General features: G+C 45.2%; 2 protein-coding genes across 4 annotated transcripts; one reads left to right on the top strand and one right to left on the bottom strand.

The window, feature by feature from the left end:
• Positions 1–33,103: 33,103 nt before the first annotated feature.
• ANKRD35 (ankyrin repeat domain 35) lies at positions 33,104–469,864 on the bottom strand. Of its 3 annotated transcripts, none has more exons than XM_069217933.1 (13): positions 469,722–469,864; positions 137,740–137,870; positions 125,577–125,665; positions 123,559–123,623; positions 115,462–115,519; positions 86,547–86,620; positions 85,224–85,330; positions 80,976–81,157; positions 73,161–73,192; positions 60,044–63,286; positions 54,697–54,786; positions 43,700–43,765; positions 33,104–38,663 (listed from the first exon to the last, which is right to left on the bottom strand). In XM_069217933.1, exons 1-13 carry the CDS (start codon positions 469,800–469,802, stop codon positions 38,592–38,594), a joined length of 4,290 nt encoding a protein of 1,429 aa, XP_069074034.1. In that variant the 5' UTR covers positions 469,803–469,864; the 3' UTR covers positions 33,104–38,591. The 3 variants fall into 3 exon arrangements, with proteins under 3 accessions (XP_069074034.1, XP_069074036.1, XP_069074035.1); XM_069217935.1 differs by lacking the exon at positions 469,722–469,864 and adding an exon at positions 235,667–235,850; XM_069217934.1 differs by lacking the exon at positions 469,722–469,864 and adding an exon at positions 168,014–169,135.
• RXFP4 (relaxin family peptide/INSL5 receptor 4) lies at positions 340,537–343,543 on the top strand. The gene has a single exon (XM_069217932.1). The coding sequence runs from the start codon at positions 340,971–340,973 to the stop codon at positions 342,213–342,215; it is 1,245 nt and encodes a 414-aa protein (XP_069074033.1). The 5' UTR covers positions 340,537–340,970; the 3' UTR covers positions 342,216–343,543.
• Positions 469,865–496,000: the final 26,136 nt, after the last annotated feature.

Here is a 496,000-nt window from a genome sequence, read left to right as displayed (position 1 = left end):
ATGATCTGCTGATGAACGATAGGTGAGGGATGGCCTGGTGTTAGTCCTGGCACCCTTAGGGTGGTCTTACCCCAGACCTTTTGACTTTACCTCCTGTTTTCTTGGCATTAGGACTCTGAGCACTTTGCCACTGCTAATCAGTGCTAAAGTGCATATGCTTCTCCGTTAAAACACAGTAAAATTGGTGTAGCCACAAGTGGCATATTTAGTTTACATGTAAGTCCCTTGTAGAATGGTAAACCACATGCTTAAGGCGTGTAAATTAAATGCTACTAGTGGGCCTGCAGCACTGATTGTGCCACCCACTTAAGTAGTTTTATAAACAAGTTTCAGGCCTGCCACTGCAGAACCTCTGTGTGCAGTCTCACTGCCATGGCTGGGCATCTAAAACCTCTTTCCCAGTATCCCCCTTTTCTTACATATGTCACCCCTAAGGTAGCCCCTAGGTAGCCCATAGGTCCAGGTGCCATGTAAGTAAAAGACAGGACATATCCCTTTTCGTTTTCATGTCCTAATAATGAAAAACTCCTAAAGTAATTTGTTATCACTGTTAGGCCTGCCCCTCTCATAGGCCAGCATTGGTAATTACTTATAAAATCTTTAAGCTGTAATTCCTGTTGTGAGAGGAGTAGCTGCATCAGGTTTAATACCATTGGAATGGTGATAATAAATCCTCTTTACTGCTAAAGTCGGTTTTATTATTACTATTTCAGAAATTCCACTTTTAGAAAGTGGACATTTCTCGGAACTCTCTGCCCTGTGTGCCTACAGTCCATCTCCAAAACACGTCTGGTTTGGGCTAGGTGACAGCTACACTTGTGCATTCCCTTCAGACACCCACAACACAGGATACTCAGCTACATCTGCAATTATCGGCATACTGATAGGTCTTTCTGCAGAGGAGGTTGGGAAGGGCTCACACTTACATTTCAAAGGGTAGTGACTAAAGTCCACACAAAGTGGCTGATTACCTCCCACTGGCAGTCTGGAGCCATGTCTGACCTGAAAGGGAGACATGTGCACTTCACAAGAACTCTGTTCTTACTGTGCTGCGGATGGTTTGACAGAAGGTTTGGCACAGCAGTCTTTTAGCTTGTACGTAAAGCTCCTTGCCCCGATAGAGACAACCAGCCATCCAGCTTTAATGCCGAGCGAAGGCACCTAGCTGCTACTGCATTGAGATCCCGCGGTGCGGCCTCTTCTGCCAAGCAAGCTGGATCCAGCAACAGCCGTCCGTCAAAAATCCCCCAGTGTGGCCCCATTCAACACCCCAAGAGAGATTATTTTTGTTGACGCTTCGCTTTCTGGTGACCGCCTTACCCAGAGACACATAGTCCACTAAACTTAGGGGGCTGAGAGAAGGTGCTGCCTGCTAACATCCCTAGCTGGAGCTGCACCCAGTGGATACCGTAGCGTGACCTCTCCTGCTGAGCCGGCAGGACTAAGCAATTGCCACCCCTCAGGAATCCCCCCAACAAAGCCCATTTCAGTGATATGGGTCCCACGGCTACCATGGGAGTCAGCGTTGTGCCTTAGAGCCTCGGAATCAAACATTGGCATTAGGACATTGAAGATATTGAGTGTGGTGAGGGTCTTCGGGGTGATCACGGTCGGTCTTCCGTTATATCCCGGCTTGCACTGAATTGCTTCTGCAACCTTCATGGACTATGGGTGTAACACGTCTCTTTTCATTTTCAAACCTTCCTGAAGTGACTGTGTTCTTTGAACCCAAATGGAATCCGTAATGATTGTAGCACTGCGTTTTCCTGGCAGCATTTGAGAATAGCCTCTAGTGATTTACTAAGTGGATCTGTCAATTTGACCATAATCGGTTTTGCTATTATGAAAAAGTGCCTATGTTTCTATATAATGCTGTATGGAGCTTTATTTCTTTCATAGTGTCTCACTGTAATTATTGCCTGCATGTTGCACAAATACTTTACACCTGGCCGGGGACCGCGGGAGCACCGGCAACAGGCTGGCGGTGCTCCCAAGGGCATTCTGACTGCGGCGGTACCACCGCGGTCAGAAACGGAAAACCTGCGGTGTACCGGCGGTTTTCCGCTGCCCTGGGGAATCCTCCATGGCGGCGCAGCTTGCTGCGCCGCCATGGGGATTCCGACCCCCATACCGCCATCCTGTTCCTGGCGGCTTTGGCCGCCAGGAACAGGATGGCGGTATGGGGTGTCGTGGGGCCCCTGGGGGCCCCTGCAGTGCCCATGCCAATGGCATGGGCACTGCAGGGGCCCCCATAAGAGGGCCCCACCATGATTTTCAGTGTCTGCCATGCAGATACTGAAAATCGCGACGGGTGCAACTGCACCCGTCGCACCCCTTCCACTCTGCCGGCTCCATTCGGAGCCGGCATCCTTGTGGAAGGGTGTTTCCCGCTGGGCTGGAGGGCGGCCTTCTGGCGGTCGCCCGCCAGCCCAACGGGAAACCCAGAATACCCGCGGCGGTCTTGTGACCACGCAGCGTTATTCTGGCGGCTCCCGCCGGCCCTGCGGAAACCGCGGCCGGCGGGAGTCAGAATGACCCCCTTGGTGTTGTCGATCTGCCATCCAATGTGCATTTTTATACTGAAAAAGAAAGTGATGGGAATGCATTTGTCTGTGGAGAGTGGGACAGGAGGGTCAATCAGGGGGTTGATGCAATGCTTGATTCCTTTGCAGAGTGCAATGGTTCTGTTAACTTCATTTATGGTATAGGTATAGTACTTGTCATTGGCTGATATATTGAGTTGTTTTAGTAGCATAATCGTGACTTCATCAGTGGAAGATCATCGCAGAGGGGGAGTTTTTCTTCCGTTTTTCTTTCCTACCTGTGCATGGAGCATTTGTTGTCGACAAAGTCTTTGGATGATCAGGATGCTTTATGTTTCAGCTTGCATGTGCATGTTTTGGTTGGAGCGTGGGTGTTCAAATGGTTCTTCAGAAAAATGCTCAAGCCATTTAGAAGGGTGTTGAGCTCAGATGTAGAGTTGGCATGGCTGAGAGATGAGTTTGAGCTGTAGGTTGTCAATGAAGGTTTGAGTTATCTGAAGGTTCATTGTTGTTTTTTGCATTGACCTGGAGTTTTGTTTGGACATGGAGGACTGAGGTGGGAATAGTGCATCAATCATGTGATGAGTGACAAGGTCAGCAATGTCTTCTGCATGAAGTACACCTTAAAGTGAATTAATGACAGTGAGTTGGACGGTGTGTTTGATAGTTTGAGGGTATGTGGTGGCTAGTGGCATATTTATGAAGCTGCATCAATGTATTGTGAGGCTGTGGTGTTTGAGATCTTGGTATAGGTCTGGGTGTCATTGTAGGAATGGGTACATTAGGGTGCATGGTTAGGCACATGATGAGATCTTATCTTGTGGGTGCGTATTGTGGTGGTGGAACAGTGGTTCTGGCCCAGACCCTTTCTGGCTTTAATATGTCTAAACAAGTGAAACCATTGACTGTGTCTGGCCTTAGCTGGAACACCCAGGCGGTTGACACACTGTGAAGGCAAATGTGGGGAGGAGGCAAAATGTTTTAGATTGTAAGTTCAATTATATCGTTTCCTGATGAGGTGGATGCTGAGAAATGCAGTAATGACTTTTCCTATAGAGGTGGATGCTGTGAAATAATGATGTCCACTTCTCTGGCTTCGTCTTTAAAATTTGGTTTTGTTGGGAAAATATTGATGTCACTTCCTGAGGAGGTAGATACTGGGATGTGCATTGGTGGTGCTTCGTGCAGTGGTAGATGATTGGAAATATAGTGAAGGCACTTCCTGCATAGGTGGATGCCAGGAAATGACGGTACTTCACCAACTTCTTCTTTTAAAGATGCTGGCTGGGAAATATAGTAACGGCACATCCTGCAGTGGTGGATGTCGGGAAATGAGGTCTTCTTCTCTTGCTGCTTCTTTTAAAAATGATCTTGGCACTATAACAGCGATGTCATTTAGTGGTGTTAGAAAAAGTTGGGCGGCCGCCACATTATATGTAGAGAGTTAAGAATGAGTTGAACAATAGTAAGGCCTTTTGAAAGGCTTGTTTCTTGAAATATTAGCTGTGCTTTTAAATATGGCCAAAGGTCAGTTGTAACTAAGCAATGGCAGAATAGGTGCTGACAAATCACTGATCATTTCTTTTAAAACATTTACGGTTTGGTCTATAAAATAGGATAATTTTATAACTTTCATTTGAGTGACATTTTTGAAGGGGTACTGGAGAAAGAAAAGGGGATGCATTTGAAAGGTGCCCCAAACAGACTAAAGTAAAGAAAAACATTCTAACAGCGAGAGTCTCACATTGAGGTGTCTAGAATCTCACTTTTTCAGCTAAACCTGGGGCACTTAAATACTCACCAATGTGTGTATTTTGGGATAGGATTTGATTGGGTCTGGACATTGTAAGAAACAGAGGCCCGTATTTATACTTTTTTTAGCGCCGCATTTTGACGCAAAACGGCGCAAACCTATAAAATACAATGGTATTTTGCAAGTTTGCGCCGTTTTTGCGTCACAAAACGATGCAAATGCGGCACAAAAAAAGTATAAATACGGGCCAGAGTTCTGAGTAACTGTGTAATATCAGGTGCAGAGCTCAGATGGTGTCTGGGTACTTTTAGAATCAGGGCTTCGAGAATGTAGCTGCATCACCAGGAGTAGAGTTATTAATGGCTGCTTAGTATCAAGTATTTTTAAGTACCTGTTCATGACCAGAGCTTTGAGTAATTTGTGCATTGCCAGGGCAGCTCTCTGGATGATTCTGGATATTATGGTGGGTACAGTTCTGAGTTGATTCCAAGACATCGCTGCTTCTATCATCAGAACAGAAATAGTCTACATACCATCAAGAGTAGTGCGCTGACTGGATCTTTGCAGTACCCTGTGAAGCTGTCTGAAGGAGTCTGAGTGTGTATGATCAAGTTTCATAAAAAGTGGAGATCTCTGAACATATATGGGTATCTTCAAGATCAGTTGGTTTAATAATTGAGCCGAGTTCAGAGTCACATTTGTATAAAGAGAATATCTCCTAGGACTCAAGGTATTATGTACTGTGTCCTGAGTAAGTTTGTTCATCTAAAGCAGAACTCTTAGAGAGTCTCAATCAAGATCAGAGATCATTGGTCACTACTCTGGGCGCTGTCACAAGCAGAGCTCTGTGTGAGTTTGGATAATATTTGGAGCAGAGCTGAGTGGCTGTCAGTATTATAAAGCAGAGATTTATGAGGGGCTCTACATTCTGGATATTATTGCAAAAGTATCTGAATTCGTCGTTTTTATCAAGAGCAGAGCTCAGATCTTTTGGTGTTAACAGTAATTCATCTGTTAGATTGAGCTTTGAGTGACCCTGGGTATTATCAAGGCCAATACTCTAGTAATGCGGGTTATATAATCAATACAACTCTAGGAGAATACAGTTATTTTTAAAAGCAGATACTCGAGGGATTTAGGTAATTGTCAGACCAAAACTTGGACTGAGCCAAAAGCAGAGCTATGAGCGCCTCTGGGTAATATCAAGAATAAATCAATTTTCAGGAATTAGAGTAAAAAAGAACAATCGGACTGAAGTCCATGTTGCTTGAGTTTGCTTGTATACATAGAACAGGCAGAACCTCCAAAACAGTTCTTCCTTGTACTGCCTCATAGCGTATGCCTAACTTTAGAATTACCATACCTACTTACGAGTCACAAGTATGGTCTGCTGAGATTTATGTTGCAGCTACTGACATAAAGCTTTATTTTGCAAAAAAAACATGATAAGGGTTTTATTCAACTTCACAAGATTCTGTGCCTTAGTAATCTCTGCCCAGTATTCAGAAGCCCATTATTCCCATGTATATTATCCTTTGTGCTTTATTCATTTGGACAGTGTCAACATATACATTGTTTCTACTGGACATGCAGTGCTTTTGGTGTCTGTATTCATAGCACTGTACTCATCACGGGATTTGTAAGTCATTTGTGTATCATACGCCAATTTTAACATTTGCTTTTATTGTCCCTAGCATCATATTTAAGACTTTGACGCAGAGGCACCGTCATGGTTTCTGATGTTGTATTATCAGCAACCTGGTGGCATCTATATGGAGACTGTGCTCACCTTAATGACCATAAAATGACATACCGCAATATAATAACATATTTAGGAATAGTAGCTATAAACACATCTACGGACACAGCTTTTAGATAAAAAGTATTTGGGGAAGCACCCCAATCACCCCCTTTCCAGAGAATCATTAGAACATACACATATAGTAAAACCGTAGGCTTTCCTCCATCTGTTATTTCAGAGTCCAGGCACCACTGTTTATCAGCCCCACTCTAAAAATTCACTTTCAGACGAGGTGGATGCTGAGAAGTGTAATGAAGCCACTTTCAGTGGAGAAATTAATTCCCATTCTCAGGCTTCTGTTCTTTAAAGATGGATTTGATAGGAAACTAGTAGCGTCAATTTCTGAAAATGTGGATACTAGAAGTGCAATGAGTACGCTTACTGAAAACACGGATGCTCAGAAATGTAGTGAATGCGCCTCCTGAGGGCAGATACGGGGAAATAATTTCCACTTCTCTGGCTTCTAGTTTTATAGCCCAATTACTTATAGGTAATCTTCCATACTCTGAGTCCTGAGTCCTACTGTCCTCGTCCCCATCATTACTTGTGAGATGAATCCCACGTCTTGAGGCGGGAAAGGAAAAAGAATGCTGAAATGCATGCTCAGCCAGGCATAATCATTGGGCTGACATTCCTATCATATTCTTTACTTGTCAAGCGCAGTCAAAGCTCAAAAGAGAGGGAGGAGAGGAAGGCCATATTGAGAAACAAAGGTGAGTAGGACTAAGAGTAATGAGAATTTGCAGTAAGTAATTTGGATGCTACCTCTGCATCCTCCCTCTCAGACATTACTTGTGAGGTACACCAAAGTCTACAGACCCTTGAAAAGAAAACATATTAAAATAATGTTCACATGCATGCGAATAATGTAAACTGTTTAATACATTATGGCAAAATTAGCTTATCAAATTATCGACATCACAGATTCAAACAAATATGGGACTAAAAGCTTGAAGAATTTTTATAACCTGTAGCAAAATTCTCATCCATATTGAACAAAATTCTGTAAAGCTAATGTTTCACAAAAGTATGTTCTGCGGTTCATGTCCTAGCTCTACATATATCCCATAAAGATTTAGAATGAAATTCAGTAAAAGATGCAGAAATACCTCTTGTCAATCTTCCTTGAATCTCTCCCAGGATAGAGAGCTTTTGTCTCTCAAATGCCATTGCAATGGTCTATTTAATCCATCTATTGAGTGGCTTTTAGATGCCTTCATACCTCAACCTGACAGATCAAAGGCCATAAATAAATGATCTGAATTTATGGATGTACTGGAACTGCTAAAAAATGTACAACTTTTTTTAACACCAACAATGTAATAATAGTTCTGTATCAGAAGAAGAAGTAGAAAAGAACGACATAAAAGAATCTCCTTAGAAGAATGAAAGGAACAATTAATCTTTGCGATAAAAAAGGGTCAGGTGTCATTATCACTCAATTCTACATCAATCTTAGAAACTGAGAAAAACACAATAGGGTCAGTGTTCACCCATCCTGTGAGCTGAGGTGATAGCTACACGGAAAGCCACTTTGTAAGAAATAAATAACAAGTTGGCTGATATCGAAGGTTGAAATGGATGGGACAGAAGAGATTTAAGAGCTAATGGAAGGTCCCAAGAAATTCCAAATAATGATAAACTGATCTGGATAGAGAGAACCTCTTAAACAACCTACTAACCAAAACAACAGCTCTTTCCACTCATTTTACCAAATTCATAGAATGCCTCAATCACAAGTCATTAATTTTCAGGGTAGTCCGGTAGAGAATAAAATGGAATCCATCCCAAAGAAACTGAAGAACGGAATGGAAAGTACATGAAACTGGATACACTGAAGATAAAGAACACCATTTATGGAAAGAACTTCCGTGCCTTGAATAGAACTACAAAGTTGAAGGTATCCTAGAACCTTGAGTTGCCTCCAGAACAGAACCTGAAATACCTTTCTTTTTAAAGCTTAGTCTTTCGACTTCTAGACTCAGAGAGGAGATCAAGGATGGCTAGAGACCAAAGCAGAGGGAACCATGGTCTGCATTGCCAAAAATGATCTATCACAACCACTTTCGCTCCCTTCCCCTTAGTTTTGCAGTGGAGGCCTGGAATGAGAAGAAATGAATGGAAAGCATGCATTAACTGCTCAGGCCACTTTCCAATAGAGCATCCACTACCCATTCCCCCTGCTCTGCATAAGGGGAGCAGAAAATGGACAGACGAGTTTGGTCCCTCAAGGCAAAGAGGTCCAGGAAAGAGGTTCCAAACACTCTGAACATATTTGAAAATCCAGGGATAATTAAAGGTTCTGAGAAGAGAAACATTTTCTCAGTTGTTCATCTTGCACATTGTCCTGTCCCCTAAATGTGTACTCTTGAGATTGAATGGAAGTGAGTCTCTGCCCATGATCCTTGTGGTGCTACCACATAATTCAATATCTTGGAATGGAGTGCTTCCTCGATGATTGGACTATGCTACTGTCAGTGTCGTCCAATCTGACAAGAACATTGTGATGAAGCACATGACGCTGAAAGGGATGAATGACACATAACACTGTTATCTATAGCCTCCAGTTTGAAAATATGCAACTTCCGTCTGAGCCCTCTGGGCTTTAAATGGGTGGGTATCCAATGTACTCTTCATCTGAGCATACTGGCATCCCTTCGTGAGTACCTTTGGAGGTTCGGAATGAATTACCTTCACTTTGGTTCCTTTTATTAGCTCCAACCACCACTGAAGTTGCAACCTGATCTTTGAAGCTATCGAATCAATGTTTCCCCGGACTGGAAAGCTCAAGACGAGAATGTCTGTACATGCTAAAGTAGGGGAGTGAATATGAAGACCTGCCTAGTGTACCTTGAAAACAAAGGCTGACGTGGCCCTGAACCACCATCAAGTTTTTTTTGATCAAAGCTTCATAAAGAGACGGCAAGGTCGAGAGGAGGAGAAGAAGACCGATTATTCCTTCTTGAGAAAGGAACATCTTGCCAAAATCATGGTCATGTCTTTAAATGGTTTGACAAGGCGCTCAAAATATTCAGGAGAAGACCATATTAATACAGGGATGACTTTATTACTTTCAGAAAGCCTTGTCTTCCGATGGAGCATGATTCAGCCAGTCATCTAGATATATATAAATGGACACTCCCTGGAGGTGAAGTTAAGCTATAATCAGAGCCACCACTTTCCTAAAGACACTTGTTGCTGATTAGAGTCTTAAAGGGGGAACCCTGAACGTCCAGTGCTGGCTTTGAATGAAGAACCTCGGTGACATACAGTTGTCACTTGCAATAGGTTTGTGGAACTAGGTATTCTTCAAATTTATGGTAACCAAAAAATGAAACAGAGCCACTTTCCATAAAAACACAATGAAGTGCTCAGGGAGATGCTGTGTAACGCATATGCAGTAAGCGAAAACAATATAAATAAATGAGTTGCATTACGTAAGTGCTTCACAGAGCGCAGGCTGGGATCAGGTGTGACCTCCATTTTTGCCTTATGCTTCCTTGTTTGATTTCTGGTTCCACCCAAGACAAAGGATCAGCATGGGAGGAATCCAGAAATGAATGTTCGAGGTCTAAGCCTGGCTATATTTAATGAGGTCTTCATCTCAACCAAGTGAGGAGACAAACAGTAGGATGCTTAGAATTCAGTTCTGTTATGTTGCCGAGCTGTGTTCGGGCAGGGCTTGTATTTTAGCACTCCTGTATGTTTCACGATTCAGGAGGTGGGATTCATTCACGATTCAGGAGGTGGGATTCACATCGCATGTAATGACTGGAACAAAGGCGATGATGGTTTAGATGGGAAACCAGTGCTAGCGCTCCCTGAAGAAGTAATGCCTGGAAGTGCAGTGATGGAACTTCCTGAAGTGGTGGATGCTTTGAAGTGTAGTAACAGCACTTCTTGTAGAGGTGGATGCTGAAAAAGAAATGCTTCTCTGGGTTCTTCTCTTAAAGGTGGTTGTGGCAAGAAACAATATCACTTCCGGCAGAGGTAGATTCTGGGAAGTGCAGTGATGTCACTCACTTCCTGAAGAAGTGGGTGCTGGAAAGTGAGGTTCCATTTTCTGTCTTCTATTTTTAAAGATGTTTTCAGCTGGGAAGCAGTGATGTCTCTACTTGAAGAGATGGATGCTAGGAAGTGCAGTGATGGCACATCTTGAAGCGGTGGGTGCTGAGAAATGCAGTGGTAACTCTATTAGCACCTAATTGTTTGCAGTAAGGACATACATTTACTCAGGAGTAAACCCTCTCTGTGGGGTCAGGTGTAGACTGGTCAATACATGGTTAGTCTGGAGCATTTGTGACCACCCACAAACCCATGAGGTGTTGAGCAGTCATAAACGTCTGTCAGAGCCTTGCCCATCCTGGAAATGGGCAGATATTTTCTCCATCAAACGACTGAAGTTGATTCCATTTCAGGGTCGATGGGAAACAGACCATCCCAAATACGAAGCGGAAGAGGGGTTTTACCGTGAAAAAAAGGTTTTCACAATGGAGAAAAAAGTGTTCACGTATACAGGGGAGAGACCTATCTTTAATGCGGTATTGTCCTCTTGAGGAAACAGCAACGAGAAAAAAGGTCACATAACATTCCTAGTATTATGGTTGAAAACCTACAACTAATTCTGCTTTTCAGGCACTCCACTGGCCATGCCAATGAACTGTAAAATAGTAAATCTGCACCAGTTCTTGAAATACGTATAGATCAGTCAACAAGGTGCACAATCTAGCTGTGGTGCTCAATATTTCTTTTTTTATTTAACTGGACTTTTAATTACTCACGTGCCTTCTATAGCTCTTCTTTTTTTTTTTTTTTTTAACAGAAGTAGGAACATTTAAAGCATTGATCCTCTCAATGCTGGGTTACTCTTTACATTCATACATTGGCATCTTTACAGGTAGACAATGGTGTCTACCTGTGAACTATAATGTGATTTTTTTTTTTCCTGGGCCTCTTTTACATTTGTTGTGAATTAACTCGGTTAGCTCTAAACTATCAACTTGTGGGAGCGTTCTGTCATCTACCATAAATACCCTGCCCCTTTACTGTGCCCAAAAGAGGACTTGTCTAAAACCAGTATCACGGGCTCCTTCAAACCAGGTCAGGTCCATTGCCTTTTCAAGCATGTCTTAAGCACTGTCTGAGTCTGCCTTACCCTAACAATTCATTGGAGCAGTGGGTCCAAATGCACCTTTTCGCCCAGTGCTTCCTCTGGCAAGCAACTACCAATAGGAAACCTTTCTCTGTGGGTTGTTTTACTGATCCGCATTTAAGTAACCTGACACTGACCATTATGTCCCTTCATGGGTTGTTTGGGTGATTGCTGGGTGCCTCTGGGCAGTCACTGGGCTGGGCGCTGGGAGTCCCTGCCAACTAATAGGAGAGGCTCAGCCTTCATGCACCCATCCCTAATTCCTGTCGTGCACCAGTCATCAAACGAGGAACTATTTTAGACATTGGATCCTCATAAATCACTGGAAGAAGCCAACGCTTTTCTGGTTTATCTCTCTCCAATAGCAATTCACTGCCAACCGGAGAGACTAACTGTTCAAGTCTAAAGCAGGAACCAGTGACTTATCACACAAGCATTACAAAGGGTCGCAGGTATTGTACTGCAATGATGCATTTGTATAGCAACTCATATCTCTGATGAGGCTGTAAACAACTATCTTTTTATGGTTTCTTGGGTGCCCATTTCGAGATGTGTTCTTGGAAGAATGTTGTAAGACCTACGTGGGAGATGTTGGTTGGGGTGCAGGAGCTCTGAAGACACGATCAGACTATTGTGCATAGCAGCATGTATTCTTGAGGTGTTACAGAACGTAGGTGCAACCGCACATACATACTTATACATTTGTAAAGATCATAATTGTCAGCATTTTGAGTTTACAATAATGCAAAGAGGAACACCTTCCCGAACTGGAGGTAGTGTCAGGCTTCCTTTCAACAGGTGTTGAATTGTTCCTGTACCCTTTCAACTCCATTAGCAGGAATATCCCCAGAAATGCGGCCTGCAGTTGAACTTTGTAGTGTTATACTGTTTATCTGCAGTTGGTAGAATGAGAAATGAAACCACTACTTACTGGTAAACTTTATTTCACTAAATCATAGACCTCCCCATCCAAGTCCTCACCGAATGACGAGTCTTCAGCCCCATACAAGTCTTCACACTTGCTAAAAGCAAATGAATAATACAGGCCTCACTCTCTAGTTCTGGCTTGGAAGCCATAATAGCTTGCTCCTCTCCTCCCACCTCCTGTAGGTATTCAAACTAATGCACACAGTGGGGAGGTGCAACCCTTGGAAGGAAGTGGATTGGGACAGCTCGGACCATGATTTAGGGTAATGAAGATTACTAATAAGTAATGGTTTCATTACCCATCATCCGTCTTCCTGTCCCAGTCCTTACTAAATGAGATCACAAACTCTAATTGCACCAGTGCCAAAAGTATCTGTACAAACCAAAAACTTTGTTTTACACCAACCACTATTACTTCTTTGTTGTATCAAAGACAACTGATCAACAATTCTTGTCTGCTGACTGAACTAGATCCAACCTGTAATGATTCACAAACGTCTGAAGTGTAAACCATGTTACAGCTCTTCAAATCCCCACCAAGGAAGCACCTCCTTCTCCACCCCTGAAGCTGTGATTCCCCTGATGGATCAGCCCTGCACTTTTTGAGAGGGATCTCTGTTTGTTGACCTATAAGCCTGCACGATAATCTCATTTACCCACCGAGCCTGGGTAGCGGAGGACACCTTTTTCCTCTCTATCAGCTGCGCCAAAGGACACAAACGATGAATTTGAAACTAGTCTAAAGGGTTTAGCACGGTCGAGGTAAATAGCCAAATCTCTGCTGACATCGAACGTGGAAGGTGTGACAGATACTGGGACTGATGCTAAGATCGGGAAAATAATCTATTGAGAACAATAGGATTGTGAGGTGACCTTAGATACAAACTTGGGGTCCTGACATAGCACACCCGATCTGGAAAAAAAACTAACATATGGGTGAGAAACCACCAAAGCTGTTAACTCCCCCAATCTCCTCATAAAGGTTATAGCCAACAAAAAAGCCACCTTTGAGGACAACTAATGCAATTTAGCAATTTACAGACACTCGAATGGAATTTCTTGAATACCTCTCAAGACTAAAGACACATCCTAGGTTGGAACAATATTATGAAGAGAATGTCTCTTGAGATGAAAACTCTTAAGAAGCAAATGTACAAAAGGCACAATACTGGGGAGATCATCAGGCTGCTCTTGGAAAACCCTGACAGCGGCCCTCTGAGCAGAAACATTTGTGGGAGACAACCCTTGAATGAACCCATCACTCAAAAAAGTCATGAATCCAAAAAGGATCAAGTGACTCTAAAGCCTCTCCTTTCCCTGTACACCAAGTGTGAAAATAATTCCAATGCCTCTTGTATGACTTCAGGGTAGACCGCTTCCATGAATTCCTTATATCCATAGCCACTTGCCTGCCACACCCCAATCTCTCTAGACCTACCCTTTTAATTTCCATGCCATCAGCTTCAATGGCTGAAAGAGTTTCCTCAAGAGAGAGGGGAAATTAGATAGGCAGAGGATCAAGGGGGAGAAAATATGAATTCTTCACTACCATCTGTAGAATCAATGAATACCATTGTATCCTCGGCCAAAACGGGGCAATCAACAGTACTTAAAGTTTCTCCACTTAAACCTTTTGAAATACTCTTGGAAGAAGCAGAATTGGTGGAAATGCATAGAGAAGGTGGTGGGTCATGAGATCAAAAGGACATTTATGGCATATGCTTATGGACAGTATACCCCTGCACAATACATCGGAAGCATTGCATCTGTTGGCAATGCAAATTCATCCAGGATGAGAAGGTTGCATCGAAGGGAAATCTGCTGCAAGTGCAGGTAAGATAGATGAAACATCACTGAGAAAGGGCGATTGCGACCCAGAGTATCTGTTTGGTAAATGGATATTTTCTGAATGTACCCTGTCCTCAGTGCCAACAGATGATGTTCTGCCAGACTCATAACTTGTCCATCTCCCATTAGTGGAATACTACTCTTCACCACTAAAGAATTGTATCCGTGGTCAGTATCTCTAGGAAAGAAATGTGACATGGAGTTCCTTTCACCAACGTGGACTCTGAGAGCCACCACTGAAGATCTGACATAATCTGAGGAGTTATTGGAACAACTGCCGCGGCGTCCTGAGACATATGAACCCATTGACACAGGAGATGGTTGATCAAAGGGTTGAGGCGAAACCATGCCATTGTTGTTGCAGCCATGAAACCCTGCACCCGTAGCTGAAGCTTGCTGCTGGTCCAAGAGTCGACTCCGGTTCAATTGCAGAGTCTGAATCCTTGAGTGTGGAAGATGGGACCTTGATTGCCCCAATAAATGTCACTCGCTTTGTTGGAAGCTGATGAGATTCCTTGAGGTTGATTATCAGACCCAGACTTCGGAGAGAGTTGCAGACTGACTTCACATCCTTCTCCACCTTAAAAAGGTAGGTAGAGCCAAGATGGGGAAAAATAGTGCTTCTCAACAATAAAGCTGCCACCACTAGTGCCAGCACCTATGTGAACACTCATGGAGATGTGCAAAGGCCAAATGTAAGCACCTTCAATAGTTCTCCAGAGCTGCGAATTTCAGAAACCTCCGACTGTCCCGATGCATGGGGATGTGAAAGTACACATCTTCTAGATCTAATGTAGCCAGAAAATATGCTCTCAACAGTAGCGGAATCAAAGCTTGGAGAGTAACCAGCCTGAAAGACTCCAACATTAGTTAAGCCTCGAGTCCCTTGAGATCGATGACCAGGTGAAATGTTCCATCCAGTTTTGGAACGACAGCAGGCAGAAACCTTGAAAGAGCTGACCACATCACAGTTTTACCACTGCTTCTTTGATTAGTAAATCCTGAATGCTCTTCAGAATTGATTGCTTTTCTAAGAGGTCTCCTGGTAATGGTGTACATTTGAGCCAAACCACTGGTGGATCCTCTTTGAATTGGATATTATAACCGCCTCTTACAACTGACATTACCCATCTGTCTTGAATGATCTTCAACAACTGAGGGTAGAAGTATCTCAAACTTCCGATCACCGCCATATAGTAATTTGTGTTGGAGATCTTGGGTTTGGGAACCCTGCAGCCGGGATTTGGTAACAACATAGTGTCCTAGCCTCGAGCTCGGGCCACAAAAAGAACACTTGTCCTTCTGATTCTGCCATAAACAGAGAGAGGGTGGCATTCATATTTGGCTTCTAGCAAGTGTGAAGGCCTATGTGGGAGCGAGGGACTACCCATTTGGTATGGACTGGGACGTGAAGGATGGATGATGCATAATGCGAGGGACAGAATCACCATGACAGAGAGAGGATGTTGGAGGCAGTGGTTGGAGGCTGGTCCTAAGTTGTTTGTGGGCAAATGATTTCTTTGGAAAAAACTTAAATGCTTTTAAAATTTTCTTCTCAGCTGCTGACTTCTGCACCAGTTCATTTAGCTCACACCAGACAATATTGGGCCTGAGAATGGTAACCTCTGGACAGTGGCGCTTTGAGCCACATCCAATTTGCATTGTCTCATCCACGAGTCTTCTTCCCTGCACCTGCTGCTCTTGCTGAAGACGTGGCTGACCAAAGATTTCAAAGGACATATCTGAAAGAGATTTTGCCATAAGTTCCATATAAGCCAAAATCCATACATGGTCCATACCCTAGTGTTGAACTGCACTGCTACTGAAGCGCTCTGCAGCCAATCCAGACGGTCCATTCCACACCCAATCAATTCCCTCTGACCCAGTCTCGTTCATGCACAGGGGAGAAGCAAAAGAACGGCGCTTCACGTGCGCAGCCTGCCCAACAGTTTACGAGTTAGAGAGATAAGGTAATTACAACAAAAACTTCAGAGCACACTTACTTTGTTTAAAGAGAATGGAGACCTGCCAACTTGTGACATTTGTTTACCGTCTGGGGAAGGGGCGGGGCCCTGAATGGGGTAGGGCTTAGAGCAGAGCACAGCCCGAGACACCCTGCCAAAACTAAAAACAGAGCGTTTGAGGTGTTGTAGGGCTTCACATCTCGTAATGAACATCAGCTGAGCAGAACCTCCAAGCAACCAGCTGGAAACCTGTTCTCTGCAGGGGTTGCAAGATAACTGTGTGCACATCATATGATATCGGCTCCTCACCGCGTGAACGCGTGATGGGAGCCAATATTGTGTGACACACTGTCTCCGAGGCCGTGTGAGTTGAAACGGAGAATGTCCCTAAGCTTTTCGACCTGCGAGAAAAAGGTAAACAAACGGGAGTTGGGAGGGGAGGAGCAGGCTTTGATGGCTTCTAGCCAGAAACAGAGGGAAGACGGCGTTTATATTTTGCTTTTAGCAAGTGTGAAGACCTGTGTGGGAATGGGGGACTACTCATTTGGTAATAACTGAGACGGGGAGGACGGGTGATGCATAATGCGAGGGACAGAATCGCAATGACAGAGAGAGGAAGTTGGAGGCAGTAGTTGTGGGCTGGTCTTAAGTTGTTTGTGGCTACAGATTGTCTTGTAAACCAATCTTTTTATTTCACATGTTGGTGAGTGCTTTTTAATGGCGACAGATTGGAGGCCATCTATTTGAGACAGACCTGTGATGAAGACAGTGCCTCACCATTTTCTCCTGCAGCCAGTCCCTGTCCCTCCCGGAAATCCCTCGTACATGCATTAAGACCTTGTACATGGAGGAATCCCAGGTACGTGCCATCTGAACTGGCAGCACAAAAGGAAGAACACCTGAATAGTAAACACCTGAACATAGGGTGCCAGCCTTGTAATAGCTCTTCAAACTCCTCAGATGTGCTTGATTGGTCTCTGATTTCCTCGAGTCTCAGCAGTCAGCAGAGTGACATGCACACCATTTGAGGAAAGACCATTACGAGTACAACATTACCCAGAAAAGCCAATGCAGACTAAGTAGCTCAAACTAAAGCATCGCTACTCCCAATCACGCATCTGTGTTTTACACAACGGTGATATACACACCAAGAAAAGCAAAGAAAATAGCAACCACAAAATATACTTTTATTCTTTTTCTCTTAATTTGTTTTCTCATGAAAATAAAGCTACAAAGCAGTGATTACATAATTTTTATTTTAGAATAAAATATGCAACATGGATGGGATGAATGCTCGCCTGGACAATCTACACTAAAGTGGAAAAAATGAAACAAAAGATTCCAAGCCTACCTACAAGTGATAAGGGGAGGTATTTTCACCGGGAAGATAAAGTTGGCCCTTCTCCAACACTGTTTAAGTGCAGGAGGGGGGCAGATATTGAAACTCCTTCAGACATCTATTGACAAAGAAGTCATAGATAATTAAGAAAAGGGCATAAAGAAGTTAGACATTAAAGGGGTAATTTTTACCCCAGCGGTCGGTGTTATACTGGCGGTACATACCGCCATATTATGACATTGGCGGTTTGGCAAAAGCCAAACAACCAATGTACCACACCGACCGCCATGCCGGTAACGACCGCTGGGCTGGAGACTACACTCTCCAGCCTGGCGGCCGTCACTAGGCCGCCCATGGTAATATGACCCCGCCCACTGCCATGTTTTCAGTGGCTTTTTTACCGGCACGGAAACCATGGCAGTAGGTACTATCAGTGCCAGGGAATTCCTTCCCTGGCACTGATAGGGGTCTCCCCAGCCCTCCTCCCCCACCCTCCAGAACCCCCAACATACACCAACCTACATGCACAGACATACACACGCATACCTACATTCACCCACACATGCATACATCCATGCACACACATATCCACACACACTGACATACATACAAGCACACATGCATTCACACATCACAACATACACACACACTCACATCCATTCATTCACACAAGCATTCCAAATGTCCCACACCCACATGCACGCACACAGAAGCACACCCCCACCCCCACCCCCCACACACACACACCACACCTCCCCATCTCCCTCGGAGCACTCGACTTACCTGCTGCATGGGGTCCTCTGAAAAGAGACGGTACGTGGCGTTGCTGCCAGCAGCAGCGTTCGCCAGCAGAACACCTTATCATGGATCATGATACGGTCAGCGGCGGTCTACTGGCATGGCACTGCTGCTGGCAGCAGTGCCACCTTACCGCCATCCGCCATGACCGTAGCCAGAATTCCGCCATCCTTATGGCAGAATTCTGGCTATGGTCATAATATGGCGGTCGCCTGGTAGCCACGGCAACGGTCTTTTGGCGGCCGTCGCCGTGGCAGTAGGCGGCATTTACCGCCTATGTCTTAATGAGGGCCTAAGTATGGAAAAAAGATTAGGTTTGCATTACTGATATGTGGACAATTACCAGGAGAGACACTGGATGATTTTGTAGCAGCTTTGAGCAGTTAGGCGACAATCTCCCGGTACAAAGCGTTCCATAACTAAATGCTTTATGAACAGCACCAATAAGAGAACGCAAGAAACATTGTTGATGATAAAGGATATAACATTGGACAAGGCTGTGGAGAAAGCGTAGACATTTGAATACATATCACAGCTCAAAATGCAACTTTAATCAAACTTACAGAATGTTAAAAACTTACAGGCAGTAAGAGGCAGAGAAAACAAGAAACCTAGACTAAAGACACCACCTGAATACAAGGGCAAAGGTGATGGGGACCCAAGTGGACAGCTTAATGCAAGTATCCGATAAGGCAACAAGAGACATTTAGCTAATGACAAGACATGCAAGCGGATGGCCAAATGTGTCAGTAACAGAAGCAAAGAGGATACTATGCACGGAAGGCCGAGGAGTTAATAAAAAAACAAAGTTCAGTCGAAACATGTAAATGGAGTAGAGACTAAAGTGAGTATGTCAGGCTTCAACAGCAAATCTGCAGAAAGTGAAAAATATATGGTGCAATTCTGTGATGTGGGTAGGGACAGTAAGAATGATGACAGATTTAGGAGCAAGATATACCTTTGTTAGAGAAGACATGACACATCCCTATAGTGACAACGTGTTAATGCCACTGTATGTCCAATTGATGGCATATGGGATCAAAAGAATTGAAGTAATTGGATATTACAGTCCCACCCTTCACTTAAAGGGCCAAACCAGATGCACCAAAGTATATGTGGCCAAGGAAGGCAGATGTTTGCTTGCGTAGCCACAGAAAAGAAAATTAATGGTTAGCTGAGATCCCAAGCATACCTAGCAAGTATTGTTTGTGGAAACTATTGCTGAGGAAAATAAACTCATGCTTTGAAAGAAAAGATATCTTCAGTTGTTTAATGTTGAAGTTGCATTGTAGAAGGGTTCGAACTCAAACTAAGATTGTGCAAAGGTGACAGAGTACCCGTGCATAATGTGCAACCAGTATCACAGGCACTAAGAAAGAAATTGAAAATGGAATTAACTACACTATGTGATTAGGGAATTATAGACCCCATTGAGGAATCGGAGTCATTGGCCCCAGTAGTCCTAGTTCTTAGGACCGGTGGGGGAATAAGGGTTTGTGTTGATCTGAGAGACTTGAATCAGAATATATGGATTGAAGGCCATCCTCAGCCCAACATATATAAAATGCTGAACACACTAAAAGGGTCTGTAGAGTTTTTCATTAAACCTGCCCTCAGCCTTTCATCAGATTGCCATTGATGAGAAATCCAAGATCTTAATTTAGTTTGTAATACCAGAAGACTCATACAGATTTTGTCACATGCCCTTTGGACTTGCTTCAGCTTCTACTGTGTTCTACACAGTGATGCATAAGTTACTGCGAAATGTAGAAGATGCCACATATTTTCAAGATAATATGTTAGCTTATGGCAAAACTGAAAGGAACAAGAACTTATACTGAGGATAGCCTTGGGCATCCCAGAGAAAAGTGGGTTGACCATAAAAGCACACAAGTTTCACATTGGGCCAAATGGGGATGATTACATTGTATTGGTGAAAATTCCAAGAAGAACCCGGTAAGAGCAATTCAACCCAAAAAGTGGAACAACTTACTAGAGAGGGGAACTTGCAGTAAGTGGTCTGAAAGAGGGGCAATCTACTTGAAGTCACATCTAAATGGAGCAAAATGAGATGTAAGGATCATACCTTGCGATTCTGGTGACTAAGGCATCCACTCCAGGAATCTGTGTTTGACCTCATGGTCACAGGCTCGAACCCTGGTGGGTCCTTTCCGCCTATAACCATGCAGTGTTCAATAAAACAAGCCCTACTGAGTTGGGGAACAATAAACATCTGTTGTACAGCACCAAGATATCCCAAAGGGTGAACATGCACTTTTCAAATACATGTTATATGATGTATAAAGGCAATGGTGACACTTTCTTTGGAGTTTATTCAGGAACGAAGAAGAGTAGCCTTCATATAGGGACTGCTGTAAAGGCACCATGGAAAACTCTTTAGAGTTCATCCAGGAGTAAAAGAGGAGCAATCCATGAAAGGCACTTCTTAGGACAGAAAGTAATATGTTTGATCCCCACACCTATAGTGAAAGAGGAGGTCAGAGACAGGCACACATTTTCTTACTTTGCAAAACGAGTGCAACCAAGAAAATCATAAGTGCTTCCGTACCAACCTACATAATAAGCATCTGGCACCTACTACTATTTTTTGTAGGCAACGAGATAATGCTGTGGAGGGAAAAAGTTATTTTGGGCTACACAAGAAGTACAAATGGCCAAGGAAAGGACAGGGTTTGAGAAGAATAAGGGGCCATGAGTTTAGGCCCTAGGCCATAATAGCCAAACTCTGGAAGTCACTCTTAATGTCTTTGCCCTTTATCTGAATGCTAGGGTTGGCCATTATAGGAGAATAGGATAAAAGTGGTGAAGCAGAGGAGAAAAGAGAGGTAGGACCATCAGAAGACGGTGCAGTGGGTGAAAGAAGACTAAGGGGTAGGTGAAAGAGAGGAAGACCAGGATGGTGATGAAGAGTTATAGGGGAAATGTATACGGACAGTACTCAGAAACCTAATGAAACAATTGTCTAAAGAATACAAAAGCGGCTCATGCTATGGGCTGGTACTCTTCTGCTCTGGTTACTATTATGTCAACAGATTTCTAAAGTGTGCCAGGATAGCAGTAGGTGTGCCTGGGGTAGGATGATGCATCACACCAAATATGATCAAGAAATGCTTAGAGACTGAACTGCGTGACACACAAGAACACCATGACTGACAACATAGGCCTGCAGTAAGGCAGTAGTTTCATGTTGATTAGCAGTGTCGCAGGCCTTCACAATAAATAATTGTGGGTGTATGCACAAGCCTTGCTAATGACTGGCTACCCCTCGGGTTATAAGGTGCAGTACCCTGTTAGAGGGGCACAGTTTGTGGGCAAATCTCTAAAGTGTATGATGGTAAATAACAGAGTAAGAAGAGGGTACTAAAGTTTCATGCTGCGTCACGGGCAAGTGGTTTCCGGGTGGAGTGCAGAGGGAGGCAGCGTCTGTACTGGTAGTTTATAAAATGCTGTGTTTCTTTTCCCTGGTGGAACTAGCTGTGTGTAGTTTCTGTGCTTTACTTTGGAACAGACTTCAATTGCAAGCAAGTCAGTGTGCCTTTTCTGATGACAGTTCAGGAATGTTCCAATTGTACCAGTTCACATATAACTCATTGTGGGAATGATTTAACACCCCTTAGAGCAGTCACTGTCAAGGGCTAGAAGCTGTTTCCTCCCCAGACTCCTTGATTTGGAGGTTCCAAGCTAAGTGAAGCAATCTCCAGTAGCCTCCTTGATTCACAACTGCTGTAATGTGTAAAAAAAAAAAAAACTTGATAGCAGTGAGAGTCCCAAACGTCAGATGGAAATTCCAAGGCCGAAATCCTCACTTATAGCTGAAGACCACTGGCTTGAGAAACCTGCACATCAGTGAAAATAACACTGAGTACCCAAAGAGTATACTCTGCACTAGCAAAAAACTGTAGCTGTGTTACGATAAAAGTAGCTTCACCTTGGGTCATCCTTTCATACCCGGAAAAGAGCAAATGGCACACAGGAACAGGAGGTAAAGAATCACCATCATGGATTGGGAAGGCTTGAATAGAAGAGTCCTATATTCCACCATTCTGGGTCGGGCAGAGTTGCATTGAAAATCTGGCATGGAAACAGCAAACTGCCAGAATCTTCTAGCAAGGTATACATATCTTCTTAAATCCTCTTAGAGATTTAGAAATTCTAGAAAGGCACTGGAACTCAGAAGTGCAGACATGCCTGTGTCTGGGCTTTTCCTAATAGGAACGCCTGACGTGACCTCCAGGAGTGCCCCACCTACTTGCCAGCCAGGAAACCTCAGTCAGCATCAGAACTACTCCACACAATCCTGCAGCCTTGTGTAGAAGTTTCTGCCTTGGTAGCGTCCCTGTGCCGCTGCCAGGTGTGCATGTAAATTGGAGTCACGTTGGAGTGCCTGACACGCTTGCAACAGTCTGGACTTTGGACTAAGGTTGCATCAGTCTGTGAATTATCTTCAAAGATATCTTTCAACGATAAGATAAACTCTGATTTGAAGAGGATCGCTTACCAAATATCTATGATGAGAAAAATCAGACGTCTCCTACTGTACTCCCACAGTCAGACCCTTTTACCATTGGTGTTGTCGGGCTTAACATTACTGTTAGACCCCCAAACTAAGCGCATGTACACCTCTTTAGCACACGACCCTCAGGGTAACAAGGTCGAGCAGTCTATTGCTTACTCAGGGAGGTTAGAAAATCAGAACTTAACCATCCGATAGGAATAAAAAATGCTGTCCAGTCTGTACTGTAGTTTATGAAACTAAAATACTTTATTACGTTCATACACAACACATAATCAACAGACGTAGTTAATCCGGGATAATGGAAACAGTACAGACTAATCTGGTAAGCGACTCAGTACTCAAAAGGTGCACACTTTTATCCCTTGTGGTGCATTGTCACTGTACCTTTCTGTCGTGGATGAAGATTTCATGCAGTCTGATCTGCAGTTGTGTTGTTTGTTCAGCAGCCCTGCTGCTCTCTGTGGCGTGAACCACTCATAACCTATCGAGGTAGACATGGCTGCTGTGCTTCTTTGCCTACCCTGCTTCATTTGAGGTCTGTGGTCATTACATGCAATCTGTTAGATGGACATCAGCCTGCAGCAGTAGAAGCAACTGTGCAGGAGTTGCACTAGTCAAGGGAATGTTCCGGTGATTCTTTCTTAGGCCCAACACTGGATGTCACCCAAAACAGCAAGGAACCCAACTCAGTAAAAATCTTGAGTCAATGAACCTCCTCGGAATTGGCCAGTTACGATGTAACGATTGAATGCAGTCATCATTGTCATGCGCATTACACCTCTAGGTGCTCAACTTCCATAGGGTCACCAACTATTTCTTCCAAACAGCAGCATAACAGTTTGCTTTCTCTGGCCAGCACACTGGTCTGATGCTGTCGTTTCACCCTGCTGTCCGTTTTGTCTCTTTTGCACCTCAGAGCCACCCTCATATCAAATATTTGTTTAGAAGGATAATTAAGGCCTAAGACCTCACATATATATTTTATATACTGTATAACTGCTGTGTGCTATCTAGTTTATGTGCATTTAAAGAATAACAATGTTTTAATGCTCTTTGATGGTGTATTTGCAAGCCATATGTTATATATTCATGAAGCATGACTTTAGGAGAAAAGCATGATGGTCTTGGATAAATATGTAAGGGAATTCACACACTTCAGTTCTGACCTCATATCAAACGGTTTCATTTTTCGAAAACTAAGGTTGAAAAATATTATATAAAGTGTGTTCGCAAACCTCTTGGGAGAGGAGAGCTTCAAACGTTCCAGAGAAGAGACTCTAGGACAAACAGTCTGCATGAAGGCTGCGCTTTCTCGCTAAAATGTTGTTCTTTTTGGAACAGCGACAAAGACAAGAATCAGCCCGCACAAGAGTAGGTGCAGACTGGAAAGATTCAAACAATGGAAAGAATAAAACAATGGAAAAAAATAAAACAATTAAAAGAACAAAACGATGAAAAGAACGAAACAATGAAAAGAACAAAACAATGAAAAGAACAAAACAATGAAAAGAACAAAACAATGAAAAGAACGAAACAATGAAAAGAACGAAACAATGAAAAGAACAAAACAATGGAAAGAACAAAACAATGGAAAGATTCAAACAATGGAAAGATTCAAACAATGGAAAGATTCAAACAATGGAAAGAATCAAACAATGGAAAGAATCAAACAATGCAAAGATTCAAATAATGGAAAGATTCAAAGACCAGCTATGTTTGTGCCATCTGGGAAGTTAATATTTATGGAAAGACTTTGGTGCTAAAATAGACATTAGCTGGGACAAGGAAAGAAGGAATTGCATCAAAGATTGTCAGATAATATGCAATTTCTATTTCCTATTATTCACATCTTTGCTTGATATCATTTTTGTATTTGAAATTCAGATTTAAATGTATTCTTCACTAAAACTAAGCTTTATTATTCTAATAAAGCCTTAAAAAATAACAGTGGGGACATTTTGCTAATGTGCATCATTTGGGGAAAAGATCACCTGCAACCCACTAGAAATATAACTTCATTCCCAACAGTTTCTGGCAGGATCCACTTATTTCCATGACACTCAATATCTCTAGATAAATTGTGGGAGATGTGTGGATGACATTCTATCAGTTCTTTCTGTACAAGAAAGTCATTTGGTACATATATGTGCTTGCCTGAGGGCGAAGCAGGATCTATTGTCCGTAATTACAAGGAAACATAAAAATGTATCAATCTTGACCTCACTTGCCGTTGGGAGCAAAGTAGGTTGACCCTGAGTTTCAGCAGCCACCACAGTTCTTCACCTGCTAAGCTCCCTTCCATGTCCTCCTGAAAGTGCACAGCCAATGCAATTGGTTCTCTGCAGTCAGTTAACTCTAGAACAGCTTCCCCTGACAGATAGTCAAACTCTCCCAGTTTCTAGGCCTGACCCACCAACGGGGATTGACTGTAGACTGTCCAGCCCTGGAATCCAGAGTTTATAACTTCTATTTGTCCAAAGACCCTGGAATCCTGATAGAGAAATTGTGGTACTGTGTCTGACCCATCTGTATACTCCAATTGCATACAGTCCGTGTGCCTTTCAGGAGTTCAGTTCTATGTCTGGTTCTGGGCTTTTTGGCTCTTTCAATTTGTCCACACTGATTGGGCTTGTTTTTTCACAGTGCCAGTAGGAAGATGGGCAGGGGTGTTGGAAGGCTGGAAATTCTCCAGTCGCTAGCAACTCAAAAGAAGAACATGAAGGGAATGTAGGCTGTCATCCTCTGGGGACTAGCTCCTCAAAAGTACAGTGGAGCAGTAAAGGGCACGGGAAACCTACAAAGCTTCAAGGGGCTGTGTCTACCATTTAACACTCCTCTCTAAAGCTCCATTTCAGGTATCACTGAGCTAGATCACACAAAATGGAACGCAGTGTGGCTATTCCACATGTAATATGTGCTTCACATGCATCCTTTACACATACAAATAATGCATATGCATACACCATCTCCGCCCACATGGTTGGGTGAAGGACCTGTTACAGAGGACTGGCTCAATAAAATAAAACTAAAAAAAAAAAAAGAAAGCATTGTAGGGCGCTGTCCCTCACAAGTGCAAGGTACTGCTGCCACCAATGTCAGTCCACTGCTGCCCAATGAGTAGACAGAAGGAGGGCACAGATGGTGTGCCACTCCATCCACAGAAGTATGCAATGGGTCCTAACCCATGTTGAAGGAAGGTAGCTCTAGCGAACATTCAGGATAGACGTGTGCTGAGGTAGGAATCAAAAAGCTACAGCTTGCCATAAGAATAATGGGAATGTGTTAATGTAATGTTAAAATATTGCTATCTATGATTTCAGATATGCTAATATTTGACCCATTATTCTTTGACCCTGTTGTGGTGATGGGACGGGATGCAAACCTAATGGTATGGTGACTTTTTGCTGGAGGAATGCAACTATAAAATTGAGGAGTTTGAAAGAGTTTCAATGTTGTACATTTCAAATCATTAATACATTTTAGCAAAAGCTACAGCTTTCCATGGCAAATCCAAAGGATGGCGAGTGCACTCCAGAGCCATGCCGGGCACCTTTCTGTTTCCAAATCTCTAAGTACTGGAAGCACTGTGTTGGTGTTTGGTGATTAGCGAGTTAGTGGGTAGCTGGAGAGAACAGTATTTTTTCTCTGTGTCTTCCTTGTTACTGTGTAACAGGTGACGAAAGTTGTTGAATTGTTTCTGCTCAGTGCTTATTCAGTGCCAGTGATTACAGTAAGTGGGCACCAGCACTCATTTTTGCACATGGAGACTATATTTTCAGGCAAAGCAAGAGAGAAAAGAGTGGTGGGGTTAGTAAGAAGGGGGGTGCTTCAAGTAAGGCTTCAAGACTGAATATGGTCTTACATAGTGGGGGAACAAGGGCAAAGGGTGTGCTGGAGCCATAACCATCTAGGAATGCTCAAAAGAGCCAGAATTTCGGAGACTTGAGACTAACATGGAATGTTTTCTAGGTAGAGTTTAAGGGCCTTATTTAGATGCTGGCGGTAACAGTCCTGCCGTCGACTTCTGGACTGTAAATCTGTCCACCCCCGCTACGGTCCATCTGCCGTAGATGTTGGCAGTCCCACAGATGAAAGACTGCATTTGATCCACCATCTCTGCCAAAAAACATTGGCCACGACGACAGCAGGAAAGGGAAAAGGGGATACCGGTGAGGCCGCAATCAGCTTTCCTGCACTGCAGACGTAGATGTGCCTTAATGCCAAGGAAAAAGTGGCAGTCTAAATGCCACTCCTTAGTTGGTGCTGTCACCGACCCATGGAGAAAACACTACCCCTTGTTGACGGACTACACTGTAGGGATGCTGCATTGCCAGGGTATGTTGAGTGGGCACTGAGCGGGAGGTGAGGACCACTGGAAACATACATGTCGTAGTAATTTTTGTAATCACTGTGACATGGCTATGTAGGGGACATAAATGGATTAGGCTGGGATACACACAGGTACACAAATATTGCACACATACACAAGTGTTATTATGGTGCCAGTATTCATTGTCAAATGAATGCTGGCACCACGGTGACGGTACATTCACACCTGCCAACTGTGTCCGTGTGTGCACATTGCCAGCGGACGTGTTTCTGTCATGTTGTGCTGCGAGTTGTGAGTGTATGAGTCAGTATGTATGTATGCGATGCGATTAGCAGGGTGAGGTGTGTGTGTAGCTGAGTGTGTCATTTTGTTTGTTGTGGTGTGTGGGTGCAGTACCAATGGTGTGTATGTTGTGTCATGGATATGTGTCAATGTGTGTTTTTGGCATGTAAGGATTGTGTTGTGTCTAACTGGCAATGGGTAAATGTGCGCATATGTTGTGTACTGTGTAGTGCGGGGTGGACCTATAACTAAGCGACAGTATGTGTGTGTAACTTACCTCCCTTCCATAGCTGCTGCCATTGTATGAAGTCCATTGAGTCCCGCCGCCATCTCCTGCTGTCAGCGAACCCCCACCACTACACCGCCTGCAGGACTGTAACAACTAAATATGGCGGGTGGAACACCGTCTCCCGAATGGTCTTCTCGGACCCAACGAGGCTTAGCAGTAAGATCTACATCAGGCCCCAAGTATCCCTACAGAACCCCACCCATATAAATGGCCATTCCCTGTGGAATTCATATGTAGCTGTAGTATTTCACAATACCTTCTATGGAAGGTCATTCCCAGTTAATCTAGGCCTCTGCATGGGAAGTGGTTTGCTCAAGACTGTAGACAGCAGTAGCTACTCCCATCAGGTCTTTACATTAGGTGCATTAGCAGAAGAGGAAATAGAACTTTTGCCAGCAGACTCCTCATATCTTCCTCTAGCCCTGGCAAGTTTCTCAGGTCCATGCATGTTGTACTGCTCCAGCCCATGATTTGCCTTTGAATTCTGGGACTTGTAGCCTTGTTCATCCCATTATAGCACAGGACTGCTAGTCCCAGAATGCAAAGAAAACAACTGGAACAACCAGTCCCTGACAAAGGCACGATGTTCAATTCTATCTAAGTGCAAGGACCATTGCCGAGATCCATCTCCCTTTATGAAAGATTTTAGTGAAATAAGCCCCTCACTAGATAATGCTGGCATGTTCATAAAGTGAGGTAGGGCAGCCACCAGCAGGGGAGCTAACCGCACTACATCTGTAGCTAAAAGCTGGGGAGGATTTATGTGTTCCTCTTCCGTAGATAATCTTTAAACAGACCTGACAGCAGACACCAGGGTTTTTGGAGCCTCCTCTGTTCTTAAGTATTCTGCGAGGCCAATTATTAGCACCGTTAAGGAATAAGCTGTGGAGGAGGGTATATGGTAGCCGCCATGAAGTTATATTTGCCCACATGAGATCTTGAGAGTTTTTAAGTTGTCGGGAGATTTCCTTCTAGAGCTTCACACCAATACACGCAGCCCTGCAGTGTCCCCGCTAGGCTCCCCTGCCTTGCACCTTTCCCTCACGGCGCCTTCAATAGTAGTCCAGCATCTCTGGGTAAGCAGTGATTGTGGATGATGGATACACAATTCTCAAAGATGGTAGAGCTCTGACTTTAAGCTTCTGCAAAGAAAGCTGTGGGATCCAAGGGTGTTTGCTGAAGGTACCAGACCATCCAATGAAGGCCACGTGATCCTTTGCCTTTGAATAAATGTGCAGATGCAAGGATTAAACGAGGATTAGTAATGGAAGAAGACATTTAATGAGATTGCCACATGCTGTTGCAAGAGCTTTCGAAAGAGAAATATTAGATGCTCATTAGCTCACCAATGGGAAGCCAGGACAGAAATAATTTGAAAACCGTCCCCACCTACCTACACTGTACAGTTTAACCGGTTTTCCGTGTCCCCTACCCACTCTGAGCCCTGTGTACATTTACTGTAATCTTTCAAGAGTTCCCCTTTCTTTCCCTGTACTGCGAATACGTATCACAGAGGCAGCAATAATATCTCTATACTTGGCATTAGGTCAGAATCCATTGAAAAAAACATTTTTTGTTTTCTTAGTAACTTGTGTGCATCTGAAAGAAACTTTTCCAAAAGAATGCTTATCTGATTTGGGTCTGGCTAGCAGGTTCCATGTGGATTTGTCACCCAGGGGAGAAGGACAGAGGGCGGATAAAAGTTTATTTTCCAAATTTAACTTCTACAGGATTTACTTTTTTCCACAACAGGAGAAAACACTGTTGAACAGATGTACAAAATTGGCACAATATATAACTTTAACCAAGGATGAGTCTTTGCTTGGTTTAGATGTTAATTTATTCAGCAGTTTTTCAGAAACTGGTGTTTAGAAAATGTTTAATAATAGGCTAAAAAAGGTTAAAAAGTTGGACATATCAGTTAGTCTGCAGATGGTGCAAGAACCTGGGTTTGTGGACTAAATTAAGAAACTGATCAAATTTGATTGGACAAGGGAGTTTTTCATTGTGTCAATTTCAGGTCCGTGTATCCAAACCAGAGTTTGGGACCTGGAAGCTCTGATTAGCTGGGGCAAGAGAGAAAAGTTAGTTTTTGATGCCATTACCAGAACCCGCGTGCACTGAAAGAGGAAGGAGAAAAGATGTAAGAAGCCGCAAGTGGGCTGGAGTAACATCCACTGACCTCTCTAGCAAAGATCTGTGGGATCTGAAAGGGACCGCTTCCTGCACTTCAAAACAAGCATTGGCAAAGTAAAAGTATCTGTAGAGGTGTTGCTCAGCAGCACGGTTAGAACACAAATGAACCAAAACTTTCACTTTTTTTTTGTTGCACAAAATGCATCCTACCATCCAAAATGGACACAAACACCATGCAGGACTGTCTTTTATTTAATAACGTATACTCTCTGTGGCATTTAGCGAAATGTCCGTGATAATACCTTGTCTTTTTAAGTCATTGCCTCTACTGGGCCAAGTGCCAGAAACTTTTATATTGACATTTTCCATCTGCTTTTAGCAAGTACTAACTGGCACCGGGTAGAGCTACTAGGCGTCCATGAAAGTATGGAGTAAGGCAAGGAAAGACAAGAGGAGGGCGGTGTTGGGAGAAACAATATCTCCTTCACCTGTAGTGTGGAGGGGGTGGAAGAGCAGTCTTTCCCCCACAGACTATATGAGGGTTTCCCAGGTGCAGCTCTGCATTTGGTGACTCTGAACCACTGTTTCCCTGACCTATATGGAGATCTGGTAATCCTGGGTCTGGACTTCATTGGCCACTTGAAGTTGCGTAGAGGTGTACGGCTCATGATACCACTCCCTGTAAATGAATGAGGCCCTTTTAAGGCTGCCACTTCCACTTGCTGCTCTACCACCTAGCACCACTGTTTTTTTCCTCCAGAGTTCTCCTAGTAGGCTTTCAAGCTATATCTGTATCCTTCTGAAAGTTGTTGGTCACTCCTCACTACTGTGAGCAAACATGTTATGACCATTACTTTTTCCACCAGTGATTGGCAATGTCATTATTCAGTCTCTTTTGGGTCTACAATCCCTTGTTGTCATCTTTTGACCCCAGTGACCCTGTGAGGGGAAAAGGTAAGCCAGGGTAAGATTTCTTATCCCATAAGAGTAGTGAGTCACAGATATCTGCTCTAAGAGTGAGCAATGTAAAGCTCTCAGTAGTATCTTGCCATACGACCACCTATTTAGAAGCATGCACATGTGAGCAAGGCAGTTTATAGCCGTCAAGGACTCAAGTACTCTCAGAAAGTAGGTGCACATATCAATAATGGTAGAATAAGTATTTATTACTTGTGTTCCAAATTTAATTTAAACACTATTTGGAACATGATTTGATGACTAAAAATGTCAATACTCAAAGTAAAGGCTGTAGCCAGCACTTCCCATACAGCAAATACTGAGCGCGAGGAAAATATTTATAGTTCCATCCAACTGTAAAACAGAAAGCAGAAGGCATGCAGAAGAGACACTGGTTTTTATGATGATGGCAGACTTGGAAGGCCAGGAAGTTGATGTGAGTTGCACATGAAAAGCATCCCTTGCTCATCACCGCAGTGTTTCATCGCTGAAGATAGATGTGCAGAGTCAGGATGACAGGTAATATATGTGTGCCTTTTATCCAATGACTCATGACGCTGTCCAGCAGTCTAAAACACAAATGCATAATGGGATATCCATGCATTCCTGTTAGCCCACACCCCAGCGTCCTGTACCTCATCCAGAGAAGCAATTCGGCACTCCTGTGACATTCAAGCCCTCTTGTGATCCTATGCTTCGTCGTGTCTACTCTCATCATGAGTAACTGCATTTAGAGCCAAGCGTGCAACATGTACGTATGTACATCCGTTATCAAGTGCCTTGGCATGCCTTCCGTCATCTTAACTAATTACTCTTTGTTGCCTGTGACTTGCATGGATATCACGTGCAGCCTGGTAATTCTAAACACTGCGAGGCCGCCCGAGAGCTCCCAGCTCATTTCTGCAAAGATGCTACAGGTGCATCTGGGACATGCTACCAGGAGTTACACTGGGCTTTGGGTCAGCCCACTGCTTACCATTGGGTTGGCTTCTGGTCAATCTCTTAGCTTGATTCTTATTTATTGGCTTTTGTTGCTCTACTAGTATTTTTCTCACGTCTAAGGCACAGCTTCATTACCATCCTTTTGGTTGGATGATTTGTATATTTCAACTGCTCCACATCAAGGAAATACTCCTTTCTTTTCTTTGCAGTACTTCATGCAAGTGCATATGTTTCCCTGATTCTACCTTGTGTGCTGTTTCCCAACTGAAATCCTTGCTTCCACGCTCCCCGTATTTCCTTTTCCTGCCACTACTTCTCCCTCACCACCGCGCACTCCCCGATTACTGCCCCAACTCTGACTCGAGCTTTGTTCCACTTTTTATTTTCTTTTAATTTACCATTACAAGACGGGCAGCCATCTTGTAATGCTAAATTAAAACAAAATGTTGCTATTATGTATGAGTGGTGACACAGGACTTCTGTAGTGTCATGGCACACATGCATCATCATACTTTTTTTGTTGTTTTTTATTTTTACATTTTTGGCAGTGCTGTTCAGCACCGGCACTACAGCATTAATACGTTTTTCTTGTTTTTGCCACTGCTGCCAAAGATAAGCAAAAAAAAAAAAAACAAGCCCAATAGGTCTGCATTGACAATGTCAAAAGGCGAGACCTATAAGCTTTGCCAGTACTGGTTACTACTTGCTAGCAGACAGGCAAAGCACACCACGAGAGGTGTACTATTCAAAGTTAACAGTTTCTGGCACATGAAACAATGATGTTAGTGTATCCAAGATTTCTAAATACAACTATGACAATCCTCTGTCTCATAATGTATTACAAATTTAATATGTCATACTAAGGTCTCCTGACTGAATATTCATTTATAAAGAAGGCTTCATCATTTACTTCTGTTATTTCTCTTTCCATTTAAGCAGATTCTATACTTTAGTGCAGTTGTTCGGAGGGGGTGGGGTTTAGTGAATAGAAGTCCAAAAGGGTCTCAATAAAACAATATTAACATAACCAAAACAAAAACCCTAAATTCACTCAGGTCTCTATGACAACCAAGTAGGGGCTATATAATATCATAGAGAACATAGACTCCTAAAGGCGTTGAGAACCTGAACATTTATTATTACTTCCTTTGAAAAGGGATGGATCCATGGAGATTTTCATGTGAACTACTGAGTTCCCATTGAGATTCACTTTATGTAGGTGGATTTTATGTGAATTGTGGTTGTTTTCAATAAAAGTGCACAACAACAAGTCATTGAAACAACATTTGTAGATGTGGTGAAGCCTCACATCTACCATTATCTTAGGGATGAACCAAACACATCCGTACAGATGCGTTAAGCAAAACTCTTGTTGTACTGAAAAACAACATATGCAGACAAAAGTACAAATACAAGCACTGGTGTAGCAAAATATCTGAAAAACGTCTGGCACATGATAATAAGAATGATAAGACAAAAAGGCATTTCAATAACCACCAAACATATGAAAGTAACCAAGCAAGCACTGTTTGTGCTTTATTTTAAATACAGTAACATAGAAACAAAGTTAAATAAAACTGTAGAAACATAATGGCAATAGAAATAAGATATCAGCAGCATCCCCAGCACAGTACTAATGACATCAGTAAGACTTTTATAAAATTTTAGGTTTTACAATAAAATATTTGATTTAAAAAACATTTAAACCATCCCAGCTGAATGCGGATCGGACTTGTGCATGGCCAAGTTATCAGTCACGTCGAGTTCTCGGTGAAGGATCCCATGATGTGATGAAACAAGAGTGTAGAACGCAGGCAACTGTACCTACCATTTACTAGAAACCCTCCGTAGTGGAACCCTCTCTCCAAATTCCAGCCTTCAAGATGGTGGGCCACTAAACTCCTGTACTTGCTTCATGATAGCGATAGAATAAAGCAAATGGCACCTTTAACAAGCAATAGAATATGGTGAAAAGTTGAGTTGCTAAAGGTAAAGAGGGCACTGATACAGCTTAAGTACAAGATGTTATATAGCTAAAAATTGTTAGATCATTCTGTTAGATGGTGAAACTAAATAAAAATGTTTTTGAAGAGGCTACTGAATACAACTCATCTTCAAATAAATCGGAAATATTCATTTCTCAAGAGGACAAGGAAAGTCATATCTCAAAGAATAATTAGGATGAGGAAATACCCACTCTGTGGAGTGAAAATAAGGCAACTAAAGTCTTTGGCGATTAAAAAAAAGAATGAACTAACATTGGTGTAAAATATATCAGGAGGAGGTGCAGAAGATAAAGTTACTCGTCTACATAGGTGGAGATGGTTAGGTAACCTATTCTGGGGATAGAAAATGGTTTCATTTGCTTTTTCGGATTGGTGCTAAAGAAACGTGCATTTTGTGGTATGAAAAGAAAATGTGGCAAGTTGCATGTCCAGATGATGAAGAAAAATGAATACATCCTCAGAACAGAGGGAAGATGATATGTTGCCTCTATTCATTGCAAAGATGATACTGCTCAGATATTCAGGAGAGAAGATAATGTAACTCCCATTTTAATTTGCAAGGACACTCAGTCCATATCATTTGGATTAAAGACAAAGGCAGTAGATTTCATTGGTTTGGGAGGGGGGTGGTGATTATTTTTTCGTAGGTGATATTGAGGAAACTCTACTCTGGTTTTGAAGAAGAGGCGGTCATGTATACATCTTATGGCATAAAACAGACTTGCTAGCTCTTTTTCAGTATGATGGTGAGAAAGCTTAAAGGGCCAAGAAGCTGATGTAAGCATACTTTTACAGGCAAAAGTCACACGTATAGACATTAATCAGTAAATTATTTATACATCAACAGCGATACAAATTGAAATAAAGTAACTTATACTGATAGCATGGACTCAACAAGGTTTACAGACATCTCCAGAAAAGGAAGTTCAGAATGAAGCATCTCTATAGGTGATCAAGAAGAGAGGACACATTTAGAAGGTTGGCCAAAATAACAGGACACATTTGCAGAATGTAGATGGGTTCTACTCCCAGAAGCAGAGAATATTAAGTAAAAAAAATATATATCAAAAGAAACAAGAGCATGTATGGGAAAACAACAACAGAATAGGAGCAGTCGGAGGAAAACTGTCCTCTGAAAGGTGAATACCAGGGTAAACATTATTTAATGCTGAAGAATTTATTGTAAAATACATTCAGGAAGTGGAAACTACCTAGTATAAGATCATTACAACTGGATATTATGAAAAGACATACCATTGGAATGTGCAGAAAGTGAGGTGAAATGTATTCATGTTGTGGAGAAAATTAAGTGGAATACTTTCAGGAGATAAACTACCATAACGTGAGGAAGACAAAGTAAAATATTACTAGGTGCACTAATTGACATCTTCACAGAGGAGTGAAGGAAAGTATGACAACTTGTGAAATAAAAAGTGAAATGTAAAACATCTTGAACAGTGAATGAGGTCTTTCTAGGCAATCTGAGAATCCATGGGAACATATTCAATGGTGAGGATTATGATGTGAAACACTCTGTAAGAAATAAGCGGTGAAGACCTACTTAGGGATGAAAGTTGAAGTAGAAATCTGCATAAGTGACAGATCCAACACTATCCAATAGGAACACATACTCTGGTTAATGGTTTGTAGGTAAACATGTAATGGTGAAGAATAGATTGTGAAAAAAAACGTAAAGTACGCATCATATCTTAATATGCATCTGGGAAAGGTAAGTGGGCATTTTAGTGGGCAGATGAACCAGTTCAAATGGGAAATCTGCCTATTGTGAACTTTTTTAAGCTGCATACCCCTCTCTTACATGCATTGCAATGATATTTTTTTGGCCAAATGGATGAGAAGCTACCTTCTCCGTAACAGCTCCATTGGTAGACATTTGAGAGGCCACAATGCTGAAATTAGCAGTTCTGGGTGGGGTGGGCCACCAGCTGAAGGACCATTAGCACAAGTTTGGTTAATTGGTCCACATATCACAATAAAATCTGCACTGTGTTGTAGTCTTCAGATGACCAGCACCAGAAAAAGAATTGCTTCAATGAGGCACGAGAAGACACGTTCCAGGGGTAGAATCGGAGTAGGCAGTGAGCTGCCTTGAAATAAGGGTACAAGTTGAGGATAAGACAACTATACCTTATGGCGTGAAACACCTTAAAGGTAATCCAGGCAAGATGGTGAAAACTTAGGACTGAATAGATGGAGTAAAGATCTTTAAGGAGGTAAAAAGGGAAGGTAAAAAATCCCCAATGGTTGCAACCCGGAGGTAGAAATTTGACAGCCCAGGAGAGTAATTAATGTACACTTCTAGATGTACAGCAATGATGTGGAACACAATCGGTAATGTAGGAAATGTGTAGGAACCTTATGGTGTGGGAATAAAAGTGGTAGACCTATTTTCGTGCTTAAACAGTTAGGCAGAGAGAAGCACTTGTTTAAGGTTTAAAGTGACTGGGACTTAATGTAGCTGCAAAACAAGGGGAGATGATTGTCAGAAGTAAAACGAGCGATGAAACATGCCCTTATTTTATTAGGTAGAGTTGCAGATCGTCAACAGTGAGCAAATAAATGAATCTAAAATCTATGTTTAGGACATGAAGGGATTTAAGAAGGCCAAGAAGAGTATGTGCACATTTAAGGAAAGGAAACATTTATCTTCGAGCAGCCGGAGGGATACATGAAACCCATAAAGAGAACTATAAAGAACACATTTTTATATGGCTTAGTAAAGGTCAAGATGGGTAGAGTGACGGGGCCATGTAATACTCCTCTCCAGGCCTGAAAGAAAGTAGATAGGAATATACTTTAATACGTTTAAGAGCAATACAATTAACCTTAAGACGATGAAAAAAAAGTAATAGTGGAACCTTTACTCTTCATCTCCTGCTGGAGTTGTTGTAATTCATCCGTAGAAAGTAAATATGAGCAGTTGAAGTTCACGCTTGTGGAGAAAGAAGAATACCTTAATGTATTTTGAGGGTGGAGAGCAGTGGAATTCCTCTTTAAAAGCCACCAAGACTAAAAAAGCAGGGACGTGAGAATGACAGACACTGATGAAGGTGGTTGAATATATCGCTCCATATTTAGAAAAAAAATATATAACATTCTTGAGAAACATACTAAATTTATAGAAAGTCAATGAAAAATGTAAGGGGACGTTTTTATGCAATCTCAAATGAGATCCTTTTTATTGCCACTAGGAGTTCCACAACCTATGCTGTTCATTACTTTGTCTTAACTTCCTGCCAATCAAACCTTATTAACCTTGTTTAATTTTAGTTACAGAGTGTGATTGCAGCCTCATTAGCACCAACCATGGGACTAACTGACGGCAGAGCTAACTAGATCTATTACAGCAGCAATGATGCTAAGTAAAATATTGGATTTTCTTGTACTTGCCACCAAGAAAACACAATACTTTGCAACTCTGCTTCTATGAACTGAAAGGCAGAACCTGTGCTTTTCTTAGCTCATTTCCTATCTCAAGGTTGAAGACTCTTCAAAAAAATAGGGGAAATGCTAATTAAAAACATTTTATTTGGCAGAAAGAGTGGCTCCTTATAAATTGGGACAAAGTGAGTCAGTGTCAACATTTTAGATGCACCAGTATACTTAAACAGGTCAAGATATTGCTATAGGCAAGTCATTATAGGCTACAGCTAGTCTTACAGACTCGTCCTTTCACTTTTTGGTGTCCGGTTGACTTGGGATCTGGTCTTTGCATCTGTACTGCAAGCAATGCAGTTTGACTTGGTTTAGCATCCTCTGATGGCAGCTCTGTTTAACATTATTGAGACTCATACCCACTTGACCTTGCCCTTTCATTTGAATATGCTCCTGAGCAGGTAGGGCTCCCTTTGAGAACACAAATTATTCTGGTATCATGAATGAGTTTTACCAAACTAGGAAAAGAAAATGAATTCCTATATAAGCAGTCCTAGGAAGGATGACCTGCTGGTAGGGACACCATCATTTTTAGAGAAAGTATAAGAGGCTACTTATCTGTAGTGACTCGAAATCTGTTTTAACGGGTAAGGTTCCACTAGAATCGGAAGGTTAATACGGTTATCTGTAGCAAGTGAGGCTTCTTCAACAGACACCCTTCCTCCTCAACAGGTTGACCACTGCTACAGTGATTCATTTGCTCTGCAGCAGATAAGTAGATCTCTTCTACAGCCATGAACAAAGTCTGCGGTGCAAAAGGGAATAGGAATTTCTGGCAATGTGCAATAGGCAATTCTCTCTTTCATTCTCTTAAATGCGAATCCATCAATTCCAGCGGGCTTCGATCGCAGGCAGACTGAGCACCAGCCTAGACATGATGCTCTTGATGTCTTTTTGGCATTTGGAATCTACGTTAGTCTGAAGAGTGCTTTGCTGAATGGCTTGGTTTAGTGCCCTCCGAAGACTGGCTTATTTAGCACTATGGTGTGCACAGGGAATCCCACATTCCAGTGACCACCACTAAATATCCGGATACTATTGCATACTGCGAAACTATTGCAAAGTTACATTAAAACGTAAATCTTAAAACCCCACCCCCAAAATAATAAATATTAACTTTACAGTTGCAAAAATGTCTTTGTTGCTTCTTCTCTGCATTCATTCATGAAAGTAAACATAAGCACATCCAAAAGGCATCTCTAATTTAAAACCTAAGCTTCGTCACTGTCATCTCAGGCCAGTGCAACCTTAAAGTCAAACGCCAGAATAGACCCATCATTTAACTTTAGAGAGAACAGGTGACCCAAGGGCAAAACAGGCAGCAGAGGAAGAGGGGAAGGAGCTGCCCTGAAGAGTCCATCTTGTGCAGAGATCATTATGTGGCTTGTCCATGTCTTTTTCAGATTCTGCTTGTACAAGGAAAATGCTCCTGATGATATCAACAATCCTCAGAACTATCATAGGCCTGAAGAGCCCATCTTCCCTGATCATGTGGTACTTAGAAGGAACATGCTGCTGACCATTACTCCAGTCAGCAGATCATGGAGTCCTGTATCTTCCGAATTCGCAGCAATGACCGATGCACTTCTTCATCCATGAAGCCCTGAAAGAAAAAGTTAACAGAGGCTGAGATCATAAAGCTCTTCTGCCTGTAAATATTGTCACTCAATAGGAAGTGATAGAACAACATATTCATACTCATTTTCTTGGATTGGATGGATATAAATCTCATGTTACACATCGGAAAAAAACCTCTTTAGGCCTTCTCCCTTCTCAATAATTCCACCCTTTCATCTAGTTTGGGAACTTTAAGGACCCTAGACAATGTTTTTAATAGACATATATTGCACCTATAAAATACTACTGACCACCTAATAGATATGTTTTAATCTGATGGAGTCCAATAGTCACATTTTAAAGCAGTTTCTAAATTCATTGGCCAAAATGTCCTGGACTTTCTAAAAAGCTTTTTAGGAGACCTTTTGCAATATTCAAATACTTCAGAGTCTCTACCATTATCCACCTGGAATATTGCTTTACAGCAGCAAATCTGGTATGCCTTGATGTGAAAATTGTATGACTGATACAAAACACATGGTGCACAGAAGACCAATATATATATTGTGCCACAGTTGGAGCAGTATTATATCATCTTCTAGTAGAGACAGCACGATTTCTAAATACTGTTGGAACTAACACCCATTACTGTTGCATCGCTGTTGCTGTCCCATTTAAGTGCCATTCAATTATTTATTTACTGCTATTTTTTTGGCCTGAGCAGATTTTGAATGTTTAATACTCGTTTCATGCATGTAACCAATATACGCATCTGTCTACGTGAACAGTTGATTTGTGTTCATAACCATTGGACTGAGAAACAAAAATAAACAATTGTCAGCAATATTTTCATTCCATCCTTCATAACACCTGTTTACATGTCTCCTGTTACACTGATACACTACCATGTTGGTTGTAATTCTGTCACAAAAACAGTTCTGGGCGAACATTGACACTTTTCAGCTGCATTGTATCAACACATATTTGTGCAAAACACCTCTTTGTAATAAGCTGTTGCAAAAGGGAGGTGAACTGTGAATCCATTTGTAATATTAATTACAAATGAACTGTAGGAACACATCGGGTAGGTTTAGCTCTACCATTCATAGAAACTGCTCAAACAGGACATGGTGACAGCAATCACCATACAGGCGTCTACTTAAAACATTTCACACCGCTGCTACTATGGCGTTCAGTAGGTAATGCTACCAAGGGGGAAGCTGAAATATGCCATTCTGTTAAAAATTCAATTGGTGATGCTCAAGTGGACCCAGCTTGCTGATTGTGCGGGTGCCTGGCACTGTGACAGTCAGTCTGACAACCTGAGCAGAGTTGCTGCAGCTACGGATTACCCTGAATTATTGATCTTATGTACTCAAACATCGGCAAGCAGAGATATAGCACAGATTAGATACTCTCATGATGGTAGTTTTTACATTGGCAGTTTAGTAAACTACAAAAAAACACACTGCTGGGCCAGTTTCTTAAATGCCCTGTATTTGGGGCCTGAATTCCCATGATCATTTCTTAGAATGTAAAGCACTTGTTGTACCTTCCACATTTCCTTGTACGTAAAGCTGTACAAGTCATTCAGTTTTACACTTTACCTTGTTAACCAGTACTGCCACTTGCAATAGGTGCAATGTGGAAATGTGCGCACCACTTGCACTTCCATATTACCATCCACGTTAATCACACCGTCTGCACATTTCCTCCTGACTTACCCAAGCTCAATGGTAGGGACCATAGGCCAATGCCAGTCGCACGGCCTCCCGCTGACAGTCGCTGACAATGGACAGCTGGGTGTAGCAGAGTAAGACTGCTTCAACTCATGTACGACTCGGCCAAGCTCTGGATTCTGAAGACTCCAGAGCCCCCTCTATAGCTGCCAAAGGAAAGAGAGACTCTTCCCAGTAGCCACGGTGCCAAAATACTCAAAAGAGTTTACTTGAAAAGGGCACAGTGTCTACTTAAGCTAGGAAGAAACCATGTCAGGGAAATCCCTTGGAAATCTAGTTTTACTTGATTGGAGCCTGAAGATGCATACTGGAGTGATTGGCAAGGCACCAAACACCCTCTGACTTCAGGGAAGTGAAAATAACCAGGCATTATATTCAAAAGTAGAATCCATAGACGTTCCAGCTGCTAGAACTAAAAAGAGGAACGCATAGTAGCAAAGGGGCAAAGAACATCATGAAGAATCAGGTGGCAATTGTGTTGGCATGTATCTTCCTCTCGTGATTGCCTCCATTATTCATGTTTCAAACAGGTCCTGACATAACAGTAAAAGGACTCTACATCACCTTTGATTGGGAACCTTGGATAACATGCTAAGGACAGACCACCATCTTGGAAAGGGCTGTTTAGAATGTTGATCTACAGTCCTCCACTGAAATTCATGGCATCCGTTTGACATTCCTAGGACAACTTTGACTTCTACAGTCCTGCTCCACTCTTTATGTCTGACACTTCAAGAAGTTCACGAAACACCCATCTGGCTGACCACGAGCACAAATACGTCAAAACAATCCGGGGTAAAGGTGCTTAGCCGTGTACTGAGCGCAGCGTGTGGAGGGCTCCTCCTCTGAAGTCTCTGGTAATCTCTTGCCACAGCGCTCAGCACAGATATAACAGGCACAAACCAATGTCTACTGCCACCAGAACCTCATTCACACTGGATGCTCATTCACAGTTAAATGTAGGAGCCAGCACACGAAAGCCATATATTCAATTACAAGCTGCTTTTCAAACAAGGTAGAAGAGATGTGTGTGTTTAGAAAGTACATCCCCAATACACTATGCAGCCCACAGCTTGTGATACGGTTTCATGTAATTGAGCATCGGAGAATGTACTGCTGATGAAATCCAGCCTCTGGATGGCCCGGAGCGAGGAAGGTAACATGGGTGGGCCTGGGCCAAGCCCAACATGAACTCCATTGCTGCAAATATTTTACAGCTTCCATGGCTGCCAATCCAGTTATGTTTACAAAGATCTGAACCGAATTGCATACATTGTCCATTTCACATTTGCCCCTTGCATATTTTCTATGTGCTCAGGATCCTCACACTGTCTCTTCACACGCTCACGTGACTGAAGCTTTCTACAAGATCGGTAAAGGTTAAGCTCAATATACTGCCTGTTTATGAGTTGCAACAGGTTACAAATAAATGAGAAAGCTAACATCTCTGTTTTGCAGGAAAACTTAACATTGGCTACAAGGATGCTCAAAAGACATGACAAATCATCCCACAATTTGTCTCTGAGTATCGTCATAGTTTACAAAATATTTTATTTCATGTAATCCTTGTGCTTTCCCTGGGTACCAAGATTCTCACACTATTTATCCACATGTACTGGATAATTCACATTTACTGATAACATGGTCTAAGCCAGTGGTTCCCAACATGTGGTCCAGGGGCCCCTGGGGGCCCGTGAAGCATCCTCAGGGGGGTCCGCGACTGCTTAGAAAATTAAATAATATTAGCCAAATAATAAAGTGTATATAAATAAAGTGGCTAAATGTACAATTGACATTTTTTAAACTTACTGTAAATGTCAAGGAATTCGAAATGGGAGGCAAAAATTAAATTAGTGTCCCCAGATTGAGTTCTGGGAGCAGTGCAGGTGCATTAAACAGAATACAGTATGGGCGATGTGTGGCTTCAATTACATTTAATAAAGCTGCAACCTTCCTTTTAAAATTAATTTCTTTATGTTTTTATTTATATTTGTTTGCAAATTAAAATGTGGTATCACTTGTGTATGTGTTTGATTTATGCTTGTTTCTGTATTTGTGTGTGTATTGTTTTGCATTTCAAATCATCAGCAGTGTTTAGGCTGGGGTCTCTGGCTTCCAGTAACGACTTAGTTGGGGTTCCCCAGATTCCAATAATGATTCATTGGGTGTCCTTGGGTTCCAGTAATGATAAAGTGGGGGTCCACAGAAGTCAAAAGGTTGGACACAACTGCTCTAGGCTTCTTATGTGGGCTGTCCAGAGACCAGAAGTTCCTATCTCAACCATGTTATCATTCACATCACACTGTCAGTCCATGTGCCCCAAACACTTCTTACTGTCAATCCCTGTACTCAATACTCTTCACTGTTTCACTCAAGTCATCCCAATCCCTGCTCACGTGATTCAGCATTACACCACCTCTCTGTGTCGCCAAACCCCTATCAAACGCAACCTCTGTACCTAAATCTCTCATTCTAAGATCCATGTGCACAAGGGTAGTCACACCACCTGTCCATGTGTCCCCATCCTTTGGGAATCAGAGGTAATGGAAGTCTGGCAAGTAGAGAACAGTGGAAAACAGTGGAAAATATCCAAATATTCCAGCTGCATATTGGCAACAGAAGATACGTGCTTTAAATCAATAAAATCACTAAATTCCTTACCTTGGAGGTCCTTATCCAAGCTGTTATCACCCTCGTTCTCTCGAGGATGACTATGCCAACCCTTTATATGCTGGCCTATCAAAAAGCCTTAGTCAAAGGCTGCAGATCATCCAGAAACAAACAGCCCGTCTAATCTATAAATAACCAAAGCGATGACATATCACCCCCTCATAAAACATCTCCACTGGCTGCCTGTAGAACAAAGGATGATCATCAAAGTTGGATGGATCATTTTCAAATCACTCCACAACCAAAGCCCCTCTTATCACTTCCCAACTACATAAGTATACTCCCAAGATCTGCCCGTTTGAACGATATGTCCAATCTCCAAGCTTAAGAGGAAGAGGCTGAGCGGTACTAGATTTCGGTTATTGCTCCCAACCAATGGAATTCTTTCCCCATTGAAATACGATCAGCACCTTGTTATTTAGAATTCAGGAAACCATTAAAAACCTGGCTATTCAGACAAGTCTACACCTAATTCCCTATCCTTCTGCATTTTCCTTTTTGTTCTCCCTCAGTGCCATGAAACCGACTGGTGAATGTGTGCTTTATAAGGCCCATTAACGTAAGACAACACAACATAACACTTATAGTTGTAATTGACTCGGAGGACAAAAGTGACACGAGAGCGGATATTTATTGTTCTCCATTCTCCGAAAAGCTTTATCCTGAATCTCACCTGGGCTGCATGAAGAAGATGGGTTCTGTAGGTGGAAACAACCTTTTCGTGCTGTTTCTCGAAATCCTGAAAGAAAACAAATGTTTGATTATATTTAGGTTAAGTCATTATGTTTAGATCATACAACTGTCCCCACACATTTTGCACTTAAAAATCTTTTTACAACATCTAGGATGAGAAGACATAGCAAGCCCAAATGTCTTTGTGTACACATAGATAATACACACACAAGTAAAAGCAATTCTTAAGTTTTGACCTAATATTTCAACATGGAACATGGCTTCCCCTTTCTACACGAGAAAATACAGAGAGTAAATGTAGAGGCTGCACAGAGAAGGATTTTAAAGTTTTGAAAAGAAAAGGTAAAAACAACTCAGCAAACGTTGTTGGGGGGAAACCAGTCATCAGAATGAAATGCACAGGCTGTTACCCATGAACTACTTAGTCTGAAATCAATTTTGTTTTACAGATAACTTCTCCAGAGCAGGAATTTCCTGCAAAATAGATTAAAATGATCAACAAACTACTAACAACTTGCCCACATCTCACCAACTTGAAGAATACCCGTTAGCATCTTCCCAGAGCAGGTATCACTCATCCACAGAAATACCTGAGTATGCAAAGGATAGGGTGTCATTGACTTGAACCAACTTCACATGTTCTGTGGTTTCAGAAAGACCAATGGTGATCCACCTTCAAAGTCTGACCCTCATAAAGCCAAATGTAAAGTTTACCATTCTATTAGTTTTTCTATGTTCATCATCATCTTTGCTTCTGCCTTGAACATCCTTCATCCTTGCTCTGCTGGTCCTCAAATTAAGCCTGCCAATCCAAACTTCCACACTACCCTTGACTACATATGCCTTTTTCCTCCTTTATAAAACAACAGAGGAGAAGAAAATATACTGCAAAAGTTCACAACATGCTCTGCACCAGTTACTAAAACTTCTCCCTGCAGATACAACGAGGCACACTGCTTAAATATCTTATAGAATAGTCTTATGGGGTCCATCTTTGTGCCTTTCGGACATAGGGGTCCGAGCAGACAACCACCACTGTCTGGTGTGGTGCATCATTGTTAATCCAGCACTTCCTGCCTAGACTCACTCTGATTACTTCTCTTCCTTCATCTCCGTACAGCACTCTGCTGTCCTTCGGCTGCTTTGTGCAACAGAAATACCATGTATACACGGACACAGCTGCAGGTACAGTCAAGTGTGACTCTGGTAGTGTGTAAGCACTCACAGGCTCAATGTGCACAAACCTTAGAATCATACTTGAAAATATTGGGCACCCCTGTTTGACTCTTTTGTGTAAGTTGTTGATTGTGGTAGCAGCACAACGTGTTTCCCTTAGTAGACACGTTTGTACAGTTATTGTATGCTAAGTGTACTGCTAATCCCATGCGCCAAGCAATTAAACCATGCGCCAAGCAATTAAACCATGCGCCAAGCAATTAATCCTGGAAGAATTTATTCTGCATACTCCCGATATTTTCCGTACTATTCGTACCATTTATTTAGTCTACACCGTGTTAATGCGTAATGCTATTTCTTATTGACATACTACATTGATTACTTCATAGTCACTGCCACCAACTATATATCAGCAGTCTAGTTCTAAATACTGTTTTTAGGTCGAGTGAGCAAGCGCTCTGGCCTGTTGTAATCCATCTGTGGGGTTTTAAACATGCCCACCGCATGGGCTTGCCTTTCACCCCACAGTTCATGGGCTTGCCTTTCAAAAATCCTTCATTATTATTGGCAAATGCTTTACATTTGTCTCTCCTTGGGGCAGTTTTTTTTACCACCTTGGCTATCATACCTGTTACATGGATAATTGCACGACTGCCAATCTGGTTGACTGCAAGCAAACGTATTTTTTCTTTTGTATCTCCGCTCAACGCAAATGCTCATGGCAGCCATAGTACTTTGAATTGGCTTGCTCATGTCAACAGTTTTACTTTTCATTTTTAATTTATGTGGCGAGAAAAGTCCAGTTAGGAATTTACAACAGTAATAGCTCCAACTCAAGTAAACACAAGACCTATTGCATTGCAAATGCTTGTTTATATATCCTACTGTAACAGACTGTGACAGAGATACCTGCACAAGGTGAATCCTGTGTATGACGTCATGCTATGTCAAGAGATGAAGTGACTATGCAGTGTCCTAGCTGGTATTTGTATAAATCAGACAGATTATATTCAAGGATTTTCAGTACTGCAGGAGAGCGTGCAATACACCCAAACGCAGACATTTTCCCAGAACCTTTACAATTTGTCTGTGTCTTTAACTAGTGGCAGCCTTTGGCTTCCACCCTAACATGTTTTATGGAAGTGATGGCCCCTACCATACATGTGAAATGGGCTGTGCCTTGCGAGATAATGATGTCTGAGACTATTTGCGTCAGAATCTCATCATGCCTCAGCCCAATGGGTGGACCTAGTGTCAGTACCCTTGATCTGATTCTTACATCCTCCAGTACTTGTGCAGAGGAAGTAGAGATATTACTTTACTCTGTGGATCTTGGGAGGAAGAGAGTAAAGTAGAGTGATGTGCATTAATGAAAATTAATTCACGTGATGAACTCTGTGCTCCCCTTGTAGATGGGAATGGGAGGACTAGTACCAGGATTGGGCTGGGATCCCAAAGCAGCCCTGGCAAATTTTGTCAGACAAACCCCATAGGGTACACAGCGAGCGAGACTGACCACTACAGTGGGGCTTGGGGTGGGGGGTCTCTTCCCCAAGAAAATGTAAAGAACATTTGGAAACAATTTAAAAAATGGTACATTCTTCAACACATGACTCAATTGGATTACTTTTAAAAGCATAGCAAATGATGACCTTCCAGGGCACCACGATAGGGCAATCTTTATTGGGGCTCTTCAATGATTCCCTTACCATCACCCTCCAACAGTACCTTTCATCTTTCCATAGCACCATTCTCATGTTTATTTCATTTGATTTAAAGCGCCTCTCTTACCAGCGTAAGGTGTTGGAGCACTTTACATCACACACACAAGCAGAGACAATTAATTATAGTGTAAATCAGTGCAAAGAAAATGTTATATCAGACAAAGGGGACTACGAGGTGTAGGATTCACATGACATCCATACTGGTAGACATTTTTTATGAATGCTTGGTCTGGGGAAGCATAAACTCAGGATTCAGAAAGTTCCCTTTACTAATAATTTAGTTCTACCCAAATAAACCCTTTTAAAAAAAAATCAAAATTAGGATAATTAAAGACTGGGGAAAAACATAACTTTATGAACTGTACCATGCAGTGTGCATGTAGCTCTTTGATGGCAGTTCATAGCTCACTGTGCCAGATTATGATTGTGACTAATGAACTGCGCAGTAACAAAAGGAACTCTGTGACAAAAGCAGTACCCACTGTGTCATGCACATAAAATAGTGTTCTGTGATCTGCATAGAACACAACCTTTGCAACAGGCATATTAACCCTCTGTGCTACCTTAGATGAGTCAAAACTGCCAATAGACTAATCTCTGATCTCTCTTTAAGGATCTTGCACTCTAGCACCTGCGGGTGAGCGCCTAGTGTAAGAATGAATGTTGGTGTGAGTGCTCTTTATGGGTCCCACACTCAAGCACCTGTGGATGAGTGCCTAGTGTAAAAATGAGTGTTGTGAAGAGAACTCCTTATGGATCTTGCACTCTAGCGCCTGTTGATGAGTGTCTAGTGCAAGAATGAGTGTTGCGGTGAGAACCATTTACGGATATTGCACTCTAGCAGCTGTGAGTGACTGTATAGTGTATGAATGACTGTTGCAGTGAGTGCTCTTTAAGGGTCTTGCACTCTAGAAGCTGTGGGTGAGTGTGTAGTGTAAGAATGCATGTCATGGTGAGCGTCATTTAAGGATCTTGCACTCTAGCACCTGTAGATGAGTATCTAGTGCAAGCATGAATCTTGTGGTGAGCGCCTTTTAAGAATGAGTGTCACAGTGAGCGCCTTTCAAGGATGAGTGTCACAGTGAGCACCCTTTAACAATCTTGCACTTTAGCACCTGTAGATGAGTGTCAGGTGCAAGAATGAGTGTTGCGGTGAGTGCCCTTTATGGACTTTGCATTCTAGCACCTGTGGATGAGAGTATAGTGCAATAATGAGTGTCGCAGTGAGTGTCCTTTAAGGACCTTACACTCTAGACCTGTGGATGAGTGTCTAGTGCAAGAATGAGTTTTGCGGTGGCACACAGCTTCAACACTGGCCAGCATTGGCAGATTCCAGATCCTCCACCTGCTGGGTCAATTGCCCTTCCTGTGGTGGGATTTCAATGCCCCTGCCTTCTGCATGGGTCCCACTCACATCTAACATTTGATTTCCTCCGCTAGCAACCAAATCCGAGGTGTTTACTATTTTTTATGAGTGATGAAAATCATTTGAACACTAAGCAATAACCTTCTACTTTGTTCTGAGATCTGAATATATTTTTCTCCAAGTTCCCTAGCCACGTCTTTAGCACTTTACTGACTACCATTCCTTTATGACCACCTGGTTATGGTCAGGGAGGACAAGTCCATGACAATCTTATGGTCACGGCTGCTATGATACAAGTGTCTTGGGCTAATGCAGGGTCGAACTGGCTTATAGGACAATCAGACACTGCACTAAGGGCTGGTGTCAAAGACCAGTGAGTAAGTCTGTTTGCTGATACGTGGCCTTTTTATGGTCTGCTGGGCTGTTTTTTTACTGTTGAATTCCCTGATATTAAAAGAAACATAGGCTGTAGCAATGTCAAATGAAGGCAGCGTTTCATATCTTGCAAAACAGTTGTACAGTGGGTCTTTCAGCGTTCAAAGTGGCCCTAATTTGCAAACACAAGCCACTTTTTATAGCTATGTAATTCACTAATGTGGGACAGTTTTATTTTGGTGCCAGGGACCATTTTTGTACCATTCCAACCCTGGGTTGATGGAGTGCATCCGGGCGAAGATGGTGAGATGGGGCTTGTCTTGCTCTCTGTCTTCATGGACAGTGATTGAAGTATTGGGAGTTTTAAATCTCAAATCATGGTACCATGGTTCTCAGTGCTTTATAAGCTCACTCCTCAGAAAATGAATTTACAGACCCTAAAGGAGGACCACTCTGTATAACCAAATCCTCCAAGGGGGGTTAAAGGCATGGTCACACAAGCATCATATACTCCAGTATGTGATCTAATCTATAACATTTACAAACACCGGTGAAAAAAGGGAAAATCTTAATTTTTAAAGAGGGTTGCAGGTAGAATCGAATTGGCCAATAGGGCATTCCGGCAATGCCTGTAGGGATGATTTGAAAGGCCAGTGTGTGGGCCTTATTTTGCCTTTTTTTGAGACTGCTGTATGGGCTGGTGGGCCGTTCTTTTACTGTACATTTCCCTGATATTAAAACAAACACTGGCTGCAGCAAGCTCAAATTCATGCATGCGTCCCTATCCTACAAAACATTTATACTGAATGTCGTTACAAGTTCAAAACTGCCTGATTTGAAACGAGCTACTTTTTTTAGCTACCTGATGCAATAACGAGGTCCACTTTCATTTTGGTGCATGGGCCGATATTCTGTCCCAATCCTACCCTGGTTGTAGGATTTCACCAATGGGCAACTCTCGCATGATAGCCATTATGGAGGCTTGAATCTTGCTTTCGCTCTTGGTTTAAGACAGGCTCTGCTTACTGATATGTCATTGACCAGCTTTAAGACTCATTTCAAAGCCAACCAAGATTTATTTACATCAATAGTTGAGTTTCCACATTAGCAGGCTGAACTTTCGAATTCACACCACTAGATGGCGACAATTCATCACGCTGAATGAAAAATGCAGCTAACCTGGACAAGGTGATGTTTGAGGTTTCCGTACTCAATTCACAGGCAGTGGTAAGAAAACCCTCTGGGTGTGTGTGTGTGTGCAGTGGCGTAGCGTGGGTTGTCAGCACCCGGGGCAAGGCAAGTAATTTGCGCCCCCTAACCCGGGGCAAGGCAAGTAATTTGCGCCCCCTAACCCGTGGATTTTAGCACTCGAGTCTCTTCAAAGATGTTGCGGCCGGCCCCCCCTGCACCCCCCACGCTACACACAGTGTGGGTGTGAGTGTGCGTGTGCGTGTGGTAAAAACAGAATCCTGCACGGAGGCTCAAGAAACAGAAAACCCATCTTACAAGAATAACGTTAGGCAAACTGTAACGCAGGCTATGCTTGGGCTGCAATTATTATTAGAGATCTCCATTTTATTACGTATAGATTTTTACATTTTCTTCAGTATTTATCCATATTTCTATTTTGCTAATTTAATCTGTGTTTATTCATATTTAGTTTAGGGGTTCTTGGAAAAATGAAGCTGAAACTAAAATATTTCTCTATTTACTTAACAGATAAATGTACACACACTAAATGCCTGAAATATTTTAATGCCACTAATACCCATAGATTATAAATCAGTATACTCATACAAAAACATGCACATTTCAGTAAAAACCTCGTGCATACATCAACATGCTTTTAAGACCCATTAGGAATCTTTCTCTCTGTTTTTTTTTGTAATTCATTACCTGTTGCTCTGCACATCTATTGGCCTGATAGTTATAACATACAGCATTTAGACTCTCTCAAATCAACCTAATTTCAGTTATTATCCAGACCAAAAAAACACAAAGGAAAATAGGTGTTTTTTACGGTTTGTATTTAGTTCTAAAAAGGAGTAATTATTATTAAGATGGACGCTATAATTGAACTCAAATTCGTGAGCCAAACAAGCCAGAAGCCCAGTGCACACATGTAATATGAAGGAACAGTAATCACCGTCCTGACAGAGTGATGTGAGTACAGGTGCGAGCATGACCTCTGGTAAGAGAATGAACATGGCCCATCACGGGCAAACCCACGGAGAACCAGCCCGTGCACACTTTAGCCTGAGAAAGGCAGTACGTGAGATAAATTAGTCGTCGTAATACCCCCACCATGCATGGAACTCAGACAGGCCTGCATGGGCTTATCTGCAACACGTAAACTTTCAAGCAGATAAGCCCGGGAAAACTGAGGGTGAAGCTTAGCAGGTTCCCAACAGCAGCAGTTCTCAGATCTTCGTGATGCAAAAGGCAGCCAAGTGCCAGTAAATATATCAGGATAAGGTAAAACTGTGAGCTGATGATGCTTTGTGGCTGAGACATCGCTCACCTTCAACAGCTGCAAACATTCCTCCTCTTGGTTGTTGATAACAAATCTGCACATTCGGTAAAAAAGCATAACAGATGGAGATAATAGCCATGAAGACAGCAGCCCAAAAGAAAAAAAGAAAAAAAAAAGGCCCCGGACAAAGGAACACCTGCAGGCACTAAAGGTAGGGCTAAACCCCTCCCATGCACTCAGTATGTTGATGGACCTGCTTTAGGCAACATTTGCTGGATAACCAGACGGTTCACATGGTGTGCCCACTGTTGGACATCAGTATATCACTTAAACATTACATGTGTTCCCAGCATGAGAACGCAGAGAGCTATCTGACGCGCATGCAATAGGAAGGATGCAGTTCGTCATCTCATGTGAAGATGGAGGAAGGTTTATATTCACCCATCACCTACCCCAGTAGTAAACCTTGCAGTGCAACACTTATTCAAAATCACTACTTATCCCAACTTTGAAACGTTATGTACTGACAATTCGGTATGGCAACATCTGCTAGAGTAACTGACTCATATTCGGAATCTACCACATCTTTAGAAAACACATCAGCCTTTCAACTTAAGAACCTTAGCCTCCATCAATCCAAACCTTCTCAATGACCAATTTAGAAGCCTCAAACTACCAACTGAAGACCAACACTGGGAATAGATTCACATCATTCATATAATATAAATGTAAAACTTCCATTTATCACCAATCAACAACCTTCACATATCAAAGACGTGACAACTAGACAGAATCAATTCTTTCAAATTTCTCACATTTAAATATAACATCAAAGGTAGGTACCTCACCACGTATGGGAGCAGTTAGGTCATTTTGTTAGAGTCAATGTCAACCTTCCTAGTACATTCCTTCCAGAATCTACATCCTCAGATCTTAACAAAAATAACTTGTCTGCAATTTCAGAGAAATTGAAGGAATTTTTGAGTAGGTGTGCTATAGAAGACAGAAGGGACCTGGTTTTGTGTTATATAAATTCGTGATCTGATTACATGGATTATGATCTTTTCTAGTTATGCTCATCTAGACTGTTTTTTGTGTTGTGGGGTTTTTCATGTATTGTGTGTGAGAACTTCGGACAAGAACTAAAAAGTGAGGAATAGGAACAGTTAATCCTCCTTCAGGTGAATTATGCACGTTTTTTTCTCATCGCTGGAGGTAACAGTGATCGGTCCTAACTTTTGTCCTACTTCCTTTGTTTCAAAGATTAAACCGTGGACTACAAGGAAGGAAAGCCAGGGAAGAAAGGGAAACCATGAGAAGGAGGTGATCCAGAGGGAGTGAAAAAGGGCTAGAGGAAGATGAAGAGAGAAAAAGAAGGTGCTGAGAGAGAGGTGATCAAAGAGAGGGACAGTGACGAAGACATGGAAAGTGAACGAATCCGAGCGGGTAATTCCCCTGTTCCTTAATATTCCCATCGACAATACTGTTTCAAGTTTTTCTCAACTGGTGGGATGTATTTGTGGTGCTAAATAGCCAGCAAATGGCATCCGTACTGAAAGCATCAAACTCATTTTTTAACTATTTACATGAAACAATCCCTAGTGGTGCGCGAAGTGCACACAGCATTCGCGATAAACCGCAACAATCCGATAGACAATACTAAGCGGGTTTCAGCACATAGGAAAGTGATGGATAGGTTTCCTCATCCCGAAAAAACACTTGTATGTGAGAAACGAGTTGGCCAGAGGGACAATGATAAGTATTCAAGTTAAGATAAAGACCCAGCATCGACTCTCAAAGGTGCTGTACCCTAAAAGCGGCAAAGCAACAGGCAAACAATTCACAAGGCAATATCAGTACCTTTTCTTTTCATCATTATAGGCATAGGAGGGTACATCTGTTTGCAGCACAGAGAGTTTGAGCTTCTAAACAATTTCATTTATCCGGACATTGGCCTTTGCTTCCTTATGAAACATCTTTAAACCTGTCTTTGCCTCTGTTTGGTTCACAAATCGTCATCAAACAGGCAGACCCTCAGGCTTACATTAGACAGCTGAGGGAGAAAATCCCTGGTGGCAAAGTTGTGGAAAACTCTTCTGAGACAAACCTGAAAACCATGTCTTTATTAAGACAGAATCATTTGTCACTGGCATCCTGGCTGTCTCAGAAATATGATGAACGGTACTTTTAGGTCAAAGAAAAAAATTCTATATATATATACACCGCCATGTGCCTGTTACTAAGAAACTTATCCCATTCAGCAATGACAGAGTCTCACAGCTCAAACACTGAGTTCTTTGACTGGAGGTGCAATCCAGTAGCTCTCAACTGAAGGAATTACACCAAAGCACTGGATGGGGAAGTGTTTTTAGTGCACCTTCATTATAATGAAGGCCAGTGATAGAAAATAGGCAGCTGGATGTGCTGTGATCTCTTGTGTTGTGTAGGTGCACAGAGACCCAACCCGGAGAGAAGTCCAGCTTTGCCCTGACCGAACGCCCTCAGAAAGAGCATTCTGTGACGCATCACTGTGTGTACCAGGTCTACGTCAAGTCTCGACTACTTGTATGTGGTGCAAGCTTATATGGACAAAACATGGAAACTGTCTATTCCAAAGACAAAGAGCGTTCGAAGATTCTCAAAATCTTTGCTAATCAGAGGCGGCCACAAGTTGGGTGACTAAATTGCTTGAAGTACAGCAGCCCCACTTTTTTTTCCACTTGATTGCTTCCCTGCTTTTTCATTATCATCCATTATTTGTGTGTTTGTGTAAGGATTCTTGCAGTTTTTTTCTTATGAACAGTCAAACAATTTAATGCATTCTAGTTACCCCAGCTTTGAGTACCTTTGAGATTCATACCAGGGCTCACAAAGGATGTTTTTCTTCACTACTGCTCAACCTCTTCAGGTCTTTGCTTTCTACGTGACAGGAATTGGTGTCTAAGGGACTGTCGTGGCATAGAAAACACTACAGATCTCACGACTGGTCCTTTTTCTTATGCTGTACTATGAATTGCCCAGTCAATGCCAGCTGTTGTCAGATCCCAGTCTGAATTAGAGCAATAACCTGTCTATTCAAGAACCTTCTAAATCAAGAACATTCCAGGTGCACTGATGGTCTTTTCCATTCATCTCATGTCCATGAGGGTACTTTTCTTATGTTGCACTGTCTGCCTTCTTGTTCCTTCTGGAAGGCTATAAGGGCTCGTTCCCAAGACGGTCTCCAATGAAAATAACGTGAGCATGCACCAGCATGCTCACCCTACACATATTCAAAAAGCAATGTTTCACAAAGACTTTGTTCATGGCCAATTTCAGGGTTTCTGCTGCTACCAAGGTGAATCTTATTTAAAGAATGTTGGCTCACTACAGGAACATCTCAGGCTTGCTTCACTGCAGACTCACGTTATGCCTCCTTAATAGTACAGTTAACCCTTCAGTACCGTTCCTGAGCCGAGTTACATCCCTTGAATTCTGGGAAAATAACTAATTTTTCATTATTCCTAGCTATGCCTACCTAATCATAGGTGCTAGCTCTGCGTCAAAGCACTACTCTAAGTGTGCCCAAATGCCTGGCAGGACACTGGCCATGCAACCAGCTAACACTATTCTCTACAAGTACTCTCAGAGTATGCTGCACCATTCAATACTGTACCGTTCATTCACTGGATCTCCTATACTGCTTTAAATACTGTGTCTTCCATTTCCTTCACATTAACATTGCTTAAGAACAACTCTTCGATCATGCTTTGCAAGCCAACAGCCACCAGACAATTTCATAATGATATATGCACAGATACGTCATCCCTCGTTTATGTACCAAAGAAGCATCTTCACTAACACGTCTTTAAATGGCTTCCTACCTTTAGTTGTAGTTTCAGTTGATCATGCTTGCTTTGTAGATCTGACATCGCTTTCGATAGCCTCTCCAAGTCGGATTGCAGCTCAGCAATCTAGAAGCAACACAAAAAGACCGTGGTAGCATGTATCCCATATTAATTAACTGCAATACACAACTGTTTGTAAGTACAGCAAGTGATGATCTCAATCTATATGGATCACACAATTTGAAGATCCTTTCTTGCCAGCTTCTACAAGAAGCTCTCAGTTTGTGTTAGTATGGGATAGAAATTGTTCACAAGACATTAAAAATGGAAACTGTGGTGTTCAAGGCCACCTTGGAATACAAAGACACACCAGGAGCCTTATTACGAAAGTGCCATGGGGGCGCAATGGGCGTTTGTGGCACTTTGGTATTTCTGTAATATCGATAGCTGGCGCACAAAGTGCCAGCGCTATCATCAGAGGGCCTTCCCTCATTTGCATGGGGGCGTGACCCGATGCAGATGAGGGCATCCCTTAGCCTCTGCACCCACGCCGTAGCATACATTCGGGCGAGGAGGCACAGAAGCGGTCAGAAGGTGCACTGACCGTGCACCATCTAAAAGGTGGTGCAACGTCAGTGTACACCTTGATGGCAGCCCTCTGGATGGGCAAAAGGGGTTCCCATGGACCCCCCCAGACATCTCTTGCGGGGCTGTGCAGTCACTCACTGCACCTGCCTGCAACAGGATCTCTAATCCCCCTTTAAAGTGCGGGGCGGGTTCCCACCTGCACTGCGAAACATGGGGCGGCTTCAAAGCAGCCACTCGGTTTTTTACATGAATGCACCGACCCAGGGCAGTGTGAGTTCCCGGCTGACCTGAAAGCAGCGCATTCATCCCAAGACAGCACATTTTCCTCATTTGCGCCGGGTGCAACTTTTTAAAAGGCGCGTCCGCACAAAGCAAGAAAATGCGCTGTATCAGTGATACGGCCCCAGGACTATCTCCACTACACACAGCAAATACCACAAGACCAACCACAGCTTGCCACTTTGAAAAAAAGAAGCAACGAAGATAGCACCATGACATGAGCGTGCAATATGTAGCAGGCTGTTTTATTGTTGGGACTCTGATTCCTAAACTAGGGTGACCAATTTACAAAATAAATAAATCTGGACAGGCACTAAAGACAGAAGGTAGCAGTCTGGCAGTGCTCAAGGACACATTTGTACAACTACAAGAGCAGAATCCGGGAGGCCCTGAGACAGGAATGCTTTCAGTAGCACTGGAAAAACGAAATTCAAATTTGGTTGGTCTGGTCCAAGAGGCAGATCAAATGGACATCAAAAACACTGTCTAATTAAGTTGCTTTACGTGGGGAGGGCTGTTGAAAAGGCTGCCTAAGGCCAAGTCCGTAAGCTACTGCACAGATTGGGTTATTCAGGACCGTTGTGGGCCTGCACACGTGTAGCTGCTTTGTTTTTAAAGACAATCAAGACAAAAGTGTTGCTTCCTTCAGCAACCTGTACATCGCAATCTTTACATTGAGGTAGCGCAACCAGCAGGGGGGGCTCCTCCCTGGGGGCGGAGGAGCGTCACCACCCACCAGCAGCAGCTGCAAACCATTTTCGAGAAAAAACAATAATAAACAGTGTTTACTATCGTTTTCTTGAAAAGGGGCGGGCCACAGGCTGTTACGAACACTTGAGGGGAGTGCACAGAGCACTTCCCCTCAGAGCGCATGTGTGTTTGACAGATGCTGGGCTGGAGAGAGCCTGCAAAGGGTCCCAGTCTGCCTGGGAGTGCCCTGGCTGGGTGCTCCCAGCCAATCCTGATGCTTTGAGCAGCTCCGCATTGGCGCAGGGCAGGCTGGGAGCCTGTGCCTCCAGAGGAGCAGATGGGGTTGCGAGGCAACTGTTCTTTTTTTTTTTTTTCGTTTTATCCCCAAATCCACCCCACCTGCCCCCCCCCCGACACACCTCCCCATCCCTTTTGTTCATCGTGAGCCGCGACTGGCAACCACAGTAGATTTACATTGCAGTCCAGTATGCTAGGAGTGCCTTTACTTTGCAGGTAGGCTTGTAAGTATTTCTTGATCTATATATCCTTTAACTAAAATATATATTTCTCTATATAAATATATTATTACATTTAAAGAATCATACAATATTATATTACCAGGGGCGGCTCCTCCGCTATGGTGGAGGAGCGTCAACCCCCCGCCAGCAGCAGCATCTGCAAACCTTTAATAGTACAACGATAATAAACAATGTTTATTATCATTTTATTTTTAAAGGGGCGGGCCATGGGGGGTAATGAGAATTGAGGGGAGTGCACAGAGCACTCCCCTCAGAGCGCATGTGTGTTTTGCCAGCCATCTAGGGCCGGCCAAACATACATGCACACAAGGGCTCTCTCCAACCCGGCACTGTGTTGCTCGGTTGGGGAGAGCAAGCCCAGGCTCGAAGTCTGCCTTGGAGCACCCAGCCAAGGCACTCAAACCAATCATAACGCTGCTCTGAACAGCGCCAAGATTGGCTGCAGGGCAGGCTGGGAGCCTGTGCCTGCGGTGTGAAGGCGCACTTAAGGTAAGTTTTTATTTTTTTATTTTTATCTGTGTCCCCCCCACCTCGCCACTTTGCCCAGTTGCCAGCCTCGATTGCTATTTAAAGCAATTAATATATACATATATCTTTAACATATTGTGATTTAAAATGATCTATACCAGAACCCTAAAGCCCCCTTTCTAGTTTGTAACACTAACTTATCATGAACCTTAAGAACTTCTTACTACCGCTAAAAAACTTCCCATCCCTGAATCCTAAAAGCTCCTTAGTACCCTTCCATGTACTCTGTAAACTCTTTACTAACCCTAAATATTACCCATCACTGAAGACTAAAATGAAACCCCTTAACACTATCCTTCCCTAAACCCTAAAAACATCTTACTACCCCCAACACCGCCCTTACCTAAGCCCTAACAACTCGTCACTACTGTTAAACACCTCCCTTGCCGTAACCCTTAAAAAACCTCATTATTCTCTCAAACACTACCTTTCCCTGAACTCTAAAACCCCATTATTACCTATTAGTACTACCCTGCTCTGAACCCTAAAAACCATTGGCTCTTATCACAAAATTAAAAATACAGACCTATATATATTCATTTAAAGTGTTTAAATATTAAAATGCATGTTTAGAAATAATTGATAATCACATTTTTATTTACAGATGACCATAAACTTAATTACCTAAATTTAAAGTGTTTAATTAAATTAAAAAACCTATTACGAATTGAAGACATCTTTAAAAATGTGCATATGTATTTTCACATATACATGTTTAACTATGTATGTATGAATATATATGTATGTATGAATATATATATATATATATATATATATATATATATATATATATATATATATATATACATATACACACACACACACACACACTCAAGTACATAGACACATATATTTTCATACATTTAATGTTAGGTCACAAAATAATTTACCTGTGAAGTAAAAGACTGACTATTTATTACTTGTGACGTAAAGACTCCAGTCATTACATCGAGGTAAGTACACCAGAAGTGTCTACATATATTACATATCTATATTTATACCCATTTTAAGGGTATTTTCCCTGAAATATAGGGAAGGTCTAAGTGTCAGATCTAATGAATGCTTTCGCTTACTTGGGGAAAATTACTTAATGTAATCCGCTGACTACTGCTTATATTGTAAAGAATCTCATGTCATTCCTGATGTAACTGATGTCTTTCCTAAAAGCACTTATTAGGTGGAAATCTTGCATCTACTATTTCTATCAAATAATCAAGACTGTTCACAAAATCTGCTAACTTCAAGTCCGTCTAATGCAGTAAAGGGCTTTTTGCATTGATAAGCCTTTAACAGAGGCGAGTCTGCTAAAGCAGAGCACTGTCGCAAGCAGTGACGTGACAAAGGCCCCCACAGTGGAGGGGGGTCCCAAGCTCTAGGGGACTCAATCAGGACAGCACTCTGGCCTGAGAGCTCCTGAGTGAATCTGGTGGGTGGGGAAGGGGGGGCATGCTCTTTGCAGAGGTGGCCCTCCAGTTTTGTTACTCCAGTGGTCACAAGAGGCTTCTCCCAACAGCTCTCAGAGTCCATAAGAGCATCATGCACAAGTATTTGTACTGGCACAGTCATATAAGAGCAAGTCCTGGTAGCCTCTATATAAATCCCACATTTTTACTTCCAAGACGGAAGTCCTGCGTTTTCATCACATAACACCCATTTTTTCCCATGACAGTGAAGTGGCAGCTGTCAGCCCTATGCTACTTACCCAGTGAGTGTAAGGTCCACATTACATGCACATAACAATGCATTTACTGCTAGACCACATCTCTATTTAAAAATGCTGGCATTTAAATCCTGTTTGTGACACCCCGATTTAAGTCCAAAGTTTTCAGTTGTAGGTTCATAATTAAATGCAAGGGACATTTTTTAAGTCTCCAATTTACCCAGTTCTCTCTATTGGGTTTCCGGATTTGCAAATCCAGAACCTATGCTCAATTTACCTAAACCCATCACCCTGAAAATGCAACCACCAAGTAATCTGTTACCCACTTTACTTTCAATTAAGGTCTCAAACTTAAAACTTTGATAACTATTTTATTATACAGGCTTGCCTACATTCCTTTCTTCTGGAACCTCTGCTTCTTAGTGATTGACAAGTGCTTATAAAATGGGTGCTGTAGTTTCCCATTTAAAGAATAAGCTGCCTATATATTTTCATGCGCCCCATCCATCAAGGATGTCTGAAAGCCACTAAGCTATTGGCACGTATCCATGAAGCTGAGTTCTATGAAGGGTACCCTCAATCTATGAAGGGTGAGCTCAAAACACCATTCTAACTCAAATGAAATGTCCTCTGTGCCCTGCCGGGTAATATAATGGCCAACTTAGTCAAAGATCTGAGTGCAGAGTATAGGACCACAGTCTTAATTAAAGGTGGACTTCCAGCAGTGGACATGTGGCTGTCCGTTCTAAAAGTGCTCTGCTACAGAGTGCAGATCTGTAAAAGATTACCCTGAAACACATTATGCATGGATGAAACAGGCAGGGTGAATATGGGCAAGCTTACTCATCATGCCCTTGAAAGCGGGATGTCTGACAAAATTAACATGGATGTACATAGCACAACGTTCTGAGTCTTTTCCGAAAAATAAAATGTCTCCTAGATGCGACCCAAAATAAGGCACCTGGAGGAGTATCTAGAGGTCTCCAGCAAAAAGAGAAAATTGAGCATTGCATTCACCTTAAAATACTTCTTCGATGTACAAACGTTTTCAGTCTCTTAATGCACTTTTTGTCATAGTTAATGAACACAGATGTCCTACCTTTTTCTCTTTGTCTTCACACAGACAGGAGAGCTCTGAAACCTTTTCCTGGAGAGGACGTACGTTATCTTGTGCTGGCTCAGATTTCAGCAAATGTTCTGTAGCTTGTCCTCCCAGTCCGATCACTTTACTCCAGTGATTTGCATTTGTGTCGACTTGGGCAATGGCCTTATTTTCCCAAGAAGAAGCTTGCGCACAGGCCTTGTTCAACTTGTCCAACATGACCTTTAATTCTTCCTTCAGAGACTGGATCTGAAATTCCAAAGAGCTCTTGACTTCCTCATGGTTCTGTAGATAGCTTTCTTCCCGGAATTTCAATTCTTGTGCTTCAATACTTGCTTGATCAAGCTTTTGCTTTAAAATTGTGACTTCTTGATACATGTCAGCCAACATTACTTTATCAGACTCCAGCTCCCCCTTTGCACTTGTAAGACGTTTTTCATAAGCGGAAACAATTTGTATATGCTCATCTTTGCTGACTGAGTTAGTGTTCTTGGATAGCAGTTCTTTATGCAGATATTCTACTTCTTTGTTAGCCATGGACAATCTATGCCTAAGTGCCTCATTCTCTGTGGCTTGTGCATCTACCTTGTTAGCCATAGAGGCCAACTCCTCAGCAGTCCTGAGTGCATTGGAAAGTTTAAACTCAAGCTCCAAAATCTGTGTAGTTTGAGTCTCTATTTTGACATTCATTGAATTAAAGTCTTGAATGGCCTTTGTTGCATTTAACAGTTTATTTTTAAGGTCCTGGATTTCTAGGGTCTGCTCATCCATTCTCTGAGTCTTTGAGGTGAGGTCTTCAGCAGCTTTTGTTGCACTAAAGAGTTTCTCTTTGAGCTCTTGAATTTCTGTGGTCTGGCTCTCATTTTGGTGCATTAATGAACTGAGGTCTTCAACTGCCTTGGATGCACTGGCCAGTTTAATTTTAAACTCCTGGATCTCTATTGCTTGGCTTTCAATTTTTTGGTTTGTTGAGGTAAGCTCTTCAACAGCTTTAGCAGCACTAGAAATCTTCTTCTCAAGCTCCCTGATCAATGTAGCTTGTGTTTCCACCTTTTGGGTCATTGCACTAAAGCCTTCAACAGTCTTATTTGCTCTTGATAATTTATATTTCAGTTCCTGGATCTCCAAGACTTGCTGATCCATTTTGTTTTGCATTAAAGCAACATCTTCAACAGTCTTTGTTGCACTTGAGAGTTTCTTTTCAAGCTCCTCAATCTCAGCTGCTTGAGAATTGATTCTGTCAGTCATTGAGGTGAGATCTTCAATTATTCCAATTGCATCAGAGAGCTTCTGCTGCAGCCCTTCGATCTCAGCAGCCTGTTCTGCAATCTTGTGGGTTATTGCAGAGAGGTCTTCAGCAGCCTTTACTGCACTGGACAGTTTCTTCTGAAACTCTGCAATTTCAGCAGCTTGTTGATCTATCTTGAGGGTCAACGAGGTTAGCTTCTCATTGTGTTCAGCAATAGAAATGAATTGAGTTTGATCATGTTGTAGATTAGAGTTTTCCTGCTCCAGTTTTAACACTTTCTGCTGAGCCTCACTGTGTTTCCTAACAAGAGTCCCCACATTCCAGAACAACTCCTCCAAGACATCTGTGCTGAAGATCTTGACATCTTTGTTTTTTTCTTCTTTAATAATTTCTGGAGGAAAGCTGTCCTTGAGCTGCTGCATCTCACTTATTTGGGAATCGAGTTGCATCTTCAGCTTCTTGGTTCTCTCTTGTTCAGTGGACAATTCATCCATTAACAGCAAAAAATTCTGCTCAAGTTCTCCCACCTTTCCTTGCACGTCTTTCAAGGGAACATATTCAGTCAGTAGACTTTTCCGCACAGCTTTGAGCTCTTCCTCCAGCTTTACTTTTTCTTCTCCAGCATCATTCAATTCCTTCAGCAGCCCTGCATTCTCCAGTGTGAGAACAGAAACTTCTTTTTCTAGTTCTACAACCCTACTAAATGCCTCCTGAGCTTCTAGACAGTTTTTGCCTACAAGGAAGTCTAGATGCCTGTTGGTAGAATCCAAAACTTGGTAGCCATCTGCACTGGCCTTCTCTTGTTGCGGTGTCTTACCTTGAGACAATAGAACCTCCCCCTGGTGTGTGGAAGTTGAGCCATTTAAAAATACCTTTTCCTCATATTTTCCTAGGTATCCTTCATTGTTTAAAGGTGCAGTTGCTTTCTGGAGCTGCGTGGGACTGTCCAGCAGACCGCGGTTGTTTTTCTCCAGGTTAGTAAGCATGTTTTCAAGGCTTCTCACTGTCTTCTTCCAAGATTGTTCACATCTGTCCAAGGCCTGAGAAGGTTCTAAACCTTGATGTACATTGTTCTGTAGCAAGTCTCCCAACTCCATCCTTCGATATTTGCTTTCAACTGAAATGGCTTGTTTTCCTTTTTGGATGTTGGCGCCTTCCATCGTAGTTTGAAACAGAAGCTGCCTCACTTCCCTGATGGTGCTGTTTAAGACATTCTGAGCATTCTTGCATTTATTAGCTAAAGCTCGCTCCTGGATTGCCATCTTCTCCTCCGCCTCAAGGCGCTCCTCTAATGTCTTCACCAGTCCCTTCAGCCTCTCATTCTCGCTGGTTATTTCAAAGACATGTTCATTAAGGTCTTCCATCATGCTGCTCTGGACCCGTTTTCTGCTCTCAAACTGGGAAAGGACAGACCTCATATTGTCCAAGTGGCCTTCGATTTCAACCACCCTTCTCAGAGCATTCGCTTTCTCCTCTGAGGAAGCATTGACTTGGTCCTGGAGTCGCTCAATTTCCGCTTGATGCCTTTTCTCAAGTTCCTGCAGATTTGTTTCCAATGTCTCCCTTCTGACCATACTCAGGGATTCCTCTTGAAGCAACTGCTTCTCTGTCTCTGTCTGCTCATGTTTCTCTTTTATGGCCTGCACCTGTCCCGCCAGCAAGTCCAGAAAGTGGAGCTGATCAAATCCCTGGCTTAGAGGCCGTGATTCTTCTTTTCTCTTTGCTGCAAGGTCACTAGTCTTCCCCTGCAGCACAGCACTAATCTCAAGAACCCGTGCCTTGAACCGGTCTTTCTCTGTCCTACATCCCTCTGCAAAGACTTCATGTTCATGAGATTTTTTGAGCAACTCGCCCTGGAGCTGCGTGACTTTCTTTTGCTCTTCTTCAAACCGCCTCCTCCATTCATCTTGCTGTTGAGCCAAATGGTCATATCTTGTATTATTCTGAAGTACAAAGGGGTCACGCGTCTCTGCTTGGACATCAATGGACTCCTGAAATTACAGCAAACAGAACAGTGGGAATCATGGAAATGTATATAGTCCACATTAAAATATGATCTACTGGAGCATATTGATAATACCACAATTTGGCCTGGCACACTTAGTGCAAACAGCATACCCAGCTCACTGTGCCAAATAACTCAATATGCACCCTATTCATTATGCCCAACATCACTGAAAATTATTAGATTTCTGTGATCCTCTTGAGATGGCACATTCCCTAGCAATTTGGGCTTGACTGCACCTATTTGAGCTGGATCAGGGCTGATATGCATGTGTTTGGCCCCCATCTGTAGTGGCACAGTGAGGAAAAGAAGTGATGCAATTGAAAGTGGATTAGAAGTATTACCAGTCAGAAAGATTAACTGTTAGGTGCGTGTAATGGCCAAGGGCCAGTACACGCCCACCCTCTCTGGTGAGTAAGACAGCCATTGGGTTTACTCAAGGAGGGCTTAAAAGAATTCCCCAGTGAAAAGCACCAGAGAGCCCCACCCCCCGCACACACACACACAGGGGAGACACAGAATCACTTCTGCCCCCAGGGAAACCATACATATATAAAAGTGTGGCGTATATATAGACAGAGACACTCTCTACATAAAGAGAGCTATCACTATAAGAGATTATCTCTATATATATAGCTTTGAAGCAGCAATAAAAATGGCAAGATAACACTTATGACTATGTTCCTGCTAGAGAGAAAAAGATCAGACTAGTGTCTAGTGGCGGTTTTGACACCATCAAGTAACGCAGAGTAGCACCTGTTGCAAAGAACAGATCTATATTTTATGTGGATAGCTGAAAGTATTAGTAAAGCCAGCTGTTACCAGAGCAAGAGGGACTATGTAGAGATGAGAGGCACTTTTGCTGGGTGGTAGTGAGGGAATCCAAGGAGGTGGTCATGGGATGCAGAGCGCCAAAAAAGACTGTAGCGCTGGGTGCCACCGAAGCTAAAGGCTGTGATGATGGGTATATGGCAATGTGAAGCAATAATGTGTCTTTTTTTTTTTTTTTCAGTCTTTTGAGACACTGCTGATTGAGTGAAGAAGACAAGGTAAGGTGACCGAAGATATTTACTGTTGCACACATCGCTCACACACAACCACCAACATTTTGCGAACAACAAACCTGCCTCCTATATAGGATAGTGTTTTAGAAGGACGGTTTAGCCAGTAGAATAGATGGTATCTCCTTGGATGACTGCTGCTCACGCTCTAACTCGGCTTATGGAGGACATCTCTGAGGCAGGATTAGAGACTGAGACAGCATCTGAGGGCGAGGACAATAGAACAGAATCTGGAAGTGATTTTTCAGTCTGCGGAGTCCCTTCCAATGACTCCTCTTCCAGCGATTCGGAGGAAGATGATGACAGTCGTGCTGTCCCTTAACAGTCTGTGCAGGAAGGACAACAGTAGTAGGTTGGAATTACCCAGCGAGCAGGCATGTGTGGCATAAAGCACTGACAGAGTGCTCTCTTGGCAGCCCCAAATTCCACCTTTCACTGGCAAAGTTGGATGTAAGGTCTACAGTCAAATTTTTGCCAACTGACTACCTCCATCTCTTTTTGGAGGTTAACATCCTTGCAAAAACTGTGCAGCAAACAAATCTACATGCCAAACAATTTCTGAGGGCGCATGGAGACACTTTAGGGCCCATTCTAGGGCATACCAGTGGACACCCATTTCACGGGAAGAGTTGAAGATATTTTTGGACCTTATGCTCAAAAGGGGATAAGTGCAGAAACCAACCTTGCAGTCCTACTGGTCTATTCACACATTTTGGGTAACCCCCATCATCGCACCCTACAAGATCAGAGTTTATTTTGTACTATTGCAGCTCATGTTGCATTTCAATGACAATTCTGCTGCATTGCCCCGGGACCATCCAGACCATGACAGTTTGTTCAAAATTCAGACTGTCTTGGAACATTTGTCTGCAAGGTTTACAGCGATTTATACTCCTGGAAAGAATACAGTGTCAGTGAGTCCTTAATCCAGTACCAAGGATGGTGGCTGTTTAGGCAGTAAGTACACTGCAAGCAAAAGAGCTTGCTATGGCATCAAGCGGTACATGCTGTGTGAGAGGTCTACCACCTATGTGTCCACTTGAGAGTGTACACAGCGAAGGACTCCACTCTAAATCTGTAGTTTGCCCTCCCATGCTAGGAGTCAAGGGGAAGATTGTATGGAAGCTTGTCAGCAACTCCTTCACAAAGGTTATAACCTTTATATGGACAATTTCTATACGGTAGTAGAGCTGTTCAGTGAGTTCTACGAAGCTGGCCCTGTGGTCTGCAGAAAAGTTTGTACAGCAAAGGTTTCCCACAGGAGCTTGTTTACAAAAAGCTCCAGAAATCCCAGAGCACTGTGTTGCATTCCAACAAACTGCTTGCAGTCAAGTCTTTGGATGGGGTGACGTGTAAGTGTTTACTACAATTCATGATAAGAGCACTTCCCCTGTCAAGGGTTGGGGTCAGATGGCTGAAGTCCACAATCCCACCTGTATACTTGATTACAACAAATACATGGGCGGAGTGGACAAGAACGACCTGGTTCTTCAGCCATACAATGCGAGCCATAAGACTTGCACTTGGTACTAGCAACTGTTTACTTTCCTGATCCAAATGAAAACATACAATGCATATTTTGTTTATCATCAGACAACCCCAGAAGAATCATGTCTTTCCTTGACTTTCAATTGTCTGTGATCGAAATTCTCACTGATGCTGCAGAAGCAGCAGCTTCCACTTCTTATGTTCTGGAGACCGTGCAAGGCTGCAGGAGCGACACTTTGCTGATCATGTTCCTAAAACACCCAAAAAGTATCAACCATGTCATTGTTGTAAAGTGTGCTCGAAGCAAGGATGTTTACTGTCCCCAGTGCCCATCTCAACCAGGCCTGTTTTTTCCTACATGCTTTTTTTTTTTTTAAGAATGTTTTTATTGCTTTTTCTCACAAGAAAACAAACATATATTCACAATTTGCAACATTCAGTACAGTAATGGCATAGGGAAACACATTTCATACGAATGCAATTCACAATGAAACTTAAGTGCCAAGTTATGGAAGGGAAATAAGCCAAAATCAGAAATCAGTCAAGTTGTCGGACAGACCAGTTTCTGCACAAGTCAATAATAGGGGCCAAGAGGGTGGCAATAAATTGGCATAAACTTTGCTTGTAGTATCGCAAAAAATAAGGTAATTCAACCAGTCGTCGGGGTGGGTTTTCCACTGTTGTCCCACAGTATTGCAGTGTATCGTTTAGTAAGTAGAAGTGCCATAGCTGCAAATCATTTATGATGTGGGGTAAGAGGCTTAACATTCCCCAGGAGGGCCGTGACTGGGTCATGATCAACATGTTCCAGCATAACGGATATATGCGTGAATATATCCAACCAATACTCCTGCATGATGGTGCAGGTCCAAGGAAGGCGAGCAAAGTCAGCTATGCACTTTGGGCATTAGTGAGAGCGCAATGGGTCTAGTTTGGCAAGGGTTTGTGGGGTGGTGTAGGCACGGTGCAAGAACTTGTAATGAAAGATTTTATGGAGACTACCTATAGACACCAGTTTGGTCTGCAGGCAACAAAACTGCCACATCTTACCAGAGATGGGGAGCTCAGATCCCGCTCCCAAATGATTCACGATGCAATTCGAGGAAGGGGGCACAACTCAAGACTGGGGCAGTACAGGCTGGGTACAAGCCTAGTGCTGTCTACTGACGATATAACTATAGTAAGGGGGGGTAGTTGGGTGGCTCCTCGAAAAAGGTAGGAAATTTTCCCTTCAATCCACTGTGTAGGCAGAGACGGATGAAATGGTCCATTGCATAGGTCATTTCCTCAGCCTCAAAGATGGGCCGGAGGTCAAGTTTGCCATTGGTGAAAAGGTCCCCAAGAGTGTGGATTTGGTGTGTGGACAATACTCGTTGTACCAGTGTTTCCTGTGTCATTGGTTGCAACGAATTATCTTTAAGGGAAATGTCAGGCGAGTGAAGGACATCATTTCCTACGTATCTCCAAAGTCTAGACCATGCCTAGCAAGTCGTGGACAGAGTGTGGAGGTAATTGGTTACTGAGGTAAGCCATTCGGGACAACAGAGGGCAGGAGACGCAGGTCCACCTGATGCCTCTCAGGCTTCAGGTAGGGACGTCTGGTATCGGGATGATACCAGTGGTAGGAGAAGTGGCATTCAGCCACCACACAGTAAAGATGAAAATCTGGCACCCCTAGCCCGCCTGTAGAGTAGGGAAGAGTAAGAGCATCCCATTTAATTCTGGGGTGGTGACTATCTCATATTAAACATGTTAGAAGGGTACGTATTGCGCAGGAGAAGGAGACATTCAGTGGTATTGGTATGTTAAGAAACAGATAAATAACACAGGGTAGTACAACCATTTTTATCAGTGCAATGCGTCTGATATAGAGTGTGAGACGATCCATCTGTCAACTTGGAAGGAAAGGGTGTCCATGGCTGGGCCATAGTTACAGAGAACCACCTTGTCTTTTTGCCGGTGGAGGAAGATGCCAAAATATTTAGGGGAATCCATACACGATTTAAGTGGGGACTCGAGGGGGAAGGGGATAGTAGCATCAGTAAGCAGGAAAAGTTCTGACTTGTGCCAGTTAAATAAACTGCCAGAGAGGGAGCCATAATGGATAATCTCCCGAATGAGTGGGGGAAGATGCTGGCCAGTGTTTCTCACAAAAAGCAAGATGATATCAGCGTAAACAGAAGCCAGGACGTGGCCCTTTCCTACTGGCTTTATGTTGTATCATACTAACGCGAACTTCTGGGAAATTGACTGAGGTGGAGCTGCTGTTAGGTAAACCTTTCAATGGCTGTGCATAGATACCTACCGTCCATGGGCCACTACTTTGCTAGGCAAGCAGTCACAGAATTTTAGTTCCTCTACTTCAGGAAATCATGGACTTCTTTATGGCCTGCTCAATACCTCTATCCACCCTCAGAATGTGGTAGGAGCTCTGTTCGCTGATTGACAAGTGCATTACAGTCCCCACACTGCACATACTGATGGACAGAAAATATGCCACATAGTACCCTGCATGGCAAAATGTTAAAGGAGTGACTGGATTTTGAAGTGCTTGTTAGGGAACTTATGAATACTACAAAACGACCACCCTGATTGCTCATGAGAAGCAGAATAAGTGTAATAAGTCAAACAAATGTTCCATGGGACTGGCTTTGAAAGTGTGCAAACTCAATTAGAAAACCAGTGTTTTGAAAAGGGGTACAGGACACAACGTCTTGTATGTGGATCGTTTCCCATCTTTAGTATATGATGTGAAAACAATCCTCATACAAGATGCTGTGTCCTGTACCCTTTTTCAATATCATTGGGTATGATACACGTTAGTAACTGAGTTTTCACACTGTGAAAGCAAAAGTCGAAGTGTCGCTGAATGAGTCCCACAGAATGTTTATTTGACTTATTTCTTTAAAGAACTTAGGCAGTATTCCACAGCATGTTTGCGGTAGATATGCTTGCTCAGTTCAAGGAATAGGCCTCGGAAGGCATAGTTGGACACCTCCAAATTGCATCCACAAACTGGACGGAGTTGGATTTAGCACAGTACGTGTGCTAATGGGGCATGAAAGACACATCTTCTTGAGCTTCAAGTAGCTAAGGACGGAAGACATTAGTATAGGTTCACTTGGCAATTATACAGGTTTAATCATGACTCTGAGGAGGACAGAAACATGAACGGGTAAGAAAAGGTTACAGTAGGTGTGCTTTCTCAGGGATACTGCATAGGTAGAAAGCAGATAGTAAAGGGAGTACAGATACACATGCCATGATCTCATCTTCACCATGGAGTCAAACCCATTGGTGCCGCACTCGCCCCAAGCCTGAATTACTATGGCACGAACAGGTCAATGCTTGACCTACTTGCCATGTTCATCCTCCATCAGAACTTAGTAGATGTTCAGTTTGCTGATATGATAAGTGCATCACAGCACTGCACATAACAGTGGATGGGACATATGCTATGTTCTCACAGGCCTCAAAAGTTACAGCTTTACATAGGCCATGATGTTCTCTTTAGGGAACTTTGGAAACATTTCCAGCATGCTTGCTTTAGTTTCAAAGGTACAGGGAGTGCAGAATTATTAGGCAAGTTGTATTTTTGAGGCTTAATTTTATTATTGAACAACAACCATGTTCTCAATGAACCCAAAAAACTCATTAATATCAAAGCTGAATATTTTTGGAAGTAGTTTTTAGTTTGTTTTTAGTTTTAGCTATGTTAGGGGGATATCTGTGTGTGCAGGTGACTATTACTGTGCATAATTATTAGGCAACTTAACAAAAAAAAATATATACCCATTTCAATTATTTATTATTACCAGTGAAACCAATATAACATCTCAACATTCACAAATATACATTTCTGACATTCAAAAACAAAACAAAAACAAATCAGTGACCAATATAGCCACCTTTCTTTGCAAGGACACTCAAAAGCCTGCCATCCATGGATTCTGTCAGTGTTTTGATCTGTTCACCATCAACATTGCGTGCAGCAGCAACCACAGCCTCCCAGACACTGTTCAGAGAGGTGTACTGTTTTCCCTCCTTGTAAATCTCACATTTGATGATGGACCACAGGTTCTCAATGGGGTTCAGATCAGGTGAACAAGGAGGCCATGTCATTAGATTTCCTTATTTTATACCCTTTCTTGCCAGCCACGCTGTGGAGTACTTGGACGCGTGTGATGGAGCATTGTCCTGCATGAAAATCATGTTTTTCTTGAAGGATGCAGACTTCTTCCTGTACCACTGCTTGAAGAAGGTGTCTTCCAGGAACTGGCAGTAGGACTGGGAGTTGAGCTTGACTCCATCCTCAACCCGAAAAGGCCCCACAAGCTCATCTTTGATGATACCAGCCCAAACCAGTACTCCACCTCCACCGTGCTGGCGTCTGAGTCGGACTGGAGCTCTCTGCCCTTTACCAATCCAGCCACGGGCCCATCCATCTGGCCCATCAAGACTCACTCTCATTTCATCAGTCCATAAAACCTTAGAAAAATCAGTCTTGAGATATTTCTTGGCCCAGTCTTGACGTTTCAGCTTGTGTGTCTTGTTCAGTGGTGGTCGTCTTTCAGCCTTTCTTACCTTGGCCATGTCTCTGAGTATTGCACACCTTGTGCTTTTGGGCACTCCAGTGATGTTGCAGCTCTGAAATATGGCCAAACTGGTGGCAAGTGGCATCGTGGCAGCTGCACGCTTGACTTTTCTCAGTTCATGGGCAGTTATTTTGCGCCTTGGTTTTTCCACACGCTTCTTGCGACCCTGTTGACTATTTTGAATGAAACGCTTGATTGTTCGATGATCACGCTTCAGAAGCTTTGCAATTTTAAGAGTGCTGCATCCCTCTGCAAGATATCTCACTATTTTTGACTTTTCTGAGCCTGTCAAGTCCTTCTTTTGACCCATTTTGCCAAAGGAAAGGAAGTTGCCTAATAATTATGCACACCTGATATAGGGTGTTGATGTCATTAGACCACACCCCTTCTCATTACAGAGATGCACATCACCTAATATTCTTAATTGGTAGTAGGCTTTCGAGCCTATACAGCTTGGAGTAAGACAACATGCATAAAGAGGATGATGTGGTCAAAATACTCATTTGCCTAATAATTCTGCACTCCCTGTAGATATGCTTGCTGAGTTCGAGGAATAGGCTTGGCATGGCATCCTTGGACATCAACAACTTGCATCCACAGTCTGGAAGGTTATGGATTTAGCAAGAAATACATGTCTTTCTGAGCCTCCTGTGGATGTCATGGGAGCCATTTGTAAAGGTTCACTACGCATGGGTTCGGTAATATTCAGGAAAAAGGAGGCAGTTACTTGACAGGTGGTAAAATTTACATTTATTATGTCCTCTGGTGTACGAATGTGATGGGCCCTTGCATGGTGGCAGTAAGTTGATGTGAGTGCACTGATTGGTTGGATTGAGCCCGTGGCCGCCGGTATCAATGTCTTGTGTGCGGTGTGTGAATAGACCATAAAGCAGTTGGTGCCGTGAAGGGGCTTTATGGCTCACCTTCAGGAACAGATCACATCACGGTCAAAAGTAGTCCTCATGCAAGGACTACCGTTGCCCCTTGTGTGATCAATTCCTGTTGCCGGCACTAGGCCCAGGCACACCAATGAGGTAGCGTTTTTATCGGAAAAAGTTGAGGAACGCTGGGTGGTAGGAAGATTGCATCTCCCTGCATATTCCTGCAGTTTAGGTCACAGAAATGCAAGGAAAATTGTGTTTTATTCTATGTTTCACCTTTGCAGGATATTCTGGGTAAGAAAACTTTGGGGGATCCACACAAGTGATACCTCCCTGGACTCCCCTTGATGTTTACTTTTCAGAAATGACTGGGTTTGAAAGATTTCATTACTTGGTTGCGGTCCAAGGACTAATTAGTACACCCACCATAGTTATTATTGCAGGCACTTGCCCCACCCACACAAGTGAGGCACCCTTTTTTACAGGAGACTTTGGAGGTTGGGGGGCTGCTGGGTGGTAGACAATTTGTGACTGCCTGCAGATTCCACAACTTTCCATCCCAGACACATGAGGAAAATGTGTTTTTTAATGAAAGTTTGAGGTTTGCAAGGCATTCTGGGTAAAACAACATGGTGAGAGCCACGCAAGTCAGCCCACCCTTGATACCCCTAGAAGTTTAGTTTAAAGAAAATGCACAGGTTGGCCAGGTTTCCCTAGGTGCCAGCTGAGCTAGGGTCCAAAGTCTCGAGCTACCCACACTGGGGAAAAAAGGTCAGTTTTTGGTGTAAAATGTGCTGTATCCATGTTGCATTTTGGGCAGTTTCCTGTCGCAGGCAGATGGCCTACCCACATAAGTGAGGTACAGTTTTTATCGGTAGACCTGAGGGAATGCCAGGGGAAAGGAAGCTTCCTGTGGATTCCAGAACTTTCCATAACTGAAATGTGAGGAAAATGTGCTTTTAGTGAAAGCTTGAGGTTTGCAATGGATCCTGGGTAAAAAAAACATGGTGACAGCCACGCAAGTCAGCCCACCCTGGAGGCCCGTAGGTGTCTAGTTTTGAAAAAAGTACAGGTTGGATAGGTTTCCCTAGGTGCCAGCTGAGCTTGGGTCCAAAATCTCGAGCTACCCACATTGGAAAAAAAAGGGTCAGTTTTCAGTGGAAATTTGCGCTGCATCCGTGTTGCGTTTGGGGCTGTATCCTGTTGTGGACACCAGGCCTACCAACACAAGTGAGGTACTATTTTTATTGGGACAGGGGGAATGCAAGCTGGAAGGAAGTTTGTGGCTCCCCACAGATTTCATAACTTTCCATCACAGGAATGTGAGGAAAATGATTTTGTTTTTTGTCTTTGTTTTTTTTAGTGAAAGTGTGATGTTTGCAAGGGATTCTGGGTTAAAAAAAAAAAAAAAAACATGCTGAGAGCCATGGTGAAAGTCATAGCTTCCGGCACTCCTCTACTGGCTCTCAAAGACTAAATGTTGGATGGTATCACCACGCTCAGGAGCTGTTTGGACGTAAATGCCTTAATAGGCAATTCAGCAAATCTATGGATATTGAAAGCTTCTTTGAAGAACTCATTTTAAAGCATTTTGGTACTTTTGTGAGCTTTGCAAGACACAGTGAAATCGTCAAATTTTTGCCAGTACAAAACCTATTAAAAGACGGCAAATGAGCAAAATAGCTCTGATAATCTGGTACTCTCCCAGGACGCTCAAAGGTGCAACTTTATTCTTTTGGGCTCAAGAAAGAGGAAAGTACCCGATGGCCAAGCCGCAATAAAAACTCGGTTGGGTTTTGACAGTAACAGTCGTTGTACAGGAGAATGAATCCTACCTGTGACAGGGAGAGATCATCAGATTCATTTCCTGTAAAGGTAAGAAAACACAAGTGTTAGTCTGTTTAAAAAAAAGTTGCATTAGACAAAAAAAAAGACTGCCCCATGCTGCACATCGCTTACATTACATTAAAAATCTTGTTCAGGGCCTAGTTCAAGGAACATTTCACAATTGTAATGCCCTTCTCTTCTTTATTTTCTAAGTTCTTACTTGCCCAACAAAAAACGAAAGCCCTCAAAAAGCATTTTTTTATATGTATTTTTGTATTTGATCTAGAAACTGGGACAAAGAAGCATTTTTTTTAAAGTTTGTGACAGTGATATTGAGAGACTGTGTGGTGCTTTATAGGTTTAACGCTAGTCCGAAGATGATGCCTCCAATTCCACATGGCACCCTGCAATGCTTTCCTCTCATCCATCCCAGGTGTGTTTACTGTAAACCAAGCGTATGCGTCTGGTTGGGAAATAAGATCAGTGAAGCAGTAAGGTTTGTGACAGCTGATCAAAGGTCTGTGGCCAAGTGCCCGAGGACAGAGATTCCCTGCCCGTGTATACCTGCATCCTGTCCAGAGTCTGACAGAGAAACAGGTGCCCAGCATTAGCCCCTAATTAGCTGAAAAGCGCCTAGACCACATGCATTGAACATTATGGGATGCCTACCATCCCCAATGAATGTAACATTATCGAGCTGCTTTTATTAGCTCTTTTCTATGGAACTGTACACCTACAGAAAAGGTGCGTTTTTAAGTTACTGATGCGCCTTGATGTTTTGGGGGACAATCTTCAACTTGACGAGACAGGTTGCCAGGGCCAACTGCATCTGTTTTGGGATAGAAGCTGGCCCAATGGGCTAGGAGCTAACTTAACCTTTCTGATGCAAGGAAATCTGTACTACAGGGCCAAACACTGTGCCAGCGCCATAATGGGTGTCTTTTCCCTGAGGGAGTGCAACCACATTTCAGCAATGGATGCTCAAGGAGCAGACTTGCTCTTGCAGACACATGAAGAGAAGTAAAATGCCTGGCATACTGAAAACCTGTGTTATTCAGACCGAACTAAAGGCCCAGCTGCCAACCATCCTGCTGTGGTGGCTTCAAGCTCCAATTACAAGCCAAGCCCACAGCATCGTTATCCCTGTCTTGCCAGACCCCGTGATCGTGAATTGTGGGGACAGAGCTCTTGCTGATTTCCATATAGGTCCTGTGAGAATTCACAAACAGACGACCCAACCGGTTTGCTGGGGAGTGAGTTATGTGTACACAAACCTCCCGGAAGGATCACTGCTGTGATGCAGCCTGCCCGATAAGTTCACCTCAATGCTGGCACCACATCATTTAGTAGCTTCGGCAAATGTGTACTTCATAGCTTCCAGTGCTATCCCCATCACCATGATCACGCTGGGTTGCCCACGTGGAGCCATGAATTGGGACCCTGGCTCCAATAAGCATGCCCCCCCTCCGTTCCTGCATTTCACCCCCATCGCCCCACGCGGAACAGGGGCAATTGTAAGCACTGGTGCCTACAGTGGCATAACAAGGGACGTCCTCTCAGATAAACTGTAACCCTGGAGCAGTGACACTCTCACTGTTCAATTTCATGTGACCAAAATATTGCCCTAAATTTAGAACACATACTCCGTATCATTTTTAATTAAAAAAAATAATCATCATTAAGATTTTGGGCATGAATTTAAAATCTGTTTCAACATTCATGCAAAACTCTTAGTCCAATAAACAGCAGCAATTTCTGTTTAGAGAGGACAAAAGGCCTTGACAATGACTGACACTAATTCAAGGCATGGTTTGCCCTCTTTCCTGAGATGATGCGTCCCAGATATTAAACTTCTGAAATATACCCAGTTGTGTATGCCTCCTCTCAAATCCTCAAAATGTGGACTCTGTCAGTGCCTGAAAGATCTAAAGAGAAACAAACGAGCGCCACTTCCTGCTTGAAAACTATGTCCATTCACTTGAGCATTGCGAGGTCTTGGTTTCAGTGGGGCAGCTGGGCAGGGTATTTGATGTGGGGTGTTCTCTTATTTAATATCATCTATGGGTTAACAAATTGTAGACGAGAAAGTAATGTTCTAGTTAAAGAATGAAGCCCTAGTGAAAGCAGTGCTTAATGTGAACTGGTGGTTGCAGAAGGGGTCCACAGGTGCTCATTTCTTATTTTTAATTGCCATGCTTCGACCCAGAACAAGGGAGAAAAAGGCAGATAAGGGAGAAAAATGGTGAAGTGACTGACAAAAAAAACACAGAGACAAGGGTAGTGGTTAATGCACTTGCTGGAGAGATCTATGTTTTCTCTAGTCCCAGTTTTCAATCAAAGTAGCATAGAGGGTTAATGTGTCTCCTGCAAAGCACATCACGTAACATGCAGATGACAGATTTTTTATTTTATGTAGATTGGGGTGGGGTGGATTGGAGTACGTTACTGCTTTTGCCACAGAGATAATTTTGTTACTTGCAGTCCATAAATTGTAATCCTCCTAATAAGCACAGTGAGCTATCAAGGACATGCAACTCCTACAACTTGTAACCCTCACTATCTTGTGTAACATATATACATTTACACATTAGGATGATTTATTGTAAATGTATAATGTGTACGCGTGGTGTAAAGCGCTCCGACACCCCGAACTGGGATGAGCAGCGCAATAGTGCTATAAAAGAAATAAAACAAAATAGTGCTATTTAAATTGTTATTTTTGTAAATACTGAGACAGAGGCGTACCTCTGCCATTCTTAAAGTGCATGCATATCTATTATATACAGGGACTGAACAAAGTCAAAATCATGTCTCTCTTAAGTAAGCGGTGTGTCTTTGTTTCCCCTCAATTATATTTAGTTGTGAGGCTCCGCTCAGCTCTCATCCAGGATACTCGAACAAACCCTTAATGTCGGCATTTGTTATGGGCAAAGCTGGAATCTGCTAACACCGTCCCCCACGCAACACCTGCCCCCCCCGCAGCATGCTGCTTGAAAGGAAAGAGTCAACGTGCAGACACTGCAGCCGCGTTCAGCATATTTCTTTGGGGCTCATCCTCATGGCAGGGTAGATGTGTCTAACGAGTGAAAATAGTGGGTACAGGTTGTCTACCCACGTGTACCCTCCACTTGTGCACTGGGTGGAGTGAACTGATAGATGCACCAACTTACTGTTAACAGCTTGTTCATGTGATCACAGAAAGTACATTAACAAGCATTTTCAGTGCAACAGGTCTCGCATTTGTTTGAGTTAGAGCTATTAGCGCTGTAAAGCAAAAAAAACACGCAGCGCGATTGCGCTATTTAAAATGCAGCGCGATCGCGCTGTGTGGAAAATAAACAGATAAAGTAGTACGGATCCCAGGCTGAAAACATCGAGCCTCGTATGTTTTTAGTACTTTACCGGTGCTGTGTAGGAGGGCTAAACACTGGAAAAGGCATGACGTATGCATGCCTTTCACAAATGAAAGCAAGCGGATTTTAAAAGGCAAGCCCACGAACCAATGTAAGTGACTGACGTGGCATGGGCGTGGTTTCAAGCCCAAAGAGAGATAACAGAATGGACAGAGCGCTTTGCGCTCGCCCATAAAAATGTAGTAACAACTGTGTCCACTATATTTTTGTAAGATACAATTAAAAAGATGTGCCAAAAAAGATTGTCTACACACAAACCCTTCTCTCGTCACGTCGTCTACTGCCCCATTGTCGGTCATCTTCCGAATTTAAGTAGGTATTTCACACAGTTGTGCAGTCTCAACACGTGGACATTTTCCGTACTGGGTACTTAATTTCATTTATGCCAGAAGATGTTCCTAAATTGCTGTTGGCAGTGGGGTGAACACCCGTCTGTAAATTTTACGGACGGTCCGTTATTTAGGTAGTTACGTCCGTTGTCCGTAATGGCCCTCTTTATGGACGCCCTTTGTCCGTAATTCCGGGGATTGCAGCCAGTTAAGCAGTTTCCCTGCAACAAGCTGCAGCACTCACTAAAGGGGCCACAGCACACTCGTCTGACGTCGAGGGGCTACAGCAGCCCCTCCGCGCCCTGGCACAGCCTGCGATGGACCCGCTGTCATCGTGGCTGCTGGCTGACTGTCACATACAGAATGTCATTGAGTGACCAGACATCACCAGTCTTTCACCTGTGCTGACAAATAGAGCGCTGGGTGCGGCTGGGATTCCAAGTACTTTCCTAACAGCATATTGTTGACAACAAACAATACTATTTCCAAGCCTACGTTTTCAAAGCTACACAGGAAATGTCAGCATTTAATTTTATATGCAGGGAAAAGCGTGTTGGCTGAGTGGAGGGAATGGAACGGTCTTTGTATTTCTAGTGATGTTGTTAATGCAGGCAATGGATTTCACTTTTAATGTTGAAAAAGGCATGTGTAGAGCAATAACATTTAAATTGCTCATAACATTTACATTTCTCATGGCTGTCACATGATAACAGATTCAGGGGGTTATTCTAACTTTGGAGGAGGTGTTAATCCGTCCCAAAAGTGACGGATTTACCACCAGCCGTATTACGAGTCCATTATATCCTATGGAACTCGTAATACGGCTGGTGGTATATCCGTCACTTTACCGTCACTTTTGGGACGGATTAACACTCCTCCAAAGTTAGAATAACCCCCTCAATCTTTTCTTGCTCCTAATATATACAGTTTAAATAAAGTGAGGGCAAGTCTGTCCGGCTGTTTCTGTAAACTGGATTTAGGAAATCTCAGCCAGATTTCACGCTTAAAAAAAAGGCACACCTCCTCCTGCCCTGCGTACAGCACAGCATTCCCCTTTTGTCCTGAGGCTGCACCACCCGAGCTTTGAGCCACCCGAGCCTGTGTTTTGAAATCAACTAAAGGGTTAAAGGCACAAATAGAGCTCCTTGTGTGCCACCAATTTGTAGGCAATAATAAAAATGTCAGTTGAACTATGGTGTGTAATGTATCTATTGGACAGATCCGAGTTTAGCTTAGGGGGATAATGTGACTCTTGCAAAGCACAAGTGTACTGTGCCGATCAAAGAAGTGTTTTTGTTATGTAGCTAAATGAGAGGGTTACTGCTGTTGCCAAAGAGTTCCTTGCAGTTCATAAACTATAATCCTAATATAGCACAGTAACCTATGAACTGCCATCAAACAGGTGCATGCAAACTGCAAAGCATGGGTTTAGAACATTGTGTTTTCCCAGCCTTTCTTTAGTCTAAGGTTGCCAAGTAGGGTTCCTCTGGATAATAATATGTAGTAGTAAATGCACCCCAACCACTATGTTATATTTAAAATCCAGAGTTTGTATTTCTCCAAACTAGGCATTCTTCACATATAATGCCCCCCATAGAGATAACATGCGACTCCTACACCTTGTAGCCCTCATTATCTTAAGTAACATTTCCCATACATTCGCTTACACATTTATGAGTCACTGTCTCTGAATAATGTGTGTGTGATGTAACACATTCTAACCCTTACTGTGCATCTCTGGGATGGGTAGCACTATAAAAAATTAAATGCGCATGAGAGAGGGTCTGTGTAGAGATGAGGGGCACCACTGCAGGGTGGCAGTGAGGGAATCCGTGGTGAACGAGGTTATTGTCAGGGGAGCGGGTGGGGGCACCAACAAAGATTGTCGCCGCGGCTGTCATCAGCACTGAAACCTGCCCTGTCAGGGGTGTGGCTAGAGGAGAGAGCGCCGCTGAAAGCTCGAGTCTGACTCGCACCTGAGGCCTGGCTCTGGCTCAACTCGAAGTCCTGTGTGAACTTCAAACCCATAACAAGAGGAGCTTTCATGTGGCTTCTGCCTGCCACCGTCACTCTACCTTCATGCACCAAGAGGTAACAATATTTGGTTGCTGGTTTGTGAAACACAAAACCTGGATTGATCAGTCTCCCCATTAGCCAAATTAGTTCATCTTAGGCAAATATTTTGTTTTGCCAACCCTAATTTTTCTTCACTGACATATGACGGCACCTTCAAATTTGCGAGTTCAGAATGCCAGCTGAATAAAAACTATTGTGTTTGACTTAATAGACTATAATATTACTCTTTCTATAATAACCTGGACCACATACAGGGTTTACATGACAAATGTATTGCCTCTTAGTTCACTAATGCCACGGTCACCAGATTGGGGTGGGAGCAGGAATGGTTCTAAGTTTATTTTTTTTAAAGACCCCTTTTTATAAATACTTCTCAGGGCAGTGCTATAACATGACGTATTGATGTCAATGCTTCCATTTGTTGAAGAAATATACTTTCTGAATTTTAAAGAGACTGTATCATATTTTATGTGATGTTTGTTGTGATTTACTTACAAATATTTTAAGGGCTTGACTTGTGCATGAGCTTTAAGAGCCAAGCCAGACCCATGGCTGAGCTCTGGCTTGACCCATCTTGTTAACTTAGTGGCTGAATGGCCTCTAAGCTCTTTCCAGCAGCTTGTGCAGTCCAGGGCCTGAGGAAAAAGCACCTACAGAGCTGATTGTGGGACAGACTGGTAGGAAGGCACACCTGTGGAAAGGGAGGGGGGTCATTTCACTATTTCCAGTTAAAGGAGAACACAGAGCACGTTTAAAAATGCTTAACATCACATGACTGATGTGCACTAATCCTAAAATCTTCTAGTGTCCCATTGTAACCTACCAGACAAACGCTACATACTGGATCCTTGGATGAATTCCTCCCTCAATCCTTAAAAAACTGCCTTTTCTTAACAAATGGTGCTTTCCAGTCTGTCTGTGTGTATATGTATATATATGTATATTTCAGTAATGCGGCCCTAGCCAAAAGCCCACAGGGCACTGTGAAAGGTCAAAGACAAAACATATGTCAGTACACCTTTGCCAAACCATTGAGGGGCAGATTTACTAACATTTCACGCAACATGTCACAGTAAATGAAGTTCTTGCGCTCCACTGCATGAAGGTGCAGAAGAACAACATATTTCCAAAGAAATGGTGCATTGGTATTGGGGCTGAAAGACGTGCAACTTACACAATGAACCCTCACATAATCTCTGTTCACTCCCTATTAATCTTTCTCTCTCAGTTCCCTTTTCTCTATCTGTTCCCTCATCTCTCCCACTGTTCCAGTCACCTCTGCCTCTCTTAGTCCCCCACATGCTTTCTCTCGGTTCCCTCTACCTTGCTTTTTATATGCCCCCCTTTACCTTTTTCCCTTTTCAACCTTCCCTCTACCACCCTCAGCATCTTTCTGTATCTGTTTGTTGCTCTTTTCTCTGCCCCATCTTCTTCTGTGATCCTCTTTTCACCGCTTGTTCTTTCTCTCTATCAGCAGGCAGACCCTTGCTTGCTTTCCTCTTCTCTCACTGTTCCACATTTCTGTCTCTTCATCTCTGTACATAGCCCTCTCTCCTCCTTTCACACCATCATTTCTCTCTCTGTTTCACTTGCTAGTACTACTACTGCCTGTGAATTCTAGGTCTACGTACAACAACAGAGGTTTGCTTCTGGCACTATCATTCAAGGTACCGTGAAGAATTGCGAAAACTGACCCTTATGTCGGCTGTCAAATTCTGCAGAGTGTGTATATGTTAACTATTTTTTTCTTCATTAAGTATGTCTAACTACATGTGAATGTTTGCTCAATACTCCAGTGTATAATGTAAAATAAACAACATAAATCTATTTTGGCTTTTACTTTTGCCAGCTGTTTATTTTATAATCGTGCAGCGACCACAGGTACGTCTGTAAAAATGACCTTTTGTCCTGAATTTTTAATGTCACTGCCCAGATTTTGCTTGCTTGCAGGTGGTCACCCTAGTTAGTGGTTTTGCACATATAATTACAAGAACACAAGGCCCACCTCTTTTCCTTTTGTCCAGGGAAGCCTGTAGCAGTTTCTTCAAGGCCTCGTCCCGGGATATGTTGGCATAGTGCAGGGCATTGAGGCCTAAATTATCAGCGGCGGTGACATCAGCGCCGTGCGCGAGGATGGTCTCCGCAGCTTGGATGTTCCCTTTCTCGGAGGCCAAGATTAATGCTGTTCTGGAAAAAACAGAAGGAAAGGGTACAGTTACATCAACATGACCTGCACCCACAAAAGAGGGCTGGAAATTACCATCAATGCATGGCTTTAAGTGGGATGAAAACACGGGGGACAGGGTATCTCTAAGGGGTGTGGCAGATATAGTTAAGGGCGTGGCTTAAAAACTTGTAAGCTAAAAAACTGTGCTTATCATAGTGAGCCGACTGACTGGTATTTCGCTGCTTCTTTCTGTGACTGCATCCAGATATATACTATAGCAAGTATCAGAAGACCTACAACAAGCTAGGACTATTGGCTTTGCCAAGTGTTGTTAGTTGCATAAGATAAATAATCAACAATGGCTTTGTTGTATAAAATATTGCAAATGCTTCAGTTCTGAAAAAAATAAACTGTGAAAGAACTATTATGAGTCTCTCTAAAGTTACATTGAAGGCAGTGCAGGGTGGTACTGCGGAGTTAAGGTTTTTTTTTCACCCCGAGGGCAAAAATAGAGCGTCCAATAGGGACACGTCTCAGCACCTGCTTTTTAGAACTGCCAGTGCTGAGCACCGGTAGGACCCGGCCCACTTAAAGCCCTGCCTTAATGTAAGGTCGTTTTCAAGACACTCTGAATGTCCCTGGGAAGAGGAGGACTAGGGGCATGTGATGATCGGTTAGGAAAATAAAACAGATGGATGAGAGGTCTCCCCCTCACAAACGCAAGCGCATGCTCCCATTGTCATGACATTAGCACACAATGCCCTCCTATGTGCGGCCCATCTCACAGACACCAGAGGATAAACATCCCACAAACATTGGGCCTATCCATATCACAGGCGCTCTGGCCAATCATCATCACAGACATTAAGGATTCTCTTTCAAACAGCCACTAGATATTCTCCCCCTCAAAGGCACTAGGGGAAATATTCCTCAAAAACACTAGGGACTAGCCCTTCAGAGAAACCTGGGAATACCGACTAGTGTCTGTGAGGAGCGGAGAGGGGAGGATTGGAGTGAGGTGGATGGATTGGATTGGAGTGTTAGGACTGGGGTGGGGTGAACTGGATTGGGGTGGACTGGACTACAATAGGGTAGTATGAAGTGGGGTGAATTAGTGTGGGGAGGGGTGGACTGGACTGGATTAGAGTGTGGTGGAATGGACTGGACTGAAGGGAGGTGGATTGAAATTGAGTTGAGTGGAGTGGATTTGAGTGGGGTGGAATGGAGTGGGGTGGAATGGAGTGTGGTGGACTGGACTGGGGTGGGCTGGAATGGGTTGGACTGGAGTGGGGTGGGGTGGACTGGACTGGGGTGGGGTGGATTGGAGTGTGGTAGATTATATGGGGTGGATTAGACTGGAGTGAGGTGGATTTAAATGGATTGGAGTGGGGTGGATGGAGTGGATTGGATTTTGGTGGGGTGGGCTGGATTGGGGTGGGGTGGGGTGGATTGAATCAAGGTGTGTGGACTGGCGTGGGGGTCAAACAAATTCAGTGTGTGGGGTGGGGTGGGGTGGAATGGAGTGGCGTGTGGAGGGGTGGGGTGGATTGGAGTGGAGTAGATTGGATTACAGTGAGCTGAACTGGATTTGAGTGAGGTGGACTGGGCTGAGTGGGGTGGATTGGGTTGAGTGGGGTGGAATGGATTGAGTTAGGGTGGGGTGGATTGGAGCAGGGTGGGTGGATTGAGTGGGTGAACTGGGTTTGCTGGATTGGGGTGATTTGGATTGGTGTAGGGTTGATTGTATTGGAGTGGGGTGAACTGGTGTGGGGTGTATTGGATTGAGGTGGACTGGGGTGGGGTAGATTGGGTTTGGCTGGATTGGGGTGGAGTTGATTGGAGTGATGTGGATTGGATTGGAGTGGGGTGGCTTCTTTTGGATTGGAGCGGGGCAGATTGTGTTGGATTGGAGTGAGGCAGTATGTTTTTGATTGGTGTGGAGCAGATTATTTCGGATTGGAGTAGGGCAGACTGGTGTGGGACAGACTGGAGTGAGGTAGAATGTTTTGGATTAGAGAGGGGCAGTTTGGGGTGGTGCAGATCAGGGTCGGGTAGACTGGAGTGGGGCAGATGGTTTTGGAATGGAGTGGGGCAGATTGTTTGAATTGGAGTGGGCAGATTGTTTTGGATTGGAGTACGGAAGATCCTTTTGGATAGGTGTGGGGCAGACTGTTTCGGATTGGAGTTGAGCAGACTGGATTAGGGCGGATTGGAGTGGGCAGATTGTTTTGGATTGGAGTGGGGCAGTTTGGGGTGGGGCAGAATATTTTGGATTGGAGTGGGGCAGAAGATTGTTTTGGAATGAAGTGTGGCAAATTGTGTGAGATTGGAGTGGGGCGAATTGTTTTGGATTGGAGTGGGGCGAATTGTTTTGGATTGGAGTGGGGCAGATTGTTTTGGATTGGAGTGGGGCAGATTGTTTTGGATTGGAGTGGGGCAGATTGTTTTGGATTGGAGTGGGGCAGATTGCTTTGAATTGGAGTGGGGCAGATTGCTTTGAATTGGAGTTGGGCAGATTAGAGTGTGGAAGACTTGACCGGGGCAGATTATTTTGGATTGGAGCGAGGCAGATTCTTTTGGTTGGAGTGAGGCGAATCGGAGTGGGGCAGGTTGGAGTAGGGTGCGTTGGGAGAACTGGAGTGTGGTGGACTGTATTGGGGTTATTGGTTTGGATTGGATCTGGTGAATTTGTTTGATCTGGGATGGATTGAACTGAGTGGGTTGGATTGGTATGGGGTGGTGTGGGATGGAATGGCGTGGATTGGAGTGGGGCAGATTAGGGTGGGGAGGATTGTGGTGTACTGAACGACTGTGTTAAAGCATCATTTCAGAAATGACACATGAGAAAGAAACAAGATAATCCTCATCTTTTGAGAACAATGCCAACAGGCAAAAACAAAAGAAAAATGCAAATTGAGAACAGGGGACTTGGCAAAATAAAAGTAAACTATAGAAAATAAATCTTTGCAATTTTGTTTGTCCGGCTGGGCACGTTTTTTTGCCAGTCACACGCCTTGTGGTTACACGGCACAAAGTTAAAAAGAACAAAATAGTACCGCACTCACGTAGGGAGCAGCTGATTAAGTTTGATCAATCAGTGCTTGGCCAATGCCCTAAACATGCTAGGCCTGCAGTGATAAATTACGAGGCTGTAAAGAAGAGTGCCAGGCAAGCCAACAAATGGTAAATAAGAGATGGGCTCCAAGCACTTTTCGTTAACAACAGTGTCTCACAAGCGAGATATATGCACTAGTACATATTGTCACAGGTTCGACCCTATAAAGACACACATTTCAAATGTATGCAAAATGAAGAAACTCCCTTTACCTGCATCAAAAGAATTCTGCCCGTGCCAGGCCTAAGGTAAGAGGGACAGGTTCAACATGCTATCTTTAAACTTTCTTTACTCATCGACCTGCTGAAGTGCATCCATGGGTGCAGAGGCCAACAACCTTCTTTTTAGCCAACCAGTGATAAGCATAAATGGATGACCGGAAATCTAATGAGCATGCAGAAGCAACAACATCGAAATGGAGTTTTCCTTGAAAGTAAAAGGCGTTGTCAAACATTCCTCACTGGATACCACAGTGCAAAACGGAGTCCCTCTGGTGACCTTAAAGCTCACCTTGATATTATGCTTTTGGGGCTATTACATTTTTCTTTCTCTAGAGGTCTCAAAAACAACTGTCATTGTATGATCCAAGAAGGGGCAAAAATAGCACTTAGGCAGAAGCTTTCTAGGTTTCAGCAAATTAGTCCCAGCTTTTACTTAGCGCATGTCCATATATACAGGTTCTTTATCACAAGGTTGGACACTCGTGCAAGCTTGCAGCTTTGAAGTGCTGAAAATAATGAGGGAATGTTAACCTAATCTATTGACCCTCAGTTTATCATCTCCTAAGGATGAAAAAGTGAGCAGACCTTCTTGAAGACCTCTTTACAGAATGGGCACACATTCAATCAATGAACATAGGCAAAGGTAACCCATCCGCTAACCCTACAAACCCCTTGAAGGACATCTGTCCGTGCATCACAAGAGGCAAAAAAGGGCTGAGGAGCAGGAGAGGACAAAGGGTGATCACTTACTTCTTCTCCTTGTCAATGATGTTCACCAGAGCTCCTCGTTCTAGCAGGAGGGAGCAGATGGTTGGGTGGTTTCTCTGGGCGGCAATCATCAGAGGTGTTCGTCCATCCTAAAAGGAAGCAATAGAGGTAAAGAAAGCTGGCACGCAGGTCACTGACCTACCTTGCAGGGATGGTTTTTACCTACAAACATCTAGACTTCTAGGACATGAAATCTCTCTCTTGTGTAATCATTAAACATTTTGAATGTGGGCCCAAGACTAAAGGTGGCCTTTTTGGTTTGGTGACACTGGGATGCCTCATATTTCCATTTAATACATCCGGGGAGGCAGAATAGTCTGGCTTAGAGCTTCAGCTGAAATGTGAACAAACGAGTATGGCAGTTTCTGGAAATTTGAGCGGGTCCTATCAAAAATATACTTGCTGATTTCCTTTATCAGAAGGAGCAAAGATAACGTCACAGAAGCAAAATAGTTTATTTCGGGAACAGGTTCACAAATGGGAGCAAAGGGAGTAACAGTTGCATCAACCAAACCATCGCCACAATACATCACCCATCACTTTATTTACCTCAAAAAGGAATAGAAATGCTCTTTGGCTGAACATGTCCCCGAGTTGTCCTCTAAATTTAATCTGTTTGGCTTTAACTTGTGGCTCTATATCCATCAATATGCTTACACTGTTTCTGGTTAAGTGTTTCCCTCATTTATTCCTGGCTGTGGCCCTCATATCACCTCAAGATTCCTTCAGTCTATTTCCACCAGGCCCTTTATTTGTTTTCACTTGTAGACTCAACCGCTCAGCCATATGTCCAACTTGTCTTCATACCTAGGCCAGTCCCTCACTTGTGCTTCCCAGGTGTCCATACGCGTTCTAACAACAGCGGCCTAAATTATTCATAAAGGCAATCCCTCGAATTTAGATTTTTTTTTTTATAGCATTGTCTTTGTTTTTCTTGTTCATGGTAGTTTCGGCACATAAAAAGGATGGAAGTGGGTATGGCCAATCTGTTTCCCAGAGCAGTCAACAGTAGTTATGTGTTTTCGAACTCTGATGAAGGACACACACGTCTCTTACAGATTTTAACAAATTGCCACAGCCCTGATTTTTTGGAAGCGGCTGCCAATAAGCTGGGAAATCAGAAAATGTTAAAGCACAGTCTACCTAAAAATTATATATGTCTATCCACAGTGGCTCATGGGGTGGAAATTTATAGAAAATTTGCAATGCCATTTTACCTCAAATTATTTGGGAAGGAAGCATTTTCTCTAGCATGTTTTGATAAAAGCGGTCTAAGAACCATTCTCCTTTGGGTAATTTACTCACATCTTCGACAGCATCAAGCGAGATCTCATCTTGATCGCAGAGAAGCAACACACTGGAGACGCAACCGGAGGAGGCTGTGCAGGCAAATAAGTCAATAGATCAATATTTAGGATGTAACAAATATGCAGTTACGGATGCAGATTGCAACATTCCTTCATGTCAAATACTTTTAAAGATAAAAGAATAAGATGCCTCGGAGAATTCACTGAGAGCAGTATGCAAGTGCCATGCTCCAGGAATGGCGCTTTAACTCTGCACTGCTCTAAAACTGCATCTGCTGTTTTTGTTGGTGGAGATGGACTGGTGTTGACCTCCAATTCTTTCCCACCACAGAGAAGCTAAACAGTATGCGAATTTGGGCCACACAGCAATTCATCCAACCATTCATCCACTTGATCAGACAACTATCTGCCGATGTAGTTTATTTGCGCAAGCAGACTGCAAAATCACGTTATCATATAACCCCAGAGAAAAAGCAGATTATGCAAACGGGAAAGCTTCTGAAAGCAGACAGGTGCTCGGTTTTGGTCTGTGTGCAAAGGTGACCAGATATTATTCACGCCTCCATTTGACATTGGCTTTGTCTGAGGTAGTAGGTGAAACAATTTACACTACGGTAAAGCTAGAATTTCTTAATACATCATGTTTTTGCAGATAAGGTAACAGAGGATGATCACGTTGGGGAACCGGTATCACGTCCTAGTGCACACAGTTAATCAAAGAAGATGTAAGAAACAAGATGAATTTCTAGATCTTGGCTCATCCTATGTAGCATCCCTCATAAATCCCCAGTTTCCGGTTTAAATGTTGGACAAGCTAAAAACGTTTAGAAAACTTTTGTAACGAGGACAGGGCTGTCAAAGCTGCACGAAGAATTAGGACAATACATTCAAAGGAAGCTATTGGTGAAGGTCTATAAACAGAAGGCACAAGACCTATTTTTTTTTTTTTAAGTAGCCTAAATCATCTTTCATTTCTGTCAGCAATGTAGCAGTGGAACTGCACAAATGTGTGGTCATAGATTGACTACACATTTTCCCCATTTCCGCAGATTTTACCCTGTGATGGAATGACCACGGAAAACGACTATCAAATTTTCATGAATATCAATAGGAAGGTGCGTTGTGGACCTCTAGGGTTATAAAAATGCAAAATAAACCAGTAATAATCTAGTTAGTGACTGTTATTTACTATGTTTTCTGCTGAGAGCAAAATACAGCCTTGTGACTGGGATAGCGCCGCCTGGAACTGTATTACACAGTGAGCTGCACAAAGGTCTGTGGTCATTTCAGTAACAGCATGCACCTGAGAGCCCTTAAACGGGGGCAGGCACCACTCTCAGGGCCCTTTGGTAATGTGACCCAAGACATCGCAAATAAAGTTTTCACTGATTTCTTCATTAGCATAAGGTAGTCACTTAACACCCTGTAAGCCCAGCCCAAGTTATGCAGTTTATTTGGCACTGCCAGGCCTGGATGGGAATGAGGAGGAGGGTCATCTACCACAGGGGTGCACATGTAGAATATCAGCCTTAAAGAGACATCAGAACAGGAAGAGGGTTGGAATTAAAAGGTCGATGGAAGGGTGACTTTTGCTTTAAATCGAAGACTCATCTTTATTTCAGAGAACTACCAAAACAACCACTAAAACATTACTTGCAGCAAACTCACCTGGCTCCGTGTTGCAAAAAGTGCAACTGCTTCCTGTGTCCGCAGGGCATTCTGGTATTACAGAGAGGACTGTAGATGATGTGTGGCACAGTGTATAATATGGCTTGTGATGGTGTACATCTTGTGACAAATGATCATGAGGGTGCGTTCACTCATTTGCATCAATAGTGACCCCACGCAAATGAGACAACACTTTGCATTTAGCGCCCCCTCCTCCCCCCAAGCCTGCCACATTATAACAGATGTGGGTGCAAAGGAGTTGACAAGAAGCACACGTACAGTGCACCATGTGGCTGTGGTGCACAATCATTCCCAGTTACCCCCCCTCCCCCCCAAAATCATCCCCTTGCAGGTGGTGCAGGTACTGACTGCTTCCTCCTGCAAGTGGGTCCATGGCCCCGTTTAAAATGGCGGCGGGTTTGCCACCTGCGTTGAAGGCTGGATTAGTTGCTTCCAGCAGCTCGTCCGTCTTTCACTAATGCACTGTTGAGAGTGCAGGGGTGACTTTACGCCTTCACTGTAAGCAGCTCACTCACAATAATAAAGTGCACTGTCCTGGTCTGTGACTAGTGCACCCAGTTAAGGGTGCACAGAGGCCCACACTGGACCAATGTGCAGTATATGTAATATTAAGTCTGGCTTGTAATTGGGGAGTCTGCATAAAAGAGCAGGGGCAAATGAATGTATGCATGTATGTACATGATATTTCTATAGCAAAAACTAGCCAAAAGGCAGTGGTGTGCTCTATATGGTCAAAGGTGAACATAAAGTCAAGGAGTAATAAGGGGAGAAGCTGGGTTGTGGATAGTTAATGCGTTGTGCTGTTGTGTTTATGGTTAATGCGTTGTGCTGTTGTGTTTATGGTTAATGCGTTGTGCTGTAGTGTGCTTTTGAAAGAGGTGCGTCTTCAAGGCTTTCCATAAATTGGAACAGCCTTGGTGTGGTCCTGATGGATACAGGAAGGTCATTCGAGACCCTGGGTGCATAGAAGTGAAAGGCCTGCTGTCTTGTGTTTTCTTTATTACACCTCTTAGCCTATAGCAGGGCTCTTTAAACTGGCCCCCGGGGGCTCTAGTTATCTCAAGTGGGGTTATCCAACCTCAGGCAAAAAGAAGCATTATGATAAAAGGGCTTTGTTTTAAGTTGAAAAAATGAGCAGTGGTAAACTGCTCTGTAAAGGGCCATCACTAACATCTTTTGTTATTTATAGCCAAGTTGGGAGTGTGTGTCAAAAGGGAAGTGATTCCAAATAATCTTCAAAATCCCACCCACACTTCTAATATTCTCTCTGTTGATACTTTAACAGGTTAGTAAGGCCTGCCTGACCAGAATGGCATGTTTGGCATTGTGTATTTGACTACATTTTAAAACAGTAACATAACTTAACTGTAATGTTTAAATAAGTGCAGACTTTTAAAATTTGACAATTTAATACAATATTTGTGAACAATTTTGAGGGAGGGACCCGTTTACGTTTTTTCTCGGGGGTGGGTTAAAAGTTTGATTATCACTGGTCTACAGTGTAATGGTGCCATGGCTGCGTGGGCGCCGAGAATAATCAGAGATGGGAGTGCTTAGCTTTGAAAAAAGGCTTCTCTATCCTCCCCCTTATGGGCACCACTGGCACACTGTTTCTTTCTAACCTGGGTCTTACTGACAACCTGCAGTCATTCACTCACTCTCGCCTTGTAGTATTAGGGAATACATCTAAACTAAAAGACTTTGCACTGCAAAAAAAGCAAGTTAAAACATACCCTAAGCGCACAGCATGTAGGAAACATTCTAAAGCTTTTAATTTGCAATTCCTTCTCCTCTGTCTGGAAGGTGTGAAAGAGGTATCCTACCCTCCCGACTCGCAAGGTAATGTGTCAATATAGTTTGGAACCGCAAGTGTGGTTGATAACCACTTTTGTGCTAATTTACAAAGGGAGTGCCACATATTTTCAGAGCCGATGCAGTGCCCATGGCCAGGATTCCAACAGGTGAATGTGGTTGCAAGCCACTGAGGGGCACACCTAGGGGTCAAGGGTTCTGGCTTGAGCACCCCAAACCCACCCACAGTACAGCAACTGAGCTGCTGAGTTCTGTGATCCATCCAGGTAGCCGTCATCATATTTCTCCCACCTGGCGTTCATGTCTCTCAATGAAGCAGGTTGGGTTGGTTTCCACTGCTCTGCTCATGAAGATTTTTACGTTTTTACGTGTTGCGAGATATTTCATAGCATACTCTCCATGAAAAACGTTATGCCTGCTGCCTGCCTTCTACAGCACATGTGCACAATACGGGTCAACGGCTCACCATGGCAGAGTGGTGACAGCCTATTAAACGCACGCAGTGACAGCGCAAATCGGCTTGCCCACCTTTACACACAACCGAGATCAATTAGTATTGCCAATGTTCTTTTATAATAGGAAGTCTCAAGATCTATGTTTTAGTCACTTTTCTGCTGCATGTTTTCTAGCAGCCACTAGGTGGCACTGAAACGCAGTAAACTGGCGTTTAGACGTGGCTGTGTTTTCTTAGATGCACTGCTGCGCTCTATTCACAGAGAAATCAAAACGTTCCGGTGTATGGTTCAAACACAGTAAGGAAGGAAAGCAACAAATAAGATTAAGGAAACTATGACTGACATGAAAACCACCCAATCTTCAACAAGATTCGCTGTATGCAGTAAGTACACAGTGCCTCCTCCATGAGACAGCTGAGGCAAACTGCAGTGAGAGAGCAAAACACACTCTATATCCTGGACCATTTAACATTTCAAGCAGGGGGCAGATCAGCCTGTTTATACCAGCACAACACTAGCGGCTGATGTATGGATGCATGTGGTATTTCTATAATGCGAACCCAGGACAAGGTCAAAGACGAGCATACAGTCAACACGTGATAGGAGAGGTAGTTACTTTGTAGGTGGTCAATGCACTGTGATGTAGTGCCCTTTAAACGTGCGCCTTCAACTCTTTCCGAAACTGGAGCAGTGTTGGGATGCATGGCCCTGATGGTTTCAGATTCTGTGTGCATCTATGGGAAAGGCCCGCTGCTGCCTTCTTTCTTCTACATTTCGGTCTGCAGTGTGATGAAGCGCTCTTTGCGGGCATGCGGAGATGGTGAACTAGTCTGCAAGATAAGCCAGGGTGCTAACGGTGATGGCTTTGTAAATGACGCAGCTGGTGTGACCGGCTAGGGGAGCCAATGGAATTCCATCAGGATGGGGGGGGGGGGTTATGTGATCATATTTGTTGTGGCCCCCAATGTGACCCGCTGCAGGATGCCCTTAAGGGTGCCAGTGTGGAGTCGGCAGGGCATTAAGCATTTCTATTTGCACTGTCATGAAGGAAAGCCTAGTGTCCAGCGTGAATCCAAGTGGCTTGGTTGAAGTCTGTCAACTTTAACATGGACAAGCCAGTGGTGGGTTCTTCTTTGAAGCAGACGCTCTAACAATTCACTTGGAGCCTCGCCTGTCCTCTTCTGCAAGGCAGCAGTGTGGCATAGATACACAGCACTGGGAAAATCATCGTTTGCCTCAGTAGGAAGAGACAGTTTGGCACTGTCATTTGGACTTTCCATTTGTGACAATAGAATCCTGCCATTAGTTATAAAGGTAACTATAAAATCGATATGAAGGATGAGTTGGAAGACTGCTGATGCTTTCTGTGCCCTTTTGCCGACATACATCATACATGCCAACATTTTGGAAGACAGGTTTTAATTTGGAGGAAGCCAAAGTAACACCATTTCGGTTTAACAATCTGGAGAGTCCTGCGTTAAATGGAAGCTGGGACATGCGTGAATGGGAGGAGATTCGGCCTAAAGGCAAGCGATGGACTTCCAGGCCACAGCTCAATATCCCGTGATTCAAGATAAAGCTCTTAACCTTCCTGTGTCTACAAAAAGAAAATAAACTAAAAGAAAGAGGGAACGTCTGAGTCTCAGGCTAGTTCTCAACTAAAACGCTCCAATTTCCTTTGTCAAGACTGTGCTATAAAATACTACAAAAATAAAATACATAACTCATTTCTTGGTGCTGCAAACAGGTGTTGCCGCGCAACTCAACAGTGTTCATGGTTTCTACTACAAAAGGATGAAAGTAGAACTCAACCTTAAACCCGCTGACCCACCATCAGGATGTTGTAAAATAAAATCTGATGCTGCATCAGGAACGTAGCTATCTTTAGTGCAGCAGACGCAGTGGCACCGGGACCCAGCGATGTGAGCGGCCCACGAAATCTCACTCATGACCGGCATTTACTACACAGCTCAGAGAACATTGGGCATCTTTGCTGCTTGTATTAGAGCCTATGGCTCACTTGCAAGGCTACAGTTTCTCAGTTGTAGCAATTAGACAAGTTATCGCTTCAAAGTCTTAAAGCAGAATTTCAAGGGTCATTCTGGTGCCCCGAACACAGCCCAAACCAAACTCTATCTTTATTTGGGTCAAACCATGGGGAGCCAGAGATGCAAATGCCTTACTGAAGCAGCTGGCTGGGTAACCTATGGTATGGGTCTTGAGCACTGATAGCCCACTCCTGGCTCCATCATGTGACATGTGTGTGACGTCTTCAGCACCTTGTAGGCGGGGATCCTCTTCAAAATGAGCAGTCCCGGCGCTGCCCCCTACGTCTCCCCCATCTGCACCAGGCTAACACATGAATGATCTGTTTGGAAGAGGCTAGCCAGACCCAATGAAGAGGGGTGACCCATCTCATCCCACCTCGGGGTTCTCTCTGGCTATTACATTTTCTAAACATTACATTAAATGTTAGGCTGTGATTCTGGCAGCTGGACCCATTAGACGCCCTCCGACTACTACTTCCTCCTTTGCTCTCCTCTTCCATTTTATCCTTTAATGTTCCCGACTCCCCGTTAAATTTCATGGCTCCTACATCCTGCCCTACCATTCCGAAGCATCAACTGGGAGACACTAGTGTTTTGGCAGACGCGTCCATCCTCAAGGCTCTTTCCCTATTCTTGCTGTCATCATCTTTTTTTTTTATTCATTTCTGGCCTCTCTTCATCGAGGCGAAGCTGTTCGGAAGCCACAAACTGTACTGTAACTTGTTGCCTTCCTGACCGGCAGATCTTGGGCTCGTCTCCATCCTTCCCTGCTGTCAAGCTTTTATTCGCTGGATGGGAAGCCTCATTTTAACCCATGGATTTGTGAGGACTCTGGCTGTTGCAGCATTCCGTTGAATCGTGCCCCTCTGGAAGGGATCTATGCACTTAAGGCGCAGATGTACATCCTGTAAAGGGCATGTGCGTTGAAAGACAACGCCTTGGTGGGGGGATTCATTGTGCAGCTATCAATAGTGAACTAGGTGAAGTGGCACCCGGGGCCTGCGACCTAAGTGGACCACGATAACCCAATTGTAGCTCCTTTTAGGAGGCAATAGGGGCCCTAGTGCCTTTCTGGCTCGAGGACCCAGGGGACCCTTGTAACGTCAAGCTCTGGCTCCCTCTCCCTTCTGTTCGGGAATGTGGCGGCGAGGGGTCTAACTATAACCACGATGAGCGAAAAGGGATATGCAGTCAAGGTAAGTGTCATTCCCATTTACCCTGGGCGTGAATTTTATACAATGAGATTATTGTGGCCTCTTGGGACTTTAAAAACCCAATACCCACAGCCATTACAATAATAAATAGAGCAATGGGAGTCTCCTTTATTGTAGAGTCCTACCCCAGTGAACAGATAAGTAAGAAACTCTCCTTATACCTGCAGCACACAAAGCTTTATCTACGCCTGCTGTAAGGTGAGCAATGGAAGGGACATCAAGACTATGAGGAATCCGATGTGGCCAGAAGATAGTGGATCCCAGCAGATCCACGTGCACCAGAGTGGGGTGACCACCTGTCCGTAAATTACACCGATGGGCTGTCTATATATTCAGTCTGATGTCCCTTGTACATCAGTGATCTGGGCAACGGACGGTATTTGTCCTTATTTCAGCACTGTTTTACAGCTTTCTGACATGTTATGGAGCTGCGTGATGGAATTGTAACCTGCTCCAGGACTCACACAAGAACTGACTTCCAGCGCAGTAACAATGGTTATTGAGCACTAAATTGAACAGAGTTATTATTTTTTTTAAACAGAACAGAGTATCATCATAGGGCAACTGAAAAGCTCTAGCATGTTGCGTGTCCTGCTCTTTTCCAGTTTTCATGATTACGGTTTTCCAATTTATTTTCTTTCTTTACTAGTTTCCTATCATATTATTTGTCATTAACTTTCACTTACATAGCAGGTTTTCATTTAAAACAAGCAAGTTTATGCTTCTAGCATTACTGTTTGAGGTGGATGGGTGTACGGATTGATGGACAGATGAATGAACAGAAGGACAGATGAGAAGATGGATGGAAAGTGTGGTTAATGGATACATATGGGTGCTTGGATAGATGGGAGACTGGGTAAATGGAGGAATGAGTCTGTAAATGCATGGATCTTCGTGGGTGGATGGATGTATAAATGATTGGCGAGATGGATCCTGGTTGGTGTGTGGATGGATATATACGAAAGGAAGGTTGGGTAGTTGCTTGGATGGATGAGTCTTGGTGGATGCATGGATGGACAGACGAAGTGATGGGTGCTTGGATGTACGGATCTACGTATAGTTATGGATTTTAATGGGTGGTGAATAAATGGTTTGGCAGATAGGAGGGTGGATGATCTTGGTGGGTGCAAGGATGATATACAGAAGGATGGAAAGATGGGTGGGCGCATGGCTGGATGAATAGATGGATGAATGGACGGGTGTGAAACAAGCATTTGCAATGCAATGGGTCTTGCATTTGCTTGAATTAGAGCTATTAGCGTTGCAACTTTCTAACAGGAGTTTTCTTGCCACATAAATTGAAATTAAAAGTAAAACAGTTGACATAAGCAAGCTGATTCAAAGTGCCATGAGCACAAGTGCAAAGGAGAGACACAAAAGGAAAAAAAGAGTTCACTCACAGTCAAACGTATCGGCAATTGTGCAATTATCCATGTAAGGGGGCAGTCTGCAAGGCGTTAACACAATTGCCATAAGGAGGGACAAACATAAGCATTTACCAATGATAGCAAAGGATTTTTGAAAGGCAAGCCTACCAACGAGTGAAAGTGATGGGCGCACAGTGGGCGTGGTTAAAAGCCCACAATACTTACAACAGGCCAAGGTGTTTGCACGCTCAACCTAAAAACTCGACGCATACTGTCCAAGTGTTGCACATTGTATTTATTAACCTTTCTGTGAACCTTGGTACCATAAGGGCTGCTGCTTGCTGTACTTGCCAGGGGTTGAGGGCTTCTGACTTTGATATAAAGAAGCTGGTGCTACCTCTACAGTTACTGGGAAGGTCAATGAAGAACACCAGCGGTAGTCTCAAAGCTGTGGAAGCCTTCAATTCGGGTAGACAAACATGCTCTCTGTGGTTTCAAATGAGCACAAGTGACATAGGATACAGCAAGATGCAAACATTAGTTTTGCAAGGTAAGGGTTTCTCAAAATCAGGACTTAAAAAAAGTAGTTAGTGCCAACCTAGCTCGTTGTATAACTGCAGATTTAAAAAGATAAAAAATACAACTATTCCCCGGCAGTGAAAAGGAGAAAAAAACAATTTGAAATTACTGTTGATTTAGGCCTACTTGTAAACATGGTAAAAAAACATTTCAAAATGAACAACCGAAAAAACCAAGCAGTGGCAAAGTCTAAGGTCTCGACTTTGGAACCTATCGGCTTGGACAATGACTTTTGCCTATGCTGTGCAGCATCAGCAGAAAGCATTTTTGCAAATGCTATACAGCATCATGTAGATTTAAAAAAAAGCACAACGGGTGCCTCATTTGTGGGTGTATTATGATGTCATACATGTGCAATCAACACTAGCGTCACCACGTGTGTGTGTGTGTGCCAAAAACATGACCCTGGAGCCATATTAATTGCTGATCCGAGATGGACTGCTTAATTAAAAAAAAAAAAATGAGTAAGAGAAGCTGGAAGCAATTTTCTCCTGAGCCTCTATAAAAAAAATAAAAAAAATGTTTAAGAAAAATTATTAAAGGGGTAGAGGAAGGGAAGAAATGGAGCAGGTGCAGCGGGGGAAATAGAACACAAAGGAGAGAGCGACACGTGGGGTGAGTTGAGAAGCATATGAGGGAAAAACAAAGCGCTGACCATAAGTGGGGAGAGAGGCACATGAAAGAGTGAGCAGCACACAGAGGAAAAAGCAACAGAGCACAAGGGAAAATGAAACGAGGGAGAGAGCAGGAAAACAGATGTACTCTCATCGAGTGCTTAACCAAAAATAAGAAAGTAGTCCCATAACGGTGAGCAGTGGAACGATTCAAGTACGCCAATTGGAAACAATGATAAGACTGATATACTCCAAAAGAGGAACAAACACAAGCAAAGAAAGTTAAGCCAGTAAATAAGCAAGAAAATGAGAGAGAGGTGTGCAGTGGAGTATGCAACCCCTTTGCATTTTCTATATGGGGGACGGCTGCCACCGGAGGCTCTGCCAGCGGCCAGGACTGCCATCAGTACCTGGAAAGATTCACCGAATGCTCTAGCGTAGCTGTGCAAATGGACACAGACTCTGCTGTGGGCGCAGGCGGCTGTGCCACAAGAAGCAGCACTGGAGGGATTCACTGGGGGACACAGTAGCAATCATGTCCCTGAGGATGTTGTCTCAGGCAGTATCATCAAGTCATTCACTGCCATTCTAGAGGAACTGGGGTTCACTGAAACCCAATTCTCTAGGTTTCTACAACTGTCTTCCCACTTTGATAAGAAAATCTCACACACATGTAACACTACTGATCAATACACCGACCAATTCTCAGAGCTCAGATTAAAACGGGAGTCCGATGTGGGCAAAACAGAGGATTGTGAGTGGCAGGCAATCTGAGCAGCTGGCAGAGGAATAGCAATCTTATACGCTGTAAGCGTATTCAATTCGACTGTGTATTTCGTATCTACTACACGAGAGAAAAGTGGTGGCTGACAGAGAATACACACCTGTGTCCACATGATGCCAGGGCGATGGGTGAGAATTTATGCTTTGAGCATGGGGACAACCAACCTTACAGGAACAGTGGTGGTGGATGTTTAGAACTGTGACGGGGTCCTTTATCCCGAGTCGAGGGGATATTGGAAGAAGGGGACAGACGCGGCACTTAAGGGTGTAGTACGTTTATTTATTTCTTCGTTGAGATTGTAGTACTGGCTTTTCCGCCAAAGTGTTATATTCCAAGTCCAAACTAATATATAAATCCCTTTTCTTTTCAGGGTTCCTTGATGTTCCCGGGACAGCCTGGTCCGGTCCGGAGGGAGTGGTCTTGTTCACCCGGCTCTCATGGCCCCAGGATTTCCCAAAACAAAGAAGGAGAAAAGAACAAGTAAGTGGGGAAATTTATCTATATAGGGTTAATTGGGGTTAGTAAGGAGTGAGAGGGGGGGGGGGTTTGTGTGGAGGTGAAGGAATGTGGGGGGGGTACGTTTCTCTTGTATCTTCCTTTTGTTGTGCCCTGTTTGTGACCCCCTTACAGTTCTATCCACTGGTCTGGGTACGGTCCTTGTGGGGTTACCCTTCAGTTAACTGTGGTGCTACTTAAATGGGATCCCCTTCCCTACATGACCTCAGCCCTCTCCACTTAGCCCCTTTAAACCCAGCCAACCACCCGGAACCCCAGTCCCAGTCCCGGTACGCTCGTACCTGACTTGGCCACGCCCCTCCAGGGACGTGGCCGGCTTGTAGGCGATCTCCCGACTTCGTCTCAACAGGGGCGGGAGGCGCCCAAGGGTTTCCGCTCTCTGTCCGCTGTTCCTTCTCTACGGCGGGGTTTTCCTTCTCTTTTGGTGGTCCACGGCGTTCGTCTCTCCGGCTCTCCCTGACGTCGGCGTCTCTCTCTGGGTTGCGCGACTCTCTTTCTCCGTCGGTCGTCCCTCCTCCTTCTATCGGACGGATGACGTGGGACGTCATCACGTCAGGAATCCCTCGGGTGCCCCCGGGGTATCCTCCGGCGGCCGTTTGCTCCGACCCGGAACCGGCGTCTGGAGGCGCCCGGTTACACATCCCCTCACATGAATGGGGCTGATCGAGCCCCACCAGATCCGGAAACCGGGACAAATAGTCAGCCTGACCCATAAGGTCACCAGGGAGGTGGCAAACCTGGAAGGAGAAGGGTTGGAGTTCCATGAACCATCTCAATATACGATTGTTGGTATTCTTATATCTTGAGAGCCACGTAAGGGGTGCATGGTCCGTATACAGTAGGAAAGGTCTGCCCAAAAGATAGTATTGGAGACTTTCGATAGCCCACTTAATGGCAAGACATTCCCGCTCTATAATGGGGTATCTTTGCTCCCTGGGAAACAGCTTACGGCTAATAAAGACGACGGGATGGCTCACTCCGTCTTCATCCTTTTGAAAAAGAACGGCCCCTACCCCCACGTCGGAGGCATCCGTTTGGAGATGAAAGGGTTTGTCAAACTCAGGACATTTCAATATCGGTTGGGTGGTGAGACACCTTTGCAAGGTATGATAACTATGAAGTTGAGTCGGGTCTAGTCGTGTGATGTTGTTGGGTTGTCCTTTTCTTAAGAGATTGGTTAGGGGGGCAGCCAAACTGGAATAGTGGGGAATGAACCTTCGATAGTACCCCGCTAGACCTAAAAAGGAACGAACTCCCTTCTTCGTGGTGGGAGCATTGGTGTGTAGGATGGCTTCGATTTTATTCTTTTGTGGTCGAAGTATACCGTTGCCAATGTGATAACCCAGGTAGGAGATCTCATTAAAAGCCAGTCGGCTCTTGGCGGGGTTGGCTGTCAGTCCAGCCTTCCTTAAAGCCGAGAAGATGTGGTCTATGTGGACCAGATGGTCTTCCCAGGTCTCACTGAAAATAACGATGTCATCCAGATAGGCCGCCGCGTATCGGGTATGAGGTCGTAATATGGTGTCAATGAGACGTTGGAAGGTGGCGGGGGCGCCATGTAACCCAAAAGGGAGAACCTTAAAGTGATACAATCCTGAGGGGGTAGCGAAAGCCGTCTTTTCCTTGTCTTCGGGACCCAACGGGATCTGCCAATATCCCTTGGTCAAGTCAAGGGTAGACATGTATTTCGCTTTCCCCAACCTTTCTAAGAGCTCGTCTATCCTAGGAAGAGGATAGGTGTCAAATTGTGATATGGAATTGACCCGTCTAAAGTCAATACAGAAACGTATAGAGCCATCAGGTTTGGGTACCAAGACCACGGGCGAACACCAGGGGCTTTGGGAAGGTTCTATGATGTCTAGATCTAACATCTTCTCGATTTCGTTTTCTACGAGGGTTTTCCTAGCTTCAGGGATACGATAAGGTTTTAGTCGTACGGTCTTCCCAGGTGGTGTGAGGATTTGATGATGTACCAATCGTGTTCTACCGGGTACCGAGGAGAACACCCGACCGTGTTTATCAAAGAGATTCTTCAATTGTCTATTTTGTTGAATCGAGATCTCTGTATTAATGATAGGAACCTCTCTCTCGCCAGGGGGATCAGTGGGGCACCACCCTATCTCTAATTCCTTAACGGTATTAACTAGGCAGCCGTGCCTTGGGTCGTTCGGAGGTTCTTCCCATCTTTTTAATAAGTTAACATGGAAGATCTGTGACCTAGGGGGAGTGTCGTTAAGCGGAATTTTATAAGTTACGGGGGTTACTAGTCCTGTTACGGTGTAGGGTCCTTGCCACTTGGCCAACAATTTGTTGTCTGAACTGGGGAGAAGAACTAGCACTTTATCTCCTAGGGAAAAGGACCTTAATTGGGTATTTCGATCATAATACCTTTTCTGTTTGTCTTGGGCCCTCTCCATGTGTTCCCTTACGCTTTCCCATACTGTATGTAGGTGGGTTTTTAACTCACGGGCGTACTTTAGAATGGTTTTTTCCCCGTCTTCTTCTTCCCACATCTCAGCGGCCATATCTAGTAGGGTCCGTGGTTGTCGCCCAAACAACAGCTCAAACGGGCTATGGCCCGTAGAGGCTTGTTCGTGTGTCCTGATTGCGTATAATACTAAAGGGAGTTTCCTATCCCAGTCCTTACCAGTCTCCGAGATAGTTTTCTTTAGTAGTGTTTTGAGGGTACGGTTATATCTCTCCACCAAACCATCGGTTTGTGGATGATAAACCGACGTCCGTAACTGTTTAATCCCCAATAGTTGACATATTTGTGTCATCAGGTTGGACATAAATTGGGTACCTTGGTCCGTTAGGATTTCTCGAGGAAACCCAATTCGGGAAAAGAACCCTATCATGGCGTGAGCAACACTTTTGGTGTTAATACTAGAGAGGGGAATAGCCTCAGGGTATCTCGTGGCGTAATCTACTAATACCAATATATAACGATAGCCTCTCAACGAGGGCAGAAGAGGGCCAACGAGGTCCATCCCTATTCTGGAGAAGGGGACATCAATGATGGGGAGGGGTTGTAAAGGGGCCTTTCTCCGTGAGCCGGGGTCAATCAATTGGCATTTTGGACATTGTTGACAGAATTTCCTAATCTGGGAAAATACCCCCGGCCAGTAAAACTTCCTCAACAAATACTCCTCTGTTTTCTCCCTCCCATAGTGTCCACCCCCGGGCTGGCTGTGTGCTAAGTGTAGAACTTGTTGTCTATAAGGTTCTGGAACTATCAACTGTTTCTTTTCGTCTTGGTCTTTGTAAGTGACTCGGTATAATAGGTCCTTAACTATGGTGAACGAGGGACCCTTATCCTGGGGGTTCCGTGGGCGTGCACTTTTCCATGCATGAATTAAACTGGGGTCTTCTCTTTGCGAAGTCCGGAAGCTGGGAAGAGCAGTGAGGGCGAGGACCTTTGTAATTACCCTGGTCCTGCTGGAGGGGTCTTGGTTATAGGTTTTCTTAATTATTCTTTTCTCCTTCCGGGTGAGTTTAGGTCGTACCCTCGGAGGTGATAGAGGCATATTGGAGAAAGGAGCGTCCTTCCACCAGTTGTTGGTTTCTTCGAGCTGTCTAAGGCTGTCTAGGAGTTGCGGGAACTCCGAAAAGTCAGTTCCTATAATTGCTTCTTCAACCAGTTGCTCTACTAAACCCACTCTTATGGGTATTTCTTTTCCTCCCCAGGTGAGGGTTGTCCAGATTAGGGGATATTCTCTGGTTTCCCCATGGATGCAACAGATTGATACCGTGAATTCCGAATAGTAATGTGCGTTGAACAACCCGGCCCTGACCACAGATTGGCTGCACCCTGAATCGATGAGGGCCACTGTGCTTTTCCCATTGATACTCAGTCTCTTTTTATAAGGGTTGTCTCTTCTCCCTGTATAAAAGACTCTTCCCCTTGTGACCCCTATTTCCATGGGTTCTGGTTTTTCTGTCTTCAGGGGGCAACCTCGAGCTATGTGGCCCCATTCCCCGCAACTAAAACACTGAGGTTGTTGTATATAGGGCCTATCTAGTCCCCGGGATTTCGCTATGTCCTCATTGATTCTTCGCCCCGCTGTCGCGGATGTTCCCGAACCCAGACGCAGGGGACTAGGTGTTGATCGGGGGGGGTTACTTTGAATTCAAGGGAGCGATGAAAGGCACAGGCCAACTCGATGGTAGTATTGGTATCCGGGTTTGGATGTTGTTTGATCCAATTGCGGGTAGACGGAGGCAGAGCATCCAAGTATTGCTCTAAGAGCACGATCTCAATAATGTCTTCCCGATTTGTCCCTATGGGACCCAACCATTTGAGACCCAGATCTTTGATCCTAAAATATAGGGCCCGGGGATTTTCATTGTTTCCCCACTTCGCTTTTCTAAACCGGATGCGATAATGTTCAGAATCAAAACCCACCCGTTCTAAGATGCTCTTTTTAATATCCTTATAGGGGGTTATTCCACCGGGTTTACCGCTTGATAGGCGGCTTGAAGAGTCCCCGTCAATAAGGGGGCGATATATTGGCCCCATCGCTCCTGAGGCCAAGTAGCGGAAGTAGCAACTCGTTCAAAATTGGTGAAAAAGGCATCGGGGTCTTCACCTTCTTGATATCGTTGTAAGACCGAACTGGGCACATTCGGGTGTACGCGAGTAGCAGCGATGGTATCTGTGAGATTCTTAATGGCGGTTTCATGAACCAACTGGTTGTTGGCCATTATGGTGGCCTGACTCTTAAGGGCATTTTGTAGTGCCTCTCTTTCCAATTTGGCCTCTTTTTGTTGCTCTTCCCACACTAATTGTAGGTGTCTTTGTCCGGAGGCCAACTGTTGCATCATATCGGATATGGTACACTTCTCCTCCATGGTTGGGAAGTCTCTGTCACCTATTCCAATATCCCACTTCTGACACCACTGTGACGGGGTCCTTTATCCCGAGTCGAGGGGATATTGGAAGAAGGGGACAGACGCGGCACTTAAGGGTGTAGTACGTTTATTTATTTCTTCGTTGAGATTGTAGTACTGGCTTTTCCGCCAAAGTGTTATATTCCAAGTCCAAACTAATATATAAATCCCTTTTCTTTTCAGGGTTCCTTGATGTTCCCAGGACAGCCTGGTCCGGTCCGGAGGGAGTGGTCTTGTTCACCCGGCTCTCATGGCCCCAGGATTTCCCAAAACAAAGAAGGAGAAAGGAACAGGTAAGTGGGGAAATTTATCTATATAGGGTTAATTGGGGTTAGTAAGGAGTGAGGGGGGGGGGGGTTTTGTGTGGAGGTGAAGGAATGTGGGGGGGGTACGTTTCTCTTGTGTCTTCCTTTTGTTGTGCCCTGTTTGTGACCCCCTTACAGTTCTATCCACTGGTCTGGGTACGGTCCTTGTGGGGTTACCCTTCAGTTAACTGTGGTGCTACTTAAATGGGATCCCCTTCCCTACATGACCTCAGCCCTCTCCACTTAGCCCCTTTAAACCCAGCCAACCACCCAGAACCCCAGTCCCAGTCCCGGTACGCTCGTACCTGACTTGGCCACGCCCCTCCAGGGACGTGGCCGGCTTGTAGGCGATCTCCCGACTTCGTCTCAACAGGGGCGGGAGGCGCCCAAGGGTTTCCGCTCTCTGTCCGCTGTTCCTTCTCTACGGCGGGGTTTTCCTTCTCTTTTGGTGGTCCACGGCGTTCGTCTCTCCGGCTCTCCCTGACGTCGGCGTCTCTCTCTGGGTTGCGCGACTCTCTTTCTCCGTCGGTCGTCCCTCCTCCTTCTATCTGACGGATGACGTGGGACGTCATCACGTCAGGAATCCCTCGGGTGCCCCCGGGGTATCCTCCGGCGGCCGTTTGCTCCGGCCCGGAACCGGCGTCTGGAGGCGCCCGGTTACAAGAACCCTATCAGAAATAACTCACTCTCGCGTTGAACCTCTGCCCCCCCATGAGACTGTTGAACATCCTAGAAGTTATAGATGTTGCTAGAGACACAACGTTTTTGTGGGACTGGGGATGTTAATCGCACAGAGAGATATTGCCCAAACTTGGACAGAGACAGCTAGCCCCACCTTTTCTAAGTGTTTGGCTGGAGTAGACTGTGGTTGGTAAATTGAAAAACAAGTTTACAAGACATGTGGATGTTCAAAGAATATGATTAAATCCGCAGCAAGGGGACTGCTTTGTTTATTTGGAAAACAAATAAAACGGTCTAAAAGAAATCGAACAAATGAGGGAGTCAGTAAAGGCAACCTATGAGCAAGCTGTAAATGCTTGGTAAGCTGGCCCCCCAATAGGTCTTGCGCAGTCTGGTAGGTGAAACCCAAGTGGGACTGAGGTGGCATTGCGTGGACTCTATAATGTCTCCCTCAAAAACAGATTAAATAGCCAGTTCCAATTTTTAAGGTTTGTATGAGTTACGAAGGTCACTAATAAACATTACTGCAAACACGTAGCAGACTTTCTTTCTAACAGATGTTTCCCATCATTTTCACTCCTTTTTTTTTAGAAGCAAACTATGTAAAAGTCCTTGTAAAAGAGTGCTTTGTTTAGTCTGTTTCTGTCTGGTGAGTAATATGGGCCGAGGATGAGTCATTTCCAGGTAGAACGTGCAAGGGGCTGGGAACAGAATGTCAAAGGCATGGAAGTCACTCTGAACGTCACACAAGGTGTCAGATACCCGTAATTTAGGGTTTATGTGTTGGAGAAATAGCAACAGTGAACGATTTTTTCCAGTGAAATGCGATCTTTCACTAAGGATAAAAGTAGCTGGAAAAAGTTACACACGATTAGATGGCTTGAGAAACAATGATTGACAGCAGTGTAGAAAGTTGTGTTAAGAGGATAAAGTGACAGGAGAATGGACGTTACTTTAAACCGCTCATGTCTCTACAATTCGACCTGGAAAAGGCCGTTCTTGTTTATGTTTGAGATCGACAATGTCCGAATGGATTGCACAGCATCGGTTGGTGGTAGAAAAAACAATACTGTATACGGTTTAATTTTATATTCAAGCAATATTGTCTATCTAGAAGAAGTCAAACGTGTGTTTTTGTAGATGTGTGAGCAAGGCAAAACAAAGCAGTTTCCGCCATGCTATGTTTGATTTGTTCCTCTTAGCTTGCTTTTGCATATCCTCGTTGTTCCCAAAATATGGCACCACTTACGCACTGATTACAGTGCCCCACAACAGAGCCTTAGTCGGCGCTGGGACTAGAGAAGCACCAAACCCCACGCAATGGGTTCTCCGTGGGGACCCCTGTGACCTCCATACAGTGCCTCTATTGTCAGAATTAAGCTTTCTAAAAGTGTGGCTTCAGTGAAAAGGGATCTGTCGAATCTGGCAAGCCACAGCACCACCAGCAACCTACAGAGCATTCTGGTGGCAGAGCCGCACCACCTCTGCCTACCCACAGAATACCACATTTCACAGGCTCCGGCCTGTGAGTATGACTCAGGAGGACACATTTACTAGGCTGGAGAAAGCCAAAGGATGTATACCCTGCCTAGTCCGAATAACCAGTGCCGATCTCGAAGCCCTTCATCTAACTCACTTCCCAGTAGGTTGCTGGCCAGACTACGACAAACTGCGGATATATGCTGGGGCTCCATTCTTCTATGTTGAAGAGTCGGACTTGGTCGTAGCCTGCAAGAAATTGGAAGTCCGCACTTCTAACCTGGGAAGGCCCAGCAGTTTGCGGAGGGCTAGTTCAAGTTGGAAGTTCTTTACGTGGCCCAGCAGCAGAGTAGGTGCATCTTGATTGGCTAGTGTCTTTTTTAGGTGACTTCCAGTGTAGAGAGATCAGAGAATTGTCCAGACCCGCAAAAGCAATACAGAAAAGGTGGATTGAGACTATAGCAAAATAAGTTTCCTACTTCATATGGTCACCTGCATCACTCAGTGAATCTGTTACTGTGGGAACCATCCATATATCCCAGGCACTAGCAGTGAAGGTCTGCCACAGGATGAACACAGCCATTATTTGACCAGCCATGGGCCTGAACACTGGAACCCACAAGCCACAGAAGGGTTTGGCTGACCCTGCCAGATTTGTGGCTCCTGCACCCCACAGCTTTAGCTCACTGATGCAGATCACGAGGTCCAGTAAGTGTGACTTTTGTCTATTCCTGATGCTATTATAAGCGATCTGTTCGAGGTAGGAGCAAGTTTTAACATTTTCTGTCATGAAGATGGATTCTTCTTGAACCCAACACCACTGACGCTGATATTGCATCTGCAGACAAGAGTTATGCCATTTCAAAGCCTCCAAAGTGAGACAATACTAGAAAGCCTGCATTAGGACTCCTTTGGCAATTTTTGCAAACATTAACAGCTGTTCCAATGATGTAACAGCTTCAATTTAGGGTTTCATCGAACTATATTGGAAGAGCAGCCTGTTATACCAGTTTTCCAGATTAAGAGGAATTGTATTAACCATGAACAGTAGATCGCCAGAAGTATGTACTGGTAGCATACGGTGACTTAACACCAACCACGAGATGTTAGAAGGCACAGTACATAGGGGAAACTGTAGAAGGTTAACCTTACCCCGAGATCCATCATCTTTTATTTCGTCTTCATTTAGATTTTGGATTATTACACAAATACCAAAATAAGGATTAAATACTTTTTGAAGAGGTTCATAAATGAGCCAACCCGTTTTGGTCGATATTGTATTCTTTATTCACAGTGACCATAGGCAACTACATAACCTTCAGTAATAAATTATTTCAAACCTACGGACAAGTCCAGAGCTATGAAAGATGGTGAAGTCGTGTAGTAAAACAGTGACAATTTACTTCCGACAGGAGGCATTTTGCAGAACTAAACCATGTACAAGTCACCTTAACTGGCTGGCAAACTGCATTAAATGGCTGTTCATAAAATTAGACCTTGCAATATCTGTTGAATGGATAGGACTGATGATTAAGACTACAGCTTGTGTTTTTCATTTTTACTGTACTAGAATGTTAAGGTGCTTATCAAAGTGCTGGACCCAGATGGGTATTTATATTTGTTATGTGGGTAACAATTGATTTATTCTGTATAGGACTCAGCTTTGACACACTTTTCTGCAAGCTAGGTGGCCACTGCTCAACAATGATACTGAACAGGATAAAGGAGGCCTTACAGGTCCAACTCTCCACTTTACATCAATCAATACAGCGGTAAGGAAAGAAAATGGGCAGTCGCACCTTCGACACTGTTATGAGGGCTCTTTGACTTTATCTAGGACACATCCTTACAGAGGATGCGTTAGTCCACTGAACCACCAGACCTGGCTAGTATGTGCGCACACAAAGACAAGATACGTTAGGAGCAAAAAAATACAGAAAGCACTAAGCTTATGTCTAGCATATCACTTCACTTTACAGAAATAAAACCAAACTTTCTAAAGCTCGAACATTCTCATTTTTTGTATATTTGTTTGCTTTTGAACTAAAGAAAATATTGAATAATTTGTGCACTTATTTAATGTATACGTTTCTAAAGTGGATTTTCAAATTGTACAAATTGATTAGGCCGGGGTACCCGGCTTCCAAAAATGATTCACTGGATGTCCACAGAAGTCAAAGATCCACTGGCTTCCTGGATTTAACTGATGCACCTTTAAAGCACAATTTGGCCTCCAGGTTCTCAAGTGAAAGAGTAGCTGTATCATTTTGCACCGTAATAATTGCTTTAATGTACAAAGCAATGTGTAGTGTGTAACACGTTTTTGATTTGCAATAATTTACAGTAACTGATCAAACAAAGGCGGTGTTTAATTTATGAAAATGTAAGTGCTAGGTCCCAAGGTGTTTCATAACAGCTGGTACCACCCACTGGTCCAGTCACTGAAATCAAATACCAGTATTAACTCCTAGCCATCACACTTAAATGAGTGTGACATCTTGGAATATTCTGGGCTACCCCAAGATGGTGGGATGGCTAGGGAGTGCTTGTTTTACCATTTTTTTCATTTTCATTACAATGAATTGCTAAACACTCTACTGCAGTGGTTCCCAACCTGTAGTCCGGGGACCCCTGGGGGTCCGTGAAGCCTCCTCAGGGGGTCCACGACTGCTTAGAAAATTAAATAATATTAACAGATTAGGTCCCCAGCTTTCAGTAATGACTCAGTGGGGGGGTCCCCACGTCCCAATAATGATTTAGTGGGGGGTCCCCGGCTCCAATATTGATAAAGTGGGGGTCCACAGAAGTAAAAAGGTTATGAACCACTGCTCTACTGAAGTGCTTTAAAAAAAAAAAAAGGTTGAATGTGCCACCATGTGGCATACACTCAAAAACAAGTGCTGGTGTTTAAAAGTAAGTGCCAGCACCGAGCACCAGCAAACACTGACATACATTAAGCAGCTGGAGTATCACTGCATGTATGGAAGATGGTTCCTTACCTGTAACAATTAGTTTGCAGATTTGGGGACTGACATGCTGTGCTCTCTCCCTGAATAAACTGCAGGGTTCGGAATTTTACAACTTTACTCTATCTTCAAAGTCCTTGTTACAGTTTGTGGGTGTGCATACAAATTTAGTTTGAGCCAGGAAACATTTACACAATGTTGTACACATCTGCTGCATGAATTATACATTTGATGATGCTTCAGACATGACACTGCGTAATGTATCTTTCGTTGTTTTAAGTATAAACACGTTCTTTATAAACTTTAATTATCTACTCTAATGCTAACCAAAGAGTGTATTCTTTTGTGGCTGGAGAGTATCCTGCCAAGCAAACGAAGAACTGTCTATGTCCACGAAACCTAATACAGGGAGGGATATACTGCATCTGATGGCTTGTTTGGACTAATATCTTTGCACTTACGTCTCAGACAGGACTTATGCTCCCAAGTCTTATACATTTTTATCAGTTTGCTTTAACAGACATTGAGGGAACGTAATCTACAAGTGGTTGGAAACCAGAACTGTGTGGCAAAGACAAATCAGGGGCAGGACTATGGCTAATGCAATAGGACCAGTGAGGCCTGCCCACTAGTTCGAGGGAGACCACTAGACCCCAATTACTAGTGTTAAGACCAAACCGAGAGGTAGGGTGCACATTTTCTTTGCTTGCATTAGGGCGCGAGGCACCCTTGCTACCCTACACTATCTTTGGTAACCCAGCCAAGCATGCATATTCATAGTGAATCTGCAATGTAATTGCCTCAAGACATTCATCAATGGTATTGCAATGTAAAATTTAAGTTCTGCATTTCATTATTGTTCAATCTTTTGAGAAGGGTTTGCTCACTTATCAGAATTATACCTTGAATCAGAGTGAAATATGGTCCCCTCTGAAATTCCATTTCCTTGTAATACAAGGATTGCCACCCTAAAACTTCTAATAATTGATTTATTTTCAATTGGCAAATCAAAGGTGAAATATTGTGAAAGATGATCCCTATTTGGAATTGGTACCTTTACTAGTTCAGAGAAAGCGCAGACACATTTTTCAGAGAGGTGAAATGCCCAGTGAGTGAAATATTTTAGAAATTAGGGCCAGATTAGTTCTATAAAAATATGAAGTGCATCACTAAGATCTGCCAAGCTCCGTTAAATAACGTGTGCGCAAGACTGAAATGTAGGCAGCCGCTGGATGACAATGACTGTAGATGGCTAATACGGGTGTAAAACCAGAACAAATGGCAGAAAATATCTGTGTAAGTGATGCAATGTCCAAGGCTGCATGAATCCTCTCCTGATTCCACTGCCAACTCACAGACCAGGAGGGTCAATGAAATAGGGTATCATTTTTATAAAATCACACCAGGAAAACAAGTTTTCAACATGGCTCTTGGGAGTGCAGTGAAAACATCTGTGTGGCATCAACACCAATAGTACTTAGTACAAGACAGTACTTTGAAACTGAGATGACGCTGTGAAATGAATCTATGAACAATATGCTTTCGACAGCTTGGAAAGGGCAAAAACACCACTATGTATTCACCAAGGCTTGCACTAGTAGGGACACAACTAAGAAAGGCAGGTTTTTATAATTTTAAAAGGTATTCTTCAAGGAAGATTTTGAATGTGCATGTGTGAGTAGCTTAAACGTGGGGCAAATGTACGTAGGTAGTAGTTTACAATTGCCAAATAGCAAAATTTTGTGATTCGCTGTTTGGTAATTGCAAACACCTATGTACTAATGTGTGCATTACACATTTTATGATTCCCTGTGGGTTGCAAACAGACCTACCTCATGAACATTAACAAGGTAGGTCTCGGTTTGCGGCCCGTGGGGAATCGCTAAAATCACAGGGATCGTGGCCTGCTGTGGTCAGCAGACCACCATGTTTTAAATAAAGCATTTTTTTTTTTTTTTAATGCAGCCCTTTTTCCGAAAAGGAAAATGGGACGCATTTTAGAAGAAAAAAAAAAAAAGTGAAAAGTTTTGTTTTTATTATTTAAGATTAGGCAGTGGTCCGTGAGACCGCTGCCTGCGCTTTTAAAATGTTTTATGGACATTCACTAAAGGTAAAGTGGTCCCTTGGGGGACCCTTTACCATTTGGAAATGGTTTACCACCTACTTGAAGTAGATGGTAAAATGCAAATGTTTTTCTACTGTACTTCGGTCGCAAAACATTCACAAATTTCACAACAATTTGGTATTAGAAAGGGATGCAATAAACCCACCCCTTCCTAATACCAAATCTGTGATTCAGTAATAGGTTACAGAATCGAACATTTAAAAAAGCATTTTTGTGTTCGCAAATGGCCTGATTCAGAGAATCTCACCATTTGCAAACACAAAAAAGCTTTGTACATCTGTCCCTAGTGCTATAAGAGAGGCCAGCAAAGCACTGCAGGAAACCGTGGAAAAATACTGAAGATAGATGAAGAAAAGTCTTAGTGCTCCACAACAGTGGTTAATGGCAAGCCGACCAAAAGCACTCTCAGAAATTAGGAAAATGCATGATTTTAGCCAAAGAATGAGGTTCGCAGGGCACTGTAGGTAAGTAAATATCAGTGAACTCACGTAAGTCACAGCACTCTGGACTCCCGCAGGTGAGTGGTTTTCAGAAATGTTGGGCTTAGTGGGATTCCTCGTTTACTGGCTGACTCCAAACCGGAAGAGAGCAACCACTCAGCATGGAAAATGGCAAGGGAGATTAACCCCCACTCTGCCAGTCTATATGTCAAAACTACGCCCAAAACAATCCAAATTTGCTCTTGCTTGCCATTGGGGTGGGCTGCTGTAAGCCCTGGACAGGCAACAATACTGCTAGGGCTTTAGAAGTGGGGGGTCAGGTCTGATGAGTGGACGGCCCACCCCATATTTTCTTCCTAAAAAAATGTGCACATCTGATGTGTAGTGGGCATTTTGACCCCTGAGGGGAGGTTTGTGATAAACTTCACCAATATGCCCCCAGGTGGAGGGGTGGCAGGAAGATTGTTCGTGCCCATTCTTGGAAGGGGTACGGCCTGATTCCTTGGTAGGCCACCCCACTATGTTGTCTGTACCTTAAAACCTTGGTGTCTAGTGTGCTTTTTATGCTCCGGGAGAGGCAGATTGGAGGCAAACCTCCAATGAGACCCCAAATGGGGCAGAGATACTGTATTATCCAGTGAGGAGAGCAGAGGGCCACTGGCCTTTGCCCAGTGGCCGGCACCACACAAAAAAAAAAAAAATCCTTGTGTCAAGGGAGCTTAGTACCCTTCTCCAGTGGGGCAGATTGGAAGCAATCTCTCTTATCTGCCCCTAGAAGGGGTGAATTTTTGTATTGTCCCGGGAGAGCTGGAAACAGAGGTCCATGCGAAAGAAGCTATCTCTGAAATCTTTGGAGTCAAGTGGCCTTCTACTCCACTGAGGGGGAAGATTGGAGACAAATCCTGTATCAGCCGGAGGACTGTCTGCTGCTCCAGGGGTGCAGGCACGGCCCGATGTCAGGGTGGACTGTCCCACTCTATTTATTTTCTGAAATGGGGAGATCCTTGGTGTATAATTATCTTTTAACCACCCCGTGTAGGAAGGGGGGATTAGACTGGGGAAATCCCCACTATCATCTCCGCAGTTGAGGCAGAAAGACTCAGTGGCCCTTATCGGGTGGAAGCATGACCCAGTGCCAGGTTTGGTCGCCACACCCATTTTATTTTTTGCAATGTGGAAGTCATTGGTCCCGCTGAGTGGAGGCAAAAAGACTGAATTGCTCATATTGGCCTAGTTGGGAAAGAACGCTGGCTCTAGCCCAGGTGGGTGCTTCACCCCACAAAGAACTACTTTCTAGATTCTAGTAGGGTGAAACCCTCCGTGGGGACTGCCCACGACAGAGAGGCATTACCAGCGCTGGCTTACCTCCAAAGATCAGTGCACCTAGGGCAGAGTTAGGCCAATCACACCCCCCACCGCCCTCTCCCACAGCAATGATCAAAAGTTAAAGTAGAGCACACCATTCCCATCACCAGAAGCATCTCCTCCTCTTGTGTGGCTGTCTGCGCGTTCCTTACTGCCGCACTGAAGGCGGAGCGATCATTGAGGACTGACTGACAAACGAAGCCAGTGGTTAAATCACTGCAATGGGACATTGGGACGGTTTTTGTCATGCGTGCCCTGTAAGTGTCAATCCTGGGAGGGCTCCTTGTTGTAACCCACAAATTCTCGCCCCACAACGCCCCCTCCCCCCCCAATTTCTGATCAGGAATCACACTGTAGATACCTTTATACTTTTAGGGAGACCTGGCTGCCAATAGCATTTTGGCAATCATGTATTAGACTGCATTTTTACAAAGAATAACTGAACATAACTGCAATATATGAATTCTTAAATACGTTCAGATCTTCAGATTTTATAGAATGATGTGGAAAAATATATTATTCCGGGAAGACCTGATGAAATTGACATTTTTTTTTTAGATGGGCGAGGATGAGGCACAGGAGTGAAAATGTTGAAGTCCGTTGATTTACAGGATCTCAACTGTCCGTGTGAATGAACCATCTATGTTTATTAGAGCTTACATGATCAGGGACCTATATATATATATATATATATATATATATATATATATATATATATATTTTTTTACATGTGTATTCTTTTTATATATCGACGGGCTCTCGAACCTGTCACCAAGCACAGAACCCTTTGGCAGCCTTCCCTGTTATATATTAGTTCGAGGCTCTTGGTTGTTCATAGGAACCCTGCGGCCGGCGCTGCTGAATGCCAGGCTCACCAAATACCAAAGGTGCGTAGTGTGGATTCCACCTTATGATTTTTAGGGTCGAGCCTGCGTTGCATGCGCTCGCGCATGCGTATCGCAGCGAGACGCTTTAGCTATTAGAAAAGGGCTCGGAGCCCTGTCGACGTCATGTCAGTGTGTTTGATTGGTTCGTGGGCTTGCCTAGTAAAATCTGCTTGCTTTCATTAGTGGAAGGCATGCACACGTCATGCCTTTTCCAGTGGTTAGCCCTCCTCGAGTGCAGCGACCAAGTACAGAAAACATGCGAGGCTCGCTGTTTTCTGTCGGATCATGGACTACTTTTTCTCTATTTTCCTAGCGCGATTTTGCTTGGCAGAAGTCGAGCGCTTTACACATTTAATTTCACTTTTTCGGGTTACGTACATAAAAGCACTTTTGCCGATAGATGAAAAGTCGGGGTAGGAGTTCACAAAGCAATCAGCTCTAACATGAGCAAACGCGAGACCCGTTGCATTGGAAATGCTTGTTTCTTCTGCCACCATGCTCTGGCTGTCTATTATCTTACTCTTGCAGGATCCCTGCTTTCGCCCTTTGTTAGGTTTTGTTACGTTTGTTTCTCCACCTTTCTCTGCCTTTTTCCCTCTTGTTCTGGGTAAAAATCTGATGATAAAAATAAGTGACGTTCCTTACAAACAATGGCAAACATAAAGCACGGCCAATAATAAAATCTGGAATGACGCAAGTGATACAAGTTTTTTGGTGATTTAAAGACACAGTGCTATTAATTCCATCTCAACTCCTCACATCTGCTCTTCACTGTGTGGCCTCGGCCAACCTCGCCAGGTGCACTGATGATCGAGGCATAGAACAAGAGATGTATGCAAAGAACAAACCGAGGCCTATTCTGGTGCTGATGCATCACAATAGCGAGTACCAGTCACTGCTGGATTCAAAGGAGAGCCGAGGATAAAATAAAGAAAGGGGAAATTCCGCCCTGTTAGGACAGGCCTTTGTTCCTGACCTGAACCGTGCTGGCTCTGGATGTACACAGACAGTCACAGGAAAGTTTGGCTGAAGCTAACTGGGCTCCACAAACAGCTGAACACAGGGCTTTGTGATGTGCTTGTGTGGGTGGGCTATGTTCGTGTAATACGTGGTGTGAATGGCTTGAAGAGCAGATTAGTGAAATGGTTTGGGTGTGCTTGGAATTCTTGGCATCCTATATTTAATTATTGTGTTCTGAGCATGATGGTGGTAGTGCAGGTCTCCATGTATTCTGGAGGAGAGGGGCGGAAGATAAATGTGTTTTTTCATTTTCTTCGTCCTACATAGTGATTTAGGAGGAGGAATGATTTACTGTAGCGCTGGAGTCAGACTTTTCCCAGCATCATTATCACTGGGGAGAACATGCGGTCTCATCTTTGGTGGGAGAGAAATAGCATGCAGCCTTGCCGATCGGTCTACACGCCTACTCAGGGAAGGATCCTCAACCCTGAAAGAGGTCACCCGCGGTGAGAGATCATGAAGGCGCCTTAGCTTCATAGTGACCCAAGAGTCCAATGACATGGGAGAAAGAGAAGGAGACTGCAGTCTCTAATCAAGCACGAGGGAGGAGACCCCACTGTAGAATTAGTAAGCAAGCTACCTGACCTGGAAGTCCCAACTCCCCAATCTCCATGCTCACCAATTGAGGATTGAGGGCAAGGTAATGTCTTATATGGGATTATGAGGAAGAGGTACACAGAAGGTGGGGGACGACGGGGGGGTGAGGGGGCTGGGGGGAGGGTGTGAGGGCCTGATCAGACGAGGGGCAGCAGAGGGAGATAGAAAGTCCTGCCTCGGCTACCACCACAGGGGTTGCGGAAGTGAGAGAGAGGACGCACCGTTCAACCATCCTAGGCGCACGTGAAGCAGAAGAGACCTAGGATATGGTCCAGTGTTTCATTCCTAAAACCACACCCTACCCTGCCAAAGGCATTTTGTATCAACTAATGTTGCCATACAGGAACAGGGATCGCATAAAACACAAGTGCTTAGGTGTATGTACATTACAGGAAACTGAGTTTGGGAGGCAATTCTCACATTTCCCTGTAAGAAAACTGAAGCACAAGAAAGCATGCGCCTTAGGTAAGAGAAGACTATTCGTTAGAAAAGGATACAGAAAATAGCCTCAATTGTTAAACAAAAGCAAATATTACCGCATTACTGAAATGTCGCATTTCACGAGACGGTTTTGGTTATAATTTTTTGCATTTCCAGTCTCAATCAGGAAAGGTGAAACAAAAATGTGTTACTGCAGACACAGCAATTATGTATGTTAGGGATGGGAGATAAGAACTGGAATCAATTCCGTGGGTGGCACATTTCAACCAATAGGCCTGAGATAAATGGAAGTAAATCATGCCAGCATTAAAACTGCAAAGATTAGAAGGAAGAACATATTTTCTGCTCCATCACGGCTGCCACGTTGCAGTGACCTGTTGGTTGACTGCCCAATCTCTAACATAAAATTAAAAAGTTCCTTTGCAGGATGGATTCAACTGCGAATCCTGTGACTAATGAAATGAGTACCAGCGAGGAATGCAATATCAAAGGTGCTAAATATGTGCTACAAAAATGACCAATATCATGAAATTTGAGATACGTGTTTCAAAATGATACAACAAATTGATATCTAACATTTGGCCACCGTCAGCAAGTCACAGTAGAACGACTGTTGCTCTCGCTTGCTATATGGCTCACCTGCACAGTGCAGCGCTGTCCGGCTGTGGAAGTCAATGGATTCCTCATTGGCGCCGTGCTGAAATTAAAAGCAGAGGGTTACATCGCATGATCTAATCTAAGATTCTGCTTGTGCGTTTGAGACTTATCTCTGATTTGACCTCTCCCCAGATGTGATTACAGAAACTACAGAGATGGGGCAAATTCTAATTCCAAATTAGTTCTGGGTTCCAACCAGGTGGGGTAGAACCATGACTCCCCTGCAATCAACGAACCATCCAAATACACAACCACAGCATATATGTCTGAACAATGCTCTTTATACATGAAACATGGTGGGAAAATTTGTTGCTTGAGGATTGCATTATGCTGGCCCATGCCACCAGTGGATGCAACCATCTGACCTGCAAGAATCTTCAAAGATCATGTGATGGGACTCCTAGGCTACCGGAGACAAGTTACAATGCTGCCTCCTTGTTTAAGGAACAAACAGACTAGTATCCGTAACGCATTGACAAAGGAGTCTGTAATTAAGGAACCTTCTACAATCAATTTTAAAAAAAAGGACAGTGTTGGGTTATTGTAGGAGGCTGGCCTGGCTTGTAGTGGGTACCAGAGGTACTTACACCTTGTGCCAGGTCCAGTTATCCCTTATTAGTGTAGAAGAGGTGTTTCTAGCAGCTTAGGCTGATAGAAGGTAGCTATGGCAAAGCAGCTTAGGCTGAACTAGGAGACGTGTAAAGCTCCTACTATACCACTGGTGTCATATGCACAATATCATAAGAAAACACAATACACAGAAGTACTAAAAAATAAAGGTACTTTATTTTTATGACAATATGCCAAAAGTATCTCAGTGAGTACCCTCAGTATGAGGATAAGATATATACACAAGATATATGTACACAAACCAAGATTATGCAGGTAATAGCAAGAAAAGTAATGCAAGCAGTGCAAAATTACAGTAGACTGCAATAGGAGCACATAGGTATAGGGGCAACACAAACCATATACTCCAAAAGTGGAATGCGAACCACGAATGGACCCCAAACCTATGTGAGCTTGTAGAGGGTTGCTGGGACTGTAAGAAAACAGTGAGGGTTAGAAAAATAGCCCACCCCAAGACCCTGAAAGGTAGGTGTACAGTGCACCTACTACCCCCAGAGAGCACAGAAGTCGTGATTGGGGGATTCTGCAGGAAGAACAAACACCAGCAATGCAACAACAGTGGATTTCCGGACCTGAGTACCTGTAAGACAAGGGGACCAAGTCCAATAGTCGTGACAGTGTCGAGAGTGGGCAGGAGCCAAGGAAATGCCAGCTGATGGTGCAAGGAAGCTGCCACCTGTTGGAAGAAGCTTGGAGTTCTGCAGGAAAGAAGAGGACTAGGAACTTCTCCTTTGGAGGATGGATGTCCCACGTCACGATAAAGCTTGCAGAGGTGTTCCCACACAGAAAGACCACAAACAAGCCTTGCTAGCTGCAAGGGTCACGGTAGAGGTTTTTGGGTGCTGCTGTGGCCCAGGAGGGACCAGGATGTCGCCACTTGGAGGAGGAGACAGAGGGAGCGCCCAGCAAGTCAGGGAGCCCTCACAGAAGCAGGCAGCACCCGCAGAAGTACCTGAAGAAGAGTGAACCGGAGTCCACACGAAGTCACAAAAGGGAGTCCCACGACGCCGGAGGACAACTCAGAAGGTTGTGCACTGCAGGTTAGAGTGTCGGGGACCCAGGCTTGGCTGTGCACAAAGGAAATCCTGGAAGAGTGCACAGGAGCCGGAGCAGCTGCAAATCACGCGGTACCCAGCAATGCAGTCTAGCGTGGGGAGGCAAGGACTTACCTCCACCAAACTTGGACTGAAGAGTCACTGGACTGTGGGAGTCACTTGGACAGAGTTGCTGAGTTCCAGGGACCACGCTCGTCGTGCTGAGAGAGGACCCAGAGGACCAGTGATGCAGTCTTTTGGTGCCTGCAGTTGCAGGGGGAAGATTCCGCCGACCCACGGGAGATTTCTTCAGAGCTCCTGGTGCAGAGAGGAGGCAGGCTACCCCCAGAGCATGCACCACCTGGAAAAAGTAGAGAAAGCCGGCAGGATGAAGCGATACAAGGTTGCTAGTAGTCGTCTTGCTACTTTGTTGCGGTTTTGCAGGCGTCCTGAGCAGTCAGCGGTCGATCCTTTGGCAGAAGGTGAAGAGGGAGATGCAGAGGAACTCTGGTGAGCTCTTGCATTCGTTATCTGGTGAGATCCCCAAAGCAGAGACCCTAAATAGCCAGAAAAGGAGGTTTGGCTACCTAGGAAGGAGGATAGGCTACCAAGAGAGGTAAGAGGCTATCAGAAGGAGCCTCTGACGTCACCTGCTGGCACTAGCCACTCAGAGCAGTTCAGTGTGCCACAAACACCTTTGTTTCCAAGATGGCAGAGGTCTGGGACACACTGGAGGAGCTCTGGGCACCTCCCCTGGGAGGTGCAGGTCAGGGGAGTGGTCACTCCCCTTTCCTTTGTCCAGTTTCGCGCTAGAGCAGGGCTGGGGGATCCCTGAACCGGTGTAGACTGGCTTATGCAGAGATGGGCACCATCTGTGCCCATCAAAGCATTTCCAGAGGCTGGGGGAGGCTACTCCTCCCCAGCCCTCACACCTATTTCCAAAGGGAGAGGGTGTTACACCCTCTCATAGAGGAAGTCCTTTGTTCTGCCTTCCTGGGCCAGGGCTGCCTGGACCCCAGGAGGGCAGAAACCTGTCTGAGGGGTTGGCAGCAGCAGCAGGTGCAGTGGAGAACCCGGAAAGGTAGTTTGGCAGTACCCGGGTTCTGTGCTAGAGACCCAGGGGATCATGGAATTGTCCCCCCAATGCCAGAATGGCATTGGGGGGGACAATTCCATGATCTTAGACATGTTACATGGCCATGTTCGGAGTTACCATTGTGACGCTGTACATAGGTAGTGACCTATGTACAGTGCACGCATGTAATGGTGTCCCCGCACTCACAAAGTCCGGGGAATTTGCCCTGAACGATGTGGGGGCACCTTGGCTAGTGCCAGGGTGCCCACACACTAAGTAACTTTGCACCTAACCTTCACCAGGTGAAGGTTAGACATATAGGTGACTTATAAGTTACTTAAGTGCAGTGGTAAATGGCTGTGAAATAACGTGGACGGTATTTCACTCAGGCTGCACTGGCAGGCCTGTGTAAGAATTGTCAGAGCTTCCTATGGGTGGCACAAGAAATGCTGCAGCCCATAGGGATCTCCTGGAACCCCAATACCCTGGGTACCTCAGTACCATATACTAGGGAATTATATGGGTGTACCAGTATGCCAATGTGAATTTGTAAATTTTGTCACTAGCCTGTTCGTGACAAATTTAGAAAGCAGAGAGAGCATAACCACTGAGGTTCTGGTTAGCAGAGCCTCAGTGAGACAGTTAGGCATCACACAGGGAACACATACAGGGCACATACTTGGCAGTGTCCCAGTGACACATAGACTAAAACAACATATATACAGTGAAATAGGGGGTAACATGCCAGGCAAGATGGTACTTTCCTACAGTTAGAGAGATAAAAGGACTTTGACCCACAGAGTGAAGCGGATGCTCTGATTGATGGAAGCAATATGTAGAACCACATATAATGCACAATGATGCAGAATACCAGCAATTGATGAGGAACCAGAATACGTTTGTGCTGGAATGGAGGAAAGAGGTCCAGAAACAGGAAAGGATGTTTTAGAAAATTTCAGTTCTGGAGATGTGACAAGTCACCCTTATCTGGGGATATACAGGAGAAGCAACAGAAAGCCCTGGCGGATTAGGTCAGTTTACAACAATTTCGTTACAAAGCATGCCTGGATTGGCACGCCTCTAGCCTGAAGGTCTGGGCCCTGATCTTCTATGCAAACAGTGGGGAAACAGAGAGACTTGATAGCACCTAGCTGGCAAGTCAGTTACTGGTAAAGTGTGTCTGCAGCTGCTAAGATACTTGAGAAGGGCGAGTGTCAAGGTGTTTTGATGGTGCAGGGGCCGGGAGGAAGTAAGGATGCTTTACATCCAAGGAGCTGCCCCAAATACACACTTTTCGGAAGACCCAATGCAACAACCTGATATATGTTAACTACCTCAGAAGCCGCATAATATTTTTTATCTGGATGCATAAAATTAAACCAGTGAGTTGGGGAACATAAAGGGGGTGATACTTTTACTTAGAAATGATCCCTCTGTACTACAGGACCTTTCCCCAAACTGTTCCTCTCTGTACTGTCCCCTCAGACATTGCCCACGCACTCATTAGATCGCTGAGTCACTCATTCATTTGATCATTCATTGATTCTGTCGTGCTATCAGAACCTTGATTAGTCAGTCGCTCTACCTTAGAGCCCCATGTTCCTGTAGACCCAGTAAAATGTAATATTAAGAACCAGCCCCTTATTTAAATGACTCGAAGTCCCTTTGGCCCCCTAACCGCTTTTAGCCAAGGAGGGTCACTGCAGCATCCTGGAGAATCAGCTTGCATGACTAGTTTCTGTCGATAACTCCAGTGCACCTCCACCTCCTCAAGGAGCAAGCACTCTTGCACCAACCTAAAAAACCAGAGCCCTTAGACTATCCCAGGAAAACAGGCTACTAAATAATGACACAGGGATTTGGCCCTGAGATCCTAAAGCTACACCCATAGGGCTCTGGGCCCTGCATCCTTCCATGTGCCCAGGACGAGAGACCAAGCCCCGATTGCTAATCTGACCAAGAGCATGCAAACATCACAAATACTCCAGGGGGTTATTACTACTATTTTGGGCGATGTAAAAAAAAAAAAAAAAAAATGCATTTCACGAAAGGGTTAGGTCCAGGCCACTGCAGTGGAGGCGAGTGCCAAGGAATTGCACTTCTAGCATCTCCCTACCCTTCTTTCACCGTCTTCCTGCATTGCCATTTCTGTCCACTTTACTGCACAGCAAGGCAGGTGCCTCATCTTGGCTACCCATCAGGTGCGGCTTCTCCGTATGGGCAGAAGAGCATCGCCCCACCTTCCCCGCCAGCTGCAAATCCTTTTACACGGAAAGGATAATAAACTCTGTATAAAAGGGTCGGGGCATTGGGGGTGACGAGTACCGAGGGGAGTGCTCTGTGCACTCCCCTCAGAGCACATGTATGTTTGGTCTGCTGTCTCAGGCTGCCAAACACACCTGCGCTGTAGGCTCTCTCCAGCCTAGCAACACGGTAGGTGCTCCCAGCCAATCCTGACTCTGCTTTGAGCAGTGTCTGGATTGGCGCAGGGCAGGCTGCAGCGATGGGAGAGGATCGGCGCGAGAGCAGGGGTAAGTTAAAAAAAAAAATATATATATTATTATTAAATTATTTTTTAGCTTGTGCCCCCCCTGCACCGCCCAGCTCCAGCCACGCGAGCCGCTCCTGCTACCCATAATGCACCACGCCCTGCCTGGGGAGGTGAGGACATTTTGGTGACAATGCCAATTCCTCCTCTCAGCTCTAGTTTTTCCTCTCTTCTGGGCTTTCTTTTCAAATTCTCTCATCACTCCCCCATCAGAACTTAGTGCTTTGAGGCAGTCTTTAAGCTGCGTAAAGCACTGCACAAGCCGTCAACAAAACAATTCTTGTAAGGTGCAACTGAGAGCTCAGCTTTGTTCTGAGTGTGCAACAGTCAGTATTAAAATATTATTTTGTTGTTTTCAAATTGCCTTTCTCCATCATCACAGCCCGCACACCGGTCCCTGGAACATCTAGGGAAGCAGCACTTCAGTATTCTAAAGTTCCAGTCCGCGAGCACCTTTGATGGATAGGAGTTGTTTAGCCAAAGATGCTGCTCCTGCCTTTGCTTGTAGACACTGCTCGGTATTGGGAGTATTAGTGAGTTAAAATGACACAATCAACCACTCCATGTCACCCTCTGCTTTTGTATCCCACCCAATTCTTACTTCTAGTCGCTTTTCTATAACTATAGCTATTCTCCTAGTGATGAGGCGATATTAATCCTGCTAAAGTGGATGGTGCACATCTTAAAACAAACACTGGCAAAGCAAATTGATGTGTGGGCTGCCAGTCTTTTGATTTTGTAAATGCTTGTTTTTCCGTTTTTTTAAAATTAAAGATCGTGGGCGCTGGTGGGCCCTCAATGGGTCTCAAAAATCACACATTGCCATCATAGTTCCTGGCAATGAAAGTAATTGCAAATATGTAGATGGTCTCCTTTGTGAAATAGCAGAACACCCTCACCCGGAGTGAAGTTAGCCAATAGCTGTAGTGTGCTGACCCACTGGGCAATGCTGTCTGCTGGAGCAGACGGAAGAAACGTATGAACAACACAACAACAGACCAATCGATGATGAGGACTGGCTGAAAGTCCCCTATCAGTAAGTATGTTGCATGGATAGTTTTACTAAAATCAAAAGGTTTTTAACACCAGACCTAAAAAAAACAAAAACAGAGTACGCTATTTAAATATGTGGTAGGTGCACATACGGCAATGACTAGAAAGAATGTCATTTTCTTTGTTCTCTTGTATACTTGAAGAAAATGCTTTATACCAAACGAGTTGCATGGCTTCCTTTGTGTTACAGCTAATATAAATATTTAAACATAAAATAGAGACAGTTTGCGGCAACGTATATTTATTTTTTATCGATATGATTGACTTTGTCGACAGTCTGGCCGCTAAAATGGGATTTTGTAATAAGCAGCCTCAGGCTGTCACTTGATATCCATCAAAGGACAAAACGGAGTTACAGCCCCCAAGGCTTCAACTTATTTATTGATTTTTTAACTGCAGGTTTGGGACAAGTAAGACACTTCGTAGAGCTGGATCATTCAAAAGTTTAAATATAACTTTCTCCAGGATTTCTGCTAACTCACGAGTTGTTTACCCTGGGGTGGGAGGGGAGGTAAGCTCCCATTGCCTTTCGAGACCTGTAATAGTATTAGCGATCAATCCGCAAACGAGTGGGCTAGCACCACACAAGGGACCTGAGTGACAGCAGTTTTCAGTATCATCAAAACAAAGACTATTCAAGTGTCAACAGGTCATAAAAATGTGTACAGTTAAGAAAGCAGTCAGGCTGGTTTGTCGCGTGTACATTTTGTGAGGTGGTGTCTTTCTTCAGGTTTCAAAGGGCCAGACCCAGGGCGGGTTGTCAAGTAGTCAGAGCAGCAGATCATAATTAGAGGTTGTGTGATGTGTGTCACCTGGTGACTGCTTTATACCTCCAGAAAAGGTGGTTAGCAGCATCGCCTCTCCATGGAACCTCACCGCAGTCAGCTGAAATCTTGTAATGAGCCGTTAGGCGAGAGTGGCGCTTCAAGCGATGTGGTGACCGCAAGGCTTGGAGCCCTAGACACGAAGGGGCAGGCAGTCCAGCAAGGGAAGGGAATTCAGGTTCATGCTTGTCCACCGAGTGAGCTCCTGGTATATCCTGCAGGTGATCACGCAGTCGTACACCATGGTAGGCGCCACTCCCGCCATTGTGTTAGCTCTCGTGTGGGAGGAATGGGTAAGGAGCAGGGAAGAGAACATAACAAATTGACGAAGCCACTCACAGCGGACAGCAAGCTATAGGAACAGTAACATGGCCAACTAGGTTATGTTTGAGATCTTGTAATGCACATACTATGGCCTGATTAGTATATAAGCGCTGTGCGAAATCCAACTACCTGGACATCGCCTTGCATTTAAAAAAAAAAAAATATATATATATATATATATATATATATTTTTTTTGTTTTGTTCTTTAGAGAGAGGAAAGCCCTGTGCACATTCTTCAAACCTGTTGTTTTTCGATGCTATAACATTGTTCCACTGTAACAGAATGTAATAACTTGAGTCGTACATTGGTGGTCTATACTTTATGAGAAATGGAGGTATTCTTATTAGGTCAGTGCCTCTGATAAGCTGAAGGTGGGTAAGGGACCTTCACTGGGTACAGGCTTCCTTGATATGAAATGGAGAAGAGTCAGCCATATAAGAGCAGAGGGACACGTAACCGACTATCCCAGACAGTCCTTGATGCCTCACTTTCCCTGATCAAGAGCCCAACGTTTGGATTCTTTGCCACATAGGTCAGTCAGAGCCGCAAGGCAGTGTCCTCTTAACATGAGCAGAAAGGGCTTGCTTACCTGCAGGAGGAGCTTTACACAGTCAGGGTGGCAGCCACTGGCAGCCAAATGCAAGGCCGTGCATCCTAGAAAAGGACAGGTAAACAATCAATACATGAAAAACACCAGCCTAGCAATATTCAACCATCTTAATGTCCTTCATAACCTGGAGACTAAAATTTGAAGTATAGGTTTTAACAGTGCATTGTTTACCATCTTTAGAAAGTCATCCATATACAGTATCTCAGATATTACAAGAGGCTGAAGAAATATCACAACATCTGTCCCACCCACATGGAACTTCACAAGCTCCCCTTGTCAGCCCATGCCATCTTCAAAATTAGATTTATCGCCTAAGAAGGCACTAGGAGCAACACCACTGCCTATCTGGTTGAAAAGCCCATCACTCCAGTGGTTCTGGTCACATCTGCAGCCAAGGACACCCGCAGGTTGGAAACGAAGAACGGCAAATAGGAAACCATAAGGCACAGGTCTTCTTTATCTATGTTCCCATAGTCTTGAAAAACATCCTTGCGCCCATCGACAAACCCAAACCGTTCTGATTTAGGAAACGCATGAATGCATGTCTCTTTAGAGAACACTACTTTACAACGAAATAGAAGCCCACTTCTACTCTCACAACCCACCAGTCATTTGTTGAATGCATTCTTGCCTTTGACCCTGTGCAGTGTCCTGTTGCCATCCCACAGGGTTCACGCTACACAAATATCACATACATACAATTTACTAATGGGGAAAGCAATGTGACTCATCAGTACATTGTGTATTGTTAAGCCTGGAATAGTCATTGGTGTATGGTCATTGACCGTTCTGCAGTTCTAATCTTCAAGCAGAACGCAATTCAGTATCAGAACACAAAGTTACTGATCGTTAGATACATTCTTTAACATGCATTGCTATTTTTTATGTGCAGTGTGGGACAGTCAGCAGTGCAAAATAACTTCTGAACGTGCTCGTACAAGGTACAAATTGTGCCTATTAAACTCCTATCCTCACCTCCTTCCAGATGCCATTGTGACGTCTCAAGTGACAGAGCTGCGGAGAAACCTACACTGGACAATGTAATCTTGCGTTCAACAGCTTTCTCTAAGTGTCGTGCTTCTTGTTTCTCTGGCTTTCGCACTACCTAGCAAACTGGCGAAAAGGACAATCAGGGAATTGGAGTCCCTAATCAGGTAGAGTATGGCATGTGACCAACTCCTCCCCCAGCCCCAAGACCCGTCCAAAGCACTGGCCTGACATTTCGATTGATTTCCCTGCTAGGTTAGTCCACCTGGGGCAGCTGCAGAGATATAGGCAGTAGCAGGATCCTACAAAGCATCTCAACAGAAATAAGTTCTCTCAAGGCACATATTATTGCGTTAATCTTGATGGGAAACCTACCACAGTGCGAGACTTGCTCTGTTTTTAAACCTTTAATGGCGGCTTACACGCAGTTGACCACGGGCATAGCATGCTTCAGCATGCTGGAAACCTGCTTTGTGGTGTGATTTAATGTACCTGGCGATCACTGCAATTGGCAAGACTCAATAATACCATGCTCCAATAAATCTAGATTAGTTAGGTGAGTCCTCCTAGACCCTCATCTCCCTGGCTGCAGAGTCTTGCATGTTATGGCCCCAGACTCACAGCCTCTTGACTTAAGCACATCTTGCCAAGTAAATGTTTCCAAGGTAATACAACTTTTGAAAAAAACATAAGGTCTGTCTCACTGACGAGAGATGTCTGGTGCTTCTCTGCACCAACAGTACCATGATACAAGTATACAGGCTGCAGCAAATCAGATCCACTTGTTTGAGAAGAGCATTGTGACACTAGTAACTTTGTTCTGGCACCACGCAGGACCACGTCCTCACAACCACGCCATCAACGTCCTTGCCTACACCTTTAGTCTTTCAAAAATAAGCTAATCATGGTGTGTAATTGGGCGTTTTAGGATGGCGCCAAAAAAAAGAAAAACAGAGTCCATTCAAAAACAGCACTTGTAAGCTGAAATCCACACACAGCCTAAAGATTACCTTGGTCGTTTTTGGCATTGATCTCCACTCCTTGAGACAGCAAGGCGTTCAAGCATTCTGTGAAACCTTTCGCAGCAGCAAGATGAAATCTGGCAAAGACAAGGAGAATGTTTACTAAAGGTCTAGAAATCAGGAGCCCTCCAGACTATCTTTGAACATCATTGACCCTGTAAGGATTGGACTTGCTCTGTAAAAAATGTGAACACATCCTAACTTTTGAGAATACCAACTTGCTCAGCCGCACTACAGCCAGAATAGAAAATCTTGGACAACCTAGTCAAACCCACCTCACCAACCATTCATTATAATTTCTCTTCTACATAAAATCTCTCACTAAAAATGCTCTCAATATGTCGGACTAGGTTATCTCTGCACTTGCTTTGATGCAAGCAGCGCCCATTTTAAGGGAAAACTCGGACCATGGCTTCTATTAACCACACAATGGTTAGTGTCTTTTATGTGTGAATGAATCTTCTAAATTCCTCCAAGTCTTGGAAATACACATCTCAGGGTCTTTGGGCATTAGTTCACACACATAATGAGACGTTATCAGAACTTCACACACAGTCAAAATTATATACGTTCACTGAAAAACTAAAGGTTAAAGTTATGTTATAGTTTGTGAACATGTCAGTTTAAACGTAATATTTTAAACTAAAAAACACTGATTCACCAGTTATAGTTGACTCAAGAAACTATAACTCATACCTCTGTCAGGCACGTGTTGTAATCAATGACGTCATTCTAATTCTCATCATTGATGTTAGCAACGACATCATGGACCATGTCTTGAGTGTTGTAATATGTGTGGTCGTTAGCAGTTATGATGAGTGTGCATATTAGTTTCTTGAGTTACCTATAACTGCTGAACATTACTGGTTTTTGTAGCTTAAAATGTTACGTTTAAAATGCCATTTTTATCTAACTACAACATAATTGTAATCTTTTTTTTTTTTTTTTTTTTAGTGAAGTTCTACTTTTTTTTGCAATATAAAGTGCAATTTCATACCATGCATAACTATGCCAACCGACCACTGTGTGGAGTGTGAGGTTGACTGGAGGGCCTGGTTTTAGGGCAGATCCTGCGTCCAACCACCTGGAATGCGGCTGGCCAAACCCTGGCCATTTGCACTGGGGGCTGAATGCAGGGCTGGGCGTGTTGACAGCCAATCCACCAAACCAGAATGGACACCAACTCCCCTCTCCTTTTTTATTTTAATGTGTTCCCAATCCTGTGGGTGGAATGGGGTTGCACAGATTCCTGTAGCAGGCCGAACGCCTGGGCTGGCTCTCCTGGGACTCCCATGGAATTGTGGCACCCTAAAAGATTTTTGCTTTTTAAGTAGACCCTTTGGGACCCCGTCCAAGGTCTAGAATGTCAGGATACCCCTATCCTGCCTTCCTTAGACCTTATTTTCTTTTGACTTTCAGGATACGGGGACACAGCCCCAGAGCTCTATAATGGGTGCTGCAACATGAAGAGCATTTTTTTTGTGTTTCGGCCAGCCAGTCAAAGTTTGTGCTCCTGTGGGAGCAGAAGGAGAAAAAGCCCACTCTGCCAATCAGATTGTTCCATTATTTGAAGTTGCGTGCCTTGGGACTCCTGAAAGAGTCCCACAAACCAATCATCCAAATATACATACATTTTGAACCCTAAGTTCTCAAAAACTACTGAACCGCTTTAAACCAAAACAAAAAAAGCAGGCTTTCTGGGTAAAGATCTAGCTTTCTGCCAAATTTGTTTTAATTCCATTCGTCTGTTTGGGTTGTAGCATGATTCAAAAACCCCCAATAGAAATGTAATGGGGAAATTGTGTTTTGGGGCCCCCTTTTTTCTCAACCCCCTCTTGTCAGATCACCCCAAAACTTACAAGGAAGGAGCAGAGGTAGACAAACTCTTTTGGGAAGATTCGGCATATGGCATCAAAGTTACTTTCAAACCAAAAAATCGATTTCCTCATATAACTAGAACCTAACTATAACTACAGACAGTGGCGTTTGCTAAACACTTGCGGGAGTCCTGCCGGCACACAACTTTATATAATAGAGCAAGCTCACTGGCAGAGGGGATATTTTTCGCCCCAGTGGCAGCGAGAGGTTCCCGCAATCTCCTCAGGAGGTATGCGCTCTGATTGGCTGGCTGCAACATGAAGAGAAATGTTACAGCCATAATTTCAGGACACAGGGAGTCACTCCCAGTGTCCTGGGAAAAAAAAAGGTACAGTGGGGCAGGTTAGTGGTACCCTGACCCCTTTGGACATTGTGGGAGGGAACAACAGGGACCAATTAAAAAAAAAAAACATGTTGAGGTTGCACCGTTCGCACAGGACTCTCACAGGAGTCAAAAGGACTTTATTACTCCTGCCAAAGACCTGGAAAACCATTTTAAAAAATCATAACAAGGGGACGTGGGAGTCTGTGGATGGTTGGCTGAATATGAGTGGTTGACTGTACGGCTAATCCACACTGCACACGGCCATATCTTGTGCCCAGCAGTGTTATGTCTTCCCATGGGGTGCTGAGCACAGGACGTGGCCACAGGTCAGGTCCTGTGGCCAAACCCCCAGTGTTTCAGGCGAAGGCCATGCCTGGCAAGGGGCTGGCTGTCCCAGGGGTTTTAGATATAGGTCCTGTGGCCAATCCTACACTGGGCACGGACGAAGGCTGTGAGCGGTGGGGAGTTTGCTGCCTGTGGGAAGTGTGGGCACAAGGCCTTGCAGTGGGTGTTGCCTGCCCTTGGGGGGGATGGATGTAGGGGCTGGTAGCAGGACTGGCCCTGTGGCCAACACCACGCTGCATATGGCTGAGGGTCGTGCGGGGGGGGTGTTGGTATATGTACATATTGTAATAAAATATTACTTGATGTTAATAAAAATCTTAGAAATTCACTGAAGAAAATCAACAGGCTAAAGTGACGTTATAATTAGGTTAAAATGTCAGTTTAATGTCAGTTTAAACCTAACATTTTAATCTAAAAATACCACTGAAATTCACCAGTAATAGTTAACTGAAGTAGGTATAAGTCACAGCCTCTCCAAGGCTTGACAGTGCAGCTGTTGCCTGACCAATGTTATCAACAAAAAAGAGCTTCCAGATTATGACCAAGAGAGGGGCTTAGGTTCCACCTACATGTTGGGTTCCCCTTAGTACAGGTTTTGATTGGGCCTATTTTGTATGCTTCCACTAAAAAGACCGCTTGTATTGCATGTTTCGGCTTTTGGCAAAGCTTATACTCGATACAGCTGGACTGAGTTGGGTATGGTGGCAAGCCAGAGATCATGGCTATAGGCCTGAAATGTTTATTATGAAATGCTATGATAAAGGCTCTGGGTCTGACATTTATTGTGAAAAGCATATGTTAACGCCGATAGGTGTTTAAGTGAGGGTTGTTATTTCTCTGTATTAAAGCCTACTGATCTGTATGTTGTTACATGGAATCTCACAGATTACCATAGCGGTCAAGGGTTTTGGTGTTGGACAAATTGTGTTCATGTACACAGAAGGTTGGCTCTGTGAGAATCCTTGTTAGGTCATTTTACGAGATACAGTATTTTGTGTTGCCAACTGTAATTCTGTATACCTTTCAAACTTTATGACTTGGTGTCTAATGGTCACCTTATGAAAAAGGTTACGCTCCGTATTTTAGGCCTGAGTTGATCATGGTGACCAGCTATGGGTCTGATTGGTGCACTGGGAATGGTTATGTTGGATGCCATAGGTCTGGTCTGCTAAATATGAAACATTATGAAGGCAGTAAGTCTAGCTTATTGTTGTAAAAAGCATTTGTGAAAGCTAGTAAACAGGTCATCACATTGTGTTACAGGCAACAGTTATTTTGTTACATGTAATCTCACAGTTTACTGTAGTAGGCAAAGGTTTTTGCACTGACCAAGCACTCTGACAAACCCATGGGATTTCCACTGTGATGATTCGTGTTTGGCTCTGTGGAGGGGGGTTGAATCTTGTATTGCAAGCTGTATTTTGTCTACATACTTGTAATTCAGTAATTGTATGCATGATGATTTACTGTTTATGTGCTCTTGAATAGTCAAGTGCCAATTATGGTGTAAATCTAAAGGCAAAGGGTATGGGCATCATAGGTTAATTGGGAAAAATCAAGCCACATTTCATAGGCTTGATTTGTTCTTTTGGAATGTTACAACAAAACCAGTAGGTCTGACCTACATATTGTGAAAAGCATTTGTTAAATAGAATGGGTTTTTAAGGAGAGATTGTCATGACACTACGTTAAAATCTGTAGGCAGGCATTTGGTTTCATGGACATCACAGATTACCGTGGTAGGCAAGGGTTTTGATGTTCTGGATCCACCCAAACAAATTGTGGGGGCAGAAGATATGCACTACACTGATCCCTGTCAGACTCTTAGGAGAGACAGTATTTTGATTTGCCAACTGTAATTTTGAATACATTTACAATTTTATGACTGTATGGTTAATGGTTGTCTTACGGGAAAGGTTATGCTCAAGGTAGTAGGCCTGAGATGGCTATGGTGCCAAGCCAATGTTAACAGCTGTAGGCTTGGTTGGTGTGCGGGGAATGTTTTACTAGATGCTATAGGTCTGGTCTGATTATTAAAAAACGTATTACCAAGGCAGGTTGCCTAGGCTTATTTATTGTGAAAAGCATACAGTAAAGCCAACAGGCTCTAATAGTTTTCTCTGTATTAAATCTTTTAGATAGGTATTTTTTTACCTGCGATCTCACAGTTATAGCAGGCTAAGGTGCTGTCTGGAGCACTCAAATTCAAACCAATCAAAGCAGTATTTCAAAATAATTTCAATTTATTATACGGTATAGCATAGATATAAAAAGGGGGTCTCAAAACATGCATAAACAGCTCAATGGATTTGAATTAAATTTGACAGGAATACAGATTATGGTGAGTAGATGATACTTTTGTGTAGTACAGATAGTTTTAACTTTGTAAGTCATTTTAACTTAGTGATACCTGTTACGGTAGTTTTGCAAACTCTTACTGTATTTTGCAGAAGTACTGTGGTACATAGCAATGACAAGGCATTATGTGGTTGGCTAATGATGGCCTTTACAAAAGTTAAAGGCAACCATGTTGTTTTAAGTACACTTTGACTGTGTTCTGGGTTACGGCTTTAGATGTAGGTGAGTATTAGGTTTTTTATTTCCTAACTTTTACCACTTTATTAAAGTTATAATAGTTAGGGGAAATAATTTTTTTAGTTTTGATATATTTAAAAAAAACATGTATAGAGCACCAGAGTACTTCCTAGGGAGAGCCGCAGTACTTAAATTTTTTTAAAAGATATGTTAAAAAAATCAAAAACCTCACTACACTATATTTTACAAATGTAGTGTAGTACAGTGTATTTTAATTTTTTTACATATTTAATTCTTTATAAAAGGTCTGTGGTGTACCACAGTAATGCCTACAAATTACTGCACTACTTACAAAAAATTGTACAAGAAACCTGGTTCTCCCTAATCTGCTGTACATATTACAACTTTAGTAAAGTGGTAATAGGTAGGGAACAACAATTTAAACTAATACTTAGCTATATGTAAGGCCCTAAACCAGAATGCAGAGAAAGTGTGCGGAAAACTACATGGCTGCCTTTTATGTTTTGTAAAGACAACCATTAGTCAATCAGATCTTGCCTGGTCATCGTCATGTACCATGGTATAATATACAAATGACTATTTTAGCACTTATATCTTTAAGACTACTTATAATTTACACTACTTAATATATATTTCTGCCACATCACAGCCTTTCACCCATATTCACGCTACATCTGTTTCAAGTACCACACTCCACTCCATGCTATTACACTTTACGTCACACCACTATATTCCACTCCTCTATGCTAATCCACATTGTATGCTCTCCACACCATGCTCTTAGACTGTACACCACTCCATTCTACGAGACTCCAGTTTACACTACTTCACTGTAGAACCCTCCAATCTACCCTCGAATCTACCCTATTCTTCTGTACGCAACGCCATTCTACACCACTCCATTCCACACAACTACACTCTACACCACTCTGTTTGCTATTCCACTCTACCCTTCTCCGCTCAACGCCTCCCCCAGTGTCTGCTACTTCACTGTACACCACTCCACTGTATGCCACGCCACTCCAGGCCAATGTACTATACGCTATTCCACTGTAGCAACTACACACTACACCACTCCACTTTACACCAGTCCACTGTATGTCATTCCATGCTACTGCACTTTATGCCACTCCACTCTATGCTATTCAACTCTATGCCACTCTACTGTATGCTATTCTACTGTGCGCTATTTCAGTGTATGGCACTCCAGTGTACGCTTCTCCACTCTATGCCCATACATTCTACATTATTCCACTCCAAGTTATTTCAGTGTATGGCACTCAACTGATTTACTCTACTACACTCTATGCTACTCCACTATAAGCCATTCCAGTGTACACAACTACGAGACTCCACGCTACTCCACTATTCGCTATTCCATTGTATGCCACTCCACTCTATGCCACATCACTCTACACCACTCCACTCAATGCTAATCCACTGTACGACACTCCACAGTAATAGAATCCACTCTATGGCATCCCACTACGCCACTCCAATCTATGCTATCCCACTGTATGCCACTCCACTCTATTCTGCTCTACACCACTCCAAGGTATGTCACGCCACCCTATGCAACTCAAGTTTCTACCACTTGACCCAACGCACCTTCACTGTAAGCCACTCCACACTATCCTATTCCACTCTACGACACTGCACTGTATGCCACTATGCTCTATGCTATTCCACTCTACACCACTAGACAGAACTTTACTCAACCCTATGCCACTCTACGCCACTCCAGTGTACCACACTTTATGCCACTCCACTCAACACCACTCCACTGTATTCTATTCCACTGTTAGTCACTCCAGTGTACCACATTTCAATCTACGCCACTCCACACCACTCCACTGTATGCCACTCCACTGCACCACACTACACTCTACAACAGTAGTTACCAACATTTTGACTTCTGTGGAGCCCCACTTTATCATTATTGGATCCCGGGGACCCCCACTGAATTGTTCTGGAATTTTGGGAATTACAGTCATTACTGAAAGCTGGGGACCTAAGCTGTCAATATTATTTAATTTTCTGAGCAGTTGCGGACCTCCTGAGGAAGCTTCGTGGACCCCCCAGGGGTCCCCGGCCCACAGGTTGGGAACCACTGCTCTACAACACTACTCTGTGCGAAACTCATCCACCTTACTCAACAACACTCAACTTAATGACAATCCACTCAACAAAACTCCAAGATTTGAAATACATTATTACTAAAAAAAAAAAACTAATTAAAATTCAATGAAAAAAAACAAAGGATAAACCTTTATTATAGTTAGGAGAATGTTTATTCTTTTTAAAAAAGCTTAAATTACACAAATGTTGAAAATTCTAAACTTACAGTTATATGTTAAATTTATAATTTACGCACACCCTTTAAATTACTATAACTTTATTTACTCTTTAGATACATAACAAACTAAACAAAAATAAGAAATTCTAAAGTTATAATTATACACGTAATTTATAATTCATTCAACATGTTCAAATTATTATAACTCACGCACCTCCACACAGTGTATTCAACTTGTAGCTCATTAGTTTTCAATCTACTCCTTTAACTGTTCCCCTTTCAATTTTTTTCTTCTCCTTTTTATTAATAGTAATGTTTCTTAAGAAGATACTACAGCTGTCCACTGGGTACTAACAGGTTGTGTGCTTCCTGATCATTCCAACTGTAGTACACCACATCCCATGTGGCCACTTCCTCTAAACCTGTTTACTATTCAAAAATGGACAACATGTTGGTTACAAATACAGAGGCCATGCTGGAACTTTAAATCAATGAAAGACTATTTAAAATACCTCTACAACACTGGCACACGCTGCTATGTTCATTTTGTTCTTGTAAGAATATGCTCAACGTGTTTCGGCAGCAGCAACTTTTCTTTTTCTACTTGTATTCTTTTAATTCATTTTGCATATGTTGCTGAGTTTGTCTATATTTTATTGTTATTATGTCAGCGGGTTAATTCAGATACCAGTCAGTGGATGGATGAATGGATGTATGAGTGCAAAGACGAGTCACAGAGTGCATGTACGGTGATTTACTGAGTGACTAAAACCATCAATGAGGGAAAAGCCGCTTTCATTATTAAACCAGACAAATTGGCATTCCCAGTGCTTGTTCTTTGACTTGTTTTAATTTACTCTCACTTCCATGCTATTGTAGTGACAGGCCCTTTCAATTATTCTTTTTCTATCCATCCTGGTTCAGAAATTGAGACAAGCTTCCTGCTGCTTTAAATGTCTAGTATCTATGAATTTATAATCAATTTCTATATTTTTTAGATTTGTTTTGGGATTTTTCTAATCATTTTTCATTTGTTTAACACCATTTTCAATTCAAGCAAACGTTTTATGACAAACACAGCATTTTGTTTGCGTACACGTTAGCGGAAGAATACCCATTATTCAATTGCACGACAGATCCTTTGTCTCAGTGCCTGTATCTGTGTCAGATTTAGTGAATTTGGGTAGAGTAATTTAAAAATAAATTAGTTTGTGTTGAAATGCATGTCCTGTTGCAACAACAACATGAAACCTACTCTTAGGGGCAAAAGCACATCTGGGTAGATGTATCTAATCTGCTTGTGCTTAAGGAAGGTTTTTTTCTGGCCACCCTAGTAGCATTCATTGCCCGTGTTCCTTCATCAGACCCGCACTTATGAGGAATCATGCTTGCCAAACAAGAGGTTTCACATGAATAAGAGTGGGAGAACTTGCTTAGTTACATATGCTTTGGTAAGCAAATAACTGGTCTATTTTGAGGATTACTTGGCTGACCTCCTCAGGGTTTCATAACTCAGTACTCAATGTAATTCTCTCCAGTAACAGCTGTGACAGAAAAACAAAACAAAAAAACTAACCGAGTGAATAACCAAAATTTCTGAATGCAATAATTTTTTCATCCATAATACCCTAAAATGTTCAATTCAATTTTTACTTGGTAATTATTTTGATCACTGATTTAGCTTTATGAACTTGTATTCAGTGGCGAGCTCTGAAAAAGGCCAACTGATAACCCCACACGCTCTGCTGAAACATACACGGTCAAAAGTCTGCTCATGAAAGTAAAGCTAAGAGACCTATTTCTTGCTCAGGTCTGTAAAGTCTACCCCAAATTTCAAAATCCGGTGCCAGGGGCTCAGATCCTTTGTTCTACTTAGCTGGCTATACACAATATTATACTTTGCAACACTAAAAAGCAATATACACTGTTGTCCACCAAAAATGTGTATTTTCCATTACATGTACAACTAAGTTTACATACACATTCGGAAAAATGTTCAATTTGCAGTTTCTAAATATGTTAGTCTAACACCACCTGCATATTTCCTCCACATTAAACCCTACGAAACAACCGTAAAGACCGCTATGAAAAGTAAAATAATAATGTCCCACTAGGCGCTTTTTAAGTTCCAGATTTTTAACCAGTGTTTTACTAGGTTTTCTCGGTCAGTTTTGTTTCATTAATTTTGGTTGTGGAACTATATTTAAAAACTCTTTTCACATGTAGCACAAAACTAAAATATCATCATACTACAAAGTTTACAAGATACAAAATATGAACACTTATAAATGCTGTTGGTGAAACACTGCAAAAACAAGCAGTTGAGAAAAATGGATTCTTAGAACCAAAATCTGCCAAGGTGAGGCAGGGAACTAGTCACTTGCATAGATGTGCAATTTAATCCAGGAAATTCCTAGCACAAGACTCAGTGCTCCTACAGTGACTGCCACTGAGAAGTCTGTTATGAGGCTACACAAAGTGGATTATACAGGAACAATTTATCCTCATCCTTTATTTATCCATAAAGCTATTTGTGTAAACCTTAAGGCATGTTGCAGCCTTCCCTTCAGAGCCCAAGTGAAGACAGCTCTCTCCTTAGGACCAAGAATATTTTCCTTTCCAATCAAAGAGCAACGGCTCGTCAACAACTCCTAACAGTGAGCCCATTAAAGCCGGAGTCACTGACCAAGTCATGAACATTGTATCAAACTTCTTCCAAAAGGAATTCTTGGTAGTGCATCCCAGGCGCATAATGTACCCTCCACTTCAGCAGTCTAATCAGGGTGTATGTGCTGCTAGGTAGTTCAGTGTAACATAAATGTATAATTTCTGTGGCGTCTTCGACTTTCATTGGAGCCGTATCTACAAACAGAAGCTCAAATGCTGCTGCAAAACAATAGCATGATGGGCCAATGGAGTGTGGGAAAAAATGGAAAAAGAGCATGAAAAGAAGGGAGGCAGGAAGGGATGTGGAATAAGAGGACAGGTGCATGATGTGAAAGACGGATGGATGCAGAATAGAATGGACAAATGGAAAGAATGGTTGGAGGGAAGAGTGAGTCGAAGGGTGGATGGAAGGATATGGATGAAAGAAGGATGACAAATGAAGCAATGAAAAGTATATCGGATACATGTAAAAAGTGAAGGATGAATGAAAGGAGAAAAGGAAGAGTTGAAATAATAAATGTGGATGATGGCGAAAAGGAAGGATGAATTCAAAGGAGGGAGAGATAAGAGAAAGATGAAAGGAGTACAAAACAGGCTCAAGAATGGATGGATGGAAAAAAGGAAAGAAGGTTAAAGACAGAAGGAAGGACTGAGAAAGGATTAAGACTGGTTCTATGGATGGAGAACACAGAAAGATGGAGGACGGCTAGACGGATTGGTGGGACGCCACATGTCGAGGCCTGGACAATGCAAAGGTCTATAAAGGTTTTTCTGGATTTCCTCAGGATAGGATGACTCCTCCCTGTGGCCAGGGTGCCATTTCGCACTTAACAGCACATGTGAAAATGTTTCAGGTGCCTCCCAGCTAGGAGGAAAAAGCCACAAACGGTAAAAAAAAAAAAAAAAAAAAAAAAAATACCCTCCTTCATAATCAAATAGTTCTTGATTGAAAATGAAGATTATGCATAAGAAAATTTGCAGGTCAACAAAGTCTCCCTGACATCAAAGAAGAGGAAAGAGCCAAGCAACGAGATCCAGCAGACGATCCAATGGGAATCCAGAGGCAAGGAGGGAAATAGGATACAAAAAAAGTGCAGGCTCGATGAACCACTTGAAAAATAAGGAAACAAATCAAAACATGTTTTAGTTATTAGTGCATCCTTTAAAAAAGGCCCAAGTTGGAACTGCCCCTACAGGAAGAGACCCCGCTTCATTTTGGATTGCTCAAGCTCCTACAGACATCTGTGGACCAACCACCTCTCCGGAAAGAGCTATTCATAGCACTTGGCGTGACGCTCTTTTAGCACATCTTTCACCTATTGCAGACCTCCGCCCTACTGCTGCAGCTGTTCCCACCGGGCTCTCTACAGGTTGAGGAGCAAACCTCCAGGGGCTGCAAGAACTGAAAGACCAGAGAGATTTCTGCTGCAGGGCCTCCCACCGCATGCTGAGCATGGCATCCTGCAACACACACCTGACTACACTATGCGTGCACTGAATTCCACCGAAGGCTTGTCGCCTTTGGTAAGCTCTCTGTGCAGACATAACACCACATTAGGCCACCCTTGAAGAATCCGATTATTTCATGTGCGCCCAAAGAGAATTACCTGGAAAGCCTCCATCTTTCGGCTGAATTCTTTGATAACAGCTGTGTACGATGCACCATTAGGCCACATTGTTCTCAGAATTCCCTCAGATGAAGCAATGTCGAACAAGTTCCAAGCTGTAACCAAGCTCACATGCTCACTCGGTGCCATTTAGGCCATAGTTCACAGATTGGGCTATTTTAGATTTCTGGCAACTTCCCTGACATACCCACCAAACGTATCACGTAGCTACCAGCAGCTGAGCCAAAACGCAACCAGCAGAACACGGGATAAATGACAAGGCTCTCATTCTTTACAAAATGGAAGCCAGTCTGAAATCGGCTTCCATTTTAAAAATTGTACATACATGCCTGATATTGCAGCAACATTAAAAAAACAGTGGCTATGTGTATGTATCTTTCTTGGGCATTAAATAAGGAAATTGCCCACCTCCCCGATCCCAGAGAGAAATGTGGAATTATCGATAAACTTACGTACGCTGATTGCCCCTTGGGGTTGGGTTTGGAGGCTCTCACTGGCTTCTTGGAGAGAAGGGCTTCGATTTTCCCCAGATCTCGCTTCTCTACCGCCTCAAAGAGCTTCTGGTCATGCTTGTTCCATTTTTCAATCTGATCACAAAAAATGAAAAAGTAAATAAAGTCTTAGTCAGAAAATAAACTTTGATTGGATAGTGAATGGCGGAGACACGGTGGAAACAGCCTGTATCTTGCACATCGTGATTGATCACTGCTGCTTTGGATCATATCGAGATCAAAGGTCAAGTTTAAGCAGGTGCAGCCCACTATTGGCACGCTTGGTATGCCTGGAGAGTTATGTGCGAGTTATTTTCGGCCAGCGACACATGTACTCACCTGCCTCGGCTCTAGGAAACCAGACCAAACACAGTAGCGCAACGAAACTTGAGGGGGCAACTGCAACGTGAACGGAGCACCCCCCCCCCCCCCTCCAACTCACTCAGGAGCTCTCGGGCCAGGGTACTGTGCAAAAGGGGGAACCCTGGAGCTCAGCCTCCACACACCCGCGCTGCGGAGGCCTTTGTTACGCCACTTATCAAACAGCTTATTAGGAATTTTCCAATAGGCCAGTTTATTTTCTGCTATAAACTGGGGGGGAATGAGAGAACGCAAAACTATGGTACTACAAAGCTCAAACGGTAAAGTTTACAAGTATCAACAAAATCATTAGTGCCGTGGTAGAGTCTAGCCTTTGTGCACGCACTGTACGGGAGGGGGGGGGGGGGTGGGGGGGCGAGGGGGGGTAAAAGCATAGCGGCACAGAGCGGAAGTGGTGCCAAAGAGTGCAAGGTCCTGCCCGCGAGGCTATGAGCCCGGTGCCCACAGATGGGGTTAGAAGCATTCATGCTTAACAATCCTACGACAGGACCAGAAGCCTGTGTGACCTATAAGCTATTCCCGAACAGAAGCAGAAACATGGCTTCTGGTGCTGTAGTCTTATCTTCGGGGTCAAAAGAAGCGTCGACCTCCTAGAGGGCCAACGGAATCACAGCTACCCTAACCTTGGAAAACGCAGCACTGTTCATGGAACCCCTAGTGCTCCGACCACTTTACAGAATCTGGTGGGGTTCCACGATGACCAAAGGCAGCCATTTTCTCACCTGGCAGAGCTTTCAGCTTTCCCAGGGTTCAACTAGGAATGTTAAGGAAAATAATGAAACTGCATCTGTACGTAGGCGTAGTTCTATTGGTGCTAATTTACTAATTTAGACATCACTAGGGATGTAAGTACCCCCCCAAGTGTATATTATAGTAAAAAAACAAATTGTGTTAAATGAGAATAAATTGCAAAGAAATACACTTCTCACCTGTGTGCTGATAACCAAAAGTATGCAACCTTTATAATACATGCCAACATGTTAAAAGAGGCAAGTGGGAGAACTTTCAAAAATAATCGAGAAGTTGCATTTCCCCCATTCTTTCTATTGAAGCAGAAGCAATTTCAAGCGGGAGACAGCAAAAACAAAGCCATTTTTGGCTTAAAAATGTGGGAGTCTTCCACCAGAGTCGGGTCTATTGGCATATAAGCTTCATAATGCCACAAAGTTTTCCATTGGATTTGAAAAGGTTGCAAAAAAACAAAAAAAGGTTCCGCTTTGCATAAGTCTGAACTGCATACACGAAGAAGTCCCTACCTTAGAACAGATCACAGAGAATCCGTTGTGATACAAATAGGTCTCTGAAAAATTCCTATTGTGCTAGCAAAACTAGCAAGGGGGCCGGCCCTATATCAGATTGCCCGGAACAGCACGCTGGGTGGAAAGAAAATGTGGTGTTTGTTGTGGGGGCGGGGATCGCTGCGGTGTGAGGACAGGTGGTGTGAGGAAGATGGGAGGATTGGGTGCCACCAAATATGCAGAGGTACATCATGGGCTGAGCACAAAGTCTTTAATGGGACACGATTGAGAGCAAGTGGGATGGACAAGCTTCTGTTTGCGTGACAGTACGTCAGGCAGCTCCCTGCTGCACCCCTCAGAATACCGGCACCCCAGGCCTGGGCCCAACACATGCATGCCCAAGGCCAGACCTGACTAGCAAACGTTGCAAATCTTTGCAAATTTCTTAGTTACAACATTCTGAAGTTTTTGGTCAAAGGAGTCCGGTTCCAGCAGAAAATGCCTCGTGCTTTATTATTCTTGCCTCTCTCTCAGATGACTTTTCATCGCAAAGGATGCCCTCACATTTGATTTTATTGTTATTAGGGAAGTAGAGCAACCTTAAATTTACAATTACAATTATACATTAGTATTATAATATAATAATATATAATAATATAATTAGGGACATTATTACAATAAGATATAATACAATAAAATTTAATATAATTAGGTACAACTCATGAGGCACAAAATTAAATGAGCACAACCAAATTATAAACCAGTACCAATGGAACCCAAAGCAGACAACAAAAAAACCCAAAAAACACACAATCTTCAAAGTTCATTATTTAATATTTAAAATTTCAACTAATGGCTACAAAGTATCCCCTAGTCGTTTTGCTCCCTTTTTTTTTTTTCCTTTAGCTTTCAAAATAGCAAATTCAATTTCAATATAGTAGAAAAATGCCCACCAATTTCTCATCGTTTGGGGTGGGGAATTCCATTCTCGAGCACCACAGTGCCTAGTTGTAATAGCTCGCAATAAAAACAATTTGTATATAGAGGGGACACTCAGTCCCATCATAAAGATAAGGTTATTAACATTAAACACGACAGAGAACCATGTGTAGGTCAGCATTCTCCCTCTGGAGGAGGGTGCATTTCGAAGACCCTGTACCCTTCTATTTAGATATCTTATCCAGTGTGTAATATAGCACACTGGCCGCCGGGAAATGCTGGAGTTTGAGTCTGGCAGATAACAAAATTCAACTGGGCCTTGTCAATGCATTTTGTATTTCCTGTAAATCAACTGTTTTCCCAATCTTAGAGGACCATCTTGCCGCTTAACCGTTCAAGTCATCCTCTCTAAGAGATAACACCTATAAAAACATCTAATGTCGATTTCAACATTCGAAAAAAACTCACACTTGATTTTCACACGTGATACTGCATAGAAATCTTTGCTGCATTTTTTTTTGTTTACAATTTTGTTCACCTCTAGAGATATCCGCAAATGGGGACATCTTGGATACATTTCAAAGGTCTCAAAACTGCTTATAGAACACCTTCCAAGTCCAAGAGAATCCTTTGACCCAGATTATGGCGCTTGCAGCTTCAAGTGCATATGTGACAACAGACAGGGTGTGTGTCGGGCTGTAATTACAGGCCCATCTACAGGCGTGCAGTTGTTACGCCTTGTATCTGGGAGGTCACAGGGTGTGATAGGGAGTGCACGGATGCTCGAGCAGTAGAAACTGTTGATTAGGAAGGACACGAAATGCTATTTTTCACACCTTTCCTTCCAGATCGACACAACATGATGGTTGAGATGAAGCAAATGTTCGTCCCACGTGAAATCATCACCACAATCAGTCAACAAATGTAAACTTCAGTGGGGTCAACCACCTGCAACCTCCATTAAATTGGTTCAGGTCCATTGATGTCAGCAGGATCACCCTGCATAAAGATCCATTCTGACTTCACCCTCATTGGAGAATGAACAGGTTCAGAGGAATGATAGCAAAAGAGAGAATCCATTCACAAAATAAGCGATTATATCATAGGCCTGGGTTTGCCTTGTACACTTTAGCACTATGTGGTTAGTGCAGCCAGACGTGAAGATGGGCCCCGAATACTGCTCTGCTCGTTTCCGGTGTTCAGTGTAGGCCGACACACAAACTGCAAACACTTCATTGTTTTTAGGGTGCCCTTAGCGCAGGCAAAGGCATACAAGCGTGTAACTACCGCACTGATTATATTTTGTGCTTAGCGGTGACATGTTAAAAACACAGAAAATAGCAACTATTTTGATTAGGTGCATAGAGTAGCCTTTAAACAATGCAGTCTGTCTCAACATGTGAACCAAACATATTACGCACAATGCAAAGAGTACACTGCGTGCAACATGTGTACCGACCTGTTTTGTTACATACCTTTGGTGTGCATTTACAACCAGGGTCGGACTGGGACAGAAAACAGGCCCAGGCACCAACATAAAAGTGGCGCCCATTAGTGAATCGGATAGCAAATAAGTGGTCCATGTTTCCAAGCTGGGACAATTTTCAACTTAAGAAACACTGGATATGTTTTATGTAAGGTACAGAAGACTGCCTGGATCTGAACTTGCTGCTGGCAATGTTTCTCTTAATATCAGAGAAATCAATCCTAGATCAAAAGAAGCATTGACAAAGCCGAAGGGAAGGTCGGTAGAGAACATGGATGCCGGCTGACGTGGGCCGCGGTGGAGCTCTGAGCTGGCCTGGAGGCGTACACATTGATTGCACTCCACCCCCGTGCAGGTCCTCGTGGGCAGCAGCTGTTCCTGAAGCAAGGACGGATAAGGAACCGGTGTTTTCTCGGCCCGCGATTTGGACGCGGGCCGTTCAGAATCTTCAACGCGGAAGACACATTGTGGCAAGAGTTCCTCTTCGGGGGAACAACGGAAGAGTCAGCACATACTGCATTCCGTTTTCCAGATCCACAAGGACGCAGATTAGGCAGGATAAAGGAACAAAGAAGACTTTGACCCCTCATTGGACCTTAACAAGTGAAAGAGGTACTGTTTTTTTTTTTTTGGGAGGCAGCCTCATTGTTTGATACCTCACATCTATTTTCCTCACAGTATGGAGCAGTTCCCCTGGTTGATTTTAGGATGCAGAGTACAAAAGTCAGCCTAGGCAGAAGGAAAGGTGGAGGAGGTGGGAAGAGAGGTGACCTGGGCTATTTCTTGAGAAGTAGCAAAAAAAACTCCAAGCCTAAAAAGAACTTCTGTACCTCAGGGTGTATCTCCTCCCCCTGTAAGGAGCTGTAGTGCTAGTAAGTTGGCTGGGGTCGAGGTCCAGGCAACAGGGAAGAGAGGTAGTTCGGCTCCTTTAGGAGGAGCCCGGCCGAATTCCAGTCACTTACTTTTGGATCTTAAAAAGACAAGAATTACCCCGTCGCTTAGGACATATTTTAAGGTTCTCCCTGGCACAAAGGAAAAAGAGAAGGGGATGGAGGTAGCAGGTCTGGGGACCCCCTAGGATAATCCAGAAGGGGGTGTAGAGAGCAGCCCGAACTCACAGATTGAACTCTCTCCTAACAGGTTTCAGCCGCTAGAGTCTCATAATCTATGTCAGAGTAGTGTTAGCAGCAGGGTTGTAAGCCAAGAGGGGGGTCTCAGACTCTCTGTCGAGGGCCCTACTATGCTCCAGGACGAGAAGCTAGCAGAGAAGCAAGTTGAGGAGGTGGTCCAGCAACATGAGGAGGTAGTACCCACTCAGTGCCAAGCCTTAAGGGATGAACCTCTTGTCATATCTATTGCGGGGATGATTTGAGACTTAGCGGGGGAGGTGAGAGGAGGTTTTGATATACTAATCAAAAAGAGATCAGAGGTTTATGTGAAACTCTTGGGCAAAAATTGGACGATTTAGCCGAGCGGACGGCTGCTCTGGAATTTGAGGTTTCTTATCTGAGGAGAGTTACAGAAGAAAATAGGGAGGCGATTCGTCAGGTGAAATTGGGGGAGGAGAGTCTGCAAGCGAAGCTTGAAATAATGGAGAATAGAATGAGGAGGAACAACTTGAGATTCTTGAGAGTCCCGGAGGAACTGGAAAAAGAGGATTTGATAAGCCCAGTAGTCCGTCTGATTAAGAAAGGTACCTGGATCAAAGAGGAGGAGGAAGTCTTATTAAAGGTGTACAGCGAGTACATAGAGACCCTTTTAAGAAATTTGCTAACAGGGATAAACCAAGGAAGATACTGGTATGCTTCCATACATATGCCATCAAAGAACGGATCCTAGCCATGGCATTGACGAATAAGATTTTAACAGCAGAGGGTATCAGTTTTGAGATTAGATCAGATTTATCTACCCCGACTCTGAATAGACAGTGGGAGTTAGGGAAGAGAATTGAAGTTTTGAAACAATTAGGGGCTACGGCCCAGCTGAAATTCCCGGCCTCCTTGAAGGTGATGGCAAACAATAAAATGTATTTATTTAGAGATTCTCGAGATGTAGACGGTCTGATCAAGACATTGGATAAGGACTATCAGCCAGTGGGCTAAGAAGCGCTTTCATTTTGTGTTTTTTTTTTTTCTTTAAAGTCACTCCAGGCCGGCAGGAGCTTCCTACGGCAAGGAGTCGTGTGAGGAGAAAGGGTGGGTTCTCTCAGGGTACGGGTGGTGGGTTTGGGGGTGGGGGCGTGGGAGGAGGTTAGAGGAGGGCACAGGAGCATGTGGGGAGAACAAAAACAAAACAAAAAAAAACTTTGTCCTGATTCATTTAGGAAACAGTCATTCTTTTTTTTACAGCTGGGTTAAGAGTTTGCAGCAAAAGAGGAAACAGGGATGAAGGATAAAGAACTAAGGTTTCTTTCCTGGAACGTAAATGGTTTAAGAGTAAGGGCCAGACAACAGAGGTTATTGCAATACTGCAGGGATTCTCAAGCTATGGTGATAATATTACAAGAAACGCATCTTTCCGGTGACGAGTGTAGAAAGTTGTTTGAGTTGCATAATTGGATTCAGCATGTCTTATGTTCCAGGTAGCAAGGGGGTGGTTTTATTAGTTAAGAACCATCCCAAAATATCTTTTCAGGGAGGTATAGTAGACAGAGATGGGAGATGGGTAATAGGGAGGTTGCTGGCTTTTAATCAGCCCCTCACTTTAGTGGGATATTATGGCCCAAATAGGGATGATCTCCGGCCTCTGAGGGAGTTATATCAGCACCTGCTCCAGTACACAGACCCAATAATTTGGGTGGGTGATTTTAATGTTGTGCTAGACTATGATCTGGATCGGTATAAGTCAAGCAGGGCAAAAATGAATGAGAAGAGATCTCTGGTGATTAATATGATCTCTCATTTTGGGTTAAACAACATTTGGAGAGAGAGGACGGGAACAAAGCGAGGGTGCACTTTTTACAATAAGAAGTATAAACATCAATCTAGGATTGATTATCTGTTAGTTGATGGGAGAGTGAGAGAGTGTGTAGAAGAGGTTTTCCACGTTGGAGTCCATTTGTCGGACCATTCAGCAGTGAGTCTTTATTTAATTTCGGTAGGAGTGTTAGGCAGTTTAGGTGGACATTACACAGGACTCTTCTTCTGGATGAGGCTATTGTGGCAGATTTGAAAAAGGATACAGAAGAGTATTTTAGGCTAAATGAGGGTTCAGCGGCACCAGAGGTGATTTGGGACGCATATATGGCCTTTTTGCGAGGTAGATTGATGAGGGAAGCCTCTTTTAAAAGGAAAGTGTATAAAATCAAGATTATGGGTTTGGGAGAGCTGATACAGATAGCAGAGGAACAGTTATTAGGCAAGGGTGGTCATTCAGAAGAAAAGGAACAATTAGTTAAAGTACTCCAAAAATACCGCAATGAACTTGTAGCGGAACTAGATAGAAGAGTCAAGGAGAGATGTGAGGCTAATAAGAAGAGCTGTTTTGAATATGGTGAAAACTGCGGAAAAATACTAGCATGGCAAACAAAATTGAGGTTGACGAGGAACAGAATGGTGGAGATTCAGGGGGAGAATGGAGGGGCTCCTTGTACAGGGAATGAGGAAATAGAAGAAATGTCCTGGGAGTGCTTTCGGGATCTTTATGGAGAAAGGTTAAACATACCCCCAGGGCGGGTCCATGCCTGGTTGCGGGGTGTAGAGCTCTTCCCTCTGGGTAACGAGGATATGGAGAGAGGGAACCTGAATGAAGGAATTAGGCGTGATGAGGTGGAAGGAGTGATTGCTTCGGGGAAATCGGGGAAGGCGTCTGGTCCAGGAAACAGCATAATTGAGGTGTTGGTAGGGTTGTGTAACTGTATTTTTAAGGAGGAAGCAGGGTTTCCTCCTTCTTGGAGGGAGGCAATGATTACTTTAATAACTAAGCCAGGGAAAGACCCTACACGGTGTGATTCATATAGGCCCATCTCACTGCTGAAAAACGATTATAAAATCTTTGCAAAGGTCATGGCAAATAGATTGGGTAAGCTTGTTGGGAAATTGATTCATGCAGATCAAAGGGGGTTTATAAAGGGTAGATATTTGCATGAGTTGACACATGGTTTGATAGGGACAATAGATTTAGCGAGCACGTGGAAGCTTCCCCTCGCGGTAGTAATGATTGATGCTACAGCATTTGACATGGTTAATTGGCCCTTCCTGGTCACGCTTTGCGAACACTTTAACTTGGGGGATAGGTTTATAAAGACACTACGGATGATATATCAGGATCCAGTGGCATGAGTTTTAGTTAACGGTTCCCTAACCAGCCCTTTCAGGATTGAGAGAGGGACTAGACAGTGATGTTCGCTATCTCCCCTGTTATTTAATCTGTACATTCAACCTCTGGCTAGTATAATTAGGCACAACTCTGTGATACTCCCTTTCCAGCGTGGAAGCTGGCATAGGAAAGTAGCGTTATATGCAGATGATCTGTTGGTTTACACGAGCAATTTAAATCAATCCCTACCTGTTTTGGAAGAATTGATAATGGAATTTGGGGGGGATGGCGGGGTATACAGTTAATAAAGATAAAACGGAGGCCATGGTTTGGAACATGCCTGAGGTCACCGCTCGGGGGAATGTTAAGATAAGTGGAGAGGTGAGGTATTTGGGTATTATGATAACCAAAGACCTGGGGGTAACCGCGGAAAGAAATTTTGGGAGAGTAACGATTGAGGCAAGTAAACAGATGAAGAAATGGGTTAATCTGTCACTTACGATTTTAGGTAGGGTCAACTTGGTTAAGATGATGCTTTTGCCGAGGGTGCTGTTTATTTTCAATGCACTACCTTTAAGATTTGATAAAGATTGGATACATAAATTTCAAGGCAAGATTGGCAGCTTTATTTGGGGCAACAAAAGCGCTCGCATTGCGTGGAAGAAGCTGAGGCGGAGGAAATAGAAAGGGGGTCTAGCACTATCAGATCTGCAATTGTATGCTAGGGCAACGTTTATAAAGAATATGAGGAAGGCTTGTAGTGGTGCTGTCCCCTCTGATTTTGGTTCACTCCTAAAGGAAATTATGAAAGAGGCAAAGGTTGCAGAGGAGGGCTTTCTGTACAAATTTGGAGACTCTAAATTTTTCAAGAAGGTGAGACTTAGAGTACTAGCTGATTCAGCTAAAATCTGGTATGAAATTAGGAGAGGTACAAACTTCCCTTATTACAGTAAATGGGCACCCATACGGAGCTCTCCAGGGTCTCCTGAATGGACAAAGGATATTTTCGCTGTTTCATTGCGGGAGTCTGGGTTGTTGCAATGGGGGCAGCTATGTACGGAAGAAGGTTTGATCCCCTACAGTGAACTTTTAAGGGCCACAGCTGGAAATCTATCCAAACTTAAATATTGGCAAATAAGGAGTTGGGTGATGCAAGTCAAAGGAGGAGTGGGCAGCACAAACCCAGTGGAGGAGCTATTACTGGAGGAGGAAATTGGCAAAAAAGAACTATCAAGATGGTATTGGATCCTCCTGGATACGCTGGATGGTGATTTTGTGTTGCCGGAAGATACTTGGAAAGATCACCTCCCAGGAGAGCAGATTACAGAGTTGTGGCAAGTATCAGTAGCTTTGTTGTATTCTACAGTCAAACCGGCTTGTTTAAGAAGGAATCATCTGTTTACAATTCACAGGGTTTTCTGGACCCCGGAAAAACTGTCAAGGCTGGAGTCGGGCAGTAAGATATGTTGTCGTAAGTGTGGGGCTGAGTCGGTAGGGGACCTGCATATGTTTGCAAACTGCCCCGGCCTCCAACGCTTCTGGTCCGAGGTGGGTGAAGCTATTAACCAGATCTTGCTTATGGAGTGTGAGATAAGCCCTTCCTTGATCATCTTTGGTTGTTTTCGTAGAAATAACAGAATAAAAAATGATTGCGCCAAATTGCTGTTTTATATGATCTTGTTGGCCAGAAGAGAGCTATGTAGAAAGTCGATCTGCCTGCTCCCCCAACCTTTATAGAATAACAAACCCTTCCAATCTTCAATCTAGTAGGCGGCACTAGAGAAGGGGGAGTTAGTAATCGTTCCGGATTTTGGGAGCCGTTATTTAACTGGTTTGCAAGGTAGTAAATTCTAGTCGGTCCTATGATTATACTCTTAGAAGTCCAAGAAATGGTACACCTACTGTTTCGGAGGGTTACCTAGCCCAAGCATGGACTTTTCCCAGGTCTGGGCGTCTTTGCAATAAACTAGTTAGGCATTTGGAAGCAGCCCAGACCAGGGAATTAAGGGAATGAGGGAAAAAAAAAAAAAAAAAAAAACACTGACAAAGCCAATAAGTCTCGTCTTTGCAAGAGTTATTGACTTGGCAATGTGTTTTTGACATGCTGTACACCAGTGTGGCTGCTGTTCAGCATGGCTAAAAGTTAGTGGCGTGCAGTGGGGGAGTAGAGTGTCAGAGTGGATTTGTTGGAATGTCACAGATTGAAGCATGAGGGGTAGTGCGTCAGAGAGTTGAGTAGAGGGTAATAGAGTTTAGTGGTTCAATGGCAGAGAATGTTGTAGAGTGGAGTGGAATAGAGTGTAGTGGGTTGGAATAGATTGAGGTACTGAGGGGGATTGGACAGGAGTAGAGTGGGGTAGATTGGTGTGGGGTGCATTGAAGTGGGGTGGATTGAAAAGAAGTGAGGTGGATTGGATTGGACTGGATTGCATTGGGGTGGATTGGATTGGACTGGAGTGATAGAGGTGAGATAAAGTGGAGTAGGGTGTGCTGGATGGATTGGAGTGGAGGGGGGTGGACAGAACTGGGATGAGGTGAGCTGAATTGGATTTGGGCAGAATTTGTGGAGTGGAGTAGAGTGGTGGAGTGGAGTAGAGTGTGGTGGATTGAGGGAGTGGGGTGAAATGGAGATGAGAGGGGTGGATTGGAGATGAGTGGGGTAGACACATTTGGTGGAGTGGATTGGATTGGGGTGTGGTGGACTGCAGTGGAATGGATTGAATTGGAGTGGGGTGTGTTGGATTGGATTAGGGTATACTGGATTGGGGTGGATTGGATGGACTGGAGTAGGGTGGACTGGGGTGGATTGGATTGGGGTGGGGTGGATTGGTGTGAGGTAGGCTGGAAGAATTGGATTGAGTGGGGTGGACTGAACTGGGATGGGTGGGGTGGACTGGAGTGGAGTATGGTGGCTTGGAGTGTGGTGGAGTGGATTGAAATGGGGTGGATTGGATTCGGTAGATTAGGGTGGGTTGGATTGGAGTGGGGTGGGGTGGATTAGACTGGGGTAGCTTGCATTGAGGTGAGGCTGTTTGGATTGGCACAGGGTGAATTGGACTGAGTGAGGTGGACTGGAGTGGGGTGGACTGAATGGGGTGGATCGGAATGGGGTGAATCGGCTCCAGGTGAAGTAGAGTGAGGTGAATTTGATTGAGTGTGGTGGATTAGGGTGGACTGGATTGAGTGTAGTGTATTGGATGGGGTGGGCTGGATTGGAGTGGCGTGTGGTGGATTGGATTGGAGAAGGAAGGGTGGATTGGACTGGTGTTGGGTGGATTGATTGGAGAGTGGTGCACTGGATTGAAATGGGGTACATTAAGGTGGTTTGTAGTGGGATGGATTCGACTGGAGAAGGGTGGATTAGTGTGGACTGGATTGGACTGGTATTGGGTGGATTGATTGGAGAGTGGTGCACTGGATTGAAATGGGGTACATTAAGGTGGTTTGTAGTGGGATGGATTCGACTGGAGAAGGGTGGATTAGTGTGGACTGGATTGGACTGGAGGGGGGTGGATTAAAGTGGATTCTATCGGAGTGGGGTGGATTGGATTGCAGTGAGGTGGATTGGGTAGCGTGGACTTGAGTGGGATGGGTTGGATTGGAGTGGGGTTGGTTGGATTGGATTGGAGTGGTGTGGGTGGGATGGATTGGAGTGGGGTGGTTTGGACTGGAGTGGGGTAGTTTGGACAGGAGTGGATTGGGGTGGGGTGGATTTGGGGTGGGGCGGTTTGGATTGGAATGGTTTGGAGTGGATTGGTATGGGGTGGGTTGGATTGGTGTGGGATCAACTGGATTAGGGTAAAATGGATTGGATAGGAGAGGGACAGATTGTTTTGGACTGGAGCGGCGCAAGTTGGAGTGGGGTAGGTTGTTTTGAATTAAAGTGGGGCTGATTGCAGTGGGGCAGATTGAAATGGATTGGAGTGGGGCAAGTTGTTTTGGAATGAAGTGCGGCAGTTTGTTTTGGATTGGAGTGGGGGAGATTGTTTTGGAATGGGGCAGATTGGAGTCAGGCAGATTATATTAGGGTGGATTTGAGTGGAGTGGATACGTTGTGAGTTTGGGGATTGGAGTGGGGTGAATTGGGATGGAGTTGGTGGATTGGATTGGAGTAGGGCATATTGTTTGGGACTGTAGTGGGTCGGATGGGAGTGGGGCAGATTGGAGTAGGACAGATTGTTTTAGATTGGAGTGGGGCAGATCGGAGTGAGGTGGATTCAAGTGAGGCAGATTGTTTTGGATTGAAGTGGGGCAGATGGGAGTTGGGCGGATTGAATTGGGGTGGATTGTTATGGATTAAAGTGCAGCAGGTTGGTGTGAGGTGGACTTGAGTGGGACAGATTGTTTTGGATTGGAGTGGGGCAGATTGTTTTAGGGTGAATTGGAGTGGGGTGGAATGGGTTGGTGTGGGGTGGATTGCATGGAAGTGTGGTGGATTGGAGTGGAGCGAATTGGGATGGAGTGGGGTGGATTTGATTGGGGTGAGGTGGATTGGATTAGAGTACAGTATATTGTTTTAGATTGGAGTGGGGCAGACTGGAGTGTGGCAGATTATTTTGGATTAAAGTGTGGTGTGCCAGACTGTTTTGGATTGGAGTGTGGCAGATTGTTTTGGATTGGAATGCAGCAGATTGCAGTGGGGCAGACTGTTTTGGATTAGGGCAGATTGGAGTAGATTGTTTTGGAGTGGAGCGGGCAGATTGTATTGGATTGGAGGGGGGAAGATTTCTTTGGATTGGAGTGGGGCAGATAAGAGTGGGGCAGTTGGGAGTGGGGCATATTGTTTTAGACTGGAGTGGAGCATATTGTTTTGGTTTGGAGTGGGGCAGACTGTTTTGGAGTGCTGCAGATTGTTTTTGATTGGAGTGGGGCAGATTAGATTGGGGTGGGTTGGTAGGATTGGAGTAGGATTGATTGGAGTGGGTTGGATTGAGCTGAGTGAATTGGAAAGGAGTTGGGTGGGGTGGATTGGTGTGGATTATAGTGGGGCAGATTTTGGGTTTACTGCACAATTATGTGTTAAAGCATCATTTCAGAAATTACACATAATAAAGAAACAATATCGCTTTACAATATTTCAAACAAGTTAAAAATCATCCTTTGATAAGAGCGCCCACAAACAAAAACTAAAGAAAACATGAGTGGAAATTGAGAAAAGACGACTTGGCAAAATAAAAGAAAGTTAACTTAAAAAAATAAACCTTTGCAATTGTCCTGCTGGGCACGTTTGTGCCAGTCACAGGCCTGCTGTCTGCAGGACACCAGAAGGTAAAAAGGAAAAAAAATAGTACCTCCACCATGTTGGGAGCCCCGGATGGACATTAATTAAGTTGAATGAGTCAGTGCCTCGTCCGTGCTCCAGACAGAGGAACGGAAATAATGCCAGGCCTGCCTTGACGAATTACGAGGCTGTAATGCAGAGTGCCACGCAAGCTATGGTAAGTGACAGGGTGTCTTCAAGCCCTTTACTGTACACAAGTGAGACACATGCACTAGTGCATGCACTCTCAGGCTTGACCCAAAAAACTGGCCTACACTGATATGGTAGACTAGCCCTTCTTGCACTGCCCGATTGCCCTGTAGGTGAGTCCGATCTTCATTGACAGAGGCCGTACAACAGACCTGTCAAGCACGTGTGGAGGGGCAGAGCCTTGAAGTGGGAGGATCTTGGCTATGGGAAGGACTTTGCGCTCATTACTGCATAACCAAATATGGAGAAGGTGGAAGGCCAAGAAGAGCAGACTCTCCCAGTCACCAACAAAATAAATTGCAATGACTTGTGAGGCTGACACTGCAGTCCGGGGAAGTTTTAAACCCCATCATGGGTGACGCCATGTGAGCTGGCAGGTTTGGTATAGATTGCACAATATGCATCATGTGCTTACATACGCAGACTAGCCGTGGGTGCTGCACTTCTGGAATCCTGGTCTTAGTACAGCCAGACATATGGAAACTGCACTTTTAAATGGCCAGCCTCGTGTTGGGCGGTAGGTTAAAAATGCTTAATTATTTTAATTAATGTCTTTCATATGTATGGTAGCAATTCTGAAAGGAATACAGTCATATGAAACAATTATGTTTAATTCCTACATTTATTTTAATCCTCTAACTAAAAGCATTCACCAGACTGAGACACTGCCCAGAGCAGGCCCTGCCACCTCACCCACCCTTCCAGTCCAGTGCACACTTACACATGTACCACAGCCTTTGGCAAACACACTCACATTGTGTAGTTTCCAACGGGACCTCCCACCACACCAAGCTTGCCTTCCAATAAACGCAATGGAGACCCTGCTATATCCCGCAAAAGAACAGCGTGTAGACCTCAACAAGCTTTTTCATGGCTCCATCTGGCGCTCACATAGTCGTTAAAGGTCCCCACGTGGTTCCCAACAGTGCTATCCATAGCCTTTAACAGAACCTCCTTGAACACCCAACAGACCTGCACATAACCCCCACAAGAACTTTAGATTGACTTCTCAAGCACCACTCTACCTTTGCCATCTCTCTATTCATCACATGATAAATGCATGACTCATCAACTTAAAGTCAGTGTCAGGGATTACGTATTTCATACGTCTAAGCAGTCTGTACTAATACAAGCATTTTCCCAATGTTTTTGCATAATGCCGAAGGGTGTTCCCTCATCCAACAAAAAAAGAGGCAGTTTAGCCATCAACAGCTGCAGTGGCACTGTCAAATGGAATGATTAGTCAGCCAGGATTTGACCAGACTTCAAAGAGCAGATAAAGGGCCTTATTTAGTGGCTGGCAGATAGGATATTCCGCCAAAATATGACAGATTTCCAGTCCCCAGTCTTACAAGTCCCATAGGCTATAATGCACCTGCAATGCAGTGGACAAGATATCTGCTATGTTTGTGATGGAATTTCGAGTCTGCCAAACTCTCAGTGAGGCTCAAAGAGTCTAAATTTAACCTACTTGATAATGATTGATCATGTCATTCAACATGTGGTAATAACCTTTCTTGAGTAAAACATCAATCACTTGTGATGCACTGTTATGTTTCACTTTGGCATCAAGGTCTGGCTGCCTCAGTTATCCTGCTTCCAAGCGTGAATGAGAAGGTACTTTACATTTAGTCAATGAATAGAGAAGTGGTAAACTGAGAACTTGAAGGTAATTTATGAGTAACTCTTCACACCTTTCCTTGAGACAACTTTTTTGTATTGTTTCTAATCTCACTAAAGTTTTCAAACTGATGGGTGGGGACAGTTCATTCAGGTCTCTCCTGCAAACATAGTTACTTGCTTACCGGGAACATGTTGAATTACATCTCACTTTGCCAATCCACGACTGAGGAACAGTCACTCAAAATCCCTTAAACGCATGGGGACCAAGACCAACATACCGTAATCATGGAGTCGGAATATCCCTACATTGGCTTTTACACTTCACCATATCGGCTCCCATGAACAGGTGAATAATATAAAGCATTTTGCTGAGATGGGATCTCACTCATTATATTTTCTAAGGCTATGAGATGACTGGTGTCAAGAAGGTTTGAGGGACCTAAAGTTGCACTTTCTTGGAGCAAACAGATCAAACTTCTACGGAAACACCCTTTTCTCTCACGGACTCAGAGCCCAACCTACTTGACTTTCAGCAAACAGAAGAAACTGAGAAGTTTCTTTGCTTTCCTGGAGAAGCGATTCAAACAAGGACCTCTTTTAATTTTAGTGCACAAAAACATTTGACTACGAGGTACAGCTTGGTCACAGACTAAACTTCCAAGACTTATGCTTACACTCCTTCACATTTTAGCCAGTTTTCATCTTCAACATGGGTAAGTGAATAAATCTAGTAGTGTAAAGAGTTTTCCTAAATACTGCTCTACTTTTCTCTAATTTAGAATGCTTGGAAATGGAGAACTAGTACATTATTCATAACAATATTTGGCATAGCATGATCCATAACCAACAAATAAGTGTTAGAGTGCGTTAGAGCATGTTAAGAATAGTGTAGGTACAGTCGAAAGAAAGCATGGTGTCGAACCAAACAGGAAGGTACCTGTGTGTGGATAGGCACTCCTGGTAATACATTGATGATGCATACAAACCAGGCCTAAATAGGTGGAGCGTGAACGGCAGCAACTCTTTAGAATGTGTATGGCTTTGGATCTAGAAAACTAGCGTGTGCAAGATCACCATATTATTATAGCTGCAGGTTTACATTAGTCATGCTAACAAAAATTAAATGAAACGCTGCCAAAAGGAATCTTCACTACATGTAGTTCTCTGGACTTCAGAATGGATTATGGATTATCACTGCAAGGATATTATATCTATAGATATATATATATATATATATATATACACACATACATACATATACACACACACACACACACACATATATATATACATTTATTACTGACTGGCAGTCACCAGTAGATAGTTATAGTTAGGACCAAGTTTCCATATTCTTCTCAAAATTCCCCCCCCCCCCAAAAAAAAAAAAAGTGGCCCGGTGATTCTTGTTGTGCATTGGAAGTTTCGGGGTGATCGGTCAAGTGGGGGACAAGAAAAAGGGGGCTAAAAAAATGTTGCGTTTCCTACGTTAATCCCATATGACCTGTCAACACGTCTACAGCAGGTACCACTGGATGGAATTACACGAAATTGGGCAGAAAGCTAGCTGCCAGTATGCAGATTGCGCTTTTTGTTCTTTGGTGTAAATCTGTTCAGTAATTTAGTAGATATTTCAGGGCAAATAAATTTGTATATCTCTGGCCGTAATTTATAATCAAATTTGTGAATTTCCATGCATACGTGTGCAAAAATAAGCGCTGCAATTGGCTGACTGCAACTTGACTAGAAAGTTGCGACTGCCATTTTATTTCACTGGACACGGTCCCGGGGTGGTGAAAACTGAAATTGAAAGTGGCATAACGGGCCAGGGTGAAGGTACCATGCCCCGAGGGGTGTGATATAGGTGTGTTTTAAGGGCATATTATAGGTTTAGTATAATTTTGAGTCTTGGTGGTTATTTGCAAAATTTCATGAATTTCCGCAATTTATTTGTAAAATATTCACAATAATAGAAACATTTAAAAGAAAAAACACAGACCCGTTCATACAGTAATTCATTCACTCATACATACACTAAGACACTCATGCACCCACTCAGACTCACACACCCACTTTAAGACCCACTCAGACACTCACTCACACATCCATTGACAGAGAGAGCCCAGTGGCCAACCTGCGCTGCTCATGGCCAAAGGGGTTGGGTGGTTATAAGGGCTTAGCTGCAAGGCCAGGCCTTGTGACCAACCCCACCGCGCATGGCCAAAGGCCGTACGGGGCAGGGTTGGAATAACCTATAGTAATTAAAACTTGCTTATGTTAAAAAAAAACATAGACATTCACTGAAAAAAAAACTAAGGTTACAGTGACATTATAGTTAGGTTCTGAATTTACTCGTACATAACCATAGAAATTCTGCAGTTATAGTTGGAGGTCTTTCAAGCAACTATAGCTTGCGCCCCAAGGTAACTATAACTTGCGCCTTCGCCATGCACAGCTAATTACTCCACATAATATGTCATTAATGAGATCTTGTATGGCATCTTTGATATCACTGCAACATTTGCAATAACATTATTGATAAGAAAACTGTGCATAGGAAGGGCGCGAGTTATAGTTACTTGAAAGAACTAACTATAACTGCTGAATTGCTGTGGTTTGTACAAGTAAATTCAGAACCTAACTATAAAGTTCCTATAACCTTTGTTTTTTTTTTCAGTAATATATATATATCTGTTTGCTAGCGATGCCAGTCAGCACCAAAACATCAGTGGTGCCGGTTGGACGGCACACCACAGCGTCTAAAATCCAACAACTCCTCCTCACACCATAAGAGAAGACAGGCACTCTGTGGGGAGCATAAAGAAATTATATATATATATATATATATATATATATATATATATATATATATATATATATATATATATATATTTATTCACTGAAAATAAAGATTAAAGTAGCAGTATACATGAGGAATGTAGTAAAGTTTTAACTTGCATTTAAAAAAAAAAAAAAAAAAGCACATTTGATAAAAAAAAAACACAAAAAAAACCTACATTTTGCTAGTTATATTTAACTCACATAAGTATAACTTGCACCACTATAGATTTGAGATGTAATCAGTGATGCAATAATTAAGGTAATGAGCAGTGCATCACAGCTTTGGGCTGTGTGTGGATGGGGGCTTGGCTGTTCCTCGCCTTCCACCAGGCCCTGCATCCAATACCCAGCTCTTAGCCAACACCCCTACAAGTGGCCTGTAAGTCTCAAACACAGCCCACATTTTCTTTAATGATTTATTTTAGCTCCTGAGGGTGCCCCATGAGCTCACACGGAGAGAACAATATATCAAGCAAGAGCACTGAAGGACCTTGAAGAGACCAAAAAAAATGTATCATCCTTTTCGGCCTCTAGGGCAGTGGTTCCCAACCTTTTGACTTCTGTGGACCCCCACTTTATCATTACTGGAGCTCGGGACCCCCCACTGACTCTTTATTGGAATCCGGGGACCCCCCACTGAGCCATTACTGAAAGCTGGGGACCTAATCTATTAATATTATTTAATGTTTTAAGCAGCCACGGACCCGATGAGGAGGCTTCGCGGACCCCCAGGGGTCCACAGACCACAGGTTGGGAACCACTGCTCTAGGGTGTCTCTCTGGGATTCTCCAACAAAGGCTAGGGGTTCAGGGTATCCGTACCCTGCCCCCTTGTATATGTTTTATAAACATGTTTTCTTAACTCTGGGACTCAGGCGCTCACTCTTGTAATGGCCGGTGCAATATTTTCTTCACACGGCGGCTGCCAATCACATTACTCAGTTATGAGTGACTCTAGCGAGCCCAGCCAATCAGATTTCATTCTTTGGCTTTTTTCCCCAGCCGGAGTCTAGCAACATCAGATATCTATGAATATTTAAACTTATTTTCTCTAAAATGCCTGAAAAAAATTACACCGAAATAACTAACTTTCTGCCAAATTTGGTGTAATTTTATTTAGTCATTTCCTCTGGATCTTTGTCTATTTTTTCCTATGGAAACTGCATGGTGAAAAAAATGTTTTGGGGCCCCTGCTTTTTCTCAACTGCTGCACTTTACCAGGACCTTTTTTTTTTTTAAGTTTTGTGAAGATTCTTCAAATGACGCCAAAGTTATTAGTAAAACAAAAAAAACATCTTGTAATCAAAGAAGATCCCTTGGGGGCACCCACAATTCACTTGTTATCTCTACCAACCCACACACATCCAATAACGCACTTGATATTTATAAAGGAAATTCAATTAAAAAAGCAATTTAATAATAAATATTTCCATAAAGGTTCAAATACAAAAAAATATTTTTTTCCCCTTTGTATTCCCAAATAAAAGCAATAAAACCACCCGACAGTAGATCACCATGGGCAATTCCCTAGTCTATTGCCTATCGCTGTCCACAAAATGGTTTATCCTGTCCCATAGATATATTGTCTAAATCTTTATGGGGCGGTTCCAAAAGAGGGTCCAGCAGTATGACGAGCGTCAACGTGTTTCAGTGGTTCTCACAAATTCTTTTGACCACCTTCTTCAGGACAATATGATATTCTCCCATCATAGTAAATTTGGTTATTCAAACCAATCAGGCTTCCCAATAGTTATTTTCGTTCCTGAGGTGTTCCCTATTGTAACTTATTCCTCGACGTTGATCAGTTCCATACTGTTTCTAGTTTTTCCTTGTTTATCCGAGTTCGAGAAGCCGGGTATCCGCGCTTCTATCTTACTTTTTGACCTACTATTCCCCCCTCACGTATAACTACACAGAGGCTCACACCAATGTGAAATTTTATATTTTATACACACACCCTGTGGATAATAGATTCTTCAGCAGTGTTGTCCGACTCGTAACACTGAATATGAATAAGCCTAACTCGTCATACAAAAGAGTGACAGACACCTGTCTTTTCTCCACATGTCACCCCCTTAGGATTGAAGTAGATCTAAGTTGGCCTGTCTCCAACCCCCTCCCCCACACTGGGTGGTCTTCTCAACAGTACAAATCAAATGGAAAGTTAGGTAGTGCTTGTATAGTGTGCAACTGCCACTTGTGTGGGATTCTAGAGGTGATTACACTAAGACCGGTTTGTTGGGTTTTAGAGCTGTATGGTTGTAGTATGATCTATGAAGGAAAGTCAAGTCAGGTGTCTGAGATCCTGACATGCAGTCTGGTCTTAAAGAGAGGAAATAACACTGTTAGCATGTGTGCAACGTTTGTAGGCGTATTTGAGAGGAATACAATCTCACTCTATGTTTACTTTACATACCTTATTGAAGAACAGAAGTGTGATGGGTCTACTATGCACTCCATGTTAGGGTGGTGGTGAGACCCGAGGGGGGTAAATTAACAGTAAAGAATAAAGGTCAACAGGGTCTAGACAGAAGCAGCGGCATAGGTTAAATAACTAACTGGCCGCGGATCCATAACAGAGTGCTCTTTAAAATGATTCTGTTCACCTACAGAGATTACAGAGGGACTGGCCCTAATTTTTTTACCACAATGTTTAACATTACCGTACTAATAGATCGTTGAGATCACCTCAGGCCAACTTATTGAAACCATTCCATTTTAAATTAAAAACGAAAGGTGGTAAATCTTTCACGGCTCTTGGAGCAAAGACCTGGAACTCTCTATCCAGTTATTTGAGGTTCGTTGACAATAAATCTCCTTTTAGAAAACATCTTAAGACCGGGATCTATGGGATTTCAGACTCCCTTTGCTACTCCTACATTGTGTAACATGCTTCTGTTTTTGCTGCTACGGGTTCCTCAGCTATCCCACCCTGTTGCTGTCCTACGCTAGCGTCAAGATGCTCCTTTGGGAGTGACAACCGCGCATTACAAATAACAAATCAAATCAAACTATTGATTAGGGTTTAAGTGAACTTAGAGCATACTTTAACACTATCGATACACACACACAGCCACACACATACAGACACAGTAGACATAATGTGAGGGCATGAGATTTACAAGAGCAATGAAAGATTGTTTATGTAGTAAATTAGGCTTGAGGAAGGAAGCTAAATGCGTATTGTGACACTTTCCAAGTTTCAGGGAAAGAGGGTTAGACATTTACATGTATGAACTGAGGGTAGGAAGCCACTGAGCCTTCACCAGCCCTGCCCTAGAGTGTTTGCATACGTGCTTCCACTGTTTGTATGGGGAAAGAAAAGTTTGCGCCGGCAGAGGTCTGGCAGTTAGGCCTGCTACACAATGCATTTCACCGTCTTCCGGGGTTCCCTCGCTTTCCATACTAGCTGGGCGAGCCTTGGTTATTTAGTCTAGGCAGTGATTAAACTCAATGCTCTTGCAGATTCGTCAAGGAGGTCGGGGGTTGAAAAAACGTAAATTCTCCCATTTTAACTCTCAAAGAACTCTTTGTTATGTGCCTCACTAAAAATGGATCACTATAGTTACACAAAACTTGGCCTGAACATCGAACTTTACTCAAGGAAGAGGCTTTGCTTGATTTGGTGTAAATCTGTTCCATAATCTGAGATTTAGTGTTACAAAAATATTTTGCATGGGTTTTAAAGTGTGAAATGTTGGAGGTATTTGGATTGTAAAACCACAAACTGGGCCTTGGCCCCAAATTAACAAAATAAAGCTATCTGACTCAACGTGGATTTTTTTTCTTCCATTCCTTGTTTCTGGTCCGTGAAGCCAAAGCCAGGTTTGTGGTGATGAATGGACTGGCTGGCTAGCCTCAACAAAGAAAATCTGTTACCGCTACCATGACTGAAGACAGGGGTGTACCCGCATCTCGAGAAATAATGTGAAGGAGTCAGGAGCCATAAGGGGCAGGGAGAGCAGCCCCTGCGAGGTTAATATAAACAAAAATGGAAGTTCTGCCACAGGGTTTTTCACTTCTGGTCACTTTTCACCTGTGTATGTTCTGTTCATATATTTCTCCTTTTGTCATATTTATCTTGTCCTTCTCTTTCTTAAATTTTTATCTTTATGATCTGGGTCAAAGTATGATGATGAAAATGAGCACCAGTGCCCACCAACTGGACAATGTGAGCACTGCAAGGGGAAAGGTTACAATATTACTTGCTCAACTAAGGGCCCAGGGCATCCTTGCAGTGCACTGTTCTCATCAAATAACTGGATTTATGTTCAGGGCAAAAAACACTTTGCTAACACTCAGGGCCTCATTACAAGTCTGGTGGGCACTAGACTCGTGGATGGCGGTCAGACTGCCGCCAATGCAGCGGTCCGAGTGTCTTATCACAACCCTGGCAGTCGGACTGCCAGGAAACTGCCAGCTCCGCTAGGATCTCGGATCCTGGCGGTCTGGAGATGGTGGCGGTCCTAATCCGTTAGAGCAGCGCTGCCCTGGGGGTTATGACCCCCTTCCCCGCCAGAGGTTTCCTGACGGTACCACCGCCATGAAAATGCTGGCGAAAGGGTGCAGGGGTGCCCCTGCACTGTCCATGCACTTGGCATGGGGAGTGCAGGGGCCCCTGGCCAGTACCCTCGCAATGCTCGCTGTCTGCTTTGCAGACAGTGAACATTGCGAGGGTGCTGGTGCACCCTGCGGTATACAGCATTGCTGCCGGCTCCATTACGAGCCCGAGACAATGCTGTAGGCTGTTTTCTACCAGGCCAGGAAGTGGAAACTCAGGTTTCTGCCCACTGACCTAGCAGGAAACTCTTAATGGGGCTGGCGGGGAGGTAGCCTGAATGGCGGCAACCTCCCCATCGAAAGTTCGCCAAATGGTGTAAATCGTCTGCTGAACTCATAAGGAGCTCCTCAGTGTAGGTTTCAAACATGGAGCTGATTCTGAATAAAGTGAAACCAGCAGGTAATATTTCCGGTGTCTTTGTACAATACCTGAACGATGGAGGTGAAGCTGGTGATTCTGTTCCTCTCAGCCTCAATGTCTTAAAGCATACATGCTGAAGCTCCTCTACCTTCTGCTGTTTCCGACTACCCCAATTGCCCCATGATTGTAAATACAACAGGAATGCTGACAACAGAACTTCTTACCCAACTCAAGAGAACTCTTTATTGACTTCAGAAGAATAAGAGACCAGTGGACAACGGCGACTTAAGTTGCACACACATTTCCTCCTCGGATGCATTCACCTTACCCTTCAACTACCTAACCGTTCTGTCTTGGATTCTCCCCTGTGACCCGATATGCTGCAGTGATACAGGTCTCATGACTGTGTTCCCAGTTTCTTTCATTAGTCTAGCCTTCATTGTTGACACAATGCATATAATTGTGCCCTCAATGAGATACTGTATCAGCTCTTCTACACACCTACGTAAAATAAATCCTAAACCATTTCAGTGCTGCATTTGACATCATCAGTTGTGAATGGCTGCACACTCATACAAAGCTTTTCTCAATGTAGAGCAGTCTCATGTCCTTAAAGGACTACGGTGCATGCTCTGTAATCGTGTTTTTAAGGGTTCTGGTAACCTAATATGGGATGGCACAGTCAGTGCTTTATTTGTAAAATAATAAGTTCCGGTGCCCAAATCGCTGCTCATACGGACGTGGCTGGCACTATAAAATGTTTAGAGCAGAGAGAATCCACCTCAGGCTTCTTCACTCCCTGCCCCATTATCTCACTCTTACAGACGTCTGCTTTATCCCTTGGTGACTGATTTTCTATATTTTTCTACCACTGTCTTTTCGTTGTGTTTCTGTTGGTCTCGGGAAACGTTTGAGGTGGAGAAATAATTCCCGGTCCCAAAAAATAAGTGCTGGTGCCCACCACCGGCAACCACCAACTCAAATCAAGCACTGGCCACAGTCCACATACGGCAATACTGGAATATTTATTTTTGGAATGTCGATGGTCATACAATGCTTTACCATTACTTGTTGTGTAATTCAACAAGCACTGGCAAAGCCAAACGACCGGGTAGTGGCCGCCATCATTGGGGTCACATCCGGTAAGGGGTCACAGACAGCAGTGGAAGGGAAGGATGAACATGGGAGTGGTTACCACAGGGTAATATCTAAAATATCACCATATCACAGAACCAAATGCAAAACATTTGCAAAGCCATACAGTTTTCCTTGCGAGGCCATAACATTATGGAAAACTCACCCAATTAATAATCAGTGGCCAGTGGATGGCAAGGGCTAACTCTAACCCCACTCTTATTATTATGTGCCTATATTGCATGTACGGAGTAGCGTTTTGGAAACATAAGGTCACGGACAGACAGCTCTTAGTTGACGAGGCTTAAAAAAAAGAAACCAAAAAACCGAGATAGAGGGATAAAAACACTTATATGAGCAAGTGAGGCGCTGACAACTAAGGTTCAAACAATTAGAAAACAAGAGAACAATAAGAAAAAGCGTGGATGACATTTCAGCCAATCGAAAGGCAGGTCTCTCTTTTCTACTTCGTAAGTAACCACTAGGGCACAATTCATCCACCACATAAGTAAAGGTCAAGTCGTGTGTCGGACCACCTGCACGCCAATTATGGCTGGCTTCTTCTACCCAACCATAGGGCCGAGGGCCACTTCCCTTCATGGCACGAGGCCGTTTGCTACGTCACTGCACCATACGCTTGCCAACCCATGATCTCAGCTCCACGAAGGACATTTCAGTGTCATTGTAGAACCTAAACATTTCGGGTTTAACTGCCTTTAAAGAGGGCCGCTGCAAAGTTTCAACTCGGAGCTTTTATGAGTCAGGGAAGACATTTTACAGAGGTCGAAGAAATTAGGTAATTATGGGCCGCCTCCTCTGAAACAAATCCAGTTTCTCGAGTCCTTTTGGACGCCAACATTCACACTACTTCTGCGGACTAGCGAATACTCCCTCTCAGATGACGCAATAAAACGCCGCTCGCCTCAACAAGCTCACCCCACTATTCTCGACCACAAAGCACTGCATTATTACGGATGGGAGGTCTCGGAGACAAGCATGAGGGAACTCCAAGTCTATGCTCGTGCGAGAGGTTAAAGCACACCCCTGAGGTCAAGGGCGCTCCCACGGCCTCTGCCTGAAGCATCCAATGGAAAGCACGTGCACTACCTCCCCCCTCCCCCGTCTGAGGTGCAACAACGCACAGCAAGGCTCATTTATTTAAAACCATTTTTACTGTAAGGGAATCGATAATACAGAAGCAGAGTCGACAACACATTAGAACATTCAGTTTGGTAAACAATATGTGAATATTAGGCGTTTGGCAATGCAGGCATATCATACACTGCGGTCTCTTCCCTAATAAAAATTACATATGTAGGCGTTCCTGTGGGAGTTCAGTCTCTTCTCACTCCCCGTGTACGGCCGCTAACATCTCGCGCTAGACTCGGAGCTTGTCCTGCTCTCTCTTCTTGTCTGTTCTCATCCCGGATGCAATGAATGGCGGGCTTAAGCTACCAGCATATCACCTGCATCTCATTTCTATAGCCTGAAAGAGGGGCCACGAGGCTGTTGCCAATGAATCATTAGGCTTTTTTAACCAACAAACGGTCGCGCAATAACCGTTATTCTCAACTCAAGATGTAATCTCCTATGTAAAGGTTTCACTGTTTAGTGGCAACTCAGCTGGACTGCATGTGAAATCAGCGAATCAGCGCACAGAGTTTTTTTTTTTTTTTAACTGTGCTAGGCTTGGATGCAGAACTTATGGTCCACATATGAAGCGTTTATTGAGGAACACAACAAAAGCAAACATTTGAGCATTGGGGCCCAACAGTCTCCACAACCTGACATCACCACTTGACACACACGATCTTAAATCATCTCCCAGCACCTCGATGTAGGGCACACAACTGTTCCCAAGCTAAATTTGTACCAAATAAACACTAACAGTATGGCTGAGAAGAACTGATGTGTAATTTTGCACCCTCACCCGAGAACACACATTTGTTTGGGACCAACAAAAAAAAAAAAACACAGGTTCTCCATTCCATTTTAGGAAAACTTACAATGCACACCAGGTGTGGAAATCAGTGAAAGCTGCATAGATGCCGCTTGTTGCTGTTGAGTATTCCGCTGCCAGCTAGCCCACCAAGTCGATCACAAGTCACCACCTGAAAGAAGTCAACTTTCATCCACAAGAAGACAACTCAGAATTATCCGAAACATCACTAAAGTCTGGCCCACAGTGAGCGGAGGTACTTGCTTGTGTGAATGCTGTGCTTTACAAAAAGCCATACTCATGAATATTCGGTTTACTTCTGGAGGCTTCACCCAGGGTATTAAATATATTTCTGGTGTACAGTCTCCGCCTCTGAAGGTGTCATTGGCAACAGCACAAGAAGAATTTAGCTGTTAGTACATTACAAGAAACAACAGATCTTGCCATATCATGAAGACTGTCTAGTCAGCTGCTCTCAGTGTACCGTGTCTAGTTCTGGAAGACCTGTCCAAACATTTATGTCTCTAGTGGCTATATCTGGAGCCTTCTGTCCGATTCTGGATAGTAATCCTTCACATTATCTACAAGATGCCCCAGCTCAAGCAGGATTAAAACAAAGGGGAAATAATCAGTGATTAAAAATGAAAATGATGCTTGGCCTAATTTATAAGTCACCCATCTTCCATAGCAGTGATGGAGGAGGGGGTATGATATCTGCATTAAAATGTCTAACAAAGACGAGGAAGAAGGCAGTGATACTAAAAGCATGCATCGATAACCAGACCACCTGTGAAGTTTTGTCAGGACCTGGACAGACCAGATGGACCTTCTGACCTGATTGGCCATCAACTTCCTTTCTTATAAAGGCCCTCTAGTCTGTGCTGATGATAACAGACTCATCACATCTCTCGCCTATGTTCACCTGTATTAGACCGTGCCCTACTGTCTCTTTTTTCCGGATGCCATTTCGTCTTACCTACTGCCACATTCCCATATTAATATTTTCCACCATTAACCGGCTTCCCCACTCTCACTTACATATTTCCTTCTCTTTTTGAACTTTCTCATCCTTTATCTACTTTCCTAATCTGTTCGCAACATTTTCTGTCTTTTGAGTACTTGTTCATTCTACTAACACCCTCTGCCATTTAGCAACCTCCCCACACCCCTTATTAATGTACGTGTGTTTAAATATTCACCTGTCTAATCTTAATATTCACTGACCTTACTTCCCCATACTTCTCGGTCTGAAGTCCTCCAATGGTGGCTCATCTTACCTTCAAGGGCACTGGTCACCCTTACGAACACTTGCTTGCAGGTCCTTTATAATCCTGCATTGCGAGATCTAGTGCCTCTGGCACCTTCCGGCCTTCAATCTGACCTTCACAGAACTGAGAGATCCCAAGAACTCTTAAGAAACAGCTTGAAATCCTAAAGCAATGGAGCCATATCCTAAAGTATTGGATCCATATGTACGGACTACTTTCACAAAATTCTGTTGAAAAAGGCCCAGGGCTCATGGAAGGTGGCAAGTGCGCTGCACAGGACATGCGTTTCAAGGGCAGATCTGGGAGGGCCAGATCTGTGATGGGCTTTCAAGATATTAAAATTATTGCCATTTATGCACTGCGTGCTCATTTATCCTATGTTGAAATTCTGAAATTGTGCCTTTATCTGCCGCTCCTAGACCTGGGATGGCTACTACCAGGGCCACTGGAATTATGTGGCAGAAGAGGGCCAAATTATGTGGCAGGGTTGAATAAATTATGCAGCAAAAACACGGAAATTATGCAGCCTAATGTGGCACATTTTGTAAAAGTATTAATTATTTGGTCATTTATAAACCTGGTAACACTGGCTGGACATTGGTAGCACCTCATTAGTACTACTTTAATACCCAAATATAGCAATAAGCAACAAAAAGGTGACAAGTTCTGCTTTGCAAAGGGCCTTTCACTGTGCAGCAACACGTGCTGCTGCATTTTTAGTAACTTTTGAACCGTTTGAGCACATTTTTTTTTTGTTAAAATCTGCAGATTATGCAGGAGATGATGGATTATGTGGCAAATGTGGAAAATATATAATTATTTTACAAAAATCACCGCAGCCGCATATTCGCATAATTCCAGTTTCCCTGGCTATTAAAGCCTTAGAAGCAGCGGTTCTAGCTGAGGAATAGGAAATATACCACCCTCCTCCACAAGTCCCATTGCCCCCCACATCCCCCTTTACCCACAAATGTCAACAGTCAGCAGTTGTAGAATCTATTCATCATTGATAAGGTGCAAGGATAGAGGGATCACAGCATTGAAGCCTAGTGTCTTGGAGGCCTGAGACCCTGAAATCCTGCTCTGCCACCTGACTGCACAAAAACAATGTCACTATGAAGAAACCCTCAACAACATACTAATCCATACAGAAAATAAGTTACCCCAAAACTTATTTTTAGGTCGGGGTGACAAAAAAAAAATGTGTATATATTCTTTAAAAAAAATAATTAAATCTGAGGTCTATAGGTTCTGAATAAGGCCAGGGAGAGTGTTGGCGTATAAAATAAGGTTCAAGTTACAGGTTAGGATAAGGGTCACTGCTGTGGAATAGATTACGTTCTGTGTTAGGGTTTGGGTTACCGGTTAGGGTCAAGGTTTGCGTATAGAGTAAGGTCGGTGTTAACAGTAGTGACAAAGTTCAGTTATGAGTTGAAATAGGGTTCGTTTTTTGAGATTCTAAGGATCAACTAATATCTTAAACTGCCAAACAAGGGCAGTAGATAAAATCCACATGCTCGATTCTCAGAGGGCTCGAGTCAAGTGTTTATCGGTACACGTTGATCAAACAAGTGCCTTTGGATTGGGTAATAAAAAATAAAAATAAAAAAACATTTAAATATGAAGGAGCATTTAAATATGCTTTATGGGAAAGAGCTTTTTCAGTATTGTACAGTGACAAAGATGATGTCTAACTAAAACAGTCTTACATGCCTTAAAAAGCCAACTGCACTCCAAACGTCCATTTACGCTTACAATAAAATTAAAAGGTAAGGCGTGCAGAAGGTAGTAATAACACTTGTGAAACCTGAGAGGCTGAGCCTGCAATAATAATAATTAGTGCCACTGTGAACTCAGTTGCACTTTAAATAATTATTAGGCTTGCTACATTCATGGTGCCCGCCAACTGTCTTTTAGGATCTGATCACACCATATCTAAAACCTTGGTAAATTTACCTTCAGGGTCACTATTCATTCCCTGCTGGGCAAGACAGGGCGTGCAGGAGTCATGCCGCTTGCCAAAAATGTGCGATACTTAGGTTGGCAAAGGAATAGTTTCCTAGAGCCAGAGGAACCTGTTGGCATTGGTGAAGCGCCTTAACGCCCATAATTAAGTCACTATATTAGGAACGGTTTGGGGATATCTGTAAGGAGATCCCAGCAATCCAATCTGCTGTTCTACAATCAACCTAAGACCCACCTGGTACCAAACAGCTAAGTAGAATGCATCATCCCCTACTCACAGCGCTTGTAATTGTGTCAATCAAACTAGGATAGGTGTTGGGAAATATCTGTAATGAGCCCTCAACAATCCAATCTTCTGTTCTTCAGAAAACCACTTGATACCACATATCCAAGTAGAACGTGGTAACCCCTCGTGCACAATACTTGAATTATATTAATAAATTTAGGAGAGGCATCTGGAAAAAGTAATGAGACCATAACAATACAATGAGCTATTCTTCAGAAAACAATTCATGTCTCATCTGATACCAAACATTAAGGTACAATGTCGCAGCCCACCCCCTGCCCAGCACACTTCAAGATGATTTTAGAATTATACAAGTACACATAATGTCCAATAAACGAGGGAAACATTCATCCACACCTCAAAATTTGGGTTAAAGCAGCTCTAAAAAATTTCAACAAGAATTATGGAGAGATGGAGTCAAGCTTGTACTATGGCGACCACAAGAGAATCCAGATGTCAGAACAAAATGCAAATTAAATAAACAATGCTACCTACAGCCACTTGGGACGAGGAGCAGGAGAAAATCCGCTTCATGCTTCCACAGGCTCCTCAGGTGTCTCCAGGAGTGAAGTCTTCTTGTTTCACCACGACGAGCTTGGTCACTGCGCGGAAAGGCTGTGGCTCCACCGGCTGCGGTCCATGGCCAGGAGACACCGGTGGAGCTCCAGGTGCTCCTGGGTGGTGGAGGCGGGAGGGTGGTGGCAGGGACCGCCTCTGCAAACAGCTGGAACCCAAACGTGCGTGTGACAGTCACACAGGTGTGGAGGAGACCAGCTCCTCCCAGTACAAGGAGGAAGGACTGTCCCAACCGAGTGGAAGACTATGGGAGCCCCAGTTCGGCTCTACCCCAGTCCCCTCCAACAAGAGGCCACTGAGAGTCAATGACGACAGTTTCCTCTCCACATCCGGCCCCTGCAACCAGTCCTGGATCTTTCGCTCTCTGGCTCCAAGACAGTTGTCTTTCCCTCTGCCTTCTCGTCGGTACTAGCAAGATCGACGGCACTCGTCACTCTACTCCCTGAGCCTCAGCACGACATTTCCCAGCAAGAAATGGCTTTCCTCAGTCCGGTGGGATTAGGCGCGATCCCGTTCTTCCAGCGGGTAGAGGCAGACCAGAGGGGTTCGGCGCGCTTTCACCTCAGGCAAGCCCTTGGAGGCCAGGCTCGGCAAGCGGAGGCCAGTAGCAGGGGGACCCCAGCCCTCTGCCTCGGATGGGACTGGAGAGGGGTGACAGGGCTCCCCACCACCGCTCGGCAGCCGGTGACACAGGGCTCCTCTCCGCCTCCTCACCTCCCTCGGCAGGCACTGGGAGGCCCTAGTAGGCAGGCATCCTCTCTCCACCTCCTCTCACACCTGCTTTCACCTCAGCCTCGGCCCCAGCTTGCCTCAGATCACATCTAGGATAATTAGAAAAAAAAAAAAAACACACATCGAAAAAGCTAACAACCTGAGCTGTTTTGGGCACCATCCTGAGGCGATAGGGGACGCGTGTCGAAGCTTGTCCTGCGAACCAACCGCCTACACCAGAATGTCAACACCAGTAATAAGATCCCTTCTTCTCTCTTTAGTACTCATTTCTGGGATTCCTTTCCCCCTCTTCGCCCCGCTGGTACAGCTGGAGCGGCGTGAAGCCCTCAGGGGCAGACTTCTAGCCAAAGCAGGAGAGGTAATGCCCCTGACTGGATCCCAGCCCTTCGGGCCTCTCCCAGGTCCCCCTGCTGGGAACCTCCCTTGGTCCACTCGGGCCAGGTGTGTCCAAAGTAGGTCCGAGAGGGCCAGATCTATGGCATATTTTCAGAAAACACACTGGTAACGTACTTGCCCTTCATTTGGCTTCATTAGAAGGAAGTGTAAGGCTCGGATGCTGTGTCTGCAGACCCCCACGGCAAGCACAGAGTCAAGGCCACTGTATAGCGCCATGAGGCCCATACCACACACACCGTCCTCGGCTAGATCTGGGTTTTAAGTTACATTTTTAAAGTCAGGGCTAATCAAGTAGTTGTGCATTGCTTACTACAGGGTTAGGTCTCAGCATGCCCAGGTCTGTTAGCAAAAAAAACATGTTTTGTGTGAAGGGCAGGCACGTGACCTGGGGCCACAGTGACAACAGTCGCCTGACAACGCCCCACATTCTCCTTCACAGTTATGCTAATGTGTCGGAGGGCGCAGTCTATTTACCAACCTCAACCCGCATTCAATTATAACATCAGCCAGAGCCTCCATGTCACTGGGACTTACGGTTTCGTTTCCAACCCACTGCCATGCAGTACCACAGGCCAAGCGGTTGAATTAAATGAAAGCGCGGGACTCAATCAGCGCGCGACTGGCGAGGAGACTTTTGTTTTTTTTCTCTCTCTCATATAGTGAACAACACAAGCGTAATTGACTCTTGGCGCATCAGTACCGGGTCTTCCATCTCGGTAGCTCGGTGGTCCACATTTTATTATTTCTAAAAAGTCGAAAGGATGAGTCGGCCTAGGCAGAGCTGAATTCTCATGTTTAGGATTTGCATGTTGCGTCCTGCAGACCGGCCTTCGGAACAGGAAATGCAAAACCTACAAGCACCAGAATGTGTACGTGCCAACACGAACCCGGTCCCCACACCAATGAGCCACCTTACTGGCTTTTAAACTTAACACTACAGTTTAGAGTTTTAAACACTGAGGCCTGCGAATTTTAATGGCCCGTTTGTGGCCGTTTCACAGATTCTTGATGGACCACTGACGATAACTGAGGCGGGAATCTAAGAGTTGTCTATTGACCAAGATGGAAGTCACTGGGTCTGCAGTCCATAGGCTGAGCAGAAGGCTCCACCTCCCAGAACACCACTCTTCCATTCTGGGACTTTGCTTTTACAAATCATTGTTATCAGGTGTGCTGGTCCAACTGGCACAATCAAAATGAAACAAGACTACAGCTCCGACAGAGCCCTCATTTGTAACAGAAAAGTGGTGACAGGGAGCCATCTGGTCACCTTAACAATGCAAAACCTGTCCCAAAGCATCCTTGGCTCTTGTGGGTAGATTGGTTGACCAGTCAAAGAGTAGCTCAAGGAAAATAAAGTGAGGGTTCAATCATTCCAATAACTCACATGTCCATTACATGTCATTTCTTGACATTATAGAACTCTACAAAACACCTTAAAATTGTAGAGCGGTAAGCACTAAAGCGACTAGTCTAGGCTGCTGATTCTAGCATTAACCCTTTCAAAGTTATGTCAGTAAATTAGTCTGGGCACAAAAGGCGGTAGATGCATCAGGTTTGTATCTTGTCTAGGGCTCCTGCCCAGGAACCTCTCATTGGAAACAACTATCCTATGGTGTTCTATGGAGTTTCAGCACCATGGATAGCGGAACAAGTTTAATACGGAGCTCTAAACATGTGAAACTGCGGTATTTTGGAGAGGACACTCAGTTGTGGGTAGGGCTGGACTAGCAACCAAAGCAGCCCCCACAAAAATGTTCAACCCAGCCCTGCTTAGTTCCTGTTTTTTTCTTTCTAATTGCTCTCTGTCTTTCTTTCTTTTTGCAAGTTGCAATAAACCCCAGGGGGCTGCTGACAGAGTCAGTGGCCATTGACTTTCAAAAACCCGGCCTCCACGGACTCCAGCCAAAATAGAAAAAAACGGCCAATCCGGCCCAGGTTGATGACTTTGGAAAGCATTTCCATAGGACTCATTAAAAATCCTCCTTCTCTTATCATCATGAGGATATTTCTATTATCATCTAAGAGAACTACAGGCGAGATCTGGTCGTACTGCAAACCCAGATTGTCTTTGGCAGGCAGGATGGCCCTGGAGAAAATTATAGTTTTACCTAAGGAAGCCTACCCATTCCAAAACATTCCAGTTTCCTTAAATAAGGCCTTCTTTGCTTGGCTGGACTCCCTCATGATTAGGCTGGCATGGACGTTCAAGCAACCAAGGACTGGGTGGCATACACTGCAACTCCAATATCACAGGGCTAGTATTGCAGCCCCTCATTTTGAAGTGTATTACCTGATGGCACAAGTACAGTTTATCCATCACTATAGCAGGAAAGCCACCCATGTTGTCCTTGAGCAGGGCCCACTTTCCTCTCTCCCACTCTCTGCTGCCCCATATACGCAGTTTCCAAGACCATCCCATGAAATTCACACTGTCAGATGTGCTGTTTGGGCGTGGAACAGACCGACTTCTTTATTCTGGTGCCATATACACCACATTACCACTGGTTGCAGCGAGATTGCTCCTCTGAGCTCTTGGTAAGAGCCACATCAACACACTGAGAGAAATGTCTATGGCACATAGGTTCAAAACATACCGAGAATACCTGGGTGTTTCCCCCGCTACCCTGAAGGATATTACTTACAGTAAGCTTTCACACGAGGCCATCTCCTCTTTATGTTTCTGGAGGAATGGCCAGTATTAGAATTCCCTGTGGTGGATTCTTCTTCCAAGGAGTCTGTTATGGGAGGGAGACGCAGGACTCGCCATTTCTGATGAACAGGGGCAATTTTGTTGCCAACAGACCAAAGAGATTTCCCCAAATATCAGATACCCTTGAATTCATTACAACTATTTGCACCGGGTGTACCTGACAACGGTGACCCTCGCGCGCTATTATCACTCTGATGACGCTAAATATGATCACTGTGGTACTGGGGGAGCGGATTTTCTCGATGTAGCGTGGTCCTGCCTGGCAGATGCTACATTTTGGAATTTAGTTAGGACAGCACTGCTTGACATGACAGATCGTGCTATCCAACTCACTCCTGATATGATACTTCTAGGTTACGTCAAGGCCGTGCGGAAAACTATTGCAAGTTTACTGCCACAGGTCTGCTTTTGTGCAAACTTAGAGTTACCATGATGTGGGGGAGCAGGAATGCACCGAGTTTCAGTACTGGCTTAAAGATATTTCCTTCTGGGATGTCTGGTCGGGGACAAACACCTTAACTGTACCACTGGCTGCTCAGCAGAGGGACTTTTGGTACCTCTTACGCTCTTATTTGTTAGTGCTGGAACTTGATTAATGGCTGTACTGCCTCAGAGCTGATCCTGTTTGTGTCTGATATCCCACGCTGTTATGTGATGATCTCTTCGCTTGGGACATCGGAGCTCATATATCACTGAGATATTATTGCATTAGTGAGATCTATTCAGTGCCTGGTTTATGTTTACTGTTGCCTTTTCCTGGTTTTGAAATCAACTGTTTGCTATGTAACTACACATACTGTATTATCATACTATGTATTAATCTGCCTTTGCGTTATATGCATTGTTAGTGACATATACAATTAAACAAAAAAAAAAAAAATTCTCCTGCTCAAGTTTTTGACTACTTGGGAAGGAAGCCAAAGTATAAAAAAAATGTAGTATGAAAGTCAGACAAGACTCGAATTACAAAAAAAAAAAAAAAAAAAAAACTAAAAGTTCGAATATTCGCAGGTTACATCAATGTCCAGATCTCTTGGCGCTATCAGTTATGGCCCAATAATGTTATCCAGTGTACCGCGTTCTGTATTCCACAAAACAAAACTAAACGGCTATGCCTTGGGAACAGGCAATCACAGCTGAAAAATACAGTGCTGGCATGTTGAAACATTGATATCTCAGGCCTCAGCATCACAGTGAAGCAGGGTATGCCATACTCGAACACACAGAAGGTGATGGCAAGATTGTTGCATTAAGTGTAACCACCGGCTATCACTCTAGGTAGCATCCAACCCAGTGTTCTTTTGCCCACCAGGCCACCAAAGATTAGATCCAGCATTATGCAAATCTGTCTTGGTCCTGATCCAAGCTTCAGTATTAGTCTCAGCTTGGGGATGCCGACAGGTCGCAGAGCTCTAGGTGTACAGGAGGGCAAAGTTCTTGTTTGTGTGGGATCTCAGTACCAGACTTTTGTGCAGAAGACCAATGGTGATCAGATTTAATGCGCTAGTCAGAGTTCTTGGCACCAGTCAATCAGGACGAGGTCTGGGTTTCAGGCTCTGTCATGCTCTGGAAAATTAATTTGGAATCCAGATCTGCCACATAACCTAACTGGAGGAGAAGGGAGCGGTTGCTGGGTAGATAAGGCTCAACTGGCTCCCATCATGCACTTTGGTCACTAAGGCAAACATTGATGCAGGGAAGCTACTCTGGTGAGTAACTGTGTTTCCAGTTGAAAAATGTATCTGGGGAAGACGTAATGACGAATAGTGGGCCCTGCTTTTGCTGACATTAGCTAGCCCCCCTTTAAGCACACAGGCTTAATGCAGGGGGCGCCACACCCACAAAAGAAAGGGGCTCCTTGTGCTTGGGTTTATTGGATGTTTGCCTACAAGTGTGGTAGACATCTCTCTGGGGGTGGAGTAATACAACAGCCCACCCAAAACAAGAACAAGTTTTACAGCCACCAGGCCCCAGCCAACAGTAAGAAGGTCAAAAGGGGGTACTGTACAAGAATACATTGTGAGGGGTTACTTTTGGTGCACTGCACATCCACTGAGGCACAAAAAAATTGTAAACATTTGGGTTGCTCCTAAGATGATGCAAAAGGGAACATACAGGTGAATTTAACTGGAGAAAGTGTAAAATGAACGCAAAGGGCAGCATGTTCAAACTGACGTGGTCTGTTGTTCTTCCGCCATTCTCAGTTTTTGTTGTTGTTATTTACAAGGAGTACTCTATTGCTTCTTTTAAAATAACCTACACTAAAAATGCCCTATTCAATCCTGGTTCGTGTTTTGCGTTTTGGTTATGTTATTTTGATTTGTATAGCACAATAATCACCAGAGAGGATGTACAGGCACATAGGCAGGTGAATAGTTTTGTGGTTCCCCAAGAAGCTCATTTGAAGAGCAAGGCCTACAACTTCTTGAAGAACTCAAAAAGTGAGGAGGAGGCTCTGATGTGTTGCGGGAGGTCTTTCCATGTAATTGGTTGATGTGGGAGAATGGGGGACCTCCAGTTTTGCTTTTGTGGATGTGGGAAGTGTGAGTGAGAGAGAGGCACTGGTGTTTGATGTCCTGGATTTGTTACATGAGTAAATACAGCTGCTACGTTAGGACTTCATGCATATGTTGTGCCAGTGAAACATTTGGCATCTACGTAGCCTGGCTTCACTCTAGCGCATGCCACGGAGTTTGCATTGCTTTACGTCCAAACGTTCCCAGAACAAAGGGGACCAGACCATCCTGATGCCCACTGACCTTCCCACAGCCTTTGACTCCCTTAGCCATAGTAGCGTGCCTCAGTGGCTGAGGGGTGTGGGGGGGTGCCAGAGGCCGCTGGGTGAGTGATCCCACTTGCTTTTAGGAAACTAGGCTGCCAGGACTGTAGTGAGTAACCCGTATCCTTCTCCAATGGAGGTCCAGTCAAAGGACTGCAGGGTTCCTGCCCTTCAACGTTACTGATCAATATTAATGTAAACCTCCTGCATGATCTACTTTGTTATCAGAACGTAAAATTCTAAAACTACGCTTACGATAGACAGGTGAGGTCCAATCTGCCCAACAAAGAGTGAGGCATCACAAGAGACCATCACAAAATACACCTTTTATAACCTTGTGGATAGAATTCTAGAATCAAAGAAACAAACAAAGAAACATACAAATAAAAAAAAGTACGAAGAAGAAAGGAGGAAGAGGAACAAAGAAAGGGGGAGGATCTTGCAAGTGACGCCTCTAGATCGGTTTTCCGCTTCGAATGTGGTAAACCTCATAATCGGCTAACTGTTGCAATGATGCCAAGTGTGAGTGGGTATGTGATAAGCGTAAAGCCCTGTTAGAACATCCTTAATCCTTTCTGGGCCATTAAACAGGGAATCATTTTGGGACTCAGTCATAACACGTACTGCACATATTTTGTGGTCGGATTATGTCAGGTTTCTCAACCCAGACAGATTTTCACTTGAGGTTTGTAGGAATTGTGGCCAACATGAGCTCACCAGCTGTATACAAGAGCTGTATATAGCACTGCTTCTTTTTAATTATCCACCATAGCTATTTTAAGAGGCCAGGTACGGGAGGACTTTAAGGTCTGGTTCGAATTAACCTCACCTGTGCAAGTAACCTAGCGCTAAGCTAATTTTCCTTGTGAAAGCACTTTGTAACAAGAGAGAAACTCTTGGAAGACAACAAGTCATGTGACAGGAAGTCATCTAATGCTGGAAAACCTTCCTAAATTCATATGTTCTGGCCTACAGACACAGGGTTTAAATAATGAAAGGCTCATAATTTATTTCGTTTGCGTACACTAAGCGCAATACAAATAGCACAGCGATATTAAACTTTGACTGCAGTAATCAAATGATACACAATATTGGCCCATTTGTTATGTATAAAAGACTGTACTTTATGTTGTTTTTATTGTTTATTAGTACTCGCGGGTCACAAAATCTGCCATTAGCATGGCATCAAAGCAAACAGAAACCAGACTGCAAAAGAACCAAAAAGTGCCTGTTTGCAAGTAGCAAACACATGTATCTGTACTCCATAGTACAAGTAGTGCTTAATTTGCACCAGTGGTTTCTGGTGCCCAGCACTAGCACCTAATTGTCAGCACCGGCATTTATGACAATCTGCCACATGATGGCACTGTGTGTGTAATCTAGAGGTGAGCAGAACAACAGTTGTTTGTTAACACAATATACATTAAAACAACTAATACCTGCACCCAAGCTAGTCTTATAGCTTTGCAGGCCTGAAATAGTCTGAACTGTCACACTTGTAGGAGTGTGATGGTTAGTAGTTGTGTAGGTACTGTCTGCAGCTCTGGCATTGGCAGTGGGTGATGCAGGCTGCAGTGTCCTCCTGATAAGAGCCCTGGCACTTTATATAATTATTATTATCATTTTTTTTTTTTTTTAAATTAACCACTGCAAGGCCTTATTGGAGGATGCTACAGACATGTCACTAGAAAATAGATTTCATACCATTCACAACAAAATAGTGAAAAATATAAAATCGGCCCCAAAAAAAAAAACGAAAAAAACTCTGCATCCTGGGATGGGACAGCGTTACAATTCAAGAGCCTGGCAATCTCACTGTCATGGATCCAAGGAACACGGCTGTTTCAATATAAGATGACAAGCAAAACCAATACACACACAGCACAATGTGAATTACTCCATGACCATCTCCACCTGAGGTCACAAATAGGCTCAGCAGAATTTTTGTGTGTGAGAACCCTTGTGGAATTTGCATATATTTTAGATTATGCAAATTTCACAAATCTTTCATTTAGTTGTTGCGCTTTTTTTGACATCTTTGCCCGTTGGAGGCTGGTTTGAGCAGGCAATCTCTCACTGGAACTTAAAACTGGTGTTTGTTGTGGCCAAAAGATGTTATGCTCAAATCAATCTCCTAATCATATCTCCCATGAGTTTTCTATGCAAGTTATGCCTTCACATCCAATTGTGAAACAAGAAACCGGCTAAGTACTTTTTTGTGTGTAATTAATGCTAATAAATGCATATTTTGAAAAAAAATAATAATAATAATTTTTATATGTATATATATATATATATATATATATATATATATATATATATATATATATATATTACTTTGCAATTTTGCTCACCCGTTATCACAACACGCTTACATTACTAGTATGAGATGGAGAACCACAGAACCAGCTATGTACCAGATATGATTTGACGATTACTAGGGAACTTTTAATGCTTTTATGATTCATTATGGATGCAGACATGAAATTAATGTGTTGGGAGAATATACAATCGTCCAGAGGAAGGTGGTGAATGGACTGTGAAAGACCATCGAAACGCTTTGACGCAAACTAGATTGCTGGACCCATTGGAATTGCCCAAAAACAGATGAAAAATTGGTGGCATGAATCAATTGGCCACTGTATACCAAAATTGGGACGGCATGAGATAATACTTGGGGGGCGGCGGGGCGAGCGTCTTCTGTTTTGTATCCCAATTTATCTGTTTTAGACTAGAGACTGCATAGCGGTACCCCAAGGGGCCTGCCAGATTTGTTTTTAAATGGTTTTATATTTTCATTGTATTTGGGATTATTTATTAAATATAAATTTTAGATATTCCTTTATTAAGATTGATCATTGGAGTGAATGAGTATATGAGAAGTGAGTTGAGTGGTGGATAGTATTTTTTTTTCTTAATCTTTGTTGATTCTTAGGCATTGTGAGTGAGCAGGGAAGCCATTTCAAGTACATGTGCTGGATACTGGTCAATACGAGTTTCCAAGTTACATGATGGCTTCACTGAATATAGGGATGTTTGGTATCAAACATTTTGTATTAATATTACATGATGGCTTCACTGAATATAGGGATGTTTGGTATCAAACATTTTGTATTAATAACCCCTCACTGATGGATTTATTAATACATGCATCCAGGGAGCACCTCACAGGTGCCCCTTGAAAACCTACTACATATCCTCCTATGCAGACTGACCAGTTTTTATCCAGCCTGCACCACCAGACACAAATCTGATCACCACAAGGGTTAGAGCCTTTGCTCTTGGGGTGGTCATAAACCAAGCCTGCTCAGGGAGAGCTATTTACATACCCCATCCAACAGAATGGCCTGCGAACCTGCATTCCAAGGCAGGGGCTTCAAAGAAGCCCACTGTCCATGGAATACAGATCTGTCTTCACTCATAGAGATGCTGACTCTCTGACCCAGGGCCCATCTGGCACCTGGACAGGCAGTAAATTTAGTATTCAGGGTGGTGTGTCCACCCCTCAGGTCAGTTCCACCCCTAAGATGGTCTGCCTGATGTAGACACACAGGAAGTGGTTAAATAGGGGGTGTTGTGACCCCCAGGGGTAATTAGCCCTTTGGCTACTACCTTACACTCCTCGAAACGCCCCTAAATGCAGTATTTAGGAGAGCCTCTGGCACTAAGAAAGCAGACTCCTGCTTACCTATGAAGAACAAGGAACCTCAAGAGCCGCAAAAGCAAAGCCCAAGGTAGAAGCACCTGACTTGGCCCCAGCTCTACTGGCCTGCCTGCTGTTCCCGCTGATTTGCACCAAAGTCGACTCATCCTGCAAGCTGCTGCGCCTCCAAAAGCCTGGGGGAGCGGGCCTGACTGCCTTCAACAAAGACCCATGAACTCCCTTCGAGCAGCGGAGCTACTTCCCTGCATCTTGTAGGCACCCCAAGACAAACTGAGAGGATTCTGGACCCACTAAACCAGACTCCTGAAAGCACCACGCACCGTGCTGTACCGCCCGAGTTGAAGTGGACCAACAGTACTGTTAGAAGTGGGGTCTTTGGTTGGCAGTCAGGTTACCCCCTGTCCAAGCAAGGACCCTCACTCTAGTCAGGGTGAAAGAGAATCACACTCAGTTAACCCCCCCTCACCCCCTGGGTAGCTTGGCAGGAGCAGGTAGGCTTAACTTCAGAGACAAGGTGTAAAGTGTTTGTACCAACACACACAGTAATTCAGTAAAAACACCACAAAATGACTCAACACAGGTTTTGAAAAATAGGCAATATTTATCTGAACAAAATGAAACCCAAACGACAAAAATCTGACATACACAAGTCAAGTTATGAATTTTTAAAGATTAAACTAAAAAAAAAGCGCTTAGAAACACAACATGCTTCAATGAGATGAGAACACTGTATCGTGACAGAATCGTTCCCCACCATCAGACGCCAATGGCGCCGGGTACAGAGTCACGCAGACCCCAGGTACAGTACCCTAGTAAAATGTGAGAACAACCGGTGGGCGAAGTCGGGAATCATAGTGTCGCTGGATCCGAGGTGGCGTCAGTTCCGGTGCTGCGGGGCGAAGGAGGTATCACGAAGAGGCATTGGGTCCTTGCTGCGGAGCGGTGGAGGTGAGGCGGCGTCAGTGCGAAGCGTTGAATCCACGCACTTCGGGTCGATATCCGGTGGTCACTATGTGGTGCGGCGACTTCCATGGAGTTGTGGACTTCGGTGGGGCTGCAGAGATGTCGGGCCTGCAAGGGTTGTCGCACTCCAGCGAGGACCACGGAGTTGGTTGCAGGCGACGTCACGGGGTTCCGCAGTGGCGTCGGTCCTGAGTTGTCCGAAGTTGGTTTTCTTAGATTTTCACCAGCTTCTCCTTTCAAAGGCCCAGGGACTGGATAGGTCACCACTTGTCAGGGCAGGAGTCTCAGCAGAGAGTCAAGGTGCTGGTAGGGGAAGTCTTTGATGGCCCTGAGACTTCAGAACAGGGGGCAAGCTCAGTCCAAGCCCTTGGAGATTCTTCTTAAGCAGGAATATACCACAAAGTCCAGTCTTTGTCCCCTTTCACAGGCAGAAGCAGCAACTGCAGGATAGCCCAAAAAAGCACAGTTACAGGCAGGGACAGCACTTCTCCTCAGCTCTTCTCCTTGGCAGAGGTTCCTCTTGATTTCAGAAGTGATCTAATCTTCAGGGGTTTTGGGTGGTCTTCTTATACCCCTTTCTGCCTGTGAAGTAGGCCTTGTTTGTAAGATCCTGCCTTGCCCAGGCCAGGCCCCAGACACACACTAGGGGGTTGGAGACTGCATTGCGTGAGGGCAGGCATAGCCCTTTCAGGTGTAAGTGACCACTCCTCCCCTCCCTCCTAGCACAGATGGCTCATCAGGATATGCAGGCTACACCCCTTTGTGTCACTGTCTAGAGAGAGGTGCAAATAGCCCAACTGTCAAACTGACCAAGACAGGGAATCCACAAACAGGCAGAGTCACAGAATGGACAGAATGGTTTAAGCAAGAAAATGCCTACTTTCTAAAAGTGGCATTTTCAAACACACCATCTTAAAACCAACTTCACTAAAAGATGTATTTTTAAATTGTGAGCTCAGAGACCCTAGACACCATATTTCTATCTGCTCCCTAAGGGAATCTTCACTTTAATAATATTTAAATGCAGCCCCGATGTTAACCAATGAGAAAGCGAGGCCTTGCAACAGTGAAAACCGAATTTGGCAGTATTTCACTGTTAGGACATGTAAAACACATAAGTACATGTCCCACCTTTTACATACACTGCACCCTGCCCATGGGGCTACCTAGGGACTACCTTAGGGGTGCCTTACATGTATAAAACGGGAAGGTTGAGGCCTGGCAAGTGGGTACACTTGCCAATTCGATGTGGCAGTTTAAAACTGCACTCACAGACACTATAGTGGCAGGTCCGAGCCGTGTTTACAGGGCTACTAATGTGGGTGGCAGAACCAGTGCTGCGGGCCCAATAGTAGCATTTGATTTACAGGCCCTGGGCACCTCTAGTGCACTGTACTAGGGACTTACTAGTAAATCAAATATGCCTATAATGGAAAGCCAATTACACATACATTTTACACAGGAGCACTTGCACTTTAGCACTGGATTGCAGTGCTAAAGTGCCCAGAGTAAAAAAGATAATTAGCAAACAGAGTCCAGCACACATCAAAAACCTGGGAAAAAAAGTTAGGGGAGACCACGCCAAGGATGCCAAGTCTAACAAGTACCAACATGGTTCCCCAGCGCACCAGAGGCAAAGTCAACCTTGGACTTGCCCACTGTGGACTCATCACTGGTGCCTGCAGCCTCTGCAAGGAGGCCCCATCAACTGTGAGTACTCCGGTGGAGAAAACCTGATGCCTCAAAGCACCTCTGCACTCGTCGCGCCTGGCTTGCGGAGAAGAAAATCCAGAGGTATCTCTACGTCCCTGGACATCTCATGATTGGAACCAATTCTTTGAACCCAATGGCATAACCATGAACTGGTAATGTCCATCAGGGGTCAAGAACGCTGATATTTCTTTTTGCTCCAGGGGGTCACGCCAATCTGCCAGTACCCTAATGACAGATCATAAGTACTGAAAAATGTGGCTGCCTCCAACCTGTCAACCTGTCAACCAATTCACCTGCCCTTGAAATAGGGAGTGACTCTGTCTTAGGGACAACATTGAGACCTCTATAGTACATACAAAACCTCAGCTCTGGTTTACCTCCCTTGGAATGAGGTTTGGGGATAAGACCACTGGACTGACCCAGGGATTGTCAAAGGGTTCAATCACCCCTAAATACAGCATCTTGCTGACTTCAGCTCTGATGCTAGCTTTCACTTGGCCAGACTGTCTATAGATTTTACTCTTGACACGCATGAGATCACCATTGTCCACTTCATGGAGAGATCGGTTTGTCTGACCAGGAGTGAGGGTAAAGAGCTCAGCATATTGCGGGAAGATTTGTCTGCAGTCAGCTTGCTGCTGGGCAGTGAGGGTGCCTGAAAAGACCACTCCATCAACTGCCCCATCTCTGGGGCTGTTTGAGAGCAGGTCAGGGAGAGGCTCACACTCTTCTTCCTAATTCTCATCAGTGAACATCAGCATGGCCACTGTCGTCGAAGAGCTTTAGGTGGTTCACATGAATGACCCTTTGAGGGTTCCTGGGATTGCTTAAGTCAATCAGATAGATGACCTCACACTTCTTTTCAAGGATGGCGAAAGGACCACTCCATTTGTCCTGGAGTGCCCTGGGAGCCACAAGCTTCTGCAATGGTTGGAACTCCACCATGGCAGCATTTTGGTCATACAAGAGCTTCTGGGGCTCTTGGAACAAGCATCCAAAAACCTTGAGGCCAGCCATGTGCTCATCCATCTTTGAATGTAGGCCAAGCACATAGTTCACAATGTCTTGCTTGAACTCTTTTAGAGTTTTCTCTCAGCCTTCCCTCACTAGACACATTAGCCCCTTACAGGATGACCAAACAGAAGTTCAAAGGGGGAAACACCTACTCCCTTCTGTGGTACTTCTCTGTAAGTTTATTAGTTTTTCAGGGAGACATCTGATCATGCCTTTCATGGTTTTTGTTGAACCTCTCAACTAAACCATTTCCTTGTGGGTGATATGGGACAGTGAACTTATAAATCATTCCATATTCATCCCTCATGACCTTGAGGTATGCAGACATGAAGTAACTGCCTTTTGGTCTGGCCAAGATGCCCAGCTAGGGGGAGGTCATGGGCCAAAGTGAGTAGGAACGCTCTATACCTCTGAGGACCTACCACTGCCTAGTGCTACCAGGTTTGGGGTCTCTGGCCTCCGTATACAGGAGTCCCTCCTCCCAATAGGATCTGTGGGATCCACCAACAACTCTCTTTTCATGGTCAGCAGCTTGTTTTTTTCAGGTGCTCAAAAGAAGGTCAGGCCCACTGTCCCAGGCACAGCTCTTCCATAGAGGGCCCCTCTTGGCCCAGGTGCGCTGCCCTGCAAGGCCCAAGTTCCTGGGGCTCTGTTCCCTCAAGGGCTGACAGGTCTTCTCCCTGAGGAGAGGGTACCTGAGCTTAACACAGCGCATAAGCGGCTTACTAGACTTCCTGCCTTTTATCTTGGAGGCCTGGGCCATTGTTCCAGGCTCCAGCACCTCTTTTTTCACCCTGGGCTTTGCACTGTGCTCTGGTTTTCACACACACCCATTCAGCTCCATGGGTCTTTCTTTCTACCTCAGCGCATGCTGAGGATTCCAGATCATCTCTTCAGCATCTGTTCAACTGGACTGATCCCCATTGACTAACCTTTGGCACCCAACGCCGTACTACACCTGGCTCTTACCAATACTCAACACAAAAGGATGATCGACGGAGTGCTGAAACTTTTCAAACACTCACCCCCAGTCACAGATCTGGGATTAATCCATCATTTGTTTGCTCAATATGCCACCACAGTTGGGACCCAGCATATGCAAATCAACCTTGACCCTGCTACCCAGTCACAGATCGGAGTTTAATCCATAGTTCTTTTGCTCACCACTGGGGTGGCATTGTGATACACTGAAACTGTTCCCAGGATGCTTGTTTCCAGTCGCAGATGTGACAAGGGGTGGGTGTTTGAAAAGTTTCAGCACTCCACCCATCATCCTTTTGTGTTGCTTAAGTTGCCCTAAGTGGCCAGAGTATGCCCAGATGTGGGACCCTTGCTCACCCTGCCACTGGATTCAAGCTACCCTGGCTAATGAGGGGTGATACCCCGAAACCAGTCCCAGGATACTTGGTTCCTGTCCAGGGAGAATCTGGCCTGGCAGTTCGGGCTGGACTGTTCCCATGGGGGGGAGGCTCAAGACTGATGTGCAGAATGGCGCTGTGTGTGAGTGCAGCAGACATCATCCCTGTGCCTTGGAATAATGCAGCTCTACACTCAAGCTCCGGGACCCAGACCCGATTTAGGCTGCCCCCCACCACAAAGTCACTCCTTTCATTTTTCAGCTGTGCCAGCAAAAGGTCCCTAAGATAGGAATCTTGCACCTAGTTCGGTTGGTAGATGTTAAGGAGACTGAGTGGCTGTGTGTCCCTTTGGATGCAAAATTTCAGGTAAAGGTCATTCTTGTCCCGAACAGTTTTTAGGATAGTGGAGTAAAAACCTGCCTTGCATATGATGCCCACTCCCGCTGTCTTAGTAGGGGCATAAGCACAATAGCAAAATGGGTATTTCGTTTGTGACATACAATGGCAATCCTCCCCCAGAGGGTGTACCTCTTGGAGAAAGATAACTTTGGGGTCCTGTAGGGGGAAATATCACCAGACCTGTTTGCACTTATTAGACAAGCTCATGCCCTGGGTGTTGAGAAAGTAGTTTGATGTGGTGTGTACTGGTGATAATGTCGGGGAGCGGGGCAGTCGCTATGTCATTTTGTGAATGCTTAGGCAGGTGTGTTTCAGGTGCTGCATCCAAGAGATGACCCCCACCTCCTTTGATGGCCGGGGGTTGCGGCCTCAACAAAGTGTGGCTGTCAAGGTGTACAAATTGTGAGGCCCCAGTGTCTTCATCACATCCACCTGTGTATGGTACTGTGCAGTATGAGCCAGAAGATAATGGGCCCACGTCCCCCGCAGAGGCATCCGACCAAGTGGGGTTGGGAGAAAGGGAAAAAAACAAAACACAATGTCAACAGGACCTACCAGCTTTATTCAAGTTCTGGCAGGGCTAAATTGTAGGCGTGTCAGTCCTGTCAGGGGAATCACCCTCCCGAAGAATGAGTCAAATTGGGGGGGGGCATCAGGAGTGTTCGCCATGCCAATCAGAGAAGATGAACCACCCAGCAGGGCGGATGGGCAGTCATAATGGCAGTGCCAGCAAGGCCCCATGGCCCACGTAACTGGAATGGGCTAGGTTCGAGGCCCAGGAATGACGGAAGATGAGTCAGGCGGACAACCGAGTCCCTACTGGCAAAGGGAGTTACATTTAATCTATCACAAGAGCCTGGTTGGGTATGCATATGAGGAGGTTTCCTTTGCCATATTTTGTGGGCAGGCAGCAATAGCCAGTGCACCCCCCAGATATGCCCTCTGTGCTGCCCAGTGTGCATCAGTCATCAAGGCCATGTGGTCTTCATCCTCTACCCCCTAAGTGAAGGTGATGTTACAGAAGAGACTCTGCGCTGCAAGAAATCAGCAGTTGATAGGGCTATAGAGGAGCTCTTTCCCATATTTCAAAGATGCTAAATAATGTCCTGTTTGGCCTTCTGGGATGCAGAGTCCTTGCGGCATTTGCCTGAGCGGTGAGGCAACACTGTGGTGCAGGTGGGGCAAAGGACCTCACTGTTCGGTGAGTGGGGCCCGCGACAGATCTCCGTCTTGACAATCAGCTGGTAGTCTTAGAAGGTGCTTCGTCTCTGCCAGGGACCAGATGGTGAGTCGTCTTCCCTCCCAATAGAATACAATGGCAAATGGATGGTCCCATTGGTACTGAATGTTTAGCTCTCTCAATTTATCAGTGATAGGTTTGGGGTCCCACCTGTGGCACAGGGGACAGATCTTGAAAGAGCTGGATGGTGTTGCCATGGTAGAAAAGGTCAGCCTTGCTCCTGAAGTCCCACATGATGGCTTCTTTGTCTGTAAAGAAGTGGACAATTGTCAGGATATCAGGGGCAGGCTAAGTATGCCCCAGTGCAGCGGCCACCTGATGGGCTTATCCAGTGCCGGAAAGGGGGCATCTCCATTGCCACAAATTGCCTGCAAGAGCTCCGCAGTGAATGCCATGATGTTGGTGCCCTCCTCCCCCTTCGCACACCCCCTAATACAAATGCTGTTCTGGAGACTTCTTTTTTCTAAGTCTTTCTGTTTCTTTTGCAGCTCAGTTTACTGTTCATCCAGCTTTGCCACCCTGTGCCAAAGCATCTCCTGGTCCTCTGAATGTGTGTCAATTAACACTTCACAGTTTTATGTAGCCTGAACAAGGCCAGTCAGTCTTCTAAAATGGTAACTGTCTGTAAATAGATGTGTGTGAAACTGTATAATTTATTGTAGAAAAATTCTGAACATTTCAAAATATTACGCAAGATTATTTGTAAAATTCTGCAAAATACAATTCAAGGTATCTCAAATCAAAACCATCAAAATATATACCTCGTATTTAAAAGTCACAAGTAACCAGCGGGATGTCTGGCTTGAGGAAAAAATGTTTCCTGCATGACATTTTCCACTCCGCTGAGTCACCTGTCAAACTTGTTTTGCTCACATCAGTCCCCTGTGGCAAAAAAGCGTGTGAAAGATCGCAGTAGTGTAATTTATACAATTTCACACAATTCACCTGATGCAAACTTTTGCAAATTACATGAGCCTAACAAAAATGTAGGTTGGGCCTGGTCTGCCAAACATATGTATGTGAAACGTACACTGCAGTCTGTGTATACTGAAACCCATGGTACAAAATACACAGTCCAGAGTTTACAGTTTAACTGCTTGTACTAAGCAGAGGAAACAAATAGAGCAGTGTGTTGGGCTGTGCGGAAACATAGGCCCTCATTACGACCTTGGCGGGTGGCTTCAGCCGCCCGCCAAGGTCTGACCGCCGGGCGGCCGCCAATGCAGCCGCACTCCTGTCGCGGCCATCAGGAGATCCCCGCTGGGCCAGGTTTCCACCCGTCGGCCCAGCGGGGATCTCGGCCGCAACACAGGAGCCTGCTCCAAATGGAGCCGGCGGTGTTGCGGCCGTGCGACGGGTGCAGTTGCACCTGTCACGCTTTTCACTGTCTGCATAGCAGACAGTGAAAAGGTGCATGGGGCCGTGGCAGGGGGCCCCTGCACTGCCCAAGCCAGTGGCAGGGGCAGTGCAGGGGCCCCGCGACTCCCCTTCCTGCCAGACTCCCACCGGGACTAAAGTGGCGGGAAACCGCTGGTCGTGTTGTAATGACCCCCTAAGTGTACAGAGTACATTGTTTATAGTCTGTGTGTCTGCTTACACCCACGTATGTGATACAAGTAGCGCAGTCTTCAGTCTTTCTATACAAGCCATGAGATAGGTAGTATACTGTTAACATTCTGTCTGTGTCTTTGTTATCACATGATAAAGATAGTATGGGGATTCCATTATTTACCAGTGATACAGATTTTATTCCCCGTCTTCCAGCCTAACAGCTAAAATAACAAAGTGTGCATACCAGTGTTTACATACTGACTGTCCAGACCAAGCAACACAGAAGAACTCATAACAAGCATTTGCAATGCAATAGGTCTCGCATTTGCTTGAGTTAGAGCTACTGGTGTTGTAAATGCATAACTGGACTTTTCTTCCCACATAAATTGATCAACCCTGCCACATAATTTGGTCCTCTCCGTCATATAATTCCAGTGGCCCAGCATATAACTAAAGCACTTCCATTTACCTTCTTCCTCTATCAGCAGCAAAAAATGAAAACATTGCCATTATTTATTATATTTTTGTATATTATTATTACTTTGGGATTCCCCAACCTAGTTTGGGGACTCAGTTACGACTTAGACAGAAAGAGCAGGTCATGCAGTGAGTCATGGGTAGAAATGTTTTGTAAAAGGAATGCCCCGCAGACAGATTGCAGTAATATTGTAGTATCTTAAATGCAATGCTCAGAATAGCCCCTAGATTGCACCACTATAAAAATAATGTTTGTAAGAAACATGGTCACGTAACCATACAGTCAGCCCCTAGAGAGCATACAGACATGAAAAAAGAATGGCAGTGAATGGTAGTGTAACCTCATATGTAGCCTCTAGAGAACCTAGTGCCTTACACATTTTCATGCCTAGCAGTCCTACTACAATACTATTACAAACACGGCCCTTAAAACCCAAACTATTCCCAGCTGTAAAACGAAAGTTCCAGCCAAGAGAGAGCTCAAAAAGACATTGAATGGTGGGAAAGCTTACAATTTCCTAAACCTAGTGTGGGGGCCTAGAGATGCCCTAGAAAGAACAAGTGTGTTGTGCTGAACATTTTGATGGTGGTCCTATTGTTCTAGGACCATCACATGGTGAATTATGGGCAAAGATGTTTTGTAAAAGGAATGCCACGCAAACCATTATGGGGCAATTTTCCAAGTGCAGCGAATATTGCACTACCTTGATTGTAATGCTAGAACAGCCCCTAGAGGACACCATAATAAAGATAGCATTTGTAGGAAACATGGTCATGTAACCATATAATCAGCCCCTACATGGCATAACAACATGAAAACAGAGTGGCAGAATGTAATGCGGCGTTACCATATATTTAGCCCCTAGAGAGCATAGTGCTTATACATTTTCAGGCCTACTGCAATACTATTACAAACAAGGACCTAAAAAAACAAACTATTCCCACCTGTAAAAACAAAAGTTTCAGCCATGAGAAAGATTAAAAAGACACTATGGGAGAGGTTACTATTTTGGGGTCCCACCCAACCTAAGGTGTGGACCAAGAGATGACCTAGACAGAGATCATTGTGCTGAACATTTTGATGGTGGTCCAATTGTCCTAGGACCACCACACAGTGAGTTATGGGCAAAAATGATTTGTAAAAGGAATATCCTCAAGCATTATGGGGCGATTTTCCGAGTGCAGCGAATATTGTAGCATCTTGATTGTAATGCTCAGTTCTGCCCCTAGAGGACACGATAATAAAAATAGCAGTTGTAAGAAACAGTCATGTAACCATATAGTCAACCTTTAGAGGGCATAACAACATGAAAACAGAATGGCAGAAAGTAATGTTATGTAACCATATATGTAGCCCCTAGAGAGCATAGTGCCTTACACATTATTAGGCCTAATGCAATACTATTACAAACAAGGCTCTTAAAACACAAACCACTCTCAGCTGTAAAACAAACGTTCCAATCATCAGAGCTTAAAATACACCATATGGTGGGGGAGGTTACTATTTTGGGGCCCTAGGGTGGGGACCCAGTGATGACCTGGATAGAAAACGTGAGTCACACTGAACAGTTTGTTGGTGGTCCCATTGTTGTAGGACCATGACAGGCTGAGTTATGGGCAAAAATGTTTTGGAAAATAAATACCGCAAAACATTATGGTGCGAGTTTGCTGAGTGCAGTGAATATTGTAGTATCGGCTCTCTCGCTGTGCTGAGAGAAACACTTAGAGGATTTCTATGTTTATTTCTTTTGTAATTGCTTCAGTTTGTATAATTTTCAACTGCTAACTTGTAAAGAGGTCCTCATGTGAAGCGCTCCTCTGATCGAGGTTGCGCTATATGAAACTTCACGTAGTCATGTAAAGCACTCCACCAATTGAGTTCGAGCTCTATGAAACTTCATCACGCCTCCGAACGAGTTTTCGCTATATGAAACTTTTAAAAAAATTCAATAAATTAAAAAGAACCCCCTCTAGCTTGCAGCCTTTCTATGCAGACATAGACAAAGAAACAGCAGCATGCCCAAAACAAGGAAGAGGAAGAAACAACATACTGCCATGCAGCGCAAAGCAGCGAGGCAAAAGAAGAAAATAGTGTACCACACAAAACTATTTGGCCGATCATGCAATAATCCAAGTAACCAGGTCAGTCTGCAAGGCAGTAACAAAGCAGCATCAAGGCGGGACAAACGTAAAGCATTTATCTACGAAATCAAGGGAATTTTGAAAGGCACGCCCAGGAACGAATGAAAGTGATAGGTGTGGTTTAAAGCCCACAGAGTAGATTACAGCATGTTGAGAGACAACGCTTACGAGCTGCTAAGCTCAACCTAAAAAATGTAAGAGGCATTATTAGACCTATTGACTTTGTCAAAACGTCTTTCCTTATTGGGACCCTTATCAACAAGGTTTGCATGTGTTTCAACTTTATACAAAGCAATAAGGGAAAATTATGGACTATTGCCAAAAGGGCGGCATTACTTTAAGACACATTACTCAGACGCCACTTGCTTAAAAAGTTTTTTAATTATCTTTATTACCCCGTGCATGATGATTTCCGTTTTAGGGTTTTTGTGTAACAACACTCGTACCATTCACAGAAAAATATTGTACTCTAAACATTCTTTAATGGCTTTTACTTGGCCACCATTAACTACTGGCTTCTTTGGCTTAGGAATCTTAGGTCATTGGCTGGAGATGTTGTTAACCACAGCTTGAAACCGCCCACAGGATTCTTTTAGTCCCATCTTCTTTCTATTAGCTGTTTGGGTGTAATCTTGTACCCCCACTGGAATGAATAAGGGACAATTTTACATCTGAAAAGTATTCTCAGTCATCATACATTGAATTATTTCAGTCCTCCCTGAATTATATACACATCACGCAATCATTTTAGCATCTGGCTTCACATCACTGCTGTGTGCAAGACGTATGGTTATCAAGCCTGTAAAATATACATAGCATGGACTTTGGTCCACAAAAAGGAATATTATATTTTCCCCTCATGCCTTTTGCTATTCGGTGTATCACTCTGCCTTCCAAGGAGGGCTTCTATTGGACTGCATTTGCCACTATTTGACATCTGAAAAAAATACTAAATCGTGATGCTGTTTGTCGCATTTATTTGTTAATCTCCTACATGAAATCTATACAGAGAGGATTCCAATTTTTCACTTTTTCCCCAATAATGGCAAATCCAAAATGACAGGCTTTAAACTGATAAAACAGCATTAGAGCTTGTAACACTTGAAAACAGCTTTTATAAATGCCAATGTTTGAATGAATTGACACATAAAAAACAGGAGTATTGGCTTTGCCAATGGTCGATCTAATTGTGTGCTCTAAAAGTCAGGCACATTAAAGTTTGGGTTTTTTTCAGCAGAGCTCTTGTGTGAGACTGTGCCAGGGCGTGCTCCCCCATAGGACAATCACCGCTAGCTTGATATTTGCAGGTAAAAAGACAAACCTGCTGAAGGTGCGAGGCTTGAGTGAGATCAGTGAAGTTACCTCTTCTAAAAGGCAGACTGGTCTGGGGCAGTCAGTGTTTGCCAGGCTCAGCACCCGCCACTTCGAGATAACTGTGGCAGAGGGAAACACGACCGTGTTTGATTTCTGGGGTGATCTGGTAACATGTCTCTGTGGTGGTGGTGGTGGTGTGTGGTGGTGGTGGTGGTGGTGTGTGTGGGGGGGGGGTGTGGTTCGGTGTCGGCCTGCATGTTCCATTTCTTACTTTTTCTTTTACAAACTATTGCGGTTTAGTAATTCAGTCCAGTCTAGTCTAGTCAGTTCAAGTAAACAGAGGCTATAACTCCCTTTATTCATTGTTTTCAACCACAAGTACCATGGCTGGTAAACCGAGGCCTGGTATTCCTAGGTTTGAGAACCTTACCATAGAAAAGGACTGTCTCTAATACCATGCAGTGTGCCAGAGGCACATCCACGAGTTGCACCAAGGTCTTCAAACCTGCTGCCCCTCATTCCTGAATGACAACAGGCCAGGCAACTGAAACAGACGGCCCACAAATCATTTGAGGAACTATCCACTGCACGTGTCATATTCCGCAGGATAAATCTGGATGAAGACGAGAATCCACGCAAGAAATAGCAACAGCCCTACAGTTCAAGGGCACAGACCTCGGACAGATATTTACAGCAAACAATGCTGCACTGTGATGCATTCTTCACACAATTGACTTGTGGAACCATTTTATTTTCGGAGGACTGAGAGTTTCATGGCTTTTAGTCAAGGGGTGCAAAAAATAAAATGTGGGTACCAAAACAAGCATTTTCCAAAAACGTTTGTATTTTGTGTCGCGCAAAATGCATCAGCTACATTTTTCAGAGATTTTGCAGTATTTCATAGTAGCGGGTGCCGATGAATCTGTGGGGTGGCGTGGGAAGTAAAGTAAGTCATTGATAAGTTATAAGGTTTTTAAAAATAAAAAAATAAAAATTCTGTGGCTGCTGTAGTACCACATTACTACCTTGGTACATGACGATGACAAGGGATTATCTGATTGGCTGTGTTATTTCCCAAAACATGAAGGCAGCCATGTTGTTTTAAACAGCATTCTGTGTATTACAATACACCTTAACAATGTCTTCAAAAAGTAGTTTTGTCTTCTACTTTAAATTATTATTACATAAGGGTGATATATAGGCAATAAGAATTGGAAATGGCTATATGTTTTTTTTTAATACGTAGTACTGTGTTACTTTAGCAAAGGTTACTATAACGTACAGCGATACCACAGAAGTATTTTTAAAAAAAATAACCCATATATTTAAACATTTAATGATCCTCCTGTTAGGTTGGCTCTTAAAAAGCCTTTGATTAGAAGTGTGTCCTTAGAATTTATATATGGTTTAGCAGGAATTGGCAGGTGTTATTAATGAACACATCATTGCCTACGGAAGTAAAATGTACAACATGAGCACGATATAGGTAAGTTTTTGAAAAGAGAATTTTAAAGAAATGTTTGGAAGACATGGTGCGATCTCTTGGGAATGCAGACAGTTTTATATATATGTCCATGAGTTTTTTGTTATTGTTTTAATACTTTCCTGCATTTGCTAGTGAGTACTTCCATTTTATCTGTTGGCAAATATTTGAAAACGCAAAACGGTTGTAAGGAAACAGAGTCATTAAAGATGTAAACGTCCCTTTTATCTCTATCTCAGTTTTAACACCACTGAGGTAACCATATAGTTGCCTCCACAATGAATAATTATAAAATGGGGATGGTCACAAGCAAAAGGAGAGGAAATGAGAGGTAGGGTGTTAATTAACCTTGAACCTCTTTCAGCCACGTTTGACAAACCTAAGTTATGCTCAATGAGACGCTTCTTGGCATACTCTTGAGCCCAAAAGATACAACTATGTCCAATGATCCATACACAAGACATCAAGAGTACCAAAAACCTTCAAGACAACCTGACAGAAGCTAGGAAAGTGAAACATGGATGTACTGTCCTAGAACACTGCCCAATTAGATATTATTTAACACATTATATGTACGAAAGGAAGTGTGTGATTGATTTTATGTTAACATTGGGCAAGTAACATAGTCCTAACAGTACTAAAGAAGCACACTATATAACAAAAAGACTAGAATGTACACTTTAACAATATTATAGTGTACCTTTAAAAATGTCAATGACCTTTAAGTTCAAATGACCATATAAACCAATAAAGTACAGGATTAGAAGGGGAAGCGAACATGTATATGTAATATACTGTGTGATTTGTGGAAAACTGATGTGAAATACAGACTACCTTCCATTAAAAGATAAAATTAAGTAATACTATGCACAACTGAGCTGTAACATGCATTGCTGTAGGAACGTTCTTTACATTAGGCTTAAAACATACACCAATAGCACTAGACTGATGCAAACAGTTCTTATATTAGCTCAATAAATGCTGAGTATATTTACAACATGCTTTGGATGTAGAAAATTGACTTCTTCATAAAACAATAGGAGATATACTATAGTTTGTAAAATATAAAACGTATTATGACATTTAATTAGCTATTGCAAAAATGGACAACAATTAGGAACCAGAACACATTGCAAGACCAATGTCTGGATTTTAGGTAAAAATGTCATTACTTATTACAAAATACCTTTGGACTTTAAGTAGAACTCACACTTAAAAAAGCACATTGTTAATACACGATTTTTCTCAACCCATTTAATTTCCATTTTTCTGCAGCGTGAGATGAAGAACAAAAATGAAGTTTACATGCCCCAGCTGGTTCATAAATAAAGAGCAGAGGGAAGCGGGTCCATCTGATGTGGCATGGTGAGCAAACGAATGATGAGTTGGAATGCTACCCTGACCTACTGCCAGTGGTTACACTTATTGTAAGCACAGTATCACCTTTTGTGTCTTACATGTACCACCCTAAGTGGATTTCTAGGCAAAGACGTGGCTCATGTGCTCACTGTGTACAGTAACCAAGCTTTACCTGACTGATGAGACCAAAAGTAGAGCAAACCCGGTGCTGGGTTGCTTGTGTTCCGGGTCAGGGAAGACGGGCATTGGTAGTTCGGGCTAGAATGCTTCCATAAAGAGCAGAGTGAAGACTCATTTTAAAATGGCTGGGTCCAAACTGAGGTGGTATGCGGAGCAAAACAACAATGTGTTCAAGTGCTACCCCGACCTACTGCCAGTAGGTAGACATATTGCAAGCAGCCTGACATCACTTTTTGTGTCTTTGATATACCATCCTAAGTGGCATGGGTACGAGCAGACGTCGGCCCTGTGCTGACTGTCACTGGAACCAAGCTGTACCCAGCTGGTGAGCCCATACGTAGGGCAAAGGAAGTCTTGGGTTGCTTTTCTTCTGGTTTAGGGAGGACATGGCTCGGCAGTTCAGCCTGGACTGCTCCCATGAGGAGCAAGGTCAACACTGATTTGCGTATGGCTTGGGTTAAGCTGAGGTGGCATTGTGAGCAAAAAATAGATGGATTGGACTAGTATCCCGAGCTATTGCCAGCACGTAGGCTTATTGCAAACAGACTCCCACCACCTTTAGTGTGTTTTGAGTGATACATTTTAGCACCGTTTAGTGACTTAATTATTATGACCACATAAACAAGACTAAATTAAAAAAACATTATTTGTTAAGTGTGTAGGTGAGCTAATATAGGTAAAATCTATCATAATGTTGTTTTAAAGAATAACACAATTGAATATGAAACATACAATACTATTCCTTTACTAAATGTCCCCACAAAATGTACCTTCCCATTCACTTACCTTATTCTTTTTTTTTTGTTGCATATATTACTATCTCCTTCTGTAAGTGAAAAGGTTACGAAAATAACTAGCTCTTTACTAGAATCAAATGAAAATTTTTTGTAAAAAGAACTTTTTTCCATTCTTTTCTTTTGTGCATGTTTTTTTTAAAACTACAGGTCAACTGGACCAGCTATAAAGCGAGTTGGTCCAGTTAGGGGGGCAATGGTGAGCTACTACAAGCTCCCAGTGGATGCTCAGGTCACTCTCCCCTGCAACTATGACTGTTTGGCAAGCTAAACAGTAGGTCACTGCCCCGCATAAGGCTCAACTATATTGTGCTGCTGCCTAAGGATATTGACTAACTGTCAAGCCAGGTGGCGGAATTGTGGCTGATTCAAAAGTAGTAGGCGTTGGGACTGCTCGCATGGCCACGGCTGAAGTGGACAGTCCAGCAGTTGGAATGTCCCCAGCTCTGGAAGATGTTTCTCCTTGAGTTGTGCCAACTCCAGCTCTCTACTCCTTTCTGGCTGAGACAAACAGGTAGAATGCATGGCATGAGGGTGTTTTTGCGTTCCTATCATCCCCTAGGAGTACTGCGGTCTGCCTCCATGAGATATCACTTTGTGACAAAATATGCATGTCATGTGCCAGGCGTTCACTTTTTCTCACTCGCAAGAAGATTGAAGAACTGCCACATCACCGACTCTCAGTTCTTTTTTGTGCTACAGTTGTTGCTCGTCAAGGCAGTTGCCTCCTCTTCCATTGCAGCATAAGTATAAGTACTAGATTCTCCTTTTTGAGCCATGATAAAAACTGGACACAAAAGCAGCAGCAGGCCTGTTACACTTCTGAGCAGGTCAAAAGCACAACAAGACTGAGGAGAAGTAAAAAGCAGATTTCTATTTCTATTGGTTTAAAAAAGAAATGTTTCCAGCCTATCAGAAGCTTACTATTATGAAGTACAGCGGTACTCCTGAGATAGTACAACGGTATTGTCGGGAAAAAAAATTCAAATAAAATGCAATTTGATACTACAAATCCCCTCCCCTTCCTTCCACACAGATTGTTTTTCCAATGACAAACATAACTGTACTTACACATAGTTTTCAACAAATATATAGACATAATATATTGGGCTACACAAGGGTAGCCCAATTGTACCAAAACGTGAAAAATTAATGCAATGAATTACAAAAGGAACACATTTAAAACACTTACACTATTTCTAAAAAAAAACTAAACAAAAAAAAACATGATATTCACAAAGAAACCCAAAGGTTGGAAGTAAATTAAGGTTAGGGATTATTCTTATACTACCCTACTACCCAGCACATTTAAACTACACAAATATTAGAAATACCATAGTTCTAGTTTTAAGTCTTTAATTAAAACATTATTGGCCTAACTTCCACTACGGCCCACATTGTAATATGAAATCTCAGCATCACTCGTACACCCAGCAACTATAAATCTCCAGATTTAATTTAAAGGTAAAACATAATATTTTCAACACTATGGGCCTCATTCTCACCCTGGTGGTAATTACCGCCAGGGCGGAGGTTGGCGGTAGCACCGCCAACAGGCTGGCGGTGCTCCGCCGGGCATTCTGACCGCGGCGGTACAGCCGCGGCCAGAAGCGGAAAGCCGGCGGGGTACCGCCGACTTTCCGCTGCCCGTCTGAATCCTCCATGGCGGCGGAGCGCGCTCCGCCGCCATGGGGATTCAGACACCCCCTACCGCCATCCTGTTCATGGCGGCTCTCCCGCCATGAACAGGATGGCGGTAGGGGGTGCCGCGGGGCCCCTGGGGGCCCCTGCAGTGCCCATGCCAATGGCATGGGCACTGCAGGGGCCCCCGTAAGAGGGCCCCGCAAAGTATTTCAGTGTCTGCTTTGCAGACACTGAAATACGCGACGGGTGAAACTGCACCCGTCGCACCTTCCCACTCCGCCGGCTCAATTCTGAGCCGGCATCCTAGTGGGAAGGTTGATTTGCCCTGGGCTGGCGGGCGGCCTTTTGGCGGCCGCCCGCCAGCCCAGGGCAAATGTCAGAATCACCGCCGCGGTCTTTCGACCGCGGTGCGGTGTTCTGACGGCGGTACCTTGGCGGACGGCCTCCGCCGTCCGCCAAGGTCAGAATGACTGCCTATATCCTAATAGATGCAAAAATAAACGTATAAATGCATTTTCAACATGCATATGAAATTGATGAGTTCTAGTTTTTCTAAGTGGTGGATTATGTGGCAACTGGGGTAACTCCATGATTATGAGGAAAATGAACTGGACGCAAAACTGTATAATTCCAGTTGTCCTAAACATAATAAATGGTTTCGCTCTGTCTTTCTATATGATATGTATTCTTACCACCATTTAAAAAATTTGAAATATTTTAAATCCCGGGATTCTTTGGAGAACAGCCAAACCCCTGGATTATTGTCTATAATTGGCACCAAGTTTAGTAAGCATTTTAAACAGTAATGAATCCTGGGCTCCTGCTATCACAGGAGCAGAAGCATGATATGGGCCTTTAAAGACTCCTTGAATCACCAAGATAATTTGGTTAATCAGTAAACTTCGGCAAAGCCAACAGGTTCAGCCTGCTTTTTCAGTGCTGAGTAAACCATTAAAGAAAACTATGCTGCAGCAAATAAACAAAACAAAAAATTACTTTGTGTAAACAATGACGTAAAGAATTTAATGTATGATGGTTAAGTATACTTTTGAGATGTAAAAGAGTCCTGTATGCTAATAAAATGCATGCAGATCCACGGGAAGCAGAATAATACATCAAACAGCTAACAGCACGAGTTGCGATAGACAAGTTACTTAACTTCAGTAATGCTGTTTCTGGCTGATACTTTATCTAATGGCAGATTTCTCACCTAGATTAATCCCAGGCACCAGGATGGATCTGGAAGCAAAAGAAATTGATCTAGCGTGTCCGAAGATGGTCCTGTTGGACTCCATGACAACTTTGTAACACCCTGGAAGTGACGACGTAGAGGTGGATAGGTGCCACCCATGTATAGGGATGTTAGTTTTTGTCTTGCAATCTTTTGCCCCCTACGATGCAGCTCAGTCTTGACAAATTGCAGGTGACAGCGTGCTGAACTGGGGGACCTTTTTTAAAGACATACTGGAGTCCACTCCATGAAAAAGGGATGAAGGGAGAGCTGAATATGAGGTTAGGCAGCGTATTTATCAGAAAGAACATCACCAAAGGTAAGTAACTTCCCTTTAGAACGGTTACCCAAGCACTATCTCCTAAAAAGGCGGAGAGTCTGAGGACAGTACTTATACCAGAACATCCTGCAGAAACTACTGGCAAAATGGCAACTCTGCTGACTTGATTGACAAGGCTTTAATACTTAGTAAAATATGCCTGGACATCCATGTAGCAGCCCAACAGATATCTAGGACAGGAACACCCTTACCAATGCCATCAAGGCAGCTTTGGATTGGATAGAATAACCTGGTCTCCCCTCTGGGTGTTCCTTATTGGCCATGGCATAGCACATCTTTATAGACAACAGTGGCATAATGAAACTTGAGGGCCCCTCCCTGTAAAGTACATGGAGGGAGGAGGACCCCCTCAGTGGGCAAGGACCTACCACTTTTGCTGAAGGTGCCATCCTGGAGATTGGAGGAGATCGGAGGCTTCTCGCACCGCAGGGGCTGACGTTACACCACTGATACACAGGACAATCAACCTGGCCAGGATCTGTTTCTTCACTGCAAAAAGCTGGTAGTCTACATGGTATTCCTTCAGGAGCTCAGTATAAAAACTGAGGGATCTCCCTGGATGAAGCTGGTGGCCAATCCTGTTTCAAGGGAACGTGGTCAAAGAGAAAAAGCAGGAAAGGTGATGGGCTCACTCGTGTGGAAGGGAGATACATACATTGGCAGAAAGGAAACCCTGGTCCTCAGAACCAATTAACAAAGAAAGTGATGAATGGAGGTTGTACCGACAGTGCCTGCAGCTCTCTGAAATGGAGCACAGAAGTGATTGCAATAAGAGAAACAGATGTGATAGCAAAGAGTACAAAGGAACAACAGTGTTTGGGCTTGAACAGCTCTCACATCAAACATCTAAAATGTGAGGACCAAGTTAATGTCCCATTGAGGCATTATGATAGGCTTCTGCAGAAACATGCATGTTGAACTTCATTACAAAAGGAGACTTTAATAAACAGGTTTGATCAGGCAAACAAAAAGGTGGAGAGGGCTGACATATACCCTTTAACTGAGCCCACTGAAAAGCCATCTTGGCCAAATATAACACTAACATCTGATAACTTTTCCTGGGTTCTAGAGTTCTGATTTCCAGGTCCCTTTGGTGACTTCCTCAACCTAAAGATGACACTACTGTGATAGCTAGATGAGGTAGGGAGAACAGCTTGCCATAAATAGCTACTGCCTACTTGCCACCATCAAAGGTCCTGGCCGGTTTCCTTAGAGTTGCAGATGGTGATCAACTGACAGCAGCAGTGTTGTGCCCACTAGAATCAGAGATTCCACTGAAGGGCCCACAAGGGACAGCATGCATGAGGGACAAGGAGGATTCATCAGGTCAGCAGATCAAAAAGCCTCAGAGGAGAGACACAGTATTGAGCCGGAAACATTGGATCATATCTAGAACGACCAGGGCTCCTGTTTGGGGCAAGAAGGATTAAATGCCACCAGTGTCCAGGATGGCTCCTATGAAGGAAATCCTCTTTGACTGCATCAGATGGGACTTTGGTTTGCTACAGGAAAACCCCACGGATGAAAATTGGGTGCCAGCTGTTTAGAGATTCCCTGCGTCTGTCTATAGCAAGTCTGCTTTGAGAAGCCATGTGTCTTAGTACATGTCTCCTCAGCATGCAAAAGAAGGCCATGTCCCGCTGTCATCACCAACCGAATGGTGGAGTGGACGCGGGGGTGACCTCCGAATTGGTAATACTACAACCACACCAAGACCTGAAGGTACAGTCTGTGGAACTACAGGACAGACACAAAGTATGCTTCCTGTAAGTCCATGGCAATACCATCCAGTGTTCCAAGCCCAGGAAAAAACTGCCAATCGTGAGCATTTCGAATTTAACCATTTTTTTTAAAGGCATTTGTGGGGGACTGTTTAAAATTGGTCTGTGCCCACCATCATCCTTTTTGGGCACCAGAAAATAGCAGAAGTAACACCCCTTGCCATTTTCAGAATCTAGACTATCAATTACCAATTAACTTTCACTTGGCCAAAAGGAATTTGAAGTCCTCTTAATAGATGGCAGTACACTCTGCTGACACTTCTGTAGAAACAGGTGGGAAACAAGGGAGGTGGTGAAGGAAGGGTGGGGCATGACCCCTTGGAACAATTTGCAGTACCGACAGATCTGAAGTGCTGAATTTCCAGACGGGTAAGAAAAAGCAAATACTGCCCCCTCCTGCTGTACACGGTCTTCCAAGGGGAAGTCAAAGTGGCAAGGAAGCTGCTATAGTGGGAGAGTTGGACAACGATTGCCCTTGGTGGAGTCAGCAACCTTGGGCACCACCAGGTCCATTGGAAATGTGAAACGTTTGGGCCAGCTGCTGAACCAACTGCAAGGTCTGTGGCTGTTGCTGGGCCAGAACCCAAGAGTAACCGCTGAGTCGGTCCTGCTTGTTTAAAAAAAAAAAAAAAAAAAGGTCTGGATCAATTTAAAGACATTTCCAATAAAAAAAGACCGGACATCCCTGGAAATCCCAGCACCTTGGATCCAGGCAAAGTGGCAGATCACAACATTAGTGTCCATAGCATGACTCACACAATCCGTTGTGCCAAGACCGGCCCTTAACGCATATGTGCCAGTGTCTTGTGCATCCTGAATTCTTAGGGTAAAGGCTGTTCTAAATTTGCCAGGGACATCTGGCAAGGTTTTGTTAGCAATGCCACAGAAACTGTACGTGCACCTGCCTAGAAGACAGATTACATTAAGGAACTGCAATGCGAAACAGGCAGAGAATACACTCTTGCCAAATACGTCAATGTATTTGGACTTCCTACCTGGTGGCACAGAATGGAAGGTGTTAGGGTTGCCCTTGCTTGTGAACACCTGGGCAATAAACATTACTGTGCTGGATGAGCAAAGCTGGATCACCCAGGGCTGGTCTACATTGTCTAGCTACTGGGTGACTGACTGTTGGAGCCAAGCGGTAGTTTGTCCAAGAAGCCATTGAAGTGTTGGAGCCTCACTGAAAAGCATCAAAGGTTCAAAGGTGCCAGGTTCAGGCTGGTAGATTTTCCTAAATCAGTTTATCTGCCCTGCAGGCAATCACCACAAAAGTAGGCACTTTGTTGTGTGAGTTGACCGAGTGGAAATTCTAATACATTCTCAAAAGAAGTGACTAACCAACTAGTATTTTCTAAGTCCATGTTCAATCCACTATCAGTATAATGAGCGGGAGGAAGTTGTCCGCCTCCTCATCGTGAGGTAAGTACTGAAGCTTCTGAAAAGCACCTGATTCTGAGCCGAGCAGGGCATCTAGCCTCCTATAGTACAGTTATTCAAGGAGATGCTGTGGATCACCCAATCTTGTTATCTGCACTTTAGTGACTTGAAAGCATCACATAGGTCTAGTGGGGGTGGATGTTGGCTCTGGGTCGGAGATCGAAGCTGGGATCAGATCTGGAATGGGCACCGACACAGTCTCTGTTGGTGGAGGGTGTGGTCAGGACCAGCATGACCTCTGGGGGTCAGAGTGGAATCATAAACTTATGTCAGCAAATAATCTGAAAGGGACCCCAAGGATTCAGTTGGAGCCTGTGAAGGACCCACTAGCGGAAGTGCGACTGGTGCCCCCCAAGGCACTACATCGACTTGAAGATCTGCAGCATGCCTTGTTTTTAAGGCCTCTGCTGCGTGGCTGATGAGGTCACGAAGAACTTTGAGCCTAGGCTGGGGCTGGTCCCAGCAGGCTCAGAGTCAAAAGCGCTTGTGGAGTTGAGACCTTGGTGTGCCAGCTGTGTGGCTTCTCATTTATTCTGGAGTAGCGAGAGGGTGATTAATTCCTCTTGGCCTTCTTGGACTTTGGGCACAATTTGGAATTAGACTTACCGGAAGACCTGGATCCCTATCAGTAATTGGTAGAGGAATGGTCCTGCAACTTGCAGCAAGAATACAGCATCAAGCAGACCTCTTCTTATGATCTGCAATACAGAGTTTTGCTTCCCGCTCCCTGATTGCCATTGGGTGCTTGGGGGTCATTTGCTGCACATCTTCGAATCGTGATCAGGACCAAGGCACTATAAACGAAGGGCATGCAGATCCATGACCGACATCTGCTTTCTGCAGCCATGGCATGGCTAAAAACCCGTTTCCCTTGGTATACGGCCTATCCATGAAATCTGCCATCAGTACAACTGATATAGTTCGGAGTGACGCTTTGGATCCGCATCAAATAGCATGAAAAGAACAGACATGCGAGCGCAAAAGTGGCGCATATGTGGCTCTACATTACCTCCTCTAGGGCAACGGAAGGACGTTACTGAGTACAACAGCACCGCCTACTGGAGCGCAGAAGCAATTGCGGTTGAAAATCTGGTTCAGGCCTGGTGCCTAGGAATATTTTGAAGTGAATCTGTGCATAGAAATATCCATCATGAATAAATGAAATAGTGTAGACTTCTGGGTGGAGCCAAAGCCGGCCCTTTGAATATGAAAAAGCATTAGTAACAATACCATGATGTCGAACGTCGCTTGTTAGTCCAAGAGTAGGAGACAAAAGTCTCTGTTTAGACTGTTAGGGGGATCGTCAATATCTGAAACCAGTTTTCAATCCTGGTCCAAGGCAGGAATAACGTTTTATAGGATGGTACTAATTGGCATGTCTAAACAGGTGGCTACATTACTCCCGATGCTAAGGAAGAACCTGTAATGGGGTGGCACGCCTGCCACGGCCTTTTGAAAAACTCTCCAAAGTTTTGCCAGCGATTGAGAGGCACCCGACTTCCCGAAAACAGCTTCAAACTTGGCTCTTTCCCCAGACAACACAGTCGAACATCTCATTTCAGCACCAAGAATCCACACCTGGTAAAGGAGGGCTGAATAAAACACAGAACATATTTCCCACTATAAATGCATTGTTAAAAGTACAAGAATCCAGAGTGAGATTAACCAAAAATAGATCATTTGTTGAACATTCCACGCCTAAAATGGGAACGTTTTAAGTTCACTGGCTGGCTCAAGGACGGCATGAATCACGCTCCTGTACATCCCACTTTGGATGACTTCCAGGAAACACATTTTCGGGCTGGACTGCGAGCGAAAATAGGTTCATCCAGGGTACACAAGATGGCATCACCAGCTGTTGGACCTGGCCCTTTTTACAGGGTCATTCCCCAAACATTTTGCCTTCTTCTGATTTTCTGACCTTTTTTGGCTGACATTATCACTCTGGGCACTTTACCACTGCTAATCAGTGCTAAAGTGCATGTGCTGTCCTTTGTAAACTTGGTATGATTGGCTTATACCTAATTGGCACATTTAATTTACCTGTAAGTCCCTTGCACAGTGGTATCCCTATACCCAGGGCCTGTAAATTAAATGCTACTAATGGGCTTGCAGCGCTGTTTGCGCCACCCACTGAAGTACCCCTTCAAACCTGTCTCAGGCCTGCTAGTGCAGGGCCTGCGTGAGCAGTTTTCTGCCACAGAGACCTTGCCAGGCTCAGAACTCCCCTTTTACTACATGTAAGTCACCCATAAGGAAGGCCCTAGCTAGCCCAATGGGCAGGGTGATATGTATGTAGAAGGCCAGACATGTGCCTAGTAGCGTCGCCTGTCCTGGTAGTGACAAGCAGCCTAATTGGTGTCTCCCTGCTGTGAGCGCTGCCTTCTCATAGGATTGCATTAGAAATGCCCTGCCTTATGTGTAATGGGTATTGTCTGATTTATGAGGGGAAGTATAGGCATGTTTGGTATGCTTGTAATGGTAGTAAGAAATGCTGCTTACTGGTGTGAGTGTTTTTTTTAATTACTATTACAGAAATGCCACTTCTAGAAAATGAGCATTTTTCTGTGCTTATGACTGGTGTTTTGCAGCCTGACTCCAATCCATGTCTGGACAGCCAGTACACAGGGAGGGTGGAGGTGTCACAGAGGTGCATCTACATTTTGAATAGTCTCCCTGGGCTGAGAGAAGGGAGAGGCGGCGCACATGCATTTGTGAAGGCTATGCCCTGACCTCACACAAATGTTTGGAGCCTGTGCTGGAGGAGAGAGGAGGCACTCCCGGAACCAGTTGTAACTAGTTGGAACCTCCTCTACCCTTTTTTGTTAACACACTGTAAAACTGAGTATAAGTACAGGAGAGCTTTCCCCACAATTTGGTGACATTTTGGAACTGGACACAGAATGCTGCTGGACGGACTCACCAGGAGAGCCATGGACTGCTGCTGCAGTGCTGCCCTGTGACCTACTTGGTCATGTAGAGGAACTGCCAGCATCCACCTTGCGATGGCCTGCTGCTGGGCCCTGCTGCCCTGTGCTCCCTTTTTTGCAGATGTCCCCAGGGGCAACCTGTGGGCCTGACCCCTGAAACAGTCTGCTTCAAGTGCTTTCTTTTTAACCGTATAGTGCCTGGAGCATCCCTTTCTCATCATGAATCTAGCGCCTGGAGGAGTGCTTATCTAGTGATTTGCAACGCGCTCTAAAAGCGCATTCTGGTGGCCAAGAAACTGCACCTAGCGCTTGAAAGTGCTTTCTGCCGCCAAGAATCACCGCTGCAGCCCAGGTGGGCTATTTTCTCAAAAGCAAGTGATTCGAGCTGTCCCCAGGACACTATGAGTTTAAGGAAAGGACAAAGGGGGCAAAGTGTGCTCCGAGGAGCGCCCCCAGGGCACAAGCAGGCACCTGCTTTTGTGCTGCTTCACCACCGCAGGCCTGGGCGGACTCTGCTGTTGTTCTAGGAGACAGGCGGAGAAGAAAGCCTCATTGGAAGCTCCTGCCCCACCGGAGCCCCTAGCTGTTTGGTGAACAGGCAGGGGTGAAAGGAAGCCTCATCTGAGGCTCCCCCTGCCCCAACAGAGGCCCCATTCACCTTTTGAGACCACGGGCGGGACGGAAGCCTCGCCGGAGACCCCCGCACCGCCAGATCTCCCCACTCAGGTCCCCGCAAGAGTCTGGGGAGGCCCGTCCCTATTTGGGACCCCAGTCGTTGTTGCTGGCCCTAGCCCCCCACTGGAGGGCCAGTTGTGGCCCGGGGAGGGCCCCAGAGATCACAGGTCCCAGGAGGGGCCTACTACAAAAACAGGAGGGGGTGCCGGTCACCCCCCCAAATCACCACAAGGCCCCCATAGTGCACAGAGAAGCGCCAGGGACCCCCTTTTAGGTTACTTCATGGCACTAGAGGTGCCTTCTCTTCATGCAAACAGGTACATTTTAAAGAACATATAATTTCAAATGTTCCTGGTATGGACATGGTAGATTATTATGTTAACCCGTTTCTTTTAGTGAAGTGACATATATATTTGTTAAATGTTTCTTTTATGGGCATTCCCTGCTGATATGTTTTCATGACTTGCCATATGTTTTATAAGGTTCCTGATACGAGCATTTATGATATTTCTACGACACGTGCATTCATTTAGTAATGTGATTCCTGACTACTGCTTATGTTGCAGAATAATAAGTAACCTATGTGTTGTATGTGACTACTGCTGGTTCTGCAGAGTAACTATTGCGTACTGTTCTGACAACTGCTGAGGTAGCAGGGTATTACTGACATGTGGGGTTTGGTCTAATTATGTTTTGTGCAATACAATTTATTTTTACATAACTTGGTGTTGTGTTCCTCTATGGTGTATTTATTGCGTCACATGTGTTGCGCAAATGCTTCACACATTGCCTCTGGGTTAGGCCGGACTGCTCCTGCTCGTGCTAAGCTACCAAGGGGGTGAGCAGGGGTTATCTTGGACATGTAACTCCCTCGCCCTTACTAGAGAGAGTGGGTTCTGCCTGGTGCATACCCTAGCCGACCAGAAACCCCATTTCTAACACCAGCTATGATGTGCGAGCCGGGTTCAGGTGTACACATTGTGCAGGATACTCCTCCAGGATGCGGCGTCTCGTGGCTGTCGCACTAGACGCACAAACAATGATTAGCCAAACACAGGGTAAAGATCTTGAAAGAGCTTTCAACTGAGCTTCTTTCTCCACCTAGTGGCACAAAAGAGTATTCGGTCACTTGGACGGCACGCACTATCAAATACACTGTAGATGATTTTAGCAATGTTTATTAATACAGATGACTGTGTACAGTTTATAGTGCTGCACGTATCAAATAGCAGAGGGATCCAACTCAATGGCTTTCATTTTTATTAATTTCGGAAACAAGGCAGGCGGGTTGGTCCGGTTGGGATTTGAAATTACAACCTGCAAGTTCATCAGAGATGTATGTAGTAGGTTATTTAACTGACTGAGCAATTCTACAAGCCTCCCGTGCTCACCAAGCTATCCATGGATCGGGATGAGCTGCCATCTGTTATTCTATTTACGGAGATGAAAAGCTTCTCAGGGGGTAAAGGCAGGTGGCGGGGGTCAAAAAGCAAATGACGTCCGAAGGCACCCATCGATCACTAGGCATGCGTTTGCATGACTTCAGAAATTACCAGCACATTCTCGAGTGATGAGTGAAGGGGAGTGGGACGTGCTGACTAGGCATGGTAAAGAAAGGGGCATATTATTATTAATTATTATTATTGCATATATTTATTGTTTGGGTAAAATTATCATAACCAGGAAATAAAATGAGCGATTCGCCAGCTGGGCCTTCATTTTACAAAAAGTAAAATGTTGTTAATCACAGCTGAAACTCTTAAAAAATAATTTTATATATATCAAAACCTCCATTAATGGCTAAAAACATATTTCAGTGAAGAAAGGAAATGGCACAAACTCGCTGAAACATCAAGGAAACACATGTTAATAAAAAGGCCTATTGTAGCATTGAAAGAGGGCAATATTTAATAATCAGATGATACAACTATGAATTAAAATATAAAGAAAATTATGTTTCATACTTATCATAGAAAATCAAATATTCACATTTGCATCAATCTATCGAAAAATGGGATAAACATCGAAGAGGATTAATAGCCAATTAAAATGTAAACATTTCGGATTCATGTGTGAAAACTGAGTATTAAACAAAAACTGTAACACGTCAGGAACACCCTTGAATGTGGACTTTTAAACCACTGCAATATCAATGGGGTGATTTTCTTAGTGTTACTGAGAAGGAAAGAGATCAAAACCTCATAGCACCTAGGTGTTTAAGTAAAGTTATGGATAAAAAAATGAACCCTTGATTCTCAGTTGCCGAAACATTTGCAAAAGGCTGGAACTCCTCCCAGCAAAGAGAGGAAGGAGCCAATTCACGAAGTTAAGCGTGAGGCTGGATCTCTCCAAGCAACTATATTCACGGATACGGCTTGGCGTAAATCTCTGCCTAAGCATAGTTCATTAACTCCAGGCAGATTTACAACTGCAAAATGTAGTTCTAAATAACTTAGGTGGAGATCCCATTCTAATTTATTCACAAACATATTCAGAACTACAAATTCAAAGAACAGGCATCACTTGAGGAAAATACGCATGTCAAACATTACTACTTTAAGCTCATGAATATGCCCCACAACCTCAGCTCTGTCCGTTTCACCTTGTACCGAAAGACGTTATATGACCAGACACCAGTTACTGATGTGTGCCAATGTGTGTGCGTTTTTTTTTATTTGGTTTTGTACCTGAAATGTGTCATGATGTGTCCATGATTGTGCGGGTGTGGTTTATTGTTAGGTGTGAGCTGAATCAAGTTTTTTTTTTTTTTTTTTAAAGAATTCAGTAACAGTTTATGCTTTTTTTAAAACGTTTATATGTACGTTCATCTGTTAACTGTACATTTTTATAATGGATATTTGCATAGGTGTCTGAAATGTGTGACGTTGATTAGACTACTTTTTACATTTTTAAATACTTACGAATGTATTCATGTATGTAGTATATCTAAAGCACAAACATTTCAAAAAGACAGACGAGCACTGTACATCGTCAAAGTCCAGCATAAAATCAACAGGAGAATAAATTGGATCACTTAAGTGTAAGTCACTACTAGGAGGAGCTACGCTTATTTTAAGGCAAAACATTATTTTTGCTTTCATTCGGTGTGTTTTTTAAACTGATGAGTGCCAAATGGTTCCCCAACATTAAAAAATTGCAAAAACCATATAAAAACAAAACACCCATCGAATAATCCAAAAGCCCGGTGGTCAACACCCGAACTATTGAATGGATAAACTTTATTTGTTTGATTACTTAAAATCATTACAAATCCAACAAACGAACAAAACGAAGAAGCAGAAATACTACAATCAAATTGAATAAATTGATCTAAAAAGGTTAGAATACAGAGTGGCAAAGAATTGTGATACCAGTGTCCTATGCCACTGATCCTGAGATTACAAAATTCCCACTTCACAACAGGTTCAGTGGGAGCACCCAGACTGGTGGTATACCTTAAATAAGACTGTCATGAAATAACAGGCAGATAGAATATAATGTGCATCGTGCTGCGGAATTTTGCCTATCAGCTTTTGCCAGCATATGACTAGTTTCGCATAATATCAATAAAAAGCGAATAACAACATTCTCAACTATCCATACGATTGTTCATTCATCTGATATAAGAAAAAGAAAGGGATAAAATAGCGAACAATACTTGAAAAATCAAACTTCACTGGATATAAAACAGAAACAGTAAGTAATGTTGCTTCCTTGCAGGTCTTCAAGTTCTTAGAGAGCATAATCTATTTAATATAAAATTATGTTCCCTTCTCACAGCTGGGCAACAACATAAAATAATATATGATTCCTGTTTATAGGTGCACAGCCTGCAACCTAAAACGGGGTACCAAACTCAGAATCACAACAATCTGGGCTCATTAATCCCAAAAAGCAAAAATCTCATTCAAAAAATTATTAACCTCACAAAGCTATTAATATGTGCTTGCAGATAGTATTGCAGGAGCAGAGAATTGTAGGAATCCAAGAGTAAAGGAACAAATGTATACTTAGAGAGCTCTGACATGACCCTGGCCTGGCTCAAAAGTACCTTGGCATTCAATGTTGACTTGAGGGACAATCTTGTTGGATTGTTGTACCATGTATCAGGAATTTCTAGGGGTAGGACTGCTTCATTTAGATAGCTCGCCCAAGAATTAGCAGGAGCGATTTCCCCCCGACCAGGAATGAACCAATAATGGACTTCAGCCTCCCTTTTGGCCCGAGCACCAAAATACAAGGTTTTAAAAAGTCAGCTTTGAAAGCAAGATCCTGCTTCAATAGGCCAAACTTGAAGTGCCCTTGGCCTTCGAGCAATAGTGACTTGCGGGGTGCTGAAGGGGCGGGTGGGGCAGCACGGCACGGCGCAGCAGGGGAATAGGGGAGGGGGAATAAACATAATTTTTTCTTTTTTTTTTTTTTAAACACCTTCCCTCGCCGCATGCGCCGCTCCTCTCCTCCGTCACTGCAGGCAGGTACAGGCTCCCAGCCAGCCCTGCAGCCAATCCTGATGCTGCCCATAGCAGCATCAGGATTGGCTGGGAGTCTGTGCAGGCTCTCTCCAGCCCAGCAACTGTATTGCTGGGCTGGAGAGACCCTACTGCGCATATGTGTTTGGCTGGCCCGAGATAGCCGGTCAAACATACATGCAGAGTGAGGGAGGAGTGCTGAGCACTCCCCCTCGCTGTTAGTCACCCCCGTGGCTCTGCCATTTTACCAGAAAATTATAATAAACTCAGTTTATTATAATTTTCTGGTAAAGGTTTAGCGGCTGCTGGGGGGGGTGGAGGGGATGGGCAACGCTCCTCCGGCCTAACGGAGGAGCCGCCCCTGCCTTAGAGGCACTGCTTGGGAGCAGGAATAGTTTCTTGTAAACTTTGCATTGAAACAGATCGAAGGTTGAGGCTAACCTGCCTAGGAAGGCAAGCTGGCAGATGTTTGTCTTGTAGTTCAGTTAAAATTGGGAAAGCTGATGAACTATGAAGCACAGCTTGAAGTCTGAGCAAGATGTAAGCAAGACTAGCCCTCTTGTTCCTTAATTTTGCCAGGTACAATGTGGGAGGCCTTGCATCATTGTGACGTGGCTGAGAAGCACTTCTGGAGATGTGCACATGTCAACTGTGTATTATCAATGAGGCCTTCCACATCCTAGGTGCAGCGCTGAGAGCAGTGTACCATTAATGTGCCCTACATCAAAAGTACCCTTTTTCCCTGGGGGTCCCCTTGACATCACTATCCACGGGTGTCGCACAAAATGATAGACATGAGGGTATAGAGGGGAATGCTCAGAGCTACCCAAAAGCGCTTCCAGGAACCCTCAAAGCGCTTCCACTACTAGATGGAATGCCGACTGGTAGCTGTAGGAGGCTATTAAGGTGTATTTTGCTAAGGTAGCCATTGGAGCGCGCCAATGGAAAGACAAGAGTAGAGAATAAACACAACTCAATAGTATTAACAGTGATGACGAAGCCTTGGTGATCAGCATAAAAGGCACTGCTTGATTCACCATGAGATTGACAGCTGTAATTGTAAATCATGGCAGCAGCACCACCACAACTCAATGCATGCAACTGTCAATCCAGCATCTACCGGCAGGGATGTAACTTCAGGGGGTGTTCGGGATGTTTCACCCCCTCTAATAAATGTGTTTTCTGGTACATAGTTGGGTGTTTTCAGTCTGGTATGGTGAGGTGTCTCACAGACACCACCAGGAATTTTTACATACACACAGACAAAACGCATCCACACACAAACACACTTTAAAGTACTCAAAAATGTTGGTTATGTTACAAAATAGTGTTTTTCTCAAAGTATTTCACAAACGACTCTAAAACTGGTCATTTTCTACCTTCACGATCTACCCGATTTATCCCTAGTCTTGCAGCACCCACGTGTTAATCATTTACCAACCCAGCGGTACTATTTTCGGGATTCCAACCTGTGACACAGATACTCTCAGAACGTGCGTGCCTTCACCAAATGACCTTACATCCAGGGCCCGGAAGGCCTGGGTCTTGTTATCTGGCCCGTCAGAACACAACCGTTGCCATGGCATCAAGTACAGAGTCTCCCGTTGCCATGGGGATGCACGCTGGCCACAAGATGGCGTTGTACGGTAATTTCAACTGCTGGCAGCGAGCCCGCCACAAACATGACACAGCAAACACAACGTGGGAAGGGCAGGTGCGCTGTGACGTCTGCGCCTGGGAACAGGAAGGTGTGGCGGCCAAGGTCCGGGACCTGACATACCTGGCCTCCTAGGGTCACAGCGCGGGATGGGCGACAGAAATACAGTAATGAAAAAAAGTGCTACTGTAGTGATGGGTTTGTGATCGCAGCTAATTCATGTGATCTGGAAGTAGGGGTGCGTGTGACAAGAGCCGCAGCACCCACAAGAGAACATTACAGGAGCTCAGATGGGAATAAGCAATAAAGATGCCTCTAAATTGTGTTTGATGTCAGTTCCAAGACCGAAGCCACGTGTCAAGGACGCTGCATCATCTGATAAACTGCTGCTTATTTGGCATGGAGAATGAAGTTTACTTTTCCTTTCATTGATCGCAGAGTGGGGGAATTTTGTAATGTGAACAAAGCGAGTCTTTCTCCCCTTCAGCAAGTAAGAAAGGAGAGGTTGCAGGACGTCAAATGTTTTCTAACCACAGCAAAATGTAAATACTTTTATATGAACTTTACAAATATTTTAAAATATAACAGCAGCAGGAAAAGTTGTTTGTAATTGCGACGTGTAGAGGAAATAAATATTTTAATAGGATCAAAACAAATGAGAATCTCGAGTGACCAGGTTTTAAAATCCAAAAACTGGGACATTTCCCAAAAATAGAAGTACTTCAATTTTACATTATCCAAGCGTCACCAAATGACAGATCTCATCAACATTGAAATACTGAAAAGGCACTAAGGCAATACATAAAACGCAATTTTTAAAAACAGTATCGTACCTGCTAATTGCTTTCTTATTACATTTGCTACATAGCGCAGCCTTTGGACACACAAAAAAGTGCCACCCACTCTTTTCAGTTGACCCTCTTAAAATAACGGGACTCGAACCAAATTTGCTGAAAATCAAACGGGACAGATGGTGAAAAACCAGGACTGTATTGGCAAATCGAGGAACCTGATCACCCTGCAAGAGATTTGAGTGCTGCACAAATGTTAAGTATCTGCACAAAGACAATTTCCGCACTTTGTTTGAGCATTACATAGGTTTGGCAGTGGAACCACATTTTTCATTCAAATTTAGCTATTTTAAGAGCCAATTCTATCGTAAATGTGCACTCTATAAAAGGCAGTATATTAGCACACCATGCTATAAGTCATGTGGACTCGCAAACATTTTGCCAAGGGCAAAATGGGTTGGTCTCTGGTGTGACATCCTGATCCGAACATGTGTGATCCTTGTCCACCCGGGCTCTGTTGTGTGGGAAAAGTGCAGTTTTCCAGGAAAGACGATTGCATGCCTTTTATTCCATTACAAGATTTGTCTTATGTGCAGGACCAATGCAGTTATCCTGCAGCTGCGCTTTGCATATAGCTATTTTAGCTCTGATGGACTTATCATCTCAAGATTAAATGGAGTGATTTTTCTCATGAATCCTGGTCCGACTGATAATTTGAGGATATTTGCTCTAAACGATAAGCTTGGACTATAAACATATATGAAAGATTGATCTTTGATTCATGAGTGCCCTGACATATGTTTTTCACTATTTGGTTTCCTTTGGAAACAATAGAGGAGAGAGAAAGATCCTCTTGCCAGGAGCACTGTGCTAGAATTTTGTGTTCACTCTTGATGTGTTGACTAACTGTGAGCGCTGTTTCCTATAATTGTCTTCCCAATTGCTTTTGCTTTGTCTTTCTTTTGGCATATAGTGATGGGTTTATCACACTGACCACATAACCTATCATGTTCTGCATATTTTGCACATTTCAACAAAAAATCCTTTTAGTTGAAAAGGATCAAAAGTTCCAAAAAGAGCCACAAGGCTTGCTGTGCAATAGAAAGCTCTTTGCAGAACTTAAATGGTCACCTTTCGGTTGCTGGTTTATACATGTGGGTATTAAACTGATACTTAGGAGGCGAAATATTTGCACAGACAGAATGAATTTGTTGTTACAATGACAACCAGGGAAATAATACTACCACAGGATGTGCTGCACAATCTATCGTGTTTTGCTGTATAGTTTAGTCAACCTGTCACACTCCAGTAGCCCTGAGTATGATGATGGTACATTGTTAAGTCAAGCCCATCCAGTTGACCCTTTCCTGCCTTCTCTTTACTCTGCCAAAGTATCCAGAGTTACCCTTGCATACTCCCTACCAGAGCTCCTGGATCACTATCTCAGGTACTTTGGTACTCAATTATTGCTTCAATTTCTGCATTTAAGTATGATTCTAGACCATCTTCAAATGTGTAATCCCTCCACATATGGATTTTTCACATGTGACAATCTACAATTTAATGACGAATCAGCAGTGTTCAACCCCCAAAAAATATTACAAATATGACTGTGTGTGCTACACGGGGAAATGAGGTGCAGCTTCGAAAAATGAACAGGATATCTTTTACTTGTTGATTGTCAGGGTTTAAATAAGTAAGACTTTTACTTCTGTGGAGGACAGAATGATTCATTTTGAGAGAGTGGAATATATACATGTAGATAGATATAGTTTCTTTAAACTGTTAACTGCAATTCAGATATTGATTGGATTTAGGAGAAATATTAATTATGCTGGTGAAAAATCACTTAAATGCTGAATTTCACCTTATGCAAAATTACCTGAAATTTTCCTTAAAGCCGTTTTTTTGTAATATCTGCATGCACAAACTTGTTTGTGCAGAAAATATCTCCCCAAGAGTCATTTGTTTTTTGAACCAATCTACTGGTATCTCATGAGGTTTTTTTTTTTCTCCTTTCACCTGAAGTATGCTTTCGGGTGTCCGAAGAAAGTCATGGGAGACACTAATAAACCACATTTCACTCTAGAAGTATAATTTTGCAAAATGTTATGTAATTTCCCCACATTTCACTGGAAAAAATACACGATTTCTCTCACTCTTGATTGGCGGGTGCTGATATATCGATTATTTAAGTGCCTCCTAGAAAAATACATAAGCAATAAGTGTATAATGAACGCTTCTGTCCACAGGCTGTTTCCTCAAGAAAAACCTTCCAGAAGCTTCGCGGTCTTACCAGAAAACAACACCTGCAACTCAGAAACCGTTTTCTTGTGCCATAATACAGTTAATCTGTCCTCCCAATTTGACACTCAAGTGCAGCATAATTCCAGTGGTCCTGATGACAAGTAAGTGACCCTGACGGTTCACACACAATACCGCAGATTGCTCAAAAGCAGGGCCACTGGAATTATGCGGCAAGGGAGGACCAAATTATGCAATAGGGTGAACTAAATTATGTGGCAAGAAAAAGCACATCTAACACATTGTGGCACATTTTGTGACAGTATTGCATCATTTTATCTTCATAACACTGTCATGGCAAATATTTTAACTCAGTACCTGTTCTACACCCATAGAGAGCAATAAGCAACTGAAAGATGACTGACTAGTCAACGTTTGCGAAAGGCTTTACTCTGCGCAGGAAACACAAGTTGACACATTTTTAGTAACTTTTGATCTGTTTGAACTGCACATAGTTTCCGTTAGAAACTGTAGAATCTGCAGATTAGGCAGTATTTGATGGACTATGTGTTAATCCATAATTACGAAAATAATGCTGCGGTGGCAGAATCTCAATTCCAGTGGCCTTGCTGTCAATCAATCCCTATTGCTTAGCTCCTTGATCGCAAAACCACTTCAGAGCCCACGGATTTCCAAGCGCTCACTCACCCACTAGAGCCGGGCAAAGGCCCAGGGATGGCAGAGTGAGTGATATGGACCTGGTGGGCTTGGCTTTGCGGGGTGGGGGGGGGGGGGGGGAGGGGGGGGGGGGTAGCAGGTCTTCGGACACTTGACCCTGCTGAGATCATTGCAGCTGTGGCCCAGATCTAGAAGGGGAGGGCCAGAACCTCCTCCCTCCCTTGACCTAATGGGGGTCCCTGGCCCACCCAAAGCTAGCTCACAAGATGAATGTCATTTGTTTTCTGTTTAAATATTTCATCTTTCCCAGTGAGGCCCACAGTCTCTCTCTAATAGTCTCACTTGCACGATAACAAGCAGCAACGTGGGCAACCTTAATTGGATGTGTACACAGGTGTGAAGTCACCAGGGAGTGACGCAATGCTCTCAAACTCGACCCACCCACAAGGTCATTCCAAATCTGTAGGGTGTGCAAAAAAAGAAATTAAACACCAAGGAGCAAAATAAATATTGCACCCAGAACGCTGGGTCAAATAGAAAACAGTCTATTGATCAAGCCACTAATTCAAATGATGTGAATGTGTTTGCTGGGGGGTATGTGTGCCTTGTGCAGGGATTAGCTTAGCTTGCAGGACACTGGCTTGAAGCGCAGCACATCTCACCATTTATCCTTCTGAGATCGATAACGTAGGTATTACTGAGTTCACTAATAGGAGCACTTGTTATTTACATTGCTACAAAATGGCAAAATATGAAGCAGCACCACGTAAAATAAGTTATTATGTAACTATTTAAAAAAAAAAAAAAAAAAAGCAGTTACTCGGGTGTTTTAACAGACCTTGTTCAAATACAGCAGAATCAAATACACTTCTTTATGCTCTGCATAAGTGACATTAGGACTGTCAAGGGACTAAATTTAGCCCGGGACACACTAACACACACATTACAGTTCACATGAAGTACTCAAACACATATTAACGTTTTTTTTTTTTTTAATAAACAAAACTATTCTAACTATTCTGGAGAAATGCCAAGACTTGGGTCGTGGAACACTCGTCCTCATTCAGTATTAAGCGAGCATAAAGGGTAGTACCATCGTGTATTTATTGGACAAGAAACTCAATTGGTGTTTTTCAGTACCTTTGAGATGTATTTTTAATTGTTGTGTTCTGGAACAAGATAGCAAGAGGGCAACATTTACCCTTTGAACACCCCACACTTATATTATAGAAACTGGTTTGATTGCCACATTTTGTGACACTATAACCAAGAATGCAGCAAAGGCTTTGTAAATGTCACAAGAACTCTAGGCCAGATTAGCCGTGATGTACCTTTTATACTACAAGTGTATTCAAAATAAAAAAACAGGAAAACAAATATTTAAATTGCACAACCACTTCGCAGTAGTTTGCTACGCGTGCCTCCCTTCTCATTTGTTGTGCTAAATAATATGATTTCTGTGAATGATGCAAAATAAATAACTCGTAGTTATGAACTCATTCGTGTTAAATTATAGCTATCGAAATCTGTGCTGAAAAGTTGTTACATCTAGAATGGAAAACCCTACAATCATGTATTTTCTCCATCAATGCTTGGCTGCCTCTGAGACATTCACGGATTACGGTCTCCAAACATGCGCCCTTTACATACAACATCTATGCTTGTGGTACTGGGCATAGGTATGCCTGTCTGAGAGTGAGTACAGCCAGTACCTGTTGGACACAGCCCTCTTCTGCGCTACACTGGCACATGACTTGATCTGCACTGACGCCTCGTGCCCTGTATGCCCTCTAGCAGCACAATGTGGGCACAGTGCATGGCCTGTGTTATATCCGTAACTACTGAAGGCACGCAAGCTTTGCTTCTCAGACAAGTCAACATTGGACAGATGCCAGAGTCTAAAACAATCTCTCACATGCTTTGTTGATTGTTGCCTGCTCACCCAGGCATCGTCTTGGCCCTCCCACATCCAGGTCCGGGCCTGGGCAGACGGATGGCCTCTGTCTCCGGTTCGCCCCACCTGCCACCTTGCAAGCTAATAATGCCTCAAATCCTTAAAAACTTTGGGAAAAAAACAACACCAAAGTGGGCCATGCTGTAGCAAAACAGGTAAAGTTTCAAACCGCAGTAACCCTATCCTGGAGCATAGCCACCTTCGGGATATAAAACGGGCGGGGGAGAGGGGAGGGGGCACAGATGCACCTGTGCAAGAGCTGTGGGTGTAATACACCGTCCTCTTCCTCGGCCAGGAGACGTTTCCACGGCTCCTAGAAGGGACACCTGGAATGAGCCGAACAAGCCAATCTGGGCCCTTCTGTGAGCATGTGTGAATGTAAAAGACATTCAGACCTTCTCTGAAAGGAGACCTGGGATTAGGCCTTCTCGGCAAAAGAATGAACAAACCTTCCCTGAGGACAAGGCTTTCTTCTGCGAACATAAAAGAACCCTTTGCTTGCATTGTTCCGAAAGAACGGCGCGAAAGCTGAGCTGAGAACATTCTGGAATGAATAGGTTGGGCAAGGGCGAGAGTCCTGTGTTTACTCTCCGCTTTCACTTGGAGAGCCAATCTCCGCCCTTGATCGCGCGCCACCATTAGCTACTGCAGACCCTTGTTCCGTGTCTGGCACCATCTGCCCCGTTTTAAGTTTTGTAGGACCGTAAACTTGTAGAATTACATACGGAGAACTGTGTATAACGGATGTGTTTTGCCGCGGGGCAGTGCTTGATTTGTAAGGGAATGTCTGCCGGGCGCAAAGTTTCGCCCAGAAGCCTGCAGCCGGACCTATCATGTTGGTGCGCCGAGCACAACAAAGGCGCATCGAGTTGAGTCTACCTCAGGCCTCTTCAATTCACTACCAGCCACTCCCTTCCCTATTCTCACTTCTGCACGTCCCTGCTCTGTCACTTTTTCCATCTTCCGTTTCCTCTTTTTTTGTCCCGTGTGTGTTTTTCCCTCTTGCTCCGGGTCAGAGTTTAACGAGAAAAAACATATAAGCGCTGGTCCCCATCAGTGAGGGCTGGTAGGCCCCGCCTGCAACCACCGACTCGCACTATGCACCGCCGAGGAACAAACCCTTTAATCAGTTATTCATCTACATGTCTTTGGTGTGCATAGTTTAAAGGCAGTCCATTACTGTGATTTTTTTTTTGAATTTGCGCTATTTTGAGCCAAGGAATAAACACACTGAAGGAGGCAGCTCCAGGCTGGATTGAGCAGGGAGTGTCACATCACACAGTGGAAAACAAGTTTTGTTATGTATGGCTCCGGTAATGAGCCTCTAGCGTTTATTTTGGTTTCTAAATGTCATAACTCGCGGCTGTGACGCAGCAACAGTTGATAACAACACCCGCTGTTGCTACCTCAGAAAGGCCATCCAGGCCAGGCTGACAGCGCTCTGGGAGTGTCCTAGGTGCACTGTGGCTTGCCTGCTTTCACTGAATGCAGAAAGCACAGCTGCTTGAGGATGGCACGTAAGGTAATCGTTTTTTTTTTGTTTTGTTTTTTACATCTGGGACATGGAGGTGAGACCATGTTATGTATGACTCTCCATTACTCTTCTGCCTCTGTGTGGCAGTTGAAAGCCGGGGCAGATTATATTTTCTTGGAGGAGGGCATACATAACAAAATTATAGACTGGTAAAAAGTGAATTACTGGGATGATTTTCACCTTGGGCCTGAGTGACAGAGCTTTGCTTTAGTTGTCTATCTGATGTCCTGTGAAAAACATCCTCGTACTTCACTGTTGCCCGTCTAGAAGTCCAAATATTTTCTACTTTTGTGACATAATTATAGTGATTAACCGCATTGTGTAAAAGCCTATAAGGATTGCAGATAGTTGTGAGACTAACAGATGCGAACTCAATGCTGTATTCAATGATGTTATTTATCATGTTATGAGTGATGTAATATGTGAGGTTATAAGCAGTGCATACCAGGGACGCAAGTTATAGTTAGTTCAATAAATTATAACCAGTGGATATCGGTGTTTCTTTGTTTTTTAAACATTAGTTTTTTTTTTATTATTACAACACCTAGCTCTAAGGTTTGTTTAACCTTGTTTTTCAATTGAATTTCAAGTGCATTTTTCCTTTAAACATAAGCTAAAATTGTATTACCGTACCTTACTATAACATCACTTTAATCTTTGAGTTTTTTCAGCAAAGTTCTGTGTTTTTTTTTCATCCTATTCATCCAACTCCCTCACTGAGAATAGGTTTAGGCCGGGGCACCATGGGGTTGGCAATAACGCTCAGCCTGTGGCCCGGCCCTGCACCCAACTCCCCAAGGTTGACCAGTCCTCTGTGGCACACACCCTTCGACCATGGCTGTTATCAGGTTGGTAACAGGGTGTGGCCTTCGGCCAGGCCCTGCACCCAACCCCATACAGCTGACCAGCCCCATGCAGGCAGTCAACCCTTTAAGAACCCCAACCCACATTTTTCTTGTTTATACATTTTTTTAATTTTTCTTTTTGCAGTAATGTTATTCCCACATTAAAACAGCTTAACCATCACCTGCACTTATTAAAGCTTAAGCAGTCTTGCAGTGCCATTGCTCCCGTGGGAGTCCAGAGGGTCTTTATGGGGGGCTGCGCTGCACCCACAGGAGTACCACAGCTACTCACAGCACAAATAAAATGTGTTTTTTTACTTTTTTAATCCATGGATGGGCGTTCCTCTGGTTCCCCTCCCAGAAGTGCAAGGTGGTTCGGGTATGCCTACCCAGCCCCCATATATATGCTTTTAATTTTAACTTTAGGCCACAGGACAGAATCCTCCAATGACGGGCACAGCATCTTGCTTCATGTTGCAGCCAGCCTATCAGATCGTGGGTAACAATACCATTGGACTTTTTAAATTTGCGCTCCCACAGGAGTACCACAGAAGAGCCACAGGAAGAACCATCCAGATCAACAAGTTACTTACCTTCAGTAATGCTCTTTCTGGGAGACACTGTCTGGCCAAGAACCATTTTCAAATAGATACCAAAGCAATGCATATTCGGAAGTGAGTCAATGGATTCAAACCAGAAAAGCCTGCAGGACTGAGTGAGCAAAATGTCCCTTCCAGTGAACCTGATCGTCCAGGCATTAATGCTTTATCATCATAGGGAGAGATGCTCCCATAGCCAACTGGCAAATGTGTAGTGTGAGGCAAGAGGTGTATGATATGGTGTGGTTGTAATACCTCACCGTGTAATACACTCCAAATACTCACTTGGGTCCAGTCAGGCTTGTTTGCTAAACCTTAGCTCAACCCTGGGTAGCTGTTGCTTTGAGCAGTCAGGCTTAAACAAATGAACAAAGAGTAAAGAATTTAAAAGTACCAATACAATGAAATAAGAAAGTCACGCATGAGAAATATGACACCAATTTATAAAAGATGATCTTAATTTTATGAATTTTTAGACATGAAAATAACCTAGAGGGTTCTGGAGGTATAGCTTTTTGAGTAAATTGTAAAACACTTCAAAATTCCAACAAGCATTGTTGACCATAAAGTTTAAAAGTTTTAGAAAGTTTTCAAAGAGTAGTGTTTGTCTACTCTGGCCCACTTTGGGTCACTACCTCTGACTGGTGGAAGGGCGGAAGGCCAAGGGGGCCAGAAAGTAATTTTAGGACAGTTACCTCTCCAACAAAGCAGCCTCAAGTCCAGTTCTAGGGTCCATGGGCGAACCGCCATAGACTTAAATGAAGTGTTCCTGATGCAAAGGATACAGAATTCTGAAGGTGCTGTAAGATGCTGCGTAGTTCATGGAAAGGGGGGGGAGCTCTTTCTGGGACTACTCCTCGGTCATGATCCAGTACGGTGGCTTCAGCTGCAGGGGTCGAAGTACCTTGAAGTCCTCTTTGGATCAGCAAAAGTCCACTTGCCCACACACTACCGGTCTCCGGTCACAGAGAAACCAGCGGTGCCCCATGGTGAAGGCTAGTGTCCTTCTTTAGTGACCAAACTGCACTCAAATAACTCCCCAGGTGCGCTGGACTCAGGTACAACTTTTAAGGACTGGGACTTGGTCGTCAGGGCTGCACATCAGAAGAAAGTGGTCATCAGGTGATGGTAGCTACTGACTGGCCAGAATAGGCTTGTTCAGCTTTTGTGGCCGTGGTGCTATAATAGGAAGTCAGCCAACTGACTCTTGGAGGCCACCTCTACTGTCTGGGACTTTGCCTGTGGTGGCTGGGTCACGGAACATTCCTCTCTTTGGTAGCCCAAAGATCAGCATGTGTAGTCCAGTGGTTGGTGCATCCTCTCTTGCCAGGTTCAGGGAACAGCAGGGCAGTCATTCTTTGGTCCTCTCTTTGCAATGCAGAGGTTATCGAAGGTCTGGGTGCCAGGGGTGCCATATTCTTTCCCAGAACGTGCCCTTGGAGATGAACAGCTACTGGACACTGGGCTACTAGGTCCCTCACCGCCTGATGACTTCCATCAAAGCATGGCATCTAGCTATCCCAGAGTGCAATAGTCTGCCCATTCCCAAGGTGGCAGAACCTCTCTCGTGATGTGTGGAGCTTGTTAGCCCACATTAGAGGTGTGGCTACCAGAGAAACCACAGAAAAAATTGGTTTGGCAACTTGTCTCCCCTCTCTGTCCTTGACACCAACCTGTTCACCTCAACAAAAGAGCAGCCCCTCTCATGCGTACCCACCATGGACTTTTCAAAAACGCTTCCGAATTGAAGCTGGAGTTTGGGGTTACCCCATGTGGCTTCCTGCCAGGGAGAGGTGACACCTGTTCCAATGGCAGGCCTCTATCATTCTCATTCCTGAGAGTTGTTCACACTGCTCCCTAGAAGGGCATAAAGCTGTATTGTGGCCAGCACCTGTGAGTAGCCACTGGAAACCTTGGGCAATAGAGTGGCAGCTTTCTAAAAGTTGCATCCCTTTAAAAAAGGACCATTAACTTTGACTTGGACATGAATTTGAGTTTAATATAACAATTATTGACACCTTGAAGGATCAACTTTAGTAGTCCTGTTAAGAAGTTAGCATAGCTGGGTTGTCACTGTACAACCCTGTACTCGCCAATGGGGCTATTTACTCTTCCACAGTAAAAAAAGACAATTTGGGGGATTTACTGTTAGAACATATAAAAACATGTCCTACTTTTTAATATACAGCATCCTGCCTTAGGGCTAGATAGGCCTGCTGTAGTTGTGACAAGTATATTAAAAAGAGAGGTTTGGGATTTTTCATTCGTTTGAGTGGCAAAGTCGAGTTAACAGTTTAAAAGTGCTATGCCAGTCTGACGTGGCAGGCAGTGAGACATTTTTATTCTGGCACGTCCATGGTGGCACAATATGTGCTCCAGCCTGGGTGGGACACTAACTTAAAGGCCCTGGGTACCCCGGGTACCATATACTATGGACTTATAAGTAAGAAACGTTATACCAATTGGGTATAAGTCAATCAAACCTATACTTTGTAGGGTCAGTACACTGGCAGTGAGGTCTGGTTAGCTGGCCTCCGTGCACTCTCAGAGTCGAAACACCAGCAGGATCAGTCCAGAATTTTGGGGGTGATCTGCAAAAAGCAGCATTTCCTTAAATCTATGTCAGGTACTCCACGTGCCACGTGATAGTAACTTTGGCCTGGTAGAAAGAGCATCCAGTCCTTCGGGAAGCTGCTTATTTGCCAGTGCATAACAAATCTTAATGCAGAGCACGATCCAGTAGGAGATGGTTCCCTTCTGCACTGGCTTGCCTCTTTCACTCCAGAAAACACCCCCAACTAGCCTGGTGGTCTGTGGTAGAAATTATGTAAAAGTGCAGCACTCTCTTGGGGTCCAAGCGAAGAAGTCTCTCCTCCTCAGGTGAGTGACAGAGCATAGAACGCGCAGGGTAATGGTTGACCAACATGGAACAGCGTCACAAATTCCTTCAGGAAGGATGCCTGTGTTCACTGAATCAGTTTTTCTGGGAAGAAGGTAATGTAAGGTGGATTTACACAAAGAACCTGAAGCTCACCCACATGCTGTGCTGAGGTGATGGCAATGATAACACAATCTTGATAGTTAGGAGCCCCAAATGACAGATGTGAAGCAGCTCAGAATACACATCAGATGAGCCAGAACTAGATTAGGATTCCACTGCTGCATAAAAAATGGACAAGGGGTAAGGATGTTGCAGCCCTTTCAAAGATCACATCACAACTGGTGGCACACAGGGATGATCTGGCAACCACAAAAAGACCTTTGTTTCTCCTCTCTTCTCTGCAAATGACCAAAGAATAGCCTCCACACATGTACTGGGCTGGTGTGGCTGACATTTCAAAATGTAGAAGTAGCTCGAACTAGACCAGTGTCCAGAAGTAAGTTAAATACTTGAACCTTCAAGACTGAGTTCTAGCTTTTGTGGACTTCAAGTCAAATCACTGTTGCACTAGCAGAGAGAGGCCTTTGCCAGAAACAGATCTAGCTTTTGCTGAGCAAACTAGAGGCACTGGAAGACGCCCTGTTCTGCCCTGGCCTGGATAAAGGATGCTGCAATGCCCAGTTCGTAGAGAGCAGGCTCATGATCAGGATGAATGGACCGAAGCTAGTCTGAGATCATCACGAAGAGATGAGGCACTTGGGCTCCACAAGGGTTCAGCCCGGAAATGGTCAATGTAGAACCTCTGTAACTTCAAAATGGTGGACAATCTGTAGAAAGCATCCTAGGACTGTGACTGAAATGGGTTTGCCTTATCCCGGACACACCCCTTGACACCTCAGATGTGCAATATCCCGTATCTTCCAATTTCCTGACCAGGAGACGTTCAGAGCTGTTTCCTGTTAGTCGTAGATCTTCAGAGCAGTGTCCCATAGGTTAGGGTCAGTTGTGATTCCAGAACCTTGAAACCCACCTTTGTAACCCTTATATGGTGCAGAGATGTTGTGGTTTGAAATCACAATTGGATTGTCATTCTAGTTCCACAGTTTCGACTAGTGAGCCAGTAGATACCACAAGAAATGACAATCCAGTCTGCAACAGATCGCTTGTGATTCACGTCTGTGAAGTTTAACCACCCCATGGAATGTACAATGGGTGCGAGCCCGAAACAAACGTGTTGTTTTTCTTTCAAGATACTGACACCAGAAACAAGGTTGAAGAGCATATGGCCTTCTTGAACCGAGCTCTGACACGAGGAACCACTGTGACCCCCCTCCCCGTCACCCAACATTGAGCCCTTTTGGAAACCAGTTCATTGGGAACATAAATGCATTCCTTTCACCTGGGTGGGATTCTCCTGTTCATTTTGGGTGGTGTTTTGGGTGGGTGACTCAGGATAGTTGATTTTTCGGAAATTGTGGCAAATTCACAGCCTACTAGACTGCAACCCCCTGAGGTATCCTCCATTGTACCCATAAGCTACAGCAACGCACTGCTTATTCCAGACGACTTGATACACGTCAGCGTTCTGTCTCGCACCTTTCCCTCATTGAGTAGAACTTGCAAACTCTGCCTAGTCATAGAGTTCAATGAGTGTGAACAGATAAATGCTGAAGTTCCAAACACTATCTGGATCGCTCACATTGACCGCAACTGGAGTGCTGTGCACAAAGGGAGGCACTTGGCTGCCCACTTGGGACGCCCTAGTATCAATGGCTACTGGGTGCCACGCGTAAACGACAGTTACCATTAAAGATTCTACTCACTGTCCCAAAACTGGCACAATAGCGTTTGTGCCTCAAAACTGTAGTTTTAGTTTTGCTTTTATTTATTACCTTAAAACATATTTTTCATAGTTGTCTACTGTGCATGTGGAAGATCGCAAAATATACTCAAGTAGTATTTTTTTTGTTAACGTTTTTTTTTTCAGCTGATAGTACTTTATAGAGCATATCTATATTTCATTTTTGCTCAGTCATATAAAAAAAGGAATAAAATATGATCCCATCATGTAAGTGATATTTTACTCAAAGGTGAGGGTCAGATTATAAGTGTCACACATGGCAAATGCCAATTTGACAGGTATGAAATAAAAGTATTTTTTCATACCGAGTCATTTCACAGAACTGAGCACCAAAAATTGAAGGTTTGTGGGATCACGGAAAGAGGCTGGGAGAATAAAGAAAAGGTTCCAAAGCCTAGGCTGGCCTGCTGCTTCCGTTGGGCCTTTCTTAAGGCACAAGTGCCTACAAGTTTAAAGGTCCGCCAAGACACCTCAAATAAAGATGTGTCCACGTCCAGTCCAGGTTTAGTCTTTGTAGTCAGTGAACCGTGATCCTAAATTTAAACGGGGGATCAACGAGACAACAAATACCAGAATGCAAAGGAAAAATCCGGAGTGGACGAGCTACTCGTCTATGGAACTGGGAATCTGGAGAGCTCTGCATTTCTGCACTTAGTTCCACAATCAAAACCACGTCTCTTTCTCTTAGTTTCGCTTTACTTTGGTGCTTACCTAGAAACTGCAGGTGGCGTGCTATAGGATTCATTTAGCAAGCTTCTTGGCACTGAACAGCCTGGCGGGTGGCCTGCCTCAGACACACCCAAGATGTGCTCTGTGCATTATCAACACTTTGAAGCGAGAATTTATTAACTGCACCCTTTAATTGAGACCTGCAGCAGCGTCTAGCCACAGGGGACATCCTGGAAAATGTTTGTTTTTAAAGAATAACTTTCTAAATTACTTGTTAACAGACTTTTGAAACAGGTTACAGACAATCTGTGAAGAAGCTTTTCACCCAGGACCTGCCACATTGCGTGTGGATTATGGGCAGATTTAGCAGGAGATTTTTACATCAGCCCTCGGTTCTGCATTTTCATTCATTGTCAATTTAAAGAATACATGAATGAATGAATAAATGCATGAGAATTTTGCAAAGCGCACTTTTAACCTTTCTGGCGCTCACTCATTATAACAGAGGCAGAAAGATACAGCCGCTGTATGAAATCAACAGAAATGCTTTGAGGTGTTGTATAAACGCTAGTTATGAAACCATAGTGCAAAGGGGATACGTTGTGCCAGACTGAGATAGTGAAAAAGCTGAACCACTGACCCCCCATGACTTGTATTCTTCACAAGGGGAACCCATAAGAGGTGGGCAGAAGCGGACCTTGGCATTTGACAAGGAGAATAGTCAGGAAGCAGATCTTTAAGGTGACTAGCACCATGGTCAGTGAGGATACAGAAACAGAAACATAGAACTTTGAAGATGCATCTCTTGGTCACGGGGAGCCAGTGAAGATCACGTAACTGCTGCAAGACCAGGTCGTGCAGCTGCGCTTTGTATAATGTGAAGCCTATGAAGGTGCTCCTTTGGAAGGTCAAGGTGCCATGAGATGCAAGAGTCTTTTGGACATCATGAGTACCGGTATGATGATGCACCTGTGTTCCCTAGGAGCAAACGGTAAAGCTTTTCCAAGAATCTTCAGAAGGACATGGTTTTAGAAATCTTGTTGTGGAACAATAAATTGGAATAAAAAATGATGCTGAGGTCTTTAACACAGAAAGCAGGAGATGGAGTGGGCTAAGCTTGGATGGCCACCAGCTTGAGTTCCAGATGGCTTAACGAAAAGTAGAATGCCAGTTTTAGACAAATTTACTACAAGTGAATTCAGAGACATCTACTTCCGCTATCTGTGACATACACTGTCTAAATGTCAGTTGTACACCTGTGATCTAATAAGTTGAGTAATACGCAAAATAAATGAAGCCAAAACACTCAATACTTGTCAGTGTGGTGAAGTACAGAGTAAACAACGTAGGACTAAGAACTGAACAAAGGGGCACTCTGATAGGATGATTTTTAGAACTGGATTGGTATGGCGGCAGAATTAGTCTGCGTTAGAAATGGGGTCTTTGGTTGGCAGTCAGGTTACGCCCTGTCCAAGCAAGGACCCTCACTCTGAATAAATGCAGGTCAAAACGATTAAAGATGAAATAAGCAAAGTAGGGATATCACTGAAAGTGATAAAGTGTCTTTAGAGTTAAAAGATTACTATAAACGCGATATAAAGTGTCTTGAGTTCTCCTAGAAACAACAAGTGTCTCTTGCAGGGCAAAATACCTGGTTTGCATTGAAAAATCCTTGCACGGAACCACAGAGGAGGAGATGCATGGAAAACGGTGAGTGTGCGTCGGTTTCACCCCTTCGCACACAGACTTGAGTCGTTATTTTCCACACGGGGAAGACGTTGTGTCGATTTCCAGCATGCAGACTTGGATCCTCTTCGGGTTGTGGGGTTTTCAGAAGCCTCAGGGACGATGCATGGAATCCTGGGCTTGGAGAGAGAGGTCACAGTGGCTGCGTCAATTTGGGTAGGCGATGCGTGGAATTTTCTTCTGCACTGCAGGTGCTGCATCGACTCCTCTCAGGAAGTCAGGCGGCGTCGTTCTGAGTCAGCTTGCGTCGATCCAGCAGGGCTATGCCTTGAAGTTCCGGTCGCTACGCTGGCCCTGCGTTGATCTTCTGTTGCAAAAACGGCCTGCGTCGTTCCGGACTCGGCGTGCAGTGAATTTTTCACCGTGAGCAGGCTGTGGGTCGTTCTTGGCAGGTGGTGCGTCGAATTTTCGCTGCACAGGGATTTCAGCTGCAGGAGAGAAGTCTTTTTGGTCCTGAGACTTCAGGGAACAGGAGGCAAGCTCTATCCAAGCCCTTGGAGAGCACTTCTGCAGCAAGACAGCAGGGCAACAGCAAGGCAGCAGTCCTCTTCAGAAAGCAGTCAGGTGAGTCCTTTAGGCAGCCAGGCAGTTCATATTGTCAGGGTGCAGGTTCTGGTTCAGGTTTTTTCTCCAGGAAGTGTCTGAGGTGGTAGGGCAGAGGCCCTGTTTTTATACCCAAATGTGCCTTTGAAGTGGGGGAGACTTCAAAGAGTGGCTTAGAAGTGCACCAGGTCCCCTTTCAGTTCAATCCTATCTGCCAGGGTCCCAGTAGGGTGTGTGGCAGTCTTTTGTGTGAGAGCAGGCCCTCCACCCTCCCAGCCCAGGAAGACCCATTCAAAATGCAGATGTATGCAGGTGAGGCTGAGTATCCTGTGTTTGGGGTGTGTCTGAGTGAATGCACAAGGAGCTGTCAACTAAACTCAGCCAGATGTGGATTGTAAGGCACAGAAAGATTTAAGTGCAGAGAAATGCTCACTTTCTAAAAGTGGCATTTCTAAAATAGTAATATTAAATCCAACTTCACCAGTCAGAAGGTTTTGTATTACCATTCTGGCCATACTAAATATGACCTTCCTACTCCTTTCAAATCAGCAGCTACCACTCTCAACAATGTATGAGGGTAGCCCGAAGGGAGCAGGCCTCCAAGTAGTGTAAAAACGAATTTAGGTGTTTTACACTACCAGGACATGTAAACTGCACAGGTACATGGCCTGCCTTTTACCTACAGAGCACCCTGCTCTAGGGGTTACCTAAGGAACACCTTAGGGGTGACATATGTAGAAAAAGGGGAATTTTAGGCTTGGCGAGTACTTTTAAATGCCAAGTCAAATTGGCAGTGAAACTGCACACCCAGGCCTTGCAATGGCAGGCCTGAGACAAGGTTATCGGGCTACTGAAGTGGGTGGCATAATCAGTGCTGCAGGCCCACTAGTAGTTTTTAATCTACAGGCCCTGGCACATATAGTACACTCTACTAGGGACTTATAAGTAAATTAAATAGCCCAATTGGGTGTGATCCAATGTTACCATGTTTAAAGGGAGAGATCATATGCACTTTAGCACTGGTTAGCAGTGGTAAAGTACACAGAGCCTAAAAACCAGCAAAAACAGTATCTCAAAAGTGGAGGGAGGCAGGCAAAAAGTTAGGGGTGACCACCCTAAGGCTGTCAGGTCTAACAGTCTGGGAACAATTGTAGAGAAAGGACCAAACCAGTCAGGGCTCTGCCTGCCACCACATTTTCCCGATAGCCTAGAAATAAGGATGGGGTGGGAGATCATGTTGAAGGCTGCTGACAGATCCAGCAGGACAAGAGTTACCTAAATCTAGGATAAGTCAAAGTTCATTTAAATATAGACATTAGGACTAATCCCATACTGAAAAATGGCCAGAAACCAGAATGATGTGCGCCAAAGAATTTAGAGGCTGCCAGATAAGAAGAGAGGGCAGATTTACATAGGATCTTATAATTTTTGGTGGAGCTGGAAGCAGCAAAACTGACCTGGAATTTGCTAGGACCTTCTCATCTGCAAACTATTTTTAAGCTGTAGAAAGACAAAAAACAAACTTCCAGGAGTAAGGTACCATGCCATCAACAAGGGACTGATTGAACAGTAATGTAAGACCGGAGCGATGAAAGAAGACTGAAGTTTCCAGTATTTAGTGGAGCAGGGATCCAAGGGAGATCCTGACTTAATGCAGGAGAGAATGTCTAGAACAAATTTTTCTTCTGCAGAAGAGAAGGCCAAGAGAGACGCATTGGCTTCAGAGGTAACATTCATGGTGCAGGAGGAGGCATGAGAGCCACAAACATCTCTCAAAGATGTTTAACAATCACAGACATCAACTTTTAGATAACAGAACAGAGTTAGGAGTTTGCCTCTTGGTGCCATTGTGCCTGCAATCCTCTAGGTTTCTAACAAATATTCTATCCCAAATTCTACAGTAGTCTGATATGTCAAACAAATGGGTTAAGTTCCCTTTCTCATATTTGCATCTCCAGCAGTTGTCATTATTCAGCAATTTCAGCACATGAATGGTAACTGTTGACAAGTATTTTGTCATACAAATTTTCTGTTGCATCAGGCTATGTGCTATGTTCGTATTAACCTTAGGAATTTCTGCTAATACGGTAACTCAGAGGGAAAGGGCGTGCTAAACGTAGCTCCCTTCCCAGTCTAGTCTACATTTTTTTCATATAGAAAAATATTGTCTGCTGCCGTTCCTTAGATAAGGCGGAGGTGTTCACCCATTTTTGCAATCATTGAAAATGTTACTAATGAAAGACTGTTATCCTAACTATTTCTATGGTCCTATCAAAAGAACTCTCCATTCCTCTCATCATTGTGAAGTACCTCCACATTTCTGTTCTGGGGGACCAAATTTCCTGCAAGGGTGCTAAACTTGATAACTTTGTCCCTTTGAAGTGTGTGTTCTCGGCCAGGGGTACTCTCAAACATTTTCCCAGGGGCCAAAGGGGTTTTATCTGTGATGTGACCAAGGGCCACATTGATGCCAGCAGGGTGGCGATCGGGATTGGGAGTGTAGTCGGGCGGTGCCGGTAAGATGGGGGAAAGGAAAGCGAGGCATTTACATCCAGTGGCTGATTTTGACTATGTGAAATCAGCAAACATGGGAATAATCTCAGCTTCCCCTCTTTACTGAATTGTGTGATCCTGGGTAATTGTTTAATTTCACTTTTCCTCCTTTTTCTTTATCATCACATATAAAAGTATGTTGCAATACATGGCTTCTGGATGTGCATTGTACAAAACCTTCTCCTGTGTTTTATTTTATGAACTATAATGTTTTTCTTGTAGAATAGGTAACCAGCGAAAAGAGTGCATTTAACAACTGGCTTGCATCTTAGTTCACTATAGACATTATTATCAGGGAGGGGAAAAGTCTGAATGTTTGTAAAATCATGTTTGAAAATGATTGTTAAAAAAAAAAATACTTCTGAATGCACTGATATAATGTGATGTACTAAGATGAAACGGCTCTGTATGTTAATGAAATAGACTGACTTTTAAAGAGATCTTATATTATTACACTTTTGCTGCAAGATGTCTTTAAAAATAAAGGTTTTTTAAAATTAGGGGTGCAGGATAACCAAGTTACTTCCTTTCTTTAACTTCAATTAATCTTTAAAGGCTTTCCTGTGTAACTTCTTTCCGAGTGTTAGTGCTGAGTGGAGAAAACAACAGCCCAGTGCTGCTGTTGTCAGGGGGCTGCATGTAAAGGTCGGGAGGGCCTTGTGCAGCCCCCATGCCTTGTTTAAGTGTCATTGTTCTAGGCTAACGCCCCACAATTTAGCCATTTGCTTATTTCTTTTTATTTTCTGGTAGGTCTACCAAGAAGAGTTATTGTCCTGCTATGTTGAAGACATGATTACACCAGAAAATAAGTTCTTGATTAAAATCCATTTTTTCCTGGGCTAAAGAATAATTAAGAACAAGCATGGAAAACCTGACAGATTTTGCCTATGGGAGATTCATTTGCTTTGTCAATGCTTTTCACATGTTGCACAGCATCACGAGCTGCTGTGCAACATTGCTGAAAATAAAAAAAGCCCTATAACACAGCCAGCATTGACCATGTCATAGCGCTCTCCCCACCCCCCCTTTAAACTATGTTGCACAGCAACAAAACATGAGAAAGCTGTTATGTGGGCAACAAACCACAAGGGGGTAGGGGGCCGGGAAACAAACCACAGACAGCAGGAGGAGGGTGGTGGGAAAGTGGAGAACACACCACGGGCAGCTGGAGGGTTTGAGGGGGAGAAACAACAACCATGGGAAGAGAGCGGGGAAAATAACACAAGGGGAGAGCAGTAGCAGCAGGAGGAGGGTGGGGGTGAGGGAGAGGGACTGCAGACTCCTGTACTCTAGAACAGCGGTTCCCAAACTGTGGTCCGCGGCTCCCCAAAGATCCATGACACATTCTCTGAGGGGTCCGCAGGCCTGGACCAGCAGGAAGGCAATTCTCCAGCTAAGGTCTCTCCACAGAAATACATGTGTGTGTGTTTATATTTATTACTTCCTTTGTGCAGCAGTTTTAAAAGCACTGCAAAGTTCATTGTACATAGAGTAGATTTCGGCAAAGATAAAAGCGTCAAGATAACTCTGGAGATTAATTTACCTGCTGGAGAGAGAGAGAGACAGGAGTTTTGTCTAGTGGCAATTTTGACTCATCTAAGGTAGTTCAGACGGTTACTATGCCTGCTGCAAAAAATGTGTATCAGGCAAAGAACAGTATTTTATGTGCATAGCAATGTGAGGCTATGTAGAGATGAGAGGCCATTATGGCTTTACTTCCTTTCCCCAACACATATTCATATGAAAATGTTTTCTCTGATCTTATGTACCTAAAAAGTAAAAACAGAAGTCACTTAGGAAATGTAGAATCTGACCTGATGAGTCTGCGCTCCTAAATGAACCCACATATTGAGAAGTTAGTTGTCAAGATGCAGCGTCAAACCTCTTAGATTTTTGCATATTTTTATCAATATAAAATAATTATAGTTTTAGTAACTTGAGTATTTGTTTAGTGTATAGTTGTTTGTGTACTTTTTGTGAATTACTGTTTTAAGGTTTGAAATTTAAATTGTAAAAGTTGTTTGGGGGTCCACTGTTTCCAGTAGTGGTTCAGTGGGAGTCCTCAGAAGTTAAAAGGTTGGGAACCACTGCTCTATAAGAATGTATGTAGAAAAGTAAGAGTGCCAGCAGGAGCCTGCGGCCAATGAAAGTACACTGGCTGCCGACAGGAAGCTGTACTTGGTCCATGCACCATGGCAGGGATGCACACAAAGCCTCAAGAGGAAGCTGATGTGAAGGGGATGCTCTGATCAATAAGAAGCAAGAAAACAAGAGAGATGTTGTAGCCAACAAATGGTAAGTAGCTGGTGGTATCTGATTCCATTTTAAGCTTTTTTTGGTATAAAAGAGATTTTGCAAGCGCTGTGCAGGCAAAACCTGAAAATGGAAGTTGGGAAGCAGACTCAAAGAAGAAAAAAGGACTTAGGAAATTTTACACCTAGCTAGCAGGGAGAATATTCGGCTTAAGGTAAAAGGTGTAACAGGCTTCTTGAAAAATATTCAATCAACTTTTCTGAAACAGAAAGATAATTTTGTTTATCTAATCTTTTTCTCTTTATCAGTTCTATGTATATGATGCAGATTATATATTTGTAGTAAAGAGACGAATTGCTTCTAATGTATCATGCTTTAATGGGTTGATATGGGGCATACTGGTACTGTAAAGGTTTTATTACTGTGTTGGTAGAGTGCTGATGCTCATTAAGAAAGCTCAGTAGAGATATAAAGTATGAGATGGTGTCGAATTATACTTGTGGCTAAGAATTGAATGTGCTCAAGAGGTATGATATCTTATTTTACATGTTACTGAAGAGTTTCGGTAAATTATTATAAGCTAAAGAATGACAGGTATTCTCGCCCCTCCTCTCGCTCCGTTTCTCTGAAAAGGTACCAACCTCATCAGCGGTGCTTAATTTGAGGCAGTGGTTTCCGGTGTGGGGCACCAGCACTTATTTTTGTGGGCTAGCACTTAGTTTTCTGCATCAGGCATTTACTACGAGCAAAAGACACACATGGGAAAGGTAGAGGAAGAGATAAACGAAAAAGCGTCACAAAGGGAGAAAACAGAAATCTGCACGGGTGAGCTGAAGGGGTAGGGAGTGGCTGTAAATGAATTGAAGAGGCTCGAGATGGCCATTTATATGCAGCAGCCGCATGTTTCAAAGGAGGGCTTTGGGCACCGGCACGTTTTTATTTACAAATGAAGCACTGCTCCTCACACTGACAAGTCCTCTATAGCTCTATCTTGGACTGTTTAGTTCACAATCTGTTGATCGTGTTTTAGGAGGGGTGTCATGCTTTAAGGCGCCCTGAAGACTGACCAGAGACGCATCTAGTCTGTAAACATCACCAGAAAGCTCAGTTTCCAGATGTGGTTCACGGCATAGTCGGATAGCCTCATCTGCAGAAACATTTTCCAGTTATCAGCAGAGAGGCCTCATAGGTGAATGGGCTCCCAGCATCCGACCATACGACTCAGTGGGGAGGCCTTACTCACACGGGGAGGCCTTTATTCATGGCCAAGCTGCGCGGGAGGCAGGTTTATGGCATGAAGGCAACGACCCTCCCTTTCTCTTACATAGGGAAGAGAGTTTATTTGCCCCAAATGCCACCTCGACATAAAACACAGTGAATGGAAATGCCCCGCGTCCCTCAAGGGGTGAGAATGGTTTTGTTTACTGTCACTGCAGATGTTCATGGCACGGGCACCATCACAGCGGTGGAGATTAACACCTGTCACTTTACCCATCTGAATTTTAACTCCTCCCCCCCCCCCCCCCAGCCCGCCCCCCACCCACCAACATGCTCTGCCCTGGACCCCCGCTAGATCCCCCAGAAGGATTCTAAAGAGGGGGGTATTTTCCAAGCCCCCATTTTCTAGGCAGAGAAAACCGACTGCGTTGATAAACTTAGCTGTGCTACGTTGTTTTACCTCCTCCCTGGTGCAGGCGCCCCTCTAGGAGCTAGAGACCCCACACACTCACGGCTTGCTAGGGGCGTGCGGCGAGTGTAACGTGGACTCATCTTTACTACGGGAACAAGACGCCCACGTCCAAAATATCACTGCTACTAAGAAGAATAAGGTGTTTTACATAGTGCCACACACCCCATGCCAGCTGTTTTAGGCGCTGTAAACCAGTTATTACCATAGACAAGGGTAGTAGCACAAAGTGGGTCAAAACTACTCCACGGAACACAAAACCATCAGACTCATTTCCCGAAAGTTAAACTTGTATGCAACTGAGGATGCAACTAGACAAGGTGAGATGTCGGCAAGGAGTGGAGGGGCGGGTCAAAGGGCGCGGGGGTGTCGGGCGACAGCTCCTCTCGCTGTGAAATGCAATCGTAGGTTTTCTTGACTGAGATTTGAATGGGAGGCGATGGGTGGGGGGTGCCACTCCACGCCTTTATGGTCGGTTCGTTCGTTCCCCTTTCTGTCTCTCTTGTCTGTATCATGTTGCCTCCCCCCCCCAACCCCCCCCCCCTCCATCTCCCGGATTCCTCTCTCTCACTGCCGATTTCTCCTTCCTCGCTTCTCTCCTCGGTCCGACCGCCCCCCTGCCCCCCTTAACCCTTACTTTCTCCTCTCCCGCCTTGTCCTGACCTCCTCGGGTTTCCGCTCATTCACGCTCAGAGCGGTCAGCGTGTAGCAGGTACAGTGACACCCAGGCCAAGGGCGCGAGAGCCCAGTTCCCCCAATTGTTTCACCTTACTATGTAGCCGTGGAGGAGGTGACGCGCTCCCCGCTTGTATTGGGGCCCCCGGCTCCCTTCCTAAAGCAACGTGTCAGCGGCCCTGGAGCGGGCAGGCAAAATGCACCCCTCTCCGCGGCCTTAATCCCCCGGCCTAGGTACTGAAATGCAACCATAATTAGGGTGCAGAGGGCCCCTCAGACCGCTGCACTGATAGCTGCCCCGCCCCCTGAACTAGGAGCAGCCCCTTTACTCTGTTTCGCTGACTTTCTTGTGGTATTTTCTCCCGCTCTGTCTTTTTCGTTTTCCCAGCACGTTGTGGGTTTTAATTTCCACAAAACTCCCCCCCCCCCCCCACACATCTTTCTCTTCTCCGCCACCCTTTATCTACTCCCTCATTCACTCCGTCTTTCCCGTGGGTCTCACTCTCGCCGTTCCCGAGCTGGCATCTTGTCCGCCACCGTGTCTCGTTCCCGACTCCCTCCAGCCTCAAGGCCCCTTCTCCGCCGCACATTTTGTCCTGCCTCTTTTCCCACCTTTGCCTGTAGCTCACCCTGTCCCCTCTCACTCTTTATCGCTTACTCCCTCTCCCTTCACCCCCTAGTTCCGACCAGTCCCACTCCTGGAAAGGACGGACAGACGGTCAGTCACATCACCCGAAAGAAGGGCGGCTGAGGCCCCAAAGTACCCCAAGAACGGCGAGGACGGGTCTGAGCCCCAGCCTGTCCGGAAAAGGGCACCCGCCTCCCTGCGCCTGCAGTCTCTCTCAGCCTCGGTCTCAGGCGCCCTGCCTCAGTCTCTGCGGGTGAATGTCGTGGGGAGGGACAGATCTCCGCGAAGGTGCCAGTTTGTAGTGTGTGCCCATGACTGCCTCTACCGAAGTGTGTTTTTTTGGCGACGAGACAATGTGAGTGTCTCAGAACGGTCGCGAGTGTCTCTCTCTCAGGAATTAGGAGTGCCGTGAAGTGGGAGTGTTGTGTGCCTCAGGGGCTGCGCGGGTCCGCGCCAGAGTGTGGGGTGTGCCTCAGGGTGAGAGTGTTCCTCCGGGATGTGGGTGGATGTGCAGCTCAGGGGGTGCGAGTGGGGACCCCGGGATGTGCGCGGATCCGCTTCAGGGTGTTGGGGGGAGGGGTGGGGGGGCTCAGGTAGCGTGAGTGTGTCTCAGGGGTTGGGAGAATGCGCCTCAGAGGGTGCGAGTGGGTACCTCCAGGGTGCGAGTGGGTGTCTCCGGGGTGTGAGATTGTGCGCCTCTGGGGGTGTGAGAGGGTGCCTGGGGGGGGGCGTCTCAGAGTCTACGAGAGCGTGCCTCAGGGGGTGCACGTGTGCCTAATAGAGCATGCTCAATGGAGTACCCGTGCCTGCTTCACTTAGCGCTGGTGAGTACCAGGAGTACCTAATGTGCCGTCTCACCAAGTTGCGCGCGTCCCGGTGAGTACATCTATCTTGCTCTGTGAGGTTGCGAGAGTTCAGATCTCTTATGCTGCGCATGTCTCTCGGACTCACTTTGCGAGTCTGTCCCTGTCACCCACTCAGTCTCTCACTCACCTGGGACAGCCTGAGGCTGGACCGCGAACCTGTCTTCTGGAAGAGAGACTGCCACTTCTTCATGGTGGGATGGCGACCCCCGGAGATGGGGACACCCCACCGCAGAAACCCTGGGACGAGCGGTCTCCTCGAGACTCCCCCGGCGACTGGATCCGTCCACCGTGCGACAAAAGTGAAAGGAGGAGCCCTGCACGGGGTTAACCCTTCCGTGCCCGCGGGGCGCGAAGAATGTGACAGCAGGCGTGTGACCCCGGTGCGGGCGCAGCACAGAAAGGGCAGCCCCTCCTCCCCGGCCCAAGCCTGCCCTGAGCCCCCCAGTCACACGCGCCCTCTGGCGCCCAGGCCCGCCCTGGTGCTGCTGGCGGGGTGTGCAGACAAGGGCCATGGTGTGTGATGGTTATAATGCCTGCGCTGCCAACAGCGATGCCGGGGTTGGTGCTGCTTGTAGACAGGGTGGTCTGTGGTGGTGTGCTGGTAGAGTGGTTGCTGTGGCAGCAGGGCGTAGGGGGTGGTTCGGGGGGGGGGGGGGGGATTTTGTGGGTTATATGGAGGATGGTGCTTGATGATGGTGGGGGTTCAAGCTAGAATGGAGGGATGAGCAGGTAGGCGGTTGGCCTTGGTTTTCCCTCGGTGTGTAGCAGAGGGCTGGGTAGGTTGTCTGTGAGACCAGGACATCTGCTGTTCCATTCCCAGGGTGTTTACTTGGAAAAACGCACTTAACGTTCTGGGGAGAAAAAAAAACACTTGATCTCCCTCTGTATCAACTCCGCTATATACAGAAAGCAGGCGGTTAGAACCAAGTCTCTGATAGAAAGCTGTGGGATGACGCTAACAACACTGAATCTTTCACAACTATGGCCTTCCCGGAGCTCTGCATGGCTCTATTTAACCCGGGATGCTATTCGGCTGATTGGAACCCTTTTTTTTATTTTTTATCACACTTTGTCCTGATGGTTACAATGTACACAAACAAGCTTATAACCCGCCCCTTTATGTTATTCATATTTCTGACGCAGGTGCTCTAAGCGAGCCAAATAAAAATATTCCTTGCCATTTAACGACCGATTTCTAAATGAATAGATGGATGGGCGAATAAAGTACTACAATAGTTTACTACAACACTGCCGAATTAACATCTTCTAGGATGGGCGTCACCTTTTCCACACATCGGTTACACCTTCTCAGCCTCCAACTGGGTCATATCCTATTAAAATAATGCCACAGAGTAATAGCTAACCCCGGCCATCGAGGGCTGGAGCCATTTACCGAGGAAGTACATAATTCCATGTGACTCCTATGCAGGTCAATGTAGCACGTTTATAAATTAACAATCTAGGGTAGCTGGCACACACTCCGCAAAGGAATTCGTGCGCATGCGTGCTTGCCCGGAGGATGTAGCAGAGGCAACCTCCGATTAGGCTTTCAATATTGGTAAATTGGTGCAGTGGCTTTAATACAGGCCTGCTAGCTCTGTAATAAAATATCTGTCACAGCCTCGAAATAGCCAGGGCGACTTGACCTCAAGTTGCCAAAAAAAAAAAAATAACCATCACCATCACCGAGAAGTTAAATTATTTTTTTATACGAGATTAACTGCGCTGCTGCTGTATAAGTGTGAAACGAAACAACTGTGAGGATAGTGCGACCTCTAGTGGTGGGTCTATATTTAGTTCTCATAAGGCAGAAGAGAGGGAGACTAGAGAGGGAGCGAGCGACCGACCAGTGTGGGCGTCGCCGTATTCTGAAATTCTTCCGGGTAAAGTAAACGTGTGCTTTATTTTCGTGATGAGTTAGAACTATCGTCTACAATCCTGTATTGCAACTGTAGAGTGGAACTTTATGGTGTGGGGATTCCGAAAGTTCAAACACACGGAAAATGACGAGAGAAAAGCGCGCAAAAAGTCTAAGCACTGGCAATCTGCATTCCAAGCTAATGTTTTTTTTTTAGACAGCCATATGCAAATCAGTCTTAATCCTGCTCCAATAGGAACAGTACAGCCTAAACTGCGATGCCAATTCTGAACTGGAAGACAAGCAACCCAATACGTTTTTGGTTTAGCTAGGCCTCCTCAGTTTAGTGCAGCTTGGTTCCAGTGGTACAGGGAGCATGGGACCCACATTTGGGGGGATGCTGAAGGAGTCAGCTGTTGCTGACCAGGGTGAGGCTGTTTGGTGCTTGTATGTATTTTAGAAATAAAGGTCAACTTCTCACAACCTAAAAGCTACAGAAGACATATTACACGCACAACATTTCTTAAATGCAAACATTGGGTTTTAATATTGTATGTTTGTGTATGTGATCAGATTCTGTTGCCTAGCATCCATGCTTTCATATTCAAAGAATGGGTTAAACATGAGAAACCTGGACCGCCAGCTTGCGGCACGAAATGGAGGCATATGCATAGTAAAGGCTGTGTCTCATGGAAGGGCAGTTCTTCTCGAAAGAGTCTTCCTGCTCAAGCTTCTTTTCCTTGTCCAGAAGGTGTGTGGTGAGAAGATGGAAGAGTTGGAGAAGCTAGATGCAGAAGTCATGGCACCGTGTTGGTCTAAGCTGTAGGGGATGGAACGCACCCCCGTGTTCTAAATATGCCCCACAATTCACTCACTAGGGTCATTACCTTCCAGGCATCGACCTAAGAGGTAGTTGAGCCTCTCACTCAGAGAAGTAATTTCTATAGCAACCGAAGACAGAGACAATGTTTTTGTAACACTACGTCACCTAACTCACTCCCAGTTGCTCTTTTCAATAGAGAGGCACCTTTAGGCTGTATGGAACGATTGTCACAGGTGCATGGATGTTGGGAAGGTTTAGTGTTGGACTTTTTCCAACATTCTTCTAGACTTGAAGGTACATGATGCGTATGCCTACAGGTGCCTAAAGAGACGTGGACAGCTCCATGGCTCAAGGACTCCATAGAGAAGATGGACACTGTTATTGTTCCACAGAAAAATGTTGTTCGGTGGTGTACTCTAAATTATGGTTGGTTACTCAACCCAGGGGGTAGTTATCATCCAATTGTCATTTTTTTCACCCAGCACATCTCGTTTCATATTGCGCTATGGCAAGAGATCGTTTTAGTTACGGCTCCTGGAGACTTCCTGGCTTCAATAGACCTAGACGATGCATACTTGTCTCAGTGTATCCTTGCCATCAGCTTTTCCTACGCTTTGCAATACTTTTGTTGGAGGGCAATTTCACTACCACAAAAACAGCAGTGCACTTGCCTATTAGCATGTTTGGATAGGCTTCAAAAAGTCCATAATGCAACTATTAGGTTGACAGCTAAGCTGAAAAATATGAGTCAGTATCAAAACATTCACCAACTGCAAAAACTACTGTGCCTCACCCTCAACTGCCTCTCATGCACTGGAAAGTGGGGGAAACTCAGGGGATCCCAATTCTGGCAGCTATTTTTCTAGGCCTAGTCTGGGAAATGCCAGATGCTGGGAAATATACTGAATGTGTCCTGGTGTAATTTTCCCACAAAAGGACACAATTCAGCAGCATCCACATTTTTCCTGAATTCCATTTGTTCAGAGCAGCAACCTACAGGTGGAAAGGGCTTTCTTATTTCAAGTTCCACCTGGGCCAAAAACAAAGGCTTTCAAAAGGCCATCAGCCCTTCTGTTGTTGACGTGTCATCTTGGCTGGGAGCCAACTCGAGCCAAACACCTAGATGCAAATGCATGGAAGGAAACAGAGGTGCACAACTTCCTATTCACAAGCACTTCAAAAAACGTATTAGAGGCATGTTTTGAACTTTGTTCATTCCCCTATTTAAGAGTTGTGCATGCACTGTAAGAATGTCAGGTATCTGTGTGTATTTACACAAGTAATGATTTATATGGCACCTATGTTTATGCAGGCAGGTAGGTCGCTCCCCGGTCCGCCACCCAGCGCCATCCTCACCGTTCTCCTCTTTGTCTTTTCCCCTGCAGCTGCGTCCCCTGCGTCCCCTCCCGCCTCCCCCCTCCTTTTCTCACTGTTCTCCTCTTTGTCTTTTCAATGTTCTCCTCTTTGTCTTTTCCCCTGCCGCTGCATCCCCTGCGGCCACTCCCGCCTCCCCCCTCCTTTTCTCACCGTTCTCCTCACCATTCTCCTCTTTGTCTTTTCCCCTGCCGCTGCGGCCCCTCCCACCTCCCCCTCCTTTTCTCACTGTTCTCCTCTTTGTCTTTTCACCGTTCTCCTCTTGGTCTTTTCACCGTTCTCCTCTTTGTCTTTTCCCCTGCCGCTGCGTCCCCTGTGTCCCCGCCCACTTCCCCCTCCTTTTCTCACCGCTCTCCTCTGTCTTTTCACCGTTCTCCTCTTTGTCTTTTCCCCTGCCGCTGCGTCCCCTGTGGCCCCTCCCGCCTCCCCCCTCCTTTTCTCACTGTTCTCCTCTTTGTCTTTTCCCCTGCCGCTGCGTCCCCTGCGGCCCCACCCCCCAGCCCTCTCATTGGACAAGCCCCCCCGCCTCCCAGCTGCCACTCCCACCCTCCCCTCCTCTTATAGCGGCCGCGCCGCTGGTGCGCCGAAGGTGCACCAAAGGCAAGCCCGTCTGCGCCTGGACCGCGCCCAGCACCAGAACCCCTGGCCCTCCCAGACACACCTACTCCCCCCTCACCCTCCACTCTCTCAACCCAGGCCCCCGTCCCACATGCACCACACATCTAGCCCCACACACACTCATGGCCCCTTCACCACCCACTTCTCCTGCTCACCATCCCTCACACCACACACCAACCATAGCGACCCCACCTTCAACAAACACAACATCCCCAACACAAGACTCACCCACCCTGCCCCCCCTACCAACCAACCCCGCAGCACACCAGCCCACAACCAGAACACACCCCGCAACAACACCCCCACGCACCACACCAACACCACCCACCACAACCACCTGAACTGCCTGCTCCTCAACATCCGCTCCCTTCAAAAACATGCCATAGAACTCTGGGACCTCATCACTTCACACTCACCTGACATCGCCTTCCTCACGGAAACCTGGACCAACCCCTCCTCAGAACTCGACATAGCCATAGCCACCCCCAAGGGATACAAACTCCAACGAAAAGACCACCTCAACAGGCCAGGCGGGGGCATCGCCATCCTACACAGAGACACCATCAAAGTCACCACCAGCTCCCAAGACACTATCAGCAACACTGAACACTTGCACTTCCTCATCCACATCAACAAAAACTCCACCCTCAGAGGTACACTAATCTACAGACCACCCAGACCACGCCCCGCCTTCTGCGACACCATCACTGACATCATCAGCCCGTACTCCCTCACCTCCACAGACTACATCACCCTCGGTGATTTCAACTTTCACTTAGAAAACCCACACGACCACAACACTACCTCCCTTATAGACAACCTCAACAACCTCGGACTCAAACAACTGGTCACCGCACCCATCCACTCAGCAGGACACACACTGGACGCAATCTTCACCTCAAGCCAACACATAGCCTACACCCACACCACCGAACTCATCTGGACTGACCACCACTGCGTCCACTTCTCCTTCACCAAACCCCCCACACACTACCATCAACACACCACACCCTACCACATGTGGGACAAGATCCCCACAGAACGACTAAACTCCCAACTGGCCCACAACCCCCCCCCCACACCAACGACCCCAACGCAGGAGCACACAACCTCTCCAAATGGATCCCTACCTGCGAAGACACACTAGCACCCCTCAGAAAACACATCATCACCTGCAACATCAAGAACGCCCCATGGTTCACCCTGGAACTCCAAGACTCCAAGCGCAAATGCCGCCAAGCTGAGAAAATATGGAGACTAGAACCCTCCTCAACCAACTTCTCCACCCTCAAAACCACCATTCGCACCCCTCACTAACTCATACGCACCGCCAAAAGAGATCATTACAAGACACGCCTTGACAACAACTCCCAAAACAGCAAAGAACTCTTCACCATCATCAATGAACTTGCCAAACCCAAAGCCAACAACATAGACCCCCCACACACACAGCCCCTATGTGACGCCCTTTCCAACCACTTCCTCCACAAAATCCTGGACATCCACAACAGCTTCACATCACACACACACCCACCACACATACCCCTCACTCACCCAACTCAACCCCCACCTAAGTCCCCCCCACCACACTATCCACATGGACCCCTACCACACACGAAGAAACCAAAAAAAACATGAACTCCATCCACTCCGGTTCCCCCTCCGACCCCTGTCCACACCGCATCTACAACAAAGCTAGCCCTACCATCGCCCCCATACTCTACAACATAATCAACTCCTCTTTTGACTCCGCCACCTACCCAGACCCCTGGAAGCACACGGAAATCACTGCTCTCCTAAAAATAAAAAAAACAAGCCGACCCGGAGATCCTCTCCATCTACCGCCCCATCTCCCTCCTCCCTTTCCCCGCCAAGGTTGCAGAGAAATTAGTCAACATCCGCCCACCCCACTTCCTCGAAGCAACCAACACCCTTGACCCCTCACAATCTGGGTTCCGCAAGAACCACAGCACAGAAACCGCCCTCATCGCATGCACAGTCGACATCAGGACCAAAGTCAACAAAGGCGAGACCGTCGCACTCATCCTCCTAGATCTCTCCGCAGCTTTTGACACCGTCTGCCACCACACACTCCGCACACGCCTCCACAACATAGGAATCTGCCACAAAGCCTTAGACTGGCTCACCTCATTCCTCACCCACCGAACCCAGAGAGTCCACCTTCCACCCTTCCACTCCACCACTACCAAGATCACCTGCGGAGTCCCCCAAGGGTCCTCCCTCAGCCCCACACTCTTCAACATCTACATGATCCCCCTAGCCAACATTCTCCGAGCACACGGAATTACTATCCTCTCCTATGCAGATGACACCCAACTCATCCTCTCCCTCACCTGCAACCCCACCAACGCCAAAACCAACCTACATGCCGCTCTCCTAGACACCGCCAACTGGATGACCACTAACCACCTCAAGCTCAACTCAAACAAAACCGAAATCATCGTCTTCAGCCCCAACAAAACCACATGAGACGACTCCTGGGGGCCCACCGCCCTAGGTCCCGCACCCACCCATGCAACCTACGCACGCAACCTCGGCATCATCCTCGACTCCTCCCTCTCCATGACACAGCAAATCAATGCTCTAACCTCCTCCTGCTTCTACACACTCCGCACTCTAAAAGAAATCCTTCAAATGGATCCCCCCAGAAACCAGAAAGACAGTCACCCACGCACTCATCAGCAGCAGACTGGACTACGGCAACACCCTCTACGCCGGCACCACACTCAAACGCAAACTCTTCAGAATCCAGAACACAGCTGGGTGCCTCGTCCTTGGCCTCCCCGCCACAAACGAATCTCACCACACCTCAAATCCCTTCACTGGCTCCCCATAGACAAGAGAATCACATTCAAGATCCTCATCCACGCACACAAATCCCTGCACAACACCGGCCCAACCTACCTCAATGAAAGGGTAAACTTCCACACTCCCACACGCAACCTCCGATCAGCCGACCTCGCCCTAGCCACAGTCCCCTGCATCCAGCACACCACCACAGGAGGCAGTTCCTTCTCCTACCTCGCCCCCAAAACCTGGAACTCCCTCCCAACCGACCTTCGCAAAACCAAAGACCTCCTGCTCTTCAGAAAGAACCTCAAGACTTGGCTGTTCGACCAGTGACCCTCCCTGGCCGCCCCCAGCGCCTTGAGATCCTCACGGGTGACTAGCGCGCTCTACAAATTTCTTTGATTGATTGATATGTTTTATATCATTCTTTTACTGCACTTCTCATCCCAGAGTAGTGTGTCAGAGTGCTTTAAATCACACACAGAGACAAATAATACAAGTGTGTAAATCACATGTGTAAATCAATGTACAGGAAATGTTACATAAGAAAATGAGAGTTATAAGTCATAGGGATCACGTCATCCATACTTGTAGACATTATATGCTAAAAGTGAATGGTTAGAGAAAGAAAGTTTGGATAAAAACGCAATGCAGTGATTGATTGGGGTTTGTCGCTACTAACAAGAGTGAATTACTGTCTAAAGAAACCTTTCTTTGCAATCTTCGAATAACAGCACATTGAGAGAAAAACACAATAAGACTATAAACCCATGACTCGTTTTGCATGCAGCCCTTTGATGCCTGTAAATAGATTACTGTGCTATATCAGAAGGACTGCAACTTAGGAACTGGAAGTAACAAAATTATCCCAGTGTCAAAAGCAGCAGCCCACTTACCTATCCTCATTAGATACAAATCTGTGATCAGCATTTTACACAGTTTGCTTTGCATCAGGCACATTAACCCTTTATGCTACTTTATGAGTCAAAACTGTGACTGGACAAAACGTAGAACTCTAGCAGAACTACATAAACCGCCAGAGTTTTCTTACTGCTATCCTTTCAAAATTGCTGGGCACACAATGAACTTTGCAGCAGGTATCTTAACCCTGTAAAATAGTTTAGAATGCAGTATTTTTGTGACCAATTAAGTAAGCTACAGCAGATTTACTATAAAAAATAATTAAAAATAAAATAAAAACAACAACAACAAAAAAAAACCTTACCTGCTGCTCTGGTCCCGGCTGCCTCAGTGCGCCTCATCCTCCCAGCAGTCACTGGGGCACAAAAGCACAGGCTCCCAATTCAGACTCTGCTCTTATGCTATACAAATCATGAGAGCAGCACCGGGATTGACCTGAGCAAGCTGGTCCGATGCTTCCTTAGGCACAGGAAGCCTGGGCCTTTCTCCAATCTGGCAGTGTAACGCAGCTGGTGTGGAGAAGTGTGCATGCCAGTTTAAACCGTCCTAAGAAAGGCCAACCAAATAAGCATGCACACTTTACGGTGCTCATCACTCCTCCTCCCTGCCATGGTCCTGCCCCATCATGGCTGTCAGAGAGACGGTGACAAATAAAATGATAAAATAATGTTATCATTTTATTTGTCACTGCCTAACTCAGCAGGGGGTGACTCTCCTCCGCTATTACAGAGGAGCCACCCGTAACAACACTAACCACTGTTCTACCAGGCCACTTCAGCTCATCTCCATCCCCTTACATACTGGGGCGTAGTGGAGACCCCTACAAACCCCCCTAATCCCACCAGGACTATCACGCCTGCCGCACAGTCAGAGCCCTCCATACCTCTTCATCCGTCAGGTCAGCAATGTCTTCCCTTCCTTGTTCTAATGCCGGGACTCTCAAACCTGAAAAACATTTTACAGGCCACTTATCTCCTATTCTAGAACTCTCTTCCATCGATCATAGAGATCTGGAGCACCAGGACAGTACCCCAGCCCAGTCCCTTCCTCTTCTAGTTTGTACTATAGTGAGGTCATACCATAGCAGTGTAAGACAATGACTAGCTGAAACCAGTGCTTAATTTGTGCTTACTGTTTCCGGTGCGGAGCAGCGGCACTTAATTTGGAGGTCCAGCACTTAGTTTTCTGCCTCAAGCATTTACTGCGAGCAAAAAACACATAAGGGAAAGACGGAGGAAGAGAAAAAGGAAGAAGTGTCACAAAGGGAGAAAGCAGAAAGCTGTAAGTGAGCTGAAGGGGCAGGGAGTGGCTATAAATGGATTAAGAGGCCCGAGATGGCTTCCGGATTATGCTGTCTCAGTGTTCTGTGCTCGCACATTTAACGGCAGCAGCCGCGTGTTTAGGAGAAGGGCTTTGGGCACCCGCAAGTTTTTATTTACAAATTAAGCACTGGCTGAAGCAGAGTCCGAAAATACAGCAACACACATACGCAATCTCGGCTCTGTTTTTTACTTGAATTTTAGCCATGCTGCTTAGCATCGGGGATGCTGTATTGCAAAGCTAAAATTATTGCCAAATCCAACAGGAACCAAAAGCGAGACTTACACGCGTTGCCAATGCTTTTCAAAGTGGTGGATTCACGACAGCGGGCCCCACATTTGTTCCACCGGCCCTGAGCCAGTTTGGTGGGTTTGCAGTGCATGTTGGTCAATGTCTGTGAACTGCACATCTCTATTAATGAAATGTTATGCAGTCTCAAGAGACATTGAAATGTTATCCATAGCATTGGCAGTGAGTGGGGCGTGAATAGTAAAAAAGGGAAAAAAAAATAGTCCAGCACACTGGAAACGTTTTCGAATGTGTTGGCTGAGGATCGTAATAATTTCAGAATAAGATGCGGCCACGCATTTCGTGTGGCCTGCAGGGATAGATGCCTCGACACGTATACTACGGAAAAACTGGTTTCATAGCTAGAACATGGAAAAAAGTTTCATGTGTTCGCTAGAGGGAGCCAAGTGATTGTTTCATTAGCTCAAAATCGTCAACGGCAGCTTTTTACAGTCTGCTTTCCCATTAGTTTCATGCAGTCATTATTCAAATTTTGCTAATATTATTTTCAGATCTCAGATTTGTTTTTAGTATTTGCACTTATTTCAAAACTAAAGTCATGGACGGTATCTCCGTTAGAGCGGAAGAGCGTCGCCGCACTCTTTAAAAAATGCCCCCAGACACTGATCAGAGATGAAAAATAAAATGGTGATAAGGTTAATTTATCACCATTTTATTTTTCATCCTCTACCCTGAAGGGAATGTCAGGACGGGCCAGGGCTACCTAAGTGCCAGCAGCAGGGAGAAGTGCTGTGCTGTCTGTGCACTTGTTTAAAGTGCGCATGTCCCTTTGGCCGTCCATCTTGCAACGGCCAGCCGTGCACAAACATGCACACTTTAAACTGCTCTAACCCAGCTATTTTAGGCAGCTGGGTTGAGAGCAATCACAGGCATCCAGAGGCTGCACCCTCCAATCCTAGCGCTTCTCTCATGCTGGTTACCAGCATGAGAGCAGCTCCAAGATCAGTTAAGGGAGATGGAGCCTGGACAGAGACGGAAACAGGAGCACAGAGGACATCACCTTGCAAGCAAGGTAAGTTATGTTTATTTTATTGTGTTTTATTTACCCCCTCCTTGCACCCACTCCGCACTTATTTTGCCGCCCCCACCAGACTCAGTAGTTGTCAGCCATTTAGTCAACAAACACCGCACATCCCAATCATAAGGGTACGTAGGCCTCAGCAGTGCTAAATGTGCAGAAGTGTAATGGCCGAGGATACATAAAGGGCAGTGGAGGAGACAGACCTTCCAATCTGCACACGTTGCTTCATTATTTAAATATTTAGAGTGGTTGAAAACCGGAATCCGAGCTCTCAGTTTATGATAATGTGTAGGAGTGAGCAATGATTATGATATGGTATGGATATGCATGAGCGCACAAATGCCACAAGGCGTCAAGGTGTTTGAAGATAGTCCTGCTGTACCGGTCAGCTGTAGGCTAGTTCCTGATTGCACAAATGAAATTAACCTCCCTTAAGGGTGAAAAATAACAAGTCTTTAAGGCCTTCCCAAAAGGAGTATGCATCTTCATACAAGTAAGATAACAGTTCCAGAACAACCCAATTATGATGTGCCGAGAGTAGAGTTCTCTTTGGGATATACCATTGAAACATGGCTTTGACTCCATAGGGATTCACACTACACAGAGCTTTATGAACAACACTAAGGGGCTCATTATGAAACCGGCAGTTAGGACCGCCATGCCGGCGGCGGCGGAAAAGACTGCCACCGGCATGGTGGTCTGAACCACCATATAATTAACACAGGGAGGGCCGCCTGTGCCGGCCCTCCGCTACCGCCGACAGGCAGCCTGACTATGGTGGATTACATTATCCGACAGGGCAGCGCTGCCCTCCAGATAATGTACCCTGTTTCCCCCAGCCTTCCCCTGGGGGCTCCCCTGCCAGGGAATGGCTGGCGGAAGGGGTGCTCCGGGGCCCCTCTGTGGGCCCCTGCGCTGAGAATGGGCATTGCAGGGGCTCTCGTGCAGTGCCCCGTCACGCAGGTCACTGCCCGATTTACAGGCAGTGATCTGCGTGACACTGAGGCATTGACGACAGCTCCATGTGGAGCCATCGCAATGTCCCGGCCCTGTATTCTGCTGGGCCGGCGGGCGGAAACACTGTTTCCGCCCGCCGGCCCAGCAGAATGTTCATAATGCGGCCGGCAGGGTCTCAAGGGGGCTGGCAGTCTATGGAAAGACCACCAGCATCAACACGGTGGTGTTTACCGCTGTGTTCATAATGACCCCCAAAGTGCCTTAAGTATAATGCGCCTTCAAAAATTAGCTTATTTGATGACGTCACAGGACGTGATGTCACAAACTTTGGAATGAATGATATTAGAAGTGAGGTTAAGTAATAATAAAAAAAATGAACAAATCAACAGCAATCCTTTAAGTAAGCTCATAGCTCACCTCCTTAAAAAAAAGTGGAACAGCTCTCTGATCGTAATCGAAGCTTTTCCCATCAACTGAAGGGGACTGTAGGAGAGCTTCAAGTGTGATGGGGTCACCTTCTAATATATTTACAGAATATGGCATCTATTTAGCGCACAGCAAATGTTTGGAAAAAGCTGCATTTAGAGCTCAAGTTCTAGGCCTCCTAGGGTGGCATTTAGCATGATGTGAGTGGAAGCACAACCTGATCTCCAAAAGTCTATCCCACTCCCATCGAGCGAGTCTTGAGATTGCTCTGGGCCCAGGTCGATTCGTATTTAGGACTGGTGTTCATCAGTAGAAAGAAGAGAAGCTTGGAAGGCACCTTTTTTTTTTTTAAAAACAAAAACGAGGATGTAGCATTTATTTGGCAGGCGACAGCCTTCCAAAGATGGTGACAGGAAAGGTGAAAATATAAAAAACAAGAGGCATTACAGGACTCTAGAGAGCCCCTGCTTAACATTTTGTTTTCCTGGCGTCCAAGAGTTGCTTTCTCAGCTTTCAAAGTACCCTCTTAATACACCTGACTGCACTTTACTCTATCAGGGACCACAACAGTACTGAACAATAACCAAACCCCTACAGAACTACTTAGAGCAGTGATACTCAAAGTACGGCCCGGGGGCCACACAAGGCCCTTCTGACTTTTAGATGCCCCCCCCCAGTCAACACAGCACTGGGCTGCTGTTTACTCGAATCAGACCTAACATAAAAAAATATGTTACATAAACAGGCAAGCATTTGTTTTCAAGTTATTAGAAGTTAAAGAAAGGCAGTAACCAATGTTTCCTGCACACCTTAACTTAGAAACACTGATTTTTTAAGACAATGTATGAAAATATAATAAAGTCAATTCAAAAGTGTATTTCATTAATATGCAGAACCGTTTCACCTTAGTAAATCGGATGATATCATTGCACTGAAGTGTTTTTGTTTTTATTTTGATATTTTTTTAACATGAATTCAAGAAACATAATGCTTCCTTCCACCCACACAGATAACAATCGCAATAGTGAACTAAGAGGCAAGCCACTTGTTAGGTGCACTCTCTGGGTGGCTTGAGTTGCTATGATACATGGACAAGATTATAGTTGATTAAATCATACATAGCTGAAGGTTTCCCACAGCGCACATCTTGGAATCATGTATTTCAAAGTCCTCCTACATGTGATCATGAAGAAAAAGGAGGGATCGTGAAATACAAAAATTCATAGGATCCCACAGTTTGGTCAAGTGCGGAAGCTGGGATTGATCCCAGGTTTTCTGGTTTTACATTGTGCAATTCAGCCACTTGATGTACACCACTTCTCCTAGATCCCCCGCCACTCTGCTGGCATCATTGCGGCCCTCAGTCACACCACAGACCAAACCATTTGGCCCTTGCCAAATGTTTGCGAGTACCTGTGACTTAGAAATATATCCAAAGGAATAGCGCAACCCAGGCACGCATTATGGACTACAACGGGGTTTGTTACCACTTGCACTTTTAGAAAATCATTTGCCTGATGGATAATTTTGAAAACTCCTTCACCGCTGACACTATATATACCCCTTGAAGTCTAGAACCAGACCCAAATATCCAATAAAGCTTGGAACCTCTGGAACACACACCTAAAATACCATACCCCAGATTCTCAAAAAAGATAAAAAACAACTGAAATAAAATACTTAAACCAATCATCATGAGGCACCCATCACTGGTAAGTACCACAGCCAAAGCTTTGGTACATTGAAGACTAACCTATCTTTGGATAATGACGTGGTTGCTTTTGAAACTATTCTCAAATCAAATCATAAACATTTATAAAGCGCGCTACTCACCCGTGAGGGTCTCAAGGCGCTAGGGGGATGGGGTTACTGCTGCTCGAAGAGCCAGGTCTTGAGCTGCCTCCGGAATACAAGGTGGTCCTGAGGTTGGTGGGGAGGGAATTCCATGTCTTGGCTGCCAGGTAGTAGAAGGATTTCCCACCTGCCGTGGTGCGGCGGATGCGAGGGACGGCGGCGAGAGCGAGTTTGGCAGAGCGAAGTTGACGGGTGGGTGTGTAGAAACTGAGGCGACGGTTGAGGTATTCGGGTCCCTTGTTGTGGAGGGCTTTGTGTGCGTGGGTGAGGAGTCGGAAGGTGATCCTTTTGTTGACGGGAAGCCAGTGCAGTTGTCTCAGGTGGGCGGAGATGTGGCTGTTGCGGGGTATGTTGAGGACGAGGCGGGCGAAGGCGTTTTGAATTTGCTGCAGACGTTTCTGGAGTTTAGCGGTGGTTCCTGCGTTTAAGGTGTTGGCGTAGTCCAGGCGGCTCGTGACGAGGGCGTGGGTCACGGTCTTTCTGGTGTCGGCGGGGATCCAACGGAAGATCTTTCGGAGCATGTGGAGGGTGAGGAAGCAGGAGGATGATACAGCATTGACTTGTTTGGTCATGGTGAGAAGTGGGTCCAGGATGAATCCGAGGTTGCGTGCGTGGTCTGAGGGGGTTGGTGCGCTGCCAAGGGCCGTGGGCCACCAGGAGTCGTCCCAGGCGGACAGGGTGTTTCCGAGGATGAGGACTTCCGTTTTGTCTGAGTTCAGTTTCAGACGGCTGAGTTTCATCCATTCTGCGACGTCTTTCATTCCATCTTGCAGGTTGGTCTTGGCGCTGGTGGGGTCCTTGGTGAGGGAAAGTATCAGCTGAGTGTCGTCGGCGTAGGAGGTGATATGGATGTGTTTGCGTACGATGTCGGCGAGGGGGCTCATGTAGACATTGAAGAGAGTTGGGCTAGCGAGGAGCCTTGTGGGACGCCGCAGATGATCTCAGTGGGGTCTGAGCAGAAAGGTGGGAGGTAGACTCTTTGGGAGTGGTTGGAGAGGAAGGAGGTTATCCAGTCCAGGGCCTGTCCTTGGATCCCGGTGGAGCGGAGGCGGGATATTAGAGTTCGGTGGCAGACGGTGTCGAAGGCAGCCGAAAGGTCGAGGAGGATGAGGTTGACTGTTGACTGTTTCTCCATTGTCCATCAGAGTTCTGATGTCGTCTGTGACTGAGAGGAGGGTGGTTTCTGTGCTGTGATTGGCTCGGAATCCGGACTGAGAGGGGTTGAGTAGGTTGTTGTCTTCAAGGAAGTTTGTAAGTTGCTTGTTGACGGTCTTCTCCATGACTTTGGCAGGGAAGGGGAGGAGCGAGATGGGGCGGAAGTTCTTCAGGTTGCTGGGGTCCGCCGTAGGTTTCTTCAGTAGGGCGTTGACTTCTGAGTGTTTCCAGCTCTCGGGGAAGGTGGCAGAAGCAAACGAGCTGTTGATGATGGTCTGGAGATGCGGGGCGATGATGTCGTCAGCCTTGTTGAAGATGAAGTGTGGGCAGGGGTCCGAGGGGGCACCGGAGTGGATGGAGTTCATGGTGGCTTTGGTCTCTTCCGTGCTGATGTGAGTCCAGGCGTTGAGGGTGATGTCTGAGGTTGTAGGTTCTGTGGTGGTTGGCTGGGTCTGGTGTCCGAAGCTGTCGTGTAGTTTGGTTATCTTACGATGGAAGAAGGTGGCGAGGGAGTTGCAGAGGTCTTGTGAGGGCGTGATGGCGTTGGCATTGGCGTTAGGGTTGGAGAGCTCTTTGACAATGTTGAAGAGTTCTTTGCTGTTGTGAGTGTTCTTGTCCAGTCTGTCTGTGAAGGAAGTTCTTTTGGTGGCGCGGATCAGTTGGTGGTGTTCGTGGGTAGCGTTCTTGAGGGCAGACATGTTATCTGCGGTGTGGTCCTTGCGCCAGGCTTTCTCGAGGGTGCGGCAGGATTTTTTAGATTCCTTGAGGGTGTCTATGAACCAGAGAGGTTTTTTGGTGTTGGTCTGACTTGGGAGGCGTATGAGGGGAGAGAGGTTGTCTGCGCAGTTGGTGATCCAATGCGGGAGGCTGAGGGCTGCGTCGTTAGGGTCGGTGGAGAAGGTGGGTTGGTTGTCACTGAGAGTGGAGAGAAGCTGTTCCGTGGGGATTTTGTTCCAATGTCGGCGTGGGATGGATTGTGTGCGGAGGTGGCGAGTCTCGCGTCGGAAGGTGAAGTGGACACATCTGTGGTCGGTCCAGTGTATTACGGAGGAGTGGCTGAAGGATACGTGGTTGCTGGTGGAGAAGATGGGGTCGAGCGTGTGTCCGGCGATGTGGGTGGGGTTGTTCACCAGTTGCTTGAGACCGATGTTGGCGAGATTGTCGAGCAGGGCGGTGGTGTTGGGGTCGTTGTTCTGTTCCAGGTGGAAGTTCAGGTCACCGAGGAGGATGTAGTTCGGCGAGGCAAGGGCGTGCGGGGAGATGAAGTCAGTGATAGAGTCGCTGAAGAGGGCACGTGGTCCAGGGGGTCTGTAGATGAGAGTTCCTCTGAGGGTGGTCCTGGGGTCGGTGTGTGGATCTGGAAGTGCAGGTGTTCGGCGGCGAGGGGGGTGTCTTCGGTGGAGGTGGTGACGTTGATGGAGTCCTTGAAGACGATGGCGATTCCTCCCCCTACTTGGTTGGTGCGGTCTCTCCTGGAGATCTTGTAGCCGTCGGGGATGGCTATGGCGATGTCGGGGGCCGAAGAGGCGTTCATTCAGGTCTCAGTGATGAAGGCGACGCCCGGTGCGGTGGAGTCCAGGAGGTCCCATAGTTCAACAGCGTGCTTGTGGACGGAGCGTGCGTTGATCAGGATGCACTTGAGGTGGTTGTTGGCGCGATGGCTGGCGGACGGGGTGTTTTCACGGTGGAAGGTGAGCTTGCAGGTGAGGCATGCAAAGGGTCCATGGGTGCGTTTAGGGTTGGCTTGGAAGCAGGTACTGGAGCGCCCCGGGTTGAGGGCGTGGAGGGTGTTGGGGTCGTAGAGGTGCTGAGGGGTTTGGGAGTGCTGGGGGCCAGGGGTCGTGGCGCTGGGTGCGGTCCAGGTGCGGACGGGCGCAGGCGGGCTTGCCTTTGGCGCGGCCGCCATAAGAGGGAGAAGGGGGGGAGGAGGGGTCAGCTGGGGGCAGTGGATGGGAGGGGGGCGACGAATGGGAGCGGGGGGCAGGGCCGAGCAGGAGGTGGCGGCGGGAAAGCGGAGGGTGGGGGGGTCAGGTAGAGGGGAGGGGAGAAAAGATAGGGGAGAGGGGGTTACAGAGGTGGAGGGGAGTAAGGAAAAACAGAAGAAGAGAAGAGTAAAGAAGAAGAGAAGAGTCAAGAACCGAAGAGGGAAGAGTCAAGAGAGAAGAGAGAAGAGTGAAGAAGAAGAGGAGAAGGGTCCGGAGAGAAGAGAGAAGAGTCAAGAAGAAGAAGAGTCAGGAAGAAGAGGAGAGACCTGAGAAGCAGAGGGGAAGCGTCCAGAAGATGCGGAGAGGCCACAGAGGAAGAGAAGGAACACGCAGAGAAAAGTACAGAGGAGGAGAAAGAACATGCTGGTCGGGGTGCAGAGGAGAAAGAAGAAACACAGATGAAGATAGAAGAAAGGACACGCAGGTCGGGGTGCAGAGGAGAAAGAAGAAACACAGATGAAGATAGAAGAAAGGACACGCAGGTCGCTGTGCAGAGGAGAAAGAAGAAACTCAGATGAAGAACACAGATGAAGATGGAAGAAAGAACACGCAGGTCGGGGTGCAGAGGAGAAAGAAGAAACAGATGAAGAACACAGATGAAGAACACAGATGAAGATGGAAGAAAGAACACGCAGGTCGGGGTGCAGAGGAGAAAGAAGAAACAGATGAAGGCCACAGATGAAGAACACAGATGAAGGACACAGATGAAGGACACAGATGAAGGACACAGAAGAAGGACACAGAAGAAGGACACAGAAGACGACCACAGATGAAGAAAGAAGCAGGAGGAGAACGCGGTGAGGAAGAGGAGCGGGCTGAGGAAGAGCAGAACACGCAGCAAGAGGCCTGCAGAAGAGGGCAGGGAGTGAAGGGAAGAAGGACAGCGGAGGTGCGGAGAGAGGTTGGAGGAGAGAGCGGAAGGCAGAAGACAGAGGTACAGGAGCGGAAGGCAGAAGACAGAGGTACAGGAGAAGAGAGGTGAGTAGCGTGGGGCTGGGTGAGGGGCTGGGCGGGGGGAGTACTTACTGTTTTTAGCAGGTCTTGCTGTGGGGTGTCAGGAGCCTGGGCTGGTGGAGCTGCAGCGGCAGGGGGAGCGACCTACCCTCGGGTCAAGGGTCATCTATACCCTAATAATTTGAGGCGGCAGCCAAAATATAGTTAGTTACCTACTTTTGCCACCCACAGATATACTCAACTAAACTGTGCTCTAATAAACAACAGGTCTACAATCAGCAATAGTGTTGTGTTCTCATATTACTTCAGTACAGATTTCTTGGTGTTCTTTCTCTCACTGACCCCAAGGTCAACTCAATATCTTAACCTATGATAGACACTCTATTGCCTGATATAATACTTTAACTATGTTAAGAGACATTTAGAAGGTTTGGAGGGGGTTAGTATTTATCTCTAAGCCCTACTCAAGCAACAGCCACAATCCTTGCCAGGGTGAACCACAAAGGTCACTAAACTAATCTGTGCTTAAACCTCTGGTAGCTTAGCAAAAAAGCAGTCAGGTTTAACTTAAGGCAATGTGTAAATTAATTATGGAGCCCTTAGTAAAACAGTGAAGACACAACATAAGAAAAAACAAACACAAGAAAAATCCCTCACTAATTTAGAAAAATAGAGCACATTTTAATAAATTATTTGACACCAAAAGGATACAGTTCCACTTCAGAAGAACCGGAGTTATGAATTTTAAAGTTGAAAGTGAAAAGTAATGCCTAAAAGATCAAAGCACCAATTGCAGATATCTTGTCATGTGAGACTGGGGCAAAGTCTAAAGTTATAGCTGACCGAGATGGAGCGCTGTTTAAATACACAAAATAGATTGGGCTGGTCTCGACTTCCCTACCAACTTAGAAGAATTTTTTTAAGAAAATTGTCTGAAAAGGTAAAGTTTAGCCAGGCAAGGCAGTTGGTGGTGTCCGAGGAGGCGGCGTTGTCCTCAGGGAACCACTGAATGAAGTTGCAGTGAAGATTTCTATGTTCAGACTTAGCCTCTTTTTCGGAAGTTGTAAATCTCCAGCAGAAGAAGTTGCAGGCTGAGCAGACGGGGGCTCCACAAAGCCAGACACCCCTTCTTTGAGGAGCCATTTAACAGGATTTGCGGCTGCAGAGAAAAATGTACTGGGAGCTACTGTGAACTCCAACTGACAGCCAATGAATTTTGGGAAGAACGGAAAGCAGGTAGGTCTTGGTCTCCTCTTGGTTCTCAGAGCACTTCTTGACTGAAAATTTCTCAATCCCAAAAGTATCATGTTTTTGATTTGGGTTATCCGGCCAACTTTAGCATCACTTCCAAAAGTCCCAGACTTTGGTGGGTTAGGCCTCACTCAACCAGAGTAGAGGTGTGGGGTCAAGACGATAGGAGCGTTTCTGTCTCTGAGGCTTTCATCAGGAGGCCAGCCACCTAGCCCTTGGAGTGACTTTGGAAATCCTGGGTTCATTCACAAATGTAGGTCCCAAGCAGTAGAGCAGTCATTTGAGAACACACGGCAGGCTTCAGGTCCTCAGAGTTCTTCCGCCGGTCCAGAAGTGAACTGAAGATTGGGTCAGAGGTACCTATTTTTATACCTGATGTTGGCTTTGAAGTGATAGGAACTTCTGGAGTGCCCTCTCCCCACACAATTATCTGGAAGTTGCTGTCTCCCTGTCCTGGTTTCAGTCTGTCAGCAGTCACAATAGGCTAGTGTGAAGTTCTTTGTGTGTGAGCTGAGGCAGTGTCTTTGAAGTGCAATTATGGCTATACACAACTCTGCCTCCCACCATGCCAACACCAGGTCCCTCAATTGTGTAGCTGCCTGAGAGGAAAACACAATGGCCAATTGCCAACTTCATCTAGTCATGTGACCAGGAAACAGGCTACAGGCACCAAAGAAATGAAAATGCCAACTTTCTGAAAGTGGCATTTTTAGAACTGTGACATCAAATCCAACTTTAACAGTAAATATGATTTTAAATGACAATTCCCTAGACACCAACCATGATATTTCTGCTCCCAAACAAACGTTATCACTTATTAAATGTAATAAGGTAACCCAATGTTATCCTATGGGACAGGTAGGACTCCCAGTACTGAAAAGCAAATTTAAGAGTATTTCACTCCCAGGACACGTAAAACTCAAAAGTACATGTCCAACTTTTCAAATACAATGTATCTTGTCCTCTGGGCTGTTTAGGGCTTACCGTAGTGGTGGCTTACATGTAATAAAAACAGAATTTAGGCCTGGAATCGGGCCTGGAAAGGGATTTATTTTGCCAACACAAATTGACATCATAGGCTGCAAATGGCACACCTGAGACTTGTTTAAGAGGTTACTCCAGTGGAATGCACAATAAGTGCAGCAGGCCCACTAATAGTTTTAATTTACCAGCCCTGGGCATATGGTATACTACTTTGCTAAGGACATATAAGTAAATTAAATATGTAAGCAAGGGTAAACTAACTTTACCATGTTTAGGGAGTGAGCATACACACTGTGCACCTTACAACTGATAATCAGTGTTAAAGAGTCCCAAGGCCAACAAAAACGAATTCAGAAAACAGGTGGGGGAAAGGCAAGAGGTTTGGGGGTGATGCTGCAGAGAGGGTCAAGTCCAACACCGATCTTATCAAAGTCACTCGTCCATCCGCTGCCCCATCACTGGTGAATTTAAAGTCCAAATGAACATAGAGAACAGGACCACTGCTAAACTAATGCTTTCTAATTGATAACAGTCTTAACTAGCACTCTGTCGCAGGTCGAACAGTATAAAGACCACTGAAGCGGTGTGTAGTTAAGGGTAAGTGGTTTATTATTTTGTTTAGTTAGGCGGAAAGTAGGTTATGTGTAACCCAACCACAAGTGGTATAGTCTTTCTTAGTCGCTTTGTTCTTCTTCCGTAAATTTTCCCAGGTTCGTGATTCTATGTTCTTGCTTCTTGTTTTACAGGGGTCCGTTCTGCCTCGATCGCCCGTCGGAGTCCGGTTGGATGCCGAAAATAGAAGGGAAAATGCTAAGGTAAGTATGGATGTTATTTGGGAGTCTTCCCTTTTCTCTTATCTGTGGACTGGGAGGTGGTACACACGAAAGGAGGGGGTGGTGCTGGTGAGGAGTGATGTAGGGGAAAAGTGTAACCACAACTATGTCTCTAATGTGAGAATAAGTGACACTCGTGAGCCATTCATAGTGCCCTTCCCCTACCTCCCTTTCCAACCCTCCTCTATGACCCCTCCCCAGTCCCTTTCCCTCCAATTTCCCTTCGTTTAGTCCAAATGGACCGTACCTTGTTTAGCCACGACCCTCCAGGGTCGTGGCTGGATTGGTAGCGTTCCTCCTGCTGGTCTCCAGGTTCCAGGCTCTGGGGCTCTTCTCTCCCTCTCTCCTCCAGCTTCTGGACAGCGTTTTTCCTGGTCTTCGGTTCCTCCTTGTTTTGTTCGTGGCTCGTTGTCTCCGTGGTCCTTTCCGCTCCTCTCCCTCCTCGGCTCCCCAGCGCGTCCCTCATATGCGGCGGCCCAGCCCGGGAAACTGACGTCGTTTCCCGGGCAACGCCGTCCCGCCAGCCGCTCTCGGACCGCGTCTCCCCGGCAACGGGAGGACGCGGAAATGACGTATCGGCCTCGGCCGATACGTCATTCGGCTCGCTTGTAGCCGGGATCGCCCGGCTACATACCTCTCCCCATGAAAGGTCCTGTTCGAGGACCGTAGCAGTGTTCGGATAACGAGATAAATAGTCAGCTGGGGCCTGTTGGTGACCCGGGATGTGACGGACCTGAAATGAAAATGGTTGCAGTTCAAGGAACCATCTTAAAATCCTGGAATTGGTGTCCTTATTGGCAGATAACCACGTGAGGGGAGCATGATCGGTAAAAAGTATAAAGGGACGTCCTAGAAGATAATATTGTAAGGTATCCACGGCCCATTTTATGGCCAGACATTCTTTTTCAATGGTTGCATAGTGTTGCTCCCGGGGAAACAATTTCCTACTGACATATACTACCGGATGATCCCTACCGTCCCCATCGGGTTGGGCCAATACTCCCCCCTAAACCCACATCTGAGGCATCAGTATAGAGATGGAAAGGTTTTGAAAAATCCGGCCATCGGAGGATGGGTTCTTTGCTTAGGAAGGATTTTAGTTGTTCAAAACTGGTGTTCTGTTGATCCGAAAAGGGCGCTAGCCTATTAGGATGTGACTTAGACAGAAGGTCCGTGAGAGGGGCGGCTAGTGTAGAATAATCCGGTATGAATCTTCTATAGTAGCCAACTAACCCCAGGAAGGATCGCAACTCTTTCTTTGTTATTGGTTTAGGTGCATTAAGTATGGCCTCTACTTTTTTTGGTTGAGGTTTTAGATTCCCTTGACTAATTTGGTAGCCCAAGTACGATATGTCGGGTGTTCCTATGATGCACTTTTTAGGATTGGCAGTTAATCCAGCAGTGATAAGGGTGTGGAAAATCTGGTATAAATGTTGTAGATGATCATTCCAGGTTTCACTAAAAATCACTACATCGTCTAGATAGGCTGCTGAAAAAGACTGGAAGGGATTTAAGAGTTTATCCATTAACCTCTGGAATGTCGCTGGTGCTCCATGGAGACCAAAGGGAAGCACTGTGAACTGATAAAGACCAGACTGGGTGGCAAACGCTGTTTTCTCTTTATCTTCAATGGCTAAAGGAATCTGCCAATACCCTTTTGTCAAATCTAAGGTAGTCATATATTTGGCTTTTCCTAATTTCTCTAAAACGTCATCAACTCTGGGTATAGGATATGTGTCAAACATGGAGTTTTCGTTAAGCTTCCTGAAATCAATACAGAATCTAACAGTGCCATCGGGTTTTGGTACCAAAACAACTGGGGAGCACCAGGGACTAGTAGACGGTTCAATCACCCCTTGTTTTAACATTTTCTGTATTTCAGCCTCCATAATCTGCTTTCTGGCCTCAGGTATACGATACGGTCGTAACCGCACAATTTTCCCTGGTATGGTTCTTATTTTATGGGTTATCAGGGTGGTTTTGCCGGGTAATGCTGAAAAAAACCTCGGAAGTGTTCTAGTAAGGTGTATACCTGTTCTTTTTCGGCTTTTGTTAGGGTTTCATTTATTGTGGGTAGGTCTTCCCCGTTACTGTGTTCGGTGGGATAGAATTCAATACTTGACTTATTATTGGGACATAGGAGTCCTGCCAATACGCTGGCAGTGTTGGAAGGGTCTGGTTCTTCCCATTTTTTAAAGAGATTTATGTGATAAATCTGTGACTTTTGTGGAGTGTGCGATAATTCAACCAGGTAGGTAACCGGAGATACCGCTCTTATTATCTTATAGGGGCCCTGCCATTTAGCTATTAGTTTTTGCTCTGAGGTTGGACGCATTATCAAAACCTGATCTCCTGGTTGTAACACCCGTAACTTGCTCCCTCGGTCATAATATTGTTTTTGAACTGCTTGTGCTTGTTCCATATTTACTTTGACTGAATCCCAAAGACCTTGTAACTGTGATCTCAAATTGTGTGCATATTCTAGAAGGGGCCTTCCCCCTTCTTCTGCCTCTTCCTCCCAAGTTTCGATAGCCATGTCAAGAAGAGATCTCGGCTGTCTTCCGAACACTAGCTCAAAGGGGCTATGGCCTGTAGAGGACTGTTCATGTGTTCGGATGGCGTATAATACTAAGGGTAACTTTTGATCCCAGTCTCGCCCTGACTCTTCCATCAATTTTTTTAGTACGGTTTTTATTGTCCTGTTATATCGTTCCACTAGTCCATCCGTCTGTGGATGATATACCGAGGTACGGATTTGAGAAATACCCAAGGTCTTACATACTTGCTTCATAAGAGTGGACATAAAAGGAGTCCCCTGGTCGGTAAGTATTTCATGCGGGAACCCAACCCGGGAAAAAAGAGTTATCATTGCCTGTGCCACTGTCTTAGTTGTCATACTTTTTAAAGGAACGGCCTCGGGGTATCGAGTGGCATAGTCAACCATGACTAGGATATAGGTGTGTCCCTTTGCGGATGGTACTACAGGTCCAATCAGGTCCATTCCTATCCTACTGAAGGGGACGTCTATTATGGGTAGGGGCATCAACGGTGCTTTCTTAGGTCTGCCGGGTTCCGTAAGTTTGCATCTGGGACACTGGGAACAATATTTACGTATGTGAGCAAACACTCCCGGCCAATAGAACCGTCTCAGAAGATATTCTTCAGTTTTTTCCCTCCCATAATGACCTCCCTCGGGTTGACAATGGGCCATCGTTAGGACCTGATTTCTATAATGATCGGGTACCACTAATTGTTGTTTACGTTCTCCGGTACCAGTGGTGGTTATGCGATATAAGAGTTTTTTTTTAATGAGGAAATAGGGACCCACCTCCTCGGTTTCTTCTTCTCTGGCCGACTTCCAGGCATGGGCGAGAGAAGGATCTATTCTTTGCTGCTGGGGAAAGCTAACAGGGACTTCATGGGTTTCTGCAATAATGCCAGTGTTAGACCTTGATCTCTCTTTTCCCAAGTAATTCAATTTTTCTATTGTTTTCTCTCTACGGGATAATTTCCTCCTGATTGAGGGACTTTCTATGCTGCTATCAGAAAAAGGAGCGTCTTTCCACCAATCCTGTGTCAGTTTAGGTTGTCGAACAAAATCTAGTATTTCTTGGAAATGTTCATAGTCAGTTCCAATGATACACTCTTCAATCAAATTGGACATTAGACCCATCGGTAAGACATCCCGGTGTTTTCCCCATTCTACTGTGACGTTACATAACGGGTATTGTTCCTTATCTCCGTGTATACAACATATATTCACCCATTGTTCGGTTCCTTTATCAACGATGGGAATTAGGTCTTTTCTCACCACTGACTGGCTACACCCTGAGTCAATAAGGGCCCATATTGTTTTTCCGTTGACTTCCAGAAGCTGTTTAAACTTCTGGTTACCTTTTCCGGTACACAGTACCCGTCGCCTAGTAACTCCGATTTCCATTGGCTCACTACTATCCTGTTTTCTGGGGCACATTCGGGCAATGTGGCCCCATTCCCCACAGTTGTAACATTGGGGTCCTGCTACCGGAGGAGGGTTAGGAAATCTGTGGGGTACTGGTTCCTCTGAGAAAGTCCGTGGCGTAATTTTAGGAGTGGAAGTTCCTGGCTTTAGGCTGGGTCGGGGAGACATATTTCTCACATCAGTGGAGCGATGATAAGCACACGCTAAATCAATTGCCATCTCAGTAGTCACTTTTGGATGCTGACGGATCCAGTGTTTAGTGGTGATAGGCAAGGACTCCAGATATTGTTCAAGGACAATTGTTTGGATCACTTCCTCCCTACTATTTCCGGACGAACCCAGCCATTTTAAGGCCAAATCCTTAACCCGATAATAAAAGGTTCGGGGATCTTCATTCGGTCCCCATTTGATTTTTCAAAATTTTACCCTGTAGTATTCCGTGTCATGTCCCACCCGTTCTAAGATACTAGTCTTTATCTCTTGGTATGGTGTGGTTCCCCCCGGGTTTGCTGCTTGATACGCTGCTTGTAATAGCCCTGTGAGTAAGGGGGCGACGTACTGACCCCATCTATCCTCGGACCATTGAGCGGAGGATGCCACTCTCTCAAAATTAGTAAAAAAGGCTTCGGGGTCTTCTCCATCTTGATATTTCTGTAGCACGGAACTTGGAACATTGGGGTGTACTTTACTACTAGCAATAGTCTCAGTCAATTTTTTCATAGCCGTCTCATGGACCAGCTGATTATTTGCAAGGATGGTCGCCTGACTTTTCAAAGCGGACTGTAACGCTTCCCTGTCTTCTTTGGTTTCTCGCTGGTGGGCCTCCCACACCAACTGGAGATGTCGTTGGCCCTTGGCCAATTGCTTTATCATATCCTCTAACGAGGGTTGGTCACTCATTGTTATACTGTTCGATTGCTGCGGGGAGGGAACGCAGGTCTAAAATCCCACTTCTGACACCACTGTCGCAGGTCGAACAGTATAAAGACCACTGAATCGGTGTGTAGTTAAGGGTAAGTGGTTTATTATTTTGTTTAGTTAGGCGGAAAGTAGGTTATGTGTAACCCAACCACAAGTGGTATAGTCTTTCTTAGTCGCTTTGTTCTTCTTCTGTAAATTTTCCCAGGTTCGTGATTCTATGTTCTTGCTTCTTGTTTTACAGGGGTCCGTTCTGCCTCGCTCGCCCGTCGGAGTCCGGTTGGATGCCGAAAATAGAAGGGAAAATGCTAAGGTAAGTATGGATGTTATTTGGGACTCTTCCCTTTTCTCTTATCTCTGGACTGGGAGGTGGTACACACGAAAGGAGGGGGTGGTGCTGGTGAGGAGTGATGTAGGGGAAAAGTGTAACCACAACTATGTCTCTAATGTGAGAATAAGCGACACTCGTGAGCCATTCATAGTGCCCTTCCCCTACCTCCCTTTCCAACCCTCCTCTATGACCCCTCCCCAGTCCCTTTCCCTCCAATTTCCCTTCGTTTAGTCCAAATGGACCGTACCTTGTTTAGCCACGACCCTCCAGGGTCGTGGCTGGATTGGTACCGTTCCTCCTGCTGGTCTCCAGGTTCCAGGCTCTGGGGCTCTTCTTCTCTCCCTCTCTCCTCCAGCTTCTGGACAGCGTTTCTCCTGATCTTCGGTTCCTCCTTGTTTTGTTCGTGGCTCGTTGTCTCCATGGTCCTTTCCGCTCCTCTCCCTCCTCGGCTCCCCAGCGCGTCCCTCATATGCGGCGGCCCAGCCCGGGAAACTGATGTTTCCCGGGCAACGCCGTCCCGCCAGCCGCTCTCGGACCGCGTCTCCCCGGCAACGGGAGGACGCGGAAATGACGTATCGGCCTCGGCCGATACGTCATTCGGCTCGCTTGTAGCCGGGATCGCCCGGCTACACACTCATAGTACGCCACTTGTTAAAGGGAACATTGCTGACTCCATTATACCCTTACAGAGGATGGTGCAAACTCTACACCTTATCGCAGTAGACTAATTGGATCTCCTGTTCCTCTTTCCCTGCAGAACTAATGCACAAAGCTTCACTCCTACATATGATCCGAAAATCACCAGAGAACTTTAAAATATTAGCTAAAAAAATTGCAAGTGCCAATCTGCTACAAGGTCTCCAAGCACATATCCCACTGTACTCCCCTGATAATAACACAGCAATTTAACTCGCTTACTGATCACCATTGCACCCATAGCTCACCAAACTGATAAGAGAGAAAACAGAAATATCATTCCTTAACCCTATCATAAATAAGAGGTTCTAGTTGGTAACTTCGGAAAAGTTAATATGCGAAGATAAACCCTTGAGCGCAGTTGAATGAAAATGGAAGCAACATATATAGGAAGACACTCTCAAAGACCACCAGAAACAAATATATATAGGAAGACACTCTCAAAGACCTCCAGAAACAAATATATATAGGAAGACACTCTCAAAGACCTCCAGAAACAAATATATATAGGAAGTCACTCTCAAAGACCTCCAGAAACAAATATATGAAGATAAAGCTTAATCTCGAGTAAACATAATTCCCTTTTTCTTTCTTAAAAATAAAACTGTGACATTCCAACTAAATGGAATTAACACCGGAACACAAGGAGGTTCGAACCTAAAATATTCTCTTATGTAACATTTTCTGGGTGCCATTTTTTTTATTCGAAGCTCAATTTTGACACATGCGTAAGGGAAGTAACAAGGAGGGCTAACTACCACATCAAAAGTATTTGTAACACCAGGAGCATCAGGTCTGAATATGTTACCCGACACTATTGGACCATATTCCATATCACTTGCCCAGGAGTTGGGTAAATGCTTTCTTTTAGTTGTTCACATCTTTTTGTTCCCTGATATTTGGTTCATTACTTTAATAATACTTGTTGAAGGAAAGTATGTGAACGTGTCCGGAATGTATCTATCTTACCTACCCTCCTTCACACACTGGTTTGTCCCGATAAAGTATCTGTTTAATTAAAACCTTGGAACATGAGTTGAAACAGTAGACTAAAAGAGCAGAACATGTAATGCTCTTCCCATCATGCCCTTTCTCAATGCACAGCGTGATTAGTAAAACATTGCTTTAGAATTGCATTTGACCTGTTGTTTTCTCAAGTTTATGAGTTTTCGATTTAGACATCTGAGGTTCTACATCACCTACTGAACAAGACCCAATACATACTACTAATTTTCATGTTCCCGCTGTTTCCTGGTATATATTGGTCACAGTTTGAAGCCCATTATACGTACTTTAAATTTCACAGTATTACAAGGAAGGTGAACCCATATTTACCATCAAATGCAATACCCAACAATACATTTATTAAGGTCCAAAGAGAAAAACCTATTTCTAGCAAGATGTGAGAGCCCATAGAACTAGAGAATGACATAGGTAAATAGATTTTAAACAAATCTTTATGGCGCTTATTAAAGCAAAGACCTTCTAGAATTTTATTACTTTACTCACACACAAGAGTTTCCAAAACTGACATTTTAAAGTTGAAACAGAGCAATATTTCAGCCTAACAATATCACTGCTGCAGAACACCTTTCGATTTTTCGTCAGGGTAATCTCTGCTAAAGAAGGTCTACAAAACCTCACTTCCTCACTTAAATAAGCCTGGAAAATGTAAAAAAAAGAAACAGAATTTGTACTGAAGTTGCAGAAGCTTCTATAGGATTTATCTAGATTTTGTACTGGGAAAAAAAATTAAAACCACTAAGGGATGGAATGTTACGAAATAATATACGACTACTTCCCAAGGAACCTCTTCTTTAGAGTACAGATCATAATTCTCTACAAGAACATGGAATGTGCTTCTAAAGATATATGCTATTAATGGCAAGGATGAAGTATCTTGTGACCATGTAGAATGTGATAAGGATAATATTCATCCACTTATATTTCACAAAACCGTATTCTGCACAGAAAAAAAAAAGAACAGGCGCGGTACTCTCTGCTGCCACTAGGGATTACGCTCTTTTATACAAACAAGCAGCACAAACTTCCTAGTAAATATTGTTAATTGAAGCACCATACGCAATCGCAGCTGTATAAAGTGATGAGGATATTGTTTGCACGCTTTACTTAGATTTTACTCCACCCACACATTAATTACATTATGCTCTGTACAGAAACTACCTCAGAAGAAGAGCAAATGGTGCAGTATATCCGCCGGTTACTAGGCGGCATGATCCTTCATTACTCTCTGCCTGGTGCAGGATAAAACGTTCAAGGTTGCAATGGAGCAAAGAAATCTCAGTAAATTACAAAACAGAACACAGCTTAGCCACAGCAGAGGAACCTAGTTTACCTTCTTCATTGTTTCTCTGCTCAGCGTTCCTTGGTACGTCTCAACAGGCTGCGCTGTCAAGGTTGCCACCAGAGCGAGGTACAATGGCGCAAAGCTAGGCCGGGGCTGTGCAACCAGACTTGAAGCGGTAGGGGATAGGTTGGGTTTCCTATTAAAAGCTCCCACAGTGCCACAAGGCCAGGGTTCTGAGAAGAACAAAGTGTGCCACACTCACCTCTTTCCAGGCAGACCTCGAGCTATAGAGCGCAGCTGACTCTAGCAAAACTCTATCTATGCTGGCTGGAGCCCGCTTCCAGGGAGACTGATACAGGTCCTGTCTAGAAAAGCTGGGGGTCAGCGCAGATATAATTGTGGGTGTGGGGACAAAGGGGAGTTGGGAGAGGCCTGACAAAGCAGACTGGACTGGAAGAAAACTTGTGGAGGTACAGAAGTTGTACACAATCATACATTGGACCCTTGAGGGAAAAGCAGTTATGGGAATACTGCACTAGGGTAGGATGTATAGGATATGGACACCAATACTATTTAATGAAAGACGTCCTGTTCCGCCAGTGGGGGGAAAAACACGCATTCTCTCATCTTTTCTATGTTGGGAATTATAAGGAAGAAATTCTTTAGGGAAGTATCACGCTACCTTGCTATCCCATGCCCTTAAGTGCAGGAAACCCCATAGGGAGTGAAAGATTCTATGCAGGGCATTTTTTTGCTATTCCCGGCCCACAGTTCAACACTAATTTAATGTCCCAGAGTAAGGGATTGTCGCTCCTTACACAGCATTAAATATTAGAAGATGCTCCTGGCATTTTCTCAGATTCACATTGAACCAAACTAATTATTGACGTTGTCTTCAGATTATGCTGCGGAAGGATTTTTTCCAAACTTTGGAGTATCTTTTGATTATGCAATAGACGTTCTTCCCAGAGGTCATCCAAACTCTCTGCGCTGTAACAATTAATGCAAGGACCAAAACCTATTCCAATGTGAAGAAATATTGTTATCCTCAAAATAGGTACCAAGGTCACTGTGGGCCACCGTAGGACCAAACCAGAGACCTACTGCAAGCTGTTGATCTCAGTCTCTTTCCCACGTTACAACTCTCCTTCCTTTTAAAAGTCTCACTTTGGCTATTAACCCATGTACCTAGAAATAGTTAAATATACCGCTTTTGGCATAAACAGCTCCTTTTAAAAATTGCTTGTTGGCAGACTGTAAATCACATGTCCTACAAGCCCGGGGCTGATAACGCTATTTTTGGACTTATCCCTGGCGACTTTATGTGACTCGTGCACTTGAAGCCACATTGCTCAGACAGAGGGACAGCTGGGCACAGTGAGGTGTAATATTGAAGCACAATAAGATCCCTGCCCCTATTGTAGAATGTTCCTAAGGGCGGCTGATGCGAAGCGCCTGCCATGTATCTACAATGAGATTTTAATTAAGATACGGATGCGGAAATTTGTATTATGAAGACTTCCACAAACATTGAGACTTGCGATGTCCAAGCACAAACCATCGTGAGGGCTACAAGGAAACACAGCAGTGGAAGGGCGGACAAGCCGATGACTGCATAGATGGCAATGGAGCAGACCTGAGAGGAGGCCGTGCTAATCTCATGTCAATATTAATACAGGCAGGTCTTCCTTTATTGTGTTTATGGAAAGAGAGATGAAGAGACAATTTAACTTGCCGTAAAAGGATAATTAAAGTCAATTTAACGGGCTCATTAGAAAGGACGGTCTTCGCCACACATGGTACCAGTTGAAACAGGATTAAGCCTACAATTATGGTGGAGGAAGGGCTACAGATGGAAGCCGGGAGGGAACCAGATACCCACCATGCGGAGTCTGTGCCCGGGTGCCCTGACGCGGCTGGATCTTCCACTGCACAGAATGAGGCTTGAGATTCCTCTGTAGGGAGGTCCCAAAAAAACACTAACACCGAAATGTATCACACAAAGAACAGGAGCATAAAAGCACTTTCTTATCGTTTGTGTTGAAATTTCAGATTAGCATTTGGTTTCGCCAAACCATCACACATTGAAAAGGTGTGACTGGACAGTGAGGGTTGCACTGATTGGTAGCTGGGAGGACCCTGATGCCAAGAGGTATCGGACTCTATTGATAAAGAAGCATTGGCGAAGCCAATAGATCTTGCCTGCATGGGAACTATTGGCTTTGTGAATGTCTTTTACCCATGCTGTAAAACAGTGTGACTGCACTGTAGCATGGCTAAAAGTCAGGGACAAAAGCGGTATGAAGCGGCTATCACTGGCCACTTCATAGTGCTATTTTTTTTCTTAGGGAGGGTAGGAGATGGAGAAAGCACGGATAAGGGAGGGTGAGCTGGGCAACACAACAACAGGAAAGAGGCTGGGAGAGGAAACAGGGACAACAGGACAGAAAAAAGCGCTATGACCAGGCCAGCACTTGCCACTTCATGGTGCTTTCTCCTATGACGAATATATAACTCTGACAAAGAGAGGGTTGGGGTTGGTGGGGAAGTAGCAACATGGACAATAAGAAGCACCACAATGGGAAGAAGAAGGGAAAAAAGAAAAATAGCACCTCAAATAGAGCACAACAAGCGGAAGAACACTAATCAAGATGAAGCAATCAGTACTTCATCCATGCTCCACACGAAAGAAGAGGAAGGAAAGCCAATTAGAAGGCCACACGTAAGAGTGACAATGAAGCCAACAAATAGTCATCAGTGAGCACGTTCCATGGTCCTTGTAGAAGAAAATCTCTCACAAGTGAGAGTGCATGCGCTGGCGAGACCAAATCAGGGGCTGAAAGTGGCTACAAGGGGCACAGAAATGGGGAAGGCCACCAACGATGGAAGGAAGATCCCAGCATACTGCCTAGAGTATGGTGTCTGAAAAAATGATTGATAAGCATAGAGAGTGCCCTGGAAAGACTTAAGATGCAGGAGTATGAGTAGAACGCAAGGTTTTGCCGATGAATAAATAAAATGTGGATAGACACATATTTCGCTGCTTTTGTGTATTATTCCCATTAAACACAATAAGATTTTTTTTAAACTGCAAAAGAGGCCTACAGGGTGAATAGGAGATTTCCCAGACCTGTTGTTTCACCTCTAAGGCCAGTTGGGCTGGAAAAGGTCAGTCACTCATCAGACCAGGCAGATGTTGGACTAAGTCTGAGAACTTCATGTTTTCCAGAACCAAGAGCCCATAACAGCTTTCCAGATGAGCAATTCTTCCTCCCAAAGCTAATGATTTGTAGGATCATCAGTCCTGCGAATATCTGAGGCATACAATACGTCACAGCAATACACAGAGCGATACAAGATCTACATAACGTAAGTACACAGAGCCCCCACCTTTCTTTGGAAGGCCCCAAAGATATGTGCTCTCACCCTTACTTTTCAAAAGCTTGTTCCCCATCTGGTGGCGTAGCGATAGCTGACTCTCAATCGATTAGTCACAGATGGCACTAAATTGTTGCTTTAGACCAAGAGGCCGGATGAATTGCAACACCATGCAACAGTGAACTTGTGCAAACCGGAAGTACCTTAATGCTACACGGTGTCATCAAAGGGCCCAAAATTAAATAATCTAGGACATCCTTGTTGTTTTACAACAATTCCCAAAGTAATTCAAACCACACAGGTTATCCCATTGGCAACGTCCATAGAGGTCCTTTTCAACATCCCAACTCCATTCTCTACGCCAATGCTCTTCAAACGTTTTAATGCTGCACCATTCCTGTATAACCACAAATCATCATCAGACCTAGAATTATATTTTCTAACAACTATTCTATCTGAAATTGGCAGCTCTGAAGTCAAACACTGTGTCCTGTCCAGTTATCGTTTTAAAATAATACAATCAAATACACTATTTCCATTTCCCTGTTGGAAGCCAGGTCTTTCTAAAAGTTGACCAACAGTGCGAACCTTTACCAGAAATAGTGGGAGAGACTTTGAGAGCTATTACCCCACCACACACTTTGGCACCTACTCCCTGCCATGGCATCTGTGCCAAAGGTTGCTACTCGTGGCTCATTACAGGTTAGCTTAATGCCAATTAGTTTTGCCACTGTTTTCGAGGTGTTTGTCTCTGGTCACCAGCAGCAGAATAAATTCTCCCATTGGCCACAGACCGGTGCCGTCTCCTCCTCTCCCATGAGATCAGTTACGGCCCGCCTCAGTTTGAAGGCCTCTGCCCTGTGCAGACAAAGAAACAACTGCCTGTGCACCAGGATGCCGACTTTCACACAACCACACACAGACTCCTACTTCTAAACGCTACATACATTAAATATATTCTGATTAGTTTCCAAGAAATCTCACAACAAATATCACTTAAAAATATTATTGATCAGATGAGGCGAGTCAGCTGAATGTTTACATTTTGACTGCGTCCCACTGTGTTCTAGTATTGGCCTGTGCTTCCCATTTTGCTCAGAAAGATTGGAGCTGAATGTCACTAACCCCATCCCTCGGTGCCTCCAAGATCAGTTTTTCAAGAATTAGGGCTTCTTTATGAGTTTGGCGGAGTGGATTACAAGGATTTAATGGAACTTGAATAACGGCGACAGGATATCCGTCACATTTGTGATGGAGTAATCTCCTCCACCAAATTCGTAATGAGGCTGTTAATCATCTCATTGGCTCAACAAAGTTCTAAGAGGTCATGATGCGTGTGGCCACGCCCTCAAACGTATTCCGCTTTCATTTGACTGCCCTGTTCCGACAGAAAAGCTGTGGCTTAATCAAATAAATGTGTGAGTTGTGTAATTATGTAGCACCTCATGCGTCCCCAAAATGCTTCAGTGCACGTGCCTACCAAGAAAGAAAACAGACCATAAAAGAAAACAGGACAGGACAGTTGAAGTAATAACAAGAGAATTCATAATACTATAGATGCATTAGACCTGATAGTTATCCCGGCTTCCCCACTTGACCCAACCGAGTAATCCTGGTCAACCACTTTATCTCCCTCTATTCACTTGGGCCATCTACCTAAACTGCATTAATTCTATTGTCAAGCACTAGTGTACAAGAAATATTTTTGCAATATTTCCTTTTTTCCCAAAGATATATTTTTGTTATTTTTCCTGAAATGGAGAAACATACTAAGGAAGGGAAGGTCCATATTGAGGATGACGGAAGTGGGGGGAATATGCATGGCAACATCACAAGGAAAAATTGCTGCTGTCGCTGGCTTCGCAGACATTCCAAACTTCAGGAGACAACGCTCAGGTCTAAATAAGAGTAGTTGCCTAGATCAGGGGTTCCCAACCTGTGGTCCGGGGACCCCTGGGGGTCCACGAAGCCTCCTTAGGGGGTCCGCGACTGCTCAGAAAATAAACAAAAATTTACAGATTAGGTCCCCAGCTTTCAGTAATGGCTTAGTAGGGGGTCCCCGGATTCCAATAATGATTCAGTGGGGGTCCCCGGGTTCCACTAATGATTCAGTGGGGGTCCACAGGTGTGAAAAGGTTGGGAACCACTGGCCTAGATCCTCTGTAAGAAAGTGGTTCTCGGCCTCAGACTATCTGCTGCCACCATGAGCACCACACCCAGCCCAACAGTCACCATCTCATCTTCATCACTCTCTTCAATGTACTCCCAAACACATCCCCTTCGATAGACTGCTACCTGACTGAGGAACTCCTTCACCCATCGAAGTAGCTCCTTAGTACGCCATCTGGATAAACATCCTAGCAAAAACTATTCACTCTAAAGTGGAGGGCTGTGGAATGAGGAGACCTCAAATCAGATCTTTAAGAAGCAGACAGCTAGGGCTGCCCACCGGCTTCCACTGGCCTCAGTAAGGCCTTAGGCAGTGGAAGCCTGGTCCCGGGCTCTTCAAGCAGGCCCATTGTCTCACCTTGTTAGGGGATCCCGTGCCTTGATCTGTATTGCATTAGTGTTTTAGGCGGCTGAGCACTTACACAAATAAGAATAAAAAAATGGTAGCCGAAACTCAGTCTCCTTTTCTGCTGTGGTCCCGACAAGTAAACATACCGACTAGGCTGCTTGAGACATTGTGGGGCGGCCCGATAAGAGGTAAAAAGGGGCGAGACCATCCCTTGCCTGCTCTACTTTCTCTCTAGAGGCGCTCTGACTTTTATCCTCTTTGATCGCTATCATTCTTAAAGCGATTTCTATCTCTTATCCCATCCTTCCTTCCCCTTCTTGCCTCTTCTAATCTCTCCTTTTCTATCCAGGGTGGACTTTCCCTCAATACATTTTCAGTCCGGTAAGTGATATTAGCCATTCAGGAAAGACCACTCCACTCACAAGGCTACCTTCCAACTCTTTCCATCCTGTCCTCTTTTTATCTCTGTCCAAGTTCTCCTATTTTATCAACACAAAGCACCACTGACCAACGGCTGCCTCCACCTGTTGCCTTCTCTTATAAACCGCAGGTGACAGACAAACGAGTCACGTATTTGTCGGACACTCATTTGGTTTCATTTTCCTGGGACGCTCAGCTTTGTTTCAGCTTAAATGCAATAATGGGCAGATACAATTAAAGTAGACAAACCAATTAAATACATAATTACAATTCTGATAAAAGAATGCAACAAGTGGGATAGCCTTTGCCTCTGCGTTATTAAAGGAATCAAAAATTTCTAGCAAGATAGTTGGGAGATACTGCATGCCACACCAGGACTCGAGCAAGTATTTGCTTATTCAAAGATTAATCACTGCAAAAGAACATTTTTTCACCAAAGGTGTAAAATAACATGTCTTTAAGGTAGACTCTCATGACCAGTCAGCAGAAGTCTCGTTTTCAAACCTGCTTCCTGTCAAAAGGCATACATTCTTTAAAAGAAAGGCAGCCAATTTGAGTGGAAGCAATCCCTGCTTCCTAAAGAACTCACCGGACCTATCTCCACCAGAGCAGCAAACAAGAGGAGACTGTGGTTTTCCAAAATAAAGCAAGAACTGGTCAGCCCACATGGTATAAGGTCTCTTCACAAGCCTTAAGGCCAACTCCACACAAAGCTTGGGGTGAACAGGGAATGGAAGATAGGACACTGTCCCCATTTTTGTTTGTTCCTCCAAGAAAAAACTGAAGTCAACTCATCTAGAGCGATCTTCCCAGCATGTAAATCCAACGCTCCATTTTCACAAGATGGAAGAGAAAGTAGCAGTATCAGCATTGAAAGTAATTATTTTCTAAAAAAAGAATCATCAATAGGTGCCTACATCAAAACGGGCTTAAGACGTCATTTACATCCCATAATTGAGAATATCTAAAAATGAGAGATGTTGACAATTTTAGATCTCTGACCCATTTTGGCAGTTTAGGGCTCTCCTCCCACTGGAACCTCAGCTATTGGGATGACCTGAAGAGATCACAGAGAAAACAAAAACACACTAGGAAAGCCAATAGGTATCACCTATGCAAGAGCTATTAGCTTTCAGAATGTTTTTGGCCATGATGTTAACCAGTGTGGTTGCTGGTCAGCATGGCTAAATGTTAGTTGGGTGGAATAGGGTCATTAGGGGTGGAGTGGGGTAGATTGGGGTAGATTGGGGGCATAGCCGAGAAGATTGTTGTGGAGTGGTGTGTGGTAGATTGGAGTGGGGCAATTTGGGGGAGATTGGAGTTGCATGAGGTAGACTGGAGCTGAGTGAGGTAGATTGGAGTGGGTTTGGGTGGGGTGGAGTGGTTTCCAGTATAGTGGGGTCAGGTAGAGTGGAGTGAGGTAGATTGGATTTGGGTAGATTGAGGCAGGTTTGGGTGGAGAGGGGTGGGGTAGACTGGAGTGGAGTGCAGTGGATTGGGTTAGACTGGAGTGAAGTGGGGTAGATTTGGATAGAGTTAGGTACATCTGAGAGGAAAGAGTTAGACTGGGGTTGAGTGGGGTAGATTTGAGTGGGGTAGACTGGGGTGGAGTGGGGTGGGGTAGATTGGAGTGGATTTTGGGAAGATTGGGGGTGGAGTGTGGTAGATTGGAGCAGAGTGGGGTAGACTGGAGTGGAATAGGGCAGATTGGGTGGAGTGGGTTAGACTGGGGTGGGGTACACTGGAGTGGAGTAGATTGGAGTGTGGGAGACTGCAGTGGAGTGGGAGTAGACTGTAGTGGAGCGGATCAGGGTAGATTCCAGTGGGTAGTTTGGATGAGAGTGGGGTAAAGTGGGGTAGATTGGGGTAGATTGGAGTAGATTGGAGTGAGGTGGGATTTACTGTGGTAATGTCAAGTGCAGTAGATTGGGGTGGAGTGGAGTGTGATAGATTGGGGTGGGGTGGAGTGTGATAGACTGGGGCAGGGCGGAGTAAATTTTGTGGATTGTAGTGGGATAGACTGAAGTGTTGTAGATTAAAGTGGAGTGTGGTAGATTGGAGTGGAGTCTGGTAGGCTGGCAGGGGGTGGAGTGAGGTAGATTGAGTAGAGTGGGGCAGGTTGTGTTTGGGTGGGGATAGACTGGAGTGGGGTGGATTGGGGTAGAGAGGAGTGGGGTAAATTTGAGAGGAGCAAGGTAGACTGGAGGCGAGTTTGGTAGACTGGAGTGAAGTGGAGATGGGTAGTTTGGAGTTGAGTAGATTGGAATAAATAGGGGTAAATTGGTTGTGCATTTTTTTTGCTGTTATTGGCTTCTATTTCTTGGAAAGAGGGTACCAGTGGAGTCATGCTGGGGTAGAGGCTGCTCATTATCATGGCCTTGAAGATTTTTTAAAAATCTTTAAAAAATATGAGCAATAGTCAGATTGACTCCGTTAATATCTGTGGGATCAATGATCGGGAAAAAAGGCAAAGGATTGCCTTTGAGCTCTAGGAGTTTAAAGCAGATATTCTACGCCTCCACCTGTTGCCTTCTCTTATAAACTGCACGAGACAGACACATCGAAGGTGCTTGTCGAGACATCCTTGAATCTTTTGGTTTCAAATTAGTTAGGGGATCTTTGCAAGGTGTTAAGATTTGAGGAGTTGCAATTCTTGTCAGACATCAGGCCTCGAATTTCACATGCACACGGGTGGACAATCAAGGGCGGTGGGCGATCTCAGAATGCCATTTGTTATATGGGGTATTTACACTTTGCTCTGTGTATGGCACAGTGGTGGATGATCCCAAGCTGTTGTCTGGCCTAACAATGAATTGGCTTTATGGCCCTCCCCAGTAATAGTCTTTGTAACTTTAATATAAATATCACTGGTGATTGGGTTGGTGAGTCTCTTAGAAGGTATTCTGGTCAGAAACCAAGAGTGTTTTGAGCAGCGTGTAACATGGTCCAGGATCATGGATTATTGGATGTGTGGTTGGGGGGGAAAAAGGACAGCAGATCCTGGGGTTGCGTATTTTTCTGCTCCACACCAGACACACAGCCGTTTGAGATATAAAGAAAATAATCCATTCTTTCTTTCAACACCCTAGACTTGAGAGATTTTCCAGGGTGATGCCAGATCATAGTCCATTAGTGATAGAGGTAGAAGTCGAAGGATGGGTTAATCAAACTCCAAAGTGGAGCTTTCAACGTACCTTTTTATGGGATCAAGATTATGTAAAACATATTAAAAATTGGATACCGATTTTTATGAAGGATAATATTGGGAGTGCTCCCCCCGGGGTAGTCTTGGCTTCTTTTAAGGCCGGTATCGGGGGTGAGACCCTCTGATTTAGCGTGAATCAGCAAAGGAAGGAAAAAAACTCAAACTACTTGAATTATATGAGGCCCTTTCTACTGCTGAGACCAATTGGGTATTGGCTAGTGTATCAGGGAATAATGGTCAAGAAGTCTTACATAGGGTGGAAATTACCATGGCAGAAATTACAGCAATATTGTGAAAAAGGCAGCTGATAAATTTATGGCTTGGAAAGAGAAGTCTTATGAGTTCGGAGAGAGCTACTTGCTTGCTATCCGTACCAGACAAAAACAGGTTCAAGGTGAAATTAGGGAGATTAGTGATCCTGTTTTTGGGCTACTTTCTGATACTGAGGGTATTCGGGGGACCTTTCAGAGGTTCTACTAGGATCTCTATATTGAAGACTCTACCTGGGAAAATGAAGATGTGGCAGAGTTCTGAAACCAGGTCCCAGTTGATTTCCTTGGGGTGGGGGATCGTGATGCTCTGGATGGTGCCCTCTCCTGGGAGGAAATCCTCTGTGCTATCTCTAGCATGCCTTCAGGCAAAGCAGTTCACAGGGACTGTATTCTCTCTGAATTCTATAGTGTTTTCCTCTACCTTAAAGGATTATCTCTTGGCTTTATTCACGTAGGCTTATAGTGGTACTGCCCCTCCACAATCCTGGTCTACTGCCAATATTGTTGTTTTTCCCCCCAAAAAATAAGCCTCTGCAAGATGTTGGCTCATACCACCCAATCTCTTTGATCGAAGCAGACATTAAAAATCTATTCTAAGATCCTGGCTTTCCATCTTTTAAGGGTTATTACTAAAGTTGTGTCCCCCAACCAGCATGGGTTTATTCCTGGGAGAGGGACAACTGATTCCGTATGACAGGTTATCTCCCTCTTTGACGCCTCTGCAGTCGCCAGGGACCTAATGGCGTTAATCTTGTTGGAGGCTGAGAAAGCATTCAATAGGTTCTGCTGGTGATATCTATGGGACGCTATGCAGAGGCGGCATAGGGTCGGGATTCATTAAGGCAGTCCGTGCTCTGTATCACAATCCGGTGGCTAGGGTAAGTTTGATGGGTGCTCAGTCGGGCCCCGTGCCGATTCAAAGGAGTACATATCACGGTTGCTGTGCTTCCCTCTTTCTGCGATACATACGGACCCATATATTCTGAGAATGGACAGTAACCACTTAATCTCGCTAACCTTTTCTCAGTGTTGGGAGACTAAGATCCTAGCTTAAGCTGATGTCGTGGCTTTGGTTACATCGGATCCCGCAACAGCCCTTAAAGAGATTGAAATAGAGGCCACTAAGTTTGGAAAATTGTCTGTGTATTGTCTGCACAATGATAAGACAAGTTATCAATAGTAATCCTCTGCAGACGGATACCCGGTTGGTAGAGAGTGCAGTTTACTCGGGAGTCAACATATGCGTGGATGTGGATAAAATTGTTGGCTATAACCTTGTTTCTCTGATGGTCAAAGCAAGAAAGTATTTTTTCAGGATTAATTTGCATCTCTCCTTCGTGGGTAGATGCAATATTTTGAAAATGCTGTTTCTCTAGAGGATGTTATATTTTTTCCAGGCTATCCCTCTGGAAATAGAGAATCAGTGGATCAAGAAGCTTGACAATGTCATCACAGGTTTCTTATGGGCTTATACCAAGGCTAAGAGAGCTATGTGGTTTCTCATACTTCTACGAGAGAGGGGCAGCTTGGCAGTCCCAAACTTTAAATTATATTATTGGGCTACGGTACTTCAACAGAGCCGAATACTATGGCAAGACAAGGCTAAGATGACGGAGAAGTAGTAGATATTTCCCTCCCCCTATGAGTTATTGCTGGTGAAACAGGCATGGTGGTGTCTATGGAGACAAATGGAATTGGGCTATTTCAAGAGAGCCCGATTCAAGATTTTGCAGGGTGTGTTTAGGGTCTGGTCTGTACTGCGTTGGAAACTGGGCATCTGTAGATTGAACTGTTATAACCCATTCTGTTGCAACCCTTTATTACAGGATACCGTATTTATCGGCGTATAACACGCACTTTTTCTCCCTGAAAATAGGGGGCAAATGATGATGTGTGCGTGTTATACGCCGATATAAATTTAATGTTTTTTTTCCAGAAATTTCCTCTTAAAATGAGGTGCGTGTTATACGCCGGTGTGTGTTATACGCCGGTAAATACGGTATTTTTCAAGATCACTGTATGCTAAGATGGAAGGTGCTTGGTCTTAGTCGGCTGGGGCATTTCTATGATTACTCAGGTATTGTTTATTTTGAGGAACTAAGAAATAAGATTAAGATCGGGCATCAGGGTTTTTTTAAAATTTCTTCAGATCTGAGATTTTCTTAGATGGTAGGGTGGTGGCCCTCTCGGATTCTCCGGAGTAGATTTGGTGGAGGCTTAAAGAAGCCAAAGGCAGTGCCCCACTGGAGAGATATATGGCTTTCTGAACTCACATATGGGAGATGATCTAGATTAGCATGCTTTAAAGTGGCAGGAGAGATTTGCGACGCAGATGTCCGCTCTCCCACAGTCTCTTCACCTGGCCCAACTGGTTTTTCTCTCCGCAAATCTGCAAGTATAGCACTATAAAACTGGTTTCGACCTTTACTATACCCCAAGGAACATAATTAAGTGGGGAGGGAACCAAAGGGATTCAGTGTCCCTGATATCAACTCCTCTGGGCTGATGTAGTCCACATATTTGCTGAGTGCCCTGCTTTAGCTTGGATGCTAGACGAAATTATCCAGTTTTGTAATAATAAGTTTAAGCTGGGAATTCCTATCTCCCACCCCAGCTGATCCTACTCGGTGTTCAGGAAGAGGGGGTCTCTAAAAGAGCTTGCTTGTTTTTGTTAGTGGCCATAGTGGTAGTTCGGCTGTGTATCGCTTCAGCCTGACTTGACCCTATACCTCCTACCCTTAGACAATGTTTGGCTCGGTTGTTGGCCACATATAATCTGGAATGATTTATTCACAGAAAGGTCACAGGGCGATGAAAAGGGGAGGAAAGATTTGGTCACCCCTGGCCGACTCGATTAAGGAACAAAAAGCAGGGTAGTGGTGCTGCTTGGCTGAGTTTTGTAGGTTTCATGGTCTGGGTGGGTTGAATCCTGGGAAGGGGAAGCACGACCATGTCCCAGTACTGGCTATCTCTCGGATATGATCATATAGCGGTCATTGTATTTGCTTACGAATGTATGAATTCTTTGAAACACAATTCAGTGTACGATTTTATAATGATGGTGTGAAGCTAGATATATGGGTTGTATTTATGATTTTCCCCATGGGTGTGGGTGGGACTGGGTAAAAGTAAGAAAGTTTGAAAAAGAAAATACATATTAAAAAAAAGGAATAGATTGGAGAGGATTGGTGTGGCGATTTGAGTGAAGTGGAGAGGGGTAGACTGTGGTGGAGTGAATGGATTGGGGTGGACTGGAATAGGCAGGGGTAGATTGGAGGAGTGGTGTATATTTGACTGGAGTGGAGTCGGGTAGATTGGGATAGAGTGGAGTTGACTGCCAGCAGGACTAACACGTGCAATGTCTGCATACACTGGGAAGATCCTCTGGAGGAGTTTGCTGTGCCTTGTTGGAAGCCTACATAACGATAGGGAAAAGGCACTGTTGATCTCTCTAGTGGCGTCTTGTGCTCCATTTGAATTGCTGGGTCACATGTTTAAAAACATCCAGACAAGCAACCGCTAAAAAACAAACACACACACAAATGAATGAGCAATTAACTCTTTGCAGCCCACAAGATGTGTGGGCCACAATATAAATTCAGTAAACCCAATATAGTCACACAAAAGAGAGTCCCGTATATTAAACTACAGAGCAGCAGAGAAGGACAACTTGGCGTCTGGGGGGCCCTAAAGGGGGCTACAGGGCCCAGATTGGCCACGGATGTCAAGTTATTTGAAGTTCTTTTCCTCATGTTCTTTGCAATTTCGTTTCATGAGATGTTGTGTCCTATTCTGAGGGGGTGCCCCTTGTCAGTATTCAGCACAATCATCACTTCCAATTCCACAACAGAGCTCAAGGAATAATCCCCACAAATATTCTTCAATGTAAAGAAAACCTGTAGTAATTTGTTAATATTTCGGAGCGCTGCAATGACAAAATAAGGGCGTTTAAACGTTCAATGTCTGCTTTTGAAACATCAAATGATCTTACGCTGCTAGCGCTGTAATTGATACACGCATATCCCTGTAACCTTGAGCTGGAGCCTTAGTCCTGGACTGTGACAAGCGGGGACTGTGATGCTATTGTCTCAGGCTCTTGGGATGAACTCAGACTCCATGTTTTTACACTCTTGATTAGACTGTACGTGCCCACGCCAAACTGAAGGACGGTGCACTCTACGCGTCTATCCAAGACAAATGAAAGTTTTATAACAAATTGTTACTTTGTACTGTGATGTTGTCTGTGAGAAGATTCACCTGCTAACCACTACATTGTATATAAATTGGCCATTCACGGTCCAGATTCCCTCCACCCTAAACCGCTCCCTTCCCTCTTTCGGACGATCAGCTTGCTTCATTGTAGTGTTCTGCCATTAATGCTTCCAGCCTATGGATAGGGAGACTGTGGTCACATGACTTCTTTGTTCCTCCCACTGGGCTTTCCCCTCTTAATCTCTACTCGCAGGACACGCATGCTAAAGGATGATAGGTGCATTCCTGTAGGGTCCTGTTGGCCGGTATTATGGCCAGAATCCCTGACTTTTCTTCCCCCCTCTTATCCCTTCCTTGATGCTGACCCTGCCCACCCTCACTCCCTTCCTCTGTATTCTAACTTTTTCCTATACAGGACTGTATATGGTGCACATACACTACGAGGTCCTTAAATGTACCACATTACTGAGCTGTACCACCATTGTTTCTTGGAGAAACCCAGAGACCTTTCATCTAGAAGTGTTTGGTTTTCCTTGGATTGTGCTCCTTCCACTTCTGGATGGACCACAACTGTGGTGTCTGAGAAGCAATGGAGTGCGGAACCCGAGGACTACAACAGTGAATACCATAAACTCATAGGTTGGTAGTTATAGTTGATTTACTTCGTTTTAAATTTTCACCACTTCTGGGTGGCCCTAGACCTGCCTGGACGCCATCAGTCCCAGATCCATGTGGGGATTTGATTTCCTTAACTTCACTAATAGCAACTTGTGAAAAGCCTTAGTGTTGCCACCATAGAAGACTATGTAATCCCTAGAAATGGGAAAGTTGGTAACCTAATTTTGGCAAGTATACGCAATAATGCTTGAATCACTATCACAAATCTACACTATATACCATGCTCAAGTACAGCTATAATCTCACACAAACATGAGTGGAGCACATTTCCAAACCTCACCCATAAGTTTTTAAAAAAGAAAGAAAAAAGGGGCCAGGTTAGAGTCACCCTGACCCCTTTGCTCTGGTGCTGGGGCCCGAGTTGGACCCTTCCTAGAGTAAAAAAGATTTTTGGTGTCGCCACAAATTTGTGGTACAAACTGAAAAAAAAAGAAAAAAACAAGCTTGGTCTCCTATGCTTTTTTTTTTTAAAGCCCCCGGGTGGGCCAGGGGCATATAAAAAAAAATGAGGGTGGGCCGCACACACCGCTCCCCTACAGGGCTCATGACTGCCCGGGGGACTGCCACTTCTCCTGGGCATTTCTGTCATTGTATGCGGTGGGGGGTATACGGCCCCCCTCGTAGCTCCTGGGACCACCACCTCCCCAGGGCAAACATGTAATTGTATGAGGGGAGGCTGCCTCCCCCCCACCCCATCACTGGCTCTGTTGACTGCCACCTCGCTGGGGCAAACATGTAATTGTATGCATGGGGAGCATGCGGCCCCCATGCAGCCCCAGGGACCACCACCTCCCGGGGCAAACATCAAAAAAAGAAAAGGGGGTCTGTTTTGGACCCCAGAGACCACCACCTCCTTGGGGCTATTTATGTTGGGGGGGTGTGTGCCTCACCCCCTCCCTCCTCCCCCCCCCCCCCCACTGAGGAGCCACTGATGGCCCTGGGGACTGCCACCACCCAGGGCTAGCTCCTGCTATGACCAGGGGTGCCGACCCCCTGGATATAGCTGTTTGCTGTGGCTTGGCACCAGCTCACAGCAAACACTCTAATCGCAGCGAAGGAGAACTGTCAATCAGCTCTCCCTCGCTGTGAGCAGAGGTTTCCACTGTCTCCCTGCCTGTCGAGATGCAGGCAGGGAGACAGAGTAAACAATGCTCTCACAGAGAGGGAGGTTCTCTAGCAGCTCCCGCTCTGTGACGGCAGTGCTTGCTCCTGCAGCAGCGAAAAGCCAGCTGGGACCGTGGGGGCTTTCATGCTCCACCCACAGTCCATAACATTGTGACTGGGTGCCCTGGGGGCACATGGCTGGGTTCCGGGGGATGGTGTCCGCAGGGCAGAGGCCAGATCAGCATGGAGGCGGGTGGGGGGGCACGCGACCCCCCACCCCCTAAAATATGTAATGTTTAGGCCAGGACTTGGGGGATGAGACCCTGGTGCAGAGGGGGAGGCAATGTGGCCCCCTCCACAAACAAAATATATATTTAGGCTGGGCCCCGGGGGATGGGGTCCCCGTTGTCAGGGGGTCCGTGCGTGGTCTGGGATGTTAGAGGGGTTGGCTGAAGGCCAGGCTCTACGGCCAACCACCACTGTACACTGGTGGTTGGATTAATGAATAGTAATGAAAATTCTATACCGTCCTTACAAGTATAAATTCAACATTAGCAATCAACTTTTTGAAGAAAAAGCTGTGCATGCTAATTTAATGCTGTGTACCAGCACTTCTCAGGAGTAAACATGTACTCCAAATAGTGATTATCTACACTCCTATTTTTCCACTTAAAGCACTGACCCAAAGCCGGTATTTTAAGCCTTTGTATGTATTTCAAACAATAAATCTAAATAGAAAGCACTTTCAAAAGTGCTCTGGAGCTGCGTTAATGACCCATTACTAATAATTCTACTTAACACGCGCTAATTTTCTGGTCACGAGTAAACGAACTGCTTCCTGGCTGTGCAGGGATATTCTGGTTTTGAAGAAGGCGGGTAGAACTCGTTTTACTTCTGCTTTAATACAAAACATTTCAAAGGAATGTGCCAAAGGAGGAGATTTATTTACAGTATCTATATGACAGAACATGGTCGGACATTTATATATAGCCAAGAATGCGGAAGATGCTTTACAGCACTTGGTTTTTACAGCCCTCCACATTACTGACACGCTGGGCGGAAAGGGCCCTAGATTAAAAATCTGTTTTAGGTTAAAAAATAAATGATTAACTTTTGCAGAAAACTGTCAAATGTTTAAGATGTCTGGTCGACTTAGACCCGCCTCACGATCAGTGCAAACCAGGCACACAGAAATATTCCTTGATGGTTTAATAGTCCTGACTGCATGAAACGATAATCGTCAATAAATCACCCCGGGCTACTGGTATTTCAAGGTCCAGGGAAAACCTTGTTTCAGAATTCAAAAGACGAGGGCATTCCAGAAAAAAATGAACCGCGGATGTCCTTGAATGTGTGCCAATGTGTAATCTGTATAACGCAACTGCAGACTAAACCGGTTTGGAGGGCTTCTGACGATGTTCGTGCCGGTGAAAGTTTACAAATGGTTAGGGTGACCAGATTTTGAAATGAAAACACTGGGACAGGTTAGACATGAAAGTAGAACTAGAGCCTTTAGTCTCACTTTTATATCTGGCCTGTCGTCCTTTTAAAAAAAAAAAAAAAAAAAAAGAGTGTGTGTGTGTACACACACACACACACACACACACACAGGCAGCAAAAGTATTTAAGACTCTAGAGGTGCAAGTGACAAGACAGCACACCTTTCACTTCTGATGCGCAAGTTGACCTGACTTTTGTCCTAAAAACCAGGACATTTATTTCAATTAACACAAACATTCCCAGGTTGACCTGAAGCAAAAACAACAAGTGATGGACGGAATGCTGAACATTGTCAAACATTCACCCCAAGTACAGTGATCTGGGCCTAAATCCATCATTTTTTTGCTGCCCATGCCATTCCAGTTTGGACCCAGCCATATGCAAATCAGTCTTGACCCTGTTCCCCATGGGAACAGTCCAGCCCGAACTGCTAGGCCAGGTCTTCCCTGGACTGGAAACAAGCATCCTGGGACCTGTTTCAGAGTTTCACCCCTCATCAGCCAGGCTAGCTTGAATCCAGTGGCATGGGAAGCAAGGGACCCACGTCTGGGCATACCCTTCCCACTTAGGGCGACAAAGCAGAAACAACAAGTGATAGACGGAATGCTGAACATTGTCAAACATTCACCCCCAGTACAGTGATCTGGGCCTAAATCCATCGTTTTTTTGCTACCCATGCCATTCCACTTTGGACCCAGCCATATGCAAATCTGTCTTGACCCTGTTCCCCATGGGAACAGTCCAGCCCAAACTGCTAGGCCAGGTCTTCCCTGGACTGGAAACAAGCATCCTGGGACCGGTTTCAGGGTTTCACCCCTCATCAGCCAGGCTAGCTTGAAAAACAACAAGTGATGGACGGAATGCTGAACATTGTCAAACATTCACCCCCAGTACAGTGATCTGGGCTTAAATCCATCGTTTTTTTGCTGCCCATGCCATTCCAGTTTGGACCCAGCCATATGCAAATCAGTCTTGACCCTGTTCCCCATGGGAACAGTCCAGCCCGAACTGCTAGGCCCAGCCCTCACTTCTGGGGACTGGAATTTAAGAGGCTAGTGAGAAAGATAGGAAAATTATAAGAAAGGAAGAAAGCGTGGATGGTAAAGAACCTGCAAGAGTGAGATATACAGAAAGAGGCTCAAGAATTTGGCATGGTCAGTGCAGGCTGCCAAGGAAAAAACAAAAAGAAAAAAATGTGGACACACACACACCTTTTATCACTTTCATCTTGCTACATATATACATTAAGTGTACAAAGACATTTTTATCAATTATGGGGAATCAGACTCCAAAAATCATACAAAACACCACAACATATTTAATCCAATATATTGGTCATGCAATGGATATTCCCATATTTGCCAGTTTAAAAATCCATCATGAGCTGGGCAGCCACAGCGAACATGTTTTGCAGTAGTAAACTGCTTCTTCAGGATTAGTGCTAGGTACACGTACCTCCTTCCAAGGGATTAAAAAGGTTACTCTTAAATTGTTTCACTTCAGCAGTAACTTCTGGATGCCTTCACCTTAAATCCTTCTAGGATTCGGGAGACCTCATTAGCTTTAGGATTCACCTTATGATTCGTAAATGATCATCCAATGTCCATAACAAATAACTAAACATTCTCACAAATCCTATGTAGATAATAATCACTTCTTTCCAAATCCTTATGTCTTACTTCAATACAGATGTTATATACCAGGAAAACACCACAGGAGTGATGCCGACATGAATATATATATATAAACATATAAATATATACAATATATGCAGATGCACAGTGTAATGTGTAATGATCCTCTCTTTCCTCAACAATAGCAATAAATACTGCATTACACATTTGGTTTATGACGTGGAATTTCCCCATGCATGTTTGTTGTACCAAGGATACAAGTGATTACATTTGTGCAACTAGATACAATCATATCGAAGACATCCCGGCCCATTAGAGTAATTTCCCTGTGCAAAGTAATTTTTATGTAGAACTTTTGAGGCAGTAAAATGTGTTTTTCTCTTGTTAATTTTGTTGCATTGCCAAAAATAAAGATATATATGCATTAGCGGTGAAATAAATGTTGCCCAGTAACACTTTATTTAGCACGAAAAAAACCACTCCACATCTTTATTATTACAGCGCAAAGGTTACATTCAAGTTTATTACCACAGTCTAGCAAAACTGATACAAGAAAAACACTTTAATACCTCACAATTTGCATATAACAATTACTTCACACAGAGACACAAATATCCTAATGGTCACAGGTCTCTACAGTGTGATATTACTATACTGCACAAATATAACCCATTGCTTCCTGGTCTTGGTTAAATACCTTTTGTAAAACAAGAATACTAAAAAAAAAAAAAAAAAAAAAAAACCTATGGAATAAACCATATATGTAGATGTGCATAGAACAACATGCTATTTATTACCATTGTTGAGGGGATGAAGGGCGCGTCATGCAGTGGCGGCTTGTGGGAGTGGAAAAGGGGTTGGGCGGCGCATGGGGAGGGAGGTGAGAAATAAAAACTAATAAAAACATAATTTTGTTTAAAACTTACCTGAATTCCGCGCTGCGTTGCTCCACTCCTCCGCCCTCGAGTCGACTGCAGGCACAGGGTCCCAGCCTGCCCTGCGGCCAATCCTGACACTGCTTAGAGCAGCATTAGGAATGGCTGGGAGCACCCAGCAAGGGCGCTTCCAGGCAGACTGGGAGCCTGTGCATGCTCTCTCCAGCCTGGCATCACAGTGCCAGGCTGGAGAGTGCACACTGCGCATGTGTGTTTGGTCCAAGACGGCCGGCCAAACATACATGCGCTGAGGGGAATGCACAGTGCACTCCCCTCAGTGCTCATCACAGTCCATGGCCCAGTGATTAATTTGTGCTTGTTGTGCCCGGTGCAGAGCACTGGCACTTATTTTTGAGGGCCGGCGCTTATTTTTGTGCCTCAAGTATTTACTGCGAGCAAAAGACATATGGGAAAGACAGAGAAAGAGAAAAACAAAAAGGCGTCATCACAGTGGGAGAAAGCAGAAAGCTGCAGGAGTGAGCTGAAGGGGCAGGGAGTGGCTTTAAATGGATTGAAGAGGACCGAGATGGCTTCAGGATTACGCTGCCTCAGTATTCCGTGTTCCCACATTTAATTGCAGCAGTCGGGTGTTTAAGAGGAGAGCTTGAGGCACCGGCATGTTTTTATTAACAAATTAAGGACTGCCATGGCCCTGCCGCTTTTAATACAAAACAGTATTAAACATAGTTTATTATCGTTTTGTATTAAAGGGTTTGCAGCTGCTGCTGGTGGGGTGGGGGGGGTGCGAGTGATCCTGTGAATCAAGGCTTTGCTTCTCGTTAGCCATGGCAAGTTTCCACACTCAACAATGATAATGAATAGCATATTACAGCGTGCGTGTGTGTGTGTGTGTGTGTGTGTGTGTATGCACCAAACGGCACCTACCAGTCTCCATGCCCATTCAACCATTGGAATCTCTGCTGAGGGTAGTATTCTCTCAGAGATTTCCCAACCGACCCACCATAAGTGCTCACCACCCACTAATGATCATCCATTGTCCCTGCACCTCTTGAACGTCCCCCCAGCCCATCACCTTCCCCCATCCATGCAATCCAATAGTACACTTGCACTCACTGATCCACAACACCAGTTCCTAACACACAAACCCACTCCATTCTATAACCACCAGCCCATTTTCAGAAACAGCAGAATCCTCACTGATCCATTCTATTCTAGGAGCAATCTAATATATACTATTCCCACCACCCACTCTTTTCTTTCCCAGCTCATAGCTTTCAGTTCAAACTACCAAACTAAGTGCAGTGAAGAGGAAACGGCAACTGGGTAACTTCGATGCACACGCACGTAACAAAAATTAACCACACATTAGATATTATCAAATAATTCACTAAGTGCTCAAAAGAAGAAAAGTCACCACATTTTCTTCAGAAGGACAATGTCCATGAACATAAACAACAATCTTAAGCACCCCAACAAAAGTCAGAATCTACTCCTCTGTGAGTTGTCAACCCGTATTTTACTCACAAATCAAGGTCAGCATCAGCAAATCTTCCTAGTTTCGTCTCTGGATATATGTATCCCAATTGACTTCATCAGGGCTAGAAGTACAGTACATTGTATTACACTCTAATAATAAAATGCAACATTCCTCCACCATATTCCCAGTGACAAATAGTAAGGCATAAGGTGTAGAAATTGAACAGAATAAATATAAAATAAAAGAGCAAGTAAAGGACAGAGTTTTTCTTTTAAGTAATACATATAGGATTTGCAATCCATAGTAATCACCAAATGATTAAATTACTGATTTAGGTGAAAATATAGTAATAACGTAAATTAAAAGTATTATGTAATGTGTGACGCACCATCCAGGAGTACGATTTCCTGGCCTACTCTGTCAGTTATTGTGAATCCATGAAAGCTGCAAATCTGCACTAAGGCTAGGGCATATACAGTGGGTGTACTTTTGTGACTTTATTTAAGAATTGGACCCCTAACTAGGTCTTGAGTTAACCACGGCCTTTTGTTTTTATAAAAATTCTCTCTCTCGCTCTGTATCTATAGACTGGCTTCACTGTGAGTGACAGCATTCTGCTCTTTCACAAGGAGCATATTGGCACACAATGTAGTTTTGTTCAGTGCCATGGACTACTGTGGCAATGAGACTAAAAAAAATATCATTGCTTTTTGCCAATGTTTGTTATCATATGAGGGCCCAGAGCTCCTGCAATAATGACGTTTTACAAAAAAAATGTCAAAACAAAACATGCTTTGACAAAATCAAAAGGGTGACCACCAATGTCAGACCTATTGGCTTTGCCAAGGATTGTTTATTTTCGTGTTTCCCATAATCTTGTTGAAACAAGTTCCAATGATGTTCCATTCTGAATATAATTTGTGAATACTACCAGACATCAGCACATTTTACTAGATGATGCTTCAAAGAAATGGTACCTAAAATTACACAGTCGTCTAACAATGTTTTTTTTCTTAGATGCCTTTTTTTTGTGAACATTTAATTTGAGCAAGCAAAGGCTCTTCAATCTTACTTTCAAGCTTCTGCAAATAGTTGCATCTAATCAGACAGCTTTCTGGGAGCACAGTCCGTGGCCTCAATGTTAAACTTTACCCATGTGTGTACACATTTTTATACTGAGACCCACTGTCATTCCGATTTAGCATACTTCCTTAGAATGCTCACCCTTCTAAAGCTTTGGATTAATGAACCACCAGTTAGAACTGCATTAAAATATTGTTCGACCTGGCCCTTATTGCAGAGTTATCCCCAAACATTTTGCCTTCTTCTTCCTATTTTTTCTGCCCGGTTTTTGTTGGCTTTAGGACTCTGGGCACTTTACCACTGCTAACCAGTGCTAAAGTGCATACGCTATCCGTCTAAAATGTATTGGTGATTAGTTTCTCCATGATTGGCATATCCGATTTACTAATATGTCCCTAGTACAGTGCATGGTGTGTGCCCCAGGCCTGTAAATCAAATGCTACAAGTGGGCCTGCAGCACTGATTGTGCCATCCACATGAGTAACCCTGCCATTGCAGTGCCTGTGTGTTCAGCTCTATACTGTCATGTTGACCTAGCAAGTGCACCCACTTGCCAGGCCCACACCTTCCCTTTTACTATATGTAAGTCACCCCTACAGTAGGCCCAAGGCAGCCCCATGGGCAGGGTGCAGTGAATTAAAAAAGTAGCACATGTACTTGTGTTTTTATATGTCCTTGTAGTGAAATACTGCTAAATTCGGTTTTTACTATTGCAAGACCTATCTCTCCTATAGGGTAGGATTGCCTTGGAATATCTGTTAAGTGTAATTTCTCATTGCGAGCAGATAGAGATAGAGAGTATGGGGTATCTGAACTCACAATTTAAAAATACATCTTTTAGTGAAGTTGGTCTTTGAATTGTAAGTTTGAAAATGCCACTTTTATAAAGTGAACATTTTCTTGCTTGACCATTCTGTACCTGTGTCTGTCTGCTGAATATACATCTAGGTCACGATGACAGTGAGGCTGTTTGTGTGTTCAGTCCAGACAATCACATAAAGGGAGCTGAGGTATGCTGTGCATATCCTGAGGGTCCATCACCAGGCTGCTGGGTCTTCCTGAGCTAAAGTGGTGGCAGGAGCTGACACTTGCACCTGAATAGGCCTGTGCCTGTCCTCACACAAAGCAGTCTCCAACTTCCCCCTAGGGCCACAGCAGGGAAAAGCACTACAAAGACCTCACTTTGAAGTTTGCCTACTTCAAAGACAGAAATGAGTATAAGTACAGGACCTCTGACACCACATAGTTAGAATGCTTCTGGACTGAGGAAATTCTGCCAGGAAGAAGAGCTGGATGCTGTAGGAGTGAAAGGACTGGACTTGGCTTTTTACATCCTGCTTCTAAAGGTTCTCCAAGGGCTTGGACTGAGCTTGCCTCCTGTTAAGAAGTCTCTGGGACATCAAAGACTTCACCTGCTAGTTTCTCGTCTCTTCTGCTGAGAGTCCTAACTTGTGAAGTGGTGCCAACTCCAGTCTCTGGGCCCTTGGAAGTGCAAGCTGGTGATCTAAAGGAGAAAATCCATGTATCAATGCGCCATGCTGGAAGAATCAAAGCAATGCCTGCCTTGCGGCGGAAAAACCACGCAGTGCCTGTCTTGCAGTTGCAGAATCCATGCAGCGCCTGTTTCACTGCAATCCCATCAACACTGCACGTCTGGATTTTGCACGCATCACCGGTGGGTGCCAATGTTTCATTGACCACACACCAAAGTAAGGAACTGAGGCTGCATGTCCGCAAATCGACGCATCGCCTTTCCTGTAAGGAAAGAATCAAAGCATACCCCCCACCCCCGCCATTAAGGAAACAACCCACTGTCTCACCAGCGAGGAAACAACCGACACATCACCTCTCCTATGCTGTAAGGAACCGATGAATCGCATTGCTTTTCCAACTAATCACTTACCCTGTGGCCCCCATCCTCTTTGTTTTTGATGCATCCCAGGTACTTTGTGCTAAAGCGATACTTCCATTGACTCCTATGGATTAAGACTTGCTTAAACTTTAAAAAGAGATATTTTGACTTGTGTATGCTGGATTTTTGTCTTGTTTTACTCATATAAATATTGGTTGTTTTACACAACTTTACACATTGCCTCTGAGATAAACCTAACCACTTGAGCTAAGCTACCAAGGTGGTGAGCAGCGGTTATCTTAGCTGTGTGACTGACTTCCTTACTCTGACTATAGCGAGTCCCTACTTGCAAACCTAGGGTGCAAACCACTGCCAACTAGAGACCCCATTCCTAACACATATGGACACAAATGTTACCTGCAAACATGCTGTCCCCAGATCCATAATTTGGTACTGTAGACTGGCAGCCAAAGGGTTTGTCCTGCAGGGGGTTAGACCTACTTGTCCCAAGGACAAACTAAGTATGAAAAGGTGTTGTCTGTAACCCTGAAACCTTTTTAGCGCCGCATTTGCGCCACTTTTTGACGCAAAAACGGCACAAACTTGCAAAATACAATTGTATTTTGCACGTTTGCGCCGCTTTTGCATAACAAAAAATGACGCAAATGCGGTGCTAAAAAAGTATAAATATGGGCTCAAGTATCTATTTATTCCTACGAGTCGAGTCAGTAATAGCAGGTAGGTCTGTATCATAAAATAATATTCCTAAAAGTAGAGTCATTAAAAGTAACGCGTCACCAAATGTCTATATACATCTCAGTACTAGTTCTACATACAGTATATAGCTAGCTCACCATCAGAAACAAAAAAACACTCCAACAGTAAGATTGAGCTGCAAACAATAGCTATCAGTATGGGAGAGTACTCCCGCAGTCCATAGTGGTGTTCTGAGCCAACACCATATTGATACTGTTTTATACACTCCATTAGCGAAAGAGGACTTTTTCCACTCTTGGTGTCAATTCAAAACCTCGACTAAGTAAAGTTAGTGGAATTTCTACCTTCGACACATTTCTAAATCATGAAAATCACATAATGAATTCACCTGATGTGCACTACAATGAAAAGAGGATATTCCGCTTGTTACAGTGACGTGACCCATAGTCTCATTCGTCAGTGCTATTGTGATATTATTCTACTTAGCAGTTATAAGTACGGTCATCTATAGTAAAAAAAAAAAATTTTAATTCTATAAATAATGTTGAGGGATTATTTCATCTTGCCACAAAAGAGTTTTATTTTTAATAGAACAACTTAAACTGAGTTAACACAAGACACGCTAACGGCTGCCATCTTATAATTACCAACTTTCCATATCTTCCATACATATTACAGAATTCCTGTAAAAGAAAAACTGCAGTATTCTAATACATGTACACTTTCCAACAGCTCACCACGTATGGAAAGTATTTTGCTTAAACTATATAACCTGAAATGACATTACTGGTCAACAACGGTGTTATTTAAGTGTATAAATAAAACAATTGTACAGTGCCCATCTCATAATTACTTTCTTCCCTATCTAACAAATTTCAACGAGATTCTTAATTGTTTATGTATTTGAAAGGACTTGTGTAATCATGGAATAATTGTTATTCAGTAGTTTCTTCTTTTATGGGTCATGTTATTGAAATATTTCTGCATATGTGAATACTATGTAATAGATAATTTATAATGATCTTTTATCATTGGTGTCAAAATATGGTGCGATCACTCAAAAATAAGACTATAATTTCAATGGGTGAAGCAAAGTACAAGGAATTAAAGCAGGTTCACTGTCTCCTCGTGAAAAGCTTCAATTATATTTGCAATTACTTAATACTGGAATATATTGATTTCAAGTTGAAATTACACTAAGGATCACCTAAAAACGAATGTAATTCATTATCTATATTAAGTCCTTCCTCTACTACTTTAAGGTTCACGATCCACAGTGCTTCTTTTGCTCTCAGTTTCAACTTTCTATTACTTCCTCTTACATCAATCAGTACTACTTCCAACCCATGAAATTGAAACTTATGGTGAGCGTCCTGCGATTTACATAAGAGAATGCAATGCAATGGTTATTTTGAATCAGCCTGTTCAACTGCTCTGAAATGTCCTTAAATTCTTACATGCAGTTGTCTGATAGTACTGCCAAAGTGTATTTATATCACAAATTTGGTTCCACAATTGATACTATTTCTGATTTTAAAAGATGAATTAATATTTTAACAGAAAGATGTCACCTTGTCCTTTGCTAGTCTGCAAACCGGACAGTGACCACACATATAGAAACCAATTGTCACCATGTCCGCCAGAAGGTCCAGCTGGGGTTAATCACATTCCTTAGTGTGCATCCTTTACAGAATGTAATACTCGGTGAAGAGAAATATAATTACTGATGACATTACCTTCCCACAAGAGGTGCCAGTGTCTACTGGAAATCTTACTAAGTATACTTACTTCATTCTGTAGGGTGTGATAAGTCTTATTCTATCCTTAGTATTCACATTTTTTTTTATTTGTTTCCCTCAAAGTATTTGTCCTCTTCAGTTTCAAGGCTTTAGTGGTAGCAGACATTAGTGTTTGTTTGTCATAGCCTCTAGCTAAAAACCTGTCCATAATATAATGGGCATTTTCTACACACTCACAATCAAGGATACCATTTCTTCTGGCTCATACCATTTCTCCAAAGGGGGTGGCTATAAGTTTTTTGGGGGTGTGCACTAGATGCATGTAACACTGAACTGCAAGAAGTTTCTTTTCTGAAAATACAGTTCTGAAGTGCCTTGTTGCTAACAAAGCTCAACATCTAAAGATTGAATTCACAGCACTGTAATTTAACGTAAAAGCGCATATTGTAGGAATTCAGTAATGCAACAAAATCAAGTAAATCATGTATAGATCCAGTCCAAATCATCAAGATATCATCTATACCGCTCCCACAATAACAGATATATTTAACCCATTTCACTCCACCTGGTCCCCAGCCTGCCCCTCCTCAAGCCAATCCAGAAACAGGTTAAATTAAAAAGGGACACATCTGGAACCCATTGCTGTCCCTCACATTTGGCGATACCATTGCCCATTATGTGTAAACACATTACTCTCCAAAATCTGGAGTATCATATGCAATATCACATGTGGTGTATGACAGTAGTTCAGGTGGTCACTTGTTCAGAAAATGTTCCACAACCCATATAAAATAATCATGCAACACATTATATAATGAGAAACAACTTATAGAGTAACCAGTAACAGCCCTTCACCCCATGTAACATCTCATTAGAGATTAAGCTCATGTTTTGTGTCTCTAATGAAAGATGGTAAATTAAGTACATATGGTTGTAAAAATAAGTCAACAAACTGCGAAACCCTTTCTGTTGGCCCCCCTATGCCCGAAATGATTGGTCTTCCTGAAGGAAAGGGACCTCCTCTTAATTTATGTTATTGCTATTTTTGAACCTAAAAACGTTAATTTAATAATTTGGTGATTACTATGGATTGTGATTCCTATATGTATTATTTAAAGGAACAATTCTATCCTTTACTTGCTCTCTTTTATTTTATATTTACTTTGTTTAATTGCTACACCTTATGCTTCACATTTTGTCACTGGGAATATCGTGGAGGAATGTTGCACATTATTATTATTAATAGGGTGTGATAAATGTACTATACTTCTAGCCCTGATGAAGTTAATAGGGATACATATATCCAGAGATGAAACTTGTTGTCTAGGAAGATTTGCTGATGCTGACCTTGATTTGGGAATAAAAGATACATGAAGACAACTCAAATAGGAGTGAATTCTTACTATTGTTGGAGTGCTCGAGATTGTTGTTCATACCTTGGCTAAGTGATCACGTTCTGCACCACTCCAATTAAATGCTTTGTTCCACTACTGTTCGGTCACACTTTGGCCTCTGCCCCATACCTCTTCACCGCCTCTTCATCAACTGCCCCAACCCCCCCACAATTACGCTGCCAACTTCACCCCCTTATCATCCATCAAACCATCCTATCCCCACACATCAACCAAAACATCCAACTACTACTCACTACCCCTATAGCAGAACACACAAACACTCCACCCCAACTCTTGGCAAGTCCGCCACTGACCCCAAATAAAGTGGCACTTCCCTAATTAATTCTCTCACCTGCTGCTGAAGTGTCCTGCACTAGTGGTAGGCGATCCACTGAAGACTCTAGCCAGATACCACACTCTGGCTGAGCGTCCTCTTGGATGCTCAAGCCCAAAACAAGTCAACCTTTTGTGCGGACTGTGCCTGCGACCCACACATTAACCTCATGAGCAAAGAATTAAAACTTTAACCCTTGATGTAAAACAGGAGTAAGAAAATAATACAATCTCATTGCTGAAATGCACAACTGCACCATGTGAAACCAGAAAACTTGGGATCAGTCCCGGTTTCCTTGTTTGACTAAATTAGGTAATACTAGGGAAAAAAGCCATTTTAACTGAGGTTACTTTCTCTTCATTATCAGATACATGAGCTACTTCAAATACAGGATGTACTCTGCACAAAAGCCTCTCTTTGGTGTTTATTTAATATATTATAAGGTCTCTCTATATATGATAAGAATCTAGACCACAGAGAGGGTGCACATGCCTTAGTTCACTTTTGGCATTGTCTGAACGGTTAGGGGGGAAGGCATGAATATTTCTGATCTCATGTTTAAAAATGATCACTTTTATTAAATACTTCTCAATGCAGTGGATATATTCGGATTTAATAGGGTGAATAGCTGCATATGTTAAAGAAATCCACGTTTTTGCATTTCGAAGACTATCATATTTTACATGTTGCATGATTTACATGGAAAACGTTTCCAGGGCTATATTGCACAGTTACCGGATGTCATCCGAGCGCTGGATATTGTCACGCGCCACAAAGAACCAGCCCTCAAAACCGCAAGTGATTAACAAACAAATCAGTCAATGCAGACAATAACTATTTCCAAAGCCTTTCAGCACCAAAAAAACCTGTCGCACAGCAACATCAAAAAGACCAACCATTGGGCAGTCATTTTTCAAATATTTGTTTATTTCGCAGTAGTGGTGTATTTTCCTGCAGTTGTAAGATTCCCACACCTGAAATTACTCTCCACAGGCTCAAAGGCAATTGTACGAAATCCGTAGTTATGAAACAAAAAGGGACGCAGAGAGATTATTATGTGTTACCATTAATTATTTTACAGTTATTTCACTCTCGCCTGGAGAAATGTCTCTTTATTTTCCAACATTCACTTAAGTAACCACTAAGTGGAAATATTAACAACATGGGTTTACCCCTTTGTCAACAAGTGCGTACTCCGCTCTCGGGCACACGATTCAAATCTCTTGTCAATACTGTCGCATGTAATTGGCACGAATTGTAAAATCTATAAATTAAACCCCATGTTCTTCGCAAAGATCATATGTGGCATAAAGCAGGCCACTGCATTGTAGTGTGCCCTGCAAACCTTCAAGGGGCCGAGAGCTTTTTGGGTTCCCCCATTCATCCCAAGGCCAATGAATATCTGGTGAGATGAGACTCAGGGGCCCCTCATCAGATTCTGCAAGTGGTCCCCCTTCATTTTGCATGACACCACTGAATTACCGCCGGCGTGGTGTCCTCTCCTTACTTTAATCTCAGTCCATCCTTTATACAGGTAATACATTTTCTTTAAAGCAGGGGAGTAACAATCAACTTTTTCAACAGTATAGATTCCTTACTATCTAGTTTTCTGTGGGAGGGGAAAAGAGGCAGAATCTCCCGAATACATTTTCACAAATACCAACTTGCCTTTCTAATTAAACAAGCTTCTTCGAGGCCCTGCTGTCTCGCCGACAACAAACCTCTATGGCTACACATGGCAGAAGAAAAGAGCTTCGACGCCTCGTCAGGGGTAGTAAGCGCTATAGAAATAACATCACAATACAATACAAAACCCTTCTCCCTATTATCAACACTAACTATGAAACCGCTCAATATACAATACTCCGCCATCACAGCTCTCAAAACACTTGATAAAAATTCTCCAACAATATTCAACAAATGGACTTTGCATCCTTCTGGAACAACACTAAAATTAGAATCGAAGGTAAACCCCCATATGAATGTATTGGGCAACAAGAAACATGCTTTATCTCAACGATCTAGGCTCCGCGGTTAAACCCAAATAATTTTCAGATTTGCAGGCCATCCACAACTTAGATAACATTGACTTCTACATTTTCCTCAAGGTCGCCATAAAGAAGTGTAATAAAGCTCACAAATCTGACCACATTAACCTTACAAAACTGTCTAAACTCCCACAAACAGCAGCTATAACTTACAAAATCCTCAATTCCTGCAATGCCAACAATAAACTGACTGCTGAGATCCAAAACAGATGGGTTAATCCACGCTCATCAACCGATCAAACAACCATAACTGAGCATACATGGAAGTAAAATTTGGGCCTTCTCCCCCAAGAATAAAATATCCCCCATCCTCTCACAATGCAAATGCTGGACTTTACATAAAGGCCACTGGACACCCAAAAAACTCCTTAAAATGGGTCTCCTAGAGTCAGACCAAAGATGGAACTGTCACGAATCACCAGGAACCCTCAGGCACAGGCTATTTAACAGTAAGATGCTAAAACTATTCTGGAGGGAGAACCAAAACATAATATGTGAAATCTTTGGCACTGAAATTCCTCTTAGCTTTCATACAGTGACACTGGGACCATGGTCCCATATCCCTATCTGAAGCTAAACACCCAGGACATGAGTCTCTAAGACCTCCTACTAACAATAGGAGTAAAAATATTCTATGTGAGTGGTAATCGTTCAAAAATCTAACCTACCATAACTGGTGGGCATAGGTATGCCTACAAGAAGTGCGGACAACTCATTACTTAACAACTTCCCATCCCAGTACCCGCACATATTATGGAATAAATTAGACCTATGCATGCAAAAAGTAAGCCACCAAAAAGACATCTCTTTAACCGATTTCCAAGCATACAAAATGAGCACTGATGTATACGAACCACTTATGTGCAACAACAAAGCAAGCACTAAACCATACAGACTTCACTATTACCACCCTCCACCTATACACCACTCAGCCATACCAAACTCGCATATCCGCTACCACCCCTTGCCTCATTCTATTTCCTGTGGGCTTTATTTCTCCCCCTGCCCTCTCCCCTCCCTTTTCTTTCATTTTTCACTACATCATTTCATACTGAGGTTATAACGAACAATGCTTTGCTCGAAATATTATTTTCTCTGTCACATCATGTGTTTTATAATGTATCATCCCGTGATTTATATATGTTCTAAGCATTGTACACAGCATGAATGTTATTTCTTTTTTTACCCCTTCAAAACCAATAAAATATTTTTAGGCCGCAGAATGACCCAGAAAAAAAGAAACAATCTGTGGCAGGTCTTGCTTGACTTGCCTACCAAGCTGTACATACACAATGACCAAAACTTGATTCATAAACATACGAGATCTGTATTGTCCCCGCCTGGTATCTCTGTGATGAGATCTGTTCCAATAAGAGTACCAACAGCTTACCAAAGACTTCAGGCATCCAGAAGAGGAGGAAATGCTCGATATGATCCCCCACATGCTTCTTGGAGCATCAGACATGAAGCTGTGCAGTATTCAGAATGGCGGAAACCTTGGCATCTTTTTAATTTGTCATACAACCACCACGCATTGCAGGAGAGGGGAGCAGATAAACCTTGTAATGAGCCCTTTCTTTGATATGACGGTGGCCTGTCCATAGGCTACCTGAGGTTCCCAATCCGAGATGGAGTACAGCCTTTTCTGTGATGTTATTTCATATTTGAACCATACATAGATGAGACAATCATGACATGTAAATGCACCAGAAAGCATTTGCTCCCTGATTTTCCGTTGCATTCTTCACCCATTTGCTACTGATTTTGTCCCAATTTTTTTCCTTTTATCAGTTGGAACTTCCACTGGTTTTCCTTCTGGATATCCTGTCTGGCTCTTTTCTCTTCCCTTTTGTCAGGAGGAGTTTGGCACATTGTTAGTCACTTCAGTATTAATCTTTGTATACTGGTAATTGATGGGTAAAGATTATTAATACTCTAACACATTTTTTTAACCTTTGTGATCTGTAACCTCCTAACTTGGACCCAGCTTAGAGATTCCTAACACCCTTCATATACACCATTCTGTGCCTGGTGGCACTGTGGCTATTGGGAGTAGCCACACTTTCCTCCGGCACTTAGAAAGGGAACTCAACAGAACTTTTCAGTGACCAATCCATGACACTATATAACAGAACGTGGCGATGTATGGATTACATTCCTAACACTGCTGTCTATGGTTTTTCTTTTCACATGGTTTGCTTACCAAAAACAATACATTTTGTATAAAAATGACTGCACTCAGACTGACCTTTCTGGCAAAATAAACAAAACAATACATAATGGCAATGCCAATTGTTTTGTCTTTTAAAGAGGAAAAAGGTCTCATCAAGTTTTACTAGCTTAAAAAAATGTTATATTGTGGACAACAGACATCAACGTACTTTACATACAACTACTAAGGTGATGTTCCCTACTGGATTTATACTCCAGCCAATACTACTCCCCTTCATGTTTACTACCCATTACCTACTAGCGCACCCCACCTGATGAAAGAAGTCTCCACCCCCTGAATTTAAATGTCCTTACCTCGATGATTCCACCTCAATCTACCGCACTCCTCCTCTTCACACAGCTCGCGTCTACTTCCTGATTTCGCTTTCACACTAGCCTCCTTACTAGCCAGTCACTGCTCCTACCCAACAGACTCCATCACCTTCTTCATGACCAGGCCTGCAAACATTTCTGCCTAACCACCCTTGCCTCCCAAGGCAATATCTCTATTTGCCCCGCCACTAGAAATGTATCTTACTCGTGGTCTCCTTTGAGCAAGGATCCTCTTTACACTAGCCCTGCAATCATCAACGCCACCTCTGAGCCTAATCTTGCAATAACCCGTTGTGTCATCTGAAAAAAAATCCACCCTTTCATTCCTGACCAACTTCTGTCACTCCTCCCTCCTCCGTACCATATACCCACTCTGACACCTCCCTTCCCTATGGACAACTTGTTCAAAGTCACTAATCTCCTGTGACATGCTCATCCAACAACTACCATGCCCCTCACCCTCAGCAAGTCACTTGCACAACCTAGCATAGGATTCCGGTGCCCTAATGGCCGCTTTGCAAAAGATCAACCGGTGAACATGACATCTGCCACGAAAACAGCGAAATCCATCATCGACTTCCCTTTAATACATTTTTCAAACTATTCACTCTGCAAAGATTTTGAAATAGTTCCAATAATGACCTTCAACGCTCTTTTTTTACGTTGTGCTTATGGCGGAATGATGAGGCATTATATATTAATAATAAAAGGTTGATTTGGTCACTCTGCGCACTCCGATACTCCACTTATCTGACCACCCTGACATGCGCACAGCTGTAAAAAGAGCTAGAACAGTAAAGCATGTATTTAACTTGGCTATACACATGGGCAAATACAGCAAAAGCACATGATATCCATAAAACGCTTTAAAGCAGCTGACAGGACAAGTAAGCAAATGAAATGTGAAGGGCAAGACAAAGGTGGAGAAAGCTCGAATGTTATCAAAACAAAATATATAACAATGCTGGACTCTGAGCAGCACAGACATCAGCCTACAGATAAGCAACTGGTTTCTTCATCCCTTTCAGAACCTGGGACCCACATCTCACTCTCTTTGAGCCCATTGGCCTCTCCAGGTCCACCTTCAATACTTAGCAAGAAACGTCTTACCGTCTCTGGGGAAGAAATTACAATCGTATTTAATCAACGTTGAAATTCCCCTTCTCCAGGGCCCCCAATCGCGGTAATCAAACAGACCCCATCTCTGTGGACCCGTTTATGGAAACCTTTGTCCAATCGTGCCATCTCCTCTCATCCGACAGGTTGCAGAAGAGAAACTTTTTGCTAAACACTTGATGAATATTTGGACCTCTGGGATAACGAACAATAACCTATCATCAACCTTCTAAGATAGTTTCGGTTCGGGATGTGCTACCGTCGGCAATATTACTGCCCCAACGCGACTCGCCACAAAGGCCCAATAAAATAATCAAGGCTTTACACATTTGTTTTGCCGACTACTTGACCGCTCTTAACAAAGCGAACTGAAACCACCTATAGCTAAAGCTTTTTTCCTTACAAATAGATAAATGTCCATTACATCTTTAACTAGCACCACACACTGATACCTGACTGAAGATGAAACTGACATCGCCGGAATATCACCCACTGATCCTGCATCGAGGGGCCTCAAACAAGGGTGCGTGCTCGTCCTCTTCTCTCTCTGTATTTCAAATCTGCATACTGACATCCACAGCCTGATCTTTTCTCCACCAAAACCTGGCACCTGTTCCATAAGTCAGCAGACCCCCACCGATAACCTCGCCACTTGCTCTCACACTCCAGAAACTGCTAGGGGCCTTAAATGATTTCAATATTCAGAACAGCCTGACACCAGCACAAATACACTGTCATTTGGTACACTACACCAACAAAACAATTCGACTGGACTATATATAGGTACCAAGTTGAATCTGTAGACGCATAGGACTATCTAGCTTACACACAACTCAAAATCAACAGCATCACCGCATTTGCCAAAGTTAATAAACAAAGTCGCTCTTATAAACAAATCAATAAAGATGCACACGCACATATATAGAGGTATAAAAATCAATACACCAATTCGGGCCTTGGAAGCAAATCTTCTTCTGGCCCTAATATGCCTCAGCCTCTCTTAGTTAAAACAAACAAAAAAAACTAGATGAACTAGAAAGTACATATAACCAAAATGGAAGAATACTATTCAATCTACACACTTCTAATCCATCAGCAATGATTTACCTGTACCTCAACTTATCCTAAATCAAACCTTGAATTTAATGCAAACAAATCAATTATCTCTGTGACTGTGCCAATTCAAAAAAGAACACAACATGTACCTTAATCTTTACGGACATTACAGTTGATCCACACAGTTCTCTACTGTTCGCTTTTTCAAACATCATTGCCGCAATCAAGGGCATAATGTACCTCCATTTGAAGATGTACTTGGCATGGCCAGACCCACTTGCAAAAGAACCATAAAAAAATTACAGCTGGAGGCTTTTAGACTGTGGGATTTAAAACACATTGGCTTCTTTCATGCATCCTGCTTTCAACCCAGACAACAATTTTACATAGACTCTAAACTGGAAGTCAATGTTTGGCACACATATTTGAGATTCTTTCTCCTATACGTGTCACTCAAGCAATTTAAAGAAACCTGGAATTATCACACTGGACTCAAACTGCTGTTGATTCTGTAGCTATCGGGAGTAGACCCTAGACCAAAGTCTATGTTTTTGCCCAAATATGAAGGATATATGCAGCAAGTACCTTACGGCAACATTCAGACAATCAACCCTTTGTACAGTGAGAGAAATAACTCAGAGTTCCTCAACCTAAAAGTGAACAGCTGCATTGGGAAACTGACGAAGTTCTTAGATCTTGCATATGTTAGGTGAAAAACAAGACATTGTAGATGGAAACGGCTGCCCCACATCATAACAGCAGCCATATTTTCACATGTCAAGGTGCACAGGGCACACCTGTTGCAAACACTTCTATAACCTGACTTTGCACTGACTGCACTTTACGCCAAGTCTTTTCTGTTATGTGGGACACAAATGTCGGCTTTTGTTGTTAAGACTTACGCTCTGTGGTTATTCTAAGTGAAATGAACTTTGTTATTGCTCTATGACGAATTTTATCAGTGAAGAGTTTTTATCGTAATTGTTTTTTTTTTTTACACAACAAAGACTAGTGAAACAAGGTCGTAAGAACACATGGAAATTAATGAGGCACAGAAAAAGGCATGCGACTGATATGGATGGAAAGACAGAGACAGAAACATACACAGAACAGCAGCAGCAAATAGGGATTCACTAGGCAGATAAAGGTAGGGCTACCAGAATTACACGACTCTGCAGCTGTGGAGAGTTCTGCATGATTACGGTTGTAACACACTTGCTCCATAATCCACCATCTGCTACATATTTAAAGAATTTTAACTAAAAACATATTTAAAACTCACCAGAAGGTAATTAAAAATAAAAATGCACATGGTGCCACATAGTAGCAGACACTTTGCAGATGTTAACTGGCCACTTTTTAGTTGCGGGCTGCTCTATTCAAGTGTTGAACTGGTACTAATGAGGTGAAACATTTGCCCTGGCAGTATTAATGTGTGTTAAAATGATAAAAGAGGAACATGGTACTGCCACAGGACGCACCCCATTACGCTTCATAATACAATATTAAAGTGACCATAATACAATATTAAAGTGACCCTTTCTATTGCTAATAAAAGAGGGTCTTTTAAAATGCATAAAATAAAAAAGTTGAAATTGCTTTTCTCATTATGACACAGCTACCTTTGTTACAGTTTCAGGCTATTCGATTTAGTTGTTTGAAGTAATAAGCTCTCACTCTTAAAATTATGCAAAACAACAAGTTACTTACATTCGATAACAAATTATCTGGTAGAGACATATTCTAGTTGCAGATTCCTTATCATAGAATTACTCCAGGCCCCAGCCTGGACCTGGAGATTTTTCCTCGAGTAGTACCCATGCGAGTCATTAGGTGGTATCAGTCAACTCAGCATCCATCGCTGGCGTCGTGTTCGCTGGATAGGACGTCGGGGGTTGTGTATAGGTGCCACCCCAGTGCGCTGACAGTTTCTTTTCACGACATTTCATTCCAGAAGCGTGGTGCCATGAAGACCACTGACCCTCATGCGTCAGAAATAGGGCCTTGTGAAAGGGAAGTCCTGGTCCCTAAAAATCAGTTTTCAGAACGAGGAGGATGGGTGAGTCTGAAAGGAATCTGCAACTAAGATATGTCTCTACCAGATCATTTGTTATCGAAGGTAAGAAACTTGTTCATCTGATTCTTCTAGTTGTAGATGCCTTACCTTAGAATAGATATCCAAGCAATAACATCCCTGGATGTGGGTCTGTGAACTAAGATCATACTAAGAAGTCCTGCAGGACTGAATGGGCAAAGTACACGTCCCTTCAGACCTGAATCTCCAGGCAGTAGTGTTTGGTGAACGTGTGCAAAGACACCCATGTTGCTGCCCGGCAGATGTCCAGGACTGGAACTCCGCGTGCTAACGCAGTGGTTGCAGCTGTTGCTCTGGTGGAGTGAGCAAGCAAACCCTTCAGGGGTTGCTTCTTAGCCAATGCGTAGCACATTTTAATGCAGAGAACAAGCCATCTAGAGATAGTTTTCTTCTGTACTGCCTGACTTTTTTCACACCCACATAACCCACAAAAAGTTGATCATCCACCCAGAACTCTTTGGTATGGTCAAGATAGAATGCCAATTCTCTTTATGGGTCCAAGCGGTGGAGTCTCTCCTCTTCCTTAGAAGGATGTGGGAGCACATAAAAAAAGTAGGCAAGGTGATGAATTGGCCTACATAAAAGGGCATGACCACTCTAGGTAAGAAAGAGCCTTGGTACGAAGCACCACCTTGTCAGAATGGATGGAAATGAAAGGTGGCTTTGAGGAAAGGGCCAGAAGCTCACTCACTCTGTGAGCAGGAGGGATGGTGACCAGGAAGGCTGTCTTCAGAGTAAGAAGACTAAGTGGACAGGTATGAAGTGGCTCGAAAGGAGCAAACATCAAAAAAGTAAGAACCAAGTTCAAATCCCATTGGGGCATTATGAATGGAGAAGGAGGAAACGTGGGTAAGAGACCCTTCAGTAATCTACCAACAATATTAGATATAAAAAAGAGGGTTGGTCAGGTAATCTCAAAAGCGGAGATGACAGACAAATAACGCTTGATGGTGCCCAGAGCAGAGCCCTGCTAGGCTAGAGAAAGAACAAACAGACATCAGAAACAGGAAGGGGGGGGGGGGTCAACAGACTTGTCAACACCATGTCACCAATTTGTTACATTGGCAGGTGTACACCGTTTTGGTGGAGGGACACCTGGCTGCTAAGATAACGTTACAGACTTTGGGCGGAAGGTCAAAAGCTGTCAACTGCCACCGCTCAATCTCCACACTGAAGGTGGAGACTGACAGGTTCGGGTGGAGAACCGTCCCCTGCTACTGTGACAAAATATCCTGCCGAAGGGGCAGTCTGGAGGATCAATGGCCTTACTCAAGAGCTTGGGATACCAGACTCTTCGTGCCCAGTCTGGAGCCACAAGAATTACTTGGGCCCGTTTGTTCTTTATCTTTTTGAGAACTATGGACAGAAGTGGTACTGGAATAAAGCCGTAAAGGAGGCCCGAGTTCCACTTGAGACAAAAGGCATCACCAAGCGAGTGCTGCCTTGGAAACTCCAATGTGAAAAACAGCTGACATTGCATGTTCTCTGCAGAGACTAATAGATCTAACTAAGGATCTCCCCACTGCTGAAAGAGACCTGGCGCCTCTTCTGGATGGAGATGCCATTCATGATAGACTAGGTATTGACAGCTGAGTTTGTCCGCACTGGAGTTTAGAGAGCCTGACAGATGTTTAACCACCAGGGATATGCCCTGATGTTCCAGCCATGTCCAGACGTGCAGAGCCTCCTATCAAAAGGTCCACGTCCCTACCCCACCCTGCTTGGTGCAGTATCCACATGGCAATAGTGTTGTCTGTGAACAACTGCACCACTTTTCCTTTGAGAGAGTGAAGGAATGCTTTTAATGTTAGCCTGATCACCCTGAGCTCCAAAAGATTGATATGGAGCCTGAACTCCGTCAGAGACCAGACACCTCTGAATTCCGCCTCTCCCATGTGGCTGCCCCATCTCAGGAGTGACGCATCTGTCACTACTGTCAGATCTGGTTGGGGAAGGGAGAGGGATCTGCCTCTGACCCAATTGCGGTTCAAAAGCCACCACTGCAGATCTTGCGCAGTTCCCTCCAAGATCTGAACCATGTCAGGGAGTTTCCCCTGATGCTACATTCACTGGAACTTCAGGTCCCACTGCAGAGCCCACTTATGCCTTCCGGCATGTGTCACCAAGCAGGATGCAGGAGGCCATGAGGCCCAGCAGCCTTAGAGTCATTCTCACAGAACCCCAGGACAGAGGCTGAAACATCGGAATCATAGCCTGAATATCCTGGACTCACTGCTCGGGCTGATACGCCTGAAACTGCACTGTGTCCAGAACTGCTCTGATGAAAGGGAGCACCTGAGAGGGAGTCAGGTGTGACTTTGGCATGTTTACAGTGAACTCCAGTCAATGCATGAGGTTGGCCGTAATCTCGAGGTGGGAGACGACAGCCTGGGGGCAAGCTCGCCTTCAAAAGCCAGTCATCGAGGGAGGGGACGACTGAAACCCCTGATCTATGCAGATGAGCTGCGACCACCGCCATCACTTTGGTGAACACCTTAGGGGTGCTGGTAAAGAGAAAGGGGAGCACAGTAAACTGAAAATGCTCATGCCCTACCGTGGACCTCAAGTAACATCTTTGGGGTGGTAGTACGGGAATATGGAAATATGCGTCCTGCAAGTCCAACACTACCATCCAGTCTCCTGGGTTCAGGGCAGATAGGACCTGAGCCAGAGTGAGCATTTTGAACTTCTCCTTTTTAAGGATGAGATTGAGGGACCGGAGATCTAGGATAGGTCGAAGGCCCTTGTCTTTTTTGGGCACTAGAAAGTAGCGAGAATAACAACCACAACCGGCTTCTAGCACAGGGACCCTCTCTATGGCTCCCTTGGCCTAAGAAAGCTGTAATCTCCTCGCGTAGAAGTGTAGGGTGATCCTCCATCATCTGATCATAGGATGGTGGCATGGATGGAGGGGTAGTCTCGAAGGGGGGTGGAGTAGCCCCTTTGGACTATTTGCAAAACCCACCTGTCTGATGTGATGGATCCCAGCAGGTAGGTGATGGTGAGTCCTGCCTCTGACCGGACCCTGATGGGGAAGTGCCAGACTTGGACAGTTTGGAGGCTGCAGCCAGAGGGATGGTTGACTTGGACACCGCTGGCCCCCTGATCCACGAGAACACTGGAACAGTCATCCCTGACCACGCAGAGGCTGGGCAGCATGCTTGCCAGTGGCTGGAGGGAAAGGATGTGTTTGGGAGCCCCTTACAAAGCCACAAAAGGGGTGAAAAGCAGACTGAGGGGCGCGAGGAATGGCTGCGAGGCCAAAGGACCTTGCCGTAGCCCGGCACTCCTGAAAGTGCTTGAGAGCTGTGTCTGCTTGGTCTCCAAAGAGACAGGTGCCATTCAAGGCCATGTCCATAAGTGCACCTTGGACATCCCCCAGAAAGCCAGATGTCCTCAACCATGCATGGCACCTCAAGGCCACCATTGATGCAACCGATCTACCCAGTGAGTCGGTGGTATGCAGTCCACAGCGTATTGTGAACTTAGATGTGTCTCTTCCCATCAGGAACAGCTTGAGAGAGAATGGTTCAGTCCTCCTTCGGGACCTGTGGCAGGCACCTGCGCACCCGTGTCCGATAAAGTATAGGTGTAACAGCCCAAAAGGCATGCAATGTTCACGGACCGCAATGCTAGACTGGAGGAAGAGAACATTTTCTTCCCAAGCTGGACCAGTCTTTAAGATTCCCTATCCAGACGTGCAGAAGGAAATGAAGAAGGGAATGCAGTTGGGGATGTAGAGGCCTGGATAACCAAGCTCTCAGGGGTGGGGTGTTGGGTCAGGAATACTGGGTCATTAGGCACAGGCCTATGGCGATGGGCGATTGTCCTGTTAACAGGAGCCCCTATGCTGGGTTTGGACCAAATCCTCAGCAGGACATCAGTGAGGGCCTCATTGAAGGGCAGAAGGGGTTCTGAAGAGGAAGCCCCGGGCTGAAGCACCTCAATCGGGGGGTTGGTCCTGATGGCCATAGAAGGAAGCTCGAGGCCCAGTGCATTGGCCGTTCTACTCACCACCATTGAATATGACGCTCCGTCCTGTGTAGCCACGGTAGGGAGAGAAAGCATGCCAGCATCAGTGGGAAGTTTCTAGACCACTGGCTTCACTCAGGTCCTTAGCTCAGTCCATAGGGTCATCAAGCAAGCAAGCTAAAGGGTACCCATAAGAATAAGAGTCAGGATCCGACCTAGGAAGCAAAGTCCCCATCAAAGTATGAATCGGCGTTGAGTGATGCCGGTCCGGCTCCATGTCAGAGTCTGCAATAAGTATGGGATAGATGCAAACCGCAAGCCTGGGCAGCATTATGAGCATCGACGTCTGCACTATCGTCATGTAAGGTCACGGTGGCATGCCCAATGCAGATCCGAAAACAGATCCTTGGCTGAGGCTGAAGCCGCCAATGCGAAACCCAAGGGGCTCCTTTTGACCCCGCAAGGCCAAAAGGCACTCCTGCAGGGCCTGACTGCTCAAAACTGAGGCGGGAGGCCTCATATAACTCAGTTGTGCAGGGTTGGCTGCGGCTCCCAAAAACTCGGGGAGGCACAGAGCCAACCCAGAAGTAGGTTCTGAGGATGGAGGCCTAGAGCGACAACGCTCCTTCTCCCGAATAGTGTCATCTGACCGATAGGGATGAAGTGGAAGAATGTTTATTCTTCTTAGACTTCTTATACTTACCCCAATGTCCTTAAGATTTTGAATGGGACGACGAAGAGTGTGGGCTCCGCTAGCGGTCTCGGGACCTTCCTCTTGACCAAGAGCAATGCTGAGCCCGGGCCGCAAGAAGCTTTAGGGACTGCTCCCTCAAAGCCCTTGGGGTTCATGGCCCGGCACTGTGAGCAGGACTTCGGGTCCTGGTTGTGCTCCAAACACCAGAAACATACGAGGTGAAGATCCGTCACAGACATCATCTGATGACAGGAGTTGCAGGGCTTGAACCCAGTCTTCTGTGACAACATTGACGCACCAGTAAGTCAAAAGATCTTTGACAAAGTCAAAAAGGCCAGTCAAAAAGTGATTGCAGGGTAGTTCTTCTTTGGATCCGTGCATAGATTGGCGCAGAAAGGAAAAAATGGATGTCTGCCTGCTAGGGTGACGCCTATATACAACTCGCAACATCATATCCAGTGACCACAATGCCGACAGATGCAAAGTCGACCAATGCCACCTAACGGCGCCCAGGGTACTGCTCGAGGAAAAACCTCCGGACCCAGACTGGCACATGGGGGAATTCTCAGGTAAGGAATCTGCAACTAGAAGTCTTTATCAGATTACACCATATAATACCAGATATTTTAATTCACTGATTTGTAGTGCATTGTTTGGAATATTCTGATTGTACGTTAATCTTTACTTTTTGGCAGGTTAACAGCCATACCTTTTACCACAAAGGCTTAATGCATAGCATTGAAAGTGCTCTTTTCCACGGGCAGGCCATGTGAAATACTCTGTTACATCTTGAAGTAAGCCCCACTCTTCTGGTGGAAGCATTGTAATAGATTTAGTACTGCCACTAAAACGCCAAAGTGCCTATACTATTTACCCTTGCCTCTATAAAGGCAGTAAAAAGGCTGTTACTGAGCAAAACCACCATGGTATAAGTTTGAAACCAGCGGTTTCTCCATCTCAGCCCCGGTTGACAGTGGACCATATCTCACAGCTATTGGGTCACAAAGGAGGACGAGGTCAGATGTTTATGGAGGACAGGTCCACTGAAATCACAGCACGAGACCAACTGTATGGAGTGTGAGGAAGCTCTATGGGGAGCATTTCTAGGCTCGGAGGGTAAGGAGCAGTCCAAGGAGGGCAATGCCTTCAAAATGGCAGTGGACTCAAAGGTACGTCTTCTCTTCAAAGTATGAGCATGATAGCGCAGTTCCCAAAGACACAACTGTGCGAAGTCCGCCTTTTTCGTCTGTAGAAATCACCCAGGATGCTTTGTTTTATGCTGGAGCCTATATGTTTGCTTGCTTTAGCACGCTATACACTTTAATCCTTCTAGCCAGGTTGCACCTCCTCCCCAAACCAGGTTCATCCTCCTGCCTAACCGCACTTCCTTCTTTCCTTGTGCCCAGCTGAGCTTCCTTCACTCCTTCTCCCAAATCCAGTTCACATCCTTAAAGGAACTTTTTCAAGAGTTTCACAGGCATCAGGAGTTACTGGGGTCAGTTTGTCCCTATTAAAGCTTTTTATCACTGGTATCCTGGGGCATAACCCTACTACTCAGCTCAAACCAGCACCAATAACAATAACAACCCTTGTAGCACTTTACGCTCAAGGTAGAAAATGCTGGTAGCCCAAAGCTTACTCAGAGAGGTGATGTGAGGTTAACGATGCAAAATTCACAAAACCACCCAATAGCATTCAATAAACAAGTGTCCAGTGAGTGTTATTGGTCATAGAAAGAGAGTAGTAAGTTTACTCTCATTCATAACATTACACATAAAATTCAGTTAGCACATTACATTCTATTTTGTTACCATACACATGGGTCATGATGCAGTTTGGAGAACAGCCGCGGCAGTCTACGGGCAACAGAGTTCAGTTTGTACATGTATATAACAGATTGTGAGCCCTTGTGAAGGAATTCCAGAGAGAACTTTCCTGGCCCTCCTCCCTTTATCTGGTTGTGCCAGAGATGGACGGGGTTCCAGTTTGATAAGTAAGAATTCCCTGCATCTGGAGCTCCAGATTGAAGAACACCTTGTCTGTCTTTTGGCGTGTAATTCGGCATGTGTCTGCCATTGGTGGGGGCATCACCACTGGATGTGGTGTGCTCTGAGCACAGCCCCCTCAGTCAAGATTGCCAGCTCTCTACACCAGCCTGACCGACATTCTTGCTGTCTGTATTATGTGTGAATGCGCATGTTTATCAAATGAGTGTTCTCAGTGCCAGGACCAGCGACACAGCAGCTATTACTTCAGTCGCTCTTTAATGGTCCAATGGGTCTTAGTTTGATGGATCTTCCTTGGGCCCATACTGAAGCCCCGCACCCAAACAAACTAGGAGCCATAATGATGATACTCTGCATCAAGCGATGTCTTCCCTAGTGACAGGAATCACCTTTTTCCTAAGCACAGGTCAGTGAAGTACAACCACTGGATGCAGCAGGTTTCAATTAGTGCCCAACACTTCTTGGTACTATGTTCACTTACCATGATAACATGTGAAGTACTTTGTCGATCTTCAAGATGATCCCTTAATGAAGCCACTTTCATGAGACAGCCCACACTGCAGGTACAGACAGGTGACCCAGATCTCACCCATCATTTTGATCGCGCAGGTGCTACCCAGGAGCAGGGAGTGTCATAACCTCCTTCATCCCCCTCTTCAGCAAGGGTATTCCTCATGTAAGGGCACCTCCAATGCGCCTACTAAACAGTTGGTCAGCTCCTTCATTGAAGGCAGGTCCCAAGGCATCTTCTCCCGGAAAGCTGCCCAACTTCTCCGGGTTCTAGTACCAAAATCTTGCAAATGGAGCTGGTGGTGGATATTCCAAGCCTGGAGCACAAAATAGTTTCTTGGCCACCACTTTTGTGGGACCCTTAATTGTGGTACAGAAATATTGGCACTAAAGGTGGAAGATTCTGTTCCAGCTAGGGTGCTGATGGTGTTTGTGTATTCCAAGCGTTCAGCTCTGAGATCAAATTTGGCAGTTCCTGCCTTTTTCTTATTCCTCCCAGACTGGTCCAGCAAAGGTCTTTGTCAATAGGATGTTGTAGTGCAGTTAAGAGTCGCCCATCAGAGAAGACCCAAAACAAGGGCACAAATGGAGGGGAGGCTATCCCACCTGTTAACTTTGGAGGATAGCCTTTCCAGTGAACAATGGGGCAGGAAAGGTCACATGAATTTCCCTGAGCTTCAGCCTAAAATCTGCCCACCATAAAAGATCTCTGGAATGTCCTGAAGGTGCCCAGAAATGTATATTGCCGACTAAAGCTCACTTCATCTTAGGTAACCCTAAAATCAGGAAAACAAATTCTTGTGTGGTAATGTCCATGAGAATCTTATAATCCACACACAAATTCTAGAAACAGAAGTCCTACATAAACGTGAATCTGTTTTCTTCATGAATGGACTACAAAAGCCCATCCTAGTGGACTGGCAGACCAATTTAAAAATGCAAAACTCTCTGACCCCCCCCCCCCTTCAGCTGATAACCGGTAAAGAGCGGGGGGACAGGGAGGGGGTTAAAGAGTCAAAAACCTGTAGAACTTGCTATGGGAAACTCAAGACAACTCCAAAACCATCTCGGGGTACCTTTATACCCAATCAAAAATCCAATTGGCCTCACTTGTGTCCTACAGCTTAAGAAAAAGCGCATCCTTAGCCCCAACCAAAAGTTCTTATTAAGCAACTAAATCAAACTCTTCTACCAAACTATAAAGGTTCATCTTGACTGCACAAGAAGATACAAGTTAGACATCAATAAGTAAGGAAATAACAAGTGGCAGGAACCAACTATTACAGCCACTGTCTCCACACTTAGCGAGGCCTATTATGAATGAATCCCCAAGCAATAGGAAATAACTGTGCGCACACCTTTAGTTCAGGTAGCATTTGGCACAGAATATCCAGGTCTGGTGGAATTCATAATCTCATTTACCACCTGATCTGTGCAGGTGCTAAATATGAACATGGTTTCGGAATTGGGGGGGGAAAAATGGGAGGGTGTGGCTTGGTGGATAGGGGAGCATGTAACGAGCCCCAAGCTTCAGAAGGGAGTAGGGGGAGGATGGGGCCCAGGTCTGGCCTGCACTAGCAGCCCAAGCTAAATGCTAAACTATCTGGGAACATTAGAAAGAAATCTGCTCTGTTGCAGCTATACCGGACATTGTAATTGCAATGGGAAACATAGACAAAGGAAGGTTAGATTGCAGTAGGCGCTGAAACCTTTACTCTTGCTCTGGGATGAAGACTGGTCACTTGGCAGTATCAGTGATTTCCCGTGCTAGATGGTCTACTCCGCGCGTCACCCCGCCCCAAATCCACACAAGCAAGTTAAGAGACTATAATTTACTGACATAAGCCAAACAATGAACCATAGGATGACACAGTATAACTACAAAAGCCCTCAGAACGCTCCTGGGCAAATTTGAGCCTTTGGTAAAATATATGTCGGCTGATGAATGCCTATGCCCATAGGTTGGGAGTCCGAGGATAGATTTGGACAACATTAGCAATAATAAAGTAAACTATTCTAAAAGCAAGCGGATTTGGAAATGTATTCCTTGACTACAGAGAATAATGTGTTTAGAACATATTCTGAAAGTCATGGTTATATCGAATTGAGGAGAATGGTCAGGGCAGGAGAGGCTGGGGCAGCACACTGACAACAGAACAAGGGCGGGAGGGGCTGGGTAGCATACTGACAACAGAGCATGGGCGGGAGGGACTGGGGTAGCACAGTGACAAGGAGGGTTAACTGGGGGGCTATGGGAGTAAGCGGACCAGGGGCTACTTGGGAAGCAAGAATGGCAAGTGAGGCTGGACATGGAGGAAATATGAATGGCAACGGAAGGCGAGCAAGAAAGTAGAACATGGAGGAGAGAGCAGTAAACGAAGGAGACAGCTGAAACACACACACATTTGTAGAGTGTGTAAACAAAAAAATAAAAAAGAGCACCACAAAAATAAGCAGTGCAAGGGCACAAGTAATGTGTCTATTTTCTAGACAAGAAGTGGAAGAAAAACCTTTGAAGCTAACAAATAAAAAAAAAACAAATAAGAGTGACAATTAAGACAGCCAATGGTAACTAATGGGCGGTCTCTAAGCTCACTATAAGCTACCAAAATGTGTCACAAGAGGCAGGAATGCACTATCGCTGGCCAGACCTAAAACAGTTTGCAGTAATCTACTAATACAACATAAAGAGAAAGAGGAAACTACGGAGGAAATTAAAAAAATAGGTGTTCGACTTTTCATCCTTGGCGTGGTCTCCCTTAACTTTTTGCCTCTGTTCCCCAGGTTATTGATGTGTGCTAGACTCTGATTTTGCTGTTTTTATTACTCTGGGCACTTTACCACTGCTAACCAGTGCTAAAGTACAAGTGCTCCTGTTTAAAATGTGTATGTAATTGGTTCTCCATGATTGGCATATTTGTTTTACTGTGAAGTCCCTAGTAAAGTGCACTAGAGGTGCCCAGGGCCTGTAAATCAAATGTTACTAGTGGGCCTGCAGCACTGGTTGTGCCACCCACACAAGTAACCCTGTAATCATGTCTCAGACCTGCCACTGCAGTGTCTGTGTGTGTATTTTTACACTATAAATTCGACTTGGCAAGTGTACCCACTTGCCAGGCCTAAACCTTCCCTTTTCTTACATGTAAGGCACCCCTAAGGTAGGACCTAGGTAGCCCCAAGGGCAGGGTGCAGTGTATGGATAAGGTAGGACATATAGTAATGTGGTTTATATGTCCCGACAGTGAAATACTGCCAATTTAGTTTTTCACTGTTGCAAGACCTGTCTCTCTCATAGGATAATATGGGGGCTACCTTTAAATATGATTAAAGTGTAGATTCCCCTAGAGAGTAGATGGGCATGTGGAGTTTGGGGTCCCTGAACTCACAATTTAAAAATACATCTTTTAGTAAAGTTGATTTTGAGATTGTGCGTTTGAAAATGACACTTTTAGAAAGTGAGCATTTTCTTGCTTAAACCATTCTGTGACTCTGCCTTGTTTGTGGATTCCCTGTCTGGGTCAGTTTGACAGTTGGGTTGTTTTTCACCTCACACTAGACAGTGACACAAAGGGAGCTGGGGTGTAGCCTGCATTTCCTAATTAGCCATCTCTGCTAGGAGGGAGGGGTGGAGTGGTCACTCTCATCTGAAAGGACTGTGCCTGCCTCTGACAATGCAGACTCCAACCGCCTGGTGTGTGTCTGAGGCCTTGCCTGGGCAGGGCAGGATTTCACAAGTAGGTGCGAGTCCCCTTTGAAGAAAGGTGACTTCAAAAACTAAAATGGGTATAAGAAGGGCACCCAAATCTACAGACTTTAGAAACACTTCTGGAACCAAGAGGAACCTCTGCCTGGAGAAGGGCTGAATAGCTGAGGAAGAAGAGCTGCCCTGCCTGTGACTGTGCTTTGTGGAGCTATCCTGCAGTTGCTGCTTCTGCCAGAGTAAGAGGGCAAAGACTGGACTTTGTGTGCCTTCCATCTTGAGAAGAAATCTCCAAGGGCTTGATCTAGAGCTTGCCTCCTGTTGCTTGAAGTCTCAGGGACAGCAAAGACTTCTCTCTGCCAGCACCTCGAGTCTCTGGAGAGACTCCTACTCTGCCCTGTGGTGCCCATCCAGTTCCCGGGACCCTGAAAGGAGAAGCTGGCAGCCTAAAGACAAGAACATCCACGCACAGAGAGCTGTGCGGGGAAAGGATTGATGCAAATCTGATCTGCGGCTGAAAAAACAACAAGCCGCTGTCTCCGCAGCTGAGCAACGACGCTCGCAGGAAACGCGACCGAAAAATCGACGCACGGAGCAGAAGAAACGACGCGCAGCATCTCTGACGGAGGCTGGGAGATCACAACCTGTGCTGCGGGATTTTCGGATCATCGTGCAGCTGGATTTTTGACTCCAGTACCGCCGTGCGGAGTTATTTTTGACTCACACCTGCCCGTGCGGGGTTATTTTTGACGCACACCAGGTACATTTTCACTCTAGCAGCGCTAGTGTGTTTTTAAAACTACTTAAAGACTCTTTTTGATTTTTAATTGATAACTTGATTTGTGTATGGTGGATTTTTGTTGTTTTGGTCTTGTTTTGTTTAGATAAATATTTCTTATTTTTCTAAACCTGTGTTGTGTCATTTTGTGGTGTTTTCATTAAGTTACTGTGTGTGTTGGTACAAATACTTTACACCTAGCACTCTGAAGTTAAGCCTACTGCTCTGCCAAGCTACCAAGGGGGTAAGCAGGGGTTAGCTGAGGGTGATTCTCTTTTACCCTGACTAGAGTGAGGGTCCTTGCTTGAACAGGGGGTAACATGACTGTCAACCAAAGACCCCATTTCTAACATTGGTGATCAGCGGTTGGGATTTGGACTTGTATTTGTACTTGACATACAGTAATTAAGTGTACACTACGGTTTGAGTTCAGACCACTACGTGACCACATACTACTAGTCTTGTGATTTTTGTTTTTATTCTATTTGGACTGTTTTTGCTCTGCATTCAGTTTATTTTTTTGCTGATCCTGTGATTGACTTTTCTGGAACTTCATTTCAGAACTTGCTTTTCTGTTTTTGGAACTTTGCATTTTTTTTTTTAACCTCTCATGTCTCAGTCTGGAGATGCCCTAGCTGGAGCTGCTTTTGATTTGGAGAAATTGGAGAGCTACACAGTGGCTCAGTTGAAGCAGTTTTGTAGTAATGTTGGCTGTCCCATTAAGAGCTCATAAAGGAAGGATGAGCTGCAAAAGGCGCTGAGGGCCTGGGTGACAGCCAAAGCAGCTGAGGGGCACACAGATGAGGAGCCAGAGGGGGAGGAGGAGTTGCAAGTCACTCACACTGATGTAGTGGGTGGGCCTGTTATGTCTCAGGAGAGAGTCTCCAGGGCAGGTAGCAGTGTGTCCTCCAAGGGTCTGACACCTGAAGAGTTACAGGACAGACAGGCAGAGAGGGAGTACCAATTGGAGCTGAAAAAGCTCAGTCTAGAGATGGAACAGAGAAGGCTGGCCATTGAGGAAAGGAAGTTAGCAATGGCTCATGAGCTCAGTTTAAAAGAGATAGATCAGAGGAGTCAGTCCAGTAGGGATGGTGGCAGCAATCCTGCAGTGCAGCCTGAGAGAAGGGTACACGTCCCAAAAGACCTTGTGAGGGATTAAAAGAGGGAGGATGATATCTACTTGTGGTTCAAGGGTTATGAGTCAGCTCTCCACATGAACCTGGTCCCTGAAGCTCATTGGGGGGCAGCCCTGTGGAAGCATTTTGAGGCAGAGGGGAGGGACACACTGACAGTCTAAGGGTATGCTCAGGGTCTCACCTACCCTGTCATGAAGGAGGCCTTACTCACCAGGTATGGTCTCACCCCTGAGCAGTACAAGGAGAAGTTTAGATCCTACAAGAGAAAGGAATCCCAAACATGGTTGGAATGTGTTGATTCTTTTTGCAGGTCACTGGATGGTTGGGTGAAGGGCAGTAAGGTAAACCCGTATGAGTGGCTTTACAATTTAATTGCTTGGGAGCACTTGTACAGTTTATGTTTTCCAGAGCTGCACCAGCACCTCATTGACAGCAAGCTGACTGACCCCAGGAAGTGGACCGCTGTGAGAGCACAAGGGTCCAAAAGAGGTATGGGGGAGACCACGCCAAGGGTGGGCAGAGTCCCTCTCAGAAGAAAGGGGGGGGGGTAAGGGCAAACAGGGGGAGTTCTCTAAAGGGCCCCAAACTGATTCCCAGGGGAAGGATTCCCAACCCCCCAGTGAAAAGAAGCCATGGTTGTCCAAAGGGAAGCCAGTGGCAGGTGGTCCCCCACGTAAGTGTTATGCATGTGACCAGGTGGGTCATGTGAGGGGGGACCCCAAATGCCCCAAAAGTACACCGGCACCCACTGGTGCACCGTCCCAGGGTTTGGGCAGTGTAGCGCTTGGGGAGGAGTTGGTTTCAGGTGGGTGGGAACCAGCAGAAATGACCCTTGTCTCACTAGGGGACAGTGAGATGGTCCAGAGAAACCTAGTGCCTGATAACACTAAGAAGTACAGGCAATGGGTGACCATCAATGGACAGAGGATGGAGGCTCTGAGAGACACAGGAGCCAGTGTGACTACAGTGAGGAGTCACCTGGTGTCTGAAGAGCAGATTGTTTCCCGGGTACTTCACCAAGTAGTTGCGGTAGACAACTCTGAGTGCCTCTGCAGAGTGGCGAAGGTTCCCTTTGAATGGGGGGGGGGGGGGGGGTCTCAGGTTCCTGGAAAGTAGCTGTGAGTCCAACCATGCCTGTTGATTGTTTGCTAGGCAACGACCTGGAGGATTCCCCTTGGAAGGAGGTGGAACACAGGTCTCACTTGGAGATGTTGGGTCTGCCTGGGTGGGTATGCGTATCCACCCGGTCTATGGCAGCCAATCAGGGTAGTCAAGAGCCCCTGGAGCCTGAAACAGTGGCCCAGAGGACCGCGAGGAAGGGCAGGGGCACGGGAAAACGGTCCCAGAGGTTCCCACGGTCCAGGAGGAGGCAGAGCCTGAGGGTGATGCCCCGGAACCTACAGGGGAGCAGGTGGCTGAACTGGGGGAGGTCCCTGAGCTGTCACAGTGGCAGCAGGAAGGGGGACCCACCAGGGAAGTATTCTGCACAGTGCAGCAGGAGTGCCCTACTCTTGAGGGGCTGCGGCAGCAGGCTGCAGCCCAGGCGGCTGGCGAGGCGCCAGGTACTCATCTGATATATTGGGAGGATGGCCTCCTGTATAGTGAGCCTAAGGTTCCTGAGCCTGGGTCAGCTGGTATGCTGGTGGTACCCCAGTGCTTCAGGGCCTTCCTACTGGGTTTGGCTCCTGATGTGCCTTTGGCAGGACATCTGGGGCAGGACAAGACCTATAAGAGGCTTGTCTCCCACTTTTACTGGCCCTTGATGCACAAGCAGTCAGCTGCTTATTGTAGGTCTTGTCAGACTTGTCAGGCAAGTGACAAGAGTGGGGGGAAATGCAAAGCTCCCCTCCAAGCTTTACCTATAGTCAGTACCCCCTTTGAACGGGTAGGAATTGACATTGTGGGGCCTCTGGACCCCAAGACAGCCATGGGCAACAGGTTCATCCTGTCTTGGTGGACCATGCCACACGGTACCCAGAAGCCATTCCTCTAAGGATGGTCACTGCCCCGTGGTGGGACGTACCTTGATGGGAGTTTTTACCCGCATGGGGTTCCCCAAGGAAGTGGTATCTGATAGAGGTACAAACTACATATCCACTTATATGAAGTCTCTGTGGAAGGTGTGTGGGGTAACCTACAAGTTCACCACACCTTACCTCCCCCAAAGTAATGGTCTGGTTGATAGATTCAACCGCACCTTGAAAGGCATGATTCAGGGCCTGTCAGAGCCCTAGAGGCGTAAGTGGGACGTCCTCTTGCCATGCCTTCTGTTCGCTTACAGGGAGGTGCTTCAAAAGGGACTTGGCTTTAGCCCCTTTGAGCTCATCTATGGCCACCCTGTGAGGGGACCGCTCAGTCTGGTGAAGGAGGCTTTGGAGAAAGCTCCTAGTAAACCACCCCAGGATGTATTTAGCTACATGCTGGCACTAAGAAACCAGACTGCCCGCTTCAAGAGTCTCGCTCAGGAGAACACGGAAGCAAGTCAGGAGGATATGAAACGGTGGTACGACCAGAATGCCACTCTGGTTGAGTTTCAGCCTGGACAAAAAGTGTGGGTCATGGCACCAGTGGAGCCTAGGGCTCTCCAAGATAAGTGGACTGGGCCTTTTGAGGTGGCGGAAAGAAAGAGCGAGGTCACCTATCTGGTAGACTTGCAATCCCCCAGGAACCCTTTGAGGGTCCTACATGCCAACCGCCTCAAACCACACTTTGAGCGAACTGAGCTATCCATGCTCCTAGCGACAGATGACGGGGTGGAGGAAGAGAGTGAGCCTCTTCCTGACCTCCTGTCTGCAGGAGAGAAAGATGGGTCTGTGGAGGGAGTGATCCTCTCCCCCTCCCTGACTGAGGAACAGCAGAGGGACTGTCACCACATATTGGGACAGTTCGCTTCGCTGTTTTCCCAGATCCCAGGGGTCACACACCTGTGCACCCATGATGTGGACACTGGGGACATTACACCTGTTAAACATAAGGTTTACAGGGTGACTGACAGGGTCAGGGCTTGAATTAAGGAGAAAGTCTCCAAAATGTTAACCCTAGGGGTTATTGAGCACTCAAGCAGGCCTTGCGCCAGCCCAGTGGTATTGGTCCCAAAGGCTGCTGCTCCTGGTGCCACTCCGGAACTTAGGTTCTGTGTGGAATACCGGGGTTTCAATGCGGTCAGCAAGACTGACGCACACCCCACCCCCGAGCTGATGAGCTCATTGATCGGTTAGGAGCTACCAAGTACCTCAGTATGTTTCATTTAACATCTGGGTACTGGCAGATTGCCTTAACTGAGGGGGCAAAGGAGAGGTCAGCATTCTCTACCCCAGATGGGCACTTCCACTTCAACGTGATGCCCTTTGGGATGAAGAATGCCCCTGCCACCTTTCAGAGGTTGGTCAACCAGGTGTTGGCAGGACTGGATGAGTTCAGTGCCGCCTAACTGGATGACATTGCTGTGTATAGTTCCACATGGGAGGAACAGCTGCAACACCTCTGGAGAGTGTTAGAGGCTCTGCAGAAGGCAGGCCTCACTATTAAGGCGAACAAGTGCCAAATAGGGCAGGGTTCTGTGGTGTACTTAGGACACCAGGTGGGGAGTGGCCAAGTGGCACCCCTACAGCCTAAGATTGACACGATTCTGGCTTGGGAGGATATTACAGGAGGTTTGTTAAGGGATATGGTACCATTGTTTCCCCCTTAACTGAGTTGACTTCTAAGAAGCAACCCAAGAAAGTGATCTGGACAGAGGCTTGCCAGAACGCTTTTGATGCCCTGAAGGCTGCCATGTGCACAGCACCTGTGCTGAAGGCACCTGACTACTCCAAGGAGTTTGTTGTGCAAACAGCCGCCTCAGAGCATGGTATTGGAGCAGTACTCTCATAGCTTAATGAAGAGGGCCTAGATCAACCCGTAGCCTTCATTAGCAGGAGGTTACTACCCAGGGAACGTAGGTGGAGTGCCATAGAAGACGAAGCGTTTGCTGTGGTCTGGGCACTGAAGAAGCTAAGTCCCTACTTGTTTGGGACTCACTTCCGAGTTCAGACCGACCACAGGCCCCTCAGAGGGTTAATGCAGATGAGGGGTGAGAATCCAAAACTGTTAAGGTGGTCCATTTCCCTACAGGGGATGGACTTTACGGTGCAACACCGCCCTGGTACAGAGCACGCCAATGCTGATGGTCTGTCCAGGTTCTTCCGCCTTAGTGATGAGAACTCCCATGAGGTTGGGTAGTAGCTCCCCACTTTTAGTTGGGGGGGGACACGTGTTAGACTTTTCATCCTTGGCGTGGTCTCCCTTAACTTTTTGCCAGGTTATTGATGTGTGCTGGACTCTGATTTTTCTGTTTTTATTACTCTGGGCAATTTACCACTGCTAACCAGTGCTAAAGTGCAAGTGCTCCTGTTTAAAATGTGTATGTAATTGGTTCTCCATGATTGGCATATTTGTTTTACTGTTAAGTCCCTAGTAAAGTGCACTAGAGGTGCCCAGGGCCTGTAAATCAAATGTTACTAGTGGGCCTGCAGCACTGGTTGTGCCACCCACACAAGTAACCCTGTAGTCATGTCTCAGACCTGCCACTGCAGTGTCTCTGTGTGTATTTGTACACTGTAAATTCGACTTGGCAAGTGTACCCACTTGCCAGGCCTAAACCTTCCCTTTTCTTACATGTAAGGCACCCCTAAGGTAGGCCCTAGGTAGCCCCAAGGGCAGGGTGCAGTGTATGGATAAGGTTGGACATATAGTAATGTGGTTTATATGTCCTGACAGTGAAATACTGCCAATTTCGTTTTGCACTGTTGCAAGGCCTGTCTCTCTCATAGGATAATATGGGGCTACCTTTAAATATGATTAAAGTGTAGATTTCCCTAGAGAGTAGATGGACATGTAGAGTTTGGGGTCCCTGAACTCACAATTTAAAAATACATCTTTTAGTAAAGTTGGTTTGAGATTGTGCGTTTGAAAATGACACTTTTCGAAAGTGAGCATTTTCTTGCTTAAACCATTCTGTGACTCTGCCTTGTTTGTGGATTCCATGTCTGGGTCAGTTTGACAGTTGGGTTGTAATTCACCTAACATTAGACAGTGACACAAAGGGAGCTGGGGTGTAGCCTGCATTTCCTAATTAGCCATCTCTGCTAGGAGGGAGGGGTGGAGTGGTCACTCATCTGAACGGACTGTGCCTGCCTCTGACAATGCAGACTCCAACCCCCTGGTGTGTGTCTGAGGCCTTGCCTGGGCAAGGCAGGATTTCACAAGTAGGTGTGAGTCCCCTTTGAAGAAAGGTGACTTCAAAGACTAAAATGGGTATAAGAAGGGCACCCTAATCTACAGACTTTAGAAACACTTCTGGAACCAAGAGGAACCTCTGCCTGGAGAAGGGCTGAATAGCTGAGGAGGAAGAGCTGCCCTGCATGTGACTGTGCTTTGTGGAGCTATCCTGCAGTTGCTGCTTCTGCAAGAGTAAGAGGGCAAAGACTGGACTTTGTGTGCCTTCCATCTTGAGAAGAAATCTCCAAGGGCTTGATCTAGAACTTGCCTCCTGTTTGAAGTCTCAGGGACAGCAAAGACTTCTCTCTGCCAGCATCTGGAGTCTCTGGAGAGACTCCTACTCTGCCCTGTGGTGCCCATCCAGTTCCCGGGACCCTGAAAGGAGAAGCTGTCAGCCTAAAGACAAGAAAATCCACGCACAGAGCGCCATGCGCGAAAAGATTGACGCAAATCCGTTCTGCGGCTGAAAAAACGACGCGCCGCCGGCTCCGCAGGTGAGAAACGACGCTCGCAGGAAACGCGACCAAAAAAATCGACGCACGGAGCAGGAGAAACGACGCGCAGCATCGCTGACGGAGGCTGGGAGATCAACCTGCGCTGCGGGGTTTTCGGATCATCGTGCGGCTGGATTTTTGAATCAAGTACCACCGTGCAGAGTTATTTTTGACGCACACCTGCCCATGCGGGGTTATTTTTGACGCACACCAGGTACATTTTCACTCTAGCAGCGCTAGTGTGTTTTTAAAACTACTTAAAGACTGTTTTTTATTTTTAATTGATAACTTGACTTGTGTATGGTGGATTTTTGTCATTTTGGTCGTTTTGTTTAGATAAATATTTCTTATTTTTCTAAACCTGTGTTGTGTCACTTTGTAGTGTTTTCATTAAGTTACTGTGTGTGTTGGTACAAATACTTTACACCTAGCACTCTGAAGTTAAGCCTACTGCTCTGCCAAGCTTCCAAGGGGGTAAGCAGGGGTTAGCTGAGGGTGATTCTCTTTTACCCTGACTAGAGTGAGGGTCCTTCCTTGAACAGGAGGTAACCTGACTGTCAACCAAAGACCCCATTTCTAACAATAGGTGACAGAAGAAACCACACAGGAATACATTTATGGAAGTGCAGAGACAGGCATGACAGGGAAGGCGGCAAAAAGAAGTACTTGTGGAGGGAGGGAAAAGTTAGAAAAAAGGCAAAAAGCTAAATGCAAAATACAGCAATGCAAATCTGGTGTGGTTTAAAGCATGAGGGATCGCTAGATGGAGGGATTTAAAAGGAGACAGTTGGAATGTACCGAACAAAATTAGGGAGAGCTAAAAGTGGGAAGAGAATACATTAAAAAACAAAAAAACCAAAAAAAAAAACATAGGCGGGGCAAAGCCAACGGGTGTCGCCTTCTGGCTGCCAATTGAGGTCGATTTGCTTTGTTGCATCCCCAAAATGTGAAAAAAAAAAAGAAATTGCTACAGCACCTACAAAAAACTAAAAATATGCGCAAACCACAAATATGAGAAGATATGGCATTGTGACAGTCACCATTTTTTTTTTAATGTGTACTCCAAGATAGCAGCTGTCCATCTTAGGGGGTAAATAAAAACACATGTTAAATGCGCACAAAAGCGAATTTTAGAAATGGAGTAGCTGAGAAGCAAATTGTACATGCCGGACCCTCCAATAAAGGGAATAAATTTGAAGGAAAACACAGCAGACAGGGTGGGGGGGGGGGGGGTAATGGAAGAGACCAGTACAAAATAATGGGGATCAGGTCTGGGGAACCTAAAAAGGAGAAGGGTGGCGGCTTAAATTATGAAAAAAGAAAAAAAGTAAAAAATAAAAATAAAAAAAAAGGTGGAAGGGAGGTGACGAACCAGCGTCAACATTAGAGTGCACAGTGGGTGTAAGGGGGGAAACCAGTACACTGGGAGATGGCAAGAAAACACATCTATTGCCTGAGGAGTGCCAACGAATAAAGAAAAACATCTTGGAATATGAGCAGTGAAAGGATTCAATTTACCAGTTGAAGGATGATCAAGAAGTTATACTCCAGGCCGAAGGGTATACTCAACAAGGGGAGAAAAGCTATTGAGTAAAAAGCAAGCAAATAAGTGACAAGAAAGGCAAGCAATGGTAAGCAATGGGCTGACCCAATACCCTCTTAGTATTGATACTGTTTGCAATAGATTTCGTACAACAACCAGCTAAGAGCTGTTTGTAGGATAGACCTAAAATGACACGATACAAGAGCGGCTAGAAGGCATTCCTTTTCCTCCAAGATGTAACTAAAGAATGTATACGACTCTGAACAAATAGGGCACGCATGCCTTCCAAATAACAGACATTGACAGTGTTGGTTTGTGAAACTTGGGAATGTAATTTGTTATGAGAAAATGGTGGAATGGGTTCATGAAAAATTTGGTTAACTAAAAGGTTAATTTGTTTTAGTCTGAATGACATATAGCCCGTGAACCAGTCATACAGTTTAAAGTTCAGAGAGAATTCATTTTAGGTGGAAACTATATTTGAATGTCATGTTATAAAGGTTTAGATTAATACTGTTACGGTTGTTCTTTGATATCTGAGTGAGGCCAACCTCAAACATTTATTCTTCTCCATTTGATCCCACTTCAAGGTGAGGTGTTGGCGCAAAATAAGTGACATTTCTATGCATCTCTACTGGCCCAAGATTTATCCACCACGTAAATGTATACTTTTTAATACTCTGTAATGTGGGATGGAAAATCTTTCATTACTATATAGATTCCAAGGGGAATTGGGGTGCAGATATTTCCCCAAGATCACGTGTGGGGAAGCCCGGGTTAGAGCACTGGTATTATGAGTCAACATTTACAGTTCAAATATCAGGTCACATCTCACCCTTGGGATCCAAGCACTGCCTGCAAGGTTCAAGTAATGCTAAATTAATAAGCAAAAACAAATTAGTGTCAAAGAAGAGAATTCGAGGGCAGGTCCCCCTTCTTCCGAACCTACCAAATTCTACTACAACTCTTTACTTCCACTGTGCTTTGCAGTCACTCTATTCAGACACAGAATTGAAGTGTCTGTAATTCAGTCTGCATAAAAAAAATTCTGAGAAGGGGTTTAGTCAATGAGGTGGTTTACGTGTGGTCTGGCTTTGTCCAAAGATCATAACCATCTTAATGACATATCACAAGGGTTAAGAAGTAGGGACCTAGCTACCGCACAACCCAATAGAGGTCAACCTTTTGTGTGTCCAAAGAGTGGTTTTGTCAAGTGATCCCACTGAAGTCAACTGAAATGACAGTTATTCAATGGAGTTGGAAGGTGTCAGGGCATGCACTGCTCAAGCTTGTGGGAAGATTTTCTCTTTGCTTGGAGAATGAAGATGAGAGCATGGAGGGTGACATCCTCCAAATAAGGTTGAGTTGATAAGTAAGCAATCCTCCATCTTAAAAGTAGCATAGTTCAACACTATTACATGGACAGCAATAATCTAGGTCACAACATGTATATGAGAACAATGCTCATTTGCCTCATGTGGCTCAGTGTCCTTTGTGAGTGAAGATATATCCCAGAGGTTCAGAATGAATAGCCCGCGCGTGTCTAGCGACTTTAGAAAGTGAACCTATTGTACTGGTACAAGTCAAGCGCAAACGGGACTCAGGAGGGATAGAGTGCTGTACACACAAAAGGGGTAGGCAAGCTAACATATATTATGTGGGGAAAGGATCAGGGACAAAACTTGACTGCGTGCACTAGGTTTCACCTTTGTGGTTGAAGGTTACTGGCGGGAAATTATCTTTTCCTGATGAGGTTCTTTTCATAGAGACGGACACTTTAGATTATTTGTGACCTGCAGCAGTGATGTGGTAAGCCTATTATACAAGTGAATACTCTTCCAGATCACAGCAGCATGAATTGAGGAATGTCTCTTGTAATTTCCCTTCTTACGTGTCTTGATTTCGAATCTGTTGAGGTTATGGTACCCTTGATTTGAGAGGCTCTTCCCGGTCAACTTTGGCCAGGAACACAATTTATTAATTCATGATGCTCTAAAGGAGATTGAGTAGGCCTTGAAGGTGATGGTGGGAATGGTAGGCCAGATGATGCAATTCCATCATTATGGGAAAGATGTGACCATATTTCTTTGACAAAAAGAACAGATGATGGACTGAATGCTGAATAATGCAAACATTCACCCCCAGTCACTAATCTGGGTATCATCCATCATTTGTTTTTTTTGTACACCACGCCACCCCAGTTTAGACCCAACCATATGCAAATCAGTCTTAGCCCTGCTCCCTGTGGGAACAGTCCAGCCCGAACTAACAGGCCAGGTCCTCCCTGGACTGGAATCAAGCATCCTGGGAACGGTTTCGGGGTATCGCCCCTCATCAGCCAGGCTAGCTTGAATGTAGTGTCATAGTGAGTATGGGACCATTGTCTGGGCATAACTTTCTGAATTAGGGCAACCAAAGCAAAAAGACCAGATAATGGACGGAACGCTGAACAATGCAAACATTCACCCCCCCACTCACAGGTCTCGGTTTAATTCATCTTTTTTTGCCGGCACGCCAACCCATTTTGGAATCAGCCAAATGCAAATCAGTCTTGGCCTTGCTCCCCATGGAAACAGTCCAGCCTGAATTGGCAGGCCGGGTCTTCTCTGGAGCGGAAACCAACATCCATGGATCTAATCTGGGTTTAATCCATCTTTTTTTGTCCACCACGCCCCCACCATCATTTTATTTTGTGGTGTTGCTATATTTCTTCGACGTCTGGATCACGCAAACCCTATGTCAGATTTCAGTGTGACTAACATGGAATCAGTGACAGCATGGTTGGGGGACTGACACGCCAGGTAGGGGAGGACTGGAACTCGCACAGCAGTTCTGACATCTGTTTTAGAGACTGAATGTTTTTTATGTTTAATTTTGCCTAGAAGTGAGAGTAGGTGCCAGTTTCCTAGCAATGTATCTTTTGCAGTTGATGGTGAAGAAGTGATTTAAAGTCTACATAGAAGGGCTGTGAATCAATCTATCTTCAGGTCAGACACTCCAGGATTGGTACTCGTCTAGTGCTGATGAAGAGAATTAAACTGGTTTCAGGGAAGCTCACCTTCACCTTAATACTTGGATTAGGATGGCTTTCAGTCAGAGATGTGTGCCTTCAGAGTTCTGGTAGATCTTGATTTATGGTTTGTGGGAGAATTTCTAGGGGCTACATATAGAGGCTGAAGGAGATAGTGTAGAGGGAGAATGATAATTATTACTATTGTTGAATCACGCTTATGCTTCAATTGTAGAGCTAAATACATTCAATGCAACAACATCCTGAATCAGGCCTACCTCATGCCCAGTCCATTAAATGAAATTCTCCAGGATATGTCTTCATGGTGCCTTCATAGTACCCTCCTCAATTCTGATAATTTCCATATGCTATGGTCTTCTCCGTTGCTCGCTGTGTATTGCCAGAAAATTCTCAAACTGCTGTCGACCACAGCGGGTTGCATGGTACTGGCTCATCCGAAGCAATATTGCTAGGCTTACACCCACATCATGCCTCAGACACAGCTGTCAGCAGAACCCTTGATTTGGCTCTTCCATTAGCAAAGCGTGCCGCCCACAATCCATTGCAAAAACCGAGCACCCTTGGTCTTTGACAATTGGACTACAGTTGCGCTCCTTGGTTTCGTTCAGAAAACACACTATTACCTAGGGAGGAACTAGCCGATCACAGGAAATATTTAATGGACATCATTTAGGGGTTGCAGCTGCGACCCCCAGCTTGCCCCTTGTGACTCCTGTCACTGCCTCTGTGACCCCTGGCCTCAGGTGCAAAATTAGTGCCAGGAACACAGAGGCAGCTTGTCCTCATGGGCGTTGCTAGTAACACCATTTCCTCGTTTTCAATCAGTTTTGTATTACACTAATAGTGAATAACATGTCATTCACTATTAGTGTAATAAAAAATGAAGTACAGTTAGCTGGAATATGACCATCCTTGGTAGCTGAGGTAAGTAAATAACACTTAAGTGTATGTTGTGTGCCTGCTTGCGGGTGAGTGTGTGCTTACGTAAAAGAGTGTGTGCATGAGTGAATGTGCCTATGTCTAAGCATATGTGTGTGAGTAAAACTAAAGATGAAATGGCGTGAGATGTTACTTCCGTTACCCCTGGCATTTTGGAGAATTGATGTATATGAAATATTTCATAGCCCAAAAATGAGACTCACTGGTCGAAACCTTTACCAACAATACTAAAGATGATGAACGCCCGCCATGAACCACAGGGACATCTTAAGGATGTTCGGGCCTTGTGTCAAATGTATTTTGGGGGGCCCTGTTCGGAATAACTTTGAATTTATGATCCAGTTTATGCTCTTTCATGCCCTCTTTGGCCAGGTCACTGACAATGCACAAACGCTCTCGCCTAAAATCTGGATGTGTCTATATCTAATATAATATTCAGGGACAGTGATGTGAGTTATTAATATTGTGACACAGGAGCAGCTCACTATCATTGCTGCAAATAATCTCTGTGACACCCTCCCATTTCTGATATGTATGGTCCTGTTTTGATCTAAAAAACTTTTTTCAAGGATGTTGCAGGAAACAAACAATTCTCTGAAAAATGACTTTAGTAGACTCACACATTACCCACATTACAAATAAATGAAAGGAAAATATTATTTAAAACTATTTGCTTAAAAAATATCCAAGGTGTTCAGGGCAAGACTCTCTGCAGAACAAAAGTGGCTCTATCAGGTGCCCGACATATCTTTAACACTTATATTCATATCTATTCTGAGATTGATATGTTACCCTCATATCACCTATCATATGCTCAAGCAGGCATCATACCTTTCTGCGGGGGGGGCGGCTTGCAGGTCATTCACATGAGGAAGGTGTGTCACGGATAGAAGGTTTGTCTTTGGAGTGGTCTATGCAATGCTTGTCCTTTTTCACAGACATGAAGAATTGCATGCTGTGTTTTCTTTTGCTGAATGACACAATATGGGAAGGACTACTGAAATAATATGGCAACAGGGAACTAAACTGTGGCAGCTGGCCAAAACTATATGGTAAGAAATGAAAAATGAAAAATGTGGCATAATGCAGCACATGCTGTGACAGTATTATTTTTGCTGTTTAGTTGTTTTCACATATATTAATACTGTCAAATTCTGAATGGTCTGCCAGTGGGTAACAAGTGTGGTTCTTTTTATAGTAACTTCTGATCTGTTAGAAACAGATTTTTTGTTGACCTCTTCATATGTTGCAACAGATGATGGATGAGGTGGTTGGTGTGGTGAAAGCTTAATTATGTGGAAACACTCAAAGAATCACAAATAGTGGTTCTAGCTTTGAGTTAGTAAGGACAAGCTTTGATATACTGCTTCATAGCTCTGAAAAGGGCTCTGCAATTATTGGAGGGATCTGTGTTTGATTTGTACATTTGTCTGTTGTGTTAACACTTCTTCAGCAGTAAGCAATGCTTTCAGTTCAATTACAGGCCTCAAAAAATCTACTCACCCACTGGCTATGGCAAGTCAGATTTTATCAGGTGGAGCTAAATTTAGAACCTACTTGCCCATTATGGCCAGTTGACAAGAATAGGTGTTCTACTCACTCTGAATGCAAAGGAGCAATAAAATGCCTTTAAATCTTCTTTTTAGCTTGTCACATTTGCTCTGCCAGAGAAAGAGGTCAGAAGTCAGTGGACTTCTCTAACTGCAAAGTTCAAGGATTTTGTAAAGTGAACTGTCTGACCTGTTGTACAAAGAGTGTGAAATGAGAGGCTGCGGGGCGTCAGATATTTCCTAATACAACAGTTAAATAACTAAATCAACTGTACAAGCATTTCAAAACATATGTCAGTAGTTGTGAAAGCCATTTTCTCTACTTCTGTGGGATGATAAAAATATTTTAATAGGATAAAAACAAATCAGAACACTTTACTTGGTGATGTGGAAGTGATAAATGCTTTCTGAATATTTTCACAGATTATTTTTAATACACTATATAATTTTATCAGTAAAGGTGCAAGTTCGTGGGAAAGTTTTTGGCCATTTCAATGGGAAATGTACTGTCTGTAAATGACAGTGTGCTACCACATCATGCTTTAGTAACTCATTTATTAAAAGTGTATGTGTAAACAATAACTGAGAAACACTACTGCCCTCTTTAGTAACTCATTTATTAAAAGTGTATGTTTAAACAATAATTGAGAAACACTACGGCCCCTGCCCTGAGGGCAATGCCAGTAAACTAAGAAGCAAGGGATCATGTGCACCCTATATATGTGCTAGATTCTTATTATACATGGAGGAAATTTTTAGTGTATTTAATAAAAAAATTATTTTTTTTGTACAGCAGAAATGCTGAACTCGCATATTTGAAGGTGCACTCATATGTGAGAATGAAGAACAAGGAGGCTCTGCAAAATAAAATATTTGCCTACGATTAAACAATTAGAGACCAGTTTACGGGTCAAGTACATTTCAGTTAGGGTGAGTAGATTATTCAAGTTACTCGACCTGCAGGTCTACTGACATTTTTATGTTTTCCGAAGCCTGAATAAGGTTATCTTGTTATTTGGTTTCACCCCATATATTCCGTTTGAGAATAATTTTATTGCTTTAAATGATTTCATGGCTACATCAGAGTGAGGACTGATTTGTGGACTGAAGCTTCACGAGTGCATGTGCATGTATGTGGCTTCAAGGCTGAAATTGAAATCAGTATAGGTGTGTTGACACTGCTTATAGTTTGACTCATGATAACAAGTGTGTTAGAGTGTTGCCTGAACGTACTGTTTGGAAAGTATTTGATGACAGTAATTGCTGCTTTGCAGGTTGTGGAGCACTGTGAGGTCGTGTGCAGAGGGAAGCAACGTGAAGTAGAGTGATGGCGTAGAAGAGAAGAAAAACAAGGTGGTTGGTTGCCTTTGGAGGTTTACAGAAATGTTAATGTGTGTTTAATGGGTAGAGTAAGATAGTGTTTTTTTCATTGTATTGGTGGATGAGCCTCCAGGGAGGTTGAAGTCCCAGTCAAAAAGAATGATGGAATAATAGTAAATGCATGTGGTGGTAGGGCAGGTTGTGGATTTCACTCAAAGTTTTTAATAACCCCCAGTGGTCTCAAGGTCACCTGGAAAGTGTCTGTCTGGGGTGGAGGTGAATTGTGAGGTGACAAGTGGAAAGCAGTATAGAGCTGAGGTTGTGGTTTGATGTAAGATACAACCTCTGGAATTTTTTGAGGTTCTGGGTGGTCTCACCACGGGGACCTCTCTAAGATACTGTTAAGAGCCATGTCTTTTCTGGATCTGAAACAACATTAACATATCCAACAGGACAGCACCAAAGTTGCTTCAATTTAGGAAAGAGGTGAATACTCACCTCTTTAAAGAACACTACATCACAAAGCATTAACCATTCACAACTTCCTCTCCTATTACTCCCCGACTTTAAGCTTGCCTCAGACCATGTACAGCGCCCCACTGCCTTTTGGCCTGGTTTGAGCTATAGAAACACAACATACATAAATATGTCTCAATGTATTATTGATATACCTTCCTGCTGTGAAATTTGCAATTGTCTAGGTTGTACAATAATGTTGCCTATTCGTTGTAACTGATTTATGCCAGTATATGTGGAGGTGAAATTTAAAATGGCCACAGTTTTACAATCCTTTCCAGTAACATGGTGTGTTCCTGGTTGAAGGCATATACCTGCAAGTGCAGATTACAGAGCACAACTCTCGGCTTAAGGCAGAGTAGCATATTCACAGTATATGTAGAGCATAGAAAGTTGTTCTTAAAACCTATTGCACACAACACACATAGCTGATACTCCCTATTAGTCACAGGGCCTACCTCACGGTCCCCCTTTAGGCCATAAAACAGTTCGCAGTCACCCAGGACCAATAGCATTGCTAATATAGTCACTTATAGAGCAGAGGATGTAATTTACATCCTTTATAGGTAGTAAACAAGCTCAATGAGCGCCGAGGGACACAGAAGCCACAAATTAAAACCCTAGGATGCAAGCAGTGACACTAAACATGTGTTTGACCGTAACATTACAATTATTTTTCATTACTTTCTTCCTTTCACCTCGTACTTCATGTTCAGTAGCATATCGCCCATAAGGCTGAATTATTAACTCCCATTCTCTTGTTCGCAGACAGCTAAGGATGATTTGTGAAGTGAAAAAATAAATATGAATGCAAAAAATGAGGAGGAAACAGAGAAAAATTTGTTTTTAGGGTCAAGCCTGCAACAGCAAGCGCTAGCACATGCATATCGCTTGCAAGATGCTATTGTAGTTAGAAAAGGGGATGGAGCCCGCCCGTTGCTCATCATTGGTTAGGTTGCGTGGCACTCTTCTTTACAGCCTCGTAATTGGTCATGGCTGGCATATCATAATTTCTGTCCCTGTCCTTGGAGAAGGGACCAAGTACTGATTGATGCAACTTAATGAGTGCCCGTCCGCTGCTCCTGATGTGAATGAGATACAATTTGTTTTGTTTTTTTTTAACTTATTGTGCCCTGCACACAGAAGACGCATGACTGCCAAAAACATGTCTGCAGAACAAACAAAATTGCTAAGTTTTATTTTCTACTGTTAACTTTTTATCTTCTTTTGTGAAGTCTTCTTTTCTCACTTTGCACTCATGTTTTGTTTTTGCTCATGGCGCCGTTCTCAAAAGAGGACTATCATCTTGTTCTAAATATTGTAAAGCAACATTATTTCTTTCTTGTGTGTAATTTTCTAAATTCTTCTTTAACACATTGTTGGAGACAGCATGTTCTGGTTGGCAGAGCTGGGTCCTAGCTAGGCAGAACTCGCCACTCCCATCAGGGATGGGATGATAACACTCACTTTAAAACCTGCGCTCACCCTTGGGTAGCTTGGCTCAGAGTAGGCAGGCTTATCACAGGGACAATGTGTAAAGCAATGGCACAGCTGTCACTGCGCTTGCAGCCCCTTCCCCAAACCCTTCCTCCACCTGCCAACTGGTCCTACTACTCTGCCACTATCTGAAGATGTGAACAACCTTTCTCAGGGTGCTAAGCCACACACGGCCAGAGTCACACTTGTTCAGGCACTCAGGGACAATATGGAGAAAGAAAGCAATACCAGTTGAGTAGATAATAGTGAGTAAATGGAGGTTTGGCCACCACTTGCAAAGTTCACTGAGAGGTCTCCGAGCCTTCAGGAACAGGCCCAGGTCTGCAAGCATGGGAAGAGGAACACGCTGGTCACAGTGGCGCTCAGCCGAGCCAGGGACTCTAATACACAATGACTTGTAAAGCCCCAGATGGTCCCGGTTGCACACAAGGTGATACCAATTCCTACTTCCCTGGATGGAGGTGCTATGTCGGGTGCCCAATGACTTAAGACGCACTGGACGATTCAGATTACACACACACTAAGTGCTCAATGCCATACCTCCCTGAAATAAGGCACAACGTGTAGAGCACAATGGCTTGAGTTACCTCAGACAGGTTCTGATTGCCCACATAAAGTGCTCAATGTTGAACCTCCCTGAAACGAAGCACACGTCTGGTGCGTGATGACTTGAGCAGCACCAGACAATTCTGATCACAAACACAACATGTTCAATGTCGTGTCTCACTGGAGTGAGGTACAACGCCGGGTGCGCAATGACATGGGTCGCACCAGACAATCCTTGAGCATGCACATGAAGGATTCCAATTCCGTGCCTCCTTGGAATGAGGGAAAAGACATCCCACACCAGACAATCCGGCTACACACATAAAAGACAACTTTAGCAGGGCCTCACGAGGTAGGATACAGCACTGCTCCTGGGACGCCCACACCTCCGAGGGTCGTCACCTATGACGCAGACACCACACACAATAAGCATGCAGTCGGGAGTCACATGAGAGAAATGCGACACACTCGACAAAGGTGGGCCACGCAGGGTCCCACACTGTTGAACCCGCTCACAACTAACTAGCCGCCTATGCATGTCGTGGCCACACAATGAAGGGCCACACTTCTTGAAATGCAGGCAATACTTTGAAGGCAACGAACCAGGTAAAAACTGGACTTCAGACAGTATACTTGCTTCAGCGCTCACACAGCTGCTGCCCGATGAAGTCCAGATGACAATGTAAGTACTTAGAAGGGCACAGTTCTTCAGATGACACCAGTAGAAGTTGTAGGTCCCTCACAGGAGGTCTTTGTTGTCTCAGAGACATCCCTGAGAAAACGGGGGGCACGCCGTTATACCCTGGGAGAGGACACTTCAGAGTGCCACACTGCATTGACCAGTTTGCCCAGGCCAACCACAATGTGGTCATTTCCTGGGGCAGTGTTCACCACGTGGTCCAGCGTCTCAGTCCGACGTGCCTGCAAGTGGCGCTCTAAGTTGCTGAAGTGTGCTTCTAGCAGATATCCTGAAGTGTGCCTTTAAAGTTGGAGTGGTTCAAAGGGTTCCCCTTTGAACAACAGATATCTTCCCTAAATTTCACTACTCTACTGTCTGCCATGGGGCCATGGAACGTAGATCGTTACCTTTAGTGAGGCCATGATCTGGTTTCGAGAGGCCAAGTGTCAAAATCTCTCCCTCCAATCTATCCAGCCAGGCCCTCAACTGGCAGAGGCCTGTCCTTCTGGGTGTCCAAGTTTTATGGCTGTTGCTGAGGAATACACAAATGTGCTTCCCCCAGCCTCCAGTGAAATGGAGTTTGAATTAAAAGGCACCAAAAGAGAAGTTTAGAACATAGAAGTGCCCATTTATTAGAAGTGGCATTTCTAGAGCATAACTGCCAAAACCATATTTACTATGGGAAGGGGTTTGTCCCTGTGAATCCAATGATAGCAAACACCATGAGACTGCTCCACTGCATTCTACTTTTGCAGTTCAGGTTCAACTGTAACCCATCCCCATGTTAACCTATGGTCAGAGCACCTGTAATGTGTAGTAAACAAAAACAAATGGGTATTCTTTCACTGCATGGGCACATGTGACCGTGTACACAAGTTAAAGGACACCACACAGGTGCAAGTGCATCCATTCAGGCCTACTGTGACAGGCACGTACATAGTGGCACACCAGTGTGCATATGTGCACATACTGGTCAGTGCCACTTTCCTGGCATAGGTAGAAAGGCGTGCGCGCTTTCACACTGTATTCACAGTGGCAAAGTGCCTAGAGCTCCAATGGTACTTTAACCCTCATTGTGTAAGCGCACTTACACTGGACTGCTGTGTCAGGCTCGCTGTACTTTGAAACACCATTGTGCAAGTGCGCACATACTGGTAAGCAATGGCAGACGTGGTCCTTTATATGACACCATGGGGCAAGTGCGCACATACTGACCTGGCAGGCTAGGTTCAGCACGTCAGAATACCATTGCAAGTGAGCCACTCTGACCTGCCATGGCAGGTCCAGCACACACTGCTTAGCACCAACTTCTCACCATGGTTAGGAAGGGTGCTGGCACTTTTACACTGTACACAAACTGGGACCGTGCCCTGGGTCCTATGGCCACTCACAGGGAATCAGCTAAACCTATGGGAGGGGCCGTCCCCCTAGATAGGGAGAACCCAGGTTGGGGTTCTTCCCTGCCATTGCCTTATGCCTACCACCAATGCTGCCTTTCAGAGGGCGCCCTAAGGGTAGCAAAAGGCATGCTCAGGGTTGGTCAAGGTATGAGAGATGCCACCCTGGGCACAGAAGCATCTGTGCCTCTACAGGCCTGCAATGTCAAGTGTGGGTCAGGATACTTTGGTGGATGGCACACTTAGTGCAGTTCCCCACCAGTAACCAGGGATGTACCTGCCACAGGTATGTGGTGTATTATTATTATTATTTTTTAACAGGGCACTCTTGGATGCAGCACCTAAACCACCAATGTACACACCCTATACTGGCCTATGTAGTATGCAGTACTGTGGGAAAGTGCCCAGAGTCCTAAGGCCACACCAAGAGAGTCCGCAAAAATCCAGGAGGAAAAAGCTAAAAGTTTCAGGGAAATCCTTTTAACAAGGTCATGTCCAACACACATAATGGTCCAGTACACAGCAGTCCACCCCACTCCAATCCAGTCCACTGAAATCCAAACCACTCACCCCAATCCACTCCAATCTTCCCAACCCACCTCATTTGAGTCCGTCCTACTTCGATCCAAACCAATCTGCCCCACTCCAGTACAGTGATCCAAAAATATCTACTCCCACCCCAATCCAAAACAATCTGCCCCACCCCAATCTAAAACCATCTGCCCCACTCCAGTTTAGCTTCCATAAACATCTGCCCCACTCTGATTCAAAACAATCTGCCCCACTTTGATTCAAAACAGAGTAGGGCAGATTGCTTTGAATCAATATGCCCTACTCCAATCCAATCCAAAACAGTCTGCCCCACTCCAATCCAAAATTGTCTGCCCCACTCCAATCCAAAATTGTCTGCCCCACTCCAATCCAAAATTGTCTGCCCCACTCCAATCCAAAATTGTCTGCCCCACTCCAATCCAAAATTGTCTGCCCCACTCCAATCCAAAATTGTCTGCCCCACTCCAATCCAAAATTGTCTGCCCCACTCCAATCCAAAATTGTCTGCCCCACTCCAATCCAAAATTGTCTGCCCCACTCCAATCCAAAATTGTCTGCCCCACTCCAATCCAAAATTGTCTGCCCCACTCCAATCCAAAACGGTCTGCCCCACTCCAATCCAAAACGGTCTGCCCCACTCCAATCCAAAACGGTCTGCCCCACTCCAATCCAAAACGGTCTGCCCCACTCCAATCCAAAACGGTCTGCCCCACTCCAATCCAAAACGGTCTGCCCCACTCCAATCCAAAACGGTCTGCCCCACTCCAATCCAAAACGGTCTGCCCCACTCCAATCCAAAACGGTCTGCCCCACTCCAATCCAAAACGGTCTGCCCCACTCCAATCCAAAACGGTCTGCCCCACTCCAATCCAAAACGGTCTGCCCCACTCCAATCCAAAACGGTCTGCCCCACTCCAATCCAAAACGGTCTGCCCCACTCCAATCCAAAACGGTCTGCCCCACTCCAATCCAAAACGGTCTGCCCCACTCCAATCCAAAACGGTCTGCCCCACTCCAATCCAAAACGGTCTGCCCCACCCCAATCCAAAACGGTCTGCCCCACCCCAATCCAAAACGGTCTGCCCCACTCCAATCCAAAACGGTCTGCCCCACTCCAATCCAAAACGGTCTGCCCCACTCCAATCCAAAACGGTCTGCCCCACTCCAATCCAAAACGGTCTGCCCCACTCCAATCCAAAACGGTCTGCCCCACTCCAATCCAAAACGGTCTGCCCCACTCCAATCCAAAACGGTCTGCCCCACTCCAATCCAAAACGGTCTGCCCCACTCCAATCCAAAACGGTCTGCCCCACTCCAATCCAAAACGGTCTGCCCCACTCCAATCCAAAACGGTCTGCCCCACTCCAATCCAAAACGGTCTGCCCCACTCCAATCCAAAACGGTCTGCCCCACTCCAATCCAAAACGGTCTGCCCCACTCCAATCCAAAACGGTCTGCCCCACTCCAATCCAAAACGGTCTGCCCCACTCCAATCCAAAACGGTCTGCCCCACTCCAATCCAAAACGGTCTGCCCCACTCCAATCCAAAACGGTCTGCCCCACTCCAATCCAAAACGGTCTGCCCCACTCCAATCCAAAACGGTCTGCCCCACTCCAATCCAAAACGGTCTGCCCCACTCCAATCCAAAACGGTCTGCCCCACTCCAATCCAAAACGGTCTGCCCCACTCCAATCCAAAACTGTCTGCCCCACTCCAATCCAAAACTGTCTGCCCACTCCAATCCAAAACTGTCTGCCCCACTTCAATCCATAGCAATATACCGCACTTCAATCCAAATTAATCTGCCCCACTCCACTACAGTAATCCAAAACAATCTGCCCCACTTCAATCCAAAACAATCTGCCCACTTCAATCTGCCCCACTCCAACCTAAAACAAAACAATATGCTCCACTCCAATCCAAAACAATCTGTTCCATTACAATCCACCCCACTCCAATCCTACCTGACCCACTCCAATCCTATGTGACCCACTCCAGTCCACCCCACTCTAATTCAGAGCACCACCCAACTCTACCCCACCTCAATTCACACCACTCCAATCTGCCCCACTCCAATCCAAAACTGTTTGTCCCACTCCAATCCAAAATAATCTGCTCCACTCCAGTCAAAAACGGTCTGCCCCACTCCAGTCAAAAATGGTCTTCCCCACTCCAGTCAAAAACAAACTGTGCCATTGCAATCCACCCCACTCCAATCCTACCTGCCCCACTCCAAACCGCCCCACTCTAATCTAGCCCCCAACACCCATCCACCCCACTGTGCCCCACATCAACCTGCCCCACTCCAGTGCAAAACATTCTGCCCCACTCCAGTCCAAAACATTCTGCCCCACTCCAGTCCAAAACATTCTGCCCCACTCCAGTCCAAAGCAATCAGCCCCACTCCAGTCCAAAGCAATCAGCCCCACTCCAGTCCAAAGCAATCAGCCCCACTCCAGTCCAAAGCAATCAGCCCCACTCCAGTCCAAAGCAATCAGCCCCACTCCAATCCAAAGCAATCAGCCCGACTCCAACCCAAAGCAATCAGCCCGACTCCAACCCAAAGCAATCAGCCCGACTCCAACCCAAAGCAATCAGCCCGACTCCAACCCAAAGCAATCAGCCCGACTCCAACCCAAAGCAATCAGCCCGACTCCAACCCAAAGCAATCAGCCCGACTCCAACCCAAAGCAATCAGCCCGACTCCAACCCAAAGCAATCAGCCCGACTCCAACCCAAAGCAATCAGCCCGACTCCAACCCAAAGCAATCAGCCCGACTCCAACCCAAAGCAATCAGCCCGACTCCAACCCAAAGCAATCAGCCCGACTCCAACCCAAAGCAATCAGCCCGACTTCAAGCCTAAACAATCTGCCCCACTCCAAGCCTAAACAATTCGTCCCACTCCAATCCAAAACAATCTGCCCCACTCTAATCTGCCCGACTCCAAAATAAAAACAATCTACCTCACTCCAATCCAGAACAATCTGCTTCTCTTCAGTCCACCTCACCCCAATCCAATCCATCACAATTCACCCCAATACAATCCACCCCAATCCAATCTACCTCACTCTAATTCAGCACAATCCAACCCATTCCAGTTGAGCCCACGCCACTACAGCCCAACCCACCCCACTACAATCCAACACACCCCACGCCAATACACCACATTCCAGTACAACCCACTGCACTTCAATCCAACCCATTCCAGTCCAACTCACCCCATTCCAATACAACCCACCTCAATACAATCAAACCCAATCCACCCAACTTTCTTCAGTCCACCCCACTCCAATTCAATCCACTTGAATCCTCCTGAGGCCAACCCACTTCACCTTAATCCACCCCACTTCAATCCAATCCACACCAATCTAATCCACCCCACTCCAACACATTTCATCGCACACCAGTCCAATCAACCTCACTCCAATCCAGTCAAGTCCAGCCCACCTAGCCCAACTCCACCCCACCTCAATCTACCCCGCTCACTCCAATCCACCTCACTTCATTCCTGTCCACCCCACCAGACTCCAATCCAATTCATCCTACTCACTCACCCCACTCCAATCCACCCCACCTCAATGCATTCCACCCCACCCCACTCCGATCCAATCCAATCCACCACATCCAGTCCGCCTCACCCCATTCCAATCCAGCCCACCCGATCCACTCCACCCCAATCTACCCCACTCTACTCTAATTCACTGCACTCCATCCCAACCCACCCTACTCCAATCCACCTCACTCCACTGTACCCCAAAGCACAGCACTCTACTCCAATCCAATCCACACCAACCCACTTCAATCCATCCCACTCCAATCCACCTTAATCCACCCCATTCCTGTCCAACCCATCCCAGGCTACCCCACCCCAAACCAACTTAATCCAACTCACTCCAACCAACACCAATGCAGTCCACCCGACACCAATCCAATCCACCCCTCTAACCAATCAAACCCATAATCCAACTGACCCCATTCACTGCAATCCACTCCACTCCATTCCATTCCAATCCTCCCCTCTCCAATCCACTCCAGGGCAGTCCACCCCACTCCAATCCAATCCACCCTACTCACTGTCAGTCCACTCCAATCCACCCCACTCCACCCACAACAAAAAATTAATTCCACACCAATCCACCTCAATCCAATCCACCCCACCCCTATCCAATCCACCCCATTCAATTTCATTCACCCCACCCACTCAATTCCTTCCCAATCCACTACAGTTCACTGTACCCAACTCCAGTCCAATTCACCTCACTCCAGTCCAAGTCACTCCACCCCATACACCCCATTCCAATCCACCCTAACCTACCCAATTGCAATTCAATCCAGTCACCCCCACTCCAATCCACCTCACCCCAATTCATCCACTCCACTCTAGTGCAATCTGTCCCACTCTATCCCAATCAAATCATCCCACGAGTTAAATCCAACCCACCCCATCCTCTCCAGTCCAATACACACCACTCTACTTCAAGTCACACCACTCCAATCCACCCCACTCCAGTCTAATCCTCCCCACTCCAATTCACCCCACTCAAACCCACCCAAATCCAATTGACCCCTTGCTTGTATACTATAACTTCAGTCCAATCCACCCACCCCAATCCAGTCGAATCACCCAACTCCAACCACCTCACCCCATTTCAATCCACCCCACTCTATTCCAATCCACTGCACTACTTCAATCCACTCCAACCCACTCCACCCTATTCCAACCCATAGCACTCTCTGCCACTGAACTCTAGAACACTCTACTCTGCCCTAATCCGCTCAACATTTAATCCCCCCCCACTCCACGATACTCCATGCCACTAACTTTTAGCCATGCTAAACAGCAGCCACACTGATGTACAACATGGCAAAACACATTGCCAAAGCCATAGTTTTTGTATAGGCGAGACCTGTTGGCTTTGCCAATGCTGGTTTAACATGGCGCTTTTTATTATTAATCACGCCTGTATATTATGATCAATAGAGAAAAATGGATAGCAAAATAAAGTACTAGTGCTTATATTGAAATGTATTTGTTTTCAGTGCATAGTGAAAAAAAATATCAATTTCAGACTATGCTGTGCATCCACCTGAACCTCGGAAGAACAGCAGATGCTGTTCGCCCAGTCAGCATTGAAATCGCTGCACTGCCGGTTATCTGTGGAGCAGGCGCTCACCCCGCTCCACTACCTTATTTGAGATATCAAAATTTTGTTGCTGTCACCCAAGCCGCATACTAGGCTTTAAATAGTTTAGGGAGGACGTTCCATTGGAAATCTGATGAGGCTTGAAACAGAAATCTAAAAGCGGAGGTATACACTATACGGGAGGATCCGTTGGCTACTGAGAAGGGATTGTACTCTCAGCGTTGAACCCTGCCGAGAAGCGCTGTGCCCTCTCTCAAACGTAACCAGTGCAATGAACTAGAACGTAACCACCGAAATCAGGACCCTTGCAGAGGTATACCTCTCACTTGTGCAGTAGGTGCAGAGACACCAGGGCCCAGATGCCTGAGGGGATAACTGAACACTAGTTATTGCTGTATTTTATAATCCAAACACCAGCATGTGACCCAGCTCTCTTTTTGCACTACAGCACATGACACTCTAGTCACGCCCTGGGTAACACCTGGATCTCCACAACTGGTGCACTAACCCACAGAGTACCTTAAACCCCACAGTCGGTGCCTCCATTTAGCTATGCGCCCAGTGACATCCTAATCTGCAACCGAGGCTCGTTTTCGCGATCTGCGCGATGAAGCCCCGGGACTTCTCGCCCTCAGGCTTGTCATCGAGGTCCAGCCCCTGCTGCAGGGGCTGGGCGGCGCCTGAGGCAGCCCGTCAATACCTGCGCGCGTCTCCTGAGGAGCGGAGCAGTCGGTCAGCGCGAGCTGAGGGGAGGCTGAGCGCGCGCTTGGACCGGACTACGCAGCCCGGGGTACACGTCGAGACCCACCGGCACTCCCGACAGAGGGACAAGCTGACAACTTTAGCCGCAGCCCCTCGAAAGCAACGGAGAACCTCCGAAACTGAGTTTCTCTCTCATAGTTTGCTTGACAGACTGAAGGATGTTAGCGCCACACTCCCGGCGTAGTGCAGACAAAAGTTGTTGACTTCCGCGCCCCAAACATGCTTCATTACAGGATGGTGTTTGTTCACTTTGAGCTGCTCTTTGTAGGTGGACGATGGTTCGATGCTGACACTCTCTTCCAGAGGGGTGTCGTAGTACTCCAATTTGGACCAATCTAGGAAGAAGAAAACAGGGAGCGGTGCTCCTGCGAGGACTAACCACGAGCACCCGAGTAACAGCTGCGGGTGCGTAGGGCAGCGCTTTTGGAAGACACTACTTTTGCAGCACAGTCTTGAGTGTGAGATGGAAGCCAACGACTCTATACCCTCCTCTGGTCCCACAACCTCCAATGCTTCAGTCTTCTTCTCCAAAGACACCAGCTTTGATGACGCCGCCACATTCCCCGGCGACAACCTTTTGTCCATGCGGATCGTTGTGTCTGTGGTCTACAGCCTAGTGTGTGCGGTGGCCCTGACGGGCAACGTCCTAGTGATGCAGATGATCCGTGCCAGGGCGGGTCGCCAAATGTCCACCATCAATGTCTTTGTGTTCACCCTGGCACTGACTGACTTCCAATTTGCCCTGACGTTGCCCTTCTGGGCTGTGGAGGTCGCCCTGGACTTCAGCTGGCCCTTCGGTAGTGCTATGTGCAAAGTTGTCCTAACCTTCACCGTTCTCAATGTTTACACCACTGTCTTCCTGCTCACAGCCATGAGCATCACTAGGTACTGGTCAGTGGCCTCTGCGGTCAGCCACAAACCGAGGCTCTCTGCACGAGCTGCAAAGTGGATCTCCTTGGGTCTTTGGCTGCTGGCAGCTGCAGCCACTGCCCCCACAGCCATCTTTGCCACCGTCTCCGATGTGTTTGGGGAGAAGCTGTGTCTTCTAAAATTCCCGAAAACTGAGTGGCTGGCGGTCTACCACATTCAGAAGATCCTTGTGGGCTTCATCATACCCCTCACCATCATTACAGTGTCCTATCTACTACTCCTAAGTTTCCTTCGGCAGCACTACGTCAACACGAGCAACCCCCGGCGCCAAATCAAGACGGCCAACTCCATCAAAATTCTTGTATTGGCGTTCTTTGTGTGTTGGTTCCTCAATCATCTGGCTGCGTTTTGGGGAGTGCTGGTGAAGCTGGAGGTGGTAGAATGGGAAAACACCTTCTACTTCTTCCAGACCTACATCTTCCCCCTCGCCACCTGCCTGGCCCACAGCAACAGCTGCCTAAACCCCATCATCTACTGCCTAATGAGGAAGGAGTTCAGAAGGTCCCTGAAGGCCACCTTCTGGCGCATCTCCAATTCACTTGCAAACTACCTGCCCTCTGCCAGCCAGAAGGCCAGAGAAGGGGACATGCAATTATGTGCGCCACTGGACCCGCGGATGTGTCAGGACAGCCTGCAGCACATCTCACAAACTGGCAGCAACAGGACATACTGCGTGGCATCAACCACAGTCACCGCATTGCCAGATGCAAAGGCCAAGGACTCACCTCAGCACAACGATTCCCAAGAAGCAAATTCCTGCCAAAGTTATTTACTTTAAGCATGAATGGCAATCCAATCAGGCCTCTGATAACTAATGCTCACAGAGTGCCTCACTACCTAGTTATCAAAGCACTGAAACACAAGAGGATTCCCATCACTCACTACTACTGGTTTTATCGGCCACAGAAGCGTGGAGAACTGTTTGACCTCGGCAGTGTGGGCATGACCGGATGAGCTATGTAACCAAAGCTTTGTTTTTCGCCTTCCACCAAGCCCACCTTTTGTGGAAATGAAGTTTCCAGTTATACTGTAAAAAGGTGAATATCACAGCAATCCAGGAGAGACACAAGGAAATTATATACTCGGGAACTTTACTCTTGGATACGAGAAAGGGAAGAGCAAGGAAAAACGACGAACACTAACATGATAAAGAAGGAAGCATGTCTCCATCCTTATTCACGCATACAAGAATCTTTTAACCTTTTAAAAACAGACAACAAAAATTGCACATTCTCGACAATGAATGAGGAGAACTCTGAAATGCTGGAAACAGAGGACCCAGAAACAACCTAAAAGCGTTTTAACTGTTTTTTTATAAAGGTTTCATTGTGGCAGCCCTCGGCTTTCAGGAACCACAAGACATTACTGGGTCTTAATGAAGCTCCGACCTCTACATGGGTGAGTTGAGGGATACTTATGTAATGCAAATCAAAGATGAACGCCTGGAGGTGGGTAATTGCACCCACCAGCCCACTCCTTAAATCCTACTCCAGTTCTGCCAGACGTGATCTGCTTATGGAAAGACGAGAATTTGGCTCAAAAGGGCCAGAAAAGCAAGTGGGACTGAAGCCAAGTTGGGCACTTGCAAGACACTGCATGACTCCTCTTCGCCCACTCAAGGACCCTAATGTCTGAAATCTTCCCATTCCCTATAGCAGGGCTACTGGAATTATGTGATTCTGCGGCTGCACTATTTTCTGCATGTTTACAGATTTGGCGCACTTGCCATATAATCCATCCTATTCTGCATAAATTGGAGACTGACATGTTTCTGACATGAACAGGTGAAAAGTTACTGCAGAGTAACGTGTTGCAGTGCTTTGAGTGCGTGTCAGGCCATTTGCTTCATAGTGGCATGTCAACTTTCTGTTGCTGCTAGCCAAGTTTAGGCATCACACTAATGCTAATGAGGTGAAGGCTTTGCCCAGACGTTAGTAACGTGTAAAAATGCAATTTAGTGATATAATACGGCCATAAAATGTGTTGCATTATGCTGCGTAAATTGCCTTTTCTTGCAGCATAACTTAGTCCTCCCCAACCACATAATTCCAGTGGTCCTACCTATAGGCCAGTCCACGTACAGTACCATGGGACTGGGGGGGGGGGGGGGGGGAGCAGGACAGATGTCTGTTGTACACACCAAGAATGGGCAAGTAAAACACACGGTTTTAGACCACTAACAGCAGTCGCAGCATGCATACCCAAAATACTTTTCAGAGAGAGAGGCATTAGAAATGAAGGGAGATCCCCAAGATCAGAGCCAGTGCTTAAATTGTAAAACAGTGAGTGCCAGGCCCCTGTCTGGAGGCCACTGCATCTCGCAACATCCATTACCACCAATGGCCACACTTACACAACTACCAACCATCACACTGCTACAAATGTGAAAATCCAGGCTGTTCTCGGCCCATAAAGCCATAAGAATGGCCTAGGCAGCAGGCATTAGTTTTTGATGTACAGAGAATAATAAGTACGTTCTGCTCATCTCTAAATTATACTAACCGCACCACGAACTGGCAGCTGTCGTAAGTGCCGGTGCTGACAGGTGCTGCTGTCGAGCACCTGAAACCACCAGCTCAAATTAAGCACTGCACAGAGTCATCATGGAACGGAAACCTTCAAACTTCAATCAGCTAAAATAGTTCAGCCTTATAACTTAATGTAAATTTCAGACAGGTGCCATGGTCATTTTGGCTGTATTTCTGCACCACAATTGGACAGAGACAGGCTGTTTGGTGCCAGATAATGCTACTATTAATATTAATGTTCTTTCATTGTGTACACACAAAGAGCTTTACAACGTGCAAAATGAAATGTCACACCCAGTTATACCCCCCACCCCCAATCTCTTCTATCATACAAAAGGTGTTTCCCAGTTTCAATCCGGCATACTTGCCCTCCCTTCTGCACTATCCATTTCTCAAAAGTATGGAAGCTCCGAGTTGTTTGACCGTAGGAAAAAAGAAAACATTGTGTACTAAAAAGTTCACCCCACCAATAACCAACAGCAATCATTCATTCAGTGGATGAACTACAAAAATTGAACTTTCTTTCCAGGCATGACATACATATTGAGTAATGTAGGCAAACCTTTCTTGATAGGGTAGAACCTGCTTCAGTCCAACCAGACTAGCAGATTTTAAAATATCCAGCGTCCGGAGGGAGATTTTCACGTGGTCAAGCCTTCTAAACAAAATTCCTGAATTGTGGTACTTTGTAGTTTTCTCCCACCATCCACCAGTATCTAATTTCTTTTAAAAAGTAGGTGCAGTGAACCAATCTTTTTTTTTTTTATTTTTTTTTTTAATATAAGTTCACTGCTGGCTCTGCTGAATGTTGCGGTTGCTGAACATCAAGACTGCATAGATTTTGATTCCACCTCATGCCTCTTTTTTTCCACCAGCGTCAACTTCCTGTCACTTTATCTCACACTTGCAGGTTCTTCTTCATCCAAGCTTCCTTCATTTCCTTCTTTACCCGCGTCTGCCTTTCTCCATGTCAAAGTCAAGTGATGAAAAATAAATCCTGTGTTTCATAAATGAGTGCTGATGCCACCAACCAGCAAACGCTGGCACAAATTAAGCACAGATTGCATACCTTAGATCAATGGGGCTCCAAATGTTAAAACACAGAAAAAAGAAAAAAAAAACAGACGAGAGAACATGAACGTTCAATAGACTGATGACATTGAACATTGTTTACACCGCACTGACGGATTTTGCATTGTGCAGATAATGAAAAAAATCATGCCATTTTTTAACTATTAAGCAAAGGATCTACCCAAGTGAACATATTTACCGCTGTACTCCACCTGCCCTTTACTCAGCAAAATTTTCTTTGTAAAATTTTAAAACAATATTTTGAGGTCCGATTTGTTATACTAAGTTTCTGGAATTAGCACTGGTTGTCCTCTTGGTTATACAAACAATAGCAAGTCACTTTACCAAACCAAAAAACTCGAAGGGGGTTGGTTATAGTTTTCAAGTTCGATTAGGATATTTAGAAAAATAGAAAATTAATTTATCTACATTTGTCTATTATATATATATATATATATATATATATATATATATATATATATATATATATATATATACACACACATATACATACATACACACACACACACACACACACCATGTTTTGGGGCTTTTTAACTACACAAAAACAGATGTATAAAACCAATATCTCACAAGGAACAGTGAGATAAGGAAACGTTGCACATTTGCCTATGAAATACTGATTTCTTCATCATGAATACTCTCTCCCCTCCCAAAAAAACCTCCCACCATGCAGAAAGTAAGCATGGTGAGGGCTATTAGAATTATGTGGCATGGAGACCTAAATTATTCAGAATTGTTCTCTAAATTATGCACTAAAAATGCAAATGAAATCAAACATTCTCAGACAGGATTATGTTTATCCAAATAAGCTAGAAATGCCATTTGTGGAGAAATCTTCAAATTATGTGGCAAAATTAGTAAAACCATATCTATTTGTCACCTGCTCCTGCCACGGAATTACATAAATCAACTTACCTAGGCGCAGCCCATAGATTTATCAACATTTATCTACAGGGAGTGCAGAATTATTAGGCAAGTTGTATTTTTGAGGATTAATTTTATTATTGAACAACAACCATGTTCTCAATGAACCCAAAAAACTCATTAATATCAAAGCTGAATATTTTTGGAAGTAGTTTTTAGTTTGTTTTTAGTTTTAGCTATGTTAGGGGGATATCTGTGTGTGCAGGTGACTATTACTGTGCATAATTATTAGGCAACTTAACAAAAAACAAATATATACCCATTTCAATTATTTATTATTACCAGTGAAACCAATATAACATCTCAACATTCACAAATATACATTTCTGACATTCAAAAACAAAACAAAAACAAATCAGTGACCAATATAGCCACCTTTCTTTGCAAGGACACTCAAAAGCCTGCCATCCATGGATTCTGTCAGTGTTTTGATCTGTTCACCATCAACATTGCGTGCAGCAGCAACCACAGCCTCCCAGACACTGTTCAGAGAGGTGTACTGTTTTCCCTCCTTGTAAATCTCACATTTGATGATGGACCACAGGTTCTCAATGGGGTTCAGATCAGGTGAACAAGGAGGCCATGTCATTAGATTTCCTTCTTTTATACCCTTTCTTGCCAGCCACGCTGTGGAGTACTTGGACGCGTGTGATGGAGCATTGTCCTGCATGAAAATCATGTTTTTCTTGAAGGATGCAGACTTCTTCCTGTACCACTGCTTGAAGAAGGTGTCTACCAGGAACTGGCAGTAGGACTGGGAGTTGAGCTTGACGCCATCCTCAACCCGAAAAGGCCCCACAAGCTCATCTTTGATGATACCAGCCCAAACCAGTACTCCACCTCCACCTTGCTGGCGTCTGAGTCGGACTGGAGCTCTCTGCCCTTTACCAATCCAGCCACGGGCCCATCCATCTGGCCCATCAAGACTCACTCTCATTTCATCAGTCCATAAAACCTTAGAAAATCAGTCTTGAGATATTTCTTGGCCCAGTCTTGACGTTTCAGCTTGTGTGTCTTGTTCAGTGGTGGTCGTCTTTCAGCCTTTCTTACCTTGGCCATGTCTCTGAGTATTGCACACCTTGTGCTTTTGGGCACTCCAGTGATGTTGCAGCTCTGAAATATGGCCAAACTGGTGGCAAGTGGCATCGTGGCAGCTGCACGCTTGACTTTTCTCAGTTCATGGGCAGTTATTTTGCGCCTTGGTTTTTCCACACGCTTCTTGCGACCCTGTTGACTATTTTGAATGAAACGCTTGATTGTTCGATGATCACGCTTCAGAAGCTTTGCAATGTTAAGAGTGCTGCATCCCTCTGCAAGATATCTCACTATTTTTGACTTTTCTGAGCCTGTCAAGTCCTTCTTTTGACCCATTTTGTCAAAGGAAAGGAAGTTGCCTAATAATTATGCACACCTGATATAGGGTGTTGATGTCATTAGACCACACCCCTTCTCATTACAGAGATGCACATCACCTAATATGCTTAATTGGTAGTAGGCTTTCGAGCCTATACAGCTTGGAGTAAGACAACATGCATAAAGAGGATGATGTGGTCAAAATACTCATTTGCCTAATAATTCTGCACTCCCTGTATAAAACATTATCAAAAGCTCAACATTCTAATTCTGACCAGTGTCCATTGTTAGCTGCACTTTGAAAAAAAACAGTCTTTCCAAACCAACTACCCTAAAATAAACAATTCAAAATTACATAATGCGTACCATGTGTAATATGGCCCAATATAGCCATTGAAAGGTTCTGTTGACATTTACGAGGACTGAGTCTTAGGCTTCAATAATTATGTTGTCGCTATATCCCTTTGATGGGGTTATACATACTAAAAGTGGGTTATGCAGGGAAATTCTGCCAAAGATAGATTTTTATCCTGAAAACAACAACAAAAAAATACAGCTTCGCAGATTTATCCATACTTTTTGCAAAATAATGCTAACTTTGTGACATCATAAAACAAACTAAACCAAGATCAAACACTGTAGGATGGTTGTCATGGGGTTTTACTAAACCAACCAGTAATGGTGTGCTTGTGGGAAAATTCATTTACCTCCTTTGGACTCGAGCTGTAAGTATGGGTAATGTAAATATGAGAATAAGAACTGTGCATTGTGCTATTTAATGAATTATTCATTTAAAAGTGGATTCTCTCTAAATCCTACATAAACTGTACTCCATATGCCATACATCTGTATTCATTTACATTGGTTTGAAATTCTACCGCTACTATAAAAACGCTGTTTGTAAAGATTGAAGCTGTTACTACAAGATCAAAACCATCAACCAACTGTTTACACTGTTTCGTTTCTGTACTCAATGTTTGCCTTCGAAGCTCCCCCTTAACTAATTTTATGATGCTTTCGAAAAGTGTTTCAAATTTTGTTCACTTCACTGTTTGGTGGCCCCACATTTTATTTGCTCGCCTTCATATGCCGATGAAACGTTGAGCTTCTCAACCTTATGTTAAACACTTTCTCAAATAGATTACTGTACTGCTTGCTTTTTTAATATATTTATGTGTTCTTTTTTGTGTTCTATGTGTTCAAATTTTGATGCTATTCTTGGTGTGTTTTGCACTCTATAAATATATTTTATACAAATAAATTGAATTATTCAGACTAAGTAAAAATGGGCTTTCTATAATAAGTAACCCACATTTTTTCTGATCTCATATTGGTAGCACTTTGCCATGGAAAATACTTAAAGAAAATCTGCACATAACGTTTGAGCTAATTTTGGCTTATCAAGTTTTGTTCAAAATCAATTGAGAAGGAGGTAGTGAATGGGAGGGGTCGGAGTTGTTGGGGATGGGGGTCGAACAAGAGTTATGCTTTCCATTATAACCCACATTGGAAAGTTTGGTCATACTTTAAATAGAATCCTGAACATAACTGCTCTAAACCTAAAAATAAACTAAAATTTTACTTACCAGTTATTAAGGCATGTGCCACAAATCTGTTCAGGAGTTTCTAAGATAATTATGCTACAAAAAGGACTCAGGCAGGCTTCTAAGTGTTAGTCAGTCACAAACGTTTGCATATGTGGTCTTTAAGATCCAAGCTGTGTGTGAGCAACGAAGAGGCAATGGCTTAGGGTAGGGTTCTGCAAAGTCGGTCCTGGAGAGCCAGGTCCATGCCAGGTTTTTAGCATATCCACATTTAGAAAAAAGATGTTTCAGAAATCTAAATTTTTCTAAATGTGGATATGCTAAAAATCTGGCATGGACCCGGCTCTCCAGGACCGACTTTGCAGAACCCTGGTAGGGTGAGGAGACTGAGCTCTTGGAACCATGGTGCGGGTGCGGGCAATAAAAAAGAGGCCGACAGATCTCTGGGTGGGGTTTTCTAAACTCGGATCCTTCAGTCACCCTGCATTCCACAACCAGCTCCATTCAGTCACCTTCTGGTTTGTTGGAATCCATGGACTCTCCCATTCAAAAGTGGTGCATTGTATACGTCCTGCCTCCTCCCACTCCTAAATGTGCCAACCCCCATGCTGGGGTTGGCGTTCCTACCTCAATAGTGTATTTGAGTGGTTTGTTGTAAACCTGTTCAGTGGTCTTTCAGCTACTTTTGTAATTGAAAAGGTGCTCTGAAGGGCAAATCAGTCAGGCGCAATTCCTTTAATTGAATCCACGTCATCAAATCCTCCAAGTGTAATACATTTGAAAATTGTCAAATCCAATTGTAAGAGAGATTTCCTCTTCATTTAATGCATGATCCACAGATCCTCTGAACAATCATAGAACACAGAAATCAATTAGCTGCCAGAAATGAAACCTTTATTGCAGAGGTCATTACAGGTACCCATGCTTATAACATAAAAAAATGATAGAGAAAGTAAGAAGCGATTGGGAGCTGCCTGTCACCCTAGAGGTATTACCTCCAAAACTGAAGTAACAGACATTATTTTTAGCACAGAAGTTAATGGTCCAACTCAAGATTGTCAAATTCGAGGGTAGATCTGCAAAATCTTTGAAGAAATAGATTCTACTCTAAATACTGAAAAAAGTTAAAACACTTTAAAGTACAGTGAAAACTGGGGACCACGGTGGTGGTGCATTGTACCCAAGGGCCACGGTACATGGCCAGAAACTGTTTTCAGCTGATTCAGTGCACCGAGGCCAGCACTGTATTTGTTTGTGCATGCAGTCTGGTGCCAGCGCACACAGCCGAAGGATTTTCAACCGACTCAGTTGCAGTGAATGTATACAGAGACCACTACAAACGGCAAACAGCAGTGGTAGTAAAAGCATGGGAAGTTGGGCACAGGGCCTGGGCAGTGGGGAGGCCCTGGAGGTCTGAATACCTAGGAGGTAGGACTGAGGGCTTTGCTACAGACCTGCCCCTACAGACAAACCCTACTGCACACAGGCTGTGCTCAGCAGGGCTTAGGCATGTGAAAGGTTGGGCCAGGTGGTGCCCTTTGGCTAATCCCTGTTGCACATGGCCTGAGGCCTTACACAGTAAGGGTTCCAATTGCAGGACGATGTTGCAGGGTCAGGCAATGGCCAAGCCCTGCAGCAAACCCTCCACTGCACCAGGCCAAATGCTTACAATTTGGAGCATCAACCTAGCTGGAAATAGGACACAACACAGGATAGGAGCAAACAATCCTGCACACTCAACACACTCATACTGTACATGGTTGCAGTGCACAGTAAGAGTGGACTGGAAGTACGTTGCAGGACCTAGTCAAAGGCCAGGCCCCGTCGTCAAGCCTCACTGCACACAAAGGAATGGGGATGTATACATCATCAAAAAGCCACAAATATTCACTGAAAGAACTTCACGGGTAACTTATGGGTTCTTCTGCTCATAGCACTAACATATGTTAAGAAAACCTCAGAAATTCGCCCTCAAAAATAGACTGTTCATAACCTCATAATATTTATACAAATAAAAAAGAAGAGTTAACAACACATCTTTTAACGGCACCCCATATCCAAGCAAAGAAATTATACTATATCGATAGTAATGTCATTGATAATGTCAATGGTAAAGTAAAATGTTATGTCACCAACAATGTCATTAATGTGATATACATTGGTGTGTGATGCAAACAGTGCCAGCACATTTACTCTGCTTTTATTTGCAACTATAACTTCACTTTTAAAAGGATGAGTAAAATATCTGTGTGTGTGTGTATTACCTTGTGGCAGTTGACACTAGGTAGTTATAGGTAGGACCACATTTCTGTTAAAAAGTGTTTTTTTACTTGCCCGCATGACGAATCTTCACAACAAACTTTCCCAAAAAATTTGCCAGTACCGTCAGCTGCTGCCTGGAAAGTTTTAGGGTGATCCGTCCAAGCATTTGTTGACAAATAAGGGGGTCCCAAAACACATTTCCCATTCATTTTTCTATAGGGATTTTGAACAGCAATAGCGCAAAAACTACTTGATGGAATTACACCAAATTTGGTAGGAAGGTAGGCCCTGGTCCAGAAAGTTAAGTTTTTAAATGGAATACCGTTCAGTAGTTTTTGAGAAATTAAGGGGAAAACAAATTTGCACATCTAGGGACGCAAAGGATGTGCAGCCCCTAACGATCTTGTGCTGAGATCTGATTGGCTGATAACACTTCAACAGCAGAAGCTGTTGAAGTGCTGTCAGCCATCTTGGGACTCAGCTTCACGCGAGTCCCAAAATAAAAAAAAAGAAGGTGCTAGAGTGCCTGGCCCCTTTAGCTATGGTGATGGGGTCTCAAAGTGACTCCCCAGGGCTAAAAATATATATATATTGTTTTAATTTTACGTGCGGAGACGCTGTAGATCCGCGAAGCTGCTCGTAAAATAAAAATAAAAAACCAAACACAACAAAGCGCAATCTTCCACGCTTCATTTGTTTAATGCCCTCCCGGGTGGGCCAAGTCCTGGGGACTTTAAACAAAAAACGGGGAGTTAGGCTTTCTGGCACCTTCCCGGTGCCCAGGGACTGCCACCTCCCTAGGGCTTTAATGAGATGTGGGAGGGGCACCATCTGGCCCCCCTGCTTCCCTGAGGACCACCCCACCCGGGGCAACACTGTAGTTGGAGCGGGGGCCGTGTGGTCCCTGCAACCCAGAGACCACGACCTCCCTGGGGCGATTTCTTAATTAATGCGTGGGGGCCCTGTGGCACCCCGCTGCCCCAGGGACCATCACCCCCAAGGGCAACACGTTATTTGGAGTTGGGGGGCACCCCCCCCACACAGTCCTGGGGACCACCACCCTCCAAGGAAAATGTTTATAAAAGGAAAATGGGTCCCTTTGGGACCCCCGCAGCCCAGGGACTACCACCTTCCTAGGGCTATGTAAACATTGGAGGAGGGCCACGTGCCTCCCCCACCCCCAAGGAGCCTCTGATGGCCCTGGGGACCACCACCCCCCAGGGCTGGCTCCTGCTATGTCCTGGGGTGCCCACCCCAGGACATAGCTGTTTGCTGTGGCTTGGCTGCAGCGTTGCATGCAGTGCTGCAGCCAAGCCACAGCAAATACTTTGGGTTTTAATAGCAGGACCTTTAAAGCAGGTCCTGCTGTCAAAATCCAAAGTTTCATCTTGGTCCTCTGCACGCGGGCAGGGGAGAGGGATGAAATGCTTCAGTAAGCACTGAGCTGCTGTCAAAGCAGCTCTGTGTTTGCTGCAGCTTTGGCACTAAGAAGGAAGCCTTAAGGCTTTTCCCACAGTGCCAGGTAGCCCATAAGGGTTTTTATTTTTGGAAAAACAGATTTTCTTTTTTTTTTTAAAGCAGGGACCACAGGGGGCGCCCTTGAGGGTTCTCTCGTGGTCCCACATAGCCGGTAAAAAGCTTCATAGTAACAATATACATAAAAAAAATAAAGAAAGAATTAGGGACCGTGGGAGAGCCCCTGAGGGCTCCCCCAACAGTCCCTACTTTTTAAAATGTACTTATTTTTAATACAAAGCACACAAAGGGCTACCAAAAAAAAACATAGCTCAGTGTGACGGTCACAGACCTTCACACTGATCTATCGGGGGTTCAGCTGGACTAGTTTCTTTTTTTAATAAAAAAAAAAATACTTTAATATATTAAATAAATTTTTTTTGTTAAATCCAACAACAAAAATCTCATTTTAAGTGTATGAGATATTAAAGCCTAAAAAACTCTCTCTTACTTTCTTTCTTTCAATCAATTTCTCCCACTCACAATCCCACTTACAGACCCACTCAGACACTCACGGACCCACTGACACCCTCATGCAGTCACTCACAGACCAGTGCAGACTGATACACCCACTAAAACATTGATGTACGCACTCTCACACCCAGAGACAATCTGACAGGCACTCTCACCCCCAGATACACCCTCTCACACCTATTCTCACACCCAGAGAAGCTGCGGCTAATTCCCGCCGCGCATGGGGAAAGGACTTTGCATAGCGTGGGCTTTGGTTGTTGGGGGGTGTTGCCGGCAGGGTCTGGCTGCAGGCCAGGTCTTGCAGGCACCCTCCCCTGCACATGGGTGAAGGACGTGCACGGTTGGGTGCTTATTGGGGGTTGGCCTCAGGGCCAACGACAGTGCGTGGCAGTGGTTGGATTAACGTACAGTAATTAAAATTACTATATGTTAAAACAAAACATTGAAATTCACTGAAAAAAAACAAGGGTTAAATGGACGTTATAGCTAGGTTCGAAATTTACTTGTACAAAACTGTAGAATTTCAGCAGCACCTGTAGCACCGTGGTGTGATCGAGACCCCGCAAAGTCGACGCCTCGCATCTTGACCTGCTGAAATCATCAACCCTGCTTTGTCGTAAGGAACAGACTCCTCAGCACCGAATCACCTCCCCTGCAACCATAAGAAACCAATGCCTCACCTCCCCTGCCCGGCAGTGAGGAACCAATGCCTCACCTCCCCGGTAGAAGTGAGGAACCAACGCCGCGCCAACTCATGCGACGCCTCACCTCCCCAACTCCGTGCAACGTCTTTGTTTCCTCATCATTCCCCAAGGTACTGAGTCCCTGTGACTTCGTAACAGGTCCACACTCCCTTGCGAGTGGCACCGGACTGTTGGAAGCAACTCCAACAAAACACAGTGATAGCCCCATTTGGAGCTATTGTGTTTTTAAATGCTATGCTAAGATTTAATCTTTGAAAATTCTTATCTTTACTTGTGTATGTTGGATTTTTGTCGGTTTGGTCTTGTTATACTCAGCTACTTTCTAAACTGGTGGGGGGACTACTTTTGTGATGTTTTCATTGTGCTACTGTGTGTGTGTGTGTGTGTGTTCAAATACTTTACGCATTGCCTCTGAGATAAGCCCGACTGCTTGAGCCAAGCTACCAAGGGGTAAGTAGGTGTTATCTTAGCTGTGTGGTTTCCTTAACCCTGATTAGAGTGAGGATCCCTACTTGGACAGGGTGCAAACCAATGCCAAATAGAGACCCCATTTCTAACAGTTAGGCTCAAATTTTAAACGTACAAAACCATAGAAATTCACCTGTTATAGTTATTTATTTCAAGTAAATATAGCTCGAGCCCTGATTCAACTAACTCGCGCAATAGCCATGCACAGTTTTGTAATGAATAATTTTATAGCAAATGTTACAGTGATATCATCACTGATGTTATAAAAGATGTCATGAGTGCTGTAATATCTGGGGTAAATAACAGTGCATGGCGAGTGTGCGGGTTATACTTCCTTGAAATAACTAGTTATAACAGCTGAATATCTATGCTTTTGTACATTTAAAATGTGAGCCTAACAACAACATCCCTGTAACATTTTTTTTTCTTCAGTGAATTTCTATTTTTTTTTTTTTAAACAAAGTCATTTTATGTACTATACTTTAATCCAACCCCTGCCGCGCTGTGGCCAGGGCCTCCAACCAGCACTCTATAACCACCCAATTTGTGCCCTGCACAGCGGGGGTTGGCCGCAGAGTCTGGCCTGTGGCTCAACCCCACTATAACCACCCTACCCCATGCATGGCCTATGGCCGTGTGTGACAGGGTTGGTCCAGGTCCTGGCCTGCTTTCAGGCCCTACGATCACCCCCTTCTAAGCTCCAAATCCCCCACCACACACGGTCAAAACGGCTTGGAGCTTAAAGGCAGCAACATTAAATATAAATATATTTATGGGGGGGATCACCACTTTCCCGGGCCTACATAATAAAAAAGAAATTGGGGGTACTGCGCAGACCACCCCGGGCCCCAGGGACCACCACATCCCCAGGGCTACATAAAAAAAAAATCTTAGGGGGGGTGGGGGGCATGTAGACTACCCAAGGGTCCGGGGGACCATCACCTTCATGGGACAACATAAAAAAATATATATATATGGGGGGCCGCACCTACTCCCACGTGCCCTCGGGATCACCACTTCCCCCAAACAACTATGTGGTGGGCCACCCAGACCACTGCCCAGGTCCCAGAGACCACCATCTCCCCTGGACAATATAAAAAAATAAATATATGGGGGGTCCACGGACAACACCCAATGCGCCCCAGGGACCTTCCCGGGGCTATTCTAATACTATTTTAAAGGGGGGGCCACAATGACCCCACCGGGCCCAGGGGACCACCACGTCCCCTAGGCCAAATGCTTATTTTATTAAAGGAAGGGAGGGCCATGTGGCCCCCCTCCGTAGGCCGATTTCAGCCCAGGGGACCTCATCCCCTGGGGACCGGCCAAGCATACAAAGGGCACCCCTGAAAACCTATAGGGACCACGGGGAGCTTCAAGGCCTGCGCAGTCCCACCGGCTCCAGTCTACTGCGGGAGCCAACATTGCTCCTGCACGCAGAGAGCTGCTACAGCTAGCATCTCCATGCTTGCGAGAGAAATGTTTTCATCTCTTTTGCTGCCCGTATGTTTATGGTCAGGGAAAGAGGAAAACCCTGCTTTCAGCAAGCAGGAGCAGTCAGCTCCTGACAAGCAAAAGCAAACAGCTACCTCCCAAGGGTGTGCACCTCGGGAGACAGCAGGAGCCATCGCTGGGGGGGGGGGGGGTGGGGGCAGTCCCCGGGGTCATAAATGGCTCAAGAAGGGGGGCCTTGCAGCCCCCCTCCATCTTTTGATTTTGCCCTGGGGAGTTAGTGGTCCCCGGGGCCAGGGGTCTGCGATACACCCCCTGCTTTCATTTTATTTACGGCCTGGGAGGTGGCATCCGCAAGACCCCCCATTATTTTAATAGTTTTTTACCTCTGGGAGGTATTGGTCCCCAGGGCACAAGGGGCCACCCAGCCCACCCACATAATACGAGAAGTTAGCTTGAAAACTACTGAACGGATTTACACCAAATAAAGAGTCTATGGGAATTAACATGGGAAACTCACTTTTCTTGACACCTCATGTTTATCAGGCCCCGCTTGATGGATCATCCAGAAATTTTCTGTGCACAACAATATCTTTGGGCACACTTAAAAAAAAATATATTATATATAATAGATTAGTCAAATGGCCCTAAAATATAGGCAAGTCAAAAAATGCCTTTTCAATGGAAACTAGGTTCTAACTAGAACTACCTACTGGCGACTGCCAGTAGGTAATATATATATCTCTACACACACACACACACACACACATACATACATGTATTTATATTTACACATCCTTTTAAAAAGTGAAGTTATAAATATATTTACACACACACACACACACCACGATGAATATATACATACATACATATACACATACATACATATACACACACACACACACCACATGCAACAAATAAGTTATATAATATCTATCTCGTCATCAAAGGTCACTATTCCACCTCTGAACAGTTTGCAGAGTGGGTGCACCCACTTGTGCTAGTGACTGCATGGCATAAAACCACACCCAAATGTCCACAAGGAACGCTCACGGTTTTGCAATGATTTGATTTATTTCCAGGCAGAAATAAATCAAATCAGTGAAAACCTGTGAGTGCTCCTTTGGTCCTTGTGAACGTTTGGAAGTTGGGAGATATATATATATATATATACACACACACACACACACACTTATACATACACCCCCCCCCCCCCAAATGAATTTGATGGAACGAACCTGCTTCATTATTCTACAGTTTTTGTGAAACCATTTTGTCTTTTTGGTGGGGCTCGGTGCATAACTGGAGTTCATTCTTCCTTTCCCCTGGATGTGCTCCTACATTTTATTTAATTGACTGCATTTAGGAGCCCCCTGGTCCCAAGAACTCCTCTCCTACCTCCCGACATTTAAACTTGGAAAGTGGCATTTCTTGCTGGCCTACTCAATATTCCATGACGGGAGTCTCAAGGAATGGCAAACTAAACAAAAACATCCGTCACTCAACTACCAGGTGCAGAGTGTAAAATATAATTAATAAATATGACTGCGTAATGTAACCATTCAAACAGAATTGCCTCTCAGACCTGGTGGTAGGGCATTAGTATCTTTCAGAAAGACGAGGCAGTTGGTTTTGGGGCAGATTTTCACAGGGTGACCTCGGTCTCCGTTCCTTTTTTCGGTACTTAATTTGTGCATGTGTTTGAAGCATGTGGACCACTTTTTGGGCCCAGGAGTTCAAGTCACCCTAATTAGTGGCAGTTTTTTTAAATTTATAAAACGAACAGTTTGGGGCCCTAATTTTCTTCTTTGCATCTCGTGGCACACTTGGTACACCTGATTCCGAGGCAGGTGGAGAAAAATTATCCCATTCATTCTAATGCAGAGCGGCTCAGTGTTTCCACACACGATTTTTCTGGATGTTGGAGAACCATCCCTCAATTTTTCGGACCAGGAAAAAAAATCCTTCAGCAGGGTTTGGCTGCAGTAGCAGCCAACAAGCTCCATTTACACTACTTGAGAAGCCTTCCCATTCCCTACCCTGCACCTCATCCCGTCCCCGATCAAACCACCAAACAAGTTTATTTACAAATGTACCACCTGCTCAGAGCAGGCCCTAAAACCTAATTGGACTGGAAATTCAGTGTGGTTTTATGACCAAAGCAATAGTCCCACACAGTAATTCCCTATTCTATGGGGTTCTACCTGTAAAAGCAGGGTGATGGTGTGGATTCACTCCACTGGGATGGTTAGTGATTCTACTGCTACCTCAGTACCGCACAACTTGCAATCAGACCGTGGGTGGTGACGATCCCTGAAATGGGTGCAGACAAGGTTCGTATCAAAGGCATCATTTAGTCATATTTTTAACCCTGGCACCAGCTTCTAACGCTTGTTACGGTCAGTAATTTCCTTCATTTAATTAAAAAATTATATGACGCACATGGTTTGACCAGACCATGCGCCTTCCATCGTTTGAACTGCACACAACTACCACAATTACTGTTGTTAATCTTGATTGCCTTGGTTGTGGCAGGGCCACCATACAGATCACTTTCGAATTCTGTGGGTAGATGGAAAATTAAGTTCAGGTTTTCAGGGCACATAACAATCAATTCAAACGCAGCACTGATGTTACAGCTTTCCTCACACAAAATCAATGTCAGGGAATACAATTACTAAGAAACCATTTCACCTAAACTGTTCAATAGAAACTTATCGAGGAAACAGCATTTACCATTTCATAGCAACCAACTCATAGAATGTTATTTCAAAATTGGCTTATGCATACTTATTTCTGAAGGTATAAATATTGTAGCTCTTACTTTTAGAAACATTTTTGTCTGAGGTATTTATTTCAATGCTGTACTTCAGGGGACAATACTTTGGTTTTATGTATTTCATAATGTCAAATCATTTGGAAGCTTTTAATTCACTGCCCCTCACCTCCTGTAAACATCATCCACTCCTAACACCCCTAAACTTATTCCATTTCCCCTTTAGAGCCCCTCGCCATGCCAAAACTACACCTATCTCTGAAACCGTACATGTATTATCACCCTAAATACCATCTACCCATTCAAACCCTGAAACTCGTTCTGCCCTTAATTGCTGCCCATCACCGCCCCCCTAAAATCCCTCACCCTCCAAAACTATGCTTATAACTGAATCCTATAAAACCCTCACCACTGCCAATCTCTGTCCCTCACACAACCTGAAAAAACGCACACAAGTCCTAAACTCCTCCCATCCCTGAACCCCAAAAACCCCACAACACTCCTAAAATCCACCGTACCCTGAAACCTAAAAAAAAACTACCACCCTCTAAGTCAATGCATTCCTGGGCGCTACAAATTCCCCACCACCTCTAAACTCCATCCATGCCCAAATCCTTAAAATCCTTTCTACACCTGAACTTCACCCATCTCTCATCACCAAAACCCCTCACTCATCCCGGAACCCAAAAACCGTTCACTATCACTAAATACAAAGTTAGTCATTTAGAATTTTCCCTCAATATCATCGTCCCTTTAAAATGTTTCCTTTAATTTTCGTTTTTTTTGTATTTCCTTAAAATTGTCTTACATTTCCTCAAATCCTTCCAGACTCTACAGGAAGAATACTAACTCCATTGCAGCCAGTTTCACCGTTACCTTCAGCTCCATCATGCCCTAACCCCATACCTCATAGCCTTGTCTGACCTTCCTGAATTTAACTCTTTAGTGGGCAAACTTCTCAAGGGAGACCTGGGTGGTCACAAGATCACAAACATTTATCTCACACTGATCTCGAACCGCTCCAACATGTTCCCTGCACTCCAGAGAGTATGGGCTGCCGATATAGGGGATCTTGAATGCAAGGGCTGGACTGAGGCCCTGGGGGTGCTATCATGAAAAGACTTAGGCTGATCCAGCTTAAATATCTCCACAGGCTTTATTTTACCCGACGTCAGCTTTGGTGGATGGGGGTGATCGCTTCCCCGACCTGCCTTCGTTGTGGCATGGGGGATGGTACATTTTTGTAAACGGTGTGGGGATGCCCTGCCTCGGATCAGTTCTGGCATTTGGTGACATACTGTTTGGGTGGGGTCTTGAATTGGACAGTCCCAATGGACCCAACGCTTGCTTTTCTCCACCTCACAGATACACTGGGAGGTAATAGATATAAGTGTTCCCTACTATTCCTTGGTCTGACCCTGGTGACACATAGGAAAAGAGTGGAAGGTCACAATTCCCATGCCTGGTGGGGTGGAAAACTGGGATGGATCATTGTATAGGCAGGGGGAGTGGCGGTGTAGAAGGCTGAGGGCTGTCGACAGAAACACCCAAAGATATGGCATGCATGGGTAGATTACCGGTGTAAGGTGTTGCGACAAATGATGAATGTTGGAATTCATCTGTTTATAGGATGAGATGAGGTCTGTGACGATGGTCCCGGGGGCTTTGGTTTCTGGACTTGCTTTATATCCCTTCAGATTAAGGGAGGGGGGGGAGGGGTACGGTGACGTGCAGGTATTTGCTTTTATTTTTGTATTTCTTTCTTATGCTTCTCTTTTGCCTTATATGTTGGCCTATTGGACCCTGTATGCATTGTAAAAACAATAAAATCTGTATTTTAAAAAGTCTTACCTTAAAATTGGTTTTCCATGATTTGGTTTCCTCCAATATTGTTTATCAGCATTTGCTTTTCCATTAATTCACATGCATCATAATTGACTTTTCTTTATACATAAAGTTTCTTACCACAATTCGTTTATTCCAAAATGCTTAAATAATAGATGTTATCATAACTCCATTTAATGGCACCCAATTTACAGACCTTAGCAGGATGGAACGTTGGGTTGGCCCCGCTGCTATTCAATCACATCACAGGTCTGCTGCAACCACTTAGTTCCGTAAGCCATCTCAATGGCAATCGTTTCTAGCCATTAGCCTAGATCTTCTGATTTTACTGAAATTATATGTAATGTACTTTCTTATAGCAGCTTTAAGTCAGGCCTCTTCAGTCACTGGTCTATTGTGTCATTCATATTCTTCTTCCACCCACTGCAGCATACAGCATGGAGCCAGTGGTTAGGCAATTAGGCCATTGGTTAACTTCACTGTTGTGATGACGTTCTCCCTTTTCACAAAACCTTTGACAAAGGTAAACAAGCAGTGACAAAGCCAAAAGGCTTGCAGTAAATGTCAGACAAACTCTGCAGATGCTTGATGAAATTTGTTGCTGTTTTGGACCCCATCTCCCTATATACACAATTCCCAGTCTACCACTAACTACCCCCCCCACACACACACAAACATGATCACTTCTTCAAGTGATTTACCCACATGTCTTGATCTCTACTTTACTCTGTATTGTGCATATTTAACAACTTGTATTCCGTGGTATAGCGCATAAAAATGCCCTCCACACCGACTGCAAAGTATAGTGAGGGACAATTGCCATTTACTGATTTGTGAGCCCAACTGCCTCACATAGATCTTGGGCTGAGTTAGGTCAGTTGGGAAAGGTTCCATCCTGCCCACAGCGGCTGGGCCGACATTTGCTAGGACCTTCTCGATTCTCTCACGTAAAATACCAGGGGCAATCATGCACCTTTTTGGTCACCCGTCTCTGAAAGATGAACATTTATCATTCTACGGATAGGACTTCAAATCTGAACAGTCTATTTTCTTTATTGATTTTGTATCTACATCATGTGAAGATTTGTAGGACCGATAATTACTTGGCTTCTTCAAGTCTATTCATCAGTGCAACAAGACAAAACTATTACAACCCAAAAACCACAGGACTAACACCATAAAGCTTTACATTTTTCAGACACCAAGAGGGGGCATCTTGTTCCCTATGTTGGAGATAAGACTGGGGTTCCAACTCACAAGACAAATATCTTTGTAGTGGGCGTGGTGAAATTGCTGTGAGCTCACTACTTGTGGTTGGAAGAGCGTTGTGGTTGGAAGAGCGATTAACCCTTTCGCTGCCAGTCCTTTTCCCCCTCAGGTGCCAGGCCTTTTTTTGGCTTTTTGGGGTAGTTCGTGCTTAGGCCTTCATAACTTTTTGTGCACATAAACTACCCACGCCAAATATGCATTCTTTTTTCCAACTTCCTAGGGATTCTAGAGGTACCCAGAAGTTTGTGGGTTCCCCTGGAGAAGACCAAGAAATTAGCCAAAATACAGCTAAAATTTAGTTATTTTCTCTCCAAAAAATTGGAAAAAGGGCTGCAGAAGAAGGCTTGTGGTTTTGCCCCTGAAAATGGCATCAGCAAAGGGTTTGCAGTGCTAAAATCACCATCTTCCCAGCTTTCAGGAACAGCCAGACCTGAATCAGAAAACTACATTTGTCAACACAATTGTGGCATTTTACTGGGACATAACCCATTTTTACTATTTTTTGTGCTTTCAACCTCCTTCCAGTTAGTGCCAGAAATGGGTGTGAAACCAATGGATCCCGGACAGCTAAACATTTCTGTAAAGTAGACAAAATTCTGAATTCAGCAAGGGGTCATTTGTGTAGATCCTACAAAGTTTTCCTACAGAAAGTAACAGCTAAATAAAAAGTTAAACAAATATTGCGATTGAGGTGAAAAAGAGAGGCATTTCTGTCCATGTTTTCTTCTATAACTTTTCCCAGCTATGGAATATTTTTTAAAGCAATATATCTTTACGTCTGCTGGACCCTTCTGGTTGTTGGGATATATAGGGTGTGTAGGTTCATCAAGAACCCTAAGTACCCAGCGCCAATAAATGAGCTGCAACTTGCATTGGATTTTCATTGTATACCGGGAACACAGCAGTTCATTTGGTGAAATATAAAGAGTGAAAAATAGGTATCAAGGAAATCTTTGTATTTCCTAAATGGGCACAAAGCACAAGATAAGGTGTCGAGAAGCAGTGGTTATCTGCACATCTCTGAAATCCAGGGTCCCCATACTAGCATGTGAATTACAGGGCATTTCTCAAATAGATGTCTTTTTTACACAGTCTTACATTTGGAAGGAAAAAAATATAGAGAAAGACAAGGGGCCAAAACACTTGTTCTTCTATTCTGTGTTCCCTCAAGTCTCCTGATAAAAATGGTACCTCACTTGTGTGGCTAGGCCAAGGGCCCACTACAGGAAAAGCTCCAAAACACTACGTGGACACATCAAAATGATCAAATACAAAACTACCTGTTTTTGGGAGGGGGCTGCATTTTGGTCCTGGGCTCAGCAGCCATCAAGGGAAACCTACCAAACCCAGACATTTCTGAAAATTAGACACCCGAAGGAGTCCAGGGAGGTGTGACTTGAGTGGATCCCCAAGTGTTTTCTTACCCAGAATCCTCAGCAAACCTTAAAGTTAGCTAACAAAAAAAAAAAAACACACACATCTCATTTTTCCAACATTTCTGTGTGGGGTCACCGCACCAGCACAAATTTCCTACCACCCAATGTTCGGTATAGATGCGGCAATGCTGGGTGGTAGGAATTTTGTGGATACGTGCAGACTCCGGAAGGTTCCATCACAATAAATGTTGGAAAAATGTGTGATTTCAAGCAAAGTTGGAGGTTTGCAGGGCCTTGTGGGTAACAAAATGGTGCTGTGCATATGAAGCACACCACCCTGTACTGCCAGATGTTTAATTTTCAGATGTGTCTAGTTCTCGTAGATTATTCTAAATGGCATTGTCCCAAAGTCCAAAAAGTGCAGCCCTCACCATTGTGGGACCAAAGTGGAACGATTTTGAGAGTTAGACAAGCTCTCATTGCCCAAATGTATAACCAAAACCCAAAATAATCAAATGTCCTCTTGCTTGCAGTTGGGATAAGATCTTTTAGTGTGCGGGGGTGAGCTGAAAGACTGTTACTCCCTTCATTTGGGGGTGGGGGCTTAACCTTGGCCATACGGGTTGGTAGCCACCACCCCACAATTTTAACTGTTTTTTTAAATTTATTTTTATTCCCTTGCATCTAGTAGGCTTTCTGCCCCGTGGGCTGATAGCAGGACGTAATGGTTACATTTGTGGCACCTCAGCGCTGCGCCACTGGACGTAACCATTATGTCCTTGGCACCTAAGGGGTTAAGGTATTAATGACACTATATGGCACATTTATTTATAAATGCATTAAAGGGGCTTCTCCTCTTTCTTCCAGGTTCTGCAGCTATTCTGAGCGGTGATAAGCTTTATCATACAGTTTGAGAACTTCCAGGTGGCACTACTGCATGATGTGGATGCGGTGGTGTGCTTCCCACTCCCCATGGACTATGGTAGGGGGATAAAGAGTGGAACCTCACCACTGGATTGCAGGGGGCGGTTGAGTCCCCCTCACCGCTCTTCACATCGGGCCTGGGGATGCGGTCCCAGGTTCCATTTAATACTTGGCCGGTCCTTAGACTGTTCTTCTTGGTACCAGGGATGGAATCTTTGAGCCCTACAGTAAAGCATCTTCCTGCTGGCACACCCTCTGCCAACTTCACAAAATCTTCAAATGGATCCCGGTCAACTGCTGCAAAATAATCACCCACGCCCTAGTCACAAGCAAGCCGTACTACGGCAATGCACTCTATACCGCCACCACAACAAAGAACATCAGGAAAGTACAACTAATCCAAAACGCCACCGCCAGGGTCATCCTGAAACTTCCCCACCAAGAACACATCTCCCAAAACCTGAGGACCCTCCATTGGGTCCCAGTAAAGAAGCTAATCAACTTCAAAATACTCGCCCACACATACAAGGCCCTTCGCAACACTAGACTGGCCTACCTGAACAAGTGCATCGCTTTCCATAACCCCGCCAGATCCCTCCACTCTGCCCAGCAGGCGCTAGCTACCATCCCACGCACCTGGAAAACCACCGCCGGAGGAAGATCTTTCCCATACCTCACAGCTAAGAGCTGGAACAACCTGCTAACGCACCTCAGACAGAGCCCATCTCTCACCATCTTCAGGAAGAACCTCAATACATCGCTCTTCGAATGACGCCCAGACCCACCACCAGTGCCTTGAGACCCTCAAGGGTAAGTAGTTGCAACTTATAAAAACTGATTGATTGATTGAGCCCAGAAAAGCTGCTTCTTACACCACCCATGGAAAGACAGAGGCCCCTAGGCACAGATGCCACCCCCCCTCCAAAAATGGATAAATATCTGTGCCCCAGATGCCGGGCACTGGCCCACCGTGAGAGTATTTATGTGCTATCTGCAGCCCACCGCACACTCAGAATATCAAAAAGCAGCTTAAATGGTCAAGTATTTGGCAAGATCATAACTCGGGTTACATTGGGATGATTTCCTTGACCTCTGGCTCATTTTGATCTGGGTGGCGAGCTCTTTCAATGTGCCTCCTGGCCTCCAGAGGGCACCCTTTGAGCTGCTGATTTTATTACCTCCTTGAACCAGTATCCTCCTGTGCCAGCTCTCCCCGGGTCCTATGGCCTCCTGGCAGACTTGCAGGGCACCCGGGACAGCAGTGGAGTACAAGTCTTCCCACAACTGGTCCTCAGGGGGCATAAGGGGGCCTTGCCACTGGCCCGGGAAAGACCCATTTACTCCTGAGGTCAGCTGCAGGTAAAGTACTTAGTCCATCTGAGACATCAGGTGGCTTCTCCTTCCAGCTGTCCATATTGTGGTTACTGGCCAGGTCCAGGTTTTTACTCTCTGTTTCTCCATTGTACAAGGATTTTTAAGTGTGGGTGGAAAGGTCTAAAAGACAACCTTCTGGGACAAGAACCCTTCTTCCTCCTCACAGAACTCCTGTGTCCACAGAGAGGTGTGGCTATAACGGGCAAAATGTTATTTTAGTCACTGCAAACAGATTCTAGGGCAGCTCCACCGCTTATTGGTTTTGGAGCTAAATTGGCTAGAGCGACAAAGGAAGGGGGAAGGCCTGATTATCATGTCCATCTAATTGTTACAGGTAGGCCTGTAACTAATCCTTGAGCACAGCCCCTAAGACCGTTGTTCTCTGTCTGGGATCAGTCCACAGCTCCCCTCAGGGGACAGGTGACAGCTGAATGCTTACCAGGGTTAGGTAGAAAAATTGTCACTTTTTAGAAGTCTTTTGCTAAATATGCAGATACAATTCAACTTCTCCATTAAATTAGATTTTAAATAGCTATAAAAATGAGTCCTTGAATGGGTTCTCTAGCTGTTACCAATACACATAGAGCATTTAAAGACTGTAATAATGTAGCTTAGTGTTTCCCCTAAGGAAAGAGCCTGCCTTGTAACTATTTAAATACCCTTTGGGGATATTTAACTGTAAGGACATGTTCTATATTAACTTATTTATGTCCTACTTTTCAAATCCATGCACCCTGCCTTTATGGGCAATAAGGCCTCCCTAGAGGTGACATTAATATTTAATAGCCCTGTCAAAATGGGTTATTTTGACGAGTCGGACTTGCAGTTTTAAACTGACACAGGCAGGTCATCTGTGTGCAGCTACCAGGCTGCGCATGGCAGTCTCTCATAAGCAGCTCGCACAAGCAGCTCGCACACAAGTATGTATACAAGCTTACGTGTAAGCAGCTCAATGCCCTTTACCTAGCTGCACTAGAGCTGCCCTGTCAGACACTGGCAGCAAACACGCTCAGTCCAGTTACCATGAAATTGCCGTGAGTGAGACTCAGGTACTGAGACTCACCCACATTGAAATGCTAGATCAATTTTAACTTCTGATGATTGCTGTGGGCTGCATTCACCTCCATAAGGATTTTTGCTCATCTTTATTATTACTTAAGTACATCACCCATGTGCAGCCAAGTCTTAGCCATACTGCAAGAAGGTGCAATCCTCCTCGTGGTGCTCGGCTACATCCCACTCTTGAGGGAAACATGTGAAGTTAACTGAAGGATTTACTTTGTTGACCACGAAAACTTGCTTTGCATCCAAATCCCTTTAAGCAGCACTTTCCTGCTGAAAAGTATTCTCTTTAATACTGTCTGTACCAATACCCACTGTCCCCCCTTCATAACAGTGCACAAATACTTAGATTTTTAGACCGCTCCCAGTTGGGCTTGATGTTCTGCCATTTCAGGCTCCACAATTCGGCACTGTCTCTAATGAAAACTCCTGTACATGGTAGATGTGGGTTCCAAAACTGGACACAGTAATCCAGATGTGTAAACTAGCCTCCCACCTCACAGACAGGGAACATTTTCAAAGACCCTTCTCTTGAACTACCTTGAAAAATGCCAGTTTGTGTTTATACACTCAGAATATCAGCAACATGTGAATTAATCACCATCTGCAAGGCACAGTCAGGCAGAAGAACAAGGCAGATTTATGCACAAGAATGTAGACCATCCTTTGATGCATTTACGATGTCGTACAGCCTCAGTTTACCTCCTGGTTATATAATTTCTAGCACATTTCAAAGTCCTTGCTCATGTTATTGTGACACCTTCTCCCAGATTCATGGTAACTTGATATGATCACACCAATATCCCTCACTCACTGGAAGGTAGTCGCGGTTACTTCTATACAATGAAGCAGAAACCGGATTCGGAGATGCGGTTCTCCCAAAGCAACCCCTACCCATCTATCGTGCATCTTTGCCTGGGCTGGCCGCTTTCAGGACACACCCATAGTACTTGTGCTGCCTGGGCAGCGGCTGGCACCTTATTTCTGCCTCCCAGCATCCCCACTCTGCCTGTTCTTCACATTTGTAAACTACTTTTGCCACAGTGGGATAATGCATTTTGTGGAAAGTAATGTTTGGCATATCAAGAGGCTGAAAGTTTGTTGTACGATCAGCAAATCATGTATTTCTTCCACCCTCCATCCCTGATTGATGCCATAGTAGCAACAGTTTAAGATAGATCTGAAACACCACCCGCCAACCATGGATAACACTCTGAACGCAGGATGCATTACCAGACACGCTGCAGACAACTCACCCCTCATCCTCACCGCGGCCCACCCTTCACTTTCAATCATACCCAGCCTTCACAGCAATCACACTGCACTCACGCCATTCACCCTACACTTACACCGATCGCCCTCAACTTACCTTGCACTTATATACAAGCACACCACTCACCCTGAACTCACATGGCACTTCACCCACATGCCACTCTCACTGCTCACCCTCCAGACTCACCACTCGCCCTGTGCTCACTCTCAAACGAGCACACAAATCCCACTCTGCACTCTCAACCACACCCAAACCGAAATGGCCACATCACTCACCTTGCACTCAGTCCTCTCAACTGGCCACATCGCTCGCCTTTCACTCACATACTAACTCCTGTCACTCACACAGCTCACTCTTCAATCAGATGGGCACACCACTTACACTGCGCTCCTTCTTGTCCCCCTACACTCACACCGGCAACCACACAGCCTGCACTCACACAGCAGCCATCATTCCCGCAGCTCACTCTGCCTGCACACCGGCACAGAACTCTAAGGGACACAGTACTCACCCTGCACTCACTCTTCTCACCATGTGCTCATCAGTCACTCCTGCAGCCCACACTTCACTCCCACGGTCACAATGCGCTCACTCAGGCACACTGGTCACCCAGTGCTCACACTGGCACACCACTCGCCCTACATTCACTCCACTCACTCTATACTCATTCCTCTCACTCTGCATGTACTTCACGTACCCAGCACTCAGGTGGGCTCTCCTCTCACCTTTCACTCAGGTTGCTCGCCCTGAACTCACATTGGCACCCCTTTCACCCTATACTTGCACCACTCACCTGCACTCACTCACACTGTTCGCTATCACCCAGCACTTACATAAGACATCTCTTTTGCTGCACACATAAACAATTGGTTCTACTCCTAAGAAGGATTAGGCGTCCTTGGCACAATCGGGAAGGTACTGCCATGTTTCCAGAGTGGTCTTCCAGTATCTATGGCATGTTTGCAAATTTTGAAACCAAAAGTTTCAAAAAAATTCTCAGTGGCCAAGCCCACCTGCAAGAAGTCTGTTTACTTGTTTTACTTGCTGGAATTCTCGGAGCATCACAACCCACCACTTAGAAAGAGCTTAAGACAGAACTGATTAGCAGAACCAGCGGGGAGGATGGGGAGTACAGTGAGCACTGTGTGCGCAGAACGGGCAGTGGCAGAGATTTAGCAGTGAAATAACAGCAAAGTCTGATCCTAAAATTGACATAATTGCTTAGATTTAAGAAACGGAGACGCTTGACGCTCTTCTCCCACATAGTCAAAATTGGGCCATGTGATCCGGGCTCCGAATCGGTCTCCCATGGCTGACAGGAGCTGGCTCTGTGCAGGCTGTTGCAGTTGGGAAGGGTGAACTGAACCAGAGGGTTGATGCAGAAAATCGGATCGTTATCAGGTTATTGGGCCTGCAGCAACTGGCTCGTCTGTCAGAGAGCTGGGATTGGAGGGCAGAACAAACTCCTTATTCTGCATAGCACAAAAACAGGGAAGGAAAAAAACATGCACAGATCCCTTCGCAGCATTATGGTGGACTCTACAGGCATTTTGAATGAGACAGCATCCTTATTGAGAAGCTCTATTCACCTATATGATTGGCCTATCAATAAAAACAGTGAGAATGGTATGACACTGCATCAATGTCATTAGCCAATGTTATTACAGAATGGTAGAGGAGTCTTCCCATTGCATGCTGCCACATCATTACGTTTTTCACGTAACTAAACTCTCTTCAGGGGCCAACAGAAGGATGACAAGCACTGTTTCTCGATAGCAGTACACAACTTCTGCTGAATTAAATACTGTACTAAGGGTAACCGACATGTGAGCGGAGACAAAGCCCCTCTCTAGGGTGTGCTTCTTAAAGCTCCTTTTTTGTTGCTCACATAAGGTCAGGTGAAAGCTGCCACGTGAAGCCATAACTAAAAAGTAAATCCCTGAACCTCAGAAGTTCTGAAACACATCCCTTAACTATGGTGCTTAAAAAAAAAAAACAACACAGCACTATGAATATATCTTAACTTGACCAGACTAGAGCATGGACTTGTATCACGGGTTGCAGTGTATTGGTCATTATCCAGAAGCGCTGCAGTGGTTTTATATAATCAATTTTATTCAAAATCAGATTGTTCTAATTTTGTTCCTTTCATGCATTAATGGCAATAATCTTGAACAGATCCTACGTGCACCCATTATACCATTGACTTCCACTGAAATGACAGTGACTACCTGAAACTAGGTAATGCACAGTTGTCCTGTTGGACTATGTATCCTTTCTAGTAGACCGAATATTTATGCAACATTATATTGCTCCTAAATTATTATGGGCTCTCTTATCGTTTGTTCACTTCGTTTATGTTTAGTGGAGTCCATTAAATGGGTCATTGAATGGATGTTAAACTGATGTATTTGGATCTCCGTATGTAATCATTAAAGTAAATACATACTCTTTTTATTAATCACCCATATCTATATAGCACATACCAACAAGATTAGTCCCAGTTCAACCTTCAAATGGTAAAAAACATGGATGTTTCATTTTCTTGACTTCTCAGGAAGAACCTAACAGTAGCTAGCAGGGAAAGCTGGCTGGAGCTAGGAAAACCATGAGACCGGATGACAGCCTTGCTTCAGAGATACCTGCTCAATGTCCTGGTGAGCTGACCTGGGGCCTGAAGTGAAGACAGTGGTTAAGAGACCTGAACATGAGACAGGAGATCTGAATAGGGAGAACTGATGGGTCTCAAGATTCTAAACACAGACCCGCAGGAAGAGTTGATAGAACAAAGTGTCCTCCAACTACAGTACCTAAAATTGCAGGACCTTAGGAGATTGTGATGCCTGGCAGCACAGTCAAAGACATCACCACTTGCCCTTGCCCTGTGCCTGGCACCTCTGCATTATTTTCAACACCCCAAAACAATTTTGGACCCCCTGCTTCCTTCCCCATTGCTAAATCAGCACACACTCAAAATTCTAGCTATGTTGCACAGTTCTCTAGAAAACAAATCATGAAAACAAACATAGTTACTCATCTTTAACCTCCTGACCACACAAGACTTCATCCAGGCTACAAAAGCTTGTAGGCCAGCATGATCATATGCAACAATATCCATAGTAACAGCTCTGAAGTCAGTCCAGCCAGAACTATCAACAAATCCTTGGATAAAGGTCTCTCCTTAAAAGAGCTCTCCAAACAAAGAGGCTTTCAAACAAGGTCTCCTAGCTTCTGGCCGGTAACCAACTGTTTCTACGCATAAAGATTGAAAGATTGGCTTCAAGACAATTATTTACATTCATCAATGAAAGTAACCTTCTCTCAGATTACCAAAACAGATTTTGGTACGGCTGTGGCACAAAAGTAGCACTGACTCCTACATGCGATTACTTAAACACCAAAAACAATTAGAAGGGAGGTCAGCTATGTGGGAAAGGCAGACAGTGTTTTCCCTGATAAACAGAAAGCAAAATTCTCTAGGTTCTTATTAAAGAATTGGGTTAGGGTTCCCTGGATATATTTTTAACGTTTTCTATTCTAAGGGCCCGTTAAGAACATAGAGAATCTAGAAGTGCTGCCTCCCGCTGCGAGGTTGAGCCCACCAGGTGGTGAGTATCTCACCAGGTGGGGACCAAATGATGACGCATGCCACATGATTAGCAGGTGGGTAAGTTTCTATAGGAACAGATGACTGACTGGTGAACACTAGGGAGCAGGGCATAGTTACTGCTTCTTTTTGGTGACACACCCTCCACTTTTGGTTTATGTATGATTTAAACGCAACAAAGACTTCTAATGGAGCACTAGAATGCCTAGTACTTGACCTCTCTTTTGCCTTTGACTCTTCATCTCTACAGGGAATTGGAACAATCTGCCCAAAAAATAACTTTGTATCTCTAGTCTAGCTAGATCTCGACCAACTAGTCTGGCACCTCTGTGAACAAGGCAAATTTTTTGCCAGCTTGTCAATAACCATCCAGTACATTCCTGCGTGGATGTGGCGTACTGTGCTAAACATATGGGAAGTGATCAATGTGGCATGCTTCTATACCTATTAGATTTTTTTATTTTATTTAGTGTAGCACAGATATGTGGCATTTACAGGCAGCAATATTACCAACTCATTGGCACATGTTTAATTCCAGAAGGAAAGGAATGGCATTTTAAGAATTGAACCTGTACTTACCAGTCACATACACAAACGTAACATGTGGTAACCCACAAAGCAGTCCTTAATTTGCAAAATAATAAATGCAGGATCCCAAAGTTCAGCTCAGGAGCCTGTGCCTGGTGATTTCAAATGTCGAGAAAACCGAATACCAAGACTGCGTAGGCGTCATTTTACTGTTTCACACTTTCATTTACAACCAGGCATTTCTGCCCCTTTATCTCACTCTTACAGGTTTCTTTTTCATTATTGATTTCTCCATTTGTCACAAAATTTTCTATCTTTTCCTTCCTCCCTCCACCCATTCTATGTTTTTCTCTATCGTTCTGGGACAAAGTCTGATGAGGAAAAATAAGTACAGAACCTCAAAAATGAGTTCAAGTGGGGTTCACCTGCAATCAACGGCTCCAATTAAGCGCTGCTGCTAAACGTAATTTTTTAGATCTGTGCATACAGGCAGCCTCACCTACGAATACTTTGCAACATCTCACTGGGTAAACTTGAAATGTACCTTCAGTCAACAATGGTTCGGGGCATTTTCTGGACTTGCAATGATAAATATTTCACAAGTAAATTGTCCTGCCGCAGAAGGAATCAGTGAATTGGCAAAAAGGGTGTTGTCTTGAAATAACTTTATGAAACATTGTGTTATGTGCTTTGGGTAAAAATCTGTAAAAGCTGATTTTAGTTGTCCATACACTCAACCTGCTTGTCAAATATCCCTGTGAGCAGACTAAGAACAGTGCCTAATCTATAAAAAAAAAATTGTTATGAACGCAGATTTGTCCAAAATGTTTAAGTTGCACAGCTTGGCAACTCTTTTTCTCATATTGGCTAGGAGTATCAGTCTGCCCCCATTTATTTCTGGGAATGCTTGTCCTGCCTCATTGCCGGAAGTGTTAGCCAACATGGACATTCGGGGCTAGTTGCATCCCTGGCCTGTATCATCCATGCATAGATCAGCACTAAAATGTCACTGCAAGGCAAGATGGCAGTTGACTCGGGCGACAAGCACAGGAGAGGCCACCAGCTTGGGTCAGAACCTTTCCAAATCTGAGAAGCAGCCCCGAGAGAGTAGATAACGAGCTGCAATGCATCCTTAAGAAGTTTAAAATCTTTGCACCATGCCAGTCTTTGGTGTTTTGTGGTTTACTGTCTGAAATAAGAAGGCAAACTTAGGTTTTCTAGGATTGCACAGCTCTTTTCTGCATGCAGGAGATCTGAGATTCCCACTTATAAGTGTAGACATCTACTCTATGCGCAACCAATGAAATATATTCTCTCTCTCTCCATACATATATATATATATATATATATATATATATACATACATATATATACACACACATACACACACATACGCACACACACATTAATAAATAGCTTCCCATCTGTTGTACAACGCAAAACGAAGGTGTAACGCCCCTACTTCCCATTTAGCCAAGCCAAACTCCGCCATAGGACTGCACGACTGCCCAAAGGGCAAGTCGCGAGCTCCAACGTCTGTGTTAGTGGTGACTGTTGGCAGGCGGGCAATGCACGTGTTCACGTCATCATAATGCTGGGAACAAGAACTGAACATACTTCAATAATACTGAATGTTATTTAAGACTGTAAACTGAGAAATGAGACTGTAAAATGTGAAATGAGCCTGTAAACAATGTTCTTATCACTGCATTCCCGAAGATTATGACTTTGTTAGGGCCTGCCCAACTCCAAACACCCACGGGATGATGTTCGCTAAATGCTCAGAGAAGGATTTTCTTTACTGGAGAGGGTTAACCATCCATGAAGTGAAATTCTCGTTGTGTCAATATTTCACAGAATTGTGTAATGAAACAAGTGGACCTGAAGACATCCTGCAAGACATAGTTGGATGATAATGGAAAATCCCCCAATGTTTTGGAGGTAGTCCTTAAACCGAAGATGAAGTCAATAGTTAATCTGCATAGTGGAGAAAATGCAGCTGGTGATTTCGTCCCTGAATTAAGCACTTCCATCACAAAATATACCTCACTCAAATTCAGGTTTACAAACTCTTCAAAGAAAATAGATTGCAGAACATGGCTCCTCTGCCAGCCGAGGAGGGCGGTGATATTATGAAGAGACCCATCATTAACCTTTCTGTGCCCAAAACCAAACCAAAGGACAGAGCAGCCGTCTGCACAAGAGGGAGCAGAAACTGGCAGAGGCATTAAAAGGCACTTTGCATCAGGAGCCACCATCATAACTCATGGTTGCCGAATACCCAGGCTGCCTAGTGTTGATTCAACGCCAAGTGTCTTTCTTCCAGCACCCTACACTTCCTGTCTCATTACTTCTTATTTTTCTTTAATCCCTGCCTTTTCTATTTGTCACAGTTTTCCTGTATTTCTCGTCCTCCTTTCTCAGTTTTGTGTCTTTTGCTTACTTGCTCTAGGATTGGTCTGATAAAAATAAACAGTCCAAGCCTCTAAAAGTGAGAGCCGGTGCCCACCACCTGCACAAAGTAAGCACATGGCTTGTCAGTAGTAAAAGCTGTGAACGCCAAATTTCTCAATCAAATACTAGAGTTTATCTCCAATCTTACCGTGGTTATGAGAAATCAGTTTACCCTTCTTGTAAAATTTTGTGTGGTATTATGTGCAAGTTTCAGGACAAAGAAATTGATAAAAGGTTAGTATTAAACTAATACATTTTCTGTTTACAGACACCCTACATTCCTCTCTTCCATGGAACTCCAAGGACAAGGATGGTGGGTCCAGGTGTTAACTTATTAAAGTTAGGATCGGAGTCCTAGATAATGTCCAATCTCTTTCAATAGCGAATTTGCTCATCAAAAAAACATCCTCCTTCGACATACTAAACGATTTCCACAAATGCCTCAGCGTTAACAACAATAACAAAATCCCTAGAGTCAGACTTGGTCCTTTCTGCAGTCATCCCCAAACTTGTTGCCTTCAGCCTTCGGTTTTCTGATCCTGTTTTTATTGGCTTTTAGGACTATGCACACATTACCAATGCTAACCAGAGCTAAAGTGTTTGTGTTCTCTTCTTTAAATATGGTCAAGTTGACTTACACCCAATTGGCACATTTCATTTACTTGCAAGTTCCTAGTAAAGTGTTACTACATATATCCAGGGTTCTAAATTAAATACAACTAGTGGGCCTGCAGCACTGATTGCGCCATCCACCTAAGTAGCCTTTTAAAAGTTTCAGGCCTGCCATTGCAGACTGTGCATGCAGCGTTATGACTACCATTTTAACCCGGTAAAACAAGCCTTTTACCAGGCCTACACCTTCTTTTTCTTTTTTTATACATATAATTTACTCCTAGGGTAGGCCTTAAACAGTGCATTCGGCAGGGTGCATTGTAGTTAAAAAGTTTTTACATGCACTGTAAGCTTCACATGTCCTGGTAGGGAGAAACTCCTACATTTGTTTTTCACTACTGTGAAGTCTACCTCTCCCGTAGGCTAACATTGGGTTAACTTATTACATTTAATAAGTAGTAAGGTGCAATTGGTAACAGATAGAAATGTGGAGTTTGAGGTCTAAAAAATTATAATTTAAAACCCTCTTTATGGTAAAGTTGTTTTTTAGGTCACAGTTCTGGAAATGCCTCTTTTAGAAAGTTTGCATTGTCTGCCTTAACCATTTGGTGCCTGCAGCCTGTACCCTGGGTCACAAACCTAGGTGTAGCTGGCAGATGGTCTTTGTGTGTTGCTCCCAGACAGTGAGTCAAAAGGGGGAATAGGTGTTGGCAGGATGGGCCATATCTGACTTTTTGAATTAATCATTTTTATACAGATAATAAAATCCAATACAATTAAAACAGAAAAAAAAATTAAGAATACAAATACAATCAAAAGCTGAGTTCATGCTAAAATCACACCATGATTTAAACACACATGCCATAATAAAAGAGAGACATTCCTGAGTAATAGTATAATACCATCAATGATTATAAAAATAGAACCAAACCCCCAAAGCCCAAAACCCCACATGATACATAATAAACAAAGGGGGTTATGATACACGGGTCGTAAAGTGGTTTAGTGCATTGAATAACCATTAAGTTAAATATCAGTGATGGTTAGAGACCTACATACGACGTTATGGCTGCACAACCTAACCAATAACGGGCAGAAGGGCAAGAGCGGGACAGAATTCCAATTATGCTTATCCATTGTTTGCAGTGCCACTAAATTTAGTTTGGGCAATTTTGATAAATTTTGTCAATAAAACATTCAGCATTGAATTCTCTGGGTCGAGAGACTGTATTATAGCCTGTCAGCAGGAACGAATGCCCAGTTCGTTCCATTTGCTCCGAAGCAGAAATCTACGTTCCTTAATTAAAGCTGGACACAGACAGACCACATGTTCAATAGTTTCATCCGCATTGCTACAACCTCTGCACATCACGTCCTCCCCACGAGTTAACTGCCATAGGGGGGGCTGAAGTTTCTCTGACTTGATGAGGGGGAAGAGCTGCCACCTACCACACTTGCACATCACAAAGCCTCTACCTGAGCACACTCACAAATGGTGTGACACTAATCTTTTGTGACCCCCCAGACAAGATGGAGCAAGAGCAGGGAGGCAGGAAATTCCAAACACCTCAAGGGTGGGAACCTCCAGGACTTTCTCTTACTTCAAAGTGGCACCTGGTATAGATAATGGACCCTTAGATCCAACTCTTCAGTACCACTCTGGACCTGTGGAAGACTCAGACGGTCTTCTGTGCTGCTCTGCAAGAATACTACTACTCTGTTGCCTGAGTGAGAAGGACTGGACCTGCATCTTGAACGCAGGACCACCACAGTGACTCCAAGGGCTAACTGGCTGGCCTCCTGAGCAGAGCCTCAGGGATAGAAAAGGATCCATCTACCTTGAACCGGGCACTTGGACTCTGTTTGCTGTGAGCTTTTTCCCCCAAGTGGGGCCAACCGAGTCCAGGACCCTTGCAAGTGGGCCTGAAAGTGCTGTGCCAGCCCAGCTGGGATCCTGTGAGCATAACCGATGCAGCGCGATGCATCTCCTTCCAGTAGCAATGGAACGGTCACATCCTTGATGCAGGACCTTGCATCACAGCCCTACAGCTCCTTGGAACCACCACTGCATGGTTCCTTGATGCAGGTTCTCGAAATCCTCTGCAAATCCTCTGCAAAACTAGGATTTAAGGTACTTAAATCTTGATCAGTCTGAACTTGTGACTTTTTTGCGGTCCGGAGGGACCAGATAACCACAGTTGGTGCTTTGTACTTCTAGGCACTGTTTTCACTTAATTCTTTAAAATTGCATATCCCCGGTTCTACCCATTGGATTGCTGTCGTTTTTCTCTCAAATAATTTAGAAAATTTTACTCTATGTTTCAAAATTGATGTGGGCTTTTTCTTGTGTTGTGTTTTCACTTTATTGCCGTTTGCAGTGCTGCATAAATACTTCATACACTCCCTCTAAATAAAGCCTGACTGCTTTATGCCAAGCTACCAGGGGGTTAAGCACAGCTTAAATTGGGATTTGCTTGTGTTTTTCTCTGCCACAGATTTTGGCTGTTGCTTGAGTAGGTTTCAAACCTCTCATCCAGTAACCCAATTTCCAAAGTAGTATATTTAAAAATACACAATAAGGTAATAAAAAGGTATAAGCTAAAATTTCTGATCCACAGATCATAAGACTATAGTATTTGGAATTATTTACAAAATGTAAGGTTTCCTGTAGTTCCAAAATGTTCGTATAAGAGAGAACAAAACGGTCTAGCACCAGCGAGGCACAGAAGAGAAGGGAAGTGTCTTCCTGGCAGCCATTACTGGTAGATGTAGGCGAGGTGAAGGCTGATGAGGTAGGCAATGTCGTAAGAAAAAAAATGTATTTCGGGTTCCTGTCTGAGACAGTATAGGGAGTGAAAGGAAGAATAAAGGAGGAGACTGAACTTGCACAAGTGATCAAGGATTGTTTTTGAATTCATGTTTTCACTTGGTGTTCTTATGTAAGCCTCAAGGTCTGCACTCCCTTTGTAACTAACCCACTGTGGCTCGCTTTAAGGGCTTTGTTTAAAATCGAAACTCAAATACGATAAGGCCCTGCCCGCCCAAGGCCCCTCATGCGTCAGCTGCCGCAATCAAAACACCACATTTCAAATTCAAGTGCGTAGGAGCTATGCTAAATAATCACAGCTATTGTGCGGCCTCCTACCCTCTGATTAGCGACGGGTTAGTAGGTGCACAGAGGACGGTGATGAGTGATTACTGTGCTGAGAGACAGCTCTGTGCAAACAAATCAAACACTGACAAAGCCAATCGTTGAGACTTTTTTTTTTTATAGTGGAACGTTTCACTAACACACAGCACTAGTACAGCATGGGCGGCAGCAGATCAAGCTTTTCTAAGAGAAAGAACTAGGCACTGCGTGGGCAGCAGAAGCTGTGATCACTTCCATAGATATACTGCACATATAGGACATGTGCATCAGCAGGGGCGGCTTCTCTCACTTACAGAGAGCAAGTAGTTCACAAGCAGCACCAATACCAGACTCCAGTCTGTAATATTCCAGGAGTTCTCACTTGGAAAGACTTTAAACTCAGTTAAGGACACAAGGCCACGGGGACAGCAGAAAGACCACTGGAATTATGTGATTGTGCGGCTGCAGCGTTTTTCGAACAAATATGGATGCCGGGTTTTGGCACGTGATCAGTCTTCTGCAGATTTTAACAACAAAACAAAAAATGTTTCTAGCTCAAACAGTTCAAAAATTAGTAAAATAGCAGCAACACTTGTTGCCACGCAGTGGAAGGCCCTTTGCAAAGGTTGACTTCTCACCATTCTGTTGCTTATTGCTATGTTTGGGTGTCAAACTGAGGTGCAGCCTATGTCCAGACTGTTAGCATGTGTAAAAAATGACAAAATAATTTAATAATACGTTTAGAAAATCTGCTGCATTAAGATGCATTATTTGCCTTTTCTAATTGCATTATTTAGACAACCCCGCCGCATAATCTGTCCCTCGTCTACCGCACAATTTCAGTGGCCCTGGTTGAGGTGCATTGGAAGACATCATAAAATAACCAGAAAGGGTATGTTGTGCTACAATTGTAAAGCGTACACTTGACTGGCCAGGCCTCATCTGCACTACTGTGTCGATACACAAAAGGCTCATCTTCAATGTAGCGTCCAGTCCTCAATGCCTCACCTGCAGCACAGCCAGTGCCATTAGAGGTCATGTTCTGGAGTACCGCGGCCATTTCAATGATGGTCTCAGATCCTCAGTTCATCACCAGCAATGGATACATACGGTTTGCCCACTTGCCGTTTGTTGTCTCAGTGCAGCATTTCATCATTTACCATTTCATACTCATCCGGTAGGGAAGTCATTTTTTCATGCTTTCCCAATCACCATCTTCTCATGAATTTACTTTGTGCCTTTCACCTTACCCCATTTCAATTACTATTTAACCTTTTAAAACCCTTAATCTCCTTACCCACCACTCGTTACTCAGAACCCCTTATACTCTTACCAACTTGCCATTTAAGATCTTACCCATACACCTTTACCCATAAACCATACACTTATCTCCTTAGCTTTACATCCTTAAAGCTCCTTACACCCTGGCCACTGTAACATTAATTACTCACCCCTAACCCTTAACCCCCTATTCCTAACTTTACCCAACCCTTAGTCCCTTACTGTTACAGGAATTACACCCTTTCCAGTAAACCCTTACATTTACTCCTTACCATTACTCCCTTACCTTTCCGCCTTATCCCTGTAACTCCACCCAAAATTCCCTTACTTGCTTACACCCAATCATTACCCTCTTACCCTTACCTGAGATCCAATTATTCCTTTACCAACTTACTCTTAACCACATAGTCTGACCCCTTCACCTTAATCCAGTACCTTAACCTCTTAAACCAGGGGTTCTTATCCTGTGACCCGGGACCCCTGGGGTCCACAAGGCCTCTTCAAGGGGTCCGCCGAAGTTTTACAAAATCAGATATTAAAATTAATACATTAAAATTAATAAAGTATGTACAAATGAAGAAGCAAAACTGAAAATGTGAAGACTTTTTTTTATCTGATTGTGAATTAAACGAAATATTTAACTATTGGACCATTTGTTTGGTTTATGCTTGCCTTTGTGTTGTTGTGCATAGTCTTGATGTTCAAATCATGGAAATTGCTTAGGCTGGGGGTCGCTGGCTTCTAGCACCCACTCAGTGGGGGTCCCTGGATTCAGGTAATGATTTAGTGGGGGGTCGGCAGCAGTCAAAAAGTTAAGAACCTCTTTCTTACACTGTTGCCTTTACCCCTACCTTTATCATTAAGTGCCTACCCTTATCAACTCGTCTTTACCTGTACACCATGAACACTTTACACTTTCCATCATCATCCACACCCAGGCTCGATGCCTGTTTTTCCCCCCCACCAGGCATTTCCCCGGGGGGGTGGGGGCAGAGCTGCTGGGGAACTTTCTGTAAAGATGGCAGGGGTCGCTGCTGGCACCTCCGACACTTTCTCCAGCTTCCCCAGGTAATTACAGCAGGCACGAGGGACTTCAGGAAGGCGGAAGTAGAGAAAAGAGATGAGGGCGCGAGCAGGAAGGGAGCAGGGCAGGTTTGAACATTTTCACCAGGGATGCTTTTGGTTCCCAGTCCAAACCTACACTTAGCCCAATCTTTAAGTTTTAACTCTTACTCGATTGTCCCTATTTCTATTTTAAACCATTCCCTTTAACTCTACCGGATACTAAACTTATGTATTTTTCATTACCTTATTTATAATGAAATGGCAAAGAAGGAGAAGGTCCATGATGAAAATGTAGCCCATGAGGAAATGGGATGAAAATGAAATGGATGCAAACAAACAGTATGTTCCCCAGGAATATTGATTAGATCAGTACCATAACAAGTGCTCCAGGTGCCCTAAAGTAAGCAAGGATAATTGAACCATCACCCCCTGGTTTGGAAGTAAAATACAGCTGGAGTGCTGTGTGCCACCTACATCCCGGGCCTAGGTGCACTGCACCTGCTGCACTACTGATGGGACGGCTACAACCTGGCTCTAATGTGCTTCAGAACGAGAGCAGCACTCAGAAATCTGACCACCTCCTTCGGAGCACATTACACCGACTTCTGGACAAAGCGCACAGAGGCGCCATGCCGTATAGCTGGGTGTCAATGTGCTCAATATAGCACTGCCCACCGAGACATACTACACACCATCTTACAAAAGCACACATTAAGAAAGATCTAGGAACAGAAGCCCAACAGAACCAAAGTATGCAATTAAATGGTTGTTGACTAGTCCACAGCACTTACCATCAGCTACTCAACACATACAGATTGAGGGCAACGAGAACCCAACAATGCCATCAAAAATGCCCCTGACCTCTTCCAAAAAAAGTACAGCTCATCAAAAGGAACTTTCAGTCCTTGTAACTGTACACCTCTACAAGCTATGGTCTAGTGCAAATATTTAGCGAGACCACCGTACACTTTAGAAAGGCACTGTATGTGTTGAGTAGCAGACTGTGCACTCTACACGTGCTAAAGAAGGTTATTGTTCCTGACTTTAGAAGCCACCTCGGGCATATCGTGCCCCAATCTTGAGGCCATTTCCTACGTTTTGTTCTTTTTTGAAGGCCATATCTGGAGAGATGCGTCCAGTTCTGGATACGACCTCTAATACACTCAGTAACCTTCTTGGACATATCTCCATCATACTGGATCCCTTGCAGGCGACAACCTCAGTCACGGAGCATACCTCAAACTCTGTGTCCAGTTCACAAGTCCAGAGTGGAAGGTGTGTGTCCAACTGTTGACATCTCGTAGAGCGCTCTAAGCAGAAACCAAGGGCAGCACTGATAATTGAGGAGGGGGAAGAGTGGAAATGGGGCTTGAAACGCATACAAGCAGGGACAGTAGTCCTGTGATGTAAGCTTACAGTGAATGATTAGATGTTAAGTATTCTATATAACACTGTGTGGCCTAGCACATGAGAACCAGCAGAGGCAAAGCCAATAGATCTGGCTACTGAGCAAATGGCTGGCTTTGCATAAGCTTGTTGCATTTCAACAGTTTTAAATTATAAGAAAATATTTCTTTGAAGGCATACTCTGCGCAGTCTACTTTGCCATTACCATTAATGTCAAAGTGCACTAGTCCCTTAACTATATATATATATATATATACACACACACACACACACACACACACACACACAGGCACACACACAAGTCTGCTCTAAGGCAGGCCTATGAAGCCCTAAGTCAAGGAGCTCTATATTGTTAAGCTAGACATATTTTTTATATGTCTATACAGCAAAGCCCTAAAGTGTTGGCATTTGCTAAGGGCAGTTAGGCTCTCTTACAAGGTAATTACAGGGTTAACGGTTGGCACTCCAATGTACTGAACTAACAGAGGCTACCTAACTATGGGCCATATGTACGAACACATTTTCCCATTGACACAAAATGGGGAAAACCCGTTGCTCCATCTGGCCCTATGTCATGTAAGGTAACAAATTTAAGAAGACATTAAATTCAACTCAGTAGTGCAGTTGGCATTTATGTCCAATTAAATGCTGGAAGCTTTTGCACAAGTTGCCATTCTTTGACCCAGCTGGTCCAGTGACTTTACAGAGGCACTGGAACTGTGACAGGTTCCTGCGCACCTTGGGAGACATTTGAATGACTCCCAGGCCAGGTACAATGGCTGTTCTCACAATGTAGGTGCGACCCCCTCCCACATTATGGGCTGCAAAGGGTATTAGCTCGAAAGATAGGCATCACAGGTGATGCCACCTTTAAAGTGCTGCTGCAACAACAGTCCCACTCAAGAAGCCTTTTGTTTCCCCTGGACAATGTAGAGCCATGGCCAAGGAAGGGAAAACTAATTTTCTGTGGGTGTGAAGCCTTGGATAGCCACGCCCCTGGAAGTGGGCTACCAAGGTCCTTACACTTAAGGAAGACTTCAGCTATGTTGGTTGTGCCCTGCAAGATGCACTATGGGATAGCCAGATGCTACACATAACCAGAACTGTCTCACCAGATTGGAGGGGGCCTACTAGCTCATTGGCTAGTGACCGCTTTGTCCCCTTGAGGCACTTTACTGGGATATAATGGACACCCCTCAAACCGAGACTTCAGTACTCGCTAGATTTGGACCAAGGATGAGACAACCACAAATTCGCACCTGTTGGAAGCACACAAGCAGAGGCTGCAACAGAGCGACTACACCTGCAGCACTTTGGGTTAGCAAAGTATGGACACTGTTCTTCATGCCTGGCTCAGAGAAAAGTTGATTCCCAGCTCCAATCCTAAGCAGAGACTCCATGGGTCAGTTGTCTTCTACCCCCCCCTCCCCCCACTCCCCTGCAAAAATGGCTCAGGGGACATTAAATCCGGAAGAGCCCAAGCCCATCTCTGGTAGCCACTAAAGCTGTTCAGCCACTACCAGATGTCAGGCACTTCAACTGAAAATTTATGAATAGCCAGAAATTGCACCCAAATCTGCCTGACCCGTGGGTGTTGGTTGCGACCGGATTCGTCAACCCCAAGGGACACTTGCCCCATAAAATGTTTGCAACATGACAGCTGTGTTGCAAGAACGAAAGGTCTGTATCTGCAGCCCTTTTACCCCTGCATAGAAGGCTTCTTGGCACTTCAGGATCATTGGCTGGAGTCATCCCACTCACCTGTGGACCTAGGACTCAACCAGACCCCCGACCCCATCGATCGCACAGCATCTGGAGCATCTGTAAGCCTGCATCCCTCAACATCAGGACCACTCAATAGAAGTCAATGGCAGTTGTCCAGTAAAGTTTGAAACTCGCTCTATATACACTCTGGTTGCAAGGTAACGGTCTTAAGAATTCTTTTACGTCTCATAGACCAATATCCTGACTGATTTGGTCGCCCAACCCGGGTAGGAGCCGCCAAACTCAGTGTTACAAGCCTTTCAGACACTTTCCACTTGCTAATGCTCGTTTGCGGTTGATGTCAAAGTTTACGAATCCTATAAAAATGTATACCACTGGAACCTTCTGGTGGATTTTAGTCATCAAAGACTCTAAAATTCATTAAAAAAATGCTATATGTTAATAAATTGTTATCATGTCTTTCTTGTTTGGTGACTTCCTTATTCCATTGTTTGGTGCTAGGCCCTGCTGCTCTGTGCCATAGTTACCAAAGGGTTGAGCTGAAAGTTAAGTAAATAACTCTGACTGGACCAAAGGAGACAAATGCAAGTGTTCTGCATAAAAGGGCCCCAATCCCATCAAATAGTACACCCATTTTCTTACAACTGCCTTTTCTGGAACATATATAAAATGGTGCACCTTAAGTGTGTGGACATGTAATACGCTGTTTCACCTCACACTCCAAGTCATGCAGATGTAGCATGCAGGCTTGGCCAACAAGCATTACTGGATCGCACTACCAACACCAAAGTCTCACTTCATTTGCCCTTTTTCTCAGGTGAAAGGCCGGGTACAAAATTAACTTATTTTATACATAGATTTTTCAAAAGATTCACTGCTACTACACAACAGGGCCCGCACTCGTAGAGAGATAAACTCATTGCCAGGCTAGGCATTCAATTAAAATGATTACATTTGCTACAATAGGCAATTTATGGTCGTCCACTACAGTACGTAAAGACTGTCATCATCATCATCATCATCCCCTACTTGCTTAGCAGGAGTCTACATTTTAACGGGAAACGATGGCTGGGAAAATCATAGTCCACCAGAGGTCGGTGAGCAAGCTTCTCTCATTCAAGTTAGAAGCCTATAAAAAAACTGGCAACAGCAGCGCCAGGTAACAGAGAAGCTGATTCCATGTAGGAGGGCCCTAAGTCACAGTTTTTAAAGCTTTAGGATCTCTTTATTAAGTGCTTGGTTGACTAAGGGCCTACAGCATTATATACACACACTGATAAGGAGAATGATACAACTAACACAAGCAAAGATACACCCGTAGTAGCTACTGCAATGTTATTGAAATATTCCCAAGACTAAAGAAATTCCTTGCAGTATGCCACCTAAACATGCTAGACTGGTCTTCACTCTTGCAAGCAACATGAATATGCAACATAGTACACCTAGGTTGCATTGCTGGCTACCATGGAATTCTCAGCAGCACCCAACTCCAACAATACACCTCAATCAGTACTTCCAAAATGAACATTTAACTCCCTCTATTCCTCGAACAGATTCTAAACAGATGTTTCTGCATTCTCATGAGTACAATAAGGCACCAAAGTCATACAGTAGAAATAATTCCAATAAGTTTCAGCATGGATGACAGGCACTACACCACAGGAGAAAGATAATCTCTGCAATGGAAGTCAATCAGACAAAAAGCAGGCTTCACTCACAATAGTCCGCCAGCAGCAAACCATTCACAGAGTCTTCCTACACTAACAACACAGCAGGCTGCTTATGTCAGCATGTACAAACCGATGTGTCTTGATACAACAAAGTCAAACCAGTACAAGAGAATACGGTCAACCTAAGCCTCATCCTCAAGAAACGCCTTCCATCTCTCCTCACTAGAAACCACACCACACGAAAATAAGATGAACTCTTATAAACCTGAGCTTTTCTCTATACCTATGGACTTCAAGGACCTCTGGTGAATGACAAAATTATTGATTCCAAAACATCCTAATCTGAATGTCGTATTAAAAATATTGTCACTACAAAATTACCATGGACCACAATATTCAAGGTAAGTAAATCTTTAATAATGTAATTTATATTATATAAAACAATACATTTTAAAAACGATATACACAGTGCAGTAAATCTACTTTTTGAATAATGTAATATATTAGTACCTATATTACATTTATTTGTTAATATTATTATGAAGTTTTAATGTTTATGAGGTATAGTTTGTAACTTTTAAGGTGTAATCTAACATTTTAAATATTCAATTACTAACAATGTAGTAGTGGTTGGTTGTCTGTAAAGGAATACAGTTAGAATTTAAAGTATGTTATATTTTTAATTTTAAGTTTTTAATGCATTTATTTGGTTAATAATCATGTACATTAGTTAACGGATTGTTATTTAGATTAAGTGTTTTTAATGTTTTTGTGTTGTGGTATGCCCAATTAGCAATTTACATATTAGTAGCAGATTGGTGAGTCTTTAGGGGAATAGAGTCAGAATGTATCTAAATTTCGTATATATATATATTTTTAAATGTTGAATTAAGTATTTATTGGTTAATTAGGTGAATGCTTTAATTGAGTATTTGTTAGGTGATTTATTCAATACATTTTAATTATGTTATGTAATTAAGTTTGTAAAATGTATTAAAAATGTTTTTATTGGTTTTCTGTATATATGTTTATTTCCTAATTCATGTGATATTTGTTTTATTTAGAAGTGTTTTTATTTTTGTTTGGGATTTGTGTACATGTCTGGGTACCAGAAAGGAAGTGTGTTTATTTTAAAGGTTATAATTTTGTTTTTTAATGTTTATCATTTTATTTAATTTTCATTAATATAAGTGTATTTTATTTTGAAGATATATTTGATTAACGTTCTATTGTTAGCTATTTAAATATTTTATTTAAAAAAAGAATTAGGAGTTAAATGTAACCCTCCCTATGTCAAACACTTTCAATATTTTTACTTAGATCAGTGAGGGAATAGAAAATATAACTCCTCCAAAGTACAACACTTTCCCTACTGTTGCTTAGAAGGAGAGGTCATGGTTACCATTCCTACTCCAAAATGTGACACTTTTGTTTACATTGGAGCTACATTAAGAAATTTTGCAACTGGTTTTTTTATTTTTTATTTCTATTGTTTTATGTCTGTTTTTTTAAACAAACTCATTTTATTGATTTAACAGTAAACCAACATGCCTTACAGTGCAATGGAGTCAGATTCACAGTAGACAACATCTGAGGGTAGTAGAAGTGGAAGTCCACTCAATCAGAAAACAATTTAGCAATCAGGCTACACATCCTTGAAGGAAGTTTCATTACACGCGATATACCATAATATAGAGAACACACATGATAACAGAATCGCAATACCTCAGAACTCAGGTTAGACCGAGTTGGTTGTCCCAGTAGTCATGAAGCTACTACCCAAACCAACAAGCCAGTGCTCATCCTCAATACTAGTCTCGGACTTTAAATCATTATCATCAATGAATTTATCCCGAAGTTCCTCCCAGGCCATTAATGCTTCTACAGCTCCCTCATCCATGTGCACTATACACATGTTGTTCCTCAGCCACTACCCCCTGCAACAAGTCTCGAAGCCTGTGGTCTATCTACAGCGTTCTGGACCTCAGTCACCCTACGGCCACTCTCCATTTGGCTAATACAAGAGCAAGCTGTGCAAGCATGTACGGGATCTTCCATTGCCTGGGTTGGAACCACCAAGTCATCTTGGTAGGCTCCTCTATTCTTGGAACCAGTGCTTCCCAAAAGCGCTGGAGGTTAGTACACTGCCAGGCTAAATGTAAAAAAAGTAGCATCCCACTCACCACAGAGCAAACAATGGGCTCCCTGGAATGATCTATTCTGTTAAGTATGTATGGGGTCATATAGATGTGGTGTACAAAATTGAAATGTAGGAGCTTAAACCAATTATTGTAAGAGGCAGTACACACTAGATCCAGGACATGGATCCACTCAGTATCAGATATCAGTCATTCCAAATCCTGCTTCCAGGCGCGTTGCGCCATACAAGGGGTTGCCTTATAAAATAGAGTGATCAAATGCTGCCCCTCTCCACAAGGTAGCAGCCCGCTCAATACCCCGAAGACCGATGTGCAGTCGGGAGTTCACTCTAGACCTCCAGTGCCATACTCTAAAATTTGGAAATGACCCAGGCCGACTCTAAAGGTGTCCTGCGCCTCCGAAAACGAGATGAAGTGATCCCCAGGGTACAAATCCCCAGCCACTTGACAACCCCTCCGCCCTCCATGACTCTATAGACATTTTGGCATCAACAGTCTAGAATGGGGCAAGATCCCAGATGGGTAATTCCCTATTGAATGGGGCTCTGTGCAACACTTTCTTCACCACTTGTTCCCAGTCCCAGTCCTGAACAGTTATGCGACTGTATGCCTTAACCGTCCTCCCCTCAAAAAGAGTTTGCCTAATGTATCCTCTATGAGCATGCCTGAGTAGAGAGGTTTTCCCCCAATTGTCTGCTTCAGTGAGCCACCTAGCAGAATGCTGCAAGTGTGCAGCGAAATAGTTGAACTGTAGGTCCGGAACTGACAATCATACATTCTCCAAATCCCTCTGGAGTGTAGTTAAGGCCACTCTACTGTGATACCCAAATCAGGGAGATCAATAGGCTATCTAATCTACGGACGAGCCAAGAATCCAGAGGAAACAATCAGTTCTGGACCAGCTATAGGCAGCGCTATAGCACTATTTTTGCAACGGCTGCTCTGCCCTTCACCCAAAGATGGAGTCCATTCCAAAACGCAACTGAGTGCTCCAGAATCAATATCACTCTGTCCACATTGAAGTGCTTATGGACAGCTTCAGTATGAGAAACCCAGATACCAAGGTAACAAGGTAACAAGGTAACAAGGTCCCACACTTAGCTCTTATTAATAAAACGGTATACACAATATTTTAAATTAAGTTATATAGACACACCTGTGTATGGGTGTGTGTGTATATATATGTTAATTTTTACTTTTAAGTTATTGTCAATATTTTAAATGTAATGTAGTTGAAATTAGAATGCAATTGTGGTTTTATATTTTTAATATATATAACTCATTTTAATATTACTTATAAACTATTTAAAATTATGTTTACTACTCTAATATTTTAAACAAGTTGCTAATAATGCGATCTATATCAAAAAACGATTTTCTTAATTTTTTTTAACAATAATCTGTTCTATGATATTTTTGTAGTTTACACAGAAAGCATTTAAACCTTCATATTTTTGTAGACAACATTTTTTAATATCCTTGTCAGTCTATATTGTTGTTCTTGATATTCTGTCATAAAACCAGACCTCTGATTCAGGACTTCAAATCTGGAGGATGCAAAACAATCAGTGCAAGTCATTACGCCCACCTTCTGTTCTGCCGCAATACTCTGTCCAATAAGGCCCAAGAGGGCTGAGTAGCATCCACGTCCATCATGTTAACAGAAGGTCGTGAGCTTCAACGGCTGAAGCTCTCTTCCAGCGGACCTACAGAGTGAAGCTGCACAGCCTGCAGGGCATTGGTTCCCGATGCATTATCTTGTCATTTTAAAGTAATGTTTGTCTTACTGATCAGAGCGTGATTTACAGGAGGCGAAAACGTTAATAAGTTTCCAGCTTAAGTAAACAGAATGACAGCAAATAGCCCTGTATGAGCCGGCTATCGGATGATCCCGCCTGGCCGGCATTAGCGGAGTAAGAGATTTATTGAACTGCATCAGACACAGAAGAGAACTCGCAGCAGATACCGGCGGCCAGATACAAACACCTCTAGTGTAGACAAAGGCATCCGATCACGTCAATAGTGATGGCTACATGCTAAACTCCCGGTTACCAGGCAATGCCTTCCATTTCTATTAGATCTGGCAGAGATGCGGCTCTCCTGACCTATCTTGGACGCCAGTGGAGGAGAAATTGTTGTTCAATAATACAATCTCTGAAAGGGCAGTAACCGTGGACAGAGCAAGGCTGGTGTGAAAAGCAAAGTGGAGATTCTAGAGAAGCCCATGTCGGACCAGGACAAGCAAACACGGTGGGAACAGAGTTTTTTTTCTTTATTTATAGATCATGTGTTTTGCAACACGAAGCTGCTGTTTTTTCCATCTCCACACACCTTTTACAGGAACTGGCCTGTCTGGAAGTCTCCCCAGGCCATCCATTCACTCACACTCAGTGATCCTAGACACTGGACGTAGTGGCTGCTGTTTGAACCTGGAGATGCTCACTAAATTCCACATACTTATTGGTAAACATTTAGGCTAAATCTAAAGATAGTTCTGGCTTCAAACCTGATTGGCATCAAAATGCTATAAAAAGGTTAACGCAAGCCACTCGGGGTTCAGTTTTGCAGGACACTATGAGTTATGGGCAAGACCTTTTGGGCAAGGCAGGAGGACAAGCTGGCCGCTTGCTGCCAACAGTTGTGCTCACAAAAGGATACTAACCATATCATTCTGCACCTTTTGGGGCACTCCTCCCAAAGTGCCCAAACGTCACAGCTCGAAGAACCACACATTTCTCAGAAAATGAAGGTAGTACTGGTTAATTCAAATTCTTTTAGTTATTCCTAGATGCATAGTCTGCATTTGGGGTACAATCCTTTCAGAGAGATGGTAGCGGAAATTAAAACAAGAAAAAGGCTTATTGAGATGGACACAAGAGCACAGTCACTCAGCAACCAAAGGCATCTTTACCAATTCACTTTTTAGATATAGCCTAATGACATAGACCCTAACTGTTTGAAAAAGTATCAATAAGGGACTAGCATTTGTTGTGTCTGATAGCAGGCTTTGCCAGTGGATTAGCAGGAGGGGTACAGAAGTGACATACTTTACAGATGAGATTCAGCTACAGCACCACAGTGTTGTTTCCACTGGCGGTAGTGACACCAAACTAATGAAATCTCTCTTCTGGGCGATCCACCCACCAAGGGAGACACAAAAACTGTAGTTTTTAGAATGGTGCCTACCAACAAGTCGCTTTCTATCCATCTAAAATCAGTCGAAGGGCGTCCCTCTCTTCTTTGACCATATTATTTCAATTTCTGAGAAGTTTTCTCTAGTCATCTTACCCTGGTGTACTTTGTTCCTGATCCCTTTTTGTACATCACATCTCTACTGCTTTTGTGAAGCAATGTGGTAGCTCTACACTGTTTAAACTCAACATTCATTAACTGGCATATACAACCAGAGTTCTGGCGTTTCAAATGAAAAATAAATCACAACATTACAAGCTGTCAACTGTTACCATTCCGGTCAATGGGGAAAATCACTAGGGACATTCGGCCACTTGCAGGGTGAGTTCAGAGGAACATATCTAAAGTTGAGGTGATGTGGGTCCCAGGACCAAGTTTCAACAGTCAGACCAATTTTGCCTGGCTTGTGGGATCCGGGTGCAGAGCTGTCCTGGCTGTTCTTGGTGCTGAACGTGGGAGCCGCAGATGCTGAAAAATGACACTTGTGACAGTCACTTGCAGGTCGAGTTTGAGGTAGCCCAATGGGGTTAAGCTTGTGTGGGCCCCTGGACCAGGAATCACCAGGCAGAACTATACCTAGCTCCTGCCTTCCGGGTGCAGTGGTGTGCTTGGCTATCCTTGGTGCTGCTCATGCTGGTTTTACCACTGGGATAGTGTATGAGAAGAAACGGATGCAAACACTTGACAACAGAGCCACTGTGGTGTGTCCTTGATCTGAGGTCTTGTTTGACAAACTCCCAGACCATATACTCTTATGGCTACCCTGCACTTACAATGTCTAAGATTTTGCTTAGACACTGTAGGGGCATAGTGCTCATGCACATATGCCCTCACCTGTGGTATAGTGCACCCTGCCTTAGGGCTGTAAGGCCTGCTAGAGGGGTGACTTACCTATGCCACAGGCAGTGTGAGGTTGGCATGGCACTCTGAGGGGAGTGCCATGTCAACTTAATATTTTCTCCCCACCAGCACACACAAGCTGTGAGGCAGTGTGCATGTGCTGAGTGAGGGGTCCCCAGGGTGGCATAAGACATGCTGCAGCCCTTAGAGACCTTCCCTGGCATCAGGGCCCTTGGTACCAGAGGTACCAGTTACAAGGAACTTACCTGAGTGCCAGGGTTGTGCCAATTGTGGAGACAAAGGTACAGTTTAGGGAAAGAGCACTGGTGCAGGGGCCTGGTTAGCAGGGTCCCAACACACTTTCAAATCATAACTTAGCATCAGCAAAGGCAAAATGTCAGGGGGTAACCATTCCAAGGAGACATTTCCTTACACCCGGCATCTACGCTCCACTGACCTCGCAACCGTCCCACGCGTCCGCAGAACTACAACCGGCGGTAGATCATTTCCACATCTCGCCGCCAGACCAAAGACATCCTTACTTTCATGAAAATTCTCAAGACCTGGCTGTTTGAGCAGTAGCAGCACCTCCCTCACTCCTTCTACCCCCCCCCCCCCCACATCTAGCCTCATATGTTTCCACTAGTTGGTCGGTGAGTTCGAGGAGGGCTAAACACCGGAAAAGGCATGACATTTCCATGCCTTACACGAATGAAAGCAAGCCTATTTAAAAAGGCAAGCCCACGGACCAATGTAAGGGACATGGGCGTGGTTAGAAGTCCAAAGAGAGATTACATCCGGGGATGGAGCGCTTTGCGCTCACCCCTAAAAATGGGACTGCGTCGGCAAATCCAGGACATCTGGTCACCCTAGGTATGGATGCAGGTATGTGGTAATTTTATAGCACAAACCTAGCTAAAAGACAAGGGAGCGCTACACAGAGTCAAAGGCAAGCAAACAGCAAAGGAGTGACGGGAGAGGTAGCTGGTTTGAGGACTGTTAATCCATTGTGGGGGCAGGGGGGTTTAGGTGGAGTCCTGATGGATATGGGGATGCTGTTCCAGAACCTGGGTGCACAGACAGAAAGGCCTGCTGCCTTGTTTTGGTCTTTTTTTTATTTTTTTTACTTTGTCTGCAGTCTGATGGTGTCCTGGCTGCAGCTGTGCGAGGACAGTAGAGTAGCAAGGGTCATCGTACAAGCAAGGAGAATGCCCCCTTTGACTACTGTTGGAGTAGTACCATACACGAGCTGTCGGGGTCAGTGGGCACCCCAGGGCTCAGCGCCTCGGTGGCACTGCTCCTGCTGCACCAACAGCTACGTCCCTGGACAAGTTCCACCAGAGTTTGTGACTGTGCAAGACTCTCTACAAAAGAACAAAGTGACTTCGTAATACTAGTGGTTGCTACAGGTCTAAACTGCACTGCAAATTACAAATATTTTCACGTTATACCCGGATCGCAAGTAGAGCTACCCCCTCCTGGCCGCATTAAAACGATGCTGAGCAGGGGGACCGGAAGCACCGATTTTCTGGAGCAGAAGAGAAGATAAGTAATTGGCAGGGAACAGAGCATAAAACTGCTATGATTGGTCCTTGAGTGCAGTGCAATTCATCCTTACCATCTCCTATCTGGCATCGAGCCACTTTCACAGGTGGCCCTGGCCACAGACACAGGGCACAAGGCTGCTTCCTGCTAAAGAGTGGGAGGCCTGGGGTAGAGTCAGTGACATGTAAGGCTCATGGGAATACCTAGGCAAGTCTAGATCGATAGCCGAGGCTAAGCAGCAGTTAGGGCTGGGCAGTGTCAGTCGCGTTGGCGCCAGTCCTACGGGCCTGCCAATGGATTACTCTGCTGACCAGTCCATCTATGCCTTTAGAACAGCATGGTTCGATCGTGAAGAGTGGCTGCAGAAGACAGGGTGGTACTGCGCTTTTGGGAACGTGACATTGGAGGATGGGCAAGACAACACATTAACAAGAAGAGGTGAGCCAGATGTCTGGCGAGTCTTCAGTGGCCTCAGTGAATCCCCACCGATACGCCTTACCTGTCTGCAGCTCTGCAGGCAAGATAAAGTAAACAAGCATTTGCAATGCAACGGGTCTCACATTTCTTCAAGTTAGAGCTATTAGCAGTTGTAAACTCCCAACCGGACTTTTCTTGCCTCATTAAATGGAAAAAAACAGCACACGATTGTGCTGCGAAAAAAAGAGAAAAAGTAGTCCACAAACCGGACGGAAAACAGCGAGCCTCGTATGTTTTCAGTACTTGGTCGCTGCGCTAGAGGAGTGCTGACCACCAAAAAAGGCATGACGTATGCGTGCCTTCCACTAATGAAAGCAAGCAGATTTTAAAAGGCAAGCCCACAAACCAATGAAAGACACTGACATGAAAAGGGTGGGGCTCTGAGCCCTTTTCTAACTACTACAGCATCTTGCATGGTAGCGCAGGCTCGACCCTAAAAAACAGGTGCAAGTGAAACGATAACGAGGTCAGGTATGCAAAGTTACTCACAGCAAAGAAAGGAATAGAAAAACAGAGGGGAAGAAAGGGGGCTGGAACAGTGAAAGGAAGGACATAAATATAAGGGTGAACCTGCCAAAGAAGGGTCAAAACGATGAAAGGATGGCTGCAACAGAGAGGACTGATGGAAGGATAAAATATCATTTGCATGGTTGGCTGAAAGTGGCTGGAATGATGAAAGGCTTAATGGTTGATGGATGGATGTAAGGGTGGAACGGTAAAAGGAGGCTGAATTACTAGACGGATAACAACCAACAGATGGATGGATTGATGGGTTAAAGGACGTATGAATGGTTGGAAATGTAGGTTGAAGGAAGACTAACGACGAAAGGGAGATTGGATGGAATGGTGAAAGGACGGGTGGAAGCATAAAAAGATGGACAGGTGGGTGGATGCTTGAAGGATGAAGAGATGGATGAAGAGATGGATGGAAGGCGGGATGAAGAATCCTCATCCGGAGTGGGTAGGGCTTAATCACTTTGCTCACCCAATGGCGTTCGAGTTATGGATAAATATGAGGGATATTTTAATTTTCTGGCTTCTTCCTTCCTTGGCTCTAAATGCCCAGGCAGGAGCAGAATGGTGAAAATCTTTGGCGTGTAAATCGTTTACTAATCATGTAACAATATGATGGAAAGCCCTTCAAATTAAAAAACTGCAGGTTTTTAATCTGTGGAAATGTTCACCTTCGTAAATCACATCACGGCTTTCCCGGGCATTTATAAAAATTGATAGTTAATAAACATGAATGTTAGCAACATTCGTACTCCCTTAACCACATTGATGACAATTCCATTGGTGAACTGAGAAGCAAATCAGTTGAAATATGTAGACAATACATTGGCCTTGATTCTTGGAACAACATTAATGTCTATTAAATCAAACACAAGATGATTCTGTACAGTGGACATCTTGAACTCACTGACTCTTTCAAGGCTCCCTCACATGCAAGAAAGAAGAAAAAAGGAGGTGCAGAGAAATAAATATTTATCAAACATTTTACAATCATCTCTTGGGGAGATGCAAACAGAAATCTCCAAAACAAAATTATATATTTAGATTTTTTATAACTATTTTATACACAATAAAATGTCATACTAACACATGTGTGTGCTCTATATTATACAAATACAATTTAAAAACATATCTTAATTCACAATGTAGTGCTATTAGTCCATCAAATACTGTTCAACGTACAAGGTTGGTTTCTGCCACCATGTGTGATTATATTTTTTCACAGATGAAAACCAAACTCTTCATTGTCGTTTGTAATACAAACAATGTATATATATATATATATATATTCTTCACATATGTATGTGCCCTTTACTGGGCACATACAGATTTTTTTCTTACCGTAGCCTTCTGAAAACAGACAGCAATCGTTTCCCATATACAACATATCAGATCTTCATATCGAATACAGAGATACAAAAGATGTTCGTTTGATAGACTAATTTCCAATGTAACATCTTGATGTTTATTTCCTTGCTCTTTTAGTAAATACCAAAGATGTTTCCTCATATGCAACATCTCCTAACAGATCCAGTTCATATTTGTTCAGCCCCATGCAGTCTATAATATTCTTCATGATATGCTCCCAACCCCCCCAAAAAAAATACAACTTACGTTGACTCAAGTTCTGGGAGAATAAGGCAATTACATAAAAGAAGGCGTCATGAAAATATAACTGAATAAATGAGAACTGGACCTGCAAATATTGTTGCATTTGGGGAAAACCGTTTTTTTTGTATTTTCAGTATAATAAAATGTGTGTTCAATTTATGAACAAGCTGGGTTGTAGGCTTTCTAGAGTAAGTGCTTTGCTGCTACAGAGTTAAAGTAGTTGCTCATAATTTTCAGGTAGGGTCTTAACCAACCATTTGTACAAAGTCAATAACAGGTGGGTTTTTTTAGGTCGAGCACACAAGCGCTTTTCGACCTTTTGTAAGTATTCAGTGGACTTTTAACCACGCCCACCTCACGCCCATCACTTCCACTTGTTCGTGGGCTTGCCTTTCAAAAATATTTTTATGTCATTGGTAAATGTTTTATGTTTGTCCTGCCTTGCGGCAGTATCGTTACCACCTTGCAGACTGACCCTGTTACATGGATTATTGTACAATTGCCAATATACTTCAGGGTGGGCAAACAATTTTTTCGTTTGTCTCTCCCCTTCGTGCTCCATGGCGCTCACAGCGGAGAACACCACCCATCGGTGGCACTGAAACGCTGGTCACATTGTTACCTAATCAGAGTCATTTCTTTTGGCTCTCCCCAACACGCTCTATAGCTTTCACAAAAACACTTGTAATTGATAAATGCTTTACGTGAAAACCACAGAAATCCTCAAAGCGGCTCTCCTGACACAGCGGGAGAGCTGATACTACAGTATTCACTGCACTCGGGAAACTCACCCCACAATGCTTTTCAGGCCATTACTTTTAGAAAACATTTTCACTCATAACTCCGCCTGTGGTTGTCCTAGGACAATGGGAACACCTCCAAAACGTTCACCACAGTGTGCTCTTTCGGTCTACATCATCCCTGGGCCCCCACACTAGGCTAGTGGGGACCCCAAAATAATAACCCTCCCACCAGTCAATGACTTTTTAAGCACTCTCATAGTTGTAACTTTTGTTTTACATCTGGGAGTAGTTTATGTTTTAATGGCCTTGTTTGTAATTTCATTGCCATATGCCTGCAAGCCCAAAAAGTGTGCAATGTGCTATGCCCTCAAGGGGCTAAATATATGGTTACAGTGCATTACTTTCTGACATTTTATTTTCATGTGGTTATACCCTCTAGGGGCTAACTATATGGTTAGGTGACCAGGTTTTCATTGTGGTGTCCTTTAGGAGCTATTCTGAGCATTACAGTCTAATGCCAAAAGTTTATTTCTGATAAAAGTTTTTTATTGGGTTTACATGATAACTGTAAATTGATTATTGATCTCTCCTTATTGCAATTATGACTAACTAAATATCCTTATCACACTATGACTGTTTGAACACTCTTGAAATGTTTGGGTGACCCTTATAGTTTATTTCTCTTGTTACTCTTCTGTGGCTGTCTTGTGACTTTTATGGGGGGAATTGTGTTAGCCAGACAGAAACCGATGGTGGGGTGGTGAAAGTGGTATTCTATTGGAATTAAGATGGCAGATTTAAATTAGGATACTAAATGGCAACATTTTCATTTTAGGCTGCAGACAGAGGAAGAAGGTAAATGGAAGTGCTTTGGCTATTTGCAGGGCCACAGGAATTAGGTGGCAGGAAAAGACAAACTTGTGAGGCAGGGTTGACTAATTTATGTGGCAAGAAAAGTCCAGTTATGAATTTACAACATCAACAGTTCTAACTCAAGCAAATGAGCAAGCAAGTGTCTACAATCTGAACCAGCAGACGACAAGACGGAGATCATCATCTTCGGAAATGCCACCTCAGCTTGGGACGACTCATGGTGGCACACATACCTCAGTGACCCCCCCCCCCCCCCCCCACTTGCGTCGACCGAGGACGCCCGCAACTTAGGAATCATCCTCGACTCCTCCATATCCATGACCCGCCAGGTAAACTCTGTGACCTCCTTCTGCTGGCACACACTCCGCAAACTCCGGAAGATCTTCAGATGGATCCCAGCAGACTGTCGCAGGACAGTCACCCACGCCTTAGTCACGGGCAAGCTTGACTTCGGCAACGACCTCTACGCCGGCACCTCAACTAGGAATATCAAAAAACTTCAACTTATCCAGAATGCCACCACCAGACACATTCTGGACCTCCTTCGCCGAGAACACATCTCCCAATACCCAAGGACCCTCCACTGGCTACCGGTCGAGAAGCATATCACCTTCAAGCTTCCCACCTACACGTACAAGGCCATACATGTAGGAGGCTGGCCTTGCTTGTAGTGGGTACCAGAGGTACTTACACCTTGTGCCAGGTCCAGTTATCCCTTATAAGTGTAGAAGAGGTGTTTCTAGCAGCTTAGGCTGATAGAAGGTAGCTATGGCAAAGCAGTTTAGGCTGAACTAGGAGACATGTAAAGCTCCTACTATACCACTGGTGTCATATGCACAATATCATAAGAAAACACAATACACAGAGTTAATAAAAATAAAAGGTACTTTATTTTTATGACAATATGCCAAAAGTATCTCAGGGAGTACCCTCAGTAGGAGGATAAGATATATACACAAACCAAAATTAGGTAAGTAATAGCAAGAAAAGTAATGCAAACAGTGTAGAATTACAATAGATTGCAATAGGAGTACATAGGTATAGGGGCAACACAAACCATATACTCCAAGATTGGAATGCGAACCACGAATGGACTCCAAACCTATGTGAGCTTGTAGAGGGTCGCTGAGACTGTAAGAAAACAGTGAGGGTTAGAAAAATAGTCCACCCTAAGACCCTGAAAGGTAGGTGTAGAGTGCACCTACGACCCCCAGAGAGCACAGAAGTCGTGATAGGGGGATTCTGCAAGAAGAACAAACACCAGCAAAGCAACAACAGTGGGTTTCCGGACCCATGTACCTGTAAGACAAGGGGAGCAAGTCCAATAGTCGCGACAGTGTCGAGAGTGGGCAGGAGCCCAGGAAATGCAAGCTGAGAGTGCAAGGAAACAGCCACCGGGTGTAAGAAGCTTAGAGTTCTGCAAGAAAGAAGAGGACTAGGGACTTCTCCTTTGGAAGACTGATGTCCCACATCGCAATGAAGCTTGCAGCGGTGTTCCCACACAGAAAGACTGCAAACAAGCCTTGCTAGCTGCAAGGGTCACGATAGAGATTTTTGGGTGCTGCTGTGGCCCAGGAGGGACCAGGATATCGCCACTTGGAGGAGGAGACAGAGGGGGCGCCCAGCTGCTCAGGGAGTCCTCACAGAAGCAGGCAGCACCCGCTGAAGTACCCTAACAGGCACTTGGAAGAAGAGTGAACCGGAGTCCACGTGAAGTCACAAAAGGGAGTCCCACGACACCGGAGGACAACTCAGAAGGTTGTGCACTGCAGGAAGAAGTGTCGGGGACCCAGGCTTGGCTGTGCATGAAGGAAATCCTGGAAGAGTGCACAGGAGCCGGAGCAGCTGCAAATCACGCGGCACCCAGCAATGCAGTCTAGCATGAGGAGGCAAGGACTTACCTCCACCAAACTTGGACTGAAGAGTCACTAGACTGTGGGAGTCACTTGGACAGAGTTGCTGAGTTCCAGGGACCACGCTCGTCAGGATGAGAGGGGACCCAGAGGACCAGTGTTGCAGTCTTTTGGTGCCTGCATTAGCAGGGGGAAGATTCTGTCGACCCACGAGAGATTTCTTCGGAGCTTCTGGTGCAGGGTGAAGGCAGGCTACCCCCAGAGCATGCCCCACCTGGAAACAGTCGAGAAAGCCGGCAGGATGAGGCGCTACAATGTTGCTGGTAGTCATCTTGCTACTTTGTTGCGGTTTTGCAGGCGTCCTGAGCAGTCAGCGGTCGATCCTTTGGTAGAAGGTGAACAGGGAGATGCAGAGGAACTCTGATGAGCTCTTGCATTCGTTATCTAAAGAATTCCCCAAAGCAGAGACCCTAAATAGCCAGAAAAGGAGGTTTGGCTACCTAGGAAGGAGGACTGGCTACCAAGAGGTAAGAGCCTATCAGAAGGAGCCTCTGACGTCACCTGCTGGCACTGGCCACTCAGAGCAGTCCAGCGTGCCCCCAACACCTCTGTTTCCAAGATGGCAGAGGTCTGGGACACACTGGAGGAGTTCTAGGCACCTCCCCTGGGAGGTGCAGGTCAGGGGAATGGTCACTCCCCTTTCCTTTGTCCAGTTTCATGCCAGAGCAGGGCTGGGGGATCCCTGAACCGGTGTAGACTGGCTTATGCAGAGATGGGCACCATCTGTGCCCATCAAAGCATTTCCAGAGGCCGGGGGAGGCTACTCCTCCCCAGCCCTCATACCCATTTCCAAAGGGAGAGGGTGCAACACCCTCTCTCAGAGGAAGTCCTTTGTTCTGCCTTCCTGGGCCAGGGCCGCCTGGCCCCCTGGAGGGCAGAAACCTGTCTGAGGGGTTGGCAGCAGCAGCAGCTGCAGTGAAGACCCCGGAAAGGCAGTTTGGCAGTACCCGGGTACTGTGCTAGAGACCCGGGGGATCATGGAATTGTCCCCCCAATACCAGAATAGTATTGGGGTGACAATTCCATGATCTTAGACATGTTATATGGCCATGTTCGGAGTTACCATTGTGACGCTATACATAGGTAGTGACCTATGTATAGTGCACATGGGTAATGGTGTCCCCGCACTCACAAAGTCTGGGGAATTTGCCCTGAACGATGTGGGGGCACCTTGGCTAGTGCCAGGGTGCCCACACACTAAGTAACATTGCACCCAACCTTCACCAGATGAAGGTTAGACATATAGGTGACTTATAAGTTACTTAAGTGCAGTGGTAAATGGCTGTGAAATAACATGGACGTTAATTCACGCAGGCTGCACTGGCAGGCCTGGGTAAGAATTGTCAGAGCTCCCTATGGGTGGCAAAAGAAATGCTGCAGTCCATAGGGATCTCCTGGAACCCTAATACCCTGGGTATCTCAGTACCATATACTAGGGAATTGTATGGGTGTACCAGTATGCCAATGTGAATTGGTAAATTTAGTCACTAGCCTGTTAGTGACAAATTTTCAAGTAAAGAGAGAGCATAACCACTGAGGTTCTGGTTAGCAGAGCCTCAGTGAGACAGTTAGGCACCACACAGGGAACACATATAGGCCACAAAGTTATGAGCACTGGGGTCCTGGCTAGCAGGGTCCCAGTGATACAGTGAAAACACCCTGACATATACTCAAAAACAGGCCAAAAGTGGGGGTAACAAGGCTAGAAAGAGGCTACTTTCTCACAATACACAATGCAGGACGAGCCTACCTGAACCACCGCATCTCCTTCCACACCCCCCCAGATCCCTCAGCTCCCCCCAGATGGCCTTGGCCACCGTCCCTTGCATCCTCAAAACCACCACCAGAGGACGATCTTTTACCTGCACTGCAGCGAAAAGCTGGAACAACCTCCCCCTGCACCACAGACAAAGCCAGTCGCTCACCATCTTCAGGAAGAAACTCAAGACGTGGCTCTTCGGATGAGGCCCCTCTCACCCCCGCCCCACCCCCCCAGAGTGCCTTGAGACCGTCAGGGGTGAGTAGCCGCTCTTTATAAATACTAATTGATTGATTGATTGATTTGATGGACGACGGTGGGCATCACTCATAGGCCCTCTGGGACACCTCTGCACCATCGTGCCGGGCTTGAGGGATTCAGTTCATCGAGCTGCTCTAAAAAGGTCTATTCATTCTTCCTTCTTTTAGTTGGATTAATTGATAAGACTTCAGTAACTGACCTACTGAAACCTGCACTCAGATTCTCTCCATTTCAGGTGGATGCAAATCAAACATTGATCACCCCTAGGTCTTCCTTTCCCAGTGCTCTAGTTGACTCTCTTCCTAAATCACAGAATGTGCAACAGATGTTCAGGATAATCTCTGTGCAAATTTGTTACAATGATGCATGCATATCTATCTTACTTGGATAACCCAACTATCTGGCAGATATCATGCCCATCTGGACCTATGCCAGACACCCCTCACCCCTACCGTACTGAGCTAAGCCTGCTGCACCTACAGCTCCACTTTCTGAGTAGTCCAGGCTTACAACTACAAGAGTGGAACCCATTATCAAGAATGCTAATGAAGGGGCAGAGATTGGAGCCTACCCTTTTTAGGACTGGTGTTAGTCAAGACCTTTTCATTTCACTTTACTAAAAAGATGTGCATAATATACATTTAGAAGCTTTCAGCCAGCCCTTTTCATCCATTGCCTGCACACACCTGTCCATACACATTCACCCGGATCTGCATCACCTGTGCACACCTGTCCATGCACTTTCACCCTGAGCTGCATTATCAGCATACACCCGTCAATGCACCCTTCACCCTGAGCAGCGTCTCCTGCACACATCTCTCACCCAGAACTGCATCACCTGCATACACCTGACCATACTCCTTCACCCTGAGCTGCATCACCTGCACACACCTGTCCACACACACCTTCACCCTGAGCTGCATCACCTGCATACACCTGACCATACTCCTTCACCCTGAGCTGCATCACCTGCACACACCTGTCCACACACACCTTCACCCTGAGCTGCATCACCTTTCCATATTCCTTCACCCTGAGCTGCAGTGCCCTTAATATGAGCTTTGGCGTCTGATAATATTAACTGTGCAGATACATATCTCAGAGAACGAGATGGGCCTCAGAACGAGCCCAACTATGTTGTTTCCAGCAGGAGGCTGCGTAATCCAAAGAATAGAGTTTAGAAGCAGGGGAGCAGCATATGTCTTTTCAGGGTTTTGAAATACGTTCAACGGCCCTGTATCACTCCCAGACTAGCAGATTATTGTTAAACAATCATACCTCATAACACATCACGACCCGGATAGGATCCACTATGGGCTTGCCAGCCCTGTACCTTATTCCGTGTGCAAGAGTTGTGTGCTGTACAGTGTGCGATGGACACTCTGAGTGTCTCTGAAGTATGTCCGCACATCGCGGCCTGCGTTGTGGATCCGCTATCTTGCTGGCGTATTGAAGCACCGGCACAGCGTAGAAAAAGAAAGAAGTGATCTCAAGCAATCGTGCAGACACCACAGTGGCTCAGAATGGTTCATTGCCTCTTACTGGGGTGAGAGCGTTCATTTTCTGCAGTCAAAAGCCGTTCACGACATCCGATAACTGCTGGGATCTGTGGTGGGCTCTCCGGAGCTCAAAGGGGAACCGCCATCTTGCCGCGCACCAGACCATGCCCCTCACCTTTTTGACTGGGATTAGAGGCTAGAAAGCGATCTCGGCAGACAGTTTACTATACCAGAGAACCCTACCACATGAGGTGGAACAATGCCCTGCTTGTGTACATTGCGAGCTGTGCAATGTACACAAGCATCAGTATGGTTTGGTACCTCACTCACATTTAACCAGGAAGAGGCACAACGCGTTTTACTGTTTGGCGTTTTCTCCTTTTCTGTCAAGGTTTGGTTTGTGTTTAGCCTCTCCCTTTCAACATTTCCTATAGATTTTTTGTAGGAGTTGCATTCTTCCAAATTGATTTCCTTGAGCTATATTGCATTATCCACCAGTCTGGCACTGGCACCTGTGTCTTGTATTCTCTGGTTATGGGAAGCGCTCCATAAATACCGCGGCATGTCACCTCAACCACGCAGTTGACTTTAAGGGCCATATGTACGAACACTTTTTCCCATAGACACAGAATGGGTTAAAACCTTTGCTACATCTGGCCCTAAGTGTATAAAGAATGACATTTAAGTCAGTTGCATCTGAAACACCTGGCTGCACAGCTCGGCGACTCCTTCGTGCAAAAGTTGGAGACCGCTCTATTTGGGGCAGCATTAAGAGGGGAGGGGGCTTTCTAAATACGGTTAATCAGTGGCCAGGCTTGGAGAAGCGCATGGGGAACCAGGTCCAGTGGCGTGGCAAAACTGCCATGGCCCGGATGCAAGCCAGGACAGTGGGCCCCCGCCCGCTTGCTTCATAGGCAAAACATCAATCATTTAGGTGCAGTGGGCCTCGGTGCTACTACACTTGCTGCATTATTGGTAGCTAAGACCCAGAGTCGGTAAGGGGTAGAGAGCAGGGGCCCGGTTCGATTTTGAATACCCGATTCAATGCTAAACTTTAATATGTATTTTGAAAACCAGACAAGAAGGAAAATGGCACCGTGGAGTGGCAAGGGAGCCACGGGCCTAATGCAAGCACGTAAATTAAAACAAGCGCCCCCTAGCTGCATTGTAAAATACATTCATATTGGCCTCTAACACTACCTGTGCCCTGGTGACACTGCACCTGCTGCACTGATGGGCTTGCTGGTCCTTATCGGCCAACAACACCTGCGTAAAGCAGACCCTACCTGCACGGCATTTCCCCCCTCCTCCCTACTCACCTTAATAAGTAAAACCCATGACATTTACCTTCGTCGGCTATAAACGTTTTACAGCTCTGCACACAGAAACGGACTCTGACCGCTGGCTGGGCAGCGCAGAACCCCGAGGGCGGAGGGCGAGGCCGTGCGAAGAGATAGGGGCGCGCAGCACCGCGCGGGTTGGACAACGGCGAGGTCCACGGGAAATATTGACTTTACGCATGTTTTGGTGCATGCTGCTTCTTAACACCGTCCCCACCCTCCCCCTCCAGAGAATGGAGGCAGCACACACCGGCTCCTATCAAGCAGTATTCTAGCATACGTAGTTTCCAAAACAATACCACAGCAGGTGAGCCGTAGGAGTTGTATTTATTCGGGTGTTCGAGCGTGCGTTTCCAGCCAAACTCCACAAGGTTTGGTCTTGGGCCGACCATGCTAAGTTTGTGTCAGTGATAGTCAGTGTCTGAGTGACCTCTGTAGCAATCCGCTGGCATACAAGCCTACATACCCGATTCAACCAGGAGACTCCCTATTTTTTAAACAAAAACTGACTTTATTCTAGCTGCCTCCCACCTAAAATTGCCTCCGTTTCAATAGAAGTCAAGGGGGAAAGATATTCCCCTGTTTTTTGGGGGAAAATCTCCCACTTTCTTTTTTTATAAAAGATTGGCATATATAGGGCAGGTCTGAAAGGCGATTGTGGGGGCCGTTTTTTGGCTGCTTGCGGGCCTGTTCTATAGCCTGCTGGGACGGTTTTTACTGTTGGTTTCCCCCATATTAAAACAAACATGCCTGCAGCAACCTGAAATCCAGGCGTCTTACATACCTTGCCAAACACTTGAACTGCCTGGGCCGTAACACAGGCACCCTGCATGAGACTTTTGCAGGCAGGAAAAGGCAGAAAATACAGGCTCAAGTAGGAAAAGTAAGAAATGAAAACAGCAAAAAAGGGATAGAAGAGGGACGAAAATAAAGTTCCACAAAGAAAATAAAGACCAGAAGTGTAGTGTGTCTCTGCTGTCACACACTAGTGTGCTGTTTTTAGGGTTGAGACTGCAAGAGCATGCGTTAGCACATTCATATCGCTAGCAAGACAATGTTGTAGTTAGAAAAGGGCTTGGAGCCAGGCTGTGGCTTACCATTTGTTGTCTTGCATGGAACTCTTCTTTACAGCCCATAATTAATCACTGGAGGCCATACCATCATTTACGTTCCCGTCTGTGGAGCAGGGACCAAGCACTGATTGACTCAACGTAATCATGGCCTGCCCGCTGCTCCCACCATTGAAGTAGTATTTTCTTCTTTTAACTTCTAGGCCCTGCAAACAGAAGGCACATGACTAGGAAAAATGTGCCCAGCAGGACAAACAAAATTGCAAAGTTGTATTTTCTATAGTTAATTTTTTATTATTTTGTCAAGTCTTCTTCCCTTACTTTGCACTCATGTTTTGTTTTTGCTCGTGGGCGCTGTTCTCGTAAGATCACTATTATCTTGTTTTAAATAATGCAAAGCAGCATTGTTAGTTTGTGTTTAATTTTCGAAATTATGCTTTAACACATAATCGTGCAGCAGGTCGCAATCATACCCCACTCCAATCCAAACCAATCACTCCGAGCCAATCTAATCCACCACACTCCAATCCTCTCAACCCAGCCCACTCTGGCCCACTCCAATACAGCAATCTCAAACAATCTGCCCCACCCCAATCCAAACCCACCTGCCCCACCATCCAAAACCACCTGCCCCACCCCAATACAGAACAACCTGCCCCACCATCCAAAACAACCTGCCCCACCATCCAAAACAACCTGCCCCACCATCCAAAACAACCTGCCCCACCATCCAAAACAACCTGCCCCACCATCCAAAACAACCTGCCCCACCATCCAAAACAACCTGCCCCACCATCCAAAACAACCTGCCCCACCATCCAAAACAACCTGCCCCACCATCCAAAACAACCTGCCCCACCATCCAAAACAACCTGCCCCACCATCCAAAACAACTTGCCCCACCATAATCCAGAAACAAGCATCCACACCCCAATCCAGAAACAAGCATCCACACCCCAATCCAGAAACAAGCATCCACACCCCAATCCAGAAACAAGCATCCACACCCCAATCCAGAAACAAGCATCCACACCCCAATCCAGAAACAAGCATCCACACCCCAATCCAGAAACAAGCATCCACACCCCAATCCAGAAACAAGCATCCACACCCCAATCCAGGAACAACCTGCCACACCCCAATCCAGAACAACCTGCCACACCCCAATCCAGAACAACCTGCCACACCCCAATCCAGAACAACCTGCCACACCCCAATTCTCAAAACCCAACCACTCCAAAAAGTCCTCTTCAATCCAAAAAAATCAGCCTCACTCCAAATCAGCAATCCAAAACAATCTGCCCCATCCCAGTCCAAAACAATCTGCCCCACTCCAAACCAATACAATCTGCCTACTCTATTCCAAAACAGTCTGCCACACTTTATTCCAAAACAATCTGCCCCATTCAAGTCTAAAACAAATGTCCCATTGCAGTATGCCCCTCTACAATCCAAAAGATCTGCCCCACTACAATTCAATATAATCTGTCCCACTCCAATCTGTCCAAGTACAAACCAAAACAATCTGCCCCACTCCAACCCAAAACAATCAGTCCCACTCCAATCCAAAACACTCTGCTCCATTCCAAAACAGTCTGCCCACTCCAATCCAAAGCAATGTGCCCCACTCCAATAAAAAAATCTGACCCACTCGAGTCAGAAACAATCCACCCCCATCCAGTCGACCCCACTTTACCCCACTCCAATCAACCCCACTCTTATCCAGACCACCCCACTCTACTCCAGGCCACCCCACCCTACTCCAGGCCAATCTGCACCACACCAGTTCAGTCCACCCACTCCAATCCAATCCACTTTAACCCACCCCAATCAAATACAATCCACCTTAATCCACCCAACTCCAAACCACCTTAATCCATCCTACACCAGCCCACACCAATTGATCCCTCATTGTTTGAAATGGGGTCTCTAGTTGGCAGTGGTTTGCACCCTATCCAAGGAGGGATCCTCACTCTAGTCAGGGTAGGGGAGTCGCACAGAAAAAGATAACTCCCGCTCACCCCCTTGGTAGCTTGTCTCAAGCAGTTAAGCTTATCTCAGAGGCAATGTGAAAAGTATTTGTACTGACACACGCAATAACACAATGAAAACACCACAAAGGTACTCCACACCAGATTAGAAAAACAGCCAATATTTATATGGGTAAAACAAGAGCTAAATGACAAAAACCCAACATACACAAACAAAGATATGGATTTTCAGAGATTAAATCTTAGTATAGCACTTAGAAACACAATAGCTCCAACTGGGGCTATCACTGCGCCTTGACGGAGTTGTCTCCAACAGTCCAACATCATTCACGAGGGAGTGAGGGTCAGTCACGGAGTCACATGGATCCAGGCTACAGTACCTAGGAAAATGATTAGGACACCAAGACGTTGCATGGAGTTGGGGAGGCAAGTCGTCGCTGGAGCAGCATCTGTCCCTTAGTGCCACCAGGGAGATGAGGCGTTGGTTCCTTACGGTTGCAGGGGAGGTGATGCAGCACTGGCGGAAAGGCATCAGTTCCTTACAACTAGACGGTGTCAATTAATCCAGCAGGTCAAGTTATGAGGAGTCCTGATCACACCACGGAGTCGGGTGCCACGGATGTCTGTGACACGGCACTCTGGACTCGCGCTATGGTGGAAATTTGGAAGTGCTGCAGCAGCATCCAGCCTGCAGCCTCAATCAGAGTCATTGCACTCAGTGGGAACCACGGCTCCGGTGCAGGCAGCAGCGCAGGGTCAGAGAGTGTTGCTGAAGTCGTTTTGAGTCAGTATTCTAGGTTTCTTCTTGGTTGCACTAAGGGCCCAGGAACTGTATTTGGCACCACTTGGTAGTCAGGACTCCCAGGAAGAGCCCAGGTTCTGGCAGATGAAGTCTTCGATGTCCCCAAGACTTAACAGGAAGCAAGGTCGGTCCTAGCCCATGGAGAACCTTCGTAAGCAGGATGTAGAAAGCAAAGTCCAGTCCTTTCACTCCCAGGACAGAAGCTGCAAGCCAGCACAGCAAATCAAAGTAACATGCAGAGTGTCAGTCTCTCCTACAGCATCCAGCTCTTCTTCCTGGCAGAATGTACTTAGTCCAGAAGGATTCTAACCATGTGGTATCAGAGGTCCAGTAGTTTTACCTAGTTCTGTCTTTGGAGCAGGCAACTTCAAAGAAAAGTCTTTGTAGTACACAAGACCCTGCCTTTTCCTGCCCTGGCCCCAGACACAACTGTCAGCTCCTCCCACCGCTCTAGCTCAGGAAGACCCATCAGCCTGGTGATGAGCCATCAGGATATAAAAAAAGGCACACCTCAGCTCCCTTTGTGCGACTCTCTAGGGTGAATGCACAAACAGCCAACTGTCACCATGACCCTGCCGTGTATAAAGCAGACAGGCAGGGGTACAAAATGATTGAGCAAGAAAATGCTCACTTCTTAACAGTTGCAAAAGGAACAGTTGATGGACGGAATGTAGACCAAATCAAACATTCACCCCAGTCACCGATCTGGGTTTAATCCATCAGTTTTTTTGCTCACCATGACATTCCAGTTTGGACCCAGCCATATGCAAATCAGTCTTGACCCTGTTCCTTATGGAAATAGTCCAGCCCGAACTGCCAGGTTAGGTCCTCCCCAGACCAGAAACAAGCATCCTGGGACCGGGTTCAGGGTATCACCCCTCTTCAGCCAGGCTATCTTGAATCTGGTGGCATATTGAGCATGGGACCCACGTCTGGGCATACCCTTCCCTCTTGGGGCAACAACTGCAAAAAGAACAGTTGATGGACGGAATGCAGACCAAATAAAACATTCACCCCCCAGTCACAGATCTGGGTTTAATCCATCCGTTTTTTTTGCTCATCATGCCATTCCAGTTTGGACCCAGCCACATCCAGTGGGTTACTGTGCCACTGGATTCAAGCTATCCTGGCTGACGAAGGGCGATACCCTGAATCCGGTCCCAGGATGCTTGGTTTTGGTCCGGGGAAGTCCTGGCCTGGCAGTGCGGGCTGGACTGTTCCCATGGGGAAGAGGGTCAAGACGGATTTGCAAATGGCTCTGTCCTAACTGGGGTGGCATGATGAGCAAAATAATTGATGGATTAAACCCAGAACTGTGACTGGGGGTGAAGTTTTGATTGGTTCAGTATTCCTTCCATCATTTGTGTTTTTTTACTTTCTAACAGAGGCATTTGCAAACGTACAATTCAAAAAACCACTTTACCAAAAGATGTATTTTCAAATTGTGAGTTCAGAGACCCCAAACTTTACATCTCTATCTGCCCCAATGGGAAATTACACTTAAATGGTATTTCAAAGCATTCCCCATGTTACCCCCAAGGGAGAGACAGGTCTTTCAGTAGTGAAAACCAAATTTAGCAATATTTCACCATCAGGACATGTAAAACACACCAGTACATTTCATACCTTTTTAAATACACTGCACCCTGCCCATGGGGCTGCCTTGGACCTAATTGAAGGGTGACTTACATGTAATAAAAGGGAAGGTTTTGGACTGGAAAGTGGGGGCACTTGCCAGGTGGAAATGGCAGTTTAAGACTGCCCACATACACTGCAGTGGCAGTTCTGAGACATGTTTACAGGGCTACTTGTGCGTGGCACAATCAGTGCTACAGGCCCACTAGTAGCAGTTGATTTACAGGCCATGGGCGCACATAGTGCACTTTACTACCAACTCACTTGTTACCAAAAATTCTAATCATGGATAAAACAATTACCAATACAATTTAGACAAGGGAGCATATGCACTTTAGCACTGGTTAGCAGTGATAAAGTTCCCAGAGTCCCAAAGCCAAAAAACAGGCAAAAAAAAAGGAAGAAGGTGGCAAAAAGTTTGAGAATAACCCTGCAAAAAAGGGCCAGGTTCAACACACACCAATCCAATCCACCCCATACCAGTTAACTCCACCCCAATCGAAACCACCCAACCCTAGTCCATTCCAATCCACCCACTCCAACCCCCACTCTAATCCAGTTCCTCCCACTCAAGTCCAGGCCATCCCACTCCAGTCCAGGCCATCCCACTCAAATTTAGCCCACCCCAATCTAATCTATTCCACTCCAATCCATCCTGCCCTACCCCAATCCACCCCACATCAAGGCAATCCACCCTGCCCTACCCCAATCCACCCCACATCAAGCCAATCCATCCCACTCAATCCAGTCCACCCCCCAGTCCAGTCCACCCCCCACTCCAAACCAGTCCAGTCCACCCCCCACTCCAAACCAATCCAGTCCACCCCCCCCCACTCCAAACCAATCCAGTCCACCCCCCCCACTCCAAACCAATCCAGTCCACCCCCCCACTCCAAACCAATCCAGTCCACCCCCCACTCTAAACCAATCCAGTCCACAACCCCACTCCAATCCACCATCCCACCCCACTTCACCACCCCACCCCACTTCCCCACCCCACCCCACTCCAGTTCACCACCCCACCCCAGTCCAGTCCAGTCCACCACCCCACTCCATACCAGTCCACCACCCCACTCCATACCAGTCCACCACCCCACTCCATACCAGTCCACCACCCCACTCCATACCAGCCCACCACCCCACGCCATACCAGCCCACCACCCCACTCCATACGAGTTCAGTCCAATCCACTACCCCCACTCCAGTCCACTACCCCAGTCCAAACCAGCCCACCACCCCACTCCAAACCAGTTCAGTCCAATCCACTACCCCCACTCCAGTCCACTACCCCAGTCCAAACCAGTCCAATCCACTACCCCCACTCCAGTCCACTACCCCACTCCACCACCCCACTCCAATCCAGTCCAGTCCAGTCCACCACCCCACTCCAATCCAATCCACCACCCCACTCCAATCCAATCCAATCCAGTCCACCACCCCACTCCACTCCACTCCACTCCAATCCAATCCAGTCCACCACCCCACTCCAATCCAGTCCAGTCCACCACCCCACTCCAATCCAATCCAGTCCAGTCCACCACCCCACTCCAATCCAATCCAGTCCAGTCCACCACCCCACTCCAATCCAATCCAGTCCAGTCCACCACCCCACTCCAATCCAATCCACCACCCCACTCCAATCCAATCCAGTCCACCACCCCACTCCAATCCAATCCAGTCCACCACCCCACTCCAATCCAATCCAGTCCACCACCCCACTCCAATCCAGTCCACCACCCCACTCCAATCCAATCCAGTCCAGTCCAGTCCACCACCCCACTCCAATCCAATCCAGTCCAGTCCACCACCCCACTCCAATCCAATCCACCACCCCACTCCAATCCACCACTCCACCCCACTCCAGTCCACCACCCCACTCCAATCCAGTCCAGTCCACCACCCCACTCCAATCCAGTCCACCACCCCACTCCAATCCACCACCCCACTCCAATCCAGTGCACCACCCCACTCCAATCCAGTCCAGATAACCACCCCACTCCAATCCAGTCCAGATAACCACCCCACTCCAATCCAGTCCAGATAACCACCCCACTCCAATCCAGTCCACCACCCCACTCCACTACCCCAGTCCAGTCCAGTCCAATCCAATCCACTACCCCACTCCAGTCCAATCCAATCCACTACCCCACTCCAGCCCAGTCCAATCCACTACCCCACTCCAGCCCAGTCCAATCCACTACCCCACCCCAGTCCAGTCCAATCCAATCCACTACCCCACTCCAGTCCAGTCCAATCCAATCCACTACCCCACTCCAGTCCAGTCCAATCCAATCCACTACCCCACTCCAGTCCAGTCCAATCCAATCCACTACCCCACTCCAGTCCAGTCCCCACTCCAGTCCAGTCCAATCTACTACCCCACTCCAGTCCAGTCCAATCCACTACCCCACTCCAGTCCAGTCCAATCCACTACCCCACTCCAGTCCAGTCCAGTCCAATCCACTACCCCACTCCAGTCCAGTCCAATCCACTACCCCACTCCAGTCCAGTCCAATCCACTACCCCACTCCAGTCCAATCCACTACCCCACTCCAGTCCAGTCCAATCCACTACCCCACTCCAGTCCAGTCCAATCCACTACCCCACTCCAGTCCAGTCCAATCCACTACCCCACTCCAGTCCAATCCACTACCCCACTCCAGTCCAATCCACTACCCCACTCCAGTCCGATCCACTACCCAACTCCAATCCAATCCACAACCCCACTCCAGTCCAGTCCAATCCAATCCACTACCCCACTCCAGTCCAATCCAATCCACTACCCCACTCCAGTCCAGTCCAATCCAATCCACTACCCCACTCCAGTCCAATCCACTACCCAACTCCAATCCAATCCACAACCCCACTCCAGTCCAATCCAATCCAATCCACTACCCCACTCCAGTCCAATCCAATCCACTACCCCACTCCAATCCAATCCAGTCCAGTCCACAACCCCACTCCAATCCAGTCCAATCCACCACCCCACTCCACTCCAGCCCAGTCCAATCCACTACCCCACTCCAGCCCAGTCCAATCCAATCCACTACCCCACTCCAGCCCAGTCCAATCCAATCCACTACCCCACTCCAGCCCAGTCCAATCCAATCCACTACCCCACTCCAGCCCAGTCCAATCCACTACCCCACTCCAGTCCAATCCAATCCACTACCCCACTCCAATCCAATCCAATCCAATCCACTACCCCACTCCAATCCAATCCAATCCAATCCACTACCCCACTCCAATCCAATCCAATCCAATCCACCACCCCACTCCAATCCAGTCCACCACCCCACTCCAATCCAGTCCAGTCCAATCCACTACCCCACTCCAGTCCAGTCCAGTCCAATCCACTACCCTACTCCACTCCAGTCCAATCCACTACCCCACTCCAGTCCAATCCACTACCCCACTCCAGTCCAATCCACTACCCCACTCCAGTCCAATCCACTACCCCACTCCAGTCCAATCCACTACCCCACTCCAGTCCAATCCACTACCCCACTACCCCACTACCCCACTCCAATCCACTACCCCACTACCCCACTCCAATCCACTACCCCACTACCCCAGTCCAATCCACTACCCCACTCCAGTCCAATCCACTACCCCACTCCAGTCCAATCCACTACCCCACTCCAATCCACTACCCCACTCCAATCCACTACCCCACTCCAATCCACTACCCCACTCCAATCCACTACCCCACTCCAATCCACTACCCCAGTCCAATCCACTACCCCACTCCAGTCCAATCCACTACCCCACTCCAGTCCAATCCACTACCCCACTCCAGTCCAATCCACTACCCCACTCCAGTCCAATCCACTACCCCACTCCAGTCCAATCCACTACCCCACTCCAGTCCAATCCACTACCCCACTCCAGTCCAATCCACTACCCCACTCCAGTCCAATGCACTACCCCACTCCAGTCCAATGCACTACCCCACTCCAGTCCAATGCACTACCCCACTCCAGTCCAATGCACTACCCCACTCCAGTCCAATGCACTACCCCACTCCAGTCCAATCCACTACCCCACTCCAGTCCAATCCACTACCCCACTCCAATCCAATCCACAACCCCACTCCAATCCAATCCAATCCAATCCACTACCCCACTCCAGTCCAATCCACTACCCCACTCCAGTCCAATCCACTACCCCACTCCAGTCCAATCCACTACCCCACTCCAGTCCAATCCAATCCACTACCCCACTCCAGTCCAATCCAATCCACTACCCCACTCCAGTCCAATCCAATCCACTACCCCACTCCAGTCCAATCCAATCCACTACCCCACTCCAGTCCAATCCAATCCAATCCAATCCAATCCAATCCACTACCCCACTCCAGTCCAATCCAATCCAATCCACTACCCCAATCCAATCCAATCCAATCCACTACCCCACTCCAATCCAATCCAATCCACCACCCCACTCCAATCCAGTCCAGTCCAACACCCCACTCCAATCCAGTCCAGTCCAATCCACCACCCCACTCCAATCCAGTCCAGTCCAATCCACTACCCCACTCCAGTCCAGTCCAATCCACTACCCTACTCCAGTCCAGTCCAATCCAATCCACTACCCCACTCCAGTCCAGTCCAATCCAATCCACTACCCCACTCCAGTCCAGTCCAATCCAATCCACTACCCCACTCCAGTCCAGTCCACTACCCCACTCCAGTCCAGTCCAATCCAATCCACTACCCCACTCCAGTCCAGTCCAATCCACTACCCCACTCCAGTCCAATCCAATCCACTACCCCACTCCAGTCCAGTCCAATCCAATCCACTACCCCACTCCAGTCCAATCCAATCCACTACCCCACTCCAATCCAATCCACCACCCCACTCCAATCCAATCCACCACCCCACTCCAATCCAATCCACCACCCCACTCCAATCCAATCCACCACCCCACTCCAATCCAATCCACCACCCCACTCCAATCCAATCCACCACCCCACTCCAATCCACCACCCCACTCCAATCCAATCCACCACCCCACTCCAATCCAATCCAGTCCAATCCACCACCCCACTCCAATCCAGTCCAATCCAATCCACTACCCCACTCCAGTCCAGTCCAATCCACTACCCCACTCCAGTCCAGTCCAATCCAATCCACTACCCCACTCCAGTCCAGTCCAATCCAATCCACTACCCCACTCCAGTCCAATCCAATCCACTACCCCACTCCAGTCCAATCCAATCCACTACCCCACTCCAGCCCAATCCAATCCACTACCCCACTCCAGCCCAATCCAATCCACTACCCCACTCCAGCCCAATCCAATCCACTACCCCACTCCAGCCCAATCCAATCCACTACCCCACTCCAGCCCAATCCAATCCACTACCCCACTCCAGCCCAATCCAATCCACTACCCCACTCCAGTCCAATCCAATCCACTACCCCACTCCAGTCCAATCCAATCCACTACCCCACTCCAGTCCAATCCACTACCCCACTCCAGTCCAATCCACTACCCCACTCCAGTCCAATCCAATCCACTACCCCACTCCAGTCCAATCCAATCCACTACCCCACTCCAGTCCAATCCAATCCACTACCCCACTCCAGTCCAATCCAATCCACTACCCCACTCCAGTCCAATCCAATCCACTACCCCACTCCAGTCCAATCCAATCCACTACCCCACTCCAGTCCAATCCACTACCCCACTCCAGTCCAATCCAATCCAATCCACTATCCCACTCCAGTCCAATCCAATCCTCTACCCCACTCCAGTCCAATCCAATCCACTACCCCACTCCAGTCCAATCCAATCCACTACCCCACTCCAGTCCAATCCAATCCACTACCCCACTCCAGTCCAATCCAATCCACTACCCCACTCCAGTCCAATCCAATCCACTACCCCACTCCAGTCCAATCCAATCCACTACCCCACTCCAGTCCAATCCAATCCACTACCCCACTCCAGTCCAATCCAATCCACTACCCCACTCCAGTCCAATCCAATCCACTACCCCACTCCAGTCCAATCCAATCCACTACCCCACTTCAGTCCAATCCAATCCACTACCCCACTCCAATCCCATCCACCCCCCACTCCAATCCCATCCACCCCCCACTCCAATCCCATCCACCCCCCACTCCAATCCCATCCACCCCCCACTCCAATCCCATCCACCCCCCACTCCAATCCCATCCACCCCCCACTCCAATCCCATCCACCCCCCAATCCCATCCAAAACAACCTCTCCCCCTCCCAGCCAAGGAGGACTATCAGTATACAGACACCTCTCCAGTCACACCCTGCACCTTGTGAGTTGTGGCTGTCTGGAAAGTTTGCACAAATTGTAGCGGTCACTCTGCCCTAGACAAGGGTTTGAGTCAGGCTGCAAAAACACGTGAGTTATAAGCACAGAGAAATGCCCTCTTTCTAAAAGTGTAATTTCTAAAATAGTAGGGCAAACTCCAACTACACCAGTAAGCAGGATTTCTTCCTACCAATCCAAACACACCAAACATGGCCATACTACTCCCTTTGATCGGAAATTACCACTTAAAATGTATAAGGGGATTCCCAATGCTACCCTACGAGAGGAGTAGCCCTCACAGTAGTGAAAAATGAAAAAGGCTGTTTGTCACTACTAGGACATATAAAACATAATAGTATATATTCTACATGTAGCCATAGGGCTATCTAGGGCCTATCTTGGAGGGAACTTAGTAGGTGTAGTAAAAGGGGAGCTTAAGTCTTGGCAAGTAGTTTGAAATGCTGTGGCAGGCCTGCAACAGGTTTGAAAGGCTACTTCTGTGGTTGGCACAATGTATGGTATACCACTTTACAGGGAACTTACAGGTAAATTAAATTTGCCAAACAGGTGTAAGCCAGTCATAACAGGTTTTAGGGGCGAGGACTGATACAATTTAGCACTAATTAGCAGTGGTAAAGTGCTCAGCGTCCTAAAGCCAACAAAAAGGTCAGAAAAATAGGAGGAGGAAGGCAAAAGAGTTCGGGGATAACCCTGCAGAAAGAGACATTTCCAACACAAATCATTACCTTTTGGAAACAAGCACGCACAAATCCAGTGAGCCTGGCTTTCATGTACATTTACAGAGGGTTACATGTGTTGTATACCCAATGTTGTTTATCATATTAAAGCCTGGCCTATTGGCTTTGCCAATGCTCTTGAAAGAAAGAAGCAGAAGGGATTGCTTTCTGTATACAATGCATACAGAAGATAATTAAATGAATGGGAAACAACAAGGTTATTGAGTATACTTTTGACACCTAAAATAGTCCCTCATGCATTCAAATGGAACCAGTCTGTGGAAAGTAAAATGATATACCCGTTCATCAATAACCTCAGGTGAGAGGGAAATCTGCATCTGGGTGGACCCAGAGGAAGAAAATCCAATATAGGGACACAGATTCCATGAAATGCTCCAACAGGAGAACTGTGTGCAGGAATCTTATTCCACTTGGAGACAACAACCCAGCATGAACTTGTAAACAGATTTAAGGCCTTTAAAAAAGGAGCTTGGTTGAGAAGTTGGATAAGGATTTAGCAGAGTGAGGAGAGAGCGTGAAGGCAAGAGATGCACATTCAGTGTATACTAATACACAGTATACGTACATATAATATATTCCAACCAAGAACAAATCTAAGAAGTATCACACTCCGCATTCACCAGAAGGCTGTCAACACCTACTCATGGGAACTGAGTGCCACATAAATGTAAATTAAATTCGAATTCAATAAACAATGTCCTATACAAATTCAGGAGTGTCTACCTGAAATTGCATTAGTTCTAACCTTGCATGTGACCAATGCCTATTAACGAAGGGGGCCGCAAGAACATCTCTTTCAGGACAAAATTGCCCAGAAGGTTTAGTAAAGGCCACAAAATTCTATTGCTATCCCACGGCAGCTTTGCAAATGAGACTGAGGACCAATCATGTTCATCTCTGAAAGTGACAGCTCCAGATTTCTGAAAGGAGAAAGACAATTGAGAGATAGAGGAGACAGTGAGGAAGTACGATACGTCGATGTGGAAGTAGGTACAAAATAGCATTAGCGACCAGGAAATCCACTATTAGAAAGGACGTTTGGGCTTCACTAATAGCTGCCAACCATAATAAACTTACCACTGCCATCTAGAAATTAGTTATTTTGGCATATTTTAGACTTCAGCCTCTGCTATAGAGGACATTATCACTGCCAATACGTGGGTTGATCGTTTTGAGGATACTATTCTCAGACAACTTTTGAACTGAATATCATGATAACTGACTTTGGTGCTAAGGCTATCTCACAGCAGCTGCTACATTTTTAGCATAATGATGACTTCCTAGCTATAAAAATGAGCCACTATGGTAAAGATCCAGGTCCCGATGGAATGCCATTGGAAATGTTTAAATGTAATACTGATCTGGGGGCACCTTTACTTACTAATGTCTTAAAGACCGTTGCCAAGGGTAATGCCTGTAGTTCATGGTCAGAATCAATTTTTAACATTTTGGCCAAAAGGGAACAGGAACAATCCTAAATGTTACAAAACAATATATCTCCTAGATTCCTTGGCAAAATTCGTAGGCGTTTTCTAGCCAGGTTGGAATAACGGGCGGATGAGAATAATGATTTAACAGATCTACAATATGGTATAGGAAAGGTATGGACACTGTGGAAAAGTCTTTAATTGTGCAACTTTTAACTGGCACATATACTCTGGTGAAACATGGAATGATGTATTTAGCTTTCATGGACTTGTCCAGCGCATTCAACTGTAGTAACCAATCTAACCTCTGGTCAACTAGGTTAAGTAGAGGAGTGGATCAGTTCATAGTCATATTCCGGAGGCACCTATACTCAAATGCATCAGCTAGGGTACTATTTGACCCTAAGGGGGAATGTAACCAAATCATTTGGGTATTGGAAGGGGTATTTCACATGTCTGTGTTTTAGCACTCTTCTTTATTAAATCTTCATGTTCATGATTTGGAAGGCTCTCTGGTTGATAAGGGTCAGGATATGCCCAAAGTAGGAAATTCTCCGATCCATATTTTGCTTTATGCTGGCGATGCAGTGTTGATTTCAAGGATGGCTACCAGCTTGCAAAAAATGTTAGATGCTTTGGAACCTATTGTGAGATCTGCATTTTAAAACTGATCTAAGCAAAACCTTTTCTATGACTTGTGACCCCAGGGTGGTAAAAGACTTACCCCATGCCATTCTAGGTGCCAAAATCGCTAAACTACGCACCTTCTCATACGTGGTTATTCAATATGACTGTGCCGGGAATTGGGGCCTCCAGAGACCAATTAGAAAAATACAATTTGATAGTTCTATTGAGTCAGTATTTATATTAGCAAACAAACTGGGACACAAATCCCCAAAGTGATGCTCACGGTCTATAAAGCAAAAAAAAATTCCATGACCAGTGATGGAACAGGCGTTTGAGGGTACGATTAATGTGGGAACATCCAGCAACCCCAAAAAAACAAAAAACAATTTCTGAAGAGAATGTTGGGGGTCCTGTCTAGTTGTACAAACTATGTACGTCACAATGAACTGGGTGTGAACTATTTGGAGGACCTGATTAGCCTCCAGCCCCTTTTGTTGTGGTGTGCTGTATGGACCAAACATTAATCTTGCAACAGCTGCAAAATATTGCTTTGGAAATTATATTACAACAGAACAAATATCAACCTATAAAGGTTGGGGGGGTTTAATTTCTAGTTGAATTACGATTTTTTTATTTCCTCTGCTCCTACATTTCTTTTACAGCATTTAGTATGACTTGTACATTTTGTTTTATGCACGAGTTGCACGTTTTAATGATGTTTACCATCTTTTATGGTTGAAAAACCGATAAAGGTTGTTTGACTAACTGAGGAAGTTCATGTTTAAAGCACAAGCCCTGTTAGGAGGCACACAAACCTAAATGTGTGCCCACAAGAAACATTAAGCACAGGGGACATAGTATGGAGACATACTTTCAAATTCCAAAATAGGGCGCCCATTTGCAAATCCATTAAGTCGAGGTTAAATATGACCATGCAGGCAGCGCAAGCACATTAAAAAGCCGGCAGGAGCAGACAGAGGGATACAGTTGAAAAGTAGTCCTTCGCGCAGTTCACTGAAACAGCTTGTTTTGAAGCGGAAGGATACGCCCAATTAGTCAATAGCGATAGATGAAGTTCGAATACTTCACCGAGATTAACAAGAAGTGAATGACAAAGTCTCAAGAAAATTTCAGAAAGAAGCCGGCCTAAAAGTATCGTACTAGAAACCCACTATGAATTTTCTAAGCAATATGCCTGTAAAACAGCTGCACTGCCAAAAACTCAGGGCCGGCAGTTGCACTCAGGGATTAGTTTGTACAACAATAACTAAAGGTGCCCATATTTCTCCTCATGAGCTCATCACTAGTACTGCCTAATGCCAGGATTGCCGAGCACCGAGCTTGCCTAGTCCTCATTGTACCTCATACCTCTTTTTTCCACCACTCTCCAGATTTTGTCTCTCATTCTGGTGGCACTCTCCAGGTTTTGTCTCTTTTTGTCACTTTGGTGGCACTCTCCAGGTTTTGTCTCTTTATCTCACTCTGGTGGCACTCTCCAGGTTTTGTCTCTTTATCTCACTCTGGTGGCACTCTCTAGGTTTTGTCTCTTTATCTCACTCTGGTGGCACTCTCTAGGTTTTGTCTCTTTATCTCACTCTGGTGGCACTCTCCAGGTTTTGTCTCTTTATCTAACTTTGGTGGCACTCTCCAGGTTGTGTCTCTGTCTCACTCTGGTGGTGTTTTCATTCCTTCTATCTCCCTTTGTCACATTTCTCCTAGCTTTCCATCACTCCCTCTTCATTTTCTACAGTTCTTGTCCTGGGTTAGAGGCTGATGATGTCAATAAGTCTCGGACCCCAAAAACGAGATCCAGTGCCCACCGCCTGCAGTCACTGGCACACACTAAGCACTGGTTGCACTCTTCAGTGAAAAGACGAAAAGAAGCAGGGTCAGAGCAGGATTGATTCAAAAGTGATATTCCGAAAAAAGATTGTGAGGAAAGCTACTGAACACTCCTAAAAATATCCCAACACAAGCAGTGGAGACAAATTAATTTTTAAAAAGGAGTGATGAGTGCACTAGCAGGTGGGGCACAAAGTACAGCTGGAGGCCCAGCGGGTGTAAAGAAAAGACAGGAAATAAGCAGGTTAGCTGGGGCTGACAGCCCTCGCCCGCAGACAATTGTGTTTTTAAAGTCACTAGAGTTTGCAGAGACAATATTCAACCTGAAGGTAGATTCTGCTGCCACTAAACGAAAAATGCAATTACGGCATTAGAATGGGCCAATCAATGTTCAAGTGCTTTCATGTGCAAAAGGGAGTCTTATTAAAGTAAAAATACCTTGTTCAAAATGAAGGAAAATAAACCGCCCCTTTGACCTTTTCAATATTCAAGCGCCTTTGATGAAGGGATGGGAAGCAATCAACACCCCATTAAGTGTTTTGATCATTCCTCCTGCACATTTAATGAGGAGCCCTGATCAACACTGTTAACCTTGTGAGTGCTGGCTGGCTGTTTGATTACTTCTGGTGTTGGCGATCCCAGTGAATCGGTCTACTTATACGAGTAAATAAAAATCACAAAGTAGAAGTGGTCAAACCGGTAGATATGCAGGGTCTTGCAAATATGCATTCACTGCACTTGCACAGATCATGAAACTATGGACTGTCTCTTGCACTGATCTTTGCAGACGGCCTTTAACAGCAGAGCTGTCTAACATTCTGTCCCACATTTTGAGGGCGGGAGAGTGGTGTTTGGAAACTTTGTGTGTCTATCTATAAATTCACTGAAGGAAGAAAAAAAAAAAAAACACACAGTTAAAGGTTATTTCTGGTTCAGCAAATAAGAATCCCCAAAGCCAGAGGGCATATCTTCAAGAGGGTGTATGGGGTGGAACTCCCTCCTAAATAGTCTATAAGGAGGACAAAGCCCAGCAGTGACTGTCGGGTGCAGCTGTCACGTTAGATGTGGTAGGGGCTCCTAGCATGAGAAGCGCAGGCAGCAGTGCTTTAAGTGGGCTGGGGAAACCATACTGTGAAACGGGACCCTACTGGACATTTTACTGAAGTTCTTAAGTTTACCAGAAAACATACAGAGCAGAATCGCAACACTGATTGTAAAAACCCTTAATGTACTCAGTGTCAACATTTATGGAGTCCTTGTTTATATTCCATATATTTAATTTCATTTTGCATTCCCTAAAATAATATGCTTTTTCCTTATGCTATGTTTCTGTATTTTTCATGCAACATTGAGTCTTGTATAGTGCATAGTGGGATCTAAGTCACCTGAAGGTATCTGGCCGAGTACAGGTCAAGTTTTGGACTTTATGGCAGGGCACGACTGAAAGATCTGGCCCACAGGTCGAAGGAAGTAGGAGTACTGTTGCTAAAAGTATTCAAACTACACGCACATCCAATTCTTGCCTCTCTTCTTTAAAAAAAATATATATTTTTATTCACATTTTATTGTGGGTTAAATACAAACAATAATGACTCAACAGTTTCTTGTCGTATCACTTGCCAACGTTACTTTCTTCCACAGTGTACGTTTGTATTCATCATTTATCTTATCTATGTTACCTGGTCTCTATGAGTGTGTTTCGCTGTTGCACTTATCTGTTGTGTGCTTGGGTGTAGCTTCTCCAGATACCTCTGTCGTGTAATATACTATCCCCCCTCTCCTTACAATTGTCTTAACCAAACTCTTAACAACCTATTAACATGATGGCACGCATGGGAGCATGTTAAGGATAGTTGCTGTAAGATGTGGGGCAGGCCCGTACCAGGGAGGTGGCCCAGCTCTCATTACTGACCACATCCCTGAGTTGCCTCTCGGTGCATGTCTGGGGTCTCCCCGGTGTGTCCTGTTACTTTTCGGGCCCGATCGGTGAGGGGTCTGAGGGGGGCCTATATCTCGGTCTGATTTCTTATTATATCTCTTCCTTCTGTTGTGGGCCTGTCCTTCCCTCTCAACTCGCATGTCCCAATCTGTAATTCGCGTCCTCTGTTTCTCAATATCGGGTCTCACTTGTCAACTGTCGCCTTCTCCGCTCCTTCCTCTCCCTTGACTATTTGTTCCCACTTCATCAATATTTCTGCCCATGTCGGAGCAATGGGTGGTAGTCGCATGCCCAGCGCTTCTTCACATTTAAGGGGTTGTAGTTCGGCTCTGGCCCATTTCAGCCCGTTGCGTCTCCATTGACTCAGGGAGGGGCTCCTGGGTGACCTCCAGCCAAGTGCTATTAATTTCCTAAATAGTACCAGTGCCAGATCCAGGAAGCGTTCCTTTATCTTCCCCACTACTAATCCCGTTTTCAGGCCTAGGAGGCACATAGCTGGAGTTTGGGTTACCTCGATCTCGAGCTACTCTTTCAGTTCGGACACCACCACTACCCAGCCCCTCCGAATGTCAGGGCAGTGCCAAACCATGTGGTCAAAGTCAGCGTCCACCTCATTACATTTAGGGCATGTCTTGGGAGTTCCGCCGTATATTAAAGTCAATCTATGTGGGGTAAGGTACGTCCTATGTAAGTAGTTGAATTGGGTATATCTTAGTCGTGTGTTCCTTGATACGCCCTGCGGGTATGCTAGTCCCTTCCGCCATTCCGAGTCCGTGAGATCCCTACCCAAGGCCCTCTCCCACCTCTCCCTTTGAGGTTGTAGTGGGTCCAATACACTTTCGACCTGTGTCTTGTATAACTTCGTTATTAAGTGAGCGTCATCTCCTGCTGTCAGCAGTACGTGCAGTACTTGATGTGTGGCCGGTTCCACGTTTACCGTGCCCTAGTGCTTCATTAAATTATGTGTTAGTCTCTGGTACAGGAGAAACTGTCCACTCAGTACCCCCCCAGTTTCCATCAAATCGGTGAATGTCCTCAAAACCCCGATGCTAAAGAGGTCCCCAATTGTCTCTACTCCTGCCTTCGCCCATGTGCTTAGTCCGACTCCCTTTCGGTTCCCGCCCGTCGATTCCAACAGGAGTACCGATATTGGTATTACAGGCGAGTAAGCCGGTCCTACGCCCACCCGTCGTGTACATCTTTTCCAGCAGACCAGTTCCACTTTCGTCATTCTACTTTTTTCTTGTGGTTTCACCTTCCGGTGTATCATCTGTGCTATGATGTCATCACGGCTCATTTTACCGCTCGTGACACATCTGTCCAGTCGGCCTCCTCCTGCCATCCACCTGGCGACCCACTGTAACTGGCATGCCAAATATTAGGATTCAAAGTCTGGGACACCAAGTCCACCCTCTAGTGTTGGCCTGCAGAGTATTGCTAGCGCTGTGCGCCTTTGACCTCCGTCCCATACCAGTTCCCTGAGCAAGGCATTCAACTCCCTGAACCACGATGCCGGGATCGTCACCGGGAGGTTAACAAAATAGTAAAGGAGGCGGGGTAACATGACCATCTTAGATAGCGATATCCTGGCCATTATCGGTAGTTTCAACGTCAGCCAGAACCTAACTGAGGTCCGGAGGGAAGAGAGTGCCCTTCCCAGGTTCCCATCTCGAAGATCTTTAACACCGTAGTACACCTGTACCCCCAAGTATGTGATGGTTTGTGGAGCCCACACCATATCCCGAGGGCATGAGGATGGGTGGGCCAACCCTGCTGTGATAGGGAAGACAAACGTTTTGCTCCTGTTAAGTCGAAGCCCCGACATATTCCCAAAGCAGTCCAATATTTGCAGTGTCCAGGGCAGTCCAGTCTCCCCGTCCCTGAGATAAACCAGGACATCGTCGGCATAAAGTGAGATTATGTGCTTGGTTTGTCCCCATTCTACACCCTGGCATGCTCCTTCCAGCCAAAATTGTGCCACCAAGGGCTCAATAGCCAGGGCAAATAATAATGGTGTCAGTGGACAACCCTGCCTGGTGCCTCTGTGTATTGGATAGGGTTCTGAGATCGTCTTCCCAGTTCTTACTCGTGCAAGTGGGGATGTATATAACAAGACCACCCATCTCACCCAATCTTCCCCTAGCCCCATCCTAAGCATCACTGTTTGTAAATAGTCCCATCTGACTGAGTCAAAAGCTTTCTCAGAGTCAATAGCTATTAGCGCACTGGTTGGGGGTCGTTCCATATTAGGCATCTGCAATATGGCAAAGAGGTGTCTGAGGTTCAGTGACGTACTACGGTTTGGGACAAACCCATTCTGGTCCAGGTGGATCAGCATAGGTATATGCTGGAGCAATCCATTAGCCAGGACTTTCCTGAGGATTTTAAAAATCGCTACTCAGCATGGATAGCGGGTGAAAATCAGTGACTGATGCTTCGCCTGATTTCAATTTGGGCGGGGGCACCACCAGTGTCTCTCTGAGAGAGTCCGGCAGTCGTCCGGCGCGCAGCGCTTCTGCATATAGTTCTACCAGCTGGGGCGCCAACAGTGCCATGTACTTTTTGTAAAAGTCCATTGGGAGACCATCTGTGTCAGGTGTCTTCCCAGGGGCCAGCTGTGTGATAGCCTCCCTTACCTCTTCTATTGTCACTGGTCCCCCCAGTTCGTCCCTCCCTTCGTGCGGCAGTACAGTCAGTGGGAGCGGTCGTAGAAATGTATCTAGTCGCCCTTCCTCTATCTGGTTTGGGCTCCGGTACAAGTATGTATAATAGTCCCTGAAGGCGCCGTTTATAGGGCCTGGTCTGAATCTATGCTCGCCTTTCATATCCCAAATGCTCACGATGGGGGATCCCTCCCCTCCCGGTCTTACCAGCCAGGCCAATAGCTTATCTGCCCTACCCTCTTCAGTTTGTATTGATGCTAAATATTTCTGTGTGCAGTGGCACCTGAGCTGTTCCTCTACCTGGGAATGGGTCCTCCTTGCCTGCATATATTCTTCCTGATTCAGTGTGCCTTGGCTCCCTGCCTTTTCTGCCTCATGTATGGTTACCTCTAGTTTGGTTAGTTCGCGCTCTACGGTGCGTTTAATCCCCACCGTTTGCTCTATACAGTAACCTCTTGTCGCTACCTTAAGTGTTTCCCGTTCTATATGTCTAGTAGTGGCTGATCCTTTATTACATTTTAATGTGGTCTGTCAGGAATGAACGGAGCGCCTCCCTGTATGCTTGGTCTTCAAGCGTGGCAGGTGTTAATCTCCATAACGGTATGGGGGGCCTATCCTCTACCACTCTCGAGTTGAGTAATAGGGGATTGTGGTCAGATATTGTGCGTCCCAAGTATTCAGAGTGGGTCATTCCCTGTAATAGGGCAGCTGAGCACACCACTCTGTCTATCCTAGTGTATATGTGGTGTAGCCATGAATAATATGAGTAATCCCTGTCCTCTGGGTGCTGTTCGCGCCAGACGTCAATCAGTTCCCAGTCATGCATCCATTCCCTAAGTTTTTGGGCTACTTTATGGACCGCTGCTCTGGGTAATGGCGGGATGGAGCGGTCCAAATCTATGTTCGTTATGCTATTGAAGTCCCCCCCAGCAATAACTCCCCGTGCTGCTGGCATGTGAGACGGCTCGACAAGCGCTGCATAAAGGGAATCTGGTCCTGATTAGGGGCGTAAATACTTCCCAGCACCAATGGGGTCCCGTGGAGTTTCCCCTCCACCAAAATGAACCTACCCTCCTGTTCAATGTCAGTAGAGACCACCTCAAAGGGGACACCGGCCCGCACCCAAACCAGTGCCCCCCCCCCCCTCGCATATGCGGAGTATTTAGTAGCGAACACCTGCCATCTCCATCTACGCCTTCGCTTTTCCACTTCCGCTGCTGTCAGGTGGGTTTCCTGTAGCATCGCTACATGTATGCCTCTCCTCTTTAGATAAGATAGTATTCTATGTCTTTTAGCTGGTGACCGTATCCCTCTGATGTTCCACATTAGGAAACTATAGTCTGTCATTTAAAAGCATCAAAGAGGGTTGGCCTAACCTACCACCCCCGGTACTCCACATCCCTCCATCCTTTATTCTGGTTGCTCAGTTATAATCTGTTGCCCCCAGGTGCCATCAAAACTTAAAATTGAAAATCCCAACTCCCCCTCCCCAGGGCGCCTCCGAAAATGTAGGTAGCCCAAATAACCAGCGCAACAGCGCAACTTTTTCATCAAAGTGAATATAGTTCTCGCCAGTCTAACGAAGTGGACGAGAAGCCGGTAGAGGGGTGGGTGGGTCCATGCCCGTCGGGGCCTTCTGAGTACTCTGTGTGCCCCATCACCAGACCAGGTCGAATGCGGTTACCCCAAGTCATCTGCTGTTTGCGGAGTCACCCTCGGAGGTCGCCCGGAGCAGCTGGAGCCCTCCACTGATGAAGTCGTGCCATCTGAGTCTCTCTCGTTGCTCCCTGAAGGAGATGCTTCTCTGCCCATAGCAGCCGCCACTCTCAAGGCTTCTGTCCTCTAAGACTCCCTCTGTGATTTTGTCGGTCCAGACCGGAGGCGGGTCCGGCGACTCTGCCCCCGGGAAGCTCCCCGCGTCATTCTCTCGGTGTTGTCCGATTTCGTGGCCCGCCCTGCTCGTCCTCCACGGGTCTTTATCCACTCCCATGCCTCCTCTGGATTCTGGAAGAATGTGGTCTTGTCCTCTGCGATCACTCTCAATCTTGCTGGAAAAAAGGAGAGAGTATTGGATTTCTTCTTTTCTGAGGGCTCTCTTCACCGCCATGAATGACGCTCTCCCAATTTGGACGTCCATGGTAAAGTCCGGAAAAAGAGTTACTTCTCCATTCGCCACCTTAAATGGTCCCGCCTCTCTGGCTCACTGGAGCAGAATGTCTCTGTCTTTATAGTGGAGCAGCCTGGCGACCACTGCGCGGTCTTCCTGGCTCCAGGGGTCTGGAGGGGACTCGGTGTGCCCTCTCCAACGTAAAGAATGGTGTTAATTGTCCCGGTGGTACCACAGTGCGCAGCCATTCCTCAAGAAATTCTAACATATTTGTGCCTTCTGCTCCTTCTGGGAGCCCTACCACTCTTACATTGTTCCTTCTAATCCTTCCCTCTGCATCTTCTGCCCTGCGCTCCAGGCACATCACTCTGTCCGTGAGGTTCAGTACAGAGGCTTCTAGGTCTTTTTGTCTCAGTGTAAGGTCCGCAAGCGTGGTCTCCGTTTCCTTGACTCTATCAACAAGCTTCCGGTGATCCGCACGCAGGAGGCCCATTTCCACCCCCAACTGATTGATGTCATGCTTCAAGGTTGTTTTTGTGTCCTCAGTTGCACCCAGTATTTTATCTAGGGTATCATGTACTTTGGTTTGCGTGAGGTCTCGCAGGTCCCCTCCACCGTGATCAGCGTTAGTGGTGCGCTCCATCGCTTTACTCCTGCGCCGGCCCTTAGAGGTCATCAGCCCAGAATAGCCCGGAGCCCGGGATCTTAACAATGCTTGAGGCCAAAGCCACACCTCCGCCAGACCCTTTTACCTCTAGATCCAGTGCCTTCAGTTCAGGTTCTTTTATTAGCGCGGCATTGCCCGGTCAAACTTCCGTTGTTTACTCCGGTTGTTCAAGCAAAACGTGTTCTCGAGTTTGCACTGTCCCCACGTGTAAGCCCCCCGGGCCCGGACATGCCCCCTTCCAAGAATTGGTGCCAGGTGTAGCCTTAGGCCCAACTCCGCTTCGCACTCGTCGACTACGGGGCGCCTTTTATCTTGGCAGAGAGCCTAATGTCTTCTCCACTGTCTTGTCGGTGTTCTTAATTTGTAGCGGAGTCTAGGCCTCGCTGTAAAGTCTGATTCATGGAGGGCCCTTCCTGGATGTCCAGTTCCTCTCACCCCGGTGCTCGAGGGAGCTAGTAGGGCCCGAGATGTTTGGGGGCCACCGCTCTTCTTCACTGGTGAAAAGTCCGGGTCCCGCAGGCCCAGCGCCGAATGCGCGGTCCACCCGGGCAGGACTCCGCCTCCACCACCCGGGCAGAGCGCAGCACGCCGCTCCCCCGGCCCGCAGGTCCCAACCGAACCTGCCGCTCTCCGCTCGGAGTGATGCGCCCTCTCCCCCTATCAAGGGTACCCCGCAGCTGGTGCCACCCCTACTCAGCTCTGCGGCGTCTCGCAGCGTCTCCTCACCGTCACCAGGGAGACCAGCACTCAAGCCCAGTTTCTTTCTGGGCCCCAGTCACGACGCTCCACAGCTCTCCTCCCAAGGGGTCCATGCAAAACGTGTTCTCAAGTTTGCACTGTCGCTACGTTGAGGCCCTCCAGGCCCGGATATGTCCTCTTCCAAGAATTGGTGCCAGGTGTAGCGCTAGGCCCCGCTCCGTTTCGCACTCGAACTCGTCGTCCACTGGGCCCCTATTATCTTTGCAGAGAGCCTAATGTCTTCTCCAATGTCTCGTTGGTGTGCCCCATCTGCTGCTCCCAATTTGTAGCTGAGTCTAGGCCTCGCGGTGAAGTCGGATTCATAGAGGGCTCTTCCCAGGTACCCAACTCTTCTCACCCCAGTGTTCGTGGGAGCCAGTAGGGCCGGAGGTGTTTGGGGGCCTCCGTTCTTCCTCTCTGGCAAAAAATCTGCGTCCCGCAGGCCCAGCGCCGACTGCCTCCACCGCTCCGGCAGGGCGTAGCACGCCGCTCCCCCAGCTCGCAGGGGCCGACAGAGCCCGGCACTCCTCCACCCGGAGCTACGCGCCCCCTTCCCCTATTGAAGGGGCCATGCAGCCGTTGCCCCTCCTTCTCAGCTCCGCGGCATCTCGCAGCGCCTCCTCACCGTCACCGGGGAGACGGCACTCGAGCCCCCAGCTCCAGTTTCTTTCAGGGCCCCGGCTGCGACGCTCCACAGCGCACCTCCTGAGGGGTCCCCGAGAACAGGAATCCCCTCCGCTGACTATTCTCTATTCCAGTCACCCCCTATGCACGCCACTCCGAGGGATGGTCAAGGGATGGGGTTCGTTTTGCGGATAATAAATAGGCCCCTCGGGAGCCGATGTATTAAGCGGCCGCCATCTTGCCCGGCCCAGCCACGCCCCCCCCCATCCTTGCCTCTCTCCAAAGTGCAGAATGATGGTCACATATGTGGCAAACAGAATTTTAAGAAAGTGTCTGTAGGAGGTTAATATCTGTTGAAATAAGGTCAGCACCAAAGAGAAAGTGAATGCGGTGCTTACAGGTGTCTGGTGGTGTGTGTGCGCTTGGGCGAGGGGTTGATGAAGTGGATGAGATAAAAGGAAATATGTGCAGACGGAGAGAGTGAAAAGACGGTCTGAATCTGGATGGGCTCCAGATTGATAATAGGGTTTCTCTGTCCGTCCGGAGCCCCAAGATGGACCTTAGTGTAATTTGGTGTGTCGGTTGTCATGTATTATCCGACAGAGTAAAACTGCTTGATGGGGTGTGCTCTATGCACAAATTGGTGTGCAGCTCCATAGAGATGGTCCCATATGCCCACTTTTGATAAGAGGACCAATAAAAGGTCATCTAAGACATCCTTTATAGGAAGCACAAACCCCTGTCCACGAAAAGGTGCCATGCTTCATCACTGGGCAGTGCTCCTTGTCGAACTGGTGCTGCAATGCCAGATGGCCCCTCATATGGGCTCTCTGCCAGAGATCTTTTTTCTTTGTCTTAAAGTCTGGATTACCAGACTCTAACCATCAGAGTTTTTGTTTGGAAAAGGAATCTGTGAGGGGTAGATTGGCCAAAAGAAGTGAAAAGATTCAAATTAACTAAAAGGCACCAAAAGCCTCTTTCTATTAAAGGAGCCTTTGTTAAGATTGGCTTAGACCTTAGTTTAAGTGTAATTAGTGCTCAAAGCAAAGCCTTGCTTGGCCAGAGACAGAAAAAAAAAAAAGAAAAAAAGACAGAATATCAGATAACTTGGCTTGGTGAGGGTTAATCTGGGTTGTGCTGCACTAAGCCATAAATGTGTCATAACAACAGGCATACATAGTTTTCTTTACTAGCTATGGGTTCCGCCAGGAGATTCTAAGGTAATGAATCTTCAGCTAGGAGTCTTTATCAGATAGTGGAGTTTGCAAAGACCTGGGTGCCAAACCCCGCCTATTTGCTGCGACAGAAGGTCCACCCGTAAGAACAGCCCGATTGGAGGACATATGCTCAAGACCAGGATTTCTGAGTATTGTACTCTTCGAGCCCAGCCAGGAACAAATAGAGTGACTTGGGTCTCGTCTGTCCTGATATTCTTGAGAACTCGGGGTAGGAGTGGTATTGGCAGAAAGACATACAGAAGTTTTGAGTTCCATGCAAGCAGAACATGTCTCCAAGCGAGAGATGCATTGGAAACTCCAACACGCAGAAGTGCGGATGTTGCGCATTCTTCACGGTGGTAATAAGATCTTGCCAAGGCTCTCTACATTCGCTGAAGAGACCATACACCACCTCCAGGTGTAGCTGCTATTTGTGATGCTCCAGGCTGAGCTTGTCCCCCCTGACATTCAAGGACCCTGCCAGTTGGTTTACTCCCCCCGGAAAATTATTTGCTGGTCCAGACATTTCCAGAGGCGCTAAGCCTCCTGTCACAGAGTCCGTGACCGCCATTGCACACTTTTAGTTGCAATATCACATGGCGAAGATGTCTGCGAGCAACTGTACCAGCCTCCCCTTGATGAATGTGAGGAAAGTTTTCAAAGCCAAGCACGGGGCCCTCAGCTCCAGAAGGCTAATGTGGATCTGGGACTTTAAGAGAGACCAGAGGCCTCGGATATCCACCTCTCCCACATGGCCACCTTTACCCAGAAGTGATGCATTTGTCACCACTGTCCGCTCTGGGTGGAGAAGGGAAAGGGGTCTGCCATTGAGCCAGTCATGGTCCAGTAGCCACCCTTGCAAATCTCTTGCAGTCTCTTCCTAAATCTGAACGTGGTCCTATTGATGTTGGGGCCACTGAGACTTCATATCCCACTGCAAAGCCCACATTTGCCATGTGGCGTGTGCGACTAGCAGGATTCAGAAGGAGCCTCAGAGTCAACCTCACTGAAATGAAAGACCCAGAAACTGCTGGCATTAACAGATCGGATGGCCAAGCGGTTAGAGGAAAAAGACACGTTTGTCAAATGATTCCACTCACTTAGATTCCCTATCAGGGTGAATGGTGGGAAAAGCGTTGGGATTAGAGTGGCCGGTGGAATCCTGTACCACTAGGCTTTCAGGTGAAGGGTCCTGCAAAAGAAAATCCCTGTTGCCAGGAGCAGATCGATGGCACCTGTCAATCTGTCAATTTACTTTGGGGGGGTTGGGGGGGGTGTACAGCTCATATCTGTCAGTGCCTTGTCAAAGGTAAGATGGTGCTCGGAAGAGTTTTCCCCCATTGGAGGACTTTTTGCACCACTTATTTCTTTTACACTCCAAGGTGGGGGAGCTGGAGGTCAAGTACTTTGGCAGTGTTATGCATCACCATGGTGTAGGAAGTGGATTCCTCTCTGGCTGGTCAGGGGCAGGAAAAAGACCTGTAAAAGGGGGAGGTGTTGAGGCCACTAGCCTCCTCTGTGTCCTTGCATCAATTGTCATCTTGGTAGGGCTGAGCGAACTCATCACCCAGGTCACAGTCATAATCTGAATCAACCCCAAAAAGGGACTGCAGAGAGTGTTGTCAACCTTTTGGCAAATCAAGTGGGGGAAGTGGCACCTTGGGCAGATTCGTACAATACATCGGTCAAGGTTGAACTGGCATCGGAAAGAACAAGGGGGGCCGCATTTCAAGTGGCAAAGTCACTATCACCTTCGAGGCCCAGGACATGCGTGAGTCATGGCACTGGAAGCTTTGTCAGAACAAGAGCTAGAGTCAAGACGGACATGGAGGACCTGCCGCTGAGGGCAAGCCTGCCAGTGTTATCCCAGATGGAAGGCCTTTCAGCTCCAGGGAACTCTTCGATCTGGCACAGTGTGGCTGAAGGCCTTGGAAACTTGGGTTGTGATAGAACCAGCTGCAGGATCAGCTCCAAAGTCAGCTGACTTCTGGATCAAGATTGAGAAAGGTGGCACCACACCTGCGCTTACTGAGGCAAATGCAAGTGCGCCAGGGAGCGGAAAACCGCTTTGATTTCTTGTGTTTCTTTGATTATAGGAGGACTTAGAGCGTGACAAAGTCCGAAATCTGGAGTGGCCTCATCGACTCCAGGAATGGGATAGAGATCAAACCATGGACACAATGCATGACTTGGAACGTTCTGGAGCAGAGCCAGCTTATGTTTGGTGGCATAAAGTTTTGCATTGTGATGGTCATTGTTTTCACTGATGCGCAGTTGCCGGAGGACTTAGCAAGTCGTGACTAGACCCTCGGCACCACCGGCACACCTGATGGAGATTTGTCACAGACATGTTTGTGGTAGTCCCTACAAGCCTTGAAACCTGTCGTAGGTAGTTTTTCATTGAAGATTTTTTTTAAATATTGTGTTAAGAGTCTGTGAGAGATGAGCGGGAGCTCTTGATCCATCTCTGGTGGTACAGAAAGAAAGGAACTGATGTCAGTGCACAGGTGTGGCACCTACATAGGCCCATTTGTCTTTAGCGGAATGGCATCAGTGCGGAGTCCCAAAGTGCTGCTTACCAGCATGCAGAGGCACTGCTGAAAAGTTTTTGCATCTATTCTAACACTTGGGGAATATTCAAACTATGAGGAATCTGTGGCTAAAAGTCTTAATCAGAAAGTTACATTTAAAAATTACATTCACACGGCCATCCTTCCTCATACCATTGGTCTTTGGAAATATACTTTCTTACCTGACACTTCTGAAAAGGGACATTGTCAGTGCTAAGAAATAGCGCCATAGGAAACTGTGCCGGAGCACACCCTTCCCTTGCCATGTGGAATCATTAGAAGCAGAGCTATAAAGGATGTCAGGATTAGGAAGGGGTTAGACACATGTAGACTGGTTGCTGAAGGGAAAGAGACATCCAAGAGGCACTACTTGACTGCAGAGCCATTGGTTTCATAAGGTATTCAAGGGAAACTGGCATGGCTTGACATAATGAAATTTAGTTAGATGCCATAACCAAACATAACCGAATGTACAATGTATAACGTGTCTCTAATTTATTTATAATTCAGCGAATTGTGATACACCCAGTCACTAATCATAAATAAATGTCAGAATTCAAACTAACTTATATTAAACTGCTTCTATTATCTGACTGCAACAAATACTTTACTACTTTTGTCCTCATTCCTCTATATGGTTATGGGTCTCCTAGGTTAGTTGCAATATCCTTATAATGTATGGACTGCTACATTTGTCCATAGATTATACACACATACACTAATTAGAAAGAGATTTAGACTAACAAAGTAGAGTTGTGTGCTGAAATGTTGAGACCATTTAGAGCACCTGGTCTGGTTATTATTATTACTGCTGAGATTTTCATGATAAATTTATTGTAATAAACACGAGCCATAGACAAAGAATACATATTAAATAATCAATAGTTGCAAGATACCATTTGTTGTCTGTGCCAACCGTTTTGGGGATCCAGGGTGCATTCTGCCTTATAAAGAGCCCATGTAGATGAGAGGTACTCTGACAGGGTTGTCTGACTCCTAAAACTCTCTATAAAGGACATAACTCAGAAATAGAATGTGTGGCACCTACCAGTTCCCCTTTTTTTCTAAAGAGAGTATATTACACAGATTTCCTTTCAGGCTGAGTTGATCTGTACAGGTGCATTCCCCATAAAAAGACAGACTTTTACATGAGAGGAGCTGGCAGGCTCACTGCCCCTTATCGCAGAGTAAAACATCTGGTTGTACTATAGATTCAAAGAACATGATACCTTGACGCCACTGATTTTTATGATGTACCCAGGGCACAGACAGTAGTCCAAGGCCCACTATGAGGGCACGCTAGGTGTGCCCCACCAGCTCAGAGAACAGAATCTAAACCACATATTGCCAGGGACAGACCAAAGCCTCTGCGCCCACACTAAATTAGTAAGATCTCATGTAGGGGACATTCCTGTCCCAACAGCTTTTGACATACCATGTACTGTACAGTGGTTTACAAAAGTACAGTGGCTATGCAGACTTTAAGGTAGTCAACTGGGGGCAATTGACATTACATACTAATTTTTGCTAGCTAAGCAGTCCTTCTCTACATTATCATGTTAAGATGAAAAAAATATATAGCTTCCTCAGAATTCAAAGCCCAGGACCTACAGTTTAAGCTGATCTCTGCAGGAGGTATTACCTTGAGACATTCTACCCAGATGGGAAATTTCTGTCCACTCACTACTGGAATTGGTTGAGCACAATTATGTTTTTAAGCCTGCTGTTAGTGTGTGTCTATTGAGATGTTAAGGTCAACTCCAGTACCTCAAATCTATTAAATAGGATTCTCCTCTACTGAGAAGGGCACCATAGCTAAAAAAGAAAAAAAGTGTTGGCAAGGTCACTAGGTCTCGCCTAGCCTCTATCTTGAATTCTAACTGCAGATTCCTTACTGTAGAATAGATACCCAAGCCATAACCTCCTGGCGGTGGGCTGCGAAACCTCCACTCACACTAAAAAGTACTGTAGGACCGAACGGGCAAAGTGCCCATCTATCCGTACCGGATTGTCAAGGCAGTAATGTTTTGCAAACGTGTGCAAGGATGCCAATGTTGATGTCCGACAGATATCCAGGGCTGGAACACCCCGAGCTAGCACATTGGTAGCAGATTTGCCCCTGGTAGAATGAGCCATCAGGAGGCTGCTTCCTGGCCAGTGCATAGCAGATCTTGATGCAGAGAATGACCTTGTGAGAAATGGTTTGCTTTTGCACTGCCCAACCCTTCTTTGCTCCCACATACCCCACAAAGAGGTGGTCATCCACCCAGAACTCTTTTGTGTGGTCAAGGTAGAACAACAACGCTCTTTTTGCGTCCAACAGGTGGAGTCACTCCTCTTCTTTAGAGGGATGCGGTGGAGCAAAGAGGGTGGGCAGGGTGATTTTCTGACCCAGATGAAATGGGACCACCACCTTCGGTAGGAAAGGGGCACTGGTTCTGAGAACCACCTGATCTGGGAAAATAGTGAGATATGGTGGCTTAGATGAAAGAGCCTGCATCTCACTCACCCTCCTGATGGATGTTATTGCCACTAAGATGGCTGTCTTGATGGTGAGCAGCTGGAGGGGACTGTTGTGTAAGGACTCAAAGTGAGCACACAAGAAATGTGAGGACCAGATTTAAGTCTGATTGGGGCATAACAAAGGGAGTAGAGGGAAACATATGTACAAGCCCTTTGAGGAATTTAAGTACAATGGGAGATTTGAAAAGTGAAGGCTGATCAGGTAGGCAAAGAAATTCTGATAAGGCAGAAAGACAGCCCTGGAGAGTACCCAAGGCAGAACCCTGCTGGGCAAGGAATAGTGTAAAAAGAAGGATATCAGAAAGAGAATCAATAGACCTTTCTGTACAATAATATACAAAAAGATTCCAATGGCAGGCGTATACCATTTTAGTGGAGGGACGTCTGGCTGCCAAAATAACTTTACAGACTTTGGGAGGAAGGTCAAAAGCCATCAACTGTCACCGCTCAATCTCCACGCATGTGGATGCAGAGTTGACAGGCTTGGGTGGAGAACCATCCCCTGCTGCAGAGGATTGAGGCTCATATTCCAATGCTCGGGATACCAAACTCTACTTGCCCAATCCGGGGCCACTAGGATTACTTGGGCCCGGTCGTTCTTGATAACTCTGGGCAGAAGTGGTATGGGAGGAATGGAATACAGGAGGCCTGAATTCCACCTGCGAGGAAAAGCTTTGCCAAGTGACTGCTGCCTTGGAAACTCCAACCCGCAATACTCCTGACATTGCGTGTTCTCTGCGGAGGTAAACATATCTAACAAAAGCTCTCCCTGCTGCTGAAAGAGTCCTTGTGACACCTCCGGGTGGAGATACCATTTGTGATCTGCTAGGACCCGATGGCTGAATTCGTCTGACCTGGCGTTCAGAGAACCTGCTAGGTGTTGAACCCTGCTGTTCCTGCCATGTCCAAAGACACAGAGCCCCTTGACAAAGGGTTCACGACCCCACACCACCCTGCTTGTTGCGAAACCACATTGCGGTGTGTTGTCCGTGAACACCTGCTCGATTGTCCCTTTTACAACAGGAAGAAATGCTTTCAATGACTGTCAGATTGCCCGGAGCTCCAGTAAATTGATATGAAGCCCAGATTCCGCTGGAGACCAAAGACCTCTGATCTCTGCCTCTCCCAAATGGCCGCCCCAATCCCAGAAGTGACACATCTGTAACTACTGTGAGATCTGGCTGGGGAAGGGAGAGGAGTCTGCCTCTGACCCAATCGCAGTTCACCAATCACCACTGCAGGTCTTTTGCATTCCCCTCCGAGATCTGAACCGTGTCGGTAAGATTCCCCTGATGCTGCGCCCATTGGAACATCAGGTCCCACTGTAGAGCCCTCATATGCCATCTGGCATGCTTGACTAACAGGATGCAGGAGGCCATAAGTCCCAAAAGCCTCAGAGTCGGTTTCACCAAAATCCAGGATAGAGGCTGAAACATCGGTATCATAACCTGAATATCCTGGTCTCGCTGCTCTGGAGGATAAGCCCGAAACTGCACTGTGTCCAGAAATGGCTCAGATGAAAGGGAGGTGGGACTTCAGCACATTTACAGTGAACCCCAGCGAATGCAGGAGGTTCGCAGTCGTCTGAAGGTGAATGACGAGAGCCTGGGGTGTAGGAGCCTTCAACAGCCAGTCGTCGAGGTAGGGGAAGACAGAAATCCCTAACCTGCGCAGATGAGCTGCTACCACCGCTATCCATTTGGTGAACACCCGAGGGGCACTGGTGAGACCGAAGGGAAGAATGGTAAACTGTAAGTGCTCGTGACCCACCGTGAACCGCAAGTAGTGCCTATGGGCAGGCAGGATGGGGATGTGAAAATAGGTATCATGCAAGTCCAACTCTACCATCCAGTCTCCTTGGTCTAGGGCAGACAAGACCTGAGCAAGAGTGAGCATCTTGAATTTCTCCTTTTGTAAGAGAGATTGACATCCCATAAATCCAATATAGGGCGAAGACCCTTGTTCTTTTTTGGAATCAGAAAGTAGGGGGAGTGACAACCAACTTCTGACATCAGGACCCTTTCTATGGCTCCCTTGGCCATAACTTCCTCGCAGAGCAACATTAAGTGTTCCTCCGTCAGTCGTTCTTTTAATGGAGGCATAGAGGAAGGGAAAGACAGGAAGGGGAGGGAATACCCCTTCTGTATGATCTGCAAGACCCATTTGTCTGATGTTATGGACTGCCAGTGAGGGAGATGAAATTGAATCCTCCCTCCAACTGAACACGTGTGGTCTTGCAGAATCATACTAGGAGGTCTTGGGTGCTGTGGAAGAGGGGGGCTGGGTGGTGGCTGACCTCTGGCTAGACCCCCTGGGTCCAAAAGGTACTACGACCTCGTCCTCGTACGGTGGCTGACTTGTGGGTGGTGTGGTACCACACCCCTTCCTAAGCCTCAAAAGGGGCTAAAAGCAGACTGCTGGCAAGAAGGTGTCTAGAGGCCCAAGGATCTGGCTGTAGCCCGAGAGTCCTTGAGCCGCTCAAGCGCTGAGTCTGCCTTTTCTCCATATAGGTGGGAGCCATCGAAGGTCATGTCCATAAGGTTTGCCTGGACATCCCCTGAAAAGCCAGACGTACGGAGCCAGGCGTGGCAACAAAGGGCCACCGTCGATGAAATCGCCCTACCCAACAAGTCGGTCATGTCCAAACCACACCGTATCGCAAACTTTGCTGCATCTCTCCAATCTTTTACAACTTGTTTGAGTGTCCCCCCACGCCCTCGGGACCCGGGGCAGCACCTGTACCACCGTATACCATAAAGTATAGAAAAAACAGCACAATAGGCATGAGGTGTTTACGGACCTCAATGCCAGGCTGGAGAAAGAAAATATCTTCTTTCAAAGCTGGTCCAGCCTCTTGGATTCCCTATCCGGGCGAGCAGAAGGGAAGGCACCATGGGATGTGGAGGCCTGGACCACCAAGCTCTCCGGGGTGGGAGTTTGGGGAGGAAACTAGAATCATTAGGAGCTGGTCTATGGCGGCGACCGATTGTCCCTTTAACAGCAGCCCCTGTGTTGGGTTAGGACCACGTCCCCAGCAGGACAGAGAGGGCTTCATTAAAAGGGTAACATCGGCTCCAATGTGGAAACCCTCTGCTAAAGCACCTCAGTTAGGAGGTTAGTCCTGACTGGCACTGTTAGCAAATCTAGGTCCAAGATCTCAGCTGCCCTGTGAACCATCAGAGCATATGAAGCTCCCTCCTCCGTAGCCACAGTAGGAGGTGAGAGCATGCCAGTATCTGGAGAAGAATCCAGCCCACTAGCTTCCCCTAGTTCCTCATAGCAGTCCATATGTCCAAAAATACTCTAAAAGGTCATGGGACCCCTCCCATTCCTTCCCTGTACCTGGCTGATCAAAATAAGCCTCAGGCACTGCTATGGCCCCTGTTGGTGCCGTCTAAGTCAGAATCAGCGTCGTATTACGTTGTTCCGGCTCATATAGGATAAGGATGGGGCTCTCTCCACCATGTGGAGCGTCCACATCGGGAACGACGGAAGAGGAAGCAAACTATCTGTACTCGGCATCGCCCCTGATCCGTTACAGGATCCTGGAGTCTCCAACAGCTCTGAGGCAGAAGCCGCTGGTGATAAATCTGATGGGGCCCCAGCCGACCCCCGGGGCCCGAAGGAGTGCCAGCAGGGGCTGCCAGCTCAAATACGAGGCGCATGGCTCTTTGAGCTGAGCGGGGGTCGCTCTGGCTCCCGAGAAGGGGGTGGGGGTGGGGGGGTAGGCTCGAAGTCAGCCCTGACATCAGTTCCGCAGAACCGTTCCTGGAACGTCCATGTTCCCGAGATGCCTCGTTGGCCAACGGGCATGGCGAAGTCGAAGTCTGCTTGGACTTCTTGTTCTTCTTGTGTCTCTTCCCCGAGCGCCCGGAGAACCTCGAGTGAGAAGAAGAGGACTTAGGGCTCCTGGAGCGGTCCCGATACCACCTCCTCGATCGGGACCGTAACCTCCTAGGAGTCGCACCAACCAAAGTCGACTGTCAGGCAGCCATGAGCTTCAGAGACCACTCTCTCAAAGCTTTTGGGGCCATGGCCCGATAGTCCCAACACGACTTTGAGTCGTGGTATCTGTCGAGTTATCAGAGACATACCTGATGGGGGTCCGTGACCGACATGGTGCAATGGCACGCACCACACGGCTTGAACCAAGTCTCTTGATGTCATCCTTGGCACAGATGCGACAAAAAGGTCGAAAAAGGCCTGCCAAAAAAGGCAAAGGGTAGCTCGATTCCAGATCTGCGCTTAACCAGCATGGAAGGAAAAGAACTGACGTATGTACACCAGGGTGGTACCTGAATAGGTGACCGTGACATCACAGACGCTTCCAACTACGCTGATCACGCCATGCAGATCCGAACAAACACGCAAATCCGAACGACGCCGCACGGAGGGTACTGCTCAGCAAAAAAAATCCGGATTCCAAGCTGATGCCAGGAAATTGTAAGGTAAGGAATCTGCAGCTAGAAGTCTCTATCAGATATGCAAAACAAACCACTGAAAGCTGGATCTCAAATGATCCAGGTCCAAATGAATTTAAAGTGCTTCAAAGGGACAATATCCCTACAAATTATTTTACTTGGGTCAAGAAATGTGATGAAATCAGGTCGACCTTAAATTAATCACCTCAACAGGGTAAGAGACTTCAATTAACCTTAGTACGTTAGGTTTAGGAATATAAACTTTATAAAAAGTATGATAAGGTACTAGATTAGGGTCAGATTCAAGGTGAGGGCATGGCTCAATTTTAGGGGTCCGAGTTAGGTGTATGGCTAGTAATCCTACTCCAATACTTACCAAATTCGCTGAAGTGGCCTCCTCATTAAAGGTTATTTTGATACAGTACCTCCACTGTGGTTGCACCTCAAAGTAGTGACATTTTCAAACAAGCCGTGGAAACATGTGAACATGTCAGTTCTGGGATACATCAGTGCATATTGCAAAGAAAGACAGAAGTGTCCTTCCTCCACTTCTCATCTCCTTTCCTCATGACACTTCCCATTAGCTAATCTCCTCCTCCCCTCCCTTTTGTTTTTTACCATTACACTCTCAAGTTCATCCTCTTCTTCCCTGCTTCTCTTTGTCATGCTACCCTCCATCACCTTCCACTCCTATTGGTCACTATGGGGCTGAACATGTTAACCAATGTAAGTATTTGTGGCGATAATGGACAGGAAACGTTGGTATGGCCCTCACTTGGCACAGTTTTACCATAAGGGAAGGAACATAACTGGAGTCTTCCTTCTTGAGCTTGTTTTGATTTTTTAACTGGCTTTCTTAAACGTGTAGTTTTACCACATTTAGGGATTTGTCTCTGTTTTGACCAATCTGTTCTTTTAAACTTTTGAAGTTTTGCAGAAGACAAGTTGTGTGCTTTTTTTGATGAACACATTTCCTTCTGACTATTTTAACGAGAAAATTAAATATATCCGAGAAGAGACTACGGCAAGTTGGAATATCCATTATTATATTTGAAAAATCAGCATTCAAGTTCTTCCCATTTTCACCATAAAATGTTGGTCCCACGTATGTTGCATTTGTTTATCCGGCACTGAATTCCAGAAAATCCTTCTGCCGCCTATAACTACTATTTCCCCACTAATGAGGTTTTGTTCAGCTGTCATTTATTATTGTGGTTTATACTGGAATACAATATGTTGCGGGTTATATTCCCTTTCCGGTCTGTGTATAATAAAAAATAATCCTTTATAAAATTAGACGTTGAACAGTGTACAAAAGTGAAATCAAGTAAAGACTTTCTGCCATTAGTAGTGAAGGGCACATGTGCGGGTTGATCCTAGTGTAGTACTTTATTTCAGATTAGTTTAGTACTTTACTTCAGATTAAAGAAAACATAACATCACGCAAAAACAGATATACATTATCAATTCATCATAGTTTCCATAGAATCAAAACCATAACAACTTCTTAAAACTATTTAAATCCATAAAATATTTAAGAATCCATCAGTGACCTCTTCTTGATAGCAACACTTCTAAAAGAAGCAGTGTAGTAAGGAATCATATATTAGCTCAATTGCGTTTTGCCTGTCAAAGACTGCCCTGGGGATGGAGTAAATCTGGTCCGCTAAACCCGCCTCCCTATCAGTCTCCACGCTCTGTAGTAGCATGCAGTTAAGGTCCTCCATTAAGAGTACAGGTATGTTTTTTGCACCTTCAATCAGGCCTTCTATTTGCGCAAGAATGTTTATGACATCTTTGGAGTCCTTAACTAGGATAGGGAGTATGTATACATTGATTATGTGGAGACAACGTTTAATGCCAAAACATACTCAGATATCATATTTTTAGTATTTAAGAAAAGTCCATATTTTTCTAAGCCCATCTTCATTTGCAGCAAGATGGCTAGTTCTCCACTAGGTATGTTGCTGGAGCATCTGAGTTTACATAGTTCTGGAAAAGTATCTCCGAGCTTTTCCAGGAATCCTGGAGGCAGATAAGGGGACATGAAATAAAGGGAGAGAGACACTAAGATTATCTTTCCTCTCTTTCAGCTGCAGCTTCTGGCCTGCAATATTCCACAAGCATGCCTACAAGCAGGTCAGATTTTTATCCTGGGCATTCCTGCTGGAGCCAGGAGTCCCTTATTGTCTCGGCACCACCTCTGGCCTTCCTGTTGTTTGGACTATCCTTTCGTTTATAACTTGGGAATCGAACTCCCGAATTATTCCCCTCGTTCTGAATGATGGTATTCGGACCTTTAAATTAATTCATATGCGTCAGTGATTTTTTTTTTTAAACCTCTGACCTCCCCGGATTTTAGTATTCCAACGCCAGCAATGAGCACAAATTAAGCACTGCTCCTGTTCACACTCATGACACAACATGATCGCCTTTCTGCTCTGCGCTTTTCACAGCTCTGTTGGATTCTTCGATTTAGTGCCCCGGCTGGCTGTCAGGTGCGCGTCGACAATAGCTAAATTCCACCTACATAGTGTTTAAATGTTGAGCAGCAAGCCCTGCGTATTCTCTCCGAGTGTGGTGTGTGCAAAGGGATTGGAAACTCTTACGAATTCTGGGATGCAGCAGGGATCCCGGGAGCATTTTCATAGGATGGCCACCACCTTGCTGTCCAGCCACGAATGACCCATATTCTAGCTCCCACACAAAATAATTGGGATGGGAGCTGTCGCAAACCCGATTGATAAAAGAGGACATGTGGAGTGCTCCATCCACTCTATGCACAAAGGGCATTATGCACCCGGGGACATATAATGTAAATGACAGCACTATTTCCATCTGCAACGTGACAGGGGCGTATTTTAGTCAATAATGCTAATGTGGTGTGGGTCTGAAGTTCCCCAACAAGCAATGTGGTGAACTCAGCATCAAAGAATGAGGGGCAATGTGGTGATAATGGAATGAATTTGGGGCATTATTTTGGAGTTCTTTAGCAAAGGGGGAAATTCTTGCTATTGCAAATACACCCATAAAGCCATAAGCCACAGCAGGGGTTGACCCAGCACTCAGGCTGTCTTCTATCTGTTCACAAATGTAGTATACTTTGGCATGAGAATCCAAGAATGGCCTTGAAGGGTACTGTTGTGGGACACTGTGTGCATAGCTTTATCTGAATGTGCTTTTGAGGTGGCGAATGTAATGAAAGAGTTAATATATGTTTTTAGTGTTCAGGTAATAAAAACCTACAATTAAAAACAGATAAAAAAAAATACTTGTTACTTAAGACCACAATAAGAATCCAGCTGCTTGTGGCGTTTCAATCAAAAGCAGTCAACGGCAGCTGTAACCATGGTCTTAAAGGCTCACTAGATTAAAGTGCTTAGTGCATTAGCAGGTGACAGTGCTAGATTAAAGTGCTTAGTGCATTAGCAGGTGACAGTGCTAGATTAAAGTGCTTAGTGCATTAGCAGGTGACAGTGCTAGATTAAAGTGCTTAGTGCATTAGCAGGTGACAGTGCTAGATTAAAGTGTTTAGTGCATTAGCAGATTACAGTACTAAACTAAGGAGAACAAGGTACAAACAAAGAGCGTAGTCGATAACAAGTGCCTCTGTGATCTTAAAGGATCATTAAGTGTAAATGCTTAGTGCATTAGCACGTTACAGTGCTAGATTAAAGTGCTTCGTGCATTAGCAGGTGACAGTGCTAGATTAAAGAGCATTCGCATGTTACAGTGCTAGATTAAAGTGCTTAGTGCATTAGCAGGTTACAGTAGTAAACTAAGGAGAACAAGGTACAAAGAGCGCAGTCGATAACAATTGCGTCTGTGATCTTAAAGGATCGTTAAGTGTAAATGCTTAGTGCATTAGCACGTTACAGTGCTAGATTAAAGTGCATTTGCAGGTTACAGTGCTAGATTATAGTGCTCAGTGCATTAGCATGTTACAGTGCTGGATTAAAGTGCTTAGTGCATTAGCAGGTTACAGCGCTAGATAGAAGGCGACGAGCTACATCAGACGGTGAGACTGCCGAGAACGGTGTCCATGGTCTTAATGGCTCAATCATTTAAAGTGCAAAGTGCATTAGCAGGTTAGAAAGTGCTGGAGTTAAAATAAAAATAAAAAAATCTGCAAAGTGCAGTCAGAACAAAGTCGGTAAAAAAAATAGATCCTGTCACTGCAGATTTTGCTTCGCTAGTTTTCTTTTTGCCAATGTCATGGATTTCAAACATTTCCCGCAGGGTATAAGGCCCTCTCCTTGAAGACAGTTTATTACTGCCTGTGGGCACGTGCAGATTCCATTCTTTAAAAAATGTGATTTCAAGAGTCCTTTTCGCTCAGTGATCAGTGCGAGGCATGTACAAACAATGCGGCTGATGGCTTCCTTGCATTTTGTTACAACTGGAATGAGGACTCAGTGGTTTGTCTTAACCAGGCAGGGGAGTTGCATATGGTGTTAAAACTACCCAGTCGGTAACTCAGCATCTGGAGCTCTACCCTCAGCCCAAAACTATTCTCCTAAATATGGTTGTGTTTTCAGGAAACCCTATCAGCCAATTGTCACCCAAGTGTGTGATCTTTCAGTCAGTGAGGGAAGGAAGCTTCTTGGCTGCCGAATCGACTGTTCCATTAAATGCAGCCTGAGGGAAAGGCTTTTAAAGCCAAATTCATAGATTCATGTGCCTGGGTATTACTTAGATCAGATACAGCACTCAACAAGACAGGCGGCAAAAGGGAAGCTAGCTGGGTGGCTTGAAGTCATATTGTGTGAACGACTGTGCAAAGTATGGAGTTTAAAGAGCACCATTGCTGCAGGTGTTCTGTCCAAAACAAAAACACCTACCCACGGAGCTATATTCCTTGGAATACAAGTCTACGATATGTCATTACAAGTATTGCTTTTGAGCACACTCATTTAACCTCTATGTTATTTCAGGAAATTTCAAACCTTTTACCAGAGTCATCAAGCAACAAGATCACCCATTATTTACAGCACTTCAGAATGACACCAGGAAGCTCTTCTTCAAAAATCAAACATTCAAGTAGTGACTTCAGAATAAAACTGCACCTGCCTGTTGAGGCAGACTCAAAAATGTTGCACAGAGATTATATACCTAACTGACACTTTCACAAGAGCAGGGGAGGATGGTGACACCTAAGGTAGGCCAAGCCACACAGTGCGTAGGGTCTTACCCGTTTTAAAAATGGCCAAAGAAGCATAACTATGAATCGTTACCAAGAGGTGGCCCGTCATTAAGGCAGTTTACTAAAATATGTTAACTAAAACCTTGTGTGCCACACAGTGGACCACTTCAGCAATATTTGCGTGCTTCTCTTTGCATTTCTGTTACGACATCCAGGCCCATAGCACAACAGTTCCATGTCCAAAACAAGTCAGACCTATTGGCTTTGCCAATCGTTTTTAGCTGTATGAAATAAGTGAATACCACTGATTTTGGGTTGAAAATTTAAAATGGAAGATGTTTCAATTCTGAAAATATGACACTGCGAATGGAACACTACTAAGGTCTGTGGAAGGAGTAGTCGTCTTAGAGGTTCTCACTTTCATTTCCCCTTCACACCACTTTCATCTGCAGACTCTCTCCGTTAGACCCTTACATCATCCATCTCCCACAGCTTTCTGGGATCCTCTGTCTACAAATCTCGCAGCACCGTCTTTCCACTCTCCTTCTACACATACTTGTCTCTATTGTATCATCCCCTGCCTGCAAGCACACAGACCACCCAACCACCTGTACGCACTTGCCTTTTCTTTTCTATTACCGATGACCACATTTCAGCAAATGCCCATAACACACTTTCCCCAATTACACAAGGCACACGTGTGCCCATTGCTCTCTGCCATCTTCAGAGAGGCCAAGGAACGGATGTGCATGTAGTGTTAACACCTTTACGACCCACTGACCGACACCCTGACAAATGCAGGCTGCCGTCAATCCTAGCTCCAGGGCCCTCAGTTGTGCCCAGTCATTAAAACCCCAAGTTAACCTGTGCTCACCCGGGACAGCAAGGAGACCCAGTTTCCAGCATGCATGCTCCATACAAGAGTCATATGTTACATGTAAAAAATACAGAAACATAACATCTGGGGGGGAAAAAGCTAATAAATGTGGGGAATGCAAAATGAAGTAAAACGTGAAACGTAAACAGGGACTGCGTCACTTTGACTATGATTACATAGAGGGTTTTTACAACTGTTTAGAAATTGATCTGCGTTTGCTGGTAAAGTCAAGAGCTTGTATACAAGGTCCAGATGGGACCCGTTTCAAAGTGTGTCTTACTCGCCCACTTAGAGCACTGCCGCGGGCACGCCACCCTCTGGGACACCCTCCCAAAGGTGATCCGACTGTGACGACTGCACCCGACCGTCAGTCATTGCTGGGCTGCGCGTTGACAGATTTTTTTAGAGGGGGTTCCACCCTATACGCCCTATTCAAGATATGCCTCTGGTTTTTGGGGTTTGTATTTGCTGAACCAGAACTAAACTTAAACTGTGATTTTCTTCCACACCCCTCTCGCTCCCTCAGTTTGTGGGGCAGAACGTGATACAGCTTTGCTGTTAATTGCCTGTGCAAAGAGCTGTGCCTGGTCACATACGTCTCTGCGACACTAAGGACAGGGTGTGCTACCAACTGTCTGATAATATTACCTTAAATGAGTCGGGCTCAAAGTCATTACAACCAGTCAGGAACTCAGTGTACTGTGTCGAGGCGCCGCCCCCCGCACCGTGGGGACTGCGGGGGGGGCTTCTATTACGTCACTGAAATCAGCTACTCTTTAGAATGGTCGACAGGGCCCATCTGTTTGGTAATTACGTTGATGAAATTGTGCTGTAAAACACATTCTTCAGCCCCATTTTAAGATGAATTATCGAAGGAGCGAAAATCAAAACCCTCCTCCTGAGGCTTCAACTTGAGCACCATGTTGTGGTATTAGAGCAGTCTCCATGGTTGCTTTAAGTTTTAGTCCAACCTCAAGCACAAGTGCGACCACGAGCTATAAATAAATACACGAATGATCCAAAGTGAAATATCCCCAAGAGGCCTTACAAAGGGAAACATGTGAGCTGTGGTTTCCCCTTGCTTATCTCGTCTTGTCTCAAACATTTGCTTCTTTGCTGTTTTTGAACACATTTGTGTGAGCATTTTACCCCTATGAACCTCGTTTAAAGGCACCGAGTGGATTAACTAACACGTCAGACCCCATGTGCATGGATGCTGGCAGAGTGTTTTTGGTATATTTTTGGCTGGAATACCTTGAACGACAACCTTCATTTCTTGTTTGATTTCTTGCCTAAGCCACAGATATTTTAAGGTAAGGAACCTTAAGGTGCTTTTGGATTTAAACTCTTCATTTGCAACTAGTCTGCAAGATTTCAAATCCCAAAAATAAAAATAGCACTAATATGCCCCAAATTTAAAGCGATTGCACTCACTGAGTACATCATTAAAGTGTCCAGGGGTTGCCTCTAAAATGCTATAAATCTGCTTTAATTTTAGCCTATCACGGTTCACCAAAGATCACTCTCATGGTGCGAATTGTTTTATTTTCCCATTAATAGTTTAGCTCTAAAGCTTCAACACGCTTAGTACTGTTAGCCAAGCAACCAGCAAATACAATAACACAAAGTGTCTCCCTTGTGGCATTTTACAAATTAAAACAGTGCTAATCTTGGCAAAGTCAAATATACTTTTTTTTGGTTTTTTTAAATGGTGTTGGTTAATGTTTTATATCCTTCACTATGTGCTTCCTTATAGCACCTCCAAATTCTGATAACCCAATTTCCCAGTTTATTACTACCACCTTTAAAACATAATGTAGTGTCCAATTTGATGGTCCTACATGATAATCCTAAAAAAAAAAAAAAAATCATCAGTGTAAGACATTATCGCCTATCCTAAAACAGGCCAGGACAAATGCTCTAAGGAAGAACATTCAATGTATAAACATAAACAATCGTCACTGACGTTAGCCAACCACGGACCCCATAGGGCAAGTATGGATACATATAAAACACTAAACTAAAGAAAGACAATCTTCACTTCTGAGCCAAAGCTTGAAAGAAGTCCGTGTTGCCTTTCAGGGGCGTATGTTTTTTACATGTTAATGAGTTATAGTCAATGTTTCTTTGTCCAGAAGATGTATAGACTCTTAGCGAAAGTTGCTTAATATGTTTTTCCGCAAAAAAATAGTGTCTTGCTTTCTTTTAATCCCATCAAATATTCCCACAAACGTGAATTATGTTTGTTCAGTAAAGACTGTAAATGAGATTTAAAACGTGAAAACAAATTAACAGCCTCTCCTTAGATTGGGCTCTAAAGCTTACATTTCATCATTTTAGTCTCTACTTTCCAACAAGAAATACAATGAGAGATTCCTTTATCATCTTAGTTCTAGACTAAATCTAGAGGAAGGAAACCGACACAGATTAAATAGTTCATGGGTGCATTTCAGAGAGAGATGCTCTTGCGTGACATTTCACTTCTGCATAGATTTATAGTCCTGTAAAGAAAGGAGATTCAACTTTAGCCATGAAGGTGCAGATGATTTCTGCTATAGCTATATAAGTACTGGCAGGATTTCACTTAATCAATTTTGGCATTATTAATGAACCAGTAGTACTTGATGGTAGCTTAGAAAACAAAATCACTTAGGGCTGGCTGAATTAACTGAAAACTTTGGTTCTGATAACCCTGAAAAATATAATCCTCCTTAGTCCATTTGAAGTGACAGTCTTTAATAATAAATCATCCACATAATAAGACTTACTAATACCCAGTTTCCGAGTTAATCTATTTACTATCTCCAGAGTACTAGGTACATCATCTAAATACTAACAGACTAGCGGGGGTGTCAAAGTACTCCCCTGCTTAAGAGTGTTTGAGATGTGAAATTTTGAAAAGAGACCATTCTTAGTTGAGACCTCCTTTGTAACTAATGTCTCCAGGAGCAAGACAATTTGACAAATTGAGCATAACTTGCTAATTCTCCAATCTACAGCAGTGCTTGCTTAACAGGATTGTTAGAAATAGGGTCTCTAATCGGCAGTGGTTTGCAACCTGCCCAAGAAGGAATCCTCACTCTAGCCAGGGTAAGGGAATCACACAGCTAAGATACAACCTGCTCACCCCTATGGTGGCTTGGCACGAGCAGTCAGGCTTAGCTCAGAGGCAATGTATAAAGTATTCTCTCACACACACACAAGTTTAGAAAAATAGTCAATATTTATCTGAATAAAACACGACCAAAAACAACAAAACCACCCAACATACACAAGCAAAGAAAAACATTTTCAAAGATTACTCACTTCCAAGGGTCCAAGGACTAGATTTGGCACCACTTGGCAAGTCAGGACTCTCAGCAAGAAAGCCCAGGTGCTGGCAGATGACGTCTTTGATGTCCCAGAGACTTCTTACAGGATGCAAGCTCAGTCCAAGCCCCTGGAGAACCTTTGGAAACAGAATGTAGAAAGCAAAGTCCAGTCCTTTCACTCCAAGGACAGAAACAGCAAACAAGCACAGCAAAGCAAAGCAACAGAGAGTGGCAGTCCCTCCTACAGCATCCAGCTTTTTTTCTGGCAGAATGTCCTCCGTCCAGTCCAAGGATTCTAACGTTGTGGGGCCAGGGGTCCAATACTTATACTCATTTCTGTCTTCGGAGTAGGCAAAATTCAAAGGAATGTCTTTGTAGTGCACAAGACCCTGCCCTTCCCTGCCTTGGCCCCAAACACACTCCAGGGTATTGCTTTCTGTAAGGGCAGGCACAGACCTATTCAGGTGCAAGTGTCAGCTTCTCCCACCACTCTAGCCCAGGAAGACCCACCAGGATATGCAGGGCACACCTCTGCTCCCTCTGTGTGACTGTCTAGAGTGAATTAAAAAACAACCCAACTGTCACCCTGACCCAGACGTGTATTCCAGCAGCCAGGCAGAGGCACAGAATGGTTATGAAAGGAAATACCCACTTTTAAAAAATTTTTTTTTTTTTTTTAAGTGGCATTTCCAAACTTACAATCTGAACACCAATTTCACAAAAATAATTATTTTTGAATTGTGAGTTCAGAGACCCCAAACTCCACATCTCTATCTGCTCCCAATGGGAAATTACACTTAAAAGATATTTCAAGGCAATCCCCACATAAACTCATGGGAGAGATAGGCCTTGCAATAGCGAAAAACTAATTTAGCAGTATTTCACTATGAGGACATGTAAAACACACCGGTACATGTCCTACCTTTTAAATACACTGCACCCTGTCCACGTGGCTCCCAGGGACAGCCTTAGGGGTTACTTACATGTAATAAAAGGGGCGGTTTGGGCCTGGCAAGTGGGTGCACTTGCCAGGTCAAAATGGCAGTTTAAAACTGCACTCAGACACTGCAGTGGCAGGTCTGAGACATGGTTACAGGGCAATTCATGTAGGTGGCACATTAAGTGCTGTAGGCCCACTAGTAGCATTTGATTTAAAGGCCTTGGGCACATCTAGTGCACTTTGCTAGGGAATTACTAGTAAATCAAATATGCCAATTGTGGATAAATCAATTAACAATTCAATTTAGATAGAGAGCACTTGCAGTTTAGAACTGGTCAGCAGTGGTAAAGTGCTCAGAATCCTAAAGCCAATAGAAACAGGTCAGAAAAAATAGGAGGGAGGAGGCAAAAAGTTTGGGGAGGACCCTGCAAAAAGGGCCAGGTCCAACAATGATCAAATCCTGCACTATAGTCAATAAAAGCAGGCACAATTATTTTGTCCTTGGCTGAAATCGTTGTTGCAAAGGCAGCCATGTGGGTCAGAGTAAAAGATTTGTTGATATTTGCACAGGTAGTTATTGTTCCAGATACTACAATGATGCCAGTGTACACATTCCTCAGCATGTAATTTAATGGTCATGTAGCAAAGCCACTTTGCAGAGTAGATATTGCAATGCCAATTTTCACAGAGCTTCAGTACTTAAAATACAAATGGTTGTACTAGTACAGACATTATACCCACTATGCAAAATGTGTATTATCATGTCACTTTCCATATTGCCATGCTACAGCACTTACACATTTTGCCAAAACATGAAGCTCACCCTAGTATGGTAGAGTCCACGTTATTCGTCTGGAGAGTATCATTGTCATGCCAAAGACTGAAAAACATTTCACATTTCTCACCAAAGTGTGAAGCACATACTGCTTTCAGCTTTTCCCAACTCACCCTAGGATGTAATTATAATGTCCGGTCATCTTCTTGTGCAGTTTTCAAAATTATCAGATAAGCCATTGCCCTGCCACCTTCCACCTCGCCTTACAAGGCAGGGGTCCCTATCACCAGCTTGAAAGTCAACATTAAGAAACTGATAATGCGTCTGGCCCATTTTCTAGTTTCTCTCGTTCCTATGAATCTTTTTAGGAGTTCCGAGAGGTAAGGAGGAACACATCAACTTTTTCAATCAATAAACAGAGTAACCCATTTGGCCACACATTGAATCTCGGAGGCGGAATCTAGTTCAAAAGTTTTATTACAGATTCAAAGCCAGACTTATGTATAGGATTCTCAGAAACATACTAAATAAGTAAAACTCATTAAAAGCGGATTAAAGAGTCTAATCAGATAAAAACATATCAACATAACACATACCAACATTTCAGTCACAGCAATACAAATGAAAAAAAGACATAGCACTTGATGTTCGGAATCCAAATTGCGATCTTCCTGCCTAACCGTTTATGAGCAAATTAAATCTAAATATGCTAATTAAGCTAAGGGAAACCTAAAGATTTCTCTGGAAAGATAGGGAATAGAATTATAATTAAGAGTGTCAACAAAACAGAAACCTCAGTAGAAGTTTTGAAAGACAGAGATGTGCATAGCATAAAGCCACTTCAGCCAAAGTAAAGGAGAGAAATTGGTACCCCTGTAAGTCTCTAGGGACCTGCTCCAGTCAAAGGATTAATAAAAGGTCTGCCTCACCCAAGTAACTAAACACCACTTAGACCTTACAAAACTTCAAGAGTTTACAATCATCACTGCCAGTAGGTTTCCTTCTTCCGTACAGAGTTTGGAATTTGCAATTCTCATTACACTTTCATTTCACAAACCGGACATCAGGATGACCTTGGATGCCTTCCGTGTCCAGGAGCTTGGAGGGAGTTCATCTTCACTTGTTTTCCTTGCCAACATACCCTTACATACCCCTTTATCTCAAAACTCATTACAGGCCTTTCATTAACTTTATACTTGTGCAGACACACCTGCAAATAAAGAAAATGCAATGCAAGCAAAACTCCACATTTATTTAAGGTTAAACAGAGAAAAACTTTTCAGCTTCCTCACGTCAATTTAACATAGGATTCAATGCACATTCATACACATAGCTATACAAGCAACTGTCTTCATAAGAAAAATAAATGAGGAATACCTATAATGATACAACATTTTAACTATGATACCATAATCCCAATACATTGAATACAAATGCATACGTGTTAATTTCCAGTCGATAAATGTAATTACAGAAACATGAATATGCCTTTTCTACTTTCCTACTAATAACTGCACCTTAGAAATATGACGTGGATGATAACATGAGTACATTAGAAGACGTTATATATGTTGTTGATTATATTTTCATGTCACATCTGGAAGGCATAATGGCACAACCAAGTTTGATTTCTTGACATGTGGGGTCGGGTATATGTGTCAAAACAGCAATGCTGCACTCAACGTGGCCTGCCACAGCATGGAACATACCAAGAGCAGGAGGAAAACAGTGAGAGCCTTATTCACAGCAAATTGATGATGTAGCATCCTTAAGAGCTGAGCCTCCAAGTAAAGTGTGAGCAATAGCCTTTAGGTGGGACTATAGTGTGTGATGTCGGCGTTGCAGATTGACTTCTTACCATTAGAACTCTGTCAATTTGTAAAACAAAATAAATAATTAAATACCCAACTTTCAAAATCCCCAGCGCCTAATTGCACAATGAACACTAATTGTAGTCTGGTATGAGCTTGAAAAAGCCATTCTTCAGAACGCAACTTGGAAGGTGAGGTTTTCTAGTGGCAGTATTCCATACTTTGGAACCAGGATATCTGGATTTAAAGCTTGGCTTCACCATTCAATAAAACTGTGAGCCTGTGCAAATTATATTATGCGATTGTTCCTCACGGTCCTCGGCTACATAAAATGTTTCAGTACGTTGGTAACTACATGTGTGGGTTTGTTTGCAGTGTTACGCTCTCATCAATTATCAGTATATGATCACATGAAGTGCGCTTCAATGAACCCTACACAGGTAGTCGTAATTGTGGGATAAGCATCTGGGGTGTTTAAGTTACAGAATCGGATTTACGAAATATCATGTTTTGACAAGCTTAAAAAAATATATGAACTAAAAAATAAGATGTGATACTGCAGGATCTTTTTTTACATATTAACATAGTATAATATTGTACAGTTCAATGCAGATATTTAGGATGAGACGCAAAGGGAGATAAGGGAATCATACAATTGTTTGGTTTAGTGTCAAGAAGAATGTGTTCCCATATCAATAATAGCCAGGGCACCACATTCCCACTTTCTGCAAGAACATGTATTAAATTTACTGCAATTCAGAAATCCATACCCACCACGGCTCCGATATTGTCCATCTGTCTCCCTGAAAATGACCATAGCTCCGGATCGGTCACGCATATTGGGGGATTTGGGGGGGGGGGGGGGGCGATGCATATAAAGAGCTGCTACAGGGAAACCCTCCAATGAAATGCCCCAAACAAGGGTGAAATTAGCATTTGAAGGTAGCAACCCGTATGCTGGGCTCAATTAATTCCATATCAAACGAAGTTGATGAACCAGCGGGTCCGTTTTGGCAGCAAATCTAAACTTGTGTTGTATCAGCACCCGTTGGGTGCTGAAAACGATACTTTATTCATGTCTGCACTTCAACCAGCTCTGTTTGTAGGAGGCAGAAAATAGGATGGGCCTCCCACCACACTTTTGGGTTTGGGCCCCAGGAAATCCTGCCACTGCCTGGCCATGCCAGTATCAACTTTGCCCCTGTATGCAAGGTGTTCTTCTCGCTAGTGGTCAAACTGAGCCCTCCAAGTAAAGCTCAAGGTTCTGTGGATAACTCTAGCATTCTTCTGCCATAGTAGTCTGCGTCTCCTATAGATCAAATGGCTCAAGCATTTTAGCTGAAGTTCTACTTCGCCCCATTTCATACCTTCACCTACCGAAACCGCACTTCTCCTTCCATGGGACTCTTCCTAACAATTCTCCACCTTCAACAAAGCGTGGTTTTAAGTTCACCATCGACTGTGAAAACGCAATGAGTGAGGTTGTGTTGTTTCAGAGTGTCATTGTACCACGAGTGAGTGGGACTGTCTCCAGCAGGTTTGTTTAAGTGGTCATGGATTGGGGGGCGGGAGATGCGGGTCAAATGTCTACAAGAAAGCAGTGTATTTCCTCTCAGGTCTGTTTTCTAGACACCAAATTAGATGATCCTCAGTGCACCATCCCCCCGTTAAAGCAACCCCTAGTTCTCAAGCTACACAACCCTGTGGGGCGTCACACAACTCGGGATAGATGATCATAAATCGTTCATCATTCCTGCACAGGAACATTTTGTCCTGCGATTTAAATAGGTAGTCCTAGTCTAAAAGCAGTCCTTTGTGGAAAAGCGAGAGTAAAAGTTACTTGTCCGTTCACTGAATCATACTTTTTGATGTAGGTGTCTGCAGCATAGCCAGATGATAAGGGATCAAGACGATTTCAGGTTTATTTGCACCTTAGTCCAGTAAACCAAAATGTATCTAAACATACAACAGCTTCTTGTATACAATATATCAATACTAAAAGTCACAATTCAAATACATGACTAAACACATAGAACCCTCACAAATAAAATCCAAAAGTGTCTATTGTTAAAAGATATTCATAAAATACATTTATGCTAGACACCCAAATACTTGTGAGGTAATAAAAATCTCATTATTGGTGAAAGTCTTTCCTTCCACTCTATTGATTCCACTTGCTCAGGGCTACTGAAAATCTGCCTATTACACTGACAACATCTAAAACTCGCATGTCCTACAGTAGTTTTATAACATCAGATCTTGAGCTTATACCATATTTATTTAAAATAGGCCTGATGCCTAAGGTTAACACAATAAATGCAACTTATTAAAATATGCATACTGGAACATTTGTATTTAGCCTGCACTCAGGTGCCACATCCGCCATTCTCCCACAACTTGGGGAAATGGAAAACCCAAGGTTTAGACTCACCTGAAATTTCAGAATCTCTGTGTGCAAGATTGGGTTCGGAAAATCCGAGAGGTACAGGAAGTGCGTTGCTTCCTGCCAAGTATTTCACAAGTACAAGGTCGAACTCTTTGCGCTGAAGTAACTTAGATCCTTCTCTCTGGACTCCTTGGCAGCCTTTTCCTTTAGCTCCTTTTTTGCTATAGTTGATTAAAACCTCACTATCAAAAATACCAAAATTCAAAAACAGAGCTACATCCTTGAAACTGCATCTAGTATCTTTTGCTCAACGCAATTCACTATGGCAAATTTCTTTCATAGAAAACAGAACACTTTGGGCCTGATTTCCCGCCCGACAAAATCTACATTCCATTGTTTTCTATGGTATTTAGATTTCAGCGGATGGGATATCCGTCACCGTTGCGACTGAGTAACCCATACACTGACATCTAAATCAGACCTTTTATTTATTAAATATGCTTGCAATCTTGGCCAAAATAGTATTGTGATATTTGTGGAAATGTGATTCCAAGAGTATAAACCAAGTTCTGTACGAATAGCTTGCATCATCAACAATGGGAGAAGACAAGATATTTTTGAGCACCTGGCCTCCATTTAATTCCAGTCATACCACGAGCCTAGGCTTAAAGTTTTGTGCAACACAACAAATGAGAAGGTACTATAGCTGTAATCGCTGAGAATAACGGACCACCAAATTCTCTCTTACATTTCTTCAAAACAACCCACAGATGTGCATGTTCTTACTTTTAGGGAAGTTAGAAGACTCTCACCACAATGTCCCTGATGTACCACTTATATGTTTTGTATTTTGTCCCCATTACAGAAATGTTTTTTGTCGCTGTTTACTATAAAAACATTTGCGTATGATTTGGCTGGATTGGACTATGATTGTCACAACATTGTCTGGACCCACAGCTCTGGTAAAATTTATACCAGTTATAATCTTTTTCATTGAAGACAGGGATGTATAATAGAACAGTTCCTCGATTGTGTCAACCCAGTCTCCAGACACTACCTTGCTTTTTGCTGAATACCACTCCTGCAGGTAGACAACCCAGGCTTCTTCTGAGATACTGAAGTTCAGAGTAGTTTTACTTTTGTTCCCTCCTTACTTCACCAGCTCCCAAACTTTCTTCATATCCCTTGATGCGGTTACAAGCACCATGCTATCTCAATTTATTTTATAATACTCCTTCCTTTAATTACTTTGGCATTCTCTTCTTGTATTTGATCAATAGTCACTTCCATGTCTGAATTTGTTCCTTCCCCCTTATATGTATTTACTTGTTTTAGTTGTGCTTTCACATCTAGACATTCAGAATCAAACCAGCCAAAACATTTTTTTAATCAGTTGTTTGCGGCTATTGTGACTTTCTTTGTAATGAGATCAGACATTCTGTCACGTTGATTACGAACTTATTGTACCAATCCATTTCATCTTTACTTTCAACATTAATATTTCCCAGACCTACAGCCAATTGGATATTATATAATAAAGCAACTTGCGACTCATTTACACAGTTAGTCAACCTTCTAGGATATTCAATTCCAGCGGGCATCACATGATCCCCATTCAAGGTTCCAAATTGTAATCCCATGTGTAAAGGCCACTAGTCACTCCCTCCTAGCCACAAAACCTGAAAATTGTTACAAAGTTGAAAGGACCATGTCTGAACAATAAAGAAATAATCAATAGGCCCCTGCAAGTTGCCCATGGGTAAAATGTTTTACTGGCCAATATATCCGCTGGAGATCTCCTACTTAAAAAAAATATTCAAGGCAGGAGAATCTATTACCTCATCTAATGTTGTGGTCTGAACGTTTACCATTTCTTTATGAAGTACTCACTTTAAGGCTACCTTGGAGGAAAACGTTTGCCCTTCATTAAATTACTGTATGGCTGCTCACAGGTTATCTAAAACCTGTGTGATACCTACGATGTGTGATGGTTAAGGAGGTATTCCCCTTAACCAAACTTATTTCCGCCCACTGAACTATTCTGATCCTCTGCAAGTTTAATCCCCACTCAGCATCCATTATCATGGATTAAATCAATTTAGAGTAAAGGACTACTTTAAATATTTATTTTCCTTCCTTAGTGTTTACAAACGCAACTTGCTTCAAGCCAGTAGAGGCAATCAACACTAAAGATTAAATACCTACAGAAGTTTGGATCTATTAAGTGGTTTTAATCTTTCCTCCTATTATGCAGAATATCAAAGTGTGTGACTGAATCATAACTATGTTTGCTATTTCCCGGCAGAGTTTCACATTTTAATCTGAAGGCTTCTTCTATAGATGCTCCCTTTCCTACAGATGGCCTCTCTCCCAGAGTTGAATGAACCCTCTTGTTTCCTAATTAGTGATACAGCAATGCTCACATTTGATTTCAATATAGATGATAACATATCTAGGGCTTTCCTCTGAAATTTATTCATTCCTCCGTTCAGTTGGTTGGACACTATATTTCTATCTCTCTGGGTTTTTGAGGTTTTCCCTTCTCTTATCCTTCTTTTCCACATTTATTTCTTAAATTCCCAGATTTCCTAAAGAAGAACTTAACTACGTTGCCTAACCTTCCTCCCATTCTCCTGGCATCTTTAAATGGTTTCCCTCTTCTCTTCACAAGCATAGGTCTTCCAGAAATAAAACACTGAAGTCCGATTGTAGGAGGGTAATACTTTTACATCTGCTCTAATTTCCTTTAGTAAAGGTACTGGCCTTACTATGGTCGGCATTAACTCATTTATTGTACACAAATCTTTTCCAGTAGAATTTAGGGCCCGATTTAGGGCTTGGCAGAGGGAATAATACTCTGTCACAAATGTGAGGGTATCCCGTCCGCCTTATTACGATCTCCGCAGGATATCATAGGATCGCAATACATCACAGGATATCCGTCATGTTTGTGACGGAGTATTCCCCTCTGCTAAGACCTAAATCAGACCCCAAGTCTTAAAGTTTTTTTTTTAATCCCTGTAGGAGGCTGGACTGGCTTGTAGTGAGTACCAAGGGGTACTTGCACCTTGCACCAGGCCCAGTTATCCCTTATTAGTGTATAGGGTGTCTAGCAGCTTAGGCTGATAGATAATGGTAGCTTAGCAGAGCAGCTTAGGCTGAACTTGGAGACGTGTGAAGCTACTACAGTACCACTTAGTGTCATATGCACAATATCATAAGAAAACACAATACACAGTTATACTAAAAATAAAGGTACTTTATTTTTATGACAATATGCCAAAGTATCTCAGAGTGTACCCTCAGTGAGAGGATAGGAAATATACACAAGATATATATACACAATAGCAAAAATATGCAGTATAGTCTTAGAAAACAGTGCAAACAATGTAAAGTTACAATAGGATGCAATGGGGACACATAGGGATAGGGGCACACAAACCATATACTCCAAAAGTGGAATGTGAACCACGAATGGACCCCAAACCTATGTGACCTTGTAGAGGGTCGCTGGGACTATTAGAAAATAGTGAGGGTTAGAAAAATAGCCCACCCCAAGACCCTGAAAAGTGAGTGCAAAGTGCACTAAAGTTCCCCAAAGGACAAAGAAGTCGTGATAGGGGAATAAGGCAGGAAAGACACAAACCAACAATGCAACAACGCTGGATTTCCAATCTGGGGTACCTGTGGAACAAGGGGACCAAGTCCAAAAGTCACAAGCAAGTCGGAGATGGGCAGATGCCCAGGAAATGCCAGCTGCAGGTGCAAAGAAGCTTCTACTGGACAGAAGAAGCTGCAGTTTCTGCAGGAACGCAAAGGGCTAGAGACTTCCCCTTTGGAGGACGGATCCCTCTCGCCTTGTAGAGTCGTGCAGAAGTGTTTTCCCGCCAAAAGAACGCCAACAAGCCTTGCTAGCTGCAAATCGTGCGGTTAGCGTTTTTGGACGCTGCTGTGGCCCAGGAGGAACCAGGAGGTCGCAAATTGGACCAGGAGGTAGAGGGGGCGTCGAGCAAGACAAGGAGCCCTCTTAGCAGCAGGTAGTACCCGGAGAAGTGCCAGAAACAGGCACTATGAGGATGCGTGAAACGGTGCTCACCCGAAGTTACACAAAGGAGTCCCACGTCGCCGGAGACCAACTTAGAAAGTCGTGCAATGCAGGTTAGAGTGCTGTGGACCCAGGCTTGGATGTGCATGAAGGATTTCCGCCGGAAGTGCACAGGGGCCAGAGTAGCTGCAAAAGTCGCGGTTCTCAGCAATGCAGTCTAGCGAGGTGAGGCACGGACTTACCTCCACCAAACTTGGACTGAAGAGTGACTGGACTGTGGGAGTCACTTGGACAGAGTTGCTGGATTCGAGGGACCTCGCTCGTCGTGCTGAGAGGAGACCCAAGGGACCGGTAATGCAGCTTTTTGGTGCCTGCGGTTGCAGGGGGACGATTCCGTCGACCCACAGGAGATTTCTTCGGAGCTTCTAGTGCAGAGAGGAGGCAGACTACCCCCACAGCATGCACCACCAGGAAAACAGTCGAGAAGGCGGCAGGATCAGCGTTACAGAGTTGCAGTTGTCGTCTTTGCTACTATGTTGCAGGTTTGCAGGCTTCCAGCGCGGTCAGCAGTCGATTCCTTGGCAGAAGATGAAGAGAGAGATGCAGAGGAACTCAGATGAGCTCTTGCATTCGTTATCTAAAGTTTCCCCAGAGACAGAGACCCTAAATAGCCAGAAAAGAGGGTTTGGCTACTTAGGAGAGAGGATAGGCTAGCAACACCTGAAGGAGCCTATCACAAGGAGTCTCTGACGTCACCTGGTGGCACTGGCCACTCAGAGCAGTCCAGTGTGCCAGCAGCACCTCTGTTTCCAAGATGGCAGAGGTCTGGAGCACACTGGAGGAGCTCTGGGCACCTCCCAGGGGAGGTACAGGTCAGGGGAGTGGTCATTCCCCTTTCCTTTGTCCAGTTTCGCGCCAGAGCAGGGCTAAGGGGTCCCTGAACCGGTGTAGATTGGCTTATGCAGAATTGGGCACATCTGTGCCCAAGAAAGCATTTCCAGAGGCTGGGGGAGGCTACTCCTCCCCTGCCTTCACACCATTTTCCAAAGGGAGAGGGTGTAACACCCTCTCTCAGAGGAAGTCCTTTGTTCTGCCATCCTGGGCCAGGCCTGGCTGGACCCCAGGAGGGCAGATGCCTGTCTGAGGGGTTGGCAGCAGCAGCTGCAGTGAAACCCCGGGAAAGGCAGTTTGGCAGTACCAGGGTCTGTGCTACAGACCACTGGGATCATGGGATTGTGCCAACTATGCCAGGATGGTATAGAGGGGGCAATTCCATGATCATAGACATATTACATGGCCATATTCGGAGTTACCATTGTGAAGCTACATATAGGTAGTGACCTATATGTAGTGCACGCGTGTAATGGTGTCCCCGCACTCACAAAGTCCGGGGAATTGGCCCTGGACAATGTGGGGGCACCTTGGCTAGTGCCAGGGTGCCCTCACACTAAGTAACTTTGCACCTAACCTTTACCAGGTAAAGGTTAGACATATAGGTGACTTATAAGTTACTTAAGTGCAGTGTAAAATGGCTGTGAAATAACGTGGACGTTATTTCACTCAGGCTGCAGTGGCAGGCCTGTGTAAGAATTGTCAGAGCTCCCTATGGGTGGCAAAAGAAATGCTGCAGCCCATAGGGATCTCCTGGAACCCCAATACCCTGGGTACCTCAGTACCATATACTAGGGAATTATAAGGGTGTTCCAGTAAGCCAATATAAATTGGTAACATTGGTCACTAGCCTGTTAGTGACAATTTGTACAGAGAGAGCATAACCACTGAGGTTCTGGTTAGCAGAGCCTCAGTGAGACAGTTAGGCATCACACAGGGAACACATACATATAGGTCACAAACTTATGAGCACTGGGGTCCTGGCTAGCAGGGTCCCAGTGACACATAACAAACATACTGGAAACATAGGGTTTTCACTATGAGCACTGGGCCCTGGCTAGCAGGATCCCTGTGAGACAGTGAAAACACCCTGACATACACTCACAAACAGGCCAAAAGTGGGGGTAACAAGGCTAGAAAGAGGCTACTTTCTCACAACCCCTCATTGGTAACAACTATAACTTCCAGAATACCATGCAGAGTCTTTTGCATGTTACTTAACAAAAGGGTAACCCAATAATAACCCGAAGGACCTGAGTAAACAGTAATACATAACTATAATGGTCCAATCCGAAGAACCTATACTTTAAAAAGCCGGAATAGTCAGCTTATACTACTCTTCAGTCATAGCCACCCCCTATTTTTTAGGCTGGAGATAAGTCAGATTATATCAATGCAGCACAATCTGTTATCTTAATTATATGTCAAAACATTCACACACAAAAATACAAATGTGGAAATGTAATCATTATATTGAAGTCCAAAAATACGAATAAATTATTATTACACTTTTAAACATAGTTGCCCCATGAAAGAGAGTATAAGAAAAAGCAAAGAATGTGCTTAAAGAAAAAAAAAGTGCTTGTGGGTAAAATAAAGTAAAGACAAAGAAAAGCTTAGATATATCCTAATCAAAATGTAGAAGCCTGTTGGTAACAATTCTTATATCACAAATATAATAGCATCCACAAAGGGTAAAATGTCAATCAAAATTGCCCTTCGGTGTTTTCATTAATCAATCCAGGCTTGATAAAATTATCGACGTTTCGACCAGGCCAATCCTAGCCCCAACTGCAGGTCTCACTCAGAACTCAAATGGAAGAAACAAGAGAAGCAACGCATTAGGAAAGGAGGACAAAATTGTCCAAAGTCAGTAAAATGTTGCAAGAATTAAATGAATCATTGTGCTGTCTCATACAATGAATTACAAGCTCACCTGGACTGCTTAGTCCTACCAGGAGGGAAATGTGGGACCTGCTTATGTGCCAGGGGCCAGCTGGGACCTCAATGGGATATAATCCCCTCCCTATGAATCCAGAAATAATGGGACACCATTAATCATTGCATCTATCCTCAAATCTTTACAAAACAAAAAAAACAAAAAAAAAACAAAACAAAAAAAAATGTAAAAAAGAAGAACTACGGCTCACCTAATTGAAAATGATGCGCCCCCGGCGTCACATTGGGAAAATATTTTTTTAAAGTTGTCCCTATAGATCTCTGCGCAGTCTAATTTGTGCGTGCACATAATGGCAGTAATTCTTCACGTGGCACATATAGATTTCAAATTCTAGGGGACTGAAACAGCAAATTCATCAAAGATTGTTTGTTACCGATTCCTAAAGCACAAAAAATGTGTATGAGAATTCTGGCTTTTAAGAGTCTTTTGCATGAGCAGAATGACTTCAAGTAGCGTTGAAGAAGATTCATCTGTAGGATCAGCCATTGTATAGCGAGGTTGGCTTTCATTGTCCAAAGTCATTGTGACTTCCATTGCACCCACACCATGAAGGGACAGGGAGACAGCCACATCCTCATCAATTATATTGGCCATCCGAGGACGTGTATCGTAGGGTGTAGAGGCTTCACTTGCACTACCATCAACACAATCCCGATTCCATAAGGCTTCCGCGATAATGAGAACAAAATAAACAATGGAAAGAAGACAGGTGGATCTAGAAAAGCTACAGAGGCCATGAAGCACAATCCAATACACTGCATGTCCCAATTATATTACTAATAGAGTACACATTATTGCAGCATAATCAGTCCGATTGTGTAGAACAACTTCCCTGGACCTGGGGCACTTGAGATTCTTTTCCCCCTAAATTCTGTTTCCCCACAAACTCCTTTACTAAGGTACCTAACTTTACACCAGGTGAAGGATCGTGAGTGCTACCACTATTGTCCACAAAGATATCCAATGAGCCTTCTCCTGAGTGCTCGCCCAACTTAGCCTTGCGTATCTTTTTTACTCTATTCTACATTACATTTTTTTCCTCCTCATATTGTCCTTCGCGGTCGTATTGTTGTGCCCCTGGGCCCCTTCCTTAATTTAGAGATTTAGAATAAAGAATGGCACTGTACTTTAAAAAGAAAAGAAAAATTTAGAGTTACAGAGTCACTTACCTTCTCCCTCCAATCAGTAGGCTGCTTGGCCAAAAAGAGGTTAAAAATTGCTAACGTTACCTGTCGGACAACGTGCAATATTTTATGACACGGATAGTGAATGGCCCCTTCTGTCTGCAAACACTGGTAACTTTAAATTCAATGACAGTCTGATGCCAGTGAGCAGCACTCACTGGAGAAAGAACACACTTCGTCACAATCACAATCACAATGAGCGAGAGAACGCAGTGACCCAGCATGGCACCACAGGCAGTAGGCCTACCTCGGGAGCCTGATCTCCCAAGACTGCTCTGCTCAGGTGAGCGGACATAGAACCCGACCCCCTGAGCATGCTACCACAGACCTACTCCCTCCTCACCTACCAGTCTGAACACAGCATGGAGCTGTGGTAACCCAAAACTGCAGAGGTCTTCCCTGTACCTGATGTCTGAGGAAGAGCCCAAAAATAGGCAGAGGTGAGGCAACGAGGTAGCTCTACTCAAACTCTCAGCTTCAGTGTAAGTAAGTACATTTGAAAGAAAATAAGTGGCACTTACGGATGTGTTAACTGTCTCGGTCCTCGCTGGGATGTCTTGTCCAAAAAATAATTAATTAGTATCAAGTTTTACTCGAAAAGTCACACACAGGTATAGAACGTCACGCATACACACCTAAACCTCAGCATCACTTGAACGTTCACCCAATCAAGCAGCTTCAAAATATCTCTCTGGAACATGTATTGGGAAAATCTGGCATTGCTTCTTCATTCCGAAATTGCATGGAACACTTGATGCAAGCAGCGTTCACTCACCATTTGTTTGAGATGCAAAGTTTATTATTTTAAACTAGTCCATCAATGCAGATCCCAACAAGATATTTTCTATGACAGTTTCTTGTCTCCTCACAATGACAATCAGATATGGGATGATGTTACCAAACCACATTCAAACAGACTTCTCCACTAGGTCTTACCCCAACCTATGCCTGCTCAGGACCATAAACTTCAAACACCGTATCCCAGAATGGACATCCCTATGCAGTAACAAGCTGAGTTGATATTCATTATATGAAATACAATAAGGGGGCCTGCAGTGTTGCTCAAAGCTGCCAGCCCTCAGAAAACCATAAGCAGCGCATCTTTCTATCACACTGATCCAGCATCACACCACTAAGAGCTGCGTAGCATAACACGATAACCGCACCTCAGTGGTCTTCACACTCAACAAGAAAAAACTTCTCACATAGGATCGCAACTAAGACAACACACTTCCAAACACACGCTCTACACTGTGTATTGTGATACCCATGTAGTCACCTGCATCAGCCCCCCACATGGAAGTAGTAAGTGTAATATAAACATTGCACTACAATACAATACATGGAAATGTCACACACAAGCAATCTGAGAACTTGACATTCAACTGGGGCTTCCCTGAGGACTATAAGGTGAGTCCAGACCTGCACTATGGGTAGCTTTCTTCACAAATTCAATTTCCAGAGATTATCCTGGTGTTCCACCATACAAAGCCTGGTGGAAACTATTTGCCCTTAATATTATATCTCAGGGTTGCCTGGACACGGTTTTCTGCACCCCAGGAGCAGTGCAGCATTATAGAAGAAAATGCAGATGCTTGTATGCCGTATTGTGTTATACGGGTTGTGCCAGTGCACATAGCACTCTGTGCCGTCTTCAGGGGGCATTCCCTAATTAGCCTTTGGGCGTAGCCCCATGCTCATAAAGCAAACACTTTACATCTGAACCCTACTATGTATTCTGGCACAAAAGCAAAGAGGCCGCCAAAAGGCGCACTGACTATGCGGTACAAAAAAAGTTGCCTCCTGAGTGTGACAACTGGTGGGGGAAAGGGATCCCATGGAGCACCCTGCAGGCTGGTTCAGTCACTCTGCATGGGGATCTCTATTCTGCCTTAAAAAAGCAGGAGGGCGCTGCCTATGCGTAGAAAAACCAGGCAGCTTAAACAGCCACTCCATGTTTCTTTACTGTGCTGCCCAAGGGACAGTGTGGGTTTGCTACAGCCCTGGAAGCAGGGCATTACTAGCAATAGGGTGAATTGCCCCCTCTTTGAAAAGTAGGCGGCTACCGCCTGCTCGGTGAAACAGAGCACAGCCCCTCCTCATTTCACTGCATGTGCTACCCGGGTTCAACGCACGGATTGTGATGGGGTGCAATGTTCCTGTTTGCACCCAGGCCACCTGCCTAAAGGTGAACGGCGGCGAAAAAAAGACAGTGTGGTCCTTGCACAATACAGGCTCCGAAACTGAATTCTTTCTTCTATAATCTTTGGATGGAATACCATTTTATCATGTTTTATTCAGTTTTTATTGGATATTTCAGAAGTGCTTGTGAACAAACAGTACATTTTCTGCAGTGCTGGGATATGTTTTGACTTTAATAAATACTTTAAAAGAGAACAAAAAAAACGAATCGAGTTATCTTACCACAATGGCGTAAAACCAACAAAACATTCATAACCACTCCCATGGCACTGGCTGTAGTCACATGGCAAGTCAGATTCAGAAATATAAAACTGCTGTCAACCTGCGCTGTGTATTGTTCTTCTTTGTGATTATAATTACATTTAAATATTGGCAGAAAAACAAGGTGTCTGTTCTCAGAAGTAATCAAATCAAAGTATGTGTTCATTGCAAGATGTACTTAGTGTATTTTACGCGCACACAAAAGGAAGGATTCAATCGTGGCCTACTTCTTGGATTATAATTAAAGATCTCAGCATCAATTTTTATGGAAACTATATAAATATAATCACTGAAAAAACACAAAGTTTACAGGGATGTTATAGTTAGAGTTCTTTCAAGTAACTATAACTTGCGCCTCGGCCATTCACAGGTTTTTCTTCAAAAGTGTGACTCTTAATGTTTCATTTATACTTTTCAGGATTTTATAGATATTCTCAAGACTGCTGTATTATCTGGGGTAATTAGCAGTGCACTGCATGGTCAGGCCCTGTGGCCAACCCCTATAACTACCCAACCCCTCACGACCACCTTCCCTAGGCCGATATCAGCCCCCGGGGACCACATCCCCCGAGGCCTGGCCTAAAAATGTTTTTTTTGTTGTTGTTGTTGTGTTTTTTAAGGGGAGGAGGGCTGCATGGCCCCCTCCCCAGGCCAATCTCGGCCTGAGGACCCCCTCCTCCGGGGACCAGGCCTAATTCGTTTTTTGGGGGTGCGTGGGGGGTTGTGGAGTGGGCCGAGTGCCCCCCCAATCCATAGGGCCGATCTCGGTCCCAGGAAGTCCATCACCCTGGCCTCAGCCATGTGACCTGGGTGCCCTGGCCTGGGTGCTCTCAAGGGCACCCCGTCACAATGTTGGGGACCATGGGGGGAGGGGTGGGGGAGCCTGATGGCCCCCATGGTCCCAGCTGGCTCCCCACTGCCTGTGGAAGCCAGCATTGCCGTCGCAAAGAGGGACTGCAAGAGCAATGTTTCCTCTGTCTCCCTGCCTGCATCTCCGCGGGAAGGGAGAGAGGAAACCTCTGCTCGCAGCAAGAGCCCTCCCCTCGCTGTGGGCAGTGTTTGCTGTGACTTGGCAGCAGTTGTCATACAATTTAAGATGCCCCGGGGAGGTGGCAGTCCCAGGGCTGTGGGGTGGCAGTGAGCCCCCTCCATGCAGAGTTTTCTGCTAACTAATCTTACTGCAAATGTTACATTGATATTATCAATGATGTTATCAAAGATGGTATGAATGATGTATTATGTGGGGTTATTAGCAGTGCATGGTGAGGGTGCAAGTTATAGTTACTTGAGATAACTAACTATAACAGATGAATGTCTATGGTTTGGTACGTTTAAAATATGAGCCTAACTATAATGTTCCCTGTAATCTCTGGGGGGGTTTTAAGTGAATTTCTATGTTTTTTAATTCTATTTTCTAACTATAACGTCCTTGTAACCTGTAGTTGCTTCAGGGAATTTCTATGTTTTTTTAACGTAAAGTAGTTTTCATTATTAGACATTAACCCAAACACTGCCACACGCGGCCTATGGCCGTGCACGGCAGTGGTTGTCTGCAGAGCCTGGCCAGGCCCTGTGGCCAACTTCTATAACAACTCAACCCAGCACTGCCAACCTCTATAATGACCCAACCTTGCACACACACTCCCACACCCCCACACCCCCACAGGCTGATCTCAGCTCTGAGGACCCTATCCCCCAGGGCCCAGCCTAAACATTTAATTTCATTTTGGGGAGGGGTACTGCCTGGCTCCCCTCCCCAGGGCCAATCAAGGCCCCAGGAATCTCAACCGCCAGTGCCCGGCCTAAACATTTCAGTTTTTTTTTTGGGGGGGGGGGGGAGGACTGTGCCAATGCCCCCACGAACTGGCCCACTTGGGGGCTGCATTTAAACAAGCGCTGGAGCCTGCGTTTTTTTTTTTTTAACGTTTTTGGCAGATCTGCTGTGACTTACTCTGAATAATTTTTTTTTACAAAAATGCTTTTTTGCCTGGGGGTCACCTCTAGGACCCCAGCACCAGAGCTAAGGGGTCAGGGTGTCCGAACCTTGGCGCCTTTTCTTTACGTTTTTTTTTCTGGGACTCAGCTGAAGCAGAGTCCCGACATGGCTGCCAACAATTCTTTGTTGAACTGTTGGCAGCCAATCAGGTCTCAGCACAAGATTGGGAGGGTCAGCGAAGCCTTCGCATCCCTATATATGCAAATATGGATTTTCTTTAATATCTCAAAAACTACTGAACGGATTTTACTCCGCACACCAAAAAGGCCTCTTTATGGACCAAGAGCTACCGTTCTGCCAAATCTGGTGTAATTCCGTCCAGTGGTACAGGCATTATTGCTGTTCAAAATCGCTATGGAAAAATGAATAGGGGAAAAAGCGTTTTGCCCCACCCCATTCTCTGCCCCTTCTTGATGGATCACCCTAAAATTGGAAACATTTTGTGAAGATTCATCAAACGGCGCCAAAGTTATTAGCAAAAGAAAAAAAAGCTTTTTCTGTAGTAACCAGGTCCTACCTATAACTACCTAGTGGCAACCGCCACTAGGTAATAATATATATATATATATATATATATATATATATATATATATATATATATATATATACATATACATATACACACACACACACACAAATACATACACAAACACACACGTGTCAAAAAGAAACCTCAGTAAAAACTAGGAAGTTTAATCAAACTGCTGGAGTACAGTTAGTTACCTGTGAACGCACATGAACATAAGAAGCGGCGGCCTAGGGATGTGGCTGCAAAGCCTCAGCAAAATGTCAGGATGTCAAAACGTAGGCATATAAAGGACGAGATTGTAAACTTGTTTTAAAACATTCACAACCCAATGCACCTACGTACTCTTGCCAAATCACTCCACTCACATTACCATGGATACCATGCTCCATTCCAAGGGGTTCATTTAACATGTAGCATTCTGGGAACAGTAGTTCTTGTTCACCCTGATGTATACAGCAAGATTTTTTTTTTTTTATGAAAATCTCACGCTAGAGCAATGTGTCAACATGGCCAGTGAGTCCTTTAATAACTCTGTACCCGTAACTTGGACGCTACGTTTCAAGTGCTTATGGTGATCAGATGGGTCCATGCCACCACTTTCCATTAGTGGAGTTTACTTTTACAAACTGTTATCAGGTGTGTGGGTCCAATTCGCTCAACTGCAATAAACCAAAACACAGCTCTCGGAATGCACCGATAACAGAAGGCGAAGCCCTGGAATGGACAAGGGTAGTGAGTCAATTGGTCACCCAACAAATGGTGCGTTTTCACTGAACGAGTTGGATAACTTCAGTTAAAACAAACTAACTACCACTTCAAAAGAGTTTGTATAAATAAACGGGAATCATGTGTCAATGAAACAGCCCGTTTAAAAATGTTTTCTGTAGAAGGAAAAAATATTGACAAAGCAAAATATAGGCGGCCAAAACAACCATATTTTATGTATCAGTAACATCACAATCTACTACACAATAAAGTCAATAAACAAGCATGCCAAATCCAAGCCCTCAAGTGTTTTTCCTTCGGTTTCCGCGCATGCGTATCTCATCCACTCAAAGTTGTTTCGTGGCATTCCGATCCTTGTAGAACTGGTTAACCTATTAAATATGCAGAACTACAATTACCAGAATGCAAAGAAAACCCAGAGCGCAAGGAACTACTCACTCCTGAAAATGGGAACCTCGGAAGTACTGAGAATTTAAAGAACTTTGAGAAGATATTTAAATATAATAATGCGTGAAACTTAAAAAATAAAATAAAATAAATAAAAACACACCATAAAGGTTAAAAAAAAAAAAGCCCACACTAGTTATCACATCATGTATACGTCACGGCACGGACCACCGCTGCCAAGGGGCACCCTCATATTGTACTCTCCACCAGTCAGCCCTTGTTTTTTAACACATCACTTTGCCTTATAATGTTACTGCTGTGCTTGGTTATGAATTGATTGAAAACGGCACTCTGACTTGCGGTTTATTTTGGCCAGGGTTCAGTTGCCTCCACCCTTAGGCAGCACGACACATTTACCAATGCACACTGGAATGAGAGGGTGTTGAGCGAGCAGAAGTAAAACAAAACCGTAGAAGTCTAGAGTCGGCTGCATTTGGAGCCCACTCTGGCACGCTCCTTACCTTCGGGTTCTTCCTCCAGAAGGAGCCCCTGAGTGACATGACCTCGCCGTCACGGCTGTTCGGAGCGCGTGCGCGGAGCATGCTCAGTTCGAGCCTAAGACGACCAGACGGACCATCTAAACATCTGACCTGTGGTCCCTTTAAATCACTGGACATGATCACTGCTAAAACTTCGAGCATTTTTACCTTCTTTATATTTCGCAAGAAATATCGCACTTCAGAGATCCACACACACGCGTTATGTGTCCCACAAAGTTCCAAAAATGTATTCATGATCCATTACTTAAAACCATTACATGTTAAGCATAAGAAGTGAACATAGTACCACGATTAAAAACGTAGAAAAGTATAATACAATGTACTCAAAGTAGGCTATGCAGCACATTGTATAGCTCTTTCGGCCTTTTAAGACACATTGATACAAATGAGATTGGAACACTGAAATACCAAGGATTTCTCAATTAAAGTCACCTGTCCACCCCTGGTACAAAGAACATTAAATGGATCATCCATTGCAACAAGTGATACATTTTAGCTGTTTATTTCCACGGCATGCGCGGGACACGAATCCATGGTTTAGCTTAACAAAACACATACAGTATGCTGGACAGACCTGTAAGAAGCACGGATTGGACCTTTGTCCAGAAGTGTTTGCGGCGCCCCATTCTGGCTTTTACCTTATATTTAAAACAAAAGGTTCAGCAGAAAGAGAAAATAGTCTTTTTTTGCAACTTAGTAAAGAGGCCATATTAGAAACCTCTTTCTAAATGGCCATGACTTTTTTATGATTTATTGTTTGAAGTCTTTTTGTTGCAGGAGCACAGGATATTTAAAAATGCGAGCAGGTAGAGTGCTAAGAACTACAGACCCTTGAAACATATTTGCCCATAACCTAAACAACTTCTGGCCCTTTATTTGGACGTATTGGATGAATACTCCTAGAGCGAAGGTTAAGAAGGGCCAGTGCGCTTACAGTCAGGGGAGGGGCTAAGGTGCTAGTGGGAAGTATGCACGGCAATCAGGGCCATATATTGGTTAAGACCACGCTTACAGGAGCTGGTCCGGGTCACATGAAGTCAGGGGAGAAGACGGTCTTCGAGTGCTGGGTTAGAAGTATGTTGTCCCTTGCAGGGCTGATTTGAAGGTACGGGTGAAGGGCATTAAGAGTTGAAACTCTGTAATGTAGACAAGAACAAGATAGTCCACCCAATCATCACTACACAGCAGCGGTGGATGGATAAAGCAAATAGGGGCCTACAGTATCCAGAACACTCTTTGTTAGAGCCAACGTGAGTTTGGGATAAGGGAGGCAGAAAAGCTGGGAGTTCTGGGACTGTAGTGCTGGCAATCTTTCAAACCTAGGCCTCACTTAGGCCTCCAGGCTTTGGGCAGCAATGAATGTCACATGCACTTACTCATGTGGTACTTACTCTAGCTTGAGCGGCAACAGCACCTTTATTTAGACCTTCGGGCTATGCCTGGCTATCCGGCTGCAGATGGATACGATGTATAGTAGTGGCCGGTTGGCTCACTACACCCCTTTTAACCTTTAAAAAAAAATGAAAACATGAAGGGAACGAGAAGAGTCCTCCATATGCAAGTGTTCAGCAAACAAAGGCCCTCATTCTGACCCTGGCGGTCGGTGATAAAGCGGCGGCCAAGCCGCCAACAGGCCGGCGGTCTAAAATATGCAATTCTGACCCTGGTGGGAACCGCCAACACAGCCCGCCAACTTAACACTCCGACCGCCACAGCGGTACAAACAAACAGCGCGGCGGTTCCCGCCAACAGCCCGGCGGCAGACAAAGTACCGCCCACCCTATTACGACCCACCAATCTGCCACCTTTTCCGGGGCGGGAGCACCGCCGATAAGAACACGGCGGAAACAGACTACGAACGGGAAAACGCTCACCTCTACGCACTCCACGCGAGATTCCGGCAGTATGGAGCCAGAGTTGCAGGTCATCCCCGCACTCCTATTCCTGCTCATATACCAGGAGCACGCCCGGCGGCGCGGAAGACATCGGTGAGTACGGCACCTACGACACAGGGGAGGGAAAAGATTACCGGCACACACCCACCCACCCACACCCACTACAACACACACATCAATGCATTCCCACAGATCACTGTCACAACCCACAAACCACCCCCCTCCGAAATAATGCAAAGACCAAAAGAAGAGATCATAAACGGGCAGATATATTGAAATATGTACACCATTAATCCCAATAAATAAATAAACTATGTACAAAATATATACAGCTACTAAATGTAGTCCAACCACTGTCCGTGGATCACAGGGGTCCTGTGCAAAGGGGCAAGGCCCAGTCCCACGACAAGAACTCCACGGAGAGAACACTGCAGGGGCATCAGAAAGAAAATAGGACAGGCACCTCAGGGGGAAGGGAAGGGGGGGCACCTCAGCCACTTGAGTACACGACGCCAGATCCACGAGGGGACTCCATGACCACTGGCCCATCCTGGGGAGAGCAAAGCCACAGTCCAAACAGTCCATACAGTGGGTGGCCTGCCCACGGGGCCATCCTGGGGAGAGCAAAGCCACAGTCCATACAGTCCATACAGTGGGTGGCCTGCCCACTGGGCCATCCTGGGGAGAGCAAAGCCACAGTCCATACAGTCCATACAGTGGGTGGCCTGCCCACTGGGCCATCCTGGGGAGAGCAAAGCCACAGTCCATACAGTGGGTGGCCTGCCCACTGGGCCATCCTGGGGAGAGCAAAGCCACAGTCCATACAGTCCATACTGTGGGTGGCCTGCCCACTGGGCCATCCTGGGGAGAGCAAAGCCACAGTCCATACAGTCCATACAGTGGGTGGCCTGCCCACTGGGCCATCCTGGGGAGAGCAAAGCCACAGTCCATACAGTCCATACAGTGGGTGGCCTGCCCACTGGCCCATCCTGGGGAGAGCAAAGCCACAGTCCATACAGTCCATAACAGACCCCACTGCCACTGGAGGAGGCAAGTTGGCCAGAGGACATCCTGCAGCCCTGCCCGAGATAGATCCTGCCCTGCCACGTCTGCCAAAGGGCCAGCGGTTCTTGCCCTGAAGGGCCCAGTTCAGCGGTTCTTGAGACGGCGGGGCCCAGTTCAGCGGTTCTTGAGACGGCGGGGCCCAGTTCAGCGCTCCTTGCCCTGAAGGGCCCAGTTCAGCGGTTCTTGAGACGGCGGGGCCCAGTTCAGCGGTTCTTGAGACGGCGGGGCCCAGTTCAGCGGTTCTGGAGACGGCGGGGCCCAGTTCAGCGGTTCTGGAGACGGCGGCCGGTCTATGGCCAACTGCTAATTGCCTGGTGGTGCCCTCCTGGCCAGCGGGGATGGTGCTCCTTCACTGCCCACCTGGGCTGTGGGTGGTGGGGCCCTCCTGGCCAGCTGGGCTGGGTCCTCCCTGGGCAGCGGCTATGGGGGTGGTGGGCTCTCCCGGGGCAGCTGTGCCGGTTCCTCCCGGGGCAGCGGCTATGGGGGTTGTGGGCTCCTCCTGGGCAGCAGGCCTGCTGCCTGACCTCTCCGACTTGCTGCCCTTGCCCTCCTTAGTCGTGGGCCTGTGGCCCTTTCCTCCCTTTGGAGCTGTGGCTGGTGACTGTCTCTGGGTGGTGTCCGGGGGGGATGTAGAAGGCGGGCTCCTGCGGCGACCCTTCCGCCTTCTGCTCCTCTTCCCAGGGGGTGGGCTGGCTGTCCCCTTGCTGCTGGGCGAAGATCCAGACATGCGGGCTGGCGGGCTCCAATACCCCTGCACCCTTGTCAAGGGGGCTGCAGGGCTGGTGGTGGCTGAGGTGCTCTTCTTACCCCGACGAGAAGGAGGGGGGGGCTCAGGGTCAGGAAAGAAGTTAGTAGTGGCGAGGAAGAGCTTCTTGGGACAATGGAGAGTGGTAGGTACAGTGGGAATGGGAGTGGAGGGAGAGGATGTGGTTGTAGGTGAGTCACGTTTGCTGTCTTTGGGTGCAGGTGCAGGAGGGATAGGCTGTCGTGAGGTGGATGGCTGTTGGGTGGGTGGGTGGCTGCGTTTGTGTGGTGTGGAAGAGGGGGTGACAGACACAGTGGGAGAGGACACAGGGGACGTGTAAATGGCAGTGGGGGTGGTGACTGCACGTGTGCGGACTGGAGTGGAGGGTGTGCTGGTGATGGAAACATTGGCTGATGGTGAGGTGAATGGAGGTGTGAGTGTAGACGTCACAGGGAGGGAGGAGGGAGACGAGGAGGTGGGGGTCACAGAGGTGGTAGTGACTGTTGGCATGTCTGCATCGGAATGTTGCGTGTGTGAATGTCTGCGTGATCTGTGGTGCTTATGTTTGGATGAGCTTCTCTTGGGTGTTGAGGTGTGTGCAGGCTGGTCTGATGGTGTGGGTGGGACAGGCAGAGGAACAGGAGACTGGGAGGAGGGAGTTAGTAGAGGCAGGCAGGAGACAGGGACAATGGCTGCCGTCAGTGCTGAGGCCAGAGCCTGGAACGATCGCTGATGGGCAGCCTGACCCGAATGAATGCCCTCCAGGTACGCATTGCTGCGATGAACCTCCCTCTCCACCCCCTGGATGGCATTCAAAAGGGTAGTCTGCCCAACAATGAGCGTTCGGAGGAGGTCAATGACCTCCTCACTGAGGGCAGCGGGGGTAACAGGGGCAGGGCCTGAGGTGCCTGGGGCGAAGGAGATGCCCGGCTTCCTGGCAGAGCGGGCACGGGGCGAACGCTGAGGGGCTGCTGGGAGGGCGGAGATGGTGCGCTGGGTGGCGGCTGTACCTGTAATGGCGGGGGGCACGGATGGTGCCACCCCCGCAAGGGAGCCCCCTTCCGAGGACGTGTCCGTGTCGCTGCAGGGTCCAGTCGTCCCCGTCGTGGAGCTCCCCTCGCCCTCCGTCTCACTGGTCCAGTCTGACTCTGTGGCATGGCCCTCCTGGGCCATGTGAGATGCAGCTCCCTCCTGCCCCGATGCCACTTCTCCTCCGCCTGATGATGCTGATGCACACAAGCACAGAAAGACAAACAAAAAGGGGGGGGGAGAGAAAAATAAAGGGATATTGAGTACATGGATCTCCGGTACAGTTAGCGGACATGACAGACACAGATGCCCCCTGCACTAAGTTGCGCACTTGGGGTACGCTACGCATTCCGTGGAACATGGCCTACACGCCTAGAGTTGACAACTGCACCCATGGATGACACGGCCCAGGGATGGCTGTACTGACAAACTACTGAGGGTGGTGGCTGGGGACACAGGGGCTTACGGGGGTGCCCAGCCTACAGATATCGCCCTGGCCTAGGGGGACCCCCAGCCCTCCTCCCCCACCCAGACACCTCCACTGCGCGACAACAGAGTAGATAATGCTTGTACTCACCCCCTTGTGTCTGCTGTGCTGCCCTCACGCGCCCATCCAATTCAGGGTAGGCCACCGCCAGGATCCGGAACATCAGGGGGCTCAGTTGACGGCAGGCACCCCGCCTACGTTGGGAGGCCATCCCCAGCAGAGACTCGGCGGTCTTCTTGGTCCCGCGGCGGATGTCCTCCCACCTCTTGCGGCAGTGGGTGCCCCGTCGATGGTGGACCCCCAGGGCCCGGACTTCCTTGGCGATGGCACGCCAAATCCCGATCTTCTCATGGGCGCGGACCTATGTGACACGTACAGGGAGGGAGAAATACCACGTTCAAGTTTCTCAGCATTTTCCTTTCCAGTGGCCCAACGCCCCCCATCCCCGCCAGGCCCCCCGCCATGCCCAACATGCCCCCCATCCCCGCCAGGCCCCCCGCCATGCCCCCCGCCATGCCCAACATGCCCCCCATCCCCGCCAGGCCCCCCGCCATGCCCAACATGCCCCCCATCCCCGCCAGGCCCCCCGCCAGGCCCCCCGCCAGCCCCAACATGCCCCCCATCCCCGCCAGGCCCCCAAGCCAGCCAGTGGCCCCAAATCCATATTGAATTAAACTCACTTGTTGGTCTGGAGGACCGTAGAGTAGCGCATACTGGGGGAGGACCCCATCCACAAGTTTCTCCAACTCCTCTCCAGTGAAGGCAGGGGCCCTTTCCCCAGTCGCAGCAGCCATTGTCCCTTCCAGACCGAGGTCACAGCAACACTTGCAGTATAGGTCCTCTCCTGTGAAAGTTCAAGTCGCAAGTGGATAAGTAGATAGAAAATGGCGGTCACGTCCGCGGCGGTGCGTACCGCGGCGGTGCGTCCCGCCACCGCCGGCGCCCTTCGCCATTGGCTCCTGAAACCCATAGGCTTCAATGTTAACCAATGCGGCTTCGCGCCGCGGTCTTCGCCCGCCGCCCGCCGCGGTGTGCCACGCCAGCGCATTGACCTCACATCCCATTGTCACACTTCACAGGTCAGGCAGCCGCCATTTCCAGGGCCCACATGGCTCAATTTCAACTGCGTCACACAGGCCTAGGCCTTGCATAGCCACTCAGACACGCCATTCACTGCATAGAGAATCGTATACTGTGCTAGCTGTGAGTACGTACCTGTGGGTTGCTTGACTGTGTGCTCCATGTTGTCCTTCCTAGGCACCGTCCGCTGGGTTGGGCGAGGAGACGGATGAATCCTCCCGTGTACCGACCGCTGGTGGACCTGTCGACAATGGAAGAACGCCACATTATCCTGACCTACCGTCTTAACCGTGCCACTATCCATGAACTGTGTGCCCAGCTGGAGCCCGACCTGATGTCCCCCATCCGCCAACCCACAGGGATTCCCCCTCTGGTGCAGGTCATGTCAGTACTACATTTCTTGGCAAGTGGGTCATTTCAGACAACCGTGGGAATTGCTTCCGGGATGTCTCAGCCCATGTTTTCGAAGGTGTTATCCAGAGTGTTGTCTGCCCTGATGAAATCCGTGAGGAACTACATCATTTTCCCTGAGGTGGGCGAATTGGCTACAGTGAAGGGTGATTTCTACGCCCTTGGACATATTCCCAACGTTATTGGTGCCATTGATGGGACCCATGTGGCTTTGGTTCCCCCAAGAGACAGGGAGCAGGTGTACAGGAACAGAAAAAATTACCATTCAATGAACATCCAGGTGGTGTGTTTGGCTGACCAGTACATCTCGCATGTAAATGCCAAATTCCCAGGGTCAGTGCATGACGCCTACATCCTCAGGAATAGCAGCATCCCTTACGTGATGGAACAGCTACAGAGACACCGTGTATGGCTAGTGGGGGACTCTGGGTACCCCAACCTGTCGTGGCTACTGACCCCAGTAAGGAATCCCCGGACCAGGGCAGAGGAACGGTACAATGAGGCCCATGGGCGTACTAGGAGGGTGATCGAACGCACCTTTGGCCTCCTAAAGGCCAGGTTTCGCTGCCTGCATATGACAGGTGGATCCCTAATGTACTCACCTAAGAAGGTGTGTCACATCATCGTGGCCTGCTGCATGCTTCACAACCTGGCTTTGCGCCGCCAGGTGCCTTTCCTGCAGGAGGATGGTCGAGACGGTGGTGTTGTGGCAGCGGTGGAACCTGAGGAGAGTGACGAGGAGGAAGACGACGGGGCTGAAACAGACAACAGGGACAGAATCATTGAACAGTACTTCCAATAGGACACAGGTAACATTTCAAAGATAATTTAGTAAATGTTAACTACTCTCCAGCATCTCTGCTGCCTGTCTATTTGCCCCAGTGTATGATGACTGAGTTTTGGCTTTTCCCTCCCTATTTCAGATCTGGGGTCCCCACTACGAGTCCTGTGCTTCGTTTCCCCATGGACTACAGCTTTGTGGCAGCTGTTTGTTGACTTCACCATGTACAAGGACATATTTGCACTGTCATGTCAATTACAATCTATTGAAATCACAGCCAGACTCCTGATATTTTGGTGCAAAATAGGTGTTTATTGAAGTGCTCAAAATGGGATGGGTGGTTTCAAGTGGGTGGGGGCTATGGTGAAGGAATGTCCATGGCAGAGTCCAGAGTAACAGTCACACAGGTGCATTGTCCAGAGGCCTGTGGAGAGATGGAGCATGGGCAGTTCAAGGATGGACAGGGTGACAATGTGGGACAGTGGGATGACATCAGGTGGTATCCTTTGCTGGCGGGGGTCTTGACATCCTACTCTGTCTTCTTGCGAGATCTCAGGGCCCTCTTGCGGGGTGGTTCTTCTCCTGCAGGAGGTGGGGGTCTGGTGGGCTGCTGCTGTGCGGGGGCCTCCTGTCCACTAGCGCCGGCGGAGGTGGATGGCTGTTCTTGGTCCAGGCTAGTGGCAGGGGCCCTTGGGTGTTGTTCAGTGTCCGCCCTGCTGTTTACGAGGTCCTGCAGCAGCCCTACCATGGTAACCAGGGTGGTGTTGATGGCTCTGATGTCCTCCCTGTACCCCCGATAGTGTTCCTCCTGCAGCACCTGGATCTCCTGGAACCGGGCCAGTACCGTCGCCATCGTCTCCTGGGAGCGGTTGTATGCTCCCATGATGGTGGTGAGGACCTCGTGGAGAGTGGGTTCCCTGGGCCTCTCCTCCCCCCCCTGTCGCACAGCTGCCCGCCGAGTTGCCCTGTTTCCCTGGGCCTCTGCCCCCTGGCCGGTGTGCCCACTACCACTGCCCCCAGGTCCCTGTTGTTGTTGGGGTGGTGGGTTATCCTGGGTGCCCTGTAGTGGTAGACACACCGCAGATTGACGCGCCCTGGAGACAGAGGCATGGGCCCGCTGGGTGGGAGCTGTGCTGGTGTTCCCAGAGGGGTTTGGGTCTGTAGTGGCCTGGGCCTGTGTGAGGGGAACCGACTGTCCAGAGGTCCCCGATGGTCCGGGCTGGTCATCGGTGTCCAGGTCGACAGAGCTGCTGTCATCGCTGACGGCCTCTTGGGTGGGGGGTGTGGAGAATTCTGGCCCCTCCGCCGCGGTGTGTTGACGGTCGGGTCCTGCAGGGGTATAGAGGTATGGTTATAGTTTAAATGTGTCGCATATGGGTGTATCTGTGGGTTCTCGTGTCCCCAAGTGCTGGCATTCGTGTGTGGGGGCTTTGGTGAGGGTGGCTTGTGGGGGGGATGTGTATATGCATTGGGCATGCTTTGGTGATGGGTGTCCATGCTTAGTGGACGCATGCAGGCCTAGGTTTTGGGATGTGTGGGTTGTGATGGTGAGACATTGGCGGGGAATAGGTGTGCTGGGGGTGGGGGTGAGGATGGTGGTGGGGGTGAGGATGGTGGTGGGGGTGAGGGTGGGGGTGAGGATGGGGGTGGGGGTGAGGGTGGGGTTCGAGGATGGGGGTGAGGGTTGGGGTCTGATTTGGCATGCAGGTGGGGGGGAAGCAGTATTGAAGCTTCAACTTACCAGTATCCATTCCTCCGCCGACTCCTGCGAGGCCGTCAGGATGCAGGATGTTCAAGACTTCCTCCTCCCATGATGTGAATTGTGGGGGTTGAGGTGGGGGTCCTCCGCCAGTCTTCTGCACGGCGATGTTGTGCCTGGATACCATGGAACGCACCTTCCCCCGTAGGTCGTTCCATCGCTTCCTGATGTCTTCCCGATTTCTGGGGTGCTGTCCCACTGCGTTCACCCTGTCGACAATCCTCTGCCATAGCTCCGTCCTCCGGGCAATGCTGGTGTATTGTATCTGTGTGCCGAACAGCTGGGGCTCTACCCGAACGATTTCCTCCACCATGACCCTGAGTTCTTCGTCTGTGAAGCGGGGTTGTCTTTGGGGTGCCATGGGGTGGTGTGTATGATGTGTGGGGTGGAGTATGTGTATTTAAGTGAGTTGAGTGTGGTGGTGTGTGTTGTTTTGTGTGTGGATAGTGTGTGGGTGATGGTGTTGAGTGGCTGTGGCTGTTATGTTTTGGATGCTGGTGTCTCGCTCTTGCCTTCTTTCCGAATTTTTAAGCGTAGGGGTTTGTGGGTGATGTGGGTGTGTGTTTTATATTGTATTGTGTGTGTGGGAGTGGTGTGTGTATGTGTATCAGGTGTGTGGGATTCAAATCGTCCAATGTGGCTGAGTTTTGTTCGTTTGTGTGTATTCTGACCGCGGCGGTGTGTCCCGCCAATGGAATACCGCGTTTGAATGACCGCCGCGTGGATTCGTGGGTCGTAATGGGATGGGCGTATTTCTGTTGGCGTGGCGGTGGAGGTTTGGTCACCTCCACCTTTCCGCCGACCGCTGGTCTGGCAGTCTGTTGTGGCGGTCGGATTTTCGGAGGTTTGCCTTCTGCGGGTCAGAATGACCGTGGCGGGTTTCCGCGACCGCGGCGGGATTATGGAGGATTTCTGACCGGCGGTAGGCGCCTTTTACCGCCGAGGTCAGAATGACCACCAAAGTCTCTCAGCCTCTGGTTAGGCCTGGGATTTGATCTCAGTTGGTAAGGATAGCCACAGTTGTGAGATTCTCAGTTATTTGGCATTTGGCATTCGCCTACCAGTTGTGGCAGTGATTTTGTGCCTGCCTCGTTCCGGTTGCAGTCGATAGGCGCTCTCTTTCAGGTTTTTCCACAAACATTCTCAAAGGCAGCAACGTCCTGCCCAGATATCAGTTCTTTTTCTATGACTCTGGACATTCCCTTAGGTTTCTCTTAAACCAAGACACTTTTCTCGAAACCTCCACACCTCCTCTCTTTGCCATCATCATGGTCCCTCACACTCTGACAACTTCCCATGTTTCTTTCTGGAAGGATGTGTAAAATTTCCACACTGGCTGCCGATTTTAAATGATGGCTTGGACGTCCACTTGAAAGCCTGACTCCACTGCCCTCCAGTCCCGGCTCACTCTTTCATTTTTTGTTCTCTTTTCCTGGGCCTGCAGTTGCATCGATGATGGCAGGGTCCTACTTGGGCCCAGTCGGCAGTAGATCTCTAATAGGTCTCCTCATTAAAAGGTCTTTTGGGGCACATCCTGTGTTCGCTCAGAAATTGATTTAGGCAACATTCAAGTTCTTCCCTCTGTTCTACTCCAATCCAAAGTGCTTTGTTGAGCGTTCTCATACATTTATCCAGCTGCCCATTCAGATGAGGCCATTGAGGAGTTATTCTTTGGTGCAGGATGTTGAGGTGATATATTCTCTGAATTCCTGGCATTGGAAGGGTGGCCTCTTGTCCATTTTTATTTCGTCAAGCAACCCCAGCAATGCAAAGATCTTTTCCAGTGCTGGCTTTACACACTTAAATGCAGTAGATCTAACCAGTTCAAAAGCTGAGAACTCTGTATCACTGTCAATGACCACTAACGTGATCTTGTTGTCAGGAAAACTTTCAAAGTCCATACTCACCGATGACCATGTTTTAGTGGATGACAGGGGCTACCTGTGGTTCGTTGTAAGGAGACAGGAAGACAGCTCTTCACTTTTTCTTCACCCAATCGGTCCATCCCATAGAATCACACCTAGCTTCGGAGACATGCTTTCAATTTGGAAACGCCTTGGTGTCCTTGGTGCACCAGTTCCATAGTACGGGCCCAGAGATTCTGAGGGATAACAGTCTGATGAAGCCCTTCCTCATTCTTACTCAACTCATCTTGCCACCTCCACAGCCGTGTTGTAGCTCCATGCTCTTTTTCTGTTAAACCACAGAGACCATCCAAAAAGTTCCACCAGTGATGTTCTTGTAGAACTTCCTTAGCCCGCATAAGCCAGTATCTGATTTGGTGGCTTCCACTATCTCTTCAGGGGACAGCACTCAGGGGCATACTAGTTCTGTGATCATTATGGCAAAACCCTCAGCTCCAGGGTCATCTCCCTGATGTGTTCGGGGATCAGCCTCCAGGGGGTGGCGTGACAAGTAGGTGGCTGGATTGTTTACTCCAAGCTTGTAAATTACATTAAAGGAGTATTGCTGCAACTGAACAGCCCCTCTTTCAATTCTTGGAGGTCCATTTCGTGCTGTGTCTCCAAATAGCAGTACCAATGGCTTATGAACTTTGACTACTTCAAACTTCTGGCCCCAGAGATATAAATGAAAGGGTTTACAAGCCCATTTAATTGCTAGCCCCTCTCTTTCAATTTGTGCATATCGAGTTTCCACTGCTGTGAGAGCTCGGATCACATAAGTGATAGGTACCCACTCCTCATTGACTTCTAGTTGCAGTAGCACCACCCCCCACCCCACGGGGCTGGCATCTACAAGAAGCTCTGTTCTTTGCAGTGGGCTAAAGTGGACCATGATAGCATCATGTAGGAGTGCTTTCTTTATGTCTCTGAATGCGTTCGCTGCTTTGTTGTTCCATTCCAACAGAATGTCCTTTCTTGTTAGTGCCCATAGAGGATCTGATAAGGTCACCAGATTAGGAATAAACCTTCCGCAGTAATTGGATATCCCCCCAAAAAAGGCGTACCTCTGATGGATTTCTGGGAACTGATGCTGTCCTGATTGCTTCAACGTTCTGTGGATCCACTTGCAGATCCTCTTGGGGAATCTGTACCCAAGAAATGACACCTCATTAGAGTAGAATGAACACTTTTGGTGGTGAAGAGTCAGTTTACCCTCCACTAGCCGCTGCAACTTGGCCGTCAGCTGGATGTGATGTTCCTCAAGAGTGTTGAAGAAGATAAATGTATCATCACTCACATTGATCACTCCCACTAAACCAGACCGGGCTTCATGTATAGAGTCTTGAAAAACTTCTGCCACTGACAACACTCTAAAAACTCAGATACTGGAACATCCGCTATCCTACTTGCGTGGAGAACATTGTTATGTATCTACTGGACTCCTCCAGCATCAGTTGGTGATATTCTGAATTTAGGTCGATTTTAGAAAACCATTGGGCCCCATTCAGTATGGCCACAATTTCATGAATGGTTGGGGTGATGTGTCTCTCCCTGCGAATAGCCTTGTTAGGCAGCTTCATGTCCACACACAATCTTATCACGCCAGGCTGTTTGGGCTTCGGGGCGATTACTAATGGCGACACCCAGGGGGTAGGACAGGTCACTTCCCCTATGACTCTTGCATTTTCCAACTGTTCAAGCTCTTTCTCCACCAAAGGGAGAAGATAGAAAGGTACCCTTCTGTGGCGCAGTGCTACTGGCCGTACAGTTATTGTGGAGCTTGACTTGGACGCCTTTCAAACACTCGAATCCTTTAAACAGTTCCGGAAAATCAGCAAGAATGTCTACAGCATGAGACTCATGAATCTGTTTTGTACAGAACACGAGGCCCAAGTTCTCTGCAGTATGACAGCCAACAGCGTTCCGGAGTTATCTTTGGTCACATAAAACTTAGCAGATGTGTTTGTGTCTCCATTGGCCACTTCTACCTCTTTAACCCCTTGCAACGGAATGGGTTCCGTTCCCGCATACGTATAGCTCTTGGCCTTTGTTGGGATGACTTTAGGCTTGGGGTCCAGCTTGAGGAACTGCTCTGAGTCAATGACATTTACTAAATCTCCTATGTTGATAAGCTATGTGATCTGTACTCCACCAATGTCTACTTGGCACATGGGAGGGGGTCTTTGCCTCTGATTGTTACGCCCTCTGAGGGATATAGTAAACACTTCCTCATCATTGTCTTCCTCCTTGGGTCGACTCATTTCGGTGTTGCTTGCTTGTGTTTGACTAACTCCTCCTTCCTCTAATTGCAACTGCAGAATCTTTACATTCCTCCTTCCTTTCATGCCGGTGTTTGAACTCACACTGGAGCTGCAACATACCTTCACAAAATGGTTCTGATGCCCACATGTTAGGCATGGTTTTCCTTGTGCCGGGCATCCTCTCAGTAGGTGATAAGTCATTCCACAGAGACACCCTTTTACACCAATTCTCACACCCAGAGAGATAGACCCTTCAGCCTGTGTGGTGCTGGGTTGGGTGGTTATAAGGGGTTGACTGCAGCCCTGCTGCCAACCCCCACCTTTGGCCATGCACGATGGTGGTTGGATTAACATATAGGTCCTCATTACAACCCTGGCGATTGGTGGTAAAGCGGCGGTGAGACCGCCAACAGGCCGGCGGAAAAAAAATGGCATCACGACCATGGCGGAAACCGCCAACATAGACAGCCACTTTACCATCCCGACCGTCACGGCAATACAAACAAACAGCATGGCAGTCACCGCCAAAAGACAGGCGGAAGACAATGTACCGCCCACACCATTATAAGAGGCCAATCTGCCACCTTTTCTGGGGCGGATTCAATGCGAACAAAAACACAACGGAAGCAGGACTTGGAAGGGAAAACACCCACCTCTACACACCCCACGAGGAACCAGGACGCCATGGAACCGGAACTCCAAATTCTACTTGCCATTGTCTTCCTGCTCCTCTACCAGGAGCACGACCGACAGCGACAACCACCACAGTGAGTACTGCACCTACGACACAGGGGAGGAAGGAAAGAAAAGAGAGTGACACACACACGCAACACCCCCACCCCCACCCTCACACACAACATACACACAAATACATGTTGAAACATTACATTTACACCCCCCTATCCTCCCTGGAAGAACGCAAGGACAAAAGGAAATGATTTGAACGATTGTAATCAGGAAAAATCCATTAGTCAAAAATATATATACACTATTAACAAATATGTACACCAAGATTTCAAGTCCACATACTGCACCTACATAGTCCGTGGACCACTGGGCCCAAAATGCATGGGCGAGGCCCACACTCAATAGCCGATCCAAACAGAGAGAACACTGCAGGGGCATCAGATTGAAATAAAACAGGCACCTCAGGGGGAAGGGAAAGAGGGCACCTCAGCCGGATGAGTGCATGACGCCAGCTCCGCAAGGGGGCTCCATGCCCATTGATGTATCCTGGGGAGTGCACAGCCACAGTCTCTCAAGTCTCTCAAGTGGGTGGTTTGCCCACTGCTTTATCCTGGGGAGTGCAAAGCCACAGTCTCTCAAGTCTCTCCAGTGGGTGGGTTGCCCACTGCTTTATCCTGGGGAGTGCAAAGCCACAGTCTCTCAAGTCTCTCCAGTGGGTGGTTTGCCCACTGCTTTATCCTGGGGAGTGCAAAGCCACAGTCTCTCAAGTGGAGAACAGTCTCCACTGGTTCTGGAGGGGGCTTTGTGCTCAGAGTGCTTCATCCTGCCAAGGACTGAGGTAGTGGTGCCTTTCTCCACTGGTTCTGGAGGGGGCTTTGTGCTCAGAGTGCTTCATCCTGCCAAGGACTGAGGTAGTGGATGTGATACTCCACTGACGGTGGGCCAACATGGAAGCTGTCCAGGCCCCTGGAACTTACCACCAGCCACGTACGACTGACCACTGGGGATTGTAGCCATGTCTGCGGTGGTGCCACTGGCACAGGATGTGGTGTGGCCGCTGGCGGTGGCCTCAGTAGCGGCGGTGCTTGCGGCGCTCATTGGGCAGCGGTGCTGGTGGGTGGCTCAGTGAGCGTGCTGCTGGCGGCGGTGTCCTGGGCAGCGGTGCTGGTGGGTGGCTCAGTGAGCGTGCTGCTGGCGGCGGTGTCCTGGGCAGCGGTGCCCGTGGCGGCAGTGCATGTGGCGGTGCCGGTCTTGTCCGCCATACAGGTTGGCGGCGACTTCCCTTTCTTCCTTTGGCCATTCCCCACCTTGGATGGTGGCGCAGCTGTCTTGCCACTCACAACTGTAGTCCTGGGAGAGCCCTTGGTGGCAGGTGTTTTGGCCTTCTCCCTCCGGGCTGTGGTCAACTTCTTTAGTTTTTGAAGTGGGGGAATATCCTTGGGCTGGCTCCTTGGCACACTGGCTGCCCTGCTGCTTGGTGCACTCCAGAAGCTTACTGCTGGCACCACTGTTCCTGGTGTTGTGGTGGCTGAGGTGCTTGGTTGTGACCTGGAAAGGCAGGCCCTAGGGGACGGAAGCGGTGGGGGAGGTGTAGGGAAGAGGTCAAGGTTTGACAGGAAAAGCTTTTTAGACACACTGGGACGGGTAGATGGAGGGGGTTTGGGAGTGGAGGAAGAGGTAGTGGTTGTAGGAGGTGTTTGTTTGCTGACTTTGGGTGAAGGTGCATGGGCTGGAGGCTGTCATGAGGTGGATGGCTGTTGGGTGGGTGTGTGACTGCGTTTGTGTAGTTTGGGAGGTGGGCTCACAGACACACTGGGAGAGGACACAGGGGATGTGTGAATGGTAGTGGGGGTGGTGAGTGCACGTGAGCGGTGTGTGGTGATGGGCGTGCTGGTGATGGACGCAGTGGCTGAAGACACAGTGCATGCAGGTGTGAGTTGAGACGTGACAGGGAGGGAGGAGGGAGGCGTGGAGGAGGGGGACACAGTGGAGGCAATGGCTGTTGGTATGTCTGCATGGGTATGATGCTTTTGTGAGTGCCTGTGGGATGTGTGGTGCTTATGTTTGCCAGAGCTACCCTTGTGTGTTGAGTGTGTGCATGCTGGTCTGATGGTGTGCTTGGGATAGGTTAAGGTACTGGGGATTGGGTCTGGGTGGTGGAAGTTGGAGGGGGGAGGCGGGACACAGGGACAATGGCTGCCATCAGTGCTGAGGCCAGAGTCTGAAAAGCTCGCTGTTTGGCTGCCTGACCAAAATGAATGCCCTCCAGGTGTGCATTTGTCTGTTGCAACTGCCTCTCTACACCGTGGATGGCATTCAGAATGGTAGACGGCCCAAGAGTGAGGGAGCTGAGGAGGTCAATGGCCTCCTCACTGAGGGCAGCAGAGCTGACAGGGGCAGGGGCTGAGGTGCCTGGGGCGAAGGAGATGCCCACCCTCCTGGGTGAGCGGCCACAGGACACATGCTGAGGGGCTGCTGGGAGGGCGGTGTTGGTAGGGGGGTGGCAGCTGTACCTGTAGATGCGGGGGCCCGCCACCGCAAGGGAGCTCCCATCAGAGGAGGAGTCAGTGTCGCTGGTCTCAGCTCCTGTCCCCGCCGTGGAGCTCCCCTCACCCTCCGTCCCACTGGTGAATTCGGAGTCCGTAGTCTCGCCCTCCAGGGCCATGTGGGATGCAGCTCCCTCCTGCTCCGGTGGCACTGCTTCTCCGCCTGATAATGTTAATGCACACAAGAACAGGGAGACCACAAAAAGGGGGGGGGAGAAAGTAGAAAGACATGTTCAGTGCATGCAATACCTCTACCATTGGCGGACACTACAGACACAGCAGCCCTCTGCACTACGCCATGCACTTAGAGTTCCCTAATTAATCACAGGGACATGGGGTACAAGGCCTATGCCCGATAGCTGCACACATGGAAGTCATGGGGAGCCTGACTAGGGATAGATGGCTCTTAACACTGGTGGGGTGGAGTGCCACATAGCCTGCCTCACGAAGGGACCTTGCCTGCAAAACTCACCCTGGCCTAGGGTAACCCACTGCCAACCTCCCCCACCCAGACACCTCCCATGCGCACTGAATCAGCTGAATGAGAGTGTACTCACCCCTTTGTGGCTGCTTTGATGCCCTCAAGCGCCCATCCAACTCCGGATATGCCACCGCCAGGATCCGGAACATCAGGGGAGTCATGGTGCGACGGGCACCCCTCCCACGTTGGGAGGCCATCCCCAGCTGGGCCTCCGCCGTCTTCTTGCTCCAGCAGCGAATCTCCTCCCATCTTTTACGGCAGTGGGTGCTCCATCTGTGGTGGATCCCCAGGGTCCGGACTTCCTTGACGATGGCACGCCAAATATCCTTCTTCTGGTGGGCGCTGACCTACAGGAATAGTACAGGGGAAAAGGAGAAAATATAACCGCCCGGACCGTCACAGTCATTGTCCACATTCCCACCCTTGCCCTGACGCACATACACTCACCGTTGTTTCATGCACGCCTCATTCCCCCCCCCCCCCCATCTCCCTTCCACACCACTCCAAACAGGTATTGCCCATACAGCATGCTCACAGTGTACTTACCTGTTTGGAGGTCCGTAGAGTAGCGTGTACTGGGGGAGGACACCATCCACTAGTTTGTCCAACTCCTCTGATATGAAGGCAGGGCCCTTTCCCCAGACACTCTAGCCATTATGGCTTCCAGACTGAGGTCACAGCAGCACTTGCAGTGTAGGTCCTCTCCTGTCGAAGATCAGGTATCAAGTGAGTGAACAGACAGAAAATGGCGGTCACGTCCGCGGCGGTGTGTACCGTCCCCGCCGGCATACATCATCATTGGCTCCTGGGACCCATAGGGTCCAATGTTAACCAATGCAGGATTGTGCCGCGGTCTTCGACCACCTACCGCGACGGTGTACAACACCAGCGTAGTTACCTCATATCCCATTGTCCCACCTTACAGGTCAGGCAGCCGCCATTTCAGGGGGCCACATGGCATTAATTTTAAATGCGTCACACATATCTAGGCCTTGCATACACACTAAGACATGCACATAGCGGATTGACAAATGTGTGCAATAAAGTTGTGTTTTCGTACCTAAGTTCTGGCTGAACCTCTGCTCGCTGTTCTCATCCATAGAGCATGTCCACTGGGGCAGGTGAGGAGATGGCGGCATCCTCCGGTGTACAGACCGCTAGTGGACCTGTCCACGATGGAAGAGCGACATGTATTAGTGACCTACAGACTTGATCGTGCCACAATCCAGGAACTGTGTGCCCAGTTGGAGCCAGACCTGATGTCAGCTATCCTCCATCCCACAGGTATCCCCCCTCTAGTGCAGGTCCTGTCAGTAATCAATTTCCGGACAAGTGGGTCTTTTCAAAGTACAGTAGCGACAGCATCAGGGATGTTCCAGCCTATGTTCTCAACCGTGTTGTCCAGAGTGTTGTCTGCCCTGCTGAAACACATGCGCAGCTACATCATGTTCCCTCAGGTGGAGGATTTGCCTACAGTAAAAGGTGACTTCTATGCTCTGGGACATATCCCCAACATCATAGGTGCCATTGATGGGACACATGTGGCCTTGGTATCCCCCGCAGGAGTGAACAGTTGTACAGAAACCGGAAGAGTTACAATTCTATGAATGTGCAGATGGTGTGTTTGGCCGACCAGTACATCTCCCATGTGAATGCCAAGTTTCCTGGCTCAGTGCATGACGCTTACATTCTGAGGAATAGCAGCATCCCTTATGTGATGGGGCAACTCCAGAGGCACAGTGTGTGGCTATTAGATGAGGACATGGACCCTATACAGTGTGAATAGTTGTCTGGGTCTGGGGTTGTCCCTAAGGGTTAGTGTGTGTCTAACAGTTGTCCCTCGACATTTGCAGGTGACTCTGGCTACCCTAACCTGTCTTGGCTACTGACCCCAGTGAGGAATCCCAGGACAAGGGCAGAGGAACGCTGCAATGAGGCACATGGGGGAACTAGGGGGGTTATAGAGAGGACCTTCGGCCTCCTGAAGGCCAGGTTCAGGTGCCTCCATATGACAGGTGGTTCCCTATACTACTCACCAAAGGAGGTGTGCCAGATCATCGTGGCCTGCTATATGCTGCACAACTTGGCTTTGCGACAACAGGTGCCTTTTCTGCAGGAGGATGGTCCTGAAGGAGGTGTTGTGGCAGCTGTGGAGCTTGTGGACAGTGAAGAAGAGGAGGCAGAAGAAAAGGACATAGACAAAGAAACACCGTGATCCATCAATACTTCCAGTGAGACACAAGTAAGAAGACATCACTGCCTCCTACAACTGATACACTTGTTCTACCTCTCATCTGTCTGTCACTTTCACCCAGTGTATGGACCCTGATTTGTCACTTTCCCTTTCGATTTCACAGATGTGGGTCCCACTGTGTTACCACTGCGATGTTTCCTCATGGATTACAGCTGTGTGACATAGTGTGGAGGGCTCAGTGGTACAGAGGACTCGGACTCGGATGTCAGGGGCCCTAGATGGGCATAAGCACAGATTTATTTATTATAGTGAGAAGATTATAATAATTATAATGAATGCAGTTCTTTCCAATTTATCTTTCTTAATGGAGGTTTTCTTGCGAAGGTTTAGTTGGTTCTTATCAGTCTTTAATGTTCTTTCTTTTCCCTTTAGGTGGCGTTCTTCAGACTGAGTCTTCTTGGTTCCCGTGGAGTCTCAGAAAAAACGAGAGGATATGGCCAGGTAAGTGGGGAGGTATTTGGATATCTCTGTGATATGTTAGTATAGGTTTAGGAGGGTGAGGGTAGGAAGTACAGGAGGCAGTGAATTAACTGGGTGTAGGCAAAAAGGGGGAGCGGGTTATTATAGTAGCCAGATTAGGTTGGTGACAGGGTGAGAATAGGATCAGTGGTTCCCCGGTCCCCAGCACTCAGCACAACCTGCCCCTGTTCCTTTACGCCCTCCCCAGTGTCCCTTCTTCCTCCTACCCCTCCCTTATCCCCCTTGTGTCGATTTCCCTTGAATATAGCCCGTACCTTGTTCAGCCACGACCCTCCTGGGTCATGGCAGGGTTCGTCTTCTCCTCGAGGTCTTTCTCCGGCTCCGCTGTTCGGGCTGGGCGTCTTCTTCTCGTCACTCGCTCCACTGGTCTCTTCTTTCCGTGGCATTTCTTCCTCGGCGTTCTGTGGACCGCGTCCGGCGTCCTCCCCTTTTCCGAAGTCCGTCCTTTTCCGTTGTGCGGCAACCCGGAAATCCGGTGCCGACAGGATGTTCCGCCCCCACGCGTCTCCTTGGTGACGCTGAATGGGGACGGAGGAGGTGCGCGATCGGCGCCATTCTAGGGCCTCGGTAGGCGAGGTGGACGACACCCGCCTACACACCCCATCCCAGGAACGGGACTGGTATAGGACCGTAGAATCCGGGCAGCGGGAGAGAAAATCAGCGGGGCACTGGCTGGACCCAGGGATGTGGCGGACCTGAAAAGTAAAGGGCTGGAGTTCAAGGAACCAGCGCAATACCCTGGAATTAGTGTCCTTATGGGAGGCTAACCAAGTCAATGGGGCATGATCAGTATAGAGGACGAAAGGCTGACCCAGGAGATAATACTGGAGACACTCAATCGCCCATTTTATGGCAAGGCATTCCTTCTCAATAGTGGGGTAGTGAGTTCCCTCGGTAACAGCTTACGACTAAGATATACGACGGGATGGTCATGCCCCTGATCATCGGGCTGTGCGAGGACTGCTCCCAGGCCGACGTTGGAAGCGTCAGTGAAAAGGTGGAAGGGTCTGGAAAAATCAGGACATCGCAACACTGGCTCGGTTGAGAGAGCCTCCTTGAGAACTCGAAAGCCTTGAAGTTGAGAGGGAGAAAAAGAAGGAAGGGTGGCAGGATATTGTTTCTTTAAAAAATCGGTGAGGGGGGCAGTAATGGTGGAATATTGTGAAATGAATCTATGATAATATCCCACCAACCCCAGAAAAGAACGAAGTTCCTTTTTGGTTCTGGGGAGGGGTATCCCTCTAATGGCGTCTACTTTATCCTTCTGGGGACGCAAAACTCCCATACCAATAACATACCCGAGATAGGCTATTTGGGTTTGCCCTAGTACACACTTTGTAGGATTAGCGGTAAGGCCTGCGCTCGCTAGTGTGGAAAACACTTTCTCTAGGTGTTGTAGGTGTTCTGTCCAGGTCGTACTAAAAGTGACAATATCGTCAAGATAGGCTGCTGTGAACTCTTGGAAGGGCCGTAGGAGTCGGTCCATTAAGCGTTGGAATGTAGCAGGTGCACCGTGCAGCCCAAAAGGAAGGACAGTGAAATGGTATAAACCAGAAGGGATTGCGAACGCCGTCTTTTCTTTGTCTTTTAGGGCTAAGGGAATCTGCCAATATCCTTTCGTTAGATCAATGGTGGACATGAAACGTGCATTTCCTATCTTTTCTAGGACCTCGTCTACCCGGGGAATAGGATAGGTATCGAAGAGTGATATCTCATTGAGCTTTCTGAAGTCGATACAAAACCGGACAGAGCCATCCGGTTTCGGAACCAAGACAACTGGGGAGCACCACGGACTTGTGGAGGGTTCGATGGCTTTCAAAGATAACATTTTCGTTATCTCCCCTTCTATAAGAATTTTTCTCGCTTCGGGAATTCGGTAGGGCCGCAGGCGTACGGTTCGGCCCTCGGGTGGCCGAATATGATGGTGGACCAGAGACGTTCGGCCGGGGAGTTCAGAAAAAAACTCGGAATGTTTTTGTAATAACTCCAGTAATTGACGTTTTTCATTGTCAGGTAGAGAATCATTGAGACAGGGGTTTATTTGTTTCTCTGGTTGGAGGGTGGGACATAGGTCTAGCCCTAATGAGTTGGTCGGTGTTACTAGGTAGCCAGTAGCAGGAAGACCACTATTGTTCTCAGGATTTTCCCATTTTTTAAATAAATTAATGTGATAGATTTGAGTCCGTTTAGGGTGATCGTTTAGTTCAATAAGGTAAGTAACAGGGGTCACGGCTTTTATTACCCGATACGGTCCTTGCCATTTCGCCAGTAACTTATCTTCAGAGGTAGGTCGCATGATCAGTACCTGATCGTTGGGTTGAAGAACCCGTAATTTGGTGCCTTGATCATAATAGTTCTTTTGAGTTTCTTGTGCTTTTTCCAAATGTTGTCGTACATCCTCCCAGACTGTCTGGAGTTGTGCTTTTAATTTGTGGATATAATCTAAGAGGGGTCTCTCTTCATTATTCTCTTCCTCCCACATTTCTGCCGCCATGTCTAGTAAATTACGGGGTTGTCTCCCGAATACTAGTTCAAACGGACTATGCCCAGTAGAGGACTGCTCATGTGTCCGTATTGCATAAAGCACTAGGGGTAGTTTCTGGTCCCAATCTTTTCCTGAGTCGCTTACTATCTTCCGCAAGAGAGTTTTAATGGTGCGGTTATACCGCTCCACTAAACCATCTGTTTGTGGATGATATACTGCCGTTTTTATTTGGGTAATTCCTAGAGTTTTACAGATCTGTTTCATGAGCCCAGATATGAAGGGTGTCCCTTGATCGGTAAGAATTTCTTCTGGGAAACCAACCCGTGAAAAAAATGTTATCATTGCTTGTGCAACGGCTTTGGTAGTGATACTAGTAAGAGGGATGGCCTCAGGGTATCTGCTGGCATAGTCTACCAGAACGAGGATATGGGTATGGCCCTTAGCAGATGGTAAAAGAGGACCGACCAAGTCCATGCCTACTCTTTTAAAAGGAGTGTCGATAATCGGTAGGGGATGTAGCGGGGCTCTCCTAACTGCTCCTGGTTCAACTAGCTGACATTTAGGGCATTGGGCACAGTATTTACGAATATGGGCATAGACTCCCGGCCAGTAAAAACGTCTCAATAAGTATTCCTCTGTTTTTTCTCGGCCATAATGACCTCCTTCTGGTTGATTATGGGCTAGGAATAATACCTGAGTCCGGTAAGGCTCAGGGACTACTAGTTGTTTCTTCTCGCCGTTTACCGTCGTGGAAACTCTATATAGAAGGTCCCTATGGACTGTAAAGTGTCGACCTACCTCTCCGGTAGAGTCACTTTTGACACTTCTCCAGGCATGTTCAAGGGTGGGATCCTCTCGTTGACTTATTCTAAACGAAACTGGGGCGCTGCTTATATTGGCCACTGTTTTTTCTGGGTTCTCCCGTCTTTGATTTAAAGCATATTTTCGTTTTTCTTCCCTCTTTTCCTTTCGGGTTAGTTTTCTCCATTCTGGGGGACCGTAAATGGGAGTATTACCAAACGGGGCGTCTACCCACCAACCATCGATAGGGTCGGACTTCCGTATTTGATCTAAGAGGTCATGAAATCTCAAATAGTCAGTCCCAATGATGCAATCTTCTATTAAAATATCCATGAGTCCCATGGGAAGGAAGTCATGATAGGTGTCCCACTCCACTTCCACCAACTCAAGGGGGTAGTCAGCCCGGTCCCCATGGATACAGCATATCGTCACCCACTGCTTTGTGGCTGGATTTACAGTTTTGACTACATCTCGGCGTATAACTGATTGACTACACCCGGAGTCAATCAAGGCCGTGACCAATTGTCCATTTATTCGCAGGGTGTGTTTGAATGACTTATCTCCCTTTCCTATGCACAGCACTCTCCCTCGAGTAACCCCTATCTCCATTGGTTCAACTCCCTCATGTTTTTTTGGACATCCTCGGGCTATGTGGCCCCATTCACCAAAACTGAAACATTGGGGTTGTTGCATGGGTTTCGTTCTGCACTCCGGGAGGTACCGGGCTCCTCAAGGGTTCGTCTGGTTGTATATTGAGGAGAAGCCATGGGCATTTTACTCATAGGTCTGGAAGCTTGGCTTTTAATATCCACCGACCGGTGGTAGGCACAAGCTAAGTCGACGGCTAGTTGGGTGTCAATTTTAGGGTGCTGTCTTATACAATTCCGGGTGCTCCCAGGGAGGGAATCCAGATATTGCTCCAAAATGATGGCTTTAATGACGTCTTCGCGGTTGGTCCCCAAGGGCCCCAACCACTTCAGTCTTAAGTCCTTCACCCGGTAGTAAAATGTACGTGGATCTTCATTATGACCCCATTTTACTTTGCGGAACTTCATCCGATAATATTCAGTATCATGTCCCACTCTCTCAAGAATACTCTTCTTGATGTCGGAATAAGGGGTAGTGCCACCGGGATTTGCAGCCTGGTAGGCGGACTGGAGGGTGCCTGTTAAGAGGGGGGCGATGTATTGGCCCCATCGGTTTTCAGGCCATTGGGCTGATGAGGCCACTCTTTCGAAGTTCGTGAAAAAAGAGTCGGGATCCTCACCCTCTTGATATTTTTGTAGTACCGAGCTAGGCACATTCGGATGTACTTTGCTGGCAGCAATAGTATCGGTCAATTTTTAAAGGGCGGTTTCGTGTACCAGTTGATTATTGGCCATTATAGTGGCCTGACTTTTCAGGGCGGCTTGGAGGGCCTCTAGGTCTTCTCTGGCCTCCCTCTGTTGTGCCTCCAATACCAATTGGAGGTGACGTTGACCCTCCGCCAGTTGTTTTATCATGTCTTCGAGTGTAGGTTTCTCCTCCATGCTCACAACACCTCTGTACCGCCCGGGGACAATATCCCACTTCTGACACCACTGTGGAGGGCTCAGTGGTACAGAGGACTCGGACTCGGATGTCAGGGGCCCTAGATGGGCATAAGCACAGATTTATTTATTATAGTGAGAAGATTATAATAATTATAATGAATGCAGTTCTTTCCAATTTATCTTTCTTAATGGAGGTTTTCTTGCGAAGGTTTAGTTGGTTCTTATCAGTCTTTAATGTTCTTTCTTTTCCCTTTAGGTGGCGTTCTTCGGACTGAGTCTTCTTGGTTCCCGTGGAGTCTCAGAAAAAACGAGAGGATATGGCCAGGTAAGTGGGGAGGTATTTGGATATCTCTGTGATATGTTAGTATAGGTGTGGGAGGGTGAGAAGTACAGGAGGCAGTGAATTAACTGGGTGTAGGCAAAAAGGGGGAGCGGGTTATTATAGTAGCCAGATTAGGTTGGTGACAGGGTGAGAATAGGATCAGTGGTTCCCCGGTCCCCAGCACTCAGCACAACCTGCCCCTGTTCCTTTACGCCCTCCCCAGTGTCCCTTCTTCCTCCTACCCCTCCCTTATCCCCCTTGTGTCGATTTCCCTTGAATATAGCCCGTAACTTGTTCAGCCACGACCCTACTGGGTCGTGGCAGGGTTCGTCTTCTCCTCGAGGTCTTTCTCCGGCTCCGCTGTTCGGGCTGGGCGTCTTCTCCTCGTCACTCACTCCACTGGTCTCTTCTTTCCGTGGCGTTTCTTCCTCGGCGTTCTGTGTACCGCGTCCGGCGTCCTCCGCTTTTCCGAAGTCCGTCCTTTTCCGTTGTGCGGCAACCCGGAAATCCGGTGCCGACAGGACGTTCCGCCCCCACGCGTCTCCTTGGTGACGCTGAACGGGGACGGAGGAGGTGCGCGATCAGCGCCATACTAGGGCCTCGGTGGGCGAGGTGGACGACACCCGCCTACACATAGGTATGTTGACAATACAATGGACATTGCTATTTCCCCCAGTTATTGCAAATACACATTGGTGAAAGCAGACTGACTCCAGATTGTTTTGTGATTTAAGGGTGTTTATTTAAGTGCTAAATAGTGGAGGTGTTGTAAAAATGGTCAGGGGTGATGGCGGAGGAATGTCCATAGCAGAGTCCAGTCTAGTAGTCTCACAGGTGCATTGTCCAAAGTGGCATAGGAAGTGGAGCTAGGGCAGTTTAAGGATGGACAGGGTGACAAAGTGGGACAGAGGGATGACAATCAGGGTGGTCTCATTTCTTGGCGGGGGTCTTGGCATTGTTCTCTGTCTTTGTCCTGGATCTCACGGACCGCTTGCGGGGTGGTTCTCCATCTGTAGTGGGTGGGGTGCTGGTGTCGTGGTCCTGTGGCGGTGCCTCCTGTCCACTAGCGCCGGCGGAGGTGGTGGGCAGTTCATCATCCAGGCTAGTGTCAGGGGCCCCTTGTTGTGCCACAGTGTCCCTCCTGGTGTCCACGAGTTCCTTCAGCATCCCTACAATTGTGCCCAGGGTGGTATTGATGGATTTGAGTTCCTCCCTGAACCCCAAATACTATTCCT

The sequence above is a fragment of the Pleurodeles waltl genome, chromosome 12 (assembly GCF_031143425.1).
Source record: "Pleurodeles waltl isolate 20211129_DDA chromosome 12, aPleWal1.hap1.20221129, whole genome shotgun sequence".
Lineage (NCBI taxonomy): Eukaryota > Metazoa > Chordata > Amphibia > Caudata > Salamandridae > Pleurodeles > Pleurodeles waltl.
Note: the sequence above shows the minus strand (reverse complement) of the source record. Positions and strands in the feature narration are given on the sequence as shown.

Excerpts from the sequence above, each read along its gene's own strand:
- RXFP4 (XM_069217932.1), top strand. The coding sequence starts at position 340,971 with ATGGAAGCCAACGACTCTATACCCTCCTCTGGTCCCACAACCTCCAAT.
- ANKRD35 (XM_069217933.1), bottom strand. The coding sequence starts at position 469,802 with ATGCTCCGCGCACGCGCTCCGAACAGCCGTGACGGCGAGGTCATGTCA. Across the intron at positions 86,621-115,461 it reads GACAGCGCTGCACTGTGCAG|CCTCCTCCGGTTGCGTCTCC; the intron begins GTGAGCCATATA and ends TTGCCTGCACAG. Across the intron at positions 54,787-60,043 it reads GTGAAGACAAAGAGAAAAAG|ATTGCTGAGCTGCAATCCGA; the intron begins GTAGGACATCTG and ends TGTTGCTTCTAG.